The following is a 485,766-nucleotide window of genomic DNA, read 5'->3' as shown; positions in this document are numbered from 1 at the left end:
TCTATGTCTCTCCCTGTATCTCATTTTCTCTCCATAAATATAAAACACATGGCTCTTAAATCAGATCCAAGCCATCAGAAAGGCCATTAGGAGGATATGGACATTAGCCATGTGAAAATGCATCTAGGGCTTTCTCACAACACAAATACATACAGTTTATGGATGACTGAATGTCCATTTTCAACATATGAAAGCGCAATTTCAGCTGAGAGAGAAGAAGAACTTATCAAAATGTCAGTGGAGATGTATTTAGAGTTGTGGGAGGTGATAAAGAAAATTCGGGAAAGAGCTCTAAGGGAATAGGCCTAAACAAAGAGGAGGCAGATGATTGAGGAAAACTAATGATCATTTACTGGTTGTGAAGATGGGCAAATTTTTTTTCTTGTATTTGTTTTCTGTCAAGTCACAAACTGAGGAAAATTGCTGGGTTTCTGGATGCAAAGACCACCAGTAGTCAACACTTGTTTACTACTTGTAAAGCCATAATGTGTTTTAATCTTTTTTAATTTTCTGAAAAGCCAAAAACACAGAACTTGGATGTTCTTTATGTATGTGGGTGGTCGTGTTAATGCTGTGGGTTCAGTACTGCTGAAAGTGTCAGAGAACCTCTAGTTGAGGCTGTTTTTGCGAAGAGCCAAGGCAGTAGTAATGGGTTGATCATTTTGAATGAAAATTTTACGCTGGAACAACGAGTTGTCTTAGAGAGTGATTCGCTCATTTTGTGTTGACTGCGCATCCTATAGTTTCTGTACAGGTAACAGAAATGATTAGTTCACCTAACCAGTCATCGGGTCCGAGGCGTTCATCATGTGATAGCCTCATTGGCTAAGGCTGCCTCGAAATTGCATACTCTCTTGAGTAGGTAATTATTTTGAATAAGTAATTAATTCATGACCGCTAAAAAAGTATGTTCTATGTAGTATGAGTGTGTGTAGATGTGTAGAATGCATGTAATCCGGATGTACTACATTTGTCATGTTGTCATTATTATGTGACTATAGCATCAGTTAGGTTGCATCATAAATCCTCTCTTGTGGATAGTAAAGTGCCCATCGTATGCACACTTCAGAATGTCGCCGGAAGAAGTTGTAAGTACTTTTTGTCTACTCTTTTATGAGTACTGTGAATTCGGACATAATTCTTTTGTCAGATCATTTTTTTCGGCTGCTATATAGTAGGGAAGTATGCAATTTTGAATGCAGACTAAAGCTATGTAGTATCAGTAAAATGATCCATACCTCCCATGGCTACAATGCAGGGCATTGGTATTACTTGCCTTTCTTTGTTTGTTCCAGACAGACTGTCAGTCTGTTAATTAGTTGGGGAGATTTTTCAGTGGCGACAAGTCACTGTTTTTATGAGTGAGTCATTTGAGTCATTCATTCACCTGATGCATTCTAAACACTGATTCATTCAGGAAGGCAATGCTGTTTTTACAAGTGAGTCATTGAATTAGTCACTTAATAGAGTTGTTCAAAAACTTCAATCAGAAACAAAATCAGTGAAACAAAATCAGTTAATCAATTCATTAATTCATACATTTATTTGACCAAAATTAACATTTGGTCATCATTTTGAAGTTGTTTTATGATTTAAAACCTAACTTTTGTGAAATATTTTGCTTGGAGAGTGAGTTTGTGCTACATTTCTTTAAGAATAGAATGGTCAATCTATCATAATTCAGTGACATACATTTTATAGTATCCCTTAAGGGCTCAACAAAATACATGTTCAAGAACAAAAAGTTTAACAAAATGCTTCAGGATGGTAAATTACTGGAAGTTGGAAAGGGAATAAAGAAGGTTTGTTGGGTTACAAAGGGATGCTGAGGGAATTGTCCATGTTGGCAGGAGCTCTGGCCTGGGGAAAGAAGCTGTGCAGGTGTCGATTTGTCCTAGTTTTCAGGGCATAACTGTTCTCTGTTGTGAGGGGAGACAGTGAAAAAATGGCTATGGTAGGATTGGTTGACTATGATTTCCCCCACCTTCATTTCCGTCCTACTGTAGATGCTTATGTCTGTGAGTGAGGAGAGCTGGCAACCAATTATTTCCTCTTAGAGTGCGATGGTGCAGAGCCAAACCAGACGGACGTAGAGGTTGAGAGGACAGATTCAATCACAGCTGTGTAGAACTGGACCAGAAGCCCACATTTCCTATGCTGTCTCAGAAAATCACACATTTCTGATGTGTGCCTTTTAAAAAGAAGCCTTTTAAGACAACTTCAGTATTTTCAGAGGTTCAAGATGGCCTTGAAAATGTAATTGAAGGAAAAACAGCAAACGACATACTTTCACACAAGTGCATGATATTAATTACATATTATCGTAGAAATTCAAGATGAAGTACATGAAACTACACTATCATAAATAAATTACCTTTAGGCGTATAACAGTTTGTCACTGATAGTACCCTCAAAGGGACATTCAATTACCCCTAAAAGATACTGTAAAGGGTACATATTATTATTATTATTATGCTAATCTAGATAAAAACTTAAAAGGCAATATATATTCAAAATCTAGGGCAAAAAGTGAAGGGTGTGTGTGTGTGTGTGTGTGTGTGTGTGTGTGTGTGTGTGTGTGTGTGTGTGTGTGTGTGTGTGTGTGTGTGTGTGTGTGTGTTCTTGTATACATGGATTATGAGGACACAAATCTGTATAATGACATGGGTATTACAACGTAAACATGGTTTATGGGGACACTTCCTGTGTCCTCGTAAACCAAATGGCTTAAAAAACATGCTAAACTTAACTCAAAAAAAAAAACTTAAATTCAAAAGCCGGAAGTTAATAAACTTAATTCAAAAAATGCAGACAGTTTTCTCTGATGGGTAGGTTTAGGGGTAGGGGTAGTGTACTGGGATGGAATATACACTTTGTACAGTATAAAAACCATTTGGTCTATGGAGAGTCCCGTAAAACCATTTATACAAGTATGTGTTTGTGTGTGTGTGTGTGTGTGTGTGTGTGTGTGTGTGTGTGTGTGTGTGTGTGTGTGTGTGTGTGTGTGTGTGTGTGTGTGTGTGTGTTTGATTTTAAACATACAATATTTCTCAAACTTCCTTCATATCCTTTAAGGGTAATACTTTTTACAATATAGAAAGAGACTGAAAAAGACAGAATGCATCTTTAAATACAGGAACTTACAAGTCACCAGCAAAAACATTTCTTATGAGGGCAAATGCCTCCCTCTAGTGTTCAAGAAGGGAGGTTCAGGAGAATATTGTTAATCATTACATCATTTTCTGATCAGTTTTCTGCTTTACATCATAAAATTCCAGATCATGTGGAGACACTTAGAGATTTGACATTGACTCTTTGCCATTAATGTCAAGAGGCACCAAAGTAATTGATGACACATTTCTCAGAAAAAGAACACCATCTGCAATGAAACATTAAGAGCAGCATGATGTACTCTGAGTCATATTATTATCTGAGATCACAGAATCTTAATGCAGAACAGAAGAGTGTTTCTTTGAAGTACTGCTCCTCACTGACCTTCTCCCAGGCACAATTGATGATCTGATTTACAGTATTTTTGAAAAGGCTGAAAATGTCAATTTTAACAAGTAAATAATGCCATATCACATGTTTAGCATCTTGTGCTGAGAATTTATTAATGTTAGATTATGCAAATTCAAACCAATATTCATGTCAACAGACAAATAAAACCACAGAGCAAATCGACTAATCACTTCCTTTGGAGCAAGCTGGATTTCAAAAATACTGCAACTGAACAGCTGTGGCTTATCAAGACTATGTGTCAAATACACATTCTTTCAAATTTCCTACATGTTTCGGAGAGGTTATTTTTTTGAGTATGGCCCTGTCTTAGGTAATAAAGGGTGGAATTCCTTTGTACGGGCGCTTCTCCAGGAAGAGCACAAACATCACCCAGAGCGAGAGAGCAAGAGCACGCCCATCACAGTGGTAAAAGATCCCGGTCATGATTCGGAACCGCAGTTGGTTAATAAAACTGCATCAAATGTCTGTTTTGGTGGGAGTCGGCGCGTAAGTGCATATAATGTAAACAACACAAACATATAATGAATTAAATGTTATCCAGAGATAATACGATGGTGTATTGTGTGTGTTTAAATCCATTTGTTTAGCTGACCACTGATAGCTTTGCTATGCAAAAGCTGCGCATGCTTGTGACTCTAGCTCCGCTCAGATGGCATGCCTCCAGGAGCTCGGCTGTTTTCGGAAAGACTCAGTATAGCATATCTTTCTTTTATAAATCTGATAAAACTAAAGACTTTTTGGAGATATGAAGGATGCAATATTACTCTATAGGTACTCAAGATTAACATGAGATTGGCTGAAACTGTGTGTGTTATGTACCATTTAAACATAATTCATCTTTTGTGGGAAAAACATAAATCTTTGTACATATGACAATACTAAAACATGGGCTGGGATAACAAATATTCAAAAAATGTATTCAAATATAACGCATGTAACTGTGGTTCATAAATGCTATAAACACATGCCATAAAATGGTTCTAGTTGTCTGTTGATAATACCACAGCAACAATAAAGTGTAACTTTTGGCCCTCTAGCTGTATGCATTTTGCAGGAGAACATAGTTTTGGTTGTGCATCTGCTCTGCGACTGTGCGGATGAAAATGTTTATCCTACTGCTCATAAAACATTCACTACTAGACTTAACAGATATAACTAGTTTAGATGGAAAGGATCTCAAGCTGACAAGCTAAAGACATTACTGTACCTATACCCATTAATAGACACAGTACTTCCTTGGAAAAAAATTCCAGCACAGTGCTAAAACCAGTGTTGGGGAAAGTTACTTTTACAATATTACTTTACTTCCTAAAAAGTAACTGATGCAATAAGTGTGTTACATTATTTTTAAATGGGAGATTCTCTGGCGGTTCAAGATTTAGTGAGCTCCATGTCAACTTTTCTTGCTTGTTGTGAAAACTAACCTGTCACCATATATGTGTCAAAGTAGGCCTAAGCTGGAGCAACTTTTCTCCATTTACGGATATAACAAGACATGCAGGGGTGAGTGTCATATTTATACAATTTCCTATGAAAACACAAAAACACATTTTGGAAGAATTGATGACGCATTGACTAAATTATATTTTGAACAAATAAAAGTTAAATAGTATACCTTTAACAAACTTACCTTCACCTACAATGCTCAGCGTAAAGGAGTGCACCCTCTTTGAAAAGTTACATTTTAAACAGTATTTCACTGTTAAACAAAGTTTCACTGTAGGCACCATGCATTTTTCTTTGTATTCCTCTCCTTTGCGACACCATAAGCCATCCGTTTCAAAAACATTTATCTTGGTCTCATCACTCCAGAGTATAGAGTCCCAGTAGTCTTCATCTTTGTCAGCAGTTAACCTCCATGGACGACATGGACGTCTCTGTGAGATGGTTGCAGTTCCATCTTTTTTAAATTTTTGTACCACTTTTGCCACAGTATTCTGACTGATAAGTAAAGCTTTGTTGATCTTCTTGTAGCCTTCGCCTTTCTCAGGTCTTGTGACATTTCTCTTCCATGTGGTGCCATTGCTGACAGCATGAAATGGGAAGGGGTTTTAACACCCTTTTATAGTCAACTGTCTGCTGGACACCTGTGTAATGAATAATTAGACTCACCTGTGGTTGAATTCTTGTTAAATTAGACATTTGTAGTCTAAAATTTAGCTTTGCTCCAGAGACTTCCAGTGGGGTGTTCTTATTTTTGCATCACCCTAATTTGAGTAAAACTGAAAATGTTGTTCTCTAAGTTATATTACTAACCTTACTTTCATGTTATAAGTTATACAGATGTTATATAAAACTTAGTCTTGTCAACATTTTGGAAATTGTTGTTCATTGAGATGTTGTTTAAAATGTTACTTTTCAAAGGGGGTGTACTCATTTACGCTGAGCACTGTACAGTATATAAAAAGAGTATGGACACAAGTTGTTGTGTTTCAGCATTTAAAAGTCAAATTAAGTGAAGTTCCTAAACGTAATTTAGGGAGGAGTGAGCCCATCTAATCTTCCAAATTAGCTAACCTAATACCCTAAAGATTATATGGGCAAACAAACTAATATTAATAATATTATTGTGAAGAGACAAGTGAATCTTAGTTCTTGAAAAAAATAACATCCACATTTATAGCTGTATATTCTAAGGTTTTTTTTTATTTTTATTTTTTATGATCATTTTATTAATAAAATCAAAGAAAACACTTGCCTCAATGAATACCATTATATCTAAAAACATTTCTTCAAGTTGCTGCCCCCACACAAAACTTTAGTAGAAATAACATTAACAAACAAACAAACAAACAAACAAACAAACAGAGAAATAAGTACTGGAGTCCAAGCAATAGAGTAAAAAGTTTTTTTTTTTTTTAATGGTAAAAAGTTTTTTTTTAGTCTTAAGAGAGTTTATCAAACTTTATTTAAAAAAAAAAAAAAAAAAAAAAAGTACATAGTCATGACTCATGAGTTACTTTTTGGGTAGAAATATTTTTTGTTCTTGTGCATTGGATCTGTACTTATATATATTAAATATTAAATATTAAATACTTATTGTAACAATAACTGCATAGCAAATGCATTTTCATTCACCCTATAAAAACTCAAAACATTCTCAGTCTAACAGCAAAATTTGGGGTCGGTAAGATTTTTTTTTTTAAAGAAGTCTCTTATGCTCATGAACACTCTTATTTGATCAAAAATACAGTAACCATAATATTTTTTCTATTTTATGTAATTTTCAGCATCATTACAGTCTTCAGTCTCACATGATCCTTCAGAAATAATTGTAATATGCTGATTTGCTGCTCAAGAAACAATTTTTTTGCTGTTAAAAAACACTTATCAGCAATGTTGAAAACAGCTGTGCTGCTTAACATTTATTGTGTAAACTGTGATACATTATTTTCTGGATTCTTTGATGAATAGAAAATTCAAAAGAACATCTTTTTTTTTTTTTTTTAAATAGTAATCTTTTGTAACATTATGTCTTTATAGGTTTTACACATCAATATCAATTTAATGCATCCATGCTTAATAAAATTATAATTCCTTTCAACAGAAAATCTTACAAACCCCAAATTACCTCAAACAATAACCTCCTCAGCACCTCAGTATTTTATATATAGTTTCATAAAACCTCTAAATATTTCTATAGCACTTTTTTGCAATATAGAATACAGTATTGTATAAGTTTGCTTGTGTCTCAGTATGAAACAGAAAGAAAAAAAAACACCACAATAAATATTTGTTATTATAATATGCAAATAAATGTGTACAGTGATGCACCATTACTTTGGCAAGATGCAGATAGTAGGCACAAAATTGACATTGCCTATGGCAACTCTGTTAAATGTAGGGCTGGGTCTGATATTTGATGCCACACGTCTTTTTCATTGTTCCCTAACTGTTGATACTGAACATGACAAGCATCATCCTGAGTGGTGTTCATGTGTGGATTTTGAATGTTTCTCAGTGAAATCTCACTGACATGCTTGGCTCTGTCCACTGCTTTTTCATGCAGTCTCTCCTCCAGAATGGCTGATGTCTCCCGCTCCAGATAAACTTCATAGAGTGATTTATAATACGGCTTCCATCGGGTCATGAGAGATGAGCTTATCGTCAACAAAAATGAAAGGCCAAGAATAAGAATTAGGCCAATTACCTAGAAGAAAAAACAAATTAAATTGAAAAAAATGCCATAGGTTAAGATCACAATCTATTTAACAGGCCTCGCCACTATTTAGTAGAACATATTTTGTGTAAAATAAGCATTTTTAAAAAAAAAAAAATCTTTTAAATCAAATTTACAATTTTCACAAGCATCATTTCAGGATGTAAGCAGCAGTGAAATCCTTTGTAATGTGTGATCATTTCCATTAATTTTACAAAGAATTTGAGAAGAATTTATTTTTATATAATATAGCTTCAGAGGGTACAGTGAACAGATCAAATCAACTTTATATATTAAAGAAAATTTGGAAAACATGCTCAACCAATTGGTAGAAATGTCTAATAATGGTAAAAGTAAAAATGCTTTCAATTCTGCATCTGCATCAGGTTCAATACAGTGTTGTTATTGTTATCTATAACTGTATAAAAAATATTTTTTGATAACTGAAATGAATCTGAAATAAATTATAATATGAATATTAGATGAAAAACCTTAAACTTAAAAGCTTAACATTTGGTTAACATAAGAACATGTTGCCTTGGCAACTAACTGAAATAAGTTAAAGTTGAAGTACTAAAATTACTAAGATTGAAATAAAAATAAATTAAAGGTAAAAATTGAAATATATAAAAAGCAATAATAAAAATGACAAATGCACATTAGAAAAATTAATGAAACTTATCAAACTAAAATTAAAATGAAATGTGAAAATATAAAAATAAAAGCTAATTCAAAATATTATTAATTACTATAATACTAAAATAACACTGTGCCAATCTTGAATTTTTAACAAGCACTAGTGTCTATGGTAAGTCTGGTTGTGATCATAGTTACCATGGTAAATGGTAAAGTAATTTACCATGGTATATAGTTACCATGGTAAAGGGTAAAATGGTTTGCACCCTGTATATATAAAATACCCCCCTGTCTGAGTGCCCCAAAATATAATTAAAAACCACTCTAAGTATTGTAAATAAATTATATACTTAAAATAATTGTGTAAGTAGTAAGGCAATACAAACGCAAGCAAGCGTTTTAAAGGGCACCTATTATGCAAAATTCACTTTTACATGGTGTTTGACCATAAATGTGTGTTGGCAGTGTGTGAGCAAAACCACCCTAGAATGAGAAAAATCCACCCAGTGGTTTTTTTACAATCTCAATAATTCATAAGCACTGTCTCAGAACGCCCTGTTCTAAGATTGCTCTCACTGTGACGTAGAATTGCGCTAAGCCCCACCCACGTGGTTTGATTGACAATCTGGTTTTGGCATAGACCCCGCCCTCGGTGATCTGCATGTCAACCATCCTCCATTGTTTCAACGACAGCCGGTAATGTCTCCTAAGAAACATTAGTGTTCTGTTGTGGGATGTAATAATGAACATAGTAGTTTTCACTTACTTCCGACATCAGAGCCACTGAAAACGCAGTGGATGGATTTTATTTACGAAGGAAAGGCGCCACTCAAAATTCCAAAATACGTTTATGTTTGCGCGAATCATTTTTTGACTGACTGTTTTGAGAACGAGGGTCAATTCAAAGCAGGTCTTGCTTCAAAGTTAATCCTCAAGTGTGGATCGTTGCCTACTGTTCGCGATCCAACGTCACCTCCAGAAGAAGTAAGTGTATTTAATGTTTTTTGAGCAAATAGTCATTTCAGTCGATGTCAGCCAATTCAATAACAAATGCGTCTAAAGTTGTTGTTGTCGTCGTAGAATGTCTGTGTATATAATTTAAACCTTGTTTGTATAGTGTGTATCCACACGTATATATATATATTTTTTAAAGATATTGTATTAAAAACTGTGTATGTTTTCCGAGATGGTCTACCATACATGATGGAGTGACTTGAAGTTGTTTCATCCGTCTTGATACAACAAATAGCGTCAGACAGTTTTATGTCACGTATTATTTTTTGCAACAATTACAAATGTAAATAAATTAATACCTGTTCTATCTCCCTGCAGCATATATTTTCTGGTTCTGTAGCCATCTTCTCACATTTGCCACATAAGCACCTGTACGACAAGTAATGTCAACATGACGCAACCGTTCCCTCGCATAAATATAATTTAGTTTGTACTTAGCAAACGTTATCACAGTATTTGTGTTTGTAGTTTCAAAAAATTGTGCGAAATAATTGCAAAGGGGACGCCGGAGTCTCTTCATCATCTGGGTCTGATTCCGGTTCAAACATGTACGGCTGAATGCCATACAAAACAGCGGGTCTCTCACTCTCAGCCATTCTGCTTCTACCGACTGTTTATTGCCATAGGTATGCAAGTTACGCCCTCATCCAAAGGCAGGGCGGGGATATGCAGCTCATTTATATTTAAGGTGGTATACACCAAAACAGCTCTTTTTAAAACAGGCCCCAAAAATGACATTTTCAAATGGTTATAATAAATTAACTGTGGGGTATTTTGTGCTGAATCTTCACAAATACATTCTGGGGACACCTAAGACCAATATTACATCTTGTAAAAAGGGGCATAATAGGTGCCCTTTAAGTTTAGAAACATTTTGAGTCACCCCTCCCTTGCCTCACAGTGGTTTGGTCCACCGCGCACGTCACACTCGTGTGTGTACAAGTCCGGCGGCGCCGGCGGGAGAGAGAGCAGTTCTACAGACAGTTGAGAGGAGCTCCAGTAAATATAGGCTGTCAAGGCTATTTTATTCAAAAACATCGGATGAAGTGGTTATTTTTGCTTTAATGCTGGCAACGCTGAGTAATTAGTCATAACAAACAAAAACAAAAAAGAAAGAAAAAAAAGATAACATGATTTTTTTCCCCGTGAGTCTGCTGTTTTAGGGATTATAATGTTACCTAGCTTGTTTACAATAGGTTGTTGGATACTTAGTCACCCCCAAGAACAACAACTAACACTGTGATAATCATATGTGAACTGTAATAAGGCTAATTGATTTACTGTTGTGTGTTTGGTTTTGCTCAATGTGTATTCAACATATTTTGGTGACTTGGTTGGAAACAACTTCAAAAATATTCCAATAAATAAATTTGTATTATTTTGGTCAATTTAGTCAGTTTTTTTATTGAACCAAAGAGAAACACTGAGCATAATGGCACAGTCTCCGTGCTACAATAATAATAGTAGTAGTAAGGTTTTCTTCTGTGTAACATTACATATATCCTTTTTATAAGTAAAATTTTGGCTGTATTATTTGTGTCCCCTTCAAAAATAGCTCTTGAGAAATTTTATGTTTATTGTTATGGGTTTTTTTTTTTAAGTTATTTGCTTTAACTGTTACATGCTTATTTGTAGTTATTGTTTATTACCCTATATGTCCAAAGCTGTAATTTTTCATGAAAAAAAATAACATATTGTTGCAAGGGTACTTACAAGGGTACTTGTGAATTTACAAGGGTAAATAAAGAACTGGTTGTTTCGGTAAGTACTGTAAAGTGTTTCCTTTACTCTTTACTGTAAAATTACTATGTCTAAAATGGGTAATATTTTATGTATTTGAGGTCTGAGATGTGGCAAATATCCTTAAATATCCACTTCGCACTTCGTCCACACAGCACTTCGTCTTTTATAACATGAGATTTTAACCAAATGTTGATTTTGGTAAAATGTTGCAACAATATGTTATTTTTTTCATGAAAAATTACAGTTTTAGATATATATAGGGTAATAAACAATAACTACAAAGAGAGAGAGAGAGGAAAATTTTGGAGAAAAAACATTTTCTATGTAAATGACAGAAACAACGCAGAAAATAGAGCGAAAAATCTACGAATTATTATTGTCCCTAAGAACTACAAAATGCAAAGAAGTCATTTTTGATTTCGCCTGACATATGTAACCAGCACCCTGATGTAAGCGTTAGGAACGTTCTGGGCTGGGAACCAAAATTGATGATCAAATATGATGGATAGCAATAGAATAAATAACACAGATTTATATAAACTTTACCCGTGATTCACTGTCAAATTTTCTCAGAGTCTCTGCTTCTCCTGGAGTTGGTAGATCCTTGCACGCAATTTGCTCCCCGGTACCGTTCACGTTAACGGTCCGCATGCAAACGTACCAATCCCCATCAATAAATGCAACGACTATCCACAGCGATCCCGCATAAAAGACATTATATAGGTGCTTCCATATAATGCCACAGTAATACCATCCTTCCTGTCCACAGCGTTCTGGGTGATAACAGTAACCAGCAGCACAACAGCAGCATTCAAAAGTATCGCAGCACTCGCTCTCACAGCATCTGCTCTGGCCGCTGACGCAACATCTGCAAACATAACATCTGCAGATCTTCAGGAGCTGAGCGTCGACGAGGATCAATATGAAGAACAGTATGCCTATCGGCAGGCATAGGTAGAGCCAGCAGTGCAGGAGAGTTATCTCGCGAGTTGTGCAAGGGCACGTGAACACATATTTGAAAAAGATAAGCATGGCTATAACTATGAGAGCTGTCCTCATGGGCACATTTCTGAGTACATAATGTGAAAAGAACGTGTGCCGAGCCATATCTGCATATATGCTTAACGGAACACATACAGAAGAAGCGATGCTGCTATAAAGACTGATGCAAATCTCACCGGTTCAACAAACATAACACGGTCTTCCTGATACTCGCTGGTTCGTCTTCTCAGTGGATGTGGCAGAGGAAAGGGAGGGACCATTAGGATTATCCCACAACAGAAGCCTCATACTCTTTGGTTGGAGAGATGCAGCGCCCCTCTATGTTTTTAGGGGTAATTGTACTAGTAATTTCTGTTAGGACCGATTCAACCACTGGATGGAGCCCGTCTAATGTTTTTATAACAGTAAGGTGCGTCTTTACCGTATGTAGCTTTACATGGGAAGTTAAGGTATTTTCTTAAAATACAAACTTGTCACTTCACTTCGACTTTGTCCACGGTACGATACTCTTCCGTCTGCTAATGATATGACTAATCATATGACATATGACACAACACTATCAAGAAGAGGCACTGCAGCAGGATTTGGATTATATCCGACTGTTTAATATATAGTAAGCAATATGATATCAGAGGAAAAAATTATTTGTGTTGTTTTTCCTGCTTGAAATTGGAAACTTTAACAAAATCAATAAACATTTTCATAAATTTTTAATTAATTAATTTTTTATAAGTTTGTTGCCTCGAGGCAACATTGTAGGCTACCACAATTGACAAATTGAAACATTTGGCATTTTTATGTTGAAAAAAGAAATATATTTATTGAAAACATCAATTTATTTACCTAGACATTTGAACAAACAAATTTATCCAGTTTTTAATGTATTAAAAGTTAAATTTTTAATAAAAAGTAACATTTTATATTCAGCTGTTGCCCTCAGGCAACATTGTACCATAGTGGAGCACAAGTATTACCAAACCATCATATTATTATGTTATTATATCAAGTTATCATATCCATCTCCATCTTCTCTCTCACCCTCACTCTCTCCCTGATGGATTGTCACTATGATTTCCTCTTCCTCATCACAGTATGACCCCTCATCCTCACCCTCATCAACAGGCAGTGCTACCTGCGTTTTATACTTTTTTGAAGTGCTATAGAAAATGTGCAGATATAGTATGTGAATTACTATTCTTATAAGTGCATTACAAAATCGTGTGAAACTGCAAATATATTTAGATAATTATTTTCCTTACAAATATAATACATTTGTATTCAAACCTATTATGCCTGTATGACCATATGCGATTCCATTATGGTACAATGTTGCCTTGAGGCAACACACAGTTTTTTGTTATTTTCTCTAAAACATTTGATGATATATAATGTAAAGTTCTTGAAAATACTTCTTTACTTGGCAGTGAAGGTGACTCGTATTTTTTGTGTAATATTTAAATGAATACATGTGAAAAAAGCACTTTTCATTGAAGAAAGTATGGAGCCATGTGACGTGCACATGTGCTGAAACAGGACACAAAATGGACCCCTGTTGGTCATGTTTTGGTCTTTTTTGCACTTTTATTGATTAGTATTTGAGTTATTCTGTCCTGAGATACATTTGATCAATCAATTGGTGCCTTATTTTATTAAAAACAAACTAAAATAGACCATGTTACCTGGAGGCAACACCGTACCATAGAGGGTTAATTACTTTTTTCAAGAGAAAGATCATAACTTCCATGTGTATGTGAATACAAGTATTATGTACAATGTCTGATTTGTTTAATAAATAATCCAGGTGTTTCCTCAAACATGTTTATGTTGATACGCAAAAAGAAAGACTGATGCTATAGTGTTCATCATGTGATTGATATTGATATTTACTGTAGGATTTTTTTTTTTTTTTTTAATTTCAGCATGTTTCAGACACAGTGGCATCATGACAGTGTTTGAAAACTGTACTGTGGTGGTAGATGTGAAGAATGTGCCTTATAAAGAGCAGAAGCGGAATTTGGGGGCCAGGTATGGGGCCCCAGCAGTCAAACTTTGAACTCAAAACACTCTCTATATATTTTTTTTTTCTTTTGATTTTTTTTCTTTCTACATTTGTAAATAAAATGCATGTTAAAAATATTTGGAACTTTTATTTTCTCAGTGTAAAATTACAAACAGTTGAATTCACAAATAAAAAAAAAAAACTAAATTCACAAGCAAACTATTTACAGTTAAAGGTGCAATATGTAAAAATTTTGCAGTAAAATATCCAAAAACCACTAGGCCAGTGTTATATATTTTGTTCACTTGAGTACTTACAATATACCAAATGTTTGCAACTATTTGTAAATCATGAGAAAATTGCGATTTTAACCAAGGCTCCGGGACGTGTGAGGAGTCGCCTGTCAATTGTGTCATACCCACGTTACCCTCGGTCTGCCTCAGTTTCCAGTTTTGTTTTGTAGAATCCATGGAAACACCAAAGACGCTTTAAAATATTACATGTTTTAATAGACAAGGGAACATCTGTTTTGATATATTTATAGACAGAAAACAAATTGTTGTTATATAGCTCAACACGTTTAGTCTTATTGTTTTAATCAATTTTCTTGATTTATTGCGAGTGTCATGCTTTACCATGCCTCAGAAAAAAAACATTATTTTGTGAAGTAGCTAACATAGCATAATCAGATGCAGCTTTATTTTTATTAACAGTAATACATAATTTTCTCCATCATACAATACGTTTTAAAATTAATTGCATGCCATTTATCAACACAAGACATCCAGCATTTATTAATGATATTCTTAAATCTATCTATCTTACTGCAGTGTGTCTCAAACAAGTGTCTCACAGCAGCCGCTGAGCGACCGCACAGAGTAACGTTATAACATTTTCAACACTCAAATGTATCTAATAATAATCAGAGCTGTGTTACCTCACACTCATGACCGAAAAAGTGGAAGTGGCGCTGGCGACTGTGTCATAATAAAAGTTCCGCTGCTCGTGAGGCATGTGTTGCACAATCGCTCCAGCGGCCTCGTTCAGCTCCCACAACACTCGGTCCTGCTCTGCTTCATACTACAATAATGTTAATAATCGCATCCATGAACATGATTTCTTCCAGACTCCAATCCCTATTCTTTTGCATGTGGTCTCCACTTTTTTGAGGTGGAGACCACATGTCCCAAGATTCCACTCTAAAACTTGGCGTCATCAAGCTACGCCTTTGTTTTGAATAGGCTTCTAGCGACCTCTAGCGGACAAAATTATTACATATTGTACCTTTAATTAACCATATTTGTGATTACACTTTAATATTAATGCGTCAAAATTTGACAGTCACAGCACTGTCATTTTTCACACTGTAGACCAGTAGCGGCTCTTGGCTGTAATATTTAGGGCAGATTCTGGGTCTTAGCGCTAGTTTATGATAAACATTTTGTAAGCTTTATATCCTAATCACTGAACACATCAGACACACTTTTGGTAGAATTATAATGTCTTTGCGTTATTCAGCCTGAGGGTGGCGCTCTAATGATGATTGATAGACTTTAGTACACACAACAAACGCATAGAATTCCATCATAGAATTGCCTTAATGTAGGATTTATTGCGTCCGAATGTTGTTTTAGAATGGTACAAGTTATGTAGGAGAAAACTGTCATTCAGTCTATTTTCAGAAAAACATAACACAAACACAACTGAACTATGCTCAAATCTCATGTCAAGCCTCAGCTCTTGAATGCACATTTTTGAGTTAGCGGGAACTTGCGTGCAGCATAGTAAATCTGATGGAGAACTGTTAGGAGAACATTTAGATTATTTTTCTGACCGACAATCACACTAACCAATCATTAACCATTAGCATAAAGGACAAAATTAAAAAATCTAATTAAAATTAAATTAGAATAGATGCGTGTCTTAAAATACCACAATTTTTTTTTTCGCTTTGTATGCACAAATGGCAACATCAAAAGAACATTATTCACACATTATGCACCTGCAACGCAGAGAAAAACAGAATATATAGCCTACAAGGAAAATTATTTGTTTTATTAAATCCAATTGATCGCTCGGGCGCCTCACTCACACACGCAGACTCTACATATCAGTTCTAGCATTGCTAACTTTACATTTCAGCCATTTATCAGCAAACTAAATGCAGAGAAAGTTAACTGCTGTTTGTACCAGTTGGCGCACACAACGCCCATCCAAACACATTTTTGCGCATGTGAAGGATGATGTTTTACGTGGATATTGAAACAAGAGTGAAATAGAAAGCCTTGTTTACATAATGAACAGCAGTGTTGGGGAAGCTACTCTGAAACTGTAGTTTGACAAGCTACAAGCTACTCATAAATTAAAGTAGTTAAACTACAGTCAAGCTACCCTTTTGAAAAAGTAGTTAGCTACACTACAAGTTACTATCAAAAAGTAGCTAGCTACATTGAAACTACTTTTATTTTTTTTATTTATTTTTTTTTAAATTACATAACTTATTACAAATAACTGGATAACTGTTAATGAAGAATGTTTAAGTAAGATGTTTGGGGTTTAAAACTAAGCAATGCACTGCAATTATAATTTCAAAGCGTACTGTTTTATTTTGTAAACTATATCAAAAGATACAATACTTAAATGTAGCCTATATCTCACACCTGACTCTCTTTGCACGCTTTATATATAATACATTCAGAATTTTAATATAAGTTTTGTTTTTCATGCTATGAGAGGACCGACCACCAATTGCACTCTGCAGTTTCAGAAGTGATTTCTACATATAAATGCAGGATTCATGCTCAAAATTGCTACCATAACCATAACACGGGACAAAAATATGCAATAATAAGAATAATAATAAGCAATGTAAATGCAGACTAGAAAAATATTAGAATTTTTGTATCAATATCTTTGAAATTCTATTCCAATTATTTGTAAAAATGACTTAAAATCTTAAATGTCTCACTATGCATTGCTATTCTTATTGTGGTGGAGCTGTTGTTTACACATTACATCTGCACTTTACTATAGCACCCTCACTTATTTAAGAGGCACCCTCAATGATTTGATTCTGGAACCGGACCTGCACTTAAACCGAACCGGAACTTAAATTGGATACACATAAAAATGCTTTTTAAACTCACAGCACACGCAGTGATAAAGCTTTGAGACGCGAATCATGCGCTTTTCGCGTGAATATTCTCATACCCGAGCAACCGATTTTGTTAGATCAGCCTTTGCCGTGTGATAAGCGTTCTTAAGCTACATCAGGATTTTGTTTTCTGTTCAACTGACAAATGCTTTGCCAATGCAATGAATCAAAACACCGTGTTAGTGATCTTAGGTTCATTATAAAATTATGACGGGACAGATTAGACTGCGGGTCACCACTGTAATAAAATAGTTCGCATACATTTGATATAGACTGCAATAAAGCAGGACAATCAATTTAAAAGGCTATTATTCACCTGTATGTGCTTGAAGTCTTTGGTCGCGCTACACCGATACATGCTGGAAAATGTAGTTAACTACGGGAAAAGCTACACTGTTTTAAAAGTAGCTGAACTACATACAAGCTACTGAAAAATGTAGTTAAACTAGTAGCGCCGCTACATAGTTAACTACTCTCCAACACTGATGAACAGTAGTTCAGCAACCAATAAATGTTACATCACGAATATGGAAACATTTGGATTCTTCCCGAATGACTACTTCCTGGTTGTCGTTAAGCTAGCTCGGGCATTTTCCGGTGAACTGTTAAGCCGAGTTCAGACTGCACGATTTTCAAAGCAGTCGGGTCACTGTTCTTTTCACACTGCATGACTATCTTGGCCAGCATTCAGTCGCTGCTGTGTTCAAACTGCACGATGGATCGGCGACAGAAGGTTTCACACTGCATGATAGGAAGAATCGCCGACAACTGTCTGGCACGCAAACTACGTTTCACAACCAAAAACACGCGAGATGAGACAAGGAAACAACGCGATATCACGCGTGCAAGACCAGAGTTATTATTATTATTATTATAAAAAATGGTAGTCCGCAAGAAGCTTGCAATACGAATTGCCTGTGCGCTGATTTGCAGCGAAAACAAGAAAAAGAAAAGAAGAATATGGAGGAGGAAATGGTTGGGTAGACTGTGGATTGTGTGTTCTGCAATGAGAGTCGGAGATAAATAAATAACTTTTCAATGTGCTGCTGTTGGATGGTCAAGCAAATGTTTGTGCTTTGGTTCTGTTTGATATAATTGTAATGTTTATGTGTACAAAGCAGGCCCGGTACTAGGCTTGCTGGACTGGGGGGGCAATCACAAATTTTGGTAGGGCAGCATTTTCTAGGCTAATATTCATAGCTAACTTTTTGTTTTTTTGATTCATCAAGAATCGTCTTGTGGCTAACAAATTATAGGCTATAGCCTAATTTGTACTGGCTATGTAGGCCATGTGAATTATTTATGGACATAATAAGGGGCGGAGCCAGACATTGTAAACATTTGGGGCTTAACCAAAATCTATATTTGTCCAATGACATTTTAATTTACTGACATGAAAGGAGCATTTTTTGTAGTATTCTTGGTTAAAGTTCATAAAATGTACATTATATACGAAATTTATATAAGAAATTTTTGTGTATTTTAAGGTTAAATGCACCAGTCTGGTGCACTTTGGAAGCTCAAAACTGAGAGCTTCAACCCATGTACAGAGTGCAAATGGAACAAAGAAACAGCATTGACTTGTACCTGGTCATGAAAGAGGGCTCAAACATCTTTTTAGTTGCACACTTCTCTTTAAAACACGCAGCACAGAAACCTCAAACCTGAAAGATTCAGGGCTTTTGGAAAAACATTTGGGGTTCCAGCCCCCTTAGCCCACCCCTAGCGCCGCCCCTGGATATAATGTTTAAATTATTCATTGTTAACGAAATTACTGAGGAAATGTTCGCTGACAGCTATCTCAGCATGCAGAAAATATGTTCGGCTGATGCAGATGTGATCCTCATTGTGATATTTTTTTTAGGCTACTTGCTTGAAGATTAGGTGTACACTTGTTTTCGACGTGTTTTCTGATTAATGTTCGTTACTTCCCAGTTCGCATGTTTTTGGATTTTAAGTCCATTTTTGTGAGATTAAATATCATTATAAGCATAATATTCACTTTTTTTCTGTGATTAAAGTGGCCGATCCTTATTCAATAGATAAGACGTTTTTAATGTTTATGTAGGCTTATTCATTTTTATTGTTGGCTGCACATTTTTGGGGGGCACAAGGAAATTCTGGGGGGCAATGCCCCCCCCAGCCCCCCCCCTAGACCCGGCCCTGAAGCCATGCTTGCTGATGTTGTGGTCTATAACTCCTCCCCGAACTCCCCGCTGCTCTGTATCTTGCTCTCTCATTGACTGTCGGTCATCGCCGATGTAGTTTTCAGTCAGAACACTTTTCACACAGCAGGATTTTGAATCGCCGACAGGTCCAGATATTTAGCATGCCAAATATCTCACGGGTGTCGGCGACTCGTCGGCAATTCTCTCAGATCGCGTCTTTGCTCATTCACACTGCGTGATTGTCACTCACGTGAACGAGCACCGATTTGCCTGTGATTTCGGGCATTTGTCGGCGATTTCTCAAAACCTGTCGGCGAGCCAAAATCGGGGCTAAAATCGTGCAATCTGAACTCGGCTTTAGCTGTTCATTCTGTACTCACTGTATGACACAAAACCATCAATGGTTGACTTTTTAATGTCGTATTTATATTTTAATGCAGTTATCACATTTACCTAATTTGCCAATAAATCAATAAATAAGTTTTATTGATTGCAATAAACATGGAGCTATTCGGACCGCACACGCATTTTTTCCCCCAGCACTTCAAATGTTATTTTTAATGTGATGACCACAAGCATTATTTGTTCATCCTTCTGAGATTGTCCCCAGCATTGTAAAACGTTTTAAAAATGTAGGAAATTCAACATTTGATAGAAAACACTTATTTAAAAATAAAAAAGACAATAATTACCGCTTTAACCAGCAGGTGGCGACAAAGTAACATTTGTTTGCGCATATATCAGCCATTTCCTCTAATCGTTTTTCACTTCGTTTTTGACTAAATATTAAACATTATAAAATAACTAGGTTTAAAAATACATTTTGTCAATGTTAAGTATGAAATACTCAAAAAATCTTAAGAAAAAAAATAACTTTTCTTGTGAATTGATAACAGAAGCGAGCACCACGCTTTCCCTTTGTAATCACAGCAGCTGTGTCAGTGCACTGCAAGATCAATGATTTCAGCACACTTTTAAAAACACACATTTTATTCAATTAATATAACAATAGATAACAATAAATATTTAATTTTGAAGCCTTTTTTCACAAAAAAGTGTGAAAACTGATGGGCGAACTGAATTTAGCCAAGGAGGAACAATGAGGTATATCTTTATTGATTTATTTTTTATACTGTCTTAGGTTTGAATAACTAAATTAATGCTATGCCTGACTATTTAAGTGTTTATATTCTCATTACAAACTAATTTTTACACTACTGATGATGCTCAACACACCAGCAAATGACATCTCACCAGAAGTTTTCGAGCTGGCTTAAGTTATTGCGGAAGTTCTAAAGAACGCTCCGTGCATATAGTCCATTCAGATAAACTCTGACCGTTTCCAGGCCAAAAACATTTGGGGCTCGACCATCTCTCCAACCAAAGAATATGAGGTCTCTGCGGAACAAAAGTGGGCGTTTCTGAATTTGTGGGTGTTTTCAAACTGGTGTTTATAAATCATGTAATGAAAATGATCCCCTTCACCCGACGCCACCCCTAAACCCTACCCACAGTCTGATGTCTGCAAATCAGGTAACACTCTCAAAAACACCTCACCCACTGATCTGATATGGTAACTCCTATTACTAGCTGTCCTGCAGAGACCATAGACTGTAAAAAAAAAAATAGGCAGAGACCAGAGGCTTCTGTTGTGGGATAATCCTAATGGTTCCTCCCTTTCCTCTGCCACATCCACTGAGAAGACGAACCAGCGAATATCAGGAAGACCATGTTATTATAGCGAAGAGCTATTCAAAGCTGTTAGGGCTAGCTTGGATTGCAGTGAACTAGGTGTGTCGGACAGAACACCACAGAGTGAAGTATCAATTTGAACTGGTTTATTATCACTGGTATGCAGATATCACCATCAGAAGGGGGAGACAGCCTTTACATGCACATTAACTAGTAGACGTTTAAAGGTGCCCTAGAATCAAAAATTGAATTTACCTTGGCATAGTTGAATAACAAGAGTTCAGTACATGGAAAAGACATACATTGAGTTTCAAACTCCACTGCTTCCTCCTTCTTATGTAAATCTAATTTGTTCAAAAGACCTCTGAAAAACAGGCGAATCTCTACATAACACCGACTGTTACGTAACAGTCAGGATCATTAATATGTACGCCCCCAATATTTGCATATGCCAGCCCATGATCAAGGCATTAGACAAGGGCAGCCAGTATTAACGTCTGGATCTGCGCACAGCTGAATCATCAGACTAGGTAAGCAAGCAAGAACAATAGCGAAAAATGGCAGATGGAGCAATAATAACTGACATGATCCATGATTACATGATATTTTTAGTGATATTTGTGAATTGTCTTCCCAGCAAGCAATAGCCGTCATTTCACCGTCTCGGTTAACTATAGACCCGATATAGTCCGGCTATGTGTAACCCACTTTTAGCCAAAATATTTTTTCCTTTGGTTACATGTCGTTTTTGCCAAAAAAATTTGCGAGTTGTATGATATTGCATCATGTAAGTGAAGTCAACAGTGATTACAAGGTGTTTGGTTTCACATCTTTGACATGTTATATTGCGTAGGCTGTGCGTAGCCGCGATTTAGCTCATAGTCAGACCGGCTATTTGTAGCCCACCTATAGTCAATCCTGATTTATTGTAGTTTTTAGACAGGAAGTGCATGAGATGGTTGATATCTCATCATGTTCGCAATGTCAATGATTTCTACAAGATTTAAGTGGCATTTCATGACATGGTCTAGCCTATATGTAGGCTAGTCACGATTTAGCTCTGAATTGGATAGGCTATGTGTAGTCTGCTTTTATATATATATCAGGGTATAGCCAAGCCATATATTAATTATAATTATATACCACACACATATATGACTGTACTTAATATAAAAATTTACAAATCTCAACCGCTAGATGGCAACTGTGGCTCTACTGAGACATGACCACTGGCAACGCGAGACTTGAACGTTAACTCTGATCACTGTTGCCAGATCTCGCGATAAACATTTCCGCATTTTACAACTGTTGGAGACGGAGAGCAAGCAACAACAAATGTTAAAGCAAATTCTTTCCTGCTTTTGGTCTTGTAAGTATCTGTGTTTTTCATTTTGACATGTGTTTATTATTTATGTACATTATGTGTAGGAACCGTGACATTTTAGCAGGTAACAGTGCAGACTCAGAGTAAAACGTGGATAGATTAACATACATGTACATGTACTGTTTCCTTGTGCCCTAAAACTCTCTAATTATCTAAATACAAGGGGATAAACATGAAACCTGTGCACCCTACTATTATATGTTATGGAAGCCTTGTATATCTTTTAATCTTTTGATCATTATGAATTGGCAAGGCAAGTTTATTTTGTATAGCAAATTTCAGCAACAAGGTAATTCAAAGTGCTTTACATAAAACATGGAATTCATGGAACTGAAAATTAATCAGGTTGTTTTATGAACCAAAAAATATTGTTAACATTTTTTATTTAACTTTTTTTGTCAATGTTTTATATTTTTATTATGTTACACGTTGTAATTTTCTTTTAATGTTTTGTAATTTTTTATTTTATTTTTTTTTATCATTGTGTATTATCTTGAGTTATTTTTCTAAATAAAACCTTTTATATTTAATTTGTTTGGACGGATTATCATTTATGAGAACCTGTTACATTTAAGTGAAAAGACTCCTTTAGCCATTATTTTGTTGCCTATTGCATGTATAGATGTAATCATTCATTAGTAGTGTAATTGATGACTAGTCTATTTTTGGGTTATGGTTAGACGTCTATTAAATTTTTACTGACAGCCCAAATTTTGCCTTGTTTTAGCCTAGACGGCCGGGCTATGTTTTGACGGCTATTAGACGTCTAATAGACATAAAATTGCTTGCTGGGTTTCTAAATGTTTCGTTAGCATGTTGCTAATGTACTGTTAAATGTGGTTAAAGTTACCATCGTTTCTTACTGTATTCATGGAGACAAGAGAGCTGTCGCTATTTTCATTTTTAAACACTTGCAGTCTGTATAATGCACAAACACAACTTCATTCTTTATAAATCTCTCCAACAGTGTGTAATGTTAGCCCGATAGCCACAGAGCACTATCAAACTCATTCAGAATCAAATGTAAACATCCAAATAAATACTATACTCACATGATCCGAAGCATGCATGCAGCATGCATGATGAACATCTTGTAAAGACCCATTTGAGGGTTATATTAGCTGTGTGAACTTTGTAAATCCACTGTATTATAGTCGAGAGCGAGGGGGGCAGGGAGCACACGATTTAAAGGGGCCGCACGCTAAATCGGTGCATAGTTAATAATGCCCCAAAATAGGCAGTTAAAAAAATTAATTGAAAAAAATCTATGGGGTATTTTGAGCTGAAACTTCACAGACACATTCAGGGGACACCTTAGACTTGTATTACATCTTGTAAAAACTGGTTTGTGGCGAGGGGGGCGTGGTTCAGCGAGGTCTGCAACAGGAGAGAGCGTCGGGAGATCCTTGGTGAGGGAGCAGGTTAAATGTAAATCACGAACACCTGTTTCTCATTCCAGTAATTGGCGGGGAGACAGGATAAAACGCCGCGAGAAGCAGGAGTGTGTGAGAGAGAGGGGAACTGCTGACTGAGCCGCTGGTGCACGACAACACTGCTGGAGTGAAGCCCATTGTGGATTGTGTATACCGAGACTGGAGTGAAGCCCTTTGTGGATTATTTGTTTTGGTGTTGTGCGTTGCACAGTCTTTCTGTTGGACATTTTTGATTTATTGAATAAAGCTCAGTCAGCAGTTAAAAGCCGACCCTGTCCCCTTCCTTCCCCACGAACTCTGATTGTACTACCTGGTTCTAGGGCACCTTTAAGTCGAAGGGCTGTGGTGGACTTCGGAGGGCTTAGCAATGAGGCTTCCTTTGTGGTTTCCAGATATAAACGATACAGTGTGTGAGCAGGTTGAGCACATTCAGTGGAGAAGAACCTGAGGTACAGTCAGTAAGATTCCTGTGTTATCCTGTATGGGTTTGCTCATAAATGGGTTGGATACATATCAGCTGATGTAGACTTGGATGAAATGGTAAGGATGTGTGTGTGGTTTATCTGCAAAACACACAGCAGTACTCAACTGTCAGCAACATCATTACATTGTCATCATTCACATACAACTATAGGCTGCTCCCCTCATACAATAATGTAATAATGCATAAACGTGATATAACAGCGTACTAACTTGCATTGTCACCTTTATATAATTCAAATAACACCTTCTATCATGTTTACTATCATCATTCATCTACATGCCTTACTGCAACATTATAAACATTATAATTGTGAGCATTGTAGACCAAGTGATTTAGAACTAGCACTGATGAGTTAAAGGGTTAGTTCACCCAAAAATGAAAATTCTGTTATTTATTACTTACCCTCATGCTGTTCCACACCCGTAAGACCTTCGTTAGACCTTCATGAGAGAGGAAGTGTCATTGCTCCCTATGTAGGCTCACGGAGCCATCAGATTTCAACTAAAATATCTTAATTTGTGTTCCGAAGATTAACAAAGGTTTTACGGGTGTGGAACGGCATGAGGGTACGCTGGTACGGTCTCTGAGAGCCTGGTTAGCGCTCCCCAGCCCGTCTCGCTGGCTCATTCGGACCATCAGGCTCGGCTATGCGATTCAGTTCACCCAGCGTCCCTCCAAGTTCAGGGGCGTCCACTTCACTGTAGTGAAAGATGTCGATGCCCCTATCTTGCGTGCGGAGATTGCGGTCCTACTAGCGAAAAACGCGATAGAGCCGGTCCCTCCAGCCAATATGAGGTCAGGGTTCTACAGTCCCTACTTCATTGTACCCGAGAAGAGCGGTGGGTTACGACCTATCCTGGATCTGCGAGTTTTGAATCGGAGCCTTCACAAGCTACCGTTCAAGATGTTCACGCAGAAACGCATTTTCGAGTGCATCTGTCCCCAGGATTGGTTTGCAGCGATCGACGTGAAGGACGCGTACTTTCATGTCTCGATTCTTCCACGACACAGGCCATTCCTGCGTTTCGCATTCGAGGGACGAGCATACCAGTACAGAGTCCTACCCTTCGGGCTGGCCCTGTCTCCCCGCATCTTCACGAAAGTCGTGGAGGGAGCCCTTGTTCCCATGAGAGAACAGGGTGTTCGCATCAGTGTTAATTTTGACAGCAAATTTTGATTTAGTTTTAGTCATAGTCTTTTGACTAAAATGCCATTTAGTTTTAGTCATATTTTAGTCATCGGAAATTGTTTTAGTTTTAGTCTAGTTTTAGTCGACTAAATATCATAAGATTTTAGTCGACTAAATCTACAGTAGATTTAGTCGACTAAAATCTAATTTAGTTAAATTGTAATGCATAAAGCATTTCTCTAACAATACACAGATCCTATACACTGATATTCCCCAAATTGTTTATGTTCACCCAACTGTACTTTGCTCGCCAAAGCAGACGGTTTTTGACCGTTCAAGCAAAATTCAGCATATTTCAGGGATTGACACACTTATCATTGAGGTACTATAGTTTTTGTTTAAAATTTTATTAGATTTGATTTTTAGTTTTAGATTTTTAATTTTTTGTGTTTATGTCTTTTAGTTTTCGCTTTTAAATGTCTAAGTTTTTATTTCTGTTATTTTAATACCTCAGGTTATGGTAAAGCTTAAACTAGATGAAATAAAATAAGTTTACATTTTTTATATATATTTATTTTTTATTTCAGTTAGTTTATTTCAAATAATGAAGATTTCTTTGGTTTTAGGTTTAGTTAACTATAATAACCCTTATACTTGTAAAATATATTGAATAATGTGTCAAATAATGTTCTTAGTCTTTCCTTCCTGTGACAGAAGATACAGTAGTTTACCATGAATTAAATAGAAATTAAATTAAATACAGTTTATTGTGTAAACAAAATAACAATAATGACCAGGAAAAAAATAATAATTATAAACCATCCCAAAATACACCGTGACTCTTATTCTGAAATGTCTGCAGCCTGCGTTGTAGCCTATTGTAGTAGCAGGCAGGGCCGCATTAAGACTACAAGAGGCCCCTGGGCTTTACCTCTTGAGGGGGCCCTTCATCCACCAGCACTATTACCTACATGCTGGGGTTAAATTGGGCCGGGGCCGTCCGGGGCTGTGCCCCAGCACATAGGCTTATGAGGGCTCGACATACGCTTGTCCGGGACTGCGGGACAAGTGAATGTTTTGAAGTGAAAGAGAATCTAGCTTAAGTGGCAACTGATAGTGGATGTACTGGCGGTGATATTGCGCTGTTGAGGATCACGTAACCTCTTGAGGAGAATTAAAAACAAATGAGCTCTGCTCATACAAAGAAACTCAGTTATCATGTTGCAATAAAAATTCAATGTGGTTTAGCTTGCTATTTACGACATATGATGAAGTTAAGCATCACACGACCGAAAGTGCTTAATTCCTGAATATCACCTTGATTGAAATTGACACTAATTTCATACAACAGTTCAATAAACAAGTAGTTAATATCAATCACTTACATTTTAGATGCAATTTGCCTGTTTTTTGTTCTATTGTAGCAGCGAAAATAGTTCCAAACAAAGCAGAAGCAGTGCATCTCGCATCTGCGCTCAGCCGTTTTGAATGATTCAGCGTTTTGAACGAATCGGTTGAGTGAAGATTCAATGGCCCATTCATAAACAACTGCTTCATTCTTGATTCAGAGTGAATCGTTTGAATAAATGACTCAGTGGCTCACTCATTAAGACGGTCACTTGCCGCCATCTACTGGCGGTTTAATTTCATGTTTAAAAGTATAAATTTCCCACCAGCATTTCTTATTTGTTTATTCAAAAATATTTAAAGAATCTCATAACATTATTGAACGCAGTTGTACTTTTTCAGTGTAAATTATTTAATTTGGTAACAGCCCTATAGTGTCTTACTATTTTAATTTATCAAATGTAAGAATATGAAATAAAAGATAAAAGATTTGCATAGTAATTTTTTTTTTTTTTTTTCAGACAAGCTACTTTTTTACTCTGACAAGTAAATGACCAATTTAGTTGTCCAAAGGACAAGCACAAAACCAGGCTTAATGTCGAGCACTGTATTTTGTATTTATATTCTGTCCTTTAATGGTAGCATCACTCTTATATTTGATACTGACACAAAGGAGAAGGTACAGGCCTACAGAAATATTTTATTGTCATCAGATGTAGCTTTCACCATCAATTTTATTATGGTTACTTTTCTTAAATAAGACATCCTTAATGATGTATGCAGCCTTCAAATGCAAGCTCCGGAGGACGCAGCCTCTGAAATGAGACGCATATTCGAACAGTAACAAAGGCGTCAGTTTTACCATTTCAATTCCAGCATGAGTCATTGTCTTTTGGAAGTGCATGCAAAGTGGATTTGCTTTCGCACCGTATAGATGTCATGTCAACATGTCAACAACACAAACCAAACTCTTCCAGTCTCAGCTTTTTGAAGTCTCAGTCTTCCAGTCTCAGTGTTTGAAGGCGGGTCAAAATAGATGTTGTTCGCGAGCAACCGGCTGCTATTACGCAAATTTTTACATTGTTATGTAGGTTTGTAACAGGAAGTGAGACTGGAATTGCTCATTTCGGCAGTTCAGAATCAATTAATTCTTTAAGGCAAAAATTACTTTTTTATCCTTCACTTTGATCTTTAACCCTTTCATGCACGAATTATGAAAGGCTACTTCAGGATTTTTTTCAAAAGTGTTTTTATTACTCTTTAGGCATGAAAAAAAAAAAAAATCACCTTCATTTTTTTCAAACATGCATTTTTCAAGGAGTTGGTGAAATGTCCACTAGAGTGGACAACGCGCATTTGAGGAACCAATGAAATATGTGTTTGAGAAAACAATTATTAAAAATAAATATTGTAAACACTATAAAACATGTTTTTTTCCTCTTTAACATTGTGATCATGTATTTTGAACATATTCTAGAACTTTTAACAATCTGTTTTTTTTTTTTTTTTTTTGCACTTGCAAAAGTTGACCAGTTGGTGGCAGTGTATTGCATGATACATTAGGGTCCTCTGCCACTGTATTGACTAAAAAACATGAGGACATCAAGGAGCAATATCATTTTTAAAATATCCAAGTATTGATTTTGTGATTTGAGGAAATTGATTAATCATGTGTGGACATCATGCATCACTGGCTATATTTAGACTACAATTAATAGTACAGTTTATAGAGTTTTTTTCAAGGATCATCACTCTCATGATAAAACTAATATGCACAAAATATTGCTATAATAAAAATTAAATTGATATTCTGCCAAAACATTACTGCAGATGGCATATATTTAAAAAAAAAAAAAAAAAAAAAAAGCAATACTATAAATTGTATTCTAAATATAGCCAGCGATGCATGATGTCCACTTGAGTGGACACATGATTAATCACAATTTCCTCAAATCACAAAATCAATACTTGGATATTTTAACAATTATATTGCTTCTTAGTTGTTGCTTGATGTCCTCATATTTTTTGTACCTGCAAGGGTCTGCTAGAATAGAAGGAATGGACAGACATTCCTCCCCTGCAAGGCACATGTGCTATTCTGTCTGCCATCTTGTTTTAGAGAATTTTTTTTTGCACTTGCAAAAGTTGACCAGTGGGTGGCAGTGTATTGCATGACAAATTAGCGTCCAATGTAGTGACTGATGTGCAAATCTGACATTAAGACTCATTTATATAGGAGAAAACAACTATTGAATAGCTGTCCACTGTAGTGGCCTCTATGCATGAAAGGGTTAAAATAATGTGACAAAAACACACGCAAGTTCGACCCAAATGTTTAATGTCATGATTATTACCATCTATTTGCATTAGTTTATATCCAGCTGGTTGCTTTCATTGATTCGTTATGCAGCAAAGTTGCATAATTAAAACTAGTGTCATGAGAAAGCAAACTGTATTGTCATGCAGCACACATATATAAACAAATCAGAAATGCATTTGATTTCAGTTCTCTTTTATCATCACTGTAATACAATACAAATCTTATTTAAATAATAATCAGTGTTCTAAAATGGAAGCAAATAATTTATACATACATACAATATGTGTCTAATGTCAGTGCTATGGCCTTTGTGTAGATATTTAAAGATGGTCATCTTTAAATGACTGTTTGGATTTATGCATTTAGCATGACTGTTTGGATTTATATGAAATGGTAACACTTTATAATAAGATTCCATCTGTAAGGTTAATGAAAGTATTGTTCATTGTTAATTTCAACATTTTAAGTGCAGTTCCTCATTGAACGTTTTCAGAAACTGTATTTTTGTATGAATTGTATTTTTATTGGACTACTGACGACTGTAGGGTTCAGTGAGTGAAGGGTCGCACATCGGTCGATAAGTGCACCACCACGTCTTTAAAATTCAAACACATGGTCTTCTTTGGGGCTGTTCACACAGAACGCGCTTTTCTGCGTTACTTTTTCTTTGTTTTTCTATGTAAACATGCGCTAGAAGGACGTGCAGAACCGTTGCGCTCGCGTCTTGATGCATGACATGGCGTTCTAAAGCCATGAATCAGTTCAGCTAAGTTAAAAAAAAGTTTTAAAAAGCGTCTCGAGACCTTGCGGTTTCCCCCATTCCACTGCCCGCGTCTCGCGTTTTTCAAAGCAAAAACGCGTTGTGTACGCACACAGGCAGGCCGTCCGCTTTGTCCAGATACTGTTGCTTGCTGCTAGACGCAGCGCGTCGTAATGAACTTAACGCGCAGGACCGCACATGTATTCAAATCAAAGCGATGTTAAAGGGACAGTCATCACATTATAAAATGCGGTTATATTTTTTCCGGCATCACCGGGGCCCTCCCTCAGCCCGGGGCCCTGGGCTTAAGCCCAGGTAAGCCCGTGCATTAATGCGGCCCAGGTAGCAGGCTACTAATGAGGGAGATAAGTATGCATTCTTACAACCTACAATACATTACCATATAAACATAGTGTAGTAAACATTGTCGTAATTCATCAATATTAGTTTATAAGCAATCTCTTGGCATAAATGTGCGCTATTCATTAATTACTAAGCAGTCTGAAGTGCTGCTGTGCGAGCCTGTAGAGCGCGCAACAGCGCCGCGTTTCCCGCGGTTAGATCAGCACGTTACACTTCAAATGTGCGCATCTTCCACACAGGACAGCATTCCTGACTGGATATCTTCCCAAATCGTCCCTCTCTTTCATTTTCGTCTCATTTTTATTCGTTGACGAATATTAGAGTAGATTTTAGTCATAGTTTTAGTCATTCAAAACACATTTTTATTTAGTCATCGTCTCGTTTTCGTCCGTGAAAAAATGTCGTTGACGAAAATTATGACGAAAATTATTCGTCAACGAAATTAACATTATCAACTATCTCGACGCATTATCAACTATCTAGACGACTGGCTCATTCTAGCACAGTCTCGGGAGCAGTTGTGCAAACACAGGGATTTGGTGCTCAGACACCTCAGCCAGTTGGGTCTTCAGGTCAACTGGGAAAAGAGCAAACTCTCCCCTGTGCAGAGGATCTCTTCTCTCGGTATGGAGTTGGATTCGGTCGAACAGATAGCACGCCTCACAGAGGAACATTGTTGAACTGCCTGAATACGTTCAACGGCAGGACAGCGGTCCCACTGAAATTCTTTCAGAGGCTCCTGGGGCATATGGCGGCCGCAGCGGCAGTAACCCCGCTCAGTCTGCTTCATATGAGACCACTTCAACACTGGCTTCACGGCCGAGTCCTGAGATGGGCGTGGCAACGCGGCACGTTCCGGGTGCCAATCACTCAGGAGTGCCGCCAAGCCTTCAGCCCGTGGTCAGACCCTTTGTTTCTCCGGGCAGGAGTGCCCCTAGAACAAGTGTCCCGGCATTCTGTGGTATTCACAGATGCTTCCGCCACCGGCTGGGGTGCCACGTACAACGGTCATGCAGTGTCAGGGGTTTGGACAGGACCCCATCTGCATTGGCACATCAACTGCCTCGAGTTGCTAGCAGTACGCCTTGCTCTGAGCCGCCTCAAAGTGCTGTTACGGGGCAAGCATGTACTGGTCCGTACAGACAACACCTCGACTGTTGCGTACATCAACCGTCAAGGTGGTCTACGCTCCCGTCGCATGTCGCAACTCACCCGCCATCTCCTCCTCTGGAGTCAGAAGCATTTGAGGTCGCTTCGTGCCATTCATGTCCTCGGTGTGCTCAACCGTGTGGCTGACGTGCTATCATGAGCTGCGCTGCCAGGAGAGTGGCGACTCCACCCCCAGGTGGTCCAGCTGATCTGGAGAGAGTTCGGAGAGGCTCAGGTAGACCTGTTTGCCTCACCAGAAACCTCCCACTGCCAGTTGTTTTACTCCCTGTCCGAGGGAACACTCGGGACAGATGCACTGGCACACAGCTGGCCCCGGGGCCTTCGCAAATATGCATTTCCCCCAGTGAGTCTACTTGCACACACCCTGTGTAAAGTCAGGGAGGATGAGGAGCAGGTCCTCTTAGTTGCGCCCTATTGGCCCAACCAGACCTGGTTCCCAGAACTCTCACTCCTCGCGACAGCCCCTCCCTTGCCCATTCCTCTCAGGAAGGACCTTCTTTCTCAGAGACGGGGCACTCTTTGGCACCCGCGTCCAGACCTCTGGAAACTCCATGTCTGGTCCCTGGACGGGACGCGGAGGTTCTAGGTGACTTACCCCCTGAGGTACTTAACACCATCACTTCGGCATGTGCACCGTCTACGAGACGTGCTTACGCCTCGAAGTGGAACCGTTCGTCGAGTGGTGCTCTTCTCGCCGAGAAGACCCCCGAAGATGCTCGATCGGAATCATGCTTTCCTTCTTGCAGCAAGGGTTGGAGCGTAGGCTGTCCCCCTCCACCCTCAAAGTCCACACTGCTGCTATCTCTGCATACCACGACCACATAGATGGCAAGTCTGTTGGTCAGCACGACCTGGTCGTCAGGTTCCTTGGGGGGCGAGACGGTTAAATCCTCCTCGGCCCCCCTCCATACCCTCTTGGGACCTTGCTCTGGTGCTAAGAGCACTCCAGATTGCTCCCTTTGAGCCCTTGCAATCAGCAGACTTAAAGATTCTGTCTATGAAGACTTTGCTGCTGATTGCATTGGCCTCCATCAAGAGGGTAGGGGACCTGCAGTCATTTTCGGTTGACGAATCGTGCCTGGAGTTCGGGCTGGGTGACAGCCACATGGTACTGAGAACCCGGCCTGGCTATGTGCCCAAGGTTCCTACCACTCTGTAATGACTGAGGCAAATCAGACACAATTATTGGTTAGTTAACCAATAGTTTTAAGCTCACTCTGGAGTCTGTCCCCATCCCCCGGGAAGTTTTCAGTTACAAGTTTATTGCGCTGAGGAATGTGGTTGCCGCATGGAGAACAGAGTAGAGACACAGAAAATCTGCATCTTCCCTGCATTTTCCACACAGAACACAGACTCTATGGCATTAATGTATAGACAGACTGTGCTATAAATGATTCCTTCTCAGGAAATGGTATCCATTATTACTGATGTTGTATTGTACTCATTGTATTTACATGTTTGATGATTGTTAAATGTTATGACCTGCACGGTAACTTCAATCATGCCATGTTTAGTGTCTATACGTTCGTAGCGGGAAGATTTAAATGTTTGTGTATGCGGTACATCCATACCTGTGCAACACATCAGTATTAAAAGAATACTTAATAGTTCTGATTCAAGAACTCAGCTTGTTAATCTTTCTGGGTTGTAAAAGCCCTGACAGGAGGGGTATTGCCACCCAGAATTACAACATCTTCATTGGTCCGGTCAACAACTGAGAGGTGTGACTTTGACCAGAGGTTAAAAACCAGCGAACAGTGCCACTCCCTCTCTTCTTCTTCCTTGCTTCTGGACCGAACAAATCTCCTTGCGGGCGGCCTCTCTAGGCCCGGCCGCAAGGCTGGTAGGCCCCTGGCCCTAACACCCAGCCATGTGCTCATCACCCAACAGACTGGCAACAACTTCAGATGATAACTTCAAGAGTTATCCTCAACCTGCAGATCCGACGCTCTTCAGCCTAAAGGCATCTTGCAAGTATCGTACATTTTAATGCTAAACAGCGATTTAGTATTGATTTGTAAAGACTTTACCTTTGCTATTGCTAAAAATAACTGATGAGTCCTTTCCAGATTGCCTTTGACATTTCATGTAGCTCTAGTAACAGCATCTCTTCCGGTTCAACACTATCATTACTCATTCTGACTTGCGTGTGTGTGTGTGTGTGTGTGTGTGTGTGACCCTTTATGTATGTTATGTTATGTGTTTGTTAGTTTAGTTATGTGTTTGTGAGTTAGTTAATAAAGATTGTGCACAATACACGTTTGGTTCTGACTCCGTCTGCTAATGAATTGCCTCTTAAGTGATAGATCCGGACTACGTGAGTAGTACAGTACAATAAGAAATATTATTTTTCCATAACTTGGAAATTGACATTTCTTAGAATTAATAAACAATCAACACTGAGCGTTCACTGGACGAACAGGTTAACTGATTGTAATGTTAATTTTAATGTAGCTACATCCAGTTAATCTGATTAACGGATTTGCATATTCATAATTAATCATAATTAATAATCATAATGAGTTATGAATAATTATTAATATTTCCCCTTTGAGTTAATTTTCGCTACAACTCCCTTCAGGGACCAGGTAGTGAGCCTGCAGGCGCTGCCCTCGGAGGAGGCAGACCCAGCCCTGGCTTTGCTCTGTCCAGTTCGCACTTTGCGACTGTACATAGACAGAATTCAAAGCTTCAGGACCTCAGACCAGCTCTTTGTCTGTTACGGAGGCCAGCAGAAGGAAAAGGCTGTCTCCAAGCAGAGGATGGCCCACTGGATAGTGAATGCCATCGCCCTGGCTTACCAAGCTCAGGGCGTGCCCTGCCCCGCTCAGGTTCGTACTGGCTCGTGGTGCCTCGCTGACAGACATTTGTAGAGCTGCAGGCTGGGCGACACCTAACATGTTCACTAGATACTATAGCCTTCGTGTTGAGCCGATCTCCTCCCTTGTTCTCACCTCAGGTCAGGAGGATGTGGCTTCCGCAGCGTTCCTTTCCTAACGGAAGGGTACGCTTTCCCAGCGTTATCCAATAGTCTCACTGAATGGGTTTTGGGGAACAGCAGTGATCGACACTCTCTGTTTTAGCCCTGTCCCACCGTCCTCAGGCAAGGGGGGTTCAGGTGGCTTACAACAGAGCGCTGGAAGGGGGCAGCTCCTGTGGCGCTTTGGAAAGGGATTCCTATTCATCGGTCTGTCCGACGTATGTCGAACGTGACCAACTGAATGGGAATGTCTCGGTTACAAAGGTTACCCTCGTTCCCTGAAGGAGGGAACGGAGACTTACGTCCCGTCGCCACAGTCGCTGTACCCCGCTGTTGCTGACGCCTATTCTGTTCGGTTCCTCAGCAAAAAGCTGAAGATGCAACACACCTGCTGCTCATTATATACCTGCGATGCGAGGTGAGCAGCTGATGCGTATGATTGCATGCCAATGTGCATTGGCTCGTTTAGTTACACTCGAAGTGGATTGGCCTCTCTAGCGAGATTCCTATTCGTCGGTCTGTCCGACGTACGTCTCCATTCCCTCCTTCAGGGAACGAGGGTTACCTTTGTAACCGAGACGTTCTCTTCCGTCTGTTCGCGCTACATATTTTCATAATAAGAGTCCCCACTAGGGCAGCACAACCATGCTCTGACATCGTTACTCTTTATGAAGTAGTCTTTTGCACAGTTATGTTTGTTGAACCTCTGAGATTTATATCAGTCCGCGGTGCTTTATAGCAGCATCGCTTCTTCTGTATGTGTTCTGTTAAGCATATATGCAGATATGGCTCGGCACACGTAAAAATGTAATAAGTAATTCACGTGCACAAAATAAAATTAGATATTCATAAAATATATTTCACAAATGTAAAACACAATTCATAGATAAACAACTGTGCACAAAAGTTTTGAATGTTTGAAACTTACGAGTTTATCCTCACATTCATGTGTGAATCAACTTGGATTTGTGTGTGTATTTCTGAGACACTCCTGCCACTGCATCTGGATCATTCATACTCTTCAGCCAATCAGATTGAAGCTTATTAATCGACCAATCATTATCACGTGAGGGCGTGCCTACATGGGTGTTACATCATCAGCTGTCGACCATGTAGAGAGGTACAGTGGGGATTGAAAGTTTGGGAACCCCTTTCAGAATCTGTGAAAATGTGAAAATTTTTAACAAAACAAGAGAGATCATACAAAATGCATGTTATTTTTTGTTTAGTACTGTCCTGAGTAAGATATTTTACATAAAAGATGTTTACATATAATCCACAAGACAAAAAAATAGTTGAATTTATTAAAATAACCCCATTCAAAAGTTTAGGAACCCTTGGATTTTAATACTGTGTGTGGTTACCTGGATGATCCATGACTGTTTTTACGTTTTGTGATGGTTGTTCATGAGTCTCTTGTTTGTTCTGAGCAGTTAAACTGAGCTCTGTTCTTCAGAAAAATCCTCCAGGTCCTGCAAATTCTTCAGTTTTCAAGCATTTTTTGCGTATTTTAACCCTTTCCAGCAGTGACTGAATGATTTTGAGATCCATCTTTTCACACTGAGGACAGCTGATGGACTCAAACTCAACTATTAAAAAAGGTTCAAACATTCACTGATGCTCCAGAAGGAAACACGATGCATTAAGAGTCTGGGGGTGAAAACTTTTTAATTCAAATATCAAGGTAAATTGTACTTAATTTTTCTTCCGGGAAACATGCAAGTATTTTCAGTTGCTTCCGAAGGGCAGTACTAAATGAAAAACAATGATATTTAAACAAAATAAGAAACATTTTGACATCTTCATCCTGTTCAAAAGTTTTCACCCCCCGACTCTTAATGCATCGTGTTTCCTTCTGGAGCATCAGTGAATGTTTGAACCTTTTTTAATAGTTGAGTTTGAGTCCATCAGTTGTCCTCAGTATGAAAAGATGGATCTCAAAATCATTCAGTCACTGCTGGAGAGGGTTCAAATATGCAAAAATGCTTGAAAACTGAAGAATCTGCAGGAGCTGGAGGAATTTTCTGAAGAACAGAGCTCAGTTTAACTGCTCAGAACAAACAAGGGACTCAACCATCACAAAACGTAAAAACAGTCGTGGATCATCCAGGTAACCACACACAGTATTAAGATCCAAGGGTTCCCAAACTTTTGAACGGGGTTATTTTTTTGTCTTGTGAACTATATGTTAACATGTTTTAATGTAAAATATCTTACTCAGGACATTACTAAACAAAAAATAACATGCATTTTGTATGATCTCTCTTGTTTTGTTAAAAATTTTCACATTTTCACAGATTCTGAAAGGGGTTCCCAAACTTTCGATCCCCACTGTATGTACAGTTTGATTGTTTCATCCATAGACATTATAATAAATTATATGTTTATTATAATGTCTATGGTGGATCAGACACCTATGACAGTGGTTTCCAAACTGGGCTACGTGAGGTGACAAAAGGGGGTACGTGAACAAAATGCTGAGTAGTTCATTTAATTCTACTTTAAAATAATATTAAAATCGAGCATGTATTTCTAACTGCCAAAATGCCGTAAATCCAGTCCATTTAATGAAATTACCTCATCATTTGCAGTCAAAAATGACTGTATCCACACAAGCAGCATTCATATGATAGATTGCATGCAGAATCTGCTGCCTTAAATCGCGCTAAATTACTGTCGTTCTCGACAATACACCTTTGTAAAAGTGGGGATTTTAGCAATTACTCGCATGAAGAACAAATATAGACACAGATAGTGGATTAATTTCGATTTAAGACTCAAACTTTCTCCGATACAAAAACATACCTTGTGTGAGTTCTTGTATTTAATGATGATAACGAGCAAGGATGCAATTGTTCCCAAATATCCGCATGACTGCAAACGTGACATTATTATACAACAGGTCAAAAAATAATACATACATTTTAAGCACAGTACTGTCAGTATTTACTCTATTTTGCAATTAAATAATAGTTGTAACAAAAACCACAGCAGAACTACAACACACGTCTGTTTTGCAAACAATTCTGTGGCTGTGACCGAATTGTTAGAGTCAATCATTCAATGATTCATTCACAGCCACTTGCTTCGTTACTAAATGAATGACTCGATGACTCACTCATAAAAACAGTGACTTACTGACACCTACTGGCGGTTTTAGTTTAATATTTAAAAGTTTTAGTTTTACCATCATTTTATATTTAACTTTTTTTTTTATTTAAAACATTATTTATTTTATAAAGTTCAGGTCTCCATGACACAGCTTTTCTCCTGATGTCTCTATACGACCAGCAAACTTGTATCGTATAGCTCTGGAAATTCCAACACAGACAATAACTGTTTATCCATTTTGCTTTCCGATTGTTTGGATGCCCTGTTGCTATTGGTCGTGCGGGTAATTGTCACAGAGCACAGCGGCAAAAGTTGAACTATTTTGAACTTTGATCACGGCGTGCGCACAAGCTGCGCTCCGCTGCGTGTGCGCTTTGGTCGACGCAGCAACAAACCGAAATTAGAGTGAAACAAACAAAAGAAATTAGACTTGCGCTCTTTTTAATGTCATAATTTGTAATATTTGTGTTGTTTTATATGTAATAGGGATTATTTTCTCATCCTATTTTTTTGAGGAGGCACTGCCTCCCTTGCCTCCACGGAGGAAACGCCCCTGGTTGTATAAGAAAAGAGATATTTAGCTATAATGAATTTAGAAAAAACATTCGCAAGCAATTGTAAAAGTTTGATGTTGATTGTAAATTATGTTTTTTTACTAGTCCACCAGATTTAGTCATCAGGTTTAGATGACACATTTTACATTTTGTCTACAGATTTTAGATGAAGACTACTCTTTGAGCATGGTCAAACATGCATAGGAATTAATGAACAAAATACAGCATACGAAAATTAAATGACAGTCCTTCTACATTATGGTATTTAAACTGTGATTTCACAAACTGAAATTCAAACTGTGAATGCCATCTTTCTGGGCTGGATTGTGGTTAATATGCGTAGGCTACTCACAATGGTGTGACAATGACAGGACTGTTAATAACAAACTATAATGTGGCTGTGACATTCTGTAGATTATCTCTTCACTAGAATTTGGTAACGATTAAAATGCGAGCTGATGCTAAACAAATACTTACAATTGTATATATATATATATATATATATATATATATATATATATATATATATATATATATATATATATATAGATAGATAGATAGATAGATAGATAGATATTTAAAAAAAGGTATTTGGCTGATGAGGGACAAAAAAAAAGATTTTCTTAAAGAACAACAAAGTAAGACAAACATGAAATAGTATGTCCGTGGCTGCACGAACACACACACTTCTCTTGCAAAGCAAAAGCTTCATTCAAAACTATTTACACTCTTCTAAAAATGGATTTTTGTATAGTAACTACTGTTTTTGTGGTGTGTAACTTTTACCTTAACACCTTTAACCTTATTATTTATTATTCTCAGGTTAGGTTGAGTAAGTCAAATCTGACCTAAATCATAAGCATTCAAACAGTACTTACAATTTGTTCAGAAGACTTCTCTGTGGTCTGTTCGTGCTCAAGGGTTTAGTAATAAAAATATCGGTAGACAGTTATTTGCAATTAATGTAGTAATAGTTTTAATTACAATTTAACAAAAGTAAAGGCAAACAAAGGTTATTAACAAAGTTTAACAAAACAAAGTAAAGTTTCAATCAAAAGTGTAATAAGCTGGGCTTCTAGCGTCGAGAGACACTGCTCAATCAGTATCTGTCTGGCCAGTCTTCTCATCAGTCTTTTATACTCAAACAGTTCACTGCCGATGTTAACTTCTCTTCTGCTGTCATCAGTTGGAGAGCTGCCAAGTCTTCCACAATCCTTTTAAGGTGTTTCTGACGTAGCCTGCGTTTTCTCCTATCAGCTCTCCTCTTGGCTCTTCTCCTCTGTGTCCGTCTTCTTTTCGTCTGTAAAATATGCCTTATCTACAGCATTACAATTCCCTTGTACCTAATACATAAATGTTTTCTACTCTATGTTACTTTAATATAAATTTCATACTATACAGCACAGTTTAATAGTTCCTTCTAACATAAACATATACTGTAAGTAAAGTAGTCATATACAAATTACTTTAACATGGTTAAGTATACATGCATACATAATAGCAATTAATATCATTAGTTTGGACTCTAAAGCGCTATAGAAATTAAGTGATGACATGTATATTCAGTATATATTTACAAAAATAAACAGAAACGCATGGGTGAAATTTTATTTGTTTCTTAAAACATTAAAACAGTTTTGATTTCTAAGTGATTAATTATGTATATATTTACACTATAAAGAGAAATGATAGAGGATAAAAATAATTTCTTTCCATCTGAAAACATTGAGTTTTGATTTCTAAGTTACCAATTAATATATGTTTTCTCACACATGATCATTGGGTGTATGTAATTGGGAAATTATTGTGTAATTTAAATGGAAACACAAGTGCTGTTAGTTTTGAGTGATATGTATAATGTAGAAAAGTGTGTTGGCTGTGGCTGAATGTTGCACGGTTGAAGAAGTTCCTGGAGTGGCTGTAGATGGCTGTTGGGTAGTTGCAGAAGTTCCTGAAGTGGCTGAAGGTTATTGTTGGGTGGTTGCAGAGGTCCCTGGGATGGCTGTGGGTGAATGTTGCATGGTTGCAGAAGTTTCTGAAGTGGCTGAGGATGATTGCTGGGTGGTTGCAGAGGTGGCTGTGAATGAATGTTGGGTGGTTGCAGTAGTTTCTGGAGTGGCTGAGGATAATTGTTGGGTGGTTGCAGAGGTTCCTTGGGTGGCTGTGGATGACTGTTGGGTGGTTGCAGAAGTTTCTGGGATGGCTGTCGGTGAATGCTGCATGGTTGCAGAAGTTTCTGAAGTGGCTGAGGATGATTGCTGGGTGGTTGCAGAGATTCCTGGGGTGGCTGTGAATGAATATTGGGTGGTTGCAGAAGTTCCTGTACTGGCTGAGGATGATTGCTGGGCGGTTGCAGAGGTTCCTGGGATGTCTGTGAATGAATGTTGGGTGGTTGCAGAAGTTCCTGAAGTGGCTGAGGATGATTGCTGGGTGGTTGCAGAGGTTCCTGGGATGTCTGTGAATGAATGTTGGTTGGTTGCAGTAATTTCTGGAGTGGCTGAGGATAATTGTTGGGTGGTTGCAGAGGTTCCTTGGGTGGCTGTGGATGATTGTTGGGTGGTTGCAGAGGTTCCTGGAGTTGATGTGGGTGAATGTTGGGTGGTTGCAGAGGTTCCTGGAGTGGATGTAGATGAATGTTGGGTGGTTGCAGAAGGTCCTGGAGTGGCTGTGGATGACTGTTTGGTGGTTGCAGAGGTTCCTGGAGTTGATGTGGGTGAATGTTGGGTGGTTGCAGAAGGTCCTGGAGTGGCTAAGGATGATTGTTGGGTGGTTGCAGAGGTTCCTTGGGTGGCTGTGGATGACTGTTGGGTGATTGCAGAGGTTCCTGGAGTGGATGTGGGTGAATGTTGGGTGGTTGCAGAGGTTCCTAGGATGGAGGTGTATGAATGTTGGGTGGTTGCAGAGGTTCCTTGGGTTGATGTGGGTGAATGTAGGGAGGTTTCTGTGGTGTCTAAGGATGATAGAGTGTTTGAAGGGGTTCCTGAGGTAGCTGAGGTAGCTGAGGACAAGTTGTTGGATGATTCAAAATGTAGGGTGTCTGTGGATATTAGGTTTGTCAGTTCTTTAGACAATTTATTCAAGTCCAAATTAGCTCTGACAATACCCTCAATTTTTTCTGTAGCCATTTTTTTTGCCAACAGTTGCAATGTCATCTCTGCAGATGTTATTTTCTCCTCTTCATACAAAACTTCAAATAGACGCTTGTAGTAGCTTTGATTATGTAAGTGACAAAGCTGATATAACAATACAAAACATCCTGCTACGGCAAAGAGGAGTCAATTACCTATGGACAAAAAAAACAAAACAAAACAAAACAAAAACTTTACTCAGAAGTAGATTTAATTATAAAGTTTTTAAATTATCAGTTCATTGCTAATGATTGGAATTAGAAATGCACTGATGTATCGGCCAACAAAAGCTATTATTATCACCATCAGCCAATTGTTTAAAACTGCTGATGATCAGGGCCAATTATAAATGTGTTCAGACTGCAACTCATACATATGGTGTGTGAAGAACCCATTTACAGTTTAAAAATAGTGATGTTAAAGCAGGCTCTTTTTGACCCTGAATCACCTGTAGTTCAAGCCAGGGTTGCCAGATCTGCGTTTTGTTTTGTTTTTTTGTTTTGTTTTTTTGCTACATCAAATATTATTTGTAGTGCCTCCCATCCAATAATCGCAAAAAGCTTTGTGCTTTTTATGAAAGTTTCAGTTTTCAAATTCTGTTCATTTTATCATAAATTCAATCAATAAATGGCGTTTTGATGCTCTTAAATGTGACATGTAAGATCATTGTAATGCCTCTGTTCAGGCGGCAGCGCGGAGTGCGAGTCTTTTCTTCTACAGTACAAGTTATATCTCGAAAAACATGCATGAACATCTTATGTTGTAAGGTATGTTGAAAGATACAGCACGGCTTACTGGAATGTATCATGTCTCATGTAATCACTTTATTTGTGTTTCAACTGTGGAAAGACGTCAATAAAACAGCTTGTGAACAATATGTCACATCATGTCACATTTACCTCAGGAATGTAACTAAGTTCTTACTATACACTTTGAAAAAAAAAAATGTAAATGTTTTTAACATTGCATTATATGTATTTTACTGAAAAATCTGTTAAATTTGATTTGCTGCACTATAGTAAAAACCATAAAATTACCATATAATTCAGGGGTGCCCAATCCTGTTCCTAAAGATCTACCAGTTACACTTTATTTTAAGATGATGTGGTTATTGTACTTAAATAAGTACTGAGTTATATTAATTAACTACATGTACTTAGTATAGAGTTATGTTTAGGGTTAGGGTTTGGTTCGGGGTTAGTTATTTGTATTATACATAATTTACTGTTGTCACTGGAGTAAGTATGTAGTAGCTTGTAACTACACCACGTTCCAAATTGTTATGCAAGTGACATTTCAGTTAGATTTCAGTAGAATAAACATTCAGATTTTAGTTTTTCTAAGAAAATGTATGTTTGTTTATTTATCCATGTCTTTTTAGATAACTGGTATCAATCTCAGACAAAATAATTTGCCAGGTCTATGAAAACCCTACTTAGAGGTTGTTCCGCATTATTAAGCAAGTCACAGTTCTCATGCAATATAGGGAGGAAGAAAGATCTTTCTGAAGATGAAAAGCATCCAATGTTGTGCAAAAGGCATGAAAACAACTAATATTGTGTGAAAATAAATGGAGATTATTGAACTATCATAAGATTTGTGAGCGATTAGAGCACAGCAGAACTCGCTCAGATAAAGGCTTATTAATGAAAGTTCCTGTCAAAAAAATTATTGTATTAAAAGGGCAGCTATACAAAAAAAGCCAGTGTTGAGCAGCAAACAGGTATTTGAAGCTGCTGGTGTCTCTGGAGTCAAGAATCTCTCCATGCAGGCTGGCAGTTGTGCCTAAAGATGCAGTTCAGCCACTCTAAACCAAACCTCACAAAGAGAAACATTTACAGTGGGTTTAGAAATACATGAAGACTCATTTTTTTAATAGTTTTATTCACTGACTAATGCCGTATGACAATGGATGGATGGATTTCTGGATGGTTAGTGAATGGCCACCACGTTCCAACAAAACTGCGACGTCAGCAAGGAGCTGCCGGGTGATGATTTAGGCTGGAATATTGGGAAGTGAGATGGAAGATCCCTTTAGGGTCTCTGAAGGTATTAAAATTACTTTTGCAAGATATGTGGAGTTCATAACTGGCCATTTTCAGCTATGGTATAAAAAGGAGGATAGCGCCTTCTGAAATACAATGCACTATCCCATGCTGCAAAAAAACACCACAGCAATAAAACTGTTTGAAAATGTATTTCTACACCCACTGTAAATGTTTCTCTTTGTGAGGTTTGGTTAGTGGTGTCTAAAATGCATCTTTACACACAACTGTCAGCCTGCATGGAGAGCTTCTTGAGACTCCAGAGACAGCTTCAAATACCTGTTTTCTGCTCAACACTGGCTTTTTTATAGCTGCCCTTTTAATACAATAATTTTTTTGACAGGAACTTTCATTAATAAGCCTTTATCTGAGCGAGTTCTGCTGTGCTCTAATCACTCACAAATCTTATGATAACTGAATGGAGATTATCGAATTTTCACACAATAGTTGTTTTCATGCCTTTTGCACAACATTGGGCCATTTCATGCTTTTCATCTTCAGAAAGATATTTCTTCCTCCCCATATTGCATGAGATAATGTGGAACAACCTCCTAGTAGGGTTTTCATAGACCTGGCAAATTATTTTGTCTGAGACTGATACCAGTTATCTAAAAAGACATGGATAAATAAACAAACAGTTGTAGTGTATGTCACCTTAAAATAAAGCGTTACCAATCAAGTTCAGCTCCAGTTCGGCAGCATAACTTTATCTGTCAAAAATATTTTTATATTTGATATTGATGAAGATAATTTCAGTTGTTATTGCATGTTGATATTGTGACCTAAAAGAAGGTGTTTTAGGGGCGACCCGAAAGCAGTTTGGCAAACGCTTTCTAGGCGAGAGCCCAAAATTAGTTAACACCCAAATAAAAGAAGGTGGTTTCGAGGCGATCAGGACGAAAGTCTTCTGTGAGCCTAAAATAGGACCAAACCACCCACTGGTCGCAATACGATGTACAGCAATTGAGGTTGGGCGATTGAGTACAGAAAAAATTTGCGCACACATTTACTAACACATTGAAGTAGAAGATGGGGGTTCGGTCTCAAGACCACTACCAGGGGAATCACCAGTTGATTTCATGTTCAGAAATAATCAGGGATTTTATACTGAGCCATACGTCAGTAATATGGTGGGATGGTTAGAGCAAATGAGACCACAAATTGAAATACCGTATCCACGGGAGGGTTCATTTACAGAGGAAGATTGGCTAATTGGCTAAACGTCTAGTCAAGCAAGGATGGGGAGATCCAGTGTGGCAGTATGATTATATGACAAAAAGGATCCTAATGCTGGGATTAGGGTTATTTATTTTCAACAATGTGAATGTCTCAGTTAAGCTTTATTTATTTGTTATTGCGATTTCACTAGCGCATTTCGGTGCAGGCTTTTCAAACAGACTTTCACGATATGGACTCGACAGTAATGCAACAACAAACAACATATAAGTAACTGTGTTAATTATAATGCCTGATCTGATATGTAATGATTCATGTACAGTCTGATGTTCTTTGTCTATGTGTCAGAGTAAATCAAACCAGTGACTAAACAAGCAACTTCACATTGTTTCTTGGTAGGATAAAAATAATGTTATTTAACCCTTTAAAGGGGACATCGGATGCCAATTTTCCACAAGTTATTATGATTCTTTAGGGTCTTCATGAAAAGTCTATAACATATTCTGCGTTCGCGCCACCTCGTATTTACCGGAATCTTGAAATGACAACACGTGATGTTATATTCGGAGCTGTTCACGTCCTTTTGGTCCTTGGACTGGGAATTATGCATTTCTATGGCACCACTATCAACGCCTGAATGAATTCTACAGCGGTCAGGTGGTACAGCGGCCACTTGGTACATGTGGGAGCTTTCAGAAAACTCCCAGCTTACAAGCTGTAATTACGAGCTCTACGAGGACGTGAACGCTTTTTACAAGCTAGAATCTCATAATTACAGGAATTACGAGGCCGCGTGAACGCACCTTTACTTTCATTAAAATTTCTTTTACCATGCACAAAAATACGGAAGCCCTAAACGGCCATGGATTATTTTATATTTTTTTTATCTCGACTTATTTTCTTGTGATCTCGAGATTTTTCTCGTGATCACGACTTATTTTTCCCGTGATCTCGAGATAACAAAAGTTGTTTTCTTGTGATCACGACTTAATTTTCTTGTGATCTCGAGATAACAAAAGTTGTTTTCTTGTGATCTCGAGAGATCTCGAGATAACAAAAGTTGTTTTGTCATGATTGCGATATAAAAGTTCTTTTTACAATGATTGATTCTGAAACACAATGTACCCGGATTCTACTGTTGCTATAGTAACGAACACAACTTTGACGTGCATCTGATCGACGGATAAATCATGCGCTCTTATAGGCTATCTTGTGGATATTTCAGCTAAATGTTTACTTCACTTAATAATAAAGTTTACAATAAATAAATACATATAGGCTAATCAATCACTGTTCAATAAATGTAAGTGCAGAAAATGTATGTCTTTTATTTTGTATTTTTCTTGTATGTATTTCCGGGTATGTTGGTCACGCGCTGGTTGGTGCCATAGACTGTAAAAAAATATGGACGTAGCGTCCGTGACGTCACACATAGAGTTCTGGGGTGCGTTTCCCAAAGCGAACTATGGTCGCAAGTTCCGTCGTTACCAATAGAGTTCAATGGGACTAACGACCATGGTTCACTAACGATGCTTTCGGGAAACTCACCCCTGAACAGCAGTTTTGATGCGTAAATGAGGCCGCGGCCATCTTAGCTGCGCGTCACCGCACGTCACTCCCGGATAACTGAAAATGGGCAAAGAGGCGGGGAGGTGGTTTGAGCTGATGTGACTGGTTGCTGAAACCACGCCCGCCTAGCTCGACGTGACCATGTTAGCAGCAAAGGAGCGATCTATCTTAGATACGATCTAAAATATTAATGAAGATAAGTTTTATCATCAGAACGTTCTAAAGGTTTACTGTCAATCTACGGTGTTTCTTTAAGATATAGATGCTCCAACACCAGTAGTGTTGGGTGTGCAAATAACAACATGGAAAATCAAATGGGACTTCATACCTTTATAATGAAATAGAGATCGCGAGATGAATCCAATCTGTGGCACTTGGGTAAAATATGAGTGTCCATTGCAAAACAAAAAAACATTTCACATTTCTTCTGAATGATCTGCTCTCTGTCATTGTTCTTCAAGAAAGGATGCAATCTGAGCAGCGTTTATGTTGTAAAACTGTATACGATCGTATCTAACAAACAAATGAGCCTGTGTCCAAAGTATATTTTTTTCAAAATAGTGCAGCAGTTTTAGTTATAATATCCAAACAGTGCTGTCAGATTTTGATATCCTCTCCCCATTGTCATTGTAGTAAATCTCACAATCAAAACTTTCAGCCAATGCCACGATCCAACAACGTGTGTTCTGTGTCTCTTCCCCATGCATGCACATCTACACAGACACACATCAGTCTCGAATATTATGCAGCAAGCCATATTTTATAATTGTATAAAATAATCGAGCACAAATACGGCTGAGATGCCAAATTCAGCGGCAGCTGAGGTAACATGACGGCTCACAGACAGCAGCGCAATCTACCTGTCACTCAAGTGACCACGCCCTTAATTATGCAGAACTTTAAGGCTTAATATAATTTAAACGGATAAGTTATAAAAAAATTCACCCCCCTCAGAGCTGTCATGAAGGGCAAAAATAGCAGTATAGACCAAAACCACAATTTGAACCAACTTGTAAACATGTTTTTTTCTGCTATAAACTTGGCCAATTTAACATGGGACTCTATGAGATTCTGCTCTCTTTTGGAGCCTGTCCCTAGCGGCCAGTCGATGAATCGCAGTTTAAGTTACTTCCGTATTGGCTTCACGAGAGAAAATGGGAGGTTGCCGCTTGGTTGGTGCAGGTATTTACGTAAGTGTTTCCTGTTTTTTGAAATAGGTGCGTAGAGAGGGGGTGAGCAGAGGGCTGTTTCATAAAAGATGCTAAGAAAAGCGAGGATTAAACTCCAAAACCTGACTTGAGTTAACCTAACAAATGAGTTTGGGCTAAAACGGTTTCATAAAAGGTAATTGAAGTTCACGCAGTCCCGCTAATTTGATCCAGGTTCACCTAGTCAAGATAATTTCGCGTGCACGCTTTTCTTAAGCAGCCCTAGAGGTCGATCATGGATCAAATCGATCCACCATAGGAAACAACATACATTTTGTGCTATTTTATGCGTTTGAGACATGGTATTTTCCTCAGTGCATAACTTACTTTTCACAAGTTTATTCTCCATCTGTAAATGTTAGAAAGTCATGCAAATATTTCCATTTTGCGGCTAAACTTAACAGTGAACGAGCGCTGCTGCGCGCATGCGCGCTAAACAGACGGAACGCAATAGAAGCGCAATAATTCTAAAATATACATTTCGCTAAAATATTTGATGTTGGACATTAAATGTGCCTTATTTACAAGTAAGTGTATTTTTATGATAGTAACTGTAAATGGACTATTGTAATGGGGTAAATCAATACTTTGGACCATTTACTGAGTTTAGATTCATCTTACCACTTAAAATTTAGTCTGTGCATATTTATTTTAATTTTTAATTTTGTGATTTTAATTTCTGCTCTTCTAATAACCATAAAGAGTACTACTGCCAAACAAAACCAGAGAGAAATGTAGGCTATTCATATATTTTAAAACAATTAAATATTGGGCACAAAACATTTAGCCAGTAAGAAGGGAAAACCTGTAGGTTTTACACACACACACACACACACACATACATATATATATATATATATATATGAGACCAGAGTATAGATTAAATATGGGCCTTGGAAAAGGCTAGCAGATTTCATTGTGCTTTGGGTACAGTTGGTAGTTTCAGTGTGGACAACAACCATGCATGTAATTTCTGCAGACTGCATCTTACTCTGTCACTCTTTTCATAGCTTTTGCTGGCTCTGAAACACTCACTTAGTATTTCTCCTGCTCTTTGTCTAGCAAAAAAATCACTCATCACTTAATGAAAGCTTACAAATGAAGGCGTGATTGTTTCAGGGGCCTTGTCACAGGTCTATTGATTTTGAATTTCTGTGTTACTTTTGCTATATTTTCACACTTAAAACAATGATTTGGTAATCCTCTTGTATTCTTCTGTGCTAAGAAAGTTCTCTCCCAAGTGCTTCCATTGTTGTCAGTATTAAGTCTGAGAATGATTCAGAGTTTTAAGAAATTACTTCTCTTGAAATGTTTTGGTTCATCATACTTACCTATTAATAATAAAAAAAAATGCTACTTAGACCAATATTTGTTTTTTATTTAGCACTATTTAGTAAATGTGTGTGTGTGTGTGTGTGTGTGTATATATATATATATATATATATATATATATATATATATATATATATATATATATATATATATATATATATATGTGTGTATATATATATGTGTGTGTGTGTGTGTGTGTTAATAAAGTCAAAAAATTGTATGTGAGAGAGTCAGCTGTAATATCATTGCGTTCCTATTGGTCAGTGTTAGAGAAGCTCAGCTTAGCCTGACAGTTAGCCTGCTCCAGACCAGGGGTGAGTTTCCCGAAAGCATCGTTAGTGAACCATGGTCGTTAGTCCCATTGAACTCTATTGGTAACGACGGAACTTGCGACCATAGTTCGCTTTGGGAAACGCACCCCAGGCTAGTTTCCCAGCATAAGTTGCCAGGGTAACTGAGTTTGAACTAATTTAAGTTTGTTTTATGAAACAGAATTCGCTGACAAAAAGTCTGACTAAGTAAAATAATGCTCACTTTCTGTTGACCGTTTTTAACCATTCTCAACCTGTCATTTTCAAGTATTTTCTTTTCATTGACTATATTTCATCAAAACAACAATAAATGTACTTGGTTTTAAATGCATGAGAAATAAACGCGTCACACAGTTTTGTCCTGGCTGCTTAGCCTCTCAGCGGCTATAGGTTGCCGCTACATGTTAGTCAACAGAAAAGCTGTTTGAAGATTATCTGAGGGCTGTTTCATAAAAGATGCTAAGAAAAGCGAGGATTAAACTCCAAAACCTGACTTGAATTAACCTAACAAATGAGTTTGGGCTAAAACGGTTTCATAAAAGGTAATTGAAGTTCACGCAGTCCCGCTAATTCGATCCAGGTTTACCTAGTCAAGATAATTTCGCGTGCACACTTTTCTTAAGCAGCCCTAGAGGTCGATCATGGATCAAATCGATCCACCATAGGAAACGGCATACATTTTGTACTATTTTATGCGTTTGAGACATGGTGTTTTCCTTAGTGCATAACTTACTTTTCACACGTTTATTCTCCATCTGTAAATGTTAGAAAGAAATGCAAATATTTCCATTTTGAGGCTAAACTTCACATTGAACGAGCGCTGCTGCGCACATGCGCGCTAAACAGACGGGACGCAATAGAAGCGCAATAATTCTAAAATATACATTTCGCTAAAATATTTGATGTTGGACATTAAATGTGCCTTATGTACACTTTCAAACCTACAAGTAAGTGTATTTTTATGATAGTAACTGTAAATGGACTATTGTAATGGGGTAAATCAATATACTTTGGGACAATTACTGAGTTTAGATTTATCTTACCAATTAAAATTTAGTCTGTGCATATTAATTTTAATTTTTAATTTTGTGATTTTAATTTCTGCTCTTCTAATAACCATAAAGAGTACTACTGCCAAACAAAACCAGAGAGAAATGTATTAATATATTTTAAAACAATCTAATTAAATATTGGGCACAAAACATTTAGCCAGTAAGAAAGGAAAACACACATATATATATATATATATATATATATATATATATATATATATATATATATATATATATATGAGAGACCGGAGTATAGATTAAATATGGGCCTTGGAAAAGGCTAGCTGACTTTATTGTGCTTTGACTACAGTGGGTGGTTTCAGTGTGGACAACAACCATGCATGTCACTTCAGCAGGCTGCATCTTACTCTGTCACTCTTTTCATAGCTTTTGCTGGCTCTGAAACACTCACTTTGTATTTCTCCTGCTCTTTGTCTAGCAAAAAATCACTCATCACTTAATGAAAGCTTACAAATGAAGGCCTGATTGTTTCAGGGGCCTTGTCACAGGTTTATTGATTTTGAATTTCTGTGTTACTTTTGCTATATTTTCACACTTAAAACAATGATTTGGTAATCCTCTTGTATTCTTCTGTGCTAAGAAATAAGTCTCCTGACAGTTCTCTCCAAGTGCTTCCATTGTTGTCAGCATTAAGTCTGAGAATGATTCAGTGGGCTATATAACACTTAATTTTTAAGAAATTACTTCTCTTTAAATGTTTTGTTTCTCATCATACTTACCTTTTAATAAAATATTAAAATAATAAAAATGTCTTAAACTTACACCAATATATATTTTTATTTAGTACAATTTAGTAAATGTGTGTATTATATGTATATATATATATATATATATATATATATATACACACATAATAATATACACATAATATACACACACACACACACACACTATATATATATATATATATATATATATATATATATATATATATATATATATATGTTAATAAAGTCAAATAATTGTATGTGAGAGAGTCAGCTGTAATATCATTGCGTTCCTACTGGTCAGTGTTAGAGGAGCTCAGCTTAGCCTGACAGTTAGCCTGCTCCAGACCAGGCTAGTTTCCCAGCATAAGTTGCCAGAGTAACTGAGTTTGAACTAATTTAAGTTTGTTTTATGAAACAGAATTGACTGACAACAAGTCTGACTAAGTAAAATAAGCCTGGCTTGTTTTCTAATCTTGTTTTATGAAACAGCCCTCTGGATGCAGTTTGGAAATGGCTGTACCTGCACACCGCATGTTGTCGCGGACGCGCTCAATGAAGTGGATCAATGGGACGCGACGCCCATACTAACGGCAGACGAGGTATGTCAGCGGTTTAAATGGATTGTGGCTTTATGCATTGCTGCTGTTGTGGAAGACGCATTTTATTGCGATTATGATTGGATTGGCTTTGGATTGGATGCGGTCTGTGTTGCTCTTGGTTTCATTAACGGGCTCTAGTGTGCTGCCTCGCTACGTTCATTGATGGTTTGGCTCTGTGTGCGCTGAATACAGCGCTGTTTGAAGTTCGCGTGAGTTTGAGAATGAACTCTGAGGATATGGAGCACGCTGCTGATAGCGGCAAACGAGAGCATAGGCCCAGGGACGTGCACAGGAATTTTGAGGGGCAGTTGCTCTGACCTAAAAAAAAGGGAAAAAAAACAAAAAAAAACAACAACAAAAAAACTCACGGGCTATATGAAGAACTGAGAATAACATGAGATGCGGAAGAAATAGTCCTACCCACAATAGCGATTACAAAAACCGAACGAATCCCTTTAAGTATATCATCGGATCGATGTCTTGAGGTGTGGTAACCGTGGTATAAGCGGAATAATTGACTCCGCTTCGAGTCGTGACGAATCACCACCTCAGGTGTGCATTATTTTTCTAATAATTCAACGGCCCGTCGTCAATTATTCCTTACTTGAATCACAGCTTAAATAGTGTTTTGACATCGACAACCCAAGTGCATTTTACCTCAAACTTGCGTCTAGTTAACTTTCTAAAGTAGCAATCGCTTCTCGGGTCGACATTAACACACTGACAAAGTTATATTCAGAATTAAAAATATTTTTATACCACTTTTTAATGTGTGATTGTGTACAGGTTTTCACGAGATAACCTTTCGCGAACTTGCTTCCAACACTCGTTCTCATGGAGGCGCGTGTGCACGGAGGGGAGGGGCTGTGCGCGCGCGAGTATGTGAGAGAGACGCGTGTGTGAGAGACGCAGGGAAATGAAATGCAGCTGAACGTTTGCTCTATGAAAGACATTGACAAAGACGAAAACTAAGGACATTTAATCTATAATTTTATTTTATTTTAGTTAGTTTTGCCAAACACACATTACAGTTTTGGTTAGTTATCGTTTTTTTGTAATGCCTCGTTTATATTTTTATTTCAGTTAATGACGATGTGTTTTCCCACCTAGTTTTCGTTTTTTCGTTCGTTTTCGTTAACGATTATAACCTTACTCACCTTTCCGACAACGTTAAGTCGTCTCACCCGACAACCGCGACAATCTCCTTCTAGTGACGCTCATGCAGGCTCAGCTCAGGTGCCGGTCGCATGCAGCGCTGCAGCCACGTAAACAGAGTTTGCCCTTCCCCTACTGACTTTCACTTTCGGAGGGGTGCCCGAATATGGAAGTGAATGAGGCTTTGCGATTTTTTCGCAACCCCCCTGTGCACGTCCCTGCATAGGCCCACGGCAAAAGCCCTGCTGGCAAAAATTGAATCCTTGCAAAAGGATCACAAGAGTAAAGTGAATAAAGTGAAGAATATGATTGTGTTGATGAAATGCGATGACAATGCATCTCAAGTGTGTTCAATGTTGAAAACTATGAAATTGCTGATGGACGATGCATCTGTACAAAGTGTACTGCCTCTACTACCTCTGGAGGAACAAACTAAACAAAATGAATGGTTTGACTCAATTTCTAAACACTGTAATGGCTTTGTGAAGGATGTTGAACAATGGATGACTGAAACTGGGAAATCAAATATCTGCATTGCTCCTTCTGATACCCATGAGCCTTGGCCTATGGAAGTAGATGCAACATCTCAAGGGATTCGTGCATCTGAGATTTCACCCTCTGTTGAAGTTGTGTCCACAACACACGATAATGTACATCTACAAGCTGGAATGCATTCTGGAGACGAAATTCAACCAATGGACAGTGTTTCAAATATAAGCAGTAAAAGATCTACTGGAGTGGCATCTCATGGATCACGATCAAGCCGATCTTCCATTTCTTCCACTCGTCTTAAGGCTGAGGCAGAACTAGCTGCTTTATTGGCCTCTCAACAAATGCTACAAAAGAAACATGAATTAGAGGAACAAGAAGAACAGCTGAGGAAAAGGAGGGAAAAACTGGACTTGGAAACCAAATTAGCAGAGTCAATGGCCAGAGTAAAGGTTTATCAAGATGTGCGTTCAGAATCGCATGCATCTCTTAATAGAATTGTGTCTCAACCTCTTCATTCTGATGTTGAATCATTTGGCCCTTCAGCTAGTGTGCCGATGGCATCAGAGTTCTTGCTTGCATCTCATACATCACATGTTGATAACACACAAAGGATTTTAAATTCAAATTCTCAATCCCAGTTGGTACAACAACCATCAACAAGATCTAAAACAAAACCTTCACAATCTACATTGCCTAACACATCTTCTTTGGATAGTCAGAATATTGGAAATGTTCATGGATCAAGTTTTCAAAATGATGTGAGCCACACAAGCATGCTTCAGTTCATTGGTAAGCAAAATGAAATAGCTACTTTATTGGTTAAACAGCATAACTTGTCTTCACTTCCACCCAGAGAAATGAACGAATACTTTGATGGAGATCCATTTCGCTTACATGAGTTCATGCGTTCATTTGAGGAGGTGGTGGAAAAGAAGGCAGACACCCCAGGGGATTGTCTTCATTTCTTGGAGCAATATACACGAGGACAGCCGAAAGAACTTGTTAGAAGTTGCCAGCACATGACCCCTTCACAAGGTTACCTAAGGGCTAAAGCTTTGCTTAAGGAGAATTTTGGCAATGAGGTAAAAATAGCTGCATCATATATGGAGAGGGCTCTTTCATGGAAAGTTATAAGATCTGAAGATGCTAAGGCCCTACAAGAGTATGGTCTTTTCCTAAGGAGGAAAAGATGCATTAGATGTCACTATGCAAGACATTAACTATATGAATGAGCTGAATCTCACCACTAATATGCAAGTTATCCTCTCAAAGCTTCCTTATAAACTCAAAGACAAATGGAGAGTTGTTGTATATGAGTTAAAGGAGCGACGCCATAATCAGACCACCTTTGCTGATATTGTGGACTTTATTAAGAGACAAGTAAAAATTCTTTCTGATCCTGTGTTTGGTAATATTCAGGATGTAACACCTACTGGAGGTAAGAAGATGAACATAAGAACCATTCAGCCAAAAGCTAGAAGAAGTTTTGCTACCACTATCACTGCTATGCCTGAACTAAAAGAACACAGTAAGATAACAAATAACAGAATCTGTCTCTTCTGTGGTGGTGAACACTCATTGGATGTTTGTAATAAGCTTACCAGAAGAAGTCATAGTGAAAAGATGAACTTCTTGAAGACAAGAGGAATTTGCTTTGGCTGCTTGCATACAGGACACATTAGCAGGGACTGCAAAAAGAGAAGCATCTGTAACATATGTAGTCTCAAACACCCAAGTCTTCTTCACATTTATTCCTATGACAAGGAGGATACTTCTGGTAAGAAGAAAGCTGAATTTAAGTCAGCTGTAGGCAGTGCTATGGTCTCTCTTCAAACCAGTGGTCTTACTGGGGCTGGCAAAGACAACTGTGCATTATCTATCGTTCCAGTGTGTGTTAAGTCAAAAAAGGGAAACCGTGTGGTGATGACATATGCTTTTCTTGATTCTGGAAGCTCTGCTTCTTTCTGTACAGAAAGTCTGATGAACAAGCTCAACCTCCCTGGAAAGAGAGTTAACATTCTTCTCAGAACTATGAGTCAAGATAAATCAGTTGGTAGTTATGTTCTGAAAGACTTGGAGGTTTCTGGGTTGAATCAAGAAGTTTATTGTGCATTGCCTGAAGTGTACACACAGGAGACCATGCCTGTGACCACAGCAAACATTGCCTCACAGAAAGACCTTGAATGTTGGCCTCATTTGAGTAATATTTGCTTGCCTACAATTAATGCTGGAATTGAGCTTTTGATTGGAGCTAATGTTCCAGAAGCATTAGAGCCTTGGGAGATCATACATAGTCAGGATAACGGCCCATATGCTGTAAGGACCATGTTCAGATGGACTGTTAACGGACCACTTAAAGGAGTGACTATAAATGGAGATGATTCTGCTGACACATCTCCTGTGACTGTGAACAGAATTGCAGTAATGAAGTTGGAGGAGTTGTGGAAGCAGCAATTTAAGGCTGATTTTCCCGAGACTGTTCATGAAGAACAGACAGGAATGTCAAAGGAGGATCAGCAGTTTATGGATTATATGTCCCATTCAGCAAAATTGATTAATGGTCATTATTACATCGGTCTACCATTCAGAGATGCTGAAGTGGTCATGCCTAGGAACAGGAGAATTGCAGAACAACGTGCTTTAACTCTTCAAAGGAAGTTTAAAGTGAATTCTTCCTTTCATGCAGAGTATACCACCTTTATGGAGGACGTCATTCATAAGGGTTATGCAGAAAGGGTGCCTGTGGCTGAACTGGAGAGATGTGATGGACGTCTCTGGTTTATACCCCATCATGGTGTATATCACCCCAAAAAGCACAAGATCAGGGTGGTGTTTGATTGTGGAGCTTCTTATCAGGGTATATCACTGAATGGTAAGCTTCTGCAAGGCCCTGATTTAACCAGTTCATTAGTGAGCGTGCTCGTCTGATTCAGACTGGAATCTGTCGCACTGATGGCCGACATCGAATCCATGTTCCATCAGGTCCGAGTTCACCCAGAAGATTGTGATTTCTTGAGATTTCTGTGGTGGCCAGAAGGTAACGTAAATGGCAATCTAGAGGAATATAGAATGTTTGTGCATTTATTTGGAGCTACATCTTCACCAAGTTGCTCAAGTTTTGCGTTGAGGAAATGTGCAATGGATCAAAAGGATCTGTTTGACTCCAAGACACTTGATGTTGTTTTCAATAATTTCTATGTGGATGATTGCCTTGTTTCTGTACCTTCTGAATCAGACGCTGTGCAGCTGTATAAGGATCTCACTAATATGTGTGCTAATGGAGGATTTCATTTAACAAAATGGATCAGTAACAGTCGTGCTGTATTGGGTGCTATACCTGAAAAGGACAGAGAGAAGAAGGTAAAGGATTTGGACTTGGATAGTGATACTTTGCCTCTTGAAAGAGCATTGGGAGTGTAATGGTGTGCTGAATCGGATGCCTTTCATTTCAAGGTGGTGGTCAAGGATAGACCTCTTACCAGGAGAGGCATTCTCTCAGTGGTAAGCTCTATTTATGATCCTCTCGGGTTCTTGTCACCTGTGATTCTGTCTGCCAAGAGGATACTGCAGGATCTGTGTAGAGAGGGAATAGGATGGGATAACGTCATTCCTCCAGTGTATGTTCAGCGTTGGATGAACTGGCTGGATGATTTGCATCGCTTTGATAGTTTTAAGGTCAGAGGGCTGTTTCATAAAAGATGCTAAGAAAAGCGAGGATTAAACTCCAAAACCTGACTTGAATTAACCTAACAAATGAGTTTGGGCTAAAACAGTTTCATAAAAGGTAATTGAAGTTCACGCAGTCCCGCTAATTCGATCCAGGTTCACCTAGTCAAGATAATTTAGCGTGCACGCTTTTCTTAAGCAGCCCTAGAGGTCGATCATGGATCAAATCGATCCACCATAGGAAACGGCATACATTTTGTGCTATTTTATGCGTTTGAGACATGGTGTTTTCCTTAGTGCATAACTTACTTTTCACAAGTTTATTCTCCATCTGTAAATGTTAGAAAGTCATGCAAATATTTCCATTTTGAGGCTAAACTTCACATTGAACGAGCGCTGCTGCGCACATGCGCGCTAAACAGACGGGACGCAATAGAAGCGCAATAATTCTAAAATTTCGCTAAAATATTTGATGTTGGACATTAAATGTGCCTTATGTACACTTTCAAACCTACAAGTAAGTGTATTTTTATGATAGTAACTGTAAATGGACTATTGTAATGGGGTAAATCAATATACTTTGGACAATTACTGAGTTTAGATTCATCTTACCAATTAAAATTTAGTCTGTGCATATTAATTTTTATTTGTAATTTTGTGATTTTAATTTCTGCTCTTCTAATAACCATAAAGTACTACTGTACTACTGCCAAACAAAACCAGAGAGAAATGTATTCATATATTTTAAAACAATCTAATTAAATATTGGGCACAAAACATTTAGCCAGTAAGAAAGGAAAACCTATGTATAATATAATATAATATAATATAATATAATATAATATAATATAATATAATATAATATAATATAATATAATATAATATAATATAATATATAATTCAGGTTGATTAGGACACTTTTTCCCAGTCATTTCAATAGCAAAAAGTGTCCTAATCAACCTGAATTCCATATATATATAGACCAGAGTATAGATTAAATATGGGCCTTGGAAAAGGCTAGCTGACTTTATTGTGCTTTGACTACAGTGGGTGGTTTCAGTGTGGACAACAACCATGCATGCCACTTCAGCAGGCTGCATCTTACTCTGTCACTCTTTTCATAGCTTTTGCTGGCTCTGAAACACTCACTTGGTATTTCTCCTGCTCTTTGTCTAGCAAAAAATCACTCATCACTTAATGAAAGCTTACAAATGAAGGCCTGATTGTTTCAGGGGCCTTGTCACAGGTTTATTGATTTTGAATTTCTGTGTTACTTTTGCTATATTTTCACACTTAAAACAATGATTTGGTAATCCTCTTGTATTCTTCTGTGCTAAGAAATAAGTCTCCTGACAGTTCTCTCCCAAGTGCTTCCATTGTTGTCAGCATTAAGTCTGAGAATGATTCAGTGGGCTATATAACACTTAATTTTTAAGAAATTACTTCTCTTTAAATGTTTTGTTTCTCATCATACTTACCTTTTAATAAAATATTAAAATAATAAAAATGTCTTAAACTTACACCAATATATATTTTTATTTAGCACAATTTAGTAAATGTGTGTATTATATATATATATATATATATATATATATATATATATATATATATATATATATATATATATATATATATATATATATATATATATATATATAATACACATAATAATATACACATAATACACACACACACATATATATATATATATATATATATATATATATATATATATATGTTAATAAAGTCAAATAATTGTATGTGAGAGAGTCAGTTGTAATATCATTGCGTTCCTATTGGTCAGTGTTAGAGGAGCTCAGCTTAGCCTGACAGTTAGCCTGCTCCAGAGCAGGCTAGCTGCAAAGTGTAAATCTCCATAGTAACTTAATGTAGATTAATTTAGCCTCCCTTCATGCAACCGAGTCAGGGCTAAATTCAGCCAGGATAACTGGAAAATCCCAGCTTAATCCCTTATCTTGCTTTTGTGCAATACCCCCCAGAAGATGTTTGAAGCCTGATGGGTTTGGAGAGGTAAAATCTGCTCAAATGCATCATTTTTCAGATGCAAGTGAGCAAGGATATGGTGTGGTATCCTATCTGTTGCTTCATAATAACCAAAAACTGTCACATTCTACTCTTCTGATAAGCAAGGCAAGAGTTACACCATTGAAATCCATTACTATCCCTCGCTTGGAACTTACAGCTGCTACGCTTGCTAGTCGAATCGACAGGATATGGATGAAAGAACTCAAGATGCCCTTTCAGGATTCCATTTTTTGGACTGACAGCACTTCAGTACTCAAATACCTTCAAAATAAGACCTCAAGATTTAAGTGCTTTGTGGCTAACAGAGTGTCTGAAATTCTGAAGGCTTCTGATGCATCACAGTGGAGGTAAGTGAATTCCTCAAGCAATCCAGCAGATCTGGCATCTAGAGGAGTGAAAGTAGGTTCATTTTGAAGAATGAGATGTGGATTTCTGGTCCCACATTTCTAGTTCGACCACAAGAAGAATGGCCAGTGGATCCCACCAACAGGTATGGAGTCTTGTCTCACGATCCTGAGATCAAAAGGAATGCTATGGTAAACATGGTAGAAGTCAAAGAAGAATCTGATTCAGTATCACGTCTCTTCAATTACTTCTCTTCTTGGATTCGACTAAAGAAATCTGTAGCATGGATCCTTCGTCTAAAAGGAATCTTGATGGATATTAGCAAGGAAAGGAAACGACTACAGACTGATCTTGTTTGCCCTGGTTTAGATCCAAATCAACAAAGAATGACTATCAATAAAGAAATGCAGAAGTTCAAATCTGCTGTGTGTAAAGACTTGCTTTCTTTGGAAGAATTGGACAAGGCTGAAATGGAAATCGTCCGACTTTCTCAAAGAAAAAGATTTTCTGAGGAATTGTGAAGTCTAAAAGAATGGAGTAGTCAAGCGAAATAGTCCTCTCTATAGTCTTAATCCAATTCTGCAGTCTGATATCATCAGGGTTGGTGGACGTCTTGATAAAGCATTGATTCCTGAAGACTCTAAACACCCAATCATATTGGCTAAAGACTTACACATCTCTAACTTGATTCTGCGACAAATTAATGAAGAAATAGGACATGGTGGACGGAACTTCATGTTAGCAACACCTTGACAGCGATATTGGATCCCTGGAGCGAGTGCAGCTATAAGAAGAATTATATCAAAATGTGTTGTATGCAGAAGGTTCAGTGGAATTGCAGGACATCAGCAGATGGCTGATTTGCCTCAAGATCGAGTTTCACCAGACAAACCACCCTTTACTCATGTGGGAGTAGATTGTTTCGGCCCTTTTGAGGTGAAGCGAGGAAGAACCATCCTAAAGCGCTATGGAGTCATTTTCACCTGCTTGACTATTAGAGCTGTTCACATTGAAATGATCACATCACTGGACACTGACTCATTTATTCATGCACTAAGACGTTTTATTGCTCGACGAGGACAAGTGGCTGAAATACGTTCAGATAATGGAACAAACTTTGTCTGGGCTGAGCGTGAATTACAGGAGGCGATACAAAATTGGAATCACAATCAGATCAACAATGTTCTTCTTCAAAAGAGGATAAAATGGACTTTCAATCCTCCAACCGGGTCACACCATGGAGAGATCTGGGAAAGGCTCATCAGATCAATAAAGAAAATTCTGAATTCCATTTTTCGAGGCCAAAGTCTGGATGAAGAGGGACTTCAAACATTCTTGTGTGAAATAGAATCCATTCTTAACAATCAACCTATAACTAGATCTTCTTTAGATCCCAACGACTTGGAAACTTTAACACCAAATCATCTTCTCCTTCTTAAACAAGAGCTTGCACTACCACCTGGATTGTTTGAGAAGGATGATTTGTATGCCTGTCGACGATGGCGTCAAATTCAATATTTAGCTAACCTATTTTGGAAAAGATGGATTGGTGAATATCTGCCTCTTTTACAAGAACGCCAAAAGTGGATGGTAAAGACACGAAACCTTCAGGTGGGAGTTGTTGTATTGGTAGTGGACAATAATGCACCTAGAAGTTCCTGGATTATGGGCAAAATTGTTCACACAATAGGACAAAAAAGGATTCACACGGCAAGTTAAGATCAAAACTATGAGTACCTGTTTGATCAGACCAATTACCAAAATTTGTCGTATTCTTGAAGCTGAAGAATTTAAAGACTAACTATGATGACGACATTTGAGAGCTCTCAACTGACCCTTTGACTTGACTTTTGACTTAGACTTGACTGAATTACTGACGACTGACTTTACTGACTTATACTAGACGTGGACATAAACTTTACTTTGCTTCAAGGATGAACTAAATGAACATTTGAGTTTTCTGGACATTCACACACATGCACACACACATATTTAATATTTTCTTAAGTATGTTGTTAAAAAAAAGGAAATAATGTACAACAATGAGTTATGAAATGTGCATGTTTATATTGTTTGTATTTTGATTGTGTTGGTGATTATTACAGGTTTATTGTGTAATAATCAGGGGCTGGTATGTAAGTGCAGAAAATGTATGTCTTTTATTTTGTATTTTTCTTGTATGTATTTCCGGGTATGTTGGTCACGCGCTGGTTGGTGCAGGTATTTACGTAAGTGTTTCCTGTTTTTTGAAATAGGTGCGTAGAGAGGGGGTGAGCAGGTGGGAATGCTCACTTTCTGTTGACCGTTTTTAACCATTCTCAACATGTCAGTTTCAAGTATTTTCTTTTCATTGACTATATTTCATCAAAACAACAATAAATGTACTTGGTTTTAAATGCATGAGAAATAAACGCGTCACACAGTTTTGTCCTGGCTGCTTAGCCTCTCAGCGGCTATAGGTTGCCACTACAATAAATGTAGGCTTAACATATTGTTTGTGTAGCATCTCAAGCGCAGGCAGAGTTCCTTCAGAAAGATGCCAGATTATTCTATAATTCTAAAACCTTTTAGATTAAACCAACTTTATTTTCCATACTCATTTTTTATATATATATATATATATATATATATATATATATATATATATATAAACGCGTTAAACTGTCTTCCTCCTATCTTCCATTAAAAAGAGGTGCAATACTCCAGATTTCCAAAAACAAAACAAAACAAAAATACTTAATCCAGTTGATATAGGCTAGGCTAAACCAGTGGTTCCCAACCACATTCCTGGAGGCCCACCAACACTGCACATTTTGCATGTCTCAAACACACCTGATTAAGGTTATCAGCTCATCAAAGATCTAAAATGGGTGTGTCAGACAAAGGAGACATGCAAAATGTGCAGTGTTGGTGGGCCTCCAGGAATGTGGTTGGGAACCACTGGGCTAAACGATCTTGGGATGCTGTTTGAGAAGCGTGTTTGTGTATGTGTTTTCTACAAAGAAATGTAGAAAATACAATAGGTTACACACTATCACTGAATTAAATGACATCTATCACATTTTTATCAATATACATTAAGTGACATATTTAGGTAAACGAACACTGAAACTGCGATGATTAAAACAGTGTCTTAAAGATACAAGGTACAACAGAATACTATACAGTGACATCAAAATTAGTTTTAAGTTTTAAGCAATAAGTTTAGTATCACATCGAACTATTGCGGTCGTAAAACTGTGGTGAGCCATGCAACTAGTCAGAACGATAACAGATACACTTTCAAGCAAAATAATTATAATCAGTCATTTAACAGTTAAGTTAATCGTTTAAGGCACACAATACTGCACAAAATAAAGCGATCACGAAAACTCTCTCTGTCCGAAACTCGTACAATCTGAGCCAATATGAACTAATACAGTAAAGTGGATATTTACAGCGCATCACCAGTTATATTTGGTAATATACTGCCACCTGTTGGCACATTTGTGTAATTTAGAGCAGAGATTAAAGCCGAGTTCAGACTGCACGATTTTCAAAGTAGTCGGGTCACTGTTCTTTTCACACTGCATGACTATCTTGGCCAGCATTCAGTCGCTGTTGTGTTCAAACTGCACGATGGATCGGCGATAGAAGGTTTCAAACTGCATGACTTTACAATAGGAAGAATCGCCGACAACTCTGTCTGGCACGCAAACTACGTTTCACAACCAAACACACGCGAGACGTGACAAGGAAACAACGCGATATCACGCGTTCAAGACCGGAGTTCTCACGTGAGACTGGTCCTGCGTTTCAATCAACTCCCTAGCTCCCTAGGTCGTGAATCAGTATATAATGAAAGTGAATGCGGCTGATACCCTGATCAGTGCCCTGACTACTGAACTAGGAAGCTGATTGAGACACACGGTGGGATTATTATTAAAAATGGTAGTCCGCAAGAAGCTTGAAATATGAATTGACTGTGCGCTGATTTGCAGCGAAAACAACATAAATAAAAGAAGAATATGAAGAAGGAAATGGTTGGGGAGACTGTGGATTGTGTGTTCTGCAACGAGAGTTGGAACTAAATACATAACTTTTCAATGTGCTGCTGTTGCGGATGGTCAAGCAAATGTTTGTGCTTTGTTTTTGTTTTATATAATTGTAATGTTTATCTGAAACGAAGCCATGCTTGCTGATATTGTGGTCTATAACTCCTCCCCGAACTCCCCGCTGCTCTGTATCTTGCTCTCTCATTGGCTGTCGGTCATCGCCGATGTAGTTTTCAGTCAGAACACTTTTCACACAGCAGGATTTTGAATCGCCGACAGGTCCAGATATTTAGCATGCCAAATATCTCACGGGTGTCGGCGACTCGTCGGCGATTCTCTCATATCGCGTCTTTGCTCATTCACACTGCGTGATTGTCACTCGCGTGAACGAGCACCGATTTGCCTGTGATTTCGTGCATTTGTCGGCGATTTCTCAAAACCTGTCGGCGAGCCAAAGTCGGGGCTAAAATCGTGCAGTCTGAACTCGGCTTAAGTCGTGATCACAATTTTTGTTATCTCGAGATCACGAGAAAATTAAGTCGTGATCGTGTCTAGGGAGTGAATTTTGTGCCATAATTAAACAAACAAATCCAGCATTTTGCAAACAAACTCAATCTGCTTTGCAAAGGGAAAACTCGAGTCACAAACAAACAGAAAGCAATGTGCAAATACAAAGGCCTGTTTGAGCAAGAATGCAGAGGAGTAACAAATGTATTGTGTTTTACAATATAAATAAATATTGTCACAAATACATACAAACCATCCTACAAATTGCATATAACCTGTGAACAAATACCAAACCTAAAATGTAATTAGTTGAGTTTACTTGGAAAGCTTAATTAAACGGTTGGGTTTGCATAAAAAACTTAAGGAAACTGATTGCCTTCAATTTAGCAAGTACGTTAACTCATAATTTTGAATTGATAAAACTAGCTACCACATAGTAAAGAGTACTTAGAAATCTTGAGGATTGGTAATTCAGTTTTACTAATTAAGTAATTAGTTAAGTCAACTTAAAGATTGAAGTACACTGAACTTAGTTAAAATAGTTCTCTTAAAAATCTTGTTCACATTATGTAGAAACTGCCTTAAATTTAGCAAGCATTTTTCACTCAAAGTTGCAACAATGGACCATACATTTATTTGTATTTATTATGGAGTTGAAAGTAATAAAGTTTGATGTCACCATCATGGTGGAAAGTGTTTGCTTTAGTTGGGCTCTTGACCTTGACTTTTAACGTCAGTGTTTCTCTGGCTGCCGTAACGTGTTTATAAAACACAACTGTTATGACTCATTTTTCAATTTCATAAAACACTTATTGCAAAACACAACACACAATTCTCTATGTAACACACAAAAATCTAAAAGGAAGTATCTTGATTTCCTTTTTCAAACACAACCAATCAAAATGCCACACTAATTCATCAGTGCCTCACACTAACTCCTCACATGCGCAAACACTTATTGCTTTACTTAACACCAACCAATCATGGCTTTAGAATAGGCCTATAAATAGGCCAAAGGTCAAGTTATAGGTTTTGAACAACTTTTCTGTTGTCAACTTGCTTCCATAATCATCATTTCTAAACCCTATTGAAGATTTTTTTTTTTCTCCACATGGTGCTGGAAAGTGCATGTGGAGGCATGTGGAGACACTGACACTGCTTCCATCCAAGGTTGGATACGCAAGAGAGAATATAGTATGTGACGTGGATGAAGTATTGTGGCTGGACCCAGCCAGGCGGAGAGATGGAGCCTAGATACACCCAATCCATCTCGCCCACCAACAAACACACACACAACAAACACATGTTGGGTTTCCATATGGGACATTCCCTAGGCATAATGGTTTTTATACTGTACAAACTGTATATTCTATCTACCTACACTAACCTTACCACTAGACATGCCATTACCCATGACAGAAAACATTCTGCTATTTTAGATGTTCAGAAAACATTCTGTATGATTTATGTATAAGCTTGTTTCTTCACTTTAAAAATGTCCCCACAAAGTCAAAATGCACTGGTATTACTTTACCTGTGGGGACATTTGTGCTAGTTTTTTTGGTTGCTATTTTTTTTTTTTTTTTTTTTGTCCAACTACACATGGTTGATGTATTTATTTTCATATTTATTTAAATACATCAATACTGTATTCAAAACCACAAATGCTTGCAATAAAATTTTTTTAAAAAAAGTTGCAATCTTGCTTTCATACTTAACATGAATTTTTCAACATCTCTCTGCCAATTACTTTCAGTCTTGTACATGAAGAAATATAGTTTGGGTGTATTTTATTATTTTTATTTGGATTCTAATTTTTCTAAATTGGATTTTATTGGATTTATTTTGATGTTCTGTGTGTTTTTCAAAGTAAATGAATTGAATTCATTTTGATTCTGCATTCATCATTCACAGCTGTTGGAATAGCCTTTAAATTTGGGCAAATGAGGACATAAATTAGGTTAAACTACTGCGTGTCCGCCCATAGAAAAATAAATAAATATAAAAATTACCAACTGATTACCAACACACAACTATTGATACACAACATTGCCACAACGTCGCAGTTACTAAATGGCAACGTCACAAAGTTACGTTGTGGCAACATATCCGGGAATTTCACTTTTCCGGTTGCCACAACGTAACTAGTTACATTGCCACGACAAAAGTTTGGTCACCAAATTACGTTACGTAACAGTCATGTATTTTGGTTAGCTGGGTGCAGGGGCATTAATTTCATCGGACAGTGGAGGGGAGGGGGGACGATAAACAAAATTTCTCAAGAGCAATTTTTGAAGGGGACACAAATAATACAGCCAAAATTTTACTTATAAAAGGATATATGTAATGTTACACAGAAGAAAACCTTATTATTATTGTAGCATGGAGACTGTGCCATTATGCTCAATGTTTCTCTTTGGTTCAATAAAAAAACTGACTAAATTGACCAAAATAATAAAAATAATTTATTTATTGGAATATTTTTGAAGTTGTTTCCAACCAAGTCACCAAAATATGATGAATAAACATTGAGCAAAACCAAACACACAACAGTAAATCAATTAAGACTTATTACAGTTCACATACGCTTATCACAGTGTTAATTGTTGTTGTTGGGGGTGACTTAGTATCCAACAAGCTATTGTAAACAAGCTAGCAAACAAGCTAGGTAACATTATAATCGCTAAAACAGCAGACTCACACACGAGTATGACGTGCGCGGTGGACCAAACCACTGTGAGGCAAGGGAGGGGTGACTCAAAATGTTTCTAAACTTAAAACGCCTGTTTGCCTTTGTATTGCCTTACTACTTACACAATTATTTTAAGTATATAATTTATTTACAATACTTAGAGTGGTTTTTAATTATATTTTTTGGGGGGGACAGCACTCAGACAGGGGGGTCTTGACCCCCCCCCCCCCCCCCCTTTCTGTTATTGCTTTCTGTTTGTTTGTGAGTCGAGTTTTCTCCTTTGCAAAGCAGATTGAGTTTGTTTGCAAAATTCTGGATTTGTTTGTTTAATTATGGCACAAATTTCACACGATGATTATTGACTGTTTTTCTTCTATTTCAACAGCAAATAAATATAGCCTATATATAGTTCCAAACAAAGATCACATCACAACCATATGTCTCACAGCAACATTCAGTAGTGTGTTATATGCAATACTGAAAGATTCAGGATTTTGAAAAAATCGGATGAGTCAAAGATTTAGTGGCCCATTTAAACTGCCTAATTCTTGAATAAATCGCCTGTTTGAACGAATCATTTTATAGAATGAATCTTAGTCATTAGACAGTCATTTGCCCCCACCTACTGGCAGGTTAATTTCATCCATTAAAAAACATTATTTAATGCATTATTTGTAGCCTAGTTTTTTAGTGTACATTATTTTAATTGATATTATTATTGATTCTAATTTACTGAACAAATTTAAGAATTTGAAATAAAAGATGAAGCATTCATTTAAGAAGATTAAGGATGATAAAAGAAAAAATGTCCACGTGGTAAATATAATATGCAGATTTAAATATGTAAAAGATAATAGAACACTGATGAGAATATTGCTTCAGAATAAATTATATTTACAAAATAAATATTGGCTTCTTTTCAGATTTGTGTTTATTACATTTAGCATCTTTATAAACCAAAATTAAAAAAGGACAGATTAAAGTCGAAGAAATGTCCATTTACAAGTTTTCTTTTGTAAAATTGTTGTTTTTCTGAAACATGATAATACTTGATTTGATCTCCACCCCATTCTCACTCACGAGGGGTCCGTTACTGCCGCATGTCCAAGAGATAGGCTACTGTACTGGTGGCAAACGCGTCCAGCGAAGCGGGACATTCTAAGTGCTGTGAAAAATGCTTAAATGTAGGTGAGGAACAAAATTGTGTGAAAGCACAAAATTTATGGACATAGACTATAGACCTCATGTTTAATATTTCATCCTTACATCTATAATACAATATATTGTTAGTTTCGACAGTATTTACACAATAAATACAGGGATTTGTATTTAATATTGGTTTATAAGGACTCATAGGTGGCAACTAACCATGGTATTTGTGATCTTATGTGGTGGTGGGCCGGTCTGGGCCAAAATGCCAGGGCCGATTTCTGGTCCCAGTCCATCCCTGCTTAATCCTAACACAACATCCAGGGAGAAACTATTTTCTCGCACATTTTCTTGTCATCAACAGCATCTAAGGCTAAGACAACGGCAACGTAAACAAAATGGAAGGACAATATTTTTATGTTAAGCGTTTATAACGGTTTTCTATAACGCTAAAAGTGGAAAGCGCGTTACCTTCATATTCGGCCTGACCTGCTTGTCTGCATATCTGTATTGGTCATTTAATATCAGTGTCTTAATGCATTAGCGTTTTCTTCATAACTGTTTTATTTTCAATGAAAAAGCTTAACGTGTTAATTGTGTTCATAGTGGGCTGCTTATAAGTAGAATTTGCTCCTCCAGTATCACTATCGCTGGACGAAGCGTGGACATACTGGTTTGCCGCCAGTAGCCTATATAGCATTCTCTTGGACATGCGGCAGTATCGGATCTCCCTCGTGAGTGAGAATGGGGTGGAAATCAAGTCAAGTATCATGTTTCAGAGACTCGAAAGTGTGGGAGAAACAACAATTTTACAAAAGAAAACTTGTAAATTGACATTTCTTCAACTTTAATATGTCCTTTTTTAATTTTGGTTTATAAAGAAACAAAAATCTGAAAAGAAGTCAATATTTATTTTGTGCACATGAAATTTGTATTCGGCTTTATTTAAATTTTGGTATTCACCATAGCATTTAAAAATGCAACAAACGTTCATTTTTTGTTTTTCTTGACGTGGTTAAAAAACGAAAAAGGAATGGCCTACATGGACCATTAAAAAACAAGTTGTATCATTTATATTATTTTTAACAAAATAATAATCTTGCATAAAAAAATTTGCTTGTATCTGCTAATTCTATTCATCAGTGTTAAAATAAAAAACTAAGAAACCGCATTTTCCATAGTTTAAAAAAAGGAAAAACGAGTGGACGCAAAAGTACACGGACCCCGTTTAAAACCATGTTTTTGTTGTTGTTGTTTTTTTGTTTTGTTTTTTTGCAAAAAAAATCTGTAATCATATTTTTCTTTGTTGTATGGAACAAATTAATAATTTAATTACCACAAGTTAATTTAGCATTAGTATTCATATTATTGGATGGTAAAAAACTTACCTGTGATTCAGCCAGATAATGTTTTTTCTTCTCAAATTCCTCAGCAGTAAGTTTATCATCTTTTTTACAAGGAATTTGATCATATGAGTGTGTGATGTTTTTTTCTGTTAGCATAAAGCAAACATAAGCGTTACCATCAATAAGAACTGTTACAATCCATAATACAGAAAAAAATAGGTTTCTAAAAAAATGTTTAGAAGCAATCTGCCAGCATACTCCGGAGCAGAGACGGCAACAACACCGTTTTACCATGACTGTACATGCTGTAGTAGTAAAGGTCAGTATTGAAAAAAGACCGACAGATGGAAGAAACAAATACAATCCACAGAACACTTGGTTGTTATATGCATTACATGCACTCTTAGCCCGGATTTTATATTTACTTAAACTATATAATTACAATATACTTAAAATATTTAAGTTTGATTGCATTACTTATAAAATATAAGTATATTCTACTAAATTGTGGATGTAATTTGAATGTGTTAATAAATTTAAGTTAAATGCACTTAAATTATTAAGTTTTTCTCCTGACCACGCCTCTTACACATTGGTTTACGGCAGGTAATGACGCCATTTTGTCGTGGTGTGTGTGAATTCAAGGAGCTGTTGATGAGAAGTTGGAACATTTGTTTTCGCAAGTTCTACAGACATTTTTTTCCAAACATTTGCCTTTTTATCGTTTCCCCCCCTGAGAGACTGTTTGTGAGCAGTGAAAATCGTTTGTTAAAGTTTAAACGACGGAACTGTTTTCTCCGGTTAGCTAGTGTTCTCTCTCGCGTGCGGTGGATCGCCGTGCATGAACCCCTGATCGGCGAGTTCGACGCGCGTTATTTCGTCGTTTGTTTCTTTTTCACACGAGGAGCTGTTGTTGGGCGTGTAAACTTAGTTTGAACCTCTGGCTGTCGGCGAACACCGCGGCCGCGCCCGCGCCCGCACCCGCGCTCCCAGCAGAGGAGGGAGGATGAAGCGTGAAAATGGTGAGTGCAATAATTTAACGACCGTGTTTTATTTCGACACGGCTATTGATTGAAATATTAAGTTAAAGTTAATTAACGAGTTGAAAACAAAAACAGATGGATATACTGTTTTATCTAGGTTCATAGCTTTCTTAACAACAGACTATCTTGTTTTGTGTTGCAGGTCAAGAAGAGATGCTTTGGATTAGAAGTGTAAGTAGGCTATTGCCCTTATAACTGTGAAAAAGCTCAGCTATTTAAACATTATAGGCTCAAACAATGAAGTTATACAAGAACAGAACAATTTCCTTGTTTACATCTGGAACATATACATGTACATTTATATCACACGTTATGCACAATATGTACACTTATACAGCCTTCACCAAAAACTCCATATCAGCTGTGTGTCATGTGGGTTTACTGAGACCTGTTCTTTGGCTGATTATTTTTTTAATCTGCATACTGCACAGTGCACAATTACATGTAAACCATAAAATCAGGTGCCATAATCAAGACTTTAACTTTAATGTTTGCTCCTCACAGAAAAGTTGTCAACGACGAGCCTGACATCAGCCTGATGGTACTTCAATGGCCAGCTCTTTCTACAGTAAACCAGGTATGTATTGATGCATGGAGTATTTGACAATACCATTATCTGATGCATTATTATATGATAATGTCTTTGTCGATCTTTGTCTTCCTCTACTAGGTTGCAGCTGACAAGGACTCATACAGGCAAACTCCAGTGAGAATCCTCTGTGTTGATCTATAAAGTGCTCAGCTAAACCCATCATGAGTGAAGATCGTCTTGGAAGGATGTTTGGTGATGGATGAACCGACCAACCTCAGGACTTCTGTGTCCTTTTTTCTGACTGATTTATGCCCTGCAACTGGACTACCCTAACTGTATGAAAAATACTTTATATTTTATTCAGCAGGTAATGCTCAACTTAGGAAAATGTGAGCTGGCACCTAAAATGGAATACTGCCACTATTGTGAACTCAGGAGTGTGAACAAACCATATAGTTTTGATGCAGTTTGTTGTGATTCTGAGATAGACTATTTATGTGCTTAACAATAAGCTGATTTGTTAAAACTATTTTTTTCATGTTTTATAAGGAAATGTTTTCAGGACATAAAATGTTGTTGTATTTTGGAATTGAATTAAAATAAAACATAAAATTGAATTAATGTACCTTTTATTTGCTTTTTTTCTTAATTTTGTAGTAAAATAGAAGTTGCTATAAATTAACTTGCTTAGTACATTGAACTTAACTATACTATGTGTAATAACTACAAAGTAATTAATATTACAAAACATTTTAAGTTAAATGAACTTGAATTTTAAGTTCACATTACTTAATCATTACTTAATTTTTTTAGGGCAACCAGTTTCCTCAAATTTTTTAAGTAAATTCAACTTATCCGGGCTAACAGTGTGGGCATTCAAAGTCCAGTTTGAAAGTGTACTGAAAAACAAGAAATATAAAAACAATTGCAGATGCACTGCTAGGGCCGATAAGATCCTTCAGAAAAGAGGATTCAACAGATATATGTTCTGAATGTTGCATGTTTACAGATCCTTCCTGCTCAGAAATGTTTGAAGTACTGAAACACGCTTTATGCCCAGACACGTTTTAGTACCACCAGGTAGGCCTACTTACAAAACAGCTACTCAGTTCTCTCCTCCCCTTAATGTCATAATCATAACAGCAGATACGTTTAAACAAACTTTTTGATCATTTTAGCATTTGTAAAAATATTTTAAATTGAGCCAGAGTACAAAAATCTGTATTTAAAATTCTGGCAGTTTCAAGGTTTCTCTCTTTCATTTCTTTTTACAGGACCTTTATTGTGGCTTATTTTACTGTCAAGAGTACAGATAACATAAATCAATTATAATAAATAAAACAATTTAATTAAAGTATAATCAAATGAAAATTAAAAAAAAAAAACAATTGGCAAGTTTAAATTTAAAACATGTATGAAAACTTGTGGCATTCCTTTAAAATAATGTTTTAATTAATTTATTATCACTTTAAGAAATACATTTTACCATAATTTCTTTAAGTTCGACCAAACTTTTATTTCGGCGGGTTGTAATGAAGACCCGTGTAGTAATAATAATACAGTAATTTTATTGTTATGTAATGAGACACAAAGGTTGATGATCCAAACAGTATTTATTGGAAGGGTAATCCACAATAAAAATGCAAAAACGGGCAAAGGTCAAAACATAGGCAAAGAATCCAAAGACCAGGGCAGAAACACAGGCAGACAGGGTAAATCCAGGCAACAGAGTCAAAACCAGGGAAACAGATGGAGCTCTCAGAAATGCAGTATAGACATGTACGTGCACGTCCTGTGCTCCGAGGTAAACACTATAGGAGCCATAGAAGTGGTTCCCCCGGCATTGAGCGTGTCAGGCCGATACTTCCTCGTTCCCAAAAAGGATGGTGGTCTCAGACCCATCTTCAACCTCAGATGCTTGAATTGGGCCCTAATAAAAAGTACTTATTCAAAATGATCACTGGTTCTTTTCCCTGGATCTGAAAGATGCTTACTTTCACATCCAGATAGCGCCCATCACAGATGATTCTTGAGATTCGCCTTCGAAGGGGTGGCATATCAATACACAGTCCTTCCGTTTGGGCTATCTCTGGCTCTCCGCACTTTTATGAAGTGCGTGAATGCGGCTCTCTCCCCTCTGAGACAGATGGGTGTACGCATACTCAACACCTCGACAACTGGCTCATTCTGGCCCAGTCGGAGGCGGAGCTGCTGTCACACAGGTCCCCCTTCCTCAGCCACTTAAAGTGTTTGGGGCTCAGCACAGGGTCAATTTTCCCAAGATCTCATTATCTCTCAGCCAACGTATCTCGTTCTCGGGATAAATCTCAACTCGACCTGCATCAGGGCCGTAGTCTCACCAGAGTGATCCCTGGCCATTCAGCGAGATAGGACTAACTGCAGAACCACAGAACCTATAGGCCTACCTCGTGACAGTCTGAGGACGACAGCGTCAGACTAACAGCCTGAGGGCGGAGCAAATTTATCTTCGTAGGCATTGCTCCATTTGGAGCTTTTTAAAGTTTAAAACCATGTTAATGTCAAATATTTTATTAAAACGATCTAACTGATAGATAGATAGATAGATAGATAGATAGATAGATAGATAGATAGATAGATAGATACTCGTGTTAATAGCTCAATCATATACACAAACATAAGTTACGATATATATGTGTATATATATATAGATATATATATATATATATATATATCGTAACTTTTATGTTATATATAATATATATATATATATATATATATATATATATATATATAGCCTGTGTGTGTATTAAACCCCCCTTGTAACCTTTTAAATATTTTAAGTTCTTCAACTTGTTTTATGTCCTAAATGATTAACTGAAAGCTTAAACACTAAAAATGATAAACATTTATTAATTTGTCATAAAATGTATATTTTACTCAAGCATTTCAGAATTAATCATTGTTTTTCATAATATATAATACCCATTACACAATTGTACACTAGATTGCATGAATTAAGCAAATTCAGATCCATCAAACCCAAAAACAAAACACAAAAGTTATTTATTTAATTTTAATAAAATGTACTTTTCCCCCTAAGTAGCAAAAGCATCATACACTAGCTGTGCTTTGCTCTAAAAAATTACAAAATCAAAGCAAAGAGTGTACATTGAACAGCAGGTACATGATGACAAATTAAATCTTAAAAAATCTTAAAAAATCAAATCTCCATAAACATGCAATTAATTACAAGACTCTTTCTGTCCAGACACTCATTAAGAAAAATGTCCATATCATCCTTAAAGGTGCTAAAGAGGATGTTTTGTTTTATACATTTTTGCAATATTACTTGAAACTGTCTTTACTAACTGATAAAAGACTATTTATTAGGTGCACTGAAAGTAATAATATTAATATACATCATCTGTGCACGAGGTAGGGCCTTATAAACATCAGCCAATCGCGTAAACGATTGGCCCTCTGGCTTGTCAATCACTGCCATGACGATCCTTGTGAGAGACGCGCGGCTGCGCGCTCCAGTAACTTTCCACACTCCACAGGCGCTGCATGCAATGTTTTTGTCAGGAGACAGGAGTAACAACTGCAGATTATGAGTTACCTGCGGTGAGTCCGACATAATGAATCCACGGCTTTAAGTCGCACACACACTTAACGATTGTAAGGCCGATTATGAATGTAAATTGATACTTATGACTGATCGCGCTCAAACGCGTCCAGTCAGAGCCAGTTGCTTTCAGTCTGCGATTACAGTCGGTGTTCAAATTCCATGTGAAAGTATATAAATCTGCTTCAGGAGCAGGAAACAATCGCTGTATTTTGAGCATAGTCAGAATGTTTTAGCTAGTCGTTAAATGTGTGCCCGGCTTAATAACACAGCGAATGCCGGTGGTAAACACTCGTGTTCCGATACTCGTGCACGAGTTTTGGGAGGCGTTCCCTCTAAATGAGCTGTGAAGGAGGGGGTTGTTCTTACCCATGCGCTCATTTCAAAAACTCAGTCGACAAAAAGAACCTCTTTACCACCTTTAATTTGGAAGCAAAACACTATAGGCTCTTTGGCCAATTATCTGTCATCATCCGTTTCAGCCTGTGAAAGTTGAAGAAGGGCTTTTTCATGGTCTTCCTCTTTCAATATCAGAAAGCACAGCTCTTCCACTAAACTCTTGAAGACTTTTGGTTGTTGTGCAGCTATTCAAGTGCAGTGCAGAGATCTTCTGTGCTCTGTGGCTCCTTCATGAGAGAAGGGTACAAACAAATGGGATGAAATGTTAGAAGTGTGTTGTGGTCAGGATGCAGCACAGCATGTATAATAAAGTTTTGACATTCTGTTTTTCTCATGTTTATATATTGGAGAGATAAATCATACCCTATCACTAATGAAATTAATGTTCATTTTTCATTTTTTTTTTTTTTTTAAGGCAAGCAATTCACATGGCTTTTGCACTGCACTTAACCCTGAATTATCGTCGTCCTAAACACCACTTTTAACCGTGGGTAAAGTAACGCTCCACATATTGTGTGTATTTTTATGTGCTTTTGACAGTCACAGAAACACTGTGCATTGTATATAAACAGAAAATTCAGCATTGGAAAGAAAAAAACAACAAATGCTGACAGAAAATGCAAAAATTACAGTGCAGAAAATACTGTTTCATTCTTTTATAGTCTGAAATGTCCATTCAGGATAAACTTGATAGTGAAGTTGACTATATGTAACTATATCACACAGTCAACAGAGCCAGTCAACTGTTGTGGAACATTCTAAAACAATAGAATTATTTTTAAGTTATTCCTGAAAAGATTTGACAGATCTAACAACATACCATCCGTATAAGTAGCTTATGTGTTTATGAAAGTCTTTGTTTTTGATCAGCTTCCATTGTCCTGGGGTGATTCTGCTTGTCAATTTACTGCATTGCAAAATCAAAACAGAAAAACTTAAATATATAACCATAAAAATTGCATAAAAGAGACAAGTTTCGTTGTTCTTAAGTCAAAATTACTACTTACTGCATTGCAAAAACAACATTTTAAATTCAGAATACAAAATAAACGTTCATACCTCCATAGACAACAGCCTCTTTGGAGTGAATTTGAAGGTGTGCATTCAACTTGTGCCGTCTGGTCGGTTTAAGAACATTGGGCAGTGGAAATTGTTGCAGCACATTTTGCATCACTGTAAATGAAGTAAAGCGGAGCATCTCCCAATACTAATATGCCTCTAAAAATCCACAAAAACATTGGTCAGTATTGTAAAATGTAACCAATGAAATAAAATACAGCACCAACAACAAAGTAAAATCACAAACCATGAATATGTAACCACCCAGGTGAAAAAAAATACTATAGTGTTTTTGAACCATACTGTAGTAAATTGTAGTATATTGTATATATAGTATTTACAACACTTTGTTAATGAATGCTACATAATACTGTAGTATTAACTATAGTGAACTGATAAACTGTTATAAATACTGTAGTATACTTTAGTTTTTACTACAGTAAACTGTAGTGTATATTGTAGTATAATATACCCTAAAGTTGTAGAAAACTTAGTACAATATTGGGTAAAGTAATTTGTTTATATTACGACAATTGTTATATTATCACACCAACTATAGAATTACCACAATAAATTAATTCAAGTACTTATAGTACTCTAGTATGGTTCAAAAACACTATAGTATTTACTATGAATAACTATAGTATTGTTTCACCTGGGCGCAAGCAACGTGAGACGGTTTGTAAAATATCAAAAGATGCGATAAAGTGACTTTGAAGCCCATTTACAAAATATTTGAGTCATGTTAAGTATTAACGATCGTTTAAATACACAAAAAATAAACGTGATCAATTAAAAACACAACACAAAGAAACTTTTTACTGTGTTCTTTTCTTCCGCCATGATTGTGTTTGTTTGTCACTAACTCCGCCCACATCCAGCGTGAGACTGTTACTCTGCCCACTTCCGTCCTCAGACTGTCAGACTCTCAGACTCTGCGGTTCTGCAGTTGGTTATTGTTGGCATTCAGCAGCTCACAGAAACATTTACTCATGGAACCTCTTTGCCGCTCAGAGTGTTTCAGAAAATGCTAGGTCTCATGAGCTCAGCATCACCAGCCCCGCAATTAGGTTTACTACCGTATGTGCCCACTGCAGTTTTGGCTGAACCCACGGGTCCTGCCCCAAGCCTGGCAGCGCGGTTGTTGCTTGCTCAAGGTGAACCAGGCGTGCGTTGCAACCCTGGCTCCTTGGAAGAACCCCTGCTGGATCAAACAGGGTGTGGCTGTAGGGACTATGTGCAAGAGGAAAGTCGTTTTCACAGACGCCTCCGAGATGGGCTGGGGAGCTCTATGCGACAGCCACTCGGACTTAGGCGCTTGGAGCAGCCTGGAAAGCAAGCTTCATATCAACCACCTGGAAATGATGGCAGTATATTAAGCTCTCCGGTCTTTCCTTCCTCTCCTGGCGCGGACACCATGTCCTGATCAGATCAGACAATATGACAGTGGTGTCCTACATAAATTGCCAGGATGGGCTCTCGTCCAACCCCCCTTTTCACTCTAGCAAAAACCATCCTAGTGTGGGCCAAACACAACCTGCTCTCACTCAGAGCAGTACATGTTCAGGGCGTGCATGTTGTCCTCTATGGAGGAGCCAACCATGGTTCTCGGACCTGTCTCAGCGATTGTCCATGGAGCCATGGCTGATCCTGACTGGGACAAGACTTCCTCTCTCAAGCGAGAGGGACAATTTGACACCCCAAACCCGAGCTGTGGGATCTCCATGTATGGATTCTAGACGGGAGCCTTCAAACCTCCCTGAAAGCCAGAGCTCCATCAACGAGATGCCTCTACTCCCTAAAATGGTCAGTCTTTGCTGCCTGGTGTACATCCTGGGGCGAAGACCCATTTACTTGTGACATATCTCTGATATTGTCTTTCCTTCAGGATTTAATGGATAGGGGCCATACTCCTTCTACCCTTAAAGTCTATGTCGCCGTTATAGCTGCCTCCCATGCTCCCGTAGCAGGGCAGTTGATAGGAAAAAACAACCTTGTTTTTTGTTTCCTAAAAGGGCCTAGGAGGCTGAACCCTCCCCACCCCGCACAGTTCCCACATGGGACCTGTCTTTGGTTCTCAGAGGCCTTAAGGGCCCTCCCTTTGAACCACTCCAGACTGCCGACTTACATCCTCTAGAGCTAAAAAACGCCTTATTGCTAGCCTTAGCATCGGTAAAGCGAGTGGGAGATTTGCAGGTGCTCTCCGTGAGCCCCTCCTGTCTTGAATTCGACTCCAAAGTTGTCCTGAAACCAAGACATGGATATGTCCCGAAGGTTCTATCCACAACCTGTAGGGCACAGATGGTCATTCTCTCTGCACTTCCTCCATCCCAGGATGATCAGGAGTTGAACCTACTCTGTCCAGTCAGGGCCCTGCAGACTTACATTGATCCTTCCGCCTCTTTTCGTCAGTCGGAACAGCTCTTTGTCTGCTTCGGTGTCCATACAAAAGGTCTTCCGGTCACGAAGCCTAAGTATGGTTACATAAGTATACTCCTCCATGGGCCTGCAATGCCCTATAGGTGTTAGAGCGCACTCCACAAGAGGCATCGAGAGCTTCTTTGGTATGGTCCACTGGAGCGTCAATTGTGGAAATTTGTGAGGTGGCCGGCTGGGCCTCACCGTCCATGTTTGTCAGGTTTTATAACCCGGACGTCCCTGCATTACAAACACAGGTTCTCTCTGCATAAGCCTCACCAATGTGACCAGATTATGAGCACTCGTTTACGGCCCTGACCAAAGTCAGGGTAATAACGGTCATATTTTTTCCTATTCCCTATACAGTGGTGTGAAAAAGTGCTTGCCCCCTTCCTGATTTTTTTCTTTTTCTTTTTTTTTTTTTGCATGTTTGTCACACTTTAACACTCTGGAGTTGGCGGTGTAGCCGGCGATACCACCTCAGTTTTTTTCTTACCAGTATGAAAGAGACTAAAAATACTCTGCCAATTTTGCACATACAACTAAGAGTTATACACCATTTTAATCTGTGAATCTTCTTTTATTTGTGTACACTCAGAGTAAAAACAAAATATTGTGCTTTTTGTAAAATAAAAACTAACATGATGCGTGATCTCTCGTCTCCCTCTGAACGAAGTCCAATCTGATAGTTCTCAGAAAATGAACTGTAACTTAGTGAATACTAATCACAAAAAAATGAGATTTATGTCTAAAGAAATGCTGAAATGTCAGATTTTAAATCATTTAAGGCAAATCGAAAACAAAAATTCTCTCTTTATGTAATCTGAACGAAAAGAGACACGTCAGTGAGTCAGTTCATTATCTGCTAATGCGGCCACGCCCACGGAGCGAGCGCTACTCAGACACAAATTCTGAGGCAATACATGTATACATCATCACAATCATGTATTTATTATCTTCAAAAGTGTTTAACTGCATGTTATAGCCATGGTTAGCAATCTCTGGAAGCCTCTGTTAGTTCCTGGAATGTCACATGGTATGCCTGTTCTTCACTGAGTCATTTGCGGACTAAATGTGCACAGAGCGCCCTCCGGCTGCAAGTATGAATTGAAAACACAGTATCCAGCGTTCATAGTGATAATAAATACTGAATAAATATTACTCCTCTGTATAGAAAATTTACAAACATATGAGAATCCATCAATATTTCTCCAAATGTGCATGCTTTTAAGCTAAAAGCCCTGATGTATGTTATTTTGTCAAAGGTAACGACTCCGTTTTTCATATTCATAACTCCTGACGCCTAGGCTATTAAATTACAGTCACTATAATAGTAAGACGGATTTTGATCCGTGACCACGTTCTTTGCCATTCCAATCATTTTTCATTATTTTTTTAAGTTTGTGCTATATATTTTTACGTCTTTTTAAATTTTTGATTCATGCTTAATTTTTGATCCGTGACCGCAATACTATTGGCAGGAATCTGATCCCATAGGCATGTTCCTGCCTTAAGATAAATGAGGGCCACTAAATGAGGATTAACTACTTGCTGAGACTTGCAGTTCTTGTACACATTTCAAAGATCATTATTGATAGGTCAGTTGCCTCTGACTAAATGATAGCAGCCTGATGTCTATTATGGCTGGGCAATATATAGAACATTTACAACCAAATACTGAACATAATAACAAATGTCACGAATATTGGGATATTAATGTCCTGGTTTTAATTTGACCAATAAGTTTTCTTACAGTCTGTAATGTTGTCCAGCTGTGCACATATTTCATGAGAACACGAATGCATTAAAAAAAAAGTTTAAATGCCAATAGCTTAAATAGCAAATTAAAATTACTATTTTTTTAATCAGTGAAAAATACTTTGGAAAATGCCTTAAATATCAACATTTTAAAACATTTAGTTGCATTTAACATCACTTCTTCCCTTCAACCAGCCCTAGTTGCTACGAAGGTTCCAGGTTCAATCTTATGAAAAAAGCAGACAGCATGAGAAGAATTATTCACAACATAAGTTTCTGTGTTTAATGAGTTGGGCAAGTAACAATAGAAATTTAACAATAACGTCTTCTGAAAGCAGATTTCTGTACAGACAAGGAATGCAGACTGATTAGAGCATTTCTTACACATTTCAGAACAAGTAACCAAAATGACAATTGTGTGGTCTGATAGTTACTCCATATAGATCAAAAGAGGTGAACAACAGGAAAAATTCATGTTATTCTCAACGTGAGAACTGTCTGCCATCTCCCTTCCCTCTGTTGACATGTTTGAAGATCTTGGCCTTGTGGACATTCTTAGATTTTGGTAGCCGAAGCCTCCGCCGCCACCTCGCTTGTGCATCTTCACCCCTTTACTGCTGTGAACGTCTGAGAGAGCCAACGGTTAAGAAACAAACACTGCAATGTCAGAGCATTCTGAAAGAACTGAACTTATCAATAAATATACTATAAATGCTTGGTACTGATCAAAAGTTTGAGGTCAGTAATATTCATTTTTCAAAGAAATTAATACCTTTATTCAGCAAGGATTCATTAAATGAATTATTTTTTATAGCATAAATGCAGCCTTGGTAAGCATAAAACATGAAAAAAAATATTAGCGACCCCAAACTTCTGAATGTTAGCGCATGTACGTCAATTCCATGATTAATATAGCAGCACAATATATCATTTTAGCATCTAAATCACGATTATGCTCATCCGGGATAGTCACATGTAATGTGATGTCAAGTATAGGGATCGTAGTTAATCCATACGAACCAACAATGCAGTTTGAAACGCATGTGATTCTTGGATTAATTCCATAGTTTAACCATCATAGAGCAAGAGTTTATAATTTGCATGCGTTTAAGGTCCTGTCAGTTTAAACATTTAAATGATCTTAAACCATTTTAGTGCAAGAAGCTAAAAAAATCAATCCAGAAATTGCACACTGTTTTCTGTGCACACACACACAGCCACGTAGAATGAAAACTCAAACCGTTTAATAAGTTCCACATGCAAGAAGATTCACAGTAATACAGTGCTGAAAGGATACTGAGGTCCACAAATGGCGGCACTTTAAAACCAAAAGAAATCGCCACCTTCGGGAGGTCGAGTGTCTCCACGTTATAGATTTGTTTGAGGGAATGAGAGTCGTAAGCTCGAACGTAGGATTTGTAGGCCTCCTGAGCTGATTTGTGAAGGTAGTAGTTCTTCTCTATCAGCTTCTCCAACTGAAAAAGACAAAAGCAAATACCAATTTTAAATGGGTTCATTTGATTTCAGAGGGGTTTCATTTGAAACAAGTTAGAGATTTAAGTCAATTTGACTGAATATGAAGTCTCACCTGAGATTGAATATCAGAGATTTTACTCCAGGAGAACTCAAACTCACTCAGAGGGACCTTTAGAGGAACACATGCGAGACATTTGGAAATCCATTTTGTCTAGATAAAACTTGACAGGTTTAACAGTTTACTAACTGTTTATAAGTTGTATAGAGTATTTGAACTATTGTCATGACCTTATGAAGCAGACACATACTGAAAACCAATATAAAACATTAACAATAGAGATATAATACTTTGGCCTGTTTGAGGAATCGTAAAAAGCCAAGCTCCTCTGGTCTCAGAATCAGGAGGGCATGTCCTCTGCCGTTAATACCACGAGCTGTTCGCCCTACGCGGTGAATGTACTCCTAAAATAACCAAAAAAAACATATTAAAAAACAAATACATTTTAAATGAGCAACCTGATTGGATTACAATTATGATGGACTAAGCAGCATGACTGCTCTACCTTCGGATCATCGGGTGGGTCATACTGAACAATCCAGTCCACCTCTGGGATATCCAGACCTCTGGCAGCCACGTCCGTACAGAGGAGAATGCCAGAGTCTGCGTTACAGAATTGGAAAAACGTTGTGGTTCTCTTGGTCTGTTTCTGCTTTCCCTGTAAATTTGTGAAAACAAAAGTAGGTTTTCTGCAGGGTTTTTAAACGAGCTGCACAAATACAATTAACACACACACAAGTAATACAGACTTTGACAAAAAAAAACCCTCACATTTCAGCCTTTAATACATTTCTAAGAAAAGAGAAAACATTTTTAAGTCAGAATTATAATTATTATATTCATTTAAAATGCGACCTGCTCTGAAGCCACAAGCCACGCAATCAGTGCCAATTAATTCATAGCCTTTAATATCTGCATTAAGCCATATCGAGATTCCTGTCTTTCCTTTCACCAAATTTAAGACCTCTTTTCGTGGCCTTTTTATGGCCTTGAATCTGATACAGCATGATTTAAGACACATTCATCACACTTCATAAATGGTACTTCTCATCTTATCGCTCAATGACTCACGTGGATGGCCATGACGGGCAGGTCAATGTAATTGAGCAGCTCATAGTGGTACTTCACAGACATGCAGGATGAGAAGAACACCATCAGCTTCTTCTTACGATTCTTCTTCAGAAACGTGAAGAGCAGCAGGAAACGTTTCTCTGAAGGACATACGACATATCCCTAAAAAGAACACAAACCACATGCTGTTTACACTCAAATATTTTACACTAACAACACATGACCCACTGGTGCTGATAAAGGAGCGGGACAGGTGAGCAGTGTACCTGTTCAAGTCCTTCCACAGTGGCGGTCTCTTTGTTGTCATCCACTCCAACATACAGTGGCTCCTTCTTGAGGGAGATGCGCGCAAGATCCTCCACCTTACGTGTCTGTGTTGCTGAAAACAACATGGTCTGTCTTTTTTCTAGAGGAAGAGAAATATTTGTCAGTATCAAAATATGTTGTGCACAAAATCCAAACCATTCAAGTTATGATTTTGCAGTATGAATTGAATGCAATGGCTTAAAATGGTTGAATACTGCATGTTTTATTCAGTATACAAATATATACTGTTTATGTAGTAATATTTTTTAGGTTGATTGATATTGGATTTTGCCAATACAATGACAATGCGTTAATAGAAAGGCACTAAAAGGGTTATTGTGCCAAAACGAGTAAAAATCTATCTTGACAAGAGTTTGTTGAATTTTTAAAAGTGAGTTTAACCAAAAACCAATAACATCCAGGGGAAAAGTGATTTATGCATAGTGTGGGACTTTTAATCATAAGCCCAAAATACTTTGGGACTCTTATTTTGAAAGGTCTATGCTTTACTACTTCCAGCTGCTCATTCATAAATGTGGAGATAAAATATGCACTCTTACAACCATCTACAACATATGACAATATAAACACCATAAAGTAAACAGATCAATAAGCAACCATTGTGTTTTGACTTGAACAGTGCTGACATTTAATTCAGTAACAGCCTTTTAATGGTTAATATTCACATTAAGCTGCATCACCATATTCCCTTTAAGATGGTACTTAAAGGGTTAGTTCACCCAAAAATGAAAATGATGTCATTAATGACTCACCCTCATGTCGTTCCAAACCCGTAAGACCTCCGTTCATCTTCGGAACACAGTTTAAGATATTTTAGATTTAGTCCGAGAGCTTTCTGTCCCTCCATTGAAAGTGTTTGTACGGTGCACTGTCCATATCCAGAAAGGTAATAAAAACATCATCAAAGTAGTCCATGTGATATCAGTGGGTTCGTTAGAATATTTGGAAGCATCGAAAATACATTTTGGTCCAAAAATAACAAAAACTACGACTTTATTCAGCATTGTCTTCTCTTCCGGAATCCTTTCCATTGAATTGATTCCATTGAATCCTTTCATCTGTCAGCGTTGGTAATGCACTTTTACATCGTTGTTTGGCGATTAGGACATCCATTTTAAAAAATATAGCAATACCAAAATACAAACAATGCAGAATAGCTTGAATACAGCGTGCGTCTCCCTCAGACTGTAAACGAAGCTCGGGCGCACCGGATAACATGTCAGCAGCGTCACTGTGGAGTCGTGAACCCGGATTGACAACAGACCGGAAGAGAATACAATGCTGAATAAAGTCGTAGTTTTTGTTATTTTTGGACCAAAATGTATTTTTGATGCTTCAACAAATTCTAACGAACCCACTGATGTCACATGGACTACTTTGATGATGTTTTTATTACTTTTCTGGACATGGACAGTATACCGTACATACATTTTCAATGGAGGGACAGAAAGCTCTCGGACTAAATCTAAAATATCTTAAACTGTGTTCCGAAGATGAATGGAGGTCTTACGGGTTTGGAATGACATTAGGGTGAGTCATTAATGACATCATTTTCATTTTTGGGTGAACTAACCCTTTAAAGGAACACTCCACTTTTTTTTTTTTTTTGACTTGTCTGTAGTTACATCGCGTACACAATGTAACTATAGAAGAGTCAAGATTTAAATAGGAAAAATATCGAAAATTTTTGGTCATTTTTGAGCGAGATGCTATTGGTCTCATCAGATTCAATGAACTATGCTAAGCGGCTGAATGGATTTGAAAATGGTAAAACTCAACTGTTTAACTCTAGGGGAGTTGGAAAATGAGCCTATTTTCAAAAAAAGTGGAGTGTTCCTTTAAGACTTTTGTTTTACCATAGGAAGGAAGTGATGTCAGATTAATAAGGTTAGTCATTGATTCTTACTAGGCAGTAGTTTGATGATCAGCTTAAGTTCTTCCTCAAAGCCAACCTCCAGAATCCTATCAGCCTCATCAATGATCAGACACTGGAGGTTCTTAAACATGAACCCAGGCGTGTTCTGTGGAAAGAAAGAGTGAGGTCAAGTATACTGTACTGACCCATGTGGCCAATCTGTTCACTGTAAAAGGTCTTACCTGCAGGTGATCGAGAAGTCTGCCAGGTGTAGCAACCACGATATTGACTCCATTTGCGAGTTTCTGGGCTTCAGCAGAACGATTACTGCCTCCCATGATGAGGCCGTACGTGTGCACGTGATGCGTCATCAGCTCCTTCAGCACACCATATGTCTGCATAGCCAACTCACGAGTGGGAGACAGAATGACCACTCCAGTCCCTGAGAAACAGACCACAGGTTTGACTGACATCTCTACAAGGAAAAGTCAGAGAAAGCCAATATATTCAGTGTGCACTCACCATTTCTTGGCATGAATTTGAGTTTGTAGATAAGCTCAATGGAGGGAATCAGGAAAGCCAGAGTTTTACCACTTCCTGTTTTAGCTGCTGCTAGCACATCTCTGTTGGACAAGAATGAGCACACATCCCAAACATTAATATGACAATTAAATGTGAGAATTACCGTACCACAGAAACCCTGCCATCTCTGATGCGCTGCAGACTCACCTCCCTTCCAGCAGGGGGCGTATGGTCTTGTGCTGGATCTCAGTCATGGTTTCAAAGCCCATTTCTTTCACTCCCTTCAGTGTATTCTCACTGACCACTTCTGCCAAAGATGCAAATGACCTGTCCTCAAACGCACCTGAGAAAGACAGCAGTGAGGAAAACAAATCCTAGTTACCAGTTACCCATTCATGTTTATGGGAAAAATAAATCTATTGTGTCTCTCAATTACAAACATGTACAGTCATTTATATTTAATTAAATAATAAACCATCCCCTTGAAATTATAAGGTTCTATCTGCATTCTGAGCAGCTTCGAGATATTGAGCTTCAACGTTTTTGCATTCCATTCAACCTAGTAGATAGAACCTTTTTGTTTTCTAAATAAAGAGTCTCAAAAATGCACACACCATAAAAAACCCCAATGCAAATAATGCCACAGATTAAGAATAGGTGAATAACTCAATTTTGACAAAAATGTCAGATAGAACATTATAATTTCAAGAGGACATCTAATGATGTCTAATAAATTGTGTTTTTTAGAAAGAAAATCATTCCAACAGATAATTTTACATTGCAAAAAGCAAAACAAAAAACTTTTTCTAACAACTGAATAAAAGTTGCTGTGAATTTAAGATTAAATTTCGTCGTTCAATTACAGACAAGTCTAACAAACTGGTTTATTTTCTATAAAGAAAATAATTTCAAATGGTAATTTCACATTTCAAATAAAGATTAAAAAAAAAGAAATATTTCCAGAACTGTTTTTTTCACCAACTAACTGAAGCAGCTTCTGTGAACTTAAGATTACATTATCTTACTAATAATAAAACATGCATATCTTATAATATTGTCGCTCAGTTACAGATATATGAACAGTAAATTATTTTAATTAATTCACTTTTCAAAAAAAAAAACATTTTAAATGGCTATTTTGCATTTCAAATAAAGCAAAATAAATACAGAACTGTTTTTTCACCAACTGAATAAAAGAAGCTTCTGCATATTTAAGATTAACATTATCTTAATAATTAATAAATAATTATCTTAATAATAAAACATGCATATCTTATAATATTGTCACTCAATTACAGATATATGTACAGTAAAAACACATCTTAAATGATTATTTTGCATTTCAAATAAAGCAAAATAAATAACTTTTTTCACCAACTGAATAAAAGAAGTTTCTGTGAATATAAGATTACGTCACAATGCTAGTAGTTATTTTACTAGCAATAAAACATGAATCTCTTATTTTGTAACTCAATTACATTTATCTACAGTATATTTAATTAACCTGTCAAACAAAACTTTTTGGAATGTTTTTCCTAAAACTAGCCAAATCGACTGGACATCTCTCTCATGTATTTCCCCATTTAAATGAACTGATAATTAGACAAAGTAAACCATGCTCAACATATATGACTCATTGCAGACAGTATTTATCATAAAACAGGCTGTGCCGTGTCTACCTGTCAGACCAGAAGGAAGCTGTGGACCATCTTCATCACTATCATCCTCCTCAGCTGATCCCTCTTTTTCATTCCCATTCTCTGCCAACTTGACAGGCTCCCCCTCCTGTTTTTCATCACTCGGTTGCTCTTCTCCCACCAATGCTTCTGTTGTCTCTTTAACTTCAACCTGTTTTTTGACCTTTTTCACACCTAAATGAGTGTATGTGTATACATGTCAAATACTAGCATTAAATTGCATAATTGTAACTACATATTCACAACAATACTAAACACTCACTGGATGTTGAGTCTCCTGTGCCATCCAATTTTCTTTTCTTTTTCTTCTTGATTTTCTGTGAGGTTTCACCGCTGTTGGTGGAGACACTTTGCTGCTGTTCTTCAGTGACTTTTGGAGCAGAATCACTAGTCACATCAGCTTCCTCCAGCACAACCTTCGCCTCTGCCAGATAACAGACACACACAACACATTTCATCAACTTCATCTCAAAGGAAAGCATGTACACTCAAGATGAGCGGAATTATGCATTGACGATGTCGACAACATGTTCCTCAATCAACTAAACAACACATAATCAACATTATAATTACGATTTAACTAAACCTATATGTCGTGCTAGGTTAAATACAACTGACTGAATTGTAAGACAAAACTTTACTAATGCTTTTAAAAGCGGTGTGATTATCACATGGTGGATCCGAGATAACGCCTGAATTAAGTAAACGTCTCATTTATCTTTACAACAAGAGTGGAAAAATCACCTCCGCCGTTTTCTTCTTCTTCCTTCTGGGATCTGAGCAGATTCCGTTGTTTATTTTTTTCATTTCTCTTCTCAATTTTCTTTCGCAGAATTTTCATCTGCATGTCCGCCATGGCTGTACACAAACACGTGTGTGCGTGCTGCGTGGGGTCCTTCACTTAGCTGACTGGCTCATACTATGCCTGACTAAAATATTCAAGACCCTTCAAAAATATGTGTCCGAAATCGCACCCTATACCATCATTCACTATTAGTCCACTAATACAGTTCACTTGAATGAAAACGAGTGAGCGAATTCGGAGTGTGTGGTGGAAGGACTACCGCTTTTGCATAGTTTGTGCTTGCTTTTTAATAATTACTTGAAACTTAGCAAACTAAAAAGATATATCTTGAATTCTGTCATGGAAACTATGTATAAACCTTAATTAACAATTCAATAATCAATTAAAAGGACTTTATACATGTATGATATTACGCTGTAGCCACGTTGGACCCGCCATAGATAAACATTCATAGATTCCTCATTAGCGGCGGCCGACTCTATGAGCCGCGCCCGCCTTCAGCCATATTGGAACGGTCAAAGCCGGTCCGTGAACATTCGAGAGTAAGTTGCGTCTGCAACCAAAGTTAGACGCATGTACAGAGATGGGCGTAAATACATGGAAATGTATTTAAAATACAAATATATGTGTGGAAAAATGAATTTGACTTCATTTTGTATTTTGAAAATACATAAAATACATGTGAAATTGAAGATTCAGATATCCCTATTAGGCTGATTTTGGGCCTATTCTAATGCCAAAAAGCTAATGTGTGCACAAGAAACCTTCGTTTTACCTCTTCCCTGCCCCTGCCCTGTAGGAAATAAAAAACAAGTTTTACACCATCATTAAAAGGCTATTTGTTAAGCAATTATAAATAGCTAATTAAGAAACACGACATCAAACTCTCTGTCATTCTCTCTCTCTGTCATTCTCTCTCTCTCTCTCTTTCTTAAGTTTGCTTCCTTGCTGGTACCATTGTAAAAGTAAAAACATTAAAAAAGGTACCATAGTAAAAACCTGTAATACTGAGTTAATGCATATAAAAACAAACCAACACATTCTCTCACCTGTGAATGGTTATCCTGTTTCTTCAGGAATTTAAATCTTGGTGGTTTCTGGTGGATCCAAAATGGTCAATATTCATATTCATGCATTTTATTCATATTTAATGTTAATCATTTATGGCTTATGATTTATCAATATTACTTTTGATTTCATATATTCATGTACTCCTAATCCATATCCTCATCATATTTTCAAGTATTTACTTTTTATTGTGCTCCTTTATGGTTATTATTCTTTTATATTTAAGAGTATGTTGCTATATTCAGTTGTTCTTTAAAGTGTTCCAGTGTGACAGGTCACGTTGACACGTTTGTGGTGAGATATTGGACGTTTGCCAAGTACTGCAGAAGTGATGTTTTCGGAATTAGTTGCTCATTTGAACTCAATGTACTTTTTATATCAAAATATGTCCGTTATTATTTCTGCTCAAGGGGGTCAAAACAACCCATATATCTATTTTTTTTACACTTGACCAGTCTATGACATAATGGGTAAATCCATTTGACCTTTTCTGATTAGAACAAAACATAAGTTTGAGTGGGATGTACATTTCCCTATGCTTATGGTAAAACGGACTGGGTCTTTGATAGTTTAGCTTTTTCCTTCGCTTTTCTTTGCTCTTCCTGCTTCTTCTCTTCTCATTCTGCAAATGTCTTAATTTTGTTCCTTCTTTCTGTATATTCTGATCTTCATCTATTAGATACAATACTCTTTACAATACTCTAAATTTTATTATTAACTATTAATTACTTAATTCATTTGTTTGTAATAAATTTGTTATTCCTTATTCAAATTTAATCTCTGACATAATCATTGCTGGAACTGCCTGGATCTCATTTTCTCAAGTTTTTGCATCAGTTTCACAACCAGAAGCTGCGTATCATTGATTACTGTGAGTGATGACGACACACTGACCGTTGCAAGATGGCGAGCACGCCGACGTGTCTGGAGCGGTCGAATATGAAATCTATGTATATACACTTCTGAACAAAATCTTAAGACCGGGGGAAACATTACAAGTATTCGCATTTTGCGCTATTGGATCATAACCAGGTTGCAAGTACTGTGTCAAAATGCCAAAAGAAGAAACAGGAACAAGAGACAAAAAATAGAGAGTATGCAATTTATTGAAAACTGCATTTAAACTCCAACAGGATGTTCATCAGCTGATCAAAAGTTTAAGACCATAGCCTTAAAAACTAAAAATCTGTGCAAAAATAGTGCTTTCATGTCATTCTCCTTCAGACTTCACACTGTCTTGATATCCTGATGGCAAAGGCAAAAAGGCCTTCTGTCTTTGAATGCGGCAGGATTGTTGAGCTGCACAAGCAAGGGCTCTCGCAATGCGCCATCACTGCCGAGGTTGGACGCAGTAAGACAGTCATTTTACATTTCTTAAAATATCCTGAGAGTTATGGGGGGAAAAAGTCAAGTGGTACACCCAAACAGATTACACCTGCACTGAGTTGAAGGATCCGACAGGCTATCCGTGAGGACACAGGCAGATCCTTGCCCCAAATTAAGGCCATTACTGATGCTGACTGCAGCCCAATAACCATAAGACAGCTTCTGTGAGATAAGGGCTTAAAGAACAAAAAGTCTTCAAAGGCCACATCTCTTCTCATGCCACAGACCTGCCCATTTGGAATTTGCAAGGGAGCACCAAACATGGGACATTGAAAGGTAGAAGAAAGTTTTATTCTCTGATGAGAAAAAAATTAACCTGGAGGCTTCCAACACTACTGGCATGACAAGGTGATCCCACTGGAGATGTTTTCTATGCGGCACAGTGGAGGAGGCTCCATCATGATCTGGGGTGCTTTTTCATTCAATGGAAAATGGAGCTTCAGGTTGTGCAGGGCGTCAAATGGTGGCTGGCTATGTGGACATGTTGCAGCGGGCATCCCTCTTGACTGATGGCCCTCGTCTGTGTGGTAATGACTGGGTCTTTCAGCAGGACAACGCTGCAGTTCACAATGCTCGCCTGATGAAGGACTTCTCCCAGAGCTCTTTTGGACCATCCTGTGTGTTCCCCTGATCTAAATCCCATTGAGAATTTTTGGGGATGAATGGCAAGGGAAGTTTACAAAACGAACATCAGTTCCAGACCATGGATGCCCTTCATGAAGCCATCTTCACCACATGGAGCAACGTTCCCAGCAGCCTCCTGGAAACAGTTGCATCAAGCATGCTGAAACAAGTGTTTGAAGTGATCAACAAGAAGAGTGGGGCTACTCAATACTGAGTCCTTTTTTGACACTTTTAGTTCTGTTGTGGGGTTTTTTTGGGCTATGGTCTTAAACTTTTGATCAGCTAATGAACAGCCTGTTTGAGTTTAAATGCGTTTTCAATAAATTGCATACTCTCTATTTTTTGACTCTTGTTCCTGTTTCTTCTTTTGGCATTTTGACGCAGTACTTACAACCTGGTTAAGATCCAAAAGCACGAATTGCGAATACTTGTAACGTTTCCCCCGGTCTTAAGTTTTTGTTCAGGAGTGTATATCTATGGGACCAGCTGTTTGGAAAATGGATGGATGGCTGTTTCAGCTGCAGGCGCCATCTTCTGGTAATTAATTTGGTGCACAACCTTCATAATGTATAAGGAGAAGAAAATAGACTACTCTTTTTTTTTTGTTTAGTTTAAAGGGATAGTTCACCCAAAAATGAAAATTCTGTCATCATTTTCTCACCCTCAAGTTGTTCCAAACCCGTATGAATTTCTTTGTTCTGTTGAACACAAAAAGGGAGATATTTTGATGAAAGTTGTATTCAGGCCGCTTTGGGGCACCATTGACTTCCACAGTAGGAAAATAAATATTATGGAAGTCAATGGTGCCCCAGAACTGTTCAGTTTCCCACATTCTTCAAAATATCTTCTTTTGTGTTCAACAGAACAAAGACATTTATACAGGTTTGGAACAACCTGAGGGTGAGTAAATGATGACAGAATTTTCATTTTTGGGTGAACTATCCCTTTAACAAACTTCAGTAGTAAAACATTCTATTCAATTCAATTCAATTCAATTCAATTCAATTCAAAATCTTTATTGAGGCTTCAAGTGAATATTTCTTATTTATCTTATCCTATTTAAAATATCAATGGTCGTCTTCTTAACTTTATATAATGAAGCATGAAGCATTGACGCTCTAGTAGCATTGACGCTTGACTGTAGGGTATCAGTCGTATCGATATTCACACTGTCCCGTGGATCACTAGCCGTGTTTGTATTACAATGTTTGGTAGTTTACTTACATTTAAATTAATACTTTAATTTACTGTGCGCACCTGACACTGGTTTTCCTTGTGATTTTCGTGAGTTATTTCAAAATGTCGATTAGAAACATGACATTTTTTAAATCTGACAACCTGAACAAATGAAATAAACATTTAAATACTTATTATCTGAAAATTACTTTTTTATCAATTTTTACGTAAATCAAGATGATTGTGGCGTCATTTACATCCCGACCAAAACATTTTGAAAATGGAAATGTTCAAAACTGATAGAATTCTTCTGTTGTGCATGAAATGTTCAGCACTGCACACTATTAGACAAGATTAAGTTTACTTTCTAGACATCAACGGTGCTCACAAGTAAACACATTTTGAAAAATTATATTGAAAAATGTACTGTAAATAACTGCATTTAATGGTCTTTTTTGCATATGTTGCTATGCTACAGGGTTTGGGAATTGCACACTTACACAGTGGATTCAGTGCTGCTCACTGAAGTGTGCTGCTCTCCACGTCATGACTAACACACACAAAATCACCCCGACAAGTTCACTTAACTACACTGACCTCATGACTACAGAGGAATTGGAGGAGAATCTGAGTAGAAACCAAAGGCTTTTGTCAATAAACTGTTTCATAACCAACTCATTTCACAAGCTGAACCTAGACAACCTACTGATACACATTACAATCCAGGGAAATGATTGTACGGTCAATCAAACAAAAAGAATAGCTGATTTGTTAAACAGCTATATACACATAGTATAAACTTTAAAGCTTACTTCTGTACTTGATGTGGCAGGTGTAACCACACACTGTTAGTGTGTTTTTGAAAAAAAAAATAGGGGTACAAATAAACCATGTTTCTTTGTAAACATACACATTATGTTTATGAAAAGGACATTTACCATTCAAAAGTTATATTTTTTATTCTGCAAAATACATTTTTTTTAAGCTTATCAAGCTGCAAGGTTCATCAAGATAAGTTCACCAAACAAACACGTGCTATCGTACAGTTAAAAAACCTGGTGAAATACTTAATCATTAATCAGTTACAAAAATACAAACCTCAAAAGCAAAGCAATAAACGATTCTGAGCCAAGACTTTATTTAAACTTTATCTCAGTCTGTGATGAACAAAAGCACCAATGTAACATTACTGAGAGCTTATTTTCTTATAAGGGTCTTTTTCAATTTCATGTTTGTGTACAAAAACATTATTATAAACATCAATATCTGTATTGTAAATGGCCAAGTCATTGACAAGAGTTTCTGTGTTATACAATAGAGATTGTTTCAAAGCAGCTTCACAGTAATAATATATATATATATATATATATATATATATATATATATATATATATATATATATATACAGTCCAAAAGTTTGGAACCACTAAGATTTTTAATGTTTTTAAAAGAAGTTTCATCTGCTCACCAAGGCTACATTTATTTAATTAAAAATACAGTAAAAAACAGTAATATTGTGAAATGTTATTACAATTTAAAATAACTGTTTTCTATTTGAATATATTTCACAAAGTAATTTATTCCTGTGATGGCAAAGCTGAATTTTCAGCATCATTACTCCAGTCTTCAGTGTCACATGATCCTTCAGAAATCATTCTAATATGCTGATTTGCTTCTCAATAAACATTTAATGTGTACAATTGTACAAAATATTTGTGTACAATATTTTTTTCAGGATTATTTGATGAATAGAAAGTTCAAAAGAACAGTGTTTATCTGAAATCTAATCTTTTGTAACATTATAAATGTATTTACTGCCACTTTTGATTGATTTAATGCATCCTTGCTGAATAAAAGTATTCATTTCTTTAATTTCTTTTCAAAAAAATAAAAATAAAAATTCTTACTGACCCCAAACTTTTGAACGGTAGTGTATAATGCTACAGAAGCTTTGTATTTCAGATAAATGCTGTTCTTTTGAACTTTCTATTCATCAAGGAATCCTGAAAAAAAAGTACACAACTGTTTTCAACATTGAAAATAATCATAAATGTTTATTGAGCAGCAAATCAGCATATTAGAATGATTTCTGAAGGATCATGTGACACTGAAGACTGGAGTAACGATGCTGAAAATTCAGCTTTGCATCACAGGAATAAATTACTTTGTCAAATATATTTAAATAGTACACAGTTATTTTAAATTGTAATAATATTTCACAATATTACTGTTTTTTACTGTATTTTTAATTAAATAAATGTAGCCTTGGTGAGCAGACGAAACTTCTTTTAAAAACATTAAAAATCTTAGTGGTTCCGAACTTTTGGACTGTACTGTATATATATATATATATATATATATATATATATATATATATATAGCTTTTTGGTAAAGCCATCTGCACAGCAAATCATGTCTTTGCTATTTGGTATCTAATAATAAAACAAAAGAAAATAGAAAAAAAAAATGCCTGAAAAAGAAGACTGCCAAAATACTACTGTAACATGATAAAAATAATTACTATAAAACAAATTTACAAACTGAATGTGACTTGACTTGATACATAACATAATTAAGATTTTAATTAATTTCCAGCAAAACCCTTCAAAACATTCTCTCTTAAATATGGAACAGTCATCTACATCATCATCCACACTGTTTCATTTCACATCCCACCAGGTGATATTTAACTTAGAAACAGTCCGATATTGTGAAAATAAGCTAAAGGCACCTGTAATGCTCCAGTAGTCACACACTCGGGTCACTTCAGTACAACATGGTAGCCATCATTACTTTCATCTGCCGTCACACAGGGAAAAACATAGCCAACATTAACTACATATGATTACAAAGTGTGAATACAGTGGAGATTCAGACACATACTGTGACTATTTTAGTGTTTTTTTGTTTGTTTGTTTTTTAAATAGCAACTTGTTTGTCACAAAGACATTCCTAGAAGTCCAAGAAGACTTTTTAACAGTTGCCTGATCAGTGAGCCATGAAAGTCAGAAGAGTGACGCAACCAGATGCTACCTGTGATTTGTATGCATTATATAGATTTCCTGCTTATCAAAGTGTTTGCATTTAAAGGGATAGTTCACCCAAAAAATGAAAATTATGTCATTTACTTCCCCTCAAGTTGTTCCAAACCTGTATAAATTTCTTTGTTCCGCTGTACACAAAGGAAGATATTTGGAAGAATGTTAGTAACCAAGCAGATCTCAAAGAAATTTATACAGGTTTGGAACTACTTGAGAGAGAGTAAACAATGACAGAATTTTCATTTTTATGTGAAAATATCCCTTTAATGTGAAGTCAGCAAATATTTAGCCTTCTGAACAGTTCTTTTGTGCAATGGCAATTTTCACCCCATAACTCTAGCTTAATAATCAGTATAGTTAATATAAAATTCCATGTCTATGATGTTACCTTTCATAGTGCTGATAATGAAACTAGTCTCCTCTGTAAAGTTCTGCACCATCTGAAAAAGCCAGATATATGTAGAGTGACCTGAATGCATTTAAAACACAACTTTGTGATTCTTTTTAACAGTGTATGCTTGGATTACTGTATTTTCTGTCACTCTAATCTATTTTAACAATCAGTAACTGATTGTGGTAATGATTTTAAGGAAAATGGTGTTGCTACAGACCAAGTCTATAGTGCTTTTTGTCTATTTTTTGAGCTTAACAGCCCCTGGTCAAGATTCACTTTCACTGTATGGGAAAGAGCAGTGTCAACATTCTGCTAAACATCTCCTTTTTTGTTTTATGTAAGTGATGTAAAGAGTGTAAGTGATGACAAAACATTTTATTTATTGGTACACTAATCCTAAAAATAAAAATGAACTTTCAATCAAAGAATCTTGGAAAAATGTATCACAATTTCCACAAAAACAATTACTCAACACAACTGTTTTCAATATTAATAATAAGAAAAGTTTCAGCTGTGCCATCACAGGAATAAACTATAAATTATATTTCAAAATATACTAAAATAGAAAAGTTATTTCAAATATTATTTCATAATATTACTGAAATTACAAACAAATGCAGCCTTAATGAGCTTAAGAACAAAACACTAACAAAATCTTTCCAACCCTCAAACTTTTGAAATGGTAGTGTAAATGTGCTACTATTTGTCCGCTGGATAAACTACCCCTTGGACAGGTTTTATAACTAACAGTTCCTGAATGATCTGTAATCTCTGAAATGTCTTGACTCAATTTAAAGCACTCTCTGCTCTCTTACCTCATCTGAAACTAAGACATGGATCCCCGTCGGCCCCTGTCTGTATATACGATGGATTTGCTGTGAGGGAACATTATATAGATTGGCTATCTTCTCAGTGAGCTCTAGGACAGTTAGGTCCTCTAGGTAGAGGGCATGGTACACTACAGACAAAAACAATTTGAGTATTAAGCATAAATGTAACACTCCTTCTGCATGTCATACATATGATAAAGGACACTGTGACGTCTCCTACCATCATCACCCGCTTTGGTGTGCGGTTGGTTCCTGTTCTGCAGCTGGGATACGTAGACAGTGAGACGCGGTTGTATGCACCTGGGGAACATTGTCGTAGACCACGCTGAGCACATGTCTGGACACATTTTAGGATGAATTGGAAGTGTTCGATTAGAGAGACAGCTCACCTTCCTTTGATTGCATTGAAAAGACGGATGCCGTCAGCAGGACCACAGATCTGAATGAAGTCTTCTCTACTCATTTTTAGCAGATCGGAACCTGAAACATTAACAAAGCTGTTCATATAGTAGTCTTATATTTAAAATCATGAAATTTTTAAGAAAAACTTGAAAGAATGACTCTGTTTCAAATGCAGTACCGTTCAAAAGTTTTGGGTTGGTAAGATATTGTGAATGTTTTGAAAGAGTCTCTTGTGCTCACTAAGGCTGCATTTATTATTTAATATTATAAAATTTTATTACAATTTAAAATAGTTTTCCATTTTAATAAACTTTAAAAAGTAATTTATTCTTGTGATGGCAAAGCTGAATTGTTAGCATCATTACTCTAGTCTTTAGTGTCACATGATTTCCTTCAGAAATCATTTGAATATGCTAATTTGGCACTCAAGAAAAATGTCTTATTATCAACATTGAAAGTTAAATATTACTTAACATTTTTGTAGATTTTTTTTTTTAGGATTCCTTAAAGAATAGGAAGTTCAGAAGATATAGAATATAAAAATAGAAATGTTTTGAAGCATTATAAATGTCACTTTTGATCATTTTAATGCTTCCTTGCTAAATAAAACTATATATATCTGAAAGGGTTAGTTCACCAAAAAATTAAAATTGTGTCAATAATTACGCACTTTCATGTCGTTACACATCCGTAAGACATTCATTCATCTTCAGAACACAAATTAAGATATTTTTGATAAAATCCAAGAGCTTTTTGACCTCCAATAGATTGCAGCGTTATTACCACTTAGTAGCAAAGACATTGCTTTGTTTGTTTTTTTGTGCACAAAAAGTATTCTTGATGTAATATAAGTCTAAGGTGTCCCCTGAATGTGTCTGTGAAGTTTCAGCTCAAAATACCCCATAGATTTTTTTTAATTCATTTTTTTAACTGCCTATTTTGGGGCATCATTAACTATGCACCGATATATAGGTTGCGGCCCCTTTAAATCTCCCGCTCCCCCTCCCCCGGAGCTCGCGCTTGCTTTGAACACCATAAACACAATTTACACAGCTAATATAACCCTCAAAATGAATCTTTACAAGATGTTCGTCATGCATGCTGCATGCATACATTGGATCATGTGAGTATTGTATTTATTTTTATTCTGAATGAGTTTGAGGCTGTGCTGCGTGGCTAAAGCAAACATTACACACTGTTGGAGAGATTTATAAAGAATAAAGACTGCAAGTGTTTAATAATGAAAATAGCGACGGCTCTCTTGTCTCCGTGAATACAGTAATAACCGATGGTAACTTTAACCACATTTAACAGTACATTAGCAGTCTATCAGAGGTCAGAAAGCTCACAGATTTCATCAAAATTATCTTAATTTGTGTTCCGAAGATGAACAAAGGTTTTACCGGGTTGGAACGACATGAGGGTGAGTAATTAATGACAGAACTTTCATTTTCGGGTGAACTAATCCTTTAAATACGCATATACAATATATCTTTCTGACTCCAAACTTTTGATAATTCATTCAATACAGTTAATAGTCGACTGTTTACCCAAAATTTGTGTGTTCGATGTATTTTTTATGCTTATCTGAGTATCAGGTTGTTGGTTCAGCAGCATGTTAACTCTAAACTATTCAATTTTATCTATGGAGAATTTCTAACAGCTGTAATTCTCAGTGAATATTTCAGCCCACCTGAGAAGCCAGAGAAGAGCCTGCAGAAAGAGGAGAATCTATTACGATGGAGCCACTGCTGCGTGTCCTGCATGGAGGACGATGGCAACAGGTGCTAATGGCAAAAAGAAGAAGAATACCATCATCCATGTCCTCAAACACAAACCTATAAAGATAAGAGAGCATGGCATTAATGTTTTTAAGCAGCCCGCCATACTTACATCAGAGCAGCTGGGCAGAAGTAGCTCCACCTGCTGGTCTGGAGAGCAGTTTCTATAAACGCAATAAGACAGGAGACCAGTAGCCAGTTATGTTCTTGTTCCTGAAAATCATGCAGTGATTTCATACTGAATAAGGACTCACTCCTCTGGGAAGCTGTAGGAAGTGTGAGCGCTGTGATAACCAGGAGATGGTGTGTTGCTGCTGACGGATGGGGCTTCAGGCCAAGGGGAGCACTGAAAGAAAAGGAAAAAGTCTACCTATGTTAGGTGGCCGTTTTAGCCCCACCTCTTGACCTTATTCTCAATATGGATTGCTTTGGTCAAACAAGCAATCATGTGAACATTCCAGTCACACCTTGCTTGTGTGAGAGAGATTAATATTTCACTCTGGCCAGCCAAAGTAAAGAGGTAATGGAAAATTCAGCAGCCATAGATGTTTGATGTAGACTGCCAGCTTGAAAGAGAGCAATCATTAACATATGGACAGATTTTCCTATAGCTGAAATAATACTTAAACCAAAAGTGAAAACTTTGTCTTGTTGTTCTGAACCTGTATTATTTTCTGTCTTCCTTTAAAGCAGCTCTTTTCTATACATTGATGGTGATTTATAGTGTCAAGCTCCAAAACGTCATAAAATTAGTCTATATGATTTGATGCAACTGATGGAAAAAATGGAATTGGTTTTTAAATATCACATGACCAACGTAAAGCATAGCCACAAATGAGATGCGAGAGCTACAGAGGAATATCATTGGGATGCTTTCGAAATTGCAAACTCTTGAGTATGTACTTATTTTGAATAAGTAATTACTTCACGACCACTAAAAAAGTATGTTCTATATTCTATGAATGTGTGTAGTATGAATGTAATCTGGACGTACTCCTTTCTCCATGTTGCCCTTATCACGTTACCTGCCAGCGTCAGCTGGGATAGTAAATAGTAAAGCGTCCATCGTATGCACACTTTAGAATCTCGACGGAAGTAGTAGGTCATTTGGGTACTTTTTGCCTACTGTAAATTCGGACATTATTTTTTCACATACTGTTTTTGCCTACTCTATAGTAGGGAAGTATAGGATTTTGGATGCAGCCATAGATTAAAAAAAGAAAAAAAAAGAAAAAAAAAATCAAATGAAAATTTTGGTTTTCCTCATAGTGCTTTTTTGTTATTTTTGGAGCTGTATAACTCTAGATCCACTTTCTTTGCATGCTACCAAGGCAAATGTCTTACCTCAGTCAGCACTGTTGTTTTATAGGATGGTTGATATTTTTCTCTATCCTGAGGACTCTTTTTGTCCATCTTCTCTCTGTCAGTCTTGAGTTTGCGATCAGCGCCTTTCGGCTTGAGAAAAAAAAAAATTAAAGCATTAAAAGGATAGTTCACCAAAAAATGAAATTTCTGTCATCATTTACTCACTTTCATGTCATTCCAAAACTGTATGATCTTCTCTCTTCTGTGGAACATACTGTATCATACTGTATACATACTGTATTTTATTTTTTATTTTTTGTCCATACAATGCAAGTCAATGAGAGCAATGTTATTTGATTCTCAACGTTCTTTAAAATATACACTTTTGTGTTCCATAGATGAAAAAAACGCATGCAGGTTTGGAACGACACGAGGGTGAGTAAACAATAACAGAACTCTCATTTTTAGATGAACTATCCCTTTAAGTAACATCAAAATAATAATCTCACCTTTAAGGTTATTTCAACGTCTAACATCTCCACAAAACACACTGTGTATCTGTTATCTTTGTAGAGTCTATAACAGGAGTGGCGAACGTCGGTCCTGGAGAGCCACAGTCCTGCAGAGTTCAGCTCCAACCAAAAATTCACCTGTCTGTAGCTTTCTAGTAACCCTTCAGACCTTGATTAGTTTGTTCAGGTGTGCTTGACTAGAGTTGAAGAAAAACTCTGCATGACTTGGCTGAATCCCAAATGGCACACTTCATAGCACTTTCGGTCTTGTGGACTTACAATGGCTGTTAAGTCCACTATGCGCCATCGATGCACACTTCAGCTGAGCCCGCAAGTTCGCAAGCTACGCAGAGGACTTTACCCGGCAGTCAAAGTGGCATTACGTCATGAAAGTGCGGACTCAGAGGAAGACCGTGAGGGTTTAGGGTGCCATTTGGGATCCAGCCTGTGGCTCTCCAGGACCAAGGTTCCCCACCCCTGGTCTATAAGGTGCTCTACCTTGAACACTTTGACCTGGCAGCTGGCGGAGCGCATGTGTTCAGTGTATTCTCCATGCTCGCCGGCTGCAAAGGTGTCTATCTGAATGCGGAAAGGGACGCCCTTCTCTCCACCATGTTTTCTAGGAGTGAACTCAGTGCTAATGCAGTTTACCTGTATATAAAGAAACAGAGATGTTACTGTTGGTGATACTCAATCTAGTGGAGAGCTCAGAAAGAGAGAGAAAACGCTCCACCTGAATGAACACGGAGGCATTTTTGTCAGGATCCCAAAGGAACTCTATGGTGTTGAGCTGCAGTGGGTGGGCTCGAGGCTCCATTATACCCACTGACAGCGGGATATCTGAACATAACAATTTGGACATGGTTAATCATATGAAATTGTGTTTGACACAATAAGATTTGAAAACAATTGTTGGCAAGATGGTCTTCTAGAAATGTGCTTTTTTAGGAAAGCAGGTTCCACCTATATCCAAGATCCTGTCTCCTGGTCGGTTCCACCTCCATCCTTCCAGCTGTTGATGCTCTGTGTACTGCAGCCGTCTGTCATGGAAAACGACACGCACAATGCTCTGGAAACAGCATAAGACAGTATGATGTCAGGAAAGCATCCCACATGTCCAAGTATTATATAACATGCATGTCTGAATTTTCTGTAGTATTTCCTAACACAGCTCACATTTAAGAATTCAGCCACAAATGGTTACAATTATGTTACTAAAAGTGCCAATTATGAATTTTTACATGCACGTGTACATGACTGCACTACATTTTTATTTTGGTATATTGCAATTTGTATTGTCCCTTTGACTATGTTGTATTTGTAACAGTATTTTTCATTTATAATATTGTATAATTTTACTAGCCCCCTGTTGGATAACAATCTATCAACTAAAAACTGTAAAATAATTATAAAATTTTGAAATCATTAAAAATTATGTGAGAATATTTCAAAGAGCATCTGACCATCTGTACTCTACAGAAGAGGATTAGGGCCAAGCAATAATAAAAAAATAAAACCATCTCGAGATTAAAGTTGTTAAATTTTGAGAAAAAACACGTTAAATTTTGAGAAAAAAGTCGAGATAAAATGTTGAGAATAAACTCGTTAAATTACGAGAAAAAAACTCGTTAAATTTCGAGAAAAAAGTCGAGATAAAATGTTGAGAATAAACTTGTTAAATTACGAGAAAAAAGTCGAGATAAAATGTTGAGAATAAAGTCATTAAATTACAAGAAAAAAGTCGTTAAATTACGAGAAAAAAGTCGTTAAATTACGAGAAAAATGTTAAATTTCGAGAAAAAAGTCAAGATAAAATGTTGAGAATAAACTCATTAAATTATGAGAATAAACTCATTAAATTACAAGAAAAAAGTCAAGATAAAATGTTGAGAATAAAGTCATTAAATTATGAGAATAAACTCATTAAATTATGAGAATAAAGTCATTAAATTACGAGAAAAAAGTCGTTAAATTATGAGAACAAATTCGTAATTTAACGAATTTGTTCTCGTAATTTAACGACTTTTTTCTCATAATTTAATGACTTTTTTCTCATAATTTAATGAGTTTATTCTCAACATTTTATCTCGACATTTTTCTCGAAATTTAACAACATTTTTCTCAGAATTTAACGAATTTGTTCTCGTAATTTAATAACTTTTTTCTCGTAATTTAATGACTTTATTCTCAACATTTTATCTCGACTTTTTTCTCAAAATTTAACGAGTTTTTTCCTCATAATTTAACGAGTTTATTCTCAACATTTTATTTCGACTTTTTTTCTTGAAATTTAACGAGTTTTTTCTCAAAATTTAACAACTTTAATATCGAGATGGTTTTATTTTTTTATTATTGCTTGGCCCTAATCCTCTTCCGTAGTACTCAAGTTCACATGATCACAAAATTCATAAATATCACAAAATGTCATAACCTTAATTTTTTTTTTAAATCCTAAAACTGTTTATTTCTAGGTTTGCAAAGTCACAGTGAAAAAAAACTTTAACCTACCTTTACATATTTGCTGCTTATATCTGTATACTCCATCAGTTTTCTATTAAGCATTCGGATTTCATAGGACTGACCTATAGTGCATTAAAACAAGATGGATTAAAATGGAAAAAAATCTGAAACCACACTGATAGTATAGTTTGTAATGGTTGATTTTACTGCCAATGCAATTATTATAATGTCAACAAAGCTAAACACAGAACTGAATTAATTACGGTACATGTATAAGAGCAAAATCATCTGTAACCCTCAAAATAAAGTGTAAAAACATTGCTCCAGTGATTAAAAATCACATTTACAACAAAGAGTGTTTATTATGATTCTCCTTCAGAGTTTGCTTAGGTAACTCTTTATGCAGTGTGTTGTTCGTTTTAGTCATGTCATTTAGTCATGTCACCTTTAGTCATGGACTTCAGACATCAACAACTTTCGGTTACACCATCAAGTCAAAAGTACAGACTGATATGTGCTGGGAAAAAAGGTTCTTTCAAGACGAACATAAGAAAGACAAAGCATGGTGCTATGAATGCAACTTCAAATGTTGACTGAATTTAAACAAGCACAAGACGATTATTTAACAATACCTTGATTTAGATATGTGAGCGTTTCGTCCTGAAGTTTCACTGCTGGAGATGTGGCTGCACAAAGCACATAATGGAAAGGAGACGCTCTGATCTCAGTGGACTGCTGCTCCTCTTCATGCTTGAGAAACGGAGCAAGAGCATCTCTGAGAGAAAACAAAGGACATATAAAGTGGAGGCTCTCCCACATGAAAAAATACTATAGTAATTTATTGTAAATACTATAGTGTTTTTGAACCATACTAGTATAGTAAATTGTAGTATACTGTATAATACAGTATAATACAAGTATATACTCTATTATAGTATTTACAACACTTTGTTAATGAATGCTACAGTATACTGTAGTATTAACTATAGTGTACTGATAAACTGTAATAAATACTGTAGTATACTTAACTACAGTAAACTGCAGTGTTTTGTAACTAGTATACCCTATAGTTGTAGAAAACTAACTACAGTAATAGGTCATTTGTTTATTTACTATTACCACAGCAACTATTGAATTACCACAACAAATTAATTCAAGTACTTTAGTATGGTTCAAAAACACTATTGTATTTTTTCATGTGGGATCATGCCATGTTACCATACTAACAATAACGTAACAAATACGAAAAAGTATGATGGTACTCGTTGAGGTACTTTGGAGAACACTTTACACACAATAATGCAAGAATATGGTAATCTTTCAGAAACTACTGTAACTTTGTAAGTACCACTATATTTTACAACAGTCACCAACAGCAGACAAAACAGGAGATACATCCAGACAAATACCTCTAAACATCTTAAACAGTTTAATCCAGAATGATACATTAAAGTCTATTCTTTAGTTTGGCCTCAGTACTGCAAAATCAGGGCAGATATGACTGATGAGAGATTTACAGTGAACCGACTTAAAAAAAATAGTTTTCTTATATATAACTCCCCTCGTGAAAGACTTCTCAGGTATATTAATCTGTATAAAGTTTATAACAATTAAAAAACTCAAAAATGTAAAATAACTAAACTGAGAAAAATGACAAAATGTAAGACGACTACACAACCTCAATAACTCGCGCCAGTGTAACGTTACTTACCTTATATAATTATTTTGCGCGTGCTGTTGATAGGTTTCAGGATGGCTGTGCCAAAACAGCATGCTCTACAGTTCGGTGACGTTCGTATCCAAAAATGAGTAGTCAAACGGGTGGTCGCCGGTGAGGGGACCGTGAGGGCCGCATAGGCTTTTCTGAACCCAACTTGTCCGGTGTCTTTTATCCCCGCGTGACGGCCGTCAGGTGACCTGTGAGTGTCCGTCACTCTGCCTTCATCCTTTGTCACCCCCACTCTGAACCGCTCGTTTAATAACAAACGGCTACCGAGTTGTTTTGACACAGGCGGACTCTGACATCAAAGGTCAAGACTGAGTTGCTGATAAACCATATTTAGCGTGCAGAACTTTATTAACTAGATTATGCAATGATATGCTTGTGTGCACTGCGCACCCTTTTACATTTTCACATCTGTATTGATGGAAAACATCACTGGCACAAGCGCATACTAAAAACGTACTTTAATATTTGCTTGAACTTCATAAAAACTGTCAAGGTTATATTTCACCCAAAAATAATCTATTTTCCTTTTCTTTACATTTGTACTTGCATTAGTAATGACACACCATGATAGTATTTGTTTTGCAGTATTTGACAGTAGTTAATGATTATTTTAATATAATAAATGTGTGTGTCCGGATAGGATTTCTATTATTATATATGTTTCACATTGAATGTCTGAAGAAAACAATCTTTTATAAATAATAACACATATACATTATATATATACAGTACAGTCCAAAAGTTTGGAACCACTAAGATTTTTAATGTTTTTAAAAGAAGTTTCGTCTGCTCACCAAGGCTACATTTATTTAATTAAAAATACAGTAAAAAACAGTAATATTGTGAAATATTATTACAATTTAAAATAACTGTGTACTATTTAAATATATTTGACAAAGTAATTTATTCCTGTGATGCAAAGCTGAATTTTCAGCATCGTTACTCCAGTCTTCAGTGTCACATGATCCTTCAGAAATCATTCTAATATGCTGATTTGCTGCTCAATAAACATTTATGATTATTTTCAATGTTGAAAACAATTGTGTACTTTTTTTTTTCAGGATTCCTCGATGAATAGAAAGTTCAAAAGAACAGCATTTATCTGAAATACAAAGCTTCTGTAGCATTATACACTACCGTTCAAAAGTTTGGGGTCAGTAAGAATTTTTATTTTTATTTTTTTTAAAAGAAATTAAAGAAATGAATACTTTTATTCAGCAAGGATGCATTAAATCAATCAAAAGTGGCAGTAAAGACATTTATAATGTTACAAAAGATTAGATTTCAGATAAACACTGTTCTTTTGAACTTTCTATTCATCAAATAATCCTGAAAAAAAATACTGTACACATTAAATATTTCTTGAGCAGCAGATCAGCATATTAAAATGATTTCTGAAGGATCATGTGACACTGAAGACTGGAGTAACGATGCTGAAAATTCAGCTTTGAATCACAGGAATAAATTACTTTGTGAAATATATTCAAATAGAAAACAGTTATTTTAAATTGTAATAATATTTCACAATATTAATGTTTTTTACTGTATTTTTAATTAAATAAATGTAGCCTTGGTGAGCAGACGAAACTTCTTTTAAAAACATCAAAAATCTTAGTGGTTCCAAACTTTTGGACTGGACTGTACTGTATGTATATATATATATATATATATATATATATATATATATATGCATATCCTGGTCATTTCTTTGGCATTGGACATTTATGGCACTGGACTAACTATGACTGAGAACACGTTATCTCATGAGACTGTTTATAAATGTACTGGTGCATGAATTGTGATAAATACCAGAGTTGCTGATTGCATATTCAACAGCCCCACAACACAAATACAGTCAACTCATATACAATCAATAGATTTTAGGGTTTAAAATAATCATCAAAAAAGGTTCATGTTTCTGGTTGTTTTATTTCTAGGCCAAACTCAGGCTGATGTAAATCTATCATAAGCCTTTGGAGGGGAAAAAAAAACTGTACATTGGGACAGAAAATGAAATAAATTTATAAATACAAGAGTGTATCTGCGTCCAATGACAAAACAAAGTCTAACATGCGTAGTGAACAATTTGATGGAACACCATTTGAGGTCAACATTTCAGGAAACACAAGGGGAAACTTAATACTTGTACTGTTGAGCCTCACAGTTGGCTTTGTCCTTTCATAAACAGATATTTTTATGAATAACCCCAATCTAAACCAAAATGATGGTTCATGGTCTGAATCGGTTAAAAACCATTAGAAACAAACTCTGAATCAAACAAGGGTACGCACATTTAGCATACCAATAAAAGCCACATGCCTCAGTATATAATACTAAAAGTAGGGTGCTTTCAAATGTCTGTCCTTAATTTCTAACGTGGCCTGGTTCACAGTCTGAGGATAGGCATTTTGGTCAACTCTGTGAGACCCATTTGAGATTTGCACTTGTCTACTTCCCCACATGGGCAACATATTAATAATAATAATAACAATAATAATACTGTATTTACAGACCGACCAGATTGCTGACGTGGCAAGTTTTCACAAACAGCCAAAACTAGGTCAGTCACGGCAGCACAGGATGGTTATGTCATCAAAACATGCAGGCTATTTGTTAACGTGCAAAAGAGTGCAACATCTTTACCTTACTTTTGTGGGTGGGTGAGAAGCAATGACTGAAAGGTATGTACAAAACACTAAACGCCCAGCACTTAACATCAGGTGAAAAAAATCTCCAGATGAACAAAGAAAAAGAATAAGTTCAGACCTTTCAGAGAACATAACATCACCTCTAGTTCAGAGAGGGTTTTCATTAGTGTTGTAGACACGTGATGAACTTGCAGTGTCATGCTTTAGCAATGTAGTGTAAGAATGCCTCTAGACACGTATATCTTAACAGTCTGAGTTTTTCAAAACGGAAAAAGGAACGCAAGGCATAGTAGTTTTGAAATTTCCATCACAATCCTCTTGCTCCAAGAACATAGTGTAAATCAGTTTCATTCATTGTTTCTTGTCTGAAGATGCTCCAGGTCATGCTTGCAACTCCATTCGAGTGTTTGTGAACGTTTTAAATGACCGTGTGTGTTATGGCTTGCATGTTTACTCACGAAACCCTTCACTTTTTTCCCCAAAGATGAAAGGAAAAGCTCTACATTCAGAAGTTTGTCCTTGTTTTCTGTATTGAGGCCCATATTTTTAACACATAATCCCTTCTATAATAAAATCAACACAATTGCTTTACATCACTTTAAACATTATGGGATGTGGTATTGCGGTCCCATGAAATAAAAATTAATATAAGAACGTTTTAATCCTACTTTTGTTTTGTTATTTTTTGGTTGTCATTGTAGCCAAACCTACAAATTACTTACATTTTTCTCTTTTCTTTACATTTATCACTCGGCCAGCCAAATGATCCACTAACTGAGATTCAAGTGGTGTATTAGTTAAACCAACTGTGCCCATTTAAAATATCCAAATAACTCAACTAAACCTTTAACGCCACTTGTAAACACGAATAAGTTATTACTAATAAATTTAGTTAACGATTCACCTCTTCAGAAGATGAAGAAAGCCTGTTTCCTCCAATTAAGGAAGCAATGCCTATCGTGAAAGATCTGCATGCATTTTTCTCGATTCAAACCCCTTTACATTCAATGTTCCACAGATGGAAAGATGCATGAAAGACTAACTAAGAGGTTTCCAGGAGTTGGATGAAAAGAAAAGTTTGATTGCAGTGAGCAACACATCTCTCTGGGAAAATCCAGCAAGATTGTGATGAAGCAATAAAAAAGATGTCTGGAGGAGGCACAACTATGTTCCCAAAAGCACATGTAGGGCACTGATTAGACTCCATCCGGCTAGCTGTGAGAGGACACATCTGAAGAACTGCTGCTGTTGCTGTTGGTGGTCTGGGCCCTCTTAATATACAGATTTAGCAACTTCATCTGTGGAAATAAAAGACAGGGTGAATTTTAATACCGCACATTCTAATACCCATATAGACTTGTTTCTCTGATAAGAGCATGTATTTACACTTTCTACTGTATTTGTGTTATCTTAGAAGGTCAGGGTTAACATTTACTTATGATTTGACAAAATATGATGCAACAAATTAACCACTTTGCAGAAGCAATACTCAGCACCACACTGATATCAGTATTTTGAATAAAATACTTAGACATCTATACACATAAATATGGGAGGAAGATATTTAGTTTTTTAATTTTTCTTAATGCATCTCATCCATTTTCATGCATCATATTTCATTCCAAAATAAAAACATTTATATCTATTTTTCTTTCTTAAATAAAATTAATCTTATTTTTTGGACTATAAAGACTTTTTGCATTGTGAAATGTATAGCAATTAAGCACAAATCTCATCACTGTAACATCAAAACAAAACAAAAAATTAATCTTCCATATTGTAATGTGAAAAAAAAAAAAAAATTAATGATTTATTTAAAATATGAAAGTGATTTTAAATAAAAACACACTATGGTATCTTTAATTGTACTGATTTTAGTTTATGCAGATTTAAATAGAATAACACAAAAATAATGGGAATTACAAAAAACAAACAAAAAACCCCAACTCAAAGTAGAATTTGTGCTTAACAATCTTGACAAAAATGCAAAAATTCTTAAATTAAAAAAAAAAAGGGAAATTTGATTTTGAGGTGAAATGTGACCTGAAAAAGTTCTGATTAAATTCAGCCCTTTAACGCTAGTTTTTTTTAAAAATGTGTTATGAAATCCAAATGCAGTGAAAGTTAGCCAAATATAAAAACATGGAGCAGTTAAAACTAGAGGGGGGACACAAATAAATAGAGGACTTAGTGATAAGGAGGTTGAACAGGGTGAACTTTTTGGTGGACTTTGAGTGCATGTGACATACCTTGCTACCCGTGAGCTGGGCCAAGTGTGGCTTCAGCTCCTCACCAATCACAGAGTAGATGGCCACCAGACAGAACACGCTGGCCTTGCGAACGCTACTCTCTGTGTTATCATAGCCCTGCAGACAGATTTTTAGCATATTTTAGCATTAACATCTTCACAAACACACACACACACACGAACATCATCAAGAGTACAGGAGGTAAAAGTACAAAAAAGGCATGCTGACTATGCTCCAAAAATTCCAAATGCAGACTATGCTAATATACTTAATACTGTGACCCAATTTTGTCCAGTGGGGCGACCAAAGGTTAAATGACCAAAAGGGCTACAAAACATAGTCACAGAAAATCTATCCCATCTTAAATCTCATTCTCCATTCTGCATATTGCAACTGGTACACTGTGTCGGGGATATATGTAATATATCCAAGATCATTATGCAAGATGGTGCATACTTTTAAACTACCCCAGGTGAAAAATTTCTATAATGTACTTAAAGCTTTATTTTCATGCACTAATTTTGTACTTAATATACTAAAAATTCTTCTTTAGTACTTCTTAAGATTATCTTAAGAACATCTAAAAATGTATTTAGATACTACTTATAGTACATTTGAACCCATAGTGTACTACAAGTGGTACCTAAATATATTTTTTAAATACAGAGATAGTATATTAAAAGCACATTTTAGTTCATATTTCATGGTGTCTCAAAATAGCACAGTTGAGTACACTTAGATGTTCTTAAGATGATCTTAAGTCCTACTAAAGAAGAATTTTTAGTATATTAAGTACAAAATTAGTGTGCAAAAATAGAGCACTTTAAGTACATTATAGAAGTGTACTTTTTTTTTTTTTTTTTTCACCTGGGACTTGCACTGACATTCAAAGACTTCTCTCTGATCATATCAACTTGGAAGTAGGAAATGAAAACAACTTTAGAGACTGTATAGGAAATGAGAGAGTATTTCGCAAAGAGGGAAATGTAATAAGTTCCAATGTGACAGAACTGGCGAGGTATAAAATACTCACTTGTAAGAGGCCAGGGATGATGTCTGGCAGCAGCTGATGCAGGGACTCCTTGGCAATGCGCTCAACCACTTTGGTCTGCATCTTAATAGCAGCCAGGTTGATGGGGTAGTCTGCGGTCTGTACAATGGGACACAGCACCTTGATGCATTGCTCTGGGTGAATGGAGCCGGCCAATGTAGATGCAGCCTCTTCAGCCGCCCTAACCACCTGCACATATAATATTTAACAATCTGAGATCTAACAGAAAATTAGATGGAAAAATAACTTTATTTGGATTAGTTCACAGTACCACAGACTGCTCTATTACTGCTGTATTACATGGAAGTACATTTGGGAAATAAAATGGCGAATGACTTATTCTCCACAGCTCTGCATTTCATTCATTTATTCATCTAGGTGTTGGGTTTGATTGCTTGGGTCATCTTGCTTTAGATGTAACCAAGGTGCTCAGTGTACACATGTGCAGGTGTTGTATTCAAAATGGGATTAAAGAGACCAGTCAGCTCATTTTACTCTTAATGAGGCTGTTACAAAGAAAAAGTCACCTAGCCAGCTTGATTTCTCAGAAACAATGTGGTCACATGTGAGTGGTATAATGGTGACAATGGAGTTATCAATAGTTTAAAATAATATATTCACATACTACAAAACTAGGTTTATTCTGATCGCATTACTACAATGAAGTAATACAAAATATATTATAGTATAATCATATATTAATTAGTCTCTTCACCTTCATACATTTTCATTATTATTATTGAATATTTTAATAAATAAAAAATACACTAGAACAATACTAGCTGAAGTATGATTTTTTTAAAATTTTTTTTTTTAGTTGTAATCATATCAAAGTTGTATTACCTAAATTGATTTGGAAGTTAAAACAGGGCTGATTCTAACCTCTTTATGAGAGTCCTTGTGGGCTTCTAGTGTTTTCATGATGGTGAGTTCTGCATAGTTCTTGAAACGCGCTGGCTGGTTCCTCAGGATCTCCTTCAGAACCCGTAAAGCCAGTGCTCGGATAGTGTGCTAAATAATCAGACAGAATGCATACTATCATTAATAATCACTACAAATAAATACATACATAAATAAGCAACTTGACATGTAAGACTTAGGGATTATAAAGAATGTGCCAATTGAGCATGCGAGTTTTATGGTGCTTTGACTGACATCTTTGTCCCCCAGTGTCTCCAATAGCAGCAATAGGATTGTTTTGAAGTGCTCGTCCCACACAGCCAGGCTGTCTTCACGGGCGATCTTCAGCAGCTCGATCAACGCCCCCTTCCTCTCCTCCACTCGCTCGTTGTGATTAGACAGCTCCTTCAGCAGGTCTGCCACCAAATCTGAATGATCCAAAATGATTCAAATCAGAGCAGAAGACAATCTGCATAAAAAAGCTACTATTCTACTTCAGTTGTACTGGAACACTTTAGATTTTTTGGCTCATCTGTTTTGAGTATATGATATTCAATATTATTGAATCTTATGAAACATGTCAAGAACATGTCTGGGTCTGTGTTTGACCTCAAGTCTAAAAGAATTACATTATATTTTGCTTTAAAGAAGTAAGCCTATTTTAGGCCTATTTTGTTTGAATCATGGCATTTAAAACAATGCTAAAATATTAAATTGTTAGGTACATCACAGAACTAAAAAATTATTTTGTATTTTTTTTTATTTATCATTTTGTTGTAATATTTTTGTAATAACTTAATTTATACTGAAAAAAATGCATTACAGTTTAATACAATAATTACAGCAATAACAATTACCAATTAAATGGAATAATATAATGGATAATAATATAATGGACATGTTTTCATAAGATTTACCCTTATATGTCATGATTAGCAAGTAATGTACGAAGTAAAAGTGTTTTGATGTTAGTTTTAGTTAGTAGTTAGTAGGGTTGGGAATCGAAAAATCAATTCCAATTCTGGAATCAGATACTTACGGTCAGGAATCGGATACTTGTTATAAAATTAAAACTGATTCCTCTTATCGATTCCTTTGTATGCTTTTTAATGATTTTAAACGCAAGAGGCCTGCACACACATCCAAAACATGCACACAGAAAGCCACCTCTCATGCTGAATAGTGCGCGATATTGAACTGAGTTCTCTTCTGAGTCTCTTTGCACTTCAACGGACAAATACACTCAAAATTCTGCCAAAATTTCCTCGTAAACACAGTCGGTTATGTCTTAAGTGAACGCAAACAGTTGACAAAGACAATGTATAACAGTATATGGGATCTGTGCAGCTCTTAAATTAATCAAACAATCAATCAACAAAGAGAAAATTCTATTGCTGTTCTTGACAACTTTTCTAACTATATTTGTAATGTATATTTTATTTATAAATTGCAGTGTTATTTTATATTTGATTACATTTTCTGTACCTGAAATTCTTAAATCACTTTATTTCAATTGTATCTTTGTTCAGTTGTATTTATTTGTGCGATTGCTAATTTGTTTTTTTTGTTGTTCTTTTTTATTTACTAAGTGTTTACTTGTCTTTAATAATGCTTGAAATGTTATATTAGTTAGGCTAGTTGTTTTTGCTATGGTATTTTTAAACCATAGGAAAAAGTTCCTTGTCTAAGTGTTCTTTAGCCTGTTGATATTTGTTCATGGTATTCAGCTACAATGAAATGTTTTATAACAAGATTAAGAATAAATGTGAATGTGTGTTTTTTTTTATTTCCCCCTTATTGGAATCAAAATTAGGAATCGGAAAAGATAAGCAGAATCGTTAAAATTCAAACGATACCCAACCCTAGAAGTTAGGAAGGTTTAAGTATTCACTTAGACTCAGGTTAAACATAATTTTTTTATCAAAGTTATTATAAATTATATCAATGTGTTTGCAAACAAAGAAGCTCTGTTAGTTGCAAAGCAAAATGCAAGTAAATCTTCTCCAGGTTTCCATTTAATTTGAACAGTCCTACTGTATGACTGTATTGCCTTTTCTGATTGTAGGTAGCCTGTAGCAGTTACCAAAACACCCTGTTAGCAGAGCAGTTGTGTCATTTTAGGTTGACATCACATGCGAGACACTGAGATGGATGACAATGAAAGAGAGGAGGTGGAAGGGGAAGTAAATGAAGAAAAATGCAACAGTCTTGTTTAACTGTGCAGGTCTTTACCAGGAGTAAAGCCCTTGGGTAGCACCATCTTGTTCTCACCACAGTCTTGTCGACGGCCTGTAGAAGGGGAGGGACAGGAGGGGAAGTGATGACACACAAACTCCACTATCCTACATGCTACAGCCGCATATCTGAAACTTACACTTGTAGGGGGTTAATCACTTATTTATATTTTATAGTCTCTGGGCGTCATGTTGCTAACACTGTCAAATAGCTAGAGATGATGAAGGTGTAATTTCTGCTTCAACAGTGTCTGCCCACTTTTCCAGCAAGCTTGGTTCATTAAGAATTTTTCCCATTTATTATCTAAAAAAACAACAGTTACTTCTGGTTCTCGAATCTGATTGGTTGAGAGGTCTTTCCAGCCATGCGATATTCTACCAGTATCACCACGGGAACAGTTTCATCGCTTGTATCTCACCGCTTGCAGCATTTTCACAGCGTGTGTCATGGCGGAGGAGCAAACCTATTTGAAAATTTGCTTCAACGTTTTCGGAGATGTGAGCTCCAGGGTGTCAGCGGCAATTTAATGCTCATGTACCCCACAGAGAACAGCCTTACCTTGGCCATTTCTCTGATGTCTCTATAGTGTGAGAGTATGAGATCTATAGTATGAGATTAGTTTTGGGTTTATCTAATGGGCAATCTTTGGTCTCAATCTATTATTTGTTCCAGAGCAAATATTTTTGGCTTAGCTTTGATTGTGTTTATAGTGTGCAATATAACATGTGTTCATGTTTCGCGTGTAAAAAAACACAGTATTTTTCACATAATTTACTTATCTGTATACCGCTGTTTCCACTGTCATAAAAACGGGCTGATGACTTGTTCTATGAAGTCCCTCCTTCAGAAATACGTAACGAGTTCTGATTGTGCCAGCGGTTCCTGTGTTGTGATTCGACAGCAGCTTAGCGAACCTTGCCCGGAAAGGTCACGCCTCTTACCATAACGTGGAGATGCACGCGCTCAGTGTTATTGTAAACATGTCTTTAATTTTACCCTATCAATTTGAGCCGGAATCAGACCCGGTGATTGGACTGCGGGATGAAAATAACAGCGTTTCGACGACATGGCGACGAAATGGCGACAAACACACTCTACAAACGCAACTCTTGTGTATTCCTGTGGGCGGAGGTTAGTCAAAAAACTGTTTTAGTGACGTCATTAAAGAAGGAAGTAGAGGGATGTAGTCCAAACTGGCCGTTCGATGTAGGCGACTTCTGTTAAATAAAATATCTCGCTTGGCATTGAACTTTGAGCTTTAAAATTTTACAGATTTTATTTATACTCTAACAACAACATTACACACTAACTAAAGTTTGAAACATGGGATCACGAAGAACGGGACCTTTAATGCTGTATCAGAGTGTTACATTAGATGCCATTAGATGGCGACAAGAGACTGTCTATATGGGTGAGTCAGTAGCAAAGACTTTTATTTTGAAAGAGACTGAAGCAATGTTGTAAACAAGGACATTATATTTACTTTCAACAACACCATGTAAGATGCATCCAAATTTACCAGCGCTGTGATGGGAAATTCCCATAACCGTTGAAAGGATACTACGACAAAGATATCACTTTGATCAGTGTATCATTAATATGAGATTGAGCAAAACATTATGACCAGTCACAGGTGTAACGAATATTGTTGATCATCTCCTAACAAGGTCACATATTAAGGTCTGAGTAGATTAGATGGTAAGCAAACAATCAGTTCTTGTAATCTTTGTGTTGGATGCAGGAGAAATGGGCAGGAATAAAGATTTGAGCGACTTTGACAAGGGCCAAATTGTTTTGGCGAGGTGACTGGGTCAGAGTATCTCTGAAACAGCAAGGCTTGTGGGATGCTCCTGGTCAGCAGTGGTAAGAATTTACCAACAGTGGTCCGCGGAGGGACAAACCTTAAAACCGCCCAAGGCTCATCAATGCACAAGGGCAACGAAGGCTATCCTGTCTGGTCCAAGCCAACGGAATGTCTACTGTGGCACAAGTCACACAAAATTTAATGATGGTTATGGGAGGAATGTGTCACAACACACAGTGCATCACACTCTGCTGCATATGGGGCTGTGTAGCCGCAGAACAATTAGAGTGCCTATGATGACCCCTGTGTCCACCATTGAGCATCGGAATTGCCCTTTACAAGAACTCACTCTATACTCTCCCTCTTATTTCTTGCTATTCTTGTTTTTGCTCATCCTAAAGTGTTTCTTTACACAATCAAAGATAATGGGTGCAGTATGGAGAACAGACGTGAGAGTGGATGTACAAGCTTAGAGCAGCATATTGACTCACAGTCTCGGAACTGCTCCACGTCGTCGTCAAAGACAGCCTCTTTCAGGGCACTTTTGTCATAGGCCGTGATTGTGTCTCCATAGCCATAGGGTGCAAACTCTCTCGACCGTGGCACAGCGAAAGACCGCGGGGATGGTGTGTTGAGCAAAGATGTTTTGTTATCCAAAGCGGTTCGGCCACCCTCCACTACATCCAATCCCAGTCTTGCGTCAGACCCTGGAGATGCCCCTTCCTTCCCAGTCTAAGACAGGAAGAGTGAAAGAGTGTTGTGTTGATTAGGCATGCACAATATGTCCAAAAACTCAAATCAAAAAGGTAGGGAAAAAGAACCTAGATTACTTTGCATTCACATTGTATCTGCAATTGAAAGTGAATTTATAGTCCACTTTAGTTGTTGTAGGCTCTCACCACAGTCTCACAGCTACTTTTAGAATTCTAAATAAGTAAATAAAGAATTCTTAAAAGCATATACTCACGGCATCATCCTTCTTCCCATCACGTCTGATTGGCTCATTCAGGTCTTCTTGGCTGCGGTAACTGAAACTCTGGATGGCTTCTGTGACACCACGCAGTGAGCTAAAGATCTCATCAGAATTCATGTTCTCTGTGTCATACTCCAGCATACTGAAAAGAGAAATAAAGTAAAAGAGGGAATAAACATTGAATGGATTGCAACACACACATATAAATAAGAAAGCCAAAGCATACAATATATGGACAAAAAAAATAAATAAATAAATTGAGTGCACAACTCCAACATGCACCTACAGGTGAATAAATAGATGCAAACATGGTCAGTTAATTACTGTAAGAAAACCTATTTCACATCCATTAAAAATTCCTCCACATAGCTTTGTTTCTTAGTTGTACATTTTAATCAACCATCATCCACAGAGGGAAGTTTGTATTTGGAATGATTTCAAACCATGGCCACTAATATTTGTGCCCCTGTGAGGCTGGGAGTGGGTGGGAATCTAAGCACCCATCCCGCCCCCTCCTCGTCATGGCTAGCGGCTGAGTTACCTTGGTGAGAGTGCGCAGCGGAAGGCCCTGAGGGAGGGGCCAGCAGGAATAGAGGAGTGAGACGGAGGAGTAGGAGGAGGAGGAGAGGGAGAGGGGTGCTTTAAGAGCCCATCGACACTCCAACCCCATAACCGACTGTGCCCACAGAACGGCCGGAGAGGGAGAGAACAGGGCAGAAGAGGAAGAGAGAGAGAGAAAAAAAAAGAGTGGTCCAGTCGGAGTGTTGTGATTAGCAGCATGGGTTAATAAGTTTCAGAGGACCAGAAACCCCTAAATCGTCGTCTATTGTGTTCTGCAGATCTCTTTAAAAGAGTTTTAGACCCTGCATGAGAGGATGACTCTCCAGGTGATTTGGATCCCACCCCAGAAATGCAGAAATTCATTTTAAGGGTTTCAGGTTGTAAAGGGAAAATCCAATTCGGATGTTTAGTACATGTTAGAGCCATTAAACAGGGTGACAGGCCTTAGAAACTGCTGTTGAAAGTCTTCGTGCCCAGAGTGAGATCATGCTTTAGAATGGTCAGCATATGGGAGGAGGGAAGAGGATGTGTTACCTGGGTGACAGACCCCCGTGGGAGCAATTTGTAGGTGAGGTGAGAGGACTGGTCCTGCTGGTGGGGTGCCGGGGTGGCGTGCGGCCCATTGTATTACTTGGTGAACTCTGTGAAGAACACAAAGTTGAAATGATAAACAAAATCATTTCAGGCTAGGCTAAACAGCAGTTGATAACAACAAAATAATATTAGTGGCAGATCTTTATCATTGACTTTTTATCTGTTTGTTCGAATTACTGTCAATTTCTGGCTGCATGGAAGCGACGTGCATGCGGTGCGTTTTTTTCAGGCGCATCGAGATGAAAAATTCTCAACTTTTCAGAATGCCGCAAGCACAACGCAGGTCATGTGACAAGAACCAACCGATCAGCTTCGGCCTTTCCGTAACAAAACATTGAAAGCTCAGCCGAACAGCTGATCATAGCTGTACAGGGTGGTTTTTATATCTCATCTCCATAAATATATCTAGTAGTAAAGCTGAAACTTCCTCGTCGTTGTGGAGAGCGCAGTTCATGGTTACATAGCAATGACAGACGCCATGGGAGCGCAAGCACTTGTGGAAGAGGAGAAAGCGACGCGGCCACGCTTTCCACACGTTTTAGACGCGATATGCGAACGGCCCCAAAGACATCATAAATTTTGCTGCTTTAGCTCAAATTAAGCTAGAAATGTTTTTCAGACTGGTCCAATATGTTCTAGAATAAAAAAAATTACAGTCTTGTGTTTTTACAGCAAAAACTGTAAAAAAAATCCCAGTAAAATTTACGGTAAAAAAAACGCCAGCTGTGGTTGCCAGAATTTTACCGTAAAAAATACGGTAGCAACGTAAAAAAAAAAAAATCTGTTAAATTTACGGTAAAATAACATATTTCATTAACTGATATTAATGTTAATTTACCAACCTAAAGAAGTACTAATATCTGCTTTGCACCTTTATAATACACCAAACACAGTGGTGATGAGAAGGACAGCACTAACATATAGAAGGTGCACACAGTGTCATTCACACACACACACACACACTAAACACCATCATGGTAACACACATGACATTTTAAAAATGCAATAAACATTAATTTAACAACATTAGATGTAACATAAAACCCTAATGTACATAACTGATTAGAAAAAAATGAGAAAAACTAAGAAGCAACAGAGTTATTTCAACGAAAATATATCAAATGTGAAGCGTCACGCAGGGAATTGTGGGTTGTGTCGGTTTTTCACTGTAAATTTTACAATGAATTGTTATTTTCACTTCCAAAAACTGTGAATTTAACAGTATTTAAATGTACCGTTAGATCTATTACAGTTATTCACCGTATATAGTACGGGAACTTTCTGTAAACCAATTAACAGTTTTTCACCGCAGCATTTTTACAGTCTTTTACTGTTAAAATCACGGTCATTTTTAAATGTTTAGTATCAGAAAGATTTTTAAAAATAAATTCTATTCAGCAAGGACTCTTTAAAATCATCAAAAGTGACAGTAAAGACATTTATAATTTTACAAAAGATTTCTATTTCAAATGCTATTCTTTTGATTTTTCTATTTGTCAAAGAACCCTGAAAAAATTTATCATATTAGAAAAATATTAAGCAGCACAACTGTTTAACATTGATCATAATAAGAAATGTTTCTTGAGCAGCAAATCAGCATCTTAGAATGATTTCTGAAGGACCATGTGGCACTCAAGATTTTTTTTTTTCTTTTTGATCAAATAAATGCAGCTTTAGTGAGACTTCTTTCAAAAACATTTAAAAAATCTTTTGAATGTCAGTGTATATTACATCTTTTAATATACAATCTCATAAGAGATAAAACAAGAAATCTTACCACGCTGCTGGTGTTGCTTGAGTTCTTCAGATGGTTATGCAGGAGCTTGGTGGCTCCATCCTGGAATGTTTTAGGCAGAGCGCCCAGAAGCATGGTGAACTCAGGAGTGTTCAGCTCAAAGAGTGAGATCAGCACCACCTGGGCCGCCTGCACAACACAGCACACACCTCATGAGATCCAGCACAAATACTAACACCGCAATGAACGGGAGCGCACTTATACATGCTGAGAAAATCCGGCGGCGATAACTCAGAATAGAAAGAGAGACTGTATAAGGAAATGTGACTGCAGTGCTCCTATGAACAGAAGACAACTGGATCTGATATGTCACCTACACACTGGAGTTCACACATCCTTTGACATTTGAGAGACTGGGTCCAGCTTGATTTCACAAACAAATTCCTGATTGTCAAAAGCTCCGTCAAAGCCTTCTCTAGTGTGTAGGTGTTCTCAGTATCAGGGATGGGAATCATAAGTGACGATTCTTGTTTCAATTCCCCTTAACGATTCTAGTTTGAGTGATTCAATTAATGAATCTTTTAGTGGGGAAGAAATAAAAAAAAACAATCCTTACTTACTGCCTTCAGTATCATTTAGTCAGATGTGATCATTACAGATTTCAACAGATCAACAAATAAATTATAAAATTGCATTATACAATTCTTGATGGTTATTTCTGCTTGAATAAAAGACAAAAGCAAAATATCACTCTTATCGTAATGACAACAGCGGTTTAAAGACCCAAACCGGCGAGATTCCCAACCCTGGTAAATCTGACTTGTATATTTCACTCAATTCATAGATAGCTCAAATGCCCATGACTCTGTTCTGTTTAATGTTAAACACATGCAAGAACACTGATTCACTCACTGTTATTCTGTGAAAAGAAACAAAAAAATCGATCTTAAGCAGTGGAGCGTTAACAGCAATTGAGAAACAAAAGGAAACTTTAAAACACACTTATTTATTGATGTAGTTAATTTTTTTTTTTTTTTATCTCTGCTCGCTTTAGCCTTCTGGTACAATTGCATGTTAAGAGATTGTATTCAGCAGTCACTTCGCAAGGCAACGAGGCAGATTAGAGTGAGGAGAGAGCACACGGTTAGGTGCAGCGGTTACGTGTGGGTTGTTGGTTAGGCCGTTGGATTGGCACTACCTGCTTGCACCTCTCCTCCAGATGACCCTCTCCAGGAAGTAGAGCTGTAGTGTTGGGCCTGCCTGACAACTCCTCATATGCCCAGTTATGAAGGGTCTGGGTCATCGTGTCAGGGCAATAGGGTAACAGACAATAAAAGAGAAACTGATGATGTTGCCTTTAGGTAGCAACTGATATTGGGAATAAATGTCTTGCATCTGTTCATTGTGATTAATTGATGTTTAACCAACATTTTAAAAGTAAAAAATCTTGCAACCAAGATCAGAAATGATTCTTAATGGGATAGTTTGTTATTTAGAATGACATGAGAGTGAATAATAGTAAATGATGAATTAACCTAGAAATAAAAAAAACCTTTTTCAATAAACAGCGCAATCCATGTTAATTTATACTCATCATACTCCACCATTGCAGCACTGATTTGCGCACTGTCTGTAAGCACATCTCCATGGAAACTCACTTTTCTAACGTCAGAGCTCTTGGGTTCTGTGGTCCAGGTGATAATGCGAGACACGGCTAATCTCGTCTCACTTGAGTTCACAAAGTCAGCAGGGTCCATCTGCCGTGCCAGGGACTCAATGTATTTCAGGATGGCCACCTTCACCTGCATTATAACATCAAGAAAATAAGAAATAACAGGCTCAGCACACTGTGTATTTGCAGCTGGGGTTTTGTAAGCAGTAATGGTAGGCATCATCATACCTTCAGATTGGGGGTTTGAGTCTGATCAACAATGAATCTCATTAGAATGTTAAACTGTTGGTCGAAGGGGAAAGACTCCCTAAAAGGGGGAAAAAAAAGAGAAAAAATACATTTTCCTAGTGGCACAAAAGTTCAAAATGAACAAAAGCGCAGTGTAGGTGAAATGTTTTGACTAGGACTGTCACTAGAGACTGACCGTGTGATGTCCAGAGCCTTTTGGACCTTAGCTTGGACTGAGCCCAAGAGGTCAGCTCCCATTTTCTTCAGTAGCTGAGTGAGCAGTACAAAGAGCCAGTCCTGGAGATCCTCTCTGTGCACAGTGATGAAGTCCACTAGTGTCTCCAAGAACATACTAAACACCTGGAAGCAGATCATCAAATGTCACACCAATGCTGCACAGCATATCATTTCATAAACATACTAATGGCTTTATATGCCTTTGTCACAAATGTATTAAAAAAATTTCTACACTCTCTGAACAAAATGTGAATGGTGCTTGCCTGTGTAAAAATTGCTGCCGCAATGCCAGTGTTTTTCAATATGTTTGCAAAGGTGTTTCACGAGAGTCACATTGCAGGATGTGCAATGTCAAGTATAGGGAATGTAGTTGATGCATATGGACCAGGCTCCATGGTCCGAAACGTACGTGATTCTCAGATTAATTGCAATCATCGAGTGAAAGTTTATAATTTTCACATGTTCTAGGTATTGTCAGTTTAAACATTCAAGCGATTTTAAACCAACCGAGTACAAGACGACGCAAAAGAGAACTCAATTCGGAAGTCGCACGCTGTTTTCTGTGCACACACACAGAACCACGCAGACAGCACGCAAACACTGACTTCTGTTCTCTCCTGCATCTATTTGTGCTTGAACGGACCCATGCACATAAAATTGTTCGAGTATCCTTAAAAAACAGTCACTTATGGCTTATGTAAACAAACAATTGAGAAGGAAAACAGATGCATATCATAATATTGGATCTGCGTATTCGGTCTTAAAGTGACAGCAGTCTAATATTTCGGCTGCTGTCTGTGTCATTAATGTTAAACAAACAACAAAATATAAAGAGAAAATCAATACTGTAGCATTAACAAAGATGAATTATATTTAATTTATACAGTGAAGATTATGCAGTGTTATTTTACATTTGATTATTTAATTTCAGTACCTGAATACTGTTAGACTTACTGTTTCATTTGTCCTATTGTATTTATCTATGCTTGTAATTTGTTCATTATTTTCTATGCAGATTCACTACCCTACAAAATCACCCCAACCATTCTAGAATTATTCATTCTTTCCAAATAGAGCTATTGAAGTCATCTTGTGAATTTCTTTCATATTGTAATATATATTGCAGAAAACAAAACATTGCATTATCAGTTTTTTCCTTTAAAGGTCCCGTTCTTCGTGATCCCATGTTTCAAACTTTAGTTAGTGTGTAATGTTGTTGTTAGAGTATAAATAAAATCTGTAAAATTTTAAAGCTCAAAGTTCAATGCCAAGCGAGATATTTTATTTAACAGAAGTCGCCTACATCGAACGGCCAGTTTGGACTACATCCCTCTACTTCCTTCTTTAATGACGTCACTAAAATAGTTTTTTGACTAACCTCCGCCCACAGGAATACACAAGAGTTGCGTTTGTAGAGTGTGTTTGTCGCCATGTCGTCGAAACGCTGTTATTTTCATCCCGCAGTCCAATCACCGGGTCTGATTCCGGCTCAAATTGATAGGGTAAAATTAAAGACATGTTTACAATAACACTGAGCGCGTGCATCTCCACGTTATGGTAAGAGGCGTGACCTTTCCGTGCAAGGTTCGCTAAACTGCTGTCGAATCACAACACAGGAACCGCTGGCACAATCAGAACTCGTTACGTATTTCTGAAGGAGGGACTTAATAGAACAAGGAAGTCATCAGCCCGTTTTTATGACAGTGGAAACAGCGGTATACAGATAAGTAAATTATGTGAAAAATACTGTTTTTTTACACGCGAAACATGAACACATGTTATAATGCATACTATAAACACAATCAAAGCTTCAAAAAAACACGAAAAACGGGACCTTTAATGTGCAGCCCTAGTTGCTATGTAGTGGCAAGGGTGTCGTGGGTGATTGGTTATAAGTTCAATTCAAGTCAAGTATTTGTGATGGTATTCTAGTCCAATGGCTTTAAACATTTTTGATGTTGACAACATTCAAAAAGCCCACATGTAGGCTAAAAGGTTTCCTCTAGTACAACTGCTGCTCTGCTGCTGATTTGTAGTTATTTTAGAGCTTATTTTAAATAATTTCAAGTCATCATAATTTTGAGGTCCCCCAGTAAATTTGTTGTGGCCCCTGGCCTTCTGGTTGAGGACCACTTTTCTAGTTCAATTCATTCTTTGTTCACTGTAAATCTATGAGATTTTTGGAAGGTTGCCAGTTAGCCTGTTTTTAAGTCTGATCAATTATAATAATATAATAAAATAACAAAATAAAATAATCGTACATCAGGCAGGATGATTTGATGTATCATTCATGACGGCATGAGTTACGTGTCAAAGTTCAATATTTAGGATTAGCAGCTAACGCTAAGAATGAGCAATAATTATGATGTTGCTGGTTTTAATGTGATCTATGTAAAGCATGAACCAATTTATATAAGAATACAACAATTAATCCATTTATATAAGAGAATGGTTCAGGTATTTGTAAGATCCACTTACTCTCTATTGTTAAAATCCACACCAAGGCAGACCATGCAAACAACAAGAAAAAACACATTCTATTAGTGCAATCTCATTCCATTTTCAAGTTCTACACAAACACACTGTTTGCCAGACAAACTTGTTAAATTTAACAGAATCCATAGTGATTAAAGCTTCTTATTTAGTCTATTATCGCAATTCATTTAGAATAATTTCACATAAGGCAACATAATTTCACATGATGCAGGTAATCCTTCATAAAACCCTTTATTTGGAATGATACCATTAATTCAGCCATAGGTAAGTAGATTAAGTGTGATCAAAGCAGTCATGTGGAAAGGATGCATCCTCACACAGGTTACCTTGCTGTGAGGATCTGCAAACATCCTGGTGAAGATCTCACACAGCCTCTTCAGCTCCACACGGCTGAAACACACAAAAGTATGATTAAAGGCCTGTTCACTATAAGAATAAGACAGAAAAAGAATTGCAAGCCAACTGGGATTTTGCACATGTATCACGCGGCCTATAAAAACACAATAAATGAGCAACAAAACAAAACTTGTCAGATACTGGCTGGTTATTTTCTACTTCTTGTCTTGGAGGAAAATTAAATGATACCAAAGAACCAAGAGACATTTGTGTCCCTCTGAAGGTCCCCACCTGAGAATACGCTGACTCTTTAGCAAGTTCTGCAATCCCAGCAGGCCCTCTTTCCTCTCAGACCAGTTGGAACTGGCGCAGTGATTTAGCACCTCGGCAACATCCTCCGTCTGACGCAGGTAGTGAGGAATGCCTCCATTGCGAGAGCTATAGGAACGCTCTGAGCAGGCACTGGACGCATCACTGTTGGCATCGTCATCAGATTCGTACCTCCTTCTCAAAGGCTTGCGCTGAGGAGAGGATGGAGCAGGTTAGTAGGTTCAACAGGACAAAACTTAAACATAGTAAGTATGCTGTTGATATGAGAAAGCCATGCAGCATTAAAAAATAAGAAGGGTTTAGGTTCTTTTAACACTAACCTTGGGACAAGTGACGACCACATTTAAATGTGGAAAAGAATAATTTAAAATATCGATATGTGTGCATACAGAAAAATACACAATGGTTTGGTGTACTGAAGCTGTAAACAAGAAACATGGATGCCAACATATTATTATGAATGCTAACCATTACCTTAACTACTGTTCAAAAATTTAAGGGCAGTAAGATTTAAAAAAAAATTAATGAATACTTTTATTTGGCACTGATGCATTAAATTGATCAAAAGTGACAAAGGCATTTATGATGTTACAAAAGTTACAAAATGTTATATTTCTTTGCTGTTCTTTTTAACTTTATATTCAAAGAATCTTAAGGGGAAAAAAAACGTTTTCACAAAAATATTAAGCAATAACCATTTTCAACTGTGATAATAATTAATAAATGTTTCTCGAGCACACAGCATATTAGAACGATTTTTGAAGGATCATGTGACACTGAAGACTGGAGTAATGATGCTGAAAATTAAGATTTGCCATCACTAAATCTAATTATAAAATATATAAATTAGAAAAGAGTCATTTTAAATTGTAATAATATTTAACAACATTATCATTTTACTGTACTTATGATTAAACAAATGCAGCCTTTGTGAGCATAAGAGACTTCTTTCAAACACATTAAAAATAAATAAATAAATAAATCATACCAACCCCAAAATTTTGAATGATGTGTATATTTGATGAAGGAAATAAGCCATTAGAGAAGTATTAATTTTTTTTTAGTAAACTACTGTTGACTATGGTGGAAAGATATATAAGAGTCAAAATTTGTGTGTCAAGATATTAACAACAAGTTCTTTAAAGTAATTTTGATTCTGCATACACTTTAATGATTTAATGAAAATTCGATTGCACTTTCTGGATTTTTCAGTTGTTAGTTGTAGTAATTTGGTTCATTTAGTTGTAGAATTCAGTTGTCATTCCCATAAATAATTGAACTCTGTGAACTCTGTGAAAATTAAGAATTAAGAAAGGAGTGACAACTTTAGCTCCAGTGTGTACATGGCCTTTGAGGTGTTTCTCCATCCTCAGCGCTGGAGTATGAAGGAACAATTCAGATATTTGTTGCGGCAGTCATGAATAATTCAAACAGAAAATTTTCAGCAGTTGGCAATGCATTAACAAACATTCAAATCCTTGTCATTAGTACAGTGTGCGCAGGTGACATAAGCGAAGAGCGCGTCACGCTGGGGTAATTACATCTACTTATGTAGCAAAGGGAACGTGTCACGCTGATGCATAACATCTGCCCCGTTTACAACTTAATCCTGCAGTGTTGTCACATGTGAATTAATGATGAAATACATTTTCCAAGTCAATAACACTGGGTGATTATACAGATAATAATAAAATGAAGAGATTAATACCAAATTGATAGCAAAATTAATTAAATGAATCTTGTGGTGCTTGAGCAGGAAATGAGATGTGCAGATGAGATGGTCATTGACCAAATGAATGAAAGAAATGCAAATGTTTGTGGTGCACAAAATGCTCGATATTTGCTTGACAGACCACAATGGTATAAGTCATTCTGATTAGTGAATAAAAATGGAAGCACAAGCAGTAAATAAACTGAAGCACTACCTTATTCCTGGAGTCCCCTAACAGCTGAAGACAACCAAGAAAGGAAGAGCAAAGAGACGCAGACATTTCAAAGGGAGCAAATTTGTTGCAGAAAAGACACAATGTGAAAACTTCTCCCTAATTACATAGCTGACACATAAGCACATAAAGATTTAAAGGCATATGAATGTATAAGGGAATATTTATATTTTGATTTTTATTAGAATTTAATTCTAGTTTAATATTAATGTAAACCCAGTATACCCCTTAAAGAACACTACTCATTTAAAGCTCTTTAAAAAATTCCATATTTTTTTGTGGGCGTTTTTAGGGACACATATAATATATACTTTGAGCCATACAGAAGCATCACTCCTGTTATCCTAGATGAGATAATGAGATTGAGACATATTTCAGTTCATCATAATCACTTCTTTGAGTGAAGTCCAGGATTCTTACCAAAGCATCAGCTACGGCAGCCTCCACTTCTGTGCCAGTGTTCAGTACTCTCATAGCATTGACAGATGCAGAAATGCGAGCCTGATGGATCAGGCCAAAGCGATCTGTGGGGTTTGAACACAGGATGAGACAGTGAGGATGGGCAATGGTGAGTAAGCAAATACTTACCTTCTACGACATCATCAGGTCAAGTCAGGTCATAAACATATTGTTTTCAACCAAGCAGGCTAATTTGTCAAAGACAAAACTTGAGGATGACATCTAGATATTGAGAGAATCAAGACAGTCTGATACAACTCAACACATACTATGTGTCCAGAAAGGACAAAAAAAAAAATGATGGTTGCTTAAAAACTTAAAAAGTTTAAAAGGTGAAGTGTATAGTTTCAGAATTTACAACACTTCCCTCATCCACCATTAGTTTGCCAATCAGATAGCATCAGTTTGGGATGGGACTATTAGTTCATATCATGTTTGCTCAAGTTGGGTAGCTCAAACAAACAGACTGAAATTCTTTTTAGTGGCACTAGTGGCCAAGAAATTACACATTTCACCTATAAAGCAGCAGGAAAATAGTGATTTAAATGATAATAAAGCAGCTTCTGGAAAAATCATACGAATGCGTGTGAATTATGGGTCCGGCAAAACGATTGAATTCGAACAATCCACAAAAAAATACACTGAACCTCTATGATGCTCACAGCACAAAATGCCAAGCAAAATACCCATTTTAAATTCATTACCAGCAACAATACCAATGCAAAAGTAAAAAAAAAAAAAAAAAAAAAAAAAAAAGGCAATGTATGGAAATGGCAAGTATACAAAACCTAATATATGAAGCAGAGAACTAAGGTGAATTTTGGCAAATACACCACTAACCAAATGGAAACGCAAATAAACCTCAACTAGGATGGATGCTGATGTTTATGGCGAGAAAAGCATAACACGTCACTTAAGACAAAGACACTGGAAATATAATTTCACAAATGAACAGGTAATTCACATCTAAATTTAACAGTGTCGTGAAGTGGTTCTCAGTTGCCAGTTTTACTTTCAAAAAAGCAAAGTATTAAGGCATGCTGATGATCGGCCCTGTCTGGGGGGGCCAGGGGAGTGAGGGTTCATGCAGGTCACCTGACTGGCCCACGGGTTCGGCCGTGGACAGCGCGCTGGTTGAGCGAGAGTGACGTCGGGAGGCTGCAAGGGGATAGTAAGAAGGGTAACACCCCAGGAACGGTTAGTGCTACACTGAAACACCGAGCACCATCCGTGACATTGACACCAAACATCCAACATCCCACAGTTTACTAGTCGACTACATATATATATATATGAAACAGACCGTAGACTTATCAGTCTCCCTGCTAGAGCATAGACGACATTCACAAGAGGCAGATAAGCAATGAATTCACAATGTAATATGCTATGCATTACTATAAGTGTTCAGTATAATTTGCATTTATTAATATTTGAATTCGCTTTTATTTTTATATTTTCAGTTTTCATTTTAATTGTATAAATCCTCCCTGCAAATTATTTTAAAGATCAGACCAGCTGTTTTTTTTTTTTTATTATTATTATTTTAATGGAAAAACCCAACAAAACATCCACTGGATGCATTTATAACCCAAAGACACAGCTACACAGATCATTACAACACTTCGAGAACATATTAGTGCATGCATTGAGGCAAGCAAAGAATTTCATGTCCCACATACTAGGAATATTGTCTATAAATAAAAGCCAAATAAAATTGAAGGGAAAAGTTTTGTGGTAACGAATTGGAAAAAATTGGCTGTTGTTGTTGTTGTTTGGGCTCCATCAGCCAAATGCTCTACTCACCAAGAGGAGTGAAGCCCCGAGCGGGGCTGGTGTCACGGCTGCTCTCGCGACTAGTGTCACGGCTGCACCCCTGACTCATGCTGGGGCGGGGGATGCGACTGCTCCGGGCTAGCGTGCGATAGGAAGAAGTGGCAGGAAGAAGAGCTTTACCACACAGCCTGGCTGTTAGAACACAGGTTAGGGCATTAGTGAGGCCATGGACTCAGAGAAAGGAAGGGTGGGGTTGGCCGTTCCTAGGGTCCTTCTGCTTTAGAAAGGTTAAACGTTTAAAGCAAAAGGCTTAAGCTGAACATTTTGAATTAGATTCAGACAACATTTAGAGAGTTTCTGAACATGCAGCGTTAAAGGTGCACCAAGTAATTTTGCCTATTGAGTTTTTTTTAACAGACTGAAACCTTACAATTTATACTGACACCTATCAGCGTTACCGAAACGTTAAAATTTTCTTTTAGGCCATATCTTTTGAAAATCTGATGACAAATCAGATACATTACTGTTTAAAATTAAGTGATTTATTCAGCAAGTATGCATTAAATTGATCAAAAGTGACAGTAAAGATTTTCCACAAAAATATTAAGCAGCAAAAGTATTTTTAGCATTGATTATAAGAAGAAATGCAGCAAATCAGTATATTAGAATGGTTTCTGAAGGATCATGTGACACTGAAGACTGGAGTAATGATGCTGAAATTTCAGCTTTGCCATCACAGGAATTAATTACATTTTTAAAATATATTAAAAGAGAAAACAGTTATTTTAAATTGTTATAATATTTTTTACAATATTACAATTTTATTGTATTTTTGATTAAATAAATGCAGCCTTAGTGAGCTTAAAAAAACCTTTCAAAAACATTAAACAAATCTTATCTCAAACTTTTAAATGGTAGTGTATTATCAGTAAAAATCATAAGATGTCATTCTATTTTGACAATAAATCAGTTCTCTTGCTGCTATAAATTTTACATTTGGAGTTTGTATATAAATTATAGCAGTCCATAATGCATCACATCATGAATAAGATGAATGATTATCAATGCATGAATCAAGATCTCATGAATCAACAACACTGACAATTTCTGACACTGGTTTCCAAGCATCACTTTTGAAAAATGATATCCCTGCATATTATATATATACAGTACAGTCCAAAAGTTTGGAACCACTAAGATTTTTAATGTTTTTAAAAGAAGTTTCGTCTGCTCACCAAGGCTACATTTATTTAATTAAAAATACAGTAAAAAACAGTAATATTGTGAAATATTATAACAATTTAAAATAACTGTTTTCTATTTGAATATATTTCACAAAGTAATTTATTCCTGTGATGGCAAAGCTGAATTTTCAGCATCATTACTCCAGTCTTCAGTGTCACATGATCCTTCAGAAATCATTCTAATATGCTGATCTGCTGCTCAAGAAACATTTAATGTGTACAATTGTACAAAATATTTGTGTATAATATTTTTTTTCAGGATTATTTGATGAATAGAAAGTTCAAAAGAACAGTGTTTATCTGAAATCTAATCTTTTGTAACATTATAAATGTCTTTACTGCCACTTTTGATTGATTTAATGCATCCTTGCTGAATAAAAGTATTCATTTCTTTAATTTCTTTTAAAAAAAAATAAAAACAAAAATTCTTACTGACCCCAAACTTTTGAACGGTAGTGTATAATGCTACAGAAGCTTTGTATTTCAGATAAATGCTGTTCTTTTGTACTTTCTATTCATCAAGGAATCCTGAAAAAAAAAGTACACAACTGTTTTCAACATTGAAAATAATCATAAATGTTTATTGAGCAGCAAATCAGCATATTAGAATGATTTCTGAAGGATCATGTGACACTGAAGACTGGAGTAACGATGCTGAAAATTCTGCTTTGCATCACAGGAATAAATTACTTTGTCAAATATATTTAAATAGTACACAGTTATTTTAAATTGTAATAATATTTCACAATATTACTGTTTTTTACTGTATTTTTAATTAAATAAATGTAGCCTTGGTGAGCAGACGAAACTTCTTTTAAAAACATTAAAAATCTTAGTGGTTCCAAACTTTTGGACTGTACTGTATATATATATATCCCTCTTCTTTACGTTCACTCGGCTACAGTTTCTGGTGATGAGTGTCCTGTGATGTCTTAACTCTGATTGGTAGTTGCTGTATCGCATCACTACTCTTTTGCTTAAAGTTAAACTTCTGTCAACTTTCACATTGTCATGTGACTAAATATATTGATAATGGTCACCTCAAATCATCTGTCACTGAAATCAAATTACTTTTGTTCACTTTGACACTGCTAATCTTTGTCAGTGTGAATACCACTTCAAGAAGCTATTTATGGCCACAGATATGATTTGGATATTCATCTTAACATGTATAAATAAAGTACTATTCATTTATAGGTGTAATTGCTTGGTGCACCTTTATATAAAACATACATACAAAAAGACTGCATTTAGCTTAAAAGCATTCTTATAAACTTTTGAGGCATTCACAAAAAATGTAAATATTCTCAGTTTCGTATATACAAATGGACTTTTTGTTTTATAGACAAATGACTTACTGTTAAATTTAATGAGCTGAAATAATTGGTTGGACATTTTGGTCAGATCTTTAAAAAGGCAGGACACACACAAACATTTCTCATAAAAAGATGACAAACACAATGACCTCAAAACACAGCCAGAAAAGCTGATGAGGAATGGAAGCCGTTAGTCAGCCCTGTCATCATTTAACAACAGGTAAATGAATAACATACAAAAAGCAGCAATGATTAGCCACTGAGTCAGTTTGGGCATAAACACTTGCATCAGACAATTAAATGAATGCTGAGCTTCATTCACACACCGAACTCTTGCACTGGTCAAATCTAATGTGATTTGCAGTGAACAATGATTCAGAAAAAATTAAAGTCAAAGTCTTCTTTCTGTCTCAAGCAAAGCTCTGAAAAATCCTACCATCCATAATTACCACAAGGTCCTACCTTTTCCAAATTAACATAGCAAAATATAATCTCCATGTTGTAATAATCTCCATGTTGTAACACATATTCTTAAGGGATTCCTCAAGGAACCAGTTCCACTTGAGTCCCAAAATCAAGTTGTTTTATATACGCCGATGACGTGTCTGCACCTGTGGGTATCCTTAGTGTTAAATTGTGAGATATGAAAATGTGTTGCCCCTACCTAGGCCCAGTCTGCTGGGGCTGGTTTCACGGCTGCACCCCTGGCTTCGTGGGACCCTAGAGTACTTGTCTGAGGGTGTTGTTGGGGCAGTGGCTCTAGGAATTCTGCCATATGCGTGTCCCAAGAGCTTCCCTGGAGAGCTGGATCGGCTGCCGGCTGCAAAGGAAAATGAGGCCAGGACTGTAGTAAGTAACATGGTGAATAATTATCTATCAAATGCCAATGGCTCCCCTCTGCTTAGCATTGAATTTACATTATTAAAAATTAAATAAAATGAAATAAGGCACCTTTTTTATAAGACACTGAATCATCTCTTTAATATACAAAGTGTGCTTCACTAAACTGTGCAAATGAATATGTGCTGTTTATAATGTTGTTCTCCATTATTTAATGAATTAATGTTACCATGATTGCAAGAAAATGTATGAGATTTTTTTTCTAAAGAAACTAATTTAGCAAGGAAGGATTACGTATATCAGAATTGACAATAAAGATTTTTATAGTGATAAAAAATATTTCTATTTCAAATAAATTTTGTTTGAACTTTTAATTAATCAAAGAATCCTCCAAAAAAATATTTACAAAGGATCACTGAAGGATCATGTGACACTGAAGACTGAAGTAATGGCTGCTGAAAATTTGAAAATTCAGATTTGTCATCACAAGAATAAATTACATTAAAAACATTAAAATAGAAAACTGTTTTAAATTGTAATAATATTCAATAATACAGTATTACTGTTTTAACTGTATTTTTGATCAAATAAACACAGTCTTGCAGAGAATAAAAAACAACAACAACAACATAAAATATTGCCGGCTGCAAATTTTTGAACAGCAGTATATATTAACATGTTGTTTAAAAAATATCCATCTGCTGTTTCATCGCATTTAGTGTTTAAATTCAACCCGCAATGTTTTTTTGATTTTGATAATCAAAATTCAAGGCATTCATGATCAGATTAATTCTTTGAGAATTTGTAAACTAAGGAAATACTATAAAAAAGCACAATACAAAAATAAAAATGTATAGATATATAATGTATAGTATCCCCAACAATGGTGTAAAAACTAAACTGAGCATTTTTTTTTTCAATGATGACTATAAGCCTTCCTTTACTCACATGGCCTGTTTGACAAGCAAAAGTTTAGGTTTAGGTGAACAAAATCACCACAAAGAAAAATGAAATGTGTATGCAAACATATGAAGACGAGAGCTCAACTCTGATGAAATACAGACAAACACAGAGAGCTTGGATCCAAGGTCTATTCAAACTGCAGGGAAAACATAGTAATCTCCACAGGCATGATAACGTGACATACTATGAGCAACACACACCTTGCAAACATATACAGACAGACATCAAAGCAAGAACAAATACCCAACTATCATAATGTCTGACCTCTATTTGAACAGAAAGAAAAGTAAGATAAAGCTAGAGCAGGACATGCAGCATGATGGCGGACGTGTGACTCATGCAGGGTTCATCTTGAGGGTATTAAAGCAGCTTTATTCTGAGGAGGGGGGGGGCTTACCACTAGTGGGGTTAGCTGATCTGGATCCTTGTGTATGGAAGCAAGGCAACGGACAGGTGAAAAGTAGCCAGTTACAATAGACGCTTGATGTGACGCATGGTTACCCAGCATGCATCAGGCAAGATGTCGTTTATTTTCGTGCTCTACCAAATTAAATCTACACATTTAATGCCAAAGAGTGGCTTCAACGATAATTGTGGACTCCACGTTCAGCAGGATGCCAAACTGGGTTGTGAAAACATTAAAACAAAGTCAAAAGAGAAGAAAAGGAAGATGATAATGGTGGCAGACCAATGGTTAAGCATCTGAGTTGCTAACATAAAGGTTGAAGGTTCAATCTCTAGTGATCCTAGGAAGGTGAATCTCATGAAATCATATCCAAGTATATACAAAAAATTGGTTGTCTGGGCTGTCAAATAAACAGTTTAATGGTCATTATATTAAAATTATTGAGTGCAGAATGTCATGACAGCAGACATTCCAATCAGAATAAAGTATTTCAGAGAGCCATGTAAAAATGTTTGTTAATTTCATTAACAAACATTAATATTGCAACATATATAAACAAAATAACAGTAAATGTTTTAGTAGTAAAACAAAGCAAAACCATACCATACTTAAATCTTTTGTTGGGTGTAACAGGTGAAGGATGGGATCAATTCCCTACATAGACACTTACGCTGGGACTGAGACACACTTTAGCTCTGCTTCGACCACGGCTGTCTGTCACAGTGCTACTGGTGCTGACTGCACTCCCTGAGCTCTGCCTTCTCGTCCGCACACGACCTGTAGGTAAAAAAAGAAAAGCGTGAGACGAAGTGATACAAAATTCTTGAGAGGAAGGGAGAGATTTAGAGCGAGTGACACAAAGAGAGACAGATTGAAAGGTTTTAAATGACAACAATAAAAGGACAGGGATACTAAGGACAAACAAAGAGATTTCCCGGATGAAAATATACTGACTGAAAGGAATTACATGACATGCTGTTCTGAGAAGACTGATGTTCAAATAAATGCAACACATAATACTACTGGCTTTTGAACAGATGTATCTATCAAATCATACACTACCAGTCAAATTTTATGATACAAAGTCCACTAAACTTTGCAAAACAGCCATTTTGTATGCCGTTTTTGTAACCATAAACCATGAACTAGACCAATAACACCATCTGCATACATGGTTCCTACATTTTTGAGCATTTTTTCCCCAAGGCATTCTAGTACAAATGACACATTACAGATAATATGAAGTACAAGTGACCATTTTCATTTCGCTGAACTACTGTCAAGAGGAGGGGAGGGGATATATCATGCAAACAGGTCATGCAGACCACTAGAATAGTCACATTGTGAGGTGTACAGCTGTTAATCGGCAAAAGAACACTGCTCGAATCCCTCGGACAGTACAGAAGGTAGACATTCACACACGCACACACATATACACATACATCTTACCATCTATTTTACCAGGTGCACCGTCTTTGGGGCAAAAACACAAAAACAAAAGCAGGGGAGTGCAGGGTGGAGGAGAGGAGAGGCATAAGAGGCAGAGATTAGAGTCAGTTAAGCCCATGGAAGCATGGAAGACAGGGATCTGCTCAGAAACGGGCCTTGCATGGAAGCACACGGGAGCTACTGAGTGTGACTGTGGGTGAGGAAATAAAATCTCTTTGATCATTTATGCGGAATCATGGGATTAGAAAATGGTACAGAAAGAAGATTATACAGACAAAGTAATAGACAAGTCGGTGGTCAAACGTTAGGTGGCGAGTTCAGGTTGTCGCATAAAGAGTGAAAGTAATCATGATAGTATATTTTCCCACGACAAATAGTTAACATTTCTCAAAGGACCAATGCGTTATAAAGCTCCAACATTCTCTTCTGTTTTCTCCTGAAATCTCATACTGAGAAAAACAAAATATAACTGAAGTAATAAACCACAAAGACTTTTGACACTGTTTGTAAGTTAAAGTGATTTTAAACTAAAGTTTTAAAAGTGTGAGTTGTTGTTTTTAGAAAATGGCAGCAAGAGCAATATAATAAAGGAAAATGTATTTCAATGAATTGACAATACTTGGTTAAGAAATTATAAAAGACACATTAAATAAATAAATCATTACAGGTGCTGGTCATATAATTAGAATATCGTGAAAAAGTTAAGTTTTTTTATTGTAAATTATTTTTAAAAAATGAAACTTTTTATACTAGATTCCCTACATGTAAAGTAAAACATTTCAAAAGTTTTTTTTGTTTTTTTTTTTTTAATTTGTTGATTAGTGCGTACAGCTAATGAAAGTCCAAAATCCAGTATCTCAAAATATTAGAATATTTACATTTGAGTTTCGTTAAATGACGATCCCTACAGTATAAATTCCGGGTATCTCTTGTTCTTTGAAACCACACTAATGGGGAAGACTGCTGACTTGGCAATGGTCCAGGAGACAATCATTGACACCCTCCACAAAGAGAGTAAGTCACAGATGGTCATTACTGAATGTGGTGGCTGTTTACAGAGTGATGTATCAAAGCATATTAAATGCAAAGTTGACTAGAAGGAAGAAATTGGGTAGGCAAAGGTGCACAAGCAACAGGGAAGACCACAAGCTTGAGAATACTGTCAAGTAAAGCCGATTCAAACACTTGGGAGAGCTTCACAATGAGTCGAATGAAGCCGGAGTCAGCGCATCAAGAGTCACCACACTCAGGCATCTTCAGGAAAAGGACTACCAAGCCACTTCTGAAACAGAAACAACGTCAGAAGCTTCTTACCTGGGCTAAGGAGAAAAATACCTGGACAGTGAACAGTGGTCGAAAGTCCTCTTTTCAGATAAAAGTAAATTTTGCATTTCATGTTGAAATCATGGTCCCAGAGTCTGAAGGAAGACTGGAGAGGCACAGAATCCAAGCTGCTTGAAGTCTAGTGGGAAGTTTCTGAAGTTAGTAATGATTTGGGGGGCCGTGACATCTGCTGGTGTTGGTCCATTGTGTTTTATCAAGTGCAAAGTCAATGCAGCCATCTTCCAGGAGATTTTGGAGCACTTTATGCTTCCATCTGCTGACAAGCTTTATGGAGATGCTGATTTCCTTTTCCAGCAGGACTTTAGCACCTGCCCACAGTGCAAAAAACACTTCCAAGTGGTTTGCTGACCATGATATTACTGTGCTTTATTGGCCAGCCAACATGCCTGACCCCTGAATCTATGGGATATTTTCAAGAGAAAGATGAGAAACAGTCGATCCAACAATATACAGATGATCTGAAGGCTCAATCGTGCCTCAGCAGTGCCACAGGCTGATCACTTTCATGCCACACTTCACTGATGCTGTAATTTGTGCTAGGAGCAAGTCATTTGCTGTAATGTGTGCTGCCGACTAAGTATTGAGTGCACAAATTAACATACTTTAAAGAACTTGAACTTTTCTGTTTTGAAAATCCATTTTTTGATTGATTTTAGGAAATATTCTAATATTTTGAGATACTGGATTTTGGACTTTCATGAGCTGTACGCTCTAATCATCAAAATTAAAAAAAAAAAAAAACTTTTGAAATGTTTTAGTTTACATGTAGCGAATCTAGAATATATGAAAGTTTCATTTTTAAAAATCATTTACAATAAAAAAATGAACTTTTTCACGATATTCTAATTATATGACCAGCACCTGTATTTTATTATTAACAATAATAATACTGTTATTCTAGCAAGTAATATCTAAGTAGTTTCAAACATATTGTCTTTGAAAGTAGCTCATCCAATCAGAATTTATAGTCAGACGGATACATTTTATATAATTATCTTTATTCTCCCTCCTAAAATAACTAGTCTACAACTTTCTAAAAAAAAAAAAAAAAAAAAAAAAAAAACCTTAAGGGATAATAAATGGTAGAATATCTGTGGCACACACCCGTCGTTTGTTCCTCATCACAGAGCAGCTTAATAGCATCTATGGTGCCCATCAGTTTTATTAATGGGCCGCTGCAGCCATAAAAGCCACTGATTTTTATGGCTATTTTATTAAAATTCCTAATTAAGGATGAAAGAGTAGAAAAGATGGATAGAGTGTGATAAGCTCTCACCCAAGGAGGCATAGGAGCCTGGAGGCAAGGCTGCAGCAGAGCTGAAGGGAGATGGGGAGGTTGCGGTGGACATGCGAGATTTGGCACTGGAGGCGGCATTCACGTCTATGTCACTGCGAGAACGCTGGAGGGCACCAGGGGTTGAGGACACCCTAGAGCCGATCACTTTACCTGAGAAAACATTACAGGCAAGAGTTACAGACATGGAAAAATGGCATGTTTGTAAACATGCTAAGCACCAGCGCTGCTTTACTTACTTCTTGTAACTGGGCCTCCAATGACACTCTTCACTGACAGCGGTCGACTGCAGGAAGGTAGATAAAAAGATTTTAGCAATAGCAGCACACTTAGAAAAAGAGTAAAAAAAACAGTAATGAAATTAATCAGTATATTTTTCAATATCAATATTTTTCATTCTACTGACAATTTTTAATATATTTCTCAATATTGTTTGCAACAGAGAATTTCAAATACAACACAGTGAATATCTAGTTAAAAACATCTGAGGCAGGTTTTCAATACTTTTTTTATTAAATGAACACAAGGAAGAATAATTTTCATTTCATGAGTAATATTATTTACATATACTACATTTTTACAAAAACATTTTAAGACATTAACAATATCCTGAAGGACTTCCTTGAACATTTCTGAGCGATGATCATAGTTCTGAATCAATTCATTGAAAGAGACAGTTTGAACTGGCTCAAAGATTAATTGAACTCTACAACTCTACTACAACACTGTAAAAACTATTTTTCCAAGTAAATAAAACAAAGTATTGGAGTACATTTTAATATTTCATGTTTAATTCAATGTATTACTTGCCGTTTCTTTGTAATTATTTGTGAAATTTACAAGCAATTTCTGAGTGAAAATTGTTCCAAAGTAAACCCTAGACCAAATTATTTAATCGTAAATCTAAACGCTCTCAAACTCTCTAGCTGCAAGACAAAGAGATTGTGCAAATAGTCAAATGACACATTACTAAATGCATTAAATCTATACTCAGAATACACTGAAACATTGCTTCATTTTATATTGTCAGCAAGTGTGAATATTCAATATATCATCCAACCCTATCTGTAATAAGTATATACACTTTTTAACATCTACAAATGATAACTCACATTAAAATCACAATGTTAATTTACTTGTAACACCTTCTTTTTGACCATTTTTGTGACCAGTAAACAGCAGTGTCTCCGCTTGTGTGTACAAAAACTGATAGCAGATTGCGACTATTAGAGCTGTCACTCAATCACACTGGTGCTAATGCAAGATGATCTCACTGCCTCTGAACAACAGGGAGACAATGTAACAGATGTTGCAGTCAAATATTGAAGATGAGATCACTGCTTCATATTCAGAGAAGACTCAACATGTTAGGAAGCACAATCATCAATCTGTACACGTGGTCTATCAGCCAGCTGGCAAATATTTCACTAACTTCAACAGGGACAGCCATAACTCACAGTTTTTGATAGCATGAGCAAACACCACAGAGACAATGTTATCGCCTACAATCACTGAACTGTATGGTTATAGACCACCGTTCGAAAGACTGGGGTCAGTAAGATTTGTTTAATGTTTTTGATAGAAGTCTATTATGTTCACTGCATTTATTTAATCAAATATACAATAAAAAAAGTCATGCAAAAAAGTTTACATTCCCCACGCAGAATCTGCTAAATTATCATTATATTAACAAAATAAGAGGGATCACACAAAATGCGTGTTATTTTTTATTTAGTACTGTCCTGAAATAGATATTTTATATAAAAGATGTTTACATATAGACAAAAAAAAAAAGCTGAATTTATAAAAATGATCATACAAAATGTTGCATTTTTCAATTCATGCATTCTGACTTACACTGTTAAAGAGTTGCATTCTCATGCTAAACATGGCCAAAGTTTCAAAACACGAGTTGGATGTATGACAGAGTATTTCTGTGCCAAACATAGAACTTCCAGTTGTGGACATGTTTGGCCGAATTTTTTTTGAGTATGGCCTGTATCACGTCATAAAAGGGTGGAATTCCTTGTATAGGCACTTCTCCCTGATAAGCGTGCACACACACACCACCCAGAGCAAGAGCACGCCCATCAACGCGCTTCGTTCGGGATATCAGTTTCTTTTTGATAGACAGGAGCGTTTGTTTACCTGCTTGACTAGTTTCGGCTACTTCCTGTGATGTGTCTTCCGACGAAGGCTACAGGAAGTAGCCGAAACTAGTCAAGCAGGTAAACAAACGCTCCTGTCTATCAAAAAGAAACTATAATACAGTACTTATCTTAAAGAAGACCGTATGAATCTACTTAAAAGAGTGTTGAAAACAGTTTAACAGCTTAATATTTTTGTGGAATCTGCGATACATTTTTTTCAAGATTCTCTGAGGAATATAAAGTTCAAAAGGACAGCATTTATTTGAAACAGAAATCTTTTGTAACATTATGAATGTCTTTAATGTCATGTTTGATACATGTAATGCATCATTGCTGAACAAAAGAATTAATTAAAAACAAAAACAAAGCATGACTCAATATGTGTGTGTGTGTGCGCGTGTGTAAATGTAGTCAAAAGCGTATACCAAGATGTGCCAATTCATGTATGGCAGTACGTGAAGAAGTGTGTGTGCATGTCTCACTTGAGGCTCTCCTGTGAGCTTGAGGAGGAGCGGTCGGACTGCGGTAGAGACACTATACTGTCAGAACTCTTCAGGTGGGACTGTAGGGCCTTCTGATAGGTCGACTCCAACGCCTGAAACAGGTGCTCTGCTTCCCGACTGTAATGGCCATGGAATCCCCAGTAACACCTATAGAACAAATGAACAACCACTTAAATAAAACCATGGAAATTATCACTTACAAAAGTTAGTGCATTATTAAATAACATAAATGAATATCTCAATGAAGTACTGTTCATGCAATATCTAACCAAGGACTCTAAATGTATAAAACAAAAAGGCAAACAGACTTACTTTCTGGCCACAGATCTTGCCTCTGAGTCAGCATCATGGATCCCCTTCTTGATGGTCTCAGTGAGAACCGCCACATGCCTGGGGTAGTAAGGAAACATGATTAATACTGTTTCTTACAGTCTGCAGAACCAACAGTGAATTCACTCAGTCTCCTTTGAAACTTTCTGGACCAGACGGCAGACCTTTTTTCCCAGTTCTCTAAAGGCGGAACAGTGGGAAAGAGAGGATAAGGGGAGTTCAGACCTCCTTATAAAAGAGCTCTTGGGTATATTGCCATGGAAACGGCTGGGACGCATGGTTGCCACACATCCCTGGCTCATCAATTCAACCCGCGAAAAGAATCATCAGTTGCTCGTTCAGCCGAGCTTTGATAAGTAACATGTTTTCACCAGTTAAATGTCACAAAAACAGGAACGGGAGGGGTGACAGCTTTGCAGCAAGAAGGAATAAACAAAAATTCATGCACGTACCAAGTTCTATGAGATACATCCTGAGCAAAAAGCACTTCACAAAAAGTAATATCTTCATTCTCAATACAACATCAATCATTTTCCACTCACCTCTCTAGAGAGTGTGTCTGCCATTCTTGCAATAACAGGTCTAAAAACTCATAACACCGTCTGATGGGGTGAAAATAAACAATTATTTCTATTAGAAGACAAAGGCTTTCTAATTTACGTTCTGAAAAAAATAAAATAAAATAAATAAATAAATAAATAAATTTGCAAATAAATCTCATAGGGAGGTCAAGTTTACCTTCGAACAGCCACAGATTTAGAAGTGCAGTTGCTGGTGATGATCGGGATAAGGCGTGGGAAGTGTGTATGCTGAAAAAGTCAAAAAGTACAACTATAAGTCATGGTGCTAGAATATTAAACAGAAATAAAATATAGAATATATACAGTACTTTTCAAATGTCTGGGGTCGCTAAAATTTTAATGTTTTGAAAGAAGTCTCTAATGCTCACCAAGGCTGCATTTATTTAATCAAACATACAGTTAAAAAGTAATATTGTAACATTTTATCATAATTAAAATAAATTGTTCACTATTTGAACATATTTTAAAATGTAATTTATCTGTGATGACAAAGCTGAATTTTCAGCAACCATTACTCCAGTCATCAGGGTCACATGATCCTTCAGAAATCATTCTAATATGTTGATGTGGTGCTCAAGAAACATTTCTTAATATTATCAGTGTTGAAAACAGTTGAGCTGCTTAATATTTTTGTGTAAACCATTAATTACATTTTTTTTCAGGATTCTTTGACAAATAGAAAGAACATAACTTATAATTTATAAATGTCCTGACAGTCACTTTTGATCAAAATAATATGCCCTTGCTAAATAAGTAGTATTTATTTAATAACAATAATAATAATAATAATAATAATAATAAAAAAATCATACTGAACCCAAAGGTTTGAACAGTAGTGTAAATCACAAAAAGTCTGAAGCTTCTGGGGGCTCAATAAAGCTAACATAGCAAGGAGCCTGTGCAGTGCTAGTATACGAATGTGAGTAACGTCATGTAGCTTGTCTATGTCATGTAACTGCACTGTGTGTGAAGTTGCTGCCTATTTAGAGTATTCGAATTCAGTTGAGGATATTATGAAGTTCCAAATGAGTTAGGATTGTCTTAAAAGGTAGCTGCCTATGTAGACAGTAGACAACAGAGTTATTGTGTCACTCTTTTCATTTAATCCTAGAATGGGCTCTTAAAGTATAAATACATGTGAAAAAGGAAATTATCAGAACTCACTCGCAAGATGAGGCGGATGGCTGCCATTCCAGATGTGGCCATAATTTTGGCGCTGTTGGGCACTAAGTTGAGCAGCGTAGGCATGATGCTTTCAGCCCCGTGATCAAATTTATTCCCCAACACTGAAGACAGATGCCTGAGAGACAGCAAAATCCACCAATCAACAAAACACAAATATAAGGATACGTTAACTTCGGGTCTAGATGGAAATGAATCAAATGTGTGTGACATTAAGGCATGGAACTTGTTTAGATATCCATCATTTGGCTGCACTTTAGCAGAAGAGCTGTCCTGCACGCTCCAGTCAGCTTGGTTCCACTTCATTAGAAACACATTACGACCCAGAATAATTAAAGACCGGCATTGAGTCATGCTCAATCACAGAGACCCGCAAAACAGCTTCATTTACGCCTTTAAACAGCACTTTTTAATGCTGTATCCCAATGATATTTGAGATATCGGAGTATGATGATGAACATGTATGATGAAGTGCCTTTAAGATTTGCGAAAAATCGCCCTACTGCTGAAGTTTGTCTTTGATCAATGAACATCTAAAGGTGGCACCCTACTAGCTGATTCTTAAGTTGATTTTTGTAGCGGATATCACACTTGAAAGCTATATTAAATACAATTTTTTACAAAGACTGGAAGAGAAAATGGTAGAGAAGAGTGTCATACCCTAATGTGATACAGGCCTCTCGAACCACTTGGGACCGAAGATCTTTAGCCGACAGCTTGAAGGCACCTTCTAAAAGCCGTAGATGTTGAAGGAAACCCTCATGCTCAGTCGCACCAGCCAGAACAAGTGACCGCACTTTCTTCAGCTAAATACATGATATAAAAGCTCCTTAAGTGCCACGCTGACGACAAGTTCTTCAAGCTGGAGTGCATGTATTGTGGACAAAAGAAGCGGTGAAACTAAACAGCGACTTACAGCAGTGACGCGGTGCTCCCAGTCTTGCTTGTCATCTGATAAAACTTCTCGGATCTTATTCAAGGAATCCTCCAAATCCTTACTGGAATATATCTGAAAACGAACAATAGATTTATGTCTTGTCTGAATGTTTAAATTCAAGAATTCATGATAAATTGTATGATAATGACAATTTAAGATACATTACTTGCACTGCAGGTACATCTTCAAAAGCTTTGACAAAATCTTCTTCATCCACAGCTCCCGCGCTGACACTGTCCTTCCCTAGGGAATCGCAATCACAAAATTATATTTAAAAAAAGATTTAGCAGTCAATGCCAATACTGGTGAAATTTCACAATTCTAATCTACATTCACAGTTTGATTTTGAATTAAAGTAATTCAATCAAATTAAAATCACAGTAAAAACAGTAATACTGCAAAATATTATTACAAATTGCTATAGTTATATTAAAATAACTATTTTAAAATATATTTTAAATTGTAATTTATTCCTGCGTTGGCATAGCTAAATTTTCAGCAGCCAAGACACCAGTCTCCAATGTCACATGATCCTTCAGAAATCATTCTAGTCATTCTGGAAGCTGTGATTTAGATGAATAAAAAGTTCAAAATAACAGATTTATTTGAAACCGAAATATTTTGTAACATTATACGTGTCACTTTTGATAAATTTAATGTATCCTTGCTGAATAAAAGTAATAATTTATTCAAAATAAACAATCTTACTGAGATCACGCTTAGACCGAGATCATATGATCACGCTATCATTCATTCAAGTGCTACTAAACAATTTAAGTGCAGTAAGATGCAAAAGAGAACTCTGTCCGTGAAGAGGCTCACTGTGAATAAACACCCGAAACATTTACAGAATGCTTCTGCTGCTGTCTGTGTCATTAATGTTAATCAAAGAACAAAAGACAAAAAAAAAAAAAATCACTTACTGCTCTTGACTGAGTTACTTTTGTAGCTTTAATAAGGATTAATCTATATTTATAATTGATGCAGTGAATACTGTGCGGTATTTCTGTATATTTACCTATTAGACCTGCCTGAAAATCTTAAAGTACTGTTTACAAGGTTACATGGGTCAAAAACAACAAAAATAATTGTAACACTGTACAATAAGGTTCATTATTTAACATTAGTTAACATGAACTAATAATGAACTGCACTTATACAGCATTTATTAATCTTTGTTAATGTTAATTTCAACATTTACTAATACATTATTCAAATCTTGTTAATGCATTAGTTAATGCACTGTGAACAAACAATGAACAACGGTATTTTCATTAACTAACGTTAAAAAAGATTAGTAAATACAGTAACAAATGTATTGCTCATGGTTAATGTTTAACTAATGAACCTTATTTTAAAGTGTTACCAAAATAATTTTGTGTGCATTTTAGCAGGGCAAGTAAAAATCTGAACTGTGAAGATTTTTTTTTTAATTCACTTAAATTAAAAGCTGTTATATTTTTTTAAAGTCTATTAAATGTTAAAATTGATAGCTTTTAATTGTACTGTAATGTCGAACAGCTTTGAAAAAAGTGACATCAGAATCTGGCCTTCAATCATAGTGCTTAGTAAAAAGATGGCATTAAACAAATATTTAAAATACCATCTTTATGTTTTTTCTACATTATTTTGGAGATTCAATGTGATAGCATATATATATATATATATATATATATATATATATATATATATATATATATATATATATATATATATACACACTACTTGAAAACCATCATGCACGTCGGATGAAAATCTGAGTTTAATTCATCAAAGACTATTACATAATGTTAAAATCTGCAATTTTGCCTCTTGTCCAGCCAACAGAGTCTCAATTTATCTCCTGCTCTCATTCTGGTAAACCACAAGTTTTTTTTGAAAGGTAATCTTTCTGAGAACAAATACATTTCTCCATGTTCAACATGTTTAAGCAAAGTATTTATGGATATCTACAGTGTTTATTCTGATGAGTGATCTGACTTCAGTTGCTCAGCTGTAACCTGGGCTGAGCTGTAGTGTTGTCTTACCTGCAGCCCTGGATCCAGACGCAGAACTGGGTCGTCTCATTGAGCCCATGCTGCCCCCTCTCCTGCTGCTGGAGAAGCCCTTAGAAGAGGAAGAGGAGGAGGACCTGCCCCCATCCACAGAATCTTCGTCATCAAAGTTCTTATCTGTAGGGAACACAAGCAAATTGATCAATGTTTCATCAAATATTTTCACTGCTGTACTCTCAATCAAGATGACAGGTCATCATCAATCTGCTCTGAAACTGCAGCAAACCAATGATGATGGAGTTGCAAAAGTATGTTCTTGAAATCGACTCATTATGGGCTGTCTGAATAACTAGTCGGATGTGTTTCTTAGGGCTCACTCATTCACACAAATGTATCAGATGGTAACACAAATGACAAGCTGATTAATCTTATCTGGAAGAGCACACAAGGACCACCACAGGAAACGCTCTCTTCCTGACAAGGGAACACAAGGGAAGTCTCACATTTACTTTTTTTACCAATATCTCCCTGGGTCACTATTTCATCACCAATTACCACTAATTTGTCACATTCATGATCATAACATCATGCCAACCTGCATATATTGATTATAATAATTCCCCATCTTCAGAGCAAAAATGTGAAATGAAGACCAAGGCTTTCCTTCATACTGTAAGTCCAAGTCAAATATCTTTTTTAAACATGGCAGCAATCATTCTGGAGTCATGTCTAAACCAGGTTATAGTTCAGAACACATTTATGAGAAAAAATCATAAATTGATCTACTGCAAGAGACTCTGGACATAAGCCAAAGTCAAAAACGAGCGGACATTAACACATTCCAGCAGTCTGAGAGGAAGGGGTGGCACACCAATCTTTCTGAACAGGAAGGAGCAACAGGATGAATCTATTCTGCTGCCTGATTCTTGCAGAGCACTAGTACTGTCCTGCAATTTTGTTTGACGATTAAATGTCATAGATATAATTGTGAATAAATTGGTTCTGCTTATACTCAATCATTATGAAGTCATTTATTCACATTGAACTATTAACAACAATGAAATGCATGATATCCTAGAAGAATAATTAATGCACAGATTAGAATGAAAAAAAATATATTGTAAATTACATAAAAATCAAATAACCCTATTTTCAATTTATGCTGTTGTTTGAACCCAGTTCACTTTATGTTGTTGTTTGTATAGAATATTAGCACATATTTTTTTAAAGAAAAAAAAATGTACATTTCATACCATTTCTAGTGTTCATATATTTGAATGGCAATATGCACAAAGATTAAATCAAATAATCACGAAGAGGCAATTATGTAATAATCCTGACAAGCCTGCAGAGCACACTGCAAACAAACCATTCAAATCAAATCAATGCAGTCAGAGCAAAGGAAGAACAATTTCAATTGATATTTTTGTTCCAAGCAGACACTAGTCTCTAGACATAAATAAAATCCCCAAACACAGAACAATGGAAAGACGAGATACGCAAAACAGCACCTACAATATGGTATACTGGTGGTATTATGTTTAATCTCTGTATTAAAATTAGTTCACATGTAAATCAATGTGTTGCACTGTGACTGTACTAATACTTCAGTAGAAAGCTTGTACTTTCGAGGGAGTGAAGCAAAGACAAAAGATTGATACAAAGCTGTCAGTGCTCAAATTGAAAATAGCCCAGAATTTTCCATTTTAAACTTCAACTGCATCTGAGCTGTTGAGCACTGTTGAGACAACTTCGACTAATCCCTTAGTTCGTAAAAAAGAGAATGCATTTACAGTAATGCACTTATAATGGAAATAATATTTAATATTATTTTAAAGTAATATTTTGTGGATGGGCTATTTTTCTAGGTGGAGAAACTTCAAATGCATTTTCCATTCATTTTTAAAAACTGAGTAACAATTATAAACCATATATGTGGTAATCAGCAGCATAACACGCTGACAACACAAAATATTATAATAACACAAAATATTAAATTGTGTATTTTGTTGAATACATATTCTAGTCACACACAGTTCAGAGCATTACTGCAATAAATGCATTAGGTACAGGATGTTCACACATTAGATAATTAATTGCCAAACTAAGAAAACATGCACTGTCTATAATAAACCCATATATGACCATTCCTGGTACCTAGTGACAGCTGTCTTAAAGGGATAGTTCACCCAAAAATGAAAATTTGATGTTTATCTGCATACCCCCAGCACATCCGAGATGTAGATGACTTTGTTTCTTCAGTAGAACACAAATTATGATTTTAAACTCCAACCGTTGCCGTTTGTCAGTCAAATAATGCGAGTGGATGGGAACTTCTACTATAAGAGTAAATAAAACTTGCATAGACAAGTCCAAATTAAACCCTGCAACTCGTGACGACACATTGATGTCCTAAGACACAAAACGATCGGTTTGTGTGATAAACCGAACAGTATTTATATCATTTTTTAACTCTAATACACCACTATGTCCAACTGCATTCAGCACTCACTTAGCGAGGTCTGATCGCGCTCTGACAACGGCAGTGATGTCTCGCTCTCATTGAAGTATATGTGTGAGACATCACTGCCGCTGTCAGAGCGCGATCAGACCTCACTAAGCGAGTGCTGATTGCATTTATTTGTTATTTGAGTTAAATAGGGGTATAACAATATATCAAGTCACAATATATCGCAATACAAAAATGCAAAAATATCGTATCGTGGATAGTGACAATATGTGTTGTGCATAGTTCACCCAAAATGAAATTGACTGTGTGTGTAGGAAAAAATTCAAGTTTACAGAGTTTTAGTGTCAGTACTACATTAAACTACTATACATAATGTTGTATATGTATAATAATGCAATGGGGGAATATTTGTGGGTCCTGATAATGCCAAATATCTTATGTTACCAGTAAAAAGTGGCCTACATTATTGTAAATATATCTAGTTAGTGCCAGAGTGCAAACATATTCGTCTAAAATAAATCTGTGTTTCAGAGTTAGAATCATGATATATTTTTGTTCTGGTTTCATCTGGTTTCAAGTCCAAGCCTAATCATTTCCACTCCCAATATAATACCAAATTTAGCATTTTAAATCAACATACATACATTCTTTTTTTATTCTTTTACCATATGTCTTGGAGTATCACAATAATATTGTATCGTGAGTTCAGTAACGTGATATGTATCAAATCGTGACATGAGGGTTATTATTTTTTATTAATTATTTTAACATGTTAAGGATTTTGAATTAATTGATTGTGTTAACGTGTTAACATTGACAGCCGTATTCAAAATACTTTGTTTTAAATTCAACCATTTGATCAATATTTAAGAGTGCAACGTGTCAAAGGAAATAAGCAGGTTGGAGGCCGTTTTTTTCTTTCTTTCAGTATTTAGCTGAGAAATGTCGTTTAGAGAGAGCCACTGTGGGCGGAGGAAGGCAGTCGCAGTCTGCTCTAATTAAACCCGTTGGAATGTCTACTGAGAGGTATGCTGACTGCTGAAAAATACGGCCCAATATCATTGGTGGGTTTTAGGGACAACAGAACATGTGCATAAAACATCCGAAGACAATGGCGATATTCCCACAATAGGCATTTTTCATAACACAGCATGTAGGCAGATAGCTATTGACAGTCAAAAACGGAACAAAGGCATCATTCACTTTGATATCAACATATCAGTTTTAGCTGTAGCTCAAGCAGCTAGCTTGATGTTTTATTTCACTCAGTGATAACAATTTGCTTTGATTTGAGATCCATCAGAAGCAGGCTGATAGTGACTCAACAACATGCTCCGTAACTCGCTTAATTGGCCTAGAAAATGAAATGGTGCATCATAAAACTGCCGTGTAAATCAAATCAACAATGTGCTCATATTCAACTGAATAGGAACGTTTCCCCTTGAAGTAAAAATGGCTAATCAGAATTTGACTTTTTCCTCTTTTATACTGCCTGAAGATTGTGGAAGGCACTTGAAGGTCAATGTGGCTACATGTCAAATGAAATAAGAAAGAACTAGTCAGTCCTTAACAGCAATAAATGGTCTATGTACTTACTGATCTTATTGTGAAAGATTCACCCATGCATGCATTTCATTTTTAAAGATTTTTTTGAGCTTGTAATATTTAATCAAAATGTCACAACGTCCTTTCAAGAGGACAAACCTAAAGAGGATCTTTTCGTCGACTGAGAAACCAAAGACTGTTACTGAGTTTTTGAAATGAGCACATGCGTAAGAATTTCCAGGGAACGTCTCCCAAAACTCATGCACGGGTATTGGAACACGAATGTTTACCACCGGCATTCGCTGTGTCGTGTTAGTGGATTCATTATGCCGGACTCACCGCATGTAACTCATAATTTGCAGTTGTTTTTCCTGTCTCCTGACAAAAACATTGCATGCAGCGCCTGTGGAGTGTGGAAAGTTACTGGAGCGCGCAGCTGCGCTCGTCTCTCACAAGGAACGTCATGACAGTGATTGACAAGCCAGAGGGCCAATCGTTTACGCGATGATCGCGTAAACGATTGGCTGATGTTTTTAAGGCCCTACCTCGTGCGCAGATGATGTATATTAATATTATTCCTCTCAGTGCACCTAATAAATAGTCTTTTATCAGTTAGTAAAGACAGTTTCAAGTAATATTGCAAAAATGTATAAAACAAAACATCCTCTTTAGCACCTTTAATCTCCCCGTTACTGAAGTTTTGAGTTTGAGAAATTTGTCATTTCAGCTGGAAAAGGAAAGGAGGATATAATCTTTTCTGCATGACCTGCCAACTTTGAACAAAGAGCCCTCCCAGCTCCTAAATCAATTTTTCACATGCGACTGAAGACAAACTATGTTTTAATCCTGAAACAATGCCATTTGTTTACCACACGAACATGGGATGCTTATAGACCTGTGAAAATGCCTGTCAAAAATCTGTGTTGTACTTCACAGCCAGAGTACCTGCCACTGTGCCAAGTGACAACTTTCTTTAGCTGCTGATTAGACAGAGACGATGACATAGCATAACATGCCAGAGTTACTTTGAGCATGCCAGCACAAAAAGCTCAGAACCCAAGCGACATGTTTACATAACAGTGTTGTAGGACATGAACTCACAGACACACACACAAATGCCCTGATCCATTAATCTCACCCTCAAACTCTGCTGCTGGGCCCAATATCAACTATATAATGTATTTAAAGTCTTTTAAAGTTTTTAGTATGGATATGTTAGCCTTAAGATTATCTATAAGCTAGTGTGCTCAAAAACAATGACAAAATTCGCATTTAGAAGATATAAGCATTCAAAAATTACATTCTCGTCACTTCCGTCAACAGTTTTGATGATCACCCTGCACTTCAGCTTCTCATCAGATTTTCTGACCAATCAAATGCTCTCTAGAATCTAAAGCGTCCTGTCCCCCACATTATAAATAGACGCTAAAGCTGCGGCTAAAATCTGTCACTTGTTCACACATTTACTCTTTTCTAAATGGTGAATGGCACATAGTGCTCTATATAGGGGATAGGGAATGATTAAGACATTGTAAATATGCTTTCCATTGACACGAATGAAGTCTGGTTTCAGGTTATCGTCACGCAACCCTCCGCAGTGTGCATGATAGATAGTCATAGACATGATAGCACAGAGAGGATGATATGCGCGAGTCGGCGCAAAACACAAAACGTATCAGACACATCTGAATTCTTCACAGAATGCTATATTATAAAGCAATATGAAGGAGATAAACGGTTTAGAGATTAGAAGGACACTAAAGCTTTACCGAGCTCAATGGTTCTGGCCGAGCTGTGATATAAGCGAAACGCTATTGGCTATTTCAAAAATTGGAGGAACTGTTCGATATGTCGCACTCGGTCTTTCTATTTCAGTGGAAATCACGTCAACGCCTTGAATAAAGCTGTGTGTTCCAAGGCATTTCAGTGGGCCTTTAAAGAAGATATACTGGTTTACCTTTCTCAACACTTCCTCCTGATATAAACACAGTGTGTCCTAGACAGCACTACCACAGTAAGACACGTGCAACTCATAACCTGTTCTCACAGGTGCAGGCAGCACTATGTTGAAAACAAAAAGGTTAGAGTAGGGCACTTTTGCTGAAGATGAACAGAACACAAGTCCTCGATCTGTTGCACCACTATGTATTCAGAGGGGAAAGGAAACATGCTGTCAGTTGGTATTAAAATAACCCAAGGAAGTGTTATGGTGGATTCTGCTTCAAAACAATCTGCTGATAACTTTATTTAAAGTAAACATGAAATCTTGTATACAACTTCCTGGTCTTATATTGTGCATAAATCATCAGTAAATGTTACTGCAATGACAAAAAAAGTCTTAATTAACATAACATAATAACTTCCTCTCCATTGGCTTTATCACAAAAAGCAGGGGAAAATAATGTTAACCACAACCTAATGTTGTAGGTAAAAATGCAAAACTCGTGCTGTGAGACGGTTAAAAAACAAAAGAGATACACGAGGCAACAGCCATAGAAATCCATCTGATGCATAGGCCAATACAAAAAAATACAAAAAACAAAGTCACTACTAAAACACTTTAGTCAAAATGAGCAAATTCACATCTGTAATGCATTTATATCTAGTGAATGCAATGCAACAAAACCAAAGAGACAAGTCGTAAACAGACTGCAGAAACACATAAAATGAAACTAATTTTGGAGCGATATGTCTTGAGTGTTCGATAAAAGCCATAAAGTCTAGTTTATGCATATCTGAATCCATGACAATCTGAGAGAGATGTTTTATTCTTACAAAATGACAACATCTATCAATGCAATCACTGCCATTCCATTTCAAAAATCCTTTTAAAGGTATCTAAAGAGACAGGCGAATCAAAATAATATTCAGATCTCAGAAATATTCATATCTCAGAAGCGTTATCATCTGTAAACACGAAAACACAGATAAACATGCCATCCCCTTGGCAGAACAGCAGCTGGAGGATTAGGGCTGCTAGTGCCTAGCACTTCTTTTATTCGTCCTTCACATTAAAGCCGCCATTCCATTCCAATCCTTACCTTCTCCGGTTGTCATAGAGTAAGCGTCTCTTCAATTGACACAGACACTGCAAATACAACAAAGCTCTAGCTTTTCTTTTTTTACAGTCTCTCTCTGGTCTCCGCCTCTCCCTCCCTTCCCTTCCTGCTGCTGTGGTCTTATGACTTCACCAAAGACAAAAGCCAACCAACTCTTTTAAATAAAGGACTTAGAAGACATTTCCCATGTAAAGACTGAAATGTAAAACAGTGGATCCCTAGATCTGTATCTGTTTGCTTGTTCTTTTACGGCTCCTCAGTCTTTGAGTTTATGTTCACTGGTCTTGTGACATCTTCCTTACACCAACTAAAACCTCGGCACAGGAAAGACGCTCTGGATTCGCTGAGATTTACTCAAAATATTAGTGGTGCAAATGAAAGACATTTCCTATTATGTAAAGCTAAAAATATTTGCGTAAATAACTCTATATATTTAAAATTACAGACAAAATGTGAATTTATTGTGACATATACACATGATGAATTGCTTTATATGGAGCAGCGTGAACCGAGGATCGCATCAAAGCTTTTCAATTTTAAAATCAGTGTGACATTATTCCATTAAATAAATCAGAATTCAGAAAGGGATGACAAAGCGAGTCCCTTTGAATATTTAAAAAATTACCTTTGCTGATTTCACTGACAGTTCAGTAAGATTTACAAAGAAAAATAAGAATCGAAGAGGCGATCATCCCATTTTTATTCAAGTTAAACCATAAAAAAATCCTTATACTACAGATGCTGTTTTCAACCACCCACTGAAATGCAAAATTAGTACAAATCCTGTAATATAATGTGCAATGGGCCGCAGGGGAGGAAAGAGAAGGAGGTGGAAGAGAGGGGGACTCAGACCTTCCTTATACTGTCTTTCAAACAAACATCCTTTATAGACTCTAATACTAATAGGTCTGCAACTGCCACGCCAAAACCTGCCCCACAAAGACACTGAAGGTCAGTGTTAGGTCAATATTAGTCATTAAACAGTACTTGTATTATTCCAATAATATAGTTCAGTATATTTCATATAGTTAGTATGGGTATTACATTGACCATACTGTATTAGTTATCTGTTGCAATGCTTCATAATAATATCATTGTTTTTCTTGCATTAAAAATATTTTGACGACCACCAAAAGATTTGTCCTGCCAAATATTTATTTGATCATAAATCAGTCACTTATGAGGTTTCATTTCAGTTAGGATTATGTAAGGAGTAGAACTAGGTTTTGGAACACAGCCAGGGTAAACATCCCAGGTATGATGTTTAAAAGCCTTTTTTGGACAAAGGCTTTTGGACATTTGATTTCTTGGAAATTCCAAATATATAGCTCCTACCTGAACCTGAGGAGAGGATCATGTTCCCAGATCTTTGGACTTCATCAAATCTGCTGAAAATTACATTCAACCTGTAAGAAAAAAAAAAGAATAAATCAATTTAAGTTAAAGATTGCTCGGTTACAGAAAAACAATAACTAGACCTTCAGAACAGTAACTCCTAGAAATGTGAGTTTTCCACTATGACCCTCAGTGTACACAACACAATCCTCAGAAACAGGTGTTGCAAATCTAACAGGAAACACGCTCAGAAAGCAGGGTTAATGTCTTTGAAATGGAAATACCTTTCATTCAGTCACTCCCCTTGTCCTAAAGCACCTCCTGACTACAGTACTACTTAACAAATTCTTAAACTATTAGCTATGGAAATAATGACATGAACTCATAAAATGGACACAACAGACAGTAAGATAGTTGGTTGCTGAACATGTCGATCAGGCGGTCAAAATTGGCGGTTCAAGGCCAGAACAAACGACAATGAGTACCAGACTTTTTGCCGTTAGCCGTAAGTCTGGCTGAGCGAGGCTGGCTGTGATGTAACAGTTTATGTGACATTTCAGCAAGGGTGATTTTGTGATCGTATCAGTGTAATGCAGGCTTTACACCAACTATATTTGACCCCACAGCAAACCTGCAAGTCCAGAAGTAAGTGTAATCCATGTGCAAAGAGGTTAGCTAATCATAACAGAGGTTTAAAATCTCTTGTTTAAGGGTCAAAGACATGGTTCTGTACAATAATACTTTTATTAGATGAAAGAACCTTAAGGATCTTGTGAGAAATAAAAATGGTTTCAATTATGGTATGACCTCTTTAATGAAAGAACCATTTGGGAAACACATGAACCATGTAGCGCTGCTCTCTGAAACTCCTCCCACTGCGCATTCACAGAGCTGAGGATGTTTTCTTCCTGTAAAACCCTCTGAGAATCCTTCATCCTTCACATCCCTCTCAGAAGACTGTCTGTGCAAGTCAGAGGCAAATCCCCAGAGCCCTGGGCATGAAAGCCGATTCATCCTCATGTTCTCAGCTCCCTGCGAGGGGATTTTGCCATGCTGAATCTGGACGGGCTGCCACATTTCTGTCTTACGGCGGGGCAAAGGATCATTTTAAGTTAAAAATAGGGCTGGCCAATATATTGAATATTCAAAATATTTATTATATGCAGTGATATTTGCTGGTGAAAAGTAACATTGTGAATATTGTGATGATGTTAATGTTCAAACTCATACAGGCAAAGTCATTAAATTCTAACTACGACAAGTAAGTAAAACCTTGTAACATTAATGTTTAAGAAGGTGTTGTTCCCAACAATCATGCTGTTAGGATTTCATTTTAAATGAAGGCATCCCTGCTGACAAGGACTGACAAATGCAAACATTTAATCCTACAAGTCCATCATTTCTGCTTTACCAAGTGTCCCACAACAGAATTTTGAATTGCAAATGAGATGGGATGCCTTTTATGCATTTTGAGAGAAGTGAAAGTGTTGCTTGCTAAACCCTTCTTCGCTATAGTGTTCAAAAGAAATGTCTTCCTATATTCACTGCATCCAAGCAAATTGACTGTGTGCTTCTAAATTAAGCTGAGAAGACATTCATGGCAGTCATTGAAAAAACAGCAGCGCTGAAAAAAACGTCAAGGTTGTCAGTGTGCTTAAGACTCAAAATGGATGCTTGATTTATGCTAAATGTGGGCTTTAGAGAGAAAGCAACAAGGTTTTCATTCTAGCAAAGATCCCTCCAAGTGCCATTTTAATTGTGTGGTTATCATTTATAGTAACAGGATTTGGTCTAGACCCAAAGAATTTAGGCACAGATGCACATTAAGCCAGCTGAGAGGGCAGCACGGAAATGATATTAATCTAATAAATCAAATCTAATGGACACAGCTCTCGGAAATGGAGGAGAATTAGCATTAGCTTAAAATATTTTAGTTTGACCCAAATGATTGTATTAATGAGCTTTGGTGAACTAACTCAAAGATATTGGAGTTGAAGTACACATAGTTCAGCCAGGATGCTCACGAGCTAGTTGCCGGTTTGACATTGCGTCTGAAGTCACAGCAAACTGTTTTCCCTCAGGCATGTTCAAAATGATCCTGCCCTTAAAGTCTTAAAACTATAACCACCACTGAGAAGATCACAGAAACAGATGCCTGCACAGTCCCTGGAGACATGCACAGATTTTAAGAGGGAGGGACACCTAACAGATGTTACAACCAAATTCAGACCACAAGCAAATGCTGGGATGCCTTCTCTGTGCACTCAACTTCAGTCAGTTCATGCTGTGGAGTATTATGGATAGATGCTTTCGTTTGTAGACTCAAACCTATAGAGCAAAACATCTGATAGTGACACTTTGAATGGCACACTGTTCTGAATGCTAGCTGTAAGGAAGTTTAAGTTGAATGACATAGTGTGCTCTGAGCACATAATGTTTTTCGCTAAGAGCATATTAGTATCAAGTTAGAGGGCACGGCCTGATTCTGGGTCCAGAGGGAAATTAAGACCTAATGACCTGTATGAAGAGCCACTTTACACCCTTAAGTGAATACAAATCACTACAGTACTAATAGAGACATAAATGTTTTCACTCTGTTTAGAAACACTTACTAATGGGGAAAATACATCTGTCTAGATTTATCAATGCCTGATACAAGTAAATGAACAGATGCAGCATATATCTAGAGGGGAAAAAGACCTTCAAAACGTGTCCTAAATACTCTAATAGCGAAGATGTAAAGCTGAAATATTGTCTGTGAATTGGTACCAAAAAAGGGGGGAAAAAGGAAGAGTTTACCTTGATTGCGGCAGTCCTTTTTTGCTAAGGTCAATCCTAACCTTCTCTCCAACATGTCTGTATATTTCCACAAGGCAGTTCATGGCCGCATCCCGAACCTGAGCAAATAATTGGACAACAACTTTATAAATTATGTGAATATAATATATATATATATATATATATATATATATATATATATATATATATATATATATATATATGTATGTATGTATGTATGCATGTGTGTGTGTGTGTGCGCATATTATAAAATGTAAAATGTTATAAATGGAAAAGAAGTAGGAAACTTTCCTATTAAAACTAATCCTGTGATGGAAGTGTCTTAAGTGTTACAAATGTTACTTTTCATGTTTATTCTGCTATTTGAAATGCTTTTCACTGTGTGTTAGCAACAATATAATATACTGTACCATATATATTATTTAATAAATACAAATGTACATTATCATATTTCTTGCAACTCCATATCAGAACCCACCACCAGAGGTCACTATAGCTTTATGTAATGTTGTTACCATAGTCCATTGTTCTGTAAAAAAGCCATGTCATGCAGATCAAGGTCTAATCTTAAAATGTATTCGATTACAACAAATGTGCATACCTGACTTGTAGGGTCTCCGAGTAGATTACATATATGTGGTACAATTTTGCTCAGAGTCAAGCCTTGGGCACCGTATCTGAAAAACAGAAGCGATGGTGACAGGGAGGGCAGTATTAGTGCATCATGGGAGGTTGCGGTATCTTTGCCAAGTCCAGCTTTAATGGCTTATCCTTGAAGAATGTGCAGCTACATTTTAATTTTAACAACTTAATATCTCTATTCAGCAGAAGAAGAAGAAAAAATAATAAAAATCACTGTTTAAAATGAATGACAGCTACAATATCCAGACTGAGAGAACAACGCAACTTACGTGTTCAGAGTTGAAATGAGACAGAGACAGACTCCCTCTCTGGTCCGGTTGTTTTTGTGTTTGAAACCCCCCAACATTCTGTCCCATATGTACTGTAAAGACAATCCGAATGTAATACTTTCAATGTAATACAATTAAATGCCATCTAATCTTATTAAGAGACCTCCCATCAGCCCATTCATGGAGCAAAGCTTTCAATTCATTAACTAAATGAAATTACAACACCACAAAGGTGTCTCGCAAGAGTACTTTGAAATGGAACAGGATGTTCAGACTTTACATTACAGAAATTGTTCAGGCTGTCATGATACTGTAAAACAAAGACATAATACACAGGTGTATGCTTGTGGCCATAATGCTCTTTATTCAGGAAAGCACAACAGGATTGCAGTGTCAGCTTGAGAATGGCTAGAATGAACATCCTGGAATTTATATTTTAGGCTAAATAAGAGACAAATACCACCACAAAGTACCTGAGGAGTAGCTGACTGCTCCATGATCTTCAGCAGCAGGGTTTGATCTTGGTCTCTGACTTGATCTTTGGCATCGCCTAACCGATCTATCAAGCTGGGTAAAACTGGAGATGGAGAGAAATCCATTTTCATTATTGATTATTCAACTAGTTGGAAGCTACAAATAATTAGAGACTGGAGATTCAGATTATGTAATAATGGGAAATCTGAAGTCTGACAGTGATTGTCTTGAAATACTTTGATGAATGCAGTGAATTTGTTCCAAAAACGATGTTTGATGACTGTAGCGGCGATGCTTTATTAGGCTTTTCGCAATAATCAATATATTGACTTATCACGCAATATATGTACATGACCTTAATTATTTTTTGGTGAAGCAATATATACTCATTGTTTACATGATAATGAATGTCACCAACTTTTGCCAATCATGCTGTTATCTGCAGTTCCTACACAGAGCAGTCATCGACAGGTGAAAAAAAGCGTTATTTGAGGCGTGATAGTGTTTTCCTGACAACTACAGACAGTTTGGAAGAACATGTTCGAATGCTCTCGATTTCAAAGCCGCAATCCACTGTTCCGGTGCAAATATAAATGTCTTTGTTCTAGGGCTGTCAAACGATTAATCGCGATTAATCGCATACAAAATAAAAGTTTGAGTTTGCCTAATATATCTGTGAGTACTGTGTGTAATTATGTACATATAAATACAAACAAATTAATGTATATAGTTAAGCGAAATATCTTATTTATGAACAAAATATTTTTATTTATATATAATATAAATTATATAAAAATATAAATAAACACATATACTTGTAAATATTTCGCAAATATATACACATGAATGTGTTTGTAGTTATATATACATAATAATTACACAAAGTACTCACACATATATTAGGCAAACTCAAACTTTTATTTTGTATGCGATTAATCGCGATTAATCATTTGACAGCCCTACTTTGTTCATACGGACATCTGACTGCAAAGTAGGGTTTGTGTTTTCAGCAATAGTGCACCTTTACTTTACTGAGAAAAGGTGGTCAGGGAAAAATCTGTAAATGGAAAATAGTGCCTTTTGTGTATATGCATTTTTTTTCTTTACTTGTTACTTTGCACTTTTTAAGAAAATATTTACCATTTATTCAAGTTTTTTTTATTTAGGATATTAAATTTTTTGATCCTTCATTTCCATGATCTAAAAAACTAAATGGTTGTTGTCATTTGAAAGTGTGTAGGCCTACTTGCATTATTATGCTGTTATATTATAATTATATATTCAGTGGCATAAAATGACAATAATATTGTTTAATCGCAATTATTTCTGGAACAATATATTGCAGAACAAAAAGTAGTTATAGTGACAGGCCTATGCTTTACAGCAGATACATTTTAAGAAGCAACTTCAGAGACAGTTTCAGTGAATGCTGACAGTTCCAGCACTTAAAGTACAACACTAAAATCTTCTGCACCACTGCTTAAAAATAATGATACAAATAAATCTTAAAAAGTTTCTTTAAAAAAATCTATATAAACTAACATGAAAACAAAATGTCATATAATTATCCTTATTTATTGTGGTAATAAAATCTGACATAGAATTTTTATACACATTAGATTTTAGTAATCCTACCTGTACCAACTTGGGGACGAAATCGGTCCTGTAATCTTGTCACTAAGGCAGATAGTAGGTCCATTCCCAACAAAGCCAACTGAAGATGGAAAAAAAACATTAGATCAAACAGAGACATATACTTTAAAATGTGTATATTATAACAATACACAAAATTCTTTAATTAGCTAAATTAACTGACAATGTTATAATGTCATTGCCAATTCAACGCATTGTACTATTAATTAAATGACCCCCACCTCCCAACAGTCTCAATGAGTAGTGCAAAGGATTATGGGTAACAGTCTAGAAATCCCAGTCTGAATGAGTAGTGCAAAGGATTATGGGTAAATCCCTAACATCTCATTTATTTTTTCCTTTCTCAGACTTTTTTGACAATTACAATCAGTGTTCCTTTCCAGCAAAGTTCTATTAAACATGTTTCCTTGCAACGGTCAACAATTTGGTTTCCTTTTTTTTTTCCAACCATCAGAGAAGATTGTCACCAAGACAACTGGACTGCATACGTCTCGCCCAATAACGTAACTTTCCTTGTCATGGGGTTGAGGACTGTTCATTGAGCGTATAGTGTGAGCAGGCCTGCTAGCACCATATCAACACAATCGCATCACCTGACTTCTTGAAGTCAGATGATAGTGCAATTTTTAGAAACCGTCTACTATATCAAATGATAAATGTAAAACCTAAAACAAGACAAGTTTCAATATAGGGTGGGACTACGTGTTTGTCTAACCAATAGAAAATAAGAAGAGTGTCTGGGAAACCAATTTGAAACAGTCATTTTAGCAATTTACTTCAGTAAATTATTTTAGCAATTTACTTCAGTGTGTAATTTCACTTTTAAAGTTTATCTCCTGTCATTTGTTTAGTCCTGCCCTATTGATTTATTTTACGCATTTAAGCAGCTGGACTTGACAATCTACTATAACGAAGTCTTGATCCTTTGTTCTCACCCATACAGAAAATGACTGTAATTATGCTGATGACACACCATTGAATTAAAGGACTGAGACGCAGATAAATCACATCAGCTGAGGAGAGCATTAAATGCCTTAGAGGAGGTGTAAAAAAGGCAAGTCGTATCATGAGGTACTGGGTAGCACACAGCTGATTTCTTTGTTGTTCTTTTTGCATACACACATTTGAGCACAGATGTAACAGATTTAGCCACTTTTAACTTTGATAAATATCGTTCAAAATTTGGGGCCAGTAAGCCTTTTTTTTTTTTTTTTTTTTAAAGAAGAAATTAATACTTTTTAATTCAGCAAAGATGCATTAAATTGATCAAAATTAGGAGCATTATGTTACAAAAGATTTCTTGTGTGATTTTTGTGTGTATGTGTGTGTGTGTGTTTTATAGTTTTAGAATGCAAAATGAAACAGTAATCTTAAAGCTGCAGTACGTAACTTTTTTGTGTTCAAAATGTACAAAATGTATATAATGAGCAAGTACATCATGAATCCATTTTCCAAGCTGCGTTTTTGTCTTACTATAAAAATTGTTTATATTCAGACTATTTTAGATTGGTCGGGTCGCCACAGATGCTAGTAGCCCAGTTCCTGCGTGACTCGTCATAGTCAAACAGAGAAAAGTAGCTCCGGGTTCAAGACGCATGCAGTTTTGTTTATTAACCACTAGAGCCCCAAAGGTTACATATTGCAGTTAACTTGCTAAAAGATATGTACAAAAACACATTAAAAAAACAACATCAGCAGATCTGAATGCAAGCCAAGGGTTAGAAGGGAGCTGGGCTTCTTTCTGCCTGATGATAAGATTCCAGTTATGAAGTTCTGACCACACCCACTATTTAACCAAGCACCTCCCACTCCCCACAGAGAGACAGATGGATTGTAAGCCCGCCTCCTCCCAATGTGCAATATAACCCATCTTCTCACCAGCGACCTGCTTCAGACCGTCTTAGGCTGCCAAATTTAAACATACCCCATCCAGCTATTTATATCTCTCCTATCCACCACAGTCAAAGAAAGGAGCCAAGGACTATTGTTCTCCTTGCTGAGCTTTTGTTTCATCTCTCTGTGCCTTGTTTTGCTCCATTCCTTCCTCTGTTTCCTTCTTAATACACATGAGCATGATCGATCATTCCAGTTTCTGTTCCACATTCAAATCAACACCAAAATAAAATATTACATAAGTCTACGCAGGCTCCGTCACACCTGGGGATACAAACAGTGGATAGCAGGAGAGAGAAGGCTGCATCTGTCAGAACACTAACAAGACAGATCTTTTTCACAGAGATATGCTCATTCCCCCGGTTTCGCCGTCTACAACAATTTGAATTGCCTTGTTAATCAGCCAACACCACCTGTACATCCCTCACTATGTCAGGGCTGCTCAACCTTGTTTGGTGCACGACCCATTTTTAAAGGGGTCATGTCATGAGGAATTAGATTTAAATGGAGCTTTTCAGTCAGACAGTCAAACCAAGAGTGGAAAATGGTCATGTATTGTTAAATTGAGTGTTTCTTAAAAAAAAAAAAAAAAAAAAAAAATCCATTCTTCAAGAATGACCTCTTTTAGAGACTGGATGCTGGATGGAGAGTGATGCTCAACTTATTTTAAAATAGCTTGAATGTAACTCTACACCCTTGCCTCATTTAATATATACGGATCTATGAATATTACAATTAGCCCCGCCTCCACTCACTCATACGAGCTCAGAAGAGATCCACTCGGTCAACTTACTGAGGTAAACGCTGCACAATGGTATCGCTTTTTACATCGGACACATAATGGTAATTAATATGATTAGCGATTTGCTTGACTATGATATCAAACAGCTAATAATGTGTTGCTTATGTTACACTAACCATGTTCACATTCATGAGTCAGCTGCCTTCTAGCAATCAGTATCCATAGAAATGCTTTGAACAACTCAGAACGTCAGTGGAGAAAGGCATATAGTTCATCATAACATCGTAATACACCTGCTATATTGCTAAATCTACCTGATTTTTTAATATCAGCAGAGAAATATCCCAGGATAACCTTCTTTTGAGACTCTCTTGCGCGGTCAGTTAATGATATGCTAAAGCCTGATGACAAGTTGACGTGATTGGTTACAAGGTAGTTTGTGACATCAGAAACACCAGCGATTTCAAACCGTGGGTTTGAGACTATCTTTGGTTTACTGAAGTTTTAAAGAGAAAATACTCAGCAATGGTGTTGACTTATAAACTTGCACATGGTTTGTCTTAAAGCATGTTAAAAACACCAGATAGATATATGAAAACTTGATTTTCTCCACAGGGGGACTTTAAAGGAATAGTTCATTTAAAGGGATAGTTCACCCTAAATGAAAATTACGTAAAAATATGAATATATGCAACATAGTGCATGCATTTAGCCAAATGCTCCTCTCAAGAGTTCATTTATCTAATTGACTAATGAGTTTTGAATGGCTTCTAAATGTTAAGTGATATTGTTTACAAGCTGTTTTATTGACGTCTTTAAAAGATTAAAACATTGATTGAGCAATTACATGTGAGATGATATGGATTTTGGTAAGTTGTACTGTATTTTTCAACATACCTTCTGATGTTTATTAATGTTTATTTCATGCTGTAACTAGCAGTAAAGCTTCACTTGTACTGCATAGACAGCATAGACTGAAAGATCGATTCTTGTCACGTTTTTCTTAGTCTTGATTTCTCACAACTTTTGTGTTTTTTCTGGGCGAGTTGGAGTGAACTACAGCACTAACAGTGTCTCAAAAATGCGCAGGTCACGTAGCCGTGCACAGAAGACCAAGTCTGATGCTAGTCGCTAGTCACTGACATATGCACGAGCATGAGCGGGACTTTTTTTTTTTTTCAATTCTTCTTTTGTGTTCAGAAAAAGAAAGAAGAGCATATGGCATTATAACATCACCAGGGTGAGTAAATGATGACTTAATTTTCATTTTAGGGTGAATAACCTTTTAACATGTTTCTCAATATGAATGCGTTTTGAATCAATTCGTCGTGTTTTTATGAAAGCCACCATTTAAAAAGTGTTTAGAAAAAAAACAATTATGTCATTATATATTATTATTTAAAAAAAAAAAAAAAATACTACCTTATGTGTAATTTAAATGTAAGTAGCATACAAATCGGTTAATTTGAACCAATATTATAGTAATGTACCAACTGACTTCCTGAATAGTTTACAGCATTAGATCCTTGAGGAAATTTTCCCATGTACTGTAACTGATACAAACCCAATTAATCAATATCGAATCTAAATCGAATAAAATTGTGAAATTTGTCAATTGACAACCCTAGTAAAAACAGTAATATTGTGCAATATTACAACTTAAAATAACTGTTCTTCCAGTCCAGTGTCAAATAACAGGACAATATACTGATTTGTTATTCAAGAAACATTTCTTATTATTATCAATGTTAAAAACAGTTCTGCTGATTAATATTTTTATCATTTTTGATCCATTTAATGAATCCTTGCTAAATAAAAAAAATATTAATTTATATAAAAAAAGATTCCAGATTGATGTAGCTTGTGAAATAAGCTCATAAAAATGAGCTCAAGTTAACTTTGTTTCAGTGCAAACTACTATCGATCATTATGTCAACTTGAATCAAGTATCTAAATTTGCTTTATGCAGGATTTGTTCATTGGTGTAAGCTTTGTGAGCATTCTCTGTGGTTTTCCATGAGTCAGGGAGAACAACTGGGATGGAGTCAACAGGCCCAGGCACAGATGCAAGAAATCAACATAGACCTGCTCTCTATGTCATGGGCCATTATTATTATTATTATTATTATTATTATTATTATTATTATCATACCTGCGACCACACTACTACCAAGATAAAGTAATGGCCATGCACCCTGCATTAGCTTTGTATTTTAGAGGGATTGAGATCAAAGGCTTTTTATTAGATGAGCTGGTCTCAGGTCAGTGTTTGCGGGAGACTCAAGGCCATCTGTAATATAAGACTAATGTTGCACCACAGCTGTTCTCAAGCAGTAGAGTGGCTTCCTGAGTCACCGATAAAAAAGGCCTGAGGGACATCAGAAGTCGTTAAGTGGCGTCTGAAAAGAGAAAACGCCTATGATAATGCAGGATAAATTAAAAGTCACACCACTTCAGCAGCACAGCAAAAGAAACATTGGTACTGAACAATACTTGCATCACCAGATGTTTTTTCTGCTTGAATTTCTCTTGAGAAACACCTGAAATAAGTAGCCTAGCTCATCCTACGCAATATAAATGCCTCCCACTGACTCAGGGCCGTGCACAGACTTTTTGAGGGGCATTGCCGAAACTAAAAAAGGGTCCCCCCCCCCCAATATATATCTACTTAACATCGTAAACATTAACCATACTGTTTGACCATATATAATATGATTATTTAATGAACTAAGCTATCTGCAGATAGCTCTATCAAATAAGAAATTTCTGAAATATTTTACTGTCACGAGGATCACTCGTTTGTGTCAAAGTCAAATGCAGTGAGTGTGGATGTGAATGTGCAAAAACATCATCACATTAGGCTACGTCATCGCAATGGTTATGAGCGCTCAGTTTTTCCTGTTGTAAAATACGTTTGGCCAAAATCTCAATTTATAAAAGATTAATACTACTGTTTTCACGGCTATTTAAGGCTATTTGTATGCTATTGGCAGACTAACTTAGATGGCAAATGCAGCCCCTCTCTCTCTCTCTCCGCCGCCGGTCTCAGGCCTCAAATGCATAAAATATGAAACTTTATAGACATACTAGTGTTTCTTTCGTAAAAAACGACTTGTAGCCTAATTATTCAAACAACAAGATATTTATTTACCGTTGCAAGACGTTCAGCTGCTCTGCTGTGGAACTTCAGTTCGCGGCACTCAGGGGGCGGAGTAAAGGTTTGATGACAGTTTGAGCGGAACAAAACGATTTTGTCACAGCTCTTTTTATACCTTTTATTAGGCTAAATATATTTGTAAATCAGTCAGCATGCTTAAAGGGTACGAATAGCATTGATTTATTGAAGAAAATGAATAAATAAAATAAAACACCTCCAAAAAAAGGGCACTTCGGAGTGTAAGGACAAAAAGGGCATGTGATCTGCACAGGTTGAGCCCTACCTGTGCACGTGCCTGCACTGACTGCACCTTTGTTATTTCTGTTTATGTTTGGTATTGGCTCTGGCTCTATCACTGCGCTGTCATGTTCTGTGAGATGTGAGCATGTTTCGCTGCTCACAAGAGTTCTTACGAGTGCTTCAGAACTCCAAATGGGTCCAAAAAAAAAAAAAAAAACCTCAATATGATAACCATAAAATAGTCCATACAGCATGTGTGCAATATTTTCAAAGCCATAGCATAGCATTTTATCACAAGTTTTCAGCATTTTACAAGATATCTAACAAGAACCATCTACTAAACTGGAGGTCGGCAACCCGCGGCTCTAGAGCCACGGCTCTTTAGCGCCCCCCTAGTGGCTCCCTGGAGCTTTTTCCATATGGTTTATGTAGGAGGACAAACATGACACAAACATTCTTAACGTTTTTCAATGCTGTAAAAATGTGTATAATAAATATTAAATTTCAAATTTCTGTCAACGAAGATTTGCGTCATAGCCATCAACGTCACTTTCCCGCCGAAAGCGCGCTCCCTCAGCTGGACTGATTGGCAAAAGAACCTGCTGCGTGACTGGATATAATAGAGGAAACTGCGAAAACGTGAGTAAAAACAAACGAATTACACTAAAGGTTGGACTCGAAAGTGTTTCTTACAACTTGTCAAATAAACCTAATCCATGGATATTGACATGTAGCCAGGAGTCATGTTTCCTGACATTTATATGTGCCTGATTTGACGCCGAGGAAATACATAAAGCAAATCTGCCTGTGAATATTTTATATAACTACAATATAGTAGGTTTAAATCCGCGTAATTACTTAACGTATATCAATGTTATATATATCGTCATATTGTCCATCCCTAAAACATATAGTTTTATAGTATAGTTTTTGTCAGTGTTTATTTTAAAACGCACAATTATGCAGAATATAAGATGGAAAATATTGAATAGATGATTTGTCAACATAATATATAACAATACAATATATATGGAATATTTTACTAAAATCCAACAATTTGACACAAAATGATAACTGCAAATCCATGTTTCTCTGCTGGAGTCCAGCTGTTTCTGTGGATTGCACCGATCCATTTGCTTCTTTTTTCTGAAGCTTTCAGCAGTTTTTAAATATATACCTCGGGAATACCTCATTATGTATTTGTAGCCTATTTAGTCTTTTGATAGTAGGCTAATATAGCTAATATACACTTAAGCCTGTGTTGCTTATATAAGGCTTATATAAGGCTTTTAATTTTTTGCGGCTCCAGACAGATTTGTTTTTTGTTTTTTTGGTCCAATATGGCTCTTTGAACATTTTGGGTTGCCGACCCCTGTACAAACAAAGACTTAAAAGGTAATTGTACATTCTTCCACTGAATCGAAAGCTAGAACATTGCAAAGTAGGGTTGTAACAATATATCGTGTCACAATATATCGCAATACAGAAATGCAACAGTTTGTATCGTGGATAGTGACAATATGTATTGTGTATAGTTCACCCAAAATGAAAAGTTTCAGAGTTTTAGTATCAGTACTAGATTAACTTACTAAATATAATGTTGAATATATTTGTGGGTCTTGATAATGCCAAATGTCTTATGTTACCAGTATAAAGTGGCTTACATTATTTTAAGTTTGTCTAGTCAGTGACAGAGTGCAAGTATATTCATCTACAATAATTCTGTATTTTCAGCTTCAGAATCATGAATATTTTTTATTCTGGGGTCACTGTGCATTGGGTTACCAGCACCAAGTCCAAGCCTATTCATTTCCACCCCCAATGTAATACCAAATTTAGCATTTTTTGTTAACCTTTTATCATATATCTTGGAGTATCGCAATAATATTGCATTGTGACTTCAGTATCGCAATATGTATCGAATGAGGGTATCGTTACACCCCTTATGGAAAGTGAAGAATTTGAGACATTAGACTACAACCTGTAGTGTAAAAATTTATCATAATGATCAAATATTATTTTTTTATTACAACAGTTATATACTTTATACAGTACATTAAATCTCAGTGGGTGCTTTAGGAAAATATTTTATTTCAAAAAAGTTTGGGAATCCCTGGATTAGATCCATGTGATCTGTTGGACCAACACTAGCATCTCTAATAGACAATATTGGCTAGGTAAAGAAGTGCAAGTTTAGTCAGTGGACTAAAAAAAAAAAAACCCATCAGGGGAGCTGTTAAGATCTTCAGAGAGCTCATGGGACCGATTACTGCAGGCATGCTCTCTATCAAAACAACATGCACAAGCCACGAGCTAAACCTAAGCTGGCCTACATCAGAACACAAATCACTGCAACGTAACAAGGACCCGTTTACTGTTTGACAATAAGGCTGAAAAGTTAGAAAAGCACAACCAACAAGTTACTGAACAATAATAGTGTAAGTAAACTAATTAAAATTTCAAATGTGAGCAAGGCATTTTCAATGCACCAAAAAAAAATTCTGTTCTTTCTGTTACCTACCTGCGTGACCACTATTAAGCAGCATCCATATTTAAACATGCATGAATTCGAGAGAGCTTATCACTGCTGCCCTGATCTCAACCCCATAACCTTGCTTTTTATGTAAGAGAGAGAACACACAGCACTGTCCACAGACACACTGTCCTCACAGAGATCACTGCGGTTCACTGAGCTTCAGAACTCTCTACAGGCTGTTTAAAACCTTCATCCAGATTGCTGGAGACAACAGCACTCATATGTGCAGTATTGAGAACACTTTCCTCTGTGAAATGAAAAACCAAACAAACAAACAAAAAAAAACCTTATTACATGTTAGTACAATAAACATTGCTGTGTTACTCTAAAGCTTTTTTTAACTTAACCAGTCCAGCACACTAAACAGATTGTGTATCTTGATAATAGCGTCAGTAAAAAACTGTCCTCAGCTCATAAAACAGCACATTTTCATAGAAAACAAAAACAACTCCTTCAAAAACACCCTAAAGGAAAGAAGAAACTTCATTTTCTGAACATTAACCCCATACAAACAAAGTACTATGGTGATACCATGGGATAGTGACTGTATCAGATGGTACACTGATAGCATGGTACTAAATAATTACCAGATTAATTTCACATGATATTTACACAGTGCTCTAAGGCATTTTAAAAAAATAAAAGACGACAATGGTACTACCCTGTTACTTTTTTTGTTAATTTGTGAACAGACATTCAGAATTTTCCATACACTGTGGTGAAAACAGAAAAGTGAAAATTAATTCACGCTCAATAATATTTTTGGTAATTTAAGTGAATTTTGGTATTTATAAAAGACCATTAATTGTGAATGTCCTTATTTTCTAAATTTAGATTTACCATCTAAATTGTATTTAACATCATCTAACACTGACGGAACATAAATCTCAAACAATATTAATAATGTCAGTTAGCCTAAATGTTATCTTTATCAAATTTCAAAATGCATTAGCCTATGTTGTGCTACCTATTCACTTTTGTGGTATTTAAAATGATTAATTTTTTTGTTTATTTACTTTGACAAAATAGTGTAGTATACTTTGGACCATGTGATATTTCAGTTTTTCTCTTTTAATAAATCTGCAAAAATGTCAACAATTCTGTGTTTTTCTGTCAATATGGGGTGCTGTGTGTACATTAATGAGGAAAAAAATGAACTTAAATGATTTTAGCAAATGGCTGCAATATAACAAAGAGTGAAAAATTTAAGAGGGTCTGAATACTTTCCGTACCCACTGTATTATTATCATACATATATAAATCAGACAATGTTGCTGTGCAAAAAGACCGACAAAGGCCATCAAAATCAAGCAGTATTGGCAAGGTCTATGACAACCCGAGCATTTCCTTTTTCTTCACAATAACATGCCACACAAGCCTACACTTAGAGGTCAGAGGAAACTTTCCAACTACTCAGAATATCCACTCAAGAATGTCCTTGGGGCGAAGCGGGGGCCGTCCTGACACAGCGAGAGAGGAATGTGGACAATCCTTGCCAACAAAACGGAAACCTGACGGAGGCAGAACAACTCCAGCTGATATCTAGCAAAAAGCATTTCCTCTTATCAAACATACACATGCAGCTTTCATGACAGCAGGTGCTGACCAGTGCAGGAAATCTAAAGTCGGCTGAGTGTGCATCAGTGTAGCGTGCGTCAAAGGCAACTTTCTCTAATCCGTCAAATTGCTGGGATGTCCAAACTAGCCAGTGTGTGGTCCGTTACAGTATTGGTAAAAAAGCAAGAAACGTAAATGTGATTCCATTTTTAGATTCACTCTCTAAGTAACACAAATTTTAAGACTCCAGCAGTGAGAGAGAGGGGGTGGATCAGTGAAAACAACAGCATATGTAAATGTCAATTTGCTATTAAAACATGTGCCATCTAGACGCTCTCACACAAGTCATGAAGCAAGGATAGAGTGAAACTAGACTAATGCAACGTAAAAAGCAAACAAAAAGCTATATTCTGAAAACTGTATAATTTTATAATGCAGTGTAGTGTGTTTTTCAGAACTGAATTAAGCATGCCTTTTAAAAATGTGATGCAGAATAGTTAGAATTAGAGTTAAAGGATGTACATTTATTTGAATGCATTAGTGAGAGTGATTGTGTGTGAATTAATCCAACCTGTCTGTGCAGCGTCTTTCTCGCTGTGGGTTTTAGTTTCTTCAAAAAACTTTGCAGATTTTAAGCTATTTTATTGATAAATCACAGAACAGTTCCTGAATGTTTCTGTGTGCATGGGATCTGCACGTGATGTGCGAGCTACTCTTTATATGTGTGAGCGTAACAATGTAGCAGCACATTAGTTAATTGCATTTAACTTACCTGTACAATGAACTGTTTAAAACCTGCATTCACCCGATCAATATTGAGTACCCAGATGGCATAAACAAACACACCTTTTGGAGTGCTCTTGGAGTAAGCATTTATTTGTCATTTTAACTGATGAAAACAGAGCGTAAAAGTGGGCTTCAAAGATTTCTTACCCTGTGGCCCCCTCTATAGGACAGCATTAGTATTACAGGCAATGTAAATCTGTAAGATTTTATTGGAGTTTTGATCGTAACATATACAAACACCGCAAGTCTGGCCAGTTAGATATAGCACACTAAGTCAGAACAGGTCTTATATATATATATATATAAAAATGAAAATACAAAATATTAGAGGTGGAGAAAAAAAAAAAAGAAACAGCATTAGTATCGCGATACTTTCCGCGGCAATACTGTATCGATACACAGGCGACAAGTATCAAGCGTTTATTATATAAATTGCAGATGAGAATTTAACTTGTTGGTAGAATAATATAATCAATTTCTTTTTCAGTCCACTAGATGGTGGTGTTGAGTTTTTCTGGTGTAGCACAGGAGAGCATGCCTGTTTGCATTACAACGCGGAGCAAAGAGGACACTGACAACGCACTAAAAGACAAGACACAGGAGGTTACTTTTGGTATGAAACAAAGTTTTAGCTCTCAAATTTTTTTTTTTTTTTTTTTTAAGAAATTCAAACAATAAATACCATTTTGAGGCTCTTTAATGTGTTGTGACAGATCGAAATCGCTGTAGTGCCTCAGTTCAAGCACATGTAAACCGATCATCTCTTCCTAGTTATTGGTCAAAAAAAACATGAATGAACATCAGAATCAGAAGGTATGTTGTTTCAACCGCGGAAAGACGTCAATACATAATTTTTCAAGTTCATGTTCACTGACGTTATTCTACTAACTGTCTCGTTTGTTTGTCAGACAAAATGGCGAATTCTGCGTTATGATTGGTCAGATCGCCTGTCAATCAAACTCCCAGCGAAGGGTGAACTAGACTGTAAAACAAATAGTTGAGCTCTGGTGATTGCCATCACTACAAAATATGTCACCCAGTCCTGTTTCTAAACTAGCTAGAATCAAAACAATATTAGCTTCAAATTTCCTGCCCAAAAAGAATAAGCGAGATGCTGTTCATGCATTTAAATTGATGGCAGATCTATTGCCCAGATTACCGCACGCCGTTCAAGGCAACTGTAGCAAAATAATCAATAATCAGGACTAACATACTAATGTATGAGCAGATACTCTAAAACAAAGCAAGAAAAAAAAAAAAAAAGATAACAAAAACCCAGAACTTTGTGTTCAGTACTGAGTGGCAGTGGAAGTGTTTGGTGATTTGTGCTGTGTTGAAGGACAGCTGAATTAACAGCTCTTGACACTCCCTAACCTCACATCCACATCAGCACCTCTGCCATCCTTTCCCATCTCGCTGCTGAAGTAAGACTGACAGGGAGATGTCTGCATGAACAACAAAGGCGTGCGTTATGCTCAGCGATCAGATCAGCTGTACGGAGGGCTGAACTTTCTATATGGGCGTGAAGTTCAGCTCTATTTCCTTCAGAAGCCTGGATGAGCTGATATGGCTTGTAATGCGGGCTGTTTGCGATATACCATACCATGCCATGATCCTGACTAGTACGGAGAATGTGCTGTTTCACAAAAATTTAACAAAGCAACTGAATAAGAAAAAGGTAGATCTAAATTGTAAAACTTTTAACATTTTTAACTTCTGCACACATTCTTACTCCATTCCTCAATGTTTTCTGTAACCATTCAGAAGGCTAAATACAACAACCTGGTTTTGAAGTGTCTCAATGAACTTCGAACTGATTTCACACATCCTGTTGCCCGAGCAGAAATAACATGAACAACAAACACAAAGAACACTTAAGATAACTTTCTGTCTTTCAACACAAACAGCCTATTGTTTTCAGTAACGTGTAAAACGCTGAAAAATGTACAGAATTGGACAGACAGGTTCTTGGCACAGACTTTTTTCACAATTTTTTTGTATGATACCAACTATGAAATACAGTTAAAAATACAGAATAAAAGATTCTCTGATCTACCAATGCAAGAGTCAATTGAATAAAATACTAAAAATGGATGCTTTAGGGTGGACTCACAATAGGCAATCTGAACCGGGCCAAGCACGTTTGACCCCCAAAGTCCAGTTCAATTGACTAGCGTGATTGCTCCGTACCCTGCCCGGGCAAGGAACGCTGAATCATGCTCTGAAGTGGGCTCGGGTACGGATCGATTGGACTTGGGCGCGGTACACATGTAGTGTGATCGCTAACCGCACCAGCAAAACTGAAAGGCTACTACTTGTATATGTGCTACAGTCATCACTACAACAACAAACATCTTCTATTAACACCTGGATAATACACTTTTCAATTCATTTGAGTATATCTAGGTTTATAACGGGCCTGGTTCTCACTTTATTGATGAACAGGAATTGTAATCTGCGAGTAAAGCTGCAAATTTCTCCCTCACCGTAAGCTGCCTCCGTAATAATCTTTTGATACATGCAGCATGAGCATGATTAAGTGAAAATCACTGTGCTACATAAGTGATAGGCTAAATCTACTAAGCAATCTATTAGCAAGAGTGCATTTCTTTCTGTTTCCTTCAAAACAAAAAGTTGCATCGTAATGTGAGTAAGGCCAGAGGGGGAGCGTGGGCAATCGTGCTCATGTTCAATACAAGGCAACTGTGCCTAGTGTGAGTACGCCCTTAATGTTCTGTTTAACAAGTAGGCCTTGATGGTTCAACATAAGTTTCAGTTTCTGAAAGCAAACCATTGGAGGTCTGCGAGTAGGTTTAATGTGGCTATTCAGCACCAACAGACTTCATTAGACTTCATAAAGGGAAGCATTGATAGAGCACAATGGCAGAAGGGAGACAGAGACACACAGAGTAGAGAGATAGAAAGAGACAGAAATAAAGAAAAGGCAAAATATTAGTTAGAAATCCAGCTCAAATAAGTTGGTAGAATTTCAAAAGGCCAAATAATCTTCATCAACATAAAATTTGCTGAAACAGAATATAAAAAGGCACGAATGGTATCTGCTGACGCATCCCAATTCTGCACAGAGCTTTCTGTGTGCACATATTCTGTGTGGGCCTGCAAATAATAGTATATTTGTTATTGACAAATGTGAATCTCTGGCCCTGGCAGGTGAATTCCAGACTACAGGATGACACTTGATACTAGGGCTGCACGATATATCGCATGAGATTGTCACGCGCATTTCGTCAGTAAAGCCGGTTCCCTGATTACTGCTAAATCGCCATCACCTGCTTTCAAATGGAGCGGCATTTAATAGACAGAGCCGTAGATCACTGAAAAGCCACGCAGTGTCGCGTTCATATCGCAGATGAATCGCCTTCGATATTGAACGCGATATTGCGTGGCTTTTCAGTGAACTACGGCTCTGTCTATTAAATGCCGCTCCATTTGAAAGCAGGTGATGGCGATTTAGCAGTAATCAGGGAACCGGCTTTACTGACGAAATGCGCGTGACAATCTCATGCGATATATCGTGCAGCCCTACTTGATACAACTCTACCACCTACTAAACACTAAAAAGAACATAGACAGCATGCTGTATTTTTAGATGGTTAGGTAAAATATGATTTTAAAAGTTAATGCCATTGTGATGTCAAAAAGCCCATTGAAAGACACTGAGCAAATATTGTTTGCATGTGTCATAAGAAGAAATCCACCCAAACCTTGCACTTATATAACCACCATGAAAAACTGCACAATGAATTCTACATAACTCTATGTGAACTCTAACTAGGTGGTTATACATCAGTCGGAGGAAAATGTTTTTGAACAATGATGATCACGTCTTAACATGATCTGCAGCTTATAACTATATTTTTTCTAACTTTTCAACACAAAAACAAACAATGGCACATGATGAGTTATTATTATCATCACGTACAAGCACATAGGCCTATTCAGAGGACAGCAATCACTCATTCAGTAAGACTGACAAAAGCACAAGGCCAAAGAGATGGGTTACATAAAAAGCAAGCGCTATTTCACCCACAATTTAGTTAGGCAATACATCCGTACACAAAACCACAGGCTGCTTTGTGCATGCTCAAGCAGTGGAACAGCACATCTAATGCAGTGGCATTGAAAAGAATCAAGCATGGGAAAAACTGCACCTTTGTGGGATGTTGTTCATTTGTTCATGTGAATAAAAAGCAGAATAAAATTCATAAAATAAAATATAAATAATATAAAATGTTAAAATACATGCATTTTTTAACTAATAAATAAATACACAACGGGTGGTGACAGATAGGTTCACACACAATTAAAGGGTTAATCCACCCAAAAATGAAAATTATGTCATTTATTACTGTGACGAGCAGGGCGGGCGAGAGCCGTGAGGGAACGGCGCGAGGCCGGTGACGCGAGTGTTAATGAGCATCACCTGTGAGGCGCGCCGGCCTCGAGTCTCTCACGGAGGAGCTCCGGAGGCATAAAAGGAGGAGCGACGACAGTGAAGGACGAGAGAGGACCAGGCCTGGACTTTATGTTATGTTTTATTATGTTTGTGTGGCCGGCAGACGTCCACGAGGGTCTGCCGGCATTACTTTCGTTTTGTTCTTTGTTTATTTTGAATTAAAGTTACGTTGAATGTTCTCCTTCTTCCCACATTTACGAACTGTGTTACAATTACTCACCCACATGTCATTCCACACCCATAAGACCTTCGTTCATCTTCGGAACACAAATTAAGATATTTTTGATAAAATTCGATGGCTCAGTAAGGCCTGCATTGCCAGCAATAACTCTCCCTTTTTCAATGAAGCTTCAAAGCTTTATGAATCTTTTGTTTCGATTCAGTGGTTCGGAGCGCGTATCAAACTGCCAAAATCACGTGAACTATTGAAGTTTCAAAACACTTATGATGTAACGAAGACTTGTTTACTGAAATCATGTGATTTTGGCGCTCTGAACCACTGATTCAAAACAAATGATTCGTAAAGCTTTGAAGCTTTATGAAGCAGTGTTTTGAAATCGCCCATCACTATTGTGGAATAAAGTCGCTATTTTGTTTTTTTTGGCGCACAAAAAGTATTTTCAACGCTTTATAATATTAAGGTTAAACCACTGTAGTCACATGAACTGTTTTTAGTAGCTTTCTGGGAATTGAAAAAGGGAGTGTTATTGCTGGCGATGCAGGCCTTACTGAGCCATCGGATTTTATCAAAAATACCTTAATGTGTGTTCCGAAGATGAACGAAGGTCTTACGGGTGTGGAACAACATGAGGGTGAGTAATAAATGACAGAATTTTTGGGTGAACTAACCCTTTAATGCTAGAATAAACAGAAAAAGTCCTGCACATTGTCATAACTTGCAAATCTTTATTTATTTACCATGTTTAAAACAACAGGTTAATGTCTGAAGAAGGCATTTGACTGAAACGTTATTTAAGAAAACAATGCAAAATACAGTTTCATGGATGCTAAGAAATATTTATGGTCAGCAAATTTGATCAATTCTTATCTATTGGCAATTATGGAAGATAGTTAATTTAGACCTTGACAATAATGCACATGGTAGAAGATGTGCATTAATGCAAGTAAAGGCCAGTCAGAGATCTCTCTGATGATTTTAGCAATAAATATTTGAGAGGTTAAAATCTGCTGGAGTCTAAGGAGAGAGGAGAAGAGAGGGCAACAGCCGGGCAGAGAGATAGAGATGGAACGTTGCCAACTAAATCAGAGTCTCATCTTCCAGAAGCTTTAGTAGCTTAAGAGAGACGGGCTACAGCAGACGCTCAGCATGCAATCATTCCCTCACTGTACGCCAGTATCCCATCACCCTGTGCGTCAACACCATCATGGCGCTCTCCTGCCGCCAGCCTGGCTGTGTGCACATCACACACAGTTCAGCTACAGGCAAGCAGTGCACACGTACAAGCCATCACACTGCAGTCAGGGAGGGGGCTCACGCAACATGCAGGAACAACACAGCTGAAGACTGTAGATCCGGCAGTGCTGGGGTGTTCAAAAAGTAAGGATGGAGTGATGAAGTAAGGTGAGGAGACAGAGAGGCAGAGACTATGAGAGCTTGAATAATGCATACTGACAGAACAGAAAAAGCATGAAAAAGAGGGAAAAACCCATGAGAGCAGGTGAAAGAGACGGTGAAGAGATGATCAGCCAATGGATGTACTGCTATTTAAATAAACTGAAGGGTCAATCATCCCTTAATGTCTGCAAATGTGATGTACAGACCAACTGGGGTCAGTAAGACTCTTTAATGTTGAAAGAAGTCTTTTTTCCCAAAGGCTGTAAAGTGAAATAATATTAATTGTAATTTTTTTTTTTTTAATATATACTTTAAAATGTAATTTATTCCTATGATGGCAAATCTGAATTTTTAGCAGCCATTAATCCAGTCTAGTGTCACATGACCCATCAGAAATCAAGATAAAGAAACAATGTAATTATCAATGCTGAACACAGTTGTGCTGCTTAATATTTTCATGAAAACCTTGATCCTTTTTTCAGGACTCTTTGATATAAGTTCAAAAGAATTAAATCTTACTGACCCCAAACATTTGTGTTAAACTTGCACAAAAATTAATCAAAATTCATTAACAATGCTGATAATCTCAAAATGGTCAAATATTCAGTCAATCACTATTTATGAGCAAAAAAAAAAGTTACTAAAAAATCCAAATGTTCAAGCAGAAACAAGCAAAAGATAAAAATAAAATAACTGTTTCATAAATCACATGCAAAAACATTTTAACATCATTTAATTGTTGTTTAATGTCAGATTGCTCCTGAATTCATTCTTGCACATGCTGAAGCATGATGACACAATGTGCAGTGTCCACCTACCAAATATAGGATGACTTCAACTCAACATTCCAGCGTACGCTGACTAAACAAACGTTACAAGAGGTTGTGCGGCCTACTAAACTTTGAGCCTTGCTCAAATGACGACAGCAACATTCTTCACTACAGCGCTTCAAAACAAGGCATGATGCTGATTAATGTTTAACTAACATGAACAAATACCATTGCAAGTGATGTGGTTTTCTGTCAGTTTACTACATTTTAAAGAAATTTTAATAAGTTTCTCTTATTCATGTGTTTACTGTGCAGAGACAACTGTAAGCCAGAGGACTTCCCAAAAAGCTTAAAGGTGCCCAAGAATGCTTTTTCACAAGATGTAATACAAGTCTAAGGTGTCCCCTGAATGTGTCTGTGAAGTTTCAGCTCAAAATACCCCATAGATTTTTTTAAATGAATTTTTTTAACTGCCTATTTTGGGGCATCATTAACTATGCACTGATTTTTTCAGCGCGCCGCCCCTTTAATTCGCGTGCTCCCTGCCACACGAGCTCTCGATTATATTACAGCACATTTACAAAGTTCACACAGCTATTATAACCCTCAAATGGATCTTTACAAGATGTTCGTCATGCATGCTGTATGCATGCTTCAAATTATGTGAGTAAAGTATTTATTTGGATGTTTATATTTGATTCTCTATGAGTTTGAGGCTGTGCTCCGTGGCTAACGGCTAATGCTACACTGTTGGAGAGATTTATAAGAATGAAGTTGTGTTTATGAATTATACAGACTGCAAGTGTTTAAAAATGAAAATAGCGACGACTCTTGTCTCCGTGAATTCAGTAAGAAACGATGGTAACTTTAACCTCATTTAACAGTACATTAGCAACATGTTAACGAAACATTTAGATAGACAATTTACAACTATCACTAAAAATATCATGCTATCATGGATCATGTCAGTTATTATTGCTCCATCTGCCATTTTCGTTGTTGTTCTTGCTTACCTAGTCTGTTGATTCACCTGTGCAGATCCAGATGTTACTGGCTGCCCTTGTCTAATGCCTTTCATAATGTTGGGAACATGGGCTGGCATATGCAAATATTGGGGCGTACACCCCGACTGTTACATAACAGTCGGTGTTATGTTGAGATCTGCGTGTTTTCCGGAAGTCTTTTAAACAAATGAGATTTACATAAGAAAGAGAAAGCAATGGAGTTTGAAACTCAATGTATGTCTTTTTCATGTACTGAACTCTTGTTATTCAACTATGCCGAGGTAAATTCAAATTTTGAATCTAGGGCACCTTTAAACACTGTGGTGATTTCAAACCCATTAGATTTGAGGTTTTGTTTGGTGTTGCTAGTGGCACAAAAGTTACTTACAACCTATTCTGTTTCCATAATGTGACATTTCAGAATGAAAGGGGATATTGAATGAGAAAGAATGTAGGGTGGGACTGGGACTTCATTTTATCAGTTGGGAATTGATTAGATCAGGAAAAATGGTTTTCTATAGTTTTCCTCTGGAATAATGTGCATCGTTCACAATAAGAACAGGGCTGCATTTCCCAAACGCATAATAAGCCTAAGTCGCTCATAGAAACTATTAGCACCAATGGTCTCTTTGATTAACTCATGATGCTTCTGGGAAATAGGTGGTTGCTTCACAGGCATGAGTATGAAGTAAATGTCAATTTCCTAGGGATTAGTCTAATACACAATTGTTTTATCCAACTTAAAACTTAGATCTGTAGCATTAATTGTGAAATGAACCTTTGAGGAGGTGTTTTACAGGTAAATATAAAACCATAATAAACCATCTGAAAGTGAATTAGCGATTACGCCAGTGATAGCTGCTATTGCCAAAAAGCCTGTGCTCAGTGCCACGTGAATTTATTTTTGGGAATATGGAGAACAGTTTAACTGATAACAATAATAAATATTTTTGTTCAACTATGGAGGCAAAACATAACACTTAACAATGGTTAAAGGGAGGTGCCATACACAGCAGTTGCTTTCTATGAAATTCATATCTACCCCCACTATTATGAAGTCAAGGGTGGTTGAAAGGGCTTACAGCAACAGCATGACAAAAAATGCCATTCATTTTAAGTGAGAATGCCTGAATTTGAATTGAGTTTGAAGCATACGTATAGATGCAGATATGTAATTCAAATTTAAGTAGATTCAAAGTTTAGAAAGAAATTCAAGAAACTAATTGTAGTTTATCTCAACAAGTTTCATTTTTCAGTATGATTTACTCATGAATATGTCATACACACATTCATTTTGACAATAATTCTGAACTGCCTATTACATATCACTAACCAGTACAGAAAAGCCAGCAGAGAATTAAGGAATTATGCAATTGTTTTTATAAAAGTGTACTACTGGTACACTTGGATTTAGCTCAATATCATATAATCAACATTCAAATATTATTAATATGAAAACATTTTGTGTTGCAATATGGCAAAATCAAAATCTGTATTGATGACTGCATGTACACTGTAAAACCGAACAGTGAAATTAATTAAATTAAATGAGTTTGTTTCACTCAAATAATAATGAAAGTTCATTGTACTTAACAGAAAAAAAGTTGCATGAACTCAAAATTTCATTGTAGTAAGCTGAGCTTAATATGATTGAGTTGAGCTGCAGCAGATTTCTAATTCCCAGCATGCTTTGCGTCAGACCATATAAATAACTGTTGAAATTAAGTGTTATTTTGTGTGTTTTTGCACAAGATTAACATATGGAGATATAAGTTAATGTTTAATGTTGTGTTATGTTGGGATTCAGGGGGGGTTCTGTTATGTTAGTTTTGTAGGGTTACCACTGTGGTGAAGAGTAGAGCCTGTGGTTAGGTTGAGGATGAGCTGCAAAACATTTAAGACATATGTTGTTTGATTACATATATGCAAGTATGTAATGACTCTCTGATAATGTTTCTCTGATAGTTATAATAGCATGTGTTATTTCATTTAACCAAGATCTGAATGTGATGTTTATGTAAATTAACTGTATGTAATTAACATTATGATGAGTTGGGAAAGGGATGCTGGTGACGGGATTGTTAGTGAGAGACACCTGTGCACCACATTGGCCTTGATTCGCTTCCATGGCTCTCAGCCCCGCCCCACTTGTCACAAAATTTTAAGTTCTACCAACTTTAAAAAAATGAGTTAGTTTACTTAAATGTTTTGAGGTAATAAGTTTCCTCAAATGTTTTGAGTATTCTGAACTTATTGGGTTTTACAGTGTATAATATAATATATTCCACATATTACAGAACAAATAGGCATAATTAGTCAACATTAATGATTAAACTTGTTCGCGACTAATTATATCCCTCTTTTAGTTGCAATAGAATCAACTCCTCTTGTCAATTCCAATTCTGTAGGGTGTGGCAAATTCAATGCAAATTCTGAAAGAATTATAAACCAGAATGGCTTTCATTACACCTCAGTAAATAACTGACTCACTAATTAAAAAAAAAAAAAAAAAAAAAATAAACCTGGGCAGAGACAGGAAGCAGAGGTTTCGATGAACAGACAATGAATAGATGATTTATTAGGCAATATCTAGAGGATTAGTGCTACATTTTGCCAAAACAAATTCAAGTAGATCATGCATGGTAAGAAAATGTTGACAGCATTTTGTCCTTTACTGGCTAAACAGGTCTTTTGGATTGAAAGTCTAGACTGCATTCACAATCATTTAAACAGCATTGTGGTGCAAACATGTCAGCACACGATTTACTCTTTGATAAAGCACTAAAGCCTTTATTAATCAGTTTTAAGCTGTACAAAAACACCAATAGAGATAACCACAAAAGCTTTTAATTCTGGTTACCCAAAAAGGGGTTATCAGAAGGAATGACCACAACCAACAGCCAGGACAAAACCTTTTCCATTATAGTGTACAAACCACAAAGTCATGAACTAAAAAAAACTTTAACACACAACTTAGGGATGAGTAATCAATTCTATTTTACCACAACCTACAACATGATGAAGCCAAAGCTGTCAAGCACTGTAAAGCTTGTAAAATAACCGAGTCAGCATTACTTCGAAGAACAAACTATATTCTGATACGGACGCATCTCACATGAAGGGCCAACCTCACCCAAACCCTGCCCAAATACTTTCCACATTACTCCCAACATCAATTGCTGTCTCCGTCAAGGCTGGTGCTCGTGAATAAAATGCAACGTGAGCTAAATCATTTGTTCTCAGTCAGTTGCAACCGAGTAGTTACTGACATCCCACAAAATCTGACATTGATTGCATTACTAAGAAATCTATTAGGGCTGGGCGATATACATCAAACAATCACAAAATATTTACAATGATTTTGCTGACTCACAATATAAAACGAAGCAACATTGAGAATACTGCAATGATTTTGAATGAGCTTTTTATTAGGCATTTAAGTTACTATAACACTAGTTGTGCAATCCTTCTTTGTCTCATGACATGAAAGACAAAGACATGTTTTAATAGCATCTGATTTAAATCTGACTAGCAAAATAGAGTTTGATATGCTTCATTCATTACTAATCAGTTCAAACAGCTTCAATGAATCCATTCAAAATGGATTCAGCAATTAATTTGCATCACTCAAAAGCTTAGTGTATCAGATTTTTGTTAAATATATATGCAAATAAATACTGCTATTTATTACTTTGATTTGTTATATTGGTGTATATATAAATAAAATGCTTACAGCATCAAATTAGTGAAAAAATTGAACAACATTTTTTTTAGTTTGTTTGTTTTTTTAATTCACACATTAAATTTTGAAACTCATTTGAATCATTTTGAATCTACTTTACAGTATCTCTGTGGTTGAAATGATTGCTTCTCTGTTTGGGTAGGAAAAAAATATTAATAATATACATTATTGAATTGAATTACATCAAAAGGCTGACCAATTATCATTTTAATATCACCAGTCCTAATGGCTGTTATGAAATATTATCCATTCACACAGCAACTGGCTGAAACATGAGTTCAAGAAGAAGAGAGTTCAAATGAGGTTGTTCATGAAAAATGTGCTCCCGGTATCCCTCAATCTAATGCTCAAATCATGTGACTGCAAAACACTGAGCCTCAGAATTCACACTACATGCATGATGCCACAGCATTGAAATAAATACAAAAAGTAGCAGAGCTGCGCTTCATGATGCTAAAGGCTTGACATAATTGCTACTCTATGTTTACAAGCTGCTCGAGGAAGTGACATCAAAGATAAACAGGCTCTGAACACTGTCAAAATAATATACCACATTCAACAAAACCTACGCAAAACAAAAAACAGATGGGTGGCTCTAACTTAGCACTGCAATGCTATAAGGTCAAGGCAAAAGATTTGAAATACAAATCTCTCATAGTTGCTTCTTAAGAGGATTTTTGGCCTGATTCCCATGAAACACTTTATCTCTATTAATTGCCTTTGTTAGAGTTTGATATTCTTGAACATGAAACCAGTAACTAAGTATAAACCATCAGCCTTCTTAAATGTCTACTGTACACAACATTCAATATAAGACACCTATTGTATAAATAATCATGTATAAAAATAATAATAGCAACATTAAGGTCATCCTGAGTTCTGGTAACAAAAAAAGACCATAACAAAAATGAATATGAAAGATAAGACTGCCATCTACACCTTTAAAGGGCTAGTTCACCCAAAAATGAGCTCACCATCATTTCAAACAAAAAGGACTTTCTTTTCTTCTATTAAGAACTCTTTTTTGCATTAGCTGTGACTACATGGAAAACGTTTCACCAAACTTATTCTGTGTTCAATAAAAGAAAGTCATACCGGTTCGGAACGACATGAGGGTGATCAAATGATGACCGAATTTTCATTTCTGGTTGAACAAATTGTTTAATCATCATCCAAGGACATGGACACAAAGTGAAGTCTCTCATTGTGTCTAATCTTGGAATATGTCAACATGAAGGCCTGTAAATGTTCCAGTGACCTCAAAAGCCTGCTCTGTTTCGCTCAAGGGATCGATTCAACCCCTCAATTCTATGCCAGACAACTGCCTGAAGGAGAATTCCAAAAGAAAAGCCCTTGTTTTATAACCCATAATACCCAGTCCATTTGAAACACCACCCTGCACCATTTACAGTCTGAAAAAGTCAATAAAACCTGCAGAAAATTACAGTTAAGCATCTAAATGATCTAAAAAGCCTTTACCTTGAAGTTGCTAGAGTTAACCCAAGATGTGGCGATACCGTCCACCATTTTATCTAGCGCAGTCTGGTCACTCTCCAGGTCATGACACTTGTCTGAATCTGTGATGTAGTCGATGAGCTCCGGACCCATCTGCAACCTGCGGGCCACATCCTTCTGTAGCACCTGGGTCAGACAGTACTCCATATTGGGTTCCATGGCCTACGATGTCCTGCCACCACCTGTGTGGCAGTGGAGAGGAAAAACTAAAAAAAAAAGGCCTTTAGCGTGTGCAATCAAGGCAAAACAAGAGCACACGCTTATTAATATCCCGTGTTGATGAATCCTATGAGTGCCACAGGCTGGCAAGAAGCTGAGCGGTAGGGATGTCGACTCGGGAATGCAAACGATGCACCATATGTGACTAGACAACAGCTGATGAGGACTGCGAATTCTCCTTTTTGTCCTTTTAGGAGGCAGCCAAACCACTAGCAGAGGCAAAAGCGATCACGGTTGTGGTGACAGCAGCAGGAGTTCTGGTAACTAGAGCAGGAGAGAGAGGGTCCGGCGGAGCATTTCTTCATAATTCAGAGGTCCTCCCTGCTCAGGATGAGAAAAGAGAGCTATTAGTCAAGTACCACCTCTGGATATCAAATGCCAGTGCGGCAAGACCTGCATATTTGTCAGCTCAGATCAGCAGCCACTTATGAGAAAAGCAAAAAAAAGCCCTTTGATGGTGGTGACATAACTCAAAGTCCGGATTGCATTCTCTTAACTATTTATTTGCTGACCACGCATTAGCTGCACAGCTTTGTGGGATACAGCAAGAGAGGAATTCTACTTGGGTTAAAGGGATAGTTCGCCCCAAAATTAAAACTAATCCTTATGCCATTTCAAACCAATTTACTTTATAATTTACAAAAAGGATACCATAATAGCACCACAACACTAATCCATACAATTTGACTATATTCAAAGCCATACAATAGCTTATGCGAGTAAAGGTGCGGACACATTAGCAAAATGTAGGTGGGCAAAAATTGTCTATTGTCAATAGCGTAGCAATTAGAGCTGCATGATTAAAAATTAAAAGATCGCAATCTCGAACATTCATATCTGCATTGGTGCTGCCGCTGGCCCAGAGAAAGCCTTTATCATTTTTAAGTAGGGCTGCAACGATTAATCGCGATTAATCGTTTGCAAAATAAAAGTCTGTGTTTACGTAATATATATGTGTGTGTTCTGAGTATAATAATTATGTATATATAAATACACACACATACAGGTATAAAGTTTAGAAATATATGCATGTATTATAAATATATATATATATATATATATATATATATATATATATATATTTTATATTACATATAAACAAATATTTTATATATAAATATAACATTTTTCTTATTTATTACCGATTTAATATATACATGAATGTGTGTGTATTTATATATATATAATTATTATACACAGAACACACACATATATATTACGTAAACACAGACTTTTATTTTGCAAACGATTAATCGCGATTAATCGTTGCAGCCCTATTTATAAGTATGAAATTTATAAGTATGTAAGCAGCTTCACAAACAGTCTTTTCAACCACACAGTATCATTATTTCGGTGTTACAAATGAAGAGTTCATTTGCAAAAACCGATAAACGCCATTTTTAAAAAAAATGAACTAAGTGCTGTGCATTATTCTCCATATATAGCACGTTCTGTACCCTAAATCCATTTTGTCAGAAGAGCCGGTTTTGCCCACTTTCAGGCATCGCAAGTTCACGTTTTACAGCAGAAGCCGACAAGCGCCCTTGTTTGTGTACAGACAGAAACCAATAAGTCCGTTTTAGCGAATCAGCGCGCAGTATTCAGGTCAGGTGACAAGGCTTCTAGTCACTTCAAAAAGACGCGCTAGCTGAGGGAAGTTTTATCAAAGCTCACTAAAAGTGATCGAGGATTTATGATTTCGACTCCTGTAAGTCCTTGTACACCATACACGACTTACATGCTGAAAAATTGGTTGTCCTTTTGCTTGTGTGTGTGTGTGTGCGCGCGCGCGCGCGCGCACGTGCGTGTGTGGATTAGTGCGTGTGTGTGTACTTGTGTGCCGATCTGTGTGTGTGTGTGTGTGTGTGTGTGTGTGTGTGTTTGAGAGAGAGAGAGCGTGCGCGCGCGCGTGTGTGTGTGTGTGTGTGTATGTGTGTGCCGATCTGTTTGTGTGTGTGCGTTTGTGTGCACACGTGTGTTTGAGAGTGTTTTAAATGCAATTACTTGGGTTTTGTTTAACTATGAAACATGAAATGTGGAGTTATCTGCTTTTGCCAAAAAACGACTGTTGGAGTTATCTGCTTTTGCTAAAAAACAAACTTTTAATATATATATATAAAACATACTTTCAATGAATTTTAATTTTTTAATTTACCTATATTTTTTAGAGTTATCATTACTTAATCAAAACAGCCCAACTGCAGTTTGATTGTTATTAATTGGAATGCACAATAAAAAAAACATGATTTGTGAGAATTCATAAAAATGGAGTTATCTGTTTTTGCAAATAAACTCTTCAAATATTTACAACAGAAGTACTGGAATCAAAGTTTATATTTTAGATATAAACACTGATGTCTACCGAAGCAAACAAAATAGAGTAAATTTCCTTTTGAAAGTAACACGGCGCTTCAAATAACGATTGTATCGTTTACATCGTTACACCACTAGGTGGCGACAAGTGACTGTTAAAAATGTATTTGTCATTGAATCATTCATACATGAGATTTGTTCAAAAACACTGATTCACCCAGTAATGGAACAATTAATTATATTTATGAGTGAGTCACTGAATCATTCATTTAACCTGATTTTTTAAAATAATTAATTCAAATTAATTAAACATTTTTAAATTGACTGCAGCAATTAACATTTTGTCAGAACCTATAGTAAATTACATGTTTATTTTGTTTAGTTGTTTGTTCAGAATCATGAGAGAATTGCGATCTCTATTTTGAAACAAAAAAAAATCGTGATTCTCAAATTATTCAGCATTGTGCAGCTCTAGTAGCAGCGTATAAAGCACAGCTCACACCAAAATCAAACGTTGAGCACCTTTTTGTTGGTCAGCTTGAACAGCTTGAGTGAAATTTACATAGGAAAATTGTAAACATGGCCGCACCTTAATAGACCAAAATTTTAAAAGAGCTTCTTTAAGATTCTTCAAAATTTCTTCTTTTGTCCTTTACAGAAAAAAATAAGAGCTTGGCTGAAAACATAATGACTATATAACAGTTAACTTTAATTTACAAGTTAATTATTAAAGTTAAAGCACAATAATTTGAAGATTTGTAAATATTCTGTAGCATTATCATGCAAAAATTATACTACACTGAGCGAACTATTGGAAACTACTAGGTAACGTAAAGCTTTGTGTCACACACCACAACAACAGAAGTAATGTCATCACTAGGATACTGCATTGAGACAAAAATCTGCTAAGGCATCATGGGAATAATCTCGCTGCAATCAGTTGGTGACAGCAAAGTGTATTACTCTGATAAGTAGATTACCTGATGCTCGCAGGACTTCATAAAATGAGCAAAAAATGTACTATCCATTGATCAGGGCAGAACACTGAAAATGATGAATGTATTGGTGGTCACTGAGGCAAACTGATCAGTGTTCATGTACAGTGCAGTCCAAAATGAAAATCTGAGACTTAAAATTCCAGTTTCAGGATTTCAAATAATGTAAATATTAATAATAATTCTTTTAAAAAAAAAAGAGAGAGCAAAAAATAAATGAATGTTTTGCACAAACTAGCTCCTGCAGCTCATCAAAACAAATATAAACAAATGTAAACAAAACACATTTTTTAATTCAAATTCCACTCAAGACAAAACTTTTTTTTTGTAACGATTCACAAGAGGTCTCAGACATTTGGTCTTCACTGTATGTGTGTGTTTTCTATCTTCACTGTCACAAGCAGATTTGTTTTTGCTTAGTTTAGTTTACATTACAAGTCTGTGCCTGTGCTTCATGTATCTAAGCTACACAATGGTGGGAGGAGACTTTTCTATGTCTCCTAATTCTCCATAGATCACAATCAGCACACAGGAGTTGATCTTTGAGTCATCAGTGATGTCACCTTAATGTAAAACACACACACTGCTGCATTATAATTCAATGATGTCAAACATGATTTACCCGTTCCTCCCTCAAACATACATCGCAGACATTTGATTACAGCTTAATTCATTTCTTTATTGTTACAGTAACATGTCAGTCTGTTTTAAAACTGGATGACTAGTAAATTAATTAACCCTGCTGGGCACAAGCTGTATTTGCTATAAAATTACATCAGTACCTCACCAGTATTTGGTGAAAACGTGACTATAATTCAAAGCAAAACGACCTTGTATATGCAACAGAACTCATATACTACATAAAGAAAAAAATTAAAATCAAAACATGTAGGCTCAATAGTGAATGAGTGAATGACAGATCACACATGAGCATCAAAGTAAATACATTGATGCTCATGTAGTATCTGTCATTCACCCTAAATGAGATGCTTTACTCCCAAGTCCAGGCTTTAAAATGTTACTGTGTTTTATATACGTTAACAATTCAAATATCAACACCCTTTTTATGAAATCTGAATTAGTATTTAATTATCAAGTGTTTTCAGATCATATCTGGATGAATTTGTTTCTTTTTCATTGATCATCTAGCCGGTTATGCTAGCTCTCACTAGCCGACCGAATAAACTGTGAAAACTCCGGCGATTTATACCAAACCGGTACATGTAAACGACAAGCTTGGTTGAAATAACAGGTTATATACTCACTCTGCCGAATCAAGCGGTGGTTTCTGTGTGAAATGACACGGGTTGGTTTACTAAAGGTAAACGAGGCTTGTCTCTCTGGTGCTGCTCCTGTAGACACAATGATGGAGCCGGAATGCGCATGCGCCAAACACCTCTGTTCTATTACCGATTTAATGTACAATCAGCTTACAGCTTTGATACAAACGTTTTATCATGACAAATATGTTTCTTTTTATGCCACTATGATTGCTAGCAATTGTTTAAAAATGTGGGCTGTGCCCCTTTATTGTGCATGTATGCAGTATGCGAGTCATTTCTCTATAAGCACCTTTACCTCTTGTAATTAGCGATTTTGCACTTATTTTTTGAGTGTTTATCTACACAGTGACCAACAGATATTTTGTTTACATCCGCTTATTAGAAATCCTCTGGTTTCCTTCTGTCTCGCAGCCACATGGCCATTTTCCTTGTGAGGCTAAAACAATGAACCTTTATGGCAGGCCAATTTAACATTGATTCCTCAGAAATAAAGCTTATATTTGTTGGTAGAAGCCTATGTATTTTTTTTTAATTGCTATTAAGTATTCTTCTTATAGCAACAAGCACCTTTCTGTTTTTCCAAATAGTTAACACTAGGTATTAGAAATTAGTGTTGTTTTTGGTAATTTGATAAATATTTCAATTAAGATTGAACTAATCTTTAATCATTTTATATATACACATATAGAAATCAATTGAGAGGAGGGGGGATGGAATCGCAATTTGTCATTGGCCATTAACAACAGAATACACAAGTTCTTCAGACTACTTAAAAGGGTTAGTTCACCCAAAAATTAAAATAATGTCATGTATTACTCACCCTCATGCCATTCCACACCCTTAAGACCTTCATCTTCAGAACACAAATTAAGATATTTCTGATGAAATCTGATGACTGTGAGGCCTGCATTCAAAGCAATGACATTTCCTCTCTCAAGATCCATAAAGGTACTAAAAACATATTTAAAACAGTTCACGTGAGTTCAGTAGTTCTACCTTAATATTATAAAGCGACGAGAATATTTTTGTGCGCCAAAAAACAAAGTAACGACTTTTCAACAATATAGTGATGGGCTGATATCAAAATCATTATTTTGTTTTTGTGGTGAACAAAACGTATTCTCGTCTCTTTATAATATTATGGTTGAACCAATGTACTCGCATGAACTGTTTTAAATGATTTTAGTACCTTTATGGATCTTGAGACAGGAAATGTCATTGCTTTGAATGCAGGCCATACTGAGCCATCGGATTTTATCAAAAATATCTTAATTTGTGTTCGAAAGATGAAGGCCTTACGGGTGTTGAATGGCATGAGGGTGAGTAATTAATGACATTAATTCATTTTTGGGTGAACTAACCCTTTAAGTAATAGTATCTAATGGACAGTTCGTCTTGAAATAGATTAATTGATAAGTTGCTATGTACTAGTAACACAATCTTATTAGTACATTAAGAAACATGTTAAACCCGCTTGCCATAACATTAAAGCAAACAAGACAATGAAAATGATTCCTGGCTCCATCTAGTGGTTATTTAGAGAAATTCATTTTTATTGATCTGTTTTCTTGTAAGAATCTTCACAGCAACAATTTACACACAAACCATTGTTTAGTCAAAATTGCTTTAAAAAGCATTTTAAAAAATTAGGCTTTAATGGTTTGAGCATATTTTAATGTTGTAAAGCTACATGACTGACGATAGTACTGGACAGAATACATCATACCAAAATGTGTCAGAAATACAATGATATCCATCCTGCCATTTAATTTTCCAAGTAACACTACACATCTTGTGTATTGCACAGTAAATATGATTTTAGAAACTTCTGGGAGACAACATTGTACCCATAAAGGTCACAGGTACACAACATTGCATGAAACACCTCAAATCAACAGATCGTTGATAATGAGGACAATGTGTTTGGTCCTCTTCTCCAACCATAGGGGAGGACTGAGAACTTATATACAAACGGCTCTGAAATCGAGTCCAGTGTCCCTTCTAAAAACAGGGATTGAAGTTTTTTTTTTTTTTAATTAAGCTGTTTGCTCCTCCTCACATTCATCCTCTTCACCAGACTCTTCCTCACTATGTTCCACATCTTCACTGTCTTCTGGGACTGTTATGGCTTTGATGACTATTTCGTCGTCGTCATCATCATCATCATCCTCAACTCTGATCGACTTCCTCTTCTCCAGAACTGATGGGGTGCACACTGGAGTAACATCCTAAATGCAAATAAATGGTCTTTAAAACACTAATAGTGTAAGATTACATATCTTAGTCATTTTCTACAGTAACTGTTGGCACATGGGTTTCATTGAGAGTCACAATGACCAACAATAAGCTTAAAATGTACCGTTTTCTGTTGGCACAGTTATCTCACTGCAGTCAATGGATATAACTGAGGTAATTTTCAGTCTGTGCCAAGATTATGCACACAAAATGAGTGCAGAAAACGTAAATAAAATACTTCAGCTTACCTCACTGCATACTGAAACATCTGCTTCTGATTGAGTCTTCTTTGCAGGAATCTGAGATGCCTGAGGAAAAGACAACATGGTCACACAAAACAATAGAATAAAGCATCTTAAAAGTTCTGATAGAAAAAAAAAAAAAAAAGCAGCAGCAAAATTACACTTACAAATCCTGGGAAATCATAGTCAATGCCTTTTGCTGCCAGTCTTTTGCGTAGCTTAGACTCTTTTTTTAAAAGCTTTGCGCCAAGATTCTTCAGATCATCTCCCTCATGGTTTTTGTTATACCGGGTAACTGCAGGATACTTTGGCTTCTTGAAGACACTCCCGGAGCCATCAAAGAGCTTTTCATGGACCTTCTCGGGTGGCATCACATGACCTAAACAGGACAAAACAAAGTAATGTTTACACAACATACTATGTAACAATATATCCATGCAAAATCATTCAAATCACTCTCAACTCACACTTTATGAGCCGTTCTCCCATAAGGTAGTTGTTCATGGTCTCGGCAACAATCTTAGCCACCTCGTCACACTCAAACTCCACAAATCCATAGCCTTTGCTCCCTCCGGTCTGTGAAAGATAACATTAAAATCTTAAAAGCAAAGCGTAATTTACTAGTTTTACTAGTTTGAGAAGGTTTATAGTGTTGGCACATGGGTTTCATTGCACAACAACTGAACAAAATGGAGTTGGCAATAAGCTAAATGCACCAAGATTAATGTCGGCACAATTATCTCACCCAAGGCAACAAATGCCAAAGGTAATTTTCAGATTGTGCCATTATTTATCAGTTGTTAAATAGATGGAATAAAATAGATAAATTAAATGTACAGACAAGAAATAAATAAATCCATTAGGAATTCTAATGGAATTGTATGACTATTTGGAAGCAGACCCAATGGGATAAAACAAGATTCTTCTTAGAATTAAAAAGGACCTTATCGGATTAACAGCACTCACCCAAGAAGATCTTATAGGTTTCTTTATAGGATTCTACTAAAAGTCTTAGGTTCGTTTCAAATTATTATAGAAATTCCATTAGAATTGCTTTAGGATTGTTATTCAGCAGCTTCCTTCATGTTAACCTCTTAATAAACTGACAGTGTTATAAATATAATGCTCTGACCAACTGGATTGTAAAACACGTGCACTACAATTCCAAGCACGTCATACCTTTTTACTCCTGGAAAGTCTTAATCGTGAGACTTTCCCAAACTGCTCAAAGTAAGATTTCAACTGAGGCTCAGACAATCCTCGTGGAAGATGAGCAACGTACAGTACTCCTGGAGAAAGTGCCTGACCCTGAGGGGGAAGGATCATAATTAATATCACATTCAATGCATAATACTAAAATAGGAAAGTCAACTAAACACAAATACGTCAAACAAAATTGTAGCTTAAAGACTTCAGTCAACTAGGCTCTAAAAGCAACTTGAAGCGAAATGACTGTCAGGCCAAACTCAAGCCACATGGTCACGCATCATACCGTTTGAGGACGATTCTTCACTTGTTGGACCTTCTTCTTAAACTCTGCGTCTTGCTTTGGATTCAGAGCCAGCAGGCTTTTCGCCGGCTTCTTTGAAGATGTGCCTTCTGTCATGTTTAAATAAAGATTGATGAAATAAATACGTTTTGGACCTAATGTCGTACTACCTCTCCTGCAACCACGCTGCGCTTCTTTCAGGAAACTGCTTCGTTCGTTCAGGAAACTTCATAATAAAAGTCAGATTACAAATACAAAATAAAAGTCCACTATATCTACAACGTTTTTAAACCATAAACCATATATATAACTCATTCATTCCTCCTCTCTAATTTTTCTTATAGTATACATCGATTACATATTTTGTTATTTTATAGTTTTTATGTTTTAATAAATATTCACCTACATAAATTAAAATACTAACTAAATAATACTAAAACTTCATTATATAGTTGACTATAGTTGATGGATGATTAACTGAAAAAAATGGCACGTTGTATTTAAATTATCGTAATTTTAAGCCATTTCTATTATTTTAAATGTGAAAGAAAAATAATATTATTAATACTAATTATAAATAAACACTCTTAGATTAATTAAACAGGCATTTAGCATTTAAAATACATTAAAAATAAATAAATTCAGATTTAATATTCAGAATTAATAACTTTCAGGACATACAAGCAGGGAGATGCTGTAAAAGGGGGCGGGGTTTTAAATGAGTGATAGGCTGAATCTCTGATGTCACACTGTACACATATCATTCAGTAACGGTGAGAGTTCAGCAGAGCATCACCTAACATGGCAACTAAAATCATCTATTTTACTGTGAATGGAAGACCAGAACAAGCTGAGTTTCCCATTGACTGTCCTGCACAAGATGTTAAAGGTAAGGATTGTCTCACACGATATATATTTTTTGTCTGACTGGAACTTTATACTTTAAAATGGCAAGTTTTTGGCGTGCTGTAAGCTACTTCAATGCACGCGGTGAAATATAAAGTTCATGAGTCAAATATATCTCCAAAGCATATTGTAGTGTATTGAAATTGAACTGCCTAACCAATAATAATAAAATTACATTTATTAAAATTTAATTAATGTAAATTATTGAAAATATAAATTAAATTATTATATATTGCATTATTATATTATATAGATTATCAGATTTAAAAAAGCCGATTGTAAAAGTAGTTTCTTTCTTTTAATGACACTAGCTTTAATTCATGCATCAACATCAAATAGGATTTCTTATATGAAAAGAAGTTTTTGTTATGACCAAATTGGCTCTCTGTCCTCATTAACCTTTATTGTGGTGAAAAACATCCTTGAGGACTGTTCTCATTCTGAAGGGCACCAGGGTTCTTTAATCAGGTCCTCTCAATTACAGCGAGCCCATTTGAAGAGCTGTTCTGTCGACCTGGATAGATAATACAACATAAGAGATGGTCAGAGGATGATCTTATTGTTTAATCTATCTTTTTAAAAAATATAAGAATCCAGTTCTCTAGAGACCTATCAGAGATTTAATTAACTTTTTATATATATCTTCCATATTTTGACTCAGTGTGCATGGGTGAATTTGTTGTCACAGATTGCGACTCGAACAAATAAACCATCAGCTTGAGTCACAGGTGGTGCTGACAGTCCGTCAGTCTTCAAGTGCCTAGCAGTGCCCTAAAGGAAACATATGGCATTTTCAGTATTAACTTACCAATTTTCAAGTGCGTTAAATACATGACTTGAGGAAATTTCCATTGTACTTCATTCATGAAGAGGAGAAATATGATGATGAAGTACATCTGCAATGTTAATGCTAAATGTTTGTGTGTGTCATCACAGATCTTTTCCGAGCTGCAGCTGAAGCGGGACCTCATGACATCTTAAAACTCTATAATACTAAAGGCAATATCATTAATATTTCCCCTCAGCTGGCCCCCAACAGTCCTCACTCCTGCTATAAGCTGGAAGTGGTTGCTGCAGACTGCAACAGTGAGCTGTTAGGTATTCTCCACCATAAATTGTATTGCAAAATATAAACGTATGAATAAACATAATTTTCTAGGTCACATATAACCACTATATTAGGATCATGTTGAACACTCTCTTTTAGGTTCAGAGCTGGGCGTTGCATTGGGATTTGACCTCTCTTCTATGGAGAAAAGGTAAGGTCGGGACATATTTAAAATGCACATTTTGGTGTATCAGTTAGCCTATAGTATTAAAAATTTCATTTTCGGTGATAATCAGTAGCGGTGCCTTAAAACAGCATGCAGGGATAAAATATACTGGCTATCACTAAAATCACACCTGTCTGTGACAGCAGCAGTGGCCAGTGCCTTAGCCATCAGAAAACTAGCCAATTAGAAATGTCATCTGCCTGTCAATCATTTTGCGCATTCGGTATGACATCAGTTTGGCTGGCATGACTTTAGAGGTGGGGTTTTGGCGAGAGGGTGGAACTTTAGAAGTTGACGAAAACATTTAAATGTGCCACAGATTTTGGCACTTATTTTACTCCAAAATACAATAAAATTAAAAAGTACAATAAAAAATATTTGTAGAAAATTATTATTTCACAGCATAATTTACTTTTAAACAGGTTACAGAGTCTGGAGAAAAGAATTCTAGCTGAAGCATCAGAGACTCCTGCCATTGTGTATGAGATGAAGAGACAGGTGGAGTCATTCAGAGAGAAACTGGAGGTATCAATCAATCTATCAATCAATCAATCTATCTATCTAGCTATAGTGTGTTTTCTTTTTTTCTTTTTCTTTCTTTTGTAATTAAAGACTTTAATCTCTCTACCAGTAAAAATATTAAATAAAGTTTTCCAAGTATAAAATGTACCCTGGACCACAAAACCATAAGTAGCATGGATATATTTGTAGCAATAGCCAACAAGACATTGTATGGGTCAAAATTATTGATTTTTCTTTTATGCCAAAAATCATTAGGATATTAAGTAAAGATCATGTACCATGAAGATATTTTGTAAATTTCCTACCATAAATATGTAAAAAATGTATTTTTGTGAGTGGATATGCATTGCTGAGGACTTCATTTGGACAACTTTAAAGGCTATTTTCTCAATATTTAGATTTTTTTGCACCCTCAGATTCCAGATTTTCATACAGTTGTATCTCGACCAAATATCGTCCTATCCTAGCAAACCATACATTAATCATTCAAAAAAAATGACCCTTATGACTGGTTTTGTGGTCCAGGGTCACAAATAATGTCTTTCTCTGTAGAGTGTTGAGCACCTGAGTTGGCTGGGATTGTTTAAGGACATGTCGGAAAGCACCCACAAGCCCTCCCCTTTCTACCATAAAAGAACCCTGCGCAAGACCCGTGAGGAGTGTGAGCATGTCAGGGAAAAGTTCCTCCAAATGAGGTGACATTCCTGCCACTTACAAGGGTGTAATAAGCAATTGCAAATTTTTTTTTTTTTTTTTTTTTTAAAGAAAAAAAGAATTGCCCCTGATTTACTTTCTCTAGTTCGTTGGAGGTTTCTGAAGAGGTGAGACAGTATCTTAAAACACCAACCTTTGATAACTGGTAAGTGTTTCCTATATAGTGAAAAAAAGAAAAATGAAAACATGGAGTTTCCACAGTTGCTGTAGCCACATCAAAGTCCTGCACCTGTCATACATGAATAGGAAATTGTTAGTGAAGCAAAGCACAGCACTTCTAAAATATGCATAAAGAACATGGCAGAGGTCAGGCCTTTCATCTGCCCGAAGGGCCTCATATCAATATCAATGGTCCTGTTCGTGGTTTACAAATCAAAAGCACTTCTTGTGAGCAAAGGGTGTTCATTAATGCATTAGTCTTCCAAGTGATCTTGCTGAACCCAGCCTTTAGCTTCAGATTAACACAACAAGATATGATTCATTCTAAGGGGTTAACAGGAAAAGACACCGTTCATTTTAAATTAGCCTCAAATAAAAATGTTGTGCTATTGCAGGCAATGGGAGGATGCTGAGATTATGGTGCTGCTCCAGGTGATGTACACAGATCTGGACTTCATCTCCACCTTCAACATTGAGCTGGACGTGCTGCAGCAGTTTCTTTATGAAGTGTACCGACGCTACAATAACATCCCCTTCCACAACTTCAAGCACTGTTTCTGTGTCACTCAGATGGTAAGAGTGTGTGCAATCAGCTTCAGCCTCAGGATTTCTTCCAATCACTCCAATTACCCACTTCTGCTTGATTAATAAATGTCATGCCCCACACAGCCATCATTTCACTATTACCAATGCTGCCAAAAATGTTGATTGTAATTTTACTGGAATCAGTGGATTGTTTTCATTAATTGCCCCATTAAATCTCCATCCAGTGGGTCATTGTTGTTTTTTAAAACCATAAAAATGGACAATTATTGTGTTGTAATCCATACATGTGAAGGTTGGTGAAGGTTGAAGGTCAGTCAGTCATCCATCCATCTATCCATCCAGTTTTGTCAACTGTCCCAATGAGAAAAATCCTTACTACTTATATCTGGGTCCATTGTTTGTCAGATGTATGGGCTGATATGGCTAACAGATCTCAGAAGCAAGATTGACAGTATTGACCTCCTCATCATGCTGACCTCAGCCGTGTGTCATGATCTAGATCACACCGGCTACAACAATGCCTACCAGGTGAGATGGACGTTGTCACGGGTTCTGCTGCAGTAATAAACAGTAAACTGATGGAACTGATGGAAAGTCTCATTTCAGATTAATGCCCGCACTGAGCTTGCCTTGAGATACAATGACATCTCCCCACTGGAAAATCACCACTGCGCTGTAGCCTTTGAAATCCTGGAAAATGTAAGCTTTTGTTCAAGATATGAATCACAATCAATTAAATAAATATTTTGAATAAATGTAAATTTAAACTTTGATCATTTTTACTTACACTGATATTAATGTTCAGCATTCATTTTACTTTTTTTTTTTGTTTTAAAGAAAAAACATTAATGTAACTGACAGTCATTTGTGCAATGAATAGAGAATACGATTCTGACGTCACGCCGCGTTGAGTTCTGGGTAACTTCTTTGTTTAAACGCCATCTTGACAGGATCGCGCAGCCTTTCCCTCATTGAGTTTAGTTCAGTAATTTGTTTTCTGTCATGATTGTGAAAAATTTCACCATTGTATGTCATTAATGCTGCATCGATAATGGTGATAGTAACTCTGATAATCGTTCTAAAAGGGAGAGAACTGGACAATGAGCAACGTTTTTTTTTTTTGTCTTTTCTACGTGTAAAAACAACAAGGGAAGCAGGTCTAGGAGATGACGAGAAGACGCCGGATGGCAAATCTTTTAGTAATGGCACTGATTAAACCCACTACATATCAGTCAATAAAAGAATAACATTGCTGAGTGTTTTTTGAAATTTTTGGTTTAATAATTAACATTACCTTTTGCGAGTCTGACTCCCACTCCGCTCGTGAATTAGTAGAACTTTAACGGGGAGATTCAAATGCTTTTAAGAATGAAGAAACGCTTAATGCACCGAGACAAACACAAGATTCTGTACATATCTGTTAAACCATACTGTGTGGAGAACGCGTTGCGTTCATATTCAGGGCTCGTCTGCACATCTTTTATTATAATGTCATCATAATACACTAAGCCAGCGTTTTTAAAATGTGCCCTTGCAAGGACTCACTACTAAACTGTTGACAAGCTCCTAGGTTTTTGATTTTGTTTGTCATCTGTTGAAATAAATATAAAAATACAGTGTGTTCGTGTCCGTCTGTCCACTGACTGACCCATAATCTCTGATTCTCTGGGATCGTGGAAAGTAATATTTACAATGACAACAGTTGTAGGCCTACTCAGTATGCTCGTTTACGCATCATTTAAACGTTTCCAACAAATAAATGAATCGATTTTTCTCAGCGTGTTGAACACATACTTTTATTTGGATATTCATATGATGGCTGAAGCAGCAGCGAGCGTCCAGTGTGCGACACGGTAAACAGATGAACATTGTAAACGAAATTCTACAAAACTTATGTGAAAAAATAAATAAAATTATCATGCGATGCTATAAAATAGCTTCTGTTCCCTGCAAATGATACCCTTACAAATGTGAATGTGAAAGTAGTAGGGGGCGATCCTGTCAAAATGGCGGCGCCGCCCCGGCATGCAACACGGCATGACGTCGGTTCGTATTCTCCGTTCGCCGGGAGTTTGATTGACAAGGGATCTAACCAATCAAAACGCAGAATCCGCCATTTTGTCCGACAAGCAGGCAGGAGTTAGAAGATTAAACTTGGTGGAGTGAAACTTAAAAAAAAACTGCATATTGACATCTTTCCGCATTTGAAACAACATTCATTCTCATGTTCATTCATGTTTATTTGATGCTATAAATGGACTAACGTTACTAGGAAGAGATGATCGGTTTACGAGCCTCTTGAGCTGAGGCGCTACAGCAATCTGACACGACACATTAAAGAGCCACAAAACGGTTTTTATTGTTTGAGTTTCTTAAAAAAAACTACACAGTTTGAAAGCTGGGACTTTGTTTAATATTATAAGTAACCTGCTTTGTCTTGTCTGTCGACGTGTTGTCAGTATCCTCTTTGCTCCGCGATGTATTTGTCACTGCGTGTGGCGTGACAGCGCCACGGCTTGTCGGACAAAGCAACAGTAACTAAGGGGGGCGGGTCTTTGCGAAGGGTCTTATTTTTCTTGCATATATATAACAATTTATAGCCCTTCAAACCGCACAGTATGGTAGTGCTACCATACAAAGCATACTAATTCGGTAGTATGCAGTATGTATGCACATTTTCTATGTGCAAGAAATACCAACATTAATTCTTTTTCAGACGGAAAGCAACATTTTCCGAAACTTGTCGACGGAGCACTACAAAAGAATAAGAGAGGGAATAATTAAGTATATAATTTATTCAGCTTTATTCTTAACTACCGTTTTCATATGAAACCAAACACGTGGTTGAAACTGAACTACTTATCATTACTGCAGATGTATTCTCGCTACTGATATGACCAGACATACAGACATCCTCAACAAGTTCAAAACCATTCTCCCTGTGTTCGACTTCAGCAACAAGGATCACAGAGATGTGGTAAGGACAACCCAGAAGACCCTAGCAACCACATAGCAACACCCTGACAACCACCCATTTCACCCTAGCATCACGGTGGCGAGTTTTAAACAGGAAAATAACTTACATTATGTTCAGAAAATTATTTTTTTCCTTTAAATATAGTTTAGCGGCAATAAGTGTTCAGCTTGTAGGACTGTTGTTGATGATGATCCACTTTAGGGCATTTCCTGTCTGGCTGCTTCTTTTGCAGTTGATGATGATCATGATTAAAGTAAGCGACATCTCCAATGAGGCAAGACCCATGGATGTGGCAGAACCGTGGCTGGACTGTCTGCTGCAGGAGTTCTTTAATCAGGTACTGTTAATATTGCTAACATGTTTTTTTTAACTTTGTATAATACTCAAATGTCCCAGTGTCATGTTGGCATCGGTACAGTACAAATGTCATGTTAAACAGTAGTATTTTGTGCTTTTATGTTATCTAATGTAAAAAAGAGTTCTGAAATCTTTGTCCAGAGTGACATGGAGAAGTTGGAAGGTCTCCCTGTCACCCCGTTCATGGATCGAGACAAAGTGACCAAACCGTCTTCTCAGACTGGATTCATCCGCTTCGTTCTCTTTCCTCTCTTCATTGAACTGGCTAATCTGTTCCCCTGTCTGGAGGTGAGGAAGATCTCAGGGGAAGATGTTTGTGACATACTGTGATGAGATACCAAAAATTGCATTTATTTGCATACATTTCCAAAACAGAAATTTTAACATTGGATAAAGCCAGGCTCAAAATTCTTATTTCATTTTGTTGACATACTAGAGTTAAAGGTTTTAAAAAGAGGATTTTGGATATCTCTTTTTATCACACAATAAATCAGAAAATACTGTCTCAACAGTCTCAACTCAGCAATAAAAATGACATTTACACCATGTTTTTTTTGGAAAAAAATTGAATAAATCAGGTTGATGATACATGAACAAACCCCTCTGTAATAACCTTGAGATTATATAATAAATATAATGTAAGACAAGTGCTATAAGTTATAAGTATAAGTGCAGGGGTGTCAAACTTAGGCTGTGTCTCAATCAGCTCCCTAGTGTCTGAGGTCATGAATCACTATGTCGTGTACACGAATTTGGGCACTGGTAAGGACAGTAAGGACCCTGGCTCACTACACATTGGGGACATGATGTCTCTATTTCTGGTGACATCTGTGGCATGCATGCCATTATATTTAATGAGTTGGCTCACGTGATTTATGTTCCACGCTTCAGAACTTCCGTCAAGCGAACATAGTGAGCATGAATGCTCCCTGGATTTCACGGTGCATTGTTGGACTTTTTAGGGAGCAAATGTTTTAGTGCACTGGTAGGAATTTGCAATTGGGACAGCCCTTAAAATGGCCGAACTCTTGGTCAGTGTCCTGACTACAGTAGTAGGGAGCTGATTGAGATGCACCCAAGAAATTCAGGATTACTAGAAACTTCCAGGCAGCTGTTTTGGAGCTGGCTGGAGCTAGAATCTGCAGGAGTGCATGAGTTTGACACATGCAGTGTTGAGGGTAACGCATTACAAGTTACTTGAGTTACATAATCAGATTACTTTGAAGTAACTAGTAAAGTAACGCATTACTTTTTTAATTTACAACAAAATATCTACGTTACTTTTTCAAATAAGTAATGCAAGTTACTTTGTTTTCATATTTATTGTCTTACAGCTCTCCTGTCCCCATGTTGAGAGAAATAAAGTACATGTTGGGTGCGTGAGGTGTTGTGTGCGCTGTGTAAACAACATGGTTATTGTAGTTCTAAACTAAATGTGAACATGCATTTACTCATCTCGCTTGCACGAAAACATTCAGCATTCCTCAAAATGAATAAAAACAGTGAAATGCAATCTCAGAATTTTATGCAAACCTGTAATAATTAAATATATAAATTTGCACAAATATACTTTATGTATTTAATCTCACTTTATTAACCAATGTCTTTGCTGCTGACCTTCAATGAATTCAACCATACAAATAAAAAAAATTACTTTAGATTTAGAAGAGTGTTGAACTTCCTTCTCATGTATCCTATTCTTCTTTAATCCAGAATGGCAGCACAGCTGAAAGGTTTGTTTGAGCTGCGCCCTCTACTGTACAGGCGTAAATATGCATTTCCTTTAGCCGGAGGCTTATTCATTTCACTTTTGGTTTGAAAGGGCCTTTAGATTTGCCCAAAAAAGAACTTTTTTCATTGTTATTAAGCAAGGTGAGGAAAAAGTAAAGCAAAAGAAAGGTAATGCATTACTTTTCATAAAAAGTAACTAAGTAACGCAATTAGTTTTTTAGGGAGTAATGCGATACTGTAATGCATTACTTTTAAAAGTAACTTTCCCCAACACTGGACATGTGCCTTAAATGAATAAACTTCAGGCTTAAGTTAGAAGAAGTTTAGATTTTGATTTTCTTCTACTAGTGCAATTTGATTAGTTGAGATCTGACATGCTGCCTAGTAGAAAAAGATTTAGATAATATAATTATAATAATAATGATAATTTAATATATTTTTAAGAGGTCAAACATCACTTACTCAGAGTCTGCTGTCATTAATTTATAATGTGATTTTGTCTAATGTCGCTTTTAATAAATGTGAATATTTCTTCATGCATATTTCTTTTCTTTTTTAATAGGAATTCTCAGGACAAACATTTCTAACACTTTCTTGTAACCTTCTAACAGCAACACATCATTGACCCAGTGCGGAAAGCCCTGGATTATTACACAGAGATGGAGAAAGCTCTGGAGAGGGAGAAACAGAACCGGACCCAGAGTGAGAAGGTGGTCAAGCCCAGCACCTCAAAAGAGCCAGAAGCTCATTCAGAACCTGGTGGGACAAAACCAGTTGACCTGTAATCTAACCTGTGACTCTTAAATGTTTCATTCTATGATGAAAGTTGTGCTTTAAGGCTTAAAGTAAATGTATTTATGCTACTTTTACCAGCTAAACGTACTGTATATATATATATATATATATATATATATATATATATATATATATATATATATATATATATAAAAGAGTCTAATGTTTTCACTAAATGTATATATAGTTGAGGACACAAGTAAAAATACAATTTTTCCTTTTTCTAATTTAATATATTTTTCATTACAAATTATATCAGCACAAGTTGATTTAAAAGTTGTAATTGAAGAATTTAACATGAATTTCAGTCACTATTTTTGCTTTAATGACAGCATCTTAATAAAAATTCTAAAATCACAATGTCTACTGAGAATTGTTTTTTTGTAAATGAAGGTAGTGAATATGCACAGTCAGCCCAGAAGATGGCGCTAATATAAGCTACAATATCTTAGCCAAGAGTGAGGAGGCTGAAAATTGAACTTTACCATTAAAATTATGAAAATAAGATTAGTCACTACTAATTGCATTATATATTGTTATAAATATTGACTGAAGTAGGTCTGAAACATACAGTGTCAGGGTGAGATCATGGTCACAGGTTTACTGCCACTGATTCTCAATGTTCTTAAAGAGTTGAGGGTCAAAACAGAAATAAAAACATCACAAGGCTTTTTTACATTCAAATTTATTTTACAAAAGAAAACTTACTTCTCTTTACACATCTATTTCCCAAAAACCATATAGTGTTTCTTTAATCTGATGATGCAAATGGAATATTATGCATGCAGTTTTGCATTACTCTCAAATACCATCCTGCACAAGTAATGCCCACAATTCCATTTGAAGCCATTAAGTTGCAGGTAAGAGGCAGGTAAAGCATTAGCATGCAGCACTGTACACATTTGCATAGTAAATAGCATTTATTTTGGATTCATTTCTCATCATCCTTTACCAACATGCTATTGCATGAATCAGAATTTTCACTGAGGAAAAAAAAATCTATTCTCAGGATGGAAAGTCAGTGAAACTCGTTTTACCGGGGTAGTGGTGTGATTATAGGAAGTACATGTTTGCTTGTTTGTTTTTACAAAATGAATTAAGTCAGAGCAATTTAATCACATACAGAATGGCATTAAAAAATAAATATAGGATGAATATGCTTAACACACATTTAAATAAATCCACAGAGCGCTCAAAAAGTGGCACAGGAAGAAACTTTCTGTTTGCAAAAGTTGAAAAAACAAACAAACCCTACCTTATTAAAAAAGTTAAGGCATAAAGTTAATAACAGGGAATGTCTTGACTGAAATTAAAAAGCAATGGTGGTCCTGAGTGTTGGCTACAATACTGACACCAAAAAATGATTTAAAATGTAGACCAAAGGACCTTGAGATGTAATTATGGGATATGCAACAAAATTTGTTTCTTTACAAAGAAAGAAAGTTGCAAAAATTATGTACATCTGGAAAGAAAACAAAATATATTAACTATTCGTTATTTGACAATATCCTCAAATGTCTAGATTCACTCCTAAAATTGCCAAAAGTGTTATTTAGAGCATATGATTCAATAGTCAATAGTAATTATAACTATAAATAACTTCCTAACAATACTGTTAGTCCAATAAGATCCCGAATTTAACCCAATTATATATAACTCAGAGAGTGGTACTGAACCTGCTTTAAACAGGACAAATAAATGGTGTGTTATTTCTATAATAGTTTATGAAATATTGCACATGGATAATGGAGGTGGGCAGGGGAAATGGGGGTGGCAGTGATGATCAGAGAATAAGGTCACTTTACCCAAACTACTTCTATTGGCCCCTCAACTCCAGCAAGAAACGTTTGAAAAACGTCTACTGAATGTTTTCTAATGCTACGTACAGTATATCCTGAAAATAGCCCACGAACAGACAGATTTTCTTTCATACCGGTTCTGCACACAGCAAGTCCAGTAGTTTATTACTATCAAAGCTACCTCTTTATATAACTGCTCACAGGTAGAACATAAAGCAGAATGGAAACTGAATAAATCCAGTAATTTCCACACCAATCACATGTAAAACATATAGTATTAACAATCAACCTCAACTATATGAAGCCACTGAAGGATAAGGATCACCGAATCGACACTGCTTTTGTTCTCTCTCTGTGCATTACAAACGCACACACAACACAACACAATTAAAGTAATCAAGTCAGATCGCAGAACTGCTGTGATTTGTAATACCAAGAAACGAGTGGAGAAAAATGCAAATGTCAAGATCCAGACAACATTTAAATAACATCAAATAGAAGCATTGTCTGGAGCCGTTTATCACAATGAAACATCATTTAGAGTTTTTCATCGAATAAAAAATGACATATAACAATGAGATGGACAAATGTCAAATACAATAGAAAGAAATTAGAAAAAAAAGTCAATCACATAAACCATCAGCACAGCCAAGTAGTTTTGCACATGCAAAGGCAGAATGGCTGATTTGTTCATCTGAGCACTTCACATCACAATGTAGAAATACAATGTGTTAACGGCTTTTTGCAAACAGGCCTGATGAAAAGAATTCAAGAAAACATGTTTTACACATAAAGCTTTCACACACACAAAAAAAAAAGAAAATACAAACATGTCAGGTGTATGTTCACTATTATTTTGATATTCTGGTTCATTTCCTTTAGTTCCTGTTTCCCTGCACTGCTTAGTTTCAGTTTCCTTGGTTATTGATTACGTCCTCATTTGTTTTCTTGGTTACATATTATTATCACCTGTGTATCGCTATGTTTGCGATGTATGTATACTCCCGTTTCAGTTCGCTACTTTGTTGGTTCTCGTTTATGGATTACATTTGGTTTGCTATTTCTCCTATGTTTCTTCTGCGATCTCCTGAGTGTTACATATTCAAAATAATGACAGTTTATTCTGCTACTCCTACATCTCGGCGTGCCAACCCGTGACAAAACAATGCATTTCCTTTTACAGCTTGTACGTTGTATCTTAGTTTTTCTAAAGTCTAATTTTAAATCTAATACTCAGTACCTTCTACAGCAACCAATATACTATTGGTTACTAAATAGTTTAAGATTAGTAGTAGTCATAATAGTCAATGACTGTTTCGTAAAGATTAATAGGACAGGGGAACTTTGAGACAGAATGTATCTCCACTCTGCTGCCACATATTTCAGTGTCAGAACGTAGAATATGAATAATATGATATGTTTATATATATATATATAATGAATTATTTCATGATTTATTTAGATTTTTGGGTGAAACATGATCTGAAAATTTACTATTCCAACCAAGTAATATAGTAGGTTAAAGTGATAAATCCACCTGATACGGTTATTCTGTCATAATTTCTTTGCAATAGCATCTCACATGTAGGCCTGGGGAAAGCGCTGAGCGAACTATAGGCATTATGGTGTGTATAAAAGGATACATTTTGTATTCTGTATTCAATATTTTGTATTCTGCTTGAAAAGTGTCTGTTGACACTGTCTGTGGATAGCATCATTACGAAAATAGACCACGGGAAAAGAAACTCTTGGATTTTGGCACCTATGAAGTTTTGTGCTCCATACCTGAGGCTGTCTGGGCAAAAGAGGATACCACCAAAAATATACTAAGACAGGAAGAAACAGACCAGTGAATGCATTGGCTACTGAAATCGTGCAAAAAGGCTCTGTGCTGATTGGCTGTTGGCACCGCTGAGCATTTCTGCATGCCGGCACTAGTTCAGGGTGAAAATTAGCATGCCACCACAAAGAGTCCTGCAAATATAGACAGTTGCAGGGCTTTGGTTAGCAATTAGATGCAGAGCTTAGGCCTCAACTAGGAGAAATTGGATGGACCAGATGGTGCTATAGTTCTCACTCCTTCAGGAGAGCATCTTATCCATTGCAGATAAAATAAGCACCCCCAACTGCCTGACAAAGATGCTCATGGGCTGCAAACAACTGCCTTACATAGATGGACTGGGTGCTTGGATTTTGGCTTTAGTTAAGATGGCTCATAGATGGAAATCTGTGCCAGAGTGAACGCAATGCACTGCATTTTCAGAAAGGGCTTAGACAAATTACATGAGAGTTCTCTCATAGCTCTAGCTGTAGTGGTTTGAATGTTCAGAGTCTGTGTCGCGAGTCGTTACTGTAGCCCCCGGGGGAGCCACGGTTGCGGTGAGGTTTGTACGCGTCTTGATAGGGATCGTGGTAGTCCTCCTCTACAAGAGGGTAGTGGTCTCGACTTTGCTGGGAGCTGGAGGACAGGCGGTTATGACTTTTCTTTTGCCGCTCGTTGTTGTGGTAGTTCTCGTCGGAAGTCATCAAGCTGCGTCGCTCCATTGGAGAGTTGTCGCTGATGTGATTGCTGTTTTTATTTCTTTGGCTCTGTTGAAAGTTCACCGATATCAGTCGTTTCTACTCGTTCTAATTAGCATATATTGACATATTCAAAACTAATTTTCTGGCTAAGTCCCAAGACTTCACTCACCTGTAGTCCAGAGATGGCTGTGGGATATGGTGACAGCACAGTGGAGCCCAGGTTGCGGCCCAGCAGAGGGTTTAGAGGAGTGCTGAGGGAAGTGTGAGTTGCGCGCCAATAGGCCTCTAGATATTCAGCCAGATGTTCACATGCATCCTCGAGTTGGTTCTCATCCAAAATTACGTCAAACATTTCCTGGAATGGGGCAATGTTTTGTATGTCACACCCTTAATTTTAATTTTCAATGTCTTCCATCCAACCACCTCCCTCCCTTTTGGCCAGTAACACCCACTTTTCACAACCCAATCATTTCCCAATTAAAGAAAAAATAAATCTCCCAATGAATGAATGTTTTATACAAATTCAAAAGTTTGTGGTCAGAAATATTAAAATAATAATAATGAATTAATACGTTTATTTAGCAAGTATCCATTAAATTGATCAAAAGTGACAGCAAAAGACATTTATAATGTTACAAAAGATTTCTGTTTCAAATAAAAGCTGTTTTTTCTTCCTGAAAAAATGTATCATGGTTTCTGCAAAAATATTATCAGCACAACTTAATGTTTCCTGAGCACCAAATCAGCATATTAGAATGATTTCTGAAGGATCATGTGACACTGAAGACTGGAGTAATGATGCTGACAATTCAGTGTAACATTACAGGAATAAATTATATTTTAAAATATATTAAAATAGAAAACAGTTATTTTAAATTGCAACAATATTTTACAATATTACTATTTTTACTGTATTTTGATCAAATAAAGGCAGTCAGGAAGATTAAAAGATTAAAAAATCTCAAACTTTTGAGCATGTCAGATTATGAAAGCAAAATGGGTTGTGAACAGTCTTTAAAAGAGAAGAATCGGACTATGTTCAGATTATTCTGGATACTCACTGGAGGACACTGAGCTAATTTGTCTGCTGCCACCAGTTGTACATTTAAATGCTTGCTTTGAGACTTCCCACGTGATTTGATCAGCCGTTGCAATACCTGCAAGCATACAACAATATTACTATTGAAGACAGAGACAATAACATCATTCTGTTAATACTTCTTTAAAGTCTTGGTTAAAGAAACGTAAAGGGGATGGTAAAACCCATTATTTTATTAATGACTTTGTTACCTTGGGAGAAGACACTTTGACATGGACAATAATGGGAGCTAAAGAAGTCTTGATGAGCTGGGCTGGATGGTTGATCGTGTCGGCGTCCAGCACAACCAGCTGAAGGGATCTGGCCAATTCAAAGATTCGCTCAATCTCACTCTGAACCTCCGCTGTCAGAAAGAGGAAGCGTTCACAAAAACCAAGTGTCAGCAAGACATCAACCCAGCTATCAAGGAATGTTCACAGAAATTCTGACAAGGTTTTTTTCTGTAGCGTTACAGTTAATGTTTTTTAAATGTTTCAGAATTTTCAGAGAACATTCAAAAGTAGCATAACCATTATATTTGCAAAATAATAAAATGGAATGTTAAAGGTGCTACAGAGGATCTTTTCGTCAACTGAGAAACCAAAGACTGTTACTGAGTTTTTGAAATGAGCGCATGCGTAAGAACAACCCCCCTCCTTCACAGCTCATTTCAAGGGAACGCCTCCCAAAACTCGTGCACGAGTATTGGAACACAAGTGTTCATTAACCACCGGCATTCGCTGTGTCGTGTTAGTGGATTCATTATGTCGGACTCACCGCAGGTAACTCATAATCTGCAGTTGTTACTCCTGTCTCCTGACAAAAACATTGCATGCGGCGCCTGTGGAGTGTGGAAAGTTACTGGAGCGCGCAGCCGTACATGTCTCGCACAAGGAACGTAATGGCAGTGATTGACAAGCCAGAGGGCCAATAGTTTACGCGATGATCGCGTAAACGATTGGCTGATGTTTTTAAGGCCCTACCTCGTGCGCAGATGATGTATATTGATATTATTCCTTTCAGTGCACCTAATAAATAGTCTTTTATCAGTTAGTAAAGACAGTTTCAAGTAATATTGCAAAAATGTATAAAACGAAACATCCTCTGTAGCACCTTTAACCAAAAAACATTATTAAAACATTTAAAAAACTGGACATTTTGAACATCCAGAGAACTTTCAGAAATAATGTTTTCATAACTTTATGGGAACATTAGCAAAAAGTTCTTAGAGCATATATTTGTTAGCTGGGAACATGCTGACTTAGGTATAGTTAACATGTTTAACATCAAAGGGATATTCCACCCAAAAATTTAAATTCTGTCATCATTTACTTACCCTCATGTCATTCTTTCTTCTCCAGAACACAAAAGAAAATATTTCAAGGAATGCTGGTAACCAAACACATTCGGTTCCCAACATTCTTCACATTATTTTTGTTTGTTCCACAGAAGAATGAAAGTCATACAGGTTTGAAACAACGTGAGGGTGAGTATATGATGACGGAATTTTCATTTTTGGTGGACTATCCCTTTAATCTAACCTTCAGTTAGAAAAATTCAGATAGAAATGCCCAATGGCAATTAAAAAGAGCTGACATACCCAGGTTGGATCTGGTGTTGGATCTCTCAATGATGGCTCTCTTACTAGGGTTATTCAGCACAGATCTCTTGGCTAAAGAGATATCTGCGGTTACTCTTGTGATTGATATCCTGCAATTAGGAAATAAATATGGTGAAATCTATCACATTGACAAGAAAGGTATTTAAAATCCACAGCACATTAAAAGTTGTCTCTCACCTGCCTTCAAACCTGTGTTTCAGAAAGTCAAAGAGTGCTTTCTGCATCATATCTGTCACCTGTGTTCAAAACCATGAGGACAGGAGAGTAAACACAATGAACAAAAGGAGATTTTTATTTGAAAGAAATAAGCCAGGAAACAACAAAAATGAGCAGTCTGTCTTAAATAATGTTTGAGATGAGGCAGATGACATATATGCTTGCATAAAGAAATTAAATGAGCAAATAGCTGTTTAGCATTCACAGATCAATCACGATATACGCTTCAAGCCTCGCCTTCCTTGAGATCTAGTCTCTAATATTCAGATGGTGCATGCTAACGCACTTGTCACGCTGATTTCTGGGATGGTAGTTGTTTTTTTCTGTTTCTAATTTCAAACCATGCTCCATTTTTGAGACTGGCATGTTGTACCCAGAAGGTTGTTGCCTTGGCAACTCTGCTTGGAGATGATGACTGCAATTCAGTGACAAACCGACATCCCCTCTCGCTTGCTGCTTAAGAAGTGATGCCCTGGTTACCATATCTAAATATACACACATACACACACACCATGGGGATTGGGGGAGACCTACCTCATATCCCTTAAGTGATGGGCCAACTAAGACCACCGGCCTCATGGAAGGGACCACATCGTATGGAGGAATGTGCTCAGCCTGCAATATAACAGCCATTTAGAAATGAAATAATATTCTGTTTGTTTGCACTATAATAACCCCATACTGATTACTGCATGAACACTGCAATGGCCAAAACAGCAGTCTGTTACAAAAGATGGGCTATTCTACAGAATTCATAGAATTGACAAATGAAATACAGTTAACTCACCACTTTCTGTTTCTGTTTACCTGGGATGGTGGAAAAGAGAACATTTTTCAATGCCTAGCATTTCTCTTACATGATTTTTAATATTAAGCTAAATGTTCCAAGATCACTGCTATTGGAAAATATCCATTCATTCCCTAATTTTTCTATAAATTATTATAAAATCAGCCTGGAAATGTGAAGAAGTCTGGACCTTTCAGTAAAGACTGAAACTGACCTGCAGAAGCAGGGTTGGGCTTGAAGGTGCCTGACACCATTTCTCCCAGACTGGAGGAGGAGTTCCCACTGGACTTCCTGTGGGGGCGGAGTAAAGAAACGAGCATGCTGTTAATTAAGGACTATGTTCAGAATGGAATACTAACAAACATTATGTGATGCAGACAATGCTGTTTTCAGCGTTTTCTTACTGTTCTTATGCATTTTATAATATTTACATGGCGTTCGCTGGTTTATGTTTCCTCTTTTAGCGAGTAGGGTATTCCAGCAATACAGTTTCAGGACCGCATTTCTAGGACCCTATTTTTTTCTATGTTTTTGCAGTTTATACAATTTTATAGCACTTACTATTCAATTAACTATCAATTCTATATTTATATTTATATTATTATTTTCAGGAATGATTTAAATGTTTAATTGTATATATTTAATTGATATATTGTCCTAACCAACACCTAACCCTACATATACCCATTGGTAACCTTCTTGAAATATTTAACCTAATTTGTTTTAATATGTGAGTCCCTATATTCTGGTTTTAAATTCAGATTATGGTTATTAAATTCAGACTATTTTCTGTGTCTTTGTGAGACTTCAATTCATTAGCCACAGCGCAGTGTGGCGCTTTACATCTGCTGTGCGATCCAATCAACAATGTACAGTAAACAGTAAAACAACTGCGCAACAAACAAGTGTGTTTATTAGTATGTTAATAAATTAAAATAATTAGAAAACAAATTTCAGTTTACAACATCTAGCAGCATAATGAATTGTTATTTAGCAGCTAAATAACAACTGGAGACTGCTGACACTGAAAGCCTCAAACATTTAAGTTTAAAATGGCCAGAGCCTGCTCTTTATGCAAAAAATCAAGTGGAAAGATAATAAAAAATAAAAAATAATTTCCGTGGTTATAGCTGGACCAGCTTAAACCAGCTCAAACCAGCTGCCATGCTTCAAAACATACCTAACCAGAATATGCTTTTTTTTCAACAGGGTTATCCATATTTATTCGCACATCTGCTTTAATAAACATATTTTTGGATGTTAGCATCACTCCTGTGTTTACATCTTGGCGTGATCCTCCTTGTGACCACTCCCTATAACATATTATATATGATATACTACTATTATACAGTATCTCACAAAAGTGAGTACACCCCTCACATTTCAGTGTTACGTCCAAGGATGTATTCAATGTGTTCGTAATTATGTATGTGTGTTGGATGTGGTTTTGTTTGCTCTCTCTCTCTCTCTTTCTCGTCATGAGACATAAGCTCCAATCAGCTGTGTTCAATCCGGTGATGTCTGGGGTGATTGGATGATGATGGGAAGGAGTAGAAATATAAGACGTGGTGGGTTTGTGGAGAAGAGAGATTGACTTCCTTCTGCCAGGGCAAATACTTCGTCCTGTTGCCCAGATTCATTTGTTGTTTGATTGTGTTGATCTATTTCTGAGTAAGTGAACTCAGGATTTTGTTGTGCTCTTTAACAGAAAGAGAACTGAAGTTGCTTAAGATCTTGTGGTTATTTTTATGTTTTATGTTACCTATGTTTGTTAGTAGCCTATTTTATGTTCTTTTTGATTTAAAGGGATAGTTCACCCAAAAATGAAAATTCGATGTTTATCTGCTTTACCCCCAGGGCATCCAAGATGTAGGTGACTTTTTTTCTTCAGTCGAACGCAAATTATGATTTTTAACTGCAACCGCTGCCGTCTGTCAGTCAAATAATAGGAGTGATTGGGAACTTGAACAATAAGAGTCGAAAAAACTTCCACAGACAAATCCAAATTAAACCCTGCGGCTCGTGACGGCACATTGATGTCCTAAGACACGAAACGATCGGTTTGTGCGAGAAACCGAACAGTATTTATATAATTTTTTACCTCTAATACACCACTATGTCCAACTCCGTTCAGCTTCCGGTTAGTGAGGTCTGATCGCGCTCTGACAACGGAAGTGATGTCTCGCGCTCATTGAAGTATATGGGCGAGACATCACTTCCGTCATAAGAACGCGTTTTGACCTCACTAACAGGATGCTGAACGAAGTTGGACATAGTGGTGTATTAGAGGTAAAAAATTATATAAATAATATTCGGTTTCTCGCACAAACCGATCGTTTCGTGTCTTAGGACATCAATGTGTCGTCACGAGCTGCAGGGTTTAATTTGGATTTGTCTAAGCAAGTTTTATTTACTGTTATAGTCGAAGTTCCCATCCACTGCTATTATTTGACTGACAGACGGCAGCGGTTGCAGTTAAAAATCATAATTTGCGTTCGACTGAAGAAACAAATTCACCTACATCTTGGATGCACTGGGCGTAAGCAGACAAACATCGAATTTTCATTTTTGGGTGAAATATCCCTTTAAAGGTGCCCTAGAATTAAAAATTGAATTTACCTCGGCATAGTTAAATAACAAGAGTTCAGTACATGGAAATGACATACAGTGAGTCTCAAACTCCATTGTTTCCTCCTTCTTGTGTAAATATCATTTGTTTAAAAGACCTCTGAAGAACAGGTGAATCTCAACATAACACCGACTGTTACGTAACAGTCGGGATCATTAATATGTACACCCCCAATATTTGCATATGCCAGCCCATGTTCAAGGCATTACGTGGGCAGGACATCTGGAGCTGTGCACAGCTGAATCAACAGACTAGGTAAGCAAGCAAGAACAATAGCAAAAAATGGCAGATGGAGCAATAATAACTGACATGATCCATGATATCATGATATTTTTAGTGATATTTGTAAACTGTCTTTCTAAATGTTTCGTTAGCAATGTTGCTAATGTACTGTTAAAAGTTAACATCGTTTCTTATTGTATTCACGGAGACAAGAGCTGTCGCTATTTTCATTTTTAAACACTTGCAGTCTGTATAATTCACAAACACAACTTCATTCTTTATAAATCTCTCCAACAGTGTAGCATTAGCCGTTAGCCACGGATCACAGCCTCAAATTCATTCAGAATAAAATGTAAACATCCGAATAAATACAATACTCACATAATCCGACGCATGCATGCAGTATGCATGATGAACACTTTGTAAAGATCCATTTTGAGGGTTATATTAGCTGTGTAAACTTTGTTTATGTAATGATAGAGTCGAGAGCTCGGGAAGGGGTGGGGAGCGCGCGATTTAAAGGGGCAGCAGCCCTGAATCGGCGCATTTCTAATTATGCCCCAAAATAGGCAGTTAAAAAAATTAATGAAAAAAAAATTATGGGGTATTTTGAGCTGAAACTTCACAGACACATTCAGGGGACACCTTAGACTTATATTACATCTTGTAAAAAAACGTTCAATGGCACCTTTAAGGGAATGTGGGGGGAGGGTGCCATTTTTGTTTATACTTCTTCTTTTTCTCCTGGTTATGGTTAGACAGGAAGAGAGGGAAGTTTATGTACCTTATTTTTGAATTTTCTTTTTCTAGATAATTTATAAATATTCTTCAGCAAACTGTTTACAGGCTTTCTTGTGAGCCAGCTTCAGTAGAGGCTTCCTTCTGGGACGACGGCCATGCAAACGACTTGTTGCAGTGTGCGGCGTATGGTCTGAGCACTGACAAGCTGACCTTCCGCTTCTGCAACCTTTAAAGCAATGCTGGCAGCGCTCATGCGTCTGTTTTTTGAAGCCAGCTTCTGCACCTGATGCACAGCACAAGGACTCAACTACTTTGATCAACCCTTGCGAGGCCTGTTCCAAGTCGAACCCGTCTTGGAAATCCTCTGTATGACCCTGGCCCAGTTTCATGGTGTTACCAAACTTCTTATAGCCTAGGCCAACTTTGTGGACAGCAACAATTCTAATTCTCAAATCCTCAGAGAGTTCTTTGCCATGAGGTGCCATGTTGAATCCAGTGATCAGTATGAGAGGATTGTACTCAAAGCACCAAATATTAACTGCTCTAATACAAGATATGCAAATTTGTATTGTCCTATCAAGCAGACAAAAACATGAACATGATGAATAGGACATGTGGCTTTGCATGGTTAAAAGATGTAGAGCTGTTATCACTTAGGGTGTACTCACTTTTGTTGCCAGCTATTTAGACAATAATGGCTGTATGTTAAGTTATTTTCAGAGGACAGTAAATCTATACTGCTATACAAGCAGCACATTGACTGCTCTAAAATATATCCAAGTTTCATTTCTCCAGTATTGTCCCTTGAGAAGATATACTAAAACAGTTGCTGAAATGCGAGGGGTGTACTCACTTTTGTGAGATACTGTATATCAACTTTACCAACTATTTTTTAAATAGTTTTCAAAACAAAAATGTGAGCTCATCACATTGTATGTCTAATTGGAGTCCAGTTATTATCTCAAAAATAAAGAGTAATTTTGCGTTTTAATTCAATTTTGTAGCAATATGATCAAATCAAGTTTTGCATTTTTAATCTAATTTTGGGTACATATTTTGGTAGTGTGTGTCAAGATAAAGATGTTGGCAGCTAGAATACTGTTCGCTATAAATGTAAAATGTAAATAGTAATGTAAATAAGGAACTACAGTGTTTTAGAAACACTATGTTTTTCCTTTGTTAAGTATACTGTAAATGCCTTTGTCCTTTAAACACTTTATCTGAGAGAGTGGTGAGGTATGACTACAGCGTGACTCAACACTGCTGATCACTGCTGTTGAGAAAGAACGCAGCATCCCATTCAAAGGGTTTGTGTGTCATTTTATTCAATAAACACCTACAACAATGAGTATGTGAAAGGACATTGCACCAATTCCAAAATTAGTTGTCCCATGAATAAATACCCGTCTTGTGTTCTAAATAGAGCAGTGCTGCAACGAACAATGAGGTACAAGGGCATTTGTAATCATCTTGAAATCTGGCTTTTGGAATTTTACCAGCTGTGAAAATCTTCCGCATTGTAAAGCTTTTTGATAAATAATGCCCACTAATTATTTAAATCATTCACCACCAATTGTCTGTCAGTAATATAATGGAAAGACAAAAACATAGTACATATATTTGGAGCGTGGCTACTGTAGCGGATTGAGCTAGACGGTGTTTAGCCAGTGTGGGACTATGGCTAATGCATTACATGGGAAAAGTCATCCAGCTTTGGTTACAGAAGTGACAAATATTTGCTGCATTTAGAAAGATTAAAGGTGCCCTAGAATTAAAAACTGAATTTATCTTGACATAGTTAAATAACAAGAGTTCAGTAACATACAGTGAGTCTCAAACACCATTGTTTCCTCCTTCTTATATAAATCTCATTTGTTTAAAAGACCTCTGAAGAACTGGCGAATCTCAACATAACACTGACTGTTACATAACAGTCGGGATCCATAATATGTACGCCCCCAATATTTGCATATACCAGCTCATGTTCAAAGCATTACACAAGGCAGTATTAACGTCTGGATGTGCACAGCCGAATCATCAGACTAGGTAAGCAAGCAAGAACAATAGCGAAAAATGGCAGATGGAGCTGTGTGAACTTTGTTTATGCAATGATAGAGTTGAGAGCTTGGGAGGGGGCAGAGAGCGTGAGCAATTAAAGGGGCCGCAGCCTGAATCAGTGCATTTCTAATGATGCCCCAAAATAGGCAGTTAAAAAAATTAATAAAAAAAAAATCTATGGGGTATTTTGAGCTGAAACTTCACAGACACATTCAGGGGACACCTTAGACTTATATTACATCTTGTAAAAAAACGTTCGATGGCACCTTTAAACAGGTCATGAACACATTAAAGCAAACGGGGCATTGCGATGCTATGCGCTTCAATGGTCACTTCAATACCATACAGCAGTGCAGTGTTGTCAAGTCTGCGGTTTTCCAGAGAATTGGGCTACTTTTACACTGTTGCCGCGGGTTGTTTTTCATGTCCGCGGGTTGAAGTGACCCCAAATAACATGATATTTAGCTCCTGGAATGCGAATATAAGCAGGGGAGCCCCGCAGATTTTACCCCCCTGAACGTGATTTTTACCAGGAGACCACCCTGAAATGCGATTGGGCTAGTTTTGGTCTAGTTTTGAGTATCAATTGGGTGGGTTTTGTTGTGAAAACCTGGCAACCCTGCAGCAGTAGTTCCCAAACTGGGGTACGCGAGGTGACAGAGGGGGTACACCAACAAAATGCTGAGTTTTACCATTAATTCAATTCTTCCCCACCTTAAAATAACATTAAAACCGAGCATGTATATCTAAAAGGCACAATGCCGTAAATACATGGAATCCAACCAAAATATCACACCTTTTGTGGTCAAAACTGACTGCATCCATTTCCACATAAGCATAAGCACCGTGCATACGGCCATACAGCATCATAATGCACACTTTCAGAAAGACAAATGTACAGTTTATAATGTTTCCTTTGATGTGTCCCGTATAGACAGCCAATTGTAATGCGCCCACTGCAGATAATGAGCTGATTTTTGATAAGCTGTTTGTGATGTTTGAGTTGGGGGATGCGTGATTCACGAAAGGGGCGTTTGAACAAGGTTGTTTGAAAATATGCTTTATTTCCGCTAGGTGCCAATAATGTTGCAGAAACTATTTCACATACTTCACCTTAAAGGCTATGTGTAACTCTCATATTCTCCAGTCTTACCCGTGGAAGCGGCCCCTTTTTTGCTCCTGCTGTAAGCGAATGTTCTCCAGTTTTAAGGGACTGGGGATGAAACCGATATCACAACCTTCCTTCACCAGTCGCCCAATCCACCAGTCATTGTTGTACTTCTGTGGAAATACAGAGAAGACAAAGGAATGCGTTTAAAGTCTATTAATAAATTTTCTACAATATGTGGAGATAGCTAGACAGGCTCTCATTAAATAAATGTCTTCTTCACCTCCTTGATGTGAAGGAAGTCTTTTGCATCAAAGGAAATGGCAGTGCCAGCGACAGGGACATCCTCATCGAGGGCACCACAGTAGCTGACGTTTGTCCTCACAGCGAAGGCCACTGCTTTGGCCTGAGACAGATATAAAGCGCATAGTGATGAATGGCATAGCAGTGCTGTTTTAATTACTACAAATTTGGCTCTAAAGCAACCAGATAACAGAAACTAAATACATCAGAAAACTTTTTAAAGAGGACCTATTATACTCTTTTTCAAAGTTTTAATTTTATTTTTGGAGTCTACTAGAATAGGTCAAAAAATACATTGAAGCAGCACCTCTCTGTTGCAGCACAACCGTGAGTTTCAACACACAACTAACGTAACTCAACCAGGCTTCGCCCCTTTTTTTGGGTGGGAATTATTTAAATCAGGGATATTGTGACGTGAAAGTTCCCGGACGAAAACTCAGGGAGATCAGAAACAGAGCTTACTGATATAGAGAATAACTCCCTTTGGAGCAGACTTTGTGCTTTGTAACTTCACAGACCTTTTTCATACCCAAACAGTAACATTACACACTAAAGAAAGCAGTAAATGTAAAAAAAAAAAAAGGCATAACAGGACCCCTTTATGTCAAAAAAAAAAAGAAAAAAAAAAGAGAGGCATAAATACAGGTAGTTCTGGTTAAGACAGTCTGACCTTTGCTCTTTCCAGCTGAACGGCGGCCTGTTGTTCTTTCTCCTGCCTGCCGCCCTGCTCCTCGTCCAGAGAGACATCTGAGTCAGACGGTCTGCTAGTGTAGGAATCAGCGGAACCCTGCACACACATGTGAATAACTATCAATTTATCGTCAATCCCACAAATTCACCCTTTAAAAAGACTTATGTAATGCAATGGCAAAAATCCTAAAACATATCAAGATGGTTTACAGTGGGTGTGTGCTACACCAAACAAAGGAAGTGTGAGATGAATAGCACTTACTTTGCTCTTGCTTGTCAATACTGACACACATTTGAATTATGCACACAATAATATTATTATTTTATCTAAAAATTTTGAAAATGTTTTAAAATGTTTTGTTTTAAATAACTCTTCATTGCAGTGCATCGAGCTGAAGCAAGCTGATGGTTTTACTAATCTCTTATGATTACAGGTTGGAAAAAAATGTTATGTAAACCCTAACAGCAGAAATAATCTTAAAATAGAAGCAGCAGTAATAATGAAACGGCACATTATCAAGGAGAGTGTGGTAAGCATGAATGGCTTTATGGGATAGAAAAGGAGTTTAAATGATGGGTAAGATAAAAGGGTAAGATAAATGAGTAATTAGTTACGTATCATTGCTATATTTCTTCCACCACAGAATAAAAAACAGACCCTTTGATTATTAGAAATATAGTACTGTAATTATCATACAGTAATGTTCAAAGGTTTGGGATCAGTACCATTTTTTTTTTTTTTAACCCTTTGATGCGCAAGCTATGAAAACCCCTTCTAATGCGCAGCATGGGTCAAAAATGACCCGTATTCATTTCCTATGTAATTTCAATCATGGTTGAAATATAATATATAGCCTAATATATTAAATATAATAAGACTTGCATCCATGAAATATACAAAAGTAGCCTTGTTAAGATGTGAAATGTGTGGCAGATGAACAGTTGTCTGCAGTAAATATGTTCCTACTTGCAAAAATTTGCAAATATTAAATATTTCTATATGGGTCATTTTTGACCCATGTGTGTAAAATTGATGTAGAAATACAAAAGTTATGATTTGTGAAAATCAAAAACAAGATATTTAAGGAATACCTGGAATAAATAAATGATAAAATACATTTCTTTCAAAGATTCAGCGAAGAAACACTCAGTCATGATTGAAATAACATAGGAAATGAATACGGGTCATTTTTGACCCATGTGTGTAAAATTGATGTAGACATACAAAAACTGTGTTTGTTTATAAAGTAAAAAAGAAAAAATGAACATAATGATTTTTGACAATCAAAAACAAGATATTTAAGGAATACCTGGAATAAATGAATGATAAAATACATTTCTTTTATAGATTTAGCAAAGAAACACTCAACCATGATTGAAATTACATAGGAAATGAATACGGGTCATTTTTGACCCATGTTGCGCATTAGAAGGGTAGTGATAGAAAAATGATTTTTAGTCAAAAAGTAAGAAAAAAAAATTAAAATGAGGATTTGTGATGATCAAAAAGAAGTTAATTGAGGAATACCTGGAATACTGAATGATGAAATTAATTTCTTGCAAAGATATAGAAAATAAAAACTCAGCCGGGTCATTTTTGACCCATGTTATGCATCAAAGAAATCTATACTTTTATTCAGCAAGGACACATAAAATGTATCAAAAGTGACAGCAAAGACATTTGTTACAAATGATTTCCTGTTTTCAATAATACGAATCAAAGAACGAAATCAGCATATTACAATATTTTCACATGATTTCAACAGTTATTTAAATTGTAACAATATTTCAAAGTTTTACTCTTTTTATTGTATCTTAATCAAATAAATGCAGCCTTGGTGAACATACGAGACTTCTCTTTCAAAAACATCAATAAATTTACCAACCTCAAACAAATCTATGAATATTAAATTCCATCTTAATATTCCGTGACAAGGCACAGAAAAAGCACAAATCCCAGTGTGCATTCTGAGGAACCTGAAATCATGAATAACGAGTTAAATTCCTTTTAGACGCTTCATACATTACCACAAACAGGCGACAAGGCAGATGTGACACTTATGAAACCAAGTCCTGCAAGAGTGCAGTAAACAGGTCTGATGCAGACTTCACAGTGTTTGTAAAGCTGAGAAATGCAGTCGACTGAACATGTGCAGGTGTTGATGCACAGACTGATGGTAGCATTGAAGGAAACAGGACTGGATCAAAGACAAAATGACTGAAGCTGACAACCTCAGAGTCAGAACTATGATGTCCTGGTCAAGTGATTATACTGGAATCTATTATTGGAAATGAGAAAGAGAAAGGGAGAATGGATCAATAGTCGCATAAAAAAGACAAACCCCAAAAAGATCTCTTTAATATCTTTATTTCTTCAGATAAACAACGAGATTAAATGGAGAGCGAATCGGTTCCTCAAAAGTTCCTCCTGAGAAAAAAAAATTCTAAGTGATCTTAAAAATATCTCAAAAAACTGTCTTCAGATTTACAAAAATATGCAAGTCTTCAATCAATTCAATTAAATTCTTCCAAGAACAATTCATCTTGCTATGAGCTATGATATCCACATTAATTTATAGTCGGCTACTTATAAATTACTTGTCTATTTTTATTTATCCAAGAGAATTACTTAATCAAAGCTGAACTTACACAATATAAACAGTCTTTTATTTTCCTTAAAGGATTAGTCCACTTTCAAATAAAATGTTCCTGATAATTTACTCACCTCCATGTCATCCAAGATGTCCATGTCCTTCTTTCTTCAGTCGAAAAAAAATTAAGGTTTTTGATGAAAACATTCCAGGATTATTCTCCTTATAATGGACTTCAATGGACTCCAGATGGTTGAAGGTCAAAATTACAGTTTCAGTGCAGCTTCAAAGGGCTTTAAATGATACCAGACGAGGAATAAGGGTCTTATCTAGCAAAACGATCGGTCATTTTCGAAAAAAATATAAATGTATATGCTTTATTTAACCAAATGATCGCCTTGCATGTGTTTCCGCTTTCCGTATTCTTCAAAAAGCTTACGCTGTATGTCCTACGCCTTCCCTATTCAACTTACGGAATGACTGCAGCGCCAGTTCCATTTTTTCCGTAAGTAGAATAGGGAAGGCGTAGGACATACAGCATAACTTTTTTGAAGAATACGAAAGTGCGATTTTGGCGGAACCACTTGGAAGGCAATCATTTGTTTATATAAAGCATATACATTTACATTTTTTTCAAAAATGACCGATCGTTCTCTAGATAAGACACTTATTCCTCATCTGGTATCGTTTAAAGCTCTTTGAAGCTGCAATGAAACTGTAATTTTGACCCTCAACCGTTTGGAGGCCATTGAAGTCCACTAAAAGGAGAAAAATCCTGGAATGTCTTCATCAAAAACCTTAATTTATTTGAAGAAAGAAGGACATGGACATCTTGGATGACATGGGGGAGAGTAAATTATCAGGAAAATTTGATTTGAAATTGAACTAATCCTTTAAACAGCAGGAAACTACTGTCAAACCGATATAGGAACAGATGGACCTTCAGAAGGAATATCTTGGATATAAGCCACACATTAAGTGAGATGAAGTATGGAGGAGTCTAGGGCTACACGATTAATCATAATCGATTCGAAATTGCGATTTGGCTTAGTGCGATTATGACATTGCAAAGGCTGCAGTTTTTTCTGATTTTTAATGATATAAATATGTACACAGCGTGTTAGTGAAGAGCTGCTCTGTGATCAGTAGTAAATGACGCTCCATCTGAGAGCACTGCATTAGAAAAAGCAACACACGTCAAACATACAAACTTTCCAAACATGAGAAGCCTTTATGAACTTCTTTTCTAACAGAAGACAACATTTAATGTGTTTTTACTCCAAACTCACTTCATAACGTCAGTTGAGTGTTTGAAATAGCATTTTGATTAGCAGTGGATTATAAATATACTATATTATTACGGAAATACCAGAGAAGGCTTGAAGAAAACATATAAACAATGTACTGTTGTAGTCGTCTGTTTATTTTATTCATGTTTAATCAATCAAAGCGTTTCTATCTTCTTTTTATTCAGTCACAGCGATAGCATGATGTCCATAGGGGATTTTCTGGAACGACATTTGTTATATTGCGTATATTTGGAGTATTTGGAGTATCTGCTCAAGGGCGCTACAAACAAGCAAAACAAGCCTGGTATTGTCTATAAAAAAATTTTCATTTGTTTTATAAAATCGTAAATTTTAACCAGAAAAATCGCAATTCGATTTTTTCTCCAAATCGTGCAGCCCTAGAGGAGTCTGTCAAAAACATAATGGCACTTCACTGAGAGACGCACTGAATGTAAGAGCAACATGTGCTTTGATCTCCTAATCAAAAGATTGTGCTCAAAGCCAAAAGATGCCTTGAAATTTCATTAACCATGTAGTTGTGTCCCATAAGAACACATCATGTAATCTTATAATCCACTAGTATTCTCTTTATCACTGCAATAGTGATCCAGCATCTAATACAATCCTTCTTTTACTCCACCAGACATTACAGAATCTACAGAATCTCTGATATGTGGGTTGATTACGTATTACAGAAAATAATCTGTAAAAACTGTACATTAATGCACTTACAATGCATATAGATTCAATGAGTTAAGGACAAATTCTAAGTTTCCAGATCTCAGATCCCCTAAAAATAAGCGATTAACTCTGTCACCACCACCATTAAAATCCCTAATCTCATTTCATGCTTGTTGAAAACAGAAATCTAGGTAATATATCTGATTTTACTCTGAATACCTTGACAAGTCGTTGAAAAACATTGAAGTTTATTTCATTACATATTATTATATCCGTTGTATACAATACATGCATCCATATTGTTGTTTCCAATGTATTTTATGCTACATTCAAAACATTACATCCTTTAAAAAGGACAATAATAATGAAGGTGGTATTACTTAATGTGCCATATTATCTTACAACATATTACATAAAAGTTCTTACAGCTGTCAAGATCGATAACATCAGTGTATCTCCTGATGCAGTTTGACAGATGATGCCCATGTCTATCTATTCTTTCCTTGGTGTGGGTTGCTGTGTCGTCCTCTTGGCTGAAGAAGTCTGATACTGTTAACATCATAAGAGCTGTAAAATACACACTGTCCTTCGCTTGTAATGAATACCAACCTGCAGAGAGATTGTATTGCATCAAACCTAATTAAGAGCAAAAAATAAAGATGATAGACTAACAAGTACACCAACACTAATCTGACAAAGATCTACAGTCAAGAGCAACTGTGATGTGAGACAGTCAAGGCTCAGTAAAAGAGGAAAAAATATGGACTTGGTCTTCAAAACTTGTCAAAATTACATTCAGGGTTTTTCCTAGGTGGGTTTTCAGTGGTGGTGGATGAACACGGTCATCCACGCGCACAGAGTATAAAGTACCCTACCCATGTGAATAAATGCAAAGAAGCAGTTTGTAAAAATAACTTATCGTATTTATTTGTGAAATAAAATATCACTGTTAGGACAGATCATAAAACAAATGTGCTTAGAACTATTTTATATTTAAATATATCTACATTTAAATATAAAAAGTCACAGGGTGACCGATTTGAAAAGAACAAAGTAACATTACACATTACATAGAAAAAATGGCAAGTCTATTATTTTGCATTTAGCCTACACTCCAAGACTTAAAGGTGCCCAAGAATGCTTTTTCACAAGATGTAATATAAGTCTAAGGTGTCCCCTGAATGTGTCTGTGAAGTTTCAGCTCAAAATACCCCATAGATTTTTTTAAATACATTTTTTTAACTGCCTATTTTGGGGCATCATTAACTATGCACTGATTTTTTCAGCGCGCCGCCCCTTTAATTCGCATGCTCCCTGCCACACCAGCTCTCGATTATATTACAGCACATTTACAAAGTTCACACAGCTAATATAACCCTCAAATGGATCTTTACAAGATGTTTGTCATGCATGCTGTATGCATGCTTCGAATTATGTGAGTAAAGTATTTATTTGGATGTTAAAGTTTTATTCTGAGTGAATTTGAGGCTTTCCTCCGTGGCTAACGGCTAATGCTACACTGTTGGAGAGATTTATAAAGAATGAAGTTGTGTTTATGAATTATACAGACTGCAAGTGTTTAAAAATGAAAATAGCAACAGCTCTTGTCTCCATGAATTCAGTAAGAAACGATGGTAACTTTAACCTCATTTAACAGTACATTAGCAACATGCTAACGAAACATTTAGAAAGACAATTTACAAATATCACTAAAAATATCATGCTATCATGGATCATGTCAGTTATTATTGCTCCATCTGCCATTTTCGCTGTTGTTCTTGCTTACCTAGTCTGTTGATTCACCTGTTCACATCCAGACGTTACTGGCTGCCCTTGTCTAATGCCTTTCATAATGTTGGGAACATGGGCTGGCATATGCAAATATTGGGGCGTACACCCCGACTGTTACGTAACAGTCGGTGTTATGTTGAGATCCGCGTGTTTTCCGGAAGTCTTTTAAACAAATGAGATTTACATAAGAAAGAGAAAGCAATGGAGTTTGAAACTCAATGTATGTCTTTTCCATGTACTGAACTCTTGTTATTCAACTATGCCGAGGTAAATTCAAATTTTGAATCTAGGGCACCTTTAATGCACAGATCATTTAACATACAGTATCAAACTGTTTTGTTCCATCCATTGCCATGGTTATCCCTGTCTATCAGATCCAATCATGCATTTAAATACAAATGTAAATCCAGAAACTGTGCAATGTGTGGTTAGCAGCATGAAAAATATATATTATATACAGAAAGCGAGCAAAGATTGCAGTCAATTACACGTGAGGTACACAAAGATCTTGTGAAAACTCCTGTTATAATCAATGAAGCTGTGCAATGAATCTCTTATTGACATTGTGTTCATAATTTGTTGGTTATAAATTAAATGATTTGTGAGCGTGCATTTTGAGTGGTGTTGAACGGATTATGACAAACTTAAACACATCTGATTGGCCATTGCATTCACGCGCTCCGTGGGTACCAGTACTGCAGAACAGCGGGTATCGTCACATTAAATAATCAAATAAATCTTTGGCGGGACAAAGATCCATTTTGGCAGCCGGCAAAATATTTTCAATGCAGGAAAAACCCTGAAATTTCACTTATAAATATATTAAAGGTGCCCTAGAACTTTTTTTTAAAAGATGTAATATAAGTCTAAGGTGTCCCCTGAATGTGTCTGTGAAGTTTCAGCTCAAAATACCCCATAGATTTTTTTTAATTCATTTTTTTAACAGCCTATTTTGGGGCATAATTAGAAATGAGCCGATTCAGGGTGTGTGGCCCTTTAAATCTCGTGCTCCACGCCCCAAGAGCTCGCGCTTGCCTTAAACAACATAAAAAAAAAGTTCACACAGCTAATATAACCCTCAAAATGGATCTTTACAAAGTGTTCGTCATGCAACATGTCTAATCGTGTAAGTACAGTGTTTATTTTGATGTTTACATTGATTCTGAATGAATTTGAGGCTGTGATCCGTGGCTAACGGCTAATGCTACACTGTTGGAGAGATTTATAAAGAATGAAGCTGTGTTTATGCATTATACAGACTGCAAGTGTTTAAAAATGAAAATAGCGACGGCTCTCTTGACTCCGTGAATACAGTAGTAAACGATGGTATCTTTAACCACATTTAACAGTACATTAGCAACATGCTAACGAAACATTTAGAAAGACAATTCACAAATATCACTAAAAATATCATGATATCATGGATCATGTCAGTTATTATTGCTCCATCTGCCATTTTTCGCTATTGTTCTTGCTTGCTTACCTAGTCTGTTGATTCAGCTGTGCACATCCAGACGTTAATACTGGCTGCCCTTGTCTAATGCCTTTCATAATGTTGGGAACATGGGCTGGCATATGCAAATATTGGGGGCGTACATATTAATGATCCCGACTGTTACGTAACAGTCTGGACCATTATGTTGAGATTCGCCTGTTCTTCGGAGGTCTTTTAAACAGATAAGAATAAGAAGGAGGAAACCATGGAGTTTGAGACTCACTGTATGTCTTTTCCATGTACTGAACTCTTGTTATTTAACTATGCTGAGGTAAATTCAATTTTTGAATCTAGGGCACCTTTACATAAAGTCTGACAATAATAATAACTTTATGGCAAATCATATATATGTGTATATATATATATATGGGTGTGTGTTAAATTATAAATATTTAAAATATATTAAAGATGATAGTTAAAGATGCTTGGTGGTACTTAAAACTAAAACACAGACAATTAATCTGTTGCAAAGAACCTTAAACAAGTGACCCAAACAAAGATAAAGGGCTGAAGGAAAAAGAAAGACTAGAGATACGCACGCAATCACACACATTCCAGCAGAAATGCCTCATCAGAGAAAAAACTGATTCTATTCATGGTATCCCTCAAAGGTAAATGGATACATCCATTGAATCTAACTCTGTGATCTCAGGTTCATGGTTACTCACTTTTGTGCCATGACAGACGTCTCTACAGCTGCGGGGGATGATGGAAGCAGACGAAAGGTGTGAAAGATTTCATTCTTTTGTTTTAAGTAGCTTAGCAACTAAGGAAGCAACTGTATGATGACTGGAAACCCTGCTGAAAAGACCAGCTTTAACCAAATCAGAACTGGTTTTGGTCTAGCTGGTGGACCAACATATCCATCAGTATCCATAGATCTCTATGTTTGGTCACATATATCACTGACACACTGAAATTTTGAAGCTCATAACCCTGGCTGCACATTGCCCTCACTATTGGCCAACACACTAGATCATGGACCTCCATGGCCAGAAAAGTCATGTGACCAGTGTTACATAAGGTAGTGTGCACTGAAGCGAGTCAAGTGACAGGCGCTGCATTTGCTCCTGATGACATCAAAGCCCCTGTGATTCATCCTTACTGCACCTCGTACCATCTTCTCATTCTCCAGTACGCATTAGAACCACTGGACCATCAAACTGTGCAGTTTAATACTGCAACACAAACAGTCTGAATCTTTAAACTTAGCTGATGCCCAATGACTTATAAAAACACATTTTTTTTAGTCCAAGTCCAAGTTTAAGCAATTAGTCAACTAATTGCACATGTATTAATAAGCCATATAAATCATAATAATGTATAATACATAGCCTGATCGGCACAAGCACACGCATAAACTTGTCACAGTGCTCCGGCAAAAGTAATGATTATAAATGTGTAACAAATAAAACAGCAAGTAGATGGTATAAACTAATTATTAATTTATGCTTTCGGCTGCAGAGATTAAGTCGACAATGCTGACAGTGACATATATGCGCCTATTTCATATGGATTTCATAATCTAAGAGCATTTGTTTTCCACTTAAATATGGTTGACAATTGCTTGACATTTCAAGCTTTCTATAGATATATTTCTCATGTCTATGAGGCAAGTATACACAGAGTTTTGGTTTGTTTTTTTGACGCGTTCAAGTTCACAGATGGCAGAAAGCACATCCTGTTGGTTTTCTTTAGTTTACATAGGCACTATGTTTTCTCGATATTTTGAGTTTACACAAACAAAAGTAGACCCTTTTTTAGTTTCGAATGATGATCTGTATGACCAAAAATGAAAGAGCATTTTAAGTTGTTTCTGCTGTTATAAGGATAAAATGCAAGTGATCGCACTGGCGCCTCCATGTCTTGCAGTAAGCGCACTATATTTTAGCTTATACACTCCGCACAAAATTTTTGGTTGACTAAGCCTCTTCTACTCGACTAACGATTAGTCGAATATTAGGGTTAAGCCCCCCCCCCCCCAACCAAAAAAAACAAAACAATGATAAATGAAAATAATAGAAAACATCTAATCGAACATGCAGCTAAAATAACAAAAAGTACAGTGTTTAAAGGGTTAGTTCACCCAAAAATGAAAATTCTGTAATTTATTACTCACTTATATAGTGATGGCCGATTTCAAAACACTGCTTCAGGAAAATTCGAAGTATAATGAATCAGTGTGTCGAATCATCTGTTCGGAGCACCAAAGTCGCGTGATTTCAGCAGTTTGGCGGTTTGACACGCGATCCGGATCATGATTCGATACGCTGATTCATAACGCTCCGAAGCTTTCTGAAGCAGTGTTTTGAAATCGGCCATCACTAAATAAGTCGTTATTTTGGGTTTTTTTGTGGCGCTCCAAAAATATTCTCGTCGCTTTATAATATTAATATTGAACCACTGTACTCACATGAACCGATTTAAATATGTTTTTAGTACCTTTATGTATCTTGAGAGAGGAAATGTCATTGCTGGCAATGGAGGCCTCACTGAGCCATAGGATTTCAACAAAAATATCTTAATTTGTGTTCCGAAGATCAACGAAGGTCTTACGGGTGTAAAACGGCACGAGGGTGAGTAATTAATGACTGAATTTTCATTTTTGGGTGAACTAACCCTTTAAATAAAAGTATTAGTCAGCTGTCCTTGAGATTGGGTGAGCGTGCAGGATCAGACAGAGCTGGCTAGCAGATGAAGATCAAGCCAAACCAACATGCAAGCATTTACAGAATCCGCAGTCAGACAATCACTTCACTTTGGAACACATTACACCCCGTTGCCAGCTGGTTTGCTTGGTCTGTGCTGCCGAATCAGCGATACTGATGGTTGGATGGAGAGAGATGGCAGGGTGCAGGATGTAAGCATTTCCTCAGCAGATGATAGCACAGCTCCTCTTTCACAGGCTGCCAGTAGCACACTTAAAGCTAAGGTCAAATATTTCAAACATCTTCAAGCAAAGAATGGTTATACCCTATAGATTCCTTTTATTATAATTATCAGTTTTTAAAGTATTGAAATATTTTGTGTGGGTGGTTCATTGCGATTTCACTTTTTTAACTTTAGTTAGTGTGTAATGTTGCTGCTTGAGCATAAACAGTATCTGCAAAGTTACAACGCTGAAAGTTCAATGCAAACGGAGATATTATATTATAGTTATGGCAGTTTAATGCCTACAATTACAACCGGTTTGGACTACAACGAGCTTCTTCCCGGGATGGTGACATCATAATCCCTGCAATTAACATAAACCCTGCCCCCGGGAACACGCAACAAAGTGGGCGAGGCCATGTCGCGTGCATTCAAGTCTTCTGTGTTTGGGCTTCCTAGTGACGCTGGACTTTTAACCAAAAAAACAAGCTTATGTTGCATTCATGGTATGCCGTAATTACCATAATTAAGTCTAGTTGGACCGGTTCACGTCCTCAGACTCATTTATGTGTTTCTATGTGTTTCTATCAACACCGAAATGAGTCTGCAGCAGTCAGGTGGTACAAGTCAGCGCTTTACGTTCATAATTATTGTAATGTTATGTGCTTTTAGACATGAGGTAATTTAACACCCTCTCTCATGATGCTTTGTAGACTCTGCTTTGGCTGTGCGTGTTCATGTGTTTTGAAAGAGGCGTGGCTTTAGAGAGCGCTCTGAAAGGAGGGGTGGAATCTTATGTTAAAGCTAGCTTGCTATTGCTAGGCTCTCTGAAATTGCCTACCCTACCTTCAAGCTCAAAAAAAGTGAGTTTTAAAGATGCTTGACGATGCTTAAGAGGATTTCTAAATCCTGAAGGCATTATTCAGTCCACTGACCTGTTCAGTTCAATCCAATCCCATAAGAGGGCTTTCCTTAAACAACTTGGACTATCAAGTAAATTTTACTTTAATTGTGTGCTGCTAAGTTATTTAATCTAAAATATTCAGTACATTTCCATGCACTTTATAAGTAAAAATTTAGTCCTAAACACACATTTTAATATATATTTTAAAAATAAGAATTAATCTTCTTAAAATATCATGTACAAGCTTTAGTCTGATTAAAACGGTAGTCTGAATTTTGGGAAGATGGACTAAAGATCTTCTTCATTAAGCATTTGTATACAATACAATAATCAGACTACAGTTTGCCTTGGCATTGCAAACTTGCTCCAAAAGACAGACAGGTAAAGCCTGCTTCCTAAAGCTTGAATGGTGCCTTCGGAGGATGCATTCCAAGGTAGGAAGGCATCAAAGCACGTCCGAATCCAATGTTAGTTTCACTACCTGTCTCCTGAGATACCTTCATCTGATCAATTTTTAAAGGCAGCATAGATGTGTACTTCACTGCCTGTGCTTTCCATTCTGTGACAGTTGAACCAAAAAATAAAGATGGGGTTAGAATCTTGCGGTTGTGGTCAGTTTTTGCATAAATGTACATTTTTGACCAACATTTTCCACTTCTGAAACACTTTCAAGTGAGAAATTACAATTGTAGTTATTAAATATTCACTTAGTTTCCATCAAAGCTCTTTTTATTTTGCCTTAGCTCTTTTAAACCGTTATGCTGCCTCAGAAGTCTGTCCGAAATCAGATTTGCAAACGCTGCCTACAAAGTCATTGCCTGATAAGACAGCGAGGCAAAAAGTCAGCTGCCTATGTTTTTGGACACAGCCAAAGGTGCACAATCCTGTTCCTGGAGATCTACCTACCTGCAGTTCAGATTCAGCTCTGATCCAACACACCTGTCTGCTCCTGAAGATCTTAATTAGCTGGTTCAGTTGTGTTTAATCAGGGTTGGAGCTGAACTTTGCAGAAAGGATCTGCAGGAACAGGATTGGGCTCCTCTGCTGTAGCTCAATCTCTTTTCCAGTCCACTGCAACAGTCTTAGAAAAAAACATCCCAAATACAAATTCTACAATTATACATCCCATAACAATAAATATATGCTAATAATGCTGAAAATGTATACTGATCTCCAACTTGGTACATCAGAATGAAACTAATCAGTCTCTTTAAAAGAAGCAATTTTGAATACACATGCTTGAGGGACAGATGAAAACATCTTCATATGAGTTCAGAGACGCATTCGAATTTCTAACTCAAGCACACGGTCTAGCATGAATGCCCATGGAAATTATGTCTGTGCCTCAGCTATCAAAACCTACCTAGCATCAAGTTTTATAAATGATCCAGCTGATATTTATTTATTACCACACAGCAAAATCTATTAACCTGTGCTTCCAACAGCTGAAGGAGCCATGAGTGGTCTGCAAGTAAAAAGAAAAAATATTCTAAAGTATTGCATATAATATATTCAAATATTAAAGGTGCCCTAGATTATGTTTTTAAAAGATGTAATATAAGTCTAAGGTGTCCCCTGAATGTGTCTGTGAAGTTTCAGATCAAAATACCCCATAGATTTTTTTTTTTATAAATTTTTTTAACTGCCTATTTTGGGGCATCATTATAAACACGCCGATTTTATGCTGCGGCCCCTTTAAATCCCGTGGTCCACGCCCACAAAGCTCGTGCTTGCCTTGAACTGTGCCTTAACAAAGTTTACACAGCTAATATAACCCTCAAAATGGATCTTTACAAAGTTTTCGTCATGCATGTGGCATGCATGCGTCGGATTATGTGAGTATTGTATACTGTTATATTGTTTACTTCTTATTTTGAATGAGTTTGAGGCTGTGCTCCGTGGCTAACGGCTAATGCTACACTGTTGGAGAGATTTATAAAGAATGAAGTTGTGTTTATGAATTATACAGACTGCAAGTCTCTTGTCTCCGTGAATACAGTAATAACCGATGGTAACTTTAACCACATTTAACAGTACATTATAAACATGCTAATGAAACATTTAGAAAGACAATTTACAAATATCACATGGATCATGTCAGTTATTATCGCTCCATCTGCCATTTTTCGCTATTGTTCTTGCTTGCTTACCTAGTCTGATGATTCGGCTGTGCACATCCAGACGTTAATACTGGCTGCCCTTGTCTAATGCCTTTTATAATGTTGGAAACGTGGGCTGGCATATGCAAATATTGGGGCGTACACCCCGACTGTTACGTAACAGTCGGTGTTATGTTGAGATTCGCCTGTTCTTTGGAGGTCTTTTAAACAAATGAGATTTATATAAAAAGGAGGAAACAATGGGGTTTGAGACTCACTGTATGTCATTTTCATGTACTGAACTCTTGTTATTTAACTATGCCAAGATAAATTAAATTTTTCATTCGAGGGCACCTGTAATACTTCCCCAATTATTTAAAGGGATTGTTTTTCTAATTTGCCCCTAAGAAAATATTTTCCCCCCTCCATTTTTGCATCTTGGTTTCAACAGATAGTCCCATAAGACTGTGGAGAGGGTTTCGAGTTCTGCAAATTAATGTTTACTTTGTACTTTTTATTATAACAAAACATCAAGGATCAAAATTCTTTATGATATGAAGATGAGCCCTTTAAACATAATAGCACCTTTCCTTCTAAATATAACCACAATTTAAAAAAAAATATTTAGATTGTCTATGTGTACACACACACATATACAATATAAATTTGTTTTTAAACGTTGTGTATATATTTGTATATTAGAATTAGTATATATTTAAATATTAGAGTTTTATTTACTGTATTTAAGAATCCTTTTCAAGGATTTACTTAAGAGTTTCTTTTTTTAAGGATGATTTGAGCTAAAGTCTGGGGACAATTTTGTCCCCAAACCACAGTACAGATAAGCAAACCCACACACACAAACGATGGCTGAACCACATGCAGCATTCATGTACTCTGCCTCAGTACGTACACCATTATCTAACCACGTCAAGTGTGTGGGCTTGGGTTTGTCAAGCCACACGTTCTGCTTATCTTCAGAGATTGCACGCCATGAACATTTGTCTGTGATGCCAGTGGGTCTGAGAGCATTTGGGGCCCTCAAAGCCCACTATGATGTTTGATCCTTGCACTGCATTTCTTTAAAAACAAAAGCAGATTAATTGGTCAGTGAAAAAGCATCCTCCAGTGAGCAGATATGAAGATGAATCATGAGGGCTGAGGACCAATGCAGGCAAGCGCAGTGGATAATTACAGATAAATCTCTCCACAACACAGCATGAGATCACTACCATTTAGGGCCACATCTGATGAAAGCAAATACTTAACCATAAAAAGAGATGATGAAAGCTTTGTGTCACATTGTAAGCCTTGAAAGGTACTTCTCGTATATCTGACTAAACTGATCTTTAAATCAGTGGCTCTCAACTGGTGGGTTGCAACCCAAAAGTGGAATTGAGTCACTGCACACTGAACTCATCCGTTCATTGTTCAGTCCAGTTTGTGTACTGGTTGTGAACACTTGCAGAACCAGATATTACTAGTTCTAGAATCATAGTACTCTTGATTTTTGTTTCATTTTGAGACTTGTTCACTGATTATTAAAGGAAAAGTTCACTCAAAAATGAAAACTCAGTCATCATTTACTCATGTAATTCCAATCATGTATGCATCTCTTTCTTCTGTGGAACATGAAAGAAGATATAAGAAAAAAAAAAAAAATGCATACAGTGAAAGTCAATGGGGTCCAGTGTGGTTTTTAATTATAACTTTTTTCCATAGAACAAAAGAAAAGTCATACAGGATTGGAAGAACATGAGGGTTAGTAAATGATAACAGAATTGTCATTTTTGGGTGAACTATACTTTTAACAGTGTTAATTCAAAACTGCTCTTGCCGATTCAGTCCGATTTAGTTAACAATACAGTGAAAAGAATTGGTTCAATAGAACAATCACCAAACTTTAACTTTAATATGAGATCATGTTTGATCTGGTAGATTAAAACTTATGCATTTGATTTTATCAGAAACCAATTCCAAATATAACAGTGCAGATATATATATCTAGTTAGGCTAACAATAGTGGAACACTATCACTGTTATAAAAATAAAAAACAGGATACATGAAACAATTACAAGCAATGAATAGTACCCGCTTGAACCCTCCATTACCTTTAATATTCATAAGCTGTAAAGGAAGAAGAGAAAAGAGAGGCAGACACAATTAGACCACAAGGCTATATTAAGATCATCAGAGGCCACCAGATCTGAGCTACTTTGTCATTATTTCATTCTAATTACACAATTTCCATGATATTTCTGCACCATATAATTCCAGAGAAAATACTTGCTGCGGGGTATTGAATTGTCCTCCTCTCAAATTAAACAGCCTCTCGGCATTTCAAAGTGGAGAACAGATACGCTGGAAGAGGATGGATGGATGGATGGATGGATGGATGGATGGATGGATGGATGGATGGATGGATGGACAGATACGCTGGAAGAGGATGGATGGATGGATGGATGGATGGATAGGATAGATAGATAGATAGATAGATAGATGGATGGATGGATGGATGGATGGATGGATGGATGGATGGATGGATGGATGGATGGATGGATGGATGGATGGATGGATGGATAGATAGATAGATAGATAGATAGATAGATAGATAGATAGATAGATAGATAGATAGATGGATGGAGAACAATTGATAGAAAAGTTGGATCCATCCATCCATCCATCCATCCATGCAGATAGATAGATAGATAGATAGATAGATAGATTGGATGGAGAACAATTGATAGAAAAGATGGATCCATCCATCCATCCATCCATGCAGATAGATAGATGGATAGATAGATAGATAGATAGATAGATAGATAGATAGATAGATAGATAGATAGATAGATAGATAGATAGATAGATAGATAGATAGATAGATAGATAGATAGATAGATAGATAGATAGATAGATGGCCTTTTAACCTTTTCTGAGGATTTTTGACTTCTAAATATTTTATTACTTATGGAAAGGAGACAAACTTAATTGGAGCCTCCTGATTGGATCCCTATCTACTGCCTAATAAACAGAGCATCAGCAAACTTGTCTTTTAACAACGTTAGAGCGCTTCATCAGTTAGGTTAGTGGAGGTAAATCATGAAGATCTTCTTCTAATGGCCACAGAAAAAGGAAAGCTCCAAAAAATGCATATGGTAAAATGGAATGTTATATATAATAAAACATATTCATAATTTTTTTTTAAATCATAATTTAATGTTTTATCTTTTTTTAAAATTACATGACATTAATTGGTTAGTTCACCGAAAAATAACAATTTTGTCATTAATTGCTCACCTTCATGTCGTTTAACACCCGTAAAACCTTCGTTCATCTTCAGAACACAAATGAAGTTATTTTTGATGAAATCCGAGAGGCATATGACTTGTCCATATAGACAGCAGTTTAACCAACACTTTCAAGGTCCAGAAAGATCCTACAGACAGTGTTAAAAAAGTCGACGTGACTGCAGCAACAAGAATACTTTTTGTGTGCAAAAACAAAACAAAATGAACAAATTTATTCAAGAATATCTTCTCTTTTGTGTCATCCTCCTACACTGTTTACATTCAGCGCTTCCAGGTTCTACGTCAGAACGCCGACTCATTATTGGCCGGCACCTGCGTCAGCGTCACATGAAAGCGTTGTGCTGCTCACGTGAACAGCCTTTGCCAATACTGAGCGGGCGTTCAGACGTAGAACCTGGAAGCGCTGAATGTAAACAGCGTAGGAGGATGACACAAAAGAGAAGATATTGTTGAATTAAGTCGTTATTTTTGTTTTGTTTTTGCACACAAAAAGTATTCTCATCACTTCATAACATTAAGGTTGAACCACTGCAGTCACTTCGACTTTAAAGATGTCTTTAGTACCTTTCTGGACCTTGAAAGTGGTTGTTAAATTGCTGTCTATGGACGAGTCATAACCTCTCAGATTTCATCAAAAATGTCTTAATTTGTGTTCCAAAGATGAACGAAGGTCTTACTGGCGTGGAATGACATGAAGGTGAGTAATTAATGACAGAATTTTCGTTTTTTGGTTAACTAACCCTTTAACTCTCCTTTAAATTGTAATATGAGACAATGTATATCTTTGTTCTCAGTGTTCTTCCAAATTTCTTCTTTTGTGTTCCAAAGAAGAAAGTCAGTCATATTGGTTTGGACCGACATGAGGATAAATAAATGACAAAAGAATTGTGTCAACTATTCTTTTAAGGATACATTTTTAAAAAAAAATGCATCAATGAGGCAAAGTTATAAAACACTATTCAGCCAAAAAATATATAAAATCATAGATTCATTTTTGCCTATGGTAACACTGAGTGTAATGGGAATAATTAGTGGTATATGTAAATAAATAAAAGAAAACAGCTGCATCTCAAAGAGCAACAGGAGTATCTTTAGTAAAGTGTTGAAACTTGTGACCAGTTGATTAAGGAGACTGGCCTGGACGTGGCTATAACCAGCATAGACATCAATGCTGAATATTACTGTTACATCCATAGGACTTGTTTATGTCTGACTTGATGACACTAATTAAATGTGCCCCCCAATACAAGCAGAAACAAAGTGTCACTTTGAGAAAGCATTTCGTTTTTAGAGTAGCTAAGACCACACTGAAAATCCAACAAAAACAACAATGCATGCAAGCTAAGAGGAAGTAAACCAGTAAGCAGTGTGGCATTATTAGAGACAGCTCAATGATACGGAATAACAGGCTAAACACCACAGCTGACTGATGCTCTCCACTAACACTGACTCCACCGATGCATCCACGGAACAGAGCGTGGCTTGGAGAAAGAGTGGAGGTGATACTGAAACAAAACCCATACACATGCACACACACACATACGGATCCCCTCCCCCAAAACACTCACTGGGACCAGTAGCACCATCTACCAGCTGAATTCCTCTAGCCATCCCCTGAGCGTTTGTATGAGCATGCATTCATTGAAAAGACCATGAAGATGCACATATAGACCCTTACTCACCGCCTCCGAGTCTTCGAATCCATGAAGGTACAAATTGTCGTACATGGAGGTCTGATATTCCCAAAGGATCACCTTAATGATCAAATGCAAACGTGGGATAAGGAAGCTCCAGCGAATGTGTGTCTAACAGGGCTCTCTTACAATCCCCTTCCCCACAGAAAGACCACCGAAGCAGGAATGTCAAGGAAACAGCAGTCACCCTCTCGCTTCTGAAGCCAGCGTATTGTATTAATAAGGATGAAGCGTAATCGATCACATCGTAGAGAACTGGGGCTCACCCCAGAGGCTGCAGAGACCTGGCATTTTATCAAGCTTCCACAAACAGAGCAAGCAAACAGAGCCTTTCTCAATCAGAGGCTGATGACAAAGCAGCAAAACCGTCTTCTGATTGGCTGAGGGGAGCTCCAGTAAGAAAAGACAAGTGCTCTCTTCTGTTGACTGTTAGAGGAGGAGGAGGAGGAGGAGGAGAAGGGGTCTGCAGGGTGCTGACAGCATTCCACTCCTTGACCACTGGATTTCCTGCAATTTTTTCTCGCTGTTTCTATTTTTGTCCATCATGGAACTGCATCTCACCTCTTTCCCTTTTCATCTCCTTCTTTCACCCATGTTCATATATAGACTCCACAAATTTTCACAAACAATTCATGTATTACAGTTTCAGACACACATACACTGTAAAACTTATGTGTTTGCTAAATTAAACTAAGGCAACAGTTTGCATAAATGGCTTTTTTAAACATTTATTATTTTATTATTATAATTAAAGCTGCAGTCCGCAATTTTTCCTCTTTGTCGCCATCTCTTGTTTGAAACCTGCAATTGCAGTCATATGCAAAATAGTTATCTGTACGTGCGTTGTGCCTCGGCACAGCTCGTCAGCACCGATGAATCTAATGCTTGCTGTCAGTCACCGCACCGGTGTGGATACTGTACTTCAGAATCACAGATTCTGCATCTTGAAAGTATGACCAATATAAGAATTTTCACGGAAAAATATCATCTGAACAAGTAAGTAACATGTCTGCCACTTTTGTTTTGACCAACTGAGGAAAAAAGCATTATAAATTGCGCTGCCAGTGATGATTAAATCTAACGATCGCTTAGCTCGGATCATGCCAAACCGTGCAAATTATTATTACTGTTATATTGTTCTCAAATTGTTAATGTTAACAACATAAGCATGACTGTGTATTTAGTGTGCATTAGCGTTACCTGTAGATTTCAGTTTATGTAGCCACTCCACAGTCCAAAGCCTTTTGCTTTTGACTATGGGTGAATCTCCAGTTGTCACTGATGACTGTCATTTAGAGCTTTCTGGATTACAATTCGCCATCAAAATGATAAGTTCATTATTTCAGCTGCTGTGAGAAAAGGCTATAAATGATCAGCTACCAGCAGCATCCTCGCGTGATAAAACCGACTAGCCTGGACTCCTTCTTTCTGTTTACGGACGTGACGTAATGACACACAGAGGACCTGCTGCATGCTCAAATTTCCCGCGGAAATCCACCATGTCGCTCTTATTATAAAACATTATTACAAGCTTACCGTTGTGAATCGAGCTAAGATAATGAGATAGTTTTGAACACTGGCTGGTTATGTACTTGCTCAAAAATTGATTTTGGATCATTTTTAACCAAAAAAAGTTACGGACTGCAGCTTTAATATTCTGTTTCATCAGTGAGAAAGTGCTTGCAGTGTTAAACTAATGACAACATTTGAGACAAAAACATTCATAAAATACCTTAAAATGCCAAACACAGACCTCCAAATGGTAAATGAAACACAAGGGTAAACATCAAATTACTAATCATTTTAAGTAGAAAAACAAACATATCCAGGCATCACAACACAATACTAATATGACACCAAAATCAAATGGCCAAACAATCGCAAATATTAAATATAGCTGCGAGCAGCAATCATTGGGGTTTAAGGCCTTTAAGCACATGCGTAAAAAGGTATTATATTTATATTTTATTATAGCATGTAAGCACTTGGATCATAGATGGAAAAGACCATTCACAGCCAATACAGGCAATTTAGTAAGGAAAAACATGGTTTTTAAAGTTTTTTTGACAGTTATAGCGCCACCTATTGCGCGATCTCCACCACTGTTTTTTTGTTTGTTTTTGACCTTTTATTGGTTACTGACTCAGGAGACTCGGCAATTCTTATGCTTTTAGATCTCACATCTGCTTTTGACACCATTGATCATAATATCTTACTTTCCTGCTTGGAACATTTTGTTGGTATTAATGGTTTTGCTCTGAAGTGGTTCAGGTCATACCTATCAGACAGGTCTTTTTCTGTCCACCTTGATGGCCATGTTTCCTCATCAGCACCCCTTCCATTTGGAGTCCCTCAAGGCTCTATTCTTGGCCCAATGCTGTTCTCCTTGTATATGCTCCCATTAGGGTCAATTCTCAGGAAATATGACATTTCGTTTCACTGTTATGCAGATGACACACAAATTTATGTGCCACTAAAGCCGAAAAATGCCAGTCCTTTAAAACATCTTTTTGACTGTCTCAAAGACATTAAGGATTGGATGGCCTTAAATTTTTTACACTTTAATGAGAGCAAGAATGAAATCATTATATTTGGTCCAAACTGTTGCTTAGACTATTGTAATGCTCTCTATGTTGGTGTCAGCCAGGCCTCTCTCTCACGCTTGCAGTTAGTGCAAAATGCAGCAGCTCGACTTTTAACACGGACACGTAAACGGGAACATATTTCGCCCATATTGTCCTCGCTACATTGGCTTCCGGTTCGTTTTAGGATTGATTTTAAGGTTTTAATGCTTGCTTATAAATCTTTAAATGGCCTAGCACCAACTTACCTTTCTGACCTTATACAATTGCACATCCCATCAAGGTCTCTGAGGTCTGCTGATCATATGCTGCTGACAGCTCCTAGAGTACGACTAAAGCACAGGGGTGATCGTGCCTTTGCAGTAGCTGCCCCTAAACTCTGGAACTCACTACCTTTGTCTGTGAGGATGGCCCCTAATTTAACTGCTTTTAAAACTAGTCTTAAAACATATTTTTATTCTTTGGCGTTTAATACAGTCTAAGAGCTGTGGGGTTTTTTGTTTGTTTCCTAATTCGTAATGTTTTGTATATTGCCCTTTTTATTGTTGTTGTTTGTTTTATGTCCCTTTTTTATATGTACAGCACTTTGGTCAACTACTGTTGTTTTTAAATGTGCTTTAGAAATGAATTAAACTTGAAACTTGAAACTGTTTTTTGGTGTCCTCAGAGTGTGCCCATATATATGTGTGTTAATTTTGGTGAAAATACCTCATTTCGTTTTGAAGTTATAGACACTTATATATATGAGAGCATAAAAAATGACCCATGAGATTGGATTTTTTTGCCACTTCCTACCAAAATGTTGATATTTGGGCTTTAACATAAAAACAAACACATCCTGACATCACAACACAATACTAATATGACACCAAAATCAAAGAGTCAGATGGCCAAACAATTGCAAATATTAATTATTCATGTTCTAGTGCATGCTGACAGCTTATGGAACTGAACCGCAAACCATTTTACCCCCGATGTATAACAAGTCGAGTTAAAAATCTGCACTGAGAAGCATTATTTGTGTTCCTACTACAATACCTGGTGCCTGATTAAGACTTGAACGCTCGAAACATTGCGCTGTTCATATATATATATATATATATATATATATATATATATATATATATATATACATACATACACACACACACACACACACACACACACACACACACACACACACACACGCACACAGTCAAACCAAAAATTATTCAGATATTTGTGATATATTTTTACTAGTGGGTGCAGGACACTATAGTTAATTTATGTAAGTGAAGATAGCAAAAATAAAGTAAACTGTGACACATTATACCCAAAATTTCTTCATACAGTGGACTACCAGTAAAATTGATATAAATTTGGAACCAAAAATTATTTAGACACTTTGGCCTGACCATGTTTTGCTTAAGTGTTATCTGACATAATTAAGATTATTTTTTTCTGACACAGTTTAACTCTGAGATATTGTCATATTTTATTACCATTTTTTTAAACTATAGTGAATAAACTATATTAATGAATGAAATGTTTAAGGTGTCTGAATAAATTTTGGTTTGACTGTATATATTATATATATATGTATATAGTATGGAGCTGTAACTTAAGTGTGTGGACATTATTCCTACAAATGTCCCTAAATCTCTCTAACTACCAGTTTGTGACAAATGTAAATGATGAAACATAAAATGAGAGCTTGACACGACAGTATTGAACCAGACTTTTCTTTAGCAGGAGTATCAATACCTCTGCTTTGTGTAATTACATCCCCATGACTGTGGAGAAGCTATAAAACACCAACTCCATCACAATGTCACTGGGACAAGCAAGGACCCAGGGCACTAGAAGCTTGTTTTGCATTGCTAATTATGTTATTGATTCATATTTCCCATGATATCACTCCAGCTACTGAAATAATAAGGAAACCAAGAACAATCAGGGCTTTTCAAGTAATTACATGAAAATGAACTGACGGTGGTGCTGTTAATTAATCATGGCTCTCTCTTGAGTATAAAACTCTGGCACACATCGCCCCCTGTAGTTGAGAGCGCTCATCTACAACATGCCTGCTTTTCTACTCACTGAAACATATTATTCTGAGTAAAGAATAAACTAATCTGACAAAATACATTCACCTCTTTAATCAAATGAACCCACGAAGGAGTCCATAGACATCAAAAGAAAACAAGAGCAATCAACACTTTTCTCTCCGTTTCAACTTTATCCAGCAAGTAGCATATGAAGAGATAAATCTATCTTTAAAAAATGAAAGTGAATGAATATTGTTAATAATATGAAATATATGCACCCACAAATAAATTGCTTTAGTAAAATGTATATGCATACTTTAACATGTTGCTTTACATGAAGTAATCCTTTAGATCACTACTGATATGTACAGATTTAATGAAAAAACATTTAATTTTGTCTTTCTCTGATTTATGGATCGGCTGTCAGAGTGATAGATCAGAATAAACAGAATAAATGCCTGTTATTAAAAGCGTAGCTGTTATCCTACCCTTGTAATAAATTTTGATACTTACCTTTTAATATACCTTTTATTTGAATGGCTGTATAATTGTACGAAGAACCCACTCGCTTTTTTGCGATCGATGATTATGTGCCTTGTTTCCATATTCCACAATTTAATAATCTCTAAAATCTTATATGTCAACATTTGATCATCAAATCAACAGTCAAGCTAACAGTCAGCCACTGCTCTTGAGCTTTTTGGGGGGGCCTATGGTCAATAAACACAGCAGGGAAGCAAAGAAATAAATGAATAACTAAAGAGTTTAGCCATGTGACCTATACCAGACAGATTAATAATTTATACAAGCTCCCAATGATCAGGAATTTTAAATGTTTTATTATGAATAACAATAAAAACAGCAACAACTTCCAACAGTTTGGGTTAACAAATCATTTTTAAGTCTCTCTGCATTAAAATGAGATTCATTACAGCCATAAATTTAAGGCAAATTCAAGTAAGGTTTTATATACATGACTATTACCTCCAGTCTTGTCTTTAACCTTGATCTCAGCAGGTTTTAGCCACCCCTGGATTTTCTCGCCTCACTTGAGCAGGACGTTTCCTCTCAGAACAATTCTATACTCTATAAAAATCTTTCATATACATCTGCCGATGTATTTTAATTGTCCATGGACTTGTAAGTATGCTAACAGTCTACTATCAAATTTGAGGTTCTCATAGATTAATTTAATTGAATTTAGAAGAATGTAACCTAAACCAAACTCTACTTATGATCACATTTAAAAATATATGTAATATGCAAACTTTGTAAAGTAGGCTGTCCTCAATGAAGGGTCTTGGCTGTGAAACCACCTCTATGGACCAAAAATAGAATGTCCTGGAAGTCAGTCAAAATGCTGAATTCCCAAGGTTTTTTGGGGACCTAGATTCTAGAATCATTTTCAGATAGACTGCAGCATATGGGCTGCGTACATGAGGTGAATGGACTTATCGATTAGAGTTAACGCTGTTTTAAGTCTCACTATAGCACCAATAACATTGCAACTAAAAATCTGCCCATTACAAAAAAAGAGATAGTAATAGAATAGAATAGTAAAATAGTGAATAGCTTACCTTGCCATATACAGGAAGAATTATATAATATTTTAAAAGACGTGTAAATTGATTCCAAAATAGTAAAAAAAAAAATAAAAAAAATACTGTAAGAAATATATATAGTTTGTAGTATGAAATAACAAAATATATATATTTAAAGGTGCAATGTGTACATTTTAAGAGGATCTATTGACAGAAATGCAATATAATATACATAACTATGTTTTCAGTGATGTATAAAGACCTTACATAATGATCTGTTATGTTTTTATTACCTCAGAATGAGAGATTTTTTTCTATCAAACACCATGGGTCCCCTTACATGTTAAGTCGCCATTTTGCGCAGGCATGTTTCTACAGTAGCCCTAAATGGACAAACTGCTCTACAGAGCACGTTTGCTTTACTGGCTACTCTCTGCTGTCTCAGATGATGACATTCTAGAGGTGAGAACAAGCGGCAACCTCCCCCAGTTTCTCATGAAGCCAATACGGAAGTGACTGAAACTGCAATTCATCGACTGGCCGCTAGGGATAGGCTGCAGAAGTGAGCAGAATCTGATTGACCATCATGTTAAATTAGCCAAGTTTACAGCAGAAAAAAACATGTTTACAGTCTGGTTCAAATTGTGGTTTTGGTCTATACTGCGAATTTTGCCCTTCATGACAACTCTGAGGGGGGTGAATTTTTTTATAACTCATCCGTTTAAATTATATTAAGCCTTAAAATTCTGCATAATTAAGGGCGTGGTCACTTGAGTGACAGGTATACCGCTGCTGTCTGTGAGCCGTCATGTTACCTCAGCAGCTCATTTAAGCCGCTGAATTTGGCATCTCTGCTATATTTGTGCTTTTTTCTGGATTATTTTATACAATATATGGCTTGCTGCATACTCAAGACTGATGTGTGTCTGTGTACATGTGCTCGCATGCGGAACACACGTTGTTGGATCATCGTGGCATTGGCTAAAAGTTTTGTTCCTGAGATTTACTACAATGACAATACCAGGAGGATATATAGCTCCGACAGCACTGCTTGGATATAACTAAAACTGCTGCACTATTTTGAAAAATTATACTTTGGACACGTGCTCATTAGTTTGAGAGAAAATTTGAGAGATATACATCTGGTACATACATATTTTACCCAAGTGCCACGGATTGGATTCATCTCGCGATCTCTATTTCATTATAAAGGTATGAAATCCCATTTGATTTGTGTTATTTGCACACCCCACAAAAATTAATTAGCCTACTGGTGTTGGAGCATCTGTATCTTATAAAATAAATAAAAACACCGTAGATTGACAGTTAACATTTAGTACTTTCTAATGATATTGTTATCTTTATTAATATTTTAGGTAGTATCTAAGATAGATAGCTAGGGCGGGCGTGGTTTCAGCAACAAGTCGCATGGGCTCCAACTACGTCCCGCCTCTTTGCCCATTTTCAGTTATCCGGGAGTGACGTGCGGTGACGCGCAGCTAAGATGGCAGCGGCCTCATTTTCGCGTCAAAACTGCTGTTCAGAACTCTATGGGTGACGTCACGGACACTATGTCCATATTTTTTTACAGTCTATGGGTGAGAATTGCAATATAGCAATTCTGGCGCTAAAACGTACACACTGCACCTTTAAAAAAGCAATACATATATTTTTATGGTAATATTATCATAGCTGTGGTTAAAATTATTCACGTTATGAATTATTCAAAGGATAAAAGGGTTAGTTCACCCAAAAAATGAGGTGCGTATAAAACTGCCAGAGTCACGTCAAGTATTGAAGTTTCAAAACACTTATGACATAACGTTGTTTACTGAAATCATGTGATTTTGGTGCTCTGAACCACTGATTCGAAACAAATGATTCGTAAAGCTTTGAAGCTTCATGAAGCAGTGTTTTGAAATCAGCCATCACCAGATATTGTTGAATTAAGTCGCTATTTTGTTATTTTTGGCACACAAAAAGTATTCTACTCTTTTTATAATATTAAAGTTAAACCACTGTAGTCACATGAACTGTTTTAAATATGTTTTTAGTAGCTTTATGGGCATTGAAAAAGGTGTTATTGCTGGCGATGCAGGCCTCACTGAGCCATCGGATTTTATCAAAAATATCTTAATTTGTGTTCCGAAGATGAACGAAGGTCTTACGGGTGTGGAACAACATGAGGGTGAGTAATAAATGACAGAATTTTCATTTTTGGGTGAACTAACCCTTTAATTTATATGGAAAGAGGCATTGCCTGTAAGATTTGTTACTGTAAATTTAACAAAAACAATTACAGCAAATGCTGTTTGGTTACAGAATAGGAATGAAAGTTTAATCCAATCCACATTATGATTTAATACATAAAGGCGAAGCTATTTGCTTTACAGCAGCACAACAACTCTGCAGGGAATTCTGTACAGTCCTCAAACATATGAGCAAGGGTAGACTCGGCGACAGCTAGAAATGCCACATTGCAAGCATCAAGGTCATTGGTTTCCCCTGGGATACTTTCTTCTTCTGTGCAAACTCATAGATCTAGATACATCTGACAACAGCGATTACATCATATTTCCATAAAAAAATAAATAAAAAAAAAACATTCAGCACTCTTTGATTTCAGACTGCATGTTCTGAAAGAATATTTAGAGGTTTGAATTCAAAACTCAACATCTCAAAATCTATTTTTGAGATGTTATGAAGATCCATTCTATAGCTCTTTTCAGCTAAATGTCAAACAAGTTCACTTGGAAAGGTAGCCATGAGCAATTCATATTCATCTGATGACAGTGAGGATTCATCTGTTGCTTGGAAACCAAATGACCCATTCAAAAAGCTGCACAGTAGTATAATTCTTTGAATATATATATATGAACAACTTGTACAACATGCCTTTCCAAAGGTATATCAGAGTATAGGCCTATGATTTGGCACTAAATTCAAATATTTTGTTTACACTGATAAATGCAAACTCTTTGGCTTCTATAAAAAGTATTACATAACCCAGTTTTGCACATTAGGCACATTGAAAGTGGGTACTCAATTATGCCACTGAGAATATTAGTCACTGTTCAAAACTCTTCAAAATGTCCTACGCAGAGTGAGCTACCCTCTGAAACTAAGTCTCGAACAAAAGAGAACAATTCATTGCAAAACAAAAGCAAGTGTGAGAATGCTTCAGAGAGTCATATCAGCTATGGAGACAGCATGAATTGCATTTATAAACATTATTTCCATAATCTCCATAATCCCCTCTCACCTGGCGGAGGATGAAGCTGGTCGATGTCGTACTGCCGTCGGACCTCTTAAGTCGACTGCGCCGTGAGTAAGTGCCTCTGTTCACCTGCAGCAAAAGAACAAGCTATTAATCCATTTCTCTCCTCCTGGCAGAACAGGGGCACCTTCGTGCACACATACACCCACCACAACACCATCAGAGGGGTCTCAACGGGGTCTGTTAGTTATAAAAGTTACTGTCAGAGTCAAATGCACTGTTAAAGCATTTCATAGATTAATCACTTGCATTAATCATCATTTTGTGCAGCAGTCTGAAACCTGCAGCTAAATACAGCAAACATGAAGATCTTTGACCTATCCAGGGTGTTACGTGACTAAAAGCTTGACAGATAAGGAGGGTCTATTGAAACAGATGTCAAAACACATCACCACAAGGAAGCTGAACTCTGCAGTGCCACATAGACATCAATGCAATGTGTTGAGCAGGCGAAACTGCCCTTCAGTATGGCTGGCCGCAATGCAGTCCTACATCAAACCCCTTCAGGGTAGATCATGTGGTTAAAATATATGGCGGTTTGGGCTGAACGGATGTTTTCAGTGAATTTGTTGCAAAAGAAACGATGTCCAACTGCTCCGTAAAAAGCACTGATGCTTACAAACTGGGTCAGGTCATGCATCCTTATAGGGAAATCAATGAGAACATGAATTATTTAGCAGCCTAATTAAAGACCAATGGATCAAACTGACATCCATTAATCTTGCGCACATTCAGGATTCGTTTTTAATGAGCCTTTTAACTGTATAATCAGCCTGTGTAGGTTAAAGGGATAGTCTACACCAAAATGAAAATTCTCAGTTGCGCACCCATATGACTTTCTTCATTCCGCAGAACACAAAAGGAGATGTTAGGCAGACTCCGTCACCATTCACTTACGTTGTATGAAAAGAAATGCAACTAAAGTGAATGGTGACTGAGGCTAACATTCCCTAACATTTCAAAGTCATTCGGGTATGGAACAACATGAGGGTGAGGAAATGATGACAGAATTTTTATTTTCAGGTGTACTGTCCCTTTAAGCTCTCATTGCACATAATCCTTAGGCTTAAATTGAAAATTTTATTCAGTGTGGAATAATAAGAAAAAGGGAAAAAAGGTAAACATCATTATGACCATCAGTAAAATATATCAGGATAGCAAAACCTACACAAGGCTTGGACATGTACAATTATAAATACCATGTTAATCTTTATTCAAGTACCATGCAACTATAATGGTATCCCATTTGTATCAACACAGAAAGTGTAACAACATCAAGTCATCTATCATAAGTTAATGGAAATATTACAAGGACATTCAGAGGTTTTCTGCTTGTGAGATCTTTTCAGGAAATGTATTACAAGCAAAAACATCTATGTAATATATAAAGTACATATATAAAGCCTAGTATAGGACTACGATTTGGAATTAAGATGTTAAACTCAAAGACGTTGTTTGCACTGCAGTATTACAGATAGGACAAGTTTTGAACACATTAAGCAAAGATTTAAATGAGTCATTTACAGCGGGTAAAAACATCTTGTCACTGTTGGCAGATTTGAAAGAAATACGTGCATTATGGATGAATGCAAAACCGTTGGATTCTATAAACACAAACACAACAACTATGCGAGTGTATGGTGCAGATTCACAGAGCATCAACACCTTCTCTCGCGTCCCTACCTGAAAAATCGGCTTCTGGACCCCATCGCCTATCCCGTGTCGGGTGTAGATATGCCGGGACATTTCTGCGAGTTCATCGGTCCACGGTGGTGGTTGCCTTTCGGTCCCGGTCCACTGGCTCGGCGGAGGATACTGAACTGTTTGCTCCAGTTTCGCTGTGGTGTCCGCGGTCCGAAGACGAGGGTTGTGTGCGCTCGCGGTGACTGATGCAGTGTGCGCTGTGCAGCTGTGGTGAAGATGCAGCGCGAGCGGTCACCACTAGAGCATCACGAGCTGCTGTACAGCTGCTCAACAGAGGTCATCAGAAATTATGTTTTAAGCAGTGTTGGCAAGATACCCAAAAATGTAGCTAAAAGGAAAGCTACCCTGCAAAGAAAGTAGCTACACGACAGACTAAATATGAGCTACTTCCTCTTTTTTATATATATATAAAAAAAAAAAATTAAAAATTAAAAAAAGTATTCAACTGAATTTTGATGCAATACATGTGTATTGGTATTATAAAACAATCTCCAAAAGGAGTACAAAAGCTATTCGAGTTGTTCACAAGCAGCACGTGCAGATGTTTTTCTTGCTAACAAATGATAGGATACATTTGCTGGTTTAGTTTCAATGCTTTTTCGAAAAAATTTCACTTTATCAGTACTCATTTTGTTTTCTGTGGTCCTGTCTGAAGTATTGTTACTTTTTTTCTAATGTGCTGCTCGAAAGGTTCAGTGTCGGATTGAATCGCGAACCGATTTTGCTGACCGATTCATTGAAACGAACAAACTCATTCGCGAATCGGGCATCGCGAGTCCTACGCAAAAAAAAAAAAAAAAAAAAAAAAAAAAAAAGTATTACACATGCAAACTAAAGAATTGAGCGTCCATTTGGTCTACAAAGTGTTTGGTAGTTGTCAGACCATTTTGTGAAAAAGTTTATTCAGCAAATTAATCAAATTAATTAATAAAAAAAATTGTGTATGTAAATCAACATGCTTCACTTCTTTAGATAAAATAATCTACAATCTCAGTTACCAATGTCATTTATAACAACACCAACAACAAAATCTCAAATTGTTTCTACTCGTGAAATATGATTATAAGAAAAAAAAAAAAATGCAAATCAATGTGACAAGTAAAGGTGATGTAAACATATTAACACAATACAAACACAATTATAAATTTTGTCTAATATTGTTGTCTGTCAGTTGTAAAAGATTGTGGGAAGTCAGTGCAACCAAATTCATACCTCTCCTTAAAGGTGCTAAAGAGGATCTTTTCGTCGACTGAGAAACCAAAGACTTGTTAGTGAGTTTTTGAAATGAGCACATGCGTAAGAACAACCAAGGGAACGCCTCCCAAAACTCATGCACGAGTATTGGAACACAAGTGTTTACCACCGGCATTCGCTGTGTCGTGTTAGTGGATTCATTATGTCGGACTCACCACAGGTAACTCAGAATCTGCAGTTGTTACTCCTGTCTCCTTACAAAAACATTGCATGCGGCGCCTGTGGAGTGTGGAAAGTTACTGGAGCGCGCAGCCGCGCACGTCTCTCACAAGGAACGTCACGGCAGTGATTGACAAGCCAGAGGGCCAATCGTTTACGCAATGATCGCGTAAACTATTGGCTGATGTTTTTAAAGGTCCCGTTCTTCGTGATCCAATGTTTCAAACTTTAGTTAGTGTGTAATGTTGTTGTTAGAGTATAAATAAAATCTGTAAAATTTTAAAGCTCAAAGTTCAATGCCAAGCGAGATATTTTATTTAACAGAAGTCGCCTACATCGAACGGCCAGTTTGGACTACATCCCTCTACTTCCTTCTTTAATGACGTCACTAAAACAGTTTTTTGACTAACCTCCGCCCACAGGAATACACAAGAGTTGCGTTTGTAGAGTGTGTTTGTCGCCATGTCGTCGAAACGCTGTTATTTTCATCCCGCAGTCCAATCACCGGGTCTGATTCCGGCTCAGATTGATAGGGTAAAATTAAAGACATGTTTACAATAACACTGAGCGCGTGCATCTCCACGTTATGGTAAGAGGCGTGACCTTTCCGGGCAAGGTTCGCTAAACTGCTGTCGAATCACAACACAGGAACCGCTGGCACAATCAGAACTCGTTACGTATTTCTGAAGGAGGGACTTCATAGAACAAGGAAGTCATCAACCCGTTTTTATGACAGTGGAAACAGCGGTATACAGATAAGTAAATTATGTGAAAAATACTGTGTTTTTTTACACGCGAAACATGAACACATATATTGCACACTATAAACACAATCAAAGCTTCAAAAAAACATGAAAAACGGGACCTTTAAGGCCCTACCTCGTGCACAGATGATGTATATTAATATTATTCCTTTCAGTGCACCTAATAAATAGTCTTATCAGTTAGTAAAGACAGTTTCAAGTAATATTGCAAAAATGTATAAAAGAAAAACATCCGCTTTAGCACCTTTAAGTAGGAGACTTACAATAAATGACAACACTATAAAATGAACGCTAATGTGATGTGTGACCCATTTTAATAATGACAATATTACTGTCTCAGTGGCCTCGTATGTATAGATTCATCAGCATAGATGAAAACCAAGAGAATTACTGAAGGGCATATTTTATCTCGTGTGCTGCATCTACAAAAAGCTGTTAAGGAAATGCTAAATTGCATGGGGACCTGTATCATAGCAGCCTTTCCAACAGACCCATGAGGAAGGATTCACTCATGAGATTGATAATTATCATCTGTGCATAACTTAGCAAGTTTTTGACAAAACATAACCAGATTTGATGCACAAATGATGTATAGAAATCGAGATCAGTTTGGGAGAATGCTGGGAAAGTATCCACAGAAAAGCAACCTTTGAAACAGGTAGTTTTTATTTTCTGAAGACTTTAACAGATCACTGTGTTACAAAAGGAATTTGAAAAATGAGCAGGCAGGATACAAAGAAATCTTGATGTTACAAAACATTGAGTCCATGACTACAATACAGATTTCCCTCTAAATCTCTTAAAACATACAGGTTTACAAATATACAGCAGCTTCTGAAATAAAGTCTTTTGAATTGGTTTCTATGTTTATTCGGTCTCGTGAAAGAACAAGGCATCTGGTGGTAAATAAATGTTTATAAAGTTAAGGTGCAATACAGACAAAGCCATTTATTTAACATCTAATATACAATATCTTTTTTTTTTTTCCTCGAGCAGTTTATGAAAAAAAAAATAAAGACAATTTTCATCTAGATTTTACTACATTAATCCCATTTTAACAAGAATGAAAGCTGTCAATATGGTAAGGGAATTATACATTTTCCCACTTCAGTTAAAGAGAAATGGGTGGGTACATCAGCAAAGCACATTTCTTTACATATGTAAGAAGCAAAAAACAATTAATCAATCATTTCCAGCAGAAGAAATCATAGACCAGATGAAAACTATACTGTATGCACTTTTACATGCTTAAATTAAGTCAAACAACAGCGAACACCCACAATGCAAACACAAGCGGTTCTTGCATATTATAAATATCATTATACAGTGAAACATATGGATTGACCATAAAGGGATTGCATTTGTGACCACTGTCAGTTCTAAAGCACAGGTTGCAAAGGAATATTACATCAAAGTCTCTAGCCCATTGCTGCCCCATAATTCTGGAATTTAACTAACAGCATGTTGAACCTAAAACTGCCATTTTGATTGTAGGAGTTTGTACAAGTGCTCTGAGCATTGGCACATAAATTCATTCCAGATTTGGTGATCCATGTATAATCTTCGTCATACAACTGTCCTCTCTAAAACGCAAGGTGCCATCGATAAAAACCCCACATTTGCTTTTGAAAGGCAAGAAATTAAAGTTTAGGGTCAGTTAACCCAGAAATAAATGGAAAATGGCAACAATTAATCTTAAGTCTTAAAGAATAGTCTCTTCAAATGAAGAATAATATCCATGTATGTGCATTTTACCATATAATCTTAAATTCACATTCAGAAATAAAGACGAATATGCTGGTGATTATCACAAGATGATGAAAATTGTGTTTATGGTTAGTGTGACTCATTCATCAACTCTGAAAACCTGCCCTAAACTGCTTCATGGGTTAATAAGTGGGAGAGAAAAAAAAGTGCTTGCTTCCTTTCGAGTGGATTACATCTCTGTCCTGCGAAGACAAATGTCAGCGAATCTTTGCATACCTCTTGACATCAATAGAGATGAGAGAGGAAAATACTCTCGAACTCATTTCACCATTTGGAATTTGCATTGGATTTTACGGCTGTGGAGTCAGACCTGTCGTACAGCCTTACAGAAGGGGTTGCTGGTAGAAGGCCGCTTGTTGCTGATGGGGTGCAGGTTGGGCTGGAGCTGACATCGGATAGGAGGTCGGAGGCATACCATGATTAGCGTTCTGATAGGCAGACATGTCCATAGCCACGCCCATCTGTGGCGGGTAAGGGGCGGGAGCTTGGTTCACATATGGTGCATTCATGGGGCCGCTGCAAGAAATAAACAATTTGCAGTTATGTAAGGCAGTTTTCAAAAACACCACTATCAGAATGAAACATTTTAAACAAAAGTATATAATTTTAAAAAAAGAGAGAAAGTATTATTATGAGTTTTAGTCCCTTCTCCTGTGGTTTTTGACATAAAAGCTCTGTGGGATAATATTGCAAACTGTTATGAAAGTTTTTTTTAAAGGTGCCCTAGAACGTTCTTTCACAAGATGTAATTAATATAAGTCTTATGTGTCCTGAATATGTCTGTGAAGTTTCAGCTCAAAATACCCCATAGATTTTTTTTTTTATTAATCTTTTTAATCCCCTTTTTTGGGGTATCATTAACTATGCACTGATTCAGCGTGCGGCCCCTTTAAATCCTCGCGCTCCCTGCCCCCCGAGCTCTCGACTATAATACAGTGCATAAACAAAGCTCACACAGCTAATATAACCCTCAAATGGATCTTTACAAAATGTTCATCATGCATACTGCATGCATGCATCGGATCATGTGAATATAGTATTTATTTGGATGTTTACATTTGATTCCTAATGAGTTTGAGGCTGTGCTCCGTGGCTAACGGGCTAACATTACACACTGTTGGAGAGATTTATAAAGAATGAAGTTGTGTTTATGAATTATACAGACTGCAAGTGTTTAAAAATGAAAATAGCGACAGAATACAGTAATAAACGATGACTTTAACCACATTTAAAAGTACATTAGCAACATGCTAACGAAACATTTAGAAAGACAATTTACAAATATCACTAAAAATATCATGTAATCATGGATCATGTCAGTTATTATTGCTCCATCTGCCATTTTTCGCTGTTGTCCTTGCTTGCTTACCTAGTCTGATGATTCAGCTGTGCACAGATCCAAACGTTAATACTGGCTTGTGTAATGCCTTAACATGGGCTGGCATATGCAAATATTGGGGGCGTACATATTAATGATGCGTTATGTTGAGATTCGCCTGTTCTTCTGAGGTCTTTTAAACAAATGAGATTTACATAAGGAGGAGGAAACAACGGTGTTTGAGACTCACTGTATGTCATTTCCATGTACTGAACTCTTGTTATTCAACTACGCCAAGGTAAATTAAATTTTCCATTCTACGGCACCTTTAAAGCATTTCTCAGTAACTGAATAGACACATACAGATTAGTGGTCAACCGATATGGATTTTTTGATTGTCCATATACATGCAGACCAGGCAAAAGTTGTTTGAGATTTAGAGGGAGGCTAGCAGGACGCCTTTATATTACCTGATGTAAGGAGGTTGTGCTTGTTGGCTGGTGGCCGCTGAATTGACTGAAGGAGGAAGAGAGCAGAGAGGGCCAGCTTGGTCTGTAAGACCATAGCCCTGTGGAACACCAGAGGACATGTAGGCTCCAGACGGCTGATAACCCTGAGAGACAATAAATCCATACATTAAGAAGTCAGAATAATGCTTTAGAAGAAAACCCCCCAGAATTTTTTTGTCAGAGAATATCATGGACTGAATTGCCACTAATTTTCCATTTAGATAGCTGGACCAACCTGCATAGTGAGAGGAGTAGGGGCTCCTGGGTAAGTGCCTTGGAGAGTCTGCATTTTGGAGTATGCATTGTAAAGTGGAGCCTCATTCATTAGCTGGTTATACAGCTCCAGAGCCTCCAGCACCTTCACATTCAGCTCGGACAACTCTGAGTGCTTCCTGCGGAAATGAGAGAGATGTTCTTTTTCGTATACCAAGACTGGGAAAACAGGCAGCTTGCTTTGGGGTAAGTTTTGATTTCAACAAACCTGTCGATCTCTTCTAGTTTCTCATCAATCATTGGGTTCATCTTTTCACAAGCATCTAGAAGATGAAGAGAACAAAAGATTAACACCCTGGAATTGGGTTGATCATCATTTACTGTCGAAACTTGTGTACAATGTCAAATAGTGACAAAACACTTTGAGGTTTATGTCTGAGGTAATTGTACCAGTGTTAGTTTACACAGATCACAATGCCCTGACTTTCTTATCTCGAATGTATAATTCTAATCAACGCCTAATGAGCTGGTCCCTCTTTGTACAAGAGTATAACTTAGAAATTCATCATAAGAAGGGATCAGAAAACATAATAGCTGATGCGTTGTCCTATGTCCTGACATTTGTCCTATGAATACCTGTAGAAGAATGTATGTTTTTGTTCAATTATTACAAATTACAGTGGTATTTGTAATTTATTGGTGGGTGTGTTATGTCACAGGTCATATATTTCTTTATTGTTGTTCATTTTTATTGCGAATGTTTGTATTGTTTTGTATTTTTCCAGCTGGCTAACAGCCTGCTGGGAAATGTAGTTTTTCTGCCTGTTTTCCTGTGCTCCTCCATATCCTCCCATAGGAGTGTGATTGGTGCCAGCTGTTCCTCATCAGTGATTGTGGAGAGGAGCCTGTATTTAAGCAGAAGGAACTGGCTGCTCAGAGAGAGACTTTCTCCAGAGAGTGTGACCTGTCGGCTGTCCCAGACATTGTGCTGTAGAGTTGAGTGTGTGCACTGAGCTATATTGTTTTAAGAAAACCTGTTGCTCCTGCTGTGGTGGCAGCCAAAGTTGATGTGTTGTAGTCTAACCCCTTATTTACACTGCACGCGTCTGCGGCGCGTTACGGCTGCGACTCGGCTACCGGAGATGATCCACAGCCACTCTAGTCAATGCTTTGTGTTTACACCAGCCGCGCTGCGGCACGTTTCAGAAGCGTCCCAAAAGCGGCTCACTGTGCCGCTTCGCTAAAGATAGGTGCTAAGTCTAATTTTGATGGATGCCGCGTCCAAGCCGCGCAGCTCAAATACAAAATAAAGTCAAAATAATCACCCTGTGAAGACTCCTGCTCATATTTCACATCACTAGGAGGCCAGAAATTGACAACAAGAGTTTCAAAGTTGAAAAACTGGACTTTTAAGTGTATTAACTTCATCTGTAGGCTACAGCAAAATAAAGTATGGCATAGCAATAAACACAATTAAACTGGACAAAATATAACCATTTAGCCATTAAAAACATGAAAAAAATCAAGGAAAACAACATCGAACAGTCAAATCTAGTGCTCTCGCGAATCCAGCTGCTTCGCTTTTGAAAAGCTTCTGGTGTGAGTAGAGGTCGGAACAAAACCTTGCCGGAGCCTTAACGTGCCACAGACGCGTACAGTGTAGATAAGGGGTTACTGTTATTGATTGTAGAAGCAGTAGGGAGGTGTCACATTTTCTTTGCTAAACTATTTTCTCCTGCATTGGGTTAGTAAGGAAGTCAGGGAAAAGTTTTGTTGTTTTGTTGTTTCTTTGATTCTTTTGATATTTGTTATTTAGACTCTTACTCACAGGTAGTTTACCTTTTGTTTGTTATTTCAGCCTTATCTCCTCCTGAAACCTGAAGCTTCTTTGTACTTTTACTTCTAGCATTTATTTTTTTATCATTATTCACCTGAAAAAAGACCTTGTAAACAGACCCTTGAAAAGATTTCATTTGTGTGGTGAGTGCTGAGGCAGCTGATAGAGCCATCTCTCTTACGTTCTTGCTCTTTTGTTCTCATTGATGTGTTTGTGATATGCTACTCCCCAAAACACAAGGAGAAGTAACAGTGTGTCATTATGATACGACAGAATTAAGCACTCTAGAGATGCACGTAATGATTTGATATAAAAATGGGCAACTTTTCACTATTCTGGGGTTCTCAGAAGTGGATGTCGTCATATTTGGGTAAACTTCTATAGCGGTGAATGAAAACTACAAAAAATATAATTTTTAATATAACCCGATGGCAAGAGAAAAAAAAAAGAAAAAAAAAAAAAATCCACAATAGTGTTTTCTATGACTTTACATATGAGGAAATAAATATCCAGAGATTGATTATGTTGGTCAGAAGACAGAAAGATGGCAAATTTGCCATCACCTCCCACCTTTTCTGTAATTTAATGTGCAAGTAATATAACACAAAGTAGTGTTAGAAATGTACATTTAAAAATAAATAAATAAATATATATTTAAGCGACATATACGCAGCAACATCTCTTCTCTTCTCTGATAACGTGTTTACTGGTGCGAGGAAACCTGAGGCTCACATGAGATCACAGCAACAGCAAACCACACAAATCCCAATGGACAAAATCAAGTCCCATCCTACATTTTTTCTTGTTCAACAAGCCGTTTCACACGAATATACATCACAATAGGGAAGATATAGTAGGGACGTTACATGCAGACCAGTCATCACAGTTTGTGAAAAGGGTTCATTACACACACACACACACACACATATATATATATGGTCATATTTTGATTGTACCACCCACCCCTACACCTAAATGCAATTATGATCTGCAGAAAGGACATTAAAGACATCCTGGTACCTTCTAATGTGATTAGCTCTTGGCTGTCAGGTGAAGCATCTGCAGGGTCTGTGTTCTGGAGAAGGTAGAGAGTTTTGTCCATCTTCTCCTGTAGCGAACAACAATCAAGATAATAAACCAAAAGAACTTCACCATGTCAATTTCTTCTGGACACTTTTCTAGATTAGTGATGAGGTGTGGCTGAGTCACCCAAAGATCATTCAGCACTCACCTCATCTATATACACAGGCTCAGGTTCAGCTTTGATTTCAATGATGGGCTCCTCCAGGACTACGGTCTTCTCTACATACATCACTACAGTAAAGAGAATTCATGAGATCTGTTAGTGAAAATTTGAGTAGAAAAACAAATTATTATTTCGGCACAAAAATCCAGATCATAAAGTGTATTACCAGGGTCTGGTTCAGCATTCAGGTTGGTGGTGACAAAGTTCGAAGGGAAGAGGCCTACTCCTCTATGATTCTCTCCTTTCCACCAGTTTGGATCACTGTTGGATAATATCAACGTTATAATTTAATAATAGACAACCAATATGGGCTATTGGGAAATTTAAAGACAACATAAACAATTAAATTAAATACACTGCCCTCCAAAAGTTTGGAAACACCCTAGAAAAGTGGGGTTTTGGACAATAATGGCATGAATCGCTTTTATTTTGTGATAATTTTGCACTGATAAGAGACAACACAAACTACGAAAACATATTTTATTACATAAACAGTTTATACATAGAAAAAAACTTAAATTTTCGATTCATCAAAATATCCACCATTAGCAGCTATCTGACCTAAACTGGGTTCTAATTGGTTCATTGTATTCTAAACTTAATTGGCAATCAATTGTTGAAGCTATTAAGGTGTGCTGACCCAAAAATCTTTCACAAACCTGGGCCAAGTTTGAACCAGTAACCAGGCATCACAGCTGGCAAAGGGGCATGTCTGACTCTGACATGTATATATTGCCATTATTATGCAATCAAAATGAAAATTATTATTGCTTGTCTTCAATGATAATGTCAAGTTACTTTAATGTATTTGCACCAAAAAATGATAAGGATTTATGCTGATATCGTCCAAAACCACACTTTGCCAGAGGTGTTTCCAACTTTTGGAGGGCACTGTACATCTTTTAATTAAATTCATTTTTTTTTTAATTTAATGAAAAATTACACAATATTTATTCAACACCAATTAAAATAATGCCCTTGAAAAAATCGTATACCTGTCATCTAGAATGAGCACAAGCTCTCCAGCCTTAAAAGTGAGTTCATTGTCCTCAGCCGCTTCAAAATCATAGAGTGCGCGCACTTTACGTGACTCTTTCCCTCCATTGGTGTTGTAGGGGGGATCAGCTATCATGGTGAGGGGTCGTGTCTCAGCCTGCTGTTTCTGCTCCTGTAAAGACAGCTCAATGGCTGCACAGAACAACATACAAACACTCATTATCTCGGTAAAGAAGACTATGGTTTGACTCCACAGTTACAAGGCCAAATAATTTATGATGCTTTGGCAGGGCCCCAAAATCATTTGTCAGATGAGGCTAAATAAACCCTAATATGAAAAAAAATATATGAATTTATGAACAACCTTCCTCACCTTTGGCCAGATCATCATCATCAGCAATTCTGCTCGTGGCAGGAGTGCTAATGGGTTTTGTGCTGGAGCTCTGCAAGTATAGATCACATGATAACACATCAGCACTGATTTGCAAAAATTTTCTTAAAAAAAACAAACAAAACAAAAAAACAACAAAGTATATATTATATCCATATACACTACCATTCAAAAGTCTCTTATGCAGGGGCGGAGCCAGACATTGTAAACATTCGGGGCTTAGCCCAAATCTATATTTGTCCAAAGACAATTTAATTTTCTATTTACAGCTTTACTGACATGAAAGGAGCTTTTGCTGTCGTATTCTTGTTCAGAAAATGTACATTATTTGACACTGTAATTTGTAAAACTTTGTTGGATGTACCTCCACTAGGGGGGTCTGGGGGCATGCCCCCCCGTAAGAAAATTTTGTACATTTTAAGGTTAAATGCATCAATCTGGTGCACTCTGGAAACTAAAAATTAAGAGCTTCAACCCATGTACAGTGTGCAAACTGAACAAAGAAACAGCATTTACTTGTACCTGGACATTAAAAAGGGTTCAAACATATTTTTTACAATACTTTTGTACTCATTTCTTTTTAAAATATAAATCCTTGAGCTTTTATTTTGATCACCAGATCACCAGCTGATCGCGTGCGCAAATGTGCGCACTTCTCTTTAAAACACGCAGCACAGACAGACTGTATATATATACTTAATCACTGTCTTTTGCTGTTTTATAAAGGCACAAAGCCATATCACGGTTTCGATTTTAGCTCGTTGGCAAACGTAGTATGTTTTAAATTTTCAGTTCATTATGAAACGGTGCCGGCAGTAGAGGGTCATTAATGGGAAACACTGAATTAATGTATAGCTGATAAATGTGCTAAAGTTGTCATATCGGTTGTTATATTACAAAAACCCTTCCACCGGACCGAAAGAGATTCTCGAGGCCTGCCGCTGCTCTGAGTGAGTGACAGGAGGCGTGGCTCTGTACAACTGCGGTGTGCGTGAACTCGCTGTTGGAGAGGAGAGAGAGAAAGCGCTGCAGGTGTATGGTCGGATAGCCCATAGGCTACTGACAGCAAAGAAATGTATTCTATAGGCTAATTATTTTTAAGGTCTATTTTTACAGTATATGCAAAGCCAAAGCGCAATGAAATAAAGCAACTTATGATTTCGGGGGTTTACATAGGCTATTGTCCAGTTTCATATTTTCTCAGTGACAGTCATTACATTCGGGGCTTGACTCAAAACATTTGGGGCTGAAGCCCTGGCAAAATCGTCTGGTGCCGCCCCTGCTCTTATGCATTGAACGAAGTCTCTTATGCTCACCAAGGTAGCATTTATTTAATCAAAAATACAGTGAAAACACTAATACTGAAAAATATTATTACAAATCAAATAATTTATTTCTATTTGAGTATATTTTAAAATGTAAATTCATTCCTGTGATGCAAAGCTGAATTTTCAGCATCATTACTCTAGTCTTCAGTGTCACATGATCCTTCAGAAATCATTCTAATATGCTGATTTAGTGCTCAAGAAACATTTCTTATTATCAGTTGAAAACAGGATTCTTTGATGAACAGAACATTAAAAAGAACAGCATTTATTTGAAATAGAAATTTTTTTAACACTGTAAATGTTTTTACTGTCAATTTTTTTTACGCATCATTGCTGAATAAAAGATTTAATTTCTTAAAAAAAACTAAAAAAAAACTTATTAAACCCAAACTTTTGAATAATAATGTATAAAAAAAAATATAATTTAATTATATTGCACAACAGCTGTACTGTATATGAACACACAGAACTATTACGCCATTTGTAGATGTACTACAATAAATACCAAAGAAAAATATAGTAGCAAAAACACTGATATTGATCAGATAAGATTAATTAATGACTCCGTCACAACCCATTTATATAAGTAGGTTTTTGAGATAACATGTATATGATGACCTTTGAGTGACACAGTAAAGTCTTGTGACCTATTTTAACTAGTCAACACTTATTAACAGATACAGAAAAGTTCACATGCACTAGTCCTGTAGTATAACATAATGGTCAACTACACAATAAATGAAGGAGGAAGAGAACAAAGAAGAATTGACATCTCAGAGTGCTGTGACGTCACTACGGCAAATATGTAGCAGGAAATTCCATTCTAACATCTTGGTCCTCTTGTCTCCAGTTTACGCTCATGCTTTAGCATTCCAGACGCACTTGGCTGAATTATACAAATAGCTAAATTGTTAACAGATATGTCATGTGAGAAACAGTGGTCATGTTTAGTCACATGGCTGGTAGTTGACATTAAGTTGCAAAGTTACTTATAGTTAGTAGAATGTCTAAAGTGGACCATCGAAATAAAGTGTTACCCCCAAGTATTCCTACTATTAACTTATTCCATGATCCTGTTGGATCTTACTGTGAAGTCAGCTGTTCATAAACACAGATGCTGATGAATAGACAGCAGCCGCTGCTATTTGGCCTAGATAAATTACCCTGTAACTTGGCTGAGTTTAAATTTAAAGCAACTTTTTACATCCCAGATCTGCTAAGTTCATTAGTTATTCAGTTTGTTTTTCTGGACTGGTAAGGTCACAGAAATCTGTGACAGATGTATCTGTGTCTGCCATGTATGCAATGTAGGTCATTACAATGTTGTTTTGAAGTTTCTGTGGCTGATATATTCAGAACACATTAAATTGATCAAATGTGACAGTAAAGACATTTATAATGTTACAAAAGAATTATATTTCTAGTAAATGCTCTTCTATTCAACAAACAATCCTGGAAAACTTTATTACAGTAACGGCTGCTGAAAATTCAGCTTTGCCACGACAGAAATATATTGAACTAGAAAACAGTTATTTTAAATTGTGATAATATTTCACTAATATACATTTGCCAATCTAAATAACTTCTGACAGTGTGGGCAAAACCTGAAATTATTTTGTACAGTTGATTTAATTTTTTCTTGTGAGTTTTTCTTTACTGTTTACTCTCTTTTATTTTGATCAATCTTTTTAAAGATACATTAAAAGTATAATAACATAAATTGGCCCTAGTCAATTATCAATAGTCAAGAACCACCTCTGTATGAGAGATGCATTATAAATTAATCATGGCCGTGTAATAATTACTTACTTTGTGAACACTAAAAAAGTATGTTCTATATCGTATGAATGTCTGTAATATGAATGTAATTCGGACATACTACATTCGCCACGTTGTCATTATCATGTGACCTACAAGCACCAGTTGCGTCACTTCGCTGCCATTCATAAATCCTCTCCAGTGGCCTCATGGGATAGTAAAGTGTCCATCGCATATATACTTCAGAATCTCGCACAAAAGTAGTAGGTCATCAGAGTTCTTTTTGCCTACCCTTCTATGAGTATTGTGAATTCAGACATACTTTTTTGTCACATTTTTTGCCTACTATATATATATAGTCTAATGAGAGTTAGTTGACATGTAGTTGCAAAGTTACTTATAGTTAGTAGAATGTTTAAAGTGGACCATCAAAATAAAGTGTAACCTACCTGGGTGTTTGCGGTAGGAAAGGTCACTCCTTCTTCTTTGAGGGTCTTGATGGTGGCACTGATGAGACTCAGTTGCGGGTCTTTCTGGAATTCTTCGGCCCACTCCACCATCAGGGCCTTCAGTTTCTCACTAACCTTTGGGTGCACCTGAGGAGAAGAGAATGAGGATGGTGACCGTTATCAACATTTATTGTACTCTGAAACCAGGATTTGCCTAAATATATGCAGTCAACTATATATATATATATATATATATATATATATATATATATATATAGCAAGCTTAAGTTCCTTACCCTGTTCAACACACTACGAACTTCACTGGCAAACTCCCGCGAGCAGATTTCTAGGTGAAAGATTTTTCCACTGTTTGAAACGCAGGCACCTAGCAACTAAACAGGGGAATTACAGCAATATTTTAACAGCCATTATTTGCTTAAAATACAGATTTGCCAATTTATGAACAGTTTTGATTGATTCATTGAAATGTTCTATACAAACAGTGATTGCACACATGTAACATTTCTATAACTGTTTATACTATGAATGTGTGTAAATGAAATATGGCATCATAATCAAGATTAGTAAAAATAACTATTATTACTGCACACTTGTAACATTTTATAACCGTTTGCATTTGAAATATGTGTGAGTGAAATGTCACATCATAAAGATTATTAAAGTGCCCCTATTATGTTTTTTTCGAATACTACCTTTCATGCAGTGTGTAATACAGCACTGTAGCTGGTTCGTGTTGTGTACATATAGAGAAGATGGTGTTTTCTGCTCTGCAAAAGCAAATTCTCTTTGTAGACACTTCCAAAGTATGAGGATGTGGCGAGTCAGTGGTTAAAATTACCACAGTGACAAAACAGCAGTATAAACTTTTAATGATTGCTTCTCAAATCTCTGTGAGGCCTAAATGGGATTTACAAAACGCTTAACCATTAAAGATGGGACAGTACCCACTTTATTTGGACCAACTTGCTCCTCAGAATCATAACCTGTAAGTATGATTAAATAAACTGGAAAGTTGCGCGCAGTCCTACGTCACTTGCCTAATCTTCACGGTACTTTAGACCACAATGGAAGCACAGGCAGCAACAGCTCTGGGGGAAAAATTTCCTGGGACAAATTGTTCCGGGTAATTTCGGTGGAAAAGTGGCTTATTGAAAAAGTGTTTTTTGATATTTGATGCATGTAAACCTGTTGTAGGAGACTTCCAAAACAAAATTAGGAACCTTTAAAATAGCATAATGGGGGCACTTTATTAATAACAATAATAATAATAATAATTATTATTATTACAATAACAATTATTAACCCATTCTATTCCTATGTAATACCCATGTAATACACTTTTGTAAAGATATATCCAGATGAGAAAGAATTAGAGAAGTTTTCTGGACTGCAGAAACCCTTGCGCTCCCTCTGTTTTGCTACAATGGGAAGTGAAGATGAAGAGCCTCACCGTTAACGCTTGCATAGCGACATGAGGGACCTTGTGGTTCACTCGCTTCATGACAGACTTGAGACAGTCCTTTGCACTATAAAAGAATAAGAGTGAAAATGATAAATTGGGGCATAATTACATTACAGAGATTTTTTTTTTTTTTAAAGAAATGAAATAATAAAAATACATCAAACAAAATGCACCTATATAAGAACAACAATAATGCATACAAGCAACATTCATGTTACTAAAATAAATATTAAAAAAACATATAGTTATTCAAATCATTTTTGAATGCTGATATTTCAGCTCACCCATTCGGAGTTGTCCCAACCCGGTCACAGATGTCCATAATGAGGCCCCAGTCCTCTGCTGTGTTATTTTCACTAGTTGCTTTCTCTGAAAATGCAAAGGAGCATCCAAATGACTCAATGAAAGGTGTCATTACTGCGCCATATCAAAGGGTGTCAAAGTCTCTTCCTTTATATGTCTAAACGTCCTTTCATTTACATAAAGGCAATAAACCCAGAAAATGCACAATACTAAATCAAACAATTTGTAAAAAAAAAAATATATAATAATAATAATAATTAATTTAATGAATTAAAAATAAAATAATAGAATATTATTAATTTTACATGCTAGGAAGGACAAGTGTTTGTAAAGTAGTTAGTAAGAAGGAGTATTATGTGCATCCCGTTAGACAGACAAGGTAGCCTGTTTTGCCTGTTATTTTACATATCCAGCTTGTCTCAACAGGCACAACTGTTTCTGTATTAATCCACTAGTATAGATTATTTGTCCCCTCCTTCAAGAACAAAAAAAAAAAAAAAAACTGGTCACATTTTAATGACTAACTCATAAAGGAAAAAAACCATAGAGGAACATGCAGTGTCAGAAATTTATTCACACTGAGCTCTCAAAGGACAAAGCTGTGAAAATAAAACCAATGTACATGTATGCTACTGGGTTCCCATGCTTTCTGACAAACGAACACCACTGAACATGATGACATTCATGCTTATTGGAAATAGATTTAAAAAAAAAAAAAACTTTTTTAATCTAAAAAATTAAAGAGCAGAGCATCTTGATTTTATTATATAATAATACTTCATATAAGCAAGGTAATATACCATTTACTGCTATATTTACATTTTTATATCACGTTAAGTCTTATTATTCATTACATTTATTATATTATATTGTATTATTAACAGATAGAATCACATATAAATATAAAGGGACATACAGGAAATATAAGACAGCTCAAATATCCTTTTGACATATAGTATTTAAACTGAAAAACTGAAATGTTAAATGTTCATCTAAAAAGTTCCAGATGCAGTCAACTATATTATTTACGTTTGAAATCTTTAATAATCATATCCTGACATAAATTATCAGAACAATAGAAGAAATAAACAAAGCGGAAAACAAAGATCTTGAGGATATGACAGCAAACATTGCGCTGTATCGGCCCTGTTGACTTGTCAAGATCACAACACTTCGACAAAAACACCAGTCAAACTCACCCACATCTTGATCGAACGGATTTTGGCCAAATAAAGGCATTTTGCGACCTTTTCCAAACTATTAAAGAAGAAATTCGAGCGTATTATCTACGTAGATCGATGATTTCTCCTTCTCTCATCCATTAAATTGCGTTCACTTCCACCAGTTGCTCTTCCGTAAACTTAGTAAGCAAACGCAATGCCTGTCAGAAATCGCATACGTGTCATAACTGTCAAATCCTTCTAGATTTTAAACTATATTCAGAATTCATATTAATACTACAAAACTAACTTATTAAATTATTTACTTTTTTGTTTGTATAAATCTTCTTTTTTTTCTGACAGGCATTATACTTGAGTCCTTTTAAAGGCAACTCGAGCCCGCACTGCCATCTAGCGACTGGAATAGATGTCTGTGAGCTCTCTGTAATCCAAAATTGAACTCAAATATTATAATTAGTATCATGTTTATTATTATCATTAACAATTTTTGTTGTTGTTTTAAATGTCCGTCAATAAGGCGAATCCAAACTGCAACTATGTAATACACAAAACATCATGTACACTCTGTCCTCGCCAGGGGGCGCTCCATTCATAAGCACCTTCTATACATGTCAGCAAGGCCACACGCCTTTATTCACCGGGACCATTTGGATGATCCAGTTTTTCTCATGATAGTTCAGTCATGTCGGCACCTGCCATGGGGACCAGCAGAACAGCGCACAGCGACTCCAGTAACAAGAGGAAAAAGGGACCCGGCACGCTGGCCATCGCTTATCTGGTCATTTACAACGTGGTTATGACAGCAGGGTATGATGGACATTAAACGCGCTTCCGTGCTCTCTCTGTTCGAGCGTGTGACAGTCAGAATGAATGATTTCATGCAGCACTAGTGTTTGACCGAATCGCGGTTACCTCCCCTTTGAGTTTATATTGCATGATTTTGCACTGTTTGATTTGAAATTGAAATACGTAGAAATTATTCTCTTTAAACATTATTCAATTTTTGGCAACGTTAAGCCTATTAACGCCTATTTAACACGCCATTGAGTCTTCAGGGCTGCACTGTTGTTGTTTTTCAGTCGCTGGTCTGGTCATGTATGGAAGTACGAGTGAATTTACTGTATTTGTTAATTTATCAGTTGATACAATGAACTGAAATGCACCTTACCCTTTGTATGCAAACCCGAAACTGTTGCACAATGAACGAATCGATTTGCCAGGACCAATTTCTAAATCACTCGTCTGCATTTTTAGATGGGTTGAAACCATAAACAAATATTTGAAACATTTTATATAGATGATATAATCTATATGTTCATAATATAAATGTGATAAACTTAAATCTGTTTTACTGCAAATGTGAAACGTCGAAAGCGAGTACTTAAACACCGGGTTTTCATTTTATCTGAACGAACGATTCGTTTAATCACTTGATTCGTTAAATCAGTTTTGAGTCTTTATTTTTAGTGACTGCACTCATACGCACAGAGTGATTAAATATTTGTCAGCTGAGCATAGTTAGTAAAAAATATCACCACAGAAGACTCCATGACTTTTAAGATTTTATATCCTCTCCTTTTCCATGCCTGGAAATGACGAACCGTTCTACTGTAATGGTTCTTTTTAGCGATTCGATTGAATAGAATCGTTTGCGACTCACTCGACTGTATAGGAAGAACCACAGAGAGTTCGAACGAAGTGATTCGCTCAGATTAATCGAACTTCCCAAGGCGGTTGCATCAGCAGTGACCAAACCTGGTTTTCTACATTTTCGCAATGTCTGTTGGAGTAGTTTGATGGTGCAATTCAGTCAAATCTTATCAGTTAGAGACCATTTCATGATATCTCAAATGAACTAACTATATTATATAAACTTTGTCTAGTAATTTCAAAACAGTCCTGTGTGTTATTCTGTTTCATTTATTAGCTTTGCCTCACTTAAGTCAATCTGATTTTTGGTGATATTCAGATAATGATGTGATGTGCTCCTGCTAGTATTATGGTTTTTATACTTTATCATTTTATATCAAGAGCTGCACATTTTTGATTGTGACGGATATGGTATAAAAGAAGGGAAAACCAGAACATATTATATATTCTACATCAATGCATGTATATAGCAATAAATATGTATTTGAATGAGACTGTTACATGCCACTACTGGCCACTAACTGCTGTGTTGTTAGAGATTTGCATGCAGTCCCACGTTTGTGTGCATTGCGGAAATGTCCTCCTTTCTCAAAGCAAGGACAAGTGGCACAACAGAGTTACTCTATGAATCTTTTCCTATCTAGATGGCTGGTGATTGCAGTTGGTCTTGTTCGAGCATACCTTGCCAGAGGAAGTTACCATGGTCTTTATTACTCCATAGAGAAGCCCTTAAAATTCTTTCAGACTGGTGCACTCCTTGAGGTGAGTAGTATAGGAGCTATATTAGCTCCCTATTTAGCTATATTTTTTGTTTGCAAATGTAAAAATTGTGTCAAAATAATAATTTATTTATTTATTTATTTATTATAAGTCACTTTGGTTAAAAGTATTAATACTTCAGCAAGGATGCATTAAAGGGATAGCTCACCCAAAAATGAAAAGTCATCTATTCACCCTCAAGTTGTTTCAAACCTACTGTATATGAATTTCTTTCTTCTGCTGAACACACAAGAAGATATTTTGAAGAATGTCGCTAACCAAACAGTTGATGGGCCCCAGTGACTTCCATAGTATTTTTTCCACTGTTTGGTTACCCATATTCTTCAAAATATCTTGGTTTGTTGCTCAGCAGAAGAAAGAAATTCATACAGGTTTGGAACAACTTGAGGGTGAGTAAAAGATGACAGAATTTTCATTTTTAGGTGAACTATCCCTCGAAATAAAAAAAGTGAGAGCTAAGGCATTTACATCATGTGACTGAAGACTGGAGTAATGGCTGCTTTACCATCACATGAATAAATTTAATTTACATTTTTAAATGGTAATAATCTCTCACAATATTACTGTTTTAAATATATGCAGCCTTGGTGAGCATAAGAGATGTCTTTCAAAAACATTAATAAATCTAATAACAGACCCCTAACTTTTGAAAAGTAAAAATATTTAAGGGATTTTTTTTTTTTCAGCCCAAAGCCAAACCAGAATTTTGTCTAATTTCACATTATGTAAATATATGCAATTCTCCCACCCTGCAGTGTTGTTTTATTTGATTATTCTTTATATTAAAAATGATATTTCCTAGAGGCTGAGTGCACCTTATAATCTTTGTTCTTTGCTCTCTTCACAGATATTGCATTGTGCCGTGGGTAAGTGCACCAGCTGCTAATAACAGTCTCTTATTAATTTCTACTATAAATATACACTCAGCGCAGTATATAGATCAGATTGTCTATACAAGGGAAGCTTTTTTTAACCCAGCAGTGCCATCGCCAGCAAGGCTGCTGCTTTCTCTGCCAGTCTGACAGTGATAATGTGATAAAGAGACTCACTGCACCCGTGGAGGGTAGAGTTCACAGTCCACACCTCATTATCTGGGACTTAAAGCGTAATGTGACCTTTCCCAGCGCAAACAACCAGTCCTGCAGCACTCTCTGTCATATCATAACCGTCCCTACTCTTAAATGATCTTATTATAGTGATTCATTTCCATCTTATTATGTCTATCTCAGTGTGTAGTATAATGGTTTCTATTCTTTCTTACTTTGATTAGACCCACACTGTAAAAACACAAATGATTAATCTCTTTACTTAACATTCTAAATTTCATGAAGGAATTGTTCCCTCCTCGGTGGTCCTGACTGGGTTTCAAGTGTTGTCACGGGTGTTCCTTACCTGGGCAGTGACACACAGTGTTAGAGAAGTAAGTTTGTTTAACTTGAATGTGTCAGTTATTTTAAAATGATTTATACACTATTATAGTATTTACTCGTATTTTAAATTCCATTTTTTTATATTTTCAGTTTTCATTTTTGTTTAAGTTTTAATAATTTTGTAAATTTGTGCTTTTGTGATTTCTATTTTTTTTTTTATATATATATTTCTATTTATCTTTAGTTTATGATTTATTTATTATTACATCAACTTCATCTTATTTATTATTTATATATATCATATTTCAGCTTAAACTTAATGAATGAAAAGTTTTAGTTAACAATAACACAGATGTGTTACTAGTTCAGGTGACCTATTGTCTAATGCTATATTATGATTAATTATGATAATATGATGATGTCAAGTCTAATTAGTATTCCCATGATTAAGAAAAACCTGGTTATGAAAATTCAGTATCAAGTAATCATCTACAATAAATATCTCACATTATTATTATTATTATTATTATTATTAAAGGATTAGTTCACTTTCTAATTAAAATTTCCTGATAATTTACTCACCCCCATGTCATCCAAGATGTCCATGTCCTTCTTTCTTCATTCAAAAATAAATTAAGGTTTTTGATGAAAACATTCCAGGATTTTTCTCCATATAGTGGACTTCAATGGCCTCCAAACAGTTAAATGTCAAAATTAGTTTCAGTTTCAAAGCATTCTACACGATCCCAGACGAGGAATAAGGGTCTTATCTAGAGAAACCATCACTCATTTTCGTTTAACCATAAATGCTCATCTTGAACTAGCTTTCTTCTTCTTCTCTATTAGAATTCCAGCAGTGTAGACGCTGCTAAGTGTATTACTGCCCTCCACAGGTCAAAGTTTGAACTAATTGTTATATACTTTCACTAGCATATTGTATATGGCAATTTAATTCAAACTTTGACCTGAGGAGGGCAGTATTATACTTAGCAGTGTCTACACTGCTGGAATTCAAATAGAGAAGAAGAAGAGAGCTAGTTCAAGATGAGCATTTATGGTTAAAATGTATAAAATTTTATTTTTCGTTGTGATTGTGATGGTTTCTCTAGATAAGACACTTATTCCTTGTCTGGGATCACGTAAAATGCTTTGAAGCTGCACTGAAACTGTAGGCTCCATTGAAGTCCACTGTATGGAGAAAACTCCTGGAATGTTTTCATCAAAAACCATAATTTCTTTTCAACTGAAGAAAGAAAGACATGAACATCTTGGATGACATGGGGGTGAATAAATTATCAGGAAATTTTATTTTGAAAGTGAACTAATCCTTTAATGTTCCTTATGCCATAATGAGCAATAGTTCCATGATTGTCTCATTGGCTCTACTCTACTGCCATCTAGTGGATCTAATGGATTTCAACAGCTGTTTTAATATTTCAATGCTCATCGAGAGCCAAAATGAGTAGAATTTTAGTGTTAAGAAAAGGTTATTTAATTGCATTCACCTTTAAAGTTCTTTGTTACTAAGAATCAGGTTTTGATTGTCTATCCCAGAGAAAGACGTCTGAGCTGAAGTTTATAGGTCTGTAAGTTATTCCTACGAGAAACCTGCTTGAACCAAAACTAGAGAATAACACTAATATGCAAGGTGTCAGGTGTGCCTGTGTATGCTTCTCTTGCTAAAATAACCTTCTTTCAAGCCTGTATGTGTGTAGAGGCAATTTTGGAGCCTTTGACAGGCCTGGATGCGTTTTGAAGTGCTTCTGTTTCTGATGTTCTCAGTAGTCCATCTTTGTGTGTCGAGTAGCCTCAGTGAATTGCAATTAAATGGTAGCAGACATAACTGCATGGTTCTCGACTAAATTTTGCGGCTTGTTGAGGAGATCTGTCTCTACCCCTTGTGACTTAAAGTTCGCTCTCGTTTTAGGTCCAAAGTGAAGACAGTGTTCTCCTTTTTGTGGTGGCCTGGACGGTCACAGAGATCATCCGTTACTCTTTCTACACCTTCAGCCTGCTCAACCATCTGCCTTACCTCATCAAATGGGCAAGGTGAAGCTTCTCAGAGTCAGTCCACCGGCTTTTTAATCGTAGAAAAGTGTGTTTTACATATTATGATCTTCACAGGTACACATTTTTTATTGTGCTGTACCCTATGGGAGTGGCGGGGGAACTTTTGACGATCTACGCCGCGCTGCCATACGTACAAAAAACAGGGCTCTACTCCATCACCTTGCCTAACAAGTACAACTTCTCCTTCGACTACCACACCTTCCTCATCCTCATCATGATCTCCTACATCCCTTGTAAGTTTTAACTCGGATTGCTTTGTTTTGATATCTTCCATCCGTAAATGATCAGATTGCTCAGTTGAACATGTGTAGCAAAATCTCTTGAAGCTCGATTCTTGTCCAGTGAATGAACAGCTCTGTTCCTGTTAATGACCGTCTTTGTCCGTGTTCCTCAGTATTCCCTCAGCTCTACTTCCACATGATGCGCCAGAGGAAGAAAGTTTTGGGTCACGTGGAGGAGTACAGCAAAGTGGAATAACTCGCGCCGCACACAGCAGACTGATCGCATCGAAAACAGAAACAAGCGGATAACCTTTAAAAGCCACACTTTACAGATTTTTTTAAAAAGAAGACAAGGCCTTTTTGTCGATAAACAGGCCAGATATGCAGAATGATTGTTAACAATATTATTTTGGTCAAGAACTGTTCAGATGGTGATTTTAGAAATCCTGTAACTACACAAATGGCTTTTCCTCAGTTTAGAGGGAGGGGAATGTTGTTACCATACTAATACATCAGCTACTGTGTGACTTTTTTTTTATTATTTTGGATAAATGTAGAATTACTGACCAAATATTGTAGCAAATATAATTCAAAAAGGGCATAAATACAGTTATAGCTGCGTCTGGTTGTTTTAACCAGAAGAAATGTTCCATAATTCTCCTGTATTGTGTGTTCTGTACACTGTATTTCAGACACCTGAATCTAGTTTTCCCTCAACTCATTCCTTTTAGTATGATTCATAACTCAAACTGTACTCGACTTTTACACTGCTTACGTTCCCATCATGATTACTGTTAGCATTTACTTCTTTGTTTGTTTTGTGCCGTGTTTCTTAAAAGGATCAATATTAATCGGTTGTTCTATTCAGTATTGGATATATATTGTTGGTTTGTGGCCGTTTGCTCAGAAAAGAGGTGTATCGCCCAAAAAAAATTGGCTGAGTTGCTGGGTTCGGACCTCACAGTCAATACTACTAATGTACTAGATGTGCATTTCTGTCATAGGAGATTACAGCTGACACTTTAGGAGCTTTTACAGCTGGTGATGTGGAAGTGTTTGGCCAGGAGAGGAGAGAGCTACGGGAGCGCATGCCGAGCAGAAGAGAGCACAAGCCTCGGCTAACGGGGGCCAATTGGATTTGAGTGCCTCCAGTCATGCTTCTCCAATGAGTCAAATCTAATAATGTGGAGAGAAAGCTGAGAGTCAAGACTAACTTAACGCTTCATTGCCCGTCTGCCTAATTGAACAGCCAACTTCCAACTTTCCCAATGCAAACAAATCTCTCTTATAGAAGTGTGAGCCACATTATTGCACAGAGTCTTTCTTACAAAGTGGTAAGCCTGTTCTCCTTATCAAGGCGATTCATGAAACGATTAGCATGGGATGAATGGATGCTTGTGAAAAGCTGGAGTGCAACTTTGAATAACACTGCATGTAAAAGTGGTGTGGCTGTACCTTGGTTAATAGAAGCATGACCCTTAACTCAAATAAAAACGCCAACATTGTTAAGCTTTTGATATTAAAAATCTGCATGGGACCAGCAAACTTTGTATGAATAGTAATACGATGATATATATTTACAATAAACCATAACATGGGAAGCAAAGCTAGTTTGTGTCAATATAAATACAGGATATGTGCCTCTATAAAATCAAATGCATTTTCTTCCTCATATTTTAGTATTTAACCTGTAGTGTAATTAGAAGTATTGTGTCTTTATTTCACTTTATGTGAGTATATTTACAATTAAACACATATTACGTTTCCCCTAGTAGACTAAATACATTATTATAGTAAATGGGGATTATAGTTGTTCACTCTTGGTTACCATGTTCATCCTTCCTTCACATGATGGCAGTAGAGATCTGTTTCTAACTCCAGCATGAGGTCTGATGTACTTGTTTCTTGGGGTTAATTTACTTCTATATAAAAACACTATCAAATACATTAAGCTTATTTCACTAAAGTAACATTGCCATTTGAATAATTACAATAATTAATTTTTAGAATAAGACGAATTAATAAATATATCTGTTGTTTAAAAAAGTTATTAATTATAAACTATTTTTTGTTGTTGTTGTTTTCACATTTTGAATTTCATTGGAACTTTAGCCCTAAGCCCACATTAACTGATGTGACACTGATGTGCTTATTTTGTTATTTGTAAAATTTTGTAAAGCTGAATGAACAGTTATATGCTTTCTGTTATTATATAAAATAATTGGTAACACTTTCCAATAAGAAGCCATTTTTAACTTTAGTTAACTACATTTGTTAACATGAACTATCAGTGGAAAATACTTCAATTAGGTTAATCTTTGTTCATGTTAATTTCAACGTTTAGTGATATATTATTAAAATCAGAAGTTCTATCTGTTAATTTTATTTAAAGGGTTAGTTCACCCAAAAATGAAAATAATGTAATTTATTACTCACCCTCATGTCATTCTACACCCATAAGACCTTTGTTCATCTTCTGAATACAAATTAAGATATTTTTGATGAAATCCGATGGCTCAGTGAGGCCTCTGTTGAGAGTAATGCCACCGAACCTCTTAAAGGTGCTAAAGAGGATGTTTTGTTTTATGCATTTTTGCAATATTACTTGAAACTGTCTTTACTAACTGATAAAAGACTATTTATTAGGTGCACTGAAAGGAATAATATTAATATACATCATCTGTGCACGAGGTAGGGCCTTAAAAACATCAGCCAATCGTTTACGCGATCATCGCGTAAACGATTGGCCCTCTGGTTTGTCAATCACTGCCGTGACGTTCCTTGTGAGAGACGTGCGCGGATTGGCCCTCTGGCTTGTCAATCACTGTCGTGACGTTCCTTGTAAGAGACGTACGTGCGGCTGCGCGCTCCAGTAACTTTCCACACTCCACAGGCGCCGCATGCAATGTTTTTGTCAGGAGACAGGAGTAACAACTACAGATTATGAGTTACTTGCGGTGAGTCCGACATAATGAATCCACTAACACGACACAGCGAATGCCGGTGGTAAACACTCGTGTTCCAATACTCGTGCACGAGTTTTGGGAGGCGTTCCCTCGAAATTTTCAAAAACTCACTAACAGTCTTTGGTTTCTCAGTCGGCGAAAAGATCCTCTTTAGCGCCTTTAAGATCCATAAAGGTACTAAAAACATATTTAAAACAGTTCATGTGAGTTCAGTGGTTCTACCTTAATATTATAAAGCGGCGAGAATAACAAAAAAAACAAAATAACAATCTCGTGAACACTGCTTCTGAGCTTTACGAATCTTTTGTTTCGATTCAGTGATTCGGATGTCCTATCAAACGGCTAAACTGCTGAAATCACGTGACTTTGGCGCTCCGAACCGCTGATTCAATTCGTAAAAGCTCTGAAGCAGTGTTTTGAAATTGGCTATGACGAGATATTGTTGAAAAGTCGTTATTTTGTTTTTTATGGCGCACAAAAAATATTCTTGTCACTTTATTATATTAAGGTAGAACCACTGAACTCACATGAACTGTTTTAAATATGTTTTTACATTTATGGCCCTTGAGAGGTTCGGTGGCCTCACTGAGCCATCAGATTTCATAAAAAATATCTTAATTTGTGTTCAGAAGATGAACGAAGTTCTTATGGGTGTAGAACGACATGAGGGTGAGTAATTAATGACAGAATTTTCATTTTTGGGTGAACTAACCCTTTAATAAACCAGAGCTAACATGAACTTAATAATGCAGTTGTATTTTTATTAACTGACATTAACAAATATGAATAAATACTATAACTCATTGTCAGTTAATGATAGTTAATGCATTAACTAACGTTATCTAATATGATCTTGTTGTAAAGTGTTACCAAAAAAGTCTATAAAATCAGCTTTCTTATCTAATACATATGCACAGTGTAAAATCTGAGATCAAGGCTATTCTACAGTCCTATCTATATGTCAGATTTTTAAGTTTTAGAATTGACACGAGTTTTTAAAGACTAAAAAGCATGCTTGTTCAGAATTAAAGTGGGGAAAAATAGCTTAAAAGCAAATTTCCTTAGGGGTTGTATCTCAGCATCTCATCTGTTTAAAGGATGGGAGTCATGGGACCTATGAAAAAAACAAAACAAAACCGAGGAGGCATGACTCTGTTGACTGCAAACAGTAAGATCTTTTGTCTTCTCAGACTGTCACAGAAAAGTTTAATTCTCTTCGCATGTCACAAAGGTACTGTGGTTACAGACAAGCATGATGATGAAGAAGATGAATAGAATATTCCAGAATAAATCATCTTCATTTACCAAATAAACTCACAAGAAAACACAAGAGAAAAGCTCACCACACTTTAACGTGAATGAGAACCGAGAATAAAAGGAGTAGCTTAATATACAGTCACCTCAATAAATAAAATTCTTATGATGCTCCTCATTTTGCAAGTTGCTTACAATATATATATATATAAAACCTCTGCTACTTTGTTATTTTATGTTGTGTTAAACTGTTCTGAACATAACCACTGTCACTTACATACAGCTGTGAAGGTAGTCCCGCCCACTTATCCAAATCACTGTGCACTGACACATAAGTTGACCAATAGGAACAATGATTGGCAACTTGTGCGACCAACTATCCAATAGGGTCGCACGTAAGGCGGGGCCTGAAGATCATACTTGGTTGAATGGCAATACAAAGACATGAAGCACCAAAACGGATGATAACGCTTAATCAATTCTGTGTGCTTCGGTCTTGAGAATCTGCAGGGAAAGGACGTGCAGCTCGTCCGGCACAGTCAATACGCGGCTCTTTTCGAGCAGGGCGGTTTCGACGCTCCTGTGGCGTGACAATTCATCTCTCATCTAGACGCCAGCGCTGATGATGTTGCTGCTACTGCACCAGGAGCTTTGGAGATACCTATCTGCACAGCACGGATGAAGACTCCTTCGCTAAAGGACACTTGTGAGGTCATCTCGGGGTGACGCAACTTACCATGCAGGAGCGTTGGAAAGCTCAGTTTTTCACTGCAATCGTGATCATGTAATCATCTAGTGGGCTGCGACCACATATTCACAGGTGTACAGCTTGTGTGGATCAGTGCATCAATGCGTACGCACCATGGAGTCGTACTCTGCGCGGTCATCTCTCACCAAACCACACTTTTGCGGACACTATTTGCTCCTGTCATGAAAACGTGGAGATCAAGCGTGATGGGCGTAGGGTCAGTTCTCATTGATTTGGACTAAACGACGCGGCTTTAAGAAGTGTACGAATTAAATAGTGACTTTTTTTTTTCTTTAGAAAGAAATTGCTAAATTATTCAATGTAAATTGAGTTGGGGGCACAATCTCGTGCTAACGCAAATTGTCATTTGGCGCCACTAGCACAGCTATCGAAATGTCAGTTACCCGAAAGACTTTTTAAACTAAACACTGAAGTTGTGACACATTTGTGATAAGTAAATGTATACTAAAGTGATCGTCCGAAACTGATCGCAATGGAAAGCTCGCGAGCAGCGTAACGTTACTGTTGTTATGGTAACCTCATCTTGCTAAAGCGACTTCTGTTTGTTAGCGTCTACTCGGCGACAGGTGAAAATACGCTCTCTGACTAACTTATCTAACTTTTATTAGTGTTGAAACTTTGAAACCCACATATAGGCCTACTTACATATACTGTATACTTGTGTGCTTTCGTTACGTTCGCTATCTTTTGTTTTTATCTCCGCAGAGGGGTTGGAGAATGGTAATTTGTACCCAGAGGTGGTTTGTGTTTATGAATTGAAATGTGGCGCACAATTACTCCCTCTGCCGTTAACGTCCTCTAATGCTCTGGCCAACTGAGGATGTGTCCCTAATGACTACTTTGTATAGCCTATTTAATTATATAAAGTCCTCTATTTATTAATAATGATGTCAAATGAGCTAATTGATTAGCGAAATGCGTTTCTCTTTCGCAGAGACTTCAATAATTGTACTCCATTCACATTGGTCCTGTACTTTATAAAAGCATATGCGAAATGCTGCAATGAAAAACTCTTCAGGACCACTTTTACTATCTCAGTTTTTACGTGTAGATCTCACAGATAACTTTGATGTAACGTTACTTTTCTTGTTTTAAATCACCAACTACAACGTTGTGTCTTGAATTGGCAAAATGGCTCTCTAATATAACATTTCACTAAAATAATGAGCCCCTCTTTAGTTTATAAACGATTTATTTTGGATCATATACTTGATTGATTTGATGGACATATGTATACAGTGTACGAATAATTAATTGACTTGCAGTGGAGTCAAATTTTCTGTCAAAATCTGTCATTGAACTGCTTCTGTTCGTATGGCGCCTTACATTATAGGCTATATTCGTGGAGTGTAAATCAATAATAATTTCATAAATAATGATAGTAGTTATGCATCGTTGGATTATTACGCAGCTGTTGCTATGGTCACCTCCTCAAGCAAAGGCGATTTCTGTTCTGTTTTTATAGGACTAACTTTCGTGGCTACTGAAACGTTATTTGAAAACATTGCTGTACCGTATGTAACAACGAAACAAACTTTGCAAGACCCCCTTGACCTTTTCTTTGAACTGAAATAATCAGGGAGTCAAACCCCCATGTTTCGCACCCTGTAGTCATAAAGTGCATGTAGTAGTCGAGATCATGTCCAGATCTAACAGCGTGAGCCCACCCGGCGCTGGCGCTCCTGTACTGAGGGGAGGGACGGAGCACAGATCCGCTTGGGGCGAGTCTGAGTCCGTGGCGAACGGATGTCCATACTCGGCCAGATCCTCCTGCAAAAAGCTCATACGGTCCAACAGTCGATGGAGAGAGGACGATGACTTCGAGCGACAACCGGGCCGAGCCACGACCACCGTCAGCCGGGTTAGTTTCAGATCCAAGTCTGCTTGGCAAGAACACGGAGAGGAGAGTCGCAACAATAACCGATCGTCCCCGAGGTACCGAGATGGAGAAGTGAGACCCAAGTCCGTGGAGTTGGGTTTGGAGGACAGGAGAACCAAGTCCAAGCCAGAGGAGGAGCTCATGCCTGAAGTGAACTTTTCCATGAGCGCGTGCTGCAACAGCGTGATGCAGATTTTCAAATCCAAGAAGTTCCAGTCGGAGAAGTTGGAGAGGCTTTACCAGCGCTACTTCTTCCGACTCAACCAGAGCAGTTTGACGATGCTCATGGCCGTTCTTGTGCTGGTGTGCGCGGTGATGCTGGGGTTCCACTGCGCTGGAGCGGCTTTTTGGGCCACTTACGTGGTGGTTTTCTCCACGGCAATCGTACTCATCCTCACGCTGATTGTCGTGTGCAACAGGAACGGCTTCCATCAGGATCACATGTGGATAGTTTGCTATGTGCTCATTTTGCTGGTGCTGGCTGTACATGTGATCGGCGTGCTGCTGGTGGAGCCGCGGAGCGCGTCTGAAGGCATCTGGTGGACCATGTTTTTCATCTATGTCATTTACACACTTCTGCCGGTGCGGATGAGAGCAGCGGTCATCACTGGAATTATACTGTCTGCCATCCATGTGGGGGTCTCGTGGAAGTTAAACGAAAGGGACGTCTTTTTGTGGAAACAGGTGAGTTCAGTCTAGGCTTTTATTACTTTATTGCTTGGATTTGAAGTAACCCATATATTATTAATTCATTTTATTTATGTATTCATCATTTACCTGCATACACAGGCTACATATTCAGTCAGTCACTTAAGGCTCTGTCAGGCATGGTTGTGATTTGACCTTGTAGGTACTAGGCTGCGATTAGTTTTAGTTCTGCACACAATTCCGTGTTATATTGTTTTCAGGCAACAGAACAAGAAGTTAATAATGATAACATTTATTTAGGTCGTTCATATATATATATATATATATATATATATATATATATATATATATATATATATATATATATATATATATATATTTTTTTTTTTTTAAAGATAAGATTCTAAAAAAGCTAAAGCATCAAACATTGCTAGAATCAACGCAGGGACTGACAGACAGTCTGGACCGGGCTGTGTGAGGGGAGCGGAGTGACACATTTCCCCTCACCTATTTCAAGTGTTCTGTAATCACTCCGCTCCAGCTCCAACTCCGTGTTTTCCATCTTTTGTTGAGTGTATAGATTGCTTAAATATGTTATAGCAGAATGGATACTGCTATATACACGTGCAGTTTTGTGCAACATTTTAATGCAAAAAGTGAACATTTTAAACATTGATTTAAAAATGTGCAATAGAAAAATACTTTTTAAAACAACGTTAGCATTTTTTTTTTTTAAATTATAAAGTGCAGTGACAAAATTCTAATAATGTGCTGTTGGTCATGCTTTTATTTACTGCACGGTTCAATTGCTGTATTTACTTGCTCTCTAGTAACTTTTTTTTGTTCTGAGAATTTCAGTAGACCTTTATAAGGATTGCCAATCCAATAAATAACGAGTCAGGGGAAAAAAAGTGTGAAATAATGTTTATCAGTCAGTGCTATAGGTCATTTTGAAAGAACTTTGATGTTCCTGTGTTTCTGAAGGCAACAAAAGTTGATGACTCACACTTTTGTTTTCTCTGCAAAGCCTCTGGATGTAGTCGAGCACATACTTTAAAGTGTGCTTTCTTAAATTCTGTGTGGATTTATTTAACACATTGTTCTGATAAATGCTTCAGTTTTTCTCCCTGGGTGATTTGGTCAAGGTAAGTTGAGTGATGTGTCAGTAGGTGTCTCGTACTAATGATGTATGTTTGGATATTTTACGTAATAACCTGTGCAGTAACCTTGTGCGAAGAACGAAACATTTTTTTAAAAATGCAATCAAATACAGTGATCTCAAACAGTGCAATCTATTACAAAGATCTAATGAATTTAGTTCTGGAGACTAGTAACTGCAGCTTTTAACTGCATGTATGTGAAAAAAGGTGCAATCTTGAGTCATTGGATTATTTTTAATGATTTATTTTATTAGTATTATTTTTTTCTGAAATTATCATTAAGACTTCATATAATTTTAAAAATAATTCTAAAAATCGAATAATATTCAGATTTTTCAGTGTGTAACTCTAAGGTAACTTTTTATTATTTTTAAATTCTCATCACAATAATTTTATATATACATATACATATATATATACACATTGTATAATTCTCATCAGTGTGAGTAGTTTACATAGCCCTCAAAATAGTTTACGTAAACTCTGCGGTGATTTTCATAATTTTGTATGCTTAACCGCTGTGCTCAGCAATCTTTCGACTCTTCCAGTTATAACATCTTTATAGTAAATGTGCTTTAAACTCCTTTATCTTCAGACATAATTATGTTTTCATTGAAAATACAGACTCTTTGAATGGTGTGTGTGGGAACGGGCTGCTGTGTTTGTTGCTCTTTCCACACAATGCTGTTGTCTTTAGCATATCAGATCTCTCTCTGTTTACACGGGACCTAGCTGGACTCTCCAATAGTTGTTGTTTTATAGAAATCCTGGGATGAAGAATGTATTAGGAGTGCTCTCATAGATGACTAGCTTTCATCTGGCTGTGATGATCTGTTCTGCTTTTTAAAAGGTCAGAAATGATGGCCAAGGTGAGATCCCCTGTTGAGGTTTAAAGGGCATCCTGGGTTCAATACAAATTGATTAGTCCTATTTATTATATTTCTTTTTTTAAACATATATGTACAGATCATAGCACATATTTTTTCCAAAAGCACTGGGAATCACTTCTAAAACCAAATGGCTAAAGCTGGCTTGTTTTGGCACAAATAAAGTACAGTTAATTATTTGCAACTTTTGGTAGCAAATTATATTGCTTTGCAATTATTTTTAATTAGTATTTAAAGGGATAGTTCACCCAAAGATGAAAATTCTGTCATTGTTTACTCACTCTCAAGTTGTTTCAAACCTGTATAAATTTCTTTGTTCTGCTGAACACAAACAAAGATATTTGGAAGAATTTTTGTAGCCAAGCAGATCTCGCCCCCCACTGACTACCATTTTTTTTTTCCTACTATGGTAGTTAAAGGGGGGCGAGATCTGCTTGGATGCTAACATTCTTCCATATATCTTCCTTTGTGTACAGCAGAACAAAGTAAAGTATAGTTTGAAACAACTTGAGAGTGAGTAAAAGATGACAATTTTAATTTTTGGTTGAACTATCCCACAAGTTGTCTTCCGCACATCCTTTCATTATAGCAGGACCAGGCAACAAGAAAAACGGCATGTACTTAAGGATAAGAACAAATCAAAGGTGCTTTTAAGGATTTTCTTACAGATCATCGACAGTTCACAATCTCCAGCTCCATTTCCCCCGTGTGCTTCATTAAACCTGGAGGTGGGACCCAGTTAGAGGAGCTAGCATAGACACTTCCCTATAGGGGGAAAACAGAAGAGGTGGACAGAGTCCTGCATGGCACATCTCCAGCTGTAACATGGTTTGTGGCTGCTTTAATTGAATTGCCCCACTCTATAACATGCAGACCCACTGGAATTCAAAACAGATGTCCTCCCTGTCCTTCTTGAAAGAGCTGCTATTAATTTGCCTTTCTGAGTCAACCCCTATGGAAGCATTAAAGTCACCATCAAATCAAAATGGACAATTCTTATTTTTTTATGGAATATTGCAGTAATTATTTTAAAGGTGCCCTTGAATGAAAAATTGAATTTATCTTGACATAGTCAAATAACAAGAGTTCAGTACATGGAAATGACATACAGTGAGTCTCAAACTCCATTGTTTCCTCCTTCTTATATAAATCTCATTTGTTTAAAAGACCTCCGAAGAACAGGCGAATCTCAACATAACACCGACTGTTACGTAACATTCGGGATGTACGCCCCCAATATTTGCATATACCAGCCCATGTTCCCAACATTATGAAAGGCATTAGACAAGGGCAGCCAGTAACGTCTGGATCTGCACAGGTGAATCAACAGACTAGGTAAGCAAGCAAGAACAATAGCGAAAAATGGCAGATGGAGCAATAATAACTGACATGATCCATGATTACATGATATTTTTAGTGATATTTGTAAATTGAATTGTCTTTCTAAATGTTTTGTTAGCATGATGCTAATGTACTGTTAAATGTGGTTAAAGTTACCATCGTTTCTTACTGTATTCACGGAGACAAGAGAGCCGTCGCTATTTTCATTATTAAACACTTGCACTCTGTATAATGCATAAACACAACTTCATTCTTTATAAATCTCCCCAACAGTGTAGCATTAGCCGTTAGCCACAGAGCACAGCCTCAAACTCATTCAGAATCAAATGTAAACAATATAACGGTATACAATACTCACATAATCTGACGCATGCATGCCGCATGCATGACGAACACTTTGTAAAGATCCATTTGAGGGTTATATTAGCTGTGTAAACTTTGTTTATGCACTGTTCAAGGCAAGCACGAGCTCCGTGGGCGTTGAGCTCGAGAATTAAAGGGCCAGTAGCCCTGAATCGGCTCATTTATAATGATGCCCCAAAATAGGCAGTTAAAAAAATGAATTAAAAAAAAATCTATGGGGTATTTTGAGCTGAAACTTCACAGACACATTCAGGGGACACCTTAGACTTATATTACATCTTTTTAAAAAAAGTTCTAGGGCACCTTTATTTGATTTATCCGTGTACATTTTTATTTATATATATAATTTTTTTTTTTTTTTTTTTTTAATTCACATGGTCTTGTATTCTTTAATCAAAATAACTGTCCCTTCCTCTTGCAACATCTCTTCTCTGATGATGTGTTTACTGGCGCGAGGGCAGGGCAACCTGTCGCTCGCGTGAGATCACAGCAATCAATTCCCGATAGACAAAATCAAGTCCAGCCCTTTTAGAAGCCGTTTCACTGGTATATGTCACAATAGGGAAGAAAAGACGATCACTGCTTCTGTTTCATGTTGACTTTAACCTTCCAACAGGCCAGGCTGACTACGTGCTCTGCACAGCGGCACGCTGAATAAAGCACCACCTCTAGGGACTAATGCAGAGCTCACACACAGATGATCTCTTGATACTGTCAACTTTTTCTCAACTTGTGCTGCACATGTACATTGTCTGAGTAGTCAGTTTACATTATATCACATACATTCAGTTGTAGATATATATATCTACAACTGAATGTATATAAGTGAAAAAAAAAAATATATATAAGTGAAATTTTGCTGCAAAAACTAATTTGCTACTGAAGACAGCTTTATTACTAATATTATTATACAAATATTATTATTGCTACTAATACTACTATTACTAATAATAGCATTGTAATTATAATACATTATAATAAAATAAAAAATAACAGTAATCATTAATAATGACACTAAGAATTATTATTATTATTATTATTATTAATAATGCTATCATCATTCTAATAATACCTATTAATAATTATAATAATTAATTAGAGCTGTTGGCAGATGGGTGGTGTGTCCGTAATGGCAATAATGAATATATTTTAATGTAAACACTGTTAAAAAATTAGTGTTGATAAATAAAAATAAGACATGCAAATAAGTCTATCAACATATAAAATATGACTAAAATAGCACTGCTAGATTATCTATAATGATATATGACATATTAATATATATTTGTGTTTTAAATATGTTGCCCCTCTGATAAAGGCATTTTAATACTATGTGAGTGCCTGGACGTAGAAGCATGTTTAAATTTAACAAGGAAACGTACACTTTTCCTTGTTAAATTTTGTTTCAGTGTGCATTGTATTGTAAGGTAGTAGGCAACAAACTTTATTGCAGATCTTGTTTGGTTACTTGAAGACATAAGACATTACAAGTTTCAAATGGGGGCTCACAACCATGTGTGTAAGCTCTGGGAATGTTGAAGTGTGTGGTGTGTGGGTGTTGTTGTGTTTTTTTTTTTTTTTTTTTTTTTTTTTTAAATGCAACCAAAGGAGTGAGTTTGTGTTACCTCTCAAGATCCAACTCTGACATGTCTCTTATAAGTGCAGACCCTCAATTGTGCTTCTTGTATCTTAGCAACCAAGGCCTGTTCTCACAAACACCATCTAGAAGCACTCAGGGCTTCCCTGTGAGAGGACCCCTGCTTTTCATCTTTTAACCACCTCCAGTGAATGTGCGATCTTACCATTAGAGGTTCAAATTGAGATAATTAAGGTGCAACTGCCACTGGTGCTGGGGGCCTTTTCTCTCTTCTTCTCTCCCCCCTTGCATTGTTTTTTCTGTTGTCAAGGTAGATCTGAGGGTAATCAAGCTCTGATGTGTGTGGGAGGCTGCGCGCACCTCGCTTAAACAATTGCTGCAGTCTATAGCTTATTTTAGTTGTCTTATTAGGAGCCACATCTTGAGGCACATTAAAAATGTATCATATATTTATCTCGTGTGTGTGTGTGTGTGTGTGTGTGTGTGTGTGTGTGTGTGTGTGTGTGTGTGTGTGTGTATATATATATATATATATATATTAGACTTGTGCCGATATTCGGTAATGCGATAAATCGCGATAATGAACATGCACGATATTGTAATCGTGGGCACTTCAGAATACCGTAAATAATAATTTATTACCAATTATTAATTTTTTTTATAAGGCAATTAAGAATACTTTACCCATCAATCGTATAAAATGCACAACACCGCTGTATTCTGCGTCAAAAGGACACGCGCTCAGATGTAAACAATCCCAACGTGCATGTGGCACATGGCGGAACGAGTGAAGGAGACGAGCTGAATGAAAGTGCGCGTTCACTCTCTGACAGCAGAGGGCGCTGATGGAACAGCAGCGTGCAGCGGTTACCACGGAAACCGCGCAAACAAAGCAACTGCGCTAGTGAAGTTTTTAAAATGCTTCAAACAGCCATTCATTTTTTTGTAATCTCAGTGTTGTTCATCACAGCACCAAATACTGAATACTTAAAAAAGACTTAAAAGGATATTTATTTTCAAACCTAAACATTTTTATATTTTAATCTGGACTACAACATGCCCTAATGATTAGAAATGTTCTGATTATTTGTTATTGTTCAGTAAAACTTTGAAAACGCACAGCTTCATTAGTTAACATGTTAATTCATTATCACTAAACTGACAATAAAAATACTTATAAAGTATTAATTATTATTAATTAATGTTAATTTCTTAGTTACTGTTTAATAACATTACTAAAATCAAAATAACTTATTTAATGGACCTGAGATAAAAACTAACAATGATCAGTTGTGTTTCTAAACTAACATTAAAAAATAACACTTTCTGTAACAAATGTAGCTATTGCTCAATCTTAGTTAATGCATTAAATAAAGTGTTATCTGTTGTTCTTTATAGCCTAATTATTTTGCATTTTAATCTGTTTGAAAATTTCGGTCAGAGTTGTTTTTGTTTTATTACAAAAAGAGTTCTTAAACCTGTTAAACTGACAAATTGTTTTGCAACTTATTTTAATATCGTGATAATACCGTATACCGTGATAAAAGCTTCATCAATTAATCGCAACATGAAAATTTTATACCGTCACATGCCTAGTATGTGTGTATATGTATATATATATATATATATATATATATATATATATATATATATATATATATATATATATATATATATATATATATATATATATATATATAATATATATAACAGCAAAACTGTCTTCATAAGTCTTCTTAAATTCATAATAAAAAGTGTTACTTGAGCATCAAATCAGCATATTAATATGATTTCTAAATGATCATGTGACAAGGAAGACTGTAATATTGTAACATTTTAAATTGTAATATTTCACAATATATATTTTTTGATCAAATAAATACAGCTTTGGTGAACAAAAGACTTCTTTTAGAAACATTTTAAAAAACGTATGGATGCTAAACTTTTGCACTGTACTGTATTTGTCCGTTATATACGTTATACAAATTGACCAGAAGTAGCCTTTAGGAAACCTGTTTGGAAGCAATCATTATTTTTGCTGTTCCATTTGGTGCTTAGTGCTGACAAAATTACACCCTATTCCCAAAATAAGAGGAGAAAGCGTGTCAGATTTCTGCTGTTTTTATGAAGCTTCAAGACTATCATGTGCAGCTGCATTTATTTTAATGGAATTTCATGTGTACATCAGATGGTTAAAAGGCAGGAGTGATTCTTGACTTGAGGGAGTAAACCATCTCCATTGCCATTTAGTTGCGTAACTTTACGGTTTTCAAAATATTTTCCATGTTGATTAATTTCTTGCAAATTTCATTTAACTATCGTAATGAGATCTCAACATGCACATTTTCAGTTCTGGAAACTCCTCTATTGATGAATTGCATGAAATTAAGAAAGGATTTGGATTAATATATTGGCAGACAGCAGGTCGTTTCCATTGTTGATATTTTGTCAATATTTAGCAGCCACTCTCTCCTCACTCCTGTAATGGTCTCACACAAGATGAATGCGAGATGCGTCACGCGTGGAGCCGATTATTTCTGTAGAGACTCTGGAATGCATCCGGATTCAAACCAAACTCAGCATGTTATTTTTATTGCAGAACCACCCTCTGTTTCTCCTTTATTTGTCACCCATCTTTTTCTAATTTGCTCTCAGAAATGGGCCTTGTTGACGCCTACAAACTGTGTATTTTTTAGACCCACATAGTGTCAAATCATGTATACACAATAATTGTATAATTGTACATGGCAGGCTGAATGTACTGGATGTAATAGTCAACATGTTTTTCATGTAATTTTAGTGTCAACATGCTGTGTGAGTGGCCCACTTTTTTTCATAAACATTGGGGCAAGTATCATATTAAAGTATTTGGACACTTCGTTTGAAAAAATCATTGCATTATATGTAATAATATCAAAGCAACTGGCATTTGTTTTAAAGAAAGAAAGTACAACCTTAAGGCTAATATTTAAAAAAACAAACTTTAAATGTTATAATGTTAAAATTTCAAACTTCAACCAACAGCCTTTTTTCTGTTTTCTCTATCAGGTAGCACCAATTAATTGATTTGTTGATTGATTGATTTATTTATTTTTTGGCTGTTCTACTGCAAAGGCAGCCAAATTTTATTGAAAGACCTTTTTCCCAACGGTGAAATACCCCTTTAACTTGAAGGGAACTGAGTTCATACATCACTAAGAACTATTCCATATTCGTACATTATTTGATCTTCTGCTTTTTTCTTGTTGACAAATGTAGTTGATGAACCTGAACGCTTTAGTATCTTGTAACTAAGTCATTTAGTGTGATCAGAAGCAGATGCCGCCTTCTCTCTAGAAATAATTGTAGGTCCTAAAGCCAGTTCCAATGTTTGCATCATTGCTCATTTTCACCGTCAGGTTCTTGAACAGTCTTCAAAAGTTGTCCAAGCCCTTTCCATAGCACTGTCTCTATTGTGATACTGGACACAAAATGATACTGGAGGGAAGCCAGTTGGCAGTGTTTTCATTTTCATTTTTGCATGGCAATCAGAAATAAGCCATTTCTCACAATGTTTTACATACAGCTAGGGTGTGGAGAACACTCAAACTCTTGTAGCTAAAACATGTTCCACGAACCATTGGTGAAATCATGTTGTTAAAGGAATTTAGCTCTGTAGAACAGCTCAAAGAGCACTGATGGGTATAGATTCAGGAGATGACACAGTCAAGAGGAACATATAGCAGTAAAACACTTAAATGTGATAAGTGCTTTCCTGAACTGTACTGATTTTGTTTTTTCTTTTCTTTCTGACATTCCAGAAAGAGCATAAGTAACAATTCATATTCTCTCTCTCTCTCTCTCTCTCTCTCTCTCTCTCTCTCTCTCTCTCTCTCTCTCTCTCTCTCTCTCTCCACTTTCCAGGAAGAGAAACTCTATATCATTGTACTGGTGGCAGGCAAATGACCTCTTCTGCTAATATTCAAATCATTTTAATGTGAAACAAACTCTTATTTGTTTCTTTGTCGTTGTTGTTGCCCCGCTGTCCTTATCTGAGGCGATTTTATTCAGGTTTGTATATGCGCTCTATTTCAAGGTTAGAAATGTGCATAAATACTTAGTGGACTAGATCTAATCTAATTAAATGTGCAGGCAAATTATTCAAACATATGGCAGGGTTTGTTTAAAATAAGAAAGCATCACATTGCGGTTGACAGTTGTTGTATGCTTTGCAGAAGTGTGAGGACATCATTTATAATAGTAATAATAATTATAATGTAATACTGTGACTTAATTTTAGATGATTCCAGACAGAGGGATTGTAGTCTTGAGACTATAGTGCTAAGCAATGATAAATGTTTGAATAATGTGTATGTATGTATAGTATGCATGCTTGTATGTATGGTATGTGTGTGTGTGTGTGTATGCATGTAAGTGCATGTGTACATGTATATGAATAATGTTTTTTGTTACTTTTTCATTATTAAGAGATGCTATAAAATGGGTCTTTGCAAAAAAAAAAAAAAAGGCTCACCCACATAACAGATGCCATTGTTTTGTAAATAACTGGGTCTTAGTGACTAAGGAACAGAAACATTTCATTTGCTACTCACTCTAGCAGTTGCTTGCTGTTGGAGTGAGATATGATGTGTTTCTTGACATATTTTACTAGAAAAGGTGTAATTAATGCCATTTTGGCCTTGGAAGTCGTGACCTGAGAAAGAAATATTTGTCCGGAATGATGAATTTACTGCACTCATCGCTCCGCATATCTTGTCTCTCTTATCTTAACTTTTTGCTAAAGAGGTGATTTATCTGAATTAAGTAGAAATAAGGGTGGCTCCCCAGGACCAGAATTGAAAAATAATCTTTTACTGGACTATAGGTGAACATTTATTAGTGGAGTTGAAATGGAGTTTGAGCAGTGGAGTTTGGTTACTTTGTTACAAACCAGCTGAGAAAATTGAAAAGTTAAAATGAGTGGTAGCAAGATTTTATTATGAGCTCAGCACATTATTTATACAGTTTATGAAACAGTTTATCAAAATAGTCTTTAAAGAAAAAACTGTGAAAATGCTACAGCAAAAACCTTTTAACTGTAATGGTAACACTTTACAATAAAGTTCTACTTGTTAACATTAGTTAATTAAGTTAACACAAACTAACAATGAAAAAGTACTTTATATAAACATAATTTGTAATCATTTTTTTAATGTTTCAACATTTACTAATACATTATTAAAATCAGCAAACAATAAATTGTATCTGTTCATATTGTTTAATGCATTACAAGTGTTCATTGTTACAACCCGAATTCTGAAAATGTTGGGACGTTTTTTAAATTTGAATAAAATGAAAACTAAAAGACTTTCAAATCATATGAGCCAATATTTTATTCGCAATAGAACATGGATAACATAACAAATGTTTAAACAGATAAATTTTACACTTTTATCCACTAAATGAGCTCATTTCAAATTTGATGCCTGCTACAGGTCTCAAAAAAGTTGGCACAGGGGCAACAAATGGCTGAAAAAGCAAAAAAATTTGAAAAGATTCAGCTTGGAAAACATCTAGCAACTAATTAAGTTAATTGATATCAGGTCTGTAACATGATTAGCTATAAAAGGGATGTCTTAGAGAGGCAGAGTCTCTCAGAAGTAAAGATGGCCAGAGGCTCTCCAATCTGTGAAAGAGTGTGTAAAAAGATTGTTGAATACTTTAAAAACAATGTTCCTCAACGTCAAATTGCAAAGGCTTTGCAAATATCATCATCTATAGTGCATAACATCATCAAAAGATTCAGAGAAACTGGAAAAATCTCTGTGCGTAAGGGACAAGGCCAAAGACATTATTTATTGAATGCCCATGGTCTTCGGGCCCTCAGACGACACTGCATCACTCATTGACATGATTGTGTCAATGACATTAATAAATGGGCCCAGGAATACTTCCAGAAACCACTGTCAGTAAACGCAATCCGCCGTGCCATCTGCAGATGCCAACTAAAGCTCTATCATGCAAAAAGTAAGCCATATGTGAACATGGTCCAGAAGCCCCGTCGTGTCCTGTGGGCCAAGGCTCATTTAAAATGGACTGTTTCAAAGTGGAAAAATGTCCAAATTTGACATTCTTGTTGGAAATCACGAATGCCTTGTCCTCTGGGCTAAAGAGGAGGGAGACCTACCAGCATGTTATCAGCGTGCAGTTCAAAAGCCAGCATCTGTGATGGTGTGAGGGTGCATAAGTGCATGCGGTATGGGCAGCTTGCATGTGTTGGAAGGCACTATGAATGCTGAAAGGTATATAAAGGTTTTAGAGCAACATATGCTCCCCCCCAGACGACGTCTATTTCAGGGAAAGCCTTGTGTATTTCAGAAGGACAATGCAAAACCACATACTGCAGCTATTACAACAGCATGGCTTTGTTGTAGAAGAGTTTGGGTGCTGAATTGGCCTGCCTGCAGTCCAGAACTTTCACCTATAAAGAAAAATGTCAAAGATGACCGCAAACTCTTCAGCAGCTGGAAACCTATATCAGGCAAGAATGGGACCAAATTTCAACACCAAAACTCCAGAAACTCAACCTCGATGCCCAGACGTCTTCGCGCTGTTTTGAAAAGAAGGAGATGCTACACCATGGTAAACATGCCCCCGTTCCAACTATTTTGAGACCTGTGAGGATTTCCAGTCAGGAATTAGACCGTACCATAGTACTGAGACTGCTCTCGTTAGAGTTACAAATGATTTGCTCTTATCATCCGATCATGGTTGTATTTCTTTATTAGTGTTACTAGATCTCAGTGCTGCTTTTGACACTATCGACCACAATATTCTTTTGAGTAGACTTGAAAATTATGTTGGCATTAGTGGAATTGCATTGGCATGGTTCAAATCTTACTTATCTGAACGTTATCAGTTTGTAGTAGTAAACTAAGAGATGTCACATCGATCACAAGATCAATACGGAGTACCGCAAGTCCGTTTAAATCTAGACTAAAAACACATCTGTTTAAACTTGCATACACCCAACACAAAATCTACTTCTATAATTCAATTCATGTAAATTGTTAGGCTGCATAGATTAGGTCAGCCGGAACCAGGAACACTTCCCATAACACCTGATGTACTCGCTACATCATAAGAAGAATGGCGTCTACGCTAATATTAGTCTCTTTCTGTTTATCCCGAGGTTTGCCGCAGCCTGCCAGATCCAGGCCGTATCCAGATGATATGAAGGACCTGCGTCTAGACATGACGATAACACAGCCCTGAAGTGTCAACTAAACTATCCCCTGTGAAGGCCTCCTTCCCTTTCCTTTCCCTATGTATAGATAAAATGTTATCAAATTATTCCAGTTTGCATAGATCAAACATGCAAACCTATAGACTAAACATGTAAATGAACGGCAAGAATGCATTAAAGGTATTCGGTTTTTCAGTAGGAAAGGTGTCATTTAAGCGGCCCCTAAAGAAATAATTAACATTTTTTTTACAATGGAAGTGATTCAATCAAAAACCAACTTTAGCTCGATTAATAATTTTCCTATTGTCACTGTGAAGCTGCTTTGAGATGATGTGTATTGTGTGAAAAGCGCTATATAAATGAAAATGACTTGACTTGACCTGTAATAGGCATCAAATTTGAAATGAGCTCATTTTGTGCATAAATTTGTAAAATTTCTCAGTTTAAACATTTATGTTATCTATGTTCTGTTGTGAATAATATATTGGCTCATGTGATTTGAAAGTATTTTAGTTTTCATTTTATTCAAATGCGAAAAACGCCCCAACATTTCCGGAATTTGGTTTGTAGTTCCTGTTAGCTCAGGTCCTTTAATTAACGTTAACAAAGATTAGGCTGGTGTCACTTTGAGACTGAATGCGTGCACGGATCCAATATAATGACAAGCATCCGATTTCTTTCTCAATTTTTTACGTTCACTATGTTCGACATAACCTACTATGTTTACTAGGGTAGGGCCTACTCGCCAAGATGGATATTTTTACATAATTTTGAGTGTATTTGTCCATCGATGCACAAGATGCACACTTTTATATTAAGTTTTGTTATTCGGTCTGCATTTTATGTCCCTGCATAGGCACCATCTACATGAGCATTGGCCATGTTTTATGGACCGGCCACTTACAATGAACTTTGATTAATCATGCCATGTGTATTATTATGGTGGTTATCTGTACATTTTAAACATAAAAAGAAGATTTTGAAAATTCAAGAAGCTTGCTATATTAACACTATATTACTTAATTAAATGCGGTTATAAGTTTGTAAAATATACAGGTGCAAATATGCCATCCCATAATACTGAAAACATTTATTTTGGTGATTTTCTTTACAGTGTAAATAATAAGTAAACAATACTGCCAAAAAATGTCCTGGCCAAAATTGTGGCTTTCATGAGATGTATTTTTTTTTATTATTATTATTATTTTAATTATGTAATATTAAAATAAGATCAAATACATTTCTAATGTTTTAATAACAATTTTATATTTTTGTACTTTTAAAAGTGGAATTGCTCGGACATGGTGTTGGACATATATAGTGGAATGATCTAGTGGCCTCTCTCAGAGGCAGAGAAGAAAGGCCAAGCTCTTTCTCATCTCAAACTGCTGTGATGAAAATTTAATGTGCGCTTCTGCTATCCATTGCCTTGATTGTACTTTTTCCTCCCTCCTCTTTTATCAACCAACTGGATTAATATTTATAGAAAATATCCCATAATGACTTTAAAGAAACTGATTTTGCGTCCCATGAACTCCATCGCTTGGCTAAAAAGGAAACTTAGTCGGAGGTATCTCATAACACCTGTTGTTTGCTAGTTAACTGTTATCATCATTAAGGCTGACAAGTATATTTTGTAGTGTTGATGGGAATATAATTTGTTGTAATGCCACTAGAGTAGCAACCACATGTCTAGATGTGGGTACTTGTCAACTATTCAGCCCTGTGTAATTGGCCTTGTTCATCAGTGCTTCCCATAGGTTTGAAATATACTTGCGGTGGTAGCCGGATGAAAAATTCTCCTATTACCCATGGCACAAAATTGATCTACTACGTGTGACAAACAAATAATGTGTTATTTTTAACAGTATTTTTATTTATTGAAATTAATTTTAATTACATAGCATTGTAAATTATGCAAAATTACAGCATTTAAATGGTTCTCCTTTTCATATGTTCTCCTTGCAATGTCATATAGAGTCTCTCTCAGTGAATGGGACACAGATTTTACTAGTAAAATTTATATAATGAATATGTATCAAATAATGTTCTTAGTCTTTTCTTCCTGTGGGGGAGACTACAATAATTTACTATGAATTAAATGGAAATCAAATTAAATACAATTTATTGTGTAACCAAAATACCAATAATGCCCAGAAGAAGAAGAAGAAGAAGAAAAACTCAGCTTGTGACATTTAATTAAAAACAAGCCCCAAATATACCGGGACTCTTATTTTGAAATGTCTACACAATTGTGGGCTGATCATTCATATTCTTACAATCGTCTAAAACATATTATATAAAGGCCATAAAGTTGACATTGTCATAATTCATCAACTTGAGTTCATTAGCAATCGCTTGGCATAAATGTGTGCTATTCATTGATTGAGAATCACTTTGAAGCGTTGTTGCGCGAGCCTGTAGAACGCGCAACAGCGCCGCCTTGTGACTTTGCAACATGCAGCGCTCTTTGTGAAATATCTATCGCGTCTCTGCAGCACACGTGGTAATGTCAGCGGGAGTAAACGGTTCTGACGCGCACATAACGAGCAGGTACGAAACGCGTAGGGCGAGGGGAGATTTTCCACTAGTTAATCATTTGCCACTAGTTTCATTATCTCGGGCGGATACAAAAGTATATGAGGATAAAAATAATAAAAGCATAAATGTGTCTCCAAATATACTTGGGCGGCCGTTAATATACCTGGGCGGCCCGCCCAAGTAAAGTCTGTGTGTGGGAAGCACTGTTCATATAGGTCTGGACTAATAGAAGTGATGAATGCTTTTTAGACATGTCTGCAGCATCATTGACGTTGAATTTTGATATGCCATTGTAATCTTGCAAATGTTACATTGTACAAGGTCTTTGCCCACCTTGCTGAAAATTATATAATATATATGGATATATTACATTATAAATGTAATTATAAACAACTATCAGATAAATTAAATTATTTGATAACTAAACTATTAGATGACTTTTACATTAACTAAGTTGGGAATTCACAAATAAGTTTTTTTGTTTGTTTTTTTTTTTCTAAAGGGGCATGGTGATGGGTGGAAAATGTTTTTGCGTTCTCTCACAAATGTTTTGCGTTCCCCCAAGAAACTTTGCATTCACTCTCAAAACTTTTTTTGTGAATGAACGCATTTCATATCCATTACCACATGTCCCTTTAGTGCCTCCATAGGGGTCTGATTTTTTTTTTAAAGGGAATTGAAAATGGAAGGGTTTGTTTGTTTGTTTGTTTGTTTAGGTTATTTCTTTCTCTTTATATTAAAACACTTAAAGTGACCCCACATTGACTCTTCTACCTGTTATTATCTAGCAGGCAACATTGTGAAATAACCCCATTTGGAGCACTGGGAATCTGAATCAGGGTGACCCAATTCTATTTTGCTTTGAAAAACCTGCACAAACGTAAAATAGATTACCTGATCCTGGATCGCAAAACATGGGATTTCAAAATCCAGATAATTTTGATCCAAATTAATCTTTTTGAACAATTGGGCCCTGGTTCATATTTTCCAGTGGATACTGGTTTGACATGGAGAGGTGTGAATGTGAGCTGTGGGAGTTTGTAAGATAATGACAGTGATGTGCATGGTCATATCAGTGAGCCAAAGGGCAGCAGGACTTGTGTCGCCCTATTAACTGGACGATGACACCAGCAACATGGGAGGTTCATTCTTTATTTCTCTCGCTCCCAAAACGGGCTTGAGAAAGTATGTGTGGGCTGTAGGCTTGTGTGTGTGTGTGTGTGTGTGTGTGTGTAACATGTAAGTTTAAAAACTTTTAAAATAAGTAATACAACAAAATGTCTTGTAGTAGCTATAGTCCTTATGTAGCCCCGTCCTTTTTTAGCACTGCACTAGTTGTGTTCTGTCTTCCAGTTTATATTTCCACAGCACGAAGGTAATACTTTACGGATTTATGAATGAACCGCTCATTTTAAAAACTTCCCGGGCCACTGCCATTTGTTATGACATTCCCTTGAAACATTACAATGCTCATGATAACTTTCGTTAACTCTACAGTAAGTAAATCCACTTCATGACAGCAATGCCATATATACAGAGCTACTGCAAAAACGGAAAATTTAAAGATTTGTGATAACCCATTACATTATTAAGTCAAAGCTTCACATGTGAAACTCCATGTTTTCAAAGACTGAAGTTTGCTCTCCCATAGTTTTTAGACTCCCACACTCAGTTTTGGTGTCTCTGGAGAATCTGAAACCATTTTTAACTTCTCACGTGTCTAGATGGTCTCAGCCCAGTCAATCTTAATGGGAATGTTTAGGCCAAAACACTGTCGGTCAGCTCCTTCCCTTCCTTATACACTGCCAGTCAAAAGTTAGGACACACCTATTCATTCTTTATTTTGAATATTTTAAACATTTTTGAATGATAGGAAGGAAAGTTATCAAAACTATGCTTTATACTGCAACTATTATTATGAGTCTTTTTTTCATAGCCTGTCTTTTTGAGGGTCACCAGAGTTAACAGCATATTAGCAAGTTAAAGGACTGGCAATGAAGTATTTTATGCCACAAAGCTTGATTTTTAACACATTTATGTATGCAGTAAGTTTCCTTGGTAGTATGAACATTTGGAAAATCAGTAAATGTGAAACTTTATGCAAAAGACATGCAATGTGCCTGATTTTTTTTTTTTTTTTTTTAAAAGAAAAAAAAAAGATTTAAAATATACTCTATCAATGCATTTCAGTGTTGTAGCGAATAAAACTGAGACACAGAGACCCAGACATTCAGTGTGGCTATGGTAGGCAGGCATGAAGTTCTCCAGCTCTCAGTCTACATCCTGAGAGAGATATGGAATAACTCATAACCATAATTTTATGGCAAGCTCCAGCTGACAGCCCCAGGACCCCCATCATGACAGACTTTCACTGACACTTAAACCTGGAGCACTTGGGGAATGCTTCAGTGATCATTTAAAGGGATAGTCCACCCAAAAACGAACATTCTGTCATCATTTACTCTCCCTCATGTCATTCCAAACTGTGGTTGCCAACTTCAGGAAAGGAAAATAAGGGATAATCGTGGTTCTTTATAGGAAAATAAGGGACAGAATAAGGCACACACTCAAAATATGCTGCTAAGTATGTGTTTAAAAGATGTAGATGTTCTTAGGCATAAACACATTTGGATCATTCCGTGTCAATTCAACCAAATTTCAGAAACTTTCCTGGCTCAAAATTTTGATTTTGTTCATTTTATTTTATTTTTTTTTTTCTGTAGAAAGACCAAAAATATTAAAAAGCCAAAAATATTAACCTTTTCGCAAGTTTAAAATATTCTAGCTGACCCCCCAGCGTGAGGGAATTTTTATTTTTATTTTTTTTAAGCCTTGTTCAGACTGTTGGTCCAAATTCGTTTATTTGTGTATCCGATTGGAATCTGATCTAAAAAAATTTAATGTCCACACTGAGTGTTCAGATCAGATTTGTGTGTCAATATAGCTTTTTCGCTTTCTGGAATATCTGCATTGGTTTCAATGGCAATGACATTGCGTTTGTATGTATACACCAAAAACAACAACAACAACCGCAACATGGAGGGGTTTTCAGTACAGGTGTTGTCTTAAGGGACAGAATAAGGCACACACTCAAAATTATTAGTTACATCATGACAATGTGTAGCCGTCGGCACTACTGTATTATGATGAGGCAGCGGCAGAAACATAAGAGGCTGGTATGAGCGGCTTTATTCCGTGCTGTCGTCTCCCCCGGTCTCATAACATGTCTCAGTTATAGCATATTGCTAATTTCTGCTCGTCCGGCACTTTGCAACAACACAGCCTTGTTTCTGCAGCGACTTTCAACATGTTTCCAATAACAGCGTCTGGCGTTTACGTTTTAAGTTGCGTGAGAAAGTCACGTAAACCACGTGAAATCCGATCAGAGCTTTCTAGAAATGCGATTTGAATAGGATTCCAAACCACATATGAATGTAAACCACATACGGATTTGTAAAAACCGCATTTCATGTGGTTTTCGGCCGTTCAGACTTGCTAAATCTGATTGGATTTCAATCGAATATGCACAAAAATCAAATTTGGACTGACACTCTGAACGAGGCTTTAGAATGTTTCACCTTATTTCCATGGTGACTCATCATGCTTGTCATGTGACACACCGCAGCCACAATAGCGCTGTATGACAGATGTATAATTTTTAGAGCTGGGTATTGACACAATTTGATTCAATTTCTATTCACATGCTTGTGATTCGATCCGATTTCGATTCGATATCGATTACTTTGGATGGAGTATATCAGATACAGTTCATGGCAAATTTTCTAGAGGAAAAAAATCTCTCAACTAATGCGGTAAACTACACATGTGAGTCAGTTGGTACTACATTACTATAATATTGAAAGTTAAAATTACCTTATTTATATACAATCACTTAAATTACACATTGATTTTTACAGTAAATAAAGTTTAGAATTACATAACCATATTTCTACTCCAATTTTTTTTTTTTTTTGAAATATAAACATTTAAATCGTGGCTGTCATAACTCATTTATTCAAACTGCATTAAATATCGAAGAGCATTAAAAATTATAATGAATATGTAACGGTGCATATATATATCATAATGCTGCTCTCTAGAGTTCATTTTTCTAGCTGACTGAGTTTTTTCTGAGGTAAATGTGACGTTACGTGACATTGTTTACAAGCTGTTTTACTGACGTCTTTCTGCGGTTGAAACACTGATTGAGCTATTACAAAAGACATGATACGGATTTCGGTAAGTTGTACTGTATCTTTTAACATGCCTTCAGATGTTTATTCATGTTTATTTCGCGCTGTAACTGGTATTAAAGCGGAGGAGAGGATGTTCACATGCGCTCCATGCTGCCGCTTCTCTTTAACTGAGGCGCCACAACTATCTGTCACGCCACATTAAAGAGCGCCAAAATGGTATTTATTTTTTGAATCTCGTAATAAGATGGACGTCATTTGAAATCTGAGACTTTGCTTCATATCAAAAGTAACAAAACACGAAGATTATTGTGATTTATTGGTAAGTTCATTCATCAACTGAAAACAGACTAGATGAATGAATCGATTCTTGGGATTTAATAATCGATATCGGTTTGTAAAAATGAGAATCGATTAAAATCGAGAAACCGATATTTTTTTATTTTTTTATTTATTTTTTTTACCCAGCCCTAATAATTTTTATTCATTTTTTTTCCTTTTTATTCAAAATATTCACACACTTGTTAGCTATGTAATCAACTACCTGATATTCTGATTCTCAAAAATCTTATTTTGTTCTGAACTGAATCAATCAATTAATATTTTTCACGACTTTCTTGAAAGTCATACAAATTTGGAATGACATGAGGGTGAGTTCATGATAGAAATTTCATTTTTGGGTGAACTATCCCTTTAAGTTGTTATGCCTTTTTTTAAGATGAGCTATTTCTGATCATATATTACTATTACAACTATTTTGAATTGATAAATGCTCATTTCTCCTGTTGCTTCTGTAATACTTTACATGGATGTGATGAAATCTTACTCATTATGTTACCAAAAATAGCCTAGACACATGCAGTGTTGTGGATTCTACTGTATACAGTATATGATGACAGGCCAGCGAAGAATCTACTTGCAGAAATCCACAGAAAACTCCGTAATTATCCACATAATTCTTTTTTTGTGTTCATTTTGCAAAATATTTTTGGCTAGTTGATAATGCTTTGTTACTACTAAGAGTGTAATACTCTGAACTTGTGTTTAACGCATTGTCATATTTAAACCATTCCACAGAATTCTGAAGATTTTAACACCATTATTTGTTAAGAAAATGAGAGAGAATGTGTGCAGAATTTGTGTAATGCTATGATTCACACATATACTACTGTAGCACTTAGCATGCCTCAAATGGGTTTCTTACCAGTCCATTTAAAGTCATGGAAAAAAAACTCGGATGCATTAAAACAAAGTGGAAAATTGATGACCTCACCATATCAGTCCTCTGGGACGTGTTTAAAGAGCGTTAGCCTGTGACGTATGTTATCCCCTTGCTCCTATTTGCCTCTCCTTGTAGCTTTTTTTTTTTTTTTTTCCAGTTTGCCTTAAGTGATTAGGTTGGACAAAACAAAGCGAGGTTCACGGGTCTATCATATGTATCAGTAACAGCTGTTATTTGGATCCAAGCTCTGAGCTTTGTGAATTCCATGAATACAACAGCGAGCATTTGTGGCACATGGAAAGACCAGAGCAGCTCCATCCAGGGAAACAATATCCCAGCTGTCTAGCTGTGGCTTCACTCTGTGAGCCCATATGCTTGTTAATATAACAAGATATTTGTGCTAATCACAGGGTGGCCATAGTAAATCCAGGTGACTGAAACAAGGCTACGGGTGCTCAGACCTGGTATATAAATTAAATCCCGCATGGTAGAATGGATTGGTTTCGTATGATGCCGATTGTGCCAGGGAACAGTGTTGAATTCATTATTTTGAGACGCGCAGCATGGCAAAAATGCTGAAAGTAGTTTTAAAGCATTTACTAATCAATATCTTGCATAATTCTCACTCCGGTTGTGCACAAAAGACCTTTTAAAGGGCACCTATTATGCGTATTTGTACATAAATGTGTGTTGGCACAACCACCCTACAATGATAAAAATCCACCCATTAAACCAAAGCAGTCTCATTAGACAAGCTGTTTTGATTCTCTGAGCAGTGTGATGTCACAGCCGCTTACTGATATTCCTGCATTACCATAGTTTCCGCCCTCAGCGAGTTGTTCACTGTCCTCCATTTTCAGCAGCTGTAGTGACAGCAATATCTCATAAGCAATCCTGGTGTTCTGTTGTTGGATGTGAGAGTGAACATAATAGTCTTCATTTTCTCCCAATTTCTGAGTCACTGAGGATGCAGTAGTTTTATTTAAAGCCGGGCACACATTTAACGACTAGCTAAAACATTCTAAGACTGTGCTCAACACACAGCGATTGTTTCCTGCGACTGAAGCAGATTTAAATACTTACACATGGAATTTGAACACCGACTGTAATCGCAGACTGAACGCGACTGGCTCTGACTGGACGCGTTTGAGCGCGATCAGTCATAAGTATCAATTTACATTCATAATCGGCCTTACAATCGTTAAGTGTGTGCGCGGCTTTAGGTAATGCACCCCAAAATATACCTAAATTCGTTTGTCTGCGCAAATCATTTCACTCCTTGTGAGTGAGAGGCAATACAAGGCAGGCTTTGTTTAAAAAGTTGTTACCCAAGGATGGATCTGTACCATCTGTTTGTGATCCAGTATCACCTCCAGAAGAAGTAAGTGTCACGCTGTTTCTTTTTTTCAGATTTTTGAGTATATTGCCATTTCAGTCGATGTGCCTGTTAGCCAGTTCCACAACAAATGTGGCTAAAGCTATATTTGTCTATCCAGAAATGTTCGGTTTGAACAATGTAAGGCTGAACACTGCTACTGACAATCGTCATTTTGGCTGTGTGAGATTCTCCAGCTTTGTTGTTGTTGAGTATCCAAACCGTGAGCTGTTAAAGCTCTCTTCTGGAATGAGCGCTGAAAGCAGCAGCTCATTTGCATTTAAAGGGACAAACACAAAAACGCTGTGTTTTTGCTCACACCCAAAAAGAGGCAAATTTGACTAGTTTTAATAAATGATCTGTGGGGTATATTGAACTGAAACTTCACAGACACATTCTGGGGACACCAGAGACTTATATTACATCTTGTGAAAAGGGGCATAAGAGGTGCCCTTTAAAGTCAACATGGGATCACAGTGATTTTCCACCAAAATAAAATCTTGATGCTTTAATATTTGAAAATGAAGAAATTAAAACATAAATATTAGTATTGTAATTTTACATTTGTACTATTCAAATTGAAAATTATATAATAATCTTATTTTAGAGCACAACTATAAAATTACATTTTACTTTTACAGTTAAATATTAAATATTTTTACATAATAATAATAATAATAATAATAATAATAATAAATAAATTTATTATTATTATTATTATTATTATTATTATTATTATTATATAGTCATGTAGATATATAAAAACAAATTTTTTGCCTAATTGTGCAGCCTATACAAAAAAGCACTGCAAACCTGATTTTTGTTTTTTAAATTACATTTTAAAATGTAATCACAATTTTTTTTTTTTTTTTTTTTTTTATGTCCCCAAATCGTGCAGTCCAAGTCAGGTGCACATTGTTCCCATAATTTTATTTCAGATTTTCACCATCTGACATTTTTTACTTTTAGAAAAATTTCCTTCCCTCCAGGATTCCCTCTACCTTAGACACAAGTAGTACAAGGGGTTGCGAATGGTAAAGTTTCACGATCAAATTTGCTTTTTAAGGAGAGCCTGAAATTGTTTTATGTTAGATATGATTGGCAGCCACAAAACTTGAGCAATTACTGACATAGCACTGACACAGCATTTCGCTTCTTATGGGAGGATTGGGATAGTGGTGTCATATGAATTATGGGTTAACGATTTTAAGCTGATGAACAGACATAATTTTTGTGCCATTATGGTAATTATTGCAAAAGAGAGGAAAAATGTTACTTTGCTCCCCTTTCCTCCTTGCGTTTTAACGTCCTTGTGCAGAATGATGAGCGAGAGGGAGATTTTCACATCGCTCCCATTTTAGTCAATGAAGAACAGTAGCGTTTAGCACAGTTGTGCCTCAATAAATCCATTGCACCTGATTTATCACCGAACATCAGAGTAGATCTGACAACATTTAACAACAAAGCTGATTCACTCACAGGAAACTTCATGTTCTCACTGTCTAAATGCCATACCTTTTCAGGAAATGTTCTTGTTTTAATTCACAGCTCTTCCAGATTTTCTGTCTAATTTGTTTTCATCCATTTAAGCTACAGGAAAGAAGTAAATTGCTCATTCACATCAGATAGGCCGATCTGCAAATGTGATTTAATCTTAGCAGGGTGATGCAAGTTTCTTTACAAAGGAAAGGGTCATGTTCATCTATTTTTTTATTTTTTTTTAAATGAATTGATACAATATTTGATTTCTTAATCTTTCTCCTCTTTCTGCTTTACATTGAGGTGTAAAATTGTTTAGAATGCCCATACCTTTCTGTAGATGGTCTTATTGTGCTGTATGCAGAAATGAAGTGCATATGTGTGTACATCAGCCTACCACAGAGGGTGAACTTGACTGTATTCAAGGACCGATTGCCACGGCAACTGAATGACACTTTGGCGGCCTTGGTAGCAAGAGCCTCTGCAAATAGTCAAGACTCCAGTGGGAGGAAAAGCTGGAATCTTTGACAGTTTGGGTAGCAGTTATATAAAAACTAGGGCTGTCAAGTTTACAAGTCAATTTAGTATAATTATTTAAAGGTCCCGTTCTTCGTGATCCCACGTTTCAAACTTTAGTTAGTGTGTAATGTTGTTGTTAGAGTATAAATAAAATCTGTAAAATTTTAAAGCTCAAAGTTCAATGCCAAGCGAGATATTTTATTTAACAGAAGTCGCCTACATCGAACGGCCAGTTTGGACTACATCCCTCTACTTCCTTCTTTAATGACATCACTAAAACAGTTTTTTGACTAACCTCCACCCACAGGAATACACAAGAGTTGCGTTTGTAGAGTGTGTTTGTCGCCATGTCGTCGAAACGCTGTTATTTTCATCCCGCAGTCCAATCACCGGGTCTGATTCCGGCTCAAATTGATAGGGTAAAATTAAAGACATGTTTACAATAACACTGAGCGCGTGCATCTCCACGTTATGGTAAGAGGCGTGACCTTTCCGGGCAAGATGCGCTAAACTGCTGTCGAATGACAACACAGGAACCGCTGACACAATCAGAACTCGTTACGTATTTCTGAAGGAGGGACTTCATAGAACAAGGAAGTCATCAGCCCGTTTTTATGACAGTGGAAACAGCGGTATACAGATAAGTAAATTATGTGAAAAATACTGTTTTTTTTTACACGCGAAACATGAACACATGTTATATTGCACACTATAAACACAATCAAAGCTTCAAAAAAACACGAAAAACGGGACCTTTAAAAAAGAATGCAAAAATTAATGCAGTTAATCATGCTCCCTGACCCCTAAATATCTACCTCGATGTCAAGATGTCATTAATTCAATTAAAATTTGTAATTGATTGAGAGCACTAGTGAAACTAGTTTTAGGGATAGGTAGGACATATTTCTTAAGGCTGCATAATCAAAAAAGGGAGTTTGGTTAAAGATTTAGCTATTTTTTTTATTCGTGTGTTTGAGGTTGTGTTACTGTTTCATTTCTTAGAAGGAGGCTAGATTTGGTTTAAAATTGGCCCAGAAATTACAGATTGTGCTTTTGGCAAGAGATATCCTTAAATATGCATTATGCTGTGGCTATCATTATGCTGTGTTAAAAACATCCCACTCTGATGTTTCTCCAGCAAAGCACTCTTAAAGATACACAAGGAGTTGAATGAAATCATACTGTAGTGAGGAGAGATATTCTCAGCCATGCCATATATGGACCTCATGTAGCAATTGGATTTTGGAGTAAACATTAGAGCAGGGTTATTCTAATTCCAAAATGTCCAGCCTCGACCTCCGATAGGGCTGCATGATATTGGAAAAAACTTACATTGCGATAATTGATTTTTCTGTGACATGTATATGAAGAGTTTGGTTCCAAAACGCGCTAAATGCCATTTTTAAAAAAAAATTGAGTTTCCACCAAAATCAGTATTGTATCTGGTCGGTATTGAAAAGTCATTTATTAATTTTGCGCAAAATGCGATATACGTCGTGTTATTCTGTAATGTTTTCTCCCTTTCTTTCTAAAATGCGACAAACGCCAGTCTCCTTTTTCTGCAGAACGCGATATATCCGCTCTCAACCAATCACAGCGCACCATTCCACGCACTGTAAACTTTGAAGCCTTTTTAAAAAGCCGTTTTTAATACCAATGCACTCAGCAAATGTGTTTATTTAACCGTGCGGTGGCGCCAGATACTATTTAATCAGTAATGACAAATAATTTATAACATTAACAAGATGATCTGTTGAATTCATTTTGGGAACGATGGCTGAATGTATTTTTAGTAAAATGTCTGTATATAAGATAATTATTGACAAAGTTTAGACTCTGTCATATATGTAAATCAACTTACTTTGTTGTGTATTTTCAATTTGAAAAATAACTTTTATATTGATGGATTAATTGCATTTTGAAAAAAAAATTGTCATGGATTTATTGCATTTTGGGGAAAAAATATGTTTTTATAATAAACTTTTTAAAATCAAAATGTAGATTTGAATTTTTAATGTTTTTATAACCAAAAGATGCTATGTGAAAGTCTGAAACAGAAAATAGTGGTTTTCATCTTGCCACTTTCTTGGTAAAGAAAATGCCTTTTTACTCAAATTAATCAAAATGGAGTTATTGCGTTTTGGAACCAAACTCTTCATATATATTATATTATATTATATATAAAACAATTAAAACATTTTTATTAGTATTATATTGTATTTGATTAACATTGACACAGACAGCAGCAGGTATATTAGGCTGCTGTCACTTTGAGACCGAATGCACAGATCCAATATGATACGCATCCATTTTCTTTCTCAATTGTTTGTTCACATAAGCCATATGCCACTGTGTTTACAAGAATATGTGCCGAGACTGGTATTTTGACTTAATTTTGTGTGTATGTGTCCATTCAAGCACAAATAGATGCAGAAGAGAGTGGAATTCGGTGTTCGCATGTGATGCTCTGTTTGTGCGAGTTCCAAATTAAATTCTCTTCCATGTTTTCTTTCACTCAAATGGTGTAAAATGGCTTGAAAGTTGAAACTGACAGGAATTAAAACGCATGCAAACGAGAAAACTTTAGCTCTGTGATGGTTAAACTTTGCAGTTAGTCTGAGAATCACGTGCGTTTAGAACCACGTTGCCTGGTCCATGTGGATCAACTACGATCCCAATACGTGACATTGCACATACTGCTAATTCAGTGACTGATTCAACGATTCACTTCTTAGGTCAGTCACTGAATAAATTGGTGTCTTTAAATGTATCTGTTGAATTAATTATGTAATGAGTAATGACTCGTCATGATCATTTGGCCACTTCAATTAAAAAGATTCAGTCATCTGACTTTCTAAAATGAAACTCCCTTCCTTCCCCATTAAATGGGAGCACTTGTACTCGTTCAGTTAGGCGTTTCGTCCAGCCGACTGTACAGTTGCCTGGTTACATGTGAACTGGTATGAAGGATGGTGCCAGGACTTGAACATATGAAGGAAACATTGGCTCAGTGGGACCAATCTGGCAGTCAGCCCCCTCCTGCCCTCTGCTCCCCCTGCTAGCCTGGCCCTCTGGGCTGCTCTTTCCATTGTCTCAAAGCCAACTATTTGCATTTTTGAGAAATCTTGTAATTAGGAAAGCGAGGAGTATGAGAGCTTTTTGAGTTGCATTTATTACTCACTTGAGTTGTGTTAAGAAAACATTAGAAACGTGAAGGCAAAATTGGTGGCCAACTGAATGTGGTAAATGTGTTTTTTAAAATGTCCAGCATAGTAAAGTTTACCTGTGCCAAATTTCCAGTATTTAAAGGTATGAGATTAAACGGCTGTATTTTGCCAAAAAATTATGTGTTGAAATTTCGGTTGTTCACGTTTCCACACACATTCAGGATAATGTTTTTACCTGTCATGTGTATGCTGCTATGTTTAGTAATTCTGAATGGATCTGTGTACATAGTAGGCATATAATGCAGTCAGGTCAAGACTTTTTTTTTTTTTTTTTTTTGAGCATTTCCATGTAATCCTGTTCAGTATTGCAACTTGATATGTCTAAAATGTAAACAAGCTCTAAAAAGCTCTAAACAAGCTCTTTGCTGGTGCACTGTACTGTACAATGAATTCTGAAAAGTTTTATTCTGTAATTTTTATTTATTTATTTATTTATTTTGTACTTTGGTGTGCATAAATGTATGAATTATATGGACTCCTTATATCATTTGGTTATTTGGTGTCCTTTTGGAGTCTCCTAATGTCCAAGTATTGTAAATGAACAATGTGTACTCTTTCTCCGCATAAAACTACATAGTCTAACTTCTGCTTTTTTGTATTTCCACCCACGACAGTTGGATCGACAGTGGGCTGGTGCAAAAATCAAAAAAGTGCATTATGGATGTTGGCATGTTTGGCAGAAGGGATCGACACAGCCCTTTTATCTGTTTTCTGTCTTCAATTCTACGTCAATTTGCATTTCTACAGCCTTAACAGCCAAGCTTTGTTAAAAGCCATCTTGCCAGTAGGGAATTCTACCTATAAGCTATTCATGTAAAGGTAATTGAAAAAGTTGAGCTTTTATCCTAACAGTAAAATAAATAAGTTTAATAACTTTACCATGTGAATACCATTGTTGGGTGCTGTTTAAGACCCACAAATGGCTTTATTTATCCAATATATAACCAAGAATGTGATGTATGGAAAAAAGAAATGGGCCGAATGGTTCTAAGAGCGGTTCTGGTTATATTTCCACTTGAGATTGGTTAGGCATGACACGATTGCAAACTGTTCTCAGCCTTGAATTCTCAACATCATTAGCTAATGCGTGTAGTGACGTCGCCACTCTAGATTGGTTTCTTGGCTGCCAGTTTTTCTGTAGCTGGTCAAACGCGCTATCTGATCATCCTCCATAACGTGGTTGCCATTTACATCTCATATCGTCTGTAAACCGTTGCATTATCAAGGCAATGACTGACACATTTGTATTTCATTCCAAAGAACTCTATTATCAGCTCCACAGTGGAAAATTAAACCATATCTATACTGGTTGGACCGGATTGGCATGGCACGGAATGGAATGGTTAAGTAATGATGGTGGAAAAGTGGCTAAAGCAATTCTTCTATAGATAGAATTCAAAGTTGTGCATTTGGATTTTACACTTCATGGCACCACTGGTTTCACAGAGATTACTTAGCTCCTTTTTAATTATAGATCATGAAAATGCATTGAGATCCACCTTTTTTGAGATGCTGATATTGCTATTGATAGTACTTAGTTAGTGCTGTGTTATTGTGAGCAACAAAAATAAATTCATGTATGATTATAAAATTTTGAACATAAATTCTGGGATATTTTGATCTCTTTTAATGTTTGCCAAACAATTTGTACTCTTAAAAGCTTAAGAAGTTTTGGAGTCTAAACTCCAAAGTTGAGGAATGTCATTAGTGTGTCAACAGCACGGTTTGTAGACTGACTGTGTACTCTGTAAGACCCTGGTTATGTGAGGTTGAAATTCTCATGCCCTGGCTTAGCGCTGTTTCTGGTTAGCTGCGCACCACATTAGCAGCTTTGCCTGAGCTCAGTAATGGCTCAGAGGACCTGAACAATACTACCCACTGTCCAAACTTTTGTCCCCTGCAACCATAATCCATAAGCGATCAAAAGGTGAAACATGTGAATTATCCTAAGACACTGTGCATTTAATGGACCTAAAAATAGAGGATGTATTTCCAACATAAACTGCAGCAGTTGCTATGATGTTCCCTGGTAGAGAACCACTGTGATAAATGAAACATAAGTGTTTACATCTGTTTTTCATGATGTTGATCATGGTTAAAAAAAAAAAAAAAAAAAAAAAAAAAAAGTGCTTTCATTTCCTGCATTAATGCTCAATGTATTTCACATAAGGCTGTGGCATGTAGCTATTTTTAGCATTATTCATGTTTGTGTTGAACTTGATTGAAGTGTCTCATCTTAACCTAGGCTTTTTGAGAAACTGCATGCATCACAATCTGGTCAAATATTTCAGCATATGAGAACATAGTGAGGACTGAAAGTAAAACAGCTGTTGAGTGACAGGCGATATTTTACATTCGGCATACTGGTCTTGGATTGGTTGAAACTCTGTATTTACTGTGAGATTGACAGGCAGCCTTATCAAGGTATGCCATGGCAGCATTAGAATTCATTACTTCTCATTCATAGAATTTTTTTTTTTTTTCCCTCCCTCATGGAGATTCCCACACTCCAAAATTGATGCCATATACACTTGTGGGCAAGGGAAAAAAATCCATCTGTTGTATTTTAGATTTAGAGAATGCATTTAATTAATACTAGCTTTCTTTTTAAGAAAGCAGCCTTTTCTGTGCTACTCTATTTTGTTACAGCTCTTTGTATGTCTTTCTAAGAAGAACCCCAAACAATGATGGTTGCAGAGAGCATGTAGGTGGAGTGGGATTGCGTCTCCGGTGCAATTGAAAAAGAGAGAGAGGGAGAGATGGAGAGAGAGAGATTATATACACAATTTAATTTTGTTCATTCCTTCTTTCACTGGGCAATATCCTCTTTTCAATATACAAGACATGAACAATCAAAAGCTTTTTATGTCCCACAAGCCTCTCTGATCCAAGGTCTAAGACATCTGCAGTTACTGTAGTTTACTGCAGTGTTGGGGAGAAACTAACTAAAAGTAATGATTATATTAATGTAACCACGTAACCATGAATTAAGAAATGTATAGAGGTTTGGAACAACATGAGTGTAGTGTTATCAATTTGCAATACTCTAGACCAGAGGTCTTCAACCCTGCTCCTGGGGACCCACTGTCCTGGAAAGTTTATTTCCAACCTGCTTCAGCACACCTGCATGTGTTGTTTCAAGCCACCCTAAAGAGCTTGATTAGCTGTGTCAGGTGTGTTTTATTAGGGTTGGAGCTAAACTCTCCAGGATAGTGGGTCCCCAGGAGCAGGGTTGAAGACCTCTGCTCTAGACTATCTAAAAATACATAAACACAACTGTACTGTAAACACAATACTGAATAAATAGTCTTTTTTTTTTTTTTATTCGATTTAACCATTTGTACTTCTAGAGATTAAATGAGTTACTCTAGCATTCAAAAGTTTGAGGTCAATAAGAATTTTTTGAAAGAAATTAAAGGGGACCTATAACGCCCCTTTTACAATATGTAATATAAGTCTCTGGTGTCCCCAGAATGTGTCTGTGAAGTTTTAGCTCAAAATACCCCACTGATCATTTATTATAGCTTGTCAAATTTTTCCCTATTTGGGTGTGAACAAAAACACACCATTTTTTTGTGTCCCTTTAAATGCAAATGAGCTGCTGCTCCCTGCCGCTTTCCAGAAGAGGGCGGAGCTTTAACAGCTCGCACTTTGGTCGCTCAACAACAACAAAGCTGGAGAATCTCACGCAGCCAAAATGACGATTGTCTGTAACGGTGTTCAGCCTTACATTGTTCAAACCGGAGTCTGACAATGATGGAGAGACTCTAGAAGAAGTTACAACTTTTAGAATGCAACTGGATGTTTCTGAATGGTTAGTAGATAAATTTATGTAGTTGCTGTGGAGTTGATTCAACTCATCAACTAGCATGTCCCATCATGTTAATCTTTTGTGCAAATCCAGCGTTGAATTGACCCTCGTTTGTGAAGCAGTCCAGTGTAAAATGATGGTATGGTAACAACACTCTACTACAACAACTCTTCCACTTCTCTAAAGCAGCACAACATGGCCTCGCCCCCTTTGTTGCGTGTTCTCGGGGGCAGGGTTTATGTAAATTTTAGGGTTAGTGATGTCACTAACCTGGGAAGAAACACTTTGTAGTCCCTACCAGCCATTTGTTGTAGTCCTTAAACAGCTAATACTTTAAAAGAAAATGGTTCCCTTTGCATTGAACTTTGAGTGTTGTAACTTTGCAGATGTTGTTTATGCTCTAACATAGGGCTGAAACGATTAGTCGACATTATCGACAACGTCGACAATAAAAAATTGTCGACAAATATTTGTGTTGTCGAATAGTCTCTTGATCTCATACGACCTATTTGAAGGGCCTGCAATAACGCGGTGTAACCAGTGGGGCGCTGTAGCGCAATACTGTAATGCAGCCCTCCGGGATCCAATCCAATAAAAGAAGTCAGTGCTTTGGAGAGCATAGTGCAAACGACGTCGAACCCGTGAAATGTGGGAGATTAACATAGCATAAACATAACAAACATAACGTTTAGCATAACTACAGAATACTGTCATGCAGGGCCACCAACTCTCATTCAAACTCACTGTTCTCACGCCACACGTTCATTTTCTCACACAGTGAAAGATGCATCGCAGAGCAAAGAGGACACAGACAACGGCAACGCACCGACAGATCAGGTTACTTTTGATATAAAACTAAGTCTAAGCTTTTAAATTCAGTCAATATTACTACGGGATTCAAACAATACTTGTGGTGGTGACTCTGTTTAACGTTGTGTGGCAGATCGCTGTAACACCTCGGTTCAAGCGGCATGTGAACCTATTCCTCTCTATTACAGCGCGAAATGAACATGAATGAACATCAAAAAGTACTTACTGAACTTACTGAAATGAATCCATCTCTATTGTAATCACTTAATCGGAGTTTTAACCGCAGAAAGAAGTCAATAAAACTTGCAAACAAATATATCACACAAAATGTAACATTTACCTCAGGAAAGCCATTCAATGACCATAAACTCGATAGTTTGTGTGTGTGTGTGTGTGTGTGTGTGTGTGTATATATTATATATATATATATATATATATATATATACATATATATATATATATATATATATATATATATATATATATATATATATATATATATATATATATATATATATATATATATATATATATATATATATATATATATATATATATATATATATATATATCAGGCCCGGTACTAGGCTTGCTTGACTGGGGGGGCAATCACAAATTTTGGTAGGGCAGCATTTTCTAGGCTAATATTCATAGCTAACTTTTTGTTTTTTTGATTCATCAAGAATCGTCTTGTGGCTAACAAATTATAGGCTATAGCCTAATTTGTACTGGCTATGTAGGCCATGTGAATTATTTATGGACATAATAAGGGGCGGAGCCAGACATTGTAAACATTCGGGGCTTAACTGAAATCTATATTTGTCCAATGACATTTTAATTTACTGACATGAAAGGAGCGTTTTTTGTAGTATTCTTGGTTAAAGTTCATAAAATGTACATTATATACCATCATCTAGGGGGGTCCGGGGGCAGGCCCCCCCGGTAAGAAATTTTTGTGTATTTTAAGGTTAAATGCATCAGTCTGGTGCACTTTGGAAGCTCAAAACTGAGAGCTTCAACCCATGTACAGAGTGCAAATGGAACAAAGAAACAGCATTGACTTGTACCTGGTCATGAAAGAGGGCTCAAACATCTTTTTATTTGTGATATAGAGTCTCAGTCTACATTGTATTTTCGGATGCACACTTCTCTTTAAAACACGCAGCACAGAAACCTCAAACCTGAAAGATTCAGGGCTTTTGGAAAAACATTTGGGGTTCCAGCCCCCTTAGCCCACCCCTAGCACCGCCCCTGGATATAATGTTCAAATTATTAATTGTTAACGAAATTACTGAGGAAATGTTCGCTGACAGCTATCTCAGCATGCAGAAAATATGTTCGGCTGATGCAGATGTGATCCTCATTGTGATATTTTTTTTAGGCTACTTGCTTGAAGATTAGGTGTACACTTGTTTTCGACGTGTTTTCTGATTAATGTTCGTTACTTCCCAGTTCGCATGTTTTTGGATTTTAAGTCCATTTTTGTGAGATTAAATATCATTATAAGCATAATATTCACTTTTTTTTCTGTGATTAAAGTGGCCGATCCTTATTCAATAGATAAGACGTTTTTAATGTTTATGTAGGCTTATTCATTTTTATTGTTGGCTGCACATTTTTGGGGGGGCACAAGGAAATTCTGGGGGGGCAATGCCCCCCTAGCCCCCCCAGACCCGGCCCTGATATATATATATATATATCAGTGGCGTAGCCACGGGGGGGCCTGAGGGGGCCTAGGCCCCCTCATTATCATGCAGGCCCCCCCCAGATTTCTGAGCGATTTTTTTATTTTTTATGTTGATTTGTTACACTGATGCATATGGTGCGCGGTAAATGCAACAGCTGTTTTTAGACTTATTGATTTGATTATTTCACGTGTTGTTCGTAGCTTCTGCTGTTATTATCTTTGCGCGTGAGAGTTCGTTATTATGCGGTGTGTGACAATGTGAAGCGACACCTGAGGCTTCCCGTTTCCAGGACGCGCATCTCAATGCAGTGAAATCCGGTGGGTGCTCGGGCTCCTAACTCTCCATTCATTTTAACCAATAAAAAGTCGTTTTTCAAGAGAATCAAGAACCTCTGACTGCAGCGCACACAACTTTCTTCTCGTCATTATAGTTAATTTGAGGCAGTTTCCGTGGCGTTATTTGCTCTCGCCCAGATATTGCGTGCGCGGCTGTGCGCGCTCAAACTTTGTTATATGTAAATCAAACATGCTTTTTCTCTAGAATTGTCTTCTCTCCTGGATTTAATGTTGCAAGAAGCTATTAACCATCAAACTTACATAACTGACTGTTAAAACAACACCTATAAATTGTAAAAAATTAAGTATCTTTTTATATAATAACTCCATGTACAAATGATATCATTTTCAAATCTAGCCTACTTTAGTCAGCCAGCTATCAAGATATTTTTATTAGGCTATCTATTTAATATATATTTTTAAAGTTATATATTAAAAGTTAAGTGCTTATTGTAGCCTAAATGCTTATTGAATAATTATATTTAGCGAACCACTACTGATCATCAAATGGTACAATATCAGTTTTTATCCCTGGTGGGGATAAAAAAAATATATCCCTCCCGGGTGATGCTACTCCACAAACCACCAACAGAGCATATAAAATACCAAAAATAAAAATCGTTTTTTTTAAAACATTGCCAAGTAAAAACGCTTCGTTTATATAGAACTGTCTCTTTACGACCACAACAAACGGGACACTTTTCAGAGGCGCATTCCGACTTCGCCTCAGCGCCAGGCGCGTCAAACGAGCGCGGAAAAGGTGCAGGTGACAACGAGAGAGCTTCAATTGAACACCAGTGAACTGCGGTCAGATGAGATGATGTCAGGCTATGTCGGTAAAACTCAGAAAAAATAACACGACTGTCCAATCAGTTATTATACTGTGCTCGTGGCGCGCACTCAAGAATTGCATGCGCAAATGCGCCGGCGCGCGCTGCATAATTACTTTATTATAGCTTAAATAAAGCGCAATAGATACTACGAGCAATGACCGTCGCTTGAAAATGAAATTGCCAAACATGCGATTAAAGCTGCCTCAAAACTGTGCATGCATGCATGTATTTGTTGACATGGTTTTAAAGCTATTGTTATCCAATTTGTTGGTCTTATAACGTCTTAAAAATGCACATATGTACACCAGGGAAATCTAAATTTTCTCGGGGGAGCATGCCCTCCTAGCAAACTACATTTTATGACCTCGGTAATTATGAAACCCTGTGTACATGTTCTATAAATGCTATCTAATGAAATCTGAGGTAAATGTGTATTTCTACAAATGTGCGCACTTTGAGAGTAAAAGTTTGTATATGTAGTATGCACTGTGATCAAAAATAAATGGGACCAAACGCGATTGAATGTAAAGGTTCGTGTCTCGTTATTCTATTAATAACTACCGATTGATTTTGCATTTCTTTTATAAAATAAGAATTATTAGTGTCATTGTAGTCATTATTAGTGTCATATATATATATATATATATATATATATATATATGACATATATATATAATATATAATATATCGGCCCCCTCATTTTTAGATGGGCCCCCCCAAAAATAAAATTCTGGCTACGCCACTGATATATATATATATGATATGTAATATGTGTATGTATGTATGTTGTTTCATTTTTCACAAAAACCCCCACATGATTACATTATATTTATATATTTATATTTATAGTATATTGGTCTATTCAGTTGGCTTAAAAATGATTAAAAATACACTTTTAAAAGCTGAAGTGATTTCCTTGTTTTATTTACTAGTTAAAGTACAGTATAACTCAATATTTTAACTAATTGCTAAAGTAGAATAATCGAACAAAGCCTACTGATTAATCAGTGCAATAATCGATGATTAGTTGATTAATCGTTCTAATAATCGACAGATTAATCGATTATCAAAATAATCGTTTGTTGCAGCCCTACTCTAACAGCAACATTACACACTAACTAAAGTTAAAAAGGTGACATCATAATCATGCATTAAATTGATCAAAAATGACAGTAAAGACTTACATTGTTACAAAAAAGTTTTCAAATAAATGCTGTTCTTTTTACCTTTCAACTCAAAGAATCCTGATGTATCGTGGTTTCCACGAATGTATTAAGCAGCACAACTGCTCAACATTCATAAAATTATGTATTAGTATATAATAAGTACAATATTAAAATTATTTCTATAGGATCATGTGTAGCTGAAAACTGGAAAATGGCTTCTGAAAATGCAGCTTTGCCGTCACAGGAATAAATTACTTTTTAAAAAAAGAAAAATTATTTTAAATTACAATAATATTTTACAATATTACTGTTTTTACTGTTTTTAAATACAGGTGCTGGTCATATAATTAGAATATCGTGAAAAAGTTCATTTTTTTAATTGTAAATTATTTAAAAAAAATGAAACTTTCATTTATACTAGATTCCCTACATGTAAAGTAAAACATTTCAAAATTTTTTTTTTTTTTTTTTTTTTTTTAATTTGTTGATTAGAGTGTACAGCTAATGAAAGTCCAAAATCCAGTATCTCAAAATATTAGAATATTTACATTTGAGTTTCATTAAATGACCATCCCTACAGTATAAATTTCGGGTATCTCTCGTTCTTTGAAACCACACTAATGGGGAAGACTGCTGACTTGGCAATGGTCCAGGAGACAATCATTGACACCTCCACAAAGAGAGTAAGTCACAGATGGTCATTACTGAATGTGGTGGCTGTTTACAGAGTGATGTATCAAAGCATATTAAATGCAAAGTTGACTAGAAGGAAGAAATTGGGTAGGCAAAGTGCACAAGCAACAGGGAAGACCACAAGCTTGAGAATACTGTCAAGTAAAGCCAATTCAGACACTTGGGAGAGCTTCACAATGAGTCAAATGAAGCCGGAGTCAGCGCATCAAGAGTCACCACACTCAGACATCTTCAGGAAAAGGACTACCAAGCCACTTCTGAAACAGAAACAACGTCAGAAGCCTCTTACCTTGGCTAAGGAGAAAAAGAACTGGACAGTGAACAGTGGTCGAAAGTCCTCTTTTCAGATAAAAGTAAATTTTGCATTTCATGTTGAAATCATGGTCCCAGAGTCTGAAGGAAGACTGGAGAGGCACAGAATCCAAGCTGCTTGAAGTCTAATGGGAAGTTTCTGAAGTTAGTAATGATTTGGGGGGCCGTGACATCTGCTGGTGTTGGTCCATTGTGTTTTATCAAGTGCAAAGTCAATGCAGCCATCTTCCAGGAGATTTTGGAGCACTTTATGCTTCCATCTGCTGACAAGCTTTATGGAGATGCTGATTTCCTTTTCCAGCAGGACTTTAGCACCTGCCCACATTGCAAAAACCACTTCCAAGTGATTTGCTGACCATGATATTACTGTGTTTTATTGGCCAGCCAACATGCCTGACCCCTGAATCTATGGGATATTTTCAAGAGAAAGATGAGAAACAGTCAATCCAACAATATACAGATGATCTGAAGGCTCAATAGTGCCTCAGCAGTGCCACAGGCTGATCACTTCCATGCCACACTTCACTGATGCTGTAATTTGTGCTAGGAGCGAGTCATTTGCTGTAATATGTGCTGCCGACCAAGTATTGAGTGTACAAATGAACACACTTTAAAAAACTTGAACTTTTCTGTTTTGAAAATCCATTTTTTGATTGATCTTAGGAAATATTCTAATATTTTGAGATACTGGATTTTGGACTTTCATGAGCTGTACGCTCTAATCATCAAAATTTAAAAAAATAACTTTTAAAATGTTTTACTTTACATGTAGGGAATCTAGAATATATGAAAGTTTCATTTTTAAAAATAATTTACAATAAAAAAAAAACTTTTTCACGATATTCTAATTATATGACCAGCACCTGTATAGCCTTGGTGAGCATAAGAGACTTCTTTCAAAATCATTATACAATCTTACTGCCCCAAAGTTTTCAATTTAATCATTTTATTTTAAGTATTTTATAATCAATGTTTCTTAACACACTGTTTGGGCTCGCATATAAATGATGAACATCTGATGAACATGAACAACATTTACACAGGTGGATCATGTTTTGATGAACACAGGGTCATTTGGACTGTGTTCTGTCGGGCCTTTGATCCCCAGGAAATGGACAAACCCTGTTCCGGAGAGCTTTGGCTGACTTCTGTCAGGATCCTGAAAAGCCAAGCACATCAGCATGACCCATCATACAGGGAAGGTCATTAGTATGATTCATTGGGGACATTATAAAGTCATGATGGTTTTTGTGATAACCTTGACCTTCTGATACAATAATTTTAACAACATTTAATGTAGAATTGATATCTGTTTGTGAAACAATAGCATTAGTGATCAGTGTTTCATTTGGGAATTTCCAGGCCTTTGATACTGACTCACTTTATATGTAGGTGGTGATATATTGGCAAACACCATCTCAGTCAAATGAAGTTTTAAAGGATGTGTTTCATTAGAGGTTTGGTACCTTGGCTGTTCAGAAGTTCTTAAAGAGAGAATTCAAACAAAAATGTGAAGTCTGTCATCATTTACTCACCATCATGTCCATGCAAACCTGTATGACTTTCTTTCTTCTGCAAAACATTAAAGAAGATATCTTGATAAATGTCCTACAGTGGAAGTCAGTGGTCACCAAAACTGTTTGGTTTGCAACATTCTTCCAAAACAAATCTTTTTTTAGCAGCAGCAGAAAGCAAGTCATACAGGTTTAGAATGACTTGAGGGTAAGTTTTTTGTAAGTTTTTCTGTTGCTGTTAGAAACATTATCACTTTATCTACATAAAAGTCCAAAATGCTTTGTTAGTATAATGTTTGAATGCTTACAGGGCCTGAAATAATCTATCAAATATTTACTGTGTTTTTATTCAGCACTGTTTCTTTTGTTAATAAATGCATCTTTTATATACATGCCATTCAACCATGTATATTTTTTTTGTGCCACTCTTTGTACTGCTCTCTAAAGAGGCATGATCCCTCTGGCAATACATATGAAGCACCACTGTAGACTTGAAGCCCTTTTTATTTTCAACCAGTGTGTCTGTTGTTTCAGCATTCATTTCATCATTTTTCTCTATAGCACAAAGTCACAGTGAAGTGGAAATGTACTGTCAGAAGTCCATTAACTCAAGGACTGTGGACTATTATGGGTACAAGGTCTTTCAAATGCAGGTTTATGAAAATCCTCTTGTGTATAATTGGCATTTTTAAAAGTTGATATGTCGTGTTTACTTGGCTTCTATGTATTTATTATGCAGTCATCTCTAATTTGCTGTAGAGAAGAACAGCAAATTAGAAAAGCTATTATTATTTATGTATTTATTTATTAAAAAAATTTAAAAAGATAAGCACCTTTTGAAGAGCCAATAACCTTTTTATAAAGACATTGCCTGGCCATATTTTCTATTGATATCTGTTTGTTTGTTTGTTTTAGTTTTTAGTTTATTTGTGTTTGTTTTTGTTCATTTTTTGCTTGCATATTTGTTTGTTTTATGTATATTTGTTTTATTCATTTTTATTTGTTTGTTTATTTATTTATTTTATTTTTTTAACACTGGGGGGGATCATTTGAATTATGATGGCAAATATCTCAACTCTCTCTTTCATACTTATATGTCAATAGGCTTTGATGGAATATGAATTTTCTGTGCTGATTTCGGCTGAATTCAACTTTAAACTTGGTAAAACAAAGTTAGGAGTACTAAACTCTTATTAGTAGCTTAAAGCTTTTTTTTAAATTATTCCAAATAATACATAAACACACAAGGGGATGTGTAGAACTTATGGAATTTTTGGGAATAGGATTTTAAATGCATTAGCACTCTTTTTTTCCTTGCCTTGCCAATGAAGACTTACTGAGCAAGTCTTTTCTTTGATTTGGAACAATTTATTAATAAAAGCGCTATACAAATAAATAGAAATTAAGTTGGATTTTCTCCATGTTAATAAACAAAGTGAATCTGATGCTAAGCTCATAGAGAAAACCCTGAACACCAACATCAGACAGAGGTCTAACAGGTTAAAATGTGTTAAAGTGAACCTCCATTTGCAGGCGGTCAGATCTGAACGAAAACAAGTTTCATGTGACTGGCCTGCAGACATGTCCCTTGGTTAAAATACACAGTTGTTGTTGTTGTTTGCTGCCCTTCTATCGCTCTCGCTGTCTTCACAAACCTACTTTTTTCTCTTCTGTGTTCTCCGGCAAATATATCTGAAGCCTTCTGAAGTCTGTTCTCTGCATTCACTTTCATGTGTTGTTCTGCAGACCTTTCTTGCAGTGAGCTCAAAACAATGAGACCGATCCAGAATCATGACCTACTTAAATTCCTCATGCTAACAGGCCACTGTTGTTTCCAACCACTTTAAACATGATAGATCTTACAGCTATCCTATAATGTTGTAAATAATTTGCCCTTGTAGGCAGAGCATACTGGAGGACCATCTTGCATCCATTTGGATGTGCATCTGTGGTCTGTGTTGCCATTTGGCTGGCTGTTAGAAAGTATGAGCCCAACTCCAAAGCTCTGTTCTGAAACTAAGTGCCTGGCCTATGTAGGCAGCATTTTAAGGTATCCTAGATATATCATGACATGAAGTCATGAAAGACCAGCAGCATTTGTTATACGCAGTTGTTGATTTTATATAAAACAAGCATACTATAACTGAATTTTCAGCAGCATTACTCCATTACTCCAGTCTTCAGTGTCACATGATCCTTCAGAAATCATTCTGATCAATTTGATTCTGATTCTGAATTTGATTCTGATTCTGATTGATTTGGTGCTCAAAAACATTTCTTATCAGTTTTGAAAACAGTTGTGCTGCTTAATATTTGTGTGGAAACCTGTGATACTTTTTTTCAGGGTTCTTTGATAAACAGAAAGTTCAAAAGAACAGCATTTATTTGAAAAGTCATTTTACTGTCACTTTTGATCAATTTAATTAGTCCTTTCTGAATAAAAGTATTAATTTCTTTAAATATATTCTTACTGACTCCAAACTCTTGAACAGTATTGTGTTGTTGTGTTAGTCAAACTCAGCTGCAATCAAATGTAAATGTAGTCTTCCTTGTCTTTTGTGTTAGGAATGCTATTTATGGCACACAGAGTTGCTGCCTATGCAGAGCATTTCAAATCGATTACATATGAGGTTCCATTTCAGGAACTTCCTTAGAAGGTGCAGCTGCCTATGTAGGTCATATACATCAAGACAGCTCACTAGGTTTTGGAGCAGAGCCCAAGTGTAATTGGTCGACCTGTATTGGCCATTTATCTAGAGAACAGGGTGGCCAATGGCCACATTTAACTCTAAAATGTTAATTTAATAATAAACAATGCAACCTTCTCAGAGTTGATGGAATTAACATTGTGTTTGTCTACCCTAAAAATCAACATTGTGGATTTTTCATTGATTGAGTTGTCTGTAGATTTTGGTATAGTGACAAAAGTCTAATCTGCCGTATGGGCACAGATATTGGCTACTAGTAACAATTTCAAAATGGCCAAATATTGGCTGTTGGACTGGTTGGAATATCACAAATGAGCTCATTTATTTGTAAATATCTTATTTGTTTTCCTAATGCAGAGCAAATTGAGTTTTCTGCATCTCAGATTTTTCTTCTTAGAAAAACACCCAAGTAATCTCACTTGTCTTATCTAGATCAGTGGTTTTCAAACCTGGTCCAGTGCATGTTTTGTATGTCCTGTTATCTGACATGCTCATTTCAGTTTGTGGAGCTCTCTGCTAATGTGCTGCTGATGATGTGAATCAGGTGTGTTTAATAACAGAAACATATAAAACATGCAGTGATGTGGATCTGCACAACCAGGATTGAAAACCTTTAGAGTTTCAGAAGAGGTCTCGATGATGGTGACACCGAAGTCTGCAATCACAAGACAGGAATTTTGTAGTGTTTTTACTAATTTTATACTTAATGATGGTCTTGTTTGTCTCTAATTTCATTCCTCTAAGGGGATTTTAGGAGAAACATCTGAGACAAAGTTGATAAGCAACAGAACATTATGCCTCATGAGCTATGAAAGAACAACCTCCGGGCAATAGTTTTCCTCTGGGTATCATCTGTCACTGCTCTCCATGTGCCACTGAACTGTACACTTGAAGTCAGCTGCTAACAACTGTGAAAAGGGAGCTTTAGAAAAAAGAGGAATACAACATCTCATAGAAGTTGTTTCCTGGTGCTGATAGTGTAATGCACGTGATAACAAGAGCAGCCAGATCTGTGTGTTCTTTGCCTAAGGCCTGTTGCATGAAGCTAGTTGAACAAACAGAGTTTCAGAGTTTGTTCAACTAGCTTCAAAACCAAACAAATCCAACCTGGTTTAGATCAGGTTAAGCAGGCTCACAACACTCTGTGTAAATGTTCTCCGTCAACTCGGGGTTTAATCTAGGGTTTGTGAATAACTCTAGAGCGCATGCTCCTGAAAGTGTGACATGCTACGAACAGCCAATCACACAGAACACAGAGAGCGTCAGTTTGATTCACTTTTCGTGTAAGAGCTGGTGCAATTTACTTCTCTGTTGAAGATGAAGAGATCGTTATGAAAAATATCATGAATTTAAGTGCATTTACAAGGCAGGAATAAACACTGTTACTGCAGTCAGAGTTTGAGAAGGAATGAAAATACCTGACTCAACTGAATTTAAATAGTGTATAAGTTCACAAAGAGCTCAAAAGAACACACATAAGCTTACTCAGTTTAAAAGCTTTAAAAGTAAAAAAGTAAAAAAAAAATATATATATATATATATATATATATATATATATATATATATATATATATATATATATATATATATATATATATATATATATATAGGGCTGTCAACCATTTTTTTTATCTGTTTTATTACATGTGGCGATTAATGAATTTAATTATTCACAAATTAATCGCACATCAAATTTGGTTGAAAAATTACCCCCAAAAGATAATTTAAAGTCATTATTGTGTTAAATGAGAAAAGCAACAAATAGAATTACAAAAAAGCTTTAGAAAGAACCATTATATTTGATTCACAATAGAATTAATTACGTATAAACTTTTTAGCTATAGCATGATGGTGAGTAAAATGATGACAGAATTTTCATTACAATTTTCATTGAACTATACATTTGTTTTTTATTAATATGGAATATGATCAATTAGCGTTGCACACCTGTAGGTCATAGATAGGTGCGTAGGAAAGAAGACTAGTGTAGTCAAAATACGAAAAAACAAGGAAAATCCCGCACACTATCAACTTGCAAAACCGTAAAAAAGTTCTTTATTGGCAACGTTTAGATCGTATGATCTTCATCAGGCATCAACATAATTTTTTTATTGAAATAATACTCCTAAATAAGAAACTAAAACTGTCGGTAAATGTCTAAATGAGTAAGTCATTGAGTCATTCATTCATTTGATTTGTTCAAAACGTACTCTGTTACGAATGTAACCTCGGTTCCCTGAGATACGGAACGAGTACTGCGTATGGGGGAAAAGCTCCTTCTTCCTCGATGCTGAAGCCTTCAGGAGGCCCTTTGAGAGCTGCAAGGACCGTGGACAGGTCCCCAGTGGGAACAGTGAGAGGATGTGGAGGGTTCAACCGCCTAGAACCTCTCAAAAAACGCACAAAGAGGATGTTTCAACCCACTGATTGGCCAGCAATGGGAGCGTGAAACGCTGCGATGGCTGCTACGTACACCTTGAGCGTGGAGGGTGTGAGGCCCTTATCCAAGCGCTCCTGGAGGAACGACAGTATCAGAGATACATCACACTCCACAGGGTCCACGTTACTTGCTGAGCACCAGTCAACGAAGACCGACCACTTCTGGGCGTAGAGGCGTCTTGTAGACAGAGCTCTAGCCTGAGAAATGACTTGTGGTATGTCCCCGGGGAGGCTTAAAGGCTCCCATTGAGAGACAACAGGTGCAGAGCCCATGGTTCTGGCTGAGGGTGCCAGATCGTCCTGTTCGCCTGAGAGAGGAGGTCCTGTCTCGGGGTGCCATGGGGCTTCCGTGGAAAGCCTGAATAGCTCTGAGGACCAAACTTGGCTCCTCCAGAGTGGGGCCACCAGGAGGACTCTGTGCTTGTCTTCCCTGATTCGCCTGATGACCTGGGGGATCAGGGCGATTGGGGGAAAAGCGTAAAGGAGTTCTAAGTTCTTTGAAAAATAGGTTGGGCAGTGAGAGTTGTCTTCTGAGGCGAAGAGGTCGACCTCTGCCCTCCAGAAGATCTCCCAGATTCTGTGGGGTGGGGCATCCACTCATCCGAGGGGACATTGCTCCGAGATAGCATATCTGCTGCCACGTTTGTTCATCGTGCCAGGTATGTGCGTCGCCTTGAGCAACCGCAGTCTGGGTGCTGCCCACTCCAGGAGGCGCTCCGGCGGGGTGCAAAGGTGGCTGGACGAGAGGATTGATTATGTAGGACACCACTGTCATGCTGTCCGATTGGACCAAGACGTGGTGCCTCTTCAGGAATGCCTGAAGGGAGTAAAGGGCTCGTTCTACTGCCAGCATCTCGAGGCAGTTGATGTGAAGATGGCTCTCCTTGTGAGACCACGATCTGAAGGCTGGTCTGCCCTCGCATACAGTGCCCCAACCTAGGTTGGACGCGTCTGTTGAGAGCACCATCCTTTTGGAAACCGCCTGCAGGGGTACTCCACGACTGAACCACTTTGGGTTCATCCAAGGTTTCAGGGCTGTCAGACGGGCCTGATTGACCCTGATGCAAAAGCGGCCGAGCCGCCAAGCGTGAGGTGGAACCCTGAGTTTCAACCAGTATTGCAGAGGCCGCATCCGTAGAAGGCCGAGCTGCAGAACCAGGGAGGTGTTCATGCAACAGGCTCTGGCGAGATTACAGCCCTTATACGGACTGAGTCGAAAACTGCACCCAGGAACGTGATACGTTGGCTGGGGGGGCAGTGAGCTCTTGGCAAAGTTGACCCTGAGTCCTAGGCACTGCAAGTGGCCGAGGAGCACTGATCTGTGATGGTCTAGCTCGGTTCGAGACTGGGCCAAATTGAGCCAATCATCGAGAATTCAGAAGCCGGATTCCCATCTGTCTCAGGGGGGAAAGCGCCGCATTCATGCACTTCATAAAAGTGCGAGGAGCTAGAGACAGCCCGAAGGGAGGACTGTATATTGATAAGCCAGGCCCTCGAAGGTGAATCTAAAGAATCGTCTGTGATAGGGGCCTATCTGGATGTGGAAGCGTGTTTCAGATCCAGCGAGAAGAATCAGTCTTCGGGGCAAATCTGCATGAGGATCTGATTCAACGTTAACATCCTGAACTTCTGTCTCATGAGGGAGAGGTTCAGGAGTCTGGGATCAAAGATGGGTCTGAGACCGCCATCTTTCTTAGAGGAAATAACGGCTGTAGAACCCGATTCGCTTTCTGAGGGGGGAACTATTTCTATGGTTCCCTTCCCTAGCAGAGTCATCACTTCGGCGTGGAGGACATGAGCATCGTCCAGTTTTACCAAAGTGGGAATCACCCCGCGGAAATGTGGGGGTCCTCGGGCGAACTGCAATGAGCAGCCATGATTTATTATCCCCAACTTCCAGCTTGACACTCCAGGGATGGCCTGCCAGCCTCAGCCCACGTGCAAGGGATTGGATTTGGTCGGTTGACAGACCGCAGAGTTGGGGCCTGTGCACTGACACAGAGAGAGCATATATAATGTTCAGCTGAGCATAATGAGCACTGAGTGCGCTCTCATAGAGAGCGTGTGTCCTCAATGAACGTGGCTTGCAGGGGATGGGCCAGCAAGTGACATGCTGAGAGATTCGGCATTTATAAAAACACCAGGAAAATGCTCATGCGTTCTCTGTGAGAACGCTATTCTAAAAGAATGCGGCTTGCGGGGTGAACCAGCAAGCGATGGGCTGAGAAACTCAACAAACAACAGAAATTATGCTGCTTAGAAGAATATACATCATGAGTCCCGCCTGAGCCAGTGGGGAGCGTCATGTCATATTCAGCAGAGCGGTGTCGAAGTGAGACCGCTCTTCCTCAATGAACATGGCTTGCGGGACGGAGCTGGCAAGTAACGTGAACAGAGGTCTAGCATAATAAGTATATGATAGTTCCACCGAGCGTTAGTGAGCATAGAGCTCGCTTTTCAGTGAGCGCATATGTCCACAATGCGGCTTGCAGGGGCGGGGCTGGCAAGTGACCAAGAGAAAAATATGCTATATCAACTGAATGGATATAACACAGGTCTCACCCGAGACTGGGGAGAGCGTCATGTTATATTTCTCAATTAACGCGGCAACAAACTCAGCAACGCAGCGGAAATATGCATCAAGTAAAGCATATAACATGTTTCTCGCCTGAGTCGGGGATGAACATCATGTCATATTTCCCAGTGGACGTGGCTTGCTGGGCGAACTGGCAAGCAACGTGCTGAGAAATCAACAGACTTGGCAGAAATCCACTATATGAGCTGAATATAACATAGGTCTCACCCAAGAGGAGGAAGAACAACATGTTATATTTCTCAATGAACGCGGCTTGCGGGCGGAACCGGCAAGCAATGCGTAGAGAACTCAGCAAACAGCAGAAATATGCTCCGTTGAATGAGTATTTAACATGTTGCTCGCCCAAGTCGGGGAAGAATGTCATGTCATATTTCTCAATGGACGCGGCTTGCGGCGGCGGGACCTGCAAGGGACGCGCATAGAGATATGGAGAATACACTCAATCAGATTGAAAGTGTATCATGACTCTCGCCTAAATCTGGGGAGAGCATCATGTCAAATTCCGCTGTGAGTGAGAGCTCGCTCTCATCCTCGACGAACACGGTTTGCCGGGGCGGACCCGGCAAATGACGTGTATTCGGAGGAACGGCATTTGAAACGAACACCAGTGAGAAAATAGAAAAATAAGCTCTTTACTCACCTGACGGAAGACGGCAGGGGATGAGCTGAATGCTCTCAGATGCTGAAGGCGGTGTGGTGAACAGCTACTAGAGAGCAAAGATCCGCAGAGCGAGAGAACGCCGTGAAAAGGCGTAGAAATTGGTCTTTTAGGCAGCTAGAACCGCTGGAAATAGCTCTTTAAATTGTTCGCCAGATGGCGTCAGGAGACTCGCTGAGAAGGCGGCCGTGAGCGGGAGGCGGGCGGCTCGAGGGCGGCAGTCTGCGAGGGCGCCGGCGCTGCAGGCGTTCAGCAATCTCAGCTGGTCCACTGCGGTGCCTCTTCAATTGGCGGGAGAGCTCGTTCCAGGCGGCGAAGGCGTTCAGCAACGAGATCCAGCGAAGAGAAGTCATCGCTGAAGGAGAGAGATCTGAAATCCTATGGTGAAATGCCCGCTTATATAGCCATACGCCCCGCCCATTTTGGCAGGCTTTGCCGCGCTGCATCGACATAGGCTCGCACAGCTTCGCCGCGCCGTCGTTGTTTCAAAAAGTTTTCCAGTTTGAACCAATGACCGTGCAGTTACACTGTGCTATTGAAAAAGGCTTCAGCATCAAGGAAAAAGGAGCTTTTCTCCATACGCAGTACAAGTGAAGTATCGAAAGGGAACACAAATTCATTCAGCACAATCGTACTGCTATGGCTTTATAGGTAACAAAAACAGACAATATTGTGTCTAAAATATAATGCAATATTAACTTTTTATTGATTGAACTATATATATGGCGAGTGGCTTTATTGAGTCAGAAATGTGTCACTTTAGCTCACAGCTGATGGGTCCCATTTTGGTTTGCGATCTCTAACCCAGAATAAAACCTGCACTGGAGCAAGTTATCCGTGCCGATGAACACTGCTAAAAACCAATCCACCTTCTTCTTGAGCCTGAAAAATCAGAGTTTGCTCAAACTAATCTCAAACTTACCTGGACAGGCCAGGAACTGAAACCAGCTTCACACATCAGGCCACTGATGAGTCATTAGTGTGCATGCACTGTTGTATTTTTAGTACACTGCTTGATTGGTTTGTGACATTTAGAGCTCGTTAATGCCTTTTTTACTTAGATGATCCTCAGATGACCTGAACTGGGGAGGCTTTTGGATGTGTTTCTCTAAGCATCATGTGTCATAGCCACAAAAAGTCTATTCAGCCCATCCTCAAGGAGGTTTTTTAAGTGCGTCATGAATGCATAAAACCAGGCACTTGTTAAATAACTTCAGTGATTATAAACGACATCCACCCTTAACATAATGAGCAGTACAGTCATTTGAATAAAGCTAATCATTATGAGGGTGATGACATTCATTAAAGACTCAAATTTACCGAAGTTTAATAGTGTGATTGCGGTTGCCGTCTCCTAGCAACAGTTTGTTCCAGTCGTCATAGAGAATTGTATTTCCTAGTGGAAGACCATTGTCATTGGGGTAACCCTAAATTTTCCAGCTGAAGACAGGAGAAAAAATTCACTGGCAAATGAAAATGTTGATACTAAAGGCTGAAATGATATAAGGATGAGCTGATGGGTGTCAACACTGATGGAATGCCGTGTACATCTGCCTGTCATGGTGAATTTGAGTTATGGACACAGCAGGATTGGGGATTCCATCTCATATCCCAAAATGTCTTGGGTCTGATTTACATCCACAGTAAGAGGAACAGAATAACAATGGTAAACAGTACATGGGTTTCAAATGGAACTGCTCAGTTTGAGAAAAGATAATCAGTGCTGTCATTTTACATTGAATTAAGGATTTTTTTTTTTTTTGTATCTAGATGCAGATCATTATTCCACTGGTATGCCACTGAGTAGAATGGAAGTGTTAAACTGAGTAACTATTGAGTGTATACAAGTCATTGGGTCTTATTTACTAATAATTGTGTTGATTATTTATATTTATATGCACTGGGGAATTTCTCACAAAAATACATGCCTAATTCACAACACATGCACATGAATTTGTTTTTACCCTGTTCTAATGTTAATGAATTTGGAGTGTTTTAATGAGTGACAATTTAAATGATAGTAATTTGCATAAAACACTCCTATTTTAGGTTTTTCCACACAGCCTTTCCAATATAGCCTTTCATCACTCTCAGCAAACATATGACGCTCTGTAAAAATATGTTCTTGCCTGAGAGCACACGCAGCAAGATCCCCAAGCAACAGCATATTTATTTGATTAATCATGATTTTCTCTGTGAAAATGTACACAGATTTCACGCACAAATGAGTTGGTGAATGAAACCTATTGTCTTTGATTACTCTTGCTTTTTGCAGTTTGGTAAATTGTTAAAGGTATAGTTCCCCCAAAAATGATGTTCCAAACCTGTATGACTTTCTTCTGTAGAAAATAAACAAAGATGTTTTGAGAAATGTTAGTAACCAAACCATTTTTGGCTTGTTTGCACCGAGGGGTACAGTAAAGTACGGTACAGTACGCAATTTTTGCTGTTTCCATTGTCAGAAGTTGTGAATGGTACCCTACTTCTGAACCATACCGTACCGTACCACTTTTTTGGGACCCTTCTGTTCATAAAATTACATTTCCGAGTGGTCACCCATAGCCAAGTTTTGCTTTTGTTACGGATGCGTAGCATCAGTTGATATTCTCTGTTGATGTATGGAATACAGTTACAGCAAACAATGACTAAATCCATCCACTAGAGAGAAGCATCCTTTTCATTTTTATCACCTTTGCTTCTCGACAAAGATAAGGGAGAGGTTCCCAAGAGCCTCAGTGCTCTGTTTTACAAGATGCGTCCTTGGAAATCAGTGAATGTATGATTTCCTTGAAGTTTTCTGTATGCAAGATTCATAAGTATCCGATAAGCTAGTACTGTATGCTTGATCAAGGTTATATTTTAGCAGTGGTCTGATGCACTTTATTTTATACGTATTATCTTTTTATTCTTTAAATTCCTTTTCCTGTTTTTATTTCATTTTTAATGTATTTTATATCTTTTATGTATCATCTTGATTCTGACCTTTAAAGCATTTTAAATATTGCGGTAAAATTCTCTGTTTTTACTGTTATTTCTATTCCTTATGTTCTATTTTTATTATTATTATTTATGTAAAGCACTTTGAATTACCATTGTGTATGAAATGTGCTATACAAATAAAATTGCCTTGCCTTGCCTTGCCTTGATGCTGCCTATAGATTAGAGCTGCACGATTCTGGATAAATGGAGAATCACGATAAAGATCACAATTCTCCCACAATTCTGAATGGACAACTAAACAAAATAACTTGTCATTTACTAGAGGTTCTGACAAAATGTTAATTGCTGTAGTCTATTTAAAAATGTTTTAAAATTTTTTTAATTAATTATTTTAAAAAATTGATTAAATGAACGATTCAATGACTGTTCTGCTGTGATCATACTTGTCAAAGATTTAATAAACAGCCGAATCATTGCCATTAAAGGAATAAGATGTGAATGTGATCTTTTAACAATTAATCGTGCAGCTCTACTTCAGATGTAATATCTCCTACAAATTGTCTACTTGTATTATTAAACAACATATTTTGATGTCAACTTGATGGACACTACCATTCAAAAGTTTGGGGCCAGTAAAAGGAAAAAAAGAAAGTAATACTTTTATTCATTTTATTAAATTGATGATTTCTATTTCACATAATTATGCTACATTTTAAATTTTCTATTCATCAAAGAACCCTTAAAAATGTTTCCACAAAGATATTAAGCAACAAAACTGTTAACACTGATAACAGTAAGAAATGTTTGAGCACCAAATGAATATATTAGAATGATTTTTAGAAAAAAGAAAAAAAGAAAAGTTATTTTAAATTATTTCACACTATTATTATTTTTAATGTGTATACACAAAAAATGTTGTTCTTCAGCAGTTCTTTGGGGTGGTTGAGGTGCTATAGCACTGCTACCAGAACCTGTTAAGCCCCTGTATAGTTCTTTAAAGGTTCTGTAACTCTCTCTTATTAGTCTCTTAGTTTAGTTGGGAAAAGGATTAAAAACGACATAAAATACAGTGTATTTCCTGAAGATAATGTAGTTCTCAACCATTTTGCCCCCAAGGTCCCCCATAAGGAAATATTCCAGGGCCCCCACACAAGACTTTTTGACCTCAGAAAAGCATAAATGTCATTCAAAACAGCTTTTGCCATTGTAGTAAATTCCCATTCATAGCAAACATGAGAGTGGAGTAACATATCTAAAGTTTAAAGAGGAGAATGGGTTGGTGGTGGGATGCAACAACACAGTTCGGATACTGAGAGCTGTCAGTTGCAGTTTAAATTATGTGGAAGGAGGAATACAGTTGGAGGATGAGAGAAAGACATGGTGATTGGCTGTAGTCTTTGAATGAATGTAAACTGAAGGCTCAACTGTAGGATATGTTTAATTATATAGTCAAATAATTAGGCCATATCTTGATGTTTTGTAATTGAAGGATTCTGTAAGTAAAGTTTTTGATCAAAACACCCTTTGACAAAAGTGCTGTGTAGCAATTTTAAAGATAGGTTCCCCTATGACTACAAGCCAATGAACCACTTTTATTGCAATTTAGCACCATTTTTGTTTAGTATATATTTTTTTTTAATCAAATAAATGCCACCGTGGTGAGCATGAAAGACTTTCTCATCTATACCACAAACTTTTTAACTGTATCTGCACAAACTGTCAAAAGCACTTGATATTGTTCTACTTATAAACCGTATACAATTATGATGATTTTGACTTCACTTTACATCTATGTGGTATGGCATTGATTGGGTGATATACCGAATTTTCATGTATTAACATTTGTCTCTTGCTTACATCTGAATGATGTGGATGGAAATTGGATTTAAGAGCCTCACTATAGTGACATCAAAGGGCTGCCAAAGCCCAGAGCCACATGTGGTTGGTGTTTGCTGTGGCTATATTTGGAGATGTGTATGCTTTATTTGTTTTGATGTGGAGGATGAAAAATTTAAAATGCTTTCTATTCTCTCTCTCTCTCTCTCTCTCTCTCTCTCTCTCTCTCTCTCTCTCTCTCTCTCTCTCTCTCTCTCTCTCTTTTGCCAATAGGCCTAGTGGTCCTCTTCAAAGGTGTGACTCAGAATGTGACATTTAGGACCCTTTCAAAATCAGACCTGTATGGATCACACTGGCGTTACTGTGAGAACACTCTGAAGGTCTCTGTGCTGAATTCACAGGGAGAAGTGTCCTTCAAAAAGACATGGACATTTCTCGTGTGTATTGTCATCTTTAATGTTGTACCGAAACCTCTTTTTACATGATCAGTGTAAAGCCCTGTAGACAGATAACTGTGTTTTAGAGTTGACTCTGGGGATTTCAGCTTGCTACTGTCATGACCTTTCTATTGTGTGAGGTCACATGAGCTTCATCCTATGAAAAAGGGAACACAAGGCAGAGTTCAAAAGACATTTCCTGGAAGAGGGCGAAATGGTGACAAAGTGTGACAAATATTCTTTTTAATGACAAAGGTTTGCTCTTCATATTGTAGTCACAGATTCTTTATATACAGTAGATACTTCATGTATGATGAATGCCATAGTTCTTTTTGGCATTGTTGGGGAACAACTTTGAAACTGAAAAGGCTATTCAAAGATATTGCAGTTAACACTACTAACAAAAAGTAGGTAAACTACATTGATGCAATTTAAACTAGAGGTCGACCGATATTGGATTTTACAGATACTAATAATTAGGTTGGACCATACTTGCCGATAACCGATTAATCAGCCGATAGTTTTTAAAAAGGATACTGGATTAAATAAACAAATAAATAAATAAATAAAATAACACGAAGTAAAACCGTGCTAACAAACTTTTTTTTTTTTTTAAATAAATACTGAACCATGAAAATGTGCTTAATGAAATAAATCTAATATGAATATATTAATTATATGAATAAATATTGAAGTAAACAAAAGACTAGGGCTATCAAACGATTAATCGCATACAAAATAAAAGTTTGAGTTTGCATAATATATGTGTGAGTACTGTGTGTAATTAATATGTATATATAAATACACACAAATGAATGTATATATTTAAGATATATATATATATATATATATATATATATATATATATATATATATATATATATATATATATATATATATATATATATATATATATTTTTTTTTTATTATTATTTATTATAATTTATTTTTTTGTATTGTTAAAGGCAATTAATCATTTAATAGCCCTACAAAAGACATTCAAATAGAAACAAAAAAGTAACACTGAAAATGTATTAGTAAATGTTAAAATCAACAAACTATAAATGAACACTACTTCTAAAGCATTATTAACCCTCAGGGGTCTGAGGATTTTTGGGACCCTGGAGAAGTTTTGACATGCCCTGACATTTGTGCTTTTTTCAGTTGTTCGTAAACATATTAATGGAAAAGGTGTCATTACACTGTATTCAGCACAAACTAGGCTACAATAATATGTGAGGAACATGTACATGTTTGTGTTTTTGAAGGAATAACGTTTATGCGTGGTTATTGAAAAAACAAAAAAGTTAAGTCACTGAAATAAAGCCAAAAAATATATATTAAATCTTTGTTCACAAGACATCTGGGTATTTGAGGTTGTAGACTAGAGTTTTTGCTTCAAATTGAGGTAAAAATTATGTTGCCTGCTTGTTCATATAAAACAATAGAGAGATTTAAATTTTCTAAAACATCTTTGGTCAAGAAACACAGTATGCGTGGAGGCGTGAATCCTCATGTATAATGGGTGATTCTCACCTGAGAAGACAAAAGAATCACATAATAATGACCTGAAATGACTTGCATATTAATGAGGCCTTTCAGTCAGGTAGGCTGTGAAAAAACCCTCTTCAAATCTCATCATGGTGTAAATCAAACATACAGAAAAAACAGCAATACTGTGAAATATTATTACAATATAAAATAATAGTATTCTATTATATACTTTAAAATATAATGTATTTCTGTGATACAAAGTGTCTGAACAATTATGTTACCTCTATGGCATTTCATATAGGTTTTTAGTTTAAAAGCATGCACATTTGGAGAAATATTGATGGATTCTCATATGTTTGTCAATTTTCTATACAGAAGAGTAATATTTATTCAGGATTTATTGTCATTACTATGAGTGCTGGATACTGTCAATTCATACTTGCATCCGGAGGGCGCTCTGTACACCTTTAGTCCACAAATGCCTGAGCACTAAAGAAGAATAGGCAATCCAGGAACTAACCAAACTAACAGAGGACAGAGATCGCTAACTATGGCTATTCAAAACACTTTTCAAGACAATAAATACACGATTGAGACAATGAATGAATGTATTGACTCAGAATTTGCGTCTGAATAGCGCTCCCTCCGTGGGCGTGGCCGCATTAGCGGATAATGAGCTGAATCACGGATTTCTGACATGGCTCTCTTTTCATACAGATTACATAAACACAGAATGTTTGTTTTCAATTTGACTTACATGATTTAAAACCTGACATTTCAACGTTTTTTTAGACATAAGTCTAATTTTTTTGTGATTAGTATTCACTAAGTTACAGTTAATTTTCTGAGAACTATCAGATTGGACTTCGTTCAGAGGGAGACGAGAGATCACACATCATGTTAGTTTTCTTTATTTTACAAAAAGCACAACATTTTGTTTTTACTCTGAGTGTACACAAATAAAAGAAGATATTCCACAGATTAAAATGGTGTATAACTCTTAATTGTATGTGCAACATTAACAGAGTATTTTGAGTCTCTTTCACACTGGTAAGAAAAAAAAATGCGGTGGTATCGCCGGCGATACCCTCAGACCTCAGAGTGTTAATCTTAAAGGGTTAGTTCACCCAAAAATGAAAATTATGTCATTAATGACTCACCCTCATGTCGTTCCAAACCAGAGTCAGAGAGCTTTCTGTCCCTCCATTGAAAATGTATGTACGGTATACTGTCCATGTCCAGAAAGGTAATAAAAACATCATCAAAGTAGTCCATGTGATATTAGTGGGTTAGTTAGAATTTTTTGAAGCATCGAAAATACATTTTGGTCCAAAAATAACAAAAACTACGACTTTATTCAGCATTGTCTTCTCTTCTGGGTCTGTTGTTAATCCACGTTCACGACTCCGCAGTGACGCTGCTTGTGACAGCGGTGGCTGCTGTGTAGGAGCTTCTTCCATCGCTCTTAGTTCTTCGTCCATGTATTCGGGTTCAAATAAATATGGCTGAGCAAAAAAATGCAAGTCTTCCTCTGTGTCGAAATCCTTAGAAATATTTGTGAAGGTTGTTTTGTTTACAGCGTGCGTCTCCCTCAGACTGTAAACGAAGCTCGGGCGCACCAGATAACACGTCAGCAGCGTAGTACTGCTGTTCTTACTCTGCTAATACAGCACCTAGTCAGCAAATTAATTACTTTATAATGATATGACAGCATGTACTGTAGTGTACTTATTCATACCATTTCGTTTTAAATGCGTATCTGAAGTGTCAGCCGTCTCCTGCCACGTGTGCTCTCTGAGTAGCGCACAGCCTCACGTGTCAAAGTAAACAACAGCGCAGTGTTAGTATTTATTTGGCCTCTAGAGGCCGCTATTCTACTGTGATGACGAGCAGACACTTTAAGAGCTCTTGCAACGGACGCAACCCAGAAGAACAATCGGCAAGGATTTTGCCAATAACCGACTGTTCTACCAATCAACTATCGGTTCTGATTAATCGGCAAAAAATCGATCAACCTCCAATTTAAACTTTCAGTTCATCCCTTTTTTATTTTAAGGACCATATTTATCTGAAAAACACTGAGGGACATTACATTTACGGTAAATACAATGCATAAATTTAGACTACACAATGATGATCAATTTCGCTACAAAAAAAAGAAACAATTGTTTTTTTTTTTGTTTTTTTTTTGTTTGTTTGTTTGTTTGTTTTTCAGTGAATTTTGATCAGTCAAAAGTTTGGGGTTGTCAATGTTTTTAATGAATGAAGTTTCTCACTGTATGCTCACGAAGGCTGCATTTATTTGATAAAAAATACAATAAAAAACTGTAATATTGTGAAATATTATTAATAATTTAAAATGTAATTTATTCCTGTGATGGCAAATTTAAATTTAGCAGTCATTACTCCAGTCTACAGTGTCACATGATCCTTCTGAAATCATTCTAATGCTGATTTGGTGCTCAAGAAACATTTTTATTATCAATGTTGCTGCTTAATATTTTATGTGGAAACTGATACATTTTTTGTCTGGATTCTTTTATGAATAGAAAGCTCAAAAGAACAGATTTTATTTAAAAAAAAAATTGTAACATTGTAAGTGGGGATGGGCATTTTTCCAAAATATTGTATTCGAATATTTGGGCTCGTAAAAAACGAATATTCGTTTATTTAAATGACCTTAAACAAGAAGGATGTTAACCATTTTCGAACAAGCTTACGATTAGGCAATATACAAAACAAGCTTACGTTTTATCTTTAAGCTCAAGCAGCGCGAACGAGGAAAACGCTAATAAAGCAGACAGCACCAGTTATCATACAAAACGTTCATAATACACTCGAGTCAGTATATGGTTATCGTTTTCATATTGTTTCACATGTTCATGTTGAGAAAAACAATAATATCCACATGCTCTGGTGAGAAAACAAGCCGCAACAGACATTGCAGAAACATGATATGATAATACATAACGTGTGCTAAGCTAAGTTTCTAACAGTAGCACTTTGTGTTTTCTGTTCATAAATATGTCTCCCTCAACGAAATATAAAGGAAGCATATGACTCAATCATTTTGCTATCAGATCAGTTCTTCTCGGATCACTTGCGTTCCAGCTGCGCTTATCTGTTGTGAATGCAGTGATGGACAGCTGTCTTTCCTCATTCGACGGGTCTTTAGATTTGTGCTTTCTCATTATGGTGGTGATATTATGATAACTCGGTTTCATTCATTTGATCAAAAGTAATTCCATTTTGTAAGATAATTTTCATCTAAGTAATTCCAAACTTCGCGAGGCAGACGACAACATTTTGTGACGATCAAATAAAATAAACTTGTTAAACATGCTCCACAGCGCCACCCGGTGCATTTAGTTATAACTGCGAGTTTTAGTGCTTAGGATTTATCATGGATTCACTTGATTTTTATGGCCAGCAAAGCAACATAGTAAAATTCGAATAGTATTTTTATTTTTCGAATATTAATTACAGGTCAAATATTCAAATATTTGACTATTTGTGCACACCCCTAATTGTAAATGACAGTTTTGATCAATTATGAATGTGTCCTTTTGAATAAAAGAATTTATTTATTAAAAAAAGAAATCTTACTGAACTCACACTTTTGAACGGTAGTAGTCTGAAAAGAGTTTGTAGTTCGTAATATTACTATTTTTAGATGGTTTATCGCCAGCACTGCTGATAAGATAATTCATTGCCTGAAACAGCTAAAATCCTTTAGTCAAATGAGATGTAGCCTTTTTTTTTTTTTAACCAATACAGATAGCAGACTATCACAAAGAGGTGGGGAGAGGGGAAGACGGGGGACTCGCTTGTGGACAAATATTGACTTTTGGCACATTTTGCTCGGTGGGATTTTTATGGTGCCGCCAGCAATCATTAATCTCTCTGAAATAATGTTTTGCTGTGCGCTGCCTGTTCCCTAGTTACAGTTCATGCCGTCTGAGGCAGTACGCTTCTGTGAACACAGTCAGACAGCTCAGCCAGCCATGCCTCTCCAACGGCCGCGTGGAACAGGGATGACAGCTCCATCCCTGCTTTTGCTCCCACATGATTGACGACTATATTGCATAGAAAATGAGTTGTTGACTGTGTTTTATTGTTCAGGTTGCGCTCTTTATAAACGCACTGCGCCCGTTGTCTGTTATTAAATCCATATTCATCAAAGATGCATGAGGACCTTCTCCTGTCACAGCAGTATGTTGACTATAATATGTGGACTTCAGAGAACATGTGTTTTAGGCCAGTATTCTCATATTTCTTCTTTTTAAGGCCAATAAACAAGTATGTGAATGCAGAGGCAAATGCTTGGTCAACACGTTTGCGTGGCAGTAACAAATACTCATACTCAAGGGAGTGAAAAAGTTACCTACAAAAATCTGCGCCACTGGATATGTTGTTATTTAGATACATAGCTATAAAATATCAAATATAAAAATGTAAGGAGTGTATATTGTACTGTATTTACTGCTCCAGCATGAAAACAAACATATAAATAAATGTAATGGACAAAATGAAAATAAATGATAAAAAATACTTAAATTCAAAACACAGAAGAAGAATACAGCACATCCTTTTCAAATTTTGCAGTTATACATTAGGCTCGTGAAGCTAGACACATTACATTCTTGTATTTGCATATAGCATTTTTTGGGCCTTGAAGCATTAAATGTGTTTGTACAGTATGCAAGTGCTACAACCAGCCATCTCTTCATTATCACCTTTTTTTTTTTTTTTTTTTTTTTTTTGAGTTTGTCTAGCTCAGAGCTGCCAGAACTCTCCATTAGGTGTGTTGGACCTCCAAGGTTCAGCTTGCAGCTCATACTTTACCATTACCATTGCTCACCTTGCTTGAATAATGCATAGTGGAACATCCATTACACAGACTGTGTTCATATGAGGATTCATGCTGTTAAGCTTCAACGTCCTATTATGTGCATGAGATTGCTCTGAGTAAGGATCATATATGACACTATTCTGATGAGTAATTCAAATGCTTAGAGTGTGTTTTGTGCTATAGTTTAATATATACAATAGTTTAACCTAATTTAAATTACTATGTGAGCTCAATATTATTTATTCATATTGATATGTACCAGTTTAATAATACAATATTATATATTTAGATATGTATTTTTCACCAAAAACATTTTAAAACACAAAATGCCATTGCTGATTTTTACTGAGACCACTGAAGGACTACATTATAAATCTATATGGCTATATGACTGAATACAATTCTGAAGTCATTGTATTTGAAAGGAATCCAACGGACTTGAGCAGAAATCCATGTTCATGGATGAGCTAATGTGTTAAAGTTTCATTAATGATATGGTGGTATGAAGCAGGATGGGTCAAGAGTTGTGGTTCGCTCGGAGACTTGTTGCACTTTGCAGTAATCTAGATCGATATTAGTAAAACTGGAAATGTCCTGACGTCATTGACAGACGACGCAATGACACGGTCCAATTTCTCTGGATATAAACATTGTTGGAAACGTTTGGGATAATGTAAGTACACAAGTCAACAAAATATATAACATTGTTCTAGTGGTTTTTGGATATTTGAATCTAAAAAACGTACATATTGTGCCTTTAATACCAGGTGTAAACAGGGCCTAAGTAAAACATAATCAAAACATGTATTGTATCATCACCTTAGTATTTTGAGCCTTTACTTGTTATCTTGTTCACAATGCTCTGCAAGACCACCATTTCAGATTCCTGGCTAAGACAGCTGCCAGCTGTTCCAATTCACAGGGTTTGCATCTGGCATCGTCGGTTTTGCTGTACTGGCTGGACTTGACAGTGAGTGAGTGATTGGCTTCCCAGAGGACCCATGCCTGACCCATCCTCCCGCTGCTCTGCTCAATATGAATATGTCCAACAAATGCAGAATATGGCTACATCTGTCAAGGTGGCAGTTTGCATTAGTACTCATTGTGAATAACACATGAGAAGCGTGATGCATACATTAATCCGTTACAAACAAAAGACTTCCTACTATATTTATTCCCACTCTGATAGCCCCACATTCCTACTTCTGAGAAGCACTATTATGCATCCCCTCCTACCCGGTGACAGAGGGATTCCGCCTTCCTAACCTCCATATAAGGACATTACGGAACATGAAAAGGGGGTTTATTAATAGAGAGGATTATTGCTTAGGAATATTTGCATTGCAGTGTGTCTACTGTATGTGTTTCAGTGACACTGGTGGAGTTAATGCACCCAAAGCTCCTACGCTCGATGCAGCAGACACACAACACTGCAGCTGCTGCTTCACAGATAATGTTATAGGTCTGATATCACATATTTAATCTGAAGAAGTTAACTTAACTTAAAATTAAATGACTTTTGTGATCGACTCCCTCAGCCTTGATACAAGAATTGCTGAGGGATCAAAGTGCGTGTAAGAAATGAGTTTCATGTTTTGTTTTTTGTCTCATTGACATTTGTTCAAACGTTTTTTTTTTTGTTTTGTTTTTTAATTGGACAATGATTGGTCCATCCTAATCACTAAATAATGAGAACTTTTCTACTTATCATTAAAGCAGAAATACACAGTAAAGAGTAAAATGGAGTAATTGTTATTTAGACCATCAAATCATTTAAAGACAAAATTAACCAAAAGAAAAGCAAAGTTATGTTAACACAGTCCATATTAGGGTGAAGCGTTTGGTGCGGCTGTGTTTTGGACCCTGAGGTCATGGCAGAGATATGTCCACTGAAGTTCAGTCCAGCTCAAGCAGAGATATTATGGGAATGCATCTCGCTGCCCCTGATACTAGTGTTTGGAAGGAGTCAAGACGCCCTGTTCCTGACCCCGCTTGTGGATGAGAGGGAGGGGAGGGCCTTTTTAACCCAGATAAATTGAAACTCCTTGACACTGAACAGTTTCAGGTTGTTTGGCTAGTCTTTATCATATGCTCTATTTTAAGTTTGCAGACTTCCTGGGTCTGCTTTCTCTTAACCACAACTCATCTTGGACATCGCAATGTAAAAGTCAAATAAGGTGTTTGTGTGTGCATACTGTATGTGTGTTTTGAAACCAGTTTACAATTCCCAATTAATTCCTTGGTAGCAAGGCTGTAACCACATGTTCATTACTGGAGTAACCAAATGTAATAGCTCAAGAACAAACCATTGGAAAAACAATACTGATGAGCCACTAATCTCAAATTTGTGCCCTCTCAGTGTCTAATGTGGTTATGGGGCCTGCTTTGTAGCGAACCCCCAGAGATTCACTATAGCAGTGACACTCGTTTAAAACAATTATATATTAGCTATTTTAATAAATATGGGTTAAAACTATATAAAACATCTGCACACTCTGTAATATATCATAAAACTAGTTTGGCAGAAATATATTAGTTTGAAACTCCCAGAATGCCAAGACTTACACAACAGATTCCATTCAGTAAATCATAGATAAACTACTCCAGATGATTGTCAACTTGGTCTAATGAAAGTGCTCTGAGGTGAACACAGAAAAAAAAAAACATAAATAAAACACAAATGTCATTGTTTTTATAACAAGTGGCTTATTAACATCACATGCACAGTAAAAGGAAAGTTCAACCAAAAATGAAAATTCTGTCACCATTAGTCATCATTACTTCAGCCTGTATGACTTTTTTTCTTCTGTGAAACACAAAAGAAGATATTTTGAATAATGTCACTGTATTTATTTATTTATATATTTTTTGGTCAATAAAATTAATTAACTAATCTTGTTTGGACTTGAAATGAAATATCTTTTGATGACAGAATTTTCATTTTTTGGGTGAAATATCCCTTTAAGGTGTCAACGCACATATCATCAGTATCAATATTTAGATCTCTTAAGTATAAAGAGCTCTGTTGTCACGTTTCATATTGTTTGATGTTGTATTTTGCTTCCTTTCTTCACAGCTCGTGTCCAATGTCCTGATTTTCTCCTGCACTAATATTGTTGGTGTATGCACACACTACCCAGCAGAAGGTTCACAGAGACAAGCCTTCCAGGAGACCAGAGAATGTATTCAAGCTCGTCTGCACTCTCAGAGAGAAAACCAGCAACAGGTAAGAGACCAACAGAAATCAAGAGGACTCCTGTGGCTACAGAGCATGTTTTAACTTCTTGTGTCATTCTATGTGTCTGAAAGACTTCATGCTCAGCATGATTTTCTAGGCACAGTTATATACACTACTGTTCAAAAGTCTGGGGTCAGTGATCGAATAAATGCAGTGTTGGTGAGCATGAGAGACTTTTTTCATAAACATTAAATAATCTTGCCGACCCCAAATATTTGAACGGTAGTTTAGATAGACAGACAGTGTATCGCAGTTTATTGCGTATGGGGCTGCATAGCTGCAGACCAGTCAGGGTGCCCATGCTGATCCCTGTCCACCGCCGAAAGCACCAATAGTGGGCACATGTGCATCGCTTACCTGGGGAACACATGGCACCAGGATGCACTATAGGAAGAAGGCAAGCTGGCGGAGGCAGTGTGATGCTTTGGGCAATATTCTGCTGGGAAACCTTGGGTCCTGCCATCCATGTGGATGTTACTTTGGCACATAGCACCTACCTAAGCATTGTTGCAAACCATGTACACCCTTTCATGGAAACGGTATTCCCTGGTGGCTGTGGCCTCTTTCAGCAGGATAATGCACCCTGCCACAAAGCAAAAATGTTTCAGAAATGGTTCAAGGAGCACCACAACGAGTTAGGAATATTAGGAAGGTGGTCATAATGTTATGCCTGATCGGTGTATAACAGAAAGATATTCATACAATTTTAAGTGCCTAGATACCATAACCGGGTAACAAAAGTACCATGATTAAAGGTGCTAAAGAGGATCTTTTCGTCGACTGAGAAACCAAAGACTGTTAGTGAGTTTTTGAAATGAGCGCATGCGTAAGAACAACCCCCCTCCTTCACAGCTCATTTCGAGGGAACGCCTCCCAAAACTCGTGCACGAGTGTTTACCACCGGCATTCGCTGTGTCGTGTTAGTGGATTCATTATGTCGGACTCACCGCAGGTAACTCATAATCTGCAGTTGTTACTCCTGTCTCCTGACAAAAACATTGCATGCAGCGCCTGTGGAGTGTGGAAAGTTACTGGAGCGCGCAGCCGCGCTCGTATCTCACAAGGAACGTCATGGCAGTGATTGACAAGCCAGAGGGCCAATCGTTTACGCGATGATCGCGTAAACGATTGGCTGATGTTTTTAAGGCCCTATCTCGTGCACAGATGATGTATATTAATATTATTCCTTTCAGTGCACCTAATAAATAGTCTTTTATCAGTTAGTAAAGACAGTTTCAAGTAATATTGCAAAAATGTATAAAACAAAACATCCTCTTTAGCACCTTTAATACTATAGTATTCATTTAAATACCTTGGAGAATCATATGAAAACTAAATTGTAATTATATTAAATTATATTAGCATGATAATCATTCAATGCAAATGTTTCCTCTAAGCTGTACGCATGAGAAAAAAAGTATGCCCAGAAGACAGACTCAAACATGTGTGAGGAAATAGCTGCAGATTGCTTGAATTAGAGCTAAATGAATGGACAGCTCTTCAGCTGGAGTCCATTCACATGTTCAGTGATTTTCAGTACGGAACTGAAGTTATGAGAAAACCTGTGCATGGAGACACGCAGTGCTGATTAATTTGCGAGATTAGAACCACATCCCAGAACAGTTTGGAGATTCATAGTGGCACCAAAGGGAAAAAATAATGGCTGTTTTCTCACACACAGTAGCCCACAGGGGCCATGCATCATTATTTTGACAAACATGTGATTTTTGAAGTCTTTCAAAAATAACCACATGGCCTGCAGATAACTAACCAGTATTAAATAACTATTATCCTGCCATGGTAGTGTAATATTTTTTATATATGGAACATGAAATTTTGTTTGTTCGCTCATTTATTTATTGGTTCTTTTAATTTTTATTGATTTTTTTTTTTTTTTTTTTTTACTGGTTCTTTTACTTTTTTTAATTTGAATTTATACAGAATACTGATTTTTATATTTATATATATATATATATATATATATATATATATATATATATATATATATATATATATATATATCATGACGTTAGCATCACCATGGTACCACAGTACTAGTGGTATAGGACTTAAGTACAATTAATGTAATTTTCTGGAGTGTCCTTCAGTTTTCTCTATTCTTGACAGTATGGCAGAAATATTGAGATGATACCATGTCTTGATACTATGACACTCTGTCTTTGTTTCTTTCTTTATTTGTCTTTCCCCTCTTTTCCCCCTTACTATCACGGTCATCATTTGCAGGAACGCCTCCTCCTCTCTGTGCTTCCTCGACATGTCGCCATGGAGATGAAAGCTGACATAAATGCCAAACAAGAGGATATGATGTTCCACAAGATCTATATTCAAAAGCATGACAATGTGAGGTAAGAGCGACTCCTCAAATAGCCAGAAAAATGGCAGTCAGTGTTTGTACCTCAAAGCTCCTTTTTAAGCCCACAATAATCATTACAGTTATTTTTACACCATTTATGTTAACACTTATTAAGGTTGAGTGCTTAACTCTGTCCCAAAACCTAGTGAGCTTCCCTCATAGACAGTTACAGTACCTTCTTTGAACTGAAAATTGAACCTCATAAGCAAACACAAAATCTGCACCGTTAACATGTTGCTAAACTAACAACATCATGCATTTTCCTTATTATTAAATTAATGTTTTATTTTTAGGAGTATATATATATATATATATATATATATATATATATATATATATATATATATATATATATATATATATATATGCTATGTTGTCTCAGATTAAATGCTGTCTTTAAGCAGCTCACTAGGTTTTTGGAACAGAGCTTTTAAGTGCCTTATAAATCTGATAAGCATTAGATATTGCACCCTCTTGTGGATTTAGAGATGAGAACACTGGCTCATCATCTCTATCTCCAACTGACCATCCATGCGTCATGGCAGCTCTTCTGGACGTCTCCAGACACATTCCCACTCAAGTTGATTTCCACAGCACTAGACTAGTTAGGACACTCACGATTACAAGAGGCTCTATTAGGTGTAACCTGTTGTTTCACCTCATGTTGTTCTTTGATTTGTTCTTCAACTTTAATCTTGTGAAGACTTGAGAGTTTGCTTCTGATGTACTTAACCAGTGTACTTGGTGTTAAAAGCATGTGTGTCTCAGGTCGATAACATAAGAGAACTTTGGGATCCATGTGATGAATTCTGATTCTCCACTATATTCTCCACTGTAATTCCAAATCTGGAGGGGTGAAGAGTAACTCAAGAAATAAAAATGTGAATGGAGGAGTTGGATTTAGCACCAGATACTGCCTGCCACATCATATTACAGCTAATACAGTAGTTCACAAATATACAGAATTTTATTCCATTTTTTTTCCCTTTTTTTTAATTTTATTTTATTATTTTATTTTTGGTGATCGTCGAGCAGAGCTTTATGCTATCTTTTTTAACTTCATGCAACTAACAATAGAAGTACAGACAGTGATCTGCCAACTGATACTAGTGCCTATTAGAAAACAACAGTACAGAGACTTGGTGACCTCCAGTGCTTTAATGGCTGTTGGGGTTTGATACTCTCTGCCAGCCTTTTTCTATGATTGAATGGCGGATAGACTACAGCAACAAAGGGCAACATGAACTTGGGGTTTGTGAGCCAGTGGGCAGCAAGACACTCCTGGCCCTTTGGGTTGTTGTCTTCAGTCGAGGGTTTGTCTGTTTTCCTTTTCCAGTAATGCCCCCACCAAACAGGCTCTATGGTCAGAGGAATTATGCAGCCAAGTGTGCAGCCAAGCGATATCTCGCTAAGTGGAATATTGATAAGTCTGTTACTAGAGAACCCGGTAGTTTAATTGCTGAGGACGGTTATATAACAGTGTCTGTATTTGAATCTTTGCTCTTGAACAAAACCCACACTATAAGGGAAGAGGAGGCTGGAAGTTCTGCTGGAGGAATGAAAAATTGGACTGATCTGATTGCTGCTGTTCTTGAGTCAAAAACTCACTGATTCAGTGATCCTTTCAGAGCGTGTGTGCAGTTAACGATTCACTGAATTCACAAGTCTGACTCAAAATGAGCTAAGAACCAGGAGATCCTCTGAGCTTGAGTGCGCGTGTGACTGATGGTGTGAAAAGTAAGTTATTAATGCCGAATTCTAGGATTGATTACTGTAAATGAAAATCATACTTAGGTCACGACTGTCAGTTGTTTGTGAACAAAATGTGCTGTAAAAGGGCGAACTGTTTAAGCCCACTGTGTAGTGCTTAAATGCATAGATGTCCACATTTGTGCATCACCGTCTCAACGGGGCAGGTTTTAGGTTATGTTTAATTTTTTACATTAAAATAATCAGAGGTGTAAAAAGTACTCAAAAATGTTACTCAAGTGAAAGTACAAGTACTGAGTGAAAATTTTACTCAATTAAAAGTAAAAGTATCTGGCCAGAATCATACTTGAGTAAAAGTAAAAAAGTACTACATTAAAATTGTACTTGAGTATTAAAAAAGTAAAAGTAACAACAAGAATGAAAACTAGAGATTCTTGTTTAAGCTTTTAATCTCTAAAAACATGAAGTGAATGAACCACATACAAAGTTTTATCCTCCTTTAGAACTGTTTGTGTTTAATTGTATTTAATTATCAAACTATAAGACTACTACCTAATGCCAGTATGCAACATGCTACTCAATGTTGCAAAACCTCAGATTTAACTTAAGCAGAAGCTGATTTTCAAAATTGTGAGTGTCAAGCCTAGCTCTTTTGGGGCTAAAAATCAATCCTGCAGTGCCTGAAACACTGGTGTCTGAAACACAGGCCAGATATCCAACTCTTTGCTGGCTTCATGTGTTGTCTGTTTCAAAGAAGCGAAAAAATCTTCATCATCAGATGAACTGTTGGCCATGGGTGCTCTTGATTCTGTGGCTGATTTTTGACTTCCTCCATTTTCTTCCACTGACTGTTATACAGTTGGTACGGAAAGTATTCAGACCCCCTTAAATTTTTCACTCTTTGTTATATTGCAGCCATTTGCTAAAATTATTTAAGTTCATTTTTTTCCTCATTAATGTACACACAGCACCCCATATTGACAGAAAAACATAGAATTGTTGACATTTTTGCAGATTTATTAAAAAAGAAAAACTGAAATATCACATGGTCCTAAGTATTCAGACCCTTTGCTCAGTATTTAGTAGAAGCACCCTTTTGATCTAATACAGCCATGAGTCTTTTTGGGAAAGATGCAACAAGTTTTTCACACCTGGATTTGGGGATCCTCTGCCATTCCTCTTTGCAGATCCTCTCCAGTTCTGTCAGGTTGGATGGTAAACGTTGGTGGACAGCCATTTTTAGGTCTCTCCAAAGATGCTCAATTGGGTTTAAGTCAGGGCTCTGGATGGGCCATTCAAGAACAGTCACGGAGTTGTTGTGAAGCCACTCCTTCATTGTTTTAGCTTGTGTGCTTAGGGTCATTGTCTTGTTGGAAGGTAAACCTTCGGCCCAGTCTGAGGTCCTGAGCACTCTGGAGAAGGTTTTCGTCCAGGATATCCCTGTACTTGGCCGCATTCATCTTTCCCTCGATTGCAACCAGTCGTCCTGTCCCTGCAGCTGAAAAACACCCCCACAGCATGATGCTGCCACCACCATGCTTCACTGTTGGGACTGTATTGGACAGGTGATGAGCAGTGCCTGGTTTTCTCCACACATACCGCTTAGAATTAAGGCCAGAAAGTTCTATCTTGGTCTCATCAGACCAGAGAATCTTATTTCTCACCATCTTGGAGTCCTTCAGGCAGGCTTTCATGTGTCTTGCACTGAGGAGAGGCTTCTGTCGGGCCACTCTGCCATAAAGCCCCGACTGGTGGAGGGCTGCAGTGATGGTTGACTTTCTACAACTTTTTCCCATCTCCCGACTCCATCTCTGGAGCTCAGCCACAGTGATCTTTGGGTTCTTCTTTACCTCTCTCACCAAGGCTCTTCTCCCCGATAGCTCAGTTTGGCCAGATGGCCAGCTCTAGGAAGGGTTCTGGTCGTCCCAAACGTCTTCCATTTAAGGATTATGGAGGCCACTGTGCACTTAGGAACCTTAAGTGCAGCAGAATTTTTTTTGTAACCTTGGCCAGATCTGTGCCTTGCCACAATTCTGTCTCTGAGCTCTTCAGGCAGTTCCTTTGACCTCATGATTCTCATTTGCTCTGACATGCACTATGAGCTGTAAGGTCTTATATAGACAGGTGTGTGGCTTTCCTAATCAAGTCCAATCAGTATAATCAAACACAGCTGGACTCAAATGAAGGTGTAGAACCATCTCAAGGATGATCAGAAGAAATGGACAGCACCTGAGTTAAATATATGAGTATCACAGCAAAGGGTCTGAATACTCAGGGCCATGTGATATTTCAGTTTTTCTTTTTTAATAAATCTTCAAAAATGTCAACAATTCTGTGTTTTTCTGTCAATATGGGGTGCTGTGTGTACATTAATGAGGAAAAAAATTTACTTAAATGATTTTAGCAAATGGCTGCAATATAACAAAGAGTGAAAAATTTAAGGGGGTCTGAATACTTTCCGTACCCACTGTAATTTCCAGGTCAACAAAGAGTATAGAACTCAAGAGGCAACACTCTGATACTTTTTAGGCAACAGTCACTAGATGGCGCTCAGGTAGCACAGCCGCCATTATGGGGTGAAAATACTAACTGGAGCATTGAATCCTTCACATCTTACGCACCCAAAATCAGTGAATTTCACTGCCAGAAGCGCAATAGAACAGCTTTTTTAAATTAAGTCATCAGTAAATTGTATGGCTCCTATAGTAAATGTTGTATTGTCTTATATATGTTTTATTTTACCAGTTGTGGAATCCAGCCATTCATCCATCTGAGGTAATGTAGTTAGCCTACTTTATTGAGCATTTCCATTTTATGAAACTTTACACATTTATTAATAGTAAATTAATAATTAATTTAAGATCATCATGTTTGCAGCGAACAATATATTTCAGACCTAGTGGAGTAATAATAATAATATCTAGATCTGAATTGAAATAAGCTATATTGTACGTTTTAATGGATCACGCTACAAACATAAAGAAAATAGAATGAAGTGATCTCCAAAAAATAAGTACTTTTTGACTGTAAATAAAATTGTAAGGAGTAAAAAGTACTCTTTTTTTTTTTCTCAAAAAAATGTAATCAAGTAAAAGTAAAAGTATTGATTTTTAAATGTACTCAAGTAAAGTAAAAATCCCCAAAAATAATACTTAAGTACAGTAATCAAGTAATATTACTCAAGTACTTTACACCTCTGAAAACAATGCAAATTAATGCCCATGCATCTTCTCTGCTGTCATAGGAGTTTCAAATGATATTAGTAAGTTTGCATAGCATTCTTGTTAAAAGTTTATGCACTTTGCCTTATGTAACGTCTTTTTATATTGTTAGTCAAAACATACTTGATTTGAGTACTTTGTCTGAGTACTGAGTGTTTGAGTACTGCATTTATGCATGTGTTTTAGGATTGAAGTCCGTGAACTTTTCTGCCAGGATATTATACTTTTTTTTCCAACTTAATTTTCTACAAATCACTTTTGTGGAGGGAGGCAGATTTGACAGGCTTTTAGACAACATCTGTAGATCCAATATCATAACTATAGAATAAGCTTGATCTGGTGAGGAGGAAAGAGCTTTAAAGTCCCCCTGTAGTCAATAATTTTATACCTTAAAACTCATCTTTGATCATCAAAATGACACATTTTAAACATTTTTTTCTGTGGAAAAAAAAAAAAAAAATTGTTTATGCCTTAAAATAGCTTGACTGTAACTCTACACCCTTGCCTCATTCAATATACACGGATCTTTGAATATGATAATTAGCCCCACCTCCACTCACTCGCCCGAGCTCAAGAGATCCGCTCTGTCAACTTTTACTCAGCTTACTGAGGTAAACGCTGCACAATTATATCGCTTTTTACAACGCCAGACATGTAATGGTAATTATGTTAGCTTTTTGCTTGACTACATTATCAAACAGCTAATAATGTGTTGCTAATGTTACACAAACCATGTTCCTGTTCGTGAGTCAGACAGCTGCCTTCTAACAATCAGCATCCTTAGAAACGCTTTGAACACCTTAACATCAGTGGAGAAAGGCATATAGTTCATCATAACATCGTTACATCATACACCCACTATATTGCCAAATCTACCCAATTTTTTTTTTATATCAACAGAAAAATATACCGGGATATTCTATTGAGACTCTCCTGCTTCAGAGCAGTCATGGTTAATGATATACTAAAGCCCGCCAGCACGTTGACATAATTGATTACTAGGTAGTTTGTGACGTCAGAAACACCAGCGATTTCAAACTGCAGGTCTTTTTTTTTTTTTTCACTGCAGTTTTAAAGAGAAAATACTCAGCAATGGTGTTGACTTATGAATTTGCACATGGTTTGTCTTAAAGCATATTAAAAACCACATAGATCTATTAAAAACTTGATTTTCACCACAGGGGGACTTTAAGGAAGCAGTCATGTTTAGAACAGGTAAAATGAAGTGCAGGTAGTATGAACTATGGTTTTCCGATCTGAGTCAGAATTGATGGGTAGATGGAAAGCAGCAGCCTTTGCAGTTTCAGAGGTGAGGGATCAAGAGGTCAGATTTCTCAAGCAGTGACCCTTGATGGATTTAAGGGGCCATGTTATATAAGCAGGAAGTGTGACTTCATGCAAAATTCCTTTCAGCGCTTTTCTTTTTTGGATGAAGTGGTTTTTAAAGCTGATGTCCCTCAGCAAACTGTTGCTGACCCACTACATACTCAACTTATTAAACTTCCTGCCATTTTATTATGTAATTTCCCTGTCAACACTTTGCTATTCTGGCTCTCAAGGTAATTTGGTATGTTGAGAAAGCACCTACATTTGACCTTAGGGTTGCTGTCACCACAAATCCATTAACAAGAACTATTGTTTTGTCCCCAACGAGACCATATATATCTCACCAGCTTCTATGAGAATAATACTTTCTACTTAATACTTTTATTCAGCAAGGACACATTAATTTGATCTAAAGTGACAGTAAAGACTTAATTTCTATTTCAAATAAATGCTGTTCTATTGAATTCAACATTGATAATAATAAGAAGAACTATTATTTCCTGAGCAGCAAATCATCATATTAGAATGATTTCTGAAGGATCATGTGACACTGAAGACTGGAATAACGGCTGCTGAAATTCAGCTTTGCCATCACAGGAATAAATTACATTTATAAAAATATATTCAAGTAGAAAGTACTTATTTAAAGGTGCCCTAGAATTAAAAATTGAATTTAACTTGGCATAGTTAAATGACAAGAGTTCAGTACATGGAAATGACATACAGTGAGTCTCAAACTCCATTGTTTCCTCCTCTTATATAAATCTCATTTGTTTAAAAGACCTCCGAAGTACAGGCGAATCTCAACATAACACTGACTGTTAGGTAACAGTCGGGCTCATTAATATGTACGCCCCCAATATCTGCATATGCCAGCTCATGTTCAAGGCATTACACAAGGTCAGGCAGTATTAACGTCTGGATCTGTGCACAGCTGAATCATCAGACTAGGTAAGCAAGTAAGAACAATAGCGAAAAATGGCAGATGGAGCAATAATAACTGACATGATCCATGATAACATGATATTTTTAGTGATATTTGTAAACTTTCTTTCTAAATGTTACGTTAGCATGTTGCTAATGTACTGTTAAATGTGGTTAAAGTTACCATCATTTCTTACTGTATTCACGGAGACAAGAGCCGTCGTTATTTTCATTATTAAACACTTGCAGTCTGTATAATTCATAAACACAACTTCATTCTTTATAAATCTCTCCAACAGTGTGTAATGTTAACTTTAGCCACGGAGCATAGCCTCAAACTCATTCAGAATCAAATGTAAACATCCAAATAAATACAATACTCACATAATCTGATGTATGCATGCAGCATGCTTGACGAACACTTTGTAAAGATCCATTTTGAGGGTTATATTAGCTGTGTGAACTTTGTTTATGCAATGATAGAGTCGAGAGCTCAGGAGGGGGCGGAGAGCGCGAGCAATTAAAGGGGCCGCAGCCTGAATCGGCGCATTTCTAATTATGCCCCAAAATAGGCAGGTAAAAAAATTAATTAAAAAAAATCTATGGGATATTTTGAGCTGAAACTTCACAGACACATTCAGGGGACACCTTAGACTTATATTACATCTTGTAAAAAAACGTTTGTTGGCACCTTTAATAATTTTTCACAATATTACAGTTTTTACTTCCTTTTTAATCAAATAAATGCAGAATTAAAGAACATAAGAGACTTCCTTCAAAAACATTAAAAAAATCATACCAACCCCAAACTTTTGAATGATAGTGTATGTTTTTTTTTTTTTTTTTTTTTATATAAATATAAATATTCTAAACAATATATATACACACATACATACATTTGGTTTGTTGTGTTTTAAATGTACTTTAAAGGGGCTATATGTAGAATTCAGAAATACTTGTTATTAGCGACACCAGTGGCCATTAAGTGAAATGCAGCAACTCATGCACACATAACGTACAAGAGACTGAACATGATTCAAGGCCTAGATGTACTCACGGTGAAGTTCTTTTCTTTGTTTAGAAGTAAAAAGAAGTTTGAAATACCTTTGCAGCAGTATGCTGTTAACGAACATCCCGATGCCGTCCACGCTGCTGAGAGCGACGTTTAGATGAATATGTAAATATGTGCTGTCTGCTTTCTTCTCAATATGAACACAACAAAAATGACAGCAGTGAGAAAGCAGCAGTTAAGAAAGCATCAGATCATAGTGATATGGATATGTTTGCACCAGCTCTGCAATTCACTGGCACCACATTGACAGATGAGGTAATTAAATTTACACTGTTATGACAGTTTGTTTTTAAAGTATATTTTGAGACTAAAGACTACAGTATATAGATCTGGCTATGTTAGACTATGGTTTGAATTAATCCCTTTACTTTGCATGACACATTGACTTTACAGTACACGGAATAGCTCTTTCATCAAATAAGCTTTCGTTTCATGTATCATAAGAATGCAAGAGAGGCTCAAAAATCAGTCCACATGCTTTCATAGACAACCTAGGAATCCAGGAAGGTTTCGTTTCAAGCTGTATGTGAATGTCAAATGTATGTGAATTTCCAAATGATTTTTTCTCTACACATTTAACCATAGCTATTTTCCTTTATGATTGTCATGACTGGTCTCCAGAAAGCTGACAGTCTAGGCAGTCTTTCTTCTAGGGTGCACTGGATTTGATTTAATACTAATATGCCTCATGTTTACATGCTAAAAGCCCTAAATTACCAGCACCTAATAAAGGACCCAGAGTGTGTTTGTAATAGACAGCAGAAATACTCCAGAGGCCATAATGCGTTTGGATTTTCTTTATAGAGCAGTCCTGCCATTGTGCCACACTGCAGCGACATTTTTGTGTCCAGGCTGCAGGGAGCTGATGAGTCACCTCCGTGTTAACGATTAAATGAGGTTTAAAGATCCGTCTGAGATGCTCGCAGCAGCCCAGACGCTCCAGGCCTGCCTTCAGAGAGCACTGCACTCTGTCTACTTTCAGAGTCAACTAACCTTAATCCACCCACCCAGGGGAGGCCTTTTATTTGAGGTTTTATATATAGCAACTCTAATAGATCCGTCAGCTATATAAAAACCTTTGATCTGTGACTAATGTACGTGTTTCAGTATACTATATTGCATAAAGGAAGGGTCTGAATGTAGACTGTGTTTTTGTGGTGTTAGTTATCTGTGGATTTTTAAAGGAATAGTTCACCCAAAATCAGTATTCTTAATATTTACTCCTCATGCAGTTACAAACCTGTCTGCTTTTTTTTTTTTTTACATAATAAAATATGAAATAGTTATTTTATTGATATAAATAATATATATATATATAAAATACATATACACAGGTGCTGCTCATATAATTAGAATATCATCAAAAAGTTGATTTATTTCACTAATTCCATTCAAAAAGTGAAACTTGTATATTATACTATACTACTCTAATATATATATATATATATATATATATATATATATATATATATATATATATATATATATATATATATATATATATGTATGTATGTATGTATATAATATAGGTAGTTCATTCAAAAATGAAAATTCTTTCATCATTTACTCACCCTCATGTCATTCCAAAAGATATTTTGAAAAACCATTGCTTTAAATCTGCCTTAAAATGTATTTCTAATGTGTTTATTTTTAGTTATCATGATTATCGTTTGTCTTTTCGAGAAAGTTATGAATGTCTCCTATGACAAATTGCACATATCGAGGCAACAGGAATTTTTTTCCAAAGTCCAATAATGCAAATACTCCCACCAAAGGGTCTGCGTCCATTCCTTTTTCCTTTTTTAACCATGGAAACAAAAACAAAAAAAAGGAACGGTTTTTGTATTTTTAAATGCTATGTTGAATACCAAAATTTAAATTAAAACTGTATACACAAATTGAATGCGCACAAAATAAAATAGTGACTTTTTTTTTTTTTTTTTTTTCTTTTTTTGATTACATTTTGCATCTTTATAAACCAAAATTAACAGATTAATGTCGAAAAAATGTCAATTTACAAGTTTTCTTTTGTTAAATTGTTGTTTCTCCCACACTTTCGAGAGCCATTACTTTGAAACCATGGTAATACATGACTTGATTTTAAAATGGGCATTGCAGAACATCTGTACCAACATGATGATGAGTAAGATTGCTCGCCTCTAGTTCCCGTTAAAAAGTCATCCCATTGTCACTCATGTGGGGTCCGATACCCAGGCGAAATGCTGTCACTATACTGATGGCAACATGCCTGCTGCAACGCGGGACATTCTTAAAAGCACTTAACGTGAAAAACGCTTAATGTACTAAGACAGGGATATTGGAGGCCCACATTCAGTAGCCTACACACCTTATTACTGTAATAAAGCATATGTAGCTACATAAGCAGATGAGTCCACAATATGAACGCAATTAATTAGCCTACAAGTTAAGCATTTTCCTAAAATACCATTATAAAGAGAAAACGCTCAATGCATCCAGACAGTGATATTAAAAGACTAATCTGTATAATCATTATTAAAAAAGCAGCGTTCTATGTAGACAGATCAGGCCAAATATGTATACCTTCTTTGTATTCCTCACCTTTGTGACACCATACAGTTCTGAAGCCATCAGTTCCAAAAACATTTATCTTGGTCTCATCACTCCAGAGTATAGAGTCCCAGTAGTCTTCATCTTTGTCAGCATGGGCCCTGCAAACTCTGGGCGGGCTTTTTTGTGCCTGGGCTTTAGGAGAGGCTTCTTTCATGGATGGCAACGAGACCATATATATTTCACCAGCTTCTATGAGAATAATACTTTCTACTTAATACTTTTATTCAGCAAGGACACATTAAAGGCAGGGTAGGCAAAAAAATGTATAAAAAACTTTTTTTCAAAATTTGTTTAAACTTTATTTATATATCAATACATAATTAAAATGTAAGTACTCTGAAAAAGAAAGTATAAAAATCGAGTGTCTGTAGACCTCTCACGACTGTTTTAAAGACAGCTCATTATTTCCATTCACTCCACCCCCTCCCTTCTGGGCTCCTTCCAAAGCCACGCCCCCAAAACGCATGAACGTGTGACTCCGACCACTGAGCTGGAAGACGCATTATTTACCTGAGACGAGCGGAGAGGAAGGAGCACAGTGCATGTAGTGACATCATGTCAGAATCACATGTAATAAAAATAACTTTATAATTATGAAGATAAACAAGATGTATTTTAGTACTCACTATCAAGCTAGCATATTGATATTGGTAAAGTTTAAAATATATATTTTTTGAATCGCTAACGAGCTAGTTATCTATAAGGCAAAGCTAAAAACAGGTTGCATGATACACGTTTTTCCATTACCATCATTTACACTGTGATGAAGATGAATTTCGTGTAAGATTCATAACATATACGTTGTTCTACAGATCAACAGAGTAACATACACTCAAATATCAACTCACAACTGCATTGCAGACACAAAATAATAACACACACATACAACAAAGTGTGTACGACACACACAGATACAAGATAAAGACATCAGTAAACATAGGTAGAGAATATAAAAACAAAACAAAGGCGAAAAAAACGTGCAGGTAAACTTACAGGTGAACATGGTAAAAAGACTTAGACAGAGGGTAAAATTATGCACAATTCAACACTATAGCTATCATTATTTATCGTCTCTACTACGGCTCGCTAAGTAATGTTATGTTAGCTATATTACGCAGCTACGTGTGCTAATGACACATGCTTCATGAAAAAATAAACAAAAAAATATGTATGATCAAAATACAAAAAGAAAGATTTACCTGTCCAGCAGAAATAAAGCCATCAAGGAGTCACTTTTCAGCCCCTTGAGTTCCCTCAGTTCTCGCCATCGCTGGAAAGCCACGCCGATATTAACTCGCGTTTTATTTCTTTGTTTATCCAAAGACTTTTTGTTCATTGCCTTTTCTTGTACTGTTACTGTCTTCCTTTTTTTGCCTGGTTTGCCTTCACTAACTGCATAGGCCGGTACTGTGAATTTAGCTTGCTGTTTCTCTGCCATTGTTTTGGTATTCCTAGGATCCATGCCTCTTGGATTCCCCAAATCAAACGTGTGCGCGCAAGTGGGCAGGTCATGTGTGGCAAAAGGGTGGTTGCCATGGTTGCGAGAGAGTGACAGCCGCCTAAGCCAATCCTATGTTTCGTCCCGGATGGAAATAATGAGCTGTGTTTAATACAGATTAAACGGTCTAGAGTCACTCGATTTTTATACTCTTTTTATCAGAGTTCTTACATTTTAATTATGCATGTATATATATAGAAAGTTTAAACAAATTTGGAACAAAATTTCTTACCTACCCTGCCTTTAATTTGATCTAAAGTGACAGTAAAGGGTGTTTTCACACCTATGGATCGCTTGTTTTGTTCCGAAACAGGGACTAAATTTGTTACAATGTTGCATTTTCTTCTTGATTCGGTTTGCTTTCACATAGCAACATTTCAAAGCGTACCAAAATGCGCTGAGCCAAGTCACATGCGAGTAAAACTGTCCTCTCATTGGTCAGAGTTTCCGCTGCGTCATCCATCAAAATAATTATTGACAAGCTAGCTCCATGAGCTTATTTTGGCTTTATTTGTAACTGCCGAGACACACAACAAACACTTTATAAATGTAGCCGTCTCTCCCGCTGTTAAATTATATACTCCATTCATATTTGCTGCGGCAAATTCAAACGCGCGCTCTTTCTCTTTCTCTCCGTCTCTGGATTTCCCAGCGCTGTCTAGTAGGCGACCTGTTGTCCGTGTGTCTGTCGAGAGAGACCATCTGAATTTTATAATGAAGCAGAGCGGGAATTGAGACTTCGTCGGGACAGCATTCTCGCACGGAGAAGTGTAATTACACAACAGAGGCGCTCGTTGGTTTTCAGATATGGTAAATAATGTGCTCACTCACAGAATCAGACATTACTGCTTTTTATATCACATTTTCCGTTATGAAAATGATATCATATGGTTCGTTGTAGAGGATGACACGGGAGTGGATTTTCACTCCTGTCCCGTCCCACTCCCATAGAAAGAAATCTTGTCCCGTCCCACTCCCAGACCAAAGTTTAAAAAATAATCCCATCCCATCCCGCTCCTGGTAAATTGACTCCCACTCCCATCCCGCTCCTGTTTAAACTGACTCCTGCTCCTGTACCGCTCCCATATATTTTTTTCTTCAATTAGTGTTTAGTTAATACATAGAATTTGATTTAATCTGCTCTCCATCCTGTTTTAGACCAGCTGCTGAGCCCCTGTTTCTAGATTTTCTCCAGAAAATGGAAGACAGCAAATAAAAGAAAAACAGTACATAGTTCACACCATGTCTACAATAGTTTAATAAACCCAGACTTTCAGATTTCAGACTTTCCGACCAGTTCTGTGAAACTAATAGACATGTCATTACTTCTGACTTTGCACTGTAAATCATTTTTTGCCACATCGACTTCTCCGCGGCTGTTTGCTCCCTCCATCACTGCTCTTTGAATTCCGGCGGGAAGCCGTGACAAAAAGCACTGATGGCTTCTGGGACGGCTGGGTCGTGTAGTTATTTTTTAATTGCATTACATTGTCGGCGTATTAAAAGGAAACTACAAAATGGTGCATTTACTTATTTCTTTTTTTGTCGTCTTTGCTATTGGTTGATTCCCGCTCCCGTCTGCTCCCGTTAACCATTTATCCTGTACCGTCCAAATCCCGTGATTAATAGCAAAGATGACTCCCATCCTGCAGGAATCCCACGGGAATCCCGTGACCTGTGGGATTCCCGAAAAAATGTCAGTCCCTAGTTCGTTGGTCTGTTAACTGGGTCGGATTGCTTTCACATCTCAAGCGAACCGCTCCAGAGTTCGTTTGAAAGCGTACCGAGACCTGCTTGAAGAGTTTGGTCCGCTTTTGGTGCGCACCCGAGTGCGATTGCTGCTTTCACACCTGCCCAGACGAACCGCACCAAAGGGGGAAACGAACTCTGGTACGATTCAACCGAACTAAATGAGGCAGGTGTGAAAGCACCCAAAGACTTAATTTCTATTTCAAATAAATGCTGTTCTATTGAATTCAACATTGATAATAATAATAAGAACTGTTTCCTGAGCAAATCATCATATTAGAATGATTTCTGAAGGATCATGTGACACTGAAGAGTGGAATAATGGCTGCTGAAATTCAGCTTTGCCATCACAGGAATAAATTACATTTTAAAAATATATTCAAGTAGAAAGCACTTATTTAATGGTGCCCTAGAATTAAAAATTTAATTTAACTTGGCATAGTTAAATGACAAGAGTTCAGTACATGGAAATTACATACAGTGAGTCTCAAACTCCACTGTTTCCTCCTTCTTATATAAATCTCATTTGTTTAAAAGACCTCCGAAGAACAGGCGAATCTCAACATAACACCGACTGTTACGTAACAGTCGGGCTCATTAATATGTACGCCCCCAATATCTGCATATGCCAGCTCATGTTCAAGGCATTACACAAGGTCAGGCAGTATTAACGTCTGGATCTGTGCACAGCTGAATCATCAGACTAGGTAAGCAAGCAAGAACAATAGCGAAAAATGGCAGATGAAGCGATAATAACTGACATGATCCATGATAACATGATATTTTTAGTGATATTTGTAAACTGTCTTTCTAAATGTTACGTTAGCATGTTGCTAATGTACTGTTAAATGTGGTTAAAGTTACCATCGTTTCTTACTGTATTCACGGAGACAAGTGCGGTCGCTATTTTCATTATTAAACACTTGCAGTCTGTATAATTCATAAACACAACTTCATTCTTTATAAATCTCTCCAACAGTGTAGCATTAGCCGTTAGCCATGGAGCCATAGCCTCAAACTCATTCAGAATCAAAAGCATTTTCCTAAAATACCACTATAAAGAGAAAATGCTCAATGCATCCAGACAGTGATATTAAAAGACTAATCTGTATAATCATTATTAAAAAAGCAGCGTTCTATGTAGACAGATCAGGCCAAATATGAACATGTATTAAGTGATATTAAAAGATTCAATATAGCCTACACCTTGTTAATAAAGCATACTATGTATAGACATGCCGATGCAGACACGTTAAGCATTGTTTCAGTAGCCTACATTAAGCCATGTAAAGCGTTTTAGAATGTCACAGCGACGCGGCCGTAATGCATTGCTTTCAATAAGATTTGAGAAATATTTAATGTCAAAACTCCACTGAAGCAGGGGGCATAGGAATTTTGTCTTCATGAAAATTACAGTGCTCAGCGTAAACGAGTACACCCCCTTTGAAAAGTAACATTTTAAACAATATCTCAGTGAACACAAAAACAATTTCCAAAATGTTGACAAGACTAAGTTTAATATAACATCTGATTAACTTATAGCATGAAAGTAAGGTTAGTAATATAACGTAGATTACACATTTTTCAGTTTTACTCAAATTAGGGTGATGCAAAAATGAGTACACCCCACAACAAAAACTACTACATCTAGTACTTTGTATGGCCTCCATGATTTTTAATGACAGCACCAAGTCTTCTAGGCATGGAATGAACAAGTTGGCGACATTTTGCAACATCTATCTTTTTCCATCCTTCAAGAATGACCTCTTTTATAGACTGGATGCTGGATAGAGAGTGATGCTCAACTTGTCTCTTCAGAATTCCCCATAGGTGTTCGATAGGGTTCAGGTCAGGAGCCACTGAATCACTTTCACCCTGTTCTTCTTCAGAAATCCAACAGTGGCCTTAGATGTGTGTTTAGGATCATTGTCATGTTGGAAAAGTGCACGGCGACCAAGGGCATGGAGTGATGGTAGCATCTTCTCTTTCAGTATAGAGCAGTACATCTGTGAATTCATGATGCCATCAATGAAATGCAGCTCCCCGACACCAGCAGCACTCCTGCAGCCCCACATAAGGACACTGCCACCATGTTTCACTGTAGGCACCATGCATTTTTCTTTGTATTCCTCACCTTTGTGACACCATACAGTTCTGAAGCCATCAGTTCCAAAAACATTTATCTTGGTCTCATCACTCCAGAGTATAGAGTCACAGTAGTCTTCATCTTTGTCAGCATGGGCCCTGCAAACTCTGGGCGGGCTTTTTTGTGCCTGGGCTTTAGGAGAGGCTTCTTTCATGGACGGCACCCATGCCTGCCTTTCCTCTGCAGTGTACGCCGTATTGTGTCACGGGAAATAGTCCCCCCAGTTTGGCTTTCTACTTCTTTAGAAAACTGCAGTGAACTTGCATGCCGATTTTCTTCAACCCTTCTCATCAGAAGACGCTCCTGTCGAGGTGTTAACTTCCGTGGATAACCTGAACGTCTCTGTGAGATGGTTGCAGTTCCATCTTTTTTACATTTTTGTACCACTTTTGGTTTGCGCCAGAGACTTTCAGTGGGGTGTACTCATTTTTGCATCACCCTAATTTGAGTAAAACTGAAAAATTTGTTCTCTAAGTTATATTATTAACCTTACTTTAAAACTTAGTCTTTTCAACATTTTGGAAATTGTTTTTGTGTTCATTGAGATATTGTTGAAAAAATGTTACTTTTCAAAGGGGGTGTACTCATTTACGCTGAGCACTGTATATATTGGGGTATAATTTTGTCATCATGACATATGTTGGGGTAAGCTATTTTCAGTTTGAACATCTAGCATAGCTATAGTCTATAGTGACTCCTAAACCTTTACAATTTATTGATATAAAACAATATAAAACACCTAACAGCCAGACAAAAAAGTCACAGTAATTTAGAAGTCGTCTTTATTCATAAAACAGAGTGAAACAGCTAATCAAGAGGCTAAGTAGAAATGGCCATGTTGAAGGCCCGTACACACCGGGACGAATATCGCACGCGTTTATCGTCAGCGTTTTTCGAGACGTTTTTTGTGTTCACACCCAAGCGATTTTCACCGGCGATGCGCCGAGTTAAAGTGCAAATTCATTCCCTGACAGTATGTGGCGCTTGTGCTTAACGGTAGTGCAAATAAACATATGATATTAATAAAGTTAAAGAAGATTAAAAAAAATGCATATATAAAATGGCATAGGCCTACATTTTTATATATATATATATATATATATTAGTCAGAAACGGTAGTGCAAATATGTCACAATGACAGTAGTGCAAGTGAACGGTAGTGTAAATAAACATATTTATGAAACAGACATTCTCAACTATATTTCTTGAATGTAAAAGAAAAAAAAAAGTAAAAATACAGAAATAATACACATCTGTGGCAGAGCACCCATAGTGTGCATCTCAATCAGCTCTCTACTTCACTAGTCAGGGCACTGATCAGGGAGTCGGCCACATTCATTTACATGGTATACTGATACACGACCTAGGAAGCTAGGGAGCTGTTTGAGATGCAGGGATAGTTTGTAGGGGTCTTCCTCGTCTACTTACTTTCTCTTCGTCGTCTTGTGTGCTCGGCAAGACCGTTTTGTGCTTGAGCGCCACCAAGTCGTGTTTTACTGTAACTTCAGCAGCTCCAGGCACGTGAACAAAAGCACCAATCTCATTGGTCGGCCAGTTTTTAACGCGGCGCGTCAAACCAAAAAAACGAACCCGAGGCGTTTTTTTAAAAATGACGCTTTTACGCCTCGCGTTTTTCGCGTCGGTGTGCACACTCACATTGGCGCCCGTTGTTTAGTCAGGAGGCGTTAAACGTCGGCGAAAATCGCGCGCGATATTCGTCCCGGTGTGAACAGGCCTTTAGGTTGCAATATAAATGTAAAAAAGCCACTAGAGGGCGTTTTTAGCATCTGTGTATTGACGCAAAACACCTATAAATTAAATTTAGCATATTTATATATTAAACAACAAGTTGTATATCATTTATATTATTTTTAATAAAATAATAATATTGCATAAGGAAAATTAGCTTGTATCTGCAAATTCTATTAATCAGTGTTAAAATAAAAAAGAAGGGAACAAAAAGGTATAGGAGAAGCCATAGCAATGGGTTTACAAAGACTTTTCTTATGATTACACTTATGTCCAAATGGTTCTTGTTTTAGATTGATTAACTTAGTTTCATTGTTCAGACAGCTCATAAGAGACTTGTGTATCGATGACAAATTCTTTGTATGCTCATGCATACTAAGCCAATAAAGTTGATTCAGTTCAATTCAGTGTCAAATTGTGTAATGCTTTTGTTTGTTTTTGATCAGGGCTGTTGGAATGAGATATTCCTGTCCTTCATCTTTGTCAGCTTTCAGACAGCTTTCAGTCTCTAATGATAGGATATCATTTCATGATGCTCTTTGTACACTTGATTTACGAACAAAGAAGTGGCATCATTAATTCACTATGGTGTATTGACATCATCAAGTAGGAAGTGGGCTAAATGTAGCTAGAGGTTTTGTTGTCCTTTTGTGCATTGAATCATATCATATAACCGACAGGGGCATGTTAAGGGACACAAATCAATTCCAATAATTCAAGTAATCTAATTTGAATAATTAAATCCAACAAAGAAATCAATTTGAAAATTTGTACCATTAGAAAGTGAGTGAAAGTGGTCTGAAATACACTCAAGTGCTAAATAATTACTTGTGCTTGCTTAATATTTCTCATACTTAGTTAGAGATTTGAGCAAACATATCTTAGGATCAATTGCTTTCTTTTATTTCTCATTTGTACTTTGGATTTTATTTACTAAAAGCAAACAAAAAATATAAATGTAAATATTTAATTAACTCGGTCTTGTAACTCGTCTTGCACTATTTGTTGTAAGGACATGAATGATATCACAAATTGTAAATCCTTTTTGAAGACCATTATCCAAAAAAAACCCAAAACATTTGTTTGTTTGTTTATTTGTTTGTTTAATACTATTTTTTATTATTTATAATATTATAATATTAAAATTTCTTTAGGGTCATTAAATGTCTAAAATCCTCTTTAAATCAGCTGTTTTAAGATGGTTAAGCTACTATTCTAGCTGAATTTGAAACATTTAAGTGTTTAAAGGATTAGTTCACTTTCAAATTAAATTTAACACAAGCTTTACTCACCCTCAAGCCATCCTAGGTGTACATGACTTTCTTCTTTCTGATGAACACAATCAGCGATTATATTAATTAATATCCTGATGCATCTGAGCTTTATAATGGCAGTGAATGGGACCAACGAGTATGAGCTGAAGAAAGTGTCTCCATCCACATCCATCCATCATAAACAAACTCCACATGGTTCTGGGGGGTTAATAAAGGCCTTCTGAAGCTAATCAATGTGTTTGTGTAAAAAAAAAATATATATATATATATATATATATATATATATATATATATTAACAAGTTATGAAGTAGTATATCTAGCTTCCGCCAGACCACCTTCCATATTCTACTTATGAAGAAAGTGTAGTTTAAAAATCTCGCAGTTCAAAAATCTTACTCTATGTTTAATTTACGGAAAAAGCTTCACTGACATGACGCCAGTTCAATTTTTTTTCGTAATTTGAATATGGAAGGCAGTCTGGCAGAAGCTAGATATTTTACTTCATGACCTTTTTTTTTTTTTTTTTTTATACACAAACTCATTGCTTCGCTTTAGAAGGCCTTTATTAACCCCACGGAGCCATGTGGAGTAAAATTACTGGAGTTTTCAAGCTTCAAAAAGAATGCAAAAAAACATAAAAGCATCATATATGCTATATTACGCTGTGTTTTATCATATCATGCCTTACAATTAACAAACAATGACAGAACTTTTTTATTTTTATTATTACTAATATATTGCCTTTGTTGAGCTTTCTGTTGAGACTACTCATGTTTTCCATTTTTTTTTTTTTCGTAATTTGAATATGGAAGGCAGTCTGGCAGAAGCTAGATATTTTACTTCATGACTTTTTTTTTTTTATATACACAAACTCATTGCTTTGCTTTAGAAGGCCTTTATTAACCCCCCAGAGCCATGTGGAGTATGTTTATGATGGATGGATGTGGATGGGAGACACTTCCTTCAGCTCATACTCATTGATCCCGCTCACTGCCATTATAAAGCTTGGATGCGTCAGGATATATATTAATATTTCTCTGATTGTGTTCATCAGAAAGAAGAAAGTCAAATACACCTAGGATGGCTTGAGGGTAAGTAAAGCTTGGGCTAATTTTCATTTGAAAGTGAACTAATCCTTTAATTGAGGTTTGAAGGGTCTTTTTCGAAAAATGTGTAGATCTGGAGTGTCAAAGTTCACTCAGTCAATGATTGACTGAAGGCCATTAAGCAGGCTTTTTTTTCAGGGAACCAAGCAGCTTGTGTACCTCAGAAGGGTGTGGCAATCATCACATGAGAAGAGTGTGTTGTTAGAGAACAGCCTGCCTTCTGGGCCCCTTTTAAACATTTCTGGAAATCGTCTTTGATATTGAGTCTGAATGGAGGGTTCACGCTCACCGGATCCCGGGCATCAGTCAAACCTCGATGTCTTCCTACTGTCACGCTAGCTTGAGTGTCAGACCAGCCCTGAGCTGTTTGAAATAAAGCTAGATCAATGTCAGCATTTGGTAAAAGCTCTCTAGATGAATATTGAATAGGAAAAGTCATTACAGCCCACAAGGTTTTTGTTTTGTCTTTGATTCAAGGTGCACAAAGAAGAGCCATATCTGTTACCTGCTCCCACAAGGGAATATCGTGCTTTATTCACTTTCTTGTCTCTGTAGGCCCAACATTCTCTTAATGTGATTGTCATCTTTTGCTATAGAGAGTGCGCTCTCCCAAACGAACCTGTCTGCTTTGCCATTGGCATGGTAATGGAGCTGTGATGCTGGGATCACATTAGTTAGCTTATATTGTATCTATGTAAAGTCTGCCCCGCAAATGGTCAATTGAAATGAATAGCTGTGGGCGAGGGTTTCAATTGTCAGCCAGGTAACCATAGCAACCATGTAATATAGGTGAATGTGCACTGCGCTGATGTGTGGGGATGAGAGCCTGAGATGATTAATGAGAATGACCTGATTTTTCACTGGGTTTATTTATTTGGCAAATGCTTTTAACCACAATGATGACAGTGTATACGTTATATATATATATATATATATATATATATATATATATATATATATATATATATATATAAGGGGTGCAACGGTCGTACTGAACGGTTCACGGGGCAAATTCCAAATGGAAGTGATCATCCCTATGCCTTACTCCCTCCTTAAAGTGGTGACTTTGTATAGTATAATACGCGTACTGTTGCGCACCCCCTTAGATATATATATAGATATATAGATATAGATAGATATATAGATATATATGTATAGATGGGTAAAACAGTAAAATCTATAAATAAAAGTATTTGAAAAGTAAATAAAATAAATGATGATGGCATGGTTAAAGTTTCAAGACAGATCTACTGAGACCTTCATATGACAACAAGAAAAACACTGAAATCTGTTTTCATAAAAATGAACACCTAAGATATACCAGTGCCTATAGCTGACGAAACCTCGAACTTTAATATTTTTCTCTCTCTCTCTCTGCAGTATCCTCTTTGCCGACATTGAGGGCTTCACCAGTCTGGCTTCCCAATGTACTGCCCAGGAGTTAGTGATGACCCTCAACGAGCTCTTCGCACGATTCGACAAACTAGCTGCCGTAAGTGTCCATAGAACAGCCCACGTCCTCAGCCAAACAGTGCTTTTTTATAGCAAAACACGGTGGCAAACTGAGATGCAATCATATTAATTCCGCTTGCATCCCACTCACACAGCTGACTGGAATAGACAGGCCCTCCCTCCTGTCAGATGAGTGTTTGCGATCATTCTTCGCACACTGAGCTTCCCACTGTTTTCCAACCCAACTATCTCCTCGTTATCTCCACCAGTGGTGGTGACTCATCGCAGCCAAGTTGCCATGCATTTGTGCACGTATACTCTGCTGCTGCAGAGAGATGTCGCTCAAAGTGGAAACCATCTGGTGTCTCTTCAGATGTTTGCACACTTCCCAAAACCTTCGAGCGAAGACACAAAAAAATATGCACGCGCACTTCGCCCTGATGATCAACAATAGAGGTTGTTGTACAGGCTGTGGGTTAAATCAAGGCATGCACTGGGGTGACATTCAGGTGGCTGTCATAAGACCTGGGCCTGCTGCCTTGAGTCCTGTGCCCAGCCCAAGGCTTCCTCCTCTGCTCTCCACTGGTTTCTTCTCTACTGTTGTGATGACTTACTAACTAACATACCTATAGGACTCCAATAACAATGCATAGTTCACTCAAAAAATGAAATTTTTTCAACCTTATGTTGTTTCAAACCTTCAAGACTTTCTTCCTTCCTTCCTTCCTTCCTTCCTTCCTTCCAATGTTTGAAGAACATTACTGGAAAAATTACTGGAGGTTTCAAGCTTCAAAAAGAATGCAAAAAAACATAAAAGCATCATATATGCTATATTACGCTGTGTTTTATCATATCATGCCTTACAATTAACAAATAATGACAGAACTTTTTTATTTTTATTATTACTAATATATTGCTTTTGTTGAGCTTTCTGTTGAGACTACTCATGTTTTCCAAGCAAAATATCTGGACAAATTGGATTGGATTTTTGAATTCATGGAAGTGGGATTCCAAACTTAGAACATAAAAATACACAGTAGGCACAGATTAAAAGCTGACCTTTTTGTAAGCCATTCAGGAACAGCCATTTGGGGTTTTAAGTTTGTTTTGTCTTCATAAATCATATAAATCCCTATGAAAATCCACATCCTTAAAAGGACAAATCATGTACGGTATGTGAAGGGGCTTTAATGTGGGGAAAGGCTATATATGTAACACATTCCCCATATGAGATATCCAGTATCACATCCTAATGGCAACTATTCAATTATTTCACCTTTGAGTGAAAGGTTTTATAGAAACTGATGCATACATAGTGAACTACAGCAGCTCAAACAGCTGAAATTTGATGGTAGGATTTATTGTTGATCCCGTTTATACCAGCCAGATCTGTTACACTGTTTGGTCATTCTCTGTGTGTCTGCAGGAGAATCACTGTCTGCGGATTAAGATCCTGGGCGACTGCTACTATTGCGTGTCGGGGCTGCCCGAGGCCCGTGCCGACCATGCGCACTGCTGCGTGGAGATGGGTGTGGACATGATCGAAGCAATCTCGTGAGTATTACAGTGTTGCTTCTGTTCATCAGACAGGAACAGCAAGGCTTTTGTGTCTTGTTTTAAATGCCTCCCGGGAGATACAAAGGAGATGCTATGGTGAATAACGACCTTGCACTTTCCATGAATATACATATATATATTGATGTGCCATACAAATCTCTCATTATTATCACATTTTACTATAATAGTATAATAGTTTAGTTTTCTCCCTTAAAATGTACTTCAGCCGGGATATTTAGAGGAGATGCTATGTTGAATCACGACCTGGCCTGTGAAATCTTGTAGTTTATAATGGTTTTAGAACATTAAGGGTTAGTTCACCCAAAAATAAAAATTTTGTCATTAATTACTCACCCTTGTGTCTTTCCAAACCCGTAAGACTTTTGTTCATCTTCGGAACATATATGAAGATTATTTTACTAATCTGAGAGATTTCTGTCCCTACCAATGAACTATTAAAAAGTTTATAAAGAGATCATAAAACTAATCCATATGAGTTGAGCAGTTTAGTCCAAATTTTCTGAAGAGACACGATCGCTTTATATGATGAACAGATTTAATGTAGGCTTTTATTCACATTTAAACATTCATCAGATATGGTAAATGGAAGCTCAATCATGTTTTCTTGACGTACGAAAACCAATGAGGTTCATTCTCATGTGTTACACAGCACGTTTGTGCTTCCGCAAGAACCAATGAAGTTTGCTCTCGCGCTTCAAGCAGGTTCAGTTTGTTTGCTGATCAAAGTTTATATGTGAATAAAAGCCTAAATTCAGTCTGTTCATCATATAAACCGATTGTGTCTCTTCAGAAAAATTGGACTAAACCACTTCAATTCATAAAATATGACAAGATCTCAGAGTTAAACTGTGTCAGAAAAAATCTTAATTATGTCAGATAACACTTAAGAAAAACATGGTCAGGTCAAAGTGTCTGAATAATTTTTGGTTACAAATTTGTATCAGTTTTACTGGTAGTCCACTGTATTTCATAAAGCCAAAAATATATATAAATGCAACTTTCATGAAGTAAACTTTCAGTATATAAAGCCTTCCTTCAGGCGGAAAAAAATAGTCCCTGACCGTGAACAGCAACAGAAGTTACATTATTATGCCATTACATGGCAGCAAAGACTGTCTTTATGAGTGTGACAGACAGAAGCGAAGACTTTTACATCGAAAACTCTGAATTGTTGTGAACACGGAACAAGACACAACTGACAAATGCTTTGACTAGTGCTGTCAGTCACGGGAAAACCCCTTAACTGTTAAAAGGACAAGATATTGCAGTGGACATTTAAACAGATTTTTTTATTATGAACATAGGACTGACCTGAAGGAAAATGCTAAATCTGAATGCAGGTAATAAACTCGCTCATTTGATCTCTTTCTCACAACACTCTTCTACATAATACAGTAAGCTTCAATGAACAATATCAATTGAGAACACACAGTTTACGTTGCTAAGGGTGTTGTGTAGTGATACACAGAACCGTTGGGTGAAGCGGTCGTAGCTGTTTTATCGTGATTAAAGCACAGCTATTGACCAATCAGAATCAAGCACAGGAACTAACCATTTTTTATATATATATATATATATATATATGAAATAGTTTAATTATTAAGTAATTTTAAATAAATGTTTAAATATTCATTAAAATATTTTTATTTAACCAATTACAATGCTTTTTTAAAACTATGTTAACCATTCTTTTGCTATTTCTTTTATAATTTATTTAATTATATCAATTTTTCGTATGTTCTCCTTTTTAATTTGATCTATTTCGTGTTGATATTTATTTCTGAAAAAACGTAAATTCCTATATATATTTCCAGTCTTTTTTATTGGCATTTTGTCAGAAATTTAAGAAATATTCTGTCCCCTGTTCATGAAAGTGAGGCTATTACTGGACCGTATGAAGGTTCACGGAAAGGCTGAGCTGAGAGAGAACACTTAATCTTATTTACCTGCTTTACTAATCGTGACTAAATTGTTATAAGCATTACGTTTTGTTTTTTTCTAGAAACTTTGAATTACCCTCTGTGGGTCTTTTCTGCTCTTCTAATTGGTCAGGTCAGTCATCTCTTAATTGAGTTGTTTCCAAGTTATTTGTCTTGCGTGCGTGTGGACGTGTCCACAGGCCTGACTTCTTTAATGTTCAGTCTCTCTGAGCAGTTGTTTGTTAAGGCAGGAATGGCGGTGACTGGTTTTCTGCTCCAATGAGCACGTGTCTGTGTTTCTCTGAGCTGAAGCCAGCCGCCCCAGCGCCCCATCACAGGACGAGACTATTTTCCGCAGACTTGCCTGTCACCCTCAATGTTCAAAGGAGTTTGATGGCTTGTTTGCCGTGTGACGTCGGGATCAGAATGTGCTGTTAACTTGTTGATGTGCTGAGTGGAAAGGTGCATTTCAGGGAGCGCTAATCCACCTTAGGACTTTTTCATAAAGGTATAAAGTGAGATGAAATGTGTTAATGGGTAAGGTTATGTATTATATTGTATATTAAAATGGTAGCTGTGGGATAAAGTGTGTCAAGGTCCAAATGTGGGAAATACTGGTAAATTGGTCACATTGAAAAGGGTAAAGCTAGCAAAGAAAAGAATTCACCACCATTCAAAGAATAGATAGAGAGATAGATGCTTCAACAGTGTGCATGTAAACAGCTTTCAAAGTTCTTTCTAGTACCACTTGAAGTTTAATATCACCTTAAGAGTTCAAATTTAGCATATTGTTGATGCATGATATAAAAATATATGATTCACAAAATTAACAGCAGGTATATCTACGTTTTCTGTCTTTGTTCTCCAGGTTGGTGAGGGAAGTCACTGGCGTCAACGTCAACATGCGTGTGGGTATACACAGCGGGCGTGTCCACTGCGGGGTGCTGGGATTAAGAAAGTGGCAGTTTGATGTCTGGTCCAATGATGTCACCTTGGCCAATCACATGGAAGCTGGGGGCAAAGCAGGGTGGGTTCATGAAGTTTGGATTTTTTGGGGGGGGGGGAGGCTCACATGAGCCTCCTCACTTTTAAAATCTGAAAATGTTTTTAATTAATTGTTTAAGAAGGGATATCGCCATCTAAGGGCACTGAAGGTTCTATATCTTGTGCGTTTTGCTCTTACTGACCCAAACTTGTCAACAAGACTACTTTACATGAATACGAGTGCATTATCAGGAAGTTGCTGATCGCAGGTGTTTGATTTGTTAGATGAGGTCATCATGATGAGGCTGAAACCAGCACCAATGCAAGTAGGCTTTGACTATTTAATTTTACTTATCATTATTTTATTTATGCGCTATATTGACAAGGACTTTTTGAAGGATATTGGTTTACTTATGGCCTTTTTGTGCATTTGAGCTTAACTGCGACTTGAGAGTTTGTAGGTGTTTAAGAGGCTGTTGTGCCGACCTTTATTTATTGCAATATTGAGGTGTTCAGTTTTATTTGGATTTTATAAAATAAACATGATTTCTCATCTTACAAATCAATTGTTTCTTATTTTCACTGTCTCCGTCTCTCAGATGTTGAGGACTACTGCATCTTTGAGCCTATATTCAGTACGAGTAAAATACTTAAGTACTGTTAAAATCAGATACTCTAAGACTTTTACTCACGTTGTATTAGAATTGGTGACTTGTAACTTGTAATGGAGTCATTTTTACTGTAAGGTATGAGTACTTTTACTCAAGTATGGTTTTCAGGTACTCTTTACACCTCTGAGTTCAGGGCAACTTCCTCTCTACATTATGCAACAAGAAAGTTGTTTTTATCATCTCAGGCGAATCCATATCACTAAGGCCACTCTGAATTACCTAAATGGGGATTATGATGTGGAACCTGGATTTGGTGGAGAAAGAAACGTCTATCTCAAGAAGCACAACATTGAAACCTACCTCATTGTGGGCTGCAGTCAGAAGCGGGTGAGACCTTTTTGTTTTTCCTCATCGGCGAATCATATCAGTTCAGTTTTATAATAAATTCAGGTGAATTAAGACATTTGAGAGTGTCCTTTCTTGTGTTTTAAATCACACATTAAATATTGTAACCTAAGACACTTGTTCAACAAGCTCTGTTAATATGCACATGCTTTTAAAGCAGAAACACCTAGTGCTCAACAATAGCATGACTCACATGATGCAGGGCAGTAGATGAATGCAAATGAGCTAGCTACCTAGATAAATTCAGGGAAACGTGACGTCAAAAGACAAGCTAGTTAATGACTATGACATTAAAAGCACGGACCGTAATACTGCTTTGGTTTTATATTTCTCTTCACAGAAAGAAGAAAAGGCCATGATTGCTAAGATGAACCGGCAACGAACCAACTCGGTCACTCATAATAGCACTCACTGGACCGACCGGCCCTTCTACAATCACCTGGGTGGCAATCAGGTTTCCAAGGAGATGAAGAGGATGGTGAGGAAGCTACACTTTTGAAAGGGCCGCATTAACCACCCTTGTAGGATTAGAACATTATCTGAGTGCTGAAAAACAGTTGGTTTGCATTTACTCTAATTGCCATGTCTAAAACCCATTACCGCCTCTGTTGGAGGATAAGGCCTTTGACAGGGGAGGCTTTTTGTACCATGTGTTAACTAAGCCAAAACAATCCCAAGGACATTGCTTTAGGGCCACATGTAAAGGACCTTCTGCCCTTTGTGTAGTCCCTGTTCTTTCATTCAGTTCTCAGCACTTCCCCGGCTCTGGAACCCAAAGGGAACGGCACTCTAATTAAATAAAGCTGGACTGCCTCACATATCGCCCTGAGGGATTTAATCAGGCAAAGTGGAACCAGCAATTAGTTCCTGTGTGCTCCATGGGAATACCCTTTATTTTATTTTATGTTTTTTGGGGGTTTTTTTATCTGAAGCACCTGTTCCTTCTCATCTTGGTTAACATAGTAAGAAGGAACACTGAAATCCAGTCTAACTTATTCTCGCTATGACTGACACACTTTAAATAGTGTTGTCAAATAAAACATAACAGGAATATTGACATTTCCATTATAAAAATAGGTGTCTACAGTTGTCTAAAACTTTGTCCAATCCAAGTTTGATTTAAAATATCCCAACATAAATATGCCACATCAGTTTTGAGCCAATCATTCGGGCTCTAGTAAAACATCTTTCATGAAATACACTTTCAAAAGATTAGCATCAGTAAGATTTTTTTTTAATTAAATTATTACTTTTATTTAGCAAGGATGCATTAAATTCAAAATACAGGAAAAAAATTTATGCTGTTCTTTTGAATACTTAAATTGTATCATTAAAAATAATAATAAGTCTTTCTTAAGCAGCAAATCAGCATATTAGAATGAATTCTGAAGGATCATGTGACACTGAAGACTGGAGTAATGATGCTGAAAATTCAGCTTTGCATTCACAGGAATAGATTACATTCTAAAATATATTCAGATAGAAAACAGTTATTTTAAAATGTAATAATATTTCGCTATATTACTGTTTTTACTGTGTTTTTGATTAGTGAACATAAGAGACTTCTTTACCGACCCCAAACTTTTGAATATTAGGCAGCATCTTTTGAATATTTTGAAAATAAATGGTGTAGTTACAACATCAATCAGCAGAGGGTAGCAGTAAAACCCTTGGTTTAAGCATAACTCGGCAACATTGGCTAAACCAGTTTGCTGTTGGAATATCTGTTTGTCCATTGAACAGCAGATGGGGGGAACCTGTTTGTAATTATTTCTGCAATTGCATTTGGTGATGATAGTGGCACAGATAAATCCTGTTCGATTTATCCTGCCGGAGCTCAGGCTGGCATGTAATTGCCAGATATCTATCCACGCCTACACAAACACTGAGCATTGATGAAGGCAGATAAACATGCAGTCTATTCTGACGAGCAGAATATCTGTTTCACAATAACAACAGCACCTGTTTTTGTCTGTTGTATTGTCTAGAGGCTTGCGTTGGCCCAGAAGGTGTTGCTCAATCCAAGAAGAGAAACAAATGGTGTACACATCAACACACTGACTGGGTCATAGTCTCTGTTGAGTGAAGGCCTGTGTGTGGGAGTGCATCTGAGTCTACCAAGACTATACATTTACTGACTATTATTATGCATTTAGCAACCTGTCCCATGGATGCTTTTTACTCTCCTAATTTAATGTTTAGTGGCTAGAAATTACCATTAAAATGGTAATTTCATATCTAATGGGAACATTTAGTCTGTTCCTTGACTTACATATCTGCTGTTTTTTTATATATTAAGTAAGTAGTCATTTAGAAGATGCTTTTATTCAAAGCACTTGTTGTAGAGACTGGGGTTCTCATATTACTTGTTTTCAGCAGTCGTCACCAATACGAGTGAAACTTTGCAAATTTCTGTACAGATACCACAGCAAAAACAAATATGTTTGGACATTTGATGACTAAATTTATGATTCTTATGGTCTTGAAAACATTAAGCATTGGTCAAACAAACATAAGTACAAGTGGCACTCACACTTTATTAGGCACGCCTTGCTTGGACCCCCTTTTTGCCTTCAGAACTGCCTTAATACTTTGTGGCATAGACTTAACAAGCTGCTGGAAACATTCCTCAGAGATTTTGGTCCATACTGACAAGATAACATCACACATTTGCTGCAGATTTGTTGGATGTACATCCATGATGTGATCCCCATTCCACCACATCCCGAAGATGCTCTATTGGATTGAGATCTGGTGACTGTGGAGGCCATTTGAGTATAGTGAACTCGTTGTCATGTTCAAAAAACCAGTTTGAGATGTTTTGAGTTTGGTGACATAGCATGTTAACCTGCAGGAAGTAGCCATCAGAAGATGGGTTACACTGTGATCATAAAGGAATGGACATGGTCAGCAACAATACTTAGGTAGGCTGTGGTGTTGACGTAAACAATGCTCAGTTGGTACTAAGGCTTCCAAAGTGTGCCAAGAAAATGTCCCCGACACCATTACACCACCACCAGCCTGAACTGTTGATACAGTACAAGGCAGGATGGAATGGATCCATGCTTTCATGTTTTTTATGCCAAATTTTGACCCTACCATCTGAATGTCACAGCAGAAATCGTGACTCAGACCAGGCAACTCTTTTCCAATCTTCTATTGTCTAATTTTGTGAGCCTGTGTGAATTGTAGCCTCAGTTTTTCTGTTCTTAGCTGACAGGAGTGGCACTGGTGTTGTCTTCTGCTGCTGCAGTCCATCTGCATAAAGGTTTGTCGTGTTGAGCGTTCAAAGATGCTCTTCTGCAGACCTCGGTTGTAACAACTGATTATTTGAATTACTGTTGCCTTTCTATCAGCTGAAACCAGTCTGGCCATTTTCTTCTGACCTCTGGCATCAACAAGGCATTTTTTGCCCACAGAACAGCCGGTCACTAGGCACTTTCTCTTTTTCGGACCATTCTCTGTAAACCCTAGAAATGGTTGTGTCCATCTGGCAACAACATCCATGCCATGTTAGATTAGAAACATGGAAATCTCAAACACTGTTGAAATAAAAGTGAGTGTCTCGTGCTACATATGTAAAGCATTCCAAATCATATGTCAGCTGTCTTTGTAGGCAGTAGGCAGGCGGCTCACTCAGTTTTGTAACTTCTAATGTTTATGTGAAATAATAATAGTTAAAACCCCCTAGGAAAAGACGAAACACCAACCACTAAAGCACATGTGCAACAACATGAGCCTATTTGGTTTCCTCTCCATGTTTCTCATGTCCTACCATGATAAATCAATGCCTCATTAGCCAGCTCTGTTTACTTCTGGGATCTGAATTTTAACTTTTAACCCAAAACGGAGAGCTTGTGGTCACAAATCAAGCCATCTGAATCAGCTCTCAGCTTGCTTATACACAATGTCAGTAATCATGTGTTTGGCTATATCATTCAGCACAGTAATATTAAATCCTCAGTCTCACAGCAGTTCTGTTTACAACATTGTTGCGAAGTTTGTCCATAAATGATTGTCCTGATTATTATCTCTCTTTCTTTATCTCTTGTAATTGCGTTAGTCACTGTTGTTATGTGCTGCATGACAGTATAAGAAATGAATAGAGATCATGTTGGAATGGAGTGCTGGTTAAATCATGTTTTTTTTTTTGTACTCAAACACAAAAAGAAGAATGGGGAAAAACAGTGTTACCCTTTTTTTTTTTCTTTTTTTTTTTTTGAGGTCCTCCAGAAGGGGTCACTGTTGTGCTGACTGTACAAATGCAGATATTCAAATGCTTTTTCATTCAGCATTGATGTATAATGCATTTTCTCTTCCAATTTTGTTGCAGGGATTTGAGGATCCCAAAGACAAGTGAGTATATGGAACACATCTCCCTATCTCTATCTCGCATGCCAATTCTTTTATTAATAGATGATTACAGAATTTGTTATATACTGTATACACAACTGTTCAAAAGTTTGGGGTCAATAAAATTTTCAAAGAAGCCTCGATTTAACAGCATTTATTTGAAATTTAATTTGTAATAAATGTCGTTACTGTCACTTTTAATCAATTTAATGCATCCTTTCTGAATAAAAGTATTAATTTCTGTCAAAAATTTTACTCACCCCAAACTTTTGAATGGCGCGTATATAGCTTCACTTTATCTAACTTTATATATAAAAGTAAAACCAATATTATTAAACTTCAGACTCTTAATTCTGGTTGGATGAGGTTCGAAATTGGATAACCAATACACTCTTGAACTCATCAGTTATATATAAATGAAGCAAGCACTTCAACAGCTAAACTCTGCTTTGTGTTGGTTGTGTTCAGTGTCCTGTGTATAATCTGTGCCCATTTTCTATGCTGATTACAGGGGAAAATTTGCAAAGTGGATTAAATTATGGTACAAATGGGTGAAAGGAGTTAGGTCTACGACAGTTGTTTGTAGTTAAAAGATGTATTCAAGTTGGAAAAACAAATGAATGGGGGGAAAACAAAACCACACAGGAGAAGTGTTGAACTTTGTAAATTATGTATATTCAAACTGCTGAGCTGTTGGCACAGATTCCATGCAGGCCTACTAACTACGACTAAAAATCAATTTATAAAAAATACATTACTAAAATATATTCAAATGTAAATGAACTGCCAACTACCAATGAACTAATCAACACATGCACATAGTGTGAGCGTTTCCATCACTTTTACAGTGGTGTTAAAAAGTGTGCTTTTAGAACCTGGAATCCTGTCTCTCTTCATACTTATGCATGCATCACTGTGCTTGTCTTATCAACTACTCAGCAGATCTCTAAAGGTGTGAGTACAGATATGCAAACCGGTTTGCTTCTGTAGGCAATTAATAATCAAACTTCACAAACCCATTATATTTAGTTTATATGTTAATTTCCACATTCCTTGATAGCTGAAGTTTCAAATACATTAAGTACAGGACTTTGTTGCGCTGATGTTGTTTAGTAGTTATTGAATTGCATGAACATGACTGCAAGGCCTTGAATGCTTTAGCAGATGATTTGTTCTTTCTCAACATAATCAACTCGGTTTCACTGGCAGAATTGCTAATCATATCAAGGCTGGTAACCATGGTGATTCTGAGCTGCCTTGAACTCTGTCATCATTCCATGTTTTTTTTTTTTTTTTTGTGGGATTTTGGGGGTGCTACTGCTACTTTTGGTGGTCTGGCTATATAGTATAGTATTAAGTTACAGAATAAGAGGGGAGGAAGAATGTGGAAAAACTGTCTCGTCTTGTGTTATCTAGACATTTCATTTTCAGAAACACGCAAGAAAACCTGAACCCAGAGGATGAGGTGGATGAGTTTCTGGGCCGCGCCATTGACGCTCGAAGCATCGACCGGTTACGGTCCGAACACGTCAAGAAATTTCTGCTGACATTCCGAGAACCTGACCTGGAGAAGAAGGTACGGCTTTCATTTACGTGACCGGCGTCAATGATAAGATTAACATTTACTCACCCTCAAGTTGTTCCAGACATTTAAGAGTTTCTTTTGTCTGTTGAATGCAAAAGAAGAAATTTTGAAGAATACAGATGACGGTAGCCATTGACTGCCCTACTATTTTTTTCATACTATGGAAGTCAATGGCTACTGTCAACTGTTTGGTTACCAGAATTCTTCAAAATATCTTTAATTGTGTTCAACAGAAGAAAAAACTCAGGTTTGGAACAACTTTAGGGTGAGTAAATGATGACAGAATTTTCATTTTTGGATGAATTATCCCTTTAACACCACAGCATGATTCATTAGCTAATGCTAATCCACACAACATTTTTGTTCCATGGAACCCAAAAGGAAAATTTTGCAAAACGTTCACAACATGTTTCAAATATTAATAAATACTATAGTAGTATACTATACAGTATATACTAATGTATACTACAATATAATAGTACAATAAAATAACACTTATCACACCTGGCAAACTCCAAAAATGACCAAAAAACACTATAATAGTAGCCAGCCAATATAACTTATTACTATATTCCAGGTCTTCTGAAGCCATATGAAGGCTTATTGTAAAGAACAGGCAAAAATGAACATTGTTTACATTGTTGTCCACTGTAAATCTTTATAACACTTTATATCATTTGATTGTGTTTTATGCCTGATAAGCTTAAACAATTGTTTTTCTGTGCATTATAGTTTGCCAGTTCTACTGATTTAAATGCTTCATCAGTAAAATGATCTAGCCTTGTGAGCATGAACTAACCATTTAACAAATCTTTAGTTAATGTTACTGGTAAATTGTTCCTTCAAGTGCATAGCAAAAATACAGCAGAGAGCCAATCAGAAGTCTATTATGTTAGTACTGTTGTGCAGGCAGACTAAAAGTATTCTCCATAGCTCAAAGATATGGCATGCTGCTAAGATGAATAGAAATTCAAGGTCCCCACTGACCTCCCTCACCTCAAAGAGATGCCCAAACTTTCTCAGAAAAGATGGAGTTTTTGTGACTGTGTAGGAGACTCTGTTTCTTTGTAAAGATGGTGACAAAAGGGTAATAGAAGGGAAGTCTATCAGTCTCTGCGTTTACGTTCTCCTCCGTCTGCAGTCGCATACACATTTAGCAGGTTGTACGCTGGTCCTGGTACTTCTAACGCTGATTAGATGACTCGTTCAGAGACTTGCCTCCGGTTTGTAGTGGAGATAATTATTGCTTTTGTTGTCTTTCATTGTCTGTGTCTAGAATGTCTAAGCAATTATCCTTTATAATCTTTGTCTGAAGAAATTCACTTGATGTTATTTTGTTAGATGTTTTACATATCTACCATTTTGTTTAGATTTTTGAAATAAAGAAATGATTCTTTTATTTTAAAAAAAGATGCATTACATGGATCAAACGTGACAGTAAAGACATTTATAATGTTTCCAAAGTTTCATGTTTTAAATAAATGCAGTTTCCACAAAAATATTAAGCGAAACAACTGTTTTCAACATTAATAATAAGAAATGTTTCTTGAACAGTAAAGCCGCATATTAAAATTATTTCTGAAGGATCATGCGACACTGAAGACTGGAGTAATGATGCTGAAAAATTAGCTTCACAGGAATAAATTACATTTTAAAATATATTAAAATGCAAAACAGCTATTTTAAATTGCAATAATATTTTACAATATTATTGTTATCACTGTATTTTTGGTCAAACAAATGCAGCCTTGGTGATCATAAGAGACTTCTATCAAAAACATTCTTGCTGAACCCAAACTTATGAACAGTAGTGTATATATGGGGGCATTTATTTATTTATTTTTATTATTTTTTTTTATAGGCACTAGTGGTAGCCCTGAGTGAATTGTGTTATAGATGAGATTAGAAAAACTACCTAATTATTGTATTTTTATGTGTAAGACATGTTGGTCTAATGGTGCAGTCCTAGTTTAAGGGACAAGGGGGACCCAAGTTCAAATCTTGACCAAATATATAATTTTTTTACACTTTACAATAAGGTTTCATTTGTTAACATTAGTTAAAGTGGACTAAGAATGAACAATACAACATTTCAACATTTCAATTCAACATTTGCTAATACATTATTAAAATCAAAATTTGTATTTGCTAACATTAGTTAAAGGCACTGTGAACTAACATAAAAAAAAACAATGAACAGTTGCAATTTTATTGACTATTATGTTAACAAAGATTAATAAATACTGTAACATGTATTGCTCACTGTTAATGTTATTTTATACATTAACTAATGTTAACAAATGAGACCTTATTATATATTTATTTGTTTGTAATTATACTGTGCTAAAATATTTAACAAATAACATTAGTAAACATGTATACATACATACACTCCTGTCTGTCAGTTGAACACTACTTTCACATGCCATTTAAACTGTTTTTGTAACCCCACTCTTTTCTCTTTTCTTTCCTCACCTTCTGTCAGTACTCCAAACAGGTAGACGCCAGGTTTGGAGCATACGTAGCCTGCGCCTCCCTCGTCTTTTTATTCATCTGCTTCATTCAGATAGTCATTGTGCCACAGTAAGTACACTTCGGTTAAAAACCTGATCCTAGCAAATGTTTTCGAATCCATTCAAACAAGCCACAGGCTTTGAGAAGATTTTGTTTGAATTTGAATGGGAGTGTCACATACACAGAAGCTTTCATTCATTTTGACTTTGTAAAGGTGAAGACAGTTAGTACCTGAGCAGTCAAAGCAGGACTCTCCTGTTCGTCAGACACTGTTAATTACGACATATAATAATAATTACGTTTAAAATGACATACAGCTATTTTCTATTTACCTGGTTCCCTCTCTTAAACCTATGTGTTGTTGTTTTGCAGCTCGGGGCTGATGGTTGGCTTCTATATTCTGTGCCTGGTCCTCCTGATGGCTGTTATGTTCATCTCAGCCATTTACTCCTGTTTTGGGGTGAGTGAAATATTGGTATTGTACACATGAAATATAGCCTATGCAATGTTAATGTATAATATAATGAAGTTCTGATATAATAACAATAATATATATGTAAGCAATAAGGTACGAGAGGCTGTGCTGTATCGTGAATAAGTCACAGCTGAAGGGCGTTGTTTGGCACGACGCGAAGCGAACCCCTTCAGCCGTGACTTATTCACGATACAGCACTAGCTTTGAGTACCTTATTGGTTTTATTTCCACACAATACAAATATTAAAGCCAATACAACTTTCATGAAGTAAACTTTCAATAAAAGCCTTCCTTCCACTGGAAAAAATAGTCCCTGATCGTGAACAGCAACAGAAGTTACATTATTACACCATTAGATGGCGGCAAAGACTGTCTTTATGAGTGTGTCAGTCAGTAGCGAAGACTTTTACATTGAAAAGACACAACTGACGAATGTTTTGACTAGCACTGTCAGTCATGGGAAAACCCCTTAACTGTTAAAAGGACAAGATAATACATTGGACATTTAAACAGATTTTTTATTATGAACATAGGACTGACCTGCAGGAAAATGCTAAATCTGAATGCAGGTAATAAACTCGCTCACTCTTTTTCTCACAATACTCTTCTACATAATACAGTAAGCTTCAATGAACAATATCAATTGAGAACATACAGTTTACGTTGCTAAGAGTGGTCGCTAAGGGTGTTGTGTAGTGATACACAGAACTGTTGGGTGAAGCGGTCATAGCCGTGTTTTATCGTGAATAAAATACGGCTATTGACCAATCAGAATCAAGGACAGGAACTAACAGTTATATAATAGTTATTAGATATAATATTAAAAATTAAAGACATTATTAGAAATAAGAGGTCAAACCTAGAGCAACATCCCCTTTTTTGTCCCTAAAGTGCAGCAAAACACAAAAACAAGCACTATAAAATAATACTTCTTAACACGTTCTTCACAGACCATTTCCTAACACTCTCACAGACACATCATCGCTAAATCCAAGTGTTTATCAACCTTCAGTTTCTCCACTAAAATAACCTGAGCGAGTTTGATTGATATTGGGCTTTTAGCTGCGTAACTTTGAGCAGGTCTCCAGAGACAATGAGTCACACAGAGCAAAGACATAGACACAATAAAGCTCTGGCAGCTCATTTGTGCACACTGAAGTGGAACTGTCACTGCACTGCTCCATGGGCGGCTAGGGGCGTCACAAGCCTTTCCTTAGAGATGCTGTGGAATTAGATTCTGAACTTCCTGACCTGTAAAAAGTCTTTCATAAAAGCCTGTTCTACAAAATCTCTGCAAACCCACAGGGTCTTTTTTTTAAGGTTTTAATAAAAAATTTTTTTAAGGTTTTAATAATGTATTTCTTTTTTATTATTTGATTTATTAAAGTTTAATTTTCTGCAGCCATTACTCCAGTCTTCAGTATCACGTAATCCTTCAGAAATCATTGTGATATGCTCATTTTGATGCTCAAGAAACATTTATCATCAATGTTGTGCTGCTTAACTATTATTTTTTTGTTTGCAAACCACAATTTTTAGGATTCTTTGAGTTGAACATTTAAAACAGCAGCTCTTTTATTAAAAAGAAACAGATTTTCAACATATGACAACAATAAATCATTCTCGAATGCTGTGGCATTACGTCTAATAAGACTGTGAAACTCAAATCATGTTTCTCTCTATTGACAGTTTTTCCCTGTGCCTCTGCAAACTCTGTCAAAAAGGATTGTTCAGTCCAGACTCAACAGCACCCTGGTGGGAGTTTTTACAATCGTCCTGGTCTTTCTCTCCGCTTTCATTAACATTGTGAGTCCCACAAGTCTTAACCTCAGTGTTCAGTGCCTTAATGATATTAGCTATATAGTGATACAACTAACACTAAACCTTTCACAATATTTAAAGACTTACAGGACTAGAGGCACAAAACAGAATTCAGAAAAATAGAAATCTTTAGTTTTGCAATAATGTTTAGTATTGATAGTGGCATAGAAATCATCTGCTTTTAAGTAATTAACTTTTGACATTGAAAAATTTGTTAATAACGTGATCTGTAGTGGATTAATTAAATGAAATAATGTCATATGTATTCATCTGAGAAACACCTTTATCTGTCCTTTAGTTCACCTGCAGTACAGATGACCTGAGGATGTGTTTAGGGCAGGAGTTTAACATCAGCCCCAGAGATGTGAACACTTGTCATGTCCTCAGCTCTTCATTCAACTATTCTCTCTGGTCTCAGGACAGCCTCTGCAACAGCTCATCACCCACCTGCAATTTCCCAGAGGTGTGGCACTATTCTCAGATCAGTTTTGTAAGATAATAGCTGGTTAGCTGGCCAATGAGCAGCTTGGACCAGCTACTAACCCATTTAACCCACCAGCTCGAATCCAGCTACAGTACCATTTTCCCAAAAAAAAAAAAAAAACAGCTTGACGATTTTGCATTTATTTTTCAAGGGTCTAATTTTAGGCACTGCTTTGAAATGCTTGTCTTTTGATAAATCATACATGGAATAAGTTGAAGGGAAAGCGAAAGATTAATATCTGAATGTTTTTCTCTTCCTCTGCAGTACTTCTCTTCATGTGTGCTGCTCAGTTTACTGGCCTGCTCAGTGTTCCTACAGGTCAGCAGTATTGGTAAACTTTTCCTCATGCTCTTCATCGAGATCCTGTATGTGCTTATCATGGAGGTGCCTGAGGTCAGCCTTTTTGACAATGTGGACCTGCTGGTCATGGCCAATGCCTTGTGAGTATCTGGATTTAAGTAGCACATTTTTTTAGATCAGCATCCTTACCATCATCATCATCCTCATCAATAATTATAAAGAATTTTTTTTTATTTATTTTGCTGTATTTTAAATGTTGGTCTGTATCCGTATGCAGACAGACATCTTTGAATGTAGAGTTGTTGTTTTTTATTGTTTTTTTTTGTTTTTTGTTTTTATATGGATGGTTGTCTCTTCCAAATTTAAGGGACTGCTAAATATTCCCTAGCATTTTTTCTATATTAAAGTTGTAACTGAATATTATATACTCTATCGTTCAAAAGTTTGTAGCTGGCAAGATTTTTTTTATTTTTTTTGAAAGAAGTCTCTTATGCTCACCAAGGCTGTATTTATTTGATCAAAAATACAGTAAAACAGTAATGTTGAGAGATTATTACAATTAAAACTATTTTCTATTTGAATATACAGTATTTTAAATTGTAATTTATTCCTGTGATGGCAAAGCTGAAATTTCTGCAGCCTACAGTGTTACATGATCCTTCAGAAATCATTCTAATATGCTGATTTTAAGCTTAAAGGGTTAGTTCACCCAAAAATGAAAATTCTGTCATTTATTACTCACCCTCATGCCGTTCCACACCCGTAAGACCTTCGATAATCTTCGGAACGCAAATTGAGATATTTTTGTTGAAATCCGATGGCTCAGTGAGGCTTGCATAGCCAGCAATGACATTTGGTTCATGTGAGTACAGTGGTTCAATATTAATATTATAAAGCAACGAGAATATTTTTGGTGTGCCAAAAAAAAAAAAAAAAAGACTTATATAGTGATGGCCGATTTTAAAACACTGCTTCAGGAAGCTTCGGAGCATAATGAATCAGCGTGTCGAATCAGCGGTTCGGAGCGCCAAAGTCACGTGATTCCAGCAGTTTGGCGGTTTGACACGCGATCTGAATCATGATTCAATATGCTGATTCATTATGCTGATTCATTATGCTTCCTGAAGCAGTGTTTTGAAATCAGCCATCACTAAATAAGTCATTATTTTGTTTTTTTGGCGCACCAAAAATATTCTCATCACTTTATAATATTAATATTGAACCACTGTACTCACATGAACTGATTTAAATATGTTTTTAGTACCTTTATGGATCTTGAGAGAGGAAATGTCATTGCTGGCTATGCAGGCCTCACGGAGCCAACGGATTTCAACAAAAATATCTTAAACTGTGTTCCGAAGATGAATGAAGGTCTTACGGGTGTGGAACGGCATGAGGGTAAGTAATTAATGACAGAATTTTCATTTTTGGGTGAACTAACCCTTTAAGTAACATTTCTTATTATCAATGTTGAAAACAGTTGTGCTGTTTCTGACTACTTAATCATACTGACCCCAAACTTTTGAACGGTAGTGTAAGTAGGGACCAGGCATAGCATCAATATTTTTTCATTCATAAAATGACTGTAATTCAATCAGCTTTAGACTACCACTACATATGCCCATGCTAATGAAGTGTCTGCATATATCAGTTCTACTGAGTCTATCTGCAGATAAAATGTTTACTGTTGTGCTTCATCCTTCTGATACATGTGCTTTTTCTTTGTATTCACAGAGAGAGTCTCAATGGAACATGGTAAGATCAAATCAGTGAAATAGAAACCCTGATCTGAAAGATGTTGTTTTCATTGCATTACTATAAAGATTGCCATCACCATAGGAATAAATTGAATGTGTGACCATGTAGCCGCATACTGTTGTGATATGATGTATAACATGTATTTGATTTGAACACTTTAGATCATCATGCACTTTAGTGTGTAATTATTGACACTCAGTGCTGTGTGTTGTTGTAGCAACTCTACGACAGACATGCGGGTTCCTCTAAAGATCATGACTCCAGTAGTCATCACGGTCTTTGTGCTAGCGCTCTACCTTCACGCACAGCAGGTGGAGTCCACTGCCAGACTGGACTTTCTCTGGAAGTTACAGGTGTGTTTATCTGTGTATACCTTTATAATTGTACAGAAATTTTGTGAAAAGCTGTTTAATACAAATTGCTGTGCCTCCTGTTGCATCAAATCAATTTGTTGGATTGTTAGTTTATCAATTTGTTAGTTTTTTTTTTTTTTAAAGAAACTAATATTTTTATTCAGTAAGGATGCATTGATTGATCAAAAGTAACACTGAAGACTTTTACATTGTTACCAAGCAGCACAACTGTTTTTAACTGTGATAATAATAAGAAATGTTTCTTGAGCAGCAAATTAGCATATTAGAATGATTTCTGAAGGATCATGTGACACTGAAGACTTGAATAATGGCTGCTGAAAATGAAGCTTTGCCATCCCAGGAATAAATTACATTTTAAAATATATTCAAATAAAAAACATTAATTGTAATATTTCACAATATTACTTTTTGCTTTTTTTTTTATCCAATAAATGCATGAGTCTTCTTTCAAAAACACATTTGATCCATTTAGCCTTTGAGCATTATCATAGAAACATATAGAGTCTGATGATGTAAATTCAGCATAGATTCACCAAGTTAATTGCAGTCACTTTGGTACTACAAGAATGCCTTTCTCTTTTTTGTTATTTTTAGCATCATCATCTATTTTTGTTGTATTCATAGGCTACAGAGGAGAAGGAGGAGATGGAGGAACTTCAGGCCTACAACCGTCGGCTTCTCCACAACATCTTGCCCAAAGATGTGGCTGCACACTTTCTGGCTCGCGAGCGGCGGAACGACGAACTGTATTATCAGTCGTGCGAATGTGTGGCTGTCATGTTTGCCTCCATCAGCAACTTCTCTGAGTTCTATGTGGAACTGGAGGCCAATAATGAAGGTGTTGAGTGCTTGAGACTTCTCAACGAGATCATCGCTGACTTTGATGAGGTACAGCAATTTTTGACAAACCTCAGGACTTTCAAGATGATTTTACACTACTGTTGAGTGTGATTCAGTACACTTGACTAACTTTCGAGTGTTTTTTATTCTAAACCTTTGTTTGCAAAAGCTGCAGTTGGTGTTGAAAAGACTAATTCCCATGAATCTCATCTTCCCAGTTGTTAGCTTTAAAAAAAAAATTAATTAAAAATTTAAAAAATAATAATATATGCATGAGTGTGTGTGTGTGTGTGTGTGTGTGTGTGTGTGTGTGTGTGTGTGTGTATATATATTATACCATGTGATATTTCAGTTTTGCTTTTTTAATAAATCTGCAAAAATGTCAACAATTCTGTGTTTTGTCAATATGGGGTGCTGTGTGTACATTAATGAGGAAAAAAAATGAACTTAAATGATTTTAGCAAATGGCTGCAATATAAAAAAAGAGTGAATTTTTATATATATATATATATTATAGGGGTGGGAATCTTTAGTCACCTCATGATCCGATCCGATTCTGGGAGTCACGATCCGATTCCAAAACGATTCTTAATATATTTTTGATCTATTTGATTATTATTTAATTAGTTTACCAACTTAAAAACTATAAAATCCTTACATTTATATATCCTTACATAAGTAATTATAAGTAGGAATACTTTTTTACAAATTGAAAAAAATTAATTAAAACAATTGTATGTTAAGAATCCTATGAATGAGCATTTCACCAGCTGAAGTGGAGACTAAAGGCAGAAACAAGCAACCAATGAAACCAATGGCTGTATTAAAGGCCTGGAATAGCATTTCAAAGTGTGAAACCAAGAGTCTGGTGATGTCTTTGGATCACAGACTCGCTCCTGTGATTGCTTGCAAAGGATTTACAATTAAATATTAGCTTTTTCACATTTACATTTGCTTTAAGTTAAACCATCCCAATACTTATGCTCACATTAGGCAAATGGATGAAACTCTAAAAGTGCTATACTTCTTAGTTGGTAAAACATTTTGTGTTGAAACAGTCATTAATAAAATGTGACATTCTGTACTTTTGCCTCATATTAATCTTCAAGTCTTGACACCACAGCTAACAGAGTAATTTTGTCTTTACTGTTCCAACACTTACGGATGGCACTGTGTATATATATGTGTATATACACAGTGGGTACGGAAAGTATTCAGACCCCCTTAAATTTTTCACTCTTTGTTATATTGCAGCCATTTGTTAAAATCATTTAAGTTCATTTTTTTCCTCATTAATGTACACACAGCACCCCATATTGACAGAAAAACACAGAATTGTTGACATTTTTGCAGATTTATTAAAAAAGAAAAACTGAAATATCACATGGTCCTAAGTATTCAGACCCTTTGCTCAGTATTTAGTAGAAGCACCCTTTTGATCAATACAGCCATGAGTCTTTTTGGGAAAGATGCAACACGTTTTTCACACCTGGATTTGGGGATCCTCTGCCATTCCTCCTTGCAGATCCTCTCCAGTTCTGTCAGGTTGGATGGTAAATGTTGGTGGACAGCCATTTTTAGGTCATTCCAGAGATGCTCAATTGGGTTTAAGTCAGGGCTCTGGCTGGGCCATTCAAGAACAGTCACAGAGTTGTTGTGAAGCCACTCCTTCGTTATTTTAGCTGTGTGCTTAGGGTCATTGTCTTGCTGGAAGGTAAACCTTCAGCCCAGTCTGAGGTCCTGAGCACTCTGGAGAAGGTTTTCGTCCAGGATATCCCTGTACTTGGCCGCATTCATCTTTCCCTCGATTGCAACCAGTCGTCCTGTCCCTGCAGCTGAAAAACACCCCCACAGCATGATGCTGCCACCACCATGCTTCACTGTTGGGACTGTATTGGACAGGTGATGAGCAGTGCCTGGTTTTCTCCACACATACCGCTTAGAATTAAGGCCAAAAGTTCTATCTTGGTCTCATCAGACCAGAGAATCTTATTTCTCACCATCTTGGAGTCCTTCAGGTGTTTTTTAGCAAACTCCATGCGGGCTTTCATGTGTCTTGCACTGAGGAGAGGCTTCCGTCGGGCCACTCTGCCATAAAGCCCCGACTGGTGGAGGGCTGCAGTGATGGTTGACTTTCTACAACTTTCTCCCATCTCCCAACTGCATCTCTGGAGCTCAGCCACAGTGATCGTTGGGTTCTTCTTTACCTCTCTCACCAAGGCTCTTCTCCCCCGATAGCTCAGTTCGGCCGGACGGCCAGCTCTAGGAAGGGTTCTGGTCATCCCAAACATCTTCCATTTAAGGATTATGGAGGCCACTGTGCTCTTAAGAACCTTAAGTGCAGCAGAAACCTTGGCCAGATCTGTGCCTTGCCACAATTCTGTCTCTGAGCTCTTCAGGCAGTCCTTTGACCTCATGATTCTCATTTGCTCTGACATGCACTGTGAGCTGTAAGGTCTTATATAGACAGGTGTGTGGCTTTCCTAATCAAGTCCAATCAGTATAATCAAACACAGCTGGACTCAAATGAAGGTGTAGAACCATCTCAAGGATGATCAGAAGAAATGGACAGCACCTGAGTTAAATATATGAGTGTCACAGCAAAGGGTCTGAATACTCAGGGCCATGGGATATTTCAGTTTTTCTTTTTTAATAAATCTGCAAAAATGTCAACAATTCTGTGTTTTTCTGTCAATATGGGGTGCTGTGTGTACATTAATGAGGAAAAAAATGAATTTAAATGATTTTAGCAAATGGCTGCAATATAACAAAGAGTGAAAAATTTAAGGGGGTCTGAATACTTTCCGTACCCACTGTATGTATATGTGTGTGTGTGTGTGTGTGTGTATATATATATATATATATATATATATATATATATATATATATATATATATATATATATATATATATATATAGAGATTAAATATTATTACAGAAGAAAAAATAGTGAAAAACTAAAAAAGTGGAAAACATTTGAACTGTTTTTACTGTTTTCATTCTTGGATTAAACATTTTAATTTACTTTGCAACAGCTAATCTTTGTTTCAAAGTAGAATTGTGTGTGTGAAACTGGACCTGCATCTTCACATCTTTCTAAACTGTTTGTATTCTTAAAAATGTAGATGTTTAATATGCCTTCTCTTTTCTTGCAGATCATTAGTGAGGATCAGTTTCGTCAACTAGAAAAGATCAAAACCATTGGCAGCACCTACATGGCTGCGTCTGGGCTTAATGACTCCACTTATGATAAAGCAGGAAGGTCGCACATTCGCGCTCTAGCAGACTACGCCATGCGCCTCATGGACCAGATGAAGTACATCAATGAGCACTCTTTTAATAACTTCAAAATGAAGATCGGTAAGGATTTGGCTTAGCCACCCTTAAATAACCAATTAATTTTACCGATCAGCTGCCTATTCTGTATGTTTAATTTATGAAACAGTCCCTTTACTCTTTCAAAAATGCTAAATTCCTGTTTATTTAAATCATAGACTTTCATATATTTTACTGTTGTAAAATGAAAAGCATATTGCCCTGTAGGTCTCAACATGGGTCCCGTCGTGGCTGGTGTCATAGGGGCTCGTAAACCGCAATATGACATATGGGGGAATACTGTGAATGTAGCCAGCCGTATGGACAGCACTGGGGTACCTGAGAGAATACAGGTGAGATGTATTCTTGGTCTCTGTGATTGTCCAGATCAAATTACCCCCAAGGGTACCCACACACTACAAGATATACAGGCTGATTTTTGGGGTCCAATTCCTTCTGACAATCCAAGGTAAAGTCCAGATTATCTTGATGGTTCTACAGATTATCTTATTAGATTTTTCTGTGGTGTGAGTAGTTAAGAGTGATTGAATCTGCTCGGAAGAGCGTAAAATCGTGAATAACCCAACATGTTAAATATTTACGATAAGAAATCCTGTTGTGTGGGGGGGAACCCCGAGGACAAAACGCACACGCACTCTGTAGATTGTCACGTGGAACGATGCGATACCTGATGGAAGCATAACTTGACTTCATCCAAACATTTTTTTTTTTTTTCCTGCAAGTTTTCAGTAAAAAACTGTCCGAACACTATCAACATTTCTTCTTGCCTGTCATCCACCATGTTTGTTTGTTTACTCTAAATTCACCTTTGACCGCGAGAGATTTTGCGAGTTTTCCCGTGTTCACAGTTGGGACTCTGGTTGTTTGTGAATGTAATCTATTAGCATCGCGGCGCTCCACACACTATAGGAACAAAACTGTTAAATATATGATTTTTTATTGTCATGTTTGTGGTCTCTCACATTTTGAAAATTTAGAAAATCTTTTAGTGTCTTAAAAATCTTTTAAGATATCCTATGTATACTATAGTGTCCATATTGAAAATGTGTAATTCAAAATCTAAATTAAACTAAAATATATATAATTTTAGGATGCTGAAAATGTTTAAAGTCGGAAGTTGCTGCTTTTTCTTTGTTGTGACGTATATCTGTGTGAAACGGCTTCTTGAACAAGAAAACATGTAGGATGGGACTTGATTTTGTCCATCAGGAATTGATTGGATTGTTGAATCAAGCTGTTTGCTATTGGTGTGATCTCATGTGAGTGACAGGTTGCCCCGCCCTCATGCATGTAAACACATCATCAGAGAAGAGAAGTGATGTTGTTGCAAGAGAGAGGAACAGTTATTTTGATGAAAGATTATGTTTTTAAAAAAAATAATGATGTGATGATGTGCACATATGAATCATTTATAACAAATACTGCAATAAGAATTGTCAATTTGGTTTTCATGGTGACTTTAAACAAAGAAACATATGAAACAAATAACAAATATTTAATGTTGAGTGCTGCTGTTTTTTACATTTTTAATTTAAATATTCACTCGAATTTTATGAATAATATAATTTGAAATGAATAATAAATAAAGAATGTATTTTTGATAATATTTAATTATTTGTTTGATTATTAGAATTAAATGATGAAGAAATGCAAAACAGAAGCAATTTCACTAGTGGTCTCAGATGTTTGGATCTATAAATCTGTCAACTCTTTTTACAAACTTTTCAGTCCATCATAAATGCTTATGTGCTCTTAATTTCCCTCTGTATCAGGTCACAACTGACCTCTACCAGGTTCTCAACTCATATAACTACACACTGGAGTGCAGAGGCGTTGTGAAGGTGAAGGGCAAAGGAGAAATGACGACCTACTTCCTAAACGGAGGACCCAACAGCAGTTAACACTCAGCGTCTGATAGTCAGAACATTTTTGAGATGATATGGCGACGAGACGCTGTGGTCCGGGCCAGCCAGGCTGTTGACGGGCATCCTCCTGGACCAATCACAATAGGATGCATTTGGAAACCCAGTCTAAGAGTGGCCTCTTTGCACACTGAGACTTCCTATAGGATTAACAGAGGGCTTTGCCCCCTTTATTTAAGGTATGGAACAGCTCAGAAAGACGTTCAACCTCAGAGACCAAAGAAACAAAGGAATCTCAAGGCATACAAAGCAGTTCTCCCTGTCTTACATTTCTTATATTGCCAAGAGAGGACAGATGCACTGCATTCTCTGCACCTGGCTTTGGCTCTCTCAGGTGTGGCAGGACTGCGATCTTACTCCACCAACTGGTCCTGGTGGCTCCAAAACAAAACTGCATGAAAACACTGAAGCCAATATACTTGTAAAACACACGTTTTATGTGTATATGATTCGTCAGTGTATGTAAAGAGTTCTGTTCATACGGTCCTGTCGCGTTCTACACTGTCTAGGTGATATCGCGATAGATAGAGATATCACAATGAGCTAATATATGGTAGAAGGCCATAGTGAGCACAGCAGCTTCACAAACCCTTTATGGTTCCCCGAACTTTGCTACAGCGACTGTGGTTGTTACTGGTAAGGGAGCTAGTGTTGACAGTGTTACCTCTGAGCGATCCAGAGTTGAGAATAAAGCCCCGTTCTCGCCGCCAGCAACTTGAAACGACCCGAAGTCATTAATTTTCATAGCCGGGTTGTGGCCAGGTCCAACGGTGCAACAAACGTTTAGCCGGAGCGATTTGTCGACCGGTTTTCATTTAACAACTGGAGTTGAGAATCAGCTTGTAGTCAGCAAGTGCAGGTACAGTATTAAATACTGATGCGTATTATATGACAATTAAGTTTGTGTGGACCCAAATAGCCTGTCGTTTGTGCTTTTGGTACAGATAAATGGCATTCCACAAGGACAAAGAGCACATACTGATTCTCATTCTTCTTTAATATGACGCATACTTATATACGTTTTTCCTTCCAAAATGATCATTTTAGCAGAATAGACCGATTTGATGTCAACAAGGGATGAGATGGACCAAAGAAGCTACCAGTGTGGCTTAACGAGAAAGTTTCCGGTGGCATGAACGTGGCTTGAGACTTCAACAAATTTACATTCACAAAACTGCACACTATTAAAGATAGAGGAAAATGGCCAAACGTGGCTGTTTTTGTATTTTTAACATTTTATATTTTGACTCCAAAAGCCAAACTGTCAAAGCTATTTTAGATTATATATTTTGTACATTAATATATTAAAATAATGTCTATAAACACCAGTGTGTATTTATATATATATATATATATATATATATATATATATATATATATATATATATATATATATATATATATATATATATATATATATATATGCTACAGTCCTGCACATTTGAACAGGAGGGGAGACACAAATTATCAGCCACCCTTTTTTTGTCACTGCATCCATTTAAATAAAATCAGTAGCTAACCTTGTAACCAAGTAAGGAGAATATGTTTGGCTTTTCTCCAAAAAGGGTTTCTGTATCCTGTCAAGTACACTACAATGTAATTATGAGAAGAAAATGGATTTGTAGGACGAGAAATGGCAAGTGAGTGTTTCAGAACAGCCACAGTCGTTTAAAGCTTGGCAAACACATCTGCAAATATTGATTTTAGCCTTGGGTTTATGGTGCGTGGGACAACGAGATCCTCTAGGGATGTTTCCGTTATGCCACAAATATTCACCATGTTTGCACTGCAGCTCGACCAGCATTCCCTTCCCTCTCAGTTCAGTGTGATGGTACGACCCAATGAATGTCCATTTTCTCCAATGAGGCCTTTGTATGTGAAGACTTTGAGTTTGTACACAAACATATAGGGTACTCCATAAAATGTTTTTTTTTTTTTTTTTTTCCTCCTTCTTCTTCTTTTTTTGCTTTACCTGTTTCAGATCTTCAGTCCATTCAGAGAGGATTATGATATAATGTTTTGAGAAAATCTGCATTTCCTTGAAAGTGTTATGAAACGGTAAACTATATTTGGTCCTGTTCTAGTTTTTCAAAACTTGGACTCAGCTGGGCTTCCAGAGTCACTTCAGTCTTTATTTCCCACAAGAAAATCAGTGCCATTTTTTTCTTGCCAGCAAATTTAAAATAAAATACCTGGTTGAATGTTTTTGTATTTAATGTCATCATGATACATGTATAGTATGGCCTTTAAATGACGATGCAGGTGCCATATGAATTCCTAAATTAAAGGTAAAGTGTGTAATTTCTGCGCAGAAACGCCCACTTTCTGCCATTGGGTAAACAATATATGTTAGTCCTGCCAAAAACTCACGGCATTGGTTGAGCCAGTGTTGCTGTGTCGGGCCGGTCGGGATTCTCACTGCGTTTTGACATCGCAATAGAAGACCGTTTTACTCGTATCACAGGATTTAACTTAAGAATGGCTTACTTGTAGGTATTATCTTTGCATATTGGGAGAGTATTTTATCATAAAAAAAATTACAAACTTCAGCTTTAATTCACTTGTGTTTACCATCCAAATGAAAGCACTGAGGTAAGAGATGTCAAGTAAATACCACACTTCTGTCCTGCTGAGTACTGGCATTTACTATTCCAGTGGATCTTCATCTTGGGTTGTCTTTGCTTATATGGCATGTCAAAACTCAATGCTGTTTTTTTTTTTTTTTTTTTTTTAACACATCCAATTAAACTATTATAACATTAAACTCATTCTGAAAACATGTAGTTATGATTATTACAATTATTATGTTTGCAAAGCAGCACTCTATTGAAATTAGGTTCAAGTTTGAAATCACTTAAAGGAATAGTTCACCCAAAAGTAAAAATTCTGTCATTTGCTTTCCCTCATGAAACTAGTAGTGTCTATTATTTATTTTCTCTGTGGAAAATACATTTTTTGGTGCATAAAATTACAATAATTAAAATGAATGAGGACTGTCAAACTCAAAAAGTAGCAAAAAATATGGAAGGTGACATTAATTTAAAATAGAATTGTCCTATTTGGGTGGACAAGCCATTTAAATTTTAAAAACCTTAAATATTCAAATTGTAACTGACAATTTGTTACAACAATATTTGCATACTGAATTATGTTTGGCCCTTTCTGTGACGTCTAAGCATTTATAATCGAATTTAAATTCCAGATGATTGTGGACGTCACCTGGACAGCAAGACGATTATGTCATTTTTTTTATTATTTTGCTGTTTTTGGACAAACATTTGGGATGTCACATTAAATGTCCATAGGGTGGCAGCAGTGTGCTTTCATCTAGTCATACACTTATTCCAGCTTTACTTGCCTCCAATGTCAATATGTGCCAATGTATCTGTATGAAAACGTGTGCGGCTCTCGTCGTACGTACAGGTTTGTACAATGTTTTAACCACGTTATGCTAATTGTATGCCAATTTGCACCTTTGTTTTTTCTATTTTTGTTTTTGAACCAAAATACAGAGCCGTTTTCAGAGCATTCATAAACAAAATGTGTCCAGAAATTTGAGGACAAAGAACAGAAAACCCCGCAGAGCAGCTGTTTGGTCAACCAAGCATGTTATAATTCACATAATTTCAGTACACTTTCCCCACTGGCAAACCTGACCTTTTTTATCTTAAAAATGTGCCCGTGAAATACCCCCGTTTGAGTGCACTTGAATTTAGTCTGCATGTGTCCGATCCGGTCAGTTTGACTGAGCAAAGCGGTTTTATGAAGCATTAAAGAAAGGCCATTGTGCTGGGCGTGAGACTGGCATTTCATTGACATTAAAAACAGTCTAATGGCCAAATTGTTTGGGTTTGATCCAGCAGTCAAAAGGTTAGAAAGAACCGAGGCGAAGCACAATGTCATAAAAATCAAAGAAACAAAAATAATGCAGTTATGGAGGCCTTGAACCACAAAGGAAGAAAATTACACGGGTTTTGTTGTTGTTGTTGTTTTGCAGTTTAATTTGTCACTTTTTTTGTTCAAGTGTGTATATATGTTAACATTGACAAAAAAAAAAAAAACATTTTAAAAACAGTAGTAACTATAAAATTAGATCAGCAGTAAACATAAGCTGAAAAAACATCAATTACAGAGATGACATAAATGTTCAGACTCTCCCCCCTCACTAAGTACAAATAAGCCTAAATGGGCTGCAATTTTCGCATACACAAAAGCATGCAGTGCATCACCTGGAACATGCCTTTTATTAGTCACGCTTCTAGAAGCCAAATGACTTGTTCTAACAACCACAATCATCTTCATCATTGCAGCTCTTAGAATTTGACAATAGCAGTAAGTTCATAAATTGCGCGAGCTTCTTTCCACACTTGACATCATGACTTACAAGTACATACTTAAGCATTTTCATACGTGAAAATAGGAACTTTTTATCTGAATTATGTCTAAGTAGGCTATTTTTTCCCCCATACACTATACGTGAATAACCGTCAAGCAAGATTTTTAGAGAATAATAACTTACATTTTGGCTTTTCTCAAAGAGTGCAACAATGGACACACATTTTTTTTCAGTGCACTTATTAGATCCGGAAGTATTTTTCCTAAGAGATTTATGAAGTTTTATTGAGAGAGTTATAAGTATTCTGCCCTCACAACTCTTCCCAAAGTTAGACAGACTCTTTCCAACAGACTTGTGGGAGAATGCTGCTTTATTCCACACCACGATGAATATGTTGAGTGAAACTAGAGAGGAGATGTAAATATAATACAACTACTTAGTTATCTCCAACAACATAAAACTAATATGAATTTGTTGTATATAGAGAGTTCTTAAAATGGCTAACAGTCCACATTACACAGCTTTATAAATAGTAAATTTAATAAATTGAATTCAAATTAATCACAAAACTTACAGACAATGCTTTCTACAGAGGATCACAAAATAAATGTCTTGCTTCAAGTTCCTTCTGTGTTGTAGCTACCAACTTTAACTGAATTAAACTGTCATGGAATGTTACTATGGCAACTATTTTTAAAGGAAGATGTATTGGTATTGGAATCAACATTAAATGAATGATCCAGAACAATAAGTTATAACAGACTGTAGACTATAGATATAGAAAGACGAATGGGAGAAAAATGGGGGAGAAACTGCAACCCGCAGTATGGCGGAAAACATCCCGCCAAAGTCATTTCACTCGGCGGCCATCTTTGAAACACCTCTCGGGCATGCAAGTGCAGCTCCTATCTCTTTTAATGTGGAAACATAAAATTCTCCAAAGCTGTTTGTAAGCTTTCGATTAAATTTCATATTTGAAATCAACAACAACTGTCTCATAAATTTTGTTTCTAAATGCTCGAATCATGACAAAAAAAACTATTTTTCAGGCTGGATCAAACTAATGCGCATGCGCAGTCCTAAATGCGCGTCTCTTGTGTCTCATTTCGGAGGCGACCGTAATGGCCGCTGCAGTGACGCGTGACTTTACCAGAATGCGGGACATATTCCGATTTAAAAGAATACGAGAGACGCGTATTGTTATTATATGTCTTGTGTTATCTTTGGTCCCGCCTTTTAAGTAAAAGAGCCAATCGCTGATTGAAAAAGTCATTGCGTTACTGCAGCTGCCGTTAGAACCTGAGACTCGCGTTTAGGACTGCACATGCTCATTGGCTCGTCTAACCTGAAAAAATAAGCTATGTGAGCATAAGAAACAGCATTTATGGTACAGTTCATATCAGATTTTGTTGCTGATTTGAAACATGTTATTTAATTGTGAGTTCGCCAAGCAGTTTTTGAGATTTCAGGATTCCTCCATTCAAACAGACTTGGATGCCCGGATGGAGGCGTTGCAAATATGGCCATCGAGTGAACAGACTTTACTTGAAAGGGATTTTGGTTATAAGCCACGAACCAAGCCAAACAGCTATGAGGTGAATCACATCATTACAAACTTTAATGTGAAAGAAGAAAAAAAAAGTAATCCTAGTGACAGCATATCCCTGCTCAAGTTGTTAATTTTCATAAATGTGTAAAGTGCATTAAAATAAAACACAAGAGGCAAGCATATTCATACAAATTCAAGGTTTTTACTGATGGTTTCAGGACAGGGCTTTTCCTTTGAGTACAAACACACATTAGGCCAAAGGACAATGCACTCCTGCTGGAGAGAGAGAGCATTGAGGTACTTGATGTGTTGCTGTCTTTGCAAAGCAAAGACGCAGACGCAATCTTTGATCACTGACACTTGGGGGAAAAGAAAAAGAAATTCATGTACATCTTCTGAGGATTTCTGAAACCCCTTGACCCTTAATCTGTCAATCATCCATACAACCTATCATTTGCACAATGAAAACAGGATGCAAAACAAGCCAGGTGAATAGAAACAGAATAAAACATAACTCAGTCGTACCACTCAACATGGTCACTGAACAGACCCGTTGACAAAAGGCAGCAAACACTGAGGGAAAACAACGGAGTCTGTATATTAGTGTGATTCCATTTCCCTCTTAGCCAAACACATTCATTTGCAGGAAGCACACCTGCAGGCAGCATAGACTTGATTGACAAATAACACATCTGATTATGCTTTCAGGGCAGTGACGTCTGACTAATGATCACAAACACAGTGACACTCAAATTAGACTATATGACAAAATAAAAATGCGTGTGGAAATTACATTTCATATATATAGGCAGCTATAAAAAGTCTTGCATATGAGTTGGCTTTTACAATCAAAAGAGAGAAACAATTGTACAATGTCTAAAAGAATACTAAAATGACAACTTAAAGGTATAGTTCACCCAAAATGAAAATTCGTAATCATTTCTTTATTCGGTGGAACACAAAAGGAGATGTTTGGCTGAAATGTCTAAGCAGCTTTTTACCATACAATAAAACATGAATAATAACCACAACTGTCAAGCAAGATTTTTATTGAATAATAACTTACATTTTGGTCTGTTTCTCACATGAAGCTAGAGTGCAACAATGCCCACTTTTTCAGAGGCCTTGGTTCCTTAAGTATGTTTCACATAGTGATTTTAAAAAGCCTTCATTAAAGAGCTATACATGAACCAAACCGACCAACTACGAGGCGAATCACAACATTACAAACTTTTATATGTGGAGCAAAAAACTATTTGAAATTTGGACAAAAAGAATTACAATACTGTGCACTTAAAGGGTTAGTTCACCCAAAAATTTAAATTCTGTCATTATTTACTCACCCTCATGTCGCTCCAAACCCTAAGACTTTCGTTCATCTTCGGAACGCAAATGAAAATCTTTTTGATAAAATCTGAGAGCTTTCTATCCCTCAATAGACAGCTACGCAACAAACTTTTACATTTCAAAATTTTTCAATTTAGGCTTTTCTTCACAGTTAAACTTTGATCTGAAGATGAACGAAAGTTTGGAACAACATTTAATGACAAATAATGACAGAATTTTAATTTTTGGGTGAACTATCCCTTTAACAGCTTAAATGAGTAAAAGAACTACAATCCCATGAAACATAGCAAATGACTAATTAAAAATGAATATAAAATGATATATATAAAGATTTTCATTGTGTATATAGAAACAACATATTACATTTATCGCAAAATATGCAAATGATTTTGCGATTTTATTTTATAGTAGTTTGATGCTTTTATTGTTTGTTTGTGTTTTATCTTTGACAGACCCTGGTAACCATCCACATTCATTGTATGGAGTTCAGGCACGTTCTTCAACAGAATTTTCATTTTTGGGTGAGCTGTTTCTTTAAACACTGAAGTCAATTAAAACAAAAAATAACTACAACACTTCCCTATCGGAAAATATATTAATTGTGCACATCTGAATTACCTGCTAGCAATTTGCTTTAATATTTCATGCATGAATCTAATATTGCGCACTGATGAAGTCACTGTTATGAACTTTTGCTTTAACCAAAACAGCAGATTCCCATCTGTGATCTCAATTGGATGTGAAACAGCAGGAAGTGTTTCTTGAGCAATATCAAAACAATTAGTTATTTTGTCCTCAGATTTGGTGCAAACAGGTTCATAGTTGAAATGCTGGGCTATGTTCTGCAGTCTTAAAAGAGTTCAAGGGGGTCAAACGTTGTAGTCGGGTGCTTTGCCCTGCGGTCTTCTCAGGTGTATCTGCAGAGTGATGAACGCACCCACCGTCACGTGAAAGAGGATCTGCCACATGTTACGCAGTTCATACAGATACATGTTACATAGGCAGATCATAGCAAAGGCCAGGAATGATTTGATGTTCCTCCAAACTGAGAAGTAGACGAACAAATAACACTACATATAGAAAAAGAAACAAGAGGAAAACATTTTTAAGCAGGAATAAGCAAATTCAGGTTGAATTAAGGTTGAACCACTGTAGTCACATGAACTGTTTTAAATATGTCTTTAGTAGCTTTCTGGGCATCTGAAAGTGTTAATTATCTTGTGGTCAATGGAGGCCTCACATTTTATGAAAAATATCTTAATTTTTGTTCTGAAGATTAACGAAGGTGTTAAGGGTGTGGAATGACATGAGGGTGAGTGAGTAATGACAGAATTTTCATTTTTGGGTGAACTAACCCTTTAAGAATAAATATAAGAGAAGGTAGTAAGGTTTATGCCCTACTATTCAAAGCCATGGGGTTAGTACGATTTTTAATGTTTCTGAAAGAAGTCTCTTATGCTCATCAAGGCTGCATTTATTTGATCAAAACTACAGTACAAACCATAATATTGTGAAATATTATTATGATTTAAATTAACTGTTTTCTATTTTAATATATAATTTATACTGTGATGTCAAAGCTGAATTTTCAGCATCATTACTCCAGTCTTCAGTGTCACATGATCCTTTAGAAATCATTCTAATAAGGTGATTTGGTGCTCTTCTTATTATTATCAATGTTAAAAACAGTTGTGCTGCTTAATATTTTTGTGGAAACGGTGATACATTTTTTTCAGGATTTTCCAAAGAATAGAAAGTTTGAATTACATTTATTGTAACAATACAAATGCCTTAGTTGTCACTTTTTTGTCATGTCCTTGCTGAACGTATTAATTTCTTTAAAAAATATATATATATATTATTTAGGAAAAAAAAGTATTAAGAATTTTTTTGAAAAACAAGTCTTAATATCGTAATATCAGTTTTGTTTCTCAACTAAAATGTATTTTGTTTTAGGGATGTTTTCATATTTTTTAACTGAGAAACGAGCAATTATTTTTTCAATAATTTATTTATGCCATGTCGGCAACAAGGCTATTTTCATGGCGAAAATAGAATTGTCAGAGCAATTAACAAAGAAACTATACAAGACATTTCAGATTGAGGGTTTTGAAAATCCACTACTAATAAAAAACATCTACAATACCAGCTGCTTTTGTTTGATGCTAGTAAAAAGGCAATGTTTCTCCAATTTTCCAGATTACGCCTTTACACGACAGTGAGGAAAAGTGTGATATATTAGCATTGGTTGGTCAGACCAAGACAGAGAGCGGAGGAAATGAAGCCTGGCAGGCCGACAGTAACTCACGGTCTGACTGCCGTCACTTACCTGATACAAACAGGCAGCGGTTCCGAGGAAAAAAGCAATTACGTAATTAAAGTCTTCATCCTCGTTCTGCAGATGGAGCAGAAAAAGAGCAAAGACAGGGTGCTGTGTTAAAGAGTGAACAAATTACAACAGGAAGCCATGTGCTAAAATAGAGAATGAATTAAAAAGAGAGGTAGTCAGGACTTGAGGGCTAAGTTAACAGTGCAATATAAAAAGCCAAGCAAAACTGTTCTGTTTATTGTAGAGGAAAATCACATTTAAGTGCAAAGTCTGACAAATTATTCAAGAGTACTGTTACTATCCATTAGGTATGATTTATTATATTACAATGGCACTTATACATTTACAAGTAATGTTTAGTCCAATGTGTGAATCAATAAAAGAAACAAAGCCCAAAATAAAGTGGCAGCATTACTATTAGTGTATAATTTAACGTACCTGCAATACGCTTTCTATTGCGTGGACACCCCGCAGCAAATTAAGAGCGCCGCATAGGACACTTAGGATGCAGGCGACGATACCCGACAGGGTGACGGCCTCCAACATTTGATTAGGAGCTGCAGGAATAAATCAAGCAGAAAATCCATGTCAAACAGTAGCAAAGTAACTAGGTTTTGCTGAAGGAAACCTGTCGTGCCAAACTTTCTGCCACGACGATAGGCTGTTCAGAGTACATATGTGCTCAAGGTCTTTCAAAAAGTTCTACTTCTTGAGAGCAAAGGGATGTTTACAAGTTGTGTTCACAGTGTGTTCTCTACCTATGCCTTTATATTTAGACTGCTTGTGTTGTGAGAAACCGTTGATTGATCCAATGTCCTCCGCGGAGAGCTGATAAGGAGGCCGGAGCTTGATCTCAGTCTGCATGTCAGCCAGATTAATCTTGGTGGAGAGGGAACGTGGGCTATTGTAACGTTGCTTGGTTTTCCGAATGAAATTATCTGTCAAAACAATAGAAACAGCAGAGTAAATAAATGCTTCAATCACAACATGGTCTATATGCTACAAATGGCTTCAGTTCATTTCAAATCACATTAAATGGAAAGTCTTCAGGATGCGTTTATATTTATTTAGATAAATTCAAAGATTTCTAGCCAAAACGGAGCCTCATAAGTGACTACATTTAAATGTTCCATATAAGATGCAACTCCTCTAATGTTTACTCAAACTCACCATGCGTATAATGCTCTTCAGAGACTCAACTAATGCTCAAGGTTGGTGAAACTGCCCATGTAGAACTAATTTAAGTGGAACTAATTACTACAAACAGTTTTCAGTGTTGAATAAAAACTGAATGCGATAATTAGAGGGTCAACAACAAATAATGGCAAAAAAGTCTTTCTATTGAGTTGTCCTGACTCCTATAGGCACTAGGCAGACTCTTTTAATTCTTAAAAAAACAACAACAACTCCCAAACACAGGAGTTATTGGTTTGAATCAGCCTGACAAATCCATTAGGGATGCATTTCCCAAAAGCGTTGTTAGCCTAAACAGATCGTAGACACCATTACTGCCAAGGGTTTCTATGATCTACTTAGGCTTTCGGGAAACACAATTTAGAACGGTTACTTAACATCTAACTCGCTCACTCAAAAAGTTATTATTACTTTGAGTGATGTCCATCTCAAAATGAAGCAAGTTGTGTGTACTTAAGGTTCAGGTAATTTAAAACCGTATCATTAATGACTCGTTGGTTGTTCATAAAACATCATGTAGTTGAAGATACACATTTGATACAATTTTGAGTAATGATTAAATATATATATATATATATATATATATATATATATATATATATATATATATATATATATATATATATATATATAAAATTGTTCAAAAGGTTGGGGTCAGTTAGTTTTTTTCTTTTTTTCAGCAGCGATGCATTAAATTGATTAAAAGTGATGTTTATAATGTTACAAACAATTTGTACTTTTATTTAAATATTGTTCTTGTAACACTTCTTATTCATGAAAGAATCCTGAAAATAATATATTGCAGTTTCCACAAAAATATTAAGCAGCACAACTGTTTTCAGCTGTGATAATAATAAGAAATTATTCATATTAAAATGATTTCTGAAGGATCATGTGACGCTGAAGACTGTAGTAATGATGCTGTAAATTCAGCTTTGCCATCACAGGAATACATTACATTAAAAATATTAAAATAGAAATAGGTTTTTCTTTAAATTATAATAATAATATTTCACAATATTAACATTTTTACTATATTTTTGATCAAATAAATGCAGCCTTAGTAAGCATAAGAGACTTTGTTTAAAAACATTTAACGAACCACAAACCTTTGAACAGTACAGTGATGTATATTTTAAAAAAATGAAATATATACTGAAATATATATAAAAATGATAGTCCCCTTCTGCAAAAACAGATTTCTGTCACAAACCTGTCCCAACCCCCTCTAGAAACTCACCAAACTCAATAAAAGAGAAAGGCCTCAAAGCGCTGTTGATCCTTTTGGTGTCATACGTGACAATGAACTCTCTCTGAAGCTCATCCAGGAAGCTGAAGGCCAGGACATTAGGATAGTTTTCTGTGCAAACCATCATGTACCCAACTCCGAGAGAGCTTGTAAAACTATGGAAGATATGCAAGATATGTAAAAGTTTAAGTCACACTTTAAAAGTCAATTTCATTTCAGTTAAGTTAAGGACAAATTATGTTGTGACATACATGACATTGACAGTGCTGGGCGTCAACCACGTGTGAAAACATGACATCTGTCACAGATAGAGTAGGGAAGGTCATTCAATGGACTTAAAAGTCCATTCCAAGGACATTAGAATCCAACAACCAAAGTGAATAAAAATCACCCTTCACCCTCTGTTTTACACCTGCTCTGGATATGAACAGTTTAGTAACTCGCCTCAGGAAAGAAGAAACTTTGTCAATGTGTCTCTCCATGTTAACGTCTGTTTGAGAGATGAAACGATCCATTGAGTCACTCCAGAGAGAGAGAGAAAGAGATGAATCGCTTCTACCTGCTTGTGATGTTTGGAATGATGAATAGCAGCCAGGCTATGAAATGGTCACCCCTGGGTCCCTCAGAGCAATGCATCTGAATTAGACCTTGCTGAAGGGGAACTTTTTACATCAGAACAGTTGGCAATCAGAGCACTCCACCCCACTCTGTCATTTGTTTTGGCTGGGATGTTTTAATTAAAGGGATGGTCACCAGATGAAAAATCTGTCATCATTTAGTCACTCTAATGGCATTCCAAATGTGTATGACTTCTTCCACAGAACACAAAAGGAGATATTTTGAAGAATGGTACGGATAGTGACCACAACCTGTCAAGATCCAAAACGGATGCATGAGTGGAACATGTTTACTGTGCTTTTGTTATTTTTGGAGCTGGACAGCCCATGGTCACTATATGCTTTCATTGTATGGAAAAGAAGGGAGTGAGGGTGAGTAAATGATGATAGAATGTTTATTTTTGGGTGATCTATTCTTTTAGGTGCAACTGTATCAAAATGCTTTCACATCAAATTCAATTGTAATGGACGCATGTACAATCATTTCCGCATTTAGCCTCAGTGGCCACCGCAACTTTCGGTGTAGCACAGTGTATGAAAAATTGTGAGAAAACTAAGCACAAAAATAAATATAGAGGAACTGTCACACAACACAGACCTCCCACCAATCCCAGAAGGTCCACAAGTCTCCCGCATATTGATAGCAGCTCCCTGATGCCCCCAAATTACATACAATATCCCGGAAATTGAGCGAGCAAGACCGTTACACCTGGTATTATAATGCGTGGTTACAAAAACATGGTTCAAAATGTATAAATTGGTTGTATAAGGACAGCAGACCAAACGGCAAAAAAGTTTTTGTTCACCCAAAAATGAAAATTTTGTCATTAATTACTCACCCCCATGTCATTCCAAACCCGTAAGACTTTCGTTCATCTTCAGAACACAAAAGAAGATTTTTTTGATGAAATCTGAGAGCTTTCTGTCCCTCTATAGACAGCTACGCAACTACCACTTTGATGATTAAAAGAGTTCATAAAGAGATCGTAAAACTAATCCATATGAATTGAAGTGGTTTAGTCCAAATTTTCTGAAGAGACTCAATCGCTTTATATGATGAACAGACTGAATTTAGACTTATATTCACATATAAACATTGGAAGCTCAACCGAACCTGCTTGATGCACGAGAACAAACCTCTTGCGGAAGCTCAAACGTGCTGAGTAACACATGAGAATGAACCTCATTGGTTCTCAGACATCAAGCAAACATGATTGAACTTGTTTACCACAAGGGATATGTGAGTTGATGAATGTTTATATGTGAATAAAAGCCTAAATTAAATCTGTCCATCATATAAAGTGATCGTATCTTTTCAGAAAATTTGGACTAAACCACTCAATTCATATGGATTAGTTTAACGATCTCTTTATTAACTTTTTAAGCGTCAAAGTTGTGTAGCTGTCTATGGAGGAACAGAAAGCTCTCAAATTTCATCAAAAAGATCTTCATTTGTGTTCCGAAGATGAACGAAAGTCTTATGGGTTTGGAATAGGGTTGCAAAATTCCGGGAATTTTCAAAGCTGGAAACTTTCCATGGGAATTAACAGGAATATATGGGAATTAATGGGAATAAACAGGGAATTTGCAGAATTGCAGGTTAGCCCATAACAGGGTACTTAAATGTAGTTGGAAAAAAGCATCTTACTGCATAATTTTGGTTAAAACAACCAGATTTAATGCAATTTCAGTTGAATTTTTACCCTGACATTCACACAGCACACTACTTACTGCAGGGCTATTGAGGGCACACCCCCTGCATGCACTGTGCATTCCCCCAGTCCATAACATGCACATTTGATCAAAAAGACAGTAATATTGTGAAATATAACTACACTTTAAAATAATGGTTTTCTATTTTAAAATACATTAAAATATAATTTATTTCTGTAATGCAAAGCTGGATTTTCAGCCTCATTTCTCCAGTCTTCAGTGTCACATGATCCTTCAGAAATCATTGTAATATGCTGATTTGATACTCAATTATCAATGTTGGAAACAGTTGTGCTGCTTAATTTTTTTATAACCTTTGATACTTTTTTTCAGGATTCTATGATGAATTCAAATTTAACAAGTTTTCAAATTTATTGCTAAAATTAGCAATAAACACAACAGTTCAAAATTGTGGGGTCAGTAATTTTTTTCTTTTTTTTGGAAAGAAATGAATACTTTTACTCAGCAATTATGTGTGAAATTGATAAAAAGTGATATTAAAGTGATATTGTTAGAAAAGATTAGAGAAGTTTTCTATTTTGAATAAATTATGTTCTTTTTAAATTTTTATTCATCAATGAATCCTGAAAAAAAATATTACAGGTTCCAAAAAAATATTAAGCAGCACAACTGTTTCCAACATTGATAATAACTGAGTATCAAATCAGCATTTTAGAATGATTTCTGGAGGATCATGTGACACTGAAATAACAATTGCTGCAATAAAAATTAATTGAATGCGAAAAACAAATAACTGTTATTTCATGTTATGACCAAACAAAATGTTTATATTTATGTTTGTATATGATACATTTTATATAAATATTATACATTTATATAAATTTCCCAAAATTTCCAATTAATTCCCGTAAATTCCTGTTAAGTTTTCAAATTGGAATATTTCCAAAATTCCCCAGGTTAAGTTCCCGTGGAAGGTTTCCGGAAATTTACCAGAAACGTTATGCCCCTTTGCAACCCTAGTTTGGAACGACATGAGGGTGAGTAATTAATGACAAAATTTTCATTTTTGGGTGAACTAACCCTTTAAGTATAAATGCATTTCCAGTGTAGTGCTCTGCAAACACCAGTTTGTTTTCACACTGAAGACATGTGGAATGGTGTAACAAAGTTCACAAACACCCTCAACAATGCCACTGCATTGATAACTCACTTGATGTTGTATAGGCCAGATCTAAGTGAGCAGCGATCAGGAAACTGGCTGAGTTTTTTGGACAGACCCTTGAGATGTTTCTTGGTCTCCTGAAGCCCTTTATCCTGTTCATAGTCCGTGGAGGCCGAGAGAGGTAGACCATCCCTCACTCTCACCACAGAGGCAAACAGGACCATAGACATCTTACAGGAAGCTCAGTGGACACCTGGAAGAACAAGAGAAAACTAATCATTCAGTGCATAAATAATACTCCATTATCCCAACTCCCATGTTTTATGCTGACAAAATAGAATGTAATATACAAAGTAGAGATTAAAATAATTGATATATAAACATTTAGACTCTCCTATAAATTCTATTATATTCAACTCAATGTAGACTCATGACATCTGCAGCACTGTGCTAGGCTAATAATAACATTAGCACGTTTGCTGACAGCTTGTTATCACATAACATCAGCAGATTGTTCTATGCACTCACCAAAATCACACATCTTATAATACGGGTTTATTAGACTTTAATTAAAAGCGAACCATTAAAACTACACACTGCGATTATACGCAATGATGTGGAGCAGATGCCACTGCTACCATAGCAAGACTGTTAGCGTGACACTGCATGCATTGTCACCGATAGCTGTACATACCTACTGACATGAGCCGTTTTAAAACATATTAAGACATTATAATCCTTTTTGAATTATTTTGCTTATATACTATCGTGATGGCTGAGCTCTTCCTGCAGGTCTCATAGCGGACGGTTCTGCTCACGTTTGATAAAGCTTCGGCTAATTTCGTCTCATCTTCGTCGTAGTTCGGCTTCGCTTCGGCTCTGTTCGGCACAAATTCGTCGGTGTGACGTGGCTAGAGGAAAAGCATTATGGGTCACTAAAGTGAACATCAGCACCAGTTAGCCTGTAAATCATTTACTTGGGATATTGGATGACACAAAGATCTTAGGCCTATATAATAAATTGAAAAACCTATACTTGTAAACATGATAAAAGTCACTAAGATTTTCAAATTCTTGTGAATTTTAATAGTTTATTTTTACATTTGACCATTGTTTTAGCAGTATTATATGAAACCTAGTATCATTTTATAAAGCATGTGGATTCAAAAACGAAAAAAGAATATGTTTTTTAATTATATAAATGACTAAATGTGCTAAAGGTGTGATGATCTGACACCTTACAGAAGCTTGTCCTCTGATTTTTCCCCATTTAAACCAGAATTAATTTGTTATATCAGAAGAACGTACATGTTGTACAACTTGAACTAGGCTATATATATATATATATATATATATATATATATATATATATATATATATATATATATATAAATAACTGTTTTGATGGAATAATTCATCACAAATGTTGATGTTGGACGACTCGTCAAAAAATATAGCAGAGACGGTCAATTAATGTGTTGAAATTTGATTTAGTGACGGTCAAGTGTAAAAGGTGGAGGAAAAGTTTATCCTAGATGTTTCATGTTCAATGTTGTGTAACTTCCGCATACACATTATACACATCTAGATTTTGCAGCCCCTGCTTTGAGTTTAAAGATAACATCTTAACATTGTTTAAGTTCATAAACCACAAAATCAGACTTGCATTTTGTAGTTCTGTTGGTGTCGAGTAACACCATGATCTTTGATGTGAATCGTTCAAATTCATCCATCACATGAATTCCGTGTCTTTACAAGGATGAAACTGGGATCTCCTCAGCCTAAAGTGACCTCCTGGAAACATTCACTTCACAGCATGCAGCGTGAGTGAGCCATGCATTGAAGATTGATGTTCTCTTCATGGACAGCTTGATGAATAGCTAGGCAGTCGTAAAGCTATGTGTTTAGTGCAGGAGTGTCAGGGTGACAAGTGAAGATGTTGTCATTCATATTGACAGGATGTGGAATGGTAGAGTGGGCTGACTGTGCATTGGTTGTACCTCTGAAAATACTGCAGCAACATATGGAGGAGTAAAAGTTCAAGCTCAGTGGGTTGGGTAAAGCGGGTATAGACATCACTCTAGGTAGGAAATGCTACCTCCCGCCAAATGCTCATTCATCCCTATAAAGCACCCCTGTAATGACTGATCCAGTAGGTCTCTGTTATATACATTTTATGGATGATTAAAAACAACAGCAGAGTTATTATGCATTTTGATGGATGCTAAACTCACATCCTTTGGGTGTCAATTACTGCTCAAAAGTGTATTTTCTTATTCTGCTGCTGCAAAAAATAATAATAATAACTTTTTGACTTTTACTGCCACATCCGTAAAACAAGGGGAGAATGAGTTTGTATTGATTTCCTGGCAAGTGTTGCATATCATTTTGATTATTGCTTTCAGAGCTAGGGTCGAGGAAAAGCAAAGATAATTCAATTCATTTCAATTTACATTTATTTGTATGGCGCTTTTCACAATATAGTTTCAAATCAGCTTTACAGAAAAAATCTGTTATCGAAGGTGACTGTAAGTAATGTCCATATGTCAAAAATGTACAGTTCTAAGACAATACAAATCATGTGGTTAGCTAATATCATGTATTCATTTAGGCAGAAACAATAATCTCATTAAAGCAATTAGCCTACAAGTTTTGATCATAATGATATATAGAAAATTTGACTGTGTTGAACTAACTGATAATTTCAGAAGGTGAAACAAATGTTCTACAACAGGGCAATGTCACTGGAGAGACAATTTGCACTGTAGTCAAATATTGACAAAAGAATATATCAGGCTTTAGATTCGGTCTCAAAAATTTAATTAGGTAGGAAATGAAGGTACATATAGTATTGATTAACAGTACGGGCACTGTATCATTCTGCTGTGTATTAATGATGTGGATTTTTTCAGCAACTCTCTCTGCAGCTTACGGTTATGCCAGTAGATGGCGACAAGTGATCGTGTTATGAGTAAATCATTCATTCAACTGATTCGTTTAAAAACGCTCAATCATTCAGTAATGAAACAAGTGACTTTTTATTTATGAATCAGCCTTGAATCATTCACTGAAACGTTTCATTCAAACACACTGATTCGTTTAGAAACAAAATACGATTCTGCTGCTTGAAGCTATTATCGTTGGCGGAGCGACAATAGAAAAAAAAAGGCAATATTGTGTCTAAAATGTAAGTTATTCGATATTAACTTATTGTGTGTACGACTGAACAACAGCAAACTCTTGCTCATGTGATAGGCTAATATACGTACAATAAATCTATAATATTTAGGGGAAAAAACAACAACAGTTAAAGGTGCAATAAGTGATTCTCTACAGAAACATTTTTTGTTATGTTGGTTGAAAGTCTCTGCATATCCTGAAAGCAATCACTAATCACTTTTATTTTTTTATAAAAATACATTGTCTGTGGAAGGCGTAGGACCATAAAATGTTCGTTCAATCATTGCATTCGGTCCGAATAATATGATAGCATGTGTTCCCTGACAGACAAAGTGTGTTTGCATACCACTGCGCAGATATCGTGCGCTGTGCAGACACAGCAAGAATGGCAGGCAAACAGCAACAACCTAACTTTAGTTTAGTAGTACTGTTACTCACTGTACTATGAAGTTTTCTCACCGTGAATGACACATGATGTAATCCAATAATGTTGTCTCTGGTCGTCTCGCTAAACTCAAAATATCTTCTTTTGTGTTCAGCAGAAAAAAAGGAATTCATACAGGTTTGGAAAACTTGAGGGTGAGTAAATGATGGCAGAATTTTCATTTTTGGTTGAACTATCCCTTTAAATGTACATTTGTTTCTTCAATCTCGCTGTTGTGAGAACGTGCTGAGATGCCCTCTGTAACACATTGGGTATTATTATAGTTATTATAATTAATTCAAATTTAACAATAATAACAAATTCAAATTTCAGAATTGGCGCATTACACTTATTATCGACTCGTTTGTTTTTCAGTCAAATGTTGATCTTGAAAGGGTTCTTTCCTATCTGAGAATAGGAAAACATCTCAGTAGCAGACAATTTTATGCCAGTATTATGTAGTTGATACATTCTTACATTTGATGGATACAAAATTGTTGGTCTGCATTCAATCTGCACTGGCAAACAATTTCCTGGCGTTAAAGTGGTGGTTGACAGTCCATGTCTGGATTATGACAGCTCACTATATCCTGGATGTTTAAGGTCACTGAGATAGGATACACATTATTAACTTTTGGCATCACCCAATTATACAGAGGAAAATATGTACTCTGTATCACACAGGTATTTATCTTTCATTTCTTTACTTTCATTTATGCTGGCATTTTCTTGTCCTCTTTTTACCCCTGGTTCTGACAAGTAGGGTGCATCCAGGCAAAATAATTGCCTGCACCCTCAGTAGCTTCTTCCATGTAATTCGGATGGAACCATCCCTCTCTCCAAACCATTAAACAGTCACATATTGCACTTGACAACACATGTATTTCACCAGCAGGTGTTTCTCCACGGGCAGCAGTTTAAATGTCCAAAAGTGACTCATCCCTTGAGTTTCCAATCTGGCAAACAGCTCATGCCTCTTACAAGGGTTCCTGTGCGGTTTGATGGCAAAGTCCTCGGATCGTTTGAGATCATGACAGAATTAGTCCAGGAAGACTTTCGTAAACAGAAACACCTGACAGAAAAGTTTGATAAGAAATTACTCAGAAACTGCACAGTAGTGCTACTCTTAGTTTCATAAGGCGGTACTCTGACAGCATAGGTGCTAATTGACAGCAGGGGGAAACTAATTTTTAAGTAATGACATTTCTTCCACTGTTCACCATGATCGTGTCTACAAAGAAAGACAAACAAAAAAAGAACAACTCCAAAAAATAACGGTCAGATGTCTCATATTCTTCACTCTGTTGGCTTCATTAACCTGACAAATTGGCTAATTTCATACTGTAGGATAAAGGATGATATCTAATAAGCATGTGTGCATATATTACCCCATTTCCAGAGAAGTGGGGGAAGAAAAAAAAAAAGGAAAAAAAGTTTACTTAAAGTATGTGTCACCTTATTGCAAACAATAGTTTATAAATAGAAAATAAATGATCGGTCAGCTAGGCAGACAAAGTCAACAAACTAACACATATTTGTCCTTTGGTGTTGAAGAACAGCAGTTTTAACAAAACAAAAGCTTTGTACAAATTGTGCAGAAAAAAAAAAAAAAAAAAAAAAAAAAAAAAAAAAATATATATATATATATATATATATATATATATATATATATTATGTGCTTGTCTGTACAAAACTCGTTGGTATGATGCCAAAGTGCTGCAAAGTGGCTACTGATATTATCTGGGCATTTATTTAACATGATGTTGTACTGGCCCACCCAAAGTCAAAAGAGTCTCTATTATAAGATATTATAAGATCTTTATTTTAAAATATTCTGATATGACTTCAATTTAAGTCTGGATTTTATCACCATCATCCCCCGGGGAAAAAGTAATAGTGGAACCCTATTAAAACCCTGCTTGTGTTTCATCTTAAAAAAAGAAAGAAAAGAAGTAGGCTATGTTCATCACCAAATGAGAAGTAATTCGGTTGTTAAGTCTGACATCACGCGGCAGCGCTTCCGGGTCCAAACGCTCCATCTCATACCACAAGAAAACAACAAATGGTGCTAATATACACACACGATGTGGTGTAATACTACAAAAATATATATAATTATAACCTTTATCTCCATACAAATATTTCAAATGTTTAACTTTTTAAAATGATTGATGTTTAATATGAATAAATAGCGCTCATAAACGGACGTCGATGGCATTCTCAAGTGAAACGAGTAGAGGGTTGGACCCGGAAACGGCGTTCCTTCCGTCACGACTTAACAAGTGGATAGCAAAGTCCCTTTAAGACAAGTCATTTCACTCGGCGGCCATCTTTGAAACGCCTCTTGGGCATCCTGGACATCCATGGGAAACATCAAATTCTCCAAAGCTGTTTGCCAAGCTTTTCGATTAAATTTCATATTTGAAATCACCAATGAATTCTGACAACAACTGTCTCATAATTTTTTTTTCCCAAACGCTCGAATCATCACAAAAAAACTATTTTTTAGGCTGGATCAAGCTAATGCGCATGCGCAGACTTAAATGCGCGTCTCATTTCGGAGGCGCGCGTCTGACTGTTTCCATAGAAACCAGTGCTTCTAACCATTTACATATAATAAATGTCTATGCTTCTAACGGCCGCTGCAGTGACGCGATGACTTTACCAGTCGGCGATTGACTCTTATTTTGAAGGCGGGACTTATTCCGCCATACTGCGCGCCATAAACAGCGACTTTTCAGACCCCTTTAGCAACTATTTTTCAAAAAAGCGCCTAGCGACAAATCTAGCGACTTTTTGGACAAACCTCAGTAACTTTTCTAATGTCACCAGCACTGTCCGGTGAGCGCGAGGTCTTGCTTTCCCGCTGCCGTCACATCTCTCTTGGCGTCTACTCTGTTCATCGAGTGGCTGCGAGGAGCAGCAGCACATTCAGTAATTTACAAATATACGCGTTCTGTTGCCGGACAAAAAAAAAAAAATATATATATATATATATATATATATATATATATATATATATATATATATATATATATATATATATAGGCTTTATATTTAAAGGCTATATTATATTATATTATATTGTATTAAAATACAGTATGTGAGCATGGAATAGGAGAGAAAACAGGCAGAATTCAACCGACGTGATGACGTCACGAATATGCTAATTTACGCATGACGTCACCTAGCGACTTTTTGGGCAGGCTTTAGCTACTTTTCCTTTGAAAATAGTTGGCAACAGTGCGCGTTACACTTTCTCCCATTCAAAACAATACGAGTGACATGTCTTGTGTTATTCTATAGTCTTTGGTAATAGTAATATATTATTTGAATAATTTGGACAATGGTTCTTGGAAACGTATGCCTTTTATTTTGCATTGTGTTCATCAATGCAGCAAAACTGTACATATGGCTGGGCACAAAAAAAAAAATAAAGGCGACAGTGACTTCTTGGCATTGTGGTAGCTCCCACATTCCACAAACCTTTGGGATAAGACAAAGCACACCTTTCTAAAACAGAAGAATTCAAAGGAACCAGATGAAAGTCCCTGACCATCCAAATATTGATGTAAATGTCAATGCACAAATGAACCATGTCTCGACAGCAGTGTCAAGCAGTGAGACAAACCTCTGCAAGAGTTCATTCATTACATCGGTCATTCTGGACCATTATTGAACATGTTCTGACAAGCAATCTGTACCCTTCCCCTCATTAGGACCCTTTTACAATCAGCTACATGATACAAATTCAGCAAGTGATCCTGTTTTACCCTTAAAGACAGTATTTGAACTTGAAGCCATTATCTTGCATATAATTGACATCCATGCATCAGCGTTCCTTGGCTCATGTTTTATTCAATGCTTCTTGCCGCAAATTTGGCAAGGAAATGTAAACTGAAATCCTGTTCAATGATTTTTTTTTTTTTTCGTGTTCCATCTCCCAAAGACACATGTAAACAATTCATAATTCGGTGACATGAATAGAGAACACTCAACTGGATTGCAAATTATGATTTTCAATTGTGTTTCGCTATCCCTGAGAACCTTATTTATAATGAATCGAACCAGCCTTCTGAATTATACAACAAAAGTTCAGCTACAAGACCATTAAATATGTATACTGCCTAGAGCAGGGAGTTTGCCACACACACACAATAGTGTAGTCGCCACACAGATATTGGGAAGGGTTGTGGTATCACTAAAAGTGCCAACATCTGGCAGAGAGCGAGTAAAACGGATCCTCCGGCTCTACACTGTTTAAACCAGCGAGACGTGTTAAATGAGCATCACTCAACATGCCTTAAAGCAAACCATCTCCCTCTCGCATAAATGAAGATGTTATGATCTTCTGTTCCCATCAACAACTTTTTTACTCATGCTTATAAGAGGAAATGTCCATGTGTGTTAGAGATCTAGAGTAGCATTGTAAATCAGAAGAGGGGTGGGTCATAGACTATATAACCAGACTTAGACATTTAAACCAGACTTTTAAAAAATGCAGAACATTAATTTGTAATGGAACGTGAAGGGCCCAGAATTGCAAGAATTCCAGAAAAATAAATTATTTAGATCTAAAATGTTTTTTGTTTTGCATTTCCAGTTTTGTTACATTTTATTCGGTCACAACTAATAATAAAACATGAGGGGGGGGGGATACTTTGAATACAAGTCCTTATATTTGATCTTGTATTTTGGCCCTAGTACTGTATTTCTCGAAAATAGTAATATATTTGGACGACAGTTATTCAAACATTTAAGGCCACAAAGTTCAGCTACAACAACTTTCTCCATATTTTTCCCCCTCCCACAACCATGATGTTATACGGCATTTTTTTCCCTTTTTTCTTTTCTTTTCTCTTTTTTTTTTTAGAAAAATATTTGCAGATACGATTGTACACATTATTCCTCCTCGCTGGAATGGGAGTGATGGCAATGTATCCTGGTGATAACTGGTTTCCCGCAAGGAACACCAGCCACCAATCACACGTACGGGACCCTGGCGAGGGAGGGTCCAGTGTTGCATAGATTTCAGGTGTGGATTTCAGTAATGTAAGTCACAGTATTTGGAAACAATTTCACAAAATGTCTGAGGAAATAAAAACAAAACAAAACAAAGCAAAAATCTGAAGTGGTCTGACGGTCATACATTGGAATTATAAACATAAGGGCACAGCTGTATAAAAAATAGCCTTTTAGCTGAGGTTTCAAGTCTGTGGCATCAGTGCTGGGATGTCCCTGCCCAAGTCACAGTGCAATGATAGGCTCCTCCCATCTACAGGAACCACGCCCACACTATTAGAGCTCCTCCTTCCGCTTGCCCACTTTCTCTTGGTCCCGGCCCCTGAGATTTCTCATGAAACCAGTGAAGCCAGCTTCCTGTATGGTGTAGACAGAATACACAGTGAACAACAGTTTACCTCATAATGTGAAAAAAGTCACCACAGTGGCCCCCAAAAATATTTGGATGCTTGAATACACAAATTCATGAAATTGATGTCAAATGTATGAATGTCACTGTATTTGATCAACAGAGACAAAATAAACCAAGTGGCATTTGAAAACGAATTATGCTAGAACTTTTTTGTCTCTCCAATTATGTTCTTTTCAAGTCAGTTCTTTTCAAATTCACAGTTAATTTAAACCAAAGTAACCACAGTTGTACTGTACTTCATCACATTACCTGTGGACATGTTTCACTAATGGTGCAGTTACACTAGAAAAGCGTACGAAAATTACTTCAGACTCAGGATGATACAACAGTATGATGTCAGCAGTGTTGGGCAAGTTACTCAAAAAAAGTAATCCACTACAAATTACAAATTACTACATTACTAATTACTTTGCATTCAAGTTACTTTGAAACCTACAAAAATACGCAACAAACTGAAACTCATAGTTCTTTCTGTAATTTAATATTGACTGAAAAATATTACAGAAGTATGAAAACAGCAACTTGACTTAAAAATATTCGTTAATCATCTATAGTTAGCTTATTCATTCAAATGCAATCAACAGTCGCCTGAGGGCGCTCAACGACCACATCATCTGTGAGTGTGAGATTCTAACAAACTAAAAATAACTTATAAATATATTAAATATAAACTAATAAATATATGAAATATTGTACACTTGTTAATGTTTATTTTGTTTGCCGTTTTTTTTAATAGTATTTAATGATTATGAACACATATTAAGCATGACAAACCATTCAACAGCTTAAACATTCCTTGCTGTGTGTAGCATGTATGTGTGTGGTATCTTAACTGTGTTTATGTTTGTATGTAACTGCATTAAAGACAGGAAAAAAATGCTGAAAACATTTATAATAACATTTGAAAACAGTATTGTTCAGAAGTTACCTTCTCTCCCGATCATGAACAAATCGCCTAAAAATCCAATCTAGCTTGTTTAGGAGGTTGGAGCACGCTCATCTTGGGAGCGGGTATTCTCCTCCTCCATGCGTTCTCTGGTGATTTATAATGACGCATCCGCGCCAAACGTGATTTCTTTAGAAATGCACTTTACATATTTTTTTTTTTCTTGTAACGCAAGTAACGTAATTTTATTGACATCAGTAACTGTAATCAAATTACATACATTTAAAATGTAATGCGTTACACTACTGCGTTATCAGGAAAAGTAATTAGACTACAGTAACGCGTTATACCCAACTCTGGATGTCAGGCTGTGGTATTTAATATTTTTGACACAAAGAAAGGGGATCATTTTAAATTAGATAAGGATTAGATTATTTTAATATTTTTATATATTAATAATAATTTATTAATTGAAATACTTTTAAATCATCCTGTGGTCCCCTTGGAAATTTTTTTGAGGCCTCTTAGTTGGCTCCATTCCAAAACAAAACAAAACAAAAACTAAAAGTTTAAATAAATACACATTTTAACGCAATATATATGGTTGGAACTAGATGCTTAGAACTAGCGAAGTCTAATCGCACCTGAAGTTTGACAACCAGAATGATCTCATTCATGACACGATTATTATAATTTCAAACTTATTAAATATTTAACTTGAAAAGTGTGCTTGCGCTTTCTCTACAATAATGCAACTTGTTTGATATTTTGTCATATTATTTTACATTGATATTTTTTTGTAAGTGTGCCACTGTATTAAATACAAATCATTCACATGAAAGAACACTTACCCCTCTTTCCCCATTGTATTTCTCGCTGAACTTCCCATAGTTATAATAGTTGAATGTCGGGTAGCCTTCAACTCCTTCCTGTTTACACAACTCATGGTTCTGTCCCTTTGTGCAGTCCACTGCAGCATATGCAATCTGAAAGGAATTAAAGCATGATTATTTTGACTTGAATGTTTTGTCATAGACTAAATAACTTTATTCCACCTAAGTATGTTGTATCAGACAAAGTAGTATTACTATGGCAATGTGATATCCTCATGGGACCCAGAAAAAAAAAAGTTTATTGAATTTAGTATTTTTTTCACGTCATTACATTCACTGTAAAAAAAGAATTGTTGGTTTAACTTTAAAAAGTCAGTTACACAGTTGCCTTAAAATTTTGAGTTCATTGAAATTAAAAATTTGAGTTAATACAATGAAGGCGATTGGTTTAATCAACAGAAACTCAAAATATTATGTTATCTGAACCACATTAATTATTGAAGTTGATTTGACAAAAGATTTTTTTTTCAAAATTATTTTTTTACACTGTTGTTTAGAGCATAAGAAAAATGGGGAAAAATTATTATAAAAAAAAAATTATATTTTATTCATATGTTATGCTATATACTCTGTAGTGGACACCAGGACTAAAAAAATAAAATGACATGAAATGACATGTATAGGCAATTTTTTTTTTTTTTTTTAATTTACCAATTTTTAGGCTTCAGGAATTTTTTTTTAACCAAACTTTGTTTAAATATGATTCTCAACTATGTTATGAAAGATATAATGGAATTAATTAATATACCATTTTAATTTATGCAATATGTGGGTAAAATGGCCATACATGTGTTTTCCCATTCAATACATTGCATCTATACACTATCTAAATTATGTGTTCTTGGAGCAACATGTAATGAAAAAAGAAGTGTAATAACAGGAGTAATAATTGGCAACATTTTCATAATAATATCTAATAATTAATAGGAATATTGATATATAATTTCTTTCACCATTTGCTTGTTGTGTCTCCCAAAATGCCAGATAAACATGATTTAAGTGTCCTCTACAGTGGACATGTATGAAATCAATGCCCTGTTTCGTAACAGAAAGTCATATTTTGATTTAAAACCCCATAATATTTTCCTGAGATGTTGATTTATAACAATTTGAAAAATAATCCGATTTAAATGATAATTACAAAATATCATATTTCCATAAGCGTACTAATTCTGATCATTAAATTAATGTCAGTCATATTTAAAGACCGAGGAGAAAATTTGGTATCTCTGCAAAGCCCTGGATGTGCTCTTTATAGGACTCCTGAGTTAAAACTGTGACATGTATGATGTCAGAGAAAATACTAAAATATAATGTCCACTACAGAGGACAAAAGTCTATTCCTGGCTCCCAGGAGGCTATATACAATACAAAACTGTGGTAGAATCCATCAGGACTTTTTGGACACAAAAGTACACTTCTTTTTTCAAAGTTAAAAAGGCATGAGGGCAGTTTGTGAGTTGTGCAGGATGTAGCAAGTGCTGTCTGATCACGGTTTCAGTTGAAACATGTTGCATAGTGTGTGGACTGAATTGAACAATGCTTTGAGTTTTTACTGGGTTAATTTACAGAGATGTATAACACTGCTCAATAATCCATAAGGTCGCATGGCAGCACATCTGAATCTTCTTGATGACCACCGGCTTGTATATAAACCTTCTGATATAGCAAAAACAATTAAGAAGGAATGACAGCAACATAAAAAAAAAAAAAAACTAAAGCTGGCAGTCAAAAGCACCTAAAATCAAACTTCTTTGCCCTTTAGAGTTTTAATGTGTGAAAACGTAACTGTGAAATCTAACAGCACAGCTGCTTTGGCACTGACTGAACCGTTTCGCTCGCTGCACCGCTACGTCCTGAATTTAGCCTGCCTTTTTTTTTTTTTCTCTAGGGTAATGAAAAATGAGTAATATGCTCCTGTCGAGAGAAGCCATTCAAAGCAGCGTAGGAAAAAATAATAAAACAAACACCCCAACATTAAAACAAGAGCAGAGATTAATGCTCAAGATATCTGAGGATGGCAGTTAGTGAAACAAACAAGTGAGCCATAAATGTCTCTTGGCGAACGGCATATTTCCGTCATTTTTTTCTCTGCTAAATAAAAAGGTGCCGTCGAGGTGTATTTTCACCCTGTGAACTTGTATTCATTGCATTTTATCACTCAAAATGTGAAAACAAGCCTTATTTGCATAACTCAATATTTATCTTCACGGCAACCATTTTTGATGCTATACAATCACATCAGTTCATGTGAATACATCTAGTGAAATTGCCATGTGATTTTCTTACCCTTAAGACATTCTCATAAAAAAAAGAGAGATGCTAAGGATCTTGCTACACCAATCAGACATGATCCTCTCAGATTACAGAGTTTCATTGGAGGTTGACATGAATGTGCTTGTGATTATTCTGTCTTTGACATTGACAGGAGTGAATGGAGAGGAAAGGGAATGTTCATTTGGTTGCCAGCCAATTCTGATATTGATCGTTGGTGGAATACCCTCCTGACACTTGACTGATCTTGCTATAACCTCACCAATAAGTGGATGTAAGCAACATAAGACTCGTGGTGTGTGAGGAAAGAGGATTTCGTGCTTACAGAGGGTGGTTTATGAGATGGATGAGGTTAAAAAAAAAAGAAAAGTCATTCACAAAGGCACAGAGATCCCTCTCAGACAGTAATTATCAACCTCACAGAGAAAGAGCTCAGGTCATTGCGCAAAGGAAATGAAACAGCCAGTAAGCTCATGAATATTACAGAGGACTGAAGTAAGTTATTTCTTTTGCATTTGGTGGTATTAAGTTAAAACAGGTCAACAAAAGAACATCTGAACCAAGACTAGGATTTACACCATTAGCCTTTTTGCACAGTTGAAGTATGTTGTATTTAATTGGACCGCAGCTTTATTACACACACAAAAAATTGTTTAATAGACAGGAAACAAAGTGCAAAGAGGCTTTACATTAAGAATTGGAGGTCCTGCGCTGCTAGAAGGCCATTCGAGATGTTTACTAATGTACTATATATAAGGGAAATGAGCACTAATGAGAAAGAGGATGAACAACGGAACCAGGAGGAGATAATTGGAACCAGAACTACAAATCATTCTACAAACAATCTAAAACTTTCTTGTTCGAGTGTCAGGGTCACATTCATTTGCGAATTCATCTGTCCTTTTGCTGAACTGCTCTAGAATTCATTTGATGCATCAATGAATAAACTCAATTGGCATGCCAGGGGAGGGAACCACAAGGAGCAAAAATCTGATTGTTTGGAATATTCAACTCAGTTGTTTGTAGTCTGAAAAGTAACCCCAATCCAAACTACATTCATATGTGGTTTGAATGAAATGCAATTAAAATCTACCCTAATCCTTATGTTCTGGACCTGCCCTTTTCTTTACTACTGTTGCACAGATTTTCTTTGAATTAAATCAAGACAACTAATTTTATTCAACTGGAAAAGCCCTCATCCACATTTTTTCACATTAAAAGACAAATACATGCTTCCTAGGTCAACCTAACAAAATATTTACTAACTGTATTCCCCTTTCAATTTCCATTTCTGTATTCATCTTAAAAAGTTCATAAATAAATCATAAATAAAAAATTACATTTTTGGAAATGCATTTCAGTATGAGAGGTGAGATCGGATGTGTTTTTTCCTTATATGTAACTCATTTTCACTCAGCCTTTCCCCATATAGAAGTATAGCATTCACTATGGAGTGAATAATGGATGAGTGAATGAGTGAGCAGTTTCATGTATAGGATTTGAACTAAGGAATAATTGATGACAGGCCATTGAAATATTGAAAAATTATGCACACCTGATGTGGTAATGCGGCCATGACACGAAGCGTCAGGAGTGCATTCGTTTTCAATAATTCAACGGCCTGGAGTCAGTTATTCCGCTTATACCATGGTTACCGGAACTCAAGACATTGGGTCTCATTCAATAATAACTGCATGGATTATTTCATATTTGAACAAACAGGAGAGCTTCTCACAAAAAATCTCCGCCTAATTCACAACACGTGCATACAGTATGCACATGAATTTGTTCTTAATCTCGTTCTAATGTTAGTCAGTTTGGAGTATTTAAAATGAGCGGCCACGTGCATGAGGTTAGTGATTTGAAAAAAACATGCCCAAACCATCTCCATATAAGGGCTTTCCGCACAACCTTTCGTCACTCTCGTCAAACATATGCCTTAAATAAACACCTTTTATAAAGACCCAGATTACAGACCTCTCATTAGCCAGCTGTATATATGCATAAAGCTTCGTTTTGTTTTTCAGAGAAACCTCACAGCTGAAGCTATAACGCAGCTTTTCTTACTTTCACTGTATATGATGAAATATATTTAAGATTAAATATATATAATATAATTATAGTCGTGTTATGATGAGATATAACTTCTTAAAGGGTTAGTTCACCCAAAAAATGAAAATAATGTCATTAATTACTCACCCTCATGTCGTTCCACACCCGTAAGACCTTCATTCATCTTCAGAACACAAATTAAGATATTTTTGATGAAATCCGATGGCTCAGTGAGGCCTGCATTCACAACAATGACATTTCCATTTCCAAGATCCATAAAGGTAATAAAATCATATTTAAAACAGTTCATGCGAGTACATTGGTTCTACCTTAATATTATAAAGCGAGAATATTTTTGTGCGCCAAAAAACAAAATAACGACTTTTCAACAATATAGTGATGGGCCAATTTCAAACACTTCTTCGGAGCTTTACGAAACGAATCTGTGATTCGGAGCGCCAAAGTCACGTGATTTCAGCAGTTTAGCTGTTTGATAGTCACTAATTCGATTCGTAAAGCTCCGAAGCAGTGTTTTGAAATCGACCCATCACTATATTGTTGAAAAGTCGTTATTTTGTTTTTTGGGCGCACAAAAATATTCTCGTCGCTCTGTTTTTAGTACCTTTATGGATCTTGAGAGAGGAAATGTCATTGCTGTGAATGCAGGCCTCACTGAGCCATCGGATTTAATCAAAAATATCTTAATTTGTGTTCCGAATATGAATGAAGACCTTACGGGTGTAGAACGACATGAGGGTAAGTAATAAATGACATATTTTCATTTTTGGGTGAACTAACCCCTTTAACACGATTGTTTTTTTAAAAGTGCTTTTTTTCAAATTTTAAATTGTTCCTACATTTTATCATAAATTTAGAATACATTTTTGTATAAACGTTTTTGGTGAATCATGATTTTGCAGGTGTCATGCACAAATTTGTGCGTACGCATGCTTAGCGAATGAGACCCAATGTTTTATTTCAAGACACTTGTCAGGTTTCTGTCCTTAAAATGCTCTGGTGTGTAGAACTAATTTCTAACATATCTCATGCCAACTCTGTTGATAATTCAAAAATGTAATTTTAGAGCTAGTAACGAAGGCTTGAGCCATTGATATGCAGACTAATGCAGTTATAAAAGAGAGAGTAAATGAGAAAGACATTAAACGTGTGAATTCAACAATGCTCAACAATGGCTGCGGCGTTTCTACTAATAGTGAAGCTGTAAGTTTAATTGCTTCAAAAACAACGATGTAACTACCTCGCTACTGAGAAATGTCATGAAGTTTTTTAGTTGCAAACTGTTTTATCGAGAAAGTCGTTCACAGGGCAGCACTGGCAACAAATTTCTGTGTGTGTATGTTTTCATCCGTGTGCAAGTGTGTGTTTGCACAGTGTATCCATGCAGAAAGAGAAAGAGAGATAGCAAGAAAAAGAAAGTGTGCTTTCCATAGATAATAAAAGGTAATTTAGTGGGGAAAACATGTAAATTGTCATTTTTATCCTATTGTTTTTCATAATTGATTGCTTGGTCAGTGTCTTTGTAGGTTTTTGGTTCGCTGTGTGCTTAGCTGTGTGTTTACTAAAAAATAACAGCATGACTTGAATGTTCATCAACAAATTAGAATCAAGCATTCAACAGCCCTGTGGTATAATATATAAAAATATGTGAATAATGTAATGCTTCTGATGCTCATATGCCTCTTGATTGCAACTCTACGGATAGATGCAATGACTGAAGTTTATGCATGTGGGAAAATAACTATGACTGTATTTTAAATGATGCTGTGAAGTGGCTCACTGTTTGGAAGAACCAACAGATGGAGCTGCATGAACCAAGCTTTTGTTCTTCATGTAATATCTGTTTTTAATAATATCTTCAAGGGCGTTAGCTCAAAATATAAGACCAAAAAAAAAAAAAAAAAAAAAAAACAGAACAGAAATTGGCTCCATTTGTATCTTGGCAAAGAGAATTTCCAAATGCAGTTCATCTGAATAACGATTAGGCGCAAACTTTAGAGCTATAGGGAAATTGAAGAGGACTGACGTTGTGCCTGATGAATTATAGACATTTGCAAAGAACAATTTAACATCACTGTCTTACGGCCAATGATAAATGTTTGCAGTTGAAGGAGGAAATGTTTTAACAGGCCCCCGAAGATCCAAAAGAGAGCCAGCTACTTTCAAAGAAGTTTCGGGGAAAAGAGGAAAGATTTAGAGAATGATGAAATGTCAGTGCATAGACGTCTCAGATGGAGTGTTACTCAGAAAGACGTGTCTGAAGCGTGAAAGAGTGGAAACATCGGCACTCGTCAAAGTAAATGCGATGTGTGAATTTAAAAGTTATGCCAAGCGCACACTACCAGACTGAAGCTTGTAAGCCCTTAATGTTTTAAGTCTTCACCTAGTCCGTGACAAAACGCCACAGATCATAGCCAATTCTAAGCACGCTGTGCAAATGAGAGGGGAAAGGTGAAATAAAGCCAAAAAAAAAAAAAACACATGTGAGAGGAGGAAGTGCCTCCGTGTCACTATGATTCATTGATTACCCTGTCATTGGGATAATGGGTAACACTTTACAATTTAACAGGTTTGATTAACTAACATTAGTTTATGCAATAGGTACATATAATATACTACTTTTCAAAAGTTTGTGGTCAGTAAGATTTTTTTTCCTGAAAATTCAGCTTTGACATCACAGAAATAAATTCCACTTTTAAGATTAATGAATGCTGGAAAATGTTGTTTATTGTTATTTCATGTTAGCTAATGCACTGCATGTTGAAGGGTTAGTTCACCCAAAAATGAAATTTCTGTAATTAATTACTCACCCTCATGTTCAAACCCGCAAGACCTTCGTTCATCTTCGGAACAAAAATTAAGATATTTTTGATGAATTCCGAGTTTTTTTTTAATCTCCCATAGAAAGCAACAAAATTGCCACATTCAAGGTCCAGAGTAGTAGTAAAGACATGGTTAAAATAGTCAACCTTAATGTTGAAGAGACGAGAATACTTTTTGTGCGCAAAAACAAAACAAAAATAAAAATGTTATTTAACAATTTTTCCTCTTTCCTGTCAATCTCCTACACAGTTGACGCAGTAAACACAGTGCAGTGCTTCCGTGTTTACGTTCGAACGCCGGCTCAGTTTTCCTCTCAGATTTCATCAAAAGTATCTTAATTTGTGTTCTGAAGATGAACAAAGGTTTTGTGGGTTTGGAAAGACATGATGAGCGATTAATGACAGAAATTGGGTTAACTAACCCTTTAATGTACATTACCTTGTTAATGTTTATGGCAGCATAATCTGCTACACACTACAATATAGATATCAACAGAGAAAAACTACAAGTATGACGAGTGAGGTAGAGGACTGAAGGTCAATGGCATCAGACAGCAAAGAGACTATGACATTGAAGTCCTTGAGAATATTCTAGAGATGAAAAGAGATTAAATTCTAGCATGTGTGAAGGCTGTCTGAATGAGGGAGAGAGAACTTGATTGTGCTTGACAGAACCTGGAAGTCATTTGAGAGCATTTGTTATTTAGAGTGGCTGGAAATCTCCTTAATGGTGTTGAGCCTCACCTTGCGGTCCTCTTTGAACAGCTCGGCTGCTGTGGTGAAATGAGGGACGGCGTTCTTGCAGTGCGGACACCCTGGGGAAAACAGCAAGATATGAGTATTCATCGAGCTGTCTCACCTCATAATGCAGAGAACAAACAGCAAGAGGTGATATATCCCAGCATACACAGATAGAGATGAATACTAAAGCAGAAGAACAGAAGACAATGACTGAATTCTTTCAAAATAAAGACATTACTCACATGACAATAACTTAAACCAAACAAATGCACACCAAATCCATCACTGCCTGTGTGTAGCAGGTTAAAATAACAAAATTAATCTTAGAGTGTCAAAATTCGCTTTATTATTCTCATAGGCCCAACCGGGGCTGTCCTGAGGCAATGCATGTCCATCAAAACTTACTAAAGAATAGGCAAGAGTTCCTACCCTCATAACTCCTAAACTTTAATTTCCATCATGTTCTTATGAGGTGGTTTTGATGCTGAGGGTTTTATTCTTATGAATTATGCATGGCATTTGGTGTTAAATGTTTCAAATGAACAACTTCCATCGAATAAACAGCTGCCTAAAGCTAAAAACTTGCCAAATGGCATGGCAACATAGCCATGGGACAACAGTCTCATTTACTGTGCTAGTTTAGGTTGTCACGCAATCTCGTTTGCACGCATATGTGCTATTTTACGTTTTTAAAAGAAACTTTTTCAAGTAAGTGAGTTCACTTTGGAAAACTTGACTTTTAAATGGCAGTTAATGGCACGGTCATAATTTGTGGGGCAGCAAACAAAGGCCTGTTTGTGTGAGGAACAAGGCGTCTAATTTAAGACACACGAGGGTCATTATAAATAATGGAGCATAAAGTTGTGTACCTTCAGTTCTGGCTCATGTTGCCATTATATGAGGAGAAGAAAGGCTGGGCAGGCCTCCAGACTCATGCAAGGTCGATGCGAGACTGTCTCAGTGCCCAGTTAGATATACTAATCAAGAACTCAAAGCGTGGGCAGAAGCTATATTTAAAATATCAGAGCATAATCATTTTTCATCATATGCAAGAAGACATTTTGGGTGTGTTTCAGTCGACTCTAGTTCAGTAGCAAGTGCACTGCCCTAGGAACTATTTCTAGGACGGTCCAATTGTCAAAATAGTTCCAGTGCACAGAGAACTTTTACTCCCTAGAAATTGTGTGCTGACTAGGCATTGACTTCTGACATGAGGGATGTGGCTTGTGAGAACTAAAGCCTTCGAGTCTGCTTGATACCCTTTGATAAGAACATCTCATTTCAACTATCACGCTTGCTCCGAAGTGCTACCACTGTTATCAGGGTCGCTAGGTAATATTTAAACCTTATATTTAAACCTAATATTTAAACCACCCTATCATTAACTAGAAAGTTGCTTCTACAGCAATGCAGGCTGCCTACTAACGTGTTCATCAAATGGCGCCGTTCACCAGAACAAAGCAACACTGATGGAATCATTTAGAAAAGCTCTGCATAGCTCTGTTTTTAATCGGCACTATTCGCACCATAATTTGTGCCATTAATCAGTTTTGATTAAGTCTTTAAAACCCATTACAAAAGCTACAAAAAAAAGAATTAAAGGATCTAGTGAGACTGAGAGGTCAGTAGATGTAGAGTATGACAATACAGTCTAATGTTAAATAAATATGGCATTGTTCATTGAATACATACTGCAATTATGTTACACGCCTCAGTTATGATAGCAAAAAAGGCATTTTAATATGAAATTATGTTATTAAATGTGTGTACAACCAATACTGATGCTGCACAGTTTGAAAAAAAGTTCAATGACTGATGCAAATTCAGCACAGATGAGTTTTTATGTTATGTCACATGTTATTTAATGGGCGCAAAACATATCCAGGTAATTTTTCGCAACAAAAATCCCCAAAAAATTAATTATAAAATTTATGGAGATAGAATCTCATGGAGATAGAACAGGTATAGTTTAGTTCAATTACGGTTATAACTTATATTGTCTTCTTGTTTTTATACACTACATTAGTACAAGCCTGTTGTACCGGACCCCGTTCGACTTTACCGATGAGTTTTATGACGTTTATTGTACTTCACACAAAAGATGAAGCGTCTGTTTTCACTCTAGAAAATCACTGTAAGAGCTTAATAAATCACAGTGAAAGTGTGCATTAAAATATTATCCATAAACTCTCTCTCCCTTGCATTATCATCAACATACACAGCGAATTACACAGAAACACTCGTTACAACCAACAGTAAACAAACAGATAAAGACCTTAGGCCTTTTCGGGTGGTGCTTAATAAAGTGGTAAATTTTAAATCCGTAAATCAACTCCGATGAACTGTAATAAAGTGCTCTCACCTTCAGTATCCAGTATCACTCTGGAGACTGTAAGCTGGATCATGAACATTTACTGATCTATCCTTGAGTAACAACTTTTTAGCACAACCTCTTTTGTATTGTCCCTTTGTATTGACATTCACAAAGCAGTCTGGTGTGAAATGATTTGCACAGACATAAATGAATTTCGGTAGAGTTGAAAACAAAATGAATCCACCTAGTCTTCAGCGGCTCAGATTTCGGGAGTAAATGGAGAGAGCTATGTGGATTAATCCATCCAGCTACAAAACACCTAAAACGCTTGGGAGACGTTCTCGTCAGTGCAGCAATGGCGGATTGTGAACTCGCTCAGGGCAGTTCTATGTTAAAAAGGCAGTGCCTGTCAACATTTGTGGGCGGGGCCTCTGGCTGTGACGTCACATTGCCAGGGATCTGGAAACGGCTTGTTCTGAGACACTGCTTTTGATTCATGGGAATTAAAAAAAAAAAGGGTGGTTGGATTTTTATCATTATAGGGTGCCAACACACATTTATGCCCAAACAACAATGGTGACACTGACACCATACAAAAGTGAATTTTGCATAATAGGTCCCCTTTAAAGCTGCAGTCCCTAATTTGACCTCCTTGTCGCCATCTCTGTTTGAAACCTGCAACTGCAGTTGTTTGCGTAATTATCATCTTTACATGGGTTGTGCATAGGCATGGCTCCTCAGCGCGGATGAGTCTAATGTTTGCTGTCAATCACCACATCGATGTGGATACTGTACTTCGGAATCACAGATTGTAGTCTTGGAAGTAAGACCAAAATAAGAATTTTCACCGGAGAATGTCATCTGAACACCTAAGTAACATGTCTGACACTTTTGTTCTGACTGAGGGGGGAAAAAAAACATTATTGCGCTGCCAATGGTGATTAAATCTAACGATCGCTTGGCTCATATCACATCAAACCGTGCAAATTATTATTATTGTTATACTTTGTTCTCAAATTGTTAATGTTAATTTTTTAACCAAAAAATTTTTTACAGACAGCAGCTTTAAATGCAAATTATTGGCCAGGAAATTAGCAAAATTTAAGTAAATGCACTACATAAAAAGCCATTGCTTGTTTAGAAAAACATCAAAGACAGAATTAAGTTTTTGGCCGAATATGGGAAGCTGTTCGTGGAGTGATGAATCAATGAAACACAGAGCAGTGTATTTGAAAATGTGGTGAGAAATATATGCATCTCTACCACAGTGAAGCATGGAAGGAGAGGTGTCATTGTGTGAGGAGCCTTTTTAGCTACTGATGTTGATGAGCTACTTCACTGTGAAAAGTCATTTAATGCTTTGGAGTACAGGAGAATATTGCAGAATGGCTTGTTTTCCAAAAATGAAAAGTTATCTAAAGAAAAATGTTTAGGTGTTATTTTTCAACAAGACAATGCTCCTGCCCAAATTTCGAAGACATCCAAGAAGTGGCTTCAGAACAAGTCTATCGGGCTCATGTTTTGACCTGGTCAGAGTCCAAATTTGAACCCTATAGTGAATATTTAGTCTCAAACTCAAACTAACTGGGAAACATTTTTCAGCTACTCATGAACTGTTTGAAGCCATTAACATTGAGTGGAACACTGACTCTTCTTCTTGTAAAACTGCAAGTTGGGGACGGCTATTCCATGTTAAGTTACTTTATCTACAGTTTTTGTGCAACTCTTGCTAATTTCCTGACCAGTAATTTGTGATTCAAATGGTTAAGAACAGGGCTGGCCGATTAATCGAAAAGTAATTAAAACTGAAAACTACCGCGTGTGTAGTCACATGACTGCGCCCAGTCATGGAAATGGAATGGAAACAACATTCCATGTTGTTCATTCCATGTTGTTCCATGTTGCCTCCGTGTTGTTTCCATGCCACCGAACTCAAACGCTGAGTCAACATGCACACACACAGACAGCCCGCGAGCTGAAAGCTGAAAGTGAGCTGTTACGTCAGAGCACTCTTTCATTAGGAAAAAAAAAAATATTCCACCTTTAATAGTCAAGCATATTTACAGTATTTTTTATATTGTGACATTATATTCAGGACAAATTAAGCACATTTCCCCTAAAATGTATCTAGAAGTATATTATCAAGTATAGAAATTAGTATGGCCAAGTGCTGAATTCGGAACCACATACTACCATACTACTCTTGCTATTTCTGCCATAGAAAGATGGTAAACATAGTACGAGTAGTATACTAGTTCAGTGACAGTTTCTTGTTTTATGTCGTATTGGCGCAAACTTTACACCACAAACAGCAGAAAACATGCATCAAATTACAAGATCAGTCTCCCTGACTATTGCTGTGATCTTGAGATTTGTTTACACACAAACTCAGGCACATAGCAATGCTACAATTCTTGACAACATGTCAACAAACAACATGAAGGAAGAAAGAGAAGAAAACGAGACGAATGCCAATACGGATGAGACAGTATTGGGGGAGACGTGGGCAGCAATTTGATGTTTTGTTTTTGGCTCCTGCTTCCCACTGTCTAGCCTTCCTCTTGCAATTTCTTTGGCTACTGCTCATTGCTGCTCTCTTGCTAGTGACAACACACAGACCTGACGACTGGTTGGCCAGATTTCAAAACAGTTTGAAATGTATTGTAGCATCTGCGCAAATTGGAAGAGTGTCACAACGATTTGGCTACGATCTGGGGCTTTTTGTCGCAGATGTACAATATAAAAGGGCAACAAGCTTCAATATTGACATACTGCAACTGTCTTAAAGTATTACATTTATTTATTTACACATTTATTACACTAACAATTTTAATGGTAATTTGCATTACAGTAATGAAATTGGGATGTTTTCATTTCTTTATATGCCTTTTCTTTTTCTTTGCCATGGTCACAAATGTCTTGTTTATTGAGGGGTTTTTGTAAGGCACTATTCTTTGTAAAGCTGCAATGGAACAAGATGTAAAAAGCACTATATAACTCAGATGAATTGAAATGAATTGCATTAAACTGTTTGGCTTCACAAATAATAGCAGAGGAAGAGATTTGCAAGTAATTAATCTCCCTTTGCTTCCTTGAGCTTAAACATTTAAAACGGCTTTTATTATATCAGAAATATATAGAGATGCAAACATCATATTAAACTGTTATGGCCTATTCTGAATATTTTAAACATTGTAAAATATATGCATGCAGGAAGCTATGATGCCATTTGGCAGATGTTACGCCACCTGCACATTTCAGTGCTCCATATAATTGGCGTCACACATGATGTTTTAGGAGGATGCAACAAAATTCCGCTTCGTAACGTTAAAAGGTTTAGAAGAAGCTTGTATACGTGCTTTGAGCCAGAAACTACAGCTGCAGTACTTTTGGGAAAAAAACCTCAGAAGGCTTACATGGAGCGTAGAACATGACCAAGGCGTGTTTCTTCTTTTTCAGAGATTCCCTGAAATCTTCGGCTCCCAGGTGGCTCACGCTGGACGGCATCTCCTCCCACGACTTCTCTGGAGGAGGTGGGGCCTGGGGACTGAGAAAAAAGAGAGAGCCTGTGATTAAATAAGTGAGCTGTTAGGCTGAGATCTCTGAAACTAGAATACTCACAGCAAGCCAGGTCATTATGTAATAACTATACCAATTTGCATTATCACTTTAATATACTGAATAAAAAGCCGATGTAATTAGAGTTACACCCATAAATTCAGCAAAAGTATTCATACACGTATGCCACAGAATTATATTAAATTACATTTTAAAAACAATTATGAAATGGTGTATATACTGTACACTACATATACATGACCGTTTGGGGTTAGTAAGATTTTTTTGTTTTTTTGTTAATACTTTTATTCAGCCTAGATGACTTAAATTGAACAAAAGTGATAGTAATAACTTTCACATTGATACATTGAAGTTTTCTATTTCAAATAAATGCTGTTCTTTTGAATTTTCTATTCAAAGAATCACAGTTTCCACAAAAATATTAAAGGTGCCCTAGAATTAAAAAATTAATTTATCTTAAATAACAAGAGTTCAGTACATGGAAATGACATACAGTGAGTCTCAAACTCCATTGTTTCCTCCTTCTTATATAAATCTCATTTGTTTAAAAGACCTCCGAAGAACAGGCGAATCTCAACATAACACCGACTGTTACGTAACAGTCTGGATCATTAATATGTATGACCCCAATATTTGCATATGCTAGCCCATGATCGAGGAATTACACAAGGGCAGCCAGTAATGTCTGGATCTGTGCACAGCTGAATCATCAGACTAGGTAAGCAAGCAAGAACCACAGCGAAAAATGGCAGATGGAACGATAATAACTGACATGATCCATGATATCATGATATTTTTAGTGATATTTGTAAACTGTCTTTCTAAATGTTTTGTTAGCATGTTGCTAATGTACTGTTAAATGTGGTTAAAGTTACCATCGTTTATTACTGTATTCACGGAGACAAGAGCCGTCGTTATTTTCATTATTAAACACTTGCAGTCTGTATAATGCATAAACACAACTTCATTCTTTATAAATCTCTCCAACAGTGTAGCATTAGCCGTTAGCCATGGAGCACAGCCTCAAACTCATTCAGAATCAAATCTAAACATCCAAATAAATACAATACTCACATAATCCAACGCATGCATGCAGTATGCATGACGAACACTTTGTAAAGATCCATTTGAGGGTTATATTAGCTGTGTGAACTTTGTTTATGCACTGTTTAAGGCAAGCGCGAGCTCCGGGGGCGGAGAACGCGAGCAATTAAAGGGGCCGCAACCTAAATCGGCGCATTTCTAATTATGCCCCAAAATAGGCAGTTAAAAAAAATGTATTAAAAAAAAATCTATAGGGTATTTTGAGCTGAAACTTCACAGACACATTCAGGGGACACCTTAGACTTATATTACATCTTGTAAAAAAACATTCGATGGCACCTTTAAGCAACACAACATTGATAATAATAAGAAATGCTTCTTGAGCAGCAAATCAGCATATTAGAATAAATGCAGCCTTAGTGAACATAACACTTCTTTTAAAAACATTAAACAAATGTTACTGACCCCAAACCTTTGAACGGTAGTGTATATACAGTATGTGATTTGATCTTTTGTTATTCACTGCAATGACAATATATTTTTTGGGGCCATTTTATATCAGGGCTCAAGACTAACCTTTTTACTAGGAGCACTGTAGCTCCTTAGTGAAAATTTTAGGAGCACAAGCAGAAAATTTAGGGACACACCTTAAACTGACCTGCAATGCAATTATTTGCATTTCTCCCCATTATAACTATATTACTGACAAATGCTTCACAGAAAAGTTCACAGTGATATCATTACAGTACAAGAATCACAGCTTAAAATGTACACCCATAGATGCAAACAAAGCATGTGGTCTGGTCACCATCGATCATGAACGAGAGTTAATCTTTTCACGCGTCTTCTGTTTGAGTGAATCTGCAATAGCGCTAATGTACTGCTCACATGCTTTGTTTTTGCTGTATATAGGATTCAATCTTACGCCGTTCATTTTTAACAATTCAATTTGACCCTTGAATTTGGTGAATGGTAGTTCCTCCTTAGCTATACACTGTGTTAAGTTTGAATCTGAATGTTAGCTTCCTGCCTGCGAAATGCTGTTGGAAGTGGCGATGCAGTTTCATTAATCTATCTGTCTCGGCATATTTTATGCTTCAAGCTGCTCGTGCTTAACTAGTGTGTCATGTTTACACTGTGCGGTGGCGGTTGCCTCGGCAAACTTGGTTTTCCCTGCATGTTTTAGAACGCATCGAGAGCAGAAGAAACAGTTCATGGTGTTAAGTGTTTTTGCAATATCTAAGCCGCATGTAAACTCCCTCAGATATTCCTGTCAGAAATATTGTTTTCTTGCCTTTTTTGATACAACGGCTTGTTCTGACTTGTCATCTGATTTTTTCCTTCTCTGCAATTTGTTGCAGTAGAGGGCCTGGCTCTTGTGAGAAAAATGCGTCAATGGTTCGTTTTGCCATTTTTGACTTAGCTGTGACGTTACACACAACGACAGCAAGACACACTGATGACTCATGGCCCGTGCTGTTGACTAATCACTCCTAGTGTAGTGAGAAATCAAGTCCCCCCTAGGAATTGGATCTCCTTTAGGACCCCGAGTGATCCCATTGGTTCAACTGACTTTTAATGGGTAGTATTTTTGGTGCCTGATTATACTTCCAGCTAAATCATGTTATGATTTATATTGTTTAAAATACGTTATAATGGCCGTTAATGTCTTTTAAATTACATTGTTCATATACTAGTAGATAACTGAAGATATAGGTTGTGAAATCAAGCATTTCTCGTTCTTACTGTTGTTTTTTATATATATGTTTCAAGCATGTTGTTTGTGCACTTAATGTAATAAACATCATACAATAGTGAAATAGGTTATAATTAGTCAAGACATGACGATAACTTTTGATCAGGCATTACCGCCTGGGTCCTAAAGGAGACCCGATTCCTGTCATTTCTCATGACACCGGACCCTCTTCCTCTCACACAGGCCTACACTGGTGGATTCACACCCTACTCATTTTTTCCACATGAAGTAAAAAAAATCCAAATTTGCAGGTCGCACACACATGACTTGTTGTAAAAAATGCTTGCACTGTCTCAAAAAATAGTCACAGTCTAGAACCCTGTATTTTAGGGCTGTTTGATTAAGACAACAATCATAATCATATGGGCGATATTTCCAGGAAGATATAACAGTGGTATTCAGATAAATAGTAGCCTACAACAGAAAATGAAAGCAATCAAATGTAAAATAACACTGCATAGTGTTCACTGTATACATTAAATATAGATGAACCCTAATTAAAGCTACAAAAGCTATTAATTCAAGAGTAGTGAGTGATTTTTATCTTCGTCTTTTGTCGTATGATTAACATTAATGACACAGACAGACATATTTACATAAAGTCACTTTAAGACCGAATGCACGGATCCAATATACTGTTACACACCTGTTTTCTTTCTCAACTGTTTATATTCACTTAAGACAAAATGACTGTGTTTACGAGGATACTTACCAAAATGACATTTTGAAATTTTTGTGTGTAGGCTATTTGACCATTCAGATGCGAATCGAAGCCCACAGTATACTTTGCTTATGCGCGTTCCGCCCCGTCTAGGAGCGTGCGCACAGAAAGCCTCCTAGGGAACAGTATCTCTTTCGTGGCTTAATAAGCTTTTAATAACACTGTTTAATATCAGGCATGTCCCGCAACAGCAGACTGCATTTTACAGCAAGTAAGTACATTTTATTTATAGAGCACATTTAAATCAAAGTGCTGTACAAAACAATCATAAAATACAATAAAATATAATGAAATAAAAAAAAAATTAACAAAGAAAACAATTATTAATCCATAATTTAATAATCGGGAAAGGCTAAGGAATAAAAATAGGTCTTAAGTCTAGATTTAAAAACAAAGATAGAGGAAGCACTCTTAATGTCAGGTGGCAGCTGATTCCATAACTGTGGAGCAGCAACTGCAAAGGCTCTGTCACCTTTTGATTTTAGACGTGACCGTGGGACATGCAAGAGAGCTTTATTGGCATATCTGAGGGACCTAGGAGCTGAGTTCAAATAAATAAGATCAGAGATATAGGAAGGTGCTTGTCCATTAAGAGCTTTAAAAACAATCAGCAAAATTTTAAATTGAATTCTAAAAAAGACTGGAAACCAGTGAAGAGAAGCTAAAATTGGAGTGATATGATCATGTTTTTTTGTACTAGGTAACAGTCTAGCTGCTGCATTCTGGACCATCTGCAAACGTGCCAATGAAGACTGAGGAAGGCCAAGGTACAGCGAATTACAATAGTCCAGCCGTAATGTGATAAATGCATGAATAACTTTTTCCAAATCTGGAAAGGAAAGTGTTGATTTAAGTCTGGAAATGATTCTCAGTTGATAGTAGCTGTTTTTAACAACTGAGCAAATTTGTTTTTCAAGACAAATCTCAGAGTCAAAGATAACACCCAATTTTATTGCATGTGACTTAACATATGTAGTAAGACTGTCTAAGTAATTGGCTATAGAATTGGCTGCATTTTACAGCACTCACTTATTTAGCTTTTCTGGATGTTAAGTTTGGCTTATTGAGGAACAAATGCGCACAGCTGAATGTGGCAGCAGCACAATAATCATTTTACCTCGATTATCTTGTTTTCATAATCGTTAGAAGCCAAAATCGAAATTGAAAATCAATTACGATTAATCGCACAGCCCTACTGTATTTGCATGTCACTCAATAAACAATTTAAACATTACTTCACTTCAGGACTAAAGAAAACCTAAACTTGGGCTCTCCTGACTTCCCATGTCCCATGATATTAGCAAACTGCATGTCTTCAAGGCTGCAGTAATGCCATGAGTCTGACAACAGGCTTGGTCCTGCTGTTCTGGGACCTGTGAGATGGCACAGTCATGCACTTAAACTCAAAGCCGATGCCCGCACAGCAGGACTGCTCCGGGATCAAAGCAAGGGCAAGCTCTTCCTGAGAGGTCAGTTTAACAGTGATTGATTGAAGTCAAGCTCCGTTGAACACATCCCAAAAAGTCAAGGGAGACAGCAGTGTAAAATAAATTCTCAGCCTCCCAGCCCACATGTAGGTCGCTCTTTAGAATCAGTCAGTGCGTGTTTTTGAGAGCATGTTCCCATTGACTGAACCCCTGTCAGTTATGTGGCCCTCTTAGTGTGAAGTTCAGTAATGTGTGAAAAACATATCTAGGTCAAATGTATGTGGCCCTTTCAAACAATTCTGCACCGTCTCACTGAAAAAATGCACTTTTTTTTCTAAAGTCTAGCACTTGTTTTAACTAGGTGACATTCAGTTACCACTTTAACATATAAAACAAAACCACAAAGTGGGTGCTTAGACACGTTTAGTATTTATAATAGACCTTCCTGACTATGTATAGAGTTAAGAGATTGTAAAGGGTAAGAGCAGCTCAACAAAAAGCAATTTATGCCTCACCTGGCTGTACCTGACCTTAGCTGAGCACTAAATCCACCTCTATAATAAATAAACATTTTAAAGTTTGAAAAAATAAAAGCAAAAACAAGCGTTTACCCATGCAGACCTCAATCCACCTACATAACTACATCCACAGTCAAAAACAGCCATTGTGTTTTATCTGTTTTGTGCATTAATGCCTCCATAGAGATGCACTCCAGAAACAGCATCTTTTCAAGGCCTTTTACATTTTATATAGTAGAACGAGAGAGAAGAAAACAATAATAATAAATAAATGTAATTTCTGATGCTGTTGGTCAATAATCCATCAAACAGCAGAGTGGAAAAGAGAGTCAACTTACTTCTGCAGCCACTCGATGATCTTGTCCTTGCTCCGGAGTTGAGGAAGCGTGTACTTCTCCTCCCCCTTTTCAAAGTACTTCACTGTGGGGAAGCCTGAGATTTTAAACCGCTCTCCGACGGACTTGTGAATGGTGGCATCCACTGCTGCCAATACACCTGGGCTCTAAAACCATACAGATAAAAAAAGAGAGAAAAGTACCGTTTACTTTCAGATGATTAATTAAAATACATAAAGTTCATAAAAACATAGATCCTACATGTTAGACATTGTTAGTCTATTTGTTTAAAAAAAAAAAAGCCTGTGCAAACTAATCTTTTTCAATGTGATCAAGGTGCCAAGCAAATTAGAGATGTTCATTTTTAATCCAAATCACTCTCTAAAAACTTTCCAGCAATTATGGAACTCATTTAGTTTCAAATGTCTATGTGCACAACTTAATTAAAATCATGAGGCTACATAATTTGAGAACAGAGCAAGTTGTCATTTTAATACTGATTGTGTTCTGTGATTGAAGGGACCTCCTGTAGGTGGAGTAGATGAGATGCATAATTATTCAACAATTTCTAAAGCTCAGGAGAGGAGATTGAGAATATAGCCTTCAGTTCCCTCAAACATTACATTTTAAAACCACTTTCTGTATATCTAAAGATAGAATATATCTGTCTTTATATCTAACTGGTCTAAATTAGGAATGTTAAAGGGTTAATAATTCACCCAAAAATGAAAATTCTGTCATTAATTACTCACCCTCATGTCGTTCCACACCCGTAAGATCTTCGTTCATCTTCGGAACACAAATTAAGATATTTTTGATAAAATCCGATGGCTCAGTGAGGCCTGCATTGACAGCAAGTTAATTTACACTTTCAGTACCCAGAAAGGTATTAAAGACATATTTAAAACAGTTCATGTGACTACAGTGGTTCAACCTTATTGTTATGAAGTGACAAGAATACTTTTTGTGCGCAAAAAAAAAATAAAATAAATAACGACTTTATTTAATAACATCTAGTGATGGGCGATTTCAAAACACTGCTTCATGAAGCTTCGAAGCTTCATGAAGCAGTGTTTTGAAATCGCCCATCACTAGATACTGTTGAATAAAGTCGTTATTTTTTTTTTTTTGGCACACAAAAAAATATTCTCGTCGCTTCTTAATATTAAGGTTGAACCACTGTAGTCACATGAACTGTTTTAAATACGTTTTTAGTAACTTTCTGGGTATTGAAAGTGTAAATTAACTTGCTGTCAATGCAGGCCTCACTGAGCCATCGGATTTTATCAAAAATATCTTAATTTGTGTTCCGAAGATGAACGAAGGCCTTACGGGTATGGAATGACATGAGGGTGAGTAATTAATGACAGAATTTTCATTTTTGGGTGAATTTAACTAATCCTTTAAAGTTAATATGTTAATTCATGTGATTTAAAAACAACAACAACAACTAAAAACTTTGCATTTAATTAAATATCATATCTGTTCTTTTTTTCTGCAAGAGGGACACAAAGAGCACTGCTGCATAAATACACCCTTTGAGTGTCATGCACACAAATTGCAGAAAATTATAGTTACACAAAGGCCTAATGTATTGACAGATTTATGACATCCCCAGTTTAAACACAATCAATTTGTTGAAGTTGCGGGGACAACAGGCAAGTTTTTCCTGATGAACTGACAGCACAATTTGGCACAGCTTTGTTTCCACCATTATATAGCTGCAGAATGGACTGTCATTATGAATGTTTCCTCAGCTTAAACTCAATTAACTGCCTCTTTCTGCAAACATCTGTCAGTGGGATACCTTAAATCTATGATGAGAGCCTGGGTCATTATCACAAACAAAGGATTTGTGTTTGAGTTTAGGCACCAACCCCGCCGGGGCCAAATAATCTATGGACAGCTATCGGATCTGTGAGCCAATTAGAAGTGTATGCAAACCAAACTGCTTGACAACCAATACACAAACACATCTCTCTCATTAAAGTAACAGCACCGCATTTCAACAACACACTTGAGAGATAAGCAAGGCCTCTTCAATTTCTCCACCATCCACTTGCAAAATGTCATGTTCGTAACCTCTTATGTCTTACAGTCCTATATGCACATTTAAACACCCTTATACCAAACTCTCAGCGAGATGCAATTTAAAATATTTTTTTAAAGATCTTGACACATGGACTTTCTCTTTAAACTGTGTAGGGCTGTGAGCAAAAGGAATGAGAAAAATAAATGACTTCAGCTCTCTCAAGGGAGAAGATGTAAGGACTAGAGCAAGTATTAGATAATGCATAATGTGTCGTTACTGAACTCTGGGAAGAGCATCACTCCGAGTAGCTCCAAGCTGAAGGCTAGAGGGACAGCACAGAGGAAAAGGAAAATGAGATAAATACTCCAACTATAAGGCTCTGGTGACTGAAATTGGCCTGCGTTTGTGGACTAGAAAGCAGAGCCAGTGCTGCGGACAGCCCTGGAAAATGAGAAACACACAACTCGCACAACATGGCCAGAAATGTTTGTGAACTGTAAATGTCTCATGTTGTAATTTTAAAGCTTAAAAAAAACAACATCATATCATGGAAGGACAGAAATTTTGAATCCAAAAGGTTGTTGAAAAGTAAAACATTATTTTGGGATTTGCCACAGGCAGTGTTAATTTTGTTGACGGATAATTTGTCGCCATAATTTTCATCAGCGACATTTTTTCACGGACAAAAAGGAGACTATGACTAAATAAAAATGCGTTTTGAATGACTAAAACTATGACTAAAATCTACTCAAATTTTTGTCAACGAATAAAAACAAGACGAAAATGATAGAGAGGGACGATTTGGGAAGATATTCAGTCAGGACTGCTGTCCTGTGTGGAAGATGCGCACATTTGAAGTGTAACGTGCTGATCTAACCGCGGCGCTGTTGCGCCCTCTACGGGCTCGCGCAGCAGCAGCACTTCAGACTGCTTCACAATTAATAGCGCACGTTTATGCCAAGCGATTGCTTACAAGCTAATGTTGATGAATTATGACAATGTTTACCACACAATGTTAAAATGGTAGTATGTTTTAGATGGTTGTAAGAATGCATATTTTATCTCCCTCATCTGAACTTAAATGAGCAGCCTGCTACAGTGCAGAATGCAGACATTTCAGAATAAGAGTCACGGTGTATTTCGGGATGGTTTATAATTATTATTTTTTCCTTGTCATTATTGTTATTTTGTTTACACAAACTGTATTTAATTTAATTTAATTTAATTTAATTTAATTTAATTTATATTTAATTCATAGTAAATTACTGTATCTTCTGTCACAGGAAGGAAAGACTAAGAACATTATTTGACATATTATTCTATATATTTTACAGGTATAAGGGTTATTATAGTTAACTAAACCTAAAACCATAAAAAAATCTTCATTACTTGAAATAAACGTTAACTGAAATAATATATATATATATATATATATATATATATATATATATATATATATATATAAAAATGTAAACTTATTTTATTTCATCTAGTTTCCAAACTTTAGCTTAACCTGATGTACTAAAATAACTAAAACAGAAATAAAAAAAACTATATAGACATTTAAAACCAAAAACTAAAAGACATAAACACAAAAAAATACTAAAACTTTTAACTAAAATTACAATGAAAGCAGAAAAACTAAAAAATTAAATCTAATCAAAATTTTAAACAAAAACTCAATGATAAGTGTGTCAATCCCTGTCAAGTACTAAATTGAGCTCTCTTTCTTGTGTTTTTGCACTTAAATGGTCAAAAACCGTCCGCTTTGGTGAGTAAAGTACAGTTGGTTGTCTTAAGTAAACAAACAGTTTCGAGAGTATATCAGATGTATATCAGTGTTTTGGATCCGTGTATTGTTAGAGAAATGCTTACTTAATGCATTACAATTTAACTAAATTAGATTTCTTCGACTAAAATCTTATGATATTTAGTCCACTAAAACTAGACTAAAACAATTTCCGATGACTAAAATATGACTAAAACTAAATGGCATTTTAGTCAAAAGACTAACTAAAACCAAATCAAAATTTGCTGTCAAAATTAACAATGGCCACAGGGTGTTATCACATTTTCTAGGATGATGGGAAATTACAATTGGCTTTTTTAATCAAGCCAATTGGACACAGACTTTTTTTGGAATGCCTCAAAGCAAAAATTACACACCTAGAACCATTTCATTAAGTACACAGGTGCTATCCTGCCTCTAAGTTGCCTCTTGCAGAGACTCTTGCATATGTCAGAGAATTAGTATGAAGGAACTCACCTCTGGGTTTTTGTTGAGAATGTCAGCAGCTTCATCATACTCTGGCTTCATCTTCTTACAGTGGCCACACCCTAAAGACCATCACAAGAAAGAAAATCAGAATTTGAATTATTTTAACAAAATTAACATGTAACCAAAAAAAGTATGTGAAACAAAAAAAATGTTTCACAAAATGTATATTTACAGTAGGGCTGTCAAAGTTATGTGCACTTTTAGTCAATAATTTTATCCCTTAAAACTCATCTTTGATCACCAAAATTACATATTTAAAAGTTTTTTTCCACTTTTTTTCCACATGGTTTTTACACTAACCATGTTCACATTCACGAGTCAGCTGCCTTCTAGCAATCAGTATCCTTAGAAACGCTTTGAACAACTCAGACAGTCAGTGGAGAAAGGCATATAGTTCATCATAACATCGTAATATGCATCATACACCCCCTATATTGCTAAATCTACCTGATTTTTCATATCAACAGAAAAATATCCCAGGATAATCTTCTTTTGAGACTCTCATTTAAAGAGAAAATACTCAGCAATGGTGTTGACTTATGAACTTGCACATGGTTTGTCTTAAAGCATGTTAAAAACACCAGATAGATATATGAACAACATTAAAAACTTGATTTTCACCACAGGGGGACCATAATCAAATCTGATTAGCATAATGATTTTTTACATTAACATTTCACCAGACTTTAAAATATTACTACTTCACTCTGTAATTAAATGAATTGTAATTATTTTATTCTATTGACAGCACTAGTTTTTAACAGTATTAAAAAAATAAATGTGAATATAGTTTTGTGAAAGAAATATATTTACTTGAATATTCAAGTAAATAAATGTACACTACATTTGACAATGAAGACCAACTAAACATCATAGGCCAGTTTAAGATGTTTCCCCTCCCCACCCCAACAGGGCTGTTGTGCATAATTGACATAGCTCGAAAACTTACATAAAAGACTTCATGTCAGTCATGAAATTATCAGAAACAGCACTCATCTGTAAAGAAATTATATTTCCCTTCCAAATATTTAAAGATATTCCTTTCCAATTCTCCACCTGTTACATAATCATAACAGCCTTTCCAGTAAAGATGAGCCGTCAAGCCTGGATTTATTACGCACTTATTTACACTATGGGAATATGAAAAAATCTGGTCACTGATTTATAAATGTGTTTGCATTTTTGTGAGAATGATGCAACTTTTTTTATTTATTAATAAAAGTGACACATGAAATTTGCACACTGAGGGGGGTGTCAGTATGTATTGCGTCTCTGCAGAGAAAGGGTCTTTTTTTTTCGCCAAACAGCAGTGTTGATTATGTGTGTCGAGAGTCCTAACCGATGTTGTCACTGGCACAATGATAACTGTGTGCATGTGAACAGAGGTTTATGTCTAAACAAGGATATTGCATTTGGTCTAGCTGATGAGAATGTAAATGAGTCATTCCGTACCTTCTCAGTATATTCATGTAGAGAGCGAGTTTGTGCATATACTGTAGGCTCAGAGGCAGATTGGTAGGATACACCCTGTGTCATACAGGAAATGAATATGTTCTATCAGAGGTGTTTGATCAAAAATGTATGAAACCTGAGAGCCATCTTCCTTCAATCACTAAAAAAAGCAACCTCCCAAGAAACTGAAATACTACAGACATGCTCATATCAGTAAATCTGTGTCAGGCAGATTCATCTGAGAATAAAATTGATAGACAAACACATAAACATATTGACACAATGTCCTCAGAGTGTTTTGTCTGTCTTTGAACTCTATTGGGGTTCAAATTAGAGTTACAAAAAAAGATTGTAATGATCCTTATACTGTAAAATATCCATGTACTGTACAATGATATTACCTGACACTTCAATGTACTTCAAAGAGTACTATGGTTCTACCTTAGTATATGTGCAAATAATGATGGTGTTATTGTAATAACATTTCCATAAAAACATGGTAATTCAGTGATTTTGACGACTTTCTTGCCAACATAATACTAACAATTGGGGATAGTTCAACCAAAAATGAAAATTCAGTCACCATTTACTCAATCTCATGTTGTTCCAAACTTGTAGGATTTTCTTTCTCTTGCGGAACTCAAAAAAGGTCACTGGCTTTAATTGTACCGGAAAATTTGTGTTCCACAGAATAAATGAATTCATACAGGGTTTGGAATGACATAAATGACAGAATTTTTTATTTTTGAGTGCACTATCCCTTTAACAACCCCTAAATTTCATTTACTATCCCTTTTACTACCCCTAAATGTCATTCAAGCCCCAGGCCCAGCCCTAAACTGAACCCTAAAATCTTATTGGTTGATAAAGAAATATTCTTCCAGGACCATTAAAGATGATACTTGTAAAATTCAGCCACCATGACCAGCAAGAGCCGTGCTGATGATACTCACAGGGAGCGTAGAACATGACCAGGACTGAAGGATGCTCCTCCAGGAACGTGTCAAAAGACTCATCGGTCAGATGGAAAACCGCTGAGCCGGACTCTGACCAGGGCACCTCTGGAGTTTTAGGTTGTGGAGGCTGAGGGCTACGCAACATAAAAACAAGTAGTTAAAAGCATTTCCATTAGTCAATATATTTATGTTGTCTCAAAGCCTATGAACTTCATGACTCAGCTACATGATTCAAAACTCTCCAAATGACTAATGAGAGGCACCTAAGCTCTAAGTTGGACTCTGCCAGTTCACTACATCTGGTGGGGAACGGTCACACCCACATGACTGAAGAGAGCTAGTCTGAGCCTGCAATTCACATCTGTCTCCTGATGGGCCCTGTGCCCATACAAAAACAGTCCAAATGATTCCCTCGTAGAGTGCAAAGAGCCAAAAGCTTGGCTTCTAGAAGTGAGTCAGCTGAACAAAGACTAGCCAGAGGCAGCTTTGCCAGAGACAAGCACTAGCAAACTCAACCATTCAGTGGGTAAAATGCACTAAATGATTGGGGTTGCTAGTGTTTTCCATTTACTTCATTCAAAATTAATTCCATGCTAGGGACATCTGAAAGTGTTTTGAGAGCAGGAGGTCACAATTGGAATCTTTTAACACGCACTTGTATTGGTCAATCAACTCCAGCTTTCATATACTGTAGTTTATGGGATTGCAATAATGATTTTCTGTTTCTCACAAACTATAGACCACCCACAGTCCATTCACTGACTGTATCATGGGTATACAGCACACAAAAATGGTACGAGCTGACTGAAATTGCTAGTTCCAAACGAATTGGTTAGCAACTTTTATTGGTCCCCCTAAAAACAAAGTGTTTATAATGTACTGGTTTGCTATAGTGATCATTTCTGAGGAACAACCAATAATTGGATTTGTTTTTCTGGGGTGCGTTTCCCAAAGCAATTTCGTCCAAATGCAAGTTTGCCAAAGCATGTTCCATCGTTACCAATAGAGTTCAATGAGACTTACGGCCATAGTTGACTAACGATGCTTTTGGGAAACGCACCCCCAGGGTCCGTTCTTTGTACGTTGCGAACTCAGTTAGCTGGATTTGATTGATGACGATTTGGCATAATCTTGGATTGTTCGGTTCTTCGACGCTCATCCTGGACTTGCTGTCATAGCAACAGGTCCGTAAGCTCAAACCTGCTCGGGAGCAGGCTTATTTCATGTAAACAGGATTTGATGGCGTCTTTTTAAACGGAGGAGATGCTTAAAGTCTGTCCCAGCCACTGCTACTTTCTTACAAGCGTACTCTAATGTGAACCAGTAAAGTTAACACTTTTAGTATAGGGAACACATATAAACTATTAACTACAAATTTTTCCTCAATAAACTCCTAATTTACTGCTTATTAATAGTTAGTAGGGTAGTTGTTAAGTTTACTGGGTAGGATTAAGAATGTTGAATAAGGTCATGCAGAATAAGGCATTAATATGTGCTTAATAAGTACTAATAAATAGCCAATATTCTAGTAATATGCATGCTAATAAGTAACTAGACCCTAAAATAAAGTGTTACCCCAGTAAATGACACAAAATGCGAAACAAGCTTTGGTTAGACTTGTGACATATTGTTGAAACAGTCCTATTGAGAAGTTATTGACCAGAATAAGTGGACCAGACTTGACGCCAATAAAAACACTCTGGCTATACTAGACTACTCACTAACTATTCATGTGTCATGTTAAATCACACAATTCAAAACTTTAACAAGAGAAATATTGCTCCGTACACTACAGGGATGTTTTGGCCTAGTTCAACTGGTCTGGTGCTTGACCCGTAATATCAGCAATGTTTTTTTTGTTTTTTTTTAATGTTGCCAGGCAATTGGGCCACTGCATGCCTTGAACATTCATGCAATCCATAAATTACGTGTTGCGTTGCATGCTCAGCTCTAGTGAAGTTAATCTCTGAGACGTGTACATAGGCAGTGTAGACTTATTTTATATTTTGTTCACTCTGTCAGTTTAATAGTTGGTTAAGACACTGCAGAGAGCTTAAAGCCTCATCACATCTCTGTTAGGAGGCACAGAGGACTGTTTACGTCCAGTGTTTTACAGTGCATATCTTTCACACCACAGTTCCTGTAAAACACTCCCTGGATAATGGTGTCACACCTCTTCAAAACAGTGATTCTTTACAGCTTTTATAATAGTAAAGGATCCTAGAATGAATGAAGAGAAGCTGTGCATGTTTGTTTGTTGAAAGTTGAACAAAAAATGTAGATTTATTTACTCACTTTTTCAACCAATCAGCGATGTCTTTGGAGGTGGCTCCATAATTTTCATAGTGATGCAAGAATTTCCCCTTCCTTTTCGAAAAAAGAACAAAAACGGCAGAATAAATCTTTATGATTAATCATTAACTGGGTGAAAACAAATCATTTCATCATGAGCAAACAAAACAACTGTACATTTTCATCAGCGATATAAGATGGACAATTCTGGGAGGAAAAAATTTGTTTGTAAAATAGGTTGGAGTGATTGGTGCACATGCCCCAGCCACAGTGCTTGCAGGAGACATGGGATTGATTCTGGCCCATGTCCTATCACGATCCCATTATTTTCTGTCCTCGCTCTACTGTCTATATATATATAAAAAAAAAGACCAAAACTTTTTAAAACAGAAACAGACGGTTTGTTTAAAGCCATTAGCATTGATTTAAAAAAAATCAGTTCAAATCTTGCCTTCTTTCAAAAAGGACATACTAAATGGGAGAAGTCAATATTTATTAGTACTTATTTTCTCAACATAAATTGCACTAGACAGCTTAGGATATTTGTGCCCAAACACAAAGATGCAGGGCATCCAAGACCGCTGCTAGCTTATTGCGATCCAAGATAAACATTTTAAATAAGCATTTGACTCAAAGCTAATTAAGCCATTTGGCCCAGGGCTCTTAGCATAATCAAAGACCTCAGCTAGCAGCCTTTGTGCTCTTACTAATCCATACAACCACAAGCAGATCATGAACATATACAGAAATGCTCTTGAACACACAGCTGCATGCGGAAGAAGGCTTCAAGCGTCGGAAACTCAAGTTTTATCTGCCATCATCTGCTCCCGTTCCGTGACTCAACATAATCTGCAGCAAGTGAGAGCTTAGCAGAGACGCTGGCAGTGGACTGTCATTTGTAACTGTCACTAATCAGTTGAGATCCACAAGCGCTGTGGCAACCTAAACAAAGAAATATAATAATAAAGTGGAAAGCCCATGTCCATCAAACAGAATTATCACTTTAGTGTCAGGCTAAATCTCGATTTTCTAGTCAGAAAAAACATTTTTGCCTAAAGTAACTTACTCAAATTCCAAGGGACCTCAAAACCTTACTTAATGTAGATCTGTTTGCAATCCACAGCAGTAATAAAATAAAATAAATAAATAAATAAAATAAAAATAATTATGCTCTCTTTGAACTATGATCATAGACAAATAATGCATTACTGAAATATTGATTCAAAAGAGCAGTGCTGAGGTAGGGAGGTGTGGTGCAGTGATGTAAAGATCTGGCCTTTGGGCAGAGGACCGCGTTTAATTACCTTCTAGTAATTAAAACAGCTGTGTAATGAAGGAGCACTAAACAGAAGCTAAATGCACACAGCTGCAGCAGAGTGTCTAAAAATACTTGCAAAAGACTCTGGACAAATTGCACCACGCAGAGAATACACATTAAAATTCTCTGATTCATTTAAAATCATAAATCATCCCTTTTGCTGGGGCTATTAGTTCGAGCATGCTACATATAAAAAGCTGCCCCAAAAATGTCTTAGCAATGAATTAATTTAAACCTTTGGAATTGAATATGCAAAGATTATTTTGTGGAAGAAATTAGTACTTTTTCAAATAATGCACATCACTTCTCTGCCCCGCAATGCTATGCTGTGTATCGGTCAAGAACATTTTGTGCAACTACTTAAACTACTTCAACAAACATTTACTAGAATTAACATTTTATGTATTTTTGAAACTTTTCTTCAATGTACAGCATAACCTGATGACATTTTTAATTTGTACTTTCTTTATCCATTATTTAATAGTGTTGTTGTCAGTAACATAAAATTAAGTGGTTTTTGTGGTTAACATTCCACAAAACTGATGTTCATTACGGTGCATTTTTTGATGCTGACGTTTCATGTACTTGGGCCTGTGGAAAATGAAGGACTGGTGAATGGTTCTACGAAAAGCACCGACGTCTCCAAAAATCCTTTCAAAACGTTTTTTTGTGTATGAGACGGAGCCAGTGGCCCTTAATTGGACCATTGTGATCTATCTTTCCCAGTCTCCTTCAGACTAAATGCATCACAAATGTACAATCCTATGACACTAGAGTTTGAATAAAGCAGAACTGGTTTAAGAAAAGTATTATGGGTAGGGCTGGTCGATATATCAAATACTTACAAAAATACTTAAAATGATTTTGCTTGCACCATAAACTTAAATGAATATTTTAATCCGTTTTGTTTTTTTGACATTAGGCTTCCTATAGTTAAGTTACATTAAAGGATTAGTTCACTTCTGAATGAAAATTTTCTGATAATTTACCCGTGTCATCCAAGATGTTCATGTCCTTCTTTCTTCAGTCGAAAAGAAATTAAGGTTTTTGAGGAAAACATTTCAGGATTTTTCTCCATATAGTGGACTTCACTGGGTGGAAGGTACAAATTGCAGTTTCAGTGCAGCTTCAAAGGGCTCTACACAATCCCAGCTGAGGAATAAGGGTCTTGTCTAGTGAAACGATCGGTCATTTTCTAAAAAAATAAAATAAAAATGTATATACTTTTTAACCCTCTGGAGTCTGAGGCTGATTTGGGGCCTGGAGAAGTTTTGACATGCCCTGACATTTGTGCTTTTTTCAGTTGTTCATCAACATATTAATAGAAAAAGTGTCATTACACTGTATTCAGCACAAACTAGGCTACAATAATATGTGAGAAACATGTATGTACATGTTTATGATTTTGAAGGAATAACGTTTATGCGTGGTTATTGAAAAAACAAAAAACTTAAGTCACTGGAATAAGGCCAAAAAAATAATATTATATATGTGTTCACAAGACTTCTGGGTATTGGAGATTGTAGACTCGAGTTTTTGCTTCAGAATTAAGTAAAAATTATCCTCCCTACTCCTTCATATAAAACAATAGAGAGATTTAAATTTTCTAAAACATCTTTGGTCAAGAAACACAGTATGCATGGAGGCGTGAATCATCATGAATAATGGGTGATTCTCACCTGAGAAGACAAAAGAATCGCATAAAGAGCTCTAATGACCTGCATAAATAATGAGCTCTTTCAGACAGGTAGGCTGTGAAAAAACCCTCTGTGATCATTACTCAAGCTCATCATGGTGTAAATCAAACATACAGAAAAAGCAGCAATACTGTGAAATATTATTACAATTTAAAATAATGGTATTCTATTATATACTTTAAAAGTGTCTTAACAATTATGTTACCTCAGTGGCATTTCATATAGGCTTTTAGCTTAAAAGCATGCACATTTGGAGAAATATTGATGGATTCTCATATGTTTGTCAATTTTCTATACAGAGGAGTAATATTTATTCAGGATTTATTGTCATCACTATGAGTGCTGGATACTGTGTTTTCAATTCATACTTGCAGCCGGAGGGCGCTCTGTACACCTTTAGTCCACAAATGCCTGCTAAAGAAGAACAGGCAATCCAGAAACTAACCGAACGAACAGAGGCCAGAGATCGCTAACTATGGCTATTCAAAACACTTTTCAAGACAATAAATACACGATTGAGACGATGTATACATGTATTGACTGAATTTGCGTCTGAATAGCGCTCCCTCCGTGGGCGTGGCCGCATTAGCAGATAATGAGCTGAATCACGGATTTCTGACATGGCTCTCTTTTCATACAGATTACAAAAACAGAGAATATTTGTCTTCGATTTGACTTGCACGATTTAAAACCTGACATTTCAATGTTTTTTTAGACATAAGTCTAATTTTTTTGTGACTAGTATTCACTAAGTTACAGTTCATTTTCTGAGAACTATCAGATTGGACTTCCTTCAGAGGGAGACGAGAGATCACGCATCATGTTAGTTTTCTTTATTTTGCGAAAAGCACAACATTTTGTTTTTACTCTGAGTGTACACAAATAAAAGAAGATGACGTAATCATGTTACAAAGTTCATGCGTGACGCAGGCGGAAGTACCGATCCAGTGTCTACAAAGCGAAGGTGCAAAGACTAAGCTAAATGCCCTTTACAAAAATATATCAGACGATTTTGAAGTTGGAGGAGAAAATTAGATGAAGTTTTTACTTCCATCTACATCACACATGACCTTTCATCGTAATGTGTGGCGCATCGCAGAGCAGTGCGAGATGAGCATTTGTGGTTGAAAAGTATATAATTTTTAATTTTTTTTTTAGAAAATGAACGATCGTTTCGCTAGATAAGACCCTTATTCCTCATCTTAATTTCTTTTCAACTGAAGAAAGAAAGACATGAACATCTTGGATGACATGGGGGTGAATAAATTATCAGGAAATTTTAATTCAGAAGTGAACTAATCCCTTAATGTCCTTCCTATTTTGTGGAATTAAATAATTGACTTGCCAATAATGACTGATTGGTTGAAGTAGTAATAATAAAAAGCCATTTAAGCCATTGCAAAGGAAATTATATAAATAGAGATATATACTGTAACATCAACAGGCTGAAAAATAAAAAGAGATCCTTTTTAGCTATATCACTCAGCTCTAATGCTTAGCAAATTAGTCAATTTCATTTAGTTTAATTGGTGACATTGCTTGTGTTTATGCAGAATCAAACTTACTCAAAGTAGCAGAAGGTTGGGTAGCCCTTGACGCTGAACTCCTGTTTGAGCCCGTCAAACTCCGCTGGGTGCACGTTCATCCCAGCCAACACCTACAACCAAAGCAATGAATTAGACTCCAAACAAACAATCCCTGTCTAGCACCTCAAACACAGGAAAATGAAGATGAATGGCCACATCAGAGTACGCAGAAAGCTTGTCGACAAAGATGGCATGCAGTGAAGTGGCACACGGTAAATATCCAACTCTTTCATGACATTGCAGGCTTGACCTGACATGCTAATCGCATCTTGAAAACAATTTCAACTCGCTTTGGTTTGGAGGAAGGTTTTGGAAGTCACTACAGACTCAATTTACTTTGAGAAAACATGAGAAAACTTCATCCATTTCTGTGGCGTGTCACACTGCTAAGTTGAAAAAATATAGCTTTGCCCTAATTTCAAACAAACTGTACTGTTATGACAGGCCATGCTTGATAATGAATTCCAAAATAAATGCATATTATCCCAGAGTAAATCACAAATCGTCTCGGGTGCCTCGTATGCATCCGTCAGGCCAATGAAAAATATGCAGACGAACTCTGCTGACCAGCGATTACCTCCCAAATCCATCAATGTTTCTGCAGCGCTATCAGCTTCTCGCCACATGCACGTGGAAACTCAGAAACACAGGAGGCAGCAAATCTACTCATCGCATCCATAACAGCAAGCTACCCATTCATTATGCAAATCTCTAAAGAGCACTTTATTTACTAGTGCTAACTCATCAGTCCAGGGTTAGAGAAATAATTACTGCTTAAATATCCCTCCGTTTGTTGTGAAAAGAAAATAATAATTTAAAACAAATTATAATAGCAACACCTTACAATAAGGTTCAATTCATTAACGTTAGTTAAAGGTCCCGTTTTTCGTGGTTTTTTGAAGCTTTGATTGTGTTTATAGTGTGCAATATAACATGTGTTCATGTTTCGCGTGTAAAAAAAACAGTATTTTTCACATAATTTACTTATCTGTATACCGCTGTTTCCACTGTCATAAAAACGGGCTGATGATTCCTTGTTCTATGAAGTCCCTCCTTCAGAAATACGTAACGAGTTCTGATTGTGCCAGCGGTTCCTGTGTTGTGATTCGACAGCAGCTTAGCGAACCTTGCCCGGAAAGGTCACGCCTCTTACCATAACGTGGAGATGCACGCCGTGCTCAGTGTTATTGTAAACATGTCTTTAATTTTACCCTATCAATTTGAGCCGGAATCAGACCCGGTGATTGGACTGCGGGATGAAAACAACAGCGTTTCGACGACATGGCGACAAACACACTCTACAAACGCAACTCTTGTGTATTCCTGTGGGCGGAGGTTAGTCAAAAAACTGTTTTAGTGACGTCATTAAAGAAGGAAGTAGAGGGATGTAGTCCAAACTGGCCGTTCGATGTAGGCGACTTCTGTTAAATAAAATATCTCGCTTGGCATTGAACTTTGAGCTTTAAAATTTTACAGATTTTATTTATACTCTAACAACAACATTACACACTAACTAAAGTTTGAAACATGGGATCACGAAGAACGGGACCTTTAATGCATTAGGTATCATGAAGAATTAACTTCTTTTTTTTTTACAGCATTTATTAATGCAGGTTCATGATAATCTATTGTTCTTTGTTAATTAATGTTCGTAATACTTATACTAATACTAATTATAGTACATGAAAGTTGAAGTATACATTACTGTTAAAAATTTTGGGGTCAGTTTGTTGGTCAATTTTGGGTTATAACTGATCAAAAGTGACATTTAAGACATTTATAATGTTACAAAAGTTTTCTATTTCGCATAAATGCTGTTCTTTTGAATGATCTATTCATAAACTGTTAACAAATTGAATCTTACTGTAAAGTGTTAACATAAAAGTAATAAAACAAATCTCCTTCCTGTTGTGTGGTTTTTCTTTATGCGATAAATTTTTCAGTTTACCATTGGATAAAAGGACCATACTAACCTTTTCAGAAAGGAACATAAAAACCTTCAGCTGCACGATACTAACCAATGTTCTCTTGACTTACATAAGCTTCCACGTTGACAACATTCCTGCTTTGACATTCACAGTGTGGTCTTCTTTAAAAATGTTCAATTTCGATTTGAACAATTTGAGTTTGAATGAAAGTTCAACCATCTATGTTTGTGCTTCTGTGTACTTTCTGAGAAGTGAGCCAGGGAGAAAGACAGAGGGAGATAAAAAAGAAAAAAAAGAGAAGGACTGAGAGAGAAAAATGTGTGGTGAAGTGTACTGTGGGTCTCCCAGCAGCGCATATAGAGATATTGAGCTGAGCTGGCATATAATCCATACTTCACCATAGACTTCAACAGCAGGAAGTACATCCTATAACTGTACTATGAAATCAGCAGAAGAGCTTTTAAGCAAAATTGCCTCTCGCTCTAATGAGGGGGAACTAAACGTTCTGTCAAAAAGGGACATCAATGGTTTCGGAAAACATCCACCTGTTAAGTGATTCAACAACTCTGTACCAGATATGGTTAAAAAAACATTTGGTTGAGATATAGTCTAGCAAAAAAAAAAGAAAGAAAGAAAAAAGTGAAAACAGGAATCAATAGATCATGACTCTAACATGCTACTGTACTTACATATTTTCCTTTTGTCTCAGTGGCTGCTTGCTGGAAAATGGGCTGCATCCTTTTACATACACCACACCCTACATGTAGAGATGATGGAGGTTAAATTTAAATTTTTAAATTAAAAACGTAAAATTTTATGGACAAAAGGTCTATTGTCAATACTGTAGCAATGTATGAATCGCAGCTCACACGGAAGTCACTTTGGTCACACTTTAGATAAGGGTCCAGTTCTTTTCCCATGATTATCCCATGATTTACTCACCCTCAAGCCATCCTAGGTGTACATGACTTTCTTCTTTCAGACAAACACAATCAGAGATACATTTAAAAATATCCTTAGTCCTCCAAGGTTTATAATGGCAGTGAATAAGGGGCTGCGTTTTGAAGTCAAAAATAATGCATCCATCTATTTAAAAAAAAAAAAAAAAGTATTCCATATGACTCCAGGGGGTTAATAAAGGCCTTCTGAAGCAAAGCAATGCGTTTTTATAAGAAAAATATCCATATTTAAAACTTTATAAATTCAAATAACTAGCTTCCGGAGGACGACCGTACTCAAAGCGCAAGTCGACTGACGCAATATATGACGCAGTATGTAGTATTGCAAGCTTAAAAGCCTCTCACGGTTCAAACTAATTTATAATGTTTTAATATGGATATTTTTCTCACAAAAACGCATCACTTTGCATCAGAAGACCTTTATTAACCCCCTAGAGTCGTATGGGTTACTTTTTTTTTATGGATGGATGCATTATTTCTCCATTCACAACCATAATAAACCTTGGAGGACTAAGGATATATCTCCGATTGTGTTCGTCTGAAAGAAGATAGTCATATACACCTAGGATGGTTTGAGGGTGAGTAAATCATGGGATAATTTTCATTTTTGGGTGAACTATCCCTTTACGGCAGTGGTCGCCAACCCGTCGATCGCGATCGACTGGTCGATCTTTATCACTGTTCCAGTAGCTCGCGAAAATAACAGTTTTATATGAGTACAAAAATACATTACATTTCTCCAGTCTTTGTACTGTATTTTTCTATTTATTTTTAAGTTATTTTCTGGAGCTACTGGGACAGACAGATAAAGGTAAATAGCCCACATTATGTCTGAGGGTGTAAACGGCCGTTAACAAGAGGCCAGAGACGCTGAAGACGGACGCGAAGAGGAGAAAATTCTGTAGCAGGCAGAGCAGCTCACTGTTCACGATGCTCGAAATAGAGGAAGAAAATATAAATATTGAATTGGGGGCGAGTGATTATGAATTCATCTCTAAAAGGAGACCAGTCTTCAGGAAGATTTCGATGGCAATGGCATTTTATTTTCTTCTTACCTCCGAATAAAGTAGCTAATTATTAGCGCATTTCAGCTTTGTTTACAGCGGTAACCAAGAAAACGCTGTATCACTGCTGCTCCATAAGCGCCACCTGCTGTCAGAGAGTGAATCTGCGTCTCATTCAGCCTGCTGTTTTTGTTTCATGCTTTTTTTGTGCGTGTAGCATTTATAATTTCACAAAGATAAAGTCAGACCGTACTGTTTTTGCTTTAAATCTTGAAATTAAATCTAATTCAAATAAAAAAAAATGCTCATGCAACGTGCGTAGCATCTTTGTTTGGATTGTGATTAAAAAGCAATGGTTCCCTCTAATTTGAAATGGCTATGTATTTTTGTTTATTATAATAATATTAATAATAAATATCTGCAACCAGTATCAGAATCTGCCAATTTGCTTGTAAAAATAAATAAATAAATCAGAATCTACATTGACCACGAAAAAAATTCTAAATACAATCTGGGCTGTCTTTTTCTATCAAGTAGATCTTGTCTTTCAAAAAGGTCGAGGTCAGGGATCTTGGGCTTAAAAATGTTGGTAACCACTGCTTTACAGGATGCAGAATAATGCATTAATATGTGTTTTATAAATACTAATAAACAGCCAATATCCTAGTAATAGGCATGCTAATAAGCAACAAGTTAATAGTGAGAATTGGATCCTAAACTAAAGTGTTACCATCATTTTAAAACCCAAGTAGCTTTCTGTTGGTCAGTGTGCCAAATCCGTGTGACCAACTTAAACCATTGTAAAATCTGTGTGGGGTGGTGAGATATTTTAACAGTCTTGAAAGAAACCTCTTATGATCATCAATACATTTATATAAACAAGAATACAGTAAAAACAGTAATATAGTAAAATACTATTACACTTTCAAATGACTTTTCTCTTTCTACTATGCAGATTAGGTGCTCAAGAAACATGTCTAATTATTATCAATGTTGAAAACTATTGTGCTTCTTAATAGCTGTGTGTAAACTGTAATCGATTTTTTTTTTCAGGCTTCTTTGATGAATATAAAGTTATTAGGAACAGCATTTATTTGAAATAGAAATCTTTCGTAACATTGTAAATCTTTTAACTAACTTTTGATCAATTTATTACATCCTTACTGAATAAAATGATTAATTTTTTTTTTTTACTTACCCCAAACTTTTGAACGGTATTGTACTGCAAGTTCAATTTATTCCTTACATTTATTTACGATAGTAATAGTAATACCGATGATCTAATTTACCTCATGGCTGCAGGTTAAATATAACCTTAAGAAGCTTTTCCAATGGAAACTGTCTGGAGACTTGGAGGGAAAAATGAAAAAGTTGGTGGTACTGCCTAGAGCTTCTGTCAATCTAAATATGATTTCAGCTGATTCCTCATCTATGCAGTAATGAGCTTTTGGGTTCCTCAGAGCACTACACAAGGAATCCAGAGTCTTTGGAAGTTAAACTCTTGCTAATGTCACAGTGACAAATGCTGGACATCTTAATGATATATAACGACCACATTCACAAACTACATTGAGTCAGGCACACACAATCACACTTTACAAGATTTGTTTTGTTAGAACATCTTGCATGATTGCACACAGTTTGCATCATATGAAGTGTTTGGTGGTGGAATATTACAGACGGGGTGACTCACATGGGGCGTAAAACATCATGAGGATGGGCCGCTCCTCTTTTTTCAGCAGCTTCCGGAAATCCTGCAAGCCAAACAGGACAAAGTGACTGAGTCAAACGCTCTGGGTTGAGTGGCTATAACTTTTAGTAGAGTTTCAAGTAAAACCAACAAACAAGAGCAGAGATTCGTTAGCATAATATATTGGTTCATTACTCTATCACACACCAGGAGAGTGTGGCTGTTTTTTGACTGAATCTGCCACAGTCATCTGCAGTGTCTGATTTCTGATATATCTTCAGCAGTTTTTCTCTTCTGGCTAAAAATGCCATTTTCAGCGGCCAAAATTTTGGTGCATCCCTAACACAAATGCTCCAAAATTTCAGGCATTTAAGACCAAATCTGTTCCTGGATACACAGTCCAGCTGCCAGATTTAGCCTCTAGAGACAGAAGAATAGACAGGTCCTCTGTTGCAGATTGCCAAGTCTTTTGTTCTGTGTGACATTCCCACACCTGATAAATACTCAGCAGAAAACCGATCTTCGCTGCAGTGAGCTTTAGAGACTGATACTTACCTTCTCTGACTCTATGTGAACAACATCTTTAGCCTCAGGGTTCTCCTCCCACAGGGGGGCACCTGCAGGGTCTTTCAGGAATGCCACCATGGACTAAAAGAGGTGAGAGAATAGATAGAAACTTTAAAAAGAGACCATTAGAGAATCTTCTTTCACTGTTAAAAGAAATGGTTCAACTCACTGAATTTATTTCATTTTAATAGTGATCACTGTGAGATTAGAGGTACGGATCTACAATAATAGGATGTACACTACTGTCTACTTAAAAGTTTATGTTTTTGTCTCTTATGCTCAACAAGGCTGCATTTATTTGATCAAAAATGCAGTAAACAATAATATTGTGAAATATTATTGCAATTTAACTGTTTTCCATTTGTTTCTGTGATGGCAAAGCTTTCAGCATCATTACTCCAGTCTTCAGTGTCACACGACCCTTCAGAAAATTATTCTAAAACGATGATCTGCTGCTCAAGAAACATTTATTATTATTAAAGGTGGGGTAAGTAGTTTTTCAAAAACACTGTTTTGAAGTTAGTCGGGCCGACACCAACAACAAACATGTAACCAATCAACATTAGGGGGCGTATAACGGTCGAGGAGACAGAACGAGCAAGAGGGAGATTTGAGAAAAAAAAAAAAACTGCAGAAAGAGAGATAAGAGACAATACAAAAGAGCTCAAAAGAAAATCACTGGAATAAAGGTTTATGACTGGGCAAGAGCTTTAGGACCCAAATTAATATTAGAAAAGCTTTCCAGTGCTGGAGAGAGCTAAGAGGGAAGGCCTGAAAACAGACACGGAGGCTGCTTTGATTTCGCTTCAAATGTGAGTAACACTGGGTTTGAGTGTCATTGATTGTCTGGAGCTGCTGTGCTGTTGGCGACTAACAACAAACACTTGTTTGTATTTACTCTTGTGTACTGTACATTAGGGCTGAAATGATTAGTCGACATTATCGACAACGTCGACAATAAAAAATTGTTGACAAATATTTTTGTTGTCGAATAGTCTCTTGCCTGCAATAACGCGGTGTAACCAGTGGGGCGCTGTAGCGCATTACTGTAATGCAGCCCTCCCGGATCCAATCCAATAAAAGAAGTCAGCGCTTTGGAGTACATAGTAGTGCAAACGAAGTCGAACCCGTGAAATATAATTACATAACGTTTAGCATAACTACAGAATACTGTCATGCAGGGCCACCAACTCGCATTCAAACTCACTGTTCTCACGCCACACGTCCCACACAGTGAAAGATGCATCGCAGAGCAAACAGACAACACGCCGGCAGATAAGACAGATAAGGTTACTTTTGATATAAAACTAAGTCTCAGATTTTAAATTCTGTCATTTTTACTACGGGATTCAAACAATACTTGTGGTTGTGGCGCTGTTTAACGTGGAGCAGCAGATCGCTGTAACACCTCAGTTCAAGCGGCATGTGAACCTATTCCTCTCTATTACAGCGCGAAATAAACGTGAATAAACATCAAAAAGTACTTACTGAACTTACTGAAATGAATCCATCTCTAATGTAATCACTTAATCGGAGTTTTAACCGCAGAAAGAAGTCAATAAAACTTGCAAACAAATATATCACACAAAATGTAACATTTACCTCAGCCATTCAATGACCATAAACTCGATAGTGTGTGTGTGTGTGTGTGTGTGTGTGTGTGTGTGTGTGTGTGTGTGTGTGTGTGTGTGTGTGTGTGTATAATATATATATATATATATATATATATATTATATATATATAGAGAGAGAGAGAGAGAGAGAGAGAGGGGCATTTTTAAAAAAACAAAAACAAAAAAAAACAACACATAATTACATTAAATTTTTACACAAATACATTAATATTTTTACTGTTATTAAAAAGTTATTACAATTCACAGACTTAAAAACACAGTATCAGTCATTGTAACAGTTAGACTATTGATGACTTCTGAGGGGAAAAGAAAACCTAAAGGATATTGGTCTATTCAGTTGGCTTGAAAATTATTAAAAATACACTTTCAAAAGCTGAAGTGATTTCCTTGTTTTATTTACTAGTTAAAGTACAGTATAACTCAATATTTTAACTAATTGCTAAAGTGGAATAATCAAACAAAGATTACTGATTAATCAGTGCAATAATTGATGATTAGTCGATTAATCGTTCTAATAAATGATAGATTAATCGACTATCAAAATAATCGTTTGTTGCATCCCTACTGTACATTCATTTTTTGTGCTTCCTTGTCGTTCGTTCGTTTCATGAAGCATTTTGTTGCGCGTCAGCTGTGATAAACAGACATCCACTCGCATTGAGTGTAACAGTGGCCAGAGAGTGAGAGTTTTGCAGGTAAACCACACTGACGACTGCTAGAGAATGCAGCGTTTAGCGTCATTGTTAGTTCACTTGCCTCGCCAGCAATTTGGCCGGGGTTTGAAACCGACTCGGTTAGGGTGGTTAGGATTGGAGTGTGAGTTTTGGAAGCAGAGCAATGAAGAGAGGGGTGGGTTTGGTTGGGATGATTTCAAATATAAACAATGTCCAACAGCGTTTTTGAAAAACTACTTACCCTAACTTTAATGTTGAAAACAGTTTTGCTGCTTAATATTTTTGTGGAAACTGTGATACATTTTTTCAGTTCATAATATATACATGAGTATTTAACTTATTTTTTTTACATATTTAAAAGGAGTGTGTTCATTGTCATATTAGTATTTGCTGTGGTATAAATTGGTTATTAAACATTTACATTTTGACTATTGAAATTTTGACCTTTGTCAATTTTGCTACTCAGTAATGGGCCAGTTGCATAAGCTTAGCCACTGTGTTAAGACTGTGTCTTAAGAACTATTTTGACCAACTAGCAGTTAAATAAGAGGTTATCTGCCCTAGTTTTCCAATTCAAATTAGACAGATCTACCTTTTTATGTAACTGACTTTAAAAAGTTGAAGAAATTAAATGAGATGACTAACTTTTAGGCAGTTTATGCAACCGGCCAGATATTCCAAACTTGTTCTAAGCATGATCTAACCTGAACATAGAAATTATGGAGAATTATCACCAATGAAAAACATTTCACTCTGGCACGATTACAGTAATTTATGTCCTAATCTATGCATCCTAGACATTAGGAACTAATCACTCCCTTGACATGAAGTGCTCAAAGTACAGCATTATTGCTAAACCAAAGGAGAATGAAGAGCAGTATGTGGTACTTAACAGCAGGTGCATTTAATAAGACCTCTCCATTCTTTCCACACCAGTGGCGCCAGCGAACATGTCCCATCACTGTCTCATCATCCAGCATAGCTCAGCTCATTCATTTTTAACATATTCACATTACAGCTCCACTCATTCCAGAGCCATTCATCAACGCCTCATCACATTCGGTCATAATTGAGCCGAAAGGCGTGTGGAGAATGAGATAGGTGAGAGAAACCAATGGGAGACAAGTTTGATTCGTCTACTTATGAACCTTGGACTTTTGGCTCTGGTGCTTGAGGCTGAGTACTATGAAATAACAGCCATGGGAAAACTGGGCGTTAGGCGAGTAAATAACAACAAAGAGCAAATCATCCACTGACAAATGACAGTATGCATCCGAAAAGGCACAGGCGCCATTTACTGAAAATGCTGATCGTCAATCCATATGTCTAACAAAGAAACATTGATCAACTGGATTCCAAAAGAGGTTTCAAAAATGCTGCAATTTTTGGCAAAGATGCCTTCATCAAAATGTAATCTTCAAAGAAAGTACCTTAAATGTGGCTGGTCTGTTATATTCTGTGTGGAAGGTCCCATCCCTAAAAGCAACACAAAACTGCAAGATGAATTGCTGTGCTCATAATTCTCAGTAATAATTCGTAAGACCTCCATCTACCATTGTTTTATTGCTCTCAAAAATTAAGTCTATTCTTACTTGTAATGCAGGACCTCGACTCCTTTAGGTTTTGAGCTGGGGTCTACCTTGACTTTTTTACAGAGTTTGCGGCCTTCTGAATCCCTGTGGTGAGAAACATACACAAAAAAATGATATATCAAACAGCATATAAAAGTTGTTTTTTGATAGAATTCAGGTTAGACAAAGTTCCAATTTTAAAACGGCTTCCTTTTTAACTCGTGTTGAAAAATTACATTAAAAATTACGTTATGTTGAAGGTGCCCTAGATTCAAAAATTTAATTTACCTCGGCATAGTTGAATAACAAGTGTTCAGTACATGGAAGTGACATACAGTGAGTCTCAAACTCCATTGTTTCCTCCTCCTTGTATAAATCTCATTTGTTTAAAAGACCTCAGAGGAACAGGCGAATCTCAACATAACACCGACTGTTACGTAACAGTCGGGGTGTACGCCCCCAATATTTGCATATGCCAGCCCATGATCGAGGCATTACACAAGGGCAGCCAGTATTAACGTCTGGATCTGTGCACAGCCGAATCATCAGACTAGGTAAGCAAGCAAGAACAACAGCGAAAAATGGCAAATGGAGCAATAATAACTGACATGATCCATGATATCATGATATTTTTAGTGATGTTTGTAAATTGTCTTTCAAAATGTTTCGTTAGCATGTTGCTAATGTACTGTTAAATGTGGTTAAAGTTACCATTGTTTCTTACTGTATTCACGGAGACAAGAGCCGTCGCTATTTTCATTTTTAAACACTTGCAGTCTGTATAATTCATAAACACAACTTCATTCTTTATAAATCTCTCCAACAGTGTGTAATGTTAGCTTTAGCCACGGAGCACAGCCTCAAACTCATTCAGAATCGAATGTAAACATCCAAATAAATACTCTACTTACGCGATTAGACATGCTGAATGACGAACGCTTTGTAAAGATCCATTTTGAGGGTTATATTAGCTGTGTGAACTGTGTTTATGCTGTTTAAGGCAAGCGCGAGCTCTGTGGGCGTGGAGCATGAGACTTAAAGGGGCCACGTACCCTGAATCGGCACATTTATAATGATAGGCAGTTAAAAAAAATTAATAAAACAAAATCTATGGGGTATTTTGAGCTGAAACTTCACAGACACATTCAGGGGACACTTAAGACTTATGTTACATCTTTGGAAAACATGTTCTTTGGCACCTTTAAGTATTAAAAACAACACTTACAGCAATAACATTAATTTCTTTGCATTTCATTTTATTTTACTTCCTTTATTCAAATTCACACAACCCTGGTAGAAATGCAGGGAAAACAAAGTTTAAAGCAACCATGTTCGGTACAGTGTCTCCAAGCACAATCAATTATCTTCATACTTTTTGTGCAAACTCAGAGGCGAAAGCGAACATCAAGTCATAACGAATTATGCTCAACAAATATTATAATCACATTATTCTATTATAACACAGGTCCTCAAAGGACATTTGTCATGCAAATTGATGCAGCCAAAAAGTGAAGTGATACAATTAATGTCCCGAGACATTTAATAAATTGCTGTAGCAGCAATACGAGGCTGCTCATGGGAAGCGACAGATGACCACAGCAATAAGCTAATGTAATGGCCGCTTCAAAGTTTTGGCAAACCCTGTCATTCTTTTTTTTTTGAAGGACAAGACATTCAGCTTCCTTTGCTTCAGTGTTCAGTGGTTTAATTCAGAGCCACGGGTCTCCAGATAAGAAAAGTTAAGTGTTTTTTCCTCCCTGCTCCGCTTTAGCGACTTTTTACAGCTTTAAAGCCCTGCACGTTAAATGGATTTTGTATGAGTATGTGGTGATAGGCATCGTGTAGATAGGAAACATTCCACAATACGGTAAACCCTTCCCAAGACTTATTTTGAAGCATTAAAGGGTTAGCTCACCCAAAAATTAAAATAATGTCATTTATTACTCAACCTCATATCGTTCTACTCCCGTAAGGCCTTCGTTCATCTTCGGAACGCAAATTAAGATATATTTGATGAAATCCGATGGCTCTGTGAGGCCTCTATAAACAGCAATTCCACTGAACTTCTCAAGATCCAGAAAAGGTACTCAAAACATATTTAAAACAGTTCATGTGAGTACAGTGGTTCAATCTTATTAGAAAGTAATGAGAATACTTTTTGTGCACCAAAAAAACCCAAAATAACGACTTTTCAACAATATCTAGTGATGGCCGATTTCAAAACACTGCTTTAAATCTTTTGTTGCGAATTAGTGATTCGGAACGTGTGTCAAAATGCCAAACTGCTGAAATCACGTTACTTTGGCGCTCCGAATCACTGATTCTAAACAAAAGATTCATTGCCGTCTATAGAGGCGTCACCGAGCCATCGGATTTCATCAAAAATAACTTAATTTGTGTTCCGAAGATGAACGAAGGCCTTACGGGTGTAGAACGACATGAGAGTGAGTAATTAATGACATTATTTTCATTTTTGGGTGAACTAACCCTTTAATTCCATGTGTTTTATTGTGAGAAATATGTTAGATAAGTTTAATGTAGCATGAAAAGTAGCTAGATTTGAACATCACATGTCTTTATCACAAGTAATAAAATAATTTGGACCATTTCGACATGATGAGAAGTACACAATTGCAGTTCTCAAGACACAAAAAGTAGTTCTGAATGAATTTATCATGCTCAACCATTCAACCATGTTACTCAAGTTATAGTAAGAAAACATTATCAAAAAACATATGGGAAATAAGTTGATCTGGTCTCAAACTAGCCAGCTCTAGAAATTTAAATTTGATGTGCATTTCAAAAACAGAAACAGCAAATCACAGAAAATGAACTGAGAATACATAACTGCTCATTTAATATTTAGTTCAAACTTCGTGAGGTTGACGATCAATTTTCTGAAGATTAAGTATCTACTTTCACTGGCCAATTGATGAAAAAAAACAACAAATAAAACGTTTGTTTTTAAGGGTTTCTTGTCCTAGTTTGTATCCTATTTATGGGAAAGTGCCACAGAGGGATTCAAAAATCAGTGTTATCTAAATTCATTGCACAAAAAAAATGAACACTCCAGTTCCAGACAAATTCATCTTTGTCATACAGCCAATGACAAAAAATAAAAACAACAGCAACAAAGCACTCTATCTTCACACTCACACCTCGACAGAATCTGAGAACAGAAAGGACCCACAATTACCTGGTCCCACTGTCACCGCACGTACGCCCACACCCTCCCAAAGAGATCCAGATCGCTCCACTGAAAAGACTTCCCTTCCTTTGAGCGATAATGAGCATGGAAATGTATTACATAAGGACAAATAGGAGCAGAGAGGACTCAGCAGCGTTCTAAAGCCCCATGCTAATGGAAATTCAAAGAGACAGAATTCAATTACGCTTCTGACAGCATCCGCCCCCAACCAGCTCCATCCCTTAAAGGTAGATGAGACGCCATCATTAGCGTTACGCATATCCCACATAACACCTATGTGGGAGGACCGAGAGAGGTGCGGCAGAGATCAGAGCTCAGTCTGTCAGGTGGGAAAGTCAATTAGGCATGCTGTGTGTTGAACGAGCCGACTCAGATGATCACAGATGGCAATAAGCACACATGCGTAGACATACACCTTCATACCCTCCCCGGCCCCATGACCCTTTTCGGTACGCCAAAATAATTGGTCATCCTTTTTAAGCACCATAAGCCAATCTAAAGCATGAAAGTCATGAGTCAATAGGTTTTGTGCACAGGGGGGGTTTGGAAGTGGGTATCCAAGACTCAAAATTGCTGAAGACGAAAACAGTTATTGTCCGAGATTGCTGGGTTCAAAGAAGTTGAGTGGAAAAAATGAGGAAGTTGAAAGCCAAGAAAAGTTTGAAGGTTTGGAGAAAAAGTAGCTGGCTTATTTCAACAAATTTTCATAGAATATCCCATTGGATCGTTCAGACTCCAGGGTTATTGCATTCCCATTTTCTTCATACTGATCCCACTCTGTCCATGACCTACTTCCTTAATGGTATCCCCCAGTGGACTGCAGTTGGCCATCTCTCAGGTCCCTGTCATCTGTAGAAACTATGTGGGCGTATCTCTGCTTTGCTCTATCACACTGCTGCCTGTGTGGAGTTACTTTTTTTAAACCAGGCTTTATATAAGTTGTTCACAAGGGGACTCAATGTACCCAAGATGGTCTCAAAAAGGTACTTTAAAGATTGGTTCTGGAAAAAGAAACCATGCTTGGCTAAGCCAGAATAAGCTTCACATCCTACAACATCCTACACATTATCACTCAGACATTAAGAAATGATTCAGAGACAAGCTTTGATTGCTAATCATCAGATACATCTAAACTACTTTTGTGACATCTCTTTCTTAAGGCAGGGAAAGATGCTGAGAAGAAGATGCTGAGCTCTGACACTTAAGCTGAACTAGAATGCAATGGAACAAAATAAGCCACAAGAAAATACAATGTAATCACCACGAACATTGATGTAAACGCATCCTGTGCAATAATTTAGGTTTAAAGGTCAAATTATGAATAATCAAGTCCGAAATCGTACACTGAGTAGGTACTTATATATTCAGGGTTATGCAAGTCAGCAGGAACTTGGACTATAAGAGTAAATAAAACACGACAAATCCAAATTAAACCCTGCGGCTCGTGACGACACATTGATGTCCTTAGACACGAAACGATCGGTTTGTGCGAGAAACCGAACAGTATTTATATCATTTTTTACCTCTAAAACAGCACTATGTCCAACGGCATTCATCACTCAATTTGTTTGGTCTGATCGCGCTCTGACAACGGCAGTGATGTCTAGCACTCATTGAAGTATATGCGCGAGACATCACTGCCGCTGTCAGAGCGCGATCAGACCAAACGAATCGAGTGATGAATGCAGTTGGACATAGTGGTGTATTAGATGTAAAAAATGATATAAATACTGTTCGGTTTCTCGCACAAACCGATCGTTTCATGTCTAAGGACATCAATGTGTCGTCACGAGCCGCAGGGTTTAATTTGGATTTGTCTGTCATGTTTTATTTACTCTTATAGTCCAAGTTCCCGCTGACTTGCATTATACCACTGACAGACGGCAGCGGTTGGAGTTAAAAATCATCATTTGTGTTCTAATGAAGAAACAAAGACACCTACATCTTGGATGCGCTGGGGGTAAGCAGATGAACATAAAATTTTCATTTTTGGGTGAACTATCCCTTTAATAGCATAATAGAGACTGAACAGGCTACTCCAACCCATGTAACAACCAATGTAGCGCACACACACACACACCAGATGATCCATGTTAGATAGATAGATACTTACCTCGGGATAATTAGAATATCTATCTATCTATCTAGCATGGATTATCTGATGTGTGTGTGTGTGTGTGGGTCCCGCACTGTCCCATGAACTGTGAGCCCAGGTACCTCGACTTAACAATTCCATTGTTCCAGGAGAACGTCTTCACGAATACTGAATCAGGGAACATCACTTGGAAGAGATTGCTAATCTCACTGTTGCTATTAAATGAGTGGTGTTTAGTCACCGTGTGTAGTATCCAAAGCACCTCGGCTTTCGATGTGTCAGTCGATCCAAAAGTACCTCGAAGGTTGTTCGACGGAGCTGCGATAATATTGCGCTGGAGACCGGAGGGACCAGGCATTGAGGAGGACGACAGCTGTGTTGAGGCTAATTGGTCGAGTCCGCTGAAGGCATTTTGCGGCTAGCTTATGTTTCTCCGCTCTGGCGTGTGACTCCAGCGCCTTCACACCCAGAGTCCCCAATTGAATTTCTCTTTTTTTTTTTTTTGCAAAGTTTGCAGTGAACCTCGTACCTGGAGCTGGGTACCGCTTGTAACCAACAGCAGAAATTGCTGTGATCTAGCCATGTCTCGTTGAAAGTACACTTTCCCATTTTCCACACGTAGCTGAACTTTATAACAAACTCTGAGGAGAAGCTGACGTATTTCGCAGGCAGGTGTTGCATTTATCATGGGATTTGTAGTTTTATCACCTTTTTAAGACCCCGCGGGAACCCTGAATATTTCAATTTAAACGTACTTCATGACTGTTAAAAATGTATGTTCTATATAGTATATTCAGACGTACTACATCCGCCATGTTACTGTCACGTGACCTACCAGTGTCAGTAAAGGGAACACAAACTATTAACTACGACTTTTCCCTCAATAAACTCCTAATTAACTGCTTATTAATAGTTAGTAAGTTAGTTGTTAAGTTTAGGTATTGGGTAGGATTAAGAATGCAGAATAAGGCATTAAAGGGTCATGAAACCCCAAAACACTTTTTTTGAGATGTAAACAGATATGTATAGGCTGCACATCATTGAAAACACTTACGGTTTGAAAAGCTGAGTCAGAGCAACGTCACAAAATCTGACGTAATCGTGTACTTTCGGCCCAAGTATGGGCATGGTCGAACATGCTGACGTAGACCGTTTTGAGCGAATCTCGACATATATATTCATGACATGAAGCTCATTTAATCCAATCACTGCGCTGTAGTATGCATAAGATTATAATTTCGGTATTATGCACAAAGAAGTATCACTTCTCTCACCTCGGTCTCTTGTCATTCAGAGACATATCGTTGGTGTTCGTTTCTTCAGTGCCACAACACAATGTGTTTTCCTGAAACGCGACCAGAGCAGAGGCTTGTGTGCATGTGGATTGTTTTGCTGTAATCTACCAGCACAAATTACAGCGGAGAATTCAAATGTCACAAAAGTGCATCTCAATCACCTCTGCCTGCTCTAGCTGCGTTCAAACACGCAAGCCGTATAGGCTATATTTCCCTCAGCACAGCAGCACATGTGTTGTTTGTATTTTGCCCACGATGCGGTCAGAACTGGAGTTTGAATACGAACACATGAAAAATACGACTGTTATGCTATAGCTACACGCGGAGCGCGCGTATGATCGGTTTCAGCGCGGAGCTCCTGCCACGTGGATCATATATCATATACAGAATAAAGATTCCGTGTTTAAAGTTTTTATTTCACACATTCTCCTGCACCAAACATTATCCAGCATGGTTCAGTTATGCACACATATTTCATCAAGTCTTCTTCAAATGAATTATATGTGCAAACTGCACACTGATACAGTGGTGTAGCTTATCTGAACGCGACGACACGATTATTCTAATAGACAAAAGACTGATTTTGAGACTGCAGTGCTTGTAAACGTAATCAAAGTAGCCTATTATTAGCCCTATTAAATATTCTTTCGCATTTCTCACTTGTGCTTGGGAGTGTGTTGTCATCTTCTCTGTGCTCATATATTAATATTCATTACTCTGTATAATGAGTGTGTTGTATGTCTGTGCTTCATTGGTTGTTCTCTCCCCTTTCCCACCCCCTCTACACTCCCACTTTTCCAGGGGGGGGGGGGGTCATGACCCTTTAATATGTGCTTAATAAGTACTAATAAACAGCTAATATTCTAGTAATATGCATTCTAATAAGGAACTAGTTAAAAGACCCTAAAATAAAGTGTTACCGTTACATCATTTCACTACCATTCATAAATCCTCTCCCGTGGCCTCATAGGATAGTAAAGTGACCATTGAATGTGCATTTCAGAATCTCGGAGGAAGTAGTAGGTCAGTAGGTTACTTTTCGTCTACTGTTTTTCGAATACTATTCGGACATACTACTCTATTGGCGTACTGTTTTCTGAAGCAGCGAAATTCTCCCGGACATTTCAAAATAAAAAGAGTTCAACATTAACATATAGTTTGACCAGAAACATGCTCTGTAGTCCAAAACACCACCTAAAGCCTTCATACCGCATGTATTGCTGTTGATTTTATTAAGTCACAGCTAGTATAAAGACTCAATATTAGAATTGGAGCAACACCAATTGATCAGGATGTCAACTGTCTTAACCTTAGTGGCAAAAAAGTACACTGGCAGTAACCTGCTTAAATACAAGAGCCAAACTGATGGAGACTCACCCACAATTCACCCAGGCGATGGTACCCTGACCTTTCACGGCCTGAGCCACATCAGACAGCAGCTTTAGATGAGCATCTCCAGATGAAGCTGAGGGCACAAAAACACATTTAAACTGTAGAAGAGACATGCTGCAGAAACAGTAACACCCTTAAATATCATAAGCTTGTCTCCAGTGTAAGCGTATGGTCTCCAACACTGTGCCCACGGCACCTGGAAGCCCGCACGGAGCCTGCATGTCACCCGCAGTGCGCATGCTATAAATAGCCTCAATTATAACGCTTGAATTCCCTCATAATGCATGAAATTAAAGAAAGTAACTATTTGAACATTTACCATACCATTTAATGTTTAATAATAATGTCATAATATTTAATGTTTTATACATAATTTTACAAATGTATTTTCACATTTAGCTAATGCTTCTGATTTGCATTCGGATAGGCTACAGGGAGCCATTACTAGTTCAAAAGATCTGTGTGTGAGTGAGTGAGAAAATCTGTGCTGTATAATGTTTTGATTAGGTGTTTACATGAAAGCTTTTCATTCTGATTGCACAATTAGTCAGATTATAAACCGATTGTTAGTTACTAAAATGTGTTTGCAGGGGAATATATGAATACATACAAAAATAAATTACAAAAAGGGGAATGGTGTGGATTCCCATCACTCTCTGAATAATACTCCTAAATTAGACACTAAACTAAATATAAGCAGTCTAACATTTCAGGTGAAACACAGGAGTATATAAAAGTGACTGTAAAGACATTTAAAATGTTACAAAAGTTTCCTATTTCAAATTTTATATAAAAGATTCCTCAAAGAATCCTGAAAATGTATCACAGTTTACATAAAAATATTAAGCAGAACAACTGTTTTTAACAGAAAACACATTTCTTGAGCACCAAAACAGTATATTAGAATTTCTGAAGGGTCATGTGACATTGAAGACTGATTGATGCATTAATAAAATGTTGATATGTATTAAAATAGAATTGTAACAATTTTTTAAATTGTAAAAATTTCACAATATTACCGTTTTACTGTATATTTGATCAAATAAATTGCAGCTTTTGATGCAATGAGCATAAGATGCCTTTCTTTCAAAAACATTAAAATATGTCCATAAAATCAGATTCATCGATAACACTTTACAATAAGGTTTCATTAGTTAACTAAAGTAGTTAACGTGAATTAAGAACGAACAATACTTCTACAGCATTTTACAGCATCTGAATTCATGTTAATTTCAACATTTACTAATCAAAAAAGTCAAAAGTTTGTTAACATTATTTAATGCACTTTTATTAACTATGTGAACAATGAAAAACTGTATTTTTATTAACTAATATCAACAAAGATTAATAAATACTGTAACATGTTTTGTTCATTGTTAGTTCACGTAAGTTGATACATTAACTAATGTTAATTGACGAAACCTTATTGTAAAGTGTTACCAATTTGTTTACATGATTGATATTGAACACAATCAATCAATCTGGTCTAGAAATGTGTATAGAATTACGTATACATTTGCACATCATCATTTCCTTAAAATGTGTGGTGAAGGATTGCGGCTGTCATCAGGACAAGTGCAATAATAACAATGTTTACTTGGTGATAAAAAGGGTAGGCCAAAAATGTTTTGATGAAATATAAATTAATAAATAATGCATTTTTTTAAAAATCCAAAAAAGTGAAATGAATGTTTTACAAGCTTTTCTGCCCATAGTACTCATGTTGATAATGAAAGCATTTAGCCAGCACACCTCAGTACGGAACAACTGCGCACAGTGTGAAAGTACTACGTGTGAAAACACAGTGACAGTTTCACTACACCGCAGATTTACACATTTGTGACAATCTGGGATCTCATACTACACCACTGAACCCGCAATCTGCTTTTCTTCCCATTAATCACATCGCCCAAGGTCAAAGGTACAATAATTGCAAGGTTCTGGCAATCAGTACGTCCCGGCTGTAATCGAATGAACGGAGTTGAAGCCAATACCTTTTTGAATGAGAAATGCCTGTGCACCACCTGATCATCAAAGTGTTCCTATAGTCTAAAGAGACCATCACAGTTAGCAGGATGCATCTAATGGAAATGCTTCACAGGATGAGCAGTGCTAGTCAGCCATCAATCAAACGCAGTGTTCGATACACAATCTTACCCAATGACCTCATGCGCTCGAAATGAGTCGTGAATTATGAAACAAATAAATCTTGCACAGCAAGACCTTGAGAGGCTCTTTCCCTTGCTTTGTGGGTGGGAGATTGTTTATGGACCGTTCATCCATACGGTATTCATATATGGCTCTGTGCCTGCTGGTTCTGCTAATAACAGCCAGGAGTGATGCAAATGAATATGCAGCGTTAGGGGGTGGCTTTTTTTCTAAAGGCTGGTAGAGAGCGATGCAAAACTTAAGTTGAGGGTGCTGAAGTTCTTTATGCTTCTCTGTTCTTTAAGTTCTTCTCTGTCCATGGCCATAAGATTGATATTTTCACAGGTAAAGAGTGTGGTAAGTAGAGAAAACTGTAAAGCTGTACAGAAGGTCAAGTATCTAAAAGGATTGCCACCCATTGTGGCATGACAGGTTTGTTTGCATATAGCGGAACCATAGCTTTCTCAATGAATTTTCCCTTAGGGCATGTATCACATACACTTCTATCAATGCAAGCTTGACTTTATGCATCATGTTTCGAAAAATGTCAGAAGGCAAATCACAATGAACATACATATTCCATTGTCGGGTATAACAAAAGTATCTGCTTCTATAGTGAGTTCTCTTTCAGGTTAAATACTGTCATGGCAGAACGACAATCCTGCTGAGCAAGTTGAAGTCAGCATGTTTATAGCTAACACAGTGTTGGAACAGTAAGGATTTGTTGCTAGTCCAGTTAGGCCAGTAATTATGATTACCTGCTCAGCCAACCACTGACCCCACCACATAAAAAAAGCATCACATTTTTATTGTTAGCCATGTACACAACCATTTAACAGCTTGGGGTTGGTAAGTTTTTGTTTTTGAAAGAAGTCTCTTATATCACCAAGGCTGCATTAAAAATGTATATCAAAATACATTAAAAACAGAAATATTGTGAAATATTATTACACTTTAAAAGGTGCCATCGAACGTTTTTTTTTTTTTACAAGATGTAATATAAGTCTAAGGTGTCCCCTGAATGTGTCTGTGAAGTTTCAGCTCAAAATACCCCATAGATTTTTTTTAAATAATTTTTTTTAACTGCCTATTTTGGGGCATAATTAGAAATGCGCCGATTCATGGTGCGGCCCCTTTAATTGCTCGCGCTCTCCGCCCCCCCAGAGCTCTCGACTCTATCATTGCATAAACAAAGTTCACACAGCTAATATAACCCTCAAAATGGATCTTTACAAAGTGTTTGTCATGCAACATGTCTAATCGCGTAACACAATTTACAAATATCACTAAAAATATCATGATATCATGGATCATGTCAGTTATTATTGCTCCATCTGCCATTTTTCGCTATTGTCCTTGCTTGCTTACCTAGTCTGATGATTCAGCTCTGCACAGATCCAGACGTTAATACTGGCTGCCCTTGTGTAATGCCTTTCATAATGCCTTGAACATGGGCTGGCATATGCAAATATTGGGGGCGTACACCCCGACTGTTACGTAACAGTCGGTGTTATGTTGAGATTTGCCTGTTCTTCTGAGGTCTTTTAAACAAATGAGATTTATATAAGGAGGAGGAAACAATGGAGTTTGAGACTCACTGTATGTCATTTCCATGTACTGAACTATGCCGAGGTAAATTCAATTTTCAATTCGATGGCACCTTTAAAATAACTTTTTTCTATTTTAATTTATTTTAAAATGTAAATTATTCCTGTGATGGTAAAGCTGATTTTCAGCAGCCATTACTCCAGTCTTCAGTGTCACATGTTCAAAAGTTCACAGTTCAAAAGAACGGCATTTATTCTTTTGCAACATTATAAATGTATATTTTTTTTCTAGTGTATTTCCAAGAATATTGCTTATATTTCGATTGTATTAAATCATTTAAGTTTTAATTAAAGTTTTAAAGTTTATTTAAAGTTTTATTTAAATCATTAAAGTTCTTAACTTTTATCTCTTTCAAAAAATACTAAAATATTTCATTCCTTTGCGAAAAGAAAATTTACAAAAAAACTATAATGCAACTCCATAAATTCATAAACACACTTTTACTGAAAAAAACAAACAAACAAACCAACAAACAAACCCAATATGATATAAAAAATTAAGAAAAAAAAAAAAAAGAAAAAAATCCATATTTAAGAAAGTGTAGTTATTTTACTACAAGTTATGAAGTAAAATATCTTGCTTCCGCCAGACCGCCTTCCATATTCAACTTAGGAAGAAAGCGTAACTGGCTTCCCGTCAGTTAAGCTTTTTCCATAAGTTGAATAGGGAAGGCGTAAGCTTTTTGAACTGCAAGAGTTTTCATTTTCTTCGCAAGTAGAATACGGAAGGCTGTCTGGTGGAAGCTAGATATTTTACTTCATAACTTGTTCAATATTGATTTTTTTTATTTATTTTTTTTTATTTTTATTTTTACACAAAAGCATCGCTTCACTTCAAAGGACTTTATTAACCCAGCCGGAGGTGTATGAAGTATGTTTATTAGGGCTGCACGATTAATCGCATGCTATTCTCACGCGCATTTCGTCAGTAAAGCCGGTTCCCTGATTACCGCTAAATCGCCATCACCTGTTTTTAAACGGAGCGCCTTTTAATAGACGGAGCCGTAGTTCACGGACAAGCCACGCAATATCGCGTTCATTATCGCAGGCGATTCATCTGCGATATGAACGCGATATTGCGTGGCTTTTCAGTGACCTACGGCTCTGTCTATTAAATGCCGCTTCATTTGAAAGCAGGTGATGGCGATTTAGCGGTAATCAGGGAACCGGCTTTACTGAATGCGCGTGAGAATAGCATGCAATTAATCGCGCAGCCCTAATGTTTATAATGGATGTATGTGGATGGATTTATTAATATATGTCCGATTGTGTTCATCAGAAAGAAGAAAGTCATATACACCTAGGATGGCTTGAGGGTCAGTAAAGCTCTGGGTAATTTTCATTTGAAAATGAACTAATCCTTTAAGATATCTTGGCATCTTTGCCTGCAAGCTGTAATTTGTAAGCTTATTGCACTTGAAATACAGTTTTGAGATAGACTGACCTGACTTGGTGTATAAAACAAGAACATTAGTTCTGGTCCTTAGAAGTTTCTTGAAATCCTTGTGGTCATTGACTCTCTCTATGAGTGGCGACACCTTCGCTGCCTGCAGGGCGGATGACACTGCAACCTGAGGTGGTGAGACAGACAGAGATCAACATTTTTTACCATCAAGGCCAAACACCTGGAGGTTCAAAACAACATCCCAAACCGCATGCCAATAGAATTGTGGCATTTCTGTGAAATCATGACAGTGTGTCAAACTGAGAAGAAATGACAACGGCCATTACAAACATGAGCCAACAAACCACAAAAGTAGTTACATCACATCAATATACCTCTCTACTGAAAAGCAACTGGAAAGCAGCTTAACAAAGTCAAGAACTTGGTCACAAACAATAAATTCACTACAAAAATTCTAAAACAAGCCCTTGAAAGACCTTATTTCTCCCTGAAATAGCTCCCGAAATTGTGCTCTGATGTGAGACGTATGCGTTGCCCTGTGGTGGCAGATCATGCTCTCTCTCCAACACTCTCCATCAGTCTTCCCAGCAAAAGCATGTGATTCTGAGTTCGGATGGAGCTGAGCTGATAAAGCGACAACAGATAAAGGTGCTGTCATCTAAAGAAGAGGAAAATGACAAGATCGGACAGGCCATGTCACAAACAAAGACAGTGTCCCAACCTATCATACGTCCTTATCTTCCCATGCCACATGCTTGAAGGAAAAAGACACTACCACAATGAGTAGAAATTAATGCTCAGCCGTTAGTGGACCAGACAGATCAAATGTTATTTACAAAATGACATGCTGAAAGAAAACTCATTTGGTCTGTTGGGATGTCATCCGATAGCTTATCGACACCATTTGAGACTCTCTGCAGAGTTTACACATCCTAGACATTGAAGAGAAACCTACAAAGAAAAGTAAAGATAGTAATTCACAAGTTAGACTTTTAAAAACATCTTTGTAGAGCCACTCCTCATGGCAGTAAGTACAGAATTCCCATGTGTGACATCGTCAAGCCTAGATAAGTGGTTTTATCATAAGAAACCAAATTTACCTTGATCTTCTTCTGAGATAAGAGCTTGATGTACTAAGAACTTCATTTAATATGTAAAAGGTGTATGTATTAAAGGTGCATCAATAAAAACTAGGCAATTCTAAGGATGGAAAACTTAAACTACGAACAACAACAACAACAAAAACTAACAAACAGTGTAAGAGGGAAAAAAAATTATGCAGAACAATGTATTCTCCTTCCTCTCCCAATAAAAAGGGCAAAACAACTTTACATAATACAACTCAAAAAACAAACAAAAAAAACAACAGACAGTAGCTGTACAAGTCTGCAAAGACTGATCAGCATCATCATTGGAGCGTCACATGGAAGGGTTGGTGAGAAACACACGTGCCTCAGACACTGACTACCTACATCTTTCTACATGAAAAACCAAGACAAGTATATGCTCCCTCATTAAAAATCACAACTCGCATTCTCCACACGAGAGAGAATGGCCAGTGACCTGACTGAATTCATCACTGCACACTCTGTTGAGCAACACCATTACATCTGGACAAATGTTAAATAAACAAAAAGCCACTGTTTAGCATTATCATATCCCAGGTCTTAACTGAAAACCTCATGCAAGCAGGGTAAATTAAAGGTAAAGAAGGTAATTTTCTGGACCACTAGCGGCACCAAATGGAATTGTAATATGTTTGAGCAGCCTGATTGTCCCAGACGCAGGGCCGGCACCAAGAAGGGGCATTCAAGCTAAGTCATGAGTTTGGCCTAGGACTACCTGTTTGTTTGGATAATGGCAAACCCTTTATCTTCACAATTCCATTTAGTGCCACCAGTGTTAATTAAATTAAATACTTCACCTTTAACACTTGCTTGGGCCCAAATGAGAGTAAAACTGGCTTTAGCATGTAAATAAATAAAACTTGAGTTCTGAATTAAGAACAATAGTATGACCCTTGTTGACAATAGTGGCAAGTCAAATTGCGAGTCTTTACCACCTTTTTTTTCTTTAAAACTTAATGTGGCAACACATGTGGAATATTCCACTAAAGGGATAGTTCACCTAAAAATAAAAAAACCCAATAATTTACTCACCCTCAAGCCATCCTAGGTGTATATGACTTTCTTCTTTAGCCAAACACAATCAGAGTTATATTAAAGGTGCCCTAGAACTGAAAATTGAATTTACCTCGGCATAGTTAAATAATTAGAGTTCTGTACATGGAAATGACATACAGTGAGTCTCAAACACCATCGTTTCCTCCTTCTTATGTAAATTTGCAAAAGACCTCTGAAGAACAGGCGAATCTCAACATAACACCGACTGTGACGCAACAGTCGGGATCATTAATATGTACGCCCCCAAATTTTGCATATGCCAGCCCATGTTCAAGGCATTAGACAAGGCAGTATTAACGTCTGGATCTGTGCACAGCCAAATCAACAGACTTTATGCAGGTAAGCAAGCAAGGACAACAGCGAAAAATGGCAGATGGAGCAATAATAACTGACATGATCCATGATATCATGATATTTTTAGTGATATTTGTAAATTGTTTTTCTAAATGTTTTGTTAGCATGTTGCTAATGTACTGTTAAATGTGGTTAAAGTTACCATTGTTTCTTACTGTATTCACGGAGACAAGAGACGTCGCTATTTTCATTTTTAAACACTTGCAGTCTGTATAATTCATTAAACACAGCTTCATTCTTTATAAATCTCTCCAACAGTGTGTAATGTTAGCTTTAGCCACGGAGCATAGCCTCAAACTCATTCAGAATCAAATGTAAACATCCAAATAAATACTATACTTACATGATCCGATATGCTGCATGACGAACACTTTGTAAAGATCCATTTTGAGGGTTATATTAGCTGTGTGAACTTTGTTTATGCAATGTATTATAGAGCTGCGAGCTTGGGGGCGGGGAGCACGAGCATTTAAAGGGGACGCGCGCTGAATCTGCCCCAAAATAGGCAGTTAAAAAACTGAAATATCACATGGTCCCAAGTATTCAGACCCTTTGCTGTGACACTCATATATTTAACTCAGGTGCTGCCCATTTCTTCTGATCATCCTTGAGATGGTTCTACACCTTTTGAGTCCAGCTGTGTTTGATTATACTGATTGGACTTGATTAGGAAAGCCACACACCTGTCTATATAAGACCTTACAGCTCACAGTGCATGTCAGAGCAAATGAGAATCATGAGGTCAAAGGAACTGCCTGAAGAGCTCAGAGACAGAATTGTGGCAAGGCACAGATCTGGCCAAGGTTACAAAAAAATGTCTGCTGCACTTAAGGTTCCTAAGAGCACAGTGGCCTCCATAATCCTTAAATGGAAGACGTTTGGGACGACCAGAACCCTTCCTAGAGCTGGCCGTCCGGCCAAACTGAGCTATCGGGGGAGAAGAGCCTTGGTGAGAGAGGTAAAGAAGAACCCAAAGATCACTGTGGCTGAGCTCCAGAGATGCAGTCGGGAGATGGGAGAAAGTTGTAGAAAGTCAACCATCATTGCAGCCCTCCACCAGTCGGGGCTTTATGGCAGGAGTGGCCCGACGGAAGCCTCTCCTCAGTGCAAGACACATGAAAGCCTGCATGGAGTTTGCCAAGATGGTGAGAAATAAGATTCTCTGGTCTGATGAGACCAAGATATAACTTTTTGGCCTTAATTCTAAGCAGTATGTGTGGAGAAAACCAGGCACTGCTCATCACCTGTCCAATACAGTCCCAACAGTGAAGCATGGTGGTGGCAGCATCATGCTGTGGGGGTGTTTTTCAGCTGCAGGGACAGGACGACTGGTTGCAATCGAGGGAAAGATGAATGCGGCCAAGTACAGGGATATCCTGGACGAAAACCTTCTCCAGAGTGCTCAGGACCTCAGACTGGGCCGAAGGTTTACCTTCCAACAAGACAATGACCCTTAGCACACAAGCTAAAATAACGAAGGAGTGGCTTCACAACAACTCCTTGACTGTTCTTGAATGGCCCAGCCAGAGCCCCGACTTAAACCCAATTGAGCACCTCTGGAGAGACCTAAAAATGGCTGTCCACCAACGTTTACCATCCAACTTGACAGAACTGGAGTGGATCTGCAAGGAGGAATGGCAGAGGATCCCCAAATCCAGGTGTGAAAAACTTGTTGCATCTTTTCCAAAAAGACTCATGGCTGTATTAGATCAAAAGGGTGCTTCTACTAAATACTGAGCAAAGGGTCTGAATACTTAGGACCATGTGATATTTCAGTTTTTCTTTTTTTATAAATCTGCAAAAATGGCAATAATTCTGTGTTTTTCTGTCAATATGGGGTGCTGTGTGTACATTAATGAGGAAAAAAATGAACTTAAATGATTTTAGCAAATGGCTGCAATATAACAAAGAGTGAAAAATTTAAGGGGGTCTGAATACTTTCCGTACCCACTGTATATCTTGTGAAAAAGCATTCTATGGCACCTTTAAAAATATCCTGACTCATCCAAGCTTTATAATGGGAGTGATTGGAGAATGAGTTTTGCGGAAGTTAACGCTTTTAGGACGTATGTCGAATGCATATGGCTGTCGCACCGGAAGCTCGTTATTTTACTTTATAAAGTTTTAAATATGGATATTTGTCTTACACAAAGACATCATTTTGCTTCAGAAGGCCTTTATTAACCCCCCGGAGCCGCATGGAGTATGTTTTATGATCGATGGATGCACTTTTCGGACTTCAAAAACTCATCCTCCAATCACTCCCATTATAAAGCGTCGAAGAGCCAGGATATTTTTAATAACTCTGTTTGGCTAAAAGAAGAAAGTCATATAAACCTAGGATGGCTTGAGGGTGAGTAAATTATGGAGTAATTTTCATTTTTGGGTGAACTATCCCTTTAGGCCAGTGGTTCTCAAACCTGTCCTGGGGACCCCCCACCACTGCATATTTTGCATGTCACGCTCATCTAACACACCTGATTCAAGTCATCAGCTAATTAGTAGAGACTGCAAGAGTTGAATTGGGTGTGTTAGATGAGGGAGACATGCAAAATGTGCAGTGGTGGGGGGTACCCAGGACAGGTTTGAGAACCACTGCTTTAGGCCATCAAAAATCAAATGTAAGGAATGAAATAACTATGCGTCTTCACTCTTTTGTGACAGGAGCCAGGATACCAAGACTGCAAAAAAAATGTAATGGAAAAAAAATTCCTTTGTCATAGAAAATATTTATATTAATAAATAACAATTAATAAACAATAGTTATTAATAATAAATAAAAATATATACATTAATTATTCATTCATTTTATATTAATAACAATAATGCAAAATACAGTTTCATGGTGGGTAAGAATTTGTTATTATGGTATTATGTATTAAATATTTATGGCCATTAATTTCTCAATTCACCTGTCACTGGTAAGTAAAAAGTTTATTCTCTCTAGATTAAAGACAAAGGGACAAGGATCAGAGACAGCATTCTCTTCCTTTCATTCAGTGGCGAACATTTCATTTACTCTGTATGAGCAAATGGGATCCAGAGGAGTGGACAACCTGTGCCAACAGGGTGACATCCCAGCGGCCCCAGCGCCTTGGGAGCCAGCGAGAGTGTGAAGATTATAGTCAGGGCTAATTAAAGTACTGCAAAGCTGAGGGACCTGAGAAATCACACCTTCTCTGACTTCAGCCGTGCTGACAGGGAGAGCAGACATGGTGATGCATCATGAAGCAATGTCAGAGCTACTCGCTGATGTATTTGAAAGGACCAGCTTACTTTCAGCAAGTCACTCAAGTCCCACATTAACTTTGAATGGGTCATCATGAAAGATTTTTCAAAAAGACTAAGCTGAAATGGCTTGTTCTGAACTATTGCACCTCCTGACATGAGGTAGATGAATATGACCACTCTCATTTACTCGTCAACAATGCCTTTTTATACATATTGGTCTTTTTGGTATTATTTCTGAACACAAAATATGAATCAATAACAGTAAAATAAGTGTAAATTCAGTCCAAATGTGTGCTGTTCCTGGCTTTGTGTAGCACCTACAGCTCTGCATATCCTTACAAAGGATTTAGGAAAGAGTGACTTTAAACAAAGTCACCATATCATTTCAGTCTGATCACATTTCAGCACAGATTCGTTTGCGAACGATAATGTAATTCATGCTTTGCGAAGAGCCTGTTGATGATGAACAAAGCAATGCAAACTATATTGAACCAGACGCTCTCCGATAGATAAATAAATGCAGCAAAATGCAATCATTTGGAAGTGTTATCATTGAAGACTTAAAGGCATGTAAGCAAAAAGAATTATACAGAATTATACATTTAAGGGCCGGGGAGAGGTTGAAAAATGAATAAAAATAAACCAAATTATGACTATTTTCTGTAATAAACCTTGACTAACATTATAGTTGGAAATGATAGAAGTATGATTATATGATTGTTCCTGATAACATTTAAAACTAGAGATGCACCGATTGATCGGCCAGGGATCGGAATCGGCCGATTTTCCTCATGATCGGCCCGGATCGGTGATCGGCTGATCAGTCTCACTTCTTACCGATTCAGAGCCGATCTTTTTTGTTACCAGCGGCACAGGCAATAACGTCAAATGCGCGTTCTCGTTCTCTTCTCTGTCACGGTGAAGTGACACACACCCGTGTGACACACACACGCCTCCTCTCTCTCACTCGACTCATTCGCTCCAGTTAAATAGTTCTTACTGCGCATAAATTTTAGTCATTCCCGCAGGTTTCGCACTCACACCGAAATCGCACACACCACTGATCTATATTAGTGAAGCGAACAAGCCACGCTCAGTCTCAAACAGAGACAAGTCAAACAGAGTCACAAGTACCAAAACGAGTAGCATAATGCGCTTAAACTGTCAAATACATACAAAAGTATGTCAAAACCAGCGGCACGGGCAATCTTGGTGAGTATACAGATAAACACAGTCAGTTTTGAATCGTTAAATAGCTAAGAAAGTGAACCCATGTTCTGTGTAACAATATTGGGTCCGTTGAACACCGTTCATAAACTCTTAAAGGGACAGCAGTCCAATATTCCTGCTGCTGTCTGTCATGTTAATCAAAGAACAAAAATCAAAGAAAATCAATTTCAGCTCTTGACTGAATACGTTTTATAACTTTAATGGTAAGAATTGATCTGTATTAATATTTACAATAAAGACTACAGAAATTAAGGTAACCAATGTAAAATAACACTGAATGTGTCTTTTTACATTTGATTACTTTAATTTCTGTAGTATTTCTTACCTGAATAGAAACCCAGTTAACCCAAAAAACTTTCATAGCTCTCTTTATTCTATTGCATTTATTTGAGCTGTTTATATTTTATTACTGACCTTTACTTGTTTTTTTTTAATGAAAATAAAACTTTGCATTGAAGAAAAGTAGATTTTTGTTTGTAAATGTTGTCAATTATAGTTCTTAGAAAGAAAATCGGAATCGGCAAAAATCGGTATCGGCTGATCTCACTAACAAAAAAACGGAAATCGAAATCGGACAAGAAAATTGCAATCGGTGCATCTCTATTTAAAACATTTTTAAAGATATCTCTACAGGATTTGCACTGCTAAAAATGACACTAATGGTAAAAGAACAGGACAGAATCCAAAGACATTGATTTTTTCTCAAACGACCCATCTTTAAACCTGAAAATGTACAGTTTCAGCACAGAGACAACTGCAGCATTCAACTCATTCAGAGACAAAAGAGTTAGTGTTCTATGTCTAGTCACATCAGGTTTCCATCCCTATTTAGTGCACCACCTATTCTTCAAACACTCTGTCCAAACCTGACAGTCGACCAATAGAACGGGCCCATTACTGTCTGGCAATCATCATGTCCTGTACCTGTTACAAAGACTTTCATTTGGCTTTCCCTGAGCAGTGGTGTTCGATGTGGGCATTATCTTAACAACACCAGTTTTTGCACAAAACTGTGACTGTTAAAATCATCCACTGAACAGCTTTGATAGACAGGCCCGATCGCTTCCTGTCGATCAATGCGAAGTGAACAGAACAAGTTGGGGGGGGAAAAATGCATGCTTTGTGCTACTACTTTTTCTGAAGAGCAGCTCTGGCTCAAGAGAATGAAGGGAACATGCAGGGAAGGAATGGGGTGAATGATCTTTCTGCCTATTCCTAGCTGAATCTCTATGTTGCCGCTTTTCAAGGAACTCCTTATGGACTTTTCAACTCAACAGGGATGGTCTGCAAATCATTAACTGGGGAATAAACAATTCTTCGACAGAGAGATATGACATAGATTTCAGCAGCATGCAGAAGAATTAAATTCTTACAATAGAAACATGGTTTTCTATTTCTTTCAAAACCAATCTCTTCTTTAACTCCAACCCATTCAGAAATTTTAAAAGAAGAAACTGTGTGTGTTTTCCAAGTAAAATCTAAAAACTCCAAAGTGCTAAATGCAGATAAAGTAAAACACAACTGGCAAGGCTAATAGTAGTGTATAACAGAACATCAAACTCAATGAAAATATCATATCACCCATGTTTGCACGGTCAGACCATTTGAAACCTGCAGGGGTTCTTTTCTCTTCATATTTTATGCATTGATCAAGGTTATTAAAACCTGAAGGATTCAACAAATATGAAAAGTATTGATCGCACATATGCACTGTAAAACCCAATAAGTTCAGAATACTCAAAACATTTGAGGAAACTTATTACCTCAAAACATTTAAGTAAACTAACTCATTTTTTTAAAGTTGGTAGAACTTATAATTTTTGTGACAAGTGGGGCGGGGCTGAGAGCCATGGAAGCGGATCAAGGCCGATGTGGTGCACAGGTGTCTCTCACTGACAATCCCGTCACCAGCATCCCTTTCCCAACTCATCGTAATGTTAATTACATACAGTTAATTTACATAAACATCACATTCAGATCTTGGTTAAATGTTACATAGCAAATAACACATGCTATTATAACTATCAGAGAGTCATTACATACTTGCATATATGTAATCAAACAACATATGTGGTCTTAAATGTTTTGCAGCTCATCCTCAACATAACCACAGGCTCTACTCTTCACCACAGTGGTAACCCTACAAAACTAACATAACAGAACCCCCCTGAATCCCAACATAACACAACATTAAACATTAACTTATATCTCCATATGTTAATCTTGTGAAAAACAAAAAATAACACTTAATTTCAACAGTTTTTAATGGTCTGATGCAAAGCATGCTAATTAGAAATCTGCTGCAGCTCAACTCAATCATATTAAGTTCAGCTTACTACAAAGAAATTTTTGAGTTCATGCAACTTTTTTCTATTAAGTACAATGAACTTTCATTATTATTTGAGTGAAACAAACTCATTTAATTGAATTAATTTCACTGTTCGGTTTTACAGTGTGGCTTCAGAGTACTATAGCGATCAGGTTACTTTATGCCCTACAGCTTAACCTTACAAATCACCATCAACTTCACTTGCAAACCATAAGCTTAGACATTCTACCTTCTAACATCAACTATAGTAGTTTAAAGAAGAAAGAAAATAAATAATATGTGGGTAAGTCAGCGATGATAAAACTCTGGTGATAAAACTGATCAAATTTGGTGGCTATTCCTATTCCTTTAACAGTAGATCATTAATAAATAATAAAAAAAGAAAAATCACACAAAACGTTTGGAGGCATTTTTGCAAGGTTCTACTATATAGCACACTATACAATTCCTCAGTGATCTAATTATGTCCACTATATTATCTTTGACTGTGGTTTATGGATGCTTTCGCTCCTGCTATTAATCTTCCACTCAAGGACACCAGAGTTTCAGCAGCAGACCTTGCTGACATGTTTTGCACAGTATGAGAAACACTTAAACAAAAAATGATCTGTCATACATCAACGCAAAAACATCTTGCTTAATCAGCAGTGGAAGCTGTCATCTACCATGCACTGCGCAAGGGACATCATCACAAATCTGCTTAATAAATAGAAGCTCATTTTCACATTTAAGGTCTCACTGATTCAGCACAAACCGTACCGCTCCTCAAACATGCTTCTTCCTGCTGAGCCAAACAACACGGGGGGCTTCGCCTCTGTAAAGCTGATCTAGATAATTCATAAACAGAAGGAAATGACTCCACAACTGAAACAGCCAATCTATGAGTCAAACGTTCTCACACAATGAGTTGCAATAGCTTACTGTACTAGGTGCACAACACAGCTAGTCGTTTCCATACACAGCATTCTGCTGGACTAAGAAATGTGGAATGGGGAAGAGAGGGGGTTGTGGGGTGCCTGTAATCAAGATTAAGAGATTTTATAAATTGCTCTGACAAGCAGGAGGGCTGGAGAGAAGCACAGACAACAGAAAGAGGTTTCTCTTCCCCCACCTAACCACCACTAAGTTCCAACAGTTCAGGAGGGTACCTTTGTTTGTGGTGGCAGGCACAAAACAGGATGTGAAACAGGAAAGCTCCTGCGTAATGAGAGTTGACTGACGTGGCCGAGCAATGCGTTGAGGACACGGCCCACATTGATTCACAAATCAGTTGTGAAACAGGGTTGATGCACTTTAAACTGAAGCAAATGTGGGTTAATTAGCTCTAAACATTACAAGCTCACTTCTGTCATGTTCATTAAGAACAGAACAAGGAAGACATCAAGGTTAAATAACATTGCTACGGTAAATATAAAACGCCCTAAGACAAACTGTAAGATAAATTTAAAATAAAATCATAATAGAGAAGTAGAAACATCAGTTGGTTCCTCCATGGTTTCATATGTTGTTATATCATGGGAACCTGTCAAATACTAGTCCGTGATATATATTTTGTAAAAGCGCATCCCATCTTTGTATTCTTGCTGGCTTCAAACATCATTTGAAAAACGCTCTATAGTTTTGATCTAATGATTTTAGAAGTGTTAAGCGCTATAGTTATTAATTAATGTAACCATCAGGTTAAAAATACAAAAATTATTTCCTTGCACCTTGAATACACAACTATTTTTTAATAAAGTTTTTTTTTTTTTTTTTTGGGGGATACATGGGATGGATATCAACAAGTTTCCTTCACTGGTCATAAAACGAGCCATTTCATAAAAAGACATAAAAGTTAAAAACTAAATGACAAAGCCATGGGGGGTCTAAAGGGGTCCTCTATGTTTCACTTTGATTGACTTTTTCAAATATTAACAATATTTATCTTTTTAATAAAAATGCTTCACTTCTTGTAGTTTTTGATAAATAAAAAATAAAACCTCTTTTAAGAAGGCAATTTTCAGTTAGACCACCAAGTTCTTAAAAATATCAAAATGGCTTTTAATTGAATACTTTTTCATCATATAACAAGTGCATAGTATGCATAAATTGTAGGCTATGTATTCTTGTAGGCTATGTACTTTTTAATAACAGATCTGGACAAAAATAACATGCATCCATCACACTATTGACCTAAAAAGGACCTCAAAAATTAATTCAAAAACGCCCCTAACATGACACATTATAATTCATATTAAAGCAATATGCATAAGTAAAATAATAAGTGAAATGCTCGCTTAATAAAAGAATTAGTGAATCCGATTTGACATTAGAGAGTTGCATGAGAACATGCATGTGAAGCACACAGTTGCAGGTGTATAAGCACCAAAAACAAGACCCGAGAACTGATGAATGAGACGGATTGATCTTGAGTCTCTCTCTTCTGCTGTCAACTTTGAGCTACTGCTGCAAGAGGGGCAGAAGATCTTTCCCTTTTCCTATCGCTTTCGTCTTACGTCAGATACAAAACATCTGTCCGATATGCGCATTTCACATTATTGATCTTACCGATCCATTAAATTCTTTAAAAAGACTCACCAATGACAAGAATAGGAACATTTCGATCAGTCTCCAACGTCTCCCGTATCGGTTCCAAGAAGCCATGATGCCGCTGCCACGTCTGGCTACGCAAGCGCAATCCATATTCCTCCAGATCCCTGGAGAACGCAGTGCTTCTTAGGAAATGTAGTTTCTTCGGAAATGTAGTTTATTGAGGGCGCCGTATATACCCTGACCATACATACACACACACGCACACACATACTTGTAAATGTGTGTAATTTTAGCTCATGTAAATTATTTATCATCCATGCAGAAACGGTGAAAAGTCATTCTATTCAAATGACTTACTGGTTCTTGAACATAAGCTTCAAAACTGAAAATAATTAGGCCTTCCTGTTTTGATTAATGAATGTTCAATGAAAAGTTACAAGATGGTTTCAAAATTCTTTTTAGCTCCATCTATTGAACTGAATGAACCACATTTATAATCTTACAAAGTCAACAAAATATTATAAATAGAGGCTATTATACAAAATAGAAAAACTGCTGGTGTTGCAGGCAGTGAATGGCTCAACTTACAATGAGGAAAAATATCTAGAATGTTGGATGGTGTTGTAAATCTAGAGAAACAACTGTAAATAATTTATAAATAAGGTTTTTTTTAAAGGTGCTAACAACTTGTTAGCAACCTATGTGTTTTTAAAAAAAAAAAAAAAAAAAAAAAACATGGAGGCTTCAAAATTCACATTTAAAGGGTTAGTTCACCCAAAAATGAAAATAATGTCATTAATTACTCACCCTCATGTCGTTCTACACCCGTAAGGCCTTCATTCATCTTCGGAACACGAATTAAGATATTTTTGATGAAATCCTATGGCTCAGTGAGGCCTGCATTCAAAGCAATGACATTTCCTCTCTCAAGATCCATAAAAGTACTAAAAACATATTTAAATCAGTTCATGTGAGTTCAGTAGTTCTTCCTTAATATTATAAAGTGACAAGAATACTTTTTGTGCACCAAAAAAACACTAAATAATGACTTTTTAACAATATAGCCTAGTGATGGGCCGATTTCAAAACACTACTTCGGAGCTTTACGAAACAAATCAGTGATCTCCTATCAAACGGCTAAACTGCTGAAATCACGCTCCGAATCACTGATTTGTTTCGTAAAGCTCCGAAGCAGTGTTTTGAAATCGGCCCATCACTATATTTATAACACTTTATAATATTAAGGAAGAACTATTGAACTCGCATGAATTGTTTTAAATATGTTTTTAGTACTTTTATGGATTTTGAGAGAGGAAATGTCATTGCTGTGAATGCAGGCCTCACTGAGCCATCGGATTTCATCAAAAAGATCTTAATTTGTGTTCTGAAGATGAATGAAGGCCTTACAGGTGTAGAACGACATGAGGGTGAGTAATAAATGACAGCATTTTTAGGTTAATTAACCCTTTAAGGTATGACTATATGTAATTTGCTTAAGAAAAAAATGTGAAAATAATGTTAATTTATTTTACTCTTAAATAAGAAATAAGTATTCTATTAAAACAGTTTGGCCTAAACTAATTGAACAGCTCAATAATAATCAATAAACCATTCTTTTGACAAGTAATTTCATTTGCCTAACTGTAGTCAATGGTTGCCAGGTACTGTAGCAAGTCGGAAATATCAGTTTTATATTCTATAATATATTTAAAAAAAAAAAAAAAATTGTAGTTCTAAGGTAGTTCCTCAGTGTTGCTATTTCATGAATATATGCCCTAATAATAAGTATTTTCTTATGTTTTCATACCCCATTACTTAAGGAAGCATTAAATAATAGGCCTAAACTAATAATTATCGTATCATATTTGCAATGATCGTGCTGCGTCAGACACACTGTAGTGCCACCACCTGGATGTGACAGTAGTACCACATGTCTTGACTCTTGATTGTATTGAGTCACCTCCCTCATCACATCCACAGCTGCTTAATGCATATTGCAGCTTGCAGTGTTTGGGCGTATAACGTATTATCACAGTGTACAGTAATGTGACAGTTCTCCAAAATGAAAGCAACTTTCAAGAGTCAAGCCAATACATTTACACATGGTGTTTTCTTTGCATCATTTATTTATAAAAACATAAATTTAAAGGTATATTGGTTGGATACAGGCCTAATTGTTATGTTGGCTATAAATGCTATTCACCTTCCCTATAGACAGGAGAAATAGAGTAGTTAAATTATATGATTAATTCTTTCTTATACTGTAACTCTCTCTACCTTACATCTATTATCTGTGTATTCTATTTATCCCAA

At 36.7% G+C, this 485,766-nt stretch overlaps 12 protein-coding genes, 1 long non-coding RNA gene and 3 other non-coding genes across 27 annotated transcripts; 5 read left to right on the top strand and 11 right to left on the bottom strand.

The window, feature by feature from the left end:
• Positions 1–6,880: 6,880 nt before the first annotated feature.
• Positions 6,881–12,388, bottom strand: LOC125270210. Of its 2 annotated transcripts, none has more exons than XM_048193560.1 (2): positions 12,253–12,388; positions 6,881–7,672 (listed from the first exon to the last, which is right to left on the bottom strand). In XM_048193560.1, the coding sequence occupies exons 1-2, from the start codon at positions 12,334–12,336 to the stop codon at positions 7,343–7,345; spliced, it is 414 nt and encodes a 137-aa protein (XP_048049517.1). In that variant the 5' UTR covers positions 12,337–12,388; the 3' UTR covers positions 6,881–7,342. The 2 variants fall into 2 exon arrangements, with proteins under 2 accessions (XP_048049517.1, XP_048049516.1); XM_048193559.1 differs by having other exon boundaries at positions 11,621–12,353.
• A 56,748-nt stretch (positions 12,389–69,136) lies between these two features.
• Positions 69,137–70,858, top strand: LOC125269520. Of its 2 annotated transcripts, XR_007185139.1 has the most exons (4): positions 69,137–69,729; positions 69,893–69,921; positions 70,255–70,327; positions 70,421–70,858. It is a non-coding gene; the product is annotated as an uncharacterized LOC125269520 (long non-coding RNA). The 2 variants fall into 2 exon arrangements; XR_007185138.1 differs by lacking the exon at positions 69,137–69,729 and having other exon boundaries at positions 69,736–69,921.
• Positions 70,859–79,780: 8,922 nt separating this feature from the next.
• On the bottom strand, positions 79,781–87,434 carry ddx18 (DEAD (Asp-Glu-Ala-Asp) box polypeptide 18). Its single transcript, XM_048193558.1, is given in 15 exon segments — positions 79,781–80,083; positions 80,086–80,150; positions 80,821–80,998; positions 81,112–81,168; positions 81,348–81,461; positions 81,563–81,715; positions 82,129–82,290; positions 82,395–82,534; positions 84,362–84,476; positions 84,553–84,752; positions 84,833–84,933; positions 85,040–85,175; positions 86,512–86,703; positions 86,792–86,953; positions 87,274–87,434. Coding segments are annotated over 15 exon segments (1,965 nt in total). The 5' UTR covers positions 87,386–87,434; the 3' UTR covers positions 79,781–80,005.
• A 6,795-nt stretch (positions 87,435–94,229) lies between these two features.
• tfcp2l1 (transcription factor CP2-like 1) lies at positions 94,230–104,289 on the bottom strand. 4 transcript variants are annotated; one of them, XR_007185295.1, is made up of 15 exons: positions 104,025–104,289; positions 102,946–103,088; positions 102,362–102,435; positions 100,817–100,922; positions 100,587–100,693; positions 100,352–100,504; positions 99,381–99,491; positions 98,291–98,382; positions 98,149–98,200; positions 97,949–98,042; positions 96,243–96,333; positions 96,074–96,153; positions 95,839–95,898; positions 95,018–95,069; positions 94,230–94,387 (listed from the first exon to the last, which is right to left on the bottom strand). XR_007185295.1 is itself a non-coding variant. In XM_048193555.1 (15 exons), exons 1-15 carry the CDS (start codon positions 104,084–104,086, stop codon positions 94,350–94,352), a joined length of 1,398 nt encoding a protein of 465 aa, XP_048049512.1. In that variant the 5' UTR covers positions 104,087–104,289; the 3' UTR covers positions 94,230–94,349. The 4 variants fall into 4 exon arrangements, 3 of the variants coding, with proteins under 3 accessions (XP_048049512.1, XP_048049514.1, XP_048049513.1); XM_048193555.1 differs by having other exon boundaries at positions 95,839–95,981; XM_048193557.1 differs by lacking the exon at positions 104,025–104,289 and adding an exon at positions 102,759–102,845 and having other exon boundaries at positions 95,839–95,981; positions 102,946–103,086.
• A 1,662-nt stretch (positions 104,290–105,951) lies between these two features.
• Positions 105,952–187,984, bottom strand: clasp1a (cytoplasmic linker associated protein 1a). The gene is given in 44 exon segments (XM_048193553.1): positions 105,952–107,988; positions 108,940–109,056; positions 109,973–110,179; positions 110,873–111,001; positions 111,146–111,318; positions 113,123–113,179; positions 115,421–115,661; positions 115,897–116,044; positions 116,444–116,578; positions 116,998–117,104; positions 118,835–118,981; positions 120,451–120,594; positions 120,693–120,771; positions 120,889–121,052; positions 123,408–123,410; positions 123,752–123,815; positions 124,053–124,282; positions 126,017–126,040; positions 126,455–126,558; positions 127,589–127,651; positions 128,297–128,404; positions 131,491–131,646; positions 133,706–133,723; positions 133,726–133,812; positions 134,485–134,508; positions 137,105–137,275; positions 137,362–137,408; positions 139,755–139,922; positions 140,088–140,165; positions 140,648–140,707; positions 140,844–140,914; positions 141,851–141,986; positions 142,529–142,674; positions 142,785–142,877; positions 142,972–143,048; positions 144,833–144,976; positions 153,209–153,279; positions 156,008–156,105; positions 156,609–156,684; positions 156,919–157,010; positions 157,392–157,495; positions 159,028–159,106; positions 183,005–183,580; positions 187,833–187,984. Coding segments are annotated over 43 exon segments (4,722 nt in total). The 5' UTR covers positions 183,200–183,580; positions 187,833–187,984; the 3' UTR covers positions 105,952–107,901.
• On the top strand, positions 159,552–159,679 carry LOC125270907. Its single transcript, XR_007185497.1, has one exon. It is a non-coding gene; the product is annotated as a U4atac minor spliceosomal RNA (small nuclear RNA).
• A 1,398-nt stretch (positions 187,985–189,382) lies between the features above and the next one.
• On the bottom strand, positions 189,383–192,047 carry nifk (nucleolar protein interacting with the FHA domain of MKI67). Its single transcript, XM_048193552.1, has 6 exons — positions 191,820–192,047; positions 191,507–191,635; positions 190,795–190,903; positions 190,495–190,706; positions 190,334–190,393; positions 189,383–190,078 (listed from the first exon to the last, which is right to left on the bottom strand). The coding sequence occupies exons 1-6, from the start codon at positions 191,931–191,933 to the stop codon at positions 189,887–189,889; spliced, it is 816 nt and encodes a 271-aa protein (XP_048049509.1). The 5' UTR covers positions 191,934–192,047; the 3' UTR covers positions 189,383–189,886.
• Positions 190,149–190,275, bottom strand: LOC125270909. Its single transcript, XR_007185499.1, has one exon. It is a non-coding gene; the product is annotated as a small nucleolar RNA ACA64 (small nucleolar RNA).
• On the bottom strand, positions 190,975–191,109 carry LOC125270908. The gene has a single exon (XR_007185498.1). It is a non-coding gene; the product is annotated as a small nucleolar RNA ACA64 (small nucleolar RNA).
• A 448-nt stretch (positions 192,048–192,495) lies between the features above and the next one.
• On the top strand, positions 192,496–202,122 carry si:dkey-219c10.4 (high affinity cGMP-specific 3',5'-cyclic phosphodiesterase 9A). 2 transcript variants are annotated; one of them, XM_048193550.1, is made up of 14 exons: positions 192,496–192,705; positions 193,659–193,820; positions 193,930–193,981; positions 194,419–194,521; positions 195,071–195,213; positions 195,318–195,377; positions 195,787–195,964; positions 196,343–196,465; positions 196,544–196,636; positions 198,654–198,721; positions 198,812–198,914; positions 199,147–199,251; positions 199,413–199,559; positions 201,614–202,121. In XM_048193550.1, exons 1-14 carry the CDS (start codon positions 192,618–192,620, stop codon positions 201,785–201,787), a joined length of 1,599 nt encoding a protein of 532 aa, XP_048049507.1. In that variant the 5' UTR covers positions 192,496–192,617; the 3' UTR covers positions 201,788–202,121. The 2 variants fall into 2 exon arrangements, with proteins under 2 accessions (XP_048049507.1, XP_048049508.1); XM_048193551.1 differs by having other exon boundaries at positions 192,511–192,705; positions 193,748–193,820; positions 201,614–202,122.
• Positions 202,123–202,692: 570 nt separating this feature from the next.
• cacnb4a (calcium channel, voltage-dependent, beta 4a subunit) lies at positions 202,693–247,922 on the bottom strand. 2 transcript variants are annotated; one of them, XM_048193548.1, is made up of 14 exons: positions 247,407–247,922; positions 245,709–245,792; positions 217,553–217,669; positions 216,863–216,985; positions 216,625–216,752; positions 210,036–210,112; positions 209,822–209,841; positions 209,569–209,649; positions 208,996–209,054; positions 208,798–208,907; positions 207,410–207,561; positions 207,181–207,276; positions 206,289–206,474; positions 202,693–206,185 (listed from the first exon to the last, which is right to left on the bottom strand). In XM_048193548.1, exons 1-14 carry the CDS (start codon positions 247,467–247,469, stop codon positions 205,922–205,924), a joined length of 1,560 nt encoding a protein of 519 aa, XP_048049505.1. In that variant the 5' UTR covers positions 247,470–247,922; the 3' UTR covers positions 202,693–205,921. The 2 variants fall into 2 exon arrangements, with proteins under 2 accessions (XP_048049505.1, XP_048049506.1); XM_048193549.1 differs by lacking the exons at positions 245,709–245,792; positions 247,407–247,922 and adding an exon at positions 236,285–236,648.
• Positions 247,923–250,252: 2,330 nt separating this feature from the next.
• Positions 250,253–264,586, bottom strand: stam2 (signal transducing adaptor molecule (SH3 domain and ITAM motif) 2). Of its 2 annotated transcripts, none has more exons than XM_048193545.1 (14): positions 264,402–264,586; positions 263,184–263,268; positions 262,888–262,963; positions 261,713–261,808; positions 261,417–261,563; positions 257,855–257,933; positions 257,490–257,682; positions 256,661–256,755; positions 256,480–256,562; positions 256,269–256,356; positions 253,680–253,734; positions 253,434–253,590; positions 253,160–253,302; positions 250,253–251,887 (listed from the first exon to the last, which is right to left on the bottom strand). In XM_048193545.1, exons 1-14 carry the CDS (start codon positions 264,439–264,441, stop codon positions 251,695–251,697), a joined length of 1,530 nt encoding a protein of 509 aa, XP_048049502.1. In that variant the 5' UTR covers positions 264,442–264,586; the 3' UTR covers positions 250,253–251,694. The 2 variants fall into 2 exon arrangements, with proteins under 2 accessions (XP_048049502.1, XP_048049503.1); XM_048193546.1 differs by having other exon boundaries at positions 257,864–257,933.
• A 381-nt stretch (positions 264,587–264,967) lies between these two features.
• hacd2 (3-hydroxyacyl-CoA dehydratase 2) lies at positions 264,968–272,080 on the top strand. Its single transcript, XM_048193547.1, has 7 exons — positions 264,968–265,190; positions 266,678–266,795; positions 267,661–267,679; positions 268,145–268,233; positions 270,111–270,232; positions 270,308–270,486; positions 270,648–272,080. The coding sequence occupies exons 1-7, from the start codon at positions 265,066–265,068 to the stop codon at positions 270,728–270,730; spliced, it is 735 nt and encodes a 244-aa protein (XP_048049504.1). The 5' UTR covers positions 264,968–265,065; the 3' UTR covers positions 270,731–272,080.
• Positions 272,081–275,073: 2,993 nt separating this feature from the next.
• Positions 275,074–391,137, top strand: adcy5 (adenylate cyclase 5). 2 transcript variants are annotated; one of them, XM_048193543.1, is made up of 21 exons: positions 275,074–278,026; positions 339,318–339,467; positions 341,724–341,845; positions 363,602–363,713; positions 365,100–365,227; positions 368,039–368,197; positions 369,011–369,152; positions 369,511–369,648; positions 373,504–373,526; positions 374,940–375,099; positions 377,594–377,691; positions 377,995–378,082; positions 379,787–379,903; positions 380,217–380,381; positions 380,667–380,842; positions 382,437–382,457; positions 382,678–382,813; positions 383,459–383,722; positions 386,830–387,034; positions 387,218–387,342; positions 388,783–391,137. In XM_048193543.1, the coding sequence occupies exons 1-21, from the start codon at positions 277,103–277,105 to the stop codon at positions 388,909–388,911; spliced, it is 3,582 nt and encodes a 1,193-aa protein (XP_048049500.1). In that variant the 5' UTR covers positions 275,074–277,102; the 3' UTR covers positions 388,912–391,137. The 2 variants fall into 2 exon arrangements, with proteins under 2 accessions (XP_048049500.1, XP_048049501.1); XM_048193544.1 differs by having other exon boundaries at positions 275,075–278,026; positions 374,955–375,099.
• A 4,712-nt stretch (positions 391,138–395,849) lies between these two features.
• sec22a (SEC22 homolog A, vesicle trafficking protein) lies at positions 395,850–405,326 on the bottom strand. 3 transcript variants are annotated; one of them, XM_048193540.1, is made up of 8 exons: positions 405,208–405,326; positions 404,438–404,642; positions 401,381–401,458; positions 400,928–401,091; positions 399,252–399,431; positions 398,932–399,050; positions 398,494–398,559; positions 395,850–397,234 (listed from the first exon to the last, which is right to left on the bottom strand). In XM_048193540.1, the coding sequence occupies exons 2-8, from the start codon at positions 404,617–404,619 to the stop codon at positions 397,034–397,036; spliced, it is 990 nt and encodes a 329-aa protein (XP_048049497.1). In that variant the 5' UTR covers positions 404,620–404,642; positions 405,208–405,326; the 3' UTR covers positions 395,850–397,033. The 3 variants fall into 3 exon arrangements, with proteins under 3 accessions (XP_048049497.1, XP_048049496.1, XP_048049498.1); XM_048193539.1 differs by having other exon boundaries at positions 405,084–405,290; XM_048193541.1 differs by lacking the exon at positions 401,381–401,458 and having other exon boundaries at positions 405,084–405,284.
• A 6,017-nt stretch (positions 405,327–411,343) lies between these two features.
• Positions 411,344–483,647, bottom strand: pdia5 (protein disulfide isomerase family A, member 5). Its single transcript, XM_048193538.1, has 17 exons — positions 483,499–483,647; positions 471,634–471,760; positions 466,420–466,507; positions 458,466–458,549; positions 458,304–458,349; positions 454,555–454,647; positions 454,003–454,063; positions 451,036–451,103; positions 448,398–448,489; positions 443,821–443,892; positions 441,523–441,659; positions 439,106–439,176; positions 434,811–434,974; positions 428,844–428,974; positions 423,117–423,187; positions 415,165–415,299; positions 411,344–413,372 (listed from the first exon to the last, which is right to left on the bottom strand). The coding sequence occupies exons 1-17, from the start codon at positions 483,601–483,603 to the stop codon at positions 413,292–413,294; spliced, it is 1,626 nt and encodes a 541-aa protein (XP_048049495.1). The 5' UTR covers positions 483,604–483,647; the 3' UTR covers positions 411,344–413,291.
• Between the last annotated feature and the right edge of the window lie 2,119 nt (positions 483,648–485,766).

Source organism: Megalobrama amblycephala, linkage group LG6 (genome assembly GCF_018812025.1).
Source record: "Megalobrama amblycephala isolate DHTTF-2021 linkage group LG6, ASM1881202v1, whole genome shotgun sequence".
In the NCBI taxonomy this organism is placed as follows: domain Eukaryota; kingdom Metazoa; phylum Chordata; class Actinopteri; order Cypriniformes; family Xenocyprididae; genus Megalobrama; species Megalobrama amblycephala.
This window is presented reverse-complemented; position numbering and strand designations above follow the sequence as displayed.

Coding starts and splice junctions, on each gene's coding strand:
- cacnb4a (XM_048193548.1), bottom strand. CDS start 247,469: ATGTCCCGGCATATCTACACCCGACACGGGATAGGCGATGGGGTCCAG. Junction 210,113..216,624: donor AAAAGGGGCCGCTTCCACGG/GTAAGACTGGAG, acceptor CCGCCCCCACAG/GAAGTCCAGTGGGAACTCCT. Junction 209,055..209,568: donor CATCACTTAAGGGATATGAG/GTAGGTCTCCCC, acceptor TTTTGAACACAG/GTGACAGATATGATGCAGAA.
- stam2 (XM_048193545.1), bottom strand. CDS start 264,441: ATGCCTTTATTTGGCCAAAATCCGTTCGATCAAGATGTGG. Junction 257,683..257,854: donor TCTGGCCAAAGGTGAGGAAG/GTTGTTCATAAA, acceptor TGTTCTGTGCAG/CCATTGAGCTGTCTTTACAG. Junction 256,756..257,489: donor GTGCTCATTCTAGATGACAG/GTATACGATTTT, acceptor ATTATCCAACAG/TGATCCAAACTGGTGGAAAG.
- pdia5 (XM_048193538.1), bottom strand. CDS start 483,603: ATGGATTGCGCTTGCGTAGCCAGACGTGGCAGCGGCATCATGGCTTCT. Junction 451,104..454,002: donor CATGATGTTTTACGCCCCAT/GTGAGTCACCCC, acceptor CTCTACATGTAG/GGTGTGGTGTATGTAAAAGG. Junction 413,373..415,164: donor AATACAATGGGGAAAGAGGG/GTAAGTGTTCTT, acceptor TACACCATACAG/GAAGCTGGCTTCACTGGTTT.
- si:dkey-219c10.4 (XM_048193550.1), top strand. CDS start 192,618: ATGGCAACTAAAATCATCTATTTTACTGTGAATGGAAGACCAGAACAA. Junction 192,706..193,658: donor TCCTGCACAAGATGTTAAAG/GTAAGGATTGTC, acceptor GTGTCATCACAG/ATCTTTTCCGAGCTGCAGCT. Junction 195,378..195,786: donor ACACCAACCTTTGATAACTG/GTAAGTGTTTCC, acceptor GTGCTATTGCAG/GCAATGGGAGGATGCTGAGA.
- adcy5 (XM_048193543.1), top strand. CDS start 277,103: ATGTCCAGATCTAACAGCGTGAGCCCACCCGGCGCTGGCGCTCCTGTA. Junction 368,198..369,010: donor GAAGCTGGGGGCAAAGCAGG/GTGGGTTCATGA, acceptor TTATCATCTCAG/GCGAATCCATATCACTAAGG. Junction 369,649..373,503: donor CCAAGGAGATGAAGAGGATG/GTGAGGAAGCTA, acceptor ATTTTGTTGCAG/GGATTTGAGGATCCCAAAGA.
- nifk (XM_048193552.1), bottom strand. CDS start 191,933: ATGACAGAAGGCACATCTTCAAAGAAGCCGGCGAAAAGCCTGCTGGCT. Junction 191,636..191,819: donor TGAAGAATCGTCCTCAAACG/GTATGATGCGTG, acceptor CTTCCCCCTCAG/GGTCAGGCACTTTCTCCAGG. Junction 190,394..190,494: donor ACTATGATTTCCCAGGATTT/GTAAGTGTAATT, acceptor TCTTTTCCTCAG/GCATCTCAGATTCCTGCAAA.
- sec22a (XM_048193540.1), bottom strand. CDS start 404,619: ATGTCTATGGTCCTGTTTGCCTCTGTGGTGAGAGTGAGGGATGGTCTA. Junction 398,560..398,931: donor CAATAGAAAGCGTATTGCAG/GTACGTTAAATT, acceptor CTCCATCTGCAG/AACGAGGATGAAGACTTTAA. Junction 397,235..398,493: donor CCGCTGCCTGTTTGTATCAG/GTAAGTGACGGC, acceptor TTCTATATGTAG/TGTTATTTGTTCGTCTACTT.
- hacd2 (XM_048193547.1), top strand. CDS start 265,066: ATGTCGGCACCTGCCATGGGGACCAGCAGAACAGCGCACAGCGACTCC. Junction 265,191..266,677: donor AACGTGGTTATGACAGCAGG/GTATGATGGACA, acceptor TTTCCTATCTAG/ATGGCTGGTGATTGCAGTTG. Junction 270,233..270,307: donor TACCTCATCAAATGGGCAAG/GTGAAGCTTCTC, acceptor TGATCTTCACAG/GTACACATTTTTTATTGTGC.
- tfcp2l1 (XM_048193555.1), bottom strand. CDS start 104,086: ATGCTGTTTTGGCACAGCCATCCTGAAACCTATCAACAGCACGCGCAA. Junction 102,436..102,945: donor GCTCACATATCTAAATCAAG/GTATTGTTAAAT, acceptor AATGCACTATAG/GTCAGTCCTATGAAATCCGA. Junction 96,154..96,242: donor TTCAATGCAATCAAAGGAAG/GTGAGCTGTCTC, acceptor AATGTTCCCCAG/GTGCATACAACCGCGTCTCA.
- LOC125270210 (XM_048193559.1), bottom strand. CDS start 12,181: ATGGCTCGGCACACGTTCTTTTCACATTATGTACTCAGAAATGTGCCC. Junction 7,673..11,620: donor AATTTGACAGTGAATCACGG/GTAAAGTTTATA, acceptor TTTTTCTTCTAG/GTAATTGGCCTAATTCTTAT.